Genomic DNA, 576,716 nt, shown 5'->3' with positions numbered 1-576,716 from the left:
TAACATAAATCTCTCCAACATTACAACAAATAAAAACTTAGAAAAAAAATTTAAATGGACTCTGGTTTGAAAAAAAATTACTTGGAATCTTGATACATAAAACAAGATAAAATATAACTTGAGAAAGGAGCTCAGAGCCCTACCAACTAAGCCTCCCTCAAAAATCCCCCACCTCCAGTGGCCCTAGATTCCTTAGGGTTCCAGTGACTGTCATTTGATCATCATTTGAAAACTACTGCTCTACAGTATTTTTAAAAATTATTTTAGCTACCTTGTTTTGTGCATTTTTATTATAAACCACAAGAAAATGTCTTAGCATTAGGCACATAAAAACTGTGTGCATTTCCATATATGCTTACATATGAGAAGATCAAAACATTAGATATTAACAATAGATAGCAAGGAGGTGGAGCCAAGATTATAACCCCAAACTGACTTTAGACTCAAGCAGTACTTAGGCTGGAATCTCAGCTTCTCACTGTTTAAGGTTGAAAATGTTACTTAACCTCTCTCAGCTACAATTTACACACCTGTTAAAGCAGTTACAATATCTACCTTACAACACCGCTTTGAGGATTAAATGAAGTGTATAAATAACACTATACAGTATTTGACTCATAATACTTTTTATTACCTTCATTACTTTTTGACTCCTGCCACTCTAGTCTGATCAATATGTAATGTCAATAGGAAATTTAAATTTAAAAAAAAAAAGGAGACACTAAGTCTGGAACCAGGAAACCACAGGGACAACTGACAGCACTGAAAAGCAAGTGCAGGATGAGACTGGCCAAGAGAAAGAGTTGGCCCAGTAGTCATCAGTGCTGTTGAGAGAAATGTGTAATTGTCAAACTTTGCTAACAAAAGAAACTAGGTCATCATAAAAGGCCAGAAATGAGTCAAAGACTGAAATTAAAAAAAATAATAATTAAAGATTCTGTCACTAAACCAACCATCAAATCCAATAGGTAAGGAGGGCTTCCCTGGTGGCGCAGTGGTTGAGAGTCTGCCTGCCGATGCAGGGGACACGGGTTCGTGCCCCAGTCCGGGAAGATCCCACATGCCGCGGAGCGGCTGGGCCCATGAGCCATGGCTGCTGAGCCTGTGCGTCCCCGTGCTCCGCAACGGGAGAGGCCACAACAGTGAGAGGCCCGCGTACAGCAAAAAAAAAAAACAAACGAAAAAAAAAAACAATAGGTAAGGGAAAGTTTTGGCTTTCTTGAGCCATGTCCCAGCCATGTTACTTTCAAGGAAACGCATTAAATTGCCTGTATATGAAGAATTACAACTTCAGCAGAGCCATCAGGAAAAGCACTGAAGAGCATTTATTGGCCTAGCCCAGCAAGACTGTCCTACAGCTCCTCTGTCAGACCCCTCCAACAGGAAATCTTTTAAAGCAATGCTTTAGCTCTACCACTGACATCTCCCTATAAACTAATGTGATGTTTGGCATGGAAGGTTGTTTATTTAGGTGTGTGAAGGTTCTGGCTGTTAACTTGGTTCTGGCTGTTAACTTGGTGAGAAAAGTTATTTCTCTACCTCCCTACAGAGACCATTCTAGTACTTCTTAGAGTGAACACCCATTACACACAAAAGAGGAGCTGGACAAGGCTTCTGCAAAACTGAGTAGGTGAACTTGTGTCTGACACTTCCTTCCCACCTCTTCTGGCTGTGAGCCCTATTCCCTACTCCAAGCTGTCCTACTGCTAAACCCAGGTATCTACCCTGGGCTCTTGTTGCCAGGATTTTGTTATCATTTAATTATCAACTGACACTCTTTCTCTCTTTGTCCTATCCTTTCAAGCAGGTTACAGTTGATAAGTGTTCCCAGGAACACTTAAATTTTAATTGTTACTTAGGAATGTTAAAAAGTCTTTAGAATTTAAAGGAATAAAACCGAACTGACAGAATTTGAGGTTCCATAATGGGTCTGAGGGTGATGTTTACAGGCTCACACAAGTTAATCAATCACCCCATTAAAGTGACCATCTACAATGCCTACACTCAAGGCTGACCTGGGAAGAGACAGTCATTTCCCTAGAAACACCTAAGAGAAGAAGATTATAATACAAATATAAATAGACATAAAACCTATCTATACTATATGTATATTATCTATCTATACCATATACATATATATAGGAAATACTATATGCATATATAGAGGAAATACTATATGCATATATATAGGAAATACTATATATATGTAAATATATGGTATACTTAGTACAGTATATAGTATATTTACATATATAGTACATATACACATATATAGCATAGGTAACAAATATTGATATAACATGCACATAAAGCATATACACATATATAGTATATACTATACTATATGTATACTATATGCGTATATATGATAATGCGTGTGTGTGTGTGTGTGTGTGTGTGTGTGTGTGTGTGTGTGTGTATATATATATTTCATGCACACCTAAACCTTGTAAGTTTTTGAAATGTATTTAGGGAATTCATCCTGTAGGTCATACACATTTTGCAAATGTTACCATAATTAATCTTGGCTGGCTGCAGAGTCATTCTGCATCATTAATTAAGGATGTTTCTGCACTAACAGTTCATTTCCAAGAGTATTCCAGAATAGTGTAGCCAGGCAACAAGGTGACTGCCAGACAGCAGGCTCTCAAATTCCCATGAATATGGTTCATAAGGCTGAGCTGCGAGAAACAGCAAGTCACAAACTCCATGCCTCCCACCCTTTTCTTTATCCTGAAGAGTACAGGATACCCCACAAGGCACAGACACAGGCCAAATACCCAGGGATGATTTCAACACTGACAACAAGTTCAAATCATTTAAATCCAGCAAAGTAGATGCCTTGGTGTGCAGAGACATGGGATGATATGGAGAGTTGGGAGGAATGGAAGCAAAGGCAGAATATGAAGAGGAAGGTCTGTTAAGCACTGGGAAGACCGGAGGGGGGAGAAATGGAATTCAAATTCTTCATGTGTAATTATCACAAGAAGGTGACAGTGAGTATTTTTTAACAGACTTAAAGTGGAGACTCAGGCCAAAACACCTGCGGGATCGAAAGGGCATAAAAGGCTTTATGATTGCCAACATCTCCATTCTGTTCCCCTCCCTCCTCAGCACCAGCAATGAGCAATAGATTAAAAAGGTGTTTAGACTGTCAGAAAACGTGATCGATTTTTCTACCATGCTATAAGAGCTGCTACATGCTGGAACAAAAAGCAAATGCTTTCCGCACATCCAGCTCTGGGTGGAACTTTTATATTATTTTAACACCCATCAAGGGAGAGCCATGGAGACAGGAAAAGCAATCTATAGCTACAAAAAGGTTTTTGGCCTTTCATTGTTCCTCTTTCCCTCCAGAACCCACTGGAATCTTACTCAAGACTAGAAAACCCCACAATGGAAAATTAATACAAATGGTCTATCTATTTACAGGACCAAAATGGGATGAAGAAATACGAAAGCCTGGATTATCTGAGAACTGAGCCCTGCAGGATGGAAACAAAGCTGGGTGGAACTAACCATTTCAGAATAAATGAGGCTACACTTAATGTTTTGTTTTTCCATCCATCAAACTGACAGTCAAGTCACCAGAATAGAATTGATCACTGCTGAACTAGGAAAAGAAAGGCAGAGCTTGGAGCCACATGCCAGAATTAAGGATCAGGTGTCTTTTAAATTAGTGTGGACGGCAGATGGTAAAGTAATTACTATTAAGTAGTTATATAATTCCTTACTTAAGGTGAAAGGTCACACCTCAGTCTGTAACTTTGCCAGAAACAGACTGTCAGAAAATGTTAATCTTAGAAAAGACAAAAGGGCCAGATGTAATTATAAACAGTTGTATAATGTAAATTCTGAATTCAGATTTTATATTACGCAACTCTATATTATCCTTCAAATCCACTAAATAACTGATGTTTTTTGAAGGATATAAGTTTACCATAAAGGATCAATAATTAAATCTAAGCAACATCTCCCAAGGGCTTTTGCAAACATTAAAGTCATTATTTCCAGTTCATATGGTACAGTTTACAGTCCATTCAATGGTAATTTTTTTATTGTTTTTTCTGGGTCCCTGTAAGGTCAAGTTGCATGGGATAAAGAGTGAGGGGGGCAGCTGTATTGGTTTGCTGTAATTTGGTTTATTACTTTACTGTTAGAATGGAAATTGGATATAAGGAGGCTCTTACCTGGAGACTTTCCGGGGCAGGCAAAATTTATGGTAGTGGTACCTTTTCAGTGACTGTTCTGTGTTTTTAGAGACTGAGAAACATCTGGAAGAAATGTGAGTTATAGGGGAAAAAACCCTCAAGGGATATGTGCCCTATGATCTGAGTGATTATTAGCATTTAGGTTTATTTCCAAAATGTAATGGCTGGAATTTGTTCTATTAGAAGCTATTATTGCTCTTACATATTGCATATTGGATAGGTGACATTTGATCAGGACTCGTGCTACCTCAGTTTTTTTGTTTGTTTGTTCTGGAGGAAGAAAAAAGAAAATTATTAACCACCAGGTCTGGAGTAGTTTAACAACTGAAGAAAAAAAAAAGTGCCCAAAAGGTCAATAAAAGGTTTGTCTGCTCTATTTTCCAGTCAATAAGAAATAGGATTTTTTTTTGTTTTTTTTGTGGTATGCAGGCCTCTCACTGTTGTGGCCTTTCCCGTTGCAGAGCACAGGCTCCGGACACACAGGCTCAGTGGCCATGGCTCACGGGCCCAGCCGCTCCGCGGCATGTGGGATCTTCCCGGACCGGGGCATGAACCCATGTCCCCTGCATCGGCAGGTGGACTCCCAACCACCACGCCACCAGGGAAGCCCAGAAATAGGCTTTTTTAAATTATTATTATTACCTATGTGGGCAAAAGAGGGAGAAGCCAAGAGTATTACTGCTCATATTCTGGGAATAATTATCATTTTATTAATTCTAACTAGCCAACATAGTATTATATTCCCCATACTGAACTTACTAAGACAAGAAAACAAACTTTCTCCAACAAGCCTAGGCCAAGGTAACCTCTCTTTCTTCTTAACTTTTGTAATATCTACCATACTATAATAGTCATTTGGGACATATATAAGCCACCATCTCTATCCCACTCACCTGTCAAAGATAACGCAAGACACATCTGTGAGACTGCCACCTCCAAAGTTTCCAAAGAAGAAGGTAGAGCACAAGTTCCTCTATTCTTAGACACCTGAAAATCTCTAGGGGAATGTTACCTTGTCCTCTGCCCAGCCTCACCCGCACTGGGATGCTGAGAGCAGAATTCTACCAAGTAAATTAGCTGAGATTTGACTGTATTATATTTCCAAACTGAATCTCCATGTTCCATCTCTGTATGCAAAACAAAATAAAACCAAACAGGCATCCTAGGGACTAAAAAGAGAATTCTTTCCCTCTCTCAGTACTACTCAAGACAAACAGTCTCTTGATATCTTTAGTATATCAATTTCTGATGCTCTAACCTGTCCTTCCTAGTCCCGGAAGTCCTTAACAGAGACACTGAACCACATACATATTATTTGATCAGTTCTTCATATGGGCAGAAGAATATTCAACAGCCCCCAAAAGATACGAATCAGCTTGTCCTTCATAAATATAAAAATGATTAAAAGCAACGGTGCTTTTATCTATCCAAGGAAAATATCTATCAAAGAGTAATCTAATTCTACAGAACTTGGGTCAGCTTTCAAAGTCTAAATGCAGCTCATGAATATAAAAATTCCTTTCTGCATCCATAGTAGCTGACATTCATTACTGACCTAAGGTCAATAGATAAATGGATGAGAGAAACCAATGATTTCTTGCCAGCCACATGGTAGACACTCATAAATACATTTTTCTTAATGGACTGTTTTAAGTATTCCCTCATGGAGTGACATATGCCATAGAGGACAGAACTGTTTTCTTTTAAGTGAAGGAAGATCCATGAACCAGGAAATTTTGGTGCTCTATAATGAAATTTGCACAGAGAAAATTTTTTGAGAGTACAAACCCTTTGTTGTTTTTTATAAACGTTTTCAGATTTAATCATAGGCAGCATGGTCTGAGGCTCAGAACATTGTATGAAGCATTCAAATTTATTACGCTTTATCATCTTGGTGATAGCTATGTTCTAACAAGACACTTCTTGTGAGCTACAGACAAGGAGAGTGAAAAAAATGAAATGTGCACCAATCTTTGTCATTTTTTATCTTGAATTAGATCCAAAAATATGCATAATAAATGAAGGATTTTTATGGGTAAAACACCACCAGTACTCTCACTGAATGACTCATAATGATAAGTAGGACACATTTCATTTTCTAGACTGAAAAAATTTCTCTCACATATGTTTTGTTATTTTTCAAATGTATGAAGTAGCGATTTTCTTTAATAAAATACATGCTCACTAAAAAGCTTTACTACACTCATAATAGCTCATAGTCTATAACTCAGTATGGATTTTCTTAAGTAACAGATAAAAAGTAAAACTAGTATTATGTATGTGTGTAGGTATGTTTGCAGGGGGGGAGGGGGACGGCATAACATTCCGACATAGTCCTCATTCTGAAAAAGATTCCAAATCATTGCTATGTGATTTGCAGCATAACTTCTTCGGGCACAACCCACTGTCAGCTATCTGCATCATGATTAACAACTAGCACATGAATACGGTAGCCAACAGAACATGAACAGATTCAACCTGAGTAAATATCAAAATAAAATTTACATTTATAAGAATGCTACTTTCTTCTCCTTTTAAGTATTGTATGAATTGTAAGATGCTGCAACAGGCTGTTAAAGGAGACTCTGACGTAATCTCTTCCAGTGGAGATTTTAAGAGATTTAATAAGAGGACAAACGAGAGGCTAGCTTAGGTGGAGCATTGGGCAGTCATGCCTGGTGATTTCGAATGTGCTAAATGGTGTTTTAAGGTTACTTACAGCCAAAAGTTGATAAAAACACAAGTCAATCATTCCTTACTCTTAATGGACTGTTAGTTCTGTACTTAACTCGGAAAATTTATTAAACTGTATGTGAATTTCAAGTAAAGGTTTTAATGAGAAACTTTTGATTTCTGGGAAAAAATGAGTGTTGTATTCACTCAAGTAGTTCCAGAATGGAGAAAATATTGGCAACGAAATTGTAAGGGCTTCTTTCCACTGAATATTCAAAGCAAGGAAAGCCATCAGAGACCTTTTGAAGAGAAGGTTCAATTTTAATGGAGCAAAGTTTATTTCAGGGACACAAAAGCTTCCTGGGGAAGACTTTGTAGTAGTTAAAAAGCACTAACAAAATAAAATTAAAAATGCATTCTCCTTCTTCATACCTTGTGTACATATAAAGGTCTACAAATGTTGGGGTGTGGGGAAGGTATTAGAACCAAAAGAAAATGCCCCAGGCTTTCCTATTGGAATCCACGTATTTCACCCAATCAATCCTTTCTCATTTACAAAGGCCCCAACAAAGCCCATCACACAGCAAGCTCTAGAGTTAATGTTACCATCCAAACTCACTGTGTCTTACCCTCATTACGGTTAGATATAAGCCCAGCCCTCTTGATTAGAGACAGAAGCCACCATGTAAAAAAAGAGATTGGTGCCCACTGGTCAACTTTCTCTCCTATAATAAATGAAAACAATCTTTTGCTATAAACTGGGCTTAGTGGAAATAACACATTTCTATAATCAAAACACACAGGACACTTCAAAGACTTAAATGGATGTAAAAACTGAAACATGAGTCCTTTCTCTAGCAGTGTCTAGAGAAAACGCTATCCAAACCAGCCAACAGAATGTTTAGATCTACTGGTACAAAATCAAAGTAATAGCTGTTAATAATAGCTGCAATAATCTACTAACTTATTTTTTTCTGAGCAACAAGATGTTTGGAGAAGTTGGAAAAGTTAAATAAGAGAAACTAGCATGCTGTTCCCTTGCTAAGAGAGCCATAAGAGAACAAATACAGTTGGATAAAAATAGTTAATATTTATTAAGAGCTTACTATGTTCCAGGCACTATACTAAACTATCATGTATGATTTCATTTAATCTTCACACTAATACTATTATGTAGGTACTACTATTATCCAAGTTTTACAGAAAGAGAAATTGAGATTCATAGAAAGCTTGCTCAAGTTCCTATAGCAAAGAAATAGTGTAACTCTACTTCCAAATCCAGTGAATTTAAGCATTACTCAAAGCTGCTTCTGTAGGATAGGTGGTGTTACATGGACTTAAATAGAATTCTCAGGCCCAATTTAATACTGTGATCAGTTTTAAGGGCACAGAATATAAAATGCATCCTTAAATAGAATGTGTAAAATGAGACTGAGACAAAAATTAAGTATATAATCAACAATCTTTCCTAGGTATCTCTATCCCTACATGAAGGTCAAAAAACATGAGTTTTATATTTCTTTGTTATGTATCTTTTGTAGACAGACTCTTTCAGCTATAATTCTTGAAATCACTATTCTGACTTCATCACTTACAAGATTGTCTGGCATATTGAATGAACTGCTTAGACTAAATTCAAGCCCTGTACTACAGATACTTTGAGCTATCTGAATGATATCCACCATGTATTACCATATAGTCTTAGTGGAAATCCAGTCACCATCAAATCAGCTCTTGTATGATATTGCTTCTTTTCCAGATTTGTTGTAACATGATACGGTTTGCATCTTGAAACAGCAGGAATAATCTCTTTTTCAACTACCTAGTCTCCCTCTTAAGTAAAACTGAGGAAAAACAAAGTTTAGTTGCCTCTCTAATTTTTATTTTCACATTTCTCTGATATGAAGCTGAAATTGAATATTCTTAGCCACCTGGGAGGTGAACATCAAGTTTGCCATTGAACTAAAGACAGCTCCATGGTGTTATTATGCCTATGACAGGGCCCTGCTGCAGTTAAACTTCTGCTAATGCATATTAAGCAATAGTTTAACTTTCCTTGCATCCTAACCCAGGTTTATTATTATTAACTTTCCTTGCATCCTAACCCAGGTTTATTATTTTTGACCCTAGTTTAAAAGAAGGAAAAATAAACCTTAAAACACATAATCTGGAGGCCAGGATACAAGAGGGACTTGATTGTGAAAAATAAACAAATTTATCCACAGGTGAACACAAAAAACGGGCAAAGTGCATAATAACCACACATTAGTTATGAACTGACATGCCTGTGCATGTGACAGTGAGCAGGAGGGAGGGGGTGGTGGAAATATTAAAAGTACATATTTCTACTAAGGTAAACAGTATTTAAAACCCTATTCATAAGCCTTTAAAGTCAGTTGTTAGCACTGGGCACTGAATCAGGCTCTAGCCAGGGCCTGGCAATAGAATAACTCTAACAGTTAATATACACAGTGAGAAGAGGATATGAATTTATGCTTCCTGAGAATTACTGTATTCACAAATGACCACTTCAGCACAGCAGTTTTGGCCATCTCTCAGGAAAGAAAGCACCATGAGAGTAGTTTGAAACAGGAAGAATGTCACCTTCCAGGTAACCAACAGACGTGGTGTCCTTTCTTGGGAAGGCAGGAGGACCTTGAAAAAACAGATTTTCTAAGTGCCAGTAGGTGATGTAGAAACAGAAGGGGGGAAGAAATGGAGAGAAAAAGAACCCTTGTAGTTTTATGCTGTCACATAAAATACATAAACCAAACAGGCCCAAAAGAACAATATAGATGAGAAAATCTTATTCATAAATGAGAAAAATCATGAACTCTTTCCTGTCTTCTTTAGAGTCCCTGGAGGTGAAAGGGACGTCAAGCACCACAAGCTTTTACTTTTCCTCGCAGTGCATTTAATTGTGGACAGATCCTGTCAGGTATAATCCCTAAGAATGCATAAGATCCAGGGCTATTTACTAAAAATTTAAAAATAGCAAATGTTTCTGATACCAATTAGAGCTAAAAAATACAGAACTGCTACTACCTTATGTCTTGGAAAGTTAAAAGCAGATCACCTGACACTCATGGCCTAACCCCTGAAGGGGGCCATTGCTCAGTCAACGGATGAGCATGGACTGAATTCCACCTTTGGCTCAACATTGCGCTGGACGCCATGAGAACCAGAGAAGCAAGTTCATGAATTCTATGTGGTGTCTGTCCTCAAAGAGCTGGAAATACACTAATGCATGTAAGAGAATATGGCAGCAAAGCAAGATACTGAATAATTAAGTCCCAAAAGAAGTAGAGCAGAATAAAGAGTGTGAAATTTCAAGGCCTGGAACCAGGGACAGTCATATTGAAATAAAGAGAACAAAAATAGTAGCTAAAACTTATTAAGTACTTATTAGATGCCAAGCCCCATCCTGAGCACATTTGTATTAATGCACTTAATCCTCACATTTCTAGCACAGGATATGGTTATTCCTATTCTGCATATGAAGAAACTGAGATGCATAGGCATTAAGTACTGAATTGCATGCAGTTTTACTTTTCTCATAAGTAATTTAAGTGACTGTTTTGGAATCTCTTCTGTTCTATTCGTCTATTTGTCTATGCTTGTCCCAGTATCACATTGTTGTAATTATTATAACTTTGTTCAAATTTATATACCTAAAAATCATCAAAGCCAGGATTCAAAAAAAGATAGTTGAGCTCTAGAATCCCCTCTCTGAATCATTTTATTATTTGGAATTTGAGGAAAGGGAGAATTTGAGAAGAAAAAGGAACAGAGAGAAGCCCTTATGAGCAGAGCGTGTTTTTCTAGGATTAATCTGACCTGCCTCCTTTCACTCCTAGAGCCATCACTTGTAACTTTTGACCAGTTTTTTTCTACTCTGGCCATTGGAGGAATACAAAATTATCTGTCAGCCTTATCAATAATTTTGGTTTTCAGAATTTTTCTTAATTGCTAGTAAGCACAAAATCAGGTTTAAAAAACCCTTCCTGTTTTCTCTCTCCTTGCTTTATACTTAGATCCTGATGAGGAAGACCAAAACATTTTAAGATCCCTCTGAGTCCACAAAAGAAAAATTTATCCACTCACACAGAAAGGGTCCTTAAAGCTTTTCTCAGAGGACTGAACTTTTGGGATTGAGATGTAATTGGTAAACAGGCAGGAATGTGGCTTAGAGCATTGGGGCTAGAGACATACATTTTGAGTTTCTCATGTTACCCCTTATAGTCATGATCTCCGTTGCTTGCAGCTACGTTCTGAACTAGTACTGGCATCAGGAGAAGAGCAAAGATCTGAGGAGATGAAGGAAGATCCTAGGAAGAGGAACTGTCATGAGAAAGAAAAAGAGGGAAAAGAAGAAGAAAGTTCCATGCCTTTCCCTCTTGCAGTCATCAAACCCTGCCACTAGCAAACCTAACCTGGACAACATACTAGATGAAGGAGAAAGCTAACTAGCTACAAGTGGTGAGCTGGGGGTGGAGGCGGCTGTTTAGCAGAATGCAGGTTCACACTGTGGAGCCCCAGAAGGATCGGGAACTAGATGCATCATGGGTCTCTAAACATGGAAAATAATGGTAAAGGATTCATTAAAAAAAAAAAAAAAAGTTCGTCTCCTGCCACACAGAAGTCTGAATACTGATTTTTTTTTGGCTCCGTTGGGTCTTAGTTGCAGCATGTAGGATCTTCGTCGAGGCATGCAGGATCTTTCATTGCAGCACGTGGGCTTCTCTCTAGTTGTGGCGTGCGGGTTTTCCTCTAGTTGTGGTGCACAGGCTTCAGGGTGCATGGGCTCTGTAGTTGTGGTGTATGGGCTCCAGAGCGCATGGGCGCTGTAGTCTGCATCACGTGGGCTCTCTCGTTGAGGCACGTGAGCTCAGAGTGCATGGGCACTCGGGCTTAGTTGCCCCAGGGCATGTGGGATCTTAGTTCCCTGACCAGGGAACAAATCTGTGTCCCCTGCATTGGAAGGCGGATTCTCTACCACTGGACCACCAGGGAAGTCCCTGAATATTGATTCTTATAAACAGATTGAAACTGAAAGACTATAGACTCAGAGACATCAGGCACAGCTGAAGGCAGCAGTTCTATACTGTAAACAATAGGTTAAGTAAAAGTCTATTACTCCCAGGTTCTTGTTCATAATGCTAAAACCTAGGTTATATCTCTACGGCAAGACATGAGAGAATTCTTCTTTGGGGCAACAAACCACTCCAAAGGAAAGATCCAAGTGACGTCCTCTTAATACTACAAGTCAAAGAAAAAGTACTTGAAAAAATGGTCAGGCTCTCCCCTGATCATTCTACAATGACTCGTATTTTGACAAGCACATTCCACATCCACAGAACTTTTGAGAGTATTTCAGTAAAATATGAATGAACAGCCAAATATCACGCAATGTAGATAAAAGCATATAAGGAACACCAACAAAACAAACTTGAAAAAGAAGGGAATATGTGGGACACCAACAATGCAGCACAGAGATTTGAAGAAGGAAAAAGGTGAAAGTGAATAGATATAAAGGATAGAAGGAAAAACTCCAACATGCATCCAAAAGGAGTTCCAAAAATACTAAAAAATAGAGAATGAAGGAGAGGCAGCACATCGACAGCACCTAGAGAGTTTGTAACCACAAATTCCAGGCTCCATATCAGATCTACTGCATTAGAATCTCCACTGTTGGAACCAAAGCATCTACATGGTTCTACAGTTTTACAGGTGATTCTAATGAACAATAAGGATTAAAAATTACTGCTTAAAACTGTGTCAAGTAATCCACCTAACTAATTCCCCCCTGGACCTTCATATAATGAAAGAGCACTGAGCTAGGAGTTAAGAATCTCAGAATGAAATCACACTCTCAATCATACATTAGTCATATGACCTTAGAAGTCCCTGTTAATCCTCTGGGAGCTTTAGTTTCCTCACCTGTAAAGTTTAGGAAACAATACACCTCCTGTCTCACAGCTGAGGAGGGACAAATACTCACCCACTCACAACACCACGGGCACTGAGTTAAACGCTTAATGCACAATCTCCTTGGAACTTCACAACAGCTCTTTGAGATAGTGCCATTATCAGTGTTACTTTATAAATGAGGAAGTAGAAACCTAACACTTTAAATAACTTTCATTTGAAAGTTACTAATATTAAGTTACCTGAATTTCTCTCTCTAGCAATTCACTCTTGCATTTAAGAGTATCTATACAGAGTAAGAAATTCAAAGATCTTAATATTTTCCCCCATTCTAAAAATTAGAGTAATCCAGTTATAAAAATCAGCACAGTAACCTCGAGTTTTCTAAGAAACACTAAGATTAGCCTAAAGAAATCCATCTGCAAAAATTGTAAATCCCTCCCCAAAAAACTGAAAACGTGCCCCCACCATCACTTTAACACCAGTTAGTCAAGGGAGTGCTGATGACTGTGTGAGTGAGTGGGAATGCCAAGTGTAAAAGGCCCTTTGAGGACTGTTCTGGAGGAAGAAAACCCTGAACATTTATGGAAATGTTTGCTCAACTTAGTAATAAATGTCTGTAGCACTGGAGTGTCTGCCAGCATCTGTCTCCTCAAACAATGGCTGCGTAAGCAGTTTTTTAACTGACTTACAATCAAACTGGCACTAAGGAAGAGCAATAACCATAAACTGAATTCTCAATAATATGTTTTCAGGCAAAGGCTACATGACTATTTCCAGATTTGATTGCTATGATTCATAAATTCCGAAGGCCTCATGCTTCTCCGTATCACAATGTTACTTGGGTTTCACTAGTCCCTGTGGAGAAGTAGAGAATTAATTGCTTACAAACCTCAGGAATAAAGCCATCAGTTGGACCCCATGAGAAATAGAGACAAGCTGGCACGTAAACAGAACAGGTAAGAAAGCTGGATGCAAGCCTGCTACCTATGTATAGAAATATGCCTTTAAAAATTGGTTTTTGCAGCAAAACACTGCAAAATAGAACATGCACACAATATGATTAGTCACATTTTAACCTAATGCAGGACTTTTAAGGCGAATTGCTTCCAAAAGACTCGTGGGTGTAACAACTCTTTTGGTCAATGCCAGGGGTAAAATGAGCCATAAAAAGCACAAATTTCAATGCTGGCAAATGTCATTGTTTCGAAAGATTGTTTTCCCCAAAAAGGGGTTTTAGATGAGATTTCTTTGAGTTTTCTGTGGCCTAATGGAAAGGCCAAGTTAATAGGATTATCTGAGCCTCACTCTAGATAATGGTCAAAGAAAAACTAAAAAGCTTTCCAATGTGAGGGCAAGCTTACAAAGGGGCATATTACACATGAGTAGGCCTAGGGCTCCCAAATCCGAAGTGAGTCTGGAGCAAGAGGAGCAGTTGTTCAAAGACCGCTCGGCCATTTGGACGCTGCAGTACAATGGGTTTCACTATGCAGACAGCCAGCAAGGACAGCTACAGAAGTCCTCAGAAAGCCTGACTCTAGAATACCTGAGTGTGAGGAGAGTGAATGAATGGAGGAATATTAAAGTCATTAGTATTTTTTACTTGACCCTGAAACCTTTAGTAACTCAAGAGAAACAGTGAAAAGAAGCTGTGACTAAGAATCTAAAAGCCTTTACTAAGTACCACATCAGCCTTGGTCAAACAAAAGCCAAAGTAAGGATTAATAACAGCAATAGCCTCCTATACTCCGTGCCAAGCTCTTTATGTGCATTAGCTCATTTAATTTAACCTTCTAGCAACATTACTAATCCCATTTTACAGAGACACATAGTTAGGCCAGGAGACATTAAGTAACTAAATTGCCAAGGTCACAAAGCTTGTAAGGGAGGAGGCTAGGATATGGATACAGGTCAGTCTGACTCTAACATATGTCATTTAATGATCCCTGAAAGAGATTTTCAAAAATTCATTTTATTTATCAAAAACATTTTTTAAAGACCAACTATCAGTCTAAAAAATTCCAAATAAGGGCTTCCCTGGTGGCGCAGTGGTCGAGAGTCCACCTGCCGATGCAGGGGACACGGGTTCGTGCCCCGGTCCGGGAAGATCCCACATGCCGCGGAGTGGCTAGGCCCGTGAGCCATGGCCGCTGAGCCTGCACGTCCGGAGTCTGTGCTCCACAATGGGGAGGCCACAACAGTGAGAGGCCTGCGTACCGCAAAAAAAAAAAAAAATTCCAAATAAGATTCAAATAGCCTCCTAACTGTATGAAACAGAAACTCAGTCAACCATACAGGAATAAAATTCAATCAGAGACAACATGGGGTTATCTCCGATAACAAATCATGTTCAATTAGAACCTCTCACAGGGCTAGGGACTGCACCCTACAGTCTGTGCTACTGTTGGAGAGTTCTAATTACTATTAAGTTCTCAATACTGAGTTAAGGGACTTCCCTGGTGGCACAGTGGTTAAGACTCCACGTTCCCAATGCAGGGGGCCCAGGTTCGATCCCTGGTCAGGGAACTAGATCTCACATGCATGACGCAACTAAGAGTTCGCAAGCCACAACTAAGGAGCTGGCGAGTCGCAATGAAGAAGCCAGCGAGCTGCAACTAAGGAAGCCACGAGCCACAACTAAGGAGCATGTCTGGTGCAACTAAGACCCAGAGCAACCAAACAAATAAATAAAAATAAATATTAAAAAAAAATACTGAGTTGAAATCCTCCTCCATTTAACTTCCATTCATAAGTCCCTTTCTACTCTCTCTTATACATAGAAGTAGGCTGAATCCCTTCTCTACATTCTTAGAGGCAGCTTGGATGTCACCTCTCTGTCTTCTCTTACCTAGGTATCAATAAAATAACATCAGTTTCTTCAACCATACCTATTACAGTTTTTGTCAACCTTGACCCTCCTGTTTTTATCTAGACTCATTTCTCTTTACGAATATCTCTCTCCAAGTATGATACCAAATCTGACTAGATACTTCTGGAATGGTCTAACCACTAGGGGTATAGTAGAACTACTATGGACCAATTCTGCTATAGATGTTATTACTTGAACCCGAAAATCATCTTAGCTTTTTTGGCTGTCATGTAACACTCCTGGCTCATTCATATTGAGTCCTCAATCATTTCTGCACACACCCTCATTCTAGGCAAGTGGATTTGCGGTCCTAAATATAAGATTCTGTATTTATCTCAATAGAGTTTTTTTCTTATGAAACTTGATTAAACCCTAAACTCTCAAGATTGGTTTGTGTTACTTTCAAGCCAAAGACTAATGCAGATGCTAGATCCTACAGAGTTGACTTTTTCTCCTTTGGCCACTTGGACCAGCAATGTTCCAAATGGTGCCTGCTCTGTCAACTCCCAGAGTGAGGACAATCATGGTGCATTACAAAGCCCTCTGTTGACCCATGGTAGACATGTAGTGGGAACAATAAATACTCCTTTGTGGTTTTAAGCCATTTGGGCTTTGGCATAGCTTGTTTCTACAATCTGGTCTGCCCTGGTGAATAAAAGACATCAAGTGTTGTAACATAGCAGCTGACTCTGTAGGTACCAGATGCTAGTTCCTGCAGTTCATCTCTCTTACATAATTTAAAAAGCTGAAATACAGAGACTTCATCCTTCACTCAATGTTATTAGGACAGAGCTCCTCGGAACTGCTGTCCTATCTGTAAAATGTGCCCCTACCACTTCTGTATGTACACACCCCTCCTTCTCAGGCGCTTTCTTCCCTTCAAAAACAGAATCCTGCCAAGAGGACTGGTTTTAAAGTCCAAAGATCGCTTCACCTTGGACTGGTATAGTGACTCCCAAGGTGGATGCATGCAATTCTTGTCCAAAGGACCACAATTACAGCATCATGCAGACATCCAAATATTCAGCTTAATTGTATACGTCATGTTCTTTTGTTCTCAAAATGCCATCACCACACAAAAGAATCCTATGTTGTTTTCTCTGGTGGGTGGTTAGGGTGGGATTACATTATTGAGAAAGGCAGGAAAATGTTCAAATAAAAATTATAGATGGAATTTCTAATATGTGACAGGAGGAATTTGACCTTTAACCAAATAGCTAGTCTGGGAAGATACTGGAATAATAATTTAATAACTCTATCAGGCACCAAAAGATAGACTACTTCAGCTCATATTAATAGATTCTATACCTAAGTAGTGACTGTATGACACAGTATGTCATTTAATCACTAGTCACTGTTTTCTCATAAATTCATGTGTAGTCTTCTTTTTTCCTAATTAGATTGTAAATGACTAAAGAGCAAAAATATCTTACATTTTATTTAAACCAACTACATCTGCTAGTCACACTGAGTCTATATAGGGAGTCCTCAATCAATATCTTTTTAGCACATTTTAATGATAATTTTGATACTAATAATGAATTTATAACATAATTAACTAAAAATATAATCAAACCTCAAAGAACCAGAAAGTTCACATTTAGATAGCAAAACAAATTTTAACAAGAAATCCCTAAAGATGGTTTTATAGCTACTTTTTCAAAGTTCCTATAAATGCTCCTTGTATATTTTCCTGTTAGCTATTATTTAGTTCAGAATCCCTTCATAAAGTGATCTGTAACTGTCATATACTTAATTACATACTTAGCTTTCCATTATTAGGAAAAAGCAACAGCATAACATGGTTATGTTATAAACTGTGTGCTTAGAAATTTTTAAATAGTAAAAGAAGTAAATAAGTAATATACCTGAGCTTGCAGAATCCATAGAAAAATGTTCAAAGAGAAACAACATAGGGGGTCCCAATAAATTATACTAATGAAACTGGGGAAAAAATAGTAGAGTAAGAATTCTAGAAATTCACCATGAATGCTGGTGCATTTAGAATCACCTGGTAAGCTTTTAAAAATACTGGTTCCTGGGCTTCCCTGGTGGTGCAGTGGTTGAGAGTCCGCCTGCCAACGCAGGGGACACAGGTTCGTGCCCCGGTCCGGGAAGATCCCACATGCCGTGCAGCGGCTGGGCCCATGAGCCATGGCCGCTGAGCCTGCGCGTCCGGAGCCTGTGCTCCGCAACAGGAGAGGCCACAACAGTGAGAGGCCCGCGTACCGCAAAAAAAAAAAAAAAATACTGGTTCCTGGATCCCACCCCAGAGTAAATCAGAACCTGAGGGCTGGGGACAGCATCCATCATCAGTAGTTTAAAAAGCTCCCCGGTGATTCCAATGTGCAGCCACAGTTGAGAACCACTGCTAGGGGAAACTGAAGTGGAATTTCTAGGTATTTTCAAGGGCTTCAGCAAGTGAGGTTACCAATTCTTTAAATTTTTTCTAGTTTTACTGTTAAATAACTTGCTTTCAGGTTTTTCTTCTTTGGACCAAGCTATTATTGCATATCACCTCTTACTCAAAATTCAGGTCATTTGGGGGCTTATAAATGGACTGAACACTCTCTGTCCTTTCAATCTAAATACAACATAAATTCTACAACTGACAAAGCTAAATGTCCTTCTTAATCAGCCTTTCTCTTAACTTAGTTCTGCAGGTTCCTGTCTCTCTAAGGGTTTCTGTCTCTGACTCTTTCCATGTTTCTTTCTCCACTGCCTTCATGTTCTCCCCTCCTTCCAACCCCAGGAGAGGCAAGATGTTCTCTTCATCCCCCTGCACCGTGTTGTCCAGGCTCACGGGGAAGGCAAAGTCCATGCAGTTGGGAGTAGCCAATGAACAGGCTAAAGACAAAGACTGAGACCCAGAGAGCAGGACAAAATCATCAACCAGAATCAGAGAGAACAGAGCGGGGGTCTCCAAATATAAAGGGAGTTTGCCTGCTGAGAAAAACACTTAATTTTAGGTGTTTAAAAGTAGGAACTGTCTTCCTATAATAATATCAGTTAGTCCCAACTTAGATTTTAGGACTAAACTCCTTAAGCCATCTATAGTATTTTTAAAGACCAAATGGAAATATGCTCTAAGATAAAAACGCACAAATTAACTAAAAGAGTAAATTTCTTTGCTTGCAGCTGGACTGATGTCAATTCAGAATGTTAATTCTAGTTATATTAACCAGACCTTGTGACTGACAGTTACATATGTTTTATTTATTATGTAGGGAAATGACTTCTTTATAATAAATGCACTCTGGTTTTTCTGTTTAGGTTTTGAGTTTTTAGAAAACTTATTTAAGAAGCAAGGGAAGAGGAACTCTACTCAATTAAAAGAAACTTAAGAGACACAGGAACCAAATGCAATGTTTAGGCTTTGTTTGAATCTTGATTCAACTATTGATTCAACTGTTTAAAAAAAAAGTATTTTTGAGGTAATCAGAGAAATGTGAATATTGACTGGGTGTTAAATGATAAAAGAAATATTAATTTTGTCAGATTGATGGCATTGTAATTATAAGGAAAAAATCCTCATCAATTGAATATACATAACAAACTATTTACCTATAACTTATATGATGTCTGGGGATTTGCTTTATAATATTATGGCCAAAATAAAGGGAGAGCAGGAGAGATGGGTAAAACAAAGTTAACAAAATACTGATAATTGTTGAGTTGAGTAATGGGTACATGGAACTCATTATACTATTTTCACTACTTTTATGTTTTAAATGTTTAAAATTTCCCTAGTAAGAAAATTATCTTTAAAATATGCTTTCAATCATAACATTCATGGAAAAATAATTTTAAAGAGAGACTCTTTATGTGAAAAATGTTAGAAATTGCTCTCTAGATCATTTGTCCAGAGAATGTGTAAATCAGGAAATTAAAGGAGTGGTGTGGAATGGTGAAAAATTTTATCAAGGAAGTAAAACTGGAACCAGAACTTAAGAAATCATAAGTTAAAACAATTAAAAGGGGGGTGGTGGTGGTGGTGGTATGATGAATCGGGAGATTGGGATTGACATATATACACTAATATGTATAGAATAGATAACTAATAAGAACCTGCTGTATAAAAAAAAATTTTTTTATATATATATAATAATAAAAATATAAAGTAGTGGTAGAGGGATATTTATTAAAAGAAAATATGTTTGTTGTATAAGAATAAATGATCCAAAGAACATTAAAAAGAAGGAAAGAAAATCAACTATACTTCAATAAAAAATAAACTGATAAAAGAAAAAAAAACAATTAAAAATAAGTAGGGTTTTGATTGAGAGAGATTTTCTTTTCTTTCTTTTTTTTTAAACTTAGAAGGGTTTATACTCTATTTCTATTACAGCAAAAAAGAAGTCTCTTTACATAAATCCAAATTGTTGATTGAAAGATATTTTCTTTAATGAAGATAGGAATAACACCAACCCACAGATCATGGTGTAGGAGACCCAAAATAGTTCACTTTTATGGAAGATTAATAATAAAGGTATCAATAATAATAACAATAATAAAGCAGCTAGCAGCAATTGAGTGCTTACCACTTGCCAGGTACTATTCAAAGTACTTTATATACATTTCTTATTTAAGCCTCACAGCAATCCTATGAAGTGTGAGCTATTATTAGCACCCAACCCCTATCCCTTTCATATATGAAGAACTTGAGTTCAAAAAGGTAAAAATAACTGCCCAAAGTCACTTGCTAGTAAAAGTCAGAGCTGTAACTTTAATCCAGGTCTGTTTAAACCTAAACCCCAGGTCCTTAAACATCTTGTTATTCTATTCCCTCATGATATGGTAAATTTCTCTACATATAAGGGAAGTATAACGGATATTTGGGGCTGTGATTTCTGGTATTAGTGATTCTCTATTGTTGCCTAGAGTATTTGAAGGATGATCTAAAAAAGATCTAAAGAGAATCCCACAGGGAAAGGGTTATAAACAAGGCAAGTACACAGTATAAGAACAGAAGTAGTGTACCTCAGCCAAGTGCCCACCTAAGAAGGAGGAAAAAGAAAAGGGAATCGTATATCTCTCACACATCCAGAGGTGATGAAATACCAAAAACACCAGCTAAAGAAAAAGTGAGAAGGATATGTGCCAGGGCAAATCCTGCCATTAGAATCCATTTCTACCCAAAAAGCAACCCATCTATCCTAATTGTAGGTTCCCAGATTGTTCTATGCTCTCCTCCATGAAACATTCTTCTCAGGAAACAAACTCCTATCTAGATTTACCTAATAGGATGGAATAGAATAGCTGTCTACCATCCCCCAGGTATTTTTGCTTTAAGCCTTAACACACCTTCCCACCACTCCCAGCAACAATCAAAACAATCTCCAGCCCTCCTTAAGCAAGCAGGGAAGGCATGTGAACTAAAGAGCCAAGGAACTCTTTCCTGGCCCCTGAAATGTGCAGAGTTGAATGACAGTGTTAGGGATTTGGTATACTTGAATATAAAGCACCATCTGGGAGCTGGAAGACCTGAGCTTCAATGTCCCATTTCTACTACTAACCCGCTACATTATCTTTGGCAAGTCACTTCACCTCTCTGGGCTCCAGAATCCTTATTTGTAATGAGCTGGGGCTATAATAAAGAATTTTATAACTCATTTCTATCTGCAGAATCCTTTCATCAAATGATATCTTTCAGGGAAACTAACAATGTGTAACAGACAAAGAGTAAAACTACTCTTAAAAAAAAAAAAAACTACTCGGAGAGAGTGTCAAGGGGACCACTTCCCATGCCCCATTATACTAGAGCATGTTAAGGTGCTTCTCAGCTTCAGCATTCCATGATTATAAGTAAAATCCCTGCAGCCTGAGAAGGAGGCAGGGTCCTAGAGGGCAGCTGCACAAGAGGATCCCCTGGCCCCCATATGGCTGTGCTCCTTTATCAGTGAGCCTCTTCCTAAAGCAAATAAGCAAAGAATGAAATCCCACAGAAACAGAGTCCCACGTGAGGACTCAGGGAGCCAACAGAATGAAAACTCAGCTCCATCCAGGCAAACTAAAACACACTCCAAGGAAGAGATAAGGTTTATGAAAAGGAAACTAACACAATCACTTAAAAGAATTTCAACATTAAACCACTCAGGACAGGCTGCCAGGCCACTGGAAGGCTGCAAAACATCCAAGGTCAGCCCTGAAACACTTCTCAGAGACCCAAGCCTTGATTTTCCTCCTTTGTTTCTCACTGCCCTGGGGTCACGCTCCTTCGGGTCCAGATGTATGGGACGTGGCAATGCACTATACACAGCACACGTTTCTCCTGACACTGAGTCCTACAGGACTTCAGCACTTTAGAAAAAGGAGTTATAGGGGGAGTGACTACAATTTAATAAATCTGGAATTTTACATATATTAGAACAAAGTAGCCAACTCAGAGGGTCATCACATGAAAAACATGACACCATTTACTTCTGAATTTTAGATAAACAACAAATACTTTTTTCACCTGAAATTCAAATTTAACTGAGGATTCCCCTTTTTCTTTTTTCAGAAATCTGGCAACCCTATCCCTCAAGGTGAAAGCACATTCTAGCCATATTTCCAATACCCAAATCATTTTTTAAAAATTCCTCCTTGGGAATGGCCCTTACAGAATAAGAAACATCCCTTCCAATAGTCTCTATAAAGTTAAAACTTCAGCCTCGAAGCTGGATTAAATTTCTTAAAATTGCCAAATGTTATTCATAAATGAATGAGAATGATCAAGCAAGGTGACTCCATTTGGAGCCAAAACAGGAGGTATGATTCTACGTTAATGAAACTAGTTGTCTGTGACAGTCATTATTCTTACTAAATCCCTACTGTATACACACACACACACACACACACACACACACACACACACACACACACACACACACACACACACACACCCTTCTGATTTACCCAACTCCTATTCTATGTAGGCATTCTCTAACTCCAAAATGGGTCTTCCCAGATTTCAGGACCCACCAAAGAAGATGGAATTCCAAAAAGCTATTTTACCAAGGTACACAAGAAGGAAGCACCTTTTCAAAAATGTATTTGGCAACAAGAATGTATACTTTCTCCAAGGTGATTTGGGAATCATTATTTCAGAGAGTTCCTGACAAAGAAATTAAGCTAACTTATTATTTAGCATTGGTAAGGTCTACTGAAAATTGGATTCCAAGACAGGTTGTAAAAGAAAGCCAAAATGAGGACTAGAATCATAATCAAGAACTGACCATATTTTTTAAAATAAAATTCAAACCAAACATTTGAAGAATACTTAAAGTGCTTCTATGGATGGAGTCCCATGGAACACAGTTTGAAAATACTTGACTGGATATTATATAGGTCTTTCCTAGTACTGTATTTCTGTAATTCTAGTTACTCATTAATACAGTGTTTTCATAATGAATCCAGACTGCGAAGAAGAAAGATCTGTTTTTTTGGCTACCTATTCAATCTCAGAAATCACAGGCCAATGAGCCTCAGTCAGGTTGGAGCCAGTTCTGACCTTGAAGAGTTCTTCCCTGCAATGCAAACAGCCCCATGTGGTTGTTTTCCCTTCCTAAACCAAAAAAAGTATACAGACATATCTTCAAGTGTCAATTTCCTCATTGAGACCGTGCCCCTGTTATAATGTAAGTGTTTTGCTGAGAGCTATTCATAGTAGTGTCCTTCCTGATATACTCTCTATTTCTGGTAAAAAACAAGGAAATCTACCAGCCTCTTCCTGGCAACACTTTGCTACTCACAAAAGAAAGTGACCTACAGAAACAGGATGGTCATGTACAAGGTAAGAGTGTAGGTGAAGGACCCACCAGAGAAATGGGAAGAAGCTGGGGTGATTTTACTTTATTCTCCTACAACCCCACCACCCATTTTTGTGTATGAGAAACAAAGTAGAAAGGTTCCCCTATGGAATACTACTCAGCCATTAAAAGAATGAAATCTTGCCATTTGCAACAAAGTGGATGGATCCAGAGGGTATTATGCTAGATGAAATAAGTCAAACAGTGAATGACAAAATACCCTATGATCTCACATGTGGAATCTGAAAAACAAAACAAACATACAAACAAAACAAAATGAAAACAGACTCAGAGACACAGAGTAGATGCTAGAGAGAAGGGGGTTGGGGGAGGCAAAGAGGTGATAGGAATTAAAAGGAACAAGCCTCCAGTTATAAAATAAATAAGCCACAGGCATATAACATACAACATAAAGAGTATGGTCAATAATATTGTAATAATTTTGTAGGGGGAACAGATGATGACTAGACTTATCATGGTGACAATTTCATAATGAATGCAAAGGTCAAACTAACATAATATTGTACATCAAGTATATTTCACTTTAAAAAGGTTCTGTAAAATGATAATAACAAGAAATGAATAAATAAATAATAGGGCACGTTCAAAGATATACAGCAAAGCTAAAGTTAGAAGCAGGCCTTTTAATTCCTGGCCCAATGTGACTTTGATTTCAAAAATGAACTGTAAAAAAAAAAAAAAAAAAAAAAAAGAGTGAACTGTGACAACACAAGGCATTAATGTAAGAGGGAAAGAGAGGAGGGAATAGAAGAATTGCTTGTCTTGTTTGGAGAAAATACGGAGAAGACACAGATCGACACATGACAGATGCATCAGGGAAGGCTATGTGTGTGAAGGAAGATTCATTTGATTCTGTTGCTAATGCTCTGACTCATCTACACTGGTGGCGTCTGTTCCTCTTTGTCAGTGTGTCCCAGGCAATTTGAGAGCAAGAATCATACTGCATGCAGTGGACTCCAGGCATAAATACTGTCACCCCCAGCTTGTCCTCCAGGCCCTCTAATTCTGCTTTTTCATCCCTCCTCTTAACTCCTTTCCAATCCCCTAGAAACAAATTCTGAGTCAAGTGTCTTTACTTTTCCTAATGGCAGAAGCTTTGTGACCAAGAGTAGTAGAACAGAGCCCCGGGCATTCTATGAGATAAGGTGAGAGTTTAGTGGTTAAAGTAAAAGTCCATTGTGCCTTATTCTTCCTTCTAGATCTTATCAACTTGGAAAATAATGCCCTTCACACAATGGCAAAGAAAAGTACAATGTGGTCTTTAATCTGTCCTTCAGTGTTTATATGTCAGCCATTTGGCACCAAGTAAGCAAACAGGGGTTTTGTTAAGTGGGGAAAAAGTTGTCACTTTCACACAATGCATCTGAGCTGGGTGATGTGATGTCACTACTGTCTTAAGGTAGAACTACCCACTAAGGAGTTCTAAACTTCTCTTGCTTTTATTGGCTTCAGTAGCCCGTGGTTGAACTGCACGTAGCTGAGTGACTCAGTAGTTCCCTGATGTATACAATCCTCATGACCTACAATGCATTAGCTTTTAGGACTGGAAGTTTCCTCAAAGATCTAGAGGTGTGGGTGGGAGGTGGAGTGGGGAAGGGGCAAGCGTGAGGAGTGGTCCATTTACACAGCAGATCTGCTAGATCTTGTGACCTGAATCTTTCTTGAGAATCTTAATATGCAATTGATATTTGATTATTCTCTGGCCTACTTAGTCTCTAATTGTTCCTTCCCTGGTGGCTTTGCTTGCCTAACAACAACAAAAGCTCCCAAGCAGAGACTTTATCGTAGTGCTAGGCCCTAGCAGATAATAACTACACACCTTTATCACAGTAGTTACCATTTTATGAGCACCTAACATGTTCCAGACCTTGGATTCTTACAATAATCCTATGAGATGGGCATTATAATCCTCACTATATAAACGAGAAAACCAAGGCTACCAAAGTAGGTAGTGGCAGAGGTGGTTTGATCTCAAGTCTAACTAAAAATCCTCTTCATTAATCTACACTTTTCATGGCATTTCCAATAAGAAAACTTTTGTAGTTTTGATTACCTACATAAGTCTCAAACTTTCGTGATTTCTTTCTGTCTATTGAATTAAAACGTTTCAAATTACCTTTAGCATTATTTGTCTTAGTAATTCTTTTAGAAAAGCAAGAGACAGAATTGTCCCCATGACCAACGACTATTTTTTATTTGTCCCGCCAGATCCATTTCCTCCATTTTCTACTCAGCATTGTGCCCTGGAAAGCAGCCTTTACAGACTACATCCTCTGGCTTTCTGTTGGGTAAACCCAACTGGGTAAACGGCATGGGAGGCACTGGATAGAGGTCAAAGGAGGGAAAAGAGTATGAGTGATAATGGTGGTTTTTTGTTCTTATAATTCTGGCATCACTGGACAATGAAGAGGCCCTTCAGGTTAGCTGGGTTTGTCTACAACAGCCACAGCACCTATCCCCTGACTCTCTTCTAGAGCTACAACTATTCTCTTAAGGGCAAAACTGCTCCCTTCCCTGCCCAGTCAGTTTTAGGTGTACCAACTTCTCCCCACTGTTGCTAGCCCCAGGATGCTTCACTATTCCTTGTTACTTTCCCTTAAACTTATTAACACTTGTGTAAATCGTTCCTAAATTAAACTTTCCTCAATTGCTCCATCTGAGATCCGAGTGTATTTCCTACAGGGATTTGGACTGATACAACCTGAGCTCTAAACTCTCCTTGATGCTTTGGATCACTGAAAAAATAAAAGATGCCTTTTCATGCATACACATACATTCATTCCACAAATATTTATTGAGCTCCAATAGCGTGCCAGGCAGTGGGTTTACAATGGTAACTGATGTGGCCACTGCTCTCCTATAGCATAAAATACAGTATGGTAAATGACTTAAACAGATAATCACACTAACTAGTAGAAAACTACAATTGTGCCATGTGCTTTGAAGGGAGGTACATGGCCTGATGAGGACAAACAATAGGGGTCAATCCAGTCAGGGAGATCAGAAAAGGATTGCATGAAAAAGGAAAACTTGAATAGATATCCACAAGACAAATAGGTGTTTATTGGGCATAAAAAGAAAGATCATTTCAGGCACAAGCTGATGGCCAATCAAGGCCAGTGTGGCTGGAACAGAGAAAGCAGGAGGGTGCCTGAGGAAATATGAAGCTGAACAGTCTTTACAGACCATATTGAAAATTTGTTTTTATCCTCCAGTTACAGTGTAGAGAGTGGATTAGAAGGCCACAGTGAACCGAACAAAGACCAGGTGGGAGTCTGTTACTGCAGCAGACAAAGTGAGAAGTGATCTAAATGGTGGTGGGAAAAATGGAGAGAAATTGATAGATCTGCCCCTTCCTGGGAGATTTCAGTGCTTGGTTCCTTATATATATTAATACAACCATCTAAGGGTAATGACTTCTCAATAAATGGAAAAATGCTACCTTCTCATTGTGGGATGGGGGTCAAGAAACATTGTTCTAGGTCTAAGCAAAAGGATGAAACTCAGCAATGCAGCCTATATACAGGCTCAGGATATAAAAACTGTCCTCACGTTGACTTCCTGCCTTTCCCTCTAACAACTCTCACTGCTTAGAAAGTCCATGAGAGAGAGAAACCAGAGACCTGAGAGACCTAGAGAGACCTAGGTTCCCATCATGGCTCTTCCACTAACTGCGGACTATGAAATTAATTAATTTCTCTGATCTTTACATTCGTCTTCTGCAAAATGAGAACAATAAGTACTTCATAGGGTTGTTATAAGGATTAAATTGAGTAACGTATCCAGATTTCAAGGTTGATTGACTCAGCAGCTTAATTAATTTCTTTCTGACTTTCTCTTCTGTCCCCTTTGATGTGTTAACTCTGTCTTGAGCTGGCTCCCCTCATGATCATAAATTAGAAGTATCACATTTAAAGAAAGAAACACTTAGAGGTAGAAAGGAATATCTTTTCCACTATTGCCTACTTAAATGTGAGAAACCTTTACCAAACAACCACAAACTTATATCTCATTAACTAAAACTAGAATAAAGATATGTGAAGGCAGGAATTTTTGTCTGTTTTGCTTACTGATGTATCCCCAACATTCAAAACAGTGGTTAGGACTTAATAACTATTTGTTGTCTGAATGGACCACATGCCTAACTTTAATCCAATCACTAGTAAGGAAAGTGGTATTGGCACTTTTCTGTAAAAGACAAAATAATGTCAATTTTAGGCTTTGTGGGCCACACACAATCTCTGTAGCATATTCTTCTTCTTTCAACCCTATAAAAATGTAAAAAATATTCTTAGCTCATGGTCCTCCAAAAACAGGCCAGGGACTAGATGGCTTGCAGGCTGTGGTTTGCTGACCCCTAGCTTAGACTAATCATGTGGGGTAAAATGGAGTCAAGCACCATGATCAGTAGAATATGTAAAGCACTCAGCAGGGTCCTCAACATGTAAAAAGCACTCAGTAAATATGTCCTGCCATTGTTTTTGATGATGCTATCATTTTCCTTATTCTTGTTATTCTAGGATAGCTGGACTCTAGAGACCTCTGCTCTGTGATAAACCTGCCATGGGGAGTTGAGTGCCTTTAATCCTGGACTAAAGCAGCATCTAGGGTAGGGACCATGTGAGCCACTGCACAGAAAGACATACTATATAAGAATAGGTAAAGATATAGAAAACAGTAAGTTAAGGGTCAAAAACCAAGATCCACAAAATCAGCAGAGAATGTGATAGGTGTTTTATGGTTGAGAAATGAGTTCTATTCCCAAACATTAGAAAATTCAAAGTTAAAGATGTAAAATAAGTTCCTTTACCATATGAGAGTCTTAAATAGACTAATAGGCAACAATCTCACCAAGGTAAAATCCTATGCATTATTTTCTGTATAACAGAACTTTTTTCCCCAGAGGTCATTGCTATGACATTTTTAAACATTGCTTTTAAGGTTTATAGCTGATCTGTCATCTCCATTGTTTTATATTATCTCATCTTCAACAGCAGCCCACTGAAGTGGGGAAGAATGTTATCATTATTATTGCTAATCATTCTTGATATTAAAAATATTTAACAACCAATATGGTTTGGGACCAACCATACCTCCCTGAAATGGAGTGGATCCTTAATGCCCCCCCGCTGGGTCCCACATTAACTCTTTTGTTGCTCAATCATGGGAATATGGGGGCGATCTGAAAGGAGGGGGACAAATGGAATGGCTAGTCATCAAATAATACAGAAGGATTTCAATATTTTAATAAGCAGTATGGCTGTACCACTGTTTCTGAGGTGACTATCAGCCCTGCCTATTTTTGCCAAACAGGAAAAAAATGGCTTTTCTAGGACTCTAAATCAGTAAATGGCAGAGCTTGGATTCAAAGTTAATCCTCAAAGATTTAAATCCTCTGCTGTTTTCTTTCTGCCATCCACTGTCTTTATTTTTGTGTTCTTTTTCACATCCTATGGATTACCTAGTCACTAATTCAGACCAGGGAAAAGAATACCAAATTTGGAGACAGTAGGTTTATGTCCAAGTCCTACTTCTGCTATTTATTAATTGTGAGACCTTGGGCAATTCACCTGATCCTACAAGACTATTTATTCACTGGGAAAATTATGGTAATCATGTCTGCATAGCAAGGCAGCTGAAGAAAAGCTTCGTACAATATTAAATGCTATTCAGATGTTAGCCACTCACACTATGTGCAGATTGGCAGTTTTCATCTTAAAAATCAGAATGTTGAACTGGAATTCTTCTTCCAGATGAGGAAACTCAGACTTCTGAGAGATTAAATTACTTGCCCAAGGTCACACAGCTAGTGATGATAGAGCCAGGGCTAATTTCAAAGATCTTGAATTCCAATTCAGGGCTTTCATCTGGGCAGTCTCCAAACTCACATCACAGGCTGCCTACAAAGATGGAAATGTGAATGATATTAACTTACAGTCTCAGCACTGTTGGCAGGCCTTTGTCATCAGCTTCTTCCAGGTCTGCTTCTGGCCCAATATACAACTTCTTTAGTTCAGGGGACACCTTGCCAACTGCTAAGTCACTCTAGCAGCTCTGGGACTGCAAGTCATTTCAGCAGCTCTGGGCCTGGAAGAGTAGAAACTGGTGTTAATGACACTACTTCTGCTATAGATACAGCAAGCAGAAGACAGCATGGATAGGGACAGTACCTATCCTACTAGGGTCTGACGTTCAAGCCTCAACTACCATAGGCCAAAGGGGTCATGTTTGCTGGTGTAACAACTGAGAAGGAAGAGTTATTCTCAGCCTAGGAAGATTCAGCATGGGTTACCTCAAAAAGACAACCCTCGATGAAACGCGAATGGATATTCCCCATTCCCAAAACTCTAGGTAAGTTGAGTAAAGCAATGCAGTTTTGTGATATAAACCTGATTTTGAAGTAGGTAATTTTTGAATTCATAAACCAAGTTGTCCACTTACTAGCTCTGGTAGTTATTTGCATCACCCTCAAAATGTCTCACTCTGTCTTCCAGCACATGATAGGGCTCCATTTTCCTAGTATGCCTATATTTGTGTGGAGTCATGTGACTAATCCTGACCAATGCATTTTGAGAAAAAGGGCTGTATGTCACTCACAGGCCAACTTTTATTGCTGGTGTGACACTCTCTAGAGATATCTTTTCCTCTGGCACAGCAATATTTGTGATGGTTGCTGTTCTGTGGCCTGGATCCCTAAGGACGACAAGTGGGGCCCTCCAGCTGACTCAATATGAACACATGAGACAAGCAAAAAATAAACCTTTGTGTTTTAAGTCACTGAGATATAAAGATTGTTTATTATCACAGCATAATCTAGCTTACCCAAGTTGATATGCTAGCTATATGATTTTTAGTAAGTTATTTAGCATTTCTGAGCATGAATTTCTGGTGTTTAAAATAAGGATACACACCTTTTCAGGGCTGGGAGGATGACCAAAGGTTCATGTAAAGTACCTCACAGCTCCCAGCACATATCTGGTACTCAAGCAATGTTAGCTATTTCTATTATCAAAATAGTCAGGGAGAAAAGCCAGGTGGAATCAAGATATCCTAAAGCAAACACACAGTTCACAGACTCTACTCAGCCAGTCACCTAGACACAGAGCTTTGGCAGCCAGGTCAGGCAGCTAGAGGGAGGCCCTTGAATGCCTCCAGTCATTCATTCATTCTTTCATTTTATAAATATACAGTAAGTACCTGCAACGTGATAATCACTGTTCTGTAAATATAACAGAAAAAAAAAAAAGCCCCAGCTCTCATCTTTGCCTATACCACCTAATGCATTTGAATGGCTTGCTATCAATCAGGTTACCTAACTGTATCCTCAGAAAGAATAAGAAACCTGGAATTTGACCCTTTGCATTTTAGGGATTTTTTAACTACTTGGAAATATTTTCACATATATTAACAGATTTAATCCTCACTGCACTCTTACAAACAGGAGAAGAAATTATTACTATATATATATATTCGTAAGTAGGGAAACTAAGGCTGGAAAAAGTTGTTATTTTGTTTTTATTAGCATCCAGCTACTCAGTGGCACTGCCAGATCTAGAGTCTGCACTCTCAGATTCCTCATTCAGGGTCATTTTTTTTTTTTTTTAATCCCAGATTGACAATAAAAACCTGAATCACTGCTTTGTCCGAGGATACCCCTGGATAACACCTATATTAAAGTGCTGTAGGTGAAATATAAGATTGTTGTTCTATGACTATAATAATAATAGTACTAAACCACAAATAGTATACTAGTCCAATACCAAATTCTGCCTACTAATAGATCAAATTTCAGGAAGTTCCTACTTCACAACTCCATGTGTGGACAGAGACCTAAGCACACATCTAATGTAGGCATTATTGCCACATTGGTGCAGTATGTAATAAGGAAAAACCAATGCAAATAGTATTTGGCTTCCCACATTTTTCATTTGAGTAAATGTCCTAGAAATCTAGGCCACACCTAGTCCCTCACCAACAGCTCAGTATTTCACTCTAAACCCATGCCTTGAAAATCCAATATATCAAGGATCAGTTCAAATGTCACCTCATTTATGAAATCTTCCTTGAGTGCCCTATCAAAAATTACCTCCTATTAGCTTTGTTTGTATCTTAACCTGGTACCTACTGTATCCTGAAGTCATATTCAGGATGGCAGTGAAACAGCCAGATTAAGCTGCTATTCCACATAGGGAAAAGATGGAAAATAAAATAAGAAATATAGATGGAGCGAATTAGGGAAGCCACCACATGCTAGACTAAAAAGCTAGATTTTCCTCTATAGGCAAGAATAGCTGCTGGGAAACATACAGTATTTACAAAATAGAAATAAAATCATATTATCACTTGTGCTACTAAAGGAAAGGGAGAAAATGCATTAGAAATCAGGGTTTGGATAATGTGAAATGATAATCTGAAGAGTTATTTTTGTCTTGGAGATGTTCTTAGATTTACATTTGACTAGTTAGATTTGGTTCAAATACGATAAACAAGTTTCAACTGAACACCTGAATCCTCACACTTGAGAAACTGTCTCTGCAGGGCCATAATCTGTGAAATCTTGCAGGGATTCTCCTAGATCACTACTTTCATGGAAAATAGCCTCCACCTTCTCAGCAGATCAGAGAACTCTGGCTTTGGAAAGTGAATCCGTATTTACACAAGAAACCATTATAATCGCCAAGAGACCCTGGTTTTTCTTCAGTTGGTAAACACATCGTTCATGGCAACTAACTAACACTTTGTACCTTTTCCTAATTGGTGTGTGAAACTCTGAGGTGCTTTTACTTGTGTGTGTTTAAGACACACACACTGCTCTACATGAGTTGAGCGATGAGTGGTCAGGAACAGCCTTTCAGCATCTCCTAAGTAAAATCATCAGGACTCCTCTCCACCAGCACTGACTCCAACTCACCAACTGGACTTGGATGGAACCGGTTCAAGTCCCATCTCACAGGAAGCCTGTCCTGACAGTAGTTGTTGTCCCAAACCAACTCGATGCCACTAATCTGGCCAAATCTTTGCGGACCTGAACCCTTTTTTTTTTTTTTTTTGCGGTATGCAGGCCTCTCACTGTTGTGGCCTCTCCCGTTGTGGAGCACAGGCTCCGGACGCGCAGGCCCAGTGGCCATGGCTCACGGGCCCAGCCGCTCCGCGGCATGTGGGATCTTCCCGGACCCGGGCACGAACCCGTGTCCCATGCATAGGCAGGCGGACCCTCAACCACTGCGCCACCAGGGAAGCCCCGACCTGAACCCTCTTGACGACGGTCTCCATTTTGTTTTTTCTGCGCTTGTTCCCAGAATCACTTCCCGCTGAGCCCGGCAAAGGTCTCTCTAGCTCTCAGTCTTCCAGCACCTCTCTATGGTACATCCACGATTCTATACACATGTATAATGAGCGCTACTAATTATCCCTTCTTCACTGCTCTTGATTCTTCCCAACTACTCTTAGTTATTAAGACCTAAGTGTAAGAACTATTAAGAACTTAGTTAGTAGGAAAACACCAGCCTTAGCTAAACTGCATTTTGCACGTTCCCTGTACAGTGCTCTTCAAACTTTTTGGATTACTTACTCCCCAAAAGATTGAAAGCTATCTACCCATTCACACATTTTTAAGTTGTCCTCTAAAATTTTTCACCAAAAATTTAAATAATTGCAAAGGGTGATATTTCCAGTGTATTGTAAATAATAACATTTAAAAACAAAACTATTGCATCCTTTTATAAATTTGTCCAATGAATTCTAAATACTACAGTGATTTGATACCGATCCATTTGAAAATAGGTAAATGAACACTTCTTTAACATACGTTTACATTGTTGTTTTTCTTTTGTTATCAGAGAATGGCCCCGTAGAATTTATCTAAATGAACTATATCATTATGCTTTGTTGATCACCCTATCATAGTTCTCTCTAACAAAAAGATGTATGTTATCTGCAATATGTATTTATGTTTTTAATTCCTTATACCCATAATCCTCTTATGTTTATAATTTCTTCTAGATTGAGTTAGGCATTAAAATTATTAGTAGTACACATCTGTTCCAAATACATAAATATATTACAAAGTTTGATAATAATTATTCAACATAAAAAGTAAAATTTTACTAGACACATATCTTTTAATAATATATAAACATAATATATTACATATAATATATTATACAGATATAATATATATTACATATTTTACAAAATACCTCATAGGAAATGTAGGGCTAAAGTTGCAATAGGAAGACCATTAGAACTATGACAGTCTTTTACAAGATGAAGACAGGACCAACCTCCTTGCTTTCTATAAAAGCTCTCCAGCCAGGCATCTGAAAACCTCTCACATTGGGCCTAAGCTTTCCTTTCTAGATTTTTCTTTCACAATTTCCTTTACAAAATGCTCCCCTCGGCCAACACATATTTTTCTAATTTCTGCTTTCTGTTTTACATGAGGTACCCTCTCCCCAGGCAACACAGTATAGTAAGATTTGGAAATGGTGAGAGGTATGCCTTTCTCTTGTCAAGCAGTAGAAAGATGATTTTAAAAGGAAAGTTTGAGAAAGGGAACTAGAATGACATCCACCCCAGGCTGATCAATTTTAGAAAAAAGTAAATATGGAGTTTTAGGATCTAGAGACAAATTCCCTAAATCTCTCTAAGCCCAGTCAACCCCTTAAAGAGTTTCTGGTTTCTGTGTACACTAGGAGTACAAGAAATCCAGTTTGCTGATAGCTGGTCTAAAGACTAGATATTTGGATTTCAAATGGCTCAACTGATGGGCATTTTCTGGATACAAAGTACAAATAAACAGGTAGAAAAGACAAATAGCATTTATTGAGTCTAGACTATGTGTCAGCCACTGGGCTAGGTGATTTCAGGTACACTAACTGATTTCTTTTTTAAAAAATATTTATGTATTTATTTGGTTGCGTGGGGTCTTAGTTGCCACAGGCAGGCTCCTTAGTTGAGGCACGCGGGCTCCCTAGTTGTGTCATGCAAACTGTTAGTTGTGGCATGCATGTGGTATCTGGTTCCCTGACCTGGGATTGAATCTGGGCCCCCTGCATTGGGAGTGCAGAGTTTATCCACTGTGCCACCAGGGAAGTCCCTACACTAACTGATTTCAGTTCTTACATTAACTCTGATAGAAAGAGTGTGTATGAGCTTCCTCCACAACCTGGCATGCAAATATTATCACACTCTTTTATTTATTTAAAATCAAATTCGGTTCAGCCCCACCTGAGATGGCTAAAAATCATCCACCATTTGATTCCCTCTTGACTCTCCGCAGCAATCCCCCACTTCCAAACAAAGCTCTGGGTTGTGGTGGCCTTGGGGGAGAGGGATGCCTAATCTAAAAAGAAACTTAATTCCCTTAGGCACCAGGGAGCACAGAACACAAAGACCTGGATATAGAGAGTGAGGAGCATGGCAGGGAGAAGGAAAATTACCTTTCAAATTTCCCAACTTTCTATAACATTGAAACAAGGCAAGATAACAGGTACACCTCAGTAAAAATTTCCAGTGGCATAGTTACTCTTATCTATATTTTAGAAGTGAGAAAACTGAAATTCAAGGAGTGTAAACAAGTTGCCTAAGGCAAAGAGACAGCGAGGAATGGTTTTTCAGTGGATATTTGTGGCTAGACCTATAAGTGGAACACTGAAGCCTTGGTGGGATTTGTTGCTCAAAGACAGGCTATAAATGAGATTCTTGTGTGTCAGGTGCTATCCACTTTTCTTGCTTCCTCCATTGACATCTGTGCTTTTGATTGGCAGCAAAGTCCCTTGATCCCACTGAGGTAATTCCAGTGGAAAACTTAACAGCTAAGTGGCATATTTACTGGGCATCTTTCATGGCAGTCCCTTTTGCCAGCCTACTGAGGGATTCCTGGGAGATTCTGGTCTGCCGTGCTTCCACCAAACAGAGGATATGGAAAAGAGACAGTCCAAAATTTGACATACAGATGATGGAGCCAATAATTAATTGAGATATCCGTTTCTTTAAACCCCAAATCCAGACATTTCCTTTGTGATTCTATCAGTGTTCACACAGTACAAACAACATGAAATGAAAGATCATTTCGTGAAAGATCATTTACCTTTTTACCCTCTCCCTGAACTTAGGGTGCACCCCTCAGAGAATAGTCCAGGTTCAATGTTGAGTCAACACTTGGCTTGACTGTCTTCTACTCAGCCCCTCACCATAACCAGAGGGAAATATTCTAATGCTGCAGAAGTCAGTCTTTCTAAGATTTAAGACCTTCAGTACATAGTTCTTGAGAGAAAAATCTCATCAGTGACTTCCTTTCTATTATTTCAATTCAAAATGTATTTTTAAACCATTTCTATCTGCTTGATGCCATAAGATATATAAAAATAAAATACTTGCAATAGAGTTAGGGGTCTAAAATGTGTAAGAGGAACAACTGAGTTTCTCAGCAGCAGAGACAGAGTTTTCACTCTGTAATCCTGGAGCCTGGCCTGATGAGTGGTACTCTGAAAGTGCCTAATGAGTGTGAAATGAATTGAATCAGAGTAAATCTAAATAAGTCAAATATAAGGAGATGAGTGGAACCAAGAAATAAAAGATAGTCTGACGACCAAGTTAGAGAAGGCCTTAGGGATGGGGCAAGCCTGGTCTTGAGGGACAGGTAGGTGCTCAGTACAGAGAGGGTATTTTATATCAAGCAAAAAGCAGAAATTAGAAAAATGTGTGTTTTCAGAAGAGGAGAGAACTTTGTAAAGGAAATTGTGAAAGAAAAATCTAGAAAGAGAAGTTTAGGAAGTTTGGGGAAGTTTTCAAATCCCTGGCTAAAGAGTCAGGCCTTTCTTCTATATGCTGAAGAGTCTTTCTAGAAAGCAGAGGTGTTGCTACTACCTCTGCACCTCGTAAAAGACTGTCATACCTCTGACAGCCTTTCCATTGTAACTTCAGCCCTACATTTACTACAAGGTATTCTGTAAAATATGTAATAAAAAACTTTGTCACTAAGGTTAGGAAGCAGATAGGCAGGTGTTTGTGTGTGTGTGTTTACTTAGGAGGGAAGTTTCAGAGTTATTGCAAAGAATCAGAGAATCCACATTTACAAACTGTACTATCTGTAAATACACAAATAACACCTCACAGATACGAGTATCACTATTTTCAAAATATATATATATATATATAGTTGGTATTAAAAAATATAAATTAGTCTAAACATGTGACAATTTAGAATAACTCTTCAGTTAGTTCCTCAGTTTGATACAGCTAATATCATGTAAGGCTCTGTGAGTACTTTGTGATTAGAGAGAAGTGTTCAACCTCAGGAATCTTGAGAACCACTGTACTGAGGAAAATTCTTCAACGTGCGATCTCATGGGTCATCATAATCCCAGTATATGAATACACACGTTGTAAAGAAGCAAACTCCCCTTCTCTGAAATTGTCAATGCAGGGATTATCTTTGCAAGAAGAGGTAGCCAGACCTGTCAGCCCCAAATCTTCTAGTTCAGGATCCATCTTCTACTCAAGGAAAGCAGGTAAAGAATAATTGGGTAATTACTGGATAATTGTCGCACAAGTTAATAGGAGACAGAAAAGTGAGAGGGGACATGAGCTCCACCACTATGACAGGTTGACTGCACTGATGGCCCTGATTTTTCACCTGTCCAGGCCCTAGAACTCTGGTCATGTGATTTGCGTTGCCAAATAGGATATTAGTAGATATGACATATGTAGAGATTTCAAGATCACTTATATGCTTCTGCTTGTTGCTCTTGCCCTCTGCCATGCCATGAGACGGGCATGCCTAGGCTAGCATGCTGTAGGATGAGCAAAAAGTGAAACCAAAAAAAATTCCCAGTCATTCCAGCAGAGGTCATCCTCTATCAGCCAATAACCAGCCAAACTCCAGACATGTGAGCAAGCCTAACCAAGACGACAGAGCCACATAGCCATCCCAGAGCTGGCCACAAGGGTGAGACCAGCTAAAATAAGCCAAGTCCAGATGACATTAGCTTTACCCCACAGACCCATGTGCAAAAACAAATGTTTACTATTGTATGTCAATGAGGTTTTGTGGTTGTTTATTATGCAGTATTAGTGTGGCAACAGATTACTGAAACTACCACTTACCAGTTCTGTAACCATCAGCTATAAAGTGGAGGTGTAAAGGCACTGACTTTCAAGGACTGGCACGAGCATTAATTGAGACAATATGCATGAAGTTCTTAACACTGTGTTTGGCACCTAGCCTGTACCCCACAAGTGTTTAACAGTGTATGGAGAGCAAGAAAGTAAGAGTGGAATGAGAGAGAGAGACAGAGAAAGGGAGGCAGGGAGAGAGAGTGAATTACTGCTACCCCCATCACTCTGACCTCAAGGGGCATTCCTGTTTTTTGACTCAAATGGCATAGCAGAGCCAAGATCAAGTTTAAGCATTTAAATAAAACTTTTGCTGCAGGTTCTCTGATCACCAAAGGAAAACAGAGTAATATGACCCAAGATAATCTATCTTCCAGAATATCTCCAGCTGTGTCTTCCAAAATATCTTCTGCGGGAGTGTCTCTTGGTGTGCCCCCTCTGACTCCAGATAAAAGTAAAAATCTTTCCTCAGTACTCGGTAAGGCCCTCAAGCCCATCTCAAAGTCCAGGCTCGCAAAGAAGCAGACTTAAAAGAAGCAGGTGTTGTCTCCCTGTCTAAGAGCTGCCTCCAGAAAATTAGGAGAATCAATGTCCTGTCAGAAGAGTGATCCCTTCCACAGATGTTGTACTCAAAGACCCATCCCCCTTTAGAGGGGGACCCCATTACCTAGTCACGGTAGAGTAGCCTTAACAAAACAACCACGTCAGAACACAGTACAATAGTTCATACACCTGTACAAGATGTACAAGCAGGCAGGGGGCATTGGGGAGATGAGTCCACAGATAAAAGAGAAAACAATGCTCATGGAGCCTTTGTTCATTACATCTTCTACCTGCAATGCCAGGTCCCTTCTCTCCCTCCCATTTCCACTGTTCAAATTCCAGCTGGTACTTCAAGGCCATCTCATATGGTCTTGTCTCTGAAGTTTTCTCTGACTGTCATCCCAGTTCAAACTTCTGTAGGCATTTGTCCATAGAATAATCACATAGAAGAGGGGGAAAATATAATTTTGACAGTCAGAATCCCAGCTATGCCACTCATTCTCAGTAGAACCTTAGGCAAGTTGCTTACTCCATCTGAGTCTCCGTTTCCTCTTCTAAAAATTGAGATGGGGGCTCCCCTGGTAGCACAGTGGCTAAGAATCCACCTGACAATGCAGGGGACACAGGTTAGAGCCCTGGTCCAGGAAGCTCCCACATGTGTGGAGCAACTAAGCCCATGCGCCACAACTACTGAGCCTGCGCTCTAGAGCCTGTGCTCCACACCAAAGAGAAGCCACCACGATGAGAAGCCCACGCACCGCAACTAAGAGTAGCCCCCGCTCACCGCAACTAGAGAAAGCCCGTGCGCAGCAATGAAGACCCAACACAGCCAAAAGTAATAAATAAATAAATAAATTTATTTTTAAAAAAAATTGAGATGGTAATAGCACCTACCTTGAACAATGAGGAAGTTTTCTATTAAAGTACTTGGTACAGTCTGGCATATAGTAGATATTATTATTATCATTGAAATAATTATCTTGTAGTATGTGGAGTACTAGCATAATATCTGGCACACAGTAGTGAAATATTATTTTTTTTATTACTGAAGCATTTCATAGCCTATATTTTCTACTTTTCCTCTAAGGATTCTTAATTCACACTAAGGACCTCTTTTGTAGTTAGTCACTTACCCATTTTATGAGTCTAAACTCTTGAAGGCACGTTATTCCAAAACACCTTATCTGTGGAGGGCAGAGAAATTTGAGGTATTCATTGTTTAGTGTTATTTGCTCTCTGGTCAGCAATTGCTAACCTCCCTCCTAATGAAAAAAATACCACCCTTAAATGCAAGTCCAGCTGTGCTGCTCTGCAGGGGTAACTGAACTCTTGGAGGGACACGTGGTCTCTTTTTCCCTTAGCAACCAGGAAGAATCTAAATTAATGTATCAAATCTCCAGCATTCCCTAGGCAGCCAGACACACAGACAGCCTGGAGAGAGGGACTGTCATTAAATGAGTTGTGACTAAGAAAACAAGAACTTCTTCCCACATTAATAAATATGGCAAATCCCAGCCTGGGTGCCTAGGTTCTGAGCAGAAATTGCTTTAGAATTTTTTTTCCAGTGAGTCATAATCGTCATGGTCCTAACACCTGTCACTAGAAAAAGAAAAAAATCAGTGTAATCACCAGAGCAGTTGCCTCAGGAATACATTCTTTTAGTAATTTGGTTGGAGGAAGTTCAAGAATGCAAGTGATGGGTTAGTTTCAAATGTAGAGTGACCGGAGTTGCCCTAAGTGCTGAGCTCTCTGAATTTAAGGGCAAGTGGGGGAGGAAAGAGAAGTTATAGTATTATTAACAGCACAAAATCAAGTTATTGAAGATTCATTCAGTAATGAGTAAAATCAGCGCTGATACCAATCCTTCTAGTCCACATGAAAATATGAAAAAAAAAATTATTAGATTCCCCAACCAAGCAATTAGTAATGGGGTTGGCCTGATAAAAAGATAAGAATTAATGGCCTAAAGAACGATGGTCTGGGATTACACCCACCTTTTAAAATAAAGCCAGATGAAAAGATGACTAAGCAGGGGAAGGGTGTTTAGGTGGTAGGGTAGAGCTTACAGTTGATAGCACACTGCTGGCAATATTATTTTCTTGTTGTCCATGTTATTAAATTCCTTAAAGGTCCCGTAGGCCATCTAGATGAAACTAAAACCACAAACCAGTGTAGTCATCTTGTTCCTAGACCACCAACAATGAAATTCCTGTTGCTAATGGTCAATTTCCTTGAAATCATTTTAGCAAATCGAATTCTAATAAAGAGCCTCCAGTTTTGATGTTGGCCAGCTTTCAAGCCCTACCCCTCCTACTGCCTCTTTTTGTCCCACACCAGAGCAAGCCATAACAGGGTACACACACTCTCTCCCCTGGCACCAACAGACTATTCAAACCACACAAATGTTGGCCAGAGATAACACTTATCCTGGCCCTATCCCCTAACCCTAATAAAAACCAAAGTTACTCGTTTCTCCTTTCACTCAAACCATTCCACACACTCCTGAGTACCAGGCCTATCCTTTCCCAGGAAGAAAAGACATAAAAACATACAGATTTGAAAGGAAACATAGAACTGTCTTTATTTGAAGATGGCATGATTATATAAAATCCTAAGGAATCTACATGAAAGGAACAGGAAGTAATATGTGAGTTTAGCAAACTGGCAGCATACAAGATCAGTATAAAAATCAATTGTATTTCTATCAACTAGCAGCAATTGTAAATGGAAATTATTTTTTAATTATCATTTACAGTAATATCAGAACCATAAAATTCTTAGGTATAAACATAACAAAATATATGTCATGACCTGCACATAGAAAACTATAAAGCATTGCTGAGAAAATTTAAAAGACATAAAGAAATTGAGAGATATACCATGCTCATGGATCTGAATATTCAATAACTCAATATTAAGATGTCAATTGTTTCTAAATTAATTTATAGATTCAATGAAATCCCAATTAAAAATCCCAGTTGACAAGCTGATCCTCAAATGTATATAGACATACAAAGGAACTAAACTAGCCAAAATCCTTTTGAAAAAAGAACAAAGTTAATTTCATAACTTACTATAATGCTACAGTAAAAAAGAAAGAATGATACTGGCATACAGTTAAATATATAGATCAAAGGAACAGAATTTTAAATCTATAACAGATAAATTTATTCTATAAATATAAAGTATATATATACATCCAATTTATTTTCAATCAGTTGGATTGAAACAATGTTCCAAGGCAATTCAGTGAGGAAATCTTTCCAACAAATCATGCTGAAATAACTGATTATCAAAAAAGAAAAGAGAAACCTCTCAACTCTTACATTCTCCACTATGTAAAAATTAACTTGAAATGGATCACAGAACCAAATATAGTTTTAGTAAGAGCTAAAACTATAAAATTTCCAGAAGAAATCATAAAAGAAAAATCTTAGTGACTTTGGTTAGGCAAAGTTTTCTTAAATTGGATACAAAAAGCACAAAATATTTAAAAATTGAATCCCATCAAAATTTAAAACTTTTGCTCTTCCAAAGACACTGTTAAGAAAATGAAAAGGCAATCCATAGGCTATTATATGAAAATATTTATAAAACATATATCCATTGAAGGACTTTTTATATTTTTTAAATCCCTTAAAATTCATTAAGAAGGAAACAACAACAACAAAAAGAGCAAATGTTTTGAACAGACACTTCACCAAAGGAGATATATGGATGGCAAAAGAGTCTCAACATCATTAGTCATCAGGGAAATGTAAATTAAAACCATAATCGAATACTACCAGTCATACTCTAGAACTCTAGAATTTCTAAAATCAAAAAGACTGACAATGCCAAAGGGTTGGCAAGAATGTGGGGCAACTGAAATGCTCATAAATTTAGATTTCTTAAAGAGTTAAGCATAAATCCACTTCAGTTTTAGTCAGAAACTGGCGGAGGTAGAATCCAGGGCCTAAGCATTTTAAAGCCTAGTTAGTCAGAAGAGGGGGGCTTCTGGGAAGACGGCGGAAGAGTAAGACGCGGAGATCACCTTCCTCCCCACAGATACACCAGAAATACATCTACACGTGGAACAACTCCTACAGAACACCTACTGAAGGCTGGCAGAAGACCTCAGACCTCCCAAAAGGCAAGAAACCCCCCACGTACCTGGGTAGGGCAAAAGAAAACAGAAAAAACGGATACCAAAGAATAGGGACGGGACCTGCACCACTGGGAGGGAGCTGTGAAGGAGGAAATGTTTCCACACACTAGGAAGCCCCTTCGCGGGCGGAGACTGCGGGTGGCGGAGGGGAAGCTTCGGAGCCGCGGAAGAGAGCGCAGCCACAGGGGTGCAGAGGGAAAAGCGGAGAGATTCCCGCACAGAGGATCAGTGCCGGCCGGCACTCACCAGGCCGAGAGGCTTGTCTGCTCACCCGCCGGGGCGGGCGGGGCTGGGAGCTGAGGCTCGGGCTTCGGTGAGAGCGCAGTGAGAGGACTGGGGTTGGCGGCGTGAACACAGCCTGCAGGGGGTTAGTGCACCACGGCTAGCCGGGAGGGAGTCCGAGGAAAAGTCTGCACCTGCCGAAGAGGCAAGAGACTTTTTCTTACCTTTGTTTTCTGGTGCACGACGAGAGGGGATTAAGAGCGCTGCTTAAAGGAGCTCCAGAGACGGGCGCGAGCCGCGGCTAAAAGCACGGACCCCAGAGACGGGCATGAGACGCTAAGGCTGCTGCTGCTGCCACCAAGAAGCCTGTGTTTGAGCACAGGTTACTCTCCACACCCCCCTTCCGGGGAGTCTGTGCAGCCCGCCACTCCCACGGTCCCGGGATCTAGGGACAACTCCTCCGGGAGAACGCACGGCACGCCTCAGGCTGGTGCAACGTCATGCCGGCCTCTGCCGCCGCAGGCTCGCCCCGCACTGCGTGCCCCGCCCTCCCCCCCGGCCTGAGTGAGCCAGAGCCCCCGAATCAGCGGCTCCTTTAACCCCGTCCTGTGTGAGCGAAGAGCAGACGCCTTCCGGCGACCTACACGCAGAGGCGGGGCCAAATCCAAAGCTGAGCCCCTGGGAGCTGTGAGAACAAAGAAGAGAAAGGGAAATCTCTCCCAGCAGCCTCAGAAGCAGCGGACTAAAGCTCCACAATCAACTTGATGTACCCTGCATCTGTGGAATACCTGAATAGACAACGAACCATCCCAAATAGAGGAGGCGGACTTTGGGAGCATCGATATATATTTTTTTTCCCCTTCTCCTCTTTTTGTGTGTATGTGTATGCTTCTGTGTGACATTATGTCTGTATAGCTTTGCTTCCACCATTTGTCCTAGGGTTCTATCCGTCCATTTTTTTTTTGTTTCTTTTTGTTTTTTAATAATTATTTTTTATTTTAATAACTTTATTATATTTTATCTTACTTTATTTTATTTTACTTTATCTTCTTTCTTTCTTTCTTTCCTTCCTTCCCTCCTTCCTTCCTTCCTCCCTCCCTCCCTCCCTCCTTTCATTCTTTCTTTCTTTCTTTCTTTCTTTCTTTCTTTCTTTCTTCTTCTAATTCTTTCTTTCTATTTTTCCTCCCTTTTATTCTGAGCCGAGTGGATGAAAGGCTCTTGGTGCTGCAGTCAGGAGTCACTGCTGTGCCTCTGAGGTGGGAGAGCCAACTTCAGGACACTGGTCCACAAGAGACTTCCCAGCTCCACATAATATCAAATCGTGAAAATCTCCCAGAGATCTCCATCTCAAGACCTGCACACAGCTTCACTCAACCACCAGCAAGCCTCAGTGCTGGACATCCTATGCCAAACAACTAGCAAGACAAGAACACAACCCCACCCATTAGCAGAGAGGCTGCCTAAAATCATAATAAGTCCACAGACACCCCAAAACACACCACCAGACGTGGACCTGCCCACCAGAAAGACAAGATCCAGCCTCATCCACCAGAACACAGGCACTAGTTCCCTCCACCAGGAAGCCTACACAACCCACTGAACCAACCTTACCCACTGGGGACAGACACCAAAAACAACGGGAACTACGAACCTGCAGCCTGCAAAACGAAGACCCCAAACACAGTAAGATAAGCAAAATGAGAAGACAGAAAAACACACAGCAGATGAAGGAGCAAGATAAAAACCCACCAGACCTAAGAAATGAAGAGGAAATAGGCAGTCTACCTGAAAAAAAATTCAGAATAACGATAGTAAAGATGATCCAAAATCTTGGAAATAGAATAGAGAAAATGCAAGAAACATTTAAGAAGAAACTAGAGGAACTAAATATGAAACAAACAACGATGAGCAACACAATAAATGAAATTAAAAATACTCTAGATGGGATCAATAGCAGAATAACTGAGGCAGAAGAATGGATAAGTGACCTGGAAGATTAAATAGTGGAAAAAATTACTGCAAAGCAGAATAAAGAAAAAAGAATGAAAAGAACTGAGGACAGTCTCAGAGACCTCTGGGATGACATTAAACGCACCAACATTCGAATTATAGGGGTTCCAGAAGAAGAAGAGAAAAAGAAAGGGACTGAGAAAATATTTGAAGAGATTATAGTTGAAAACTTCCCTAATATGGGAAAGGAAATAGGTAATCAAGTCCAGGAAGCACAGAGAGTCCCATACAGGATAAATCCAAGGAGAAATACGCCAAGACACATATTAATCAAACTGTCAAAAATTAAATACAAAGAAAACATATTAAAGCAGCAAGGGAAAAAAAACAAATAACACATAAAGGACTCCCCATAAGGTTAACAGCTGATATTTCAGCAGAAACTCCGCAAGCCAGAAGGGACTGGCAGGACATATTTAAAGTGATGAAGGAGAAAAACCTGCAACCAAGATTACTCTACCCAGCAAGGATCTCATTCAGATTTGATGGAAAAATTAAAACCTTTACAGACAAGCAAAAGCTGAGAGAGTTCAGCACCACCAAACCAGCTTTACAACAACTGCTAAAGAAACTTCTCTAGGCAAGAAACACAAGAGAAGGAAAAGACCTACAATAACGAACCCAAAACAGTTTAGAAAATGGGAATAGGAACATACATATCGATAATTACCTTAAATGTAAATGGACTAAATGCTCCCACCAAAAGACACAGATTGCCTGAATGGATACAAAAACAAGACCCACATATATGCTGTCTACAAGAGACCCACTTCAGACCTAGAGACACATACAGACTGAAAGTAAGGGGATGGAAAAAGATATTTCAGGCAAATGGAAACCAAAAGACAGCTGGAGTAGCAATTTTCATATCAGACAAAATAGACTTTAAAATAAAGACTATTAGAAGAGGCAAAGAAGGACACTACATAATGATCAAGGGATCGATCCAAGAAGAAGATATAACAATTGTAAATATTTATGCACCCAACAGAGGAGCACCTCAATACATAAGGCAAATACTAACAGCCGTAAAAGGGGAAATCAACAGTAACACATTCATAGTAGGGGACTTTAACACCCCACTTTCACCAATGGAGAGATCATCCAAAATGAAAATAAATAAGGAAACAAATGCTTTAAATGATACACTAAACAAGATGGACTTAACTGATATTTATAGGACATTCCATCCAAAAACAACAGAATACACATTTTTCTCAAGTGCTCATGGAACATTCTCCAGGATAGATCATATCTTGGGTCACAAGTCAAGCCATGGTAAATTTAAGAAAATTGAAATTGTTTCAAGTATCTTTTTCGACAACAACTCTATGAGACTAGATATCAATTACAGGAAAAGATCTGTAAAAAATACAAACATATGGAGGCTAAACAATACACTACTTAATAACAAAGTGATCACTGAAGAAATCAAAGAGGAAATAAAAAAATACCTAGAAACAAATGACAATGGAGACATGACGACCTAAAATCTATGGGATGCAGCAAAAACTGTTCTAAGAGGGAAGTTCATAGCAATACAATCCTACCTTAAAAAACAGGAAGCATCTCGAATAAAGAACCTAACCTTGCACCTAAAGCAATTAGAGAAAGAAGAACCAAAAAACCCCAAAGTTAGCAGAAGGAAAGAAATCATAAAAATCAGAGCAGAAATAAATGAAAAAGAAATGAAGGAAATGATAGAAAATCTCAATAAAACTAAAAGCTGGTTCTTTGAGAAGATAAACTAAATTGATAAACCATTAGCCAGACTCATCAACAAAAATAAGGGAGAAGACTCAAATCAGTAGAATTAGAAATGAAAAAGGAGAAGTAACAACTGACACTGCAGAAATACAAAAGATCATGAGAGATTACTACAAGCAACTCTATGCCAATAAAATGGACAACCTGGAAGAAATGGACAAATTCTTAGAAATGCACAACCTGCCAAGACTGAATCAGGAAGAAATAGAAAATATGAACAGACCAATCACAAGCAATGAAATTGAAACTGTGATTAAAAATCTTCCAACAAACAAAAGCCGAGGACAAGGTGGCTTCACAGGCGAATTCTATCAAACATTTAGAGAAGGGCTAACACCTATCCTTCTCAAACTCTTCCAAAATATAGCAGAGGGAGGAACACTCCCAAACTCATTCTACGAGGCCACCATCACCCTGATACCAAAACCAGACAAGGATATCACAAAGAAAGAAAACTACAGGCCAATATCACTGATGAACGTAGATGCAAAAATCCTCAACAAAATACTAGCAAACAGAATCCACAGCACATTAAAAGGATCATACACCATGATCAAGTGGGCTTTATTCCAGGAATGCAAGGATTCTTCAATATACGCAAATCAATCAATGTGATACACCATGTTAACAAATTGAAGGAGAAAAACCATATGGTCATCTCAATAGATGCAGAGAAAGCTTTCGACAAAATTCAACACCCATTTATGATCAAAACCCTCCAGAAAGTAGGCATAGAGGGAACTTTCCTCAACATAACAAAGGCCATATATGACAAACCATTCCTAAACATAATAAAGGACATATATGACAAACCCACAGCCAATATCGTCCTCAATGGTTAAAAACTGAAAGCATTTCTACTAAGATGAGGAACAAGACAAGGTTGCCCACTCTCACCACTCTTATTCAACATAGTTTTGGAAGTTTTTGCCACAGCAATCAGAGAAGAAAAGGAAATACAAGGAATCCAAACTGGAAAAGAAGAAGTAAAGCTGTCAGTGTTTGCAGATGACATGATACTATACATAGAGAATCCTAAAGATGCTACCAGAAAACTACTAGAGCTAATCAATGAATTTGGTAAAGTAGCAGGATACAAAATTAATGCACAGAAATCTCTGGCATTCCTATACACTAATGATGAAAAATCTGAAAGTGAAATCAAGAAAACTCTCCCATTTACCATTGCAACAAAAAGAATAAAATATCTAGGAATAAACCTACCTAAGGAGACAAAAGACCTATATGCAGAAAATTATAAGACACTGATGAAAGAAATTAAAGATGATACAAATAGATGGAGAGATATACCATGTTCTTGGATTGTAAGAATCAACATTGTGAAAATGACTCTACTACCCAAAGCAATCTACAGATTCAATGCAATCCGTATCAAACTACCACTGGCATTTTTCACAGAACTAGAACAAAAAATTTCACAATTTGTATGGAAACACCAAAGACCCCGAATAGCTAAAGCAATCTTGAGAACGAAGAATGGAGGTGGAAGAATCAGGCTCCCTGACTCAGACTATACTACAAAGCTACAATAATCCAGACAGTATGGTAATGGCACAAAAACAGAAATATAGATCAATGGAAAAGGATAGAAAGCCCAGAGATAAAGCCACGCACATATGGTCACCTTATCTTTGATAAAGGAGGCAGGAATGTACAGTGGAGAAAGGACAGCCTCTTCAATAAGTGGTGCTGGGAAAACTGGACAGGTACATGTAAAAGTATGAGATTAGATCACTCCCTAACACCATACACAAAAATAAGCTCAAAATGGATTAAAGACGTAAATGTAAGGCCAGAAACTATCAAACTCTTAGAGGAAAACATAGGCAGAACACTCTATGACATAAATCACAGCAAGATCCTTTCTGACCCACCTCCTAGAGAAATGGAAATAAAAACAAAAATAAACAAATGAGACCTAATGAAACTTCAAAGCTTTTGCACAGCAAAGGAAACCATAAACAAGACCAAAAGACAGCCCTCAGAATGGGAGAAAATATTTGCAAATACAGCAACTGACAAAGGATTAATCTCCAAAATTTGTAAGCAGCTCATGCAGCTCAATAACAAAAATACAAACAACCCAATCCAAAAATGGGCAGAAGACCTAAATGGACATTTCTTCAAAGAAGATATACAGCTTGCCAATAAACACATGAATGAATGCTCAACTTCATTAATCATTAGAGAAATGCAAATCAAAACTACAATGAGATATCATCTCACACCAGTCAGAATGGCCATCATCAAAAAATCTAGAAACAATAAATGCTGGAGAAGGTGTGGAGAAAAGGGAACCCTCTTGCACTGTTGGTGGGAATGTAAATTGATACAGCCACTGTAGAGAACAGTATGGAGGTTCCTTAAAAAACTAAAAATAGAACTACCATATGACCCAGCAATCCCACTACTGGGCATATACCCTGAGAAAACCATAATTCAAAAAGAGTCATGTACCAAAATGTTCATTGCAGCTCTATTTACAATAGTCCAGAGATGGACACAACCTAAGTGTCCATCATCGGATAAATGGATAAAGAAGATGTGGCACATACATACAATGGAATACTACTCAGCCATAAAAAGAAACGAAATTGAGCTATTTGTAATGAGGTGGATAGACCTAGAGTCTGTCAAACAGAGTGAAGTGAGTCAGAAAGAGAAAGACAAATACCGTATGCTAACACATATATATGGAATTTAAGAAAAAAAAATGTCATGAAGAACCTAGGGGTAAGACAGGAATAAAGACACAGACCTACTAGAGAATGGACTTGAGGATATGGGGAGGGGCAAGGGTAAGCTGTGACAAAGCGAGAGAGAGACATGGACATATATACAGTACCAAACGTAAGGTAGCTAGCTAGTGGGAAGCAGCCGCATAGCACAGGGAGATCAGCTCAGTGCTTTGTGTCCGCCTGGAGGGGTGGGATAGGGAGGGTGGGAGGGAGGTGGACGTAAGAGGGAAGAGATATGGGAACATATGTATATGTATAACTGATTCACTTTGTTATAAAGCAGAAACTAACACCCCATTGTAAAGCAATTATACTCCAATAAAGATGTAAAAAATAAATAAATAAATAAATTTTAAAAAAAGAGTTAAGCATACATTTACCATATGACCCAGAAATTAAAATTCTAAATGTTTACTTAAGAAAAATGAAAATGCATGCTTACACAAAGACTTGTGCTCCTGTGTTCATAAAAGCTTTCCTTGGGCTTCCCTGGTGGCGCAGTGGTTGAGAGTCCGCCTGCTGATGCAGGGGACGTGGGTTCGTGCCCCGGTCTGGGAGGATCCCATGTGCCGTGGAGCGGCTGGGCCCGTGAGCCGTGGCCGCTGAACCTGCCCGTCTGGAGCCTGTGCTCCGCAACGGGAGAGGCCCGCATAGCACACAAAACAAAACAAAAGCTTTCCTCATAATAGCCAAAAACTGGGAGAAAAAACAAATAATCATCAGATGGGAAATGAAATAAACATATTGTGATATACTCATGCAATAGAATACTACTCTGTAATAAAAAGAAACAGACTATGATAAACCCACAATATGGATGTGAATCTCAAAAGCGTCATAAGTAACAGAAGTCAGACCAAAAAACAAACTACATACTGTATGACTTCATTTATGTGAAATTCTAGAAAAGGCAGAACTACAGTGAAAGAAAGCAAGTCAGTGGTTAACAGGAGCCAAGAAACAGGGAGAGGGGTTGGGCTGCAAATGGACACAAGGGAACTTTTTGAGATGACAGAAATGTTCTATGTCATTCTTACAATGATTGTTACACAGCTGTGCATATTTGTAGGATTTCACCAAGTTGTGCCTTTTGTCCTATGAATTCTATTCTAAAGATCTGTTCTAAGGAGAAACCTTTGATATGTGGAAAGAGTTTGCCACAGTGGTATTTATTGCATTAAAAAAAAATAATAGCAGGGCTTCCCTGGTGGTGCAGTGGTTGAGAGTCCGCCTGCCGGTGCAGGGGACACGAGTTCGTGCCCCGGTCCGGGAAGATCCCACATGCCGTAGAGCGGCTGGGCCCGTGAGCCATGGCCGCTAAGCCTGCGTGTCTGGAGCCTGTGCTCCGCAACGGGAGAGGCCACAACAGTGAGAGGCCCGCGTACGGCAAAAAAATTAAAAAATAAATAATAATAATAATAGCAAAAACTTGGGAATAATGTCCAACTGTAAGGAGTTTAATTAAATAAATCATGGTATATGTACAAGATGGATTGCTTTGAAGCTATTAAAAAATGATGGTGTTGTTGAATATTTAATAACACAAAGATATATGGTTACTTTAAGGTAGATAACAAAGCAGTATATCCATAGTCCATTTTATTATCCATTTATGTGATTTGTACATGGGCATGTGAATATATATGAGCCTATAGAGATATTTAGATCTCTATATATTATTAGAAAGTTATGCAACATTATATTAACTGTTTGTTTTTTCATTTTGTTTGTTTTTTAAGTGTCTGATAATGAACATATATTTCCTTTGAGGGAAGAGAAAAAACAAAAGTCACTATTTTAAAAAAAATACATGTCCTTAAGCCTATAATTTACTCAAGACTTCCTTTTTAGCTCAATAAAGTCTTGCATTTTCATCATAAAAAAAAATACATGTCTTGCCTTTAAAAGATTTGCAGTCTAGATAGAGAAAGAGACATGTAAATAGTGTAATACATGGTAGAATGAAATGAGTACCCATGGAAATAAGGGACAATTGGTTGGGTCAAGTATACTTCCTAACCAAAGCTGGAACCATTGTTCTCTTCAACATCCAGACAATGACCATGAGGTTCTATCTGAAGCACTGAGCCCACTTTCTTCACTCATGATGATTTTCTCTCAGGGGATCCATGATTCCTGACTGCCACCCTATCCCCTAGCCCAGTGCATCAGACAAGAGTGTCAGTATTTGAACTTCAGTTGTAGACTGAGTGAAAGTTCCCTCCCACAACAAGCCAAGGATATACTTGGACGCTTGCTGCAGTGTCCTTGAACTGCAGGTCAAGGACAGATTCTAGAGGTCCTCTGGAAATTCCGTGATAAAAGATGACCTGCTTGGGGAAATAAGCACTCCTGAAAGGCATCATATGCCCCAATGCCTGGCACATAGTAGGTACTTAGTAATATTTGCTAATTGTTTAGTGGATATATTGAGAATAAAAGCATGGGCTCAAGATTTTATCTTGAGGCTGGTTTTTGCCCTGGCTCAATCAGGGAGGGCTTCCTGAAAGAGCTGTAATTATTTGGTTTGAAGCAATGTCTGCACACTGCCTCCACCCTTGTTGTGCTCTTACATTTGGGGTAATTCCAAGACAGAAATGTTTCCTGCTGGCCACTAGGATGCTTTCCATCTCACCAGTTGGGATATTTGTAGACTAAACCTATTTCCAGTGTTTTCTACCAAACTTTCCTGTAGTGCTGAGCAGGGCTGATCAAGTCAAGCAATGAACAGTTTGGTCCAAATTCTTCAACTCTTTCTCAATATTCTTGATTCACTAAAACCCAAAACAATCCTACCTGGCAGTTTTGTCTTTCATTTTTAAACCTCAGTGGGTTTTCAACAAAACTGAATCCCTGTTGCAGATTGATTTATGCTCTAGTCCATGCACACTCGACTTCGCCAGGATTAGACTTTGCCTTCTAATTAGAATTAGCGACTCCTCGTGCTGAGGAAAGGATGGCAAGGCATCCCAATTTACATTCAGACAAACTAAAAGTGGAAAAATCAGGTGCGGATAGAGACTGTGTAGTATAATAAAATCCAGATCATGAATCTTAATTTGTGGTGTAGGAAAATGAATGCTGGGTTAGGAGTGACAGGCTGAGTCCAAAATCTGCTTTTAGGGCCTGATTGATTAAGGCAGGTCACTTAAACTTTCTGGGCTCAGTTTCCCTCTTTCTTGTCTAGGGGAGATGGTTTCTTTTATTTGGGCCACTAAGTTCCCTTTAACTCTAGTATTCTGTGATTTTGTAATGTTCCCTAACAGATGCTTGGGGGAGACAGTCTTTGGCAAGATGCTTTTGCCATCCCTGCCTTGTCTCATTACTTGTCAGTGTGTGCCACAACAATAAATAACCCATTGGTTGCAAGAAAAGCATGTATTGGATCAAGCTGATGTGTCAGCTCTCTGCCTTCTGGGGAGGAAAGAGGAGGCTTTGATGTTGTCAGAATGGGTTCCACATTTTGACCTAGGGACCCCTCAGTTCCAAGTGGGCCCCGTTGCCAAGCAGTATTATGCAAAAATTATTTACAGTGAAAGAAGCATTTCGTACATCAAAACTGCCAGAGGTATTTTATTTTATTTTAAAAAGAGACAAAAGTATAATCCCAAAGATTAAATCCCTGATCTGGAAATGGAAAAAGCAAAAACAAAAGAGCCAGAAACCTGCTCTTCGTATACTGTTCCTGTTTAATAGCAGGCAAAGAACAGGCTCAGTGATGCAGCCAGTCTGTCTGTTAATATGGAGCTAAACAAGATTCTTGGTTTATAATGGAGAAAACAGACATGAAACACTGTGTAATCCTACATGGCTCCCAAAGGATTGAGGCCTTTCTCTGCTCAACCCTGGTCTCCAGATCAACCCTTTCTTTGGGCCGGGGCTTTGTGATGGCCTGTGAGATTGGTTCCATACAAGATGCAGCACAATTCCTGTCACATGAGAACTGATACTTCTCTTCTCCTTCCCCAAGTGTGCTGTTAAAGATATCCAAAGGCCTACCTTCCTCCACATTCACTCAGCTCCATTAAAGCAGAATAGCATTTTCTGGAATGTGTTCTATGGAACTCTAATCCTGACAAGTAAATAAAGGGATACATGTAAATACTAATAAATTTGAGACGTGCTGCATAATCTCTCCTTCTCTTGAGGTTCACTTATAATACCAAAGGCTCTAAGATGTTCCACACACAGTAAATGGTAGTTTGTTACTGGCCAAGGAGAACAAAGACTATCGCACCAAAGGAGTCCTTCACTTCTCCGTAAAGATTGTCCGTATTTCCTGATCCCAAACTTCCTTCCTGACTTATCTCTCCTAACTGTTCCCTCCATTGGAAATAATCTCTCCTCCTCTGAACTGGATCTTTATTTGCATTTGTCTCATAAACTTTTTTTTTTTTTTTTTTTTTTTGCGGTACGCGGGCCTCTCACTGTTGCGGCCTCTCCCGTTGCGGAGCACAGGCTCCAGACGCGCAGGCTCAGCGGCCATGGCTCACGAGCCCAGCCACTCCAGGGCATGAGGGATCCTCCCGGACCGGGGCACGAACCCATGTACCCTGCATCGGCAGGCAGACTCTCATCCACTGCGCCACCAGGGAAGCCCTCTCATAAACTTTTTAAATTACTTTTTATATTATGGATATATACAGATAGGTCTTAGCTGTTCTAATTGCCTGTACAATACAAAAGAGCAGATTCCTTGTTCTTCGGTGTTTACCATAGAAGACCTTGTACATGAGAGGAATCTATACATGCTTGATTAAATGGATCCATCAGTCTAGGAGTTAGCATCTTCTAAATATCCACACCGTCATTGGCAAATAACAATGGAATGTATGTAAATTCTTAAATCATTAAAAAAAACAGTACTATACTCAAAGCTAAAGTTGGGAAAATGAAAATATTAACACTAAAGGCAGAAGTGCGAAATGTCTCTCCTCTCTTCACTCACTAATTCAATTACAAAAAAAACTGGATCTCATCACTCTTTCATCTTTAGGTCTGGAAATATGCTTCATATGCATGAAATTTATTTACCATAATTGAACATGACATCAGGCGGAAATATAAATTTCAGGAAATTCCCTATAAAGGGATTATATTATTCTTTGTGAACAGTATTATGTAGGCTCAATATACACAGAACTGTGGTATTAAAGGCTCTGATGCCAAACTTTGTTAGAATGGTGTTTGTTTTAATTTTATATTCTTGTTATTTAAAAAATACCAAATAAAAGATCCACATAGATGATCAATTTTGAAACAATTTTAGTTCCATAAAATATGCCTAGGGCTTCCCTGGTGGCGCAGTGGTTGAGAGTCCGCCTGCCGATGCAGGGGACACGGGTTCGTGCCCCGGTCTGGGAAGATCCCACATGCCGCGGAGCTGCTGGGCCCGTGAGCCATGGCCGCTGAGCCTGCGCGTCCAGAGCCTGTGCTTCGCAATGGGAGAGGCCACAACAGTGAGAGGCCCGCGTAATGCAAAAAAAAAAAAAAAAAAATATGCCTAATATTAAAACCAGATCGACAGAATTAGGTCAGTTTTTCAAGGATGGGAGAAATAAGTATTGAGCACTATGGAACAAATATGAATAAGATAAGATCTTTACCCTCGTTAGGCCTACCATACAGTAGGGTTTCTCAACCTCAGCACTATTTATATTTTGGACCAAAAAATTCTTTGTTGTAAGAAGCTGTTTTGTGCATTGTGGAATCTTTAATGGTAACCCTTAACCACATCCACTAATGCCAGCAGCACTTCCCTAATTTTGACAATCAAAAACGTCTATTCATTGTTACATATATCTCATAGGGGATAAAATTGCCCCAGTGGAGAAGTATTGCCATGCAGGAAGAGATCCTTAAAATTGTACAGAGTTTCAGAGTTACCTTTTAACCAATTCCCATTTAACAATCCTATTGGATGTAGGAAATGTAGAAAACCTTGGGCTAATTGTAGACTGAGTCCAAAACACAACAGTAAGTGTTTGATATTAATTCCCCTATTCAAAGATGAATAGAATAAAAAGTAAAATATTTGTTCTTTCTGAGGGTTTGAATCAGCCATTAACTATTCATTTAATGAGTTCTTCTTTGCATACAGCACTTAGCTAGGCATGAGGAAGATAGAAGGGTCTGATATGGTTCTGCATGCAATTAAAATCTCCTTGAGCTGCAGCAGTAATAGAATTAAATTAAAAGCCATCTTAGAGACGATCTACCTACTCCCCTGTTTTTTATATGAGAAAAATAAGACCCAGAAAAGTCAGTATGACCTAAGGACATCTACCCAGTAAATGAACTTGGGCTAAAACATTAAGTGTCTTGACTTCCTGGCTTCAGGGAAGGGCCAATCGTATCTTTTCCACGGACTTGGTGTCAAGCTGGGAATGACATGAGAGGAGACAGACAGGCAAGACAGCATCTGATATGAGCCAGGAACTGAGTTCACACAGGGAAAAATAAGATTTGGGATCATTTTCAAAATCATTCTGAGGAATCCCAGACTACCTTCTTTTCTGGGGATCATCCCCACATTTGTTCTTCAGTCTTCAACTGTGAATACCCTACTGGCCCAGAGAGGGCCTTTGGGAGCAGCTTTACTAGAGGTGGGAGGCATCCCCAAGTTTTAAGCACCCTTGGAGCTGCCCAGCCCCAAAAGGCATCATCTTTATGATTCAAATTATGAACTCAAAAAATTCTCACACACCAAAGCACTAGCAACAGAAACAATCATTGTGCTTCTAAAACCGCAATTTTCATCACCTCCTTCCCTTTAGTATTTGACCTTGAACACTGAAATGAACTTGATTCCTTTTGCCTTACACAAGCTAAATTTTCCCTTTGTATCAAGGGATGAGTCTGGCATCAGTGAATGGATTATGTAAATCATAAGAAAAGTGAATCTGACTGTATGGTTTTATAAAGTTGAATTAATCCAATAACATAAATAAATAAATAAACAAACATAAAGCATGATGATTTCATCAAAACATGAAAAAGATCCATTGACAAGACTTCTTCAGGAAAGAGCTGACGGAAGTCAGCTCACTAATATTGTCAGCTTCTCAGGAAGATTCCTGGGAGAAAAGGAAAAGAGAAAGAGAGAAGCCACACCTCACTCTTTTAGTCCATTAAGCATAGAGGTGATCCTTCTAATGTGTGTGTGCACACATACATGTGGAAAGTGAGAGAGACAGAGAGAGAGGGATTCTGGGATAAAGGAGCGGCATGGATTTCAGAAGGAAAAAATGAAGAAGGTAGCTGGTCTAGCTCAGGTTAAAAAACAAAAATGCAGAGAGGCAAGTACAGCTCCAAATAACCAAGGTAAATAAGGTAGTATCGTCTTTCTCCCACTTTCTCAGGCAAAACAGGCCACTAAGGCATTGAGGTGATCTTGCCCACTCTTCAAGCCTTCTATACATATTGGCTGAGTACCAACTGTGTAATTCCTTTTCTCTCTTATGACCAAATTTCACTTGTGTGAAAAATTTTGGAGAGGAGAAATCAGGACACACAAATCCAGAGAAGATGTCATCATGCCAGTTTCAGATATTATTCCCAACCCTATGACTGAGTCCAGTGAAGGGGGGACTACAGGCAAAAGCTGTAGGAAATGTTTGTAAAGGGACTCCATGAGGTGTGGAGACCTGCTCAGTAAGGCATTGATGTTCTGGGTGACAAAGTGTGGCACAGAGCTAGGAAGCGGGGCTTTCTCTACACCTTTGTGTGAAGCATTCCTCCAGTACTGTGAGAACTTTGGAAGCGTAAGGAGACTGCACTCTTTATGGGTCAACAGCTTCCTCAGAAAGAGTACCAACAGTTGGGACACTGTTGGGGCATGTCTCTCAAGGAGACTTTGTATTTCTTCAACACCTCAATAAATGCTTATGAGCAGCCTCTGTGCCAATCATTCTTCTACATTCTGAGGATACTGCAAGAAGCAAGGGCAGAAGAAAGCAATCAGAGAAATAGAACAGCCCATGAGAAATTATTGGAGCTCTTTTGGAATATCCCAGAGGCTCCCAGAGTTGACTAGGGTGAAGTGGAGCCGGAGGGCTACAGCTGAAGGCTGAACTATGCAGATGGGGACACAATCCAGTTACATTTTGGTTCATATTCTTACTGTGACCCCACTGGTATGTGCACACTAGTGTGTATGCACTGCGTATCCATGCATGGATAAGGGCTGGAAGGAAATATACCAAAATGGTAACAGTTGCTATTTATGGGCAGTAGGATTATGAATATTTTTATATAACTTCATATAATATTATCTTTTCCAAATGTTCTATGGTGGATATATATATATATTATTATTATTATTATAAGCAGAAAAAGAATTTTTTCTTTTGTAAAGGAGGAGGTGGTACTACCCTGTCATTAATTTAATTTGCTTTGGATAGCATGATTCTCTAAATTCTGACCATGCTATAAATTTAAAAGAGGTGTCTTTCATGATAAACTTACGAAAACAAGAATTGACAAATTTCTCTGCTGCTTTGTAATTTTTTTTTTCATATAAACCCTGGTTTCATCTGTGTCAGACGTTCCCTGGGATGGTGCTAGCTAATGAGACCTGCCATGCCCCCATACAGGGGCCTTACAGGGGCCATCCCCTGGGGTTGTCCCCTTGGAGTCTTTCCTCCTGTGAACTCCTTCAGCCAGTGATAATAGTAATAACAGTAACAGTGATGGTTACTGAGCATTTCTGGGGTTGGGGCCTGTACCTACATCCATGAAAACCCTATGACAGTGGGGTCAGGGGGGACCATGCACTGCAGGGAAGCCGCTTTTAAATTCTCTGATGATGTTCTCAGGCGGATGGGTGTAGGGATGCTGGTTTTGGTTTTTGATTGTCCTTTCTTTATTTAAAAATTTTTATTAGAGTTGATTTACAACGCTGTGTTCGTTTCAGGTGTACAGCAAAGTGAATCAGACATACATATACCTGTATCCACTCTTTTTTTTTTTCCCCCATATACGCCATTACAGAGTATTGAGTAGAGTTCCCTGTACTATACAGCAGGTTCTTATTATCTATTTTATATAGAGTAGTGTGTCTATGTCAATCCCAATCTCCCCATTTATCCCTTCCCCTCATATCCCCTGGTAACGATACGTTTGTTTTCTACACCCATGGCTCTACTTCTGTTTTGTAAATATGTTCATTTGTACCCCTTTTTTTAGATTCCACATATAAGTGATATCATATGATATTTGTCTTTCTGTGTCTGACTTACTTCACTCAATATGACAATCTCTACGTCCATCCATGTTGCTGCAAATGGCATTATTTTGTTCTTTTTTATGGCTGAGTAATATTGCATTGTATATATGTACCACATCTTCTTTATCCATTCGTCTGTTGATGGACATTTAGGTTGCTTCCACGTCCTGGATATTGTAAATAGTGCTGCAATGAACACTGGGGTACGTGTTCTTTTCGAATTATGGTTTTCTCGGGGTATATGCCCAGGAGTGGGATTTGTAACTAAATGTTTAATCTTATTTCATCTTTTACTCCTTCCAGAAAAGTAAATTTTACCGGAAATGAAAAAGAAGAGGGTAATTACCTTTCTCTAGGAACAATCATAAAAATAAGCTCTGTAGGGCTTCCTGGTGGTGCAGTGGTTGAGAGTCTGCCTGCCGATGCAGGGCACGCAGGTTCGTGCCCCGGTCTGGGAAGATCCCACATGCCACGGAGCGGCTGGGCCCATGAGCCATGGCCGCTGAGCCTGCGCATCTGGAGCCTGTGCTCCGCAACGGGAGAGGCCACAACAGTGAGAGGCCCACATACCGCAAAAAAAAAAAAAAAAAAAAAAAAAAAGCTCTGTAATTCCTTGGAAGATATATTCTACATGAATAAGAAGATAATTAATTGAACTCTTCAGATAATTCAAGAATTTAAATACCACATCTTTGCCCTGGTGTCTCTATAAAAAGATGAAACGGTTTACATGTGTGCCTTGTTTTATATTCTATTACCATAAACGTGGCAGTTCTAATTCATTTGTAAGTAGTTCCCCTTGAAACATCTGGTCTTCAAAAGTTTAATGCTACCTCTAATGTAACCATGTACCTTAATGTTTTATATACATAAATGTTTTATTCTCCTGAAGAACTTTAATTCAATCTAATACCTGATACAATTGATATTCCTTTGTTAGAAAAAAAAAAGCAATGAGAAATTTTATCTAGTTTTCCCCCCTTCAGATCTAATTGCAATTTTTAAAAAAGTGGCACATTAATTTTCTTAAAAACAATGCAATGAGACTTTATGCCAACACAAGAAACATGTCTGTGCCAGGATTAGAGAAATGAATATGACATAGAGATACACAGCAAGCCTGGAAAGGCCAGGCTTGAGTGGGGCACAGAAATGAGGGTTCAGAATGGGGACCCCAAAATGTGGAGATTCCTGGAAGTGAGAGACTCTGCAAAGAGAGGTGATGGTGCTGATGTACACTGTTGTCCAAACGAATCACTAATTACTGCTTGATGATGGTTTTAGTGGCAGCTATGCACCTGAATCACTACTCCCAGAAAATAAACTATAAACACTGATTTGGTCAAACCCAACCTTCAACAGAGTTCATCCAAGACCTTCAGAGAATTGCCAAGGACGTTTACTGTCCACAAAACATGCATGACTCCAATACACACTCCAGGGCAAACTCACCAAGCTTCAGAAGCCAGAATGTCTCCATCATAAAGAAAGGATGCTCCAGGTGACCTAGCCATGGAAACATACATACATGGATATGTACGTATACTTTGTTCTGGAAGCCCAGATCTTGGGGTCTGTTTGTGCCTTCCAGACCTAATTGGTTAAGAGTAATCTTTGAAGTGAGGAAGTTCACCTTCCTAGGTCAGGTTCATTGGGAACCTTTGATGTACTACAGACCTTCCTTTGAGCCCATGTTTCCTTTCAGAGGCCCTCTGATAAGATCTCCTGGGAAATCTAAAAGAAGAGTTGTGAAGGGCATCACAGATCACAGCCAATGTACAGAAAGTCTTGACAGTTGGTTCTTTCTACTACATTGAAAATATGGGAACTCTCCAGTCAATACTCTGCTGTTTTCTTATTCAGTCCCAGCTGCCCTGAGAGCCAGGCAGAGCCAGTTGGAAGACGTGAGGTATTGGGGAGCTCTCCTCTCCCTGATGGAGATAAACCAACTTGGATTCTCTGTATACTTCTAAGTCTTGACAGATGAGCTGTTCTGCCTGAGAAACAGTCCAACAACCTTACTGTAAAAATGCATACACTTTCCACATTACAAATGCCAGACAGCTAAAAACACAAGCCCTTCAATGACTGTCAAATCGCACAAGAGGATGCAGATGGCATTCATGTTGAATTACAATACAATTCACCATCTTTTTTTTTTTTTTTTTTTTTGCGGTACGCGGGCCTCTCACTGTTGTGGCCTCTCCCGTTGCGGAGCACAGGCTCCGGACGCGCAGGCTCAGCGGCCATGGCTCACGGGCCCAGCCGCTCCGCGGCATGTGGGATCTTCCCGGACCGGGGCACGAACCGTGTCCACTGCATCGGCAGGCGGACTCTCAACCACTACGTCACCAGGGAAGCCCCAATTCACCATCTTTATGGTATTTGCCAAAGCTTTCTCATTGTTTCCATTTCTTTTTTTTTTTCTCTTAGGGGAAAAACAGAAATAATATGCTTTGGGGTTTTTTCACTTAAAATGAGGAACTCAGATCTAAGTAAACAGTACATCTTAACACTTCTCTTGCTTTCAGGGGAGAAAAAAAAGTGGAAAAATTATTAAATACATTTGGAGAGAAGAAGAATCCCTCCCTTGTAAGCTAAAATATGAATGAAACAAGTAGAGTCGTATATCTGAAAAAAAATTATTTTGACCCCTATTACCAAAGCTAAATTACAAGAATCATCTGGAAAATATGTTTGGTGGCAAAATATACTACGGCACTCACCAGTTGGAGTTATTAAGATTTGGGTCACATTTCCCAGTCTACAGTGATGTAGCCTAGCAGTTCTCTTACGGAAGCTCTCTTAGGTAGGTAAGTCTGTCTTGAGGCTGAGGCAGGTAGATGTGATGCCAGCACTCAGCTCTGCCATTTACCAGCTACATGTGTTCTTGTGCAAGTGGATTAACCTCTCTGAGCTTTGGTTTCCTCATTCATAGGCTGATGACAATAACAGTACCTTCCTCGGACTTCCCTGGTGGCGCAGTGGTTAAGAATCCCCCTGCCAATGCAAAGGACATGGGTTCAAGCCCTGGTCCAGGAAGACTCCACATGCCGTGGAGCAACTAAGCCTGTGTGCCACAACTACTGAGCCCATGCTCTAGAGCCCGCGAGCCACAACTACTGAAGCCCACGCGCCTAGAGAGCGTGCTCCACAACAAGAGAAGCCACTGCAATCAGAAGCCCACGCACTGCAGCTAAGAGTAACCCCAGCTCGCGGCAACTAGAGGAAGCCTGCTCGCAGCAACGAAGACCCTACGCAGCCATAAATAAATAAATAAATTACAAAAAATAGTATCTTCCTCATCAGATGTACTAATGTACGTAAAGCAGTCAACGCGGTGCCTGGCACATAATAAGTATGCAAGCATGCATTAAACCCAGAGTCAGAGAATTATGGCCTGCAGACCACCAGTTTTTGTAAAGTTTTACTGGAACACATTCACACTCATCATTTACATATTGTCTATGACTGCTTTCTGTTCACAACAGCACTGAGTAGCTGCAACAGAGACCATGTGGTCTGTAAAGCTGAAAATGTTTGCTACTTGGCCCTTTCCAGAGTTTCCAATTCCTGGATGAACAATAAAAAACAACTATTATGATAGTGATAGCTCAATTTTCTTTTCTTTTCTTTCTCTCTCTCTCTCTGTGTATGTGTATAGAAAGGAACTGACTTTCAAAGAAGTATAGCAACTTACTGAAAACCACCCAGCAAGGTGGTGACGGGGATTCTCTTATCCCCATTGCCACCCCATATTCCTTCCTGCACTTACAGAACCTTAAAGGAGGTCATTTCTTTCAGGAAGTATGTTTAGCTTGCGGTCCCATAACACATTTGCTATTTTTTTCAACTGATTGGCTTTCAATTCAAATTGAACTTACTAAAACCAAACATTATCATTTAGGGCTTTGAAGTTGATTAAATGTTGTACATAGGTTTGTTCATCCCAAGAACCCTACCCCAAAATATTCTTGATAAAACTTTGGCTCAGACATCCCCCCACTGTGCTTATCTCCCTCTGGGCTCAGTTTGCTTTGAAGTCAGTGGATGCAGAAAACGTCCCCAGGGGGAGTGTCCCCAACTGGAGGCTTGATCTCTGAAAATAAGTTCAACAAAAGCCTCAGGGTCACTCCAATGATCATTGAGCCCGTAGGTTAAAAGCTGAGGAGTGCAGACAAATTGGCAGTTACAAATTAGGTGTCCAGAAAGACAGTTCAACTGAAAAAAGTATTTTACTTCTACAACACCCGGGCTCACTTACTGATAAGCTCTAAAGAGACACTTTTACAAAGTGAATTTGATGTGTAGCTTTGTTCTCTTCACTTCTATCCCCAGAACACCCTTGCTATTAAAATAAAAAGTAGAATTTGAACTAAATCCTTAAAAAGGGAAAACATATGCAAGTAACTCAAGAGAGAAAAGGTTAATAAACAGGTTTAATAATCCTGCTTATTAAACCCCCTCCATGGGTTTATCACTGAGGTTGAAAAAAGACAGCATCAGAACACACATAAATGGTTTCTCCTGGCCCATTGTGTCGTCTGCCCTTCTACTATGTAACCCTTACAAAGCTACTTTGTTAAAAACAAGAAACTTTTACAAATAGAATTATTTTCTCACCCAGATGTTATGTCGGTTTATTTGCTGAGATACAACGTCTTTCTCTGATCCAAAGATGAACTTCCAAACTATACTAAAAGTCATATAGAATGAAAGAACTTAGTGAATTCAAAAATTATGCTTTAGGGTTTGGAGTTGATAAAAAAAAAAAAAGAAATAGCAACTAGATTTGAACCATTGGAGGTTTTGATGTTAATTTTTTTTTAATTTTTATTGGAGTATAGTCGATTTACAATGTTGTATTAGTTTCAGGTATACAGCAAGGTGAACCAGTTATACATATACATATATCCACTCTTTTTAGATTCTTTTTCCATATAGGCCATTGCAGAGTATTGAGTAGCTGTTAATTATTTTGACTCTTTAACATTTTATTCAACTTAAGGTAAATTTATTTTCTTCTTTCCTAAATGGCTCTGGGATTAAGAGCAAGTCTCAGACTTGAGGCAGAATTTTACAGCCAAGTTACAAAAGCCTGACAAACAAAGTTTATAATGGGAACACACAACAACATGACCAGCACTACTACGATGGAATCAAAATATGTGGGAAATAAATTTTTTTCCAGTAATATACAGGAGAATATGAAATTCCCACATTGAAATAAAGCATATTTGCTGGTTATTTACTAGGAATAACCAGTATTTCTATGTTGAGGGAATACAGTAATTCAATCCGCACATGCCTGAAAAATGCGAACACAGGTAATGGCCAACTTGTCTTGCTTCCTCATTGAAACCAAATGGAATTTGCCTACAACAAGCAACTCTTATTTTGTGAGTATAAATTCAACAAGAGATTTAAAAAGAGGGAGAAAAAGACTGAAGCCAGACTACATAAAATAGGAAAAACAGCAGAATACCCCAGTTGTCCAACCCAGGGCAGATATAAAATAAAACTGAAAATAGCTTAAGGAAGATGCTATACAGGTCCTGGTGTTCCTTCATGTTGCATTTGAGCAGGAAAAAAAAAAAATGGGGAGAATACAAGATCTGGTCCCTTAGCTTCACAAAGTTCCATCCCAGCTGGAGAGCCATAGTGTTACATGCATTCATGAGCACAGATGGGTCACACCTCAGTACTGGTTCAGAGTGTCCCCATTTTCCAATCCCTGGCAGAATCTCTCTGATCATTTCTTATCTTTCAGAAAGTAGATCAGTCCTGTTATTTACCACCACAGAGAAGTTAACCCATGGCCCACCCTCCTTTCTGTTATTCTGTCTTTTTAAATTCTGGGTTCTCCTGTTTTCTCAGCTCATCTCCCCACAGAGAGCTTTTCTTGGGAGGGCATGTGCGTTCACTTTTCCTTACTGTCATCATCTTAATAGCTTACAGTTATGTAGCACTTCCCACTTTCCACACTCTTTCAAACATCCCAGGGGGCTTCCCTGGTGGCGCAGTGGTTGGGAGTCCGCCTGCCAATGCAGGGGACACGGGTTCGTGCCCCTGTCTGGGAAGATCCCACATGCTACGGAGCGGCTGGGCCCGCGAGCCATGGCCACTGAGCCTGCGCGTCCGGAGCCTGTGCTCCGCAACGGGAGAGGCCACAACAGTGAGAGGCCCGCGTACGGCAAAAAAAAAAAAAAAAAAAAAAAAAAAAAAATCCCATAGTGCCCCTATGCAGTAGTAGTATTATTCTCAATTTACTCAGGAAATGAAACCAGTATTAACAGACTCATTGTTTATATACAGGATCCATTCCCAGCCCCATCCCGAAAAAAGGATTTATTATAACTTCTCATTTATAAGCATTACATAAATGACTTTCTCATATAAACAAAACATTCCTTTTGGACACCAAAGCTGCATTTTAATCATTTTGTAAGAAATCCTTCTCAAAAAACTTATATGTCATAAAGGATAGTCAAGGCAATTTAACCTTTTCTTGAAGAGCCGAATATAAATGTAAATATCATTATCTTATAATTATGTAATATAGTTTTGTTCCTTTGAGTTTAGCAATTTTCCCCCTTATTCCTTTCAGGCTATCTGTTGTAACTTCCCATTTTAGTGGGCCTGCCTCTTACAGTCCCATTTCTGTTTCAAACACCCTGAAGTCATCTAAACCAAGAATTAGACAACCATGTTTATTAAAAACGGCATGTCAGATAAGGTTCAAGGAATGACATAGAAATTATTGTTAATAAGTTTGGTGCAGAGATCTTAAGAATGCTGTTTCACTTTTCAAAGAAAGCCCTTTTCAACTTTTCCACTCAGGACCATGTTAAGAAAGGAAAACCTGAGGTTGCCAAAGTCTAACCTTCAGATAAGCTAGGTGGTTGTGAACTTTGATTTCCATTTTCATTCACATCTACCCAGTTTCTTATATCCTCCTGTGAGTTATCTGCCAACAGGTCTCAAAGCAGAGTAGGAATCTATGAACAATATTACTTTTTTGCCCAGTGTTACTGGTACTAAATTAAGTCACAACAATTTGAACAATCTACTCCAGACCCCCAAAATTACTCTGAATAATTTCAAGAAGAGAAAAAAAATAATCAGTTGATAACTGATGCAAAAACATCTTTTCCAAGATTTACTTACTTTAATGAGAGGAAAGTCCACTGGAATAGAAGTCAAGAAATCTAGTTTTAATGCTAACTAGCTATGTGATCTTAGCTAAATCACTTGATTTATATAGTTCAAATAGTCTATTTTTGTTTTTAATTAACTGACATGATTGAACAACATGAATTTTAAGGTCCCATTCAGCTTCCCGTATAACCTGGCATTTAAAATAGGGTTTGATAAGCAAAATCTATGAAGTGTATGACATCTAGTGGCTTCTCAGTTCATGTACATCCTGACTATTCAACAATTCCCATGAAGTCACCGTGGATTAGTACAATCTCATACATGCAAATATTTAGAATTTTAAAAGAGTGATCTAGAGGATAATCTAGTTCAACCTCCTCATTTTACACTCATGACAACAGAACAAATAGCGGTCATATCCTTGCTTAATTAAGGACCCAGAGCTAGAGGTTACCCACAGTCTGCTGACTCTAAATCCAGTGTGTTTGTCTTCTTTATTTTTATGTTCCCCACAAACGCCAAAAAAGGCAAGAAATAGTACCATAAAAGACCAAGAAGGATTTTATTCTTTTATGCAAGATCATGTCAATGAAAAATTAATCAGTTGATCTAAGAAAGAAATGCAAAATTTTATTCAAGCCAAATTGAGGATTTTAACCTGGAACAGCCTCTCAGAAAGCTCCCAAAACTATTTCGGGTGTTAGAGGTCAAAGCACAGTTATAGGGCTTCCCTGGTGGTGCAGTGGTTAAGAATCTGCCTGCCAATGCAGGGGACACAGGTTCAAGCCCTGGTCTGGGAAGATCCCACATGCCGTGCAGCAACGAAGCCCATGTGCCACAACTACTGAGCCTGAGCTCTAGAGCCCGTGAGCCACAACTACTGAGCCCACGTGCCACAACTACTGAGCCTGTGTGCTACAACTACTGAAGCCCGTGCGCCTATAGCCCGTTCCCCGCAACAAGAGAAGCCACCGCAATGAGAAGCCCACCGCAACAAAGAGTAGCTCCCGCTCACCGCAACTAGAGAAAGTCTGCATGCAGCAACGAAGACCCAATGCAGCCAAAAATAAATAAATAAAATTTTAAAATTAAAAAAAAAAAGAATTACCAAAAAAAACCCCACAGTTATATACATTTTTGAGATGGGGCTATACATTAAATGATGTAGATAGTTTGCACAATCCAAATCTGAAAATACAAAATGGTGGATCATTGTGACCCTTTACAAGATTGTAAGGAGACAGGTTAGGGGGTCCCCTGAGAAAGAGAACCAGAAATGGCTTTCTTGACATAAGAGAATCCATTTTGGCCTAAGCCATTTTGTGACCTAAGCCTGGCCACAATGCTTGCCCTTAAACAGGTCAAAGTAATTAATGATTTTAAGGGAGGGAATGCAGAAACTAGGGAGGAGCAGTCAAGAAACAATAGTGCAGTCTTGGGGCAGGGTCCTGGCTCCTCAAGGTATATACACAACATATCTTTGAGTTCTGCAGGAACTAAGGCCCCCCCCACCCAGGTGGAGGATAGAATGATGACTTCAATCAACCTGTGCCCCAATTCTAGGCTGAATTCTCCTCTGCTCAAGCCCCTTCACGAATATACATGTACCCTTAGCTTAAAGCTTCCCCAATTTTGCTGTTTGGGAGACACTGCTTTGGGAGTGATCCCCAGTGTTCTCCTTACTTCCCGCAAGTAATAAATCCTTCCTTCTCGTGATCTTTAGCTCTGTTGTGTCTACTGGCTCAACACCCACCAAGAGGAGAACCCAGTTTTCAGGTAACAAGATCAAAAAGGAACATAATCTTTTAGGAGTTGTTGGTGCTAGGAGATAGTTGCTCTTTATGGTTGAGCCAGTATTTCTGCCAAAAGGGGGGTGTGGTTGATGCATAATGCAGCTACACAATGCACAGTAGAGGCGAAAGAGGAGGCCAAAGGGCAGAGAAAAAATTTTATGTTTAAATGTTCCTTAACTTGCCTTAGAATATGAGTTTTTATTTCACCAATCATTATCTGTCATCATACCTGTTAGTGATTATCACACTGTTTTATAATGGTTGTTTACTTGTTTAAATTTCCTCATTAGTCATGAGTTTCATGAGACTAAGAACCCCAGGTCTCACTCATTTTTGTGGCCCCGGTACCTACAGTTATATTGAGCCTATCACTGATGCTAAAATCTAGATATTTACTATCTATCTATCATCTATTTATCTACCTACTTATCAATCAAGGATTGGTAACATATTGTCAATATATCCTTTTTAAATGTAGTGAAGAGTGTGCAATTTTATAAAATAAAAATGTAATTGTGTATTACTTGTGTGGCCAAAAAGAAGATAAGTTTATTGGACTGTTTTCCCCACCTTCCATTGGAAAACCACTTATCTTCATTCTGCATCACTTGGGTGGGTCTCCCTTGGCCCCAGAGGAGATTCAGCCCCAGAAGTTCATGACCCAGGCTTGGCCAGTTTGTCTTCCCCATTTTTCTGGGCGTGTCTGTGAGGGTATTTCTGGATAAGAGTAACATCTGAATGAGTAGACTAAAGCAGACTGTGCCTTCCTAATGATCCACTGAAAATCTGAATAGAATAAAAAAGCTAAGTGAGAGGAAACTCCTCCTGCCTGATTATTTGAGGTGGGACATTGTCTAGTGGAAACTCAATTTCCCACTGATTAACAGGATTACGCATCCTGGCTAGGACAGTAATGTGGGAAGTTGGGTGGGGCTGGGGAAGTAAAGCTAGATCCCAAATAAGGGCGACCAGATCACTCTGCTTCCAGCTTCACTCCACTCTCTCTGGTACAGCCAGCGTAACATTCCTAAGACAAATATGATAGACCTAATCCTTCTTACGTCTCTTCATTGGTCCTGAAAAAAAGTGTAAACTCTCTATACATTGGCCATCATCTCTACATTCTGCTTCTCTGTCCAGGACCTTTTTTTTTTAAACCACTACCCCATTTCTACGTGGCCCGTTATAGACACACAATTTTAAACATGTTTTGGTTTTGTTTTGTCGTTTGTCATGTGCTGAGATCACTCTTCACTTGCAAGACTGTCACTCAGTGAAGAAAAATTAGAATTATGATCCTAGTTACACTATACATAAAAAAGAAAACAGGTAAAAGAAGCTATTTATTCCTGAAACCTTTCTGGAACAACTAACCAATAAATATACGGTAAACACATGCTATGCAGTAAACCCTTAGTAAAGGTGCATTGGCTAATACAGTGACACATAAAACAGTGTTTCTGTCTTCAGTTAGCTGTATGAAGAATATGGAGACAATATTCCTAAATATTAAAATAAAAGTTAAAAATGATAAAAGATACAAACACTAAGATCAACATAACAACAGGAATGCCTTCATATGCTTTCATGTGATAGTCCATGATTGCCAGGAAATCACCCAGTGTTGAGGTGACGCAGTTTGGAAGAGTGGAAGAAACATACATTTTGGAGACAAATAGACCTGTGGTCCCCTCCTAGCCCTGATTTTACTAACTCTATAACTGTGACCAAACCACTTAACCTCCCTAAATCTGTTTCCAAAATGATGAGGTACCATGCAGAATAATTATGGGGATTAAATAAGTTGCTCAAAAGCAGTAGAGATTTCCACCTGGAACACAGATGTTTGAATGTGAAGCACCTAGGCTGGAGCCCCTGGGATGTAAATGACCATCCTACAGCCAGAGGGCCCCTGAATGGTGAGGAACTGGAGAAGTGGTGCTCCTTGAGCTCTGTGCTGAGATAAAAGAAGCAGATCACAGAGAGGAAAGGACCCAGAAAACACAGGTGAAGGAAGGAGAATATTAGAACACTGTAAAATTGATCACGTGTCTCCCTATTTGCTACCTCTGTCCTCTGTCATTCCCCCATCTACTCTCTACAAAGGCAAATGCAAATGCTTAAAATAAGAAACACTATGGACTTCATTTCAGCGACATACACGAGAGAGGAGGTGAGAAGAATCCCATCTCACAATCTGTCTTGGAGGAAGAAAAGTCTCTGGAAAGAAAGTAGCTTCTGGCATCTTCAGAGAAAAGGGAAGTAAGCTGAGTCCTATGAGCCTACACAGAAAAAGGGAGAGGTGAGAAACGCTGAAAACGTGACCCTTAATTGCCATGAGGCACATTCAGGTTCCCAACATCTGATTAACTTCCAAAAGAAATATATACCCAACATATGCTCTAGATACAAATGGTAACTATGAGGTTTGCTAAGGCCTTATGCTGGCCATAGACAAATGGCAAGATTTAGATGGATCTGAAGGGCTAAGATCATGAGCAAGTGAGCAAAGGCCAGGATACAGAAAAACACTGTCACCTCTCCTGGGGTACATCTATTTCACTGGAATTTATGAGGGCAGAGAAGAAACATAAACTGGAAAGTTACGAGGGCCTAAGTCGTGAAAGCTCTTTATTGCTAGGATAAGGACAACCTTTGCTCTAGGCAATGAAAAATCATTGTAAGGGTCTCAGCAAAGAAGAGGTATGACAAAACTGAAGATTAATTCAGGGGGATTTTTTAGGATAGTTCCTAATGAACCTAGAGTAAACCTGAGAGGGTCATTAGCCAGAACATTCATTTCCCCAAACATAATTAACTTTTATAGCCCTTTAGAGTTTGCAAAGGACTTTTCATACACCTAGTTTCATTTTATTCTCCCAACAAGTTCCAGAATCACGTGTTATTCTTATCTACATTTTATAGCTGAAGAACATGAAGATATCAGACAGGGTCTGCAGGATCTGCCTGAGAGAGTGGCTGCTTCAGTATTTCCCTGCACTACACATTAGGCTGGGGCATTCTGTCAAGTACTGTCAAAAGGAATAATATTTGCTTTTTATAGTCTTTTTCTGCCCATGTGCAGGATATTAAAGCACAAAGGCAGCTAAGATACACAAGGACTATAGAGCTCTGCTCTGTGGTAGTACTAGGACTAGCTGTCGTTTTAGAACGAGGTCTAGGTATGCAGAGCTAGATCAGCTGTCCCAAATTCTGCTCCTCTTTGCATGACTTTTGAACTCTATTTAAGGATAAAAGCCTGGAGGGAGTGACTTTTTGGACTTTTGTGGTTTATCCAGCGATTTCACCAGCTATGTGATCTTAAGTAGACTCTTGAGAATTAAAAAAAACATTTTTTAATTAGTTTGTGTTATTGACAAAAAGTCAAGGATATAGGCCTTTATTAAAGACAATATGTTCTTTTGGGGGATTGCAGTAGAGAAACAATTCAATTAAATTATTGCAAGCCCAAAGGTGAAGAAGGTAATTAAAATATTAAAAAGACCTGTGTCTGAAGTCTCTGTCTCAGGGAAGCAGGTGTTCTTAGGAGACCAAGAGGAAGGAGAGGTGCATGGAAAATACACTTCAGTTTTAGTGTTAAAAATCAGCAGTGTTACACCGAAAGTAAAACAAAAGAAGACAAGCTGATTAAGCTGCAGAGAGAAATTCCCTTAAGAAAAAAATTACTATGGTAGAGGCAAGAAGGGAAAAAGCGTATCTTTAACGAAAGGATAGATAGGAAACGGAGGTAGAAAGGTAGAAGGTAGAAGAGAACTAAGGTATTCTTCAAAAAAGCAGTAGAAAATGGGGAATGTGTTAGATGTTATTAGGTCAAAACAATGAGATCCACTGAAATAAAATCTAACAGGATGGGAAGCAAAGCCACTAAACAAACTGGAAAACTCAGAAGAAACCAGGGTTCAAACACCACAGAGTGCCCTCTTCAAGGTGTAGATAGGTTTTCTATTTTGGAAGCACCTACTAAAGGTTGACACTGTCATTCAAAATGCCCACAGAACATCTGGACAGTTTTGAAAAGTAAACCAGAAACATTGGTGTAAAATACCCAAAGAGTTAGACAGTGAGTTTCAATTTGACCAAGTAATTATGCTTGTGCCCTGAGTAAACATATGGTTTTATATATATATATATATATATATATATATATATATATATAATAAATCTGCATCAGCATCATCTTCTGTGCTGTGGTCTATAGTGACGCTATATGCTATGAATCTGCATGATGATGATTGGTATCATCTTCAACAGCATTCACAATTTTAACCATATTTTTCAGATACAAAATGATTTGCAGGATTAACTGCAAAGAAATCAGAAGGGAAAAAATTCATATCAGTAAGGACCATATGTCTGATAGCTCTAATGATTTCAGACTAAAACATAAGCCAAGATTTATTTGGAAAGCATTGTGTCACTCCAAATGTGACTGGTAAGTAATTTTATCATAATAATGAACACCTTATAAGTGGTGTCACATTTTCCAAAGTGCACTGCATGGAACAACTAGTTTTGTCAGATGTTGTTAGAAGTTAAGCACCCTTGCATCCCCTCCCCAACAAAAACCTCCACAAAAACACCCTCTTAGTTCTTTTTAAGTGAAATAGCACCCAAATTCCTTTATAGTAACTGTAAATACTGCTCAATGAATCACAAACACGTTTTGCCTTAGAGATAACACTCGCAGCACCTGTCATGCTCAGCGTCTCCTTCTAAAGGTGCCCCCAGTCCATGAGGAAAACAGCTGATCCCTGCAGCACAATGGCTAAACCACATGACCAGCCCCTCAGCCATTACAGATAAGACCAGGGGAGGCACCCGACCTAAGGAACAACCAATCCATCCATAAGTTGGCCTGTGACTTATGATGATGTGGCTTGGCAATTAGACAACTACTCTGATTCTCCCTGGTAACTTGAACCAGGACATGTGGAATAAATTGGCCAGTTGGTAATAGGAGGAGAAGCAAAAGACAAGACTGACTGAATCTTGTTACTAGCAGAGTACTAGAGTTCAAAGGCACAACTTCCTTATACTACAGAGCACCTCGGATTCTGATCAACCATCAAGCTGCAGTCTTTGCAGCCTCGCATGAGGCCCAGTTGTCAATTTTCCTGCAATCCACCTGGCCTGGCTACACAGATGAGATTCTCCTTTCCCTTTCTACTTCATGTTATTTAAGAATAAATTTCCTATTTGTCAAAATCACCAAATGAGTTTCCTTCTTGCAACCAAAAGACCATGCCTCCCCATTCTCACTGTAATCAGATTCATTCTTACCTGGTTATGTTCCAGCTGAATGTTTTCCTAAGATGTACTAACAGCAAAGGAGAACTTTCCATGCAATCTTCCATTGTTACACACCCTCTGTACTTCCTTTCTTTTTTAATGTTCTTACCTGAGTGAATAAGAGATTATAGATCATCTTGAATCTTCTCTAATTCATATTTCTAAAAAGTTGATTATGTGCAATCTTCTATTATTTTTAACATTTTTTGTAGCGTAGCTCTTAAATAATTTTGTTCCACTTCTCAAAGCAGAGATGTTGAGAATCACTGTCCTAGAAAGTATGTAGAGTAGTAGGCATAAATTATAACACTGGATGTCAGTCAATATTTTTTTTGTTGGTAAATACAAATAAAGTTGCATAAGAGCATGTTGTGCTCTGGATCTGCAGGAAGCTCCCATCATCTTTGCTTAGCCCTTAATGTGCATGATGAAAGTACCCCTTCCTAACACCAGAGGACACTGTGCCATCAGGATACTGCCAGCAACTGATTTTTTTTTTTTTTTTTTTTTTTTGCAGCTGCTTCTATCAATACATTCCTGCACCACATTCAACCTCTCAGAAAAGCCTTCTGCTTTTTCTTTTTGCCATTCTTAGGCCAGGACTGGTTCTGAGGTTACATGAGAACAAGGGATTAAGAGAGGCTGCTAAAAACCAAGTTTCACAGGGATAAGAACAATCTGTAATTTTTTAGCCATTATTATTCTGCCTCTAGCAAATTCAGTATCTTGATCTTTCTGGCCCTCATTATTCTCATTTAAAATTAAGATACAATTCCGGCTTCCCTGGTGGCGTAGTGGTTAAGAATCCGCCTGCAAATGCAGGGGATACGGGTTCAAGCACTGGTCCCGGAACATCCCACATGCCGCGGAGCAACTAAGCCTGTGCGCCACAACTACTCAGCCTACGCTCTAGAGCCCGCGAGCCACAACTGCTGAAGCCCACGTGCCACAACTACTGAAGCCCGCGCGCCTAGAGCCAGTGCTCCACAACAAGAGAAGCCACCGCAATGAGAAGCCAGCGCACCGCAACAAAGAGTAGCCCCCGCTCACCATAAATAGAGAAAGCCCGTGCGCAGCAGCAAAGATCCAACGCAGCCAAAAATAAATAAATGTTTTAAAAATTTTCTTAAATAATTAAGATACAATTCTCGGGAAAACATGTCTAATGAGCATAACTAAACAGTTTTGCATTAGAAGGTAAGACTAGATCCTGTTGATTCTCATTGCAATTTAAATAAGGGAAGTCAGATTGGTTTACTTAAGCCTATGAAATTGCGTCTAACTACTGGAACTTCTTAAAGAGAATATCCACCAAGTACTATCAATAATCTACTCTTATTATAAAGCTTCTTCTAAATCTCATTAGTACAGGGGTTTGGGCTTCTTTCTTTCACAATCCAGATTAAGAGGAAGTTTTTCAAGCAACGATTGTCTCAACACTCATTAATTCCCTCAACATGTACTGAACATTAACTGTGTGCCAGGCTTATATCTGCTAGATGCTGGAAAAAATACACAAGTTGTGCTTTCGTGAAGTTTTCAATCTGAGGCAATAAAATATTTTTTAATTGTAAAACTGAACTGATAGGTGCTATAAAGAGAGCTCCAGGAAGCTATCAGAATATATAACAGGGAGACTTGCCCCATCTGGTAAGGGTGGTCAAGAATGGTTCCCCTAAGGAAACGATTCTTGAGATCTAACAACTAAGTATGTGCTAAATATGCAAAAAAGGACCTGGGGCAGGCAGAGATGAGGATGGGGAGAATAATCTCAGCAGGTACAAAAAAATCTGTGGGAGAAGACCTGAGAAATAAGGTCACTAAGGTTCAGTTCAGTGTATGGTGGGAAAGTGGGAAAGCAGGGCAGAGGCCCTCAAAGCCATGACTATCTTTATACTGAAAAACACTTAAAGAATTTTAAGTTGGAGGTTGCCATGATCCTATTTGTATTTAAAAATACTATTCTGGCGCCATGTGAAAAATGAACACAAAGTCAGGTTAGGAGGCTACTGATTATTGAGCTTCATGGAAGGATGACCCTGAAGGTGGCAAGTTGAGAGCTGATGTTGAGAAAGTAAAATCCACAAAACTTGGTGATGGAGTATATAAATTATAAACGAGCTCATTGTGCTTCTGATTTCAAATCACCAACTGTTTTAAATTGGCTGGTAAATGAAAATAGAGCCATTGGATTACAAACACTGAGACCCCTGCCTGAGAGAATCCCTGGGGTCGGCGTGGTTATTTTCTTAAGCAAAAGTTTCGCTGCATTCTCATGGGCTCTGTGGGAATGCTCCCCGATAGATGGGCGGTGGCGTGTACAAAGCAATGTCCGAGGAAGGGCGCTCGCCCCTGGATCACCAAGGCTTGGGTCTTGGGAACCCTGGAGTGCAATAAGGAGGGCTCGGTCGATTCACCGCCACAGACTTCGGGGCCCTGAGTAGTCCCCAGAACTCAGCAGTCACTCCAGGTCAGGTGGCGCCGAGGCAGCAGCGAACTTCGGCCTCTATTCCGGTGTTCATCCCACTGCCAGGGATGGTATTCAGCTTGCCGGAGATTTGCCGGAAGCTCAAGACAGCCCCTCTTCTTCGCTACGGTGGCCGAAAAGGCCCTGGAATAATAAGCCAAGTCAGACTGAAGAAGGCGCACGCGCATTGCGGACTTCTGGGCTCTGGGAAAGGCTCAATACCTGACGGGCAGAGAGTGCAGGTTTAGCGTCTGTAGTTTCTTCTCCCGCCCCGCCGCACCCTGATTTTCTAGAAGGGTTGTCGCCCTACAAGCTTGGTTTAGAGAAAGGAGGACCCGCCATTCCCCGTTGTCAATTAGCTGCCCGTCATCCATCAGGTTAGGAGGCGGAGTTTGGGCGCTTTCCTGTTGCATCAGCAGGTCCCTCCCGGGCCACGTGGCGCAAGCGCAGTGTTCCTGGGCGTTCCAATCCACCTCTGCCTGGCGACCACTGTCCTTTCCTCCTGACCGAAATTTTGGGGTTTAGTTTTCTCTTAGTGGTTTTCCAGTGTCCGAGGAGAAGGCGAGTAGCCCTTCAGGGAAAATGGGAGACGAGAAGTCGGTGAGTGGGTTGAGTGGATCCTGGAGGCCGGGCTGGGGCTCTCCTGGTACCCGTGTTGCCCAGCCGGGGGAGGGAGGGGGTGGAGGAACCCGAGGGGGGCGATGGAAATCCCGGACAAGTCAGGGCCCCCTTTGGAGAGGAATCTCAAATGGATAAAGCCGGACGGGGCTTAAGATCGTCTCTGGGACCATCCTCTTTTTGTAGATGAGGACACTGAGACCTTGAGTGTCTTGCTCAGAGCCACACAACTAATTAGAAGCCGAGACAATTAGAATCTAGGGCTTCGGACTCCTAGACTAGGGTATGTGGCTCTCTTTCGTCGGGAAGAATGTTGCAGAGCCTCATTTACTTTTAAAACCACCTACGGGTAAAAAGCCCCAGTTTAAGGAAGGGAAAACCAAGTCATCGAGATCTGCCCAAGTTTTGGGTGGTTTATAATAAATGGTGGAGACTGGATGACCCCAGCTGACAAACTCTAGAAAAGTTACACACTTCCCTGCGTGGTGGTGGAGGCATGCCTTATACCATTCATAAATGCTCATTTCACCTCTGGACTTTCCCTTTAGTGTCATAATTTGCTTAGGAACATCTTCCCAGTCCTCTTCTGTGTACCAACTTTTGGGTTGAAATTTTAGATTGCTTTTACGTTGACATATAATATGTAAACTCGCCTATTTTTGTTTTGTTTTCATTGGAAGTAAAGAACAGTTGCCCATCACGATGTCACTTGTTATAGGAAAGGTGAAATGGGCCTCAGGGTTCCAGAGAGATCCATTTTAACGCCCTGGCTCTACTGTTTACTAGCGATGTACAAATGGGAAATTACTTACTTTCTTTGAGCCATTGTTCTCATTTGTAAAATGGAGAGGTATTTAGAAGACAAAAAAAAGTGATGTTAATTTTCTTCATCTTTACCATTATTCCTGTTCATTTAGCAAATATCCATATGACCAAAACCAAAAACATTTAACCAGAGAAATAGAATTATTTCCCTCTCTTTCTGTTTTAAAGCTATACAGGCAGACTTGCAATTAATTTTTACCCTTTTTTTTAAATAAATTTATTTATTTTATTTATTTATTTTTGGCTGCACTGGGTCTTCGTTGCTGTGCGCAGGCTTTCTCTAGTTGTGGCGAGCAGGGGCTCCTCTTTGTTGTGCGCGGGCTTCTCGTTGCGGTGGCTTCTCTTGTTGTGGAGCACTGGCTGTAGGTGCGCAGGCTTCAGTAGTTGTGGCACGTGGGCTCAGTAGTTGTGGCGCATGGGCTTAGCTGCTCCGCAACATGTGGGATCTTCCCCGACCAGGGCTCAAACCTGTGTCCCCTGTATTGGCAGGTGGCTTCTTAACCACCACGCCACCAGGGAAGTCCCTTTTTACCCTTCTTTTCACCTGATATATTTGACTAATTACATTAATCATACAGTATGGTGAAGGCATACAGGTAATCTTATAATCATGTTGGTTAGTACTTGATTAGAATGGACTTAAGGTGTGTTCATTGTTCATCTATTGACTATAAATGAACCTTCAGAGTTCATTAAATCGTGAATACCTGAGTGGGGCAAGTGTTAGCTCAACATGAAATTCGGAGTCATATTTTAAAATTTTTTTATTGTTTTTTAAATTATACAAGTCATAAGTTTTATGAAATTGAAAAGAACAATCAGAATGTCCACAAGGGATAAATGGATAAATAATGGAATGTTATGTGGCAGTAAAAAGCAGTGAAATACTGATACGTGTAACATGGATGATCTTGAAATCATTATACTAACTGAAAGAAGCCAGTCACAAAAAACCAATATTGAATGATTCCACTTATATGAAATGCCCAGAGTAGGCAAAACTGTAGAGACAGAAAGATTAGTGGTTGCCAAGTGCTGGGGAGAGGGGAGAACAGGGAGTGACTGTTCATGGATACATGGTTTCCTTTTGGGGTGATGAAATTGATCCTGGTGATAGTTGGGCAACTGTCTATGCACTAAAAACCATTGAATTATATGCTTTATGTGGGTGAATTTTACGGTACAGAAATATATCTTAATAAAACTTTAAAAAAAAATTCAAAGATCAAAAAAATATATGAAACAAAAGTCCTCCCGTCACATCCCCAGTTCTACCCTCAAAACTCCTTCACTGCTGATGATAACATCCCCACTTAGAGCTGACCACTGTCAACATCTGGGTGGGTATCTTTTTTCCTGCCACTTGTAGGTTTTCTGAACCTAGAAAAATCATCTAACTTTTTAAAATTTAATCTTACCTATAAAATGGGAATAATAATGATAGTCATCTCACAGTGTTTCTGTGAGAATCAGATGTGATTGTGGAGGAACTTTGTAAACTGTAAAACTTTATGTAGTGAAATTTGCATTAGGATGTTTCTATCTGAGCAGTTACAAAGAAGTAAGTCATTTATTTCTGAGAAGATACTCTTTGGAGTATCCCATAATGTGGCTCCGTGTTTCTCGACCTCAACGCTCTTGACATCACAGACTGGATAATTCTTTGTTGTGGGAATCTGTCCTGTGCGTTGTTGGATGGTTAGCAACCTCCCTGGCCCCTACCCACTCTCTTTCTGTTGTACGCACCACACCACACCGCCCTCCCACCTTCCCCCAACTCCCCACCCCCGGTTGTGACAACTGAAAAGGTTTCCAGACATTGCCAGGTGTCTGTTGGGGGCAAAATTGCTTCTGGTTGAGAACCACGGGTAAGACCAGTTCTTGCCATTGGTTGCCTTTTTGCACAGGACTTACTGTAAAACTTTCTATGACTTCCTGGAATTGAATTGAATTGAATTCTAATTGAAGTACACATCTTTATGGTAACTTTTAGTGCTTGCTTCTGTCTAAGCCCTCATCTGTCTTAACTGACAGTGTTTCCTAAAAGGTTTAGTAATTTTCTCTCTCTCTCTCTCTCTCTCTCTCTGACATTTCCAACAATAAGTTTCTGTGTACACCTAGAACAAAATTTCCTCCATTCTCAAAATCCAGCCTGTTGAAATCTTCTCCATCCTTTAAAGTCCTTTAAAGCCCTAACAGTTACTAGTGTCTTACCTTATCTGACATCTGATCAGAGTACTACAGCTGTGTTCTTTTCTCCTTCAGGAGTTTCTCACATATGTATGCCTTAGTTTCCCCAAAGAGATTAAGTTTGCACATGGTAGGGATTGGGTCTTATGTTTGCTTCTTCTACAGGGTTTAAAAAAAAATACTGTGAGCACAGAGGCTCTGGGTAGTACTTGTGGGATGGATGGATATATATTGCATTAGATTTTTTTTTCTGAAAATACTACTGAATAAATTGCATGCTTCTTGTAGCTATATATTTAGTATATGTCCATTTAAACCTGAAGCGAGAGTCATGTGAACAGGTAAAATGACTGAAATTTGAGGACTTGAATATTATCAAGTAACTCTTCTACTTTTTTAGGGCTTGTCTTTATTGTAAGTTGTTAACTTGTCTTTGACAGTGGTGAAATTTTCTAGTCTTTCAAAATCAGATTTCCACTTAAAAAAAAATAGATGCTAAAATAACATCCTCAAAACTTTTCTGGAGGCAGCATGGATGGGTGTCAAATGAGATTAAAATGTAAAACCTTCATGCCTTTTTTGCTTATTTAGGTAGGTTCCAGTGAAGAGAAACGAAAGGAAGGAGGCAAGAAGAAGAACAAAGAAGGCTCTGGGGATGGAGGTCGAGCAGAGGTAAATGTTTTCAGGGCTCTGTCATCAAAGATTGACAGAGGCAGGGAGCTGTCTCAGACTCATCCTATGCGAGATTCTAATTGTTTTCGTGGGGTTTATAAGATGGCACTAGATGGAAAAATCAGGGAGAAGAATTAGGAAATTCTGAGAGGGGGAGGAAGACTTGCAGTTACTTGTTATTGAAAAAGGAAAACAACTGAAGTATGATTGTAAAATAATCTGTGGGATTAGATATTAGAACAAAAGTTGGTGAAAAGAGGACTGTGGTAATTAGTTGCCAGGTCGAATGCTAGCTGTCTGACCATTTCATTCAATGAGACGTTAAGAGACTTGGTGTTTGGGCTTTTACTGACTACAACAGAAACCAAAGAAAGCCTTGTTCCTTCACCCCATTAGCACTGTTTCCAACTGGACCTGCCACTGGAGTTTGGTTTTAAGCCAGGACAAATCTCCTTGCTGCCTCTCAAGTGTAGAGAAAAGGCTTTCAGTTCACCAGGCTCACACTAAAAGGAACTGGCATTTCAAGAGTCATCCCAGAATTGACCTGGCTCCTGGGTCTTGCTTTAGGAGGCAGTTAAGCTTGTCTTCCTACTTAGATTTTGAAGTTGAACTGCTGTGAACCGTGCTTGACTTTTTGCTTTTGTCATTGCAACCGTTTTGTTAGAGACTCTTTAGAAAACGACCAGAATGCAAGACAAAGGAATAGGTTTTTAAGAAGTATGCTATAGCACAGTAAACTGACTTTAAAGAGCTGTTTTTATAAATGTTGCATTGCTAAATTTATAGTGCTTCCACTTAATTTAGGGTAAGTTTGTAGGTGATCAGGAATCACTGAGTGTTGCCGAGAGCCCTGCATAACCGCTTCTGTTGTGTTTTGTCCATTATATCCCACTGTAATTGTGGGGAATTGTTGATTGTGAATTTCAGAATTTGTAAGTAAATAAGAAAATGGCGTATGTTCCCTAATTTCGTTTTTGTACTTTCAATACAAGTAGTACATGCTGTTCTGTTACAGCTTGAGATTTAGCCTGGAAATAGGAAACAAAGGGTATAATTAGAGGACTGTTTTGAATAGAGAATTGTGCATGTGACATGTGGTTGATTATATGTGTTTTAAATGATCTGTCTGGAAAAAAAGTGTACAGTGAGATGTCGAAGACCTTTCTTCCTCCTCCATGCTCCCATCATCTGTGTACTTGTCTTATTCCCCTTCTAAGGGCAGTGGGCAGGTCTTACTCTTCTCTTGCATCCGCAGAGCCAGGCACAGAGAGTATCTGCTCCATGAACGTTGAATAAATTAAGTTTGACACTAAGTTCTGATCAGGAAGTGCCAAATGGACGTGGAGATAAACAGCAGTAAGATACAGAGGGTCATGTGGGTGGGTAGGACTGTAGTGATGTCAGAGTATGTGGGACCAGATAATGTGCTTTGGCCTGAGGGATTCAGAGCAGGGTTGTAGAATGCTAGGCTTTGAGCTTTTAGTTAATTTATTGATGCTTCTTCATTGAGGATTATGGACCCCTGTGACAATTTAATGAAAAGCCCCCAAAGAGCACCCAAATGACTAAAGAAAGGGAAGGACTGTGGTCGGAGGGAATTATAAAGATATTAAGACTTTTCCGTTTAAAAAACTGAAGGCCAAGAAAAAATATGATTGAAATGAGAAGGAAATTTTGTATAAGGGAAAAACAATAAAAGCACTACTTCATACAAGGTAACCTTTGTTTTTATTATTTCTTCCACTTTTCTAAAAAGGAAAGCAAGTGTGTACTGATTATTTCTTCATTTGTTGTCTTGCAGTTGAATCCTTGGCCTGAATATATTAACATACGTCTTGAGATGTATAATAAACTAAAAGCAGAACACGATTCCATTCTGGCAGAAAAAGCAGAAAAAGACAGCAAGCCAATTAAAGTCACCCTGCCTGACGGTAAACAGTTGGATGCAGAATCCTGGAAAACTACACCGTATCAAATTGCTTGTGGAATTAGGTATAAGCTATACCTGTCTGGACCTTCTGTTGTTTGTAGCTGAACTTTTTTTTTTTTAGCTTTCCAAGTTTTATCCTCATAATATTTTTATGTTCCTGTTCAATGTTTTTATTGTTTAATTTACCTTATTTGGGATTTTTAAAAAACCAAAATAATGTAGAGCTTTATAGTCAAGATTCAAAGTTAATATCTGAAAGAGTCAACTTCGGTCTTATTTTACAAAAGATTTTATATAATTAGTTCTCCTACTTTGATCATAAAATGTCACATAACCAAGTAGAGAGTACTTCACCTATTTTGACTAAAAAGTCTTAGTTTTAAAGTTAAAAATGAAGGTAGCTCATCTCAAAATGGGAAAATTAAGAAACTAATATATGAAATATATTATTAAACTATATATGAAATATATGAAACTAACACGTGAAAAAATGTACTATTTTTTATAAAAGCTAATGTTAAAACTTTTGTCGGGCTGGGGAGAAGTTATTTCAGGTAACTGAGAATTAGATGCATACTTTGTAATAGAGTAAATGCTTTCCTAATCTAATATGATTGGGATGAATAGTTGGTAAGTTTATCAAAAAAATGATAAAGTTGGGAAGGCATAAAATGATACATGTATCTTCTACCAAGTGTTGGCAAACTGGTCTTAGCCTGTTTTTGTACAGCTCAAGAGCTAAGAATCGTTCTTATGTTTTTAAATGGTTTGAAAAAAATAAGACAACTAAGAATATGCAACAGAAACCATGTATGGCCTTCAGTCTAAAATATTTATATGGCTCTTTACAGAAAAAGTTTGCCAACCGCCATTTAAACATTTTAACTTAAAACTTGTATATATTCATTTATTCACTAATATGTATATAAGGCCAAAGTTTGGGGGGTGGAGTGCTAATTAAACTTTTACATTATCTTAGCACACTTGAGAAGCCATCTGAGTGCAGAAGCCTTCCAGATTTTTATGTAGTTGTTTCATCCACACCTGACTTGACAGTATCTTTTTAGTGACTTCCCTTTATCAAGCCTTCCCAAACATTCAACTTGGTTTGAATGTAATTCAAACCAAGAAACTGTAATTCCCTCGTTGTATTACTTATATATTTCTATTTATTTATAATAATTACATATTGAGCTGAAACAAATGAAATCATATATGAATTGTCAGAAATGGTTGATTATCATCAATTTCATATTGTTGAACCTAAGACATAAAATAACAAGTGCATAAACAAATTTGGGAACCATCACAGCTGATTCTTGGTAAGCCTACTATGCAACTGGTGGGAGTTAGGCCCACAAGCTATGTATTCGTATATGCCGTGGCCTTCTTACAGAAGGAATGGAATGTTGCTGTTAATCTGACAAGTACTTCTACCTAACATACTTCTGCCTTACTCGTAAGAAAGTTGTAATGTTAAGCAAGTTTCCATGTGAGATCATAAGTGACTAGATAGACCTTTAAATATCAGTTCAGCCTTTCACTTGAGATGTAATTTCGCAGATGAGGTTAAAAGATTCCTCCATTGTTGCACAATGAGACTGTAGCTGTGTCAGTACTAAAATCCAGGCTCCTGTTAGTGCAAGAACTTTTTCTCTACATGCTACCGTATTGTTCTTCAGATTATGTTGTAATTTATCAAGTGGCCCATTGGAAAACTAATTTTCTCTTTTTTTGAATTAAAACTTTTATTGCGGTGTAAGTGTCATAACATATTAGTTTGAAAATATTTGAGGCAGGGAAACTGCTAGACTATTATAGACGGTCATTTCTCTAGCTGCACATTCACACCTATAAGCTGACTAACCTTACTCAATTCTGCTTGAGCCCCGCAGCTTCCTGAACGTCTCCTAACTTATATCTCTGCTTGCATCCATGCCCATTCTCAGCATTTGAAGTGCCATCTCCTCTCCTTTTCTTCCTGTCCAAATCTTTTGATGCTTCGTCCCCTCATTACTTTATGTTTCAAAGCCTGTCCAGACTTCTCTGAACTGCTGCTTTCCCCTCCTCAGAACTCCTGCGACTTCTCCACTTGGTGGGTCTAACATCTCATCACTTGAGGAGACAGTTGTCTTTTGTACTGTGTACTGTACATTTAGATGACATTTTTATCCTTATTATAAAATGTTTCATTAAATAGTATTTCACTTCACCTGTATATTTGTTATAACTAATATCATCTTAGGCATTTGCAGAATTATGAGATTAGCATTGCTTCTCAGAGGAAAGATCTGTTATAGATTTCAAGCAGGATAAAAGCAGAGAGGTTATTTAGAACCATCTCCACCCCCCTTTTTTTCCTTTGGGATCTAAATAGCTTGGCTTTATGGGAAACTAATTTTGGAGAAATTTAAAGATAAACTACTGGAAATTGTTATTGTTTATAACAGTTGCCATGTCTGCTTAAACAAGAAGCATTAAATGAGGTCAAATAATAGTGTTCAGAATTTTCAGCATCTTCTAGTTATATTCTTAGGGACTTTTTTGAATTTTGTCACTTTTTCATTTTATTTCAGAAAGGTAAATGTACATCTATATATAATATACAGGCGTACCTCAGAGATATTGCGGGCTCAGTTCCAGACCACACAATAAAGCGAGTATCACAGTAAAGCATGACACACGAATTTTTTGGTTTCACAGTGTATAAAAGTTGTTTACACTGTATTGCAGTCTATTAAGTGTGCAGTTGTTTGTCTAAACAAAAGTACATGTTGTAGTTTAAAAATACTTTATTACTAAAAAATGCTAACTATCATCTGAGCCTTTGGTGAGTCATAGTACTAACATCAAAGATCACTGATCGCCATAACAAATACATATAATAATAATGAAAAAGTTGGAAATACTGTGAGAATTAACAAAATGTGACACAGAGACACAAAGTGAGCAAATGTTGTTGGAAAAATGATGCCAATAGGCTTGCTTGATGCAGGGTTGCCACAAAAAAAAAACAAAAAAAAAACTGCAGTATCTTCACAGTGCAATAAAAGGAGAGATATGCCTGTATATAATGTTTATTTTCCTGTTCTTGTTCTCAAATTAACTGTTGTGCTGCAGAAAATTCTTTTTTAGAGTCTTGTGTTTTTATACATGTGTGTATGGTTTTTTTTAAAGTCAAGGCCTGGCTGACAACACTGTTATTGCTAAAGTGAATAAAGTCGTCTGGGACCTAGACCGTCCTCTGGAGGAAGATTGTACCTTGGAGCTTCTCAAGTTTGAGGACGAGGAAGCTCAAGCAGTAAGTTTTTATTCAGATTCACATTTGCAGACTTCTCCAGCTTATTACTAAAGCCAACGGGTGGCTAAAGTTGATTGATGTCTCATTGTCATATTTGAAATCTTCGTTTTGTCTTTCATGTAGGAAACATAGTAAAAGTGCTTGTCTTATAAAATTAATAAGTGCACTTATTCAAGTTTATTTTTACTCTGGATACTTCAGTGGGGAAAAAGTGCTGGGAATTTTATTAAAAATTGATTAAGCAAGTAAAAATTGTTTTCTGCATTATTAGTCAACACTTAATCAAGATGCATATATTTAACAAACTCGAGCATGATTTAAAGTTCTCTTCCTACTGGGCAATTGATTTCTGTATTTTTCTTACCTTAAAATGCAGATCTGAAAGCACTGTAAAAGTCAATCTGCATTTGATGGCAAAGTTTTCTCCTTATTTCCCCATGATGGAATACCATATAAGAAGAAGTAAAATACGTTGTTTTAGTGACAGTGGTTTACTTATGTATGTGAATCAGTGGCTTTCAAATGTATTCTGGAGTCCTTAAGTTTTTTATGAGAATTTAATTTTACTTATTATTTATTTATTTATTGATTGATTGAAGTATAGTTAACTCACATTATTAGTTTCAGGTGTACAGTTTTTATGAGAATTTTAAAAATCTTTATTTTGGTACCTTATTAATTAATCTTAAAAACATTGCTTTGGGTATATTCTGTCTCATCTGAATTACCACCTTAAAACCAAGTACTACCTTTTGATTTCAAGGCCCGTATGTGGTCCTTGGTTTTATAATTGTACTGTAAGGTCAAGTTGTACCATCTTAGTTTTGTTTGGGGCCAATAAGAGAAAAGCAGATATAATTCTTAAGTGATGTTCCACAGCCAAGTGGAAGGCCAGAGCCAAGTTCCAAGCCAACTCAGGTATTTTGAGTCAGTTCCAGGGACTGACTCAAAAGATCCCGGGGCCATGGCAGTTAATAAGACAGTCACATTGTGAGTGCCTGTTGTTTTCAGGAAACAAAATCCATCCCGTTCAATTAATGATGCTAAATTTGTATTTTAATTAGTTTGAAAACAACTAAACCAGATAATTTCTAAGGTACAAATACAATTTAGTAATTAGAATCATTTTAAATTATGTTGGCTCTGAATGGAATCACATTGCAATCTATAGATTTGTAAATTTAGGTTTTCACGTCTTGGGTTTATTTATAATAAACTTTATATATCTTTCAAAACAAACAAATTAATTTACAGCTTGTATGCCCAGACTCAAACCATCCCATTTTTCTTTGATTTTCAGGTATATTGGCACTCGACTGCTCACATAATGGGTGAAGCCATGGAAAGAGTCTATGGTGGGTGTCTGTGTTACGGTCCACCAATAGAAAATGGATTCTATTATGACATGTACCTTGAAGAAGGGTAAGTTATGTAACTGGATAAAGAAAAATAAAATCTGAATTACTGTGGGTCCATACATTATTTTTAAAGAGTTCTCAATTAAGGAGGAATGATATAAAACTTACTGCTTCATAGTCACCAAGTACTCCCACTAACAAAACTTAAAGTGTTGTAGTGACTCACGATGTAGTAGAGAGCTCTCTTCTAGATCAGTGGAGGTGGAACCCTAAGCTATGTCGGGAAATAAAATGAAGCTTGGACCTCTCCTGTTCTTTAAACCCGGTTCTAAAGTTAGAGGAATGTTCACTAGTTGGAATGGTCTTCATGATGACCAAGGTCAAAGCCACTGAAAATATGAAAATAGTTTATAAAAACTGTCTAGTTTAAAATTCTTAATAAATAATGCAGGGGTCTAATTTTTTATATTGAAACCCTTGAAGTATTGTAAAGAAAGGTTCCCCCAAGCTGCGGTGTGAGTGGAATGGAATGGAAAGAGATTAATTATATTTTCTTCTTCAGGGGTGTGTCCAGCAACGATTTCTCTTCTTTGGAGGCTTTATGTAAGAAAATCATTAAAGAAAAACAAGCTTTTGAAAGATTAGAAGTTAAGAAGGAAACTTTACTGGAAATGTTTAAGGTAAATTGAACTGTAACATGGCTTCCACTTTTATTTCACTCATTAATGTTACTTATGTAAAGTACATTGGGCTCTATGCAGTGCTCTGTGGTGACCTAAATGGGAAGGAAATCCAAAAAAGAGAGGATATACGTATATGTATAGCTGATTCACTTTGCTGTATAGCAGAAACTAACACAACATTGTAAAGCAACTACTCCCATAAAAATTAATTAAAAAAAATAAAGTAGGGCTTCCCTGGTGGCGCAGTGGTTGGGAGTCCGCCTGCCGATGCAGGGGATACGGGTTCGTGCCCCGGTCCGGGAGGATCCTGCGTGCCGCGGAGCGGCTGGGCCCATGAGCCAGGGCCATTGAGCCTGCGCGTCCGGAGCCTGTGCTCCGAAGCGGGAGAGGCCACAGCAGTGAGAGGCCTGCGTACCGCAAAAAAAAAAAAAAAAATGTACATTGGGGCTTAGTGTACTAAGTTCTTTAGAAAAATTTAACAGTGTTTTTAAAACATGAAATACGTATTTATATTCATACGGTGATTAGATGTACTTTGAATTGTATTTTAGCTATAGTATTTAGAAGTAAAAATTAAAGGATGGTTATTTAAAAAATAATTTTTCCTATTTTCAGTACAACAAGTTCAAATGCAGGATATTGAATGAAAAAGTGAATACTCCAACTACCACAGTCTATAGGTGAGAACATCAAGTGTCATTAAATACCATCGGTGTATATGTCATTTTAAGTCTATGTTAAAATTCCTTTTAATTTATCTCTAGGTGTGGCCCCTTGATAGATCTCTGCCGGGGTCCTCATGTCAGACACACTGGCAAAATCAAGACTTTGAAAATACACAAAGTAAGCAATGTAACTTTGAAGGTGCTATATAAACGTATTTGTATACTAAAGATGTATGTTTAAACTTGCATTCGTTTCTCTTTTCAGCCATTTTTCTCTCGCATATTTAAGGGTGGATTTTTTTTCGTGCTGTCTACTGACTGTGGGCACTACGTGCCACTAGGCTTTTCTTTAACTGAAATTCTCTCAAGCACTGACTGAGTGACTCACCACCAGAGCACACGGGGATGGAGATTTGGAGGATTTACAAAATCACAGTCATGGGCCATCGTGGCTCTAAAAGCTTTGAGACTCACTGTAGGAGTGTGTGCTCTTGCCTTTTGTATGTCTAAGGTAGTAATTACCCAAGTTGTTCTTTTTTAACCAAACTAATCCTGCCAGTCAGATTTTTTTTTTTTTTGGCTGGTTGGTTGGTTTTCCATTTTTGCTAAATCATCTTGTGGGAGATGCCCCTGTAGTCAGTCGTGTTCGTGGAGTTGTGGTGTGAGTGGGTCTTGAGGGCAGGGCAATTTCAAGGGCATTAAGCAGCCAGCTTTGTGCTGTGGAATGAGTACAGCCACCCTAGCAAGCCCTCAGCAACTGAGATGCTTACTACATGTGCACTTTTTGTGCCATTTTTCTTGTCATAAGGACTAAATATGAATTTGACTCATGATGTGACTAAGAGAGAAAACGTCTAACTCTTAAAATAAATGAGATATTTAAAAATTTGGGGACTTCCCTGGTGGCGCAGTGGTTAAGAATCTGCCTACCAATGCAGGGGACAGGGGTTTGAACCCTGGTCCCAGAAGATCCCACATGCGGTGGAGCAACTAAGCCTGTGCGCCACAACTACTGATCCTGTACTCTACAGCCCCCATGCTCCGCAACAAGAGAAGCCACTGCAATGAGAAGCCCGTGCACTGCAAGGAAGAGTAGCCCCCGCTCGCCACAACTAGAGAAAACCTGCGTGCAGCAACAAAGACCCAGCACAGCCAAAATAAATAAATTTATTTTTCAAAAAAATTTGAATATTATCTCATGATTATTCCTTCTTTTCAGAATTCCTCCACCTACTGGGAAGGCAAGGCAGATATGGAGACTCTGCAGAGAATTTATGGCATTTCATTCCCAGATCCTAAAATGTTGAAAGAATGGGAGAAGTTCCAAGAGGAGGCTAAAAACCGAGATCATAGGAAAATTGGAAGGGTATGTTTAAAAGAATAATGATGTGTGTAGACTGAGTTTTCTTTATTTTCATTTGAATTGAAATTGTATTACGTACCAGGAATTTACTTCTGCAGAGATGCTGTAGCTTTCAGTAATTATTGTGCTGTCCTGTGAAAGCTGTAAATTACTTATTCAGTGTCCACATTATCTTTCTAGAGTGTGTTCAGTACCGCACAGAAGTTCATTTTGACTACTCCTTTTATTGAGAACAAATGCTGATGACCTACATTTTTCTTTAAAAAAAGTATAGCAGCATAGCAGCATTTCATAGAGCTGGGAGATGCTTTAGAAATCCCCTGGTCTCACTGACTTATTTTAAAGATGTGGAGGGCTTCCCTGGTGGCGCAGTGGTTGAGATTCCACCTGCCGATGCAGGGGACACGGGTTCGTGCCCCGGTCAGGGAAGATCCCACATGCCGCGGAGCGGCTGGGCCCGTGAGCCATGGCCGCTGAGCCTGCGCGTCCGGAGCTTGTGCTCCGCAGCGGGAGAGGCCACAGCAGTGAGAGGCCCGCGTACCGCAGAAAAAAAAAAAAAAAAAAAAATGTGGAAACTTAAGTCCCAGGAAGATTCATCTGCTTGTTGCCCAAGATGACATAGCAAGTCATTGATGGATTCTGTAGTGTCCTTTTCTTTATTCTTCTACCCCTGACTGTTTTCTAAGCTGTCAGTTGGGTTTGGTAAAAATACTCCCTTCTAGAAGAGTGTTTACTCTGTGCTGGGCGTCAGGTCACGGCTGTTAGGTTGTGAAGTTTGAGCACAGGCAGCATCCACTGTCCTGTGCTGCTGACTGCCTGAAATAAGATCCAGCAGGAAGGAGGCCAGCAACAGTTGGTGGGGTCCCTCCCTGAGGAGTTGGGCATTTGGTGGGCAAGAAGGTAGGAGGGTGTGCCTCTTTCACCATGACCCAAAGTTAGCCAACTTCTTCTCCATCTTCTCTTTCATTATCAGTGTCTTTTTCTCAGTCTCCTTCCTGCTGTTCTTACTTTAAAAAAAAAAAAGAAAGAAAGAAAGGAAAAAAGGGAGGGAGGGAGGGAGGATCGTTGAGCTTTGAGGAATTAAGACTCTGAGAGCCCCTGCTGTGCACAGTAGAAGAGAACTAAGACCCTTGCTCCGTGTGACTCTTGGGTAAACTTGACTGGATTCGGGAATGTAACAGTCAGAGAATATACTTGTGCTAAGTGGCAAAGCACCTGCAACACCAGAAATGTCAACATGTTTTCCTTGATTTGGGAATGGCACCAATTAAAATATGAAGCATCATGACCATACTCTGAACTCAAGAACCCTGAAATTTGTGTTGATATTATATACATATATAAACTTTCTTTTGCTTTTGTTTTACCCAGGACCAAGAACTATATTTCTTCCATGAACTCAGCCCTGGAAGTTGCTTTTTCCTGCCGAAGGGAGCGTACATTTATAATACACTTATTGAATTCATCAGGGTAAACCATATTCATTACTTTCTTCTGTAGATTTAAGGCATAAGTTGATTTTATTAAATAAGATCTGCCAAAGGGAAAGATAATCTTTTGTTTGAGAAGAAACATTTCAAATAATAAATGAAAATGGACGTATGAGGTCTCATAAAATGTTTAAAAAATTCTTTCCTTCTAATACATGATCTTGTCCACATACGTGGGTGTGCACGCATGAGACAAGCTGGTGAGCCTGCAGTGGGGCCTGTAACCCTTTACACAGGAGCTCTGTGGCTTTCTGACCGTTCATTTGTATTTTCCTAGAAAAAGCAAGTTAATCTTTGCATTGCTTTTTTTCTTTGTAAACTATGAAGTGTTTCAAGCATACATTTGTAGAGAATAATACTGCCAAATTCTCTGTACTCCCACCTAATTTAACACATAACTACATTGGACTATATTTGCTTCAGATTTTTTAATTGAGGTAAAGTAATACATATATAGTAAGGGGAAAAAAAACTCCCCTTTGAGAGCCCTTTCTGATCCATTTCCCTCCTTTCCTAGAAGAAACTACTGTTTAGAAGTTAGCATGGTTGGATTCTTTTTGTCCATGTTATTTTTACATCTACCCCATAAATATGTACCCTAAATTATAGTGTTTGTTTGTGTGCTTCAAACTTACGTACGTGAAGTCTCATTGTATATCAGTCTGCACTGTGATTTTCATTTTAGATAGGTACAGATCCAGTTTGTTTCCAGTTGTTACGTATTAGTCTGTCATATAACTACCACAGTGTTCATTTCTTTACTGGGGGACACTGATGTAATTTCCCATTCTCCCATATTACCAGCTGTGCTGCAGTAGCCTCCTTATGCGCATGTGCAGGCGCTTCCTCTTTGGTGTACACCTCCAGGGGGAGCTTCTAGATTATAAGGTGTACATCTTGAACTTTACTAGATAGTATAAAATTGCTCTTGAAATTTTTACTTCCACCAGCAGTATAAGCATCTATTCCTTACACAGGCATTGTATGTGTTTTCTAACAGAGTGAATATAGGAAACGAGGATTCCAGGAGGTGATCACCCCAAACATCTACAACAGCCGACTCTGGATGACCTCGGGCCACTGGCAGCACTACAGCGAGAACATGTTCTCCTTTGAGGTGGAGAAGGAGCTGTTTGCTCTGAAACCCATGAACTGCCCGGGACACTGGTATTCTGCAATTTTGAGTTTCTAGCAAAGATTTTCTTGCAATCAGTCCCAGATTGTTTTCCCTCCTTTGAAAGTATTTTGTGAAAAACAAATTATGTAATCAGAAGAGTATTTAAATGCATCATCATTGTGGTGTTGTAACATCTTCTGTGCCCAGCTAGATCCTCAGATCTATAGATAGTCAAGAATGGAACTGGGGTAGCAGCAGTGAACAGGCAGAATACAGAACAGGGGCGACTGAATATGGGGCACAGCAGTTTTTTGTTTTTTTTTTTTTAAAGAAACATGTATCAAAATCTACTGCTGATGAATTGACCTCCTTAGAAAATCTTCCTTGCCTTGAGGCCGCTCACTTTCTATCCTTGAAAGTTGGGTGAAGAGCAGCGTGGCGGCAGACTAGGGAGAGCTGTGGCTGTAGGTGGCTGAGTTATCGCTCCTAGCACTGCTCCCAGTAGCAAGACCTCAGGGGCAGAGGGCTGAGACAGAGGAGTCTCCACGAGGGGACTAGCTTGTAGGTCAGGGAACCAAGGTCAAGTTCATTCTTAGTTTTCCCAGATTCTTCAAAGTTTCTGAAGCACTTTCAGACTAAGAGGGAACTGAAGCACTTTTGAGAGCAACAAGAAAGTACAGACTTTAGTTTCTGCTGATATAAATGATTTGTATATAGCTAAGATTTTCTTTAAAATATGAGCCTTAAAGGCAGTCCTCAAATTAATAGAGATTGAGCACAAGGCTATGACTCCAGACTTATGGGAATACATTTTTTATTTTCTCTTAGTTATAGATGGTTGTATTATAATTTATTTGCTACTTTATTCATGCAAGTGCTTACACTGTTGTATGAAGCCCAGACTTTGAAAAGTGTTGTTTGTGTGAACAACTAGAACCAGTAGCTTTTTGACAGCCTTCCTTATAGTATTAGAGAAGCAGTTTTATTCTTGTGAAATTAAATATCAGTGGATTTTACTTTTCTGTTTTCTTTAGCCTTATGTTTGATCATCGGCCAAGATCCTGGCGAGAGTTGCCTCTGCGAGTAGCTGATTTTGGGGTGCTTCATAGGAATGAGCTGTCGGGAGCGCTCACAGGACTCACTCGGGTACGAAGGTTCCAGCAGGATGACGCTCACATATTCTGTGCCATAGAGCAGGTATGAGACACTGGGGTGAAACACTTGGAAAAGAAGTGTCACAAAACTTGAGGAAAATTAATGACCACTGTGTCCCTGTTTGTTTTTTTTTTTTAATTTAAAGATTGAGGATGAAATAAAAGGTTGTTTGGATTTTCTGCGTACAGTATATAGCATATTTGGGTTTTCTTTTAAACTGAACCTGTCTACTCGCCCGGAAAAATTCCTTGGAGATATTGAAGTATGGAATCAAGCTGAGAAAGTAAGTGGTGATTTTCAGCGTGCTTCAGTATTATTTGACTGAAATTGGCTTGCGCCATAATGTGAGAAAGCAAAGCCTCTTTAAATGGATAAAAGCAAAAGAAAATTGGAAATGGTTTCTAGGCTTGTATAAGCTAGTTTTATTTCTCTATGATTTTGTATTTTAGAAATGGTTGACTGTTCTTTTAGTCATCAAGCTGTAACCTTTAAAGGGGTTTGTGTATGAGTATGTCTAGGTGGACAAAATGGTAAAACAAAGAATAGTGACACATGAAAGTCGTTGTAGTATTTTTAGTCTCAGATTAGGCTGGAAGAAGTTGCATTTGACCAGAAGTTAAAATCATTTTGCTTTCTCCTTAGCAACTTGAAAACAGTCTGAATGAGTTTGGCGAAAAGTGGGAATTAAATCCTGGAGATGGAGCTTTCTATGGTCCAAAGGTCAGTACCAAAGTCTATTTGCGAGTAATATGTCTTTCATTTTTGCGTGAAGAAGAGATTACTTTAAAATAAGTTTTAAAACATTCAACCCTAATACAACGCAATCTTTGCTTCTTAGATTGACATACAGATGCAAGATGCCATTGGCCGGTACCACCAGTGTGCAACAATCCAGTTGGATTTTCAGTTGCCCATTAGATTTAGTCTCACTTTTGTAAGGTGAGTTTCTAGTGCCTGCTCTGAATATTCTTCTTCAAGGACATATAAAGGAAGATATATATGTATATAAAATAAAGCAAAACGAATCTTTTCTTTCTAGCCATGATGGTGATGATAAGAAAAGGCCGGTGATTATCCATAGAGCCATCTTGGGGTCAGTGGAAAGAATGATTGCTATCCTCACTGAAAACTATGGAGGCAAATGGTAATTTTTGTCACTGTTTCCTTCTGTTTTTGTCTGGACCGTGTAAATTGACTGTCAGAAGTGTCTGCTGTCCAATTTAGTTATATGATGGAAAGGAGGAATGATTCTAGTTGGTCACTTCTAATTAAGGATAAGTGTTCACTAAAAAGTAAGGAATCACAATCGAAACCCAAACTTTTTAGCTCTATGAATGTTTGTTGTGAGTAATTATTTTTATTTTAGCACTTGATTTGTTTGAATATTATATAAATGCTTTCTAACTAGGAATTATTATTCAGTAAGAAGCTTATTGTTTTGATTGCTTTTCAAGTAACTTTGGGAATTTATAAAAGTTTGATGTTTTTGTCTGAGTAAACAAGAGTAGGCTTTTAGCAATACTTTGTTCAGTGTTGCTGATCATAATAAACAAGTATTTTAGACTCTGTAGAAGCCAAGATTTTTTTTCTTTTGATTGAAAGTACAGACTCCAAACTGATCATCATTTTTGTGTCCTATTTCTAGAAGCTTATGTTTCTACTGGCAAGATATAAGCACATGACTTACATTTTATTTTCTAAACAGCTTTATCTGGGCCCACATTTTGTAAAGGCAGTTGAAAACAGCACATGGTTATAAAACACCCATTTTGTAGAGCCTGACAGACTACACTGTAGTCATCTCAGTTTCATGTTTAATTTGGTTGCTTCAGACATAGGGTGGGGTGGCAGTGTCATACTTGTAAATGAAATAAGCTAATCTTTTAGTTATATTTCATGAAATCAGATCAAATGTGGGCAGTATTCTCTATGCACAGTCTAGAGAATAGGGGGATCTTCAGATAACTGCTCTACGAAACCTGTAGTAGGTGGGGGAAAAAGCCCACAGTTTGGGTAGAATTTAGTGCCTACTCCAGCCTTTTCCCTAATGTAACAAAACAACTTGAACATAGAGGAGTGACCAAGAGAAACACTGGCCTGATGTGCAGCATGGGGAGGGGTTAGACACCTGAAATACCTGAAAGGCAGAATTGAGGATGGGGTCACCTTTTAATAAGTAGTGAAAACACACTCATTTTTGCCAAGTACCATCACCAGTTATTATCGGTTCCAATTTGTTGAATCCTGCAAAGTGAATCTTGAATAAACTGAAGGTACAGTCTTTGTCCCCCAGTGAAGAAAAAGTAATAAAATAACACCTGGACAAAATAACTTTTTGAGTAAAATAACTTGAATCACTAAGTGTTTCTTAAACTACGTTAAGCCCTCTGGCAGCAGGCATATGGTGTTCTGTTACCTGATGCGTTGAGTTGTGGGCTGTAGTCCCTGCCCTCTGTTTGCTTTGCTATATCTGCTTAGCAAGACAAATCTTAGTTACAGGTTTTCCTGATTTAGGGTTCGTTTTCTCCTCCTGAATCTCCCTTTAGTCCTTTTTGGATATTGAAAAAAAGCCAAGTTTTTTAAAGTGGCCCTTGCGTGTTTCAGGAAATGGTACTGAAGAGTAATCTAAGAATTGTGCCATTCTTGTTAAGGAAAGTGCCCAAATCCACATTAAATGTTTTTAATTTCTTCTAAAGGCCCTTCTGGCTGTCTCCTCGCCAGGTAATGGTAGTTCCAGTGGGACCAACATGTGATGAATATGCCCAAAAGGTAATCCTTAAGTATGACTTACTTTAAATTTAAGAGCTGTAGCTCAGCTTTTCAATCTCATAAACTACGTGTATTCTTGGTAAATCAAGCTGCTTGCGATATAGAGAAATGTTTCTATTTTCAGTCTTTGGTAAGCCTCAGTAGATCATATTACCTCTTTAATGCTTTTTTATGTGGTTCCATGGTTAGTAGACTTAATTTAGAGAGTGCATACTTGTAGTTTTTAGTTTTTAGCATTAGTAAATAGCAAATGCTTCAGTATGACATGTAAATTCAAATGCATAGTGCAGTTTAAACTGCTCTTTGACTTCAGTAATTTTGCTTTGTTTCTAATGCACATTTCTTTAATTTGAAACTTTTTTTCAGGTTAATGGCATGACAGAGCAATGTTTGCCTTACCTACCAAAAAGCTACCTTACTAACAGATGTACACGTATCCATTCATACTTCATACCTTAAAGACTGGAACACTCTGTTCTGTTATAGCAACAATTTCATACTAAGGAATTTCAAATTATCAAAAGCTGATATTAAAAAAAGCATTGTTTCATAACTGGCAAAGTAATAAATTGGCTAGTTAAAACACAAAAATCTAAATATCAATGAATAACATTGTAACATCAAAACCACCATGTTTTCAGGTCATCAGAATAAATTGCACTCGGGTCTCAACTGTCTTTAAGAAATAAATGATCATTAAAACAGCTGATAGGCAAACCATTCAAGATATACTGTGTTCCTATTACTGCACATAGTAGTTTTAGTTAGAAATGATCAGAATCAGCTATGCTCCATGTTTAATGAATTTTACTTTATTGTATTTGCATTAAGAAAGCTCACACAGTAGGAAGAAAGTCTGTATTAGTTAACTCACTTTTCAACTGGAGATAGTACTGACTTTCTCCTTTCCATCTGGGGGTGGAGTAGCGTTTAGAATTACGTGGGGTGGATTTTGGTTATATTGAGTGGACGGGAGGGTGAGCACTGCTATTGCTACTTAATGACTAGAGACCACAGTTGTTAAACAGCCTAAAATTACCAGGCTTCCTCCCCAATTACAGAATAGCTCAACTCACATGTGCAGAGGACTCGTGTTAAAAAAAAAAAAAAAGACACTGGTGCTTTATTCTTTAAAATAGGTTACAGTTGAGAGTGAAGTCTTATCCTGGCACTCTAATAAACTAAGTCAGAACCCTTCTGAAATTTGCATACTTATAAAATCCAAGGAGGTTCATTGGTTAATGATCACTAAGGCACAACAACCTATTAGTGAAATAAAAATGGTTCATTCAGATCTTTTTGTCATATTAGTGGTAATTGGTTGTCAGATGGATGGAAAATGTAAGCTAGTTTATTTAATTTAATTCACAATTTATCTCTCGAGCAGAGTATATAGTTTTGTAGTTCTAAGTCACAATAATATATGCTTCAGTATATCTGTTAACATTCCTTTTTAATGCTGGCATGATTGTCCAAATTGTTTGTTAAATAAAAATATTTAAGATCAAAATATAATTCTGATTTTAGATCTGAAGAACCCTCTATCTCTATTTAAATAGGTACGGCAACAATTCCACGATGCTAAATTCATGGTGGACATTGATCTGGATCCGGGCTGTACGTTAAACAAGAAGATCAGAAATGCACAGTTAGCGCAGTACAACTTCATCCTAGGTAAGAAAGGAGACTCAGCAAAGAAAACCTGCCAACCTTTAGGAAAACTTGAAATGCTGAGACTTAGGCTGAAGAGAACTGCGGCCATCAGTAGTTCTTTCCAGTCCTGATCTCAGACTGTATGTTTGTTCCATTGATGTAACAAAGAAACACTTTGGTTTGAAAAAGAGTACTTGAAAGGTTTGTCTAAAAATCTCCCCTTCACCTCCTATTTTTTCATATGGTGAATTTTTATTAAGTTGGCTGGATTAAGTGACTTGGTAAACACAGCAGTTCTAGTCATTGCAAAATGGTGAGTTGGGGTTTTTTGTTTTGTTTTTTAATGACTAGATTTGGTCACCTGTACATTTTAATGAATCAGAAGCTACAGGGTGGATTTCTGTTCCAATATTCAATAGGAGTCCTTTCACCTAACAAAGCTTTGTGGGTTTTGGTTTAGTTGTTGGTGAGAAAGAGAAAACCAGCAGCACCGTCAATATCCGTACCAGAGATAACAAGGTGCACGGAGAACGTACTATTTCTGAAACCATCGAGTGGCTCCAGCAGCTCAAGCAGTCCCGCAGCAAACAGGCAGAAGAAGAATTTTAAGGAAGAACTTTGCCCAGATTGGCTCAATGGAAAAGGATGAGCATGTTTCCATAACAGTAACTTTGTACAATTGAAAACATCAGCTTCTACTGACCTTGGAATCGTTTGGCAGAGTCCGCAGACATGAATGCAGGATCAACCATGTTTGACCTAGACAGATTTTAGAAAATATGTATTTGAAGGAGTTAATTAAAAGTGACACAGTAAAGTGATTTTATTCATTAAATTTCTGAGCACTGGAATAAAAACATGAGGAATGCTCTGATGTAATGTGGAAGAATGTTTTTGTAAATTTAATACAGCTAAAATAAATTTTTTTTCAAATTTGATTAATGGAAAAGAAAGATTAGAATTGGATTATGATCTAGAAATAAAAACTTTTATTCACATAAGTTTCAACTGCTCTGTCCCTCGTGTCCGTACAAACCTACCTGGAACAAATGGCGTGATTCAATACTTATCTTTTATAATACAAATGATGTAAGTTGGGTGGAGGGGTAAGATCTGTAGTGTACTGCTGTTCTCAAACTGGGGTATGAACCAGGTGCCTGCTTCTTAGTCACAGGGTGACATCGTGTAGGAATGTCACTTAACTGTTTTGCGATGCAAACCTTTTAAAACAAATTAAAACCAACCATGAAGCTAATTTAGAGTAGATTTGCACAAATTTTTAAGAAGAAGGATGAGTCTTCAAAGAAATGCATGTTCATAGATGTAGAGAACAAACTAGTGGTTACCAGTGGGGAGAAGGAACAGGGGAGGGGCAATCATAGGGGTAGGAGATTAAGAGGTACAAACTATTAGGTATAAAATTGGCTACAAGGATATATTGTGCAACACAGGGAATATAGCCAACATTCCATAATGAATATAAATGGATTATAACCTTAAAAATTGGGAATCACTATATTGTACACCTGTAACTTATATAATATTGTACATCAGCTACACTTCAATTAAAAAAAAAGAAATGTGTGTTTATGGCAGACTGTTCTGGGCCATAGAATCCTTTATACAAATTCCCTGTTGTCTCATAAAGGATAATTGATGATTTTTTTTTTTAAACCATTGAATGGTGTTTGGGAGAACACCACAAAATAAGGAATTTCTTATGTGGATACATATCAATTCCTCTTTAGTTTTTTTTTTTTTGGTGGTACGCGGGCCTCTCACTGTTGTGGCCTCTCCCGTTGTAGAGCATGGGCTCCGGACACGCAGGCTCAGCAGCCATGGCTCACGGGCCTAGCCGCTCCACGGCATGTGGGATCTTCCCGGACCGGGACATGAACCCGTGTCCCCTGTGTCCCCTGCATCGGCAGGCGGACTCTGAACCACTGCGCCACCAGGGAAGCCCTATTTTAAAAAGACAACATCTTGTCAGTTCGCCAGTTAACTCCAGTAGTTTGTTTGCTAGGATCACTTCCAAGCAGAGCCCATTTGCATAAATGAATCCTCACTTTAATAAAGGAGATAAGATCTTTAATCATAGGGATTTTTTTTTCCTGAAACTTCATAATTAAGCCTTGCTTATGACTGTCTTATAACTTAGCCTTGGATAGGTTTGTAATTAACTTCTATGCTTATCCTTAGGAAACTAATTTTGTATTTGAACCAGAACTTTGCATTCTCAAGTCATGACACCAAAATTTCTGATTCATTTTAAAACTATTTGACTTTTATTTTTTTTAAATTCACAGTATCTTAGTTTGGATTTTTCCTCAGTTTTAAAAAACTCATATTACAGCATTATTTTAAATGGCTTCTGTAATAACGTAGTCCAAAGACCAACTACGGTTTACCTAGATTTCTTTAGTACCTGTTTTACACTTAAAGCAACAAATGGCTTGTATATTAATAATTTTCTTGAAATATTTGGAGAAGCTTCATAAATCTTACAAAACTTAAGATATAAAAGTATAATAAAGACATAGGTAGGCAAGACTGGGAATCAAAGACTCCTCTTTGTAACTGACACCTTCTTAGCTTAGTCCCCACTTCCAGTGGAAGCATAGGGGACCACTCTCTTATCCCATCAAAGCTCTTAAGTCTGTAGTTTGCTTTGTTTTCTTTTCCTTCTCTTTTCTGGAGAGCAGAGACTTCTATCGTTGTACCCTTCTGATCGCTTCTGGCATATAATGAAGAATTGACTGAACCCAATTGCTGGGAATTCCCTGGCGGTCCAGTGGTTAAGATTCCATGCTTCCACTGCAGGGGGCACCAGTTTGATCCCTGGTCGGGGAACTAAGATTACCACATGCCCTGCGGTTCGGCCAAAAAGAAAAAGAAGTGACAGAACCCAATTGCTACGACTATCGAGAGTTATATGATCTGGTAATGAAATATACAGACAGGAACTATGTGAGAACAATGACATCTGCGAAGACAGATTTTGTCAAGTAAAACAGGTATGAAAAATAAAGTAGGTACCAAGATGTGTAAAACAGGCACCAAAACCACAATCAGGCTAAACCAGAATCTGTAGAGACATAAAGTCAGGAGTACTGAACAGGCAGGTAAAGATGGTTTAGGCAAGTGAAAGGGCAAAGGACCTGGGACGGTGAGCTGAGGTCACACCTGAGCCCCTGGTGACCTCGTGTGCCCAGTGCATCCACTTGCTTCACTTCACCTTTATACATCCCCAGACATCTGCGCTGTGACTGCTAGACTGTGCTGCTCAAATTGTACTGGACGTGGGAATCAGCAGGAGATAGCGTGAAAATGTGCATTCACTCTGTAGGTCTGGGTCCTGGGATCCTGCATCTAACGAGCTCCAAGTTGATGCTGACAAGCACGGTTTGAGGAGAAGGTAAATCAAATTGTAGTAAAAGGCCTATAAGGAAACCAGCCTATTGTACTTTGGACCCTCATCTGATTCCCATGCTCCCAGGCAACCCCTTTAGCCATGCTGGTGTAGGCTTCTGTTCCTGTTTCTAAATACATTACTCTCCGATTCATCACTTTTAAAACCCTTCTTCCGACTTACTGTTTTAGAAGATGTGGATTTTGATTTACACCTGTTTATTTCCTCTCTCCATCCTAATATATCTCAACTTTTTGTTAAACCCGTAGTAGGTGTTATTGTTACTATGTCCACAAATATTATGGTCTAATAAATTATATTCTGTGATTATATTTTCCTAGTACAACTTTTTTTTTTGGACCTTTAATTTTTTCTTTCTTTTAAAATGTCTTCCTTGAGTATTTGACTTAAACAGCTCTTTGTTATACCTTTCATTACAGTTTTCCCAAGTCAGTTTTCTCCCCAGCTTTATTGAGGTATTGACACATATGTAATAAGTTTAAGATGTACAATGTGATCATTTGATACACATAAATATTGCAAAATGATTTACTGCAGTAAAGTTAGTTAACATCTCCATCCCCTCTAATTACCATCCAAAAGTCAAATCTGACAGACAATTCACTAGTTCCATTTATCTTCCAAGGCAAGTCTCTTCTAGAATCTTCCAGTGTCCTGCTCATGGCAGCCCTCACCTGGGTCAGCTCCCACCTTCCCTCCATGTTTGATCCTCTTCCCTGGATTCCATGTCTTCCTTTCTCTTCATTTACTACTTCATGTTGGTGGACAGGATTTTCCAGCTGCTTTTCAAAGAAGGATGCATGAGGTTAGGTATAGAATCCTTGGTTGAAAATATTTTTTTTTCTCAGACTTTGGAAGACATTGCTGTCACTTCCTTCTGCCTTCTAGTGTTTCTCTGAGGAATCTGTTCCAATTCCCAGGTCCTTTGTGTGTTACCTGTCACTTTTTTCTATGAAAAGTTTAGATCTCTTTTCTTTAGGCTTATTGTTCTGAAATTTCATGGTGATGGTGTAGGTCTTCTGCCTTCCATCCTGGCGAGCAGACTTTTCATTCTGGAGATGGTGCCCTGCAGTTCTGAGAAATGCTTTTTGTGTTGTCTTTGATGGTTTCCTCCCTTGCCTCTGTTCCTAATGGGCCTTCTATTATTTAGGTGTTCTACTTCAGGAGAGATTTCCTTAACTTTCTCTTTCCATTATTTCGTGTGTGTGTGTGTGTGTGTGTGTGTGTGTGTGTGTGTGTGTGTGTGTGTGTGTGTGTGTGTGTATACATGCGCAGACTGGAGAACTGTACTGAACTGTGATCTGGTGGGCAGTTTATTTTTCCTTTTGTTCTTAGTGGAATTTCTATCATTTAGGTGATTTACTTTCTTTTTTTTTTTTGCAGGTGATTTACTTTCAAGAGTTCTCCTTAACTTTGTCTTCCCATTTATTCTATTGATTTTTAAAAAAAGGTTTCAACTGTCACTTTTTTAGGTTTCCAGCATTCTTCTTTGTTCTCAGCCTATTCCTTATATAATAACATACTGTAGGGGTTATAAGTGTCTTTAGAAAAGTTTCTTCCAATCTCCCTGCAAGATAAGCCTATGGCTTTTTGGTGTTGCATGCAGGAAGGGTTTGGGAGGGGAAGTCTTATCATTCAGTATGCAGACTGTAACTTAACTCTCCCAATGTCCAGGCAGAGCCTCATCCTTGTTCTCCTCGGACCCTGGTGTCCCAGAAGGCTACAATCTCTCTGATTCTCCAGAGAATAAACCAAACAGTCTTCTGGGAGGTGCAGCATGGAACAATCACCTGACTGCACAGGTAGGGTTGCAGACAGAGGTCTAACTACTCTTTATGCAGACTTTGAAATAATACCCTTATATTTAGTCCCCTTTCTTCCATTGTACCCAGTGCCTCTAATTCCTGAGACTTCCTGGGTTCCTCAGGGCAAATGATCTTGCTCTTCCTACCCTTTACAGGCATTTAAATTTGACCTTCCTTTTCTCTGCTGCATCATATACCAATGCCCCATTTACCTTCTGTTACCACAAAACTGGGTTCGCCTCTTGGTGGGTGTTGAGCCAAAAGACACAACCAAGCCAAAGATCTGGAGAAGGAAGGATTAATTACTTGCAGGAAGTAAGGAGAACACTGGGGATCTCTCCCAAAGCAGTATCTCCCCAACAGCAAAATTGGGGAAGTTTTAAGCTAAGGGTACATGCATATTCATGAAGTGGTTTCAGCAGAGGAGAATTCAGCATAGAATTGGGGCAAAGGTTGACAGATTCCAAGCTTTAGTTGAATGAAGTCACGAGGGTCAGAAAATGTCAGCATCATCCCTTAGGCTCCAGGTGATCAGGTGGTTGAGTGCTCAAGGCGGGTTTTAATTCTGCAAAAATGTGCTTCAGGCTAATCCTTACCATTGAAGCAGAACTGGGAGTCTTTACAACTGATTCATTAATCTGTAGATACTATCCTTAAAGCAGACATTCCCCAAATCAGTTATTCCTAAAAAGTTTACTTAAAAGCTCTTATCTCAGTTACCTCTATTTTATTTACTTAAAAGTTTTTGACAGCCAAAAAAAAGGAATTCCCTAATTCCCTGGCTGTCCAGGGGTTAGGATTCCATGATTTCACTGCCGAGGGTGCAGGTTCAATCCCTGTTCGGGGAACTAACATCCCACAAACTGCGCACTGTGGTTAAAAAAAAAAAAAAAAGTTTTTGTCATATTATTATTTTTCTTGCTGACAAACAAGAAAAATGCATAATGCAGACACACATGCACAGGTGGGGGAGAGGGGAGACCAAAGGGCAGAGAAGAATTTCTACATTTAAATTTTTGCGTCTCACCATAAAATATGAATTTTATTTCACACAAGAAAGAAGTGACTGGACATGGGAGGGAGATGGCATGGGGGGAGTTTTGGGGAATAAGAGGCAGGGTTACTGTGGAACTGAGGATGGAATGACAGGGATGGTGCTATGCTAGGAGGGACAGCACAGATAATTGTATTTAGGTTCACAGAGGCCTGTGTGAAGTGACATTTATATGTTGACCTTGAAAATATGAAGTCACGTGCTTTCTAGAGGGTCTTCAAGATAATCAATCTGGGAGAGATTTAGGTAAAACAGTTTCTTCGAGGTATGACTTCTTGGAGTTTTCAGTATCTCAAAGTTCATTATGAGTCTCCAATGATGCCAGAACTTCATTTACGCAGGGAAAGCCTCATCTATGAAGATGCACATCTATTTTACCTCTAAGCAGCAGAGGGCGATCTTGCCCTCCTCATGCAGATTGACATACATTTGACAAGGTTGAGATAAATCAGCTAAAATAACCTTAGCTAGTTGCCACTTCTCTACAAAGACAGAATTACATTCTTTCATAGAGTCCAGGCAGGGCTTCGAAACCCTCTCCTGATAAAATGTGAGGCCGAGAATACCTGCTTCCTGGACTAGTTGGTTCACAAGAGGAAGGGGATAGGGCTGAGTGGACACAACTGGCTCTTTCTCCTCTATCAAATAACTGTCCCCTTAGTTGGGGAGTGGGGAGTGAAGTGAGCTGAAGAGAGGGACCAGGAGACTGAGTCCAAATAGGAGTAGAGAATAAACATCCCCTCTTAGAAATTATCTAGAATTTTATTCCTATTCAAAGTTACTCCAGCCCGTGAGAATGCCCAGGAAGATCAGAGAGAATTCACACACGCATATTTTGGCTCCAAAGGTCAAAACGTCAGCCCAGGCCTTTTCTCTGAAATATAAGTGAGACTCTGAAGTTTTTTTCTGTAGCCACTATTTTCAAAAAGCGTCTACCACCTGGAACCTCCATTATCCTCAATTGACTGCCTACACAGAGGCCCAAGGTCTTGGTTTATGTGATCTGGAATGAATAAGTTCAGTACACCGACAAGTGTCAGCCCCAGCTCATGCTCTAAGAGAAGAAGCAGCACTTATGTGATAAAGCCTGTGGCTGATCCTGGGCAATGTGCAAGCTGGACATGGGCGGGGCAGTGGGGGGTGGGCGGAACTGAAGGGGAAGGCCGGGGACCTGGGCTCCAAAGTCCAACTAGAAGTGGTTGAATCCCTTCTCCTCTGTGGGCTTCAGTTTCATTTCCTGCATAAAATGAGAGGTTCAAATATGGTGGCATCCTTCCACCTTAACACGAGTTTTATTTTAAATGTACAAAAGGAAGAGTTTTTTACTAACGATATGCCTATGTTAAAAAAAAATCAGCAAAGTGGATGTGATGACATTTCAGATAAAGAATAAAGGTTTGTAGATGGCAGAACGGACAATTACTGCTCTCTATCAAGATTCTTAGCAGAGGGACTTCCCTGGTGGTGCAGTGGTTAAGAATCTGCCTGCCAATGCAGGGGACACAGTTTCGAGCCCTGGTCCAGGAAGATCCCACATGCCGCAGAGCAACTAAGCCCGTGCACCACAATTACTGAGCCTGTGCTCTAGAGCCCGTGAGCCACAACTACTGGAGCCCATGTGCCACAACTACTGAAACCCGTGCACCTAGAACCCGTGCTCCGTAGCAAAAGAAGCCACCTCAATGAGAAGCCCACGCGCTGCAAGACACAAGTAGAGAAAGCCCAGGCACAGCAAGGACGACCCAATGCAGCCACAAAAAAACAATAAATAAATAAATTTAAAAACCAAAAAAGTTTCTTAGCACAAAACAGAACTGGCTCTAGGTCCGGTGGAGAAGAGCTCGTTAAAAGATACTAAATATTTACTTCACAGAACCTGCAGGTCAGGATTGGGGTTGGACGTGGAAGCTGTGCAGGAAGGAACAGCCCAGAGGGCAGTGCTGGATTCCTGGTGGAGCCCTTGCTGCAGCCTCCAGAGGACTCCAGCTCACCGCACCTGCTCTGGGGTGGGGCTCCACCTCGCATCTCCACCAGGGCTGCCTAGTGAAGCTGGGCATCTCTCTGCCATCATCGTTCATTCCCCTCTCTCGGCCAGCTGGATTCTCAGGGTGCCTGCCTCCTCCTTCCCAGTGAAAATCTTGCTCCTTGTGCCCTAGTTTCAAGAGAGGTTTGTAGATGGCTTTGCCTCAGGGAGGCAACGTGCATAAGGGAGTAATTGCACAGATGTAGGAACAGAACTCAAAAATATTGCGTTACCAAAGAGTACAGCAAATGTCCCTGCCCGCTGTTATTATATCATCCTATAGGCAGAAATCCAGGAAACTGAGATTTAATGCATCACTTAATGCATTTGATGTGCTTGTGAATGCTCCTACATCGTGGGACCAGAGAAGCACCCTATGTTAGTTTGCCTTCACATGATAGTTATTTAAAAAATCAATTCTGGGAAGTGAAAGTTGTTACTGTGCTCATGGCTCTGGAAAAGGGCGTGTTTTGTTAAATGACTCATTGAATATTAGTTCAATGTGCAGCTAAATGGAGAGGTTGGTTGAATAAGCTGTCTTCAAGAGGATTTTTGAGGGGAGGAAGAGCAGTTGGGCAGAGGGGTCAGTCAGCTCTTCAGTGTTGGTTTTGCAGTGGTTAGCTCTTTTAACACATTTCAAAATCACCTAGGGTCCTTGTTAAGATCTTAGGCTGATTCCTGACTTAATGAATCGATATCTGGGGAATATCATCGGGCATATACGATGGTTATAATGGTGTGAAAGCAATACACATTCAGTAGAAACAGTACTTTGAATTTGGATCTTTTCCTGGGCCAGCAATATTTCGAACGACCCTCTCTTGTGATGGGGGCAGCGACAGCCAGAACTCCCAGTCAGCCATGTGATCATGAGGACAAGCACCTGATGCAGCCATTCTGTTTTTCACTTTCAGTACAGTATTCAATAAGTTACATGAGATTTTCAACACTGTAATATAAAATAGGCTTTGCGTTCGATGGTTCTGCCCAACTGTAGGCTACAGTAAATTTTCTGAGCACCTTTCAGGTAGCCTAGGCTAAGTTATAGTTTTTGGTGGGTTAGATGTATTCAAAGAATTTTCAACTTACGATATTTTCAAATTGCAATGGGTGTATGGGGATGTAACCCCATCGTGAGTTGAGGAAGACCTGTATAGTTTAACAAGCTCCTTAAGTGATTTCTTCCATGTACCAAACCTTGAGAACTACTACGTTATATGGGAAATATAGGTACCTTGAGGAAACAAAGCTTAAAAATTAAAAACTTATTAATTAATTAATATAGCAGTGTACCATTTACACTGTATTATTTATTCTAGTCTCTGTTGATTTGGTGTAACATCTGCTATTTACGTTGTAGTCTACAAAATCCGAAGTGACAGTGCTTTACTTTTATCAGTACATTTGAATTTCAATTGTCTAAACGTTTCCTAGGAGTCCTTAGTCTGCATTTTTCTAAGCCAATCATCACAGTCACGGTACAGCCTCTTACCTAAGCTTCTCAATCATGGTCTTTGATAGCAGAACTGGAAATAGGCCTTGTTTCCCCTCCTACTGGGCTTTTAGCCTTGAATTGGCATTTATTTTTTGAAATGTAAAAGTCATCCTCCTTCAAGGAAAAATATTCCGTCAAATTTTCCCATTAGCTAAGTTTTTGAAGCCAGTACTTCCCAAACTTAATGTGCATCAGAAAAATCTAGAGGGCTGTGGAGTCTGCAAGGCCTCTGACTCAGTGGGCCTGGGATGTGGGTGGGGTCTGCACACTGGGCACTCAGCCCAGTGGATGCTGGTGCACGAACCACCCTTCAAACTGCTTGGACTGCCCCAGATCCCCTTGTGATTATCGTTCGTCATAATCACAGGAGGATAGCTGAATTATGTAAGACAGTTTCTAATGAGTGAAGTCTCAGGCTCAGGAAGAATGCAGACAAATTGGGGTGATCAAAGTGTTGCATCATGTGTACAGAAATTCCAGCGCTGTGCCCCTGTGTTGGCTGTACCAGGAGAGACGCTGCAGTGACCTGCGGGGGAGACATGGAGCCCAATTGTTCATCATCATTTCTCACCTGTGGGCTGTGCTTCCTGAGGGCAGTGATATGTAACCACCCCTTACACAGGGCTCTAGGAATTTAATACTTTTGCTTATTCCTTTCAACAACCCTGTGAGGAAGGCATTATTATTATCAGCCTCATTTAAGAAAACTGAAAGTCAAAGAAGTTGTCTTGCCCGAGATCATGGCCTGAAAACCATCACCAGCTACCAGTGAGGATGGATGAACTCCTTAGGGAGCCTTGGCACATGGCTCTGGGGTCAGGTCACTGGCAGCAAAGCTCAGGTGAGAGCAATTGAGCTGCCCTGAGCAAGCCAGCAGAACGTCCCCTTACCTGGGAGGGAGATGCGGCCTTGGGTTGACACCTGACCCCTTCTAACAAGGCACTTGCAGGTGTGGGATCTTGGGAATAACCCTCCTCTCCTCCTTTCCCCGAAGGCATGTCATAGGGTCTGAAATCTCTCCAAGGAGTATTTTGTCCCTTTGGATTTCAATAGAGCCCATTTGGTCTTAGTGTTATCTGTAAGGGATACCATTTCAAGACCCTGAAAGTACCATTTCCTCTGCAGAAATGGGGATGCAGGATGGCAACCGGCCCATAAGAGGTAGGTACACACTGATACTCCCCAGCCTTGAGCTTGTCTGTGGTGGGCTTCACTGTGTGGTGGCTAGTTAAGGTTAGAGGCGCAGGCGGTGGCTATGAAACAGAGGGGTGTTGATGAGTAAGGATAAGGAAAGACAGCACCCTCCTAGTGACCAGCCTCAAGACAGGGCAGAACTCGTTCTAGGTATGCTCTGGGCTGAATTAGAAAGACTACAGAAACTCATGCACCGGCATTTGGGTAAGGCTTCTCTCTCTCCCTCCCTTCCTTCCTTGTTTCCTGAATAATTGAGTCCAAATATCACTAGGTAGGACTGAGAAATATTGGGACCACCTATTGTAAGGGGAGGGACAGGACCAGAGCAGGGTGTCAGAGCCTACACGGGGTGAGGGAGGCACTTGTGTGGGTGAAGGAATGGTCAGAGCAGAGGCCCTGCACCCCTGGTAGTCTTGGCAGGGTGAAGAGGGCGTCCGTGTTGGGTAGTGGTGGTGGTCCAGAACCGGAAGTCAGAGCACAGGGGAGGGAGGGGTCAGTGGGAGGTGGCGGGAGGTGACGGTAGGAGATGGGGGAGGAGCCCACAAGTACATTTATGGAGCAGAGTGGGAGTCAGGGAGTTACAAATATGCAGGGAAACTCAAATCAATCTGCCGTACTGCTTTGGAACTGAAGGTATCATTGTGGACCCATGATTTTCAGTATATATAGATAGGTATGAAAATAAATATAGCTATGACTGTTCATGTGTACATACCCACACTTACACAGACACCACCTCAAACGAGTGATCCAAAAAAAATTTTGTTTTGGTTGCGTCTCACGTCTTGCGGGGTCTTGGTTCCGCGACCAGTGAAAACGTGGTGTCCTAACCCCTGGACCGCCAGGGAATTCCCAAGTCATCAAAATTAACATTACTAGCAATGGGGCAATTTCAAATGATGTGCCCCCGATAGGATTCAATGAGAAGATTATATCACTTCTGTGATATTCCTGCCCCAAATCATAACCTGAATCTAATTATGAAAAAGTATCAGGCAAATCCAGATTCAGAACATTCTACAAAACCACTGGCCTGAAACCTTTGGACGTGTCAAGGCCAAAAAAGTCACGGAAAGACTGATGAATTATTCCAGACAGAAGGAGAATATGATAAGTAGATGCAATGTGCAATTCTAGATTTGATCCTTTTCTATAAAGGACATTACTGGAACAATTGGTGAAACCTGAATGGTGTCTGGGGATTGGATGCTGGATGGGTATGAATCTTGAGTTCCTGACTTTGATGGTTGTTTTGCAGTTATATAGGAGGAGGTCCTTGTTTATGGGAAATATACTGAAGTATTCAGGAGTGATGGGGCAGAAGGTCAGCAACTTATACTCAAATGGGTTCAGGAAGAAAAGTTCTTTGCGCTATTATTGGAACTTTTCTGTAAGTTTGAAGTTATTTCCAAAAAAAAGATTAAAAGATGTATGTATTTCTTTAAAATTGCTTTTGGGATTAAAGAAGTTCCTCTTAACTTTCTTTTCTCATTGAGGTATAATTTACATGCTAAAAATTCAGCCCTTTGGGTTGTATAATTCAATGAGTTTTTGACAAATATGTATAGTCATGTAACCACTACGAACATATAGAAACCTTAACTGTGTATGTCTCTGACTTTTAAAACTGTTAAGGAATTAGTTGGGCTTTTAGAAACACTCTAATTTATTTTACAGGTATAAATATTAAACATTTGATTATAATGCCCTTTCAAATATTCAGATATGGAACATGTAATACTAAAATATGTTTGACTCCCTTAAACAGGTTAGAAATCGTATGATAAAACAAGCAAAGGGGCATGGCATGAAATCTGTCTTTCACTGCAGAGAATGTTTGCCTCTCCTGTCCTTTCCCCGTTAACGGGGAATTAGTGCAGCACAGGGAGAGGGATGTAGCTCTGCCAGGAAAAGCCTCATTGGCAGCAGGGAGAAGCCCTACCCACCTCCCCTCGGCTCCCCAGGCACCTTCCTCAAGATGCCACTCTCCCTACGGCTAAAAAACACACCTACACGCTCCACTGTGGTCTGCAGGAACTTAACTTCCTTGGGCTGTGAGGTACGGGCTGACACTTGCTCAGACACAGCAGAGACCAGCGCTGTGAGCTGGTGCTCAGCTCCCACGGTGGCTTGGAGGGAAGGAGTCAGAAATGGATCATGTTCACTGCAGCTCTATTTACAATAGGCAGGACACAGACGCAACCTAAGCGCCCATCGACAGATGAATGGGTAATGAAGAGGTGGCACATATATACAATGGAATATTACTCAGCCATAAAAAGAAACGAAATTGAGTCATTTGTAGTGAGGTGGATGGAACTAGAGTCTGTCATACAGAGTGAAGTAAGTCAGAAAGAGAAAAGCAAATACCGTATGCTAACATATATATGGAATCTAAAAAATAAAGAATGGTTCTGAAGAATCTAGGGGCAGGACAGGAATAAAGACACAGATATAGAGAATGGACTTGAGGACACAGGGAGGGGGCAGGGTAAGCTGGGACGAAGTGAGAGAGTGGCATGGATATATATACACTACCAAATGTAAAATAGATAGCTAGTGGGAAGCAGTCCCATAGAACATGGAGATCAGCTCGGTGCTCTGTGACCACCTAGAGGGGTGGGATAGGGAGGGTGGGAAGGAGACACAAGAGGGAGGAGATATGGGATATATGTATATGTATAGCTGATTCACTTTGTTATAAAGCAGAAACTAACACACCATTGTAAAGCAATTATACTCCAATAAAGATGTTATAAAAAAAAAAGAAAGAAAGAAATGGGTCGCTGAGTATGAGATTCATAGGTTCTTTCCTTAATTCGTTCTCTAGCTTCCCTGCAGACATTCTTGCAGCCAGACAGAAAAATTCAACTCTTAACAGCTGAGGTTCAGGGAAAGGGAGATTGTTTTCTCTGTAATTGGAACTTTCTCCTGAGCCCTGTCCTGTGGGATACTAGGCAAAAATTAATTACATCTCCAATCCTGTCTAAAGCGTATTCCCTTTAAGTGGGGTTCAGTTTCCATTAGTTAAAAATGCTCAATTCCCTCATATAACTTCTCTTCCTGTCTTTATTATTAAGATTGTGTCTGATTTTGAAGAATATAGCTTACTTGACCTTGTGGCTCTGCAGGGAAGTTGGGGTCCCCAGGACGCCCTAGAGACCTGTGCTGCCCAATACATCTCCTGGTTTCTGGATGATTTGTCTTTCCTGCTGGGTAACATCTGGGTGGGTATGACTCAGGGTTGTTATTGTTCCATAGGCAGTGCACTCAGAGGTGCTTTCTGGGTGGTCCTATATCATGTCAGCTCCTGCTGGCACCATGAACAACTAGAGAGCAGGCTAAGGCACTCATTTTTCTCCAGCTTCTGCTTTTTGTCCTGCAGGATTTTCTGCAGGACCCCTTTGTCCCAATTAAGACAACTCCTTCTGGCAAGTTCCTCAAGACAGACAGGCAGGTATGTCTAGGTCCTGTGCAGCTCCAGTGGACAGGGCCATGGACCTGGGATGCTAGGGAAGTGGCTGAACCTCTCTCTCCCTAAGATTCTTCATCCATAACATGAAAATAACCGTAGCTAATGTTAATTGAGCACTTACTATATTTGGCACTCTTCTGTGTTCTTTATAATATACCAGGTAGTTCCTAAGGCAGTGCCTCTCAAGTTCTCTGAGAATGACTAGTTTCAGAGAAACAAAGAAACAAATGACTAGTTTCTTCTTTAATTTCCAATTTGACGCAGAGCAATGTTTTTGCAAAATACAATAAAAATGAATTAATAAAAAGTTACGTAGAAAAAAACTATAAAACTTGTACATATTGTCCATTGAAAGTTTAAGTGACTAATACAATCACTATTCTATTATTAATACCTTGTTACTTCACAAGCATAACTTCACAGAAAGTTATGAGTAGAATAGTGACTCCCCATATTAAGGGCCTTTATACACACTTTGAATAAATGCTGTGTGTGTCAATATTTAGAGTTTGTAATGTGACAAATGAGCTTTCTTCTTGTTTATAAACTCATCGATATAAGTTTCTCTACTTAACTATACTTTCATATTGATCTAGTTGCAGACTGGTAGCAAGCAATTTGTGGATGGCATTCGTCCATAAAATACTTTGTTTTTTAAGATTATTATTTTTTTTATTGAAGTATAGTTGATTTACAATATTGTATTAGTTTCAGGTGTACAGCACAGTGATTCAGTTATACATATACACATTCAGTTATACATATTCAGTTATACATAGTGGTTCAGTTATATCGTATTCAGTTATACATATATTCTTTTACAGATTCTTTTCTCTTATAGGTTATAACAAAATATTGAATATAGTTGCCTGTGATATACAGTAGGTCCCTGTTGGTTATCTATTTTATCATAATAGTGTGGATATGCTAATCCCAAACTCCTAATTTATTCCTCCCCCCTTTCGCCTTTGGTAACTATCATTTTGTTTTCTATATCTGTGGGTCTATTTCTGTTTTGTAAATAAGTTCATTTGTATCTTTTTTTTTTTTTTAGATTGCACATATAAGCCATATCATATGATATTTGTCTTTCTCTGTCTGGCTTACTTCCCTTAGTATGATAATCTCTAGGTCCACCCATGGTGCTGTAAGTGGCATTATTTCATTCTTTTTTGTGGCCGAGTAATATTCCATGGTACATATACACTACGTCTTCTTTATCCATTCATCTGTTGATGGACTTTTAGGTTGCTTCCATGTCTTGGCTGTTGTAAATAGTGCTGCAGTGAACATTGGGGTGCATGTAACTTTTCGAATTATAGTTTTGTCTGAGTATCTGCCCAGGAGTGGGATTGTAGGATCATATAGTAACTCTATTTTTAGTTTTTTAAAGTACCTCCATACTGTTCTCCATAGTGGCTGTAGCGGTTTACATTCCCACCAACAGTGTAGGAGGGTTCCCATAAAATACACTTTGAAAAGCACTCTTTCATATGTTTTTACATGCATTAACTTATTTAATCATCACAATAAGACTATGAGGACAATATTATTATTATACAGCTAGTGAATTCATTTAATAAGTGTCAGAGTTTGGGGACCCAGGTTTTGAGACTCCAAGGCCCCTGTTCATACTGTGTTGTGAAGGCATGAAGGGACGTGCCAGGTAGATTTTTCTTTCCTGGGTCTTGGAGACCCCTGGTGGAGTGAACTAATGATCAGTAGTCTGTGGAAACCAGCAAATGAGATGAGGTAGTTAAGGGCATGCGATGGAAATAGAGTGGGCTGGAGCAGTCTCCGCCCTCCAGGACCAATGAAAGTAATGGGCAAAATCAAAGAACCTGTGGTGGGGTCCCGGCTCCTGGTGCTGGGGCTGTGGGGAGGCCCAAGACTAAAGAGGCCCCTGTTGTTCAGTGTTGATCATATCATTCAACCAGAAGATAAGGAGTAAAGCACGCAAAGGATCGCCATTTGTTCTGCAAACCAAATGGCCGATATGGACTGTTGATTGTAGATGGCAGAACAATCGGACTAATTAACCAAATGCAGCTGAAAGAGGTGCTTGACCCAGCTCTCCATCCTGCTGCATTCCTCATTTAGAAGGGAGGCTTGGCTCCCAATAAGTCTTTATTTCTGGAAAGTTGTAGAAACTTCCCTTTTTAAGGTAAAGTGTTTTAATGGAAAGAGAATAGAATGTTTCCAATACTTTACCTTACTCTTGCAATTTAAAGAACATCTTAAGGATTTGGGAAACATCTTCTCCATGATAACGCAGATAAAGAGGTAGAGGGTATATTTCCTGACTTGTCTTATCAAAAGGAGTCTGGGTTAGAAACAGGTGATGCTATTCAAGCTGTCCTTGCCAAATGCAGGGAGGTGGAAAGAAACCAAGAGAGGGTAAGGTGTGTGTGTGTATGTTTCTCCACTCTGGGTGGAAGCTCTCTGACTTCCTCACCAATAATCTCTGATCCAGCCTGACTCCATAGAAGTAGAGGTGACTGTGGGTCAGCAGTAAGTAATGGGACTATCTCGTTTACAGAAGACTCTCAACTTACTAGGGGTAGACATGAGTGAGGCCGACGTTTGAGAATTGGGGTACAGGTTTCCATCTGAAGTACCACAACTACAATTTCTCTCCTCCGTTCCTTGCACAGGCCTTTCTCCAAGACCTAGTATAAGGCCCAGGTCTGGAGTTCCATTTGACAGCACCCCATCCCCCTGCCAAGCTACAGAGGAAAAGAACACACCAGTTTAGCCTAAAACACAGTATGAGCACTTGCTTAAAACCCTTTAATGACCCTATCCTTAGGCTAGAGTAAAAATTTCTTAAAAGAAGGTGACAAGGCCCACTGTAATCTTAACCTTTATGGTAGGCAGAATAATGGCCTCCCAAAGCTGTCCATGTCCTATGCCGAGAGCAACCCGTAAATATGTTGGGATATTAAGGATACTAAGGGGATATAAATGATATTAGACTGCAGAGCAAATTAAGGTTGCTCATCAGCTGACACTAACCTAGAGGAGCATCCTGGGTTATCCAGTGGGTCCAGTGTAATCACAGGGTCATTACAAGTTGAAGAAGGAAGCAAAAGAAGAGAGTCAGAGGAATGTGATGTGAGAAGAACTTGGCCAGCTGGTGCTGACTTTGGAGATGGGAAAGGGAACAATGAGCCAACCACGCAGGCAGCCTCTAGATGCTGGAGAAGCAAGGAAATCAGTTCTCTGCTAGAGCCTCCAGGAGAGACAGCTCTGCCAACACTTTGATTTTTTTTTTTTTTTGCGGTAAGAGGGCCTCTCACTGTTGTGGCCTCTCCCGTTGCGGAGCACAGGCTCCGGACGCGCAGGCTCAGCGACCATGGCTCACGGGCCCAGCCGCTGCGCGACATGTGGGATCTTCCCGGACCGGGGCACAAACCCGTGTCCCCTGCATCGGCAGGCGGACTCTCAACCACTGCGCCACCAGGGAAGCCGCAACAGTTTGATTTGAACCCAGTGAGACCTCAGTTGGACCTCTAACCTACAGAACCGTAAGATAATATGTTTCTCTTGTTTTAAGCCACCGAGTTTGTGGTAGTTTGTTGGAGGATTTAAGCTCAGCTTCCAAAGAGGAAAGCCAGCAGTATCTTTCTCTTTTTTTTCTCTTCTGTTGTAGTTGTATCATCAGTTTCGCCTCTCAATGCACGGTTAAATGAGAGAAACATCCTAGAGCAGGTTAGCAGGTTCTTTCTAGTACTCGGTGGGAGAGTTATTATGACAATTATTCAAGATTATGAATGTAAAAGGATTCATTCCAGAATGCCTGTGATACCCAGCAGATCCTATAGGCAAAGCGTAGTTCTCTTCATTTAAATGTATTTGCTCTATTGCTCTCTGGAATTATAAGCCCTGGATGTGGGTCCTGGTTTGAAATGCCTCATATAGACTGAGCTTGGTCAGCAGTGTGGCAGGGAGCAGCCCAGCTGAAAATGATGAAGCTGAAAGGAACGAGGATATGTCCTTATAACAGGCTTAGTAACAGCCCTTTGCTGACAGTTGCAGAAAGGTTTTCACTATGGAGGTAGGACCAGGGAGTATCAGTGGCAGTGCTTTCTCTTCTGATTCCCCAGCAGGGATTGCCTTTCCCAAGACCATGGAGTTCTGAGCTGGGCAGTGAGCTGAGCTTTCTTCCCTGCCCCACTGCCCCCAGCTGGCCCCTCAGGGCTTTGTTCCCTTAAAGGGCTGTGTGACCTCAACCTTTCTGTGGCTGAGTCTCCTCTTTTCTGAAAAAGAAGCTAGAAGGGGTAATGAACATGCTCTCTCCTGTCCTTATCCCGCGCTCCCTCCTTGGCATCACACTTCTGGTGACACCCAGAAGGACACGGCAGACAGGATACTCCCAAATGGTTCTGCTCTTATTTTAATCCCCGAATCCATATACTATGCTTGACGGTGACTTGATAAGGACTTACTGATAGTTTAGCTTCCTAGAGTGAAATGTGGGAGCTATTTGTGAAATCCCAGCAATTTATTAATAATTCAGGGTGACCTCTAATCAGGATGAAAATTGGCTTCTTTGTCACATGCAGAGGAAGGATAATTGGTGTATTTGAAATAGGCCTTGTCCACATAGCCCCTCTGCCCACTTCTTTTGCTTCCGGGCCTTCTGTGAGTCACGTTCTTGACAGTGGGCAGATCCAGTAGGCAGGACAGAAGGGGAACACACAACAGACTGTGAACTCAAGATACCCTGGGTCTAGCCTACTGATCCCAGCCTGGCCAGTCACAGCCATAGCTTAGCCTGTCTTCCTAGGTGGCTTTCAGAAACCCAGGCTTCCGGGCTGGAGTGACCCAGCCGCCCGCCGGCCTTGTTGAGGCAATGGTCCCCACTCACTCAGCTATCCCATTGTCCAAGAGAAGCCTGGATCTTACCGTTCCCTTTCCTCAAGAGTCTCTGCTCCCAGCTGTGAAATGCCCATGACCTGCAGTGCTGTGGGCAGCTCTGTCCTCAGGCCTGGGCAGCAGGGGCCCCTGGCCTAAGCCTTGGATTCAGATGCACATGTCACAGACACTGAATCACAAACACTTCTGCCTTTGTGGTCTAGTAAGAACATTTTTAAAAAGTTTTGGAACTAATTAAGTAAGTAACAGTTATCAGAAAGGAATCCTGAGTTTTTTCTGATACCAAATATGTCATTCCAAGAGCAGCTGGCTGACCTACAGTATAATTCAATTTTGACTTGGAATTAGCACAGACTGCACAGGTTAAGGGCTCAATCCCACCAGACTGTGCCCACTTCATATGCCAGTCACAAATGGGGTGTGCAGGGACCTGCAATTCTGCCCAGCTGACTACAAATTCAGGGCTTCCCATAACCCCCTCTTCAGGTTCCATAATTCACCAGAATGACTCACAACGCTCAGGAAAGCACTTTACTTACAATTACAGGTTTATTAAAAAGGAGACAAGTCAGGAACAGCCCAATGGAAGAGATGTATAGAGCAAGGTATGGGAGCTGGCACAGAACTTCCCTCCCAGTACATTTCCTTTTTTTTTCTTAATAAATTTATTTATTTTGTTTATTTATTTTTGGCTACACTGGGTCTTCGTTGCTGCGTGCAGGCTTTCTCCAGTTACGGTGAGCAGGGGCAACTCTTCGCTGCAATGCGCAGGCTTCTCATTGCGGTAGCTTCTCTTTTTGTGGAGCACAGGCTCTAGGTGCGTGGGCTCAGTAGTCGTGGCTCACGGGCTCTAGAGGGCAGGCTCAGTAGTTGTCGCACACGGACTTATTTGCTCTGCGGCATGTGAAATCTTCCCAGCCCAGGGCTTGAACCTGTGTCCCCTGTATTGGCAGGCAGATTCTTAACCACTGCGCCAGCAGGGAAGTCCCCTCCCAGCACCTCTCTGTATTCACCAACCCAGAAGCTCCCTGAATCTCGTTGTTCAAGAGTTTTTATAGAAGCGTCTTTATGGAGGTGTGATTGATTAAGTCACTGGCCATTGGTGATTGAACTCGATCTGCAGCCCTTCTCTCCTTCCATGAGGCCAGGGGGATGGGGTTGACAGTTCCTATAATTTTGGACTAGCACCCTGCCTCACCCCTGAAGCTATCTGGGGGCCTTAGCATGAGTCATCTCATTAGCATAAACTCAAGTAGGGTTGAAAGGGGCTCTGTGAATAACAAAAGACATCCTATCGCTCAGGAAATTCCACATTTAGGAGCTCTGTGCTAGGAATGAGGGTTAAAGACCATATATTCATTAAAAAAAATTATTATACTACAGATATACACACGTGCGTCCCCAGGCCAGAGAAGAATGCAGGTCTGAGAACCTATGAATTCAGGCTAGGGAGGTAAAAATCATAGCCTGGACCCAAGGAAACCAGAGAGAGAGAGTAGCTGCTCTGGCTTAAAGGTGGACACCCCAAGGCACGTAGGGAACATCTAGGGGCCCTGGGCACACCTGGTTTCCCATTAAACTGTGTTCCCTCTCTTCTCTCTGCCCTAATGATGTGGTTTGGGAAGGTGTTTCGAACTGGCTGCAGATTATGAATTGGAAAAGTAAGACACAGGGGATGGGAACCCACCTGTCCTGACCTTCTGGGGAGCTTGGTCAGGTCAATCTCCATAATGAATTTGGGTTCAGTCTTGGGTCTGGGCCATCGGCGTCTCTGTGGGCAGTGCTGGCCCAGAGATGGCTCATTTAGCCTCTCAGTCATGAGAGTGATCCTGGGGGAGTGGGCAGGGCCCAGGGCGTAGCTCATTTGATAACTTTTAAGCATTTAGACTTTTGGTATGTGGCCCTTCAATCGTTCTCTTTCTCCAGGCCCCACAAATGCTAGGAGGGAGCCTAAAGAAAGCATCTCTCAGGGCCTAGAATGGGCAGGGAGGACGCCAACCTCTTGCCTGATGGAATAACCTTTGGCAGTTTTAGAGAAACTTGCCATATGCCTCCCTCTCCTGCCTGGGTTGCAGAAGGCAGGGTTTAGCACAGACAGGAGGAAGGTGCAGACTAATGCAAAGACCAGGAGGAAGTACCCATCCAGTCCACCCTGAGATGGCCCCGGCTGTGTCCTTGCTCTCCTACCATGATCAGTGGGTAGGGCGGGACACTGTGTCTGCATTTCAGCCTCTTTGGCATTCCACTCCTGAATTCTGCTCCTCGACCCAGTACACACACCCATCCACCCACTATGTTCTCCATTCCAGATGGGCTGCTTTCATGTTCATAAGCAGAACCTGGGCATTCTCGCCTCTGCCTCCTCCCCGTCCTCTCTCAAATTCCAACTTCTTGACCACACATCTCTCCTATGAATTCATGAACAGAAGAAAAGATGTTCTTAAAAGATGCTCTTAAAATATGTTTAATGACAGAAGTTATGAAATTCTTACTATGTTCCAGGCACTATGTTAAACACTGAAATTCTCAGGACATATTATCCCTACCAGTCACTTGCCAAGTGAAATCAGGAAGAGCAGAGGTTTTGATGTCATAGTGGGTGGTCACACTGGGCCTCAAGAGGTGGCATTTTGGGGAGGAGGGATCAGTAATAGTCCAAGGTCTGACCTTCAGTTTAGAAACAGAATTTTATGTGATTTAGAGCTATTGACTTACACTAACCAAACTCACAGCAAATTGATGTATAAACCAAAACGTCAATTTACTATATTTCCAGGAGTACTTTATCAGATGATGGTGATAGTTGTACAGGGCAATGAATGGTATTTTTCTTTTGGAAAGTGGTAGAAAACGACATGTGTAGTTTGTTTGCCTGCCTCCTCTAGGCACTATGAAGAACAACCACTGCTTTTTCCATGTTTCTCCCTCAAGAGATCGATTTATCAATTGGGCCTCAGCTGGCTTTCACAGGTTGGCATAGCTAGGCTGGATTTCCATCTCCAACTCTTCAATGCTTCGGCTAGGAAAATGAACACAGATTTTGTCAGGGGTCCATGAAGTCAAACCTAAAGCTAGATACTAGTGAGCCTTTTGCTAGTTAGAAGTGAATAAGCTAAAATAGGAAAAAATTATCATTTTCTTCCAAACATTTGTTTCCCTGAGACTTAGGTGACTGCTATTTCTTCTTTGCAAGGAAAAGATAGCAGAAGCCAAAACAAATGAACATGGAGCAAACACATATTCACAGATGATCCTTCTGCTTCACTCAGACATGTGTACGTATTATGTTTATAGCATGTGTTAGAGAGTATGTATTGAACTGATTAACATTCTTAAGACTATTAAGTAAAAGTAATAGATTTAGAGTTATTTGGCTAAATCACATTTCAAATGTTGGAATTAAATATGAATCTTAAATGCTATTCTTCTGACAGACCATGACTGCCAGTGTCTTATCTCCCTGACCACTTCTGACAGTGTATAGCCCAAGACAGCTTCTACAGGAGGCCAATCCCATCTACCTTGTGATCTTACTAGTGAAGGGAAGAAGGTTGATCAATACTGCCATGTTCTCTTTCTCTACTACACCCTAAAGACATAGGCTTCTGCAGAGCACTTATGTTTTGTTCTTGTCTCCTGTCCTCACCCTCCAAGGGGAGTCCTGGCATTGACGAGCCCTTGCCTGGGTGTTAATGCTGTCAAGTGAGGGGAGTGGTTAGGTAGACTGAGGCCTGGAGAAGTTGGATGAATAGGGAAGGGCTGGGCCTTCCTGACACTTCCTCCTGTGGGAAGAATTAGTTTGAAAAGGCCTCTCTGAATGTGAAACAGCTGGAAAGGAGATGAAAGTGCTGTGTTAAACATAGCTGTAGGTTTTAAGTTGCACTCCTTCAAGCTCTTTGGGAGAGGCTAGCAGAGTTTGAAATTACTTTCCACTTGCTTTTGGTGGTGGGACTCTATTCCTTTGAATGAGACACTGAGCAGAGATTGGGTTTCTCAGGTGATTTTTCTCCCTGTGGGTGATCTTTCCAAACTGTGATGGCTTGTTATTCTGATTCTCTACGTACTAACTATTCTGCTTAGTGGTGTATTTTGAACTATTCCCTTTTACAGTGTTTTACTTTTGAATATTTCTTCTTAGAAGTTTGGGTTAGCTCTCTGCTGGATGGCAAACTCCTTGAGGGTGGAGACTTATCTTAATACTTCTTTGAATCAATGAGAGCTTAAAGTACAATGCTGGTTGCATAATGGGAAGTCAATAAAATCTTTAATGAACAAGTCAATGAATGCAGGAATCAGGGAATTATGCCAAGGCTAGGTTTCCAGTGTCTCACTTACAGTCCTACATGACAGGAGGGTAGCTCTTATTCACTGAAGACCCTGGACAATGCTATGCCAAGCTAGACATGGCCCAGAGGGTCGTCTGCCATATAACCTGATAGGAGCCCCAGAACACCTTTCTTTGCTTACTTGGCCAGAATGGATATTTTCTCCTCCTACTTGGGACCTCAGAGGTCATGAGCAATAGACCAGTAAATGCATCTTGAGGGAAGCTGGCCTTTGGAATTGGCTTATAAAAAAGTATAAATATGAGCCTGGGGATACTGTGGCACAAATAAATAATCAGCAAGATTGCAATTTGGTGATTATCTTGAAAAAAAAAAAATCCCAACAATGGAGGCCCATAGCTGTACCACCTTCAATTCTGATCTCCCTGCTCCAAATAATCTGACAATTTAGTTTAACTTGTTCCCAGCATTGTAGCTCCCTAAGTAAGAAGGAAGGAAGAAATGTGTGTCCATTTGTATCTTCCTTCCTCAGCTTCTGAGGTTCAGATGCATCAGGTGCCCATGTCCCAACCACCAGACAAGTGAGGAAGAGTTTTCTTAATGCTCTGGTCTTTAGTGGATCACAAGGGCAATAAAGGAATGTTGGCTCCCCAACAATACATAACTAATCCATTTCTCAATCCACAAGGGCCAAGGAGAGCTAATTTAACCTCATGCTTCATCAGCTCATCCCTTGTCTGAAATCAAAACCAAATGCGAGCCAATCAGCCGAAAACACATTGCCATTTTGTACAGCCGCAGGTTTAAGCTGGTGTCCTGTGGCTCCGCCCATCGGACTCTGTTTGCAATTATTTCCACGGAGTTGGAGGAAGGTGTTCCTGCTTATCCGATGAGCACCGTCATCATCTCCCACTCTAATTTGTCCTCACAAGGGGCTTGCTTCCTATTGAGACTCCTTTTCCTTTTAAATGAGAAGTACCAGCTCTGTCAGTTGCCAGAGGGGCACAACTTTTTCTCTTCCTGAAGACAAACCACCAGGGGCAGCCACGCATGACCAGGTCCAGGTTTGTGACCAAGGTGGTAAGGATGACCTGGGGCCACGTGGAGCCGAGTAATTTGGCCATGGATGTCTGAGATGAGGCAAAACCAGGAGAGGTTTGGAGAAGGAAGGCAGTTAGGAGGCCAGGAGAACGACCCTTGTCCGGGAAGGTGCCTAAAATCAGTCTCCAGAGCTGCTTCGTGAAGAGGCTGGGAGGGGAGTGGACATGTGAGTTTGTGAGCCTGGCCGCCTGGGTGTGAGAGCAGAGGGCACCCAGGGCTGGGCTTGCTGTCCCCAGATACCTCGTCACTGTGGGTTGATAATACTGCATTCTCTGGATTCCAGAGAGTTGTTGTTATTGTTCCTGTAAGTATTGATAGTTTCTGCAATTAATATTTTGGGATTGGGGTGAGCCTGAGATGCGGAACCCCCCGAGGTCCCAGAGCGGGCAGGCCTGGCCATAGCTGGCTGCTAGTGGCCTCATCAGTTTACTGCAGTGGGCTGTGCATGTATGATAATCTTTCTATGTTCCGTATCTGAAGAGGTTGGGAAATGCTGTTCTAACCAATCCTTTCCCTTGACAGACAAGGGTCAGGCAAAGTGACTTAATCTCAAGGAAACAGGATCTGCTTCTGAAATTTCAGGCATTAAATTTGTGATCAGGAGACTTTCAAAGGGGCTCAGAGATCAGGCAGAGCATCTGGAAAACTAAAGGTCAGAATCCAGGGAGTGTCCAGAGAAATAGGCATGACTGACAAGCAGGAAGATCCGAGCTTGATACCCAGCCATTCATACGCATCCCTGCAACCCTGGAACTCTGACCCAACCAAGACCAGACTATGAGAGCAGGTACAATAGATCCAGGTCTGCAGAAGAACCGAGTAGGCACCCTAGGTTCAAACAGAAAACACCAGAAGAACTGAGTAGGCACCCTAGGTTCAAACAGAAAACTCTAATAAGGAGGTCGCACATTCAAAGCCATTGTCCACCATCTTTCTTTCCTATACAACGTCAGATGCTGCCCTTGTGATCATATTCAACATCCTTTCATCTCCCAGCATACACACAGTTATCTTAGTTTGGGTTCCCCTACAAGCAGAGCCTGAGACAAGGACTAGGACGAGAGCTGTTTACCCATGAGGTGATCTCAGGAAACAGGTGAGGGAGCAGCAAGAGTGAAACAGGGACAGAGGAAAAGCCAGCCTCAGGGTGTGTTACAGAGGTTGCGCTGTGGGCAGCTGGGGCTCAACATTGCCAGGAACTCTGCGAAGTCTGCAGCGTCCTCTAGATTTGTGTACCTGGCAGATGGGGGCCAGAACATTTATTCACTACTTTATTCTCCAATTGTTGAGAGTTGCCACCAGCAGTCTTAACTCCCCTGTACCTCAGAGCTGCACGTACATGAGGGTGCTCTGGAGCAGAAAGCAGACCCATGCATGGCACGGGCTTGAAGCAAGATGACCCTGGCTCATATGGAACTGAAGTGGGGCCTTGGGAATGTGATGAGGGCACCAGAGCTGTCTGCTATATCAGTCAAGCAAGGCTAGGTTACAGCAGCTGTTCTTAAAGTGTGATTCCCAAAACTAGCTGCATCAGCATCACTTAGAAACTTATTATTTATATTATTTTTATTTTTTTACATTTATTTTTGACTGTGTTGGGTCTTTGTTGCTGCACGCGGGCTTTCTCTAGTTGCGGTGAGCAGGGGCTACTCTTCGTTGCAGTGCACACGCTTCTCACTGTAGTGGCTTCTCTTGTTGTGGAGCACAGGCTCTAGGTACGAGGGCTCTAGGCTCGCGGGCTTCAGTAGTTGTGGCACATGGGCTCAATAGTTCTGGCTCTTCAGCTCTAGAAAGCATGCTCAGTAGTTGTGGCGCATGGGCTTAGTTGCTCTGCGGCATGTGGGATCTTCCCGGACTAGGGCTCCAACCCGTGTCCCCCGCATTGGCAGGCAGATTCTTAACAACTGCCCCACGAGGGAAGCCCTATATTATTATTTTTAAAAGAAATTTTTATTTTATATTGAAGTGTAGTTGATTTACAAAGTTGTGTTAGTTTCAGGTATACAGCAAAGTGATTCAGTTATACATACATCTATTCTTTTTCAGAATCTTTTCCCATATAGGTTATCACAGATTATTGAATAGAGTTCCCTGTGCTATACAGTAGGTCCTTGGATTATCTAGTTTATATATAGTAGTGTGTATATGTTAGTCCCAAACTCGTAATTAATCCCTCTGCCCCACCTTTCCTTTGGTAACCATAATTTTGTTTTTGAAGTCTGTGACTCTGTTTCTGTTTTGTAAATAAGTTCATTTGTATCATTTTTTTAGATTCCACATATAAGTGGTATCATATGGTATTTGTCTTTATGACTTACATCACTTAGAATGACAATCTCTAGGTCCATCTATGTTGATGCAAATGGCATTATTTCATTCCTTTCATGGCTGAGTAATATTCCATTGTACATGTGTACACATGTGTACACCTTGTACACATCTCCTTGATCCATTCATTTGATGGACATTTAGGTCACTTCCATGTCTTGGCTATTGTAAATAGTGCTGCAGTGAACATTGGGGTGCATGTATCTTTTCAAATTATAGTTCTCTCAGGGTATATGCCCAGTAGTGGGGTTGCTGGGTCATATGGTAGCTTTATTTTTATTTTTTTAAGGACCCTCCATAGTGGCTGTATCAAGTTACATTCCCACCAACAGTGCAAGAGGGTTCCCTTTTTCCACACCCTCTCCAACATTTATTGTTTGTAGATTTTTTGATGATGGCCATTCTGACTGGTGTGAGGTAATATCTCATTGTAGTTTTGATTTGCATTTCTCTAACTCTTAGCCATGTTGAATATCCTTTCATGTGCCTCTTGGCCATCTGTAGGTCTTCTTTAGAGAAATGTCTCTTTAGATCTTCTGCCCATTTTTAAATTGGGTTTGTTGTTTTGATATTGAGCTGCATGAGCTGTTTGTATATTTTGGAGATTAATCCCTTGTCAGTTGCTCGTTTGAAAATTATTTTCTCCCATTCTGTGGGTTGTCTCTTGTTTTGTTTATGGTTTCCTTTGCTGTGCAGAAGCTTTTAAGTTTAATTGGGTCCCATTTGTTTGTTTTTGTTTTTATTTTCATTACTCTAGGAGGTGGATCCAAAGAGATATTGTTGCAATTTATGTCAAAGAGTGTTTTGCCTATGTTTTCCTCTGAGAGTTTTATAGTATCCGGTCTTACATTTAGGTCTTTAATCCATTTTGAGTTTATTGTTTTATATGGTGTTAAAGAATGTTCTAACTTCATTCTTTTACATGTAGCTGTCCAGTTTTCCCAGCACCACTTATTGAAGAGACAGTCTTTTCTACATTGTATATTCTGGTCTCCTTTGTCATAGATTAATTGACCATAGGTGTGTGGGTTTGTTTCTGAGCTTTCTAGCCTTCTATCTGCTTCCATTGATCTGTAAGTCTGTCTTTGTGCCAGTACCATACTGTTTTTTTTTTTTTTGGCTGTGCCACGCAGTTTGTGGAATCTTAATTCCCCAACCAGGGGGATTGAACCCAGGCCCTTGGCAGTGAGAGTGTGGGGTCCTAACCACTGGACTGCCAGGGAATTCCCAGTACTGTACTGTTTTGATTACTGTAGTTTTAGAGTATAGTCTGAAGTCAGGGAGCCTGATTCTTCCAGCTCATAGAATGAGTTTGGGAGTGTTCCTTCCTCTGCAATCTTTGGAATAGTTTCAGAAGAATAGGTGTTCACTCTTCTCTAAATGTTTGATAGAATTCGTCTGTAAAGCCATCTGGCCTTGAACTTTTGTTTGTTGGGAGTTTTTAAATCACAGATTCAATTTCAGTACTTGTGATTGGTCTGTTCATATTTTCTATTTCTTCCTGGTTCAGTCTTGGGAGATTGTACCTTTCTAAAAATTTGCCCATTTCTTCAAGGTTGTCCATTTTATTGACATATAGTTGCTTGTAGTAGTCTCTTATGATCCTTTGTATTTCTGTGGTATCTGTTGTAACTTCTCCTTTTTCATTTCTAATTTTATTGATTTGAACGCTTTCCCTTTTTTTTTATAAGTCTGGCTAAAGATTTATGAATTCTGTTTATCTTTTCAAAGAACCAGCTTTTAGTTTCATTGATATTTTCTATTGTTTTCTTTATCTCTATTTTATTTATTTCTGCTCTGATCTTTACAGTTTCTTTCCCTCTACTAACTTTGCAATTTGTTTGTTGTTTCTCTAGTTGCTTTAGGTGTAAGGTTAGTTTATTTGAGATTTCTCTTGTTTCCTGAGGTAAGATTGTATTGCTATAAACTTCCATCTTAGAACTGCTTTTGCTGTATCCCATAGGTTTTGGATTGTTGTGTTTTTGTCTTCATTTGTCTCTAGGTATTCTTTGATTTCCTATTTGATTTCTTCAGTGATCCATTTGTTGTTTAGTAGCATATTGTTTGGCCTCCACGTGTTTGTGTTTTTTTTTTACAGTGTTTTTCTTGTAGTTGATTTTTAATATCATAGTGTTGTGGTCAGAAAAGATGCTTGATATGATTTCAGTTTTTGTAAATTTACCAGGGCTTGCTTTATGGCCCAGCATGTGATCTATCCTGGAGAATGTTCCATGTTCCCTTGAGAAGAATGTGTATTCTACTGCTATTGGATGGAATGCTCTATAAATATCAGTTAAGTTCACCTGGTTTAATGTATCATTTAAGGCCTGTGTTTCCTTATTGATTTTCTGTCTGGATGATCTGTCCATTGATGAAAGTGGGGTGTTAGTTTACCCCAGTATTATTGTGTTACTGTTGATTTCTCCTTTTATGGCATTTCGTATTTGCCTTATATACTGAGGTGCTCCTATGTTGGGTGTATATGTATTTACAAGTGTTATAGCTTCTTCTTGGATTGATCCCTAGATCATTATTCAGTGTCCTCCTTTATCTCTTGTAACAGTCTTTATTTTAAAGTCTACTTTGTCTCATAGGGGTGTTGATACTACCACTTTCTTTTGATTTCCATTTGTATGGAATAGCTTCTTCCATCCCCTCACTTTCAGTCTGTACGTGTCCCTAGATCTGTACGTGGATCTCTTGTAGACAGCATATATATGGGTCTTGTTTTTGTATCCATTCAGCCAGTCTATGTCTTTTGGTTGGAGTATTTAATCCATTTACTTTTAAGGTAATTACCAATATGTATGTTCTTATTGCCATTTTGTTAATTGTTTGGATTTGTTTTAGTAGGTCATTTTTCTTCCCTTCCTCTTTTGTTCTCTTCTCTTGTGATTAGATGACTGACTTTAGTGTTGTGTTTGGATTCCTTTTCCTTTTTTGTGTATCTATAGTAGATTCTTAGTTGGCAGTTACCATGGGGTTTGATATAGCAGTCTATATATATATACAAGATTGTTTTAAGTTGCTGGCCTCTTAATTTGAAATGCATTTCCAATATCCTGCATTTCTACTCTCCTCTCCTCATGATTGCTGGGTTTGATATCATATTTGTGTGTGACTGATTTTCTACCCTTACTGTATGTTTGCCTTTACCAGTGAGCTTTCCCATTCATAATTTTCTTGTTTCTAGTTGTGGCCTTTTGTTTTCCTCCTAGAGAAGTTCCTTTAGCATTTGTTGCAAAGCTGGTCTAGTGGTGCTGAATTCTCTTAGCTTTTGCTTGTCTGTAAATCTTTTGATTTCTCCATCAAATCTAAATGAGATCCTTGCTGGGTAGAGTATTCCTGGTTATAGGTTTTTTTCCTTTCATCACTTTAAATATATGGTGACACTCCCTTCTGGTCTACAGAGTTTCTGCTGAAAAATCAGCAGATAACCTTATGGGAATTCCCTTGAATGCTATTTGTTGCTTTTCCCTTGTTGCTTTTAATCATTTATCTTTAATTTTTGTCAATTTGATTAATATCTGTCTTGGCATGTTCCTCCTTGGGTTTATCTTGTATGGGACTCTTTGTGCTTCCTGGACTTGGGTAACTGCTTCCTTTCCCATGTTAGGGAAGTTTTCAGCTAATATCTCTTCAAATATCTCAGGCCCTTTCTCTCTCTCTTCTCTGTATGGGACCCGTATAATGCAAATGTTGGTGTGTTTAATATTGTGCCAGAGGTCTCTTTAACTGTGCTCATTTCTTTTCATTCTTTTTTCTTTGTTGTGGACCATGGCAGTGATTTCCACCATTCTGTCTTCCAGCTCACTTATCCATTCTTCTGCCTCATTTATTCTGCTATTGATTCATTCTAGTGTATTTTCATTTCAATTATTGTATTGTTCAACTCTGTTCTTTATATCTTCTAGCTCTTTTTTTTTTTTTTTTGCGGTACGTGGGCCTCTCGCTGTTGTGGCCTCTCCTGTTGTGGAGCACAGGCTCTGGACGTGCAGACTCAGCGGCCATGGCTCACGGGCCCAGCCGCTCCGTGGCATGTGGGATCTTCCCAGACCTGGGCATGAACCTGTGTCCCCTGCATCAGCAGGCGGACTCTCAACCACTGCACCACCAGGGAAGCCCCTCTTCTAGCTCTTTGTTAAACATTTCTTATATCATGTTGGTCTGTGCCTCCATTCTTTTTTCTCTCCATTCTATTTTTGAGATCTTTGATCATCTTTACTATCATTACTCTGAATTCTTTTTTTGGGTAGATTGCCTATCTCTACCTCACTTAGTTGTTCTTCTGGGGTTTTATCTTGTTCCTTTGTCTCGAGCATATTTTGTCTCACTTTCTGTGTTTATGATCCTCGTTCTGCAGGCTGCAGGATTGTAGTTCTTTCTTATGGTGTCTTCTCCTTGGTGGCTGAGGCTGGTCAAAGAGGCTTGTGCAGACTTCCTGGTGGGAGGGACTGGTGCCTGCCCACTTGTGGGTGGAGCTGGGTCTAGTCCCTCTCGTGGGCATGGACATGTCAACTGGTGTATTTAGAGGCAGCTGTGGGCTCAGGCAGACTTTAGGCAGCCTGTCTGCTGATGGGTGGGGCTGTCTTCTGCCTTGTTGGTTGTTTGGCCTGAGGTGTCTGAGCACTGGAGCCTACAGGCTTGGCTTGGGCCAGGTTTTGTTTTCAAACTGGGGGCTCCAGGAGAGCTCACGCCAATGAGTACTCCCCAGTACCTCCACCACTAGTGTCTTTGTTCCCACAGTGAGCCAACACCTGCCGCCTGGCTCTCTAGGAGACCCTCCAAGACCAGCAGGTATTTCTGGCCCAGGCTTCATTGCTCTTTACCCAGGGTCCCAGTGTACATGAGACCTTGTGTGCACCCACCACGAGTGGAGTTTCTGTTTTCCCCAGTCCTGTGGAGTTCCTGCAATCAAGCCCCTCTGGCCTTCAAAACCAAATGCTCTGGGGGCTCCTCTTCCTGATGCCAGACACCCAGACTGGGGAGCCTGACATGGGGCTCAGAACTCTCACTCCTGTGAGACCCTCTGTGATATTAACTTCCAGTTTGTGGTCACCCACCCGGTGGGTATAGGATTCGATTGTATCACAGATGTGCCCCTTCTACTTTCTCTTTGTGGCTTCTTCTTTGTCTTTGGATGTAAAATTTTTTTGGTAATTTCCTGTCTTGTTTTTTGATGGTTGTTCAGCAGTTAGTTGTGATTTTGGTGTTTTCATGAGAGGAGGTGGGCTCAAGTCCTTCTAGTCTACCATCTTGTCTCCAACCTGTGGAAACTTATTAGAAATGCAAATTTTTCATTCTGAATCAGAAATTCTGGGGGTGGAGCCCAACAGTGCTCCATATGTCTCTTTCTAGTCAATCTCCACTCCCACCCAACCCCTATTCTGAATTTTTCCACTATAAGTTGGTTTTGTCTGTTTTCAAATTTTATTAAAAAATTTTATAGTATATATTCTTTTGGATAAATCTTCTTGTCTTCAGCATAACCTCCTGAGATTCTTACATATCATTACTTGTATCCACAGTTCATTCCTTTTTATTGCTGAGTGGTATTTCATTTTATAAATATATCACAGTTCATTTGTCCATTCTGCTGTTGATGGACACCAGATTGTTTCCAGTGTTTTGAATATTTTGAATAAAGCTGTGTGAGCATTCTTATGCAAGCTTTTTTCACTGGTAATGTACTCTTGAAGGTTAATGATAATAGAATACAACATGAATGCTGTACTCCAACCCGCGTGGTTGTAAAATGCATGTTCTGTGGTAATTACTCTAACCCAGTGTTTTCTCAGACTTGAGCACATAACAGCCACCTTGTTCTTAGGAACTCCAGACAGCACTGCACTTGGAGGCTATTCTAAGGAGTGAAATCACCAATAAAAAGCACTAAAATGTGAAAAACATGGCACTAAATAGACCATGAAACTTGTGTGCTTGACTCACATTTTTTGCAGCTTTGTACTTATCCTAGAGCATGGCTAGTATGGGATTCTGGAGTTAAAAATACATTTTAACAAATAGGCAAATTTGCAAATGTGGAATCTGCAAATAATGAAGTTCTATTGTCTATAAAGCTTGGAACTTGGTGCATGTGGTAGTTTTAAATCAATTATGTGGCACTTTTTTCTTTGAGAGGTTGGTTGATGTCCTCTCCCCTTGAATATGGGAAGGGACCCCTGTGTTGTGAGCTCAATTCCAATTTGTGTAGAGGTGACTCTTGGAGAGTGGGGGGGGAGGCAATGAGTGGGGGCTCAAGCAGAGAAGGAAGTGAAAAATTGCTAAAATCAGGTAAAAGTGTTGGTCAGTGTCAATGTGATTAGGTCATCTATGTCTGCTAACTGGCATTTTTCTTTTTTATTATTATTTTTTTTTCCTATTTTATTTTATTTTTTTTTAACATCTTTATTGGGGTATAGTTGCTTTACAGTGGTGTGTTAGTTTCTGCTTTATAACAAAGTGAATCAGTTATACATATGTTCCCATATCTCTTCCCTCTTTCATCCCCCTCCCTCCCACCCTCCCTATCCCACCACTCCAGGCGGTCACAAAGCATCGAGCTGATCTCCCTGTGCTATGTGTCTGCTTCCCACTAGCTATCTACCTTATGTTTGGTAGTGTATATATGTCCATGTCTCTCTCTTGCTTTGTCACAGCTCACCCTTCCCCCTCCCCATATCCTCAAGTCCCTTCTCTAGTAGGTCTGTGTCTTTATTCCTGTCTTATGTTCTTCATGACATTTTTTTTCTTAAATTCCATATGTGTGTGTTAGCATATGGTATTTGTCTTTCTTTTTCTGGCTTACTTCACTCTGTATGACAGACTCTAGGGCTATCCACCACATTACAAATAGCTCAATTTTGTTTCTTTTTATGGCTGAGTAATATTCCATTGTATATATGTGCCACATCTTCTTTATCCATTCAACTGTCGATGGACACTTAGGTTGTTTCCATCTCCTGGCTATTGTAAATAGAGCTCCAATGAACATTTTGGTACATGACTCTTTTTGAATTATGGTTTTCTCAGGGTATATGCCCAGTAGTGGGATAGCTGGGTCATATGGTAGTTCTATTTGTAGTTTTCTAAGGAACCTCCATACTGTTCTCCATAGTGGCTGAACCAATTCACATTCCCACCAGCAGTGCAGGAGTGCTCCCTTTTCTCCACACCCTCTCTAGCACTTATTCTTTCTAGATTTTTTGATGATGGCAATTCTGACTGGTGTGAGATGATATCTCATTGTAGTTTTGATTTGCATTTCTCTAATGATTAATGATGTTGAGCATTCTTTCATGTGTTTGTTGGCAATCTGTATATCTTCTTTGGAGAAATGTCTATTTAGGTCTTCTGCCCATTTTTGGATTGGTTTGTTTGTTTTTTTGTTATTCAGCTGCATGAGCTGCTTGTAAATTTTGGAAATTAATCCTTTGTCAGTTGCTTCATTTGCAAATATTTTCTGCCATTCTGAGGGTTGTCTTTTGGTCTTGTTTATGGTTTCCTTTGCTGTGCAAAAGCTTTGAAGTTTCATTAGGTCTCATTTGTTTATTTTTGTTTTTATTTCCATTTCTCTAGGAGGTGGGTCAAAAAGGATCTTGCTGTGATTGATGTCATAGAGTGTTCTGCCTATGTTTTCCTCTAAGAGTTTGACAGTTTCTGGCCTTACATTTAGGTCCTTAATCCATTTTGAGCTTATTTTTGTGTACGGTGTTAGGGAGTGATATAAGCTCATACTTTTACATGTACCTGTCCAATTTTCCCAGCACCACTTATTGAAGAGGCTGTCCTTTCTCCACTGTACATCCCTGCCTCCTTTATCAAAGAAAGGTGACCATATGTGTGTGGGTTTATCTCTGGGCTTTCTATCCTGTTCCATTGATCTATATTTCTGTTTTTGTGCCAGTACCATACTGTCTTGATTACTGTAGCTTTGTAGTATAGTCTGAAGTCAGGGAGCCTGATTCCTCCAGCTCCATTTTTCGTTCTCAAGATTGCTTTTGCTATTCGGGTTCCTTTGTGTTTCCATACAAATTGTGAAATTTTTTGTTCTAGTTCTGTGAAAAATGCCAGTGGTAGTTTGATAGGGATTGCATTGAATCTGTAGATTGCTTTGGGTAGTAGAGTCATTATCACAATGTTGATTCTTCCAATCCAAGAACATGGTATATCTCTCCATCTATTTGTATCATCTTTCCTTTCTTTCATCAGTGTCTTATAATTTTCTGCATACAGGTCTTTTGTCTCCTTAGTAGGTTTATTCCTAGATATTTTATTCTTTGTGTTGCAGTGGTAAATGGGAGTTTTCTTCTTGATTTCACTTTCAGATTTTTCATCATTAGTGTATAGGAATGCCAGAGTTTTCTGTGCATTAATTTTGTATCCTGCTACTTTACCAAATTCATTGATTAGCTCTATTAGTTTTCTGGTAGCATCTTTAGGATTCTCTATGTATAGTATCATGCCATCTGCAAACAGTGACAGATTTATTCTTCTTTTCCGATTTGGATTCCTTGTATTTCCTTTTCTTCTCTGATTGCTGTGGCTAAAACATCCAAAACTATGTTGAATAAGAGTGGTGAGAGTGGGCAACCTTGTCTTGTTCCTGATCTTAGTGGAAATGTTTTCAGTTATTCACCATTGAGGACGATGCTGGCTGTGGGTTAGTCATATATGGGCTTTATTATGTTGAGGAAAGTTCCCTCTATGCCTACTTTCTGCAGGGTTTTTATCATAAATGGCTGTCGAATTTTGTCAAAAGCTTTGTCTGCATCTATTGAGATGACCATGTGGTTTTTCTCCCTCAATTTGTTAATATGGTTTATCACATTGATTGATTTGCGTATATTGAAGAATCCTTGCATTCCTGGAATAAACCCCACTCGATCATGGTGTATGATCCTTTTAATGTGCTGGTGGATTCTCTTTGCTAGTATTCTGTTGAGGATTTTTGCGTCTATGCTCATCAGTGATACTGGCCTGTAGTTTTCTTTCTTTGTGACGTCCTTGTCTGGTTTTGGTATCAAGGTGATGGTGGCCTCGTAGAAGGAATTTGGGAGTGTTCCTCCCTCTGCTATATTTTGGAAGAGTTTGAGAAGGATAGGTGTTAGCTCTTCTCTAAATATTTGATAGAATTCACCTTTGAAGCCATCTGGTCCTGGGCTTTTGTTTGTTGGAATATTTTTAATCACAGTTTCAATTTCAGTGCTTGTGATTGGTCTGTTCATATTTTCTATTTCCTCCTGATTTAGTCTTGGCAGGTTGTGCATTTCTAAGCATTTGTCCATTTCTTCCAGGATGTCCATTTTATTGGCATAGAGTTGCTTGTAGTAATCTCTCATGATCTTTTGTATTTCTGCAGTGTCAGTTGCTACTTCTCCTTTTTCATTTCTAATTCTATTGATTTGAGTCTTCTCCTTTGTTTTCTTGATAAGTCTGGCTAATGGTTTATCAAATTTGTTTATCTTCTCAAAGAACCACCTTTTAGTTTTATTGATCTTTACTATCATTTCCTTCATTTCTTTTTCATTTATTTCTGATCTGATTTTTATGATATCTTTCCTTCTGCTAACTTTGGGTTATTTTTGTTCTTCTTTCTCTAATTGCTTTAGGTGCAAGGTTACGTTGTTTATTCGAGATGTTTCCTGTTTCTTAAGGTGGGCTTGTATTGCTATAAACTTCCCTCTTAGAACTGCTTTTGCTGCATCCCATAGGTTTTGCGTCATCGTGTCTCCATTGTCATTTGATTCTAGGTACTTTTTGATTTCCTCTTTGATTTCTTCAGCGATCACTTCGTTATTAAGTATTGTATTGTTTAGCCTTCATGTGTTTCTGTTTTTTACAGATCTTTCCCTGTAATTGATATCTAGTCTCATAGCATTGTGGTTGGAAAAGATACTTGATACAATTTCAATTTTCTTAAATTACCAAGGCTTGATTTGTGACCCAAGGTATGATCTGTCCTGGAGAATGTTCCACGAGCACTTGAGAAAAATGTGTGTTCTGTTGTTTTTGGATGGAGTGTCCTATAAATATCAATTAAGTCCATCTTGTTTAATGTATGACTTAAAGCTTGTGTTTCCTTATTTATTTTCATTTTGGATGATCTGTCCATTGGTGAAAGTGGGGTGTTAAAGACCCCTACTATGAATGTGTTACTGTCAATTTCCCCTTTTATGGCTCTTAGTATTTACCTTATGTATTGAGGTGCTCCTATGTTGGGTGCATAAATATTTACAATTGTTATATCTTCTTCTTGGATCGATCCCTTGATCATTATGTAGTGTCCTTCTTTGCCTATTGTAATAGTCTTTATTTTAAAGTCATTTTGTCTGATATGAGAATTACTATTCCACCTTTCTTTTGATTTCCATTTGCATGGAATATCTTTTTCCATCCCCTTACTTTCAGTCTGTATGTGTCTCTAGGTCTGAAGTGGGTCTCTTGTAGACAGCATATATATGGGTCTTGTTTTTGTATCCATTCAGCCAATCTGTGACTTTTGGTGGGAGCATTTAGTCCATTTACATTTAAGGTAATTATCGATATGTATGTTCCTATTCCCATTTTCTAAATTGTTTTGGGTTTATTATTGTAGGTCTTTTCCTTCTCTTGTGTTTCTTGCCTAGAGAAGTTCCTTTAGCATTTGTTGTAAAGCTGGTTTGGTGGTGCTGAACTCTCTCAGCTTTTGTTTGTCTGTAAAGGTTTTAATTTCTCCATCAAATCTGAATGAGATCCTTGCTGGGTAGAGTCATCTTGGTTGCAGGTTTTTCTCCTTCATCACTTTAAATATGTCCTGCCAGTCCCTTCTGGCTTGCAGAGTTTCTGCTGAAATATCAGCTGTTAACCTTATGGGGATTCCCTTGCATGTTATTTGTTGTTTCTCCCTTGCTGCTTTTACTATGCTTTCTTTGTATTTAATTTTTGACAGTTTGATTAATATGTGTCTTGGTGTATTACTCCTTGGATTTATCCTGTATGGGACTCTCTGTGCTTCCTGGACTCGACTAACTATTTCTTTTTCCATATTAGGGAAGTTTTCAACTATAATCTCTTCAAATATTTTCTCAGTCCCTTTCTTTTTCTCTTCTTCTTCTGGAACCCCTATAATTCGAATGTTTGTGTGTTTAATGTTGTCCCAGAGGTCTCTGAGACTGTCCTCAGTTCTTTTCATTCTTTTTTCTTTATTCTGCTCTGCAGTAGTTATTTCCACTATTCTATCTTCCAGGTCACTTATCTGTTCTTCTGCCTCAGTTATTCTGCTATTGATCCCATCTAGAGTATTTTTCATTTCATTTATTGTGTTGTTCATCGTTGTTTGTTTCATCTTTAGTTCTTCTAGGTCCTTGTTAAATGTTTCTTGCATTTTGTCTATTCTATTTCCAAGATGTTGGATCATCTTTACTATCATTATTCTGAATTCTTTTTCAGGCAGACTGCCTATTTCCTCTTCATTTGTTAGGTCTGGTGGTTTTTTATCTTGCTCCTTCATCTGCTGTGTGTTTTTCTGTCTTCTCATTTTGCTTATCTTACTGTGTTTGGGGTCTCCATTTTGCAGCCTGCAGGTTCGTAGTTCCCGTTGTTTTTGGTGTCTGTCCCCAGTGGCTAAAGTTGGTTCAGTGTGTTGTGTAGGCTTCCTGGTGGAGGGGACTAGTGCCTGTGTTGTGGTGGATGAGGCTGGATCTTGTCTCTCTGGTGGGCAGGTCCATGTTTGGTGGTGTGTTTTGGGGTATCTGTGGACTTATTATGATTTTAGGCAGCCTCTCTGCTAATGGGTGGGGTTATGTTCCTGTTTTGCTAGTTGTTTGGCATAAGGTGTCCAGCACTGTAGCTTGCTGGTCGTTGAGTGCAGCTGGGTGCTGGCGTTGAGATGGAGATCTCTGGGAGATATTTGCCATTTCATATTATGTGGAGCTGGGAGGTTTCTTGTTGACCAGTGTTCTGAAATTGCCTCTCCCACCTCAGAGGCACAGCACTGACTCCTGGCTGCAGCAGCAAGAGTCTTTCATCCACACGGCTCAGAATAAAAGGGAGGAAAAGTAGAGAGAAAGAATTAGCAGATGTAGGAAGAAAGAAAGGAAGGAAGGAAGGAAAAGGAACGAAGAAGAAAAGAAGGATAGAAGGAAAGAAGGAAATGAAGAAAGAAAGGATGGAGGGAGGGAGGCACGGTGGGAGGAAGGAAGGAAGAAAGGAAGGAGGGAAGGAAGGAAAAAAGAAAGAAGGAAGATAAAGTAAAATAAAATAAAATATAATAAAGTTATTAAATAAAAAATAATTATTAAGAAAAAAAATTTTTTAAAAAACCGGATGGATAGAACCTTTGGACAAATGGTGGAAGCAAAACTATACAGACAAAATCTCATACAGAAGCATACACCTACACACTCACAAAAGGAGGAAAAGGGGAAAAACTCCTAAATCTTGCTCTCAAAGTCCACCTCCTAAATTTGGGATGTTTCGTTGTCTATTCATGTATTCCACAGATGCAGGTACATCAAGTTGATTGTGGAGCTTTAATCCGCTGCTTCTGAGGCTGCTGGGAGAGATTTCCCTTTCTCTTCTTTGTTCTCACCGCTCCCGGGGTTCAGCTTTGGATTTGGCCCCGCCTCTGCGTGTAGGTCGCCGGAGCGTGTCTGTTCTTCGCTCAGACAGGACGGGGTTAAATGAGCCGCTGATTCGGGGGCTCTGGCTCACTCAGGCCGCGGCGAGGGAGGGGCACGGAGTGCGGGGTGAGCCTGCAGCGGCAGAGGCCAGTGTGACGTTGCACCAGCCTGAGGTGCGCTGTGCGTTCTCCCGGGGAAGTTGTCCCTGGATCCCGGGAACCTGGCAGTGGCGGGCTGCACAGGCTCCCGGGAGGGGAGGTGTGGATAGTGACCTGTGCTCGCACACAGGCTTCTTGGTGGCGGCGGCAGCAGCAGCCTTAGCGTCTCATGCCTGTCTCTGGGGTCCGCGCTTTTAGTCGCGGCTCGTGCCCGTCTCTGGAGCTCCTTTAAGCAGTGCTCTTAATCCCCTCTCCTCGTGCACCAGGAAACAAAGAGGGAAGAAAAGTTTCTTGCCGCTTCGGCAGCTCCATACTTTTCCCCGGACTCCCTCCTGGCTAGCCGTGGTGCACTACCCCCCCGCATGCTGTATTCACGCCGCCAACCCCAGTCCTCTCCCTGCCCTCTGACCGAAGTCTGAGCCTCAGCTCGCAGACCCGCCCACCCCGGCGGGTGAGCAGACAAGCCTCTCGAGCTGGTGAGTGCCGGCCGGCACCGATCCTCTGTGCGGGAATCTCTCCGCTTTGCCCCCCGCACCCCTGTGGCTGCGCTCTCCTCCGTGGCTCCGAAGCTCCCGCCCTCCGCCACCCGCAGTCTCCACCCGCGAAGGGGCTCCTAGTGTGTGGAAACATTTCCTCCTTCACAGCTCCCTCCCACTGGTGCAGGTCCCGTCCCTATTCCTTTGTCTCTGTTTTTTCTTTTTTTCTTTTGCCCTACCCAGGTACATGGGGAGTTTCTTGCCTTTTGGGAGGTCTGAGGTCTTCTGCCAGCGTTCAGTAGGTGTTCTGTAGGAGTTGTTCCACGTGTGGCATTTTTCAAAGTCAGGCTTCTACCCTCCCACAGAGACTGGGAGGTAACTGCTTTATCCTTCCCAATGATTACTTTTCAAAGGAATGGCTTTCAGGTCCTTGACAAAGACACTTCTGGATTATAGGTGGCGCATATACATCTCAAAGAGACAGAGGAAGGATTTACATTAGTAAGTTTTTAATAAATGTTCTGAGAAAAGGGAGGTCAGGGGCCTACCTCTCCAAGTGTTGGCTGGAACAAATGCTTCATTCTTTTGGCATGCTTGAGCTTTTCCAGACAGGAACTCAGCAGGGGCTGGGTCATCCCAGGGACACGGCCTTAAGCTGCTGGAATCCATGCTAGTGTTTTGTCAAGTCTCTTGCTGCAAGGGTTTGGACAGAGTCATTCCTGCCAAGTTTTTGCAGTTCTCAACACCATGGAGCAGAGACAAGTTATCCCTCTGTGTGCTCTCTGAATCCCTGACCCACAGAATCTGTGAGCACAGTAAAGTAGTGGTTTTTCTTACACCACTAAGTTTGGGGGTAGTTTGGGAAGCAGCTATAGTACCTGGGACATTTCAGTTTATCTCATCTGGTAGCAGTGACCCCACAGCCTTCTGCCTCTCATCAGTGTAAACAAACCAGCCCAACTGGTTAAAGGGCCTTGGATGGGTTGCTCATTCCATCCTCAGTCATGGTATAAAGAACACTCAGCAGCTGGATGCCATGGGTTGAAACAGGAAGAGTACCACTGTTTTGATGGGCATCCTGCCCATGATTAGCTCCAGGGTAGTGTAGGGTAGTGGAGATGAGGCGGGGAGAGAAAAAAGCAAGTCAGCAGCCAGCAAAGCATTAATGATTGTGCCAGAAAAATTTGGATTAGCAAGTAAAGAGCCCTTGGTGGAGAGATTGCAGTGAGGAACTATGTGGCAGGGGAGGGACAGAAGGTGATGTCCAGTGGCATTTTCACAGTGGCCAGATTGTGAGAAGTCATCATATTACAGAATAGCAGAGCAGATCTGACTTCAGAGGGCACTGAATCCAGCCTTAAACATTTCCACCAAAGAATCCCTAAGGCATGAGAGAGGCCCAGAGGCTTGACTGAAGTGGCCTCCATGATTGAGGAAATGTCCTTGAAGTTTCCTATTTTATGTTAAAAATTTTACTACACACTCCACATTTAAAAAATTCTTCCCTTCTCCAAACTTTGTGCCAAAGTGATGATTTGGAAGCTGCATCATTTTTTTCTGTGCTTTTAACATCCCTTGGACACTTGGACTTAGTTCAACACCCTTGTTTCATTAGTAGAGTCATCCACACATCCATTGGTTCAACTTTTCCAGGCGTCCTTCCTGTGTCAGGCATGGCATTAAGAACTGGATGGATGATGATGAATCAGAAATGACTCTTGGGGACTTCCCTGGTCGTCCAGTGGGTACTCTGAGCTCCCAATGCAGGGGGCCCGTGTGCAATCCCTGGTTGGGGAACTAGGTCCTGCATGCATGCCGCAAATAAGAGTCCACATGCTGCAACTGAGTCCGCATGCCACAACATAGATCCCATGTGCCACAACTAAGACCCAGCACAGCCTAAATACATAAATAAACAAATATTTAAGACAAGAGAAATAACTCTCCATTAGGGAGCTGATCATACACTGGGAGAGACAGAAATGGGAGTGAATTATTGCCTGAGACATGACCAATGTCCACAACTTGGTGGTGGCAGAACTGAAAACTAGCAACCAGTTCTTCTGCCCCCAGTTTAGTCAGCTTGCTTCTCACCGTGCTGCCTCTCCTTCAAACACTGGGAAGACCTCAGAAAGAGGATTAGCATCAGACATTAGTAAAGTAGAAACACTAGGCTCATAGTTTCAGCCCCTGGATCCTGCACAAGAAAATATTTTGCAAGGCACATCATGTTTCCCAGTACTGTGGAGTTACAAAGAATTGCTTGAATGCTTCAGGTGTCTATAATTAATTGATTACTAGCTATGAAGATTAGCTTAGCTCTGTGTGTTGGTTCTGAAAGGATTACCAAGTTCAGCTTCCAGAATAATCTTCCATTTCTCAGTTGCTAAAAGCCCTTCATGTGTTCCACCAACTTAATTACCTTGGCATCAACACATTTTTATTGAGTACTTACTATTCACTAGGCTGTGGGCTATGGGTCCAGGAACAGAAATACCAGACAATAGTGTCCCTCCTCAAAGGGCTGAGTCTAGAGGAGCAGCATGTAGGCAATAATATTGTTAGAAGGGTCCTTGCCAGCCTGGGTTTAAGAACACAGTGTTATTGATGGTTAAGTTAGTTTTTCCCTGGTTCTGTTTCTACCTGCTCTGAGGGAATTCCAATCTCTGTAAATTCATCCCCAGTAGTTCTGGGAGCAACAAGAGAATGTCTCCTGTAGACTAGTTCTCTCTCTCTCTCTCTTTTTTTTTTTTTTTTCCGCGGTACGCGGGCCTCTCACTGTTGCTGCCTCGCCCGTTGCGGAGCACAGGCTGTAAGCCCAGCCGCTCCGCGGCATGTGGGATCTTCCCGGACCATGGCACGAACCCGTGTCCCGTGCATCGGCAGGCGGACTCTCAACCACTGCGCCACCAGGGAAGCGCCCTCTCTCTCTTTTTTTAAAGAAATGTTATTGAAGTATAGTTGATTTACAATGTTGTATTAATTTTTTCTGTACAGCAAAGTGACTCAGTTATATATCTATATATATCTATATCAGTATATCTGTATCTGTTCTTTTTCATATTCTTTTCCATTATGGTTTGTCACAGGATATTGAATATAGTTCCCTGTGTTATATAATAGGACCTTGCTGTTTATTCACCCTATATATAATAGTTTGCCTCTGTTAATCCCAAACTCCCAATCTTTCCCTTCCCTACCCACCTTCCCCCTTGGCAACCACAAGTCTGTTCTTTATATCTGTGAGTCTGTTTCTGTTTTGTAGATAGGTTGATTTGTGTCGTATTTTGGATTTAACATATAAGTGATATTATATGGTATTTGTCTTTCTCTTTCTGACTAACTTCACTTGGTATGATAATCTCTATGTCCATCCATGTTGTTGCAAATGACATTATTTCATTCTCTTTGATGGCCAAGTAATATTCCATTGTAGATATATACCACATCTTCTTTATCCATTCATCTGTCAGTGGACACTTAGGTTGCTTCCATGGCTTGGCTATTGTAAATAGTGCTGCTATGAACATGGGGGTGCATGTATTTTTTCGAATTACAGTTTTGTCTGGGAATATGTCCAGGAGTGGGATTGCTGGATCATATGGCAACTCTATTTTTAGTTTTTTGAGGAACCTCCATACTGTTCTCCATAGTGGCTGCACCAAGTTACATTCCCACCAACAGTGTAAGAGGGTTCCCTTTTCTCCACATCCTCTCCAGCATTTGTAGACTTTTTAATGATGACTATTCTGATTGGTGTGAGATGGTACATCAATTGTAGTTTTGATTTGCATTTGTCTAATAATTAGTGATATTGAGCATCTTTTCATGTGCCTATTAGCCATCTGTATGTCTTCTTTGGAGAAATGTCTATTTAGGTCTTCTGCCCATTTTTGGATTGGGTTGTTTGTTTTCTTTAATTGTTGAGTTATGTGAGCTGTTTGTATATTTTAAAAATTAAGCCTTTATCAGTTGCATCATTTGCAAATATTTTCTCCCTGTCTGTAGGTGGCTTTTTGTTTTGTTCATGGTTTCCTTTGCTATGCAAAAGCTTATATGTTTGATTAGGTCCCATTTGTTTGTTTTTGCTTTTATTTCTATTGCCTTAGGAGAAAGACCTAAGAAAACATTTGTACAATTTATATCAGAGAATGTTTTGCCTATGTTCTCTTCTAAGAGTTTTATGGTGTCTTGCCTTATAGTTAAATCTTTAACCCATTTTGAGTTTATTTATTTATTTATTTTTTTGTGGTGTGCGGGCCTCTCACAGCTGTGGCCTCTCGCACTGTGGAGCACAGGCTCCGGACGTGCAGGCTCAGTGGCCATGGCTCACAGGCCCAACCACTCCACGGCATGTGGGATCTTCCCAGACCGGGGCACGAACCTGCGTCCCCTGCATCGGCAGGCGGACTCTCAACCACTGTGTCACCAGGGAAGCCCCTGAGTTTACTTTTGTCTATGGTGTAAGGGTGTGTTCTAACTTCATTGATTTACATGAGACTGTCCAACTTTCCTAATACCACTTGCCGAAGAGACTGTCTTTTCCTCATTGTATATTCTTGCCTCCTTTCTTGAAGATTAACTGTCCATAGGTATGTGGGTTTATTTCTGGGTTCTCTACTCTGCTCCATTTATCCATATGTCTCTTTTTGTGCTAATACCATGCTGTTTTGATTACTGTAGTATTGTTTGAAGTCTGGTAGGGTCATCCTCCTGCTTTGTTCTTTTTCCTCAGGATTACTTTGGCAATTCTGGGTCTTTTATAGTTCCATACAAATTTTAGTATTATTTTTCTATTTCTGTGAAAAATTCATGGGTAATTTAATAGGGATTGCATTAAATCTGTAGATTGCTTTGGGTAGTATGGCCATTTTAACAATATTAATTCGTCCAATCCAAGAGCATGGAATATCTTTCCATTTCTTTGAATCATATTTAATTTCCTTTATTAATGTTATGTAGTTCTTGGCATATGTCTTTCCCCTCCTTGGTGAGGTTTATTCCTAAGTATTTTATTTTTTTGATGCAATTTAAAAAGGGATTGTTTGTTTACATTCCCTTTCGGATATTTCATTGTTAGTATAAAAAATGCAACTGATTTCTGTATGTTAATCTACTATCCAGCTACCTTGCTCAATTCGTTTATCAGTTCTAGTAGTTTTTGTGTGGAGTCTTTATGGTTTTCTATATATATTGTTATGTCATCTGCATATAATGACAATTTTACCTCTTCCCTACCAATTTGAATACACTTATTTTTCTTTTTTGTCTGATTGCTGTGGCTAGGACTTCAAATACTATGTTGGAGAGAAGTGGTGAGAGTGGGCATCTTTGTCTTGTTCTAGATTTTAGCAGGAAGGCTTTCAGCTTTTTACCATTGAGTATTATATTGGCTGTGGGTTTGTCATAAATAGCTTTTATTATGTTGAGATATGTTCCCTTTATACCCACTTTCATAAGGGTTTTTATTATGAATGGATGTTGAATTTTGTCAAATGCTTTTTCTGCATCTATTGAGATGATCATGTAGTCTTTGTCCTTTCTTTTGTTAATGTGGTGTATCACATTGATTTGCATATGTTGAACCATCCTTGTGACTCTGGGATGAATACAGCTTTGTTGTGGTGTATGATCTTTTTTATGTGTGGTTGGACTCAATTTGCTAATATTTTGTTTAGAATTTTTGTGTCTATATTCATCAAAGATATTGGTCTGTAATTTTCTTTTTTGGTAGTGTCTTTGGTTTTGGTATCACAGTGATGGTGGTTTCATAGAATGTCTTTGGGAGTGTTCCTTCCTCTTTAATCTTTTGGAAGAGTTTGAGAAGGATCAGAATAAGTTCTTCTTTGTATGTTGGTAATTCCCCAGTGAAGCCATATGATCCTGGACTTTTGTTTGTAGGGAGTTTTGTTTTGTTTTTTTATTACAGATTCTATTCCATTTCTAGTGATTTGTCTGTTCAGGTTACCTATTCTTTTTTTTCAGTTTTGGTGGGCTGTATGTTTCTAGAAAGTTGTCCATTTCTTCGAGGTTGTCAAATTTGTTGGCATATAATTGTTCATTGTATTCTATTATGGGTTTTTGTATTTCTGCAATGTATGTTGTGATTTCTCCCCTTTGAGTTCTTGTTTTGTTTACTTGGGTCTTCTCTCTTTTTTTCGTGGTGAGCCTGGCCAGAGCTTTGTCAATTTTACCCTTTCAAAGAACAAGCTCTTGATTTTATTGACTTTTTTCTATTGTTTTTTAACCTCTATTTTATTTATTTCCTCTCTGATCTTTATTATCTCTTTCTTTCTGTTGACTTTAGGTTTTGTTTGTTCTTCTTTTTCTAATTCTTTTAGGTGGTAGGTCAAGTTGTCTATTTGAGGTTTTTCTTGTTTCTTAAAGAAGTCCTCTATCACTATGAACTTCCCTCTAAGGACTGCTTTTGCTGCATCCCATAGCTTTTGTATGGTTGTGCTTTCATTGTCATTTGCTTCAAGGTATTTTAAAATTTCTTCTTTGATTTCATTGTTGACCCATTGGTTTTTTAGTAGCATGTTTTTTTTCAGTCTCCATGTAATTGTTTTCTTCTCATTTATTTTTCTGTGTTTTTTTTCTATTTTCATGCCATTGTGGTCAGAAAAGATGCTTGAAATAATTTCTATACTCTTAAATTTGTTGAGGCTTCTTTTATGCCCTAGTATGTGGTCAATTCTAGAGAATGTTCCACGTGCACTTGAAAAGAATGTGTATTCTGCTTTTTTGGATGTAATGTCCTGAAGATGTCAATTAAATCTAACTGTTCTGTGGCATCATTTAGGATCTCTGTTGTGTTATTGCTTTTCTGTCTCAAAGCTCTATCCATTGATGTGAGTGGGGTGTTAAAGTCTCCTACTATGATTGTATTCTTGTCAATTTCTCCCTTTATGTCTGTTGGTATTTGTTTTATGTATTTGGGTGCTCCTATGTTGGGTGCATATTTGTTGATGAGTGTAATATCCTCTCCTTGTACTGATCCTTTTATCATTATATAGTGTCCTTCTTTATCTTTCTTTATAACCTTTGTTTTAAAGTCTATTTTGTCTGATATGAGTATTGTGGCCTTTGCTTTCTTGTCATTTTCATTTGCATGAAATATCTTTTTCCATCCCCTCATTTTTAATCTATGTGTGTCCTTTGCCCTAAAGTGGGTCTCTTGTAGGCAGCATATTGTAGGCTCTTGTTTTTATCCAATCTTGCACCCTGTGTCTTTTGATAGAAGCATTTAGTCCATTGAAATTTAAGGTAATTATAGATAGATGTGTATTTATTGCCATTTTAATCCTTGTTTTCCTGTTGATTTTATATTTCTTCTTTGTCCCTTTCTTTTTCTTTTTGTTTTTCCTTTTGTGGTTTGATAAGGTTTTTTTGTATTATGCTTATGTTCTTTTTGGTTTTTGTGAATCTGTTTTATGTTTTTGATTTGTGGTTGCCTTGTTTTGCAAATATGTTAACCCCTTCCTATGTCTACTTGCTTTAGACTGGTAGCCATATAGGCTCAAACACATTCTAGAAAAAATCCTACATTTTCTTACCCTCCTACTCCACATTTTATGATTTTGATGTCCTCTTTTGCATCTTCATCATCATCTTGCATCAGCATCTTGCATCATCTTCATCTTCATCATGATGTCCTCTTTTGCATCATCATTTTGCATCATTCATCAAAATGTTCATCATTTTGCTGTTCATTGTGGTTATTGTCACTTTCACAGAAGTTTTTTGATTTTTTTTTTTTAAATCTGTGTACTGGCTTATTTAAGTGATTTACTTTCCATTTATGATGTTCTCTTTCCTATTGATTCTTTTCTTTTTTTTTTTTGGAATTTACAAAGGGGCAGGTTTACATAGAAACAATGTTAAAAGTATTTACCAAAATTGAAAAAAAGGTATACATCACCAGATAGAAAATAACAAAGTGTCAAGAAAGATAGTTACAAGTAATTTCAAAGACTTCCAGTAAAGTGTGAAATTACTAATATCCCCAGTATCCATTCTTCACTTTGTTCTTTTGGTTATAGGACACTCTGAGTTTTATCTGGGTTCATTTTCTTAAGTTAATTAAACTAACATGCGTGACAAAAATCAATTTCTATTCTCCGTGGGCTTTTTTCTCACTGTTTCCTGATTTTTCTTCTTGTTGGAAGGAATCTTTCAATTGTTCTTTTAGTGAGAATCTGTGTGTACTAAATTCTTTTAACATTTAAATATAAGGAAGTGTTTATTTTCCCCTACTAATAAGTGACAGTTTATCTGGATATAATATTCTAGAATTACAGTAATTTTCCTTCAGCACACTGAAGATTTTATTCCCTTGTAGTTAATATGGGACTCCATTGTCCTAATTTGTGGCCAGGACCCAATGTCTTCAGGGTAATGGGAACCAGCACCTCTTGCAGTTGATGAAGTCTTTTGCCAGTCCAACCATTGTTCTTTCTTTTTTTTTTCTTTTTACAAGAGATAAATAAACTGACACCAAGCATTGTAAATGGATGACCACAACAAAAGCAACAATGATTGCAATTATCAAACATGAAACACATGCATACTATGTCATAATATTGACATTTAGTCCAGTAATCCTCCACTGTAACAGCTCCTTTACTTTGCAGTGAAAATTGATTTGTATATTTTTTGCCTCTGAGTCCTTGTGGGATGTTTTTTATTCAAACAGAAAGTCACAAAAATTATAATCATCCTCATCAGTTCACTCAGTCCCATGTAATTAATTTTTTTCATCTTGATCTTTTGTTAACACTTTTATGAATTCATCAGTTTTCCACTAGAGTTCTGAAAACGTTTATTCATTCAGTTCAGCCATATAGTCAGTTACCAGAAACCTGTACTTGTCAGTCTTTTCCATGAATTCCTTGAAGATGAAACCCTTCTATAGGAACACTTTTGCAAAAGCATCAGAGTACACCCAGAACTCTCTGTAAATGACAAAATAATTAAAAACGACCATGATTAAAGATTTGATGAAACTTCATAATAATGCAATTGACAAGGAAATTTATTTATTTCTGAGGTATACATTTTACATTTTAAAGTAATAACTAGAATTATAACATTATACCGGAACATATAACATTTTTAGAAATTTCATGTAATATCTGAAACATTTATATTAACATATTTCCATACAAATAACCCAAAGAAAGTTTAGTATTAGTTTTTTTGTGTTTGTTTGGTTTTTTATACTGCAGGTTCTTATTAGTCATCAATTTTATACACATCAGTGTTACATGTCAATCTCAATCGCCCAATTCAGCACACCACCATACCCACCCCACCACAGTTTTCCCCCCTTGGGGTCCATACGTTTGTTCTCTATATCTGTGTCTCAACTTCTGCCCTCCAAACCGGTTCATCTGTACCATTCTTCTAGGTTCCACATACATGCGTTAATATATGATATTTGTTTTTCTCTTTCTGACTTACTTAACTCTGTATGACAGTCTCTAGATCCATCCATGTCTCAAAAAATGACTCAATTTCATTCCTTTTTATGGCTGAGTAATATTCCATTGTATATATGTACCACATCTTCTTTCTCCATTCATCTGTCGATGGGCATTTAGGTTGCTTCCATGACCTGGCTATTGTAAATACTGCTGCAGTGAACATTGGGATGCATGTGTCTTTTTGAATTATGGTTTTCTCTGGGTATATGCCCAGTAGTGGGATTGCTGGATCACATGGTAATTCTATTTTTAATTTTTTAAGGAACCTCCATACTGTTCTCCATAGTGGCTGTATCAATTTACATTCCCACCAATAGTGCAAGAGGGTTCCCTTTTCTCCACATCCTCTCCAGCATTTGTTGTTTGTAGATGTTCTGATGATGCCCATTCTAACTGGTGTGAGGTGATACCTCATGTAGTTCTGATTTGCATTTCTCTAATAATTAGTGATGTTGAGCAGCTTTTCATGTGCTTCTTGGCCATCTGTGTGTCTTATTTGGAGAAATGTCTATTTAGGTCTTTTTCTCATTTTTGGATTGGGTTGTTTGTTTCTTTAACATTGAGGTGCATGAGCTGTTTATATATTTTGGAGATTAATCCTTTGTCCATTGATTCATCTGCAAATATTTTCTCCCGTTCTGAGGGTTGTCTTTTCGTCTTGTGTATGGTTTCTTTTGCTGTGCAAAACCTTTGAAGTTTCATTAGGATCTATTTGTTTATTTTTGTTTTTATTTCCATTACTCTAGGAGGTGGATCAAAAAAGATCTTGCTGTGATTTATGTCAGAGTGTTCTTCCTATATTATCCTCTAAGTGTTTTATAGTGTCCAATCTTACATTTAGGTCTGAAATCCATTTTGAGTTTATTTTTGTGTATGGTGTTAAGGAGTGTTCTAATTTCATTCTTTTACATGTAGCTGTCGAGTTTTCCCAGCTCCACTTATTGAAGAGACTGTCTTTTCTCCATTGTATATCTTTGCCTCCTTTGTCATAGATTAGTTGACCATAGGTGAGTGGGTTTATCTCTGGTCTTTCTCTCTTGTTCCATTGATCTATGTTTCTGTTTTTGTGCCAGTACCGTATTGTCTTGATTACTGTAGCTTTGTAATATAGTCTGAAGTCAGGGAGTCTGATTCCTCCAGCTCCCTTTTTTTCCCTCAAGACTGCTTTGGCTATTTGGGGTCTTTTGTGTCTCCATACAAATTTGAGATGATTCGTTCTAGTTCCATAAAAAATGCCATTGGTAATTTGATAGGGATTGCTTTGAATCTGTAGATTACTTTGGATAGTATAGTCATTTTCACAATACTGATTCTACCATTCCAAGAACATGGTATATCTCTCCATCTGTTGGTATCATCTTTAATTTCTTCCTTCAGTGTCTTACAGTTTTCTGCATACAGGTCTTTTGTTTCCCTAGATAGGTTTATTCCTAGGTATTTTATTCTTTTTGTTGCAATGGTAAATATGAGTGTTTCCTTAATTTCTCTTTCAGATTTTTCATCATTAGTGTATAGGAATACAAGAGATTTCTGTGCATTAATTTTGTATCCTGCAACTTTACCAAATTCATTGATTAGCTCTAGTAGTTTTCTGGTGGCATTTTTAGGATTCTCTGTGTATAGTATCATGGCATCTGCAAAGAGTAACAGTTTTACTTCTTCTTTTCCAATTTGTATTCCTTTTATTTCTTTTTCTTCTCTGATTACTGTGGCTAGGACTTCCAAAATTATGTTGAATACTAGTGGTGAGAGTGGACATCCTTGTCTCATTCCTGATCATAGAGGAAATGCTTTCAGCTATTCACCATTGAGAATGATGTTGGCTGTGGGTTTGTCATATATGGCCTTTATTATGGTGAGGTAGATTCCCTCTATGCCCACTTTCTGGAGAGTTTTTATGATAAGTGGTGTTGAATTTTGTCAAAAGTTTTTTCTGCATCTATTGAGATGATCATATGGTTTTTATTCTTCAACTTGTTAATATGGTGTGTCACATTGATTGATTTGCATATATTGAAGAATCCTTGCATCCCTGGGATAAATCTCACTTGATCATGGTGTATGATCCTTTTAATGTGTTGTTGAATTCTGTTTGCTAGTATTTTGTTGAGGATTTTTACATCTATATTCATCAGTGATATTGGTCTGTAATTTTCTTTTTTTGTAATATCTTTGTCTGATTTTGGTATCAGGGTGATAGTGGCCTCATAGAATGAGTTTGGGAGTGTTCCTTCCTCTACAGTTTTTCAGAAGACTTTGAGAAGGATAGGTGTTAGCTCTTCTCTAAATGTTTGATAGAGTTCACCTTTGAAGCCATCTGGTCCTGGACTTTTGTTTCTTGGAAGGGTTTTAATCACAGTTTCAATTTCATTACCTGTGATTGGTCTGTTTATATTTTGTATTTCTTCCTGGTTCAGTCTTGGAAAGTTATACCTTTCTAAGAATTTGTCCATTTCTTCCAGGTTGTCCATTTTATTGTCATAGAGTTGCTTGTAGTAGTCTCTTAGGATGCTTTGTATTTCTGTGGTGTCTGTTGTAACTTCTCCTTTTTCGTTTCTAATTTTATTGATTTGGGTCCTCTCCCTCTTTTTCTTGATGAGTCTGGCTAATGGTTTATCAATTTTGTTTATCTTCTCAAAGAAGCAGCTTTTAGTTTTATTGATCTTTGCTTTTTTTTTTCTTTGTTTCTGTTTCATTTATTTCTGCTCTGATCTTTATGATTTCTTTCCTTCTGCTAACTTTGGGTTTTGTTTGTTCTTCTTTCTCTAGTTCCTTTAGGTGTAAGGTTAGATTGTTTATTTGAGATGTTTCTTGTTTCTTGAGGTAGGCTTGTATAGCTATAGTCTTCCCTCTTAGAACTGCTTTTGCTGCAACCCACAGGTTTTGTATCATCCTGTTTTCATTGTCATTTGTCTCTAGGTATTTTTTGATTTCCTCTTTGATTTCTTCCGTGATCTCTTGGTTATTTAGTAACGTATTGTTTAGCCTCCATGTGTTTGTGTTTTTTACGTTTTTTTCCCTGTAATTCATTTCTAATCTCATAGTGTTGTGGTCAGAAAAGATGCTTGATATGATTTCAATTTTCTTAAATTTACTGAGGCTTGATTTTTGACCCAAGATGTGATCTATCCTGGAGAATGTTCCATGTGCACTTGAGAAGAATGTGTAATCTGCTGTTTTTGGGTGGAATGTCCTATAAATATTAATTAAATCTATCTGGACTATTGTGTCATTTAAAGCTTCTCTTTCCTTATTTATTTTCATTTTGTCTGTCCATTGGTGTAAGTGAGGTGTTAGAGTTCCCCACTATTATTGTGTTACTGTCGATTTCCTCCTTTATAGCTGTTAGCAGTTGCCTTATGTATTGAGGTGCTCCTATGTTGGGTGCGTATATATTTATGATTGTTATATCTTCTTGGATTGATCCCTTTATCATTATGTAGTGTCCTTCCTTTTCTCTTGTAATATTCTTTATTTTAATGTCTATTTTATCTGATATGAGTATAGCTACTCCAGCTTTCTTTTGGTTTCCATTTGCATGGAATATATTTTTCCATCCCCTCACTTTCAGTCTGTATGTGTCCCTAGCTCTGAAGTGGGTCTCTTGTACACAGCATATATATGGGTCTTGTTTTTTTTTTTTTGTTTGTTTTTTTGCGATAGACAGGCCTCTCACTGCTGTGGCCTCTCCCGTTGTGGAGCACAGGCTCTGGACGCGCAGGGTCATCGGCCATGGCTCACGGGCCTAGCCGCTTCACAGCATGTGGGATCTTCCCGGACCAGGGCACGAACCCGTGTCCCCTGCATCGGCAGGTGGACTGTCAACCACTGCGCTACCAGGGAAGCCCTGGAGTCTTGTTTTTGTATCAATTCAGCAAGCCTGTTTTTGTATCCATTCAGCAAGCCTGTGTCTTTTTGTTGGAGCATTTAATCCATTCCCATTTAAGGTAATTATCAATATGTATGTTTTTATGACCATTTTCTTAATTGTTTTGGGTTTGTTTTTGTAGATCCTTTTCTTCTCTTATGTTTCCAACTTAGAGAAGTTCCTATAGCATTTGTTGTACAGCTGGTTTGGTGGTGCTGAATTCTCTTAGCCTTTGCTTGTCTGTAAAGCTTTTGATTCCTCCATTGAATCTGAATGAGATCCTTGCTGGGTAGAGTAATCTTGGTTGTAGGTTTTTCTCTTTCATCACTTTAAGTATATCATGCCACTCCCTTCTGGCTTGTAGAGTTTCTTCTGAGAAATCAGCTGTTAACCTTATGGGAGTTCCCTTGTATGTTATTTTTCGTTTTTCCCTTGTTGCTTTCAATAATTTTTCTTTGTCTTTAAATTTTGTCAGTTTGATTACTATGTGTCCCAGCATGTTTCTCCTTGGGTTTATCTTGTATGGGACTTGCGGCACTTCCTGGACTTGGGTGGCTATTTCCTTTCCCATGTCAGGGAATTTTTCGACTATAATCTCTTCAAATATTTTCTCTGGTCCTTTCTCTCTCTCTGGGATCCCTAAAATGCGAATGTTTTTGCATTTAATGATGTCCCAGAGGTCTCTTAGGCCGTCTTCTTTCCTTTTCATACTTTTTTTTTTTTAGTTTCCCTGTAATAATATGTATTTCATATTATGCATTTAAAAATATTATCAGATAAGGGGTCTATAAGTTTCACCAGACTGTCCAAAGTGTCCATGACAGAAATAGGTTATAATGTCCAGAATCTCTTAGTCACAGTCTCTGATGAGTGAGTTTCTGAGGTCTGTGCATGTCTCTGTCAAAGAACTTTTCCAGTTTGTGTGATATTCCATTAAAATGACTTTCTCACCAACTAGACTGTGAACCTTCCAGGGAAGAGGCTGGGTCCTAATTGTTCGAATGTTTCCAGCTCCTAGAACTGTGCTCAAAGCTTGGTAGCTGTTGATACTGCTTGCTGAACATGCTGCTAAATTAGTGAATGGATGAACGAGAGAGCTTTTCAACAAGCATGCCTGGGCTCATAAACAGATTTTTTTTCTTCTTCCAAAGTAATTCTCCTGGACAGACCACACATTGTTGCCATTCACTCACTCAGGCTATTTCTGCCATGCCCCTTTAGCAGGTACATTCTTGGCCAGGTTCTAAGTAATTCAGTCCATAAAACTGAAATCAAATTGGAGTTGTAACCCACCGTGGTCACCCAGCTTTTTTTTTTTTTTTATATCTTTATTGGAGTATAATTGCTTTACAATGGCGTATTAGTTTCTGATTTATAACAAAGTGAATCAGTTATACATATACATATGTTCCCATATCTCTTTCCTCTTGTGTCTCCCTCCCTCCCATCCTCCCTATCCCACCCCTCCAGGCGGTCACAAAGCACCGAGCTGATCTCCCTGTGCTATGCGGCTGCTTCCCACTAGCTATCTACCTTACATTGGGTAATGTATATATGTCCATGCCTCTCTCTCACTTTGTCACAGCTTACCCTTCTGGCTCCCCATATCCTCAAGTCCATTCTCTAGTAGGTCTGTATCTTTATTCCTGTCTTACTCCTAGGTTCTTCATGACATTTTTTTTTCTTAAATTCCATATATATGTGTTAGCATACGGTATTTTTCTTTCTCTTTTTGACTTACTTCACTCTGTATGACAGACTCTAGGTCTATCCACCTCATTACTAATAGCTCAATTTTGTTTCTTTTTATGGCTGAGTAATATTCCACTGTATATATGCACCACATCTTCTTTATCCATTCATCTGGTGATGGACATTTAGGTTGTTTCCATCTCCGGGCTATTGTAAATAGAGCTGCAATGAACATTTTGGTACATGACTCTTTTTGAATTATGGTTTTCTCAGGGTATATGCCCAGTAGTAGGATTGCTGGGTCATATGGTAGTTCTATTTGTAGTTTTTTAAGGAACCTCCATACTGTTCTCCATAGTGGCTGTACCAATTCACATTCCCACCAGCAGTGCAAGAGTGTTCTCTTTTCTGCACACCCTTTCCAGGATTTATTGTTTCTAGATTTTTTGATGATGGCCATTCTGACCAGTCTGAGATGATATCTCATTGTAGTTTTGATTTGCATTTCTCTAATGATTAATGATGTTGAGCATTCTTTCATATGTTTGTTGGCAGTCTGTATATCTTCTTTGGAGAAATGTCTGTTTAGGTCTTCTGCCCATTTTTGGATTGGGTTGTTTGTTTTTTTGTTATTCAGCTGCATGAGCTGCTTGTAAATTTTGGAGATTAATCCTTTGTCAGTTGCTTCATTTGCAAATATTTTCTGCCATTCTGAGGTTTCTCTTTTGGTCTTGCTTATGGTTTCCATTGCTGTGCAAAAGCTTTTAAGTTTCATTAGGTCCCATTTGTTTATTTTTGTTTTTATTTCCATTTCTTTAGGAGGTGGGTCAAAAAGGATCTTGCTGTGACTTATGTCATAGAGTGTTCTGCCTATGTTTTCCTCTAAGAGTTTGATAGTTTCTGGCCTTACATTTAGGTCTTTAATCCATTTTGAGCTTATTTTTGTGTATGGTGTTAGGGAGTGATCTAATCTCATACTTTTACATGTACCTGTCCAGTTTTCCCAGCACCACTTATTGAAGAGGCTGTCCTTTCTCCACTGTACACTCCTGCCTCCTTTATCAAAGATAAGGTGACCATATGTGTGTGGGTTTATCTCTGGGTTTTCTATCGTGTTCCATTGATCTATGTTTCTGTTTTTGTGCCAGTACCATACTGTCTTGATTACTGTAGCTTTGTAGTATAGTCTGAAGTCAGGGAGCCTGATTCCTCCAGCTCCGTTTTTCATTCTCAAGATTGCTTTGGCTATTTGGGGTTCTTTGTGTTTCCATACAAATTGTGAAATTTCTTGTTCTAGTTCTGTGAAAAATGCCAGTGGTAGTTTGATAGGGATTGCGTTGAATCTGTAGATTGCTTTGGGTAGTAGAGTCATTTTCACAATGTTGATTCTTCCAATCCATGAACATGGTATGTCTCTCCATCTATCTGTATCACCTTTAATTTCTTTCATCAGTGTCTTATAACTTGCTGCATACAGGTCTTTTGTCTCCTTAGGTAGGTTTATTCCTAGATATTTTATGCTTTTTGTTGCAGTGGTAAGTGGGAGTGTTTTCTTGATTTCACTTTCAGATTTTTCATCATTAATGTATAGGAATGCCAGAGGTTTCTGTGCATTAATTTTGTATCCTGCTACTTTACCAAATTCGTTGATTAGCTCTAGTAGTTTTCTGGTAGCATCTTTAGGATATTCTATGTATAGTATCATGTCATCTGCAAACAGTGACAGCTTTACTTCTTTTCCGATTTGGAATCCTTTTATTTCATTTTCTTCTCTGATTGCTGTGGCTAAACTTCCAAATCTATGTTAAATAAGAGTGGTGAGAGTGGGCAACTTTGTCTTCTTCCTGATCTTAGTGGAAATGCTCACCATTGAGGACGATGTTGGCTGTGGCTTTGTCATATATGGCCTTTATTATGTTGAGGAAAGTTCCCTCTGTGCCTACGTTCTGCAGGGTTTTTATCATAAACGGGTGTTGAATTTTGTCAAAAGCTTTCTCTGCATCTATTGAGATGATCATATGGTTTTTTCGCCTTCAACTTGTTAATGTGGTGTATCATGTTGATTGATTTGCGTATATTGAAGAATCCTTGCATTTCTGGAATAAACCCCACTGGACCATGGTGTATGATCCGTTTAATGTGCTGTTGGATTCTGTTTGCTAGTATTTTGTTGAGGATTTTTGCATCTATGTTCATCAGTGATAGTGGCCTGTAGTTTTCTTTCTTTGTGACATTCTTGTCTGGTTTTGGTATCAGGGTGACGGTGGCCTCATAGAATGAGTTTAGGAGTGTTCTTCCCTCTGCTATATTTTGGAAGAGTTTGAGAAGGATAGGTGTTAGCTCTTCTCTGAATGTTTGATAGAATTCACCTGTGAAGCCATCTGGTCCTGGGCTTTTGTTTGTTGGAAGATTTTAAATCACAGTTTCAATTTCAGTGCTTGTGATTGGTCTGTTCATATTTTCTATTTCTTCCTGATTCAGTCTTGGAAGGTTGTGCATTTCTAAGAATTTGTCCATTTCTTCCAGGTTGTCCGTTTTATTGGCATAGAGTTGCTTGTAGTAATCTCTCATGATCTTTTGTATTTCTGCAGTGTCAGTTGTTACTTCTCCTTTTTCATTTCTAATTGTATTGATTTGAGTCTTCTCCCTTTTTTTCTTGATGAGTCTGGCTAATGGTTTATCAAATTTGTTTATCTTCTCAAAGAACCAGCTTTTAGTTTTATTGATTGTTACTATCATTTCCTTCATTTCTTTTTCATTTATTTCTGATCTGATTTTTATGATTTCTTTCCTTCTGCTAACTTTGGGGTTTTTTTGTTCTTCTTTCTCTAATTGCTTGAGGTGCAAGGTTGGGTTGTTTATTCGAGATGTTTCCTGTTTCTTAAGGTAGGCTTGTATTGCTATAAACTTCCCTCTTAGAACTGCTTTTGCTGCATCCCATAGGTTTTGGGTCGTCTTGTCTACATTGTCATTTGTTTCTAGGTATTTTTTTATTTCCTCTTTGATTTCTTCAGTGATCACTTCGTTATTAAGTAGTGTATTGTTTAGCCTCCATGTGTTTCTATTTTTTTTTCAATTTTTAAAAATTTATCAAGGTGTGATTTGTGACCCAAGATATGATCTATCCTGGAGAATATTCCATGAGCACTTGAGAAAAATGTGTATTCTGTTGTTTTTGGATGGAGTGTCCTATAAGTATCAATTAAGTCCATCTTGTTTAATGTATCATTTAAAGCTTGTGTTTCCTTATTTATTTTCATTTTGGATGATCTCTCCATTGGTGAAAGTGGGGTGTTAAAGTCCCCTACTATGAATGTGTTACTGTCGATTTCCCCTTTTATGGTTGTTAGTATTTGCCTTATGTATTGAGGTGCTCCTATGTTGGGTGCATAAATATTTACAATTGTTATATATTCTTCTTGGATCGATCCCTTGATCATTATGTAGTGTCCTTCTGTGTCTCTTCTAATAGTCTTTATTTTAAAGTCTATTTTGTCTGATATGACAATTGCTACTCCACCTTTCTTTTGATTTCCATTTGCATGGAATATATTTTTCCGTCCCCTCACTTTCAGTCTGTATGTGTCCCTAGGTCTGAAGTGGGTCTCTTGTAGACAGCATATATACTGGTCTTGTTTTTGTATCCATTCAGCCAATCTGTGTCTTTTGGTGGGAGCATTTAGTCCATTTACTTTTAAGGTAATTATCAATATGTATGTTCCTATTCCCATTTTCTTAATTGTTTTGTGTTTGTATTGTCGGTGTTTTCCTTCTCTTGTGTTTCTTGCCTAGAGAAGTTCCTTTAGCATTTGTTGTAATGCTGGTTTGGTGGTGCTGTTGTCTCTCAGCTTTTGCTTGTCTGTGAAGGTTTTAATTTCTCCATCAAATCTGAATGAGATCCTTGCTGGGTAGAGTCATCTTGGTTGCAGGTTTTTCTCCTTCATCACTTTATATATGTCCTGCCAGTCCCTTCTGGCTTGCGGAGTTTCTGCTCAAAATTCAGCTGTTAACCTTATGGGGATTCCCTTGTGTGTTATTTGTTGTTTTTCTCTTGCTGCTTTTAATATGTTTTCTTTGTATTTAATTTTTGACAGTTTGATTAATATGTGTCTTGGTGTATTTCTCCTTGTATTTATTCTGTATGGGTCTCTCTGTGCTTCCTGGACTTGATTAACTATTTCCTTTCCTATATTAGGGAAATTTTCAACTATAATCTCTTCAAATATTTTCTCAGTCCCTTTCTTTTTCTCTTCTTCTTCTGGAACCCCTATAATTCGAATGTTGGTGTGTTTAATGTTGTTCCAGAGGTCTCTGAGACTGTCCTCAGTTCTTTTCATTCTTTTTTCTTTATTCTGCTCTGCAGTTGTTATTTTCACTATTTTATCTTCCAGGTCACTTATCCGTTCTTCTGCCTCATTTATTCTGCTATTGATCCCATCTAGAGTATTTTTAATTTCATTTATTGTGTTATTCATCGTTGTTTGTTTCATCTTTAGTTCTTCTAGGTCCTTGTTAAATGTTTCTTGCATTTTGTCTATTCTATTTCCACGACTTTGGATCATCTTTACTATCATTATTAAGAATTCTTTTAAAGGTAGACTGCCTATTTCCTCTTCATTTGTTAGGTCTGGTGGGTTTTTATCTTGCTCCTTCATCTGCTGTGTGTTTTTCTGTCTTCTCATTTTGCTTATCTTACTGTGTTTCAGGTCTGCTTTTTGCAGACTGCAGCTTCGTAGTTCCCATTGTTTTTGGTGTCTGTCCCCAGTGGCTAAGGTTGGTTCAGTGTGTTGTGTAGGCTTCCTGGTGGAGGGGACTAGTGTGTGTGTTCTGGTGGATGAGGCTGGATCTTGTCTTTCTGGTGGGCAGGTCCACATCTGGTGGTGTGTTTTGTGGTGTCTGTGGACTTATTATGATTTTAGGCAGCCTCTCTGCTAATGGGTGGGGTTGTGTTTCTGTCTTGATAGTTGTTTGGCATAGGGTGTCCAGCACTGTAGCTTGCTGGTCATTGAGTGAAGCTGCATGCTGGTGTTGAGATGGAGATCTCTGGGAGATTTTCGCCATTTGATATTATGTGGAGCTGGGAGGTCTCTTGTGGACCAGTGTCCTGAAGTTGGCTCTCCCACCTCAGAGGCACAGCACTGACTCCTGGCTGCAGCACCAAGAGCCTTTCATCCACACCACTGCTAGTGTTCGAGGGTCTCCTGCAGAGGCGGGGGTGGCTGTGGCTCACCGTGGGGACAAGGACACTGGCAGCAGAAGTTCTGGGAAGTCTCTTTTTTCTTTATTCTGTTCCACAGCAGTGAATTCCCCCATTCTGTCTTCCAGATCACTTATCCATTCTTCTGCCTCAGTTATTCTGCTATTGATTCCTTCTAGTGTAGTTTTCATTTCAGTTATTGTATTGTTCATCTCTGTTTGTTTGTTCTTTAATTCTTCTAGGTCTTTGTTCAACATTTCTTGCATCTTCTCGATCTTTGCGTCCATTGTTTTTCCGAGGTCCTGGATCATCTTCACTATCATCATTCTGAATTCTTTTCCTGGAAGGTTACCTATCTCCACTTCATTTGGTTGTTTTTCTAGGGTTTTATCTTGTTCCTTCATCTGGTACATAGCGCTCTGCCTTTTCATGTTGTGTATCTTTCTGTGAATGTGGTTTTTGTTCCACAGGCTGCAGGATTATAGTTCTTCGTGCTCCTGCTCTATGCCTTCTGGTGGATGAGGCTATCTAAGAGGCTTGTTGGGAAGGGACTGATGGTGGGTAGAGCTGACTGTTGCTCTGGTGGGAAGAGCTCAGTAAAACTTTAATCCACTTGACTGTTGATGGGTGGGGTTGTGTTCCCTCCTTGTTGGTTGTTTGGCCTGAGGCAACCCAACACTGGAGCCTACCTGGGCTCTTTGGTGGGGCTAATGACAGACTCTGGGATGGCTCACGCCAAGGAGTATTTCCCAGAACTTCTGCCAGTGTCCTTGTCCCCACGGTGAGCCACAGCCACCCCCGCCTCTGCAGGAGACCCTCCAAAACTAGCAGGTAGGTCTGGTTCAGTCTCCCCTAGGGTCACTGCGCCTTCTCCTGGGTCCCGATGCATACACTACTTTGTGTGTGCTCTTCAAGAGTGGAGTCTCTGTTTCCCCCATTCCTGTTGAAGTCCTGCAATCAATTCCCACTAGGCTTCAAAGTCTGATTCTCTAGGAATTCCTCCTCCCGTTGCCAGACCCCCAGGTTGGGAAGCCTGACGTGGGGCTCAGAACCTTCATTCCAGTGGGTGGACTTCTGTGGTATAAGTGTTCTCCAGTCTGTGAGTCACCCACCCAGCAGTTATGGGATTTGATTTTACTGTGATTGCGCCCCTCCTACCATCTCATTGTGGCTTCTACTTTGTCTTTGGATGTGGGGTATCTTTTTTGGTGAGTTCCAGTGTCTTCCTGTTGATGATTGTCCAGCATCTAGTTGATTCTGGTATTCTTGCAAGAGGGAGTGAGAGCACGTCCTCCTACTCCACCATCTTGTTTCCTCTACCCTACTTCTTTTCTATTTAGAGAATAACTTTCAATATTTCTTTTAGGATAGGTTTAGTATTGCTGTGTTCTTTTAGTTTTTGTCTAAGAAATTCTTTATCTTTCTATTCTAAATGATAATTTTGCTGGGTAGAGTATCCTAGGTTGCAGATTTTTCCCTTTGAGGACTTGGAATATGTCTTGCCGTTCCCTTCTGGCCTGCAACATTTCTGTAGAGAAATCAGCTGATAGCCTTATGGGGGATAGCCTTGTAATTAATTCTTTGTTTTTATCTTGCTGCCTTTAGAATTCTTTCTTTATCTTTAACTTTTGCCATTTTTATCATAATATGTCTTGGTGTAGATCTGTTTGGATTTATCTTGTTTGGGACCCTCTGTGCTTCCTGTATCTGGATATCTGTTTCCTTCTTTAGGTTTGGGAAGTTTTCAGCCATAATTTCTTCAAATACATTTTCAATATCCTTTCTCTTTCTTCTCCTTCTGGGATTCCTATTATGTGTAGATTGGCATGCTTTACATTATACCACAGGTCTCTTATACTGCTTTCATTATTTAAATTTGGGTTTCTGTCTGCTGTTCTAATTGGGTGATTTCCATTATTCTATCTTCTAGATCACTTATTTGTTCTTCTGCATTATTCATTCTGATATTCATACCCTTTGGTTCAACTTTTATCTCTTCAAATGAATTCTCTAATTTTTCTTGGCTCCTCCTTATACTTTCTATTTCATTTTTACAGTCATCTACATTTCTGTTGATAGCCTTTCTTAATTCCTTCAGTATTTTCAGTGTCTCCTTTTTGAACTTGGTGTCTGTTAGACTGAAGAGGTGTGTTTCATTGTTCTTTCAGGGGAATTCTCTCCATCTTTTAATTGGGAGTGGTTCTTCTGCTTCTTCATTTTACTTATATTTGTCTTGCTCTATAAGTTTAGGGGAAACAATTATCTACTGTGGTCTTGCAGGGCTATTTTTATGTGGGAATATTCCTCTGTAACCTGTGTGGGCTTAATATTTTTTCAGTGTGAGGGCTGTTTTTAGTATGGATTCCTGCCACCTCTTTCCTCAGTGTATGCTGGCCATTATCCCCTTGATAGGAGGTGTCACTGGCATTGTGGTGACCAGAGCCTGCACTGGATATTGAGCAGGGCCTTCTCTTTGCTCTGTGGTTGTCAGTGCCCTGTCAGGGACAGGGTCTGCTCCCTAGTTGTTAGAGTAGATGTCCCCAGATCCATCTTAGCTGCATTTCTTATCTTTGGTGCAAGGTAGGCAGGATTGGAGCATTCTCGCTGGGTGAGGAGCCACTGAGTATTTCTCCGCTGGAGCTGTTTGCCTGTTAGTGTGCTCTGTTGTGTCACCTTGCACCCATTGTGCGGATTCACAAAGTACACTGCTGTTGGCATTGCCCTCAGCCCCACCTCAACCATGGGTATGCCGGCAGCTGGCCCTCATGTCTCTCAGGCTTTGTTTTCACAAGGCTACCAGCACAGAACCACTGAAGTCAGGTCACAGAACTGCATAGCTGGACCCACTGTGGGAGCTGTGGGGGCAGCTCAGACTCTGTCCTGGCCCAGTCCCCACATGTACGCATCCACAAAGCCCACAGCTGCTAAGGCCAGACCCGTCCCAGCCATGGGAGCATCCGTTGTCTGTTCTGCAGGCACTGAATTTACAAAGCCGGAGGTGGAGGTGTAAATCCGTGCTTTGCACAGCCATGGAGAGAGATTTCAGCTCTGCTTCCTAAGTCACACAGCCCCTGGGGCTCAGCTGTGATTTCAACCCCGCATCTGCATGTGGGCGACCCACTGGTGTCTGGTCTTGGGCTGCCAAGGTGGTAGCCGGAGCATGCAAGCCTGCTTGGGCCGGAGCTTCTCCTGGAGCCTGCGGAGGCAGGAGCCAGCGGGTGGGGTAAGCGGCTGCAATGGCAGCCCCATCCCTCCCTTTGCATGCCACTCAACATTGGCACTTTGCTTCTGTGGTGGCCCGGGCTTCTCCTGCGAACACTCCCGCTTGTGGCGCTCCACATTCTAGCTCCTTCAGGCTGTCTCTGTGCAGCCAACACCATGGACTAGTTCTCTTTATGTCTTTCCTGCCTCACTGTCTTCCTGTCCTGACACAGCTGTCTCTGGAGATGTTTTCCAGTTGTTGTGGTACCAAAGAGGAAGCTGTGCAGTGATGGTGCCAGAGGCACAGACATAGCTGGTGTTTGGGCAGAAGAACCCCCAGTCGGTGGCTGCCTGATGTCAAGTGCCAGCTGGGTTGTGCTGCCTGTTCAGGAATCTCTTGGTATTACCTTGGCCCCAGGTACCATATCCCATCACTGCAGAGTCTGCAGGAACCATCAGTGAGGACCCCTGGTCCTGGCCACATCCCACAAAATGAGTTGGGGGTGAGTCAGGCTGTACCACCAAAATGAAGGAGCCGGGGTGCTGTCCAGTGAGGGAGTGGGCAGTGCTTGGTAGGGGAGTGAGCACAGAAGATAGGGCCATTCTCTCATTAAATTCTGTGTCTTGCTGTTACACTACTTATTCCAAGTCTTTTCATTATGATCTTAAAATCACATCATCATTTAGAATTTATGGGAAAGGAGCCATTTTTAGATAATGCTCCCCCTCCCATATCTTCCATTCATGCTAACCTTACCTTTCTTACATAGAAACAAAAAGACTCCACTTCCATGGTGGAAGAGTGTTGGGATATCCCTTTGAGATCTTTGATAACCCTGTCAGGCTCCTCCCAGTGCAGGAGGGTGGGCTACTATTAGTGATCATTTAATGGCCATGGATACTTCTATTAACAGAGTTTAATGGGTTAAGTGGTCCATTTCTATCTCCTCTCTCTTCTTTCCCTCTCCCACCCCGTCCCCTCCCCCACATCCCTCTTGAGCCTGAAACCTGTAGGTGTAGAGAAGGCTAGGAAAGCCCTTTTCCATTTGCCTCCAAAATATGCTCCCCAAGCCAGCTTCACCATTAGTAAAGCTGTTGTTTCGATCTGGCTGATTATGTCTATTCTGTTTGGTTAGAAACCTCGATTGGAGGAGGATGATTATTCCAAACCCCGAATAGGTCACTTTTCCATTTTCCCCACTTTTGGTTTATTCCCTCTGACTCTAGGATTGAACACCTGAGCCCCCAGCAGCTGATTCAAGACTCTTTTGGAGCTATGCTCACTATCCTCTCTCTCTTCTCTGTCATTGTGATTTTATCAAATTAGTGAGCTTTGAACCCTGATATATATATTTTCTTCTTTGGAAGTTTTCTGACCCACCTCCTCAGTTCTTTGTGAGGTCTGAGTGTTAGCGTAAGCTCAGTTTTACTCAACCCAGCAATCCTGATACTCACTGTAGGGTAATAATTGTTCTAGTGCAGAGCTTTTCACTTCAGAACTATTGACGCTTTGAGCCACATAATTCTTTGTTGTGGGGAGGAGTGGTCCTGTAGGAAGTTTACCAGCATCCCTTGGCCTCTACTCATTAGATGCCAGGAGTGCCCTCTAACCCAAAGTTGTGAAAACCAAAAATGTCTCAGACATTGTCAAATGTCTCCTGGGGACAAAACTGTCCCCAGTTAGGGACCACTCTTCTAGACAAAAATGGACACAGTGAAGAAAGAGCAGAGAGATGCCTCGGTCTTTCTGGCAGGGTTAGTATAGGCTTCTCAGGGAACAGCATTTGAGCTAAGCCTTGCAGGATAAGGGTTACCTTATAGAGGTCATAGAAGAGTTTCCAAGGTACAAACAGGGAGGTGTGCATGGCCCTTTGTGATTTCTTGACCCAAACCAGATTCCTACCACCCCTGTACATGCCTGCAAACATTCTAGGATCACCTGTGGATGCCTCGCTCTTCCCATCTCAATGCTTTTACTCATTCCATGTGAGTGGATTCCATGTCCATATGTCCAAATTCTACAATTGCTGGTTACACTCACCATGCTGTGAACCACTTTTGAAAAAGGATTGGATTTCCAAAGCAAATTCCTCTTCATCATTGTTATTACTTTCTCTTAAGCATTATGTCTACACTTTGGATAGATTGAGGGACCAGATTATGCTGTGAGCTGCACTTGTGAATACACTGGATCTGGGATTGTGGAGGATTTCAGGCATCACTTCAGATTCTCATACGGTGGATTGTGTCAGTTGTTGCACAATCATTCATGAGAAGAGACCTCAGTTCTACCTCGCCTGGGATATGACTCATCTCGTGACATACTGATTTAGGGGTGGAGTAGGAGGGAATCTGCAGGGAGTGGGGGAGGAAGGATTGACAGCATCCTTCCCCAGGTTGCTGAATTCCAGGGTTTCTCTGGTGGGTGGTGGCAGTCTCGCAGTAGGGGTAAATGAATCACATGGAAACACCAGTGAGTTTGGCCATTTATTGATGCCACACAATGGCAGGCTATGGTTACAGTCTGGTTTTAAATACGGAGGTACCCACCAAGGTACCCCTTAAGGAGGCTGGGCCTGGCAAAGCAGCAGAGATGCAGAGAGGACAATGGATGAGGCCGTGTACCACATACAACCACTTTGGAGGACAGTGATAGGTAGAATTGTGCTTCCCCCAACCATGTTTGTTTTAATGACATAACTTAAAAATAATACTACTAATAATATTTGAACTAGCACTACAACAGAAAAAGAGTAGCATCAAATACGTTGGCTAAGTTTTAGCACCAGACAGTTCATTGTCATGTGGTCTCTCTCTTGAAAGTGAATCGCTATGCATAGATTCATTGTCCCAGGGCTTGATCCTAAAGTCAGAAGGGAGAAGAGCTAAGACCTGTAATCTCGGGGGTAGCAATGTGTAGCTTTCAGAGTTTGGAGGATTTTAGCCAACTCATTGGGAAATTATGATCTGAAACAATATAAATCCCTCAACTTGTGTTCCAGAAATGTGATAAAGGTTATCAAAAACATTCACTAAATATCTGAAAGCGTCACACTGGGATGACCCCACCAAGTAGAGACGGGTCAGGAGATTGGATGGAGGTGCATTCTTGATTAAGAAAACCAAATATTAAAACAAGTCATTCCTACAAGGGGGCCATTGCTTGTACCACAAAATGATTTCCTGTTTTACAAAAATATTCACTATTTAGTCTCTTCAAATATTGTTTTCTTGTGGTGTGTTGAATTATGTTTTGATGTTTAAGAATTAAATTAACCCACACCTTTTCAGAGAAGAGCTAACTCTACCACTGGGAGAGGCAACGTAAACCAAATTGGGTTTGAGAACCTTCATGTATTTAAGCACCAGGCCCTGTGGCGGCCTCTCTGATTCATGGTAGATGTGTATCCAGTGTCTCTTGCTGTACATCTCAGTTGCTTGTTCAAGGTGGGAAGAAAGGAGGCCATGGAAGAAATAAACCAACAACGCTACTTCATGTTGGCCCCCATGAGCACCAAAAGGATGGTCAGACACCATTCAGGTTCTTGTCTTCAGAGTCTCCCTGTTAATCTGAGGTCCCTCTCTTATTGCAAACACGGGGACCTGTCAAAACCCTGATGACCCAAAGCTGAGTGACTGTCAAGGCAACAACCATGTCAAATGACTCTAGTAGCAAGTGCTGTCTTGATTCTGGGGTCCAGGACAGCTGCTACCCAACTGTCTTACAACACAGCCCCACATAGGAAGTGAATGTCCATGATGCAGGGTTAGGGGCCAATATTCTGCCTTTGAGAAACTAGAGAAAGGCCTAGAATGGAGCACCCGGACAGACCCTTCCTACATTTCTACCATCTTTGCCACATGGGTCATAAATAACATTTTGCATATTGGGAAATCTGGCCTAGTTTAGTTTGCTGAGGTCAGTAGGAATCGGAGTTTGTTCCTGAGTTTTGTAAGACTGGTCATATCCAGGTCTCTGATGACATGCATGATCCTAGGGTAGCAGAGTACCAGGTTAAGTTAAATCCATCCAATTTACTAAATTAATCTCCCTGAAAGCCTACACTATACTTCAGGGACAGTTTTTGAGAACTGCCTCAGGTTCTTTTCTACTCACATCACTGACAATGTAAGCATCTTCTTGCTAAAACTTATTTCACCAGAGACTGTCACTGGCCAGCAATGTTTAGATTTAAAGACAGAATACAAGAACATAATTATATAGAAATAAATTCTCTGGTTTTGGTAAACATTTCTACTCACCTCCTGTTTCTGCTCTATCTCAAATTTCATCCCAACCCCAGTGTTTTATTTCCCACAGGCATTTATCATAATAATACACAGTAATGGCTTGAAAAAAAAAGCGCATAATATAAAAAATTTAAGCTTCTGGTATCCAAGCAATAGAACTGGCATTGGCCAGCAACACCATTACAGATTTAACAGAAGATGCATGTGGACTTGCCCACTTGTACATCTATCTATATGTTTATATTTGTTCTGCCACCAACTAGATATTAGCACCATTTTTCAATAGCACCATTCTGCTGAACGGATAGATAATTCAAGGGAGAGATGGGATACTGTGCTCCATGGTGAATGTTAACGGGACCTGTGCGTGAGGCTGAAGACACGCTGCCCATTACGTGAAGCCCACTCTCCTGCCTTCCCCTCTGTCAAGAGCTGATTCTGAGGGCTTCTTCCCCTGGGGGGCTCCACAACCCTCATTTTCCACGTTCAGTTCATATAAATACCTCCCCTTACAAACCAGGAAATTCACCTTGAATCTGAGACCACAGCTTACTTTGACTCCTGACGGGTGATGGAAACATCCAGAATAAGCATTCTAACTTTCATTTCACTTTTTTGGACTACCTGACTCACCTGTCCTCCACCCCCACCCCAGAAAACAGATCCTCAAAAATAACTATTGGGTGTGCTAGAGACTAGATCGGATTTACCTCACTTTTGAAAATTTTTTTTTTCTCGAGACTAGAAGTTTATACTAAGTTTTTCTATACTTAATACAATTTACCTGGTTCTCGGAAATATTTTAATCTAGAGCTCCATTTTCCAACCTGAGGGTGGGTGGGGGCAGGTTGCAGCTGTGGACCTGGCCGTAGCAGTTGCGGTGTGTAAACCCCTAGTGGTGAAAAGACGTTCACCCTGAACTGAAGGCTCAGGCAGGGAATCTGCTAGAGAAGGGAAGACTCATTTGCTCTTCTGCAAAGGAATGGGTATTTGCCAGGGAAGTGGGAAGAACAAAAAGCCCATGTTCTTCTCTTCCTTATACTAGCAAGAAATTGATTTCTGTTAATTTGCTTTTTAAGAGTTTTCATAGAAATTATCCTTAAGTCAGAAATGTCTTCTGTATAACTAACCTAAATCCCTTAGGTTCACTAAAGCCTACAGTTCCTGCCCATGTCCTCTTCTTCTAGTGTCTCCAGGAAGGAATGGGAGTCCAAACAGCCCAGATGAAGAGTCCATAGGGATTAGGGACAGGCTGAGGATGAAGCCAGCACTTTCTCTTCCTGCCCCAGTTGAACACGGGGTGAAGAAAGCGGTCCCCTGCCTGGATGAATTACAAGAATGTTCCTGAAAGCTCTCCCATGACATTTTAAGCAGCAGCTGCCCCAAGTAGGGAGACAAAAAAGGATGATTTCACCAAGGTAAATTAACAAGGTTATTTGTTCCCTGGATAAGCGTGGCTCTGTTTCCTGATACTCTTGAGGTAGTCTGGGAAAAAATCTGGTCTCTCTGTTTTTATCTTTAAGGGAGGAACAAAAGACATCATTTCACAGACTTGCCCACCTTGGCGCCTTTCCCACGAGCTGATCTCACGAAAGGACCGATTCTCCTGGATACCTCACCTGCCTATCAGGGAGCGGTGAGTATTACAGTCCCATGTCTCCTATGAGGGGCGTTTTGTGGCTAAAAACAGTGGGCTTTGTTTAGTTATGAGCCAAAGTTGAACCTGAAATACACAGTAAAACCGCAGTGAAGTGGTCCCTGGGCCTAGAACACGTCACGGTCAGCAGGCTGCTGCAGTCTGTGGTGGAGGGTGGCTTTCTTCTGGACTTAGGGTGCTCTGGGGTTTTTGAGTGGCTGTCGCTTTCTTGGCCTTTGGGTGTGGGCGATGTGGGTCTTGGAACACGAGAGGCAGCACTGAGCCCTCACGGTGGGCACAGAACATTTCTTCATGGCTTTTAGTGTCTCGCAGAAACTGGCTGATAACTTGTCTTTGGTGCAAAGTAAATCTGTGGGAGGAGAAAAAAAATAGGAAAAAAACCGAAGATTATCCTTTTGTAAGTGAATAAGTGTGACTTCTATTAATGGAAGACTTTGTGTCTACTGAGAAAGGCTCCATAACAATTCATAATGGTTGACATCCACTGACATTCACTCCTGTGTAGCAATGTTATACATTCCCACCCTTGCCATGGCCACCCGGTGGTGAATACTTCCCCACTCCTGGACTTTGGGTTCAGCCCTCTGACTTGCTTTGGACAATGGGATGTTAGTGGACATGATCCCTGCAGGGCCTTGGAATGTGAGGGAGGATGAAGCTGCCCCGATGAGCTTCTGCCATCACCGTTAGAAGACTCTGGCTCATGCAGCCACTGGACCAAGGAGGATGAGACACATGGAGCAGACCTAGACCCAACCTACAGCTTGCAGCCGAGGCCAACCACGGCCAAGCTAGATCAGCTGAAAATTCACCCTTGTAGTTTTAAAGCACTGAGTTTCGAGGTGCCTTGTTATGCAGGATTGTTATGCAATAGTTGAATGCAATATTTTACTTGCATCGCTTCATTGAGTCTTCACAGCGGTAACGAATCAGGTAAATACAACTGTTCTTTCCGTTTTACAAAAGGAGACGTAAAGCCTACAGAAGTTAAGCACTTGCACAATGTTATCCAGCTGATGAGGGGCACAGTCAGATCTGAACATGGGCAGTTTTGACTCTAGCTCATGCTTTTATCAGTCATATCATCCGGAGCACCAAGCAGTCACCCCGCCAGCCAACCAGCCAATGCTTCCTGAGCAAAGGATATAGATATATAAAATGTGGTCACTGCCCTCCAGAAAGGTACCGTGTAGACGAAGGCATAAGACATGCACAAATAATTCCCAGGGTAAGGATACAATTAGTTACTTGGGTGCTAATCCTTGTTCTACCCTAACTCTGGGCAAGTAAGTTCCTGAATTATTTTGGCCCTCCTTTCCTCATATATGAAACAGGGAATTGGACTAGATTTCTCAGGGACCACCCTTGCATATTCTATGGGTGGTACTCAGACTGCACTGGCCCACGTACTCCTGGTCTGGAAGGAATTCACTAAGGCCCCAATAACACATTTTTCTTTTATAAAGTGAAATTGTTTCAAACTTTGCTTCAGTGCCTCTCAGAGCTCTGGTTGATCTTCTTTCTCCATTACAGAAAAGATTTGCTTTCTCCATTACAGAAAAGATTTGAACAGTCCTAAAGAAAAGCTTTTCCCCAAACAGGCTGCTGTCCTTTGTAAATAGAACTGTCAGTAAAAGTAGAAATTGAGGTAGTATTCTCTTTACCCAAATCTGTGACAGTATTTTTGCCTCTCTATGCATTTTTCACCTTCAGGTCATGAAGGCAAAAAAATGCTTTTTATCTTCTCAGAACTCATTTCATTGACTGTGCCTGGTTTTTTCATGAAGAAATGTCTTCTGTTAGCTGTCAGAATTCCATTTGGTTTGCAAGTGTTAAGTGCACTTGGGAGTAGGTAACATATAATGCTCCTAGAACCCCAAACCTCTTCATTACTGATTATTTTCTTCTTCAGGCCTCTTCCTAAACATTTCATAAAAATCAGTGCCCTCTAATCCCCCAGGAAACTTCTATACACGATCTGACATTTCAGAAGGAGTTCATATTTCTGCCAAGTGTTCCTACTGTGGAATAGAAATCTGAGCTCTTCATCTCCCACGTGCCCACCAGAGCAGGTGTTCTCCATGGGGCTTGGGCTGTGCATCGTGTAGGCTGCTGTTCAGAACAAGGCAGGGCTTCCTCCCTAGGCTTCTGGCATTGAGGCAGGGCCCAGCATGGAAGCCTAGGCATCATAGGGCTGCTCTGATTTCTTAGCCAGCCTCTCCTAAATTCCTTATGGATGGTAGACGGAGAAGGTGCATCTGGGGTAGCTCTTTGCCCCACATTCTCCCTGCCATGAGTATGTGAGTGCTCTGGGGCTACTACAAGAAAAGAAGACAGAGGAAGTATGAAAGCTTAGCTTCCATTCCTTCTCTCCACAAAGCTTCTTTTGGCCACATTGGACCACATGGATCCCTTCTGTCCCAATCTCCAAACTTGTATTATTATTGTTAACGTTTGCTCAAACATGGCACTATGTTCTATCATGAACAGTTCTGTAAATGGCGTTGAGCCTTTTCTGCTAAAGGCTGAAGTGTGACCTCTCTCTAGGGTGTCTACCATTCTAAAAAGGCCTCTTAGAGGACCCCAAAGTCTTTAACTTTGTTCTGGGTTGAATTGGATCCTCCAAAGTTGAAGTGTTCCCCCAAAGTTGAAGTCATAACCATTGGTACCTGTGAATGTGATGTTATTTGGAAATATTTCCCTGCAGATGTAATTATGATGTAAATTAAGATGACTTAATCAACATGACAGTGTCCTTATAGAGAGAGAAGAGATAGACATGCAGTAAAGAGAAAGCCATGTGACGACACAGACACACAGAGGAAGGTGGCCATGTCATGATGAGGGCAGAGATTGGAGTTATGCAGCTACAAGCCAAGGAAAGCCGGTGACTACCAGAAGCTAAGAGACAGAGAGCATGGCCCTACCAAGAACCATGGTTTTTGAACTTCTTGCCTCCAGAACGGTGAGACTAAATTTCTGTTGTTTTAACAACACAGATAGCAATTTCTTAAGCACTTACCACACACTAGGCAATGTGCCTGGCTTATACTATCTCTTTTGATCTTCATATAAATTTACTTATACCTATTGTTCTCCCTTTAATACTGAAGTTCCACAGAGGCTTAATAACTGGCCCAGTGTCTCATAGCTGGAACACAGATGGTGGTGCTGGAATCTGAATGCTGCCTCGGTGCCTCTAAAGCACTGGCACCAAGAAAATGAATCTCTTGTGCTGCTTATGGGGAAGGAGGGGCCCACATGGACAGGTCTTCCCTGACCAGAGCAGCTTCATTTGTTCAACCAAGGGCCCCCACTTGTCAGGTCAACGTCTACCTGACTGAAAGAGGCTCAACCAAGCCTGGTGTCCTTGCCTGATCTTGGCAACCACTGGATCATGAGCCCAGCTTTTCAACGGTCCTCAGAGCCCTGGGCACATGTGAGTCCTGGAATCCTCCTGTTTAAAAGTGGGAAACTGGAAGGAAGAGTGGAGGATACCAGTGACCTATATTGGGAGCCTCTGTTCCAGCTCTGTTTAGCAGCTCATTTAGACAATGGCTGGGAGCCCAACATCACGGCAGGCAGGGCTTAATTGCACCAGTTCTCGTTATTATTGTGAAACAATGAAGGCTGCTGTGTTCATCAGCCAACGGGATCCCAGCTGAAGCACACAATGCTTATAATTGGGGGCAACTTAGAGAGGACATCCCAATTTGCCTATGCCTGTTTAATAGAAATCATACTTGGAAATGTAAAGGGACAGTCATAAGCTTGTTCCCCTGCTGTCTTGAAGGGATGATATTTTGCTCACAAAAGTTGGAAAATAATTTCAATGTTGTTGGCAAATACAGTGTCTGTAAGACTTTGGGTTTTGTGAGGCCAGGGAATGTGTCAGACTCATTTCTGTGTCCTCAGTTTTTAGTACTTGCCTGAGACATATCTTGTGATCAGTAATATTTGCTGAATAAATGAAAGTTCTGTTCATCTGGAAGAATATCTTTCAGTAGGAAGATGCTAAGCTCACCTCCGCCCACAGGCACACCAAAATTACAACTATTTACAGAGCAACTATTGATGAGAAAGATTGGAAGACTGGCAGAAAAGCTCTTCTACGACTAAAAATATAAAGAAGGAACCACAACAAGACAGGTAGGAGGGATGGAGATGTGGTATAGTCAGGACCCATACCCCTGGGTGGGTGAACCACAAATGGGAGAATAATTACAGAGGTTCTCCATGAGCGAGGGGCTTGAGCTCCACATCAGGCTCCCAAGCCCAGTGGTCCTGCACTGAGAAGATAAGCCCCCAGAACATTTAGCGTAAAGGTCAGTAGGGCTTAATCAGGAGAGCCAGGGGCTATGGGGAATAGAGACTCCACTCCTAAAGGGCACACACAAAATCTCACAGGACCCAGTGCAGAAGCAGTAATTTGAAAGGAGCCTGGGTCAGACCCACCTGCTGATCTTGGAGAGCCTCCTGCAGAGACAAGAGGCAACTAGAGCTCACCCTCGGGACACAGACACTGGTGACAGCTGTTTTGGGAAGCTCGTTCTACCACGAGGACACTGGTGCTGGCAAGCACCATTTTGGAATCCTCCCTCCAACACTAGGACCAGGCTCCACCCACCAGTCTGTCAGCACCAGTACTGCGATGCCTCAGGCTGAGCAACTAGCTAGGTGGAGACACAGCCCCACTCACCAGCAGCCCTGCTGCCTTAAAACCCCCTGAGCTGCTTTGGGACCTGGCCCTGTCCACCAGAGGGCCCAGCCCTGCGTGTGCTGAGACTAGCCGACTAGCCTCAGGACTCCCGGGCCCTGGAGCCAGAGACCCTGGCTCCACCCACCAGTGGGCAGACACCAGCTCCAGGACCCTCAGGGCCCTGCAGCCAGAAGTCTGAAGACCAAGTTTTACCCACCAGTGGGTAGACACAAGCCCCAGGACTACTGCAGCTTGCCATGTCAGTACCCCCTGGGCCTGACCATCAGCAGGCTAACATCTGCTCTGAGACACCTTGAGTCCCTCAGCTAGCAGTCCCAGGATCTGGCCCCACCTACCAGTGGGGTGACACCAGCTCCGAGACACCTTGTATCTCTCACCAGCAGGCCAGCACCAGCTTTGGGACACCCTGGAACTCACAGCCAGCCATGTCAGGAACCGGCTCTGCAGTCACCCACTCCAGAACCCAGCTCTGCCTACAAGCCAGCCAGGACTACCCAGGGGAATCCCGGGACTCTGCAGCCAGCTATCTCATGCCCTGCCCCACCAGCTAGCAGTCTCCACACAAGGCAGAGCCTCACACCAACCTAATAGGAAGCCAGCCACACCTACCAGACTACCCACAGTAGTCAGCTCATCACAAAAAGAAGGACCCATGCAGCCCATGTAGGGGGCACCCCTATAGCATATAGCTCTGGTGATCAGAGGGGAGTATGCTGCTGGGACACACAGGATGTCTCCTACAAAAGGCCACTTCTCCAGGGTGAGAAAACATAATCAACCTACCAAATACATCGAAATAAAAACAGCAAATTAGGGAAAATGAGGCAACAGAGGAATATATCTCAAATGAAAGAATAAGATAAAACCCCAGAAGAATTAACTGAACTGAAGATAGATAGACAACCTATCCAATAAAGAGTTCAAGGTAATGATTGTAAAGATACTCAAAGAACTTGGGAGAAAAATGGGTGAATACAGTAAGAAGATTAACAAAGAGAAAGAAACAGAGCTAAAGAATAGAAAAACTGAAATAAAAAATACACTAAAAGGATTAAATAGTAGATTAGATGATACAGAGGAATGGATCAGTGAACTGGAAAGCAGAGTAGTGGAAACAATTGAAGTTGAACAGAAAAAAAGAATTTAAAAAATGAGGACAATTCAGAAACCTCTGTGATATAACATCAAATGTACTAACATTCACATTATACAGCTCCCAGATGGAGAACAGAGAGAGAAATGGGAAGAGGACCTATTTGATGATATAATAGCTAAAAACTGCCCTAACCTGGGATAGGAAATAGACAACCAGGACCAGGAAGCACAGAACCCAAAACAGGAACCCGAAGATGATCATACCAAGACACAATGTAATTAAAATGGCAAAAATTAAAGATAAAGGGAGAAAATTAAAATCAGCAAGGGATGCTGGAGAGGGTGTGGTGAAAAAAGGGAACCCTTCTTTTTTTTTTTTTTTTTTTTTAAATATAAAAGGTTTTAATTCTTTATATTATTAAATTTTTATTACATACATAGTTTTAGGGTGTATAGATATTCCTGGTTTAAGAAACATTATCATGGTGAAATAAATCATGTGCAATATATGTTACAATAATTTGTTAATAAGTAAACCTAATATAACTAGTAATTACTTGTCTAGAGACTAGCTGTGATGGGAAATATGTGTTCAAAATTGCATAGATTAAAACAGTAATTTATTTAGACTCTTCCTAATAATTTATATTCTCTCATGCTGCTTCCAAACATGCATGTTTGGGGTTTTTTATATATTGCTTGCCACTACTTTTCCTCTTGCCTATAGCTGAAGAAACTGACCATTCTAAGCTCTGAAACAACCACACTAGGAAAACATTATTAATTCTTGCATACCATCAAATGACATCTAAATCATGTCATAACTCTTTTATATTTCAAGCTCTTGATCAGATCTTATGCCTGTATCCTCTGACCTGCAACACTTGGTGAAAATGAGTCCAGTTTTTAAGTCTTCTTTACTACACTTCTGCTTCAATGAATGATTAACCTTCTACTTTTCTTGCTAAGACCAGAGCTCAGTTTCAGATCCCAGTTTACTCATCTGGGGTCTTCTTCCCTGGGAGGTGCCTACTAACCAACATACTTCTTACAGCTTCTTGGTTGTCTGCTCTATAAAAGATGGTCTTGGAACCAAATATGACCAACACTTTTCATGCCCTGAGTATAACTTGTTGCAGAAGAATTTGTTTCATTACAGAGACCACCTCTGAAATCCACTGGGATAATATTGCTGGGTTGTATTATACACAAGTGTGTCTTGCAGTTTCCACAATTTCCAATCAACTCATTCCTGTTTTTCCCCCTTTTCTTATTTATTTATTTAAAACAGAGGATTGAACAAGCCCAATAGAGCTTTAGCACAGACATTGATGAAATACCTCATCTCTTTTTCCTTCTTACCTTTTCCTACTCTTCTCTATAAAAATTCATATTCATTTATCAATCATACTTATAGTAGAGGCTTCCTGTTCTTTGTCCATACTAAAGGTATTGGAAAAAAATTTTTGTCAAATTATTTAATGTGTCCATGAATAATGGCTAGAGACAGGTAGCATCTGTTGTTGATCAAAAGCAGATTATTAGTTAATTTTAATGGTAATTTATATTAATTTACTTTACATTAATTTACATTATTTTAAAAGCTGTCTCTTTAAGCTGAATAAGAGGCATCAGGATAGACTTTTAAAAATGACTTCTTGTGTCCTGTAGAATTTTTTTAATATATATCATAATTTGTGTCTTGTCTTTCAGGACACAAATTGAGCAAATCAAATCAACGTAATAATCACCTAATCACATGCTTAATTCAACTAGAAGCATATGCACACTTCTGTAACTGTCATTTTTTTTTTTTATGAAAGAAAAAGAATATTCATTTATTTTTAATGACTTATTAGAACAAATACCTATAGATATCATTATATATATGATATATAAATTAGTTATACAATATATCATGTATTAATTATTAAAACATACTCTGGTAAATATTATATATTCAATATGAAACAGGAGGAAAGGGGGCAGGGCACAACCTTTAAAAGAATTACATAGCCCGAGGACACAACATAAACTGATTAGAACAAAATAGGTCCAAGATGGCGGACGAGTCTACTTCCACTAGACCTTGAGCCTCAGTATACACTCATTGTAACACATCAGCAAGCTAAGCGACACACCCACAGGTGCCACGACAGTTCCAAGGATGACCATAAAGGTCAAAAAGTGGGCGGTGGCTCAATTCCTAGAAATCCCCACCCCTTCCCCAAAATAGCTGGAATACTCCTCCCACTCATCAGCATATGAAATTACTCACCCCTATAAAACTAACAACCCCATACCCTGGTGCTGCCCTCGCCTTCTTTTTTTTTTTTTTTTTTATTTTTTTTTATAGGTATACCTGGATTTAATTCTCACTTCTACCGCTTGGTAGCTGGATAGCCTTAGGCAAGTTTCATACCTCCCTGAAATTCACTTAATTCAGTCTGTAAAATGGCATAATAACTTATTATAGCATCCTTTTAGGAATTTTAAATCAGTTCTTGAAATAAAAGTACACAATATATAGACAAGTATGGATTCCTCAATAGATGTTTGACCTTTCATTTCTCCAGTATCCCACCCGCATCAAAAAAAGAAAAATACTTTTTAAAATTTACGAATATTTCATTGTTGTAAAGTTAAAGCCATAAAAATAATCAAATGGCCTACTATCATACCGTTAGAAGAAAAAAAAAAAGGTGTTCATGAGAGTTCCATATTAGAATACAAGTTTTCCTTAGGCACCTGTTTATGTATGCTATTCTGCTCTTTACAATAAATAATTAAATTTAAAAGACTTAATTCCTCACTTTTAAGACCTTATTAGTTTACAAATTACATATTGACCTATGCTAAATTTTATACCGACCCATGCTAATGAATTCAGTACAGAAAACAAAAACACTGCACTCAAGCAAACTACATATATATATATATATATATATATAAAACTTATATGAGAATTGCTACTCCAGCTTTCTTTTGGTTTCCATTTGCATGAAATACCTTTTTCCATCCCCTTACTTTCAGTCTGTATGTGTCTCTAGGTCTGAAGTGGGTCTCTTGTAGACAGCAAATATATGGGTCTTGTTTTTGTATCCATTCAGCCAATCTGTGTCTTTTGGTGGGAGCATTTAGTCCATTTACATTTAAGGTAATTATCGATATGTGTGTTCCCATTCCCATTTTCTTAATTGTTTGGGGTTTGTTATTGTAGGTCTTTTCCTTCTTTTGTGTTTCTTGCCTAGAGAAGTTCCTTTAGCAGTTGTTGTAGAGCTGGTTTGGTGGTGCTGAACTCTCTCAGCTTTTGCTTGTCTGTAAAGGTTTTAATTTCTCCATCAAATCTGAATGAGATCCTTGCTGGGTAGAGTAATCTTGGTTGCAGGTTTTTCTCCTTCAACACTTTCAATATGTCCTGCCACTCCCTTCTGGCTTGCAGAGTTTCTGCTGAAAGATCAGCTGTTCACCTTATGGGGATTCCCTTGTGTGTTATTTGTTGTTTTTCCCTTGCTGCTTTTAATATGTTTTCTTTGTATTTAACTTTTGACAGTTTGATTAATATGTGTCTTGGCGTATTTCTCCTTGGATTTATCCTGTATGGGACTCTCTGTGCTTCCTGGACTTGATTAACTATTTCCTTTCCCATATTAGGGAAGTTTTCAACTATAATCTCTTCAAATATTTTCTCAGTCCGTTTCTTTTTCTCTTCTTCTTCTGGAACCCCTATAATTCGTATGTTGGTGCGTTTAATGTTGTCCCAGAGGTCTCTGAGACTGTCCTCAGTTCTTTTCATTCTTTTTTCTTTATTCTGCTCTGCAGTAGTTATTTCCACTATTTTATCTTCCAGGTCACTTATCCGTTCTTCTGCCTCAGTTATTCTGCTATTGATCCCATCTAGAGTACTTTTAATTTCATTTATTGTGTTGTTCATCGTTGCCTGTTTCATCTTTAGTTCTTCTAGGTCCTTGTTAACTGATTCTTGCATTTTGTCCATTCTATTGTCCATTCTATCTCCAAGATTTCGGATCAACCTTACTATCATTATTCTGAATTCTTTTTCCGGTAGACTGCCTATTTCCTCTTCATTTGTTAGGTCTGGTGGGTTTTTATCTTGCTCCTTCATCTGCTGTGTGTTTTTCTGTCTTTTCATTTTGCTTATCTTACTGTGTTTGTGGTCTCCTTTTTTGCAGGCTGAAGGTTCGTAGTTCCTGTTGTTTTTTGTGTCTGTCCCCAGTGGCTAAGGTTGGTTCAGTGGGTTGTGTCGGCTTCCTGGTGGAGGGTACTAGTGCCTGTGTTCTGGTGGATGAGGCTGGATCTTGTCTTTCTGGTGGGCAGGTCCACGTCTGGTGGTGTGTTTTGGGGTGTCTGTAGACTTATTATGATTTGGGGCAGCCTCTCTGCTAATGGGTGGGGTTGTGTTCCTGTCTTGCTAGTTGTTTGGCATAGGATGTCCAGCACTGTAGCTTGCTGGTCGTTGAGTGAAGCTGGGTGCTGGCGTTGAGATGGAGATCTCTCGGAGATTTTTGCTGTTTGATATTATGTGCAGCTGGGAGGCCTCTTGTGGACCAGTGTCCTGAAGTTGGCTCTCCCACCTCAGAGGCACAGCACTGACTCCTGGCTGCAGCACCAAGAGCCTTTCATCCACAGGGCTCCTTAATTTGGGATGATTCGTTGACTATTCAGGTATTCCACAGATGCAGGGTATATCAAGTTGATTGTGGAGCTTTAATCCGCTGCTTCTGAGGCTGCTGGGAGAGATTTCCCTTTCTCTTCTTTGTTCTCACAGCTCCCAGGGGCTCAGCTTTGGATTTGGCCCCGCCTGTGCGTGTAGGTCGCCGGAGGGCGTCTCAGGGAACCCTTCTATATTGTTGGTGGGAATGTAAACTGGTACAGCCACTATGGAGAACAGTATGGAGGTTCCTTAAAAAACTAAATATAGAACTACCATACGACCCAGCAATCCCACTACTGGGCATCTATCTGGAGAAAAGATAGATGCACCACAATGTTCACTGCAGCACTATTTACAATAGCCAGGACATGGAAGCAACCTAAATGTCCATCAACAGACGAATGGATAAAGAAGATGTGGTACATATATACAGAGGAATATTACCCAGCCATAAAAAAGAAAAAAATAATGCCATTTGCAGCAACATGAATGGACCCAGAGATTGTCATACTGAGTGAACAAAGATCACATGATATCACTCATATGTGGAATCTAAAAAGGCTACAAATGAACTTATCTACAAAACAGTAATAGAGTTTGGGACTTCCCTGGTGGTCCAGTGGTAAAGAATACACCTTACAATGCACGGGACACGGGTTTGATCCCTGGTCAGGGAACTAAGATCCCACATGCCATGGGGCAAATAAGCCCATGCGCCACAACTACTCAGCTTGCGTGCCTCAACTAGAGAGCCTGTGTGCCACAAACTATAGAGCCCACACGCCCTGGAGCCTGCGTGCCACAACTAGAGAGAGAAAACCTGCACGCCGCAACTAGATAGAAGCCTGTACACCACAACAAAAATCCCGCATGCCTCAATGAAGATCCCGTGGGCTGCAACTAAGATCTGATGCAGCCAAAAATAAAATAAAGAATAAAGAAATCTTAAAAAAAAAAAACCAGAAATAGAGTTACAGATGTAGAAAATAAACTTATGGTTACTGGGGGTATGTCAGGGGGAGGGATAAATACTGGGGGGTATGTCCGGGGGAGGGATAAATAGGAAGATTGGGATTGACACATACACACTACTACATGTGAAATAGATAACTAATAAGGACCTACTGTATAGCACAGGGAACTCTACTCAATACTCTGTAATGGCCTATATGGGAAAAGAATCTAAGAAAGAACGGATATATGTATATGTATAACAGATTCAGTTTGCTGTACACCTGAAACTAATACAATATACCCCAATAAAAATAAAAATAAAAACATCAGCAAGGGAAAAGCAACGAGTAGAAAAAAACTCCCATATGATCAGTTGACTCTTCAGCAGAAACTCTGCAGGCCAGAAGGGCACGATATATTTCAAGTGATGAAAGGGGAAAGAATACTCTACCTGGCAAAGCTTTCATTTAGATTTGATAGAGAGATCAAAAGCTTTACAGACAAGCAAAAGCTAAAAAATTCAGCACCACCAAACCAGCTTTACAAGAAATACTAAAAGGAACTTCTCTAAGTGAAAAAGAAAATGGCACAGTTAGAAACATGAAAATTATAAAAGGAAAATTTAAGTGGTAAAGACAAATATGCAATAAAGGTAATAAATCAACCGTGTATAAAGCTAGTAGAAAGATTAAAAGGCAAAAGTAGTAAAATCATCTATATCCACATAAGTAGTTAAGGGATATACAAAACAAAAACATATAAACTATGTCAAAAACAGTAAACATGGGAGAGGGGAGTAAAAATGCAGGGTTGTTAAAATGCATTTGAACTTAGAGATCAGCAACTTAAAATAATTATATATATATGGCTATATATAAACCTCATGGTAACCACAAACCAAAAATCTATCATAGATACACAAAAAAGAGAAAGAAATCCAAATATAACACTAAAGATAGTCAACAAATCAAAAGAAGTGAAGAAAAGAAATGAACAAAAAAGAACTACAAAAACAATTAAAAATGGCAATAAGTACATATGTATCAATAATTACTTTAAATATAAATGAACTAAATGCTCCAATTGAAAGACATAGAGTGGCTGAAGGGATACAAATACAAAACCTGTATGCCTATAAGAGACTCACTTCAGATCTAAAAACACAGACTGAAAGTGAGGGGATGGAAAGAGGTATTCCATGAAAATAGAAGTGAAAAGAAAGCCATGGTAGCAATACAGGTATCAGACAAAATAGACCTTAAAACAAAGATTGTAACAAGAGACAAAGAACATTATACAATGATCAAGAAATCAAGAAGACGATATAACAAAAGTAAATATATATTCACCCAACATAGGGAGCACCTAAATACATAAAGCAAGTATTAACAGACATTAAAGGGAGAAATTGACAGTAACTCAGTAATAGTAGGGGAATTTCACACCATGCATACACCAGCGGGCAGATCATCCAGAAAGAAAATCAATAAGGAAACACTGGCCTTAAATGGTACATTAAACAAGCTCCCAGAGGAAGCTGATGCTACTGGTTCACGGACCACATTAACACAGATTGGAACAGGGTCCAAGGACGAGATGGTGGAGTAGAAGAACCTGAGCTCACCTCCTCTTAAGAAAACACCAAAATCACAACTAACTGTGAACCATCAACAAAAAAGACTGAAACCTACCAAAAAAGATATTCTACTTCCAAAACAAAGAAGAAGCCACCCACAATGAGTTGGTAGAAGGGGTGCATCTGTGATACAATCAAATCTCAAACCTGCTGGGTGGGTGACCCACAAACTGGAAAATAATTATATCACAGAGGTTCTCCCATAGGAGTGAGGGTTCTGAGCCCCATGTCAGGCTTCCCAGTTTAGGGGTTTGGAATTGGGAGGAGGAGCCCCCAGGGCATTTGGCTTTGAAGCCCAGCGGGGCTTGATCGCAGGAACTTCACAGGAATGGGGGAAACAAACTCCACTCTTGGATGGTGCGCAGAAAGCCTCGTGTGCACCAGGACCGAGGGGAAAAAGCAGTGACTTCATAGGCACCTGGGCCAGACCTACCTGTTGGGCTTGGAGGGTCTCCTGGTGAGGTGGGGGGGTGGCTGTGGCTCACTGTGGGGACAAGGACACTGGTGGCAAAGGTACTGGGGAGTACTCCTTGGTGTGAGTTGTCCTGTAGGCCCCCATTTTGATGCCAAGACCTGGCCCTACCCATTTAGAGAAGAGTTGACACCTATTCTTCTAAAATTATTTTTAAAAATTTTAGAGGGGCTTCCCTGGTGGCGCAGTGGTTGAGAGTCCACCTGCTGATGCAGGGGACACGGGTTCGTGCCCCGGTCTGGGAGGATCCCACATGCCGTGAGGCGGCTGGGCCCGTGAGCCATGGCCACTGAGCCTGTGTGTCCGGAGCCTGTGCTCCACAATGGGAGAGGCCACAGCAGTGAGAGGCCCACATACAGAAAAAAAAAAAAAAATTTTAGAGGAAGGAACACTCCCAAACTCATTCTATGAGGTCACCATCACCCTGATACCAAAACCAGACAGATAGCCACCCCCCCACACAAAAAAATAAAGAAAATTACAGGCCAATACCACCAATAAACAAAGATGCAAAAATCATCAATAAAATACTAGCAAACTGAATCCAACAATATATTAAAAGGATCATACACCATGATCAAGTGGGATTTATCCCAGGGATGCAAGGATTTTTCAATATCCAAAAATCAATCAGTGTGATACACCACATTAACAAAGTGAAAAATAAAAACCATGATTATCGCAATAGATGCAGGAAAAGCTTTTGACAAAATTCAAAACCAATTTATGATTAAAAAAACTCTCTGGAAAGTGGGCATAGAGGGAACATATCTCAACATAATAAAGGCCATATATGACAAACCCACAGCTAACAACATATTCAATGGTGAAAAACTTAAGGCATTTCCTCTAAGATCAGGAATGAGACAAGGATGTCCACTCTCACCACTTTTATTCAACATGGTTTTGGAAGTCCTAGCCACGGCAATCAGAGAAGAAAAATAAATAAAAGGAATTCAAATTGGCAAAGCAGTAAAACTGTCACTGCCTGCAGATGACATAATACTATACATAGAAAATCCTCAAGATGTTACCAGAACATTACTAGAGCTCATCAATGAATTCAGTAAAGTTGCAGGATACAATATTAACCCTCAGAATGGGAGAAAATATTTGCAAATGAAGCAACTGACAAAGGATTAATCTCCAAAATTTACAAACAGCTCATGCAGCTCAATAACAAAAAAACAAACAACCCAATCCAAAAATGGGCAGAAGACCTAGACATTTCTTCAAAGAAGATATACAGACTGCCAACAAACACATGAAAGAATGCTCAACATCATTAATCATTAGAGAAATGCAAATCAAAACTACAATGAGATATCATCTCAAACCAGTCAGAATGGCCATCATCAAAAAATCTAGAAACAATAAATGTTGGAGGGTGTGGAGAAAAGGGAACACTCTTGCACTGCTGGTGGGAATGTGAATTGATACAGCCACTATGGAGAATGGTATAGTGGTTCCTTAAAAAACTACAAATAGAACGACCATATAACCCAGCAATCCCACTACTGGGCATATACCCTGAGAAAACCATAATTCAAAAAGAGTCATGTACCAAAATGTTCATTGCAGCTCTATTTACAATAGCAAGGAGATGGAAACAACCTAAGTGTCCATCATCAGATGAATGGATAAAGAAGATGTGGCACATATATACAATGGAATATTACTCAGCCATAAAAAGAATCGAAATTGAGCTATTTGTAATGAGGTGGATAGACCTAGAGTCTGTCATCCAGAGTGAAGTAAGTCAGAAAGAGAAAGACAAATACTATACGCTAACACATATATATGGAATTTAAGGAAAAAAATGTCATGAAGAACTTAGGGGTAAGACAGGAATAAAGACACAGACCTACTAGAGAATGGACTTGAGGATATGGGGAGGGGGAAGGGTAAGCTGTGACAAAGCGAGAGAGAGGCATGGACATATATACACTACCAAACGTAAGGTAGATAGCTAGGGGGAAGCAGCCACATAGCACAGGGAGATCAGCTCGGTGCTTTGTGACCCCCTGGATGGGTGGGATAGGGAGGGTGGGAGGGAGGGAGACACAAGAGGGAAGAGATATGTGAACATATGTATATGTATAACTGATTCACTTTGTTATAAAGCAGAAACTAACACACCATTGTGAAGCAATTATACTCCAATAAAGATGTCAAGAAACAAAACAAAACAAAATTAATACACAGAAATCTGTTGCATTTATATACACAAAGAAAGAAAGATCAGAAAGAGAAATTAAGGAAACAGTCCCATTTACTATTGCATAAAAAAGAATAAAATACCTAGGAATAAACCTACCTAAGGATGCAAAAGACTTGTACTCTGAAAACTGTAAGATACTTAAGAAAAAAAAAAGACGACATAAACAGATGGAAAGATACCATGTTCTTGGATTGAAGAATCAATATTGTCAAAGTGACTATACCACCCAAGGTAATCTACAGATTTATGCAATCCCTATCAAATGACCAACGGCAGTTTTTGCAGATCTAGAACAAAAAACTTAAAATTTGTATGGAAACATAAAAGACCCCAAATAGGCAAAGCAATCTTGAGAAAGAAAAACAGAGCAGGAGGAATCAGGCCCCCTGACTTCAGGCTATACTATAAAGCTACAGTAATCAAAACAGTAGGGTACTGGCAAAAAGACAGAAATATAGATCAATGTAACAGGATATACAGCCCAGAAATAAACTCACACACCTACAGTCAATTAATCTATAACAAAGGAGGCAAGAATATACAGTGGAGACAAGACTGTATCTTCAGTACGTGGTGCTGGGAAAACTGGACAGCTACATGTAAAAGAATGAAGTTAGAGAATGTACTAAAACCATGCACAAAAATATACACAAAATGGATTTAAGACCAGATACTATAAAACTCTTAGAGGAAAACACAGGCAGAACATTCTTTGACATAAATTGCAGCAATATCCTTTTGGATTCACCCCTTAGAGTAAGAAAAATAAAAACAAAAATAAACAAATGGGACTTAATTAAACTTAAAAGCTTTTGCACCACCAAGAAAACTATAAACAAAAAGACAACTCACAGAATGGGAAAAAATACTTGCAAATGAAGCAATTGACAAAGGATTAATCTCCAAAATATACAAACAGCTCATGCAGCTCAATATCAAAAAAACAAAAAACCCAATCAAAAAATGGGCAGATCTAAATAGACATTTCTTCAAAGAAGACATGCAGATGGCAAAAAAACACATGAAAATATGTTCAACTTCTCTAATTATTAGAGAAATGCAAATCAAAACTATAATGAGGTATCACCTCACACCAGTCAGAATGGCCATTGTCAGAAGGTCTACAAACAGTAAATGCTGGAGAGGGTGTGGAAAAAAGGGAACCCCCTTACACTGTTGGTGGGAATGTAAATTGGTGCAGCCACTATGGAGAACAGTAGGAATGTTCCTTAAAAACTAAAGATAGAGCTACCATATTATCCTGTAATCCCACTCCTGGGCATATATCTGGAGAAAACCATACTCCAAAAAGATACAGCCACCCCAATATTCATTGCAGTACTATTTACCATAGCCAAGACATGGAAGCAAACTAAATGTCCATCAGCAGATGAATGGATAAAGAAGATGTGGTATATATGTATAATGGAATATTACTCAGCCATAAAAAGAATGAAATAATGCCACTTGCAGCAAAATGGATGGACATAGAGATTATCATACTAAGTATAGTAAGTCAGACAAAGACAAATATCATATGACATCACTTATATGTGGAATATAAAAAACATACAAATGAACTTATTTACAAAACAGAAACAGACTCACAGGGTTAGAAAACAAACTTATGGTTACCAAAGGCAAAAGGTGGGGGGAAGGGATAAATTAGGAAGTTGGGATTAACATATAGACACTACTATAAATAAAATAATCAACAAGGACCTACTGTATAGCACAGGGAACTCTCCTCAATATTCTGTAATAACCTATATGGGAACAGAATCTGAAAAAGAATGGATATATGTATATGTATAACTAAATCACCCTGCTGTACACCTGAAACAACGTTGTAAATCAACTATACTCCAATATAAAATGAAAATTAAAAAAAATAAGTATAAGAGCTCTAAAAAAAGATCACTGATCACGGATCACCATAATTTAGTAGTAATGAAAAAGCTTATAATATTGTGAGAAGTACCAAAATGTGACTCTGAGACACTAAGTGAGGAAATGCTGTTGGGAAAATGGTGGCAATAGTCTTACTCAACTCAGAGTTGCCACAAACCTTCAATTTATAAAAATGTAATATCAGAGAAGCATAATAAAGTGGCAAACAATAAAAAAAAAAAAAAGAACACAGCATGGATCCGCTTGACTAGAGAATATGTACTTCACATATGCTCTTTGACTTTGGCAATGGTATCTTGTGATTTAAGGGTTTTCCTTTTGGTTGGCTGGTTTTTCTTCAGATGAACCTATTCTTGATGAAAGTGAGATCTTAATGAAACCTTAATTCAGACACTGCAAATCACAAACACACTCTATGTATGAAAGAAACAGATAAATATCCCCACATTTCTTTCCCAGTTCCAATTACCCATTTCAATAAAAAAATTTTTCCTTAAAAAAATGATACATTAAACCAAATGGAGACACACACACACACACACACACACATATATATATATACCTTCCATCCAAAAGCAGCAAATAAACATTCTTTAAGATGTACATGGAACATTCTACAGGATAGATCACATTATGCCACAAAACAAGTCTCAGTAAATTTAAGATAACTGAAATCATATCAAGCATCTTTTCCAAATACAATATATAAGACTAGAAATCAGCTACAAGAAAAAACTTGAAAAAAACACAAACATGTGGAGACTAAATAACATTCTACTAAGCAACCAACGGATCACTGAGGAAATAAAAGAAGAAATCAAAAAATACCTATAGACAGATGAAAACAAAACACAAAGATCCAAAGTCTGTGGGATGCAACACAAGCAGTTCTAAGAAGGAAATTTTAGTCATACAAGCCTACCTCAGGAAACAAGAAACATCTCAAGAAAACCCCCAACATTACACCTAAAGGAATTAGAAAAAGAAGGACAAACAAAACCCAAAGTTAGAAGGAAAAAGATCATATATATCAGAGCATAAATAAATGGAGACTAATAAAACAATAATAAAGATCAATGAAACTGAGAGCTGGTTCTTTGAAAAGATAAAAAGAGGGCCCAAATCAATAAAATCGGAAGTGAAAAAGAAGTAACAACTGATACCACAGAAATACGAAGGATCATAAGAAATTATATGAACAATTATACACCAATGAAACGGATGACCTAGGAGAAATGTACAAATTTCTAGAAATGTACAATCTCACAAGACTGAATCAGGAAGAAAGAGCAAATGTGAACAGACTGATTACCAGTAATGAAAAATGAATCAATAATAATAAAAAAACCTCCCAACAAACAAAAGCCTGGAGCCAGATGACTTCATAGGTGAATTCTACCAAACATTTAGAGAAGAGTAACATGTATCCCCTTCAAACTATTCCAAAAAATTGAGAAGGAAGAAACACTTACAGACTTATTCCACAAGGCCAGCATTGCCCCGATATCCAAACCAGATAAAGAGATCACAAAAAAGAAAATTACAGGCCAGTATCATTGATGGACAAATGCAAAACTCCTCAACAAGATATTAGCAAACCAAATTCAACAATACATTCAAAGGATCATACACCATGATCAAGTGGGATTTATCCCAGGGATACAAGGATGGTTCAGTATTTGCAAATCAATCAATATGATCCACCACATTAACAAATTGAAGAATGAAATAATATGATCATCTCAACAGCTGCCAAAAAGCTTTTGATAAAATTCAACATCCATTTATGATAAAAAAAAACTCTCCAGAAAGTGAGTTTAGAGGGAACATACTTCAACACAATAAAGCCCATATGATAAGCCCACAGCTAACATCATAGTCAATGATGAAAAGCTTAGTGCATTTCTTCTAAGATCAGGAAGAACACAAGGATGTCCACTCTCGCCACTTTTATTCAACGTAGTATTGGAAGTCCTAGCCACAGCAATCAGAAAAATAAAATAAATCCAAACTGGAAAGGAAGAAGTAAAATTGTCACTGTTTGAAGATGACATGACACTAAACATAGAAAATCCTAAAGATGCTACCAGAAAACTAGTAGAGCTCATCAATGAATTCAGTAAAGTAGCAGGTTACAAAATTAATATAGAGAAATCTGTTGCATTTCTAAAACTAACAATGAACTATTAGAGAAATTAAGGAAACAATCCCATTTACAACCACATCAAAAGGAATAAAATACCAAGGAATAAATCTAAGGAGGTAAAAGACCTGTACTTGTAAAACTATAAAACAATGATAAAAGAAATTGAAGATGACACAAACAAATGGAAAGATATCCTGTGTTCATGAATTGGAAGAATCAGTATTGTTTAAATGACTATACTACCTAAGGAAATCTACAGATTCAGTGCAATCCCTATCAAAATACCAATGACATTTTTCACAGAACTAGAACAAATAATTCTTAAATTTGTATGGAAACACAAAAGACCTCAAATAGGCAAAACAATCTTGAGAAAGAACAAAGGTGGAGGTATCACATGACCTGATTTCCAACTATACTACAAAGCTGTGGTAATCAAAACAGTATAGTACTGGCACAAAAACAGATGCACAGTTCAATGGGATAGAACAGAGAGCCCAGAAATGAACCCACTCTTATATGGGCAAATAATCTATGACAAAGCAGTGAAGAATATACAATGGAGAAAAGACAGCTTCTTCAAAAACAGTGGTAGGAAAACTGGACAGCTACATGGGAAAGAATCAAACTGGGCTATTCTCTCACACCATGCACAAAAATAAATTCAAAATGGATTAAAGACTTAAACCTAAGACTGGAAACCATAAAGCCTCTCAAAGAAAACATAGGTAGTATGCTCTTTGATGTCGGTCTTAGTAATTTTTTTTTGGATCTGTCTGCTTAGGCAAGGGAAACAAAAGCAAAGATAAACAAATGGGAATACATCAAACTAAGAAGCTTTTGCACAGTGAAGGAAAATATCAACAAAATGTAAAGGCTGCCTACTGAATGGGAGAAGAAATTGATATTTGCAAACAGTGTATTTGATAAGGGGCTACTATCCAAAACATACAAAGAACGCATACAACTCAACATCAAAAAACATAAAACCTGATTAAAAAATGGGCAGAGGATCTGAATAGAAATTTTCCAAAGAGACATACAGATGGCCAACAGGTACATGAAAAGATGCTCAACATCACTTATGAAAAGGGAAATGCAAATCAAAACCACAATAAGATATCACCTCACACCTTTCAGAATGGCTTGCATCAAGAAGACAACAAATAATAAACATTGGCCAGGATGTGGAAAAAAGGGAACCCTTGTGCCCTGTTGGTGGGAATGTACATTGGTGCAGCTACTATGGAAAACAGTATGGAGGTTCCTCAAAAAATTAAAAATATAACTACCATATGATACAACAATTCCACTCCAGTGTATTATCCAAAGAAAACAAAAACACTAATTAGAAAAGATACATGCACCTCTATGTTCATTGCTGCACTATTTACACTAGCCAACATATGGAGGCAACCTAAATGCCCATCAATAGATGAATGGATAAAGAAGATGTGGTATATATATACACAATGGAATATTACTCAGCCATGAAAACGAATGACATCTTGCCATTTACGACAATATGGATGGACCTAGAGGTTATTATGTTAAGTGAAATAACTCAGAGAAAGACAAGTACTGCACGGTATTACTTATTTGTGGAATCTAAAAAACAAAACCAAACAGAAACAGACTAATAGATACAGAGAACAAACAGGTGGTTGCCAGAGGGGTGTGGGGTAGGGGGAGGAAAGATGTAGGTGAGGGAGGTTAAGAGGTACAAACTTCAGTTATAAAATTAATGTCATGGGTATGAAATGTACAGTGTAGGGAATATAGTCAATAACTATGTAATATCTTTGAATGGCGACAGATGGTAACTTGACTTATCATTGTGATCAGTTTGAAATGTATAGAAATATCAAATTCCTATCTTGTGTGCCAAGAACTAACACAGTGTTGTTATACTTCAAAAACAAACTCAGAAAAATAGATAAAATTTGTGGTTACCAGAGGTGGGTGTAGGGGAGGGGGAAGTGGAGGAAGGCAGTCAAAATATACAAATTTCCAGTTACAATACTAAGGATGTAATATACAACATGATAAATATAATAAGCACTGCTGTACAATATATATGGAAGTTTTTAAGGGTAAATTTTAAGAGTTCTCATCACAAGAAAACAAACTTCTATTTCTTTAATTTAGTATCTATGAGATGATGCATGTCCAGTAGACTTATTGTGATAGTCCTTAATGTATGTAAATCAAATAATTATGCTGTACACCTTAAATTTATACAGTGCTATGTGTCAGTTATATCTCAATAAAACTGGAAGAAAAAATTTTAAGTCTGCTGACTCAAATGTTTATTTGTATCAACTTTAAGTACTATCCTTATTACTTTCTGTATTTTTCTATTGCATTCTGTACCCCTCATTCCCCAAATTAAACAACAACAACAACCCAAGAATGGTGTGCATTAGGGTTTTGCTTTTGTTTTTTAATCATGAATATAATGCCTAGAAGATAGCTGATATTCAGTAAATATTTCTGGATGAATTTGACTTTTTAAAAAATTGGGGTATAGTTGATTTACAATGTTGTGTCAGTTTCTGTTGTATGATGAAGTGAATCAGCTACATGTATACATATATCCCCTCCCTCTTGGACCTCCTTCCCACTCCTCCCCCATCCCATCCATCTAGGTCACTGCAGAGCACTGAGCTGAGCTCCCTAAGCTATACAGAAGGTTCCCACTAGCTATCTTTTACACATGGCAGTGCACATCTGTCAGTCCCAATCTCCTAATTCATCCCACCCCCACTTTCCGTCCTTGGTGTCCATACATTTGCTCTCTACACCTGTGTCTCTATTTCTGCCTTGCAAATAGGTTCATCTGTACCATTTTTCTAGATTCCACATATATGTGTTAATAGACGATATTTGTTTTTCTCTTTCTGACTTCACTCTGTATGACAGTCTCTAGGTCCAACTGTGTCTCTACAAATGACCCAATTTTGTTCTTTTCTATGGCTGAGTAATAGTCCACTGTGTACATATATACCACTTCTTCTTTATCCATTCATCTGTTGATGGACATTTATGTTGCTTCCATGTCCTGGCTATTGTAAATAGTGCTTCAGTGAACATTGGGGTGCATGTTGCCCTTTTGTTTTTCTTTGTTTTTTAATATCTTTATTGGAGTATAATTGCTTTACAATGTTGTGTTAGTTTCTGCTGTACCACAAAGTGAATCAGCTATATGTATACATATATCCCCATATCCCCTCCCTCTTGCATCTCCCTCCCACCCTCCCTATCCCACCCCTCTAGGTCATCACAAAGCACTGAGCTGATCTCCCTGTGCTATGCAGCAGGTTCTCACTAGTTATCTATTTTACATTTGGTAGTGTATATATGTCAGGCTACTCTCTCACTTCGTCCCAGCTTCCCCTACCCTGCTGTGTCCTCAAGTCTGTTCTCTACGTCTCTGTCTTTATTCCTGACTTGTCACTAGGTTCATCAGTACTGCTTTTTTAGATTCCATATATGTGTGTTAGCATACAGTATTTGTTTTCCTCTTTCTGACTTGCTTCACTCTGTATGACAGACTCTAAGTCCATCCATCTCATTACAAATAACTCAGTTTCATTCCTTTTTATGGCTGAGTAATATTCCATTGTATATATGTGCCACATCTTCTCTATCCATTCATCTGTCGATGGACACTTAGGTTGCTTCCATGTCCTAGCTATTGTAAACAGTACTGCAATGAACATTGTGGTACATGACTCTTTTTGAATTATGGTTTTCTCAGGGTATATGCCCAGTAGTGGGATTGCTGGGTTGTATGGTAGTTCTATTTTTAGTTTTTTAAGGAACCTCCATGCTGTTCTCCATAGTGGCTGTATCAATTTACATTGATACAAACCCAACAGGGCAGGAGGGCTCCCTTTTTCCACACCCTCTCCAGCATTTATTGTTTGTAGATTTTTTTGATGATGGCCATTCTGACTGGTAATACCTCAATGTAGTTTTGATTTGCATTTCTCTAATAATTAGTGATGTTGAGCATCTTTTCATGTGTTTGTTGGTCATCTGTACGTCTTCTTTGGAGAAATGTCTATTTAGATCTTCCACCCATTTTTTGATTGGGTTGTTTGTTTTATTGATATTGAGCTTCATAAGCTGTTTGCATATTTTGATGTTTTTTTAACCCATATGCTTGGAAAGAGTTCTATAGCTCCCACTATGGAAATAGTAGTTCTGATTTAGATTTTAAGTCATTAACAATTTAGACGGCACCTAAAGAAAGTAAAATGGCCTGGAGGAAAACAAACCTTACACGAATTCACACCTGATTTTACAAGTTGGGCATGGGGGCATGTTTGCTGTGATGGCTGGCTGGCTGAGAAGAATCTGGGCATTGAATGGCTTATTTTCAAAGCATTTTAGAGGGTACAGGGGTTAGGGTGGGTGGTCGGCTTTTTTTAAATCAAAGAATATCTTGCAGCTGCTCTTTCCTATTGTTTCTATATGAGTAAGCATGACTCTGCCTTCGAGAGAAACTTGTAATTACCTTTTGTTGCCCTGATAATTTTTGGTGAGTGGAATTCATTTTTATTTACATCCATTGTCAGCTAACCATTAGTCATCATCTCTTCAGTGTGAGATTTCAATGTAAAAAATACCAGATATGCATTTAGCCCAATTTTGATGATTGAAAATTGTCTTCAACTGTCTTATTGCTGGGCAGTGCAATGTATATATAATTTAAAAATAACCAATAGAGACTTCCCTGGTGGTCCAGTTGTTAAGACTCTGCAATTCCACTGCCGGGGGGCATGGGTTCAATCCCTGGTTAGGGAACTAAGATCCCACATGCCGTGTGGTACGGCCAAAGACAAAAAACAGTAACACTAGGCATGATCAACCAAGACTGTGCTGCTGCCTCAATTATATAAAAACCATCACAGCTTAGAAGGATTCTATACTCTCAGCATTTTAAAAACATGGTACCAAAGAATGTGATGAGATGACATGAAAGGAAGTGTCCCAAATTGACCCCTTGGTCTAGAACAGGGTGCTTCTCATGAAAAGATGCTCATCACTGCTAATTATTAGAGAAATACAAATCAAAACTACAATGAGGTACCTATAGATTATCATACTAAGTGAAGTAATTCAGAAAGAGAAAGACAAATAGCGTATATCACTTATATGTGGATTCTAAAATATGACACCAATGAACCTATCTATGAAACAGAAACAGATTCAAAGACACAGAGAACAGACTTGTGGTTGCCATGGGGGAGGGGGGAGGGAAGGATTGGGAGTTTGGGATTAGCAGACACAAACTAGTATATATAGAATGGATAAACAACAAGGTCCTTCCTACTGCACAGCACAGGGAACTATATTCAATAACCTGTGATAAACCATGATGGTAAAGACTATGAAAAAGAATATGTAAATGTATAACTGAATCACTGCTGTACAGCAGAAATTAATGCAGCATTGTAAATCAACTATACTTCAATAAAATTTAAAAAAATAGAACAGGGTGCTTCTCAAACTTTAACGTGCATCCAAATCACCTGGGAATCTTGTTTAAATGCAGATTCTGATTCAGTAGGGCTGGGGTGAGGCCTGAGATCCTGCATTTCTAACAAGCTCCCAGGTGATGCCAGTGCAGCTAGTCCAGGGACCACACTGAGTGGCAAGAGTCTGGAAGGCTAAAACTTAATAATACCTCTGAAAATGAGCCCTAGGTAGCTCTGTTTGGAGGTTCAAGTAAGGTCAATGACAGCCAGCCTCAAATGCGAGTTGGTCAGAAAGAAGTTGCATGTGATCATTAGACCTGAAGCATTTTCCCCTCAGTGCACTGTGTTCAGGATTTCCAGCCCACACCTCTCTCCTGACCTCTGCACCTGTGTAAAAACCAACCACAGACCACTCCTACCTAAATGATTTATCTGCTCCTCAACAAACATGTCCCAAACAGAATGCATTACCTTTCCCCATTCCCAAACCCACCCCTGGGCTTCATCTCTCACAGAATGGTAGCCTCATCTACTCAGCTGCCCAAGTCGGAAATCTGGGCTTTGTTCTCCCTCCTCTTTCCCCGGCACAAAGTCCTGTCAGGTGTCTCTTTTAAGTAGCTCTTGAATCCACTCACTTCTCTCTATCTGCACTTCTACTGCCTTAGTTCATGCCACGTACAACTGCTTGGGGTGCAGCTGTAGTCTCTGAACTGGTTCCTTTCTCTATCTTCCACAGTGCAGCCTGCATGACTTTCTTATCATCACTCCCCTGTTTGGAATACTTGAATGGCTCCCTTCTGCCCTAGGGATAAAGTCCAAACTCATCAGCGTTGCTTCATGAGGCTCTTTATCCTCTAGTTGCAGCTTACCCCTCTAGCCCTACTGTTTCCTAACTCCCCTGGAACTGTGTACTGCATTTAGACTCATATGCCATGACATCATCTTCTTCCTGCTTAGTACAGACACTGAAAGCTGCTCCTGGAACCTCTCCCCCGACCTCTCTACTCATCCTTCACTTCCTCTGGAGGCCTTCCCTCCTCTCCCCAGTTTCCATATGATACCCTTCCCAAGTGCTGTCATAACACCCTTACTGCCCTGATCAGTATCTCACTGGTTGGTGATTTTGTTCCTTGTTTGACATTATGTTTAACACAAAGTAAGTGCCCAGAAAATATCTGTTAAATAAATACATGATTTGTAAATAAACAATCCTTAGGGAAACTCTTCTCAGGATATTAACTCTGACAGCAGTCTCTGTTGAATGCCAGCCCTCAGTGCTTGGAAGGAAGCAGGAGCAGATTAATAAACAGCAGGTTTCACTACCTCTCATCCTTAAGAATCTTTGGAAAAAGACCACCACTGGTAGAGAGCCTTAAATACCTGCAAATCCACTTTCCCTGGGTAGCTGTTGGCCAATGGCTGAAAGGTGTGTGTATGTGAACTCTCAGCTCGTTGGCCTCAAGAGCAGACAACTCTGATATAACTTTCACCCTGGAGCTTCCCTGTGGGAGCAGGCTGAAGCTAGGAATGTGCCTGAGATGGCAGCCCAGCTGTGCTTCCTCCCTTTTCTGTCTTGTTTCCCTCTGCCTTAGCTATCTTCCCTGGGAGCACTTCCTGAATGAATCCCTTGCACACAAGTTTGCACCTCAGGGTCTATTTCTATGGAACCTGACCTCAGACAACAGTGCAAGATTGATAGGTCCATTCAGTACTTGACTGGGTTCCTGAGAAAGGTTAGAGCATTTCTCAGAAATCTTTGAAAAAATGGAAGTGATTCTCATTTGTGTGGGATGAAGTCAGTGTAAACGTGCTTTGAGTTAGGAAAATGGATGAGATAATCCCTCAAGGAATTAATGTCGAAATTCACGGAATCAGACAGATGGCTCCCAGGGGAGCTGGCTGGCCTCTTCAGCATTAACATTCTTAGCTCTGTAAAAGGGGACTAAAACTACCCACAAATCAAGTCATGCAGGACAACTTGTTTATGAAAAGCTCTGTGCCCCCGAGCAAAGCCATTCACCTACCAGCATTCTTCCTGCAGGCCTGCTGGTTGCATTTTTGGAATTCTAGGGGTCTGGGTTCGTGATCACACAGGCATCGGTCCTGGTCTTCAGTTTTATTGTTCTCTGAGGCAACACAATGGACAGTCCTCTTCTGAAAGCCACCTCCACAGGATGCAGTGCACTGGAAGAGAGGGGCACAGGGAGAGAGTCAGAATTCTCCCCCAGGATCACCAGGGGAACTCCAGCATAACTGCTTTAACCCCACGGTTGTCAAATAGGGTCAAGCCTCAATTACCACAAGGCTTTTTGAAGGAGTCATAGAACAAAGGCACTAATAATTTGGAGATGTGAATTTAGGAAGAGTTTATATTATAGATTGTGTGAACTGAATTCAGCTTAATTTACAATTGGGTTCTCTGAAGAATGTGGACAGAGGTTGAACTGCAAGCAAAATAGAAAAAAATTTCATATCTGGACTCTGGTGCCTCAGCAATCCAGTTTCTCTGAACTGGTTTTGATTTGGGGCTGGGAGTCAGATGTGAGGAGAGGGGACAGAGCTACGAGGAAAGCTGAGGGAGGATCAAAAGGGAAGAGGGAGAGGAAAAAGCAAGGTGGAATGGAGAGGGAATTTGGAATGGACCTAGCTGTACCATGTGCGGCCTCAAGCCACCTAACAGACAAGATTCATGTAATGTCATGATGTGGCTGCCTGGAAGCAGAAGGGAGATTCTCTGGCCTGGGAAACCATCCTGGGGATGTAAGAAAATGTGTCTGAATTTATTATATATACATACGCTCTTTAAAAAATTTTTTTATTGTGGTAAAATATATAAAACATAAAATTTACTATTTTAACCATTTTTGTACAGTTCAGCGCCTTAAATACATTCACATTGTTCTGTAATCATTACCACCATCCATCTCTAGGAGTTTTTCATCTCTCCAAACTGAAACTCTGTACCCCCAACCTACCCTGCCCCAGTCCCTGGCAACCACCATTCTATTTTTTGTCTACTTGACCATTTGAGGTACCTCATAAAAGTAGAATCATACAATATTTGTCCTTTTGTGACTTGCTTCTTTCAATTAGCATAATGTCTCCAGGTTTCCTCCATGTTATAGCATGTGTCAGAATTTCCTCTTTAAGGTGGGATAATATTCCATTGTATGTAGGTACCACATTTTCTTTATCCTTTCATCTGTTGATGGACATTGGGTTGCTTCCACCTTTTGGCTATAGTGACCCACATATACTCTTATGGTTTACAGTCTATTTCATGTTTTACTATTTTCCCCTCATCTGTCTTATGTAATCAAAATCTCCCAGAGGGCAGAAACCAGTTCCTCTTTCTTTGTTCTGCACGGTAAGTGGGTGAGTGCTAAACACAGCCTGACCATTCAGTAAATACCCATTGATTGGCTGAAAAAGACAGCTGCATGGTAAATTCTGGAAAAATCTCCAGGCCCTAAATATCCCATTTGCCATTTGAAATATTATTGGTCAACAAGATTACTAGGCTTAAAAAAATACCCACACTGGATACCATTGAAACTCAGAATACTGTTACCAAACCCTGTTTCCCATAAAACTCCAATGTGGGATAAAAGGAGAAACATCAAATTCTTCTTAACATCCACTACTTTATTTTACTCTACTCTTCATAAAGCCTAGAGCAAGGTGATCAGCATGGAACTTTATGTCTGTTTTGTAACGTCAGAGATTACTCTCATTAAACCTAAAGGTAATTTTATTCAGTGAATTCACATCAAATTTTCCATGGATATGGACAAGAGAAAAGTAAGAAAATAGCTACTCAACTGATCCTGAGTAAATAAAAGTGTGCAACAGAGGACAGAGGGAAGAACAAGTGAAGTTAATCAAGCCAGAATATGATAAAGGGTACTGGAGGTACTGGACCAGAATTCAGGAGACTTGGGCTTTTTCACTCACTACACATTGTCCTGGATCTCATTCAACCTCTCGTTTTCTTCCTCTGTTAAACGAGGTTGTTACAGGCAAGAATATACAATGGAGAAAAGACAGCCTCTTCAATAAGTGGTGCTGGGAAAACTGGACAGTTACATATAAAAGAATGAAATTAGAATACTCCATAACACCTTGCACAAAAACTCGAAATAGATTGAAGACTTAGATGTAAGACTGGAAACTATAAAACTCTTAGAGGAAAACATGGGCAGAACACACTTTGACATAAATCCCTGCAATATCTTTGTGTATCTACCTCCTAGAGTAATGAAGATAAAGACAAAAATAAACAAATGGTACCTAATCAAACTTAAAAGCTTTTGCACAGCAAAGGAAACCATACACAAAAGACAACACACAGAATGGGAAAAAATAATTTGCAAACAATGCAACTGACAAGGGATTAATCTCCAAAATATACAAACAGCTCATGCAGCTCAATATCAAAACAACAAACAACCCCAAGCAAAAAATGGGCAGAAGATCTAAATAGACATTTCTTCAACAAAGACATACAGATGGCCCCCAAAACGCATGAAAAGATGCTCAACATCACTAATTATTAGAGAAATGCAAATCAAAACTACAGTGAGGTATCACCTCATACCAGTCAGAATGACCATGATCAAAAAATCTATAAACAATAAATGCTGGAGAGGGTGTGGAGAAAAGGGAACTCTCTTGCACTATTGGTGGGAATGTAAATTGATACAGCCACTATGGAGAACAGTATGGAGGTTCCTTAAAAAACTACACATAGAACTACCATATGACCCAGCAATCCCACTACTGGGCATATACCCTGAGAAAACCATAATTCAAACAGACACATGAACCCCAGTGTTCACTGCAGCACTATTTACAATAGCCAGGTCATGGAAGCAACCTAAATGTCCATCAACAGACAAATGGATAAAGAAGATGTGGTACATATATATGATGGAATATTAGTCATAAAAAGGAACGAAATTGGATCATTTTTAGAGACATGGTTGGACCTAGAGACTGTCATACACAGTGAATTAAGTCAGAAAGAGAAAAACAAATATTAATGCATATATGTGGAATCTAGAAAAATGGTACAAACTGGTTTGCAAGGCAGAAATAGAGACACAGATGTAGAGAACAAACATACGGACACCAAGGGGGGAAAGGGCAGGTGGGGACAACTGGGAGATTGGGATTGACATATACACACTAATATGTATAAAATAGATAACTAATGAGAACCTGCTGTATAGCACAGGGAACTCCACTTGCTGTACAGTAGAAACTAACACAACACTGTAAAACAGCTATGCCCCCAATTAAAAAAAAAGATAAAAAAAGATTAAAAAAAAGATATGGTACATATATACAATGGAATATTACTAAGCCATAAAAATAATGAAATAATGCCACATGGATGGACCTAGAGATTATCCTACTAAGTGAAGTAAGTCAGAAACAGAAAGACAAATATCATGATATCACGTGTGGAATCTAAAAAAGTGATACAAATGAACTTATTTACAAAACAGAAACAGACCCACAGACTTTGAAAACAAAATTATGGTTACCAAAGGGGAAAGGTTGGGGGGAGGGATAAATTAGGAGCTTGGGAGTAACATATACACGCTACTATATATAAAATAGATAGTCAACAAGGACCCACAGGGAACTGTGCCCAATATTCTGTAATAACCTATATGGGAAAATAATCTGAAAAAGAATGGATATATGTGTATGTATAAATGAATCACTTTGCTGGACACTGGAAACACAACATTGTAAATCAATTATACTCCAATATAAAATAAAAATTAAATTAAATATACAAAACAAACAAACAAACAAAGATGGAAGAGCTAATTCCAAGCCAAGCACAAAAATAAGCAGAGAGGTCACTGCCTGTGCATTTATTAGCTAATTTAAATAACTTGTGATGGAGAAGATGCATGAATTTGTGTTGTATTAAATTAGAGGATTAAGCAGGAAGCATGGTTACTGATTTGGGTTTTGTTAATTGTGGTAATGCTGTGAGTTTGGGGTTTTAGAGACAAGGTAACTCTCTTAATGCTCAGTTCCACTTCTTTGTGTCCAATAAAAATAAGGGATCTTTGTGCAGAACTGAGCACCCAAAGTAGGGATGGGGCTTAGTTGGGGCTTAGCTCTAAGCTAAGATTGTTGAGCAACTGAATTGTTTGCACCCTACATTGAACTCTGTACTATGCTCTTTCAGTCCTGGATGCTTCTCTTCAGCTTAAACTGGCCTGTTTGGGAAGGTTGATTCCCAGGGCTCAGCAGATGATCAGCAAAGATTCTCTGTGAGAAGCTATAAAATAGAAACATGAAGACTGGACACTGTTAGTGCTATCACTCAACCAACATAGATCAAATGAAGAAACCATTTGATGATTTAAAACTGGTACAAACTAATGCAAGCATCTCAATTGAATAATTTTCTTTTTTAAAAAAAATAAATAAATTTATTTATTTATTTAGTTTTGGCTGCATTGGGTCTTTGCTGCACGCAGGCTTTCTCTAGTTGCGGTGAGCAGGGGCTACTCTTTGCTGCGGTGTGCGTGCTTCTCATTGCAGTGGCTTCTCTTGATGTGGAGCATGGGCTCTAGGCATGCAGGCTTCAGTAGTTGTGGTGCATGGGCTCAGTAGTTGTGACTCGTGGGCTGTAGAGTGCAGGCTCAGTAGTTGTGGTGCACAGGCTTAGTGGTTCTGTGGCATGTGGGCTCTTCCTGGACCAGGGCTCGAACCCGTGTCCCTGCATTGGCAGGCAGATTCTTAACCACTGTGCCACCAGGGAAGTCCTTTAATAATTTTCTTGCACTTACAATTAATATATGTCAGGCACTGTAAGTACATAGGCAATATCCTTGAGTTCAATTCTTGGAACAACCATGTAAAATAAAATTTGTTTTTGGGTGTTGTAGAATCAGATATTCCTCTCCTCTGATGTTTTTCCTTTTTTCATAGCATTTAATGAAGGACATGGGGACACATGTCCTTCAGTTTTGGAAAATTTTTCTTGTATTAATTCTTTGATAATTTCCTCACTTCCATTCCCTCTCCATCCTCCCTTTTTTTTAATTAGTTTTTTTTTAATTTTTGAATTTTAGTTTATTTTTTATACAGCAGGTTCTTATTAATCATCAACTTTATATACATCCGTGTGTACATGTCAATCCCATCCATCCTCCCTTTCTGAAATCTTATTATTTTGATGTTGTGCCTGCTGGCCTGATCCTCTAATTTCCTTATCTTTTATCTCATTTTGTCTTTGTCCTCATTTTCTTGAGAGATTTCTTCACATTATTTTCACAGTCTCATGTTTGAATTTTCACCTTTGCTATTCTAAAAATTTCTAAATTCTCCTTATATGCTTTTTATATACCTTTGATAAGAAGCTAGCTCATGGATATAGTCTCTTATTTCCCTAAAGAGACTAATTATATATTTTTTATGAGGAGTTCTTTCATGGTCTCTATTCCTTGGCGTTCCTTTTGTTCTGTTCATCCTGTTATTTTGTTCTTGGTGTGATAGGTTTTCTCAAATGTCCAGAAATCCTACGCTATCTATGTATATTTAAGATGAGGCACCAATGAGCTGACTGGATGTTCCATGGGTGGCAGTTGTTGAGACATGGCTTTATATAAGGTGAGCAGGAAGAGGTCTCTTATGTAGTTTTTTTCCTCTTGAGGCTAAGCTGGTCCCCTGCCATTGTGGAGCTCAGTAGGGGAGGGGGATATCACACTATTTACTGTATTTTCATCACTGAATCGCTGGTGAGACAATTAATCCTTTTGCCCTGATCAACTATGCCTGATTCCAAGGTATCGGAGAGAAGACCTCCAGGCTATGGTTGGGATGTAGGAAAATTTCTAAAGATCCAACTGCTTCTCTTACAAACTTTCAACCAACTCCCATTTTCCTTTACCCTCACCTCTGCCTTCAGATGTACCTGGAAATCTCTGCTATAGACAGTTTTTAGCTTTCTCTGACATGCTACTAAGTCAATTGTAAGTTTGGGTATCTACTTTTTTTTTTAGAAAATAAAAACTTTATTTTTTCAGGCTTATAAGATAGTTTCCATTACATATGACATTATGGTCAAGGACTCTACGGCCACAAATGCCCGCAGTCACATAAATATATCCAATCAATGCCTTTTCCTGCTAAATGAGGCATCTGATGTCCAGAGGGTCATGTTTCGAGTAGAGGTTGTCCTTAATGGGATGGCTCCCATCAGTGCATTAGGAACTAGCCAAGTAACCTTGCTTGCTAGAGCTGTCTGACTCAGAGGAGAGGAAGGGACAGAGGGCCTGCTGATCAGAGATGGGACAGAACTAGACCTTCTCTTGTGGTTTAAGATATTTCAAAATCTCAGAATTCAGATTTGGCTTCTACAGCATGTTTAGGGGAGTTCCAACTTTTGGATGAAAAAGGAAACCAATTTAGTGGTAAGAAATAGAAGACTGCTTAAGAGGGGTCCTAACTGCCCCCTTCCTGCAGCAGTGAGGAGAGGAAGGCCTCAAACTCACCGGCCCTTGGCTTAGACCATCACTCTCCCAGGAAGAGGGAGAGAGTGGCTCCGCCCCTCGACTCCTCTCCCCCATGGTTCAGTGGCACTGACACCCATTCAAGGTAGTGAACATCTAGAAGTTCCATATGCTGCAGCTGGAGTTTGCCAATCAGATTCTACTTGGAGCTTTAATGTGAACAAGTTTGTGTAAACTGCAAACAAGCCGTGGCACAAGTCTCCTGGGACACTAGCTTTGCTCTCCCAACTTGCAGAGCAGAAGACAGGAATACCCCAAACCAAATAAAAGCCCAAGTAGGCATCTAAATCTGGAGCAGACATTCATTCTCCTGGACACCACCAGCTGCCCCAGGGTGATGCTAAGGCACAGTCAGTTTTACATTAGAAAGTAAAGCCACCTCTTAAACCCAGGACACAGCTGGCTACTTACTTCTATTTTCCAAAAGTGTACTGACCCCATCACTTTGCTGTTGTCTCCTGTCCTCTTCTCTTTCTTTGTGGGTTTGTGCCACTTTTAGCAGTTTTTTTTTTTTTTTTTTCTTTTTCTGGCTGTTTAATGGAGTTTGGGGAACAGAGGCAAATGTATATATTTGACCCATCCATATGTCTTACTTGAACTCTGGTAACTTCTCCTTTTCTCTTAATAATAGGTAAAGAGGTCAAGGACGATCCTAAAGGCTGGCTTGGTAGGTGGAGCCACCCCCATTGCCCCCTATTCTTTGACATGCACAACTGATGAATTAGTAGTACATGGCTCTTCCAAGGAAACTTTAACTCATCTCCACCTCCAAGAGACTGCTACTTCTACCTTCCCCTAAGGAAATTCTGTACTTCTGCTGTTGGAAATTTTTACATCTCAGAAATACAGGTCTACCTCATTCTTAAAAGGGCAGTACTATAAGAAATTAATAAATTAACCAGTTCCTCCATCAATGGACATTTAGATTATTTTCAGGAATTGCTATTATAACAAGGTGGTAATGAACATTCTTTATAGTCATCTAGGATTACATCTGGTGGTATATCTGTGGGTTAAATTATTAAAGATAGAATTACTGGGTCAGATACTTTATGGATTTTAAGTTTCTCACTGATTTTAATACTTTCTATTCTAACTTCATACAGATGATTATAACCAAAGAAATGCACTGGAATCTGGCTAAAGAACAACCACACAAAACTTCACAATTTACAACCTCAGTGTTACCTAACACTGACATTACCTAAATGTCAAAATGAGGAGCAGCCTGCATTCTTACAGGAAAATGGGAATGTTTTTGACAATTTCCTCTTCTCAGTGTGTACCCTGAGAGCTTATGTTTCACACATCATTACTACTGTCATATTTACTGGGGTATCATCATCATTCTTGCCAGAAAGAAAACTGCATTATCCAAATTTCCTTTACAATGAATGATAAGGTACTAGAGCCTTGGGAAGTTGACAGTGACACTTAAAAATGTTTATCTGTAGTTTCTAATCTATAGGATTTTGTTCCCCTGGATGGGCCCAAATTTATAGCATTCTCATGACAGTTCATAGTGTATCAAATTTTCTTTTCTGATGGTCACATTTGATTTGATTAGTGATGCTTATAATTGTTACACAGGGCTCCAGGGTATTTATGAAAAGCCTAATCCTGAAACACATCTTTATCTGTTGAGGACAATTTTTCAGGTTGTGAAATCAAAGATGGATGAGGAAAATTGGTATTAGAAATAACTGAACCTCCAAAAAATAGGAAATAATGTATATTTCCAAGGGAGATATTGTAAGATGCCTAAATATAAATTAAATTTTCTTCATATGAAAAATAATACAACTGTATGACATTGTTTTCTGTTGTTCACATGACCCATGGGGGTAGGGTGAAAACTGGTCCTGGACCTGGCAGACAGCTTAGTAGAATGCATAGCCAGAAGCTTGCCCAGACACCAGAATCTCCTTTGCCAATTCATCGTGAATCAGCATTAGATGCCAATTAATATAGGGCATTCATAGAAAATACTATGGGTTCTGTCTAAGGGAATGGTTGATGTCATTCTTCATTGTCTACTAGGCATTTTTTAAGCTATAAAAATAGTAAAATATGTATTTTTATTTGTTGCAGGCTAACTGATTAATGTACAATGGTCCTTTAGCAATAACAAGTCATCTTGTTCTTCCTGGATTTGAGTGGGAAGAGACCAATACAACCTTGAGTTGGATGCACCAGCAGGAGCCTTTTCTAAGAGTACATGCCACAGGACTTTCCCTGGTGGTGCAGTGGTTAAGAATCCGTCTGCTAATACAGGGGACAGGGGTTCGAGCCCTGGTCCGGGAAGATCTCACATGCCGCAGAGCAACTAAGCCCGTGCGCCACAACTATTGAGTCTGCGCTCTAGAGCACGTGAGCCACAACTACTGAGCCCGCGTGCCACAGCTACTGAAGCCTGCGCACCTAGAGCCTGTGCTCCACAAGAGAAGCCACCACAATGAGAAGCCCACGCACCACAATGAAGAGTAGCCCCCTCCAGCCGCAACTAGAGAAAGCCCGCACACAGCAACAAAGACCCAAGGCAGCCAAAAATCAATCAAAAAAAAAAAAAAAAGTACCTGCTAGCATTCAAATTGATCATGGCTCTGCAGGTATAACTACACAACTATAACAACGACAACTGCTAAGAACATAGCAACCTAAAAATATCTTGGGATTATGTTTGGTAAAATACTGCATTAGCCTCTGTTATAATTATAACCATCAAAATATACTTACACAAGAACAAGTTACTTAAAAAAATATTAATAGTTGCGGGGTTAGTATATCAGATCCTCTTGGCTCACCTGTCTCCCAGATGTTGGCCTTTGATGGGCCCCAGCTGAGGTGGGAACCAGCTTCATGGAAGCACAACTCATTGGCCTGCACTTCATGCATGCCCTTGCTGTGTGCCTCTTACCCTGACAATGGATTTTCTTGTTGTCAATGAGATGTGAGACACAGTGGGACCTGCCCACACATAAATAACCCAAGACAATGGGGGGTGCTACCCATCTAAGGGGAGACTTTTTACACAATCCTGGGAGATAGGAGCCGGTAGATAATCTCCTCTCTTCCTGCCTCTGGACAAACTGCTCCAAGAGACAGTAGTTCAAACAGCTTTTAAAAGACCTTCTTTCGAGAGCAGGCAATCAGTTGCTCTTGACACCAAGCAGTGGTCAGTTAGGAAAAATGGTCAGCCTGGTAATGCCCCACCTCATACTTGATTCTCCTCCTTCCCTGCCTCCTTCCTCTTTTCTGTCACTCCTGATTCCCTGACATTGTATTTCCTTATAAAGTATTAGATTTTGCCTCAGCTTTATTTTCTAGAGAACCTAGGATACAATAAGTCAGAGTGATGGAAGAATCTGTCTGTGGAAGAATTTTTTTATTTTCAGTGTCACTGATAGTCTTATTTCTACAATAAACTTTGTAAGAATCATAAATCTTTCTCTCATTTACAATTTAACTATTTCATTTGTCCTTCCATCAAACATGCTGGCCATCTAGCAAACTGATAATCTGCAGGTTGACAAGAGACCTGAAATTCACTAAATCATGCTAAGCCTCAAGCTTCAGGGCACATGCAACTCCTATTTGCTCTGCAAAAAGCCAGAGGATCCAAGATGTTAGGACCCCAAATCACTTTTCCATAGGCTTTGTGCCTTTGGGCTAGTTTTTGGTATTTGATCTTTTCTCTTTTGAAAGTATTTGATCTTTTTCTCTTCTGAACTCAGGATAGTTAACACTGACCACCATGTCAGCCATGGGTCAAGTTTTAGCAGACTTAGACGTATTAGAGAGCAGAAAAGTAAAATACAGAACTGAAATATATAGAAACACACTTTAAATCAATGTATACATTGAACATTTACAGGGATTATATATGACTTTTAAAATCAAAAGGAAACAAATGCTATTTTAAAAAAATAAATGAAAGAGATTATAACTGACTCTTACCAGGTCCCAGTTCCCAGTGGCCCAGTGACAGCAAGGGTGCCCATTGCAGGGTGCAATGGATGTGGGCCTTTTCGTCCAGTCACACAGCCCTCCTGGACAAGTCACTCCTCTCTTCTGAATTCCGCCTCCACATGACCTGGAACACTGGTCCACAACAGGGACAAAGTCAGGTAAAAATCACATGGTGTCATTTTCAGAGATAAAGGGTAGGGACGTGCCTTTTTTCACTGTATCTTCAGTGCCTGACACTGCACCTGGCAGATGTGAATATTCAGTAGATGCTGAATAAATGTTTACTTTATTTAGAAAAAATACTTGACAGTTCATCTCTAGTTCCACACCTTGTATGTCAACCCATTCCCCACTAATTATTTAGTAAGAGGGTTCATTTTTCCTTTTTCAGTTTGGAAATTAAAAAATGAATGTTTCCAGGTAAGTCTGGAACAAGCATTTTTTTTCTATGACATATTATTAAGTTACAAAGATATACATGTATATAGTATAAAATATAACCTATCTTTAGAGCAGAAATTCCCATGATTACTGAACAAATATTCATGATTACTGAATATTTCAAGTGGGGATTAAAAACTCAGTTTGGTAATCACTGGTTCAGCATTACTTGAGATAAGGCCTAGCTTATTGCAGTACATCACAAAGTTGGTAGCAACAGTTAGGCCCAGCTATATTAACTCCAAATCTAGGTAGCTTCGTCTAATCACCAAAACATGTTCCTAGTGTCTGTCTGAATTCACAATCATGTGTATTTAGATGTTTTTCATCAAAGTATGCTAGAATAAAGAATTTACATTTCCAAAACAGCTATTATTAATTTTTAAATAAAGAACTCAAGAAAAGACAGAAAAACTCAATAGAATTATATTTTCTTTAAATGCTTTTACTATTATTTTTGCTGTGTACAATGTTATTAAGAATATGAGTATCTCTATTGGAATCTGGAACATTTGTGCCAGGTTCCTTACAATGACCACTCTGTCATTTCAAATGACAAAGGTGAAACAAGCCCCAGGACTCAGCCCTTCCACCAGCAGGTAAGCTCCAGACACGGACCCCACAGGGCCCACTGCCACCTGCACTGGAACCTTGCCCCACCCACCAGTGGGCCAACAGTAGCTCCAAGATCACCAGGCCATGCAGCTAGCCATGTTATGAGCTGGCCCTTCCCATCAGCATGCCAGCAGCCACCAGATGAGGCAGGGCCTAGGAATCAACCAGATCAGGAAAAAGCCCACCTACCAGAGCTCCTACAGTAGTTGGTCCCACCACAATAGAAGGGCCCATGCAGCCCACATAGGGGGCACCCCTAGAGCACACAGCTCTAGTGACCAGAGGTGAGTGTGCTGTTGCCCCACTGGACATATCGTACATAAGGCCACTTCTGTAAGATTGGGAAATGTAACCAACCTACCTAATACATAGAAATAAACACAGAGAATTAGGCAAAATGAGGAGTCAGAGGAATATGTTCCAAATTAAGGAACAAAACAAAATCTCAGAAAAAGAACTAAATGAAGTGGAGGTAAGCAAATCTACCTCATAAAGAGTTCAAGGGTAAAGATCATAAAAATGCTCAACAAACTCAGAAGAAGAATTAATGAATAAGGTGAGAATTTCAACAAAGAGTTAGAAAATATAAAGAAGGACAAGACAGAGGTAAAGAATACAATAACTGAGATATGAAGTACATTAGAAAGAATCAACAGTAGATTAGATGATACAGAGGAACATAGCAGCAAACTGGAAGAGGAGTGGAAATCACCCAAGCTGAACAGAAAAAGGAAAGAATTTTTAAATATGAGGATAGTTTAAGAGACCTCTGAGAAATGCAAATCAAAACTACAATGAGGTATCACCTCACACTAGTCAGAATGGCCATCATCAAAAAATCTACAAACAGTAAATGCTTGAGAGGATGTGGAGAAAAGGGAACCCTCTTGCACTGTTGGTGGGAATGTAAATTGATACAGCACTATGGAGAACAGTATGGAGGTTCTTTAAAAAACTAAAAATCGAACTATCATACGACCCAGCAATCCCACTACTGGGTATATACCCTGAGAAAACCATAATTCAAAAAGAGTCATGTACCACAATGTTCCTTGCAGCTCTCTTTACAATAGCCAAGATATGGAAGCAACCTAAGTGTCCATCGACAGATGAATGGATAAAGAAGATGTGGCACATATACACAATGGAATATTACTCAGCCATAAAAAGAAACGAAATTGAGTTATTTGTAGTGAGGTGGATGGACCTAGAGTCTGTCATACAGAGTGAAGTAAGTCAGAAAGAGAAAAACAAATACCATATGCTAACATATATATATGGAATCTAAATTTAAAAAAAAGGTTCTAAAGAACCTAGGGTCAAGACAGGAATAAAGATGCAGACATAGAGAATGGACTTGAGGACACGTGGAGGAAGAAGGGTAAGCTGGGATGATGTGAGAGAGTGGCATGGACTTATAAATACTACCAAATGTAAAATAGATAGCTAATAGGAAGCAGCTGCATAGCACAGGGAGATCAGCTCGGTGCTTTGTGACCACCAAGGTGGGTGGGATAGGAAGGGTGGGAGGGAGACGCAAGAGGGAGGAGATATGGGGATATATGTATATGTATAGTTGATTCACTTTGTTATACAGCAGAAACTAACACACCATTGTAAAGCAATTATACTCCAATAAAGAAGTTAAATAAAAAAAGAAAATTACAAACCAATATCACTGATCAACATAGATGCAAAAATTCCCCCCAAAATATTAGAAAAAATATCTAATGATACATTAAAAGGATCATACACCATGATCAAGTGGGATTTATCCCAGGGATAAAAGGATTGTTTTTGATTCAAAATCAATGTGATACACCACATTAACAAACTGAATAAAAATAATCATGATCACATCAATAGATGCAGAAAAGGCTTTTCACAAAATTCAACATCCATTTATAATAAAAACTGTCAACAAAGTGGGTACAGGGAACATACCTCAACATAATAAAGGCTGTACATGACAAACCTATAGCGAACATCATACTCAACAGTAAAAAGCTGTAACCATTTCCCCTAAGATCAGGTATAAGACAAGGATGCCCACTCTTGTCACTTTTATTCAACATAGTATTGGAAGTCCTAGCCACAACAATCAGACAAGAAAATAAGAGGAATCCATATTGGAAAGGAAGAAGTAAAACTGTCACTGTTTGCAGATGACATGATACTATACATAGAAAATCCTAAAGATGCCACCAAAAAACTACTAAAGCTCATCAATGAATTTGATAAAGTTGCAGGATATAAAATAAATACACAGAAATCTGTTGCATTTCTGTAACTAAAAATGAACTAGCAGGAAAAGAAATTAAGGAACAATCCAATTTACAACTATATCAAAAAGAATAAAATACCAAGGAATAAATCTAACCAAGGAAGTAAAAGACTTGTACTTGGAAAACTATAAGACACTGATGAAAGCAACTGAAGATGACACAAACAACTGGAAAGATACACCGTGCTCATGGGTTGGAAGAATTAATATAGTTAAAATGACTATACTATCCAAGGAAATCTACAGATTCAGTGCAATCCCTATCAAAATACCAATGACGTTTTTCACAGAACTAGAACAAATAATTCTTAAATTTGTATGGAAACACAAAAGACCTCGAATAGGCAAAACAATCCTGAGAAAGAAGAAAGGTGGAGGTGTCACATGCCCTGATTTCCAACTATACTACAAGGCTATGGTAATCAAAACAGTATGGTACTGGCACAAAAACAGACACATAGTTCTATGTAACAGGATAGAGAGTCCAGAAATAAACCCATACTTATATGGTCAACTAATCTATAACAAAGGTGGCAAGAATATACAATGGGGACTAGACAGCCTCTTCAATAAAAGGTGTTGGAAAAACTGGACTACTTTTTCACACCATATACAAAAATAAACTCAAAATGGATTTAAAATTTAAATGTAAGACCTGAAACTATAAAACTTCTTGAAGAAAACATAGGCTGTAGATACATTCTTTGACATTGGTTTTAGTTATATATATATATATATATATATATATATATATATATATATATATTTATCTGTCTCTTCAGGCAACAGTAAGAAAAGCAAAAATAAACAAATGAGACTACATCAAACTAAAAAGCTTTTGCACAGTGAAGTAAAATATCAACAAAATGAAAAGGCTGCCTACTGAATGGGAGAAGCTATTTGCAAACAATATATTTGATAAGGGGCTAATATAAAAAATATACAAAGAACTCATACAAGTCAACATCAAAAAACATACAGCCTGATTAAAAAATGGGCAGAGGACCCAAATAGAAATTTTTCCAAAGAAGACAGACAGATGGCAAACAGCAATGTGAAAAGATGCTCAGCATCAATAATCATCAGGGAAATACAAATCAAAACCACAATGAGTTATCACCTCACAGCTGGCAGAATGGCTAGCATCAAAAAAAACAACAAATAATAAATCTTGGCCAGGATGTGGAGAAAAGGGAACCCCTGTGCCTTGTTGGTGGGAATTTAAATTGGGGTAGTCATTATGGAAAACTGTATGGAGGTTCCTCCAAGAATTAAAAATAGAACTGCCATATGATCCAGCAATTTCACGCTTGGGTATTTCCTGAAGAAAACAAACACCAATTCAAAGAGATATATGCACCTCAATGTTCACTGCAACATTATTTATAACAGAAGGTATGGAAGCAATGTAAGTGTTCATTGATGAATGGATAAAGAAGACGTGGTGTGTACGTGTACACACACACACAAAATGGAATACTACTCAGCCATAAAAAATAAAATCTTGCCACCTAGGACAACAATGGATGGATCTAGAAGTGAAATAAGTCAGACAAAGAAAGACAAATACCGCATGATCTCACTTACATGTGGAATGTAAAAACAAAACAAACAGACAAAACAAAATGAAAAGAGACACATAGATACAGAGAACAAATTCTGGTGTTTGACAGAAGGTAGAGGTGTGGGGTAGGGGGGAAATAGGTGAAGGGGATTAAGAGGTACAAACCTCCTGATGTATAATAAATACGTTATAGGGATGTAATATACAACATAAGGAATATAATCAATAATATTGAAATAACTTATTATGGGGACAGATGGTTACTAGAGTGTGATGATCATTTCATAATGTATGCAAATGTCAAAGCATCATATAGTACACTTGAAATTTACGTATTATTGTATGTCAACTAAATTTAAGTTAAAAAAAGAGTCATCAAGACCTGAATTTAGGGTGGATTATTAAGAACACATTAAATAAACAACCGCCACTACAACAACAACAAAATTCAACCTTTCACACTGCCAAGATACATACCCTGCTAGTATCTTTGCTATGCTTGTTATGGGCTAAATTGTGTTCCCCCAAAATTTGTATTTTGAAGTCCTAACCCCCCAGTACCTCAAAATGTGATGTATTTGGAGGAAGAGTCTTTAAACAGGTAATGAAAGTAAAATGATGTCATTTTACTTGCATACTTTTCATAATGGCCCTAACCCATTATGACTGGTGTACTTATAGGAAGAGGAGATTAGGACACAGACACACATGGAGGGAAAACGACAGAAGACAAAGGAGAAGACAGCCATCTACAAACCAAGGAGTCAGGCCTCTGAAGAAACCAATCCTGCCAACACCTTGATCTCAGACTTTTAGCCTCTAGAACTGTGAGAAAGAAATATTTTTGTTGTTGAAGCCAAAAAGCAATAACAGAAACAAAAACAGCGGTGAAACAAGACTTAAAGAAAGGAGACTGATAAAGGAAATTCTGGGGATAAGAGGAGGGGAAAAAAATCAGAAGATGCTAAATAGTTCAGTATGTCAAATGGAAGGAATTCTGGTCTAGAAACCAAAATGTAAAATGTAGATGTGTTTATTCTGATTAGTTCTGACAGCCCTAATGGAGCGCATACTTCTACAACGCAATTTTGTTCATCTATTAAAACAGGATTCAGCCTTCTTTCCCCACTATATAAAGCTTTAGAATTAAATTTGTCCATCTTTGGAATAGTGATGTTATAGGTTTTCTAAGGGTCTGATGAACTGGCTGTAATGCTTACAAAATAAGTTCGAGATGACAAGTTGGATTCCTGAAGGGATATAATTCTAAAACATGTCAAGTTTTTGCTCACCAGAATAATTTTCTAAGTTGTATTGTCTCATTTTCCTGAGGTTTCTAAGAGGAAGGTAAATAATTCACCAAGAATCTTTGAAGAATGCTTTTGAGTACTTGAAAAGTACTTTGAAAGATCTTAGTACTTTGAAAAATCTTAATTATGACATGGTAACAACAACAAAACAATTATGATTGCCAATATCATGCCTATCACTACAGGCACTGTATGTGTGATGGTAACCATAGAAAAGAGGGAAATTATATACAATTAACATTTTCTGCTCAATAAAAGAACTAATCTATTGCTTTCACAGTATTCCAACATGGATCTTTTCCCACTTATTCACTGTTTTTAACCCTATATGAGGAGGGAAGGAGAGAAATTCCACACTTGGGATCCTGTTGCATACCTACATTTGTGCATATAGATCCAGGGCCACCTGGCCAAGTAACCTCCAGGAAAGGGTGGATAAAGAAGGTATAAACTAGTGGTTCTTAAAGTGTGGTCCCCAAAGCAGCAACTTCAGCATCTCTGGGTACTTGTTAGAAATGCAAAACTTCAGGCCCTACCCCAGACCTCTGAACTGGACACTGTGGGCGTGAGGTCCAGACATCTGTGTGCTGACAAACCCTCCAGGTGATGCTGAAACATGCTAAAGTTTTCTAAAGTTTGAGAACCAGTGGAGACATCTCTACAGTTGAAATGCATCTTCCATTGCAAGTAGTCTGGGCTGGCTGACATTCACCGCAAGGCCCCAGAACATTCCCACGAAGCCATCTGTTAGATAGTATGTACAGACAGAGCATCATCATGATGGCTCAGGGAAAGCACCGAAAGGTGCCCAGTCCCTAATAGTCCCTCAACATTCCCAGGGAAATGTTCAACCAACTTCAGCATTTTCTGTCTTTACTGCTCCTTCAGAGGGAAGTCTTCCAACTTTGTGGTTTGCTCAGAACAGAGCAATTTAGAAAGGAGGACGTTGGGAGGCCTTCAGGAAACAGGCTCATGATTGGGCTCCCAGAAGCTACTGAGGAAGCATATAGAATACATCTTTTTCACAACCAGAGAGCATATATGATTGCTCATCTTGGATAACTTGCAAATGCAATTTCTCTGATAAGGCAATCTAAGCGTCTCTGCAAATGCCAGGATTCTGGAAGCTGTCACCAGGCCCAGCAGACATGGAGGCCTAAGTTCAAAGCATGGGAGTAGCAGGTACTTTATGTCCTCCAGAGCTGGACAGGGAAGGAAGCAGAAGAGGGGACAGTGGTGGTTTTTGCCCCAGAAAACACCAGGTATTGAACCAGGGCCTCAGGAATCAACATGGCTGCTTGACCCAGCAGACAGTAAGAAGCTTGAGGGGGCTCAGTCTTCCAGGGTTGAACACTAATTCTGTATCCTACACTTGTGGTTCTTTATCTTCCCTTCCTTGGCATGTGGTAAGTTTCCCCCCAAATACTTATCGACTCACTCTTTCTCCTCAGTTCGCTCTTTGCTCCATGTCCACTGGACTAAATTCTACAGTAGAAAGAGTACAGGCATCAGAGTCAGCCTTAAGCTTGAATTTAATACTCCATCATTTATTTTCTAGTTGTATGACCTCATGTACGCTTCTTAACCTCTGAGTCTCAATTTCTTCACCTATAAAGTGGAATTAATAAGGCCTAACATCCAGGTTGTTGTGATAATTAAAACAAGTATTGTAGGTAAAGTGTCCAGTGTATGGACACACTCAAAACGTGCTGCATTCTTTCTTTCCCTCTTCTTTCCACCATACATGGGTACAGCTGGGAGTATTCTTTTTTTTTTTAAGCTACTGAGGCCAATGGGCAAATGAAATCATTATATCTCACCAAGGAAGAGTAATTTGTTTCCATGTACTGAAGTAGGACAAAGACGCAGCAGAGCCTCAGCCCTCACAAAACAGGATGGACACACACACACACACACACACACACACACACCTCTTTTTATTTGTGTAAATGAGGATCTGGGCATTTAACTGAGAGGTGGAACTCTGAAATTAAATACTATGTGTGGAAAGGATCTGACCATTGCCCCCAGCCCCACTGCAGAAGCCTAAGAGGGGCATGTGGTGATGCTCTGTCCTAAATGCCTCTGACCACAGTGGTACATGTACATCTCCCCAGAGGGACCCCGATTCCCCAGTATATCCATTGAGACTAGGTTGTAATAAACCATTGAGCAGTCACAGTTTAAAGCACACAACATAGCCTTCAAGTTGCTGGACCTGCCCAGCCTTCCCACCTGTCACCGAGCAGGACCCTATGGGGCTTTCCCAGAACAGCCTCGCCCTCTCACCCCATCATGTTCTCCACCTGCCTCTTGTCTATAGAAACACTTTAGCCTCCTAGGCCTTCCTCGATCTCCAAAGAGTAAATTTAATCAGCGAGGTGAGAAAACTCAGAAAGGAAAACAAAATAATAATAGTTTAGCTATTAAACAAAGCCAAGGACCTTTAGTTCCTCCTCAAGGACTATAGATAATATTCTGAGCCACATCTTTTGAGCTGTTTTGCAGAGACTGAAACACCCACCAGGTGGAAGAAGTTAACTGTATGGTGCCCACAAGCATGTAGACCTCAGACGGGTTGGAACCAGAAGGTTTGTGATGCTGATGTTGTTGACTCCCCATTACCGCACCACCAACCAATCATAAGAATGCCCACAAGCTGATCACAACCCCCCTCCCTCACCCTGTCTTTAAAAACGTTTCCCTGAAAGCCTTCGAGGAGTTCAGGCCTTTTGAGCACTAGCTACCTGGACTCCTTGCTTGGCGCCTGCAATAAACGCTGCACTTTCCTTCACCACCACCTGGTGTCAGTAGATCGGCTTTACTGTGTATGGACAAGTGACCCAAGTTTGGTTCAGTAACACACCCAGTGGAAGGTGGCTGAGTGGAGGCCTGGCGCTGGATTGATACACGTGTGGTCTTCCCCGACATCTAGACTCACAAAGTAACACAGAGATTCATGGTTGCCAGGTTGTCCGGATAGTGTACTAGGCACCGTACCTGGCTCCAAGGCTCCACCTGCCACTCCTCGCAGGGCTCCAGGTTACAGCTCATGCTCAGTGGAGGAGGAGGGCCAGCCAGGAACTGGCAGTGAAATGGTCTCAGGCTGCGGTGGTCCCGGTCCACACACTGAATCTCCCGGATCTGGAAGCCCCCGCTGCAGTTTCTGGAGCACTGTATGGAGAGCGAGAGAAAAGGGGACACCTGAGTCCTTGGCATCAGACCATCCACGCCCGGATTCCCAGGGGTTTCACAAAGCATCACGAAGTTCCAGGCTTCCAGTCACGAAGAGGGGTTAGTAAACTGTCTTCCCTCAGAAAGGGAGTCACTTGAGCAGCTCCCCAAGAGGGGCCTCCCAATGTCAGAAAATGCAGGTGTGGAAGGGTGAAAACCGGGTGAAAAGTCCAGTTCTGTCACTCACTCATAGTGAGCCCTTGGGCGAGCTGCAGAAACATTCTGAGCCTCAGCTGTCATATCTGTAAACTGGGATAGTAACCGTTACCTATGGGGCTGTTGTGAAGATTACAGCCGCAGGGGTGGGCTTGGGGTGAGGCTGGCGCAGCATCCACTCAGTGGGTGGATGTTCCCTAAGATGCCTGTGTTCATTTGAGGCAAATGGAACCGCTGTTGGGGGAGCCCTCTGCAAAGCCACAGCCAACTGTCCCTCAAAATCCTACCGAAAACCCATTTTCTCCCTGAGTGTGAATGCAGGTTGGGTTACCTTGTTTCAAGGGAAGGGCCTCTATAAGGAAAATAAACTGAACAACTGCTCAGTGGTTTGATTCAGGGAGTGGGCCAACCCTGTCCTTGCCCCTACTGCCAGGTTTCCCCCTACAGCACCATCGCCCACCATCCTTCCTTCTATAGCCTCCATCACCGAGGGTTTTCTCAGTGCGTGCCTGCAGCAAGCCCTTACAGAGGCCGCCCTCACGCCCCCTGCCCTGTGCCCGTACCTTGCGCAGCGGCCCCTGCACCCTGCTCTCAGTAAAGGGCACTGTTCACTCGCAGGCTGCTGATTTCCTTAAGATCATGATAAACACGGCTGAGCCTGGGTCACCTAAAACCAGAGTTTACGTGGCCTATTCTGGAGGACTTCTTTGGTTCACTCTCTGACCTCTTGGATTCTGGAAGCTTCTCCATCCCCCACCTAGTTAGATTTTACTTAATCGTAACTTGAGCTTCCAAGACTTGGTCTGTCTACAGTCTGTGTAGAATGCTAGTGCCATCAGTTTCCCTTCAGCTCGTCTTGCCTGTGCATCCTAGTCTCTCAAGGACAGTCCTGGCCTGTCTTGTCACTGCCCACACTCAGGTGGGGACCCGAAGTAGGTGGCATGGAGCCTGATCTCTGTGCTCCTCAGCCCCTCTCCCCCAGATTCTCAGATTGTGATTAACAATATGTTAATTCTCCCCCAGATTGTGGATTAACAATATGTCCTGTGGTCCTTGTGTCCCAAATATTCCTTCCTCCACCCTTCGCATTACTTGCTACTGCCCCTCCTTTAACTTAGCATAAATGTCACATTCTCTGCAAGGCCTTCCTTGAATACCTTCTCCAAAGGATACCTATCCCTCTTGTTATTTATCTCAGATCCTTCCTTGTTTCTATCAAAAGAACTTGAAATGTGAAACAACTTTTATTTATTCTGTCCATCCTTTCTATTAAACTATCACTGCCCTGAAGTTGGAGGCCTGTCTGCCCTGGTCACCATTGTGACCTTGAGCATCTAGCATGGGGCCAGGTGCAGCATAGATGTTCCCCACAGCTTGCTGAATGAATATATGAATTCTGAGAAAAGAGCAACTGGGGGCTCCCAGTGAACTAAAGAGATCTGTGGTCGCTATAAAAAGCATCCTTCTTCAGCCTCTCAATCCTTCCATTGATGATCTCATTACAGTCTTGGCTGAGAAAATGCACCACCACCAAGGTGTGCGCATTGCTGTAAGGTATATTTTCATCTGGCCCTCTCTCTACATGGTAAAGTATCATGCTTTCTGGTTATGGTGGCATAATCATAATTGTAGGGTTGTGGATGGTGAAAGAAAATTCCTCAAAACCTTTCAGTAGAGGTATATCCCAAAATACTGATCCCCATCCTTCTGCCACCAGGCAGATTGCACAAGTCACCTGACATCAGACCTTGGGCTGTAACATAGAAGATGTGGGCCCATATGACAAGGGGGCAGATTGATGCTCTAATGCTACCATAAATCAAATGTGTTTAGCTTCTCAGAAATAAGCAACACTTGCCAGACAGCCCCCGCAAAAGCAAATTCAAAATTTCATTTGCCTGCCATGCTGTAAGTACACAGAGAAAAAAGTAACTGCCAATTTAAAATCAGTCACAGAACAGGAGCTTCTGGGTTGGTGAACACATGGAGGTGCTGGGAGAGTGGTGTGCCTGAAGAAGGCATGGGAACTCTGCTCCCATTCCCCGTGCCTTGCCCTATGCATCCCTTTCATCTGGCTGTTCCTGAGTTATATCATTTTATGATCAGCTGCGGATCTACCGTGTGGATGACAGGGTCTTGGTGCTCTGACAGGGGGTCAGGCCTGTGCCTCTGAAGTGGGAGAGCCGAGTTCAGGACATTGGTCCACCAGAGCTCCCGACTCCACGTAATATCAAACAGCAAAAGCTCTCCCAGAGATCTCCACCTCAACACTAAGACCCAGCTCTACTCAACAACAAGCAAACTACAGTGCTGGACACCCTATGCCAAACAACCAGCAAGAAAGGAACACAACCCCACCCATTAGCAGAGAGGCTGCCTAAAATCATACTCAGTTCACAGACACCCCAAAACACACCACAAGATGCGGTGCTGCCCAACAGAAAGACAAGATCCAGACTCATCCACCAGAACACAGGCACTAGTCCCCTCTACCAGGAAGCCTACACAACCCACTGAACCAACCTTAACCACTGGGGTAAGACACCAAAAACAATGGGAAGTATGAACCTGCAGAATGTGAAAAGGAGACCCCAAACACAGTAAGTTAAGCAAAATGAAAAAACAGAGAAACACACAGCAGATAAAGGAGCAACGTAAAAACTCACCAGACCAAACAAATGAAGAGGAAAGAGGCAGTATACCTGAAAAAGAATTCAGAATAGGGAGAGTAAAGATGATCGTAAAATTGGAAATAGAATGGAGAAAATACAAGAAACATTTAACAAGGACCTAGAAGAACTAAAGAGCAAACAAACAATGATGAACAACACAATAAATGAAATTAAAAATTCTCTAGAAGGGATCAATAACAGAATAACTGAGGCAGAAGAACAGATAAGTGACTTAGAAGATAAAATAGTGGAAATAACTACTGCAGAGCAGAATAAAGAAAAAAAGAATGAAAAGAATCGAGGACAATCTCAGAGACATCTGAGACAGCATTAAATGCACCAACATTCGAATTATAGGGGTCCCAGAAGACGAAGAGAAAAAGAAAGGGACTGAGAAAATATCTGAAGCGATTATGGTTGAAAACTTCCCTAATATGGAAAAGGAAATAGTCAATCAAGCACAGAGAGTCCCATACAGGATAAATCCAAGGAGAAACACGCCAATTCACATATTAATCAAACTATCAAAAATTAAATACAAAGAAAAAATATTTAAAGCAGCAAGGGAAAAACAACAAACAACATACAAGGGAATTCCTATAAGCTAACAACTGATCTTTCAGCAGAAACTCTGCAAGCAAGAAGAGAGTGGCAGGACATACTGAAAGTGATGGAAGGGAAAAACCTACAACCAAGATTACTCTACCCAGCAAGGATCTCATTCAGATTCGATGGAGAAATTAAAACCTTTATAGACAAGCAAAAGTTAAGAGAATTCAGCACCACCAAACGAGCTTTACAACAAATGCTAAAAGAACTTCTCTAGGCAGGAAACACAAGAGAAGGAACAGAACTACAATAACAAACCCAAAACAATTAAGAAAACGGTAATAGGAACATACATATCGAAAATTACCTTAAATGTAAATGGATTAAATGCTCCAACCAAAAGACATGGATTGGCTGAATGGATACAAAAACAAGACCCATACATATGCTGTCTACAAGAGACCCACTTCAGACCTAGGGACACATACAGACTGAAAGTGAGGGGATGGAAAAAGATATTCCATGCAAATGGAAATCAAAAGAAAGGTGGAGTAGCAATTGTCATATCAGACAAAATAGACTTTAAAATAAAGACTATTACAAGAGACAAAGAAGGACACTACATAATGATCAAGGGATCGATCCAAGAAGAAGATATAATAATTGTAAATGTTTATGCACCCAACATAGGAGCACCTCAATACATAACGCAAATGCTAAAAGCCATAAAAGAGGAAATCGACAGTAAAACAATCATACTGGGGACTTTAACACCCCACTTTCACCAATGGACAGATCATCCAAAATGAAAATAAATAAGGAAACACAAGCTTTAAATGATACATTAAACAAGATGGACTTAATTGATATTTATAGGACATTCCATCCAAAAACTACAGAATACACCTTCTTCTCAAGTGCTCATGGAACATTCTCCAGTATAGATCATACCTTGGGTAACAAATAAAGCCTTGGTAAATTTAAGAAAATTGAAATCATATCAAGTATCTTTTCCGACCACAACGCTATGAGACTAGACATCAATTACAGGAAACAACCTGTAAAAAATACAAACACATGGAGGCTAAACAATATACAACTTAATAACCAAGAGATCACTGAAGAAACCAAAGAGAAAATCAAAAAATACCTAGAAACAAATGACAATGAAAACACGATGACCCAAAACATATGGGATGCAGCAAAAGCAGTTCTAAGAGGGAAGTTTATAGCAATACAATTCTACCTCAAGGTACAAGAAACATCTCAAATGAACACCCTAATCTTACACCTAGAGCAATTAGAGAAAGAACAAAAAAACCCCCAAAGTTCGCAAAAGGAAAGAAATCATAAAGATCAGATCAGAAATAAATGAAGGAAACAATAGCAAAGATCAACAAAACTAAAAGCTGGTTCTTTGAGAAGATAAACAAAATTGATAAACCATTACCCAGACTCATCAAGAAAAAGAGGGAGAAGACTCAAATCAATAGAATTAGAAATGAAAAAGGAGAAGTAACAACTGACACTGCAGAAATACAAAGGATCATGAGAGATTACTACAAGCAACTCTATGCCAATAAAATGGACAACCTGGAAGAAATGGACAAATTCTTAGAAAAGCACAACCTTCCAAGACTGAGCCAGGAAGAAAGAGAAAATATAAACAGACCAATCACAAGCACTGAAATTGAAAATGTGAATAAAAATCTTCCAACAAACAAAAGCCCAGGACCAGATGGCTTGCCAGGTGAATTCTATCAAACATTTAGAGAAGAGCTAACACCTATCCTTCTCAAACTCTTCCAAAATATGGCAGAGGGAGGAACACTCCCAAACGCAATCTACGAGGCCACCATCACCCTGATACCAAAACCAGACAAAGATGTCACAAAGAAAGAAAACTACAGGCCAATATCACTGATGAACATAGATGCAAAAATCCTCAACAAAATAGTAGCAAACAGAATCCAACAGCACATTAAAAGGATCATACACCATGATCAACTAGGGTTTATTCCAGGAATGCAAGGATTCTTCAATATACGCAAATCAATCAATGTGATAAACCATATTAACAAATTGGAGAAAAACCATATGATCACCTCATAGATGCAGAAAAAGCTTTTGACAAAATTCAACACCCATTTATGATTAAAAAAAAACCCTCCTGAAAGTAGGCATAGAGGGAACTTACCTCAACGTAATAAAGGCCATATATGACAAAACCACAGCCAACATCACTCTCAATGATGAAAAATGGAAACCATTTCCACTAAGATCAGGAACAAGACAAGGTTGTCCACTCTCACCATTATTATTCAACATAGTTTTGGAAGTTTTAGCCACAGCAATCAGAGAAGAAAAAGAAATAAATGGAATCCAAATCAGAAAAGAAGTAAAGCTGTCACTGTTTGCAGATGACATGATATTATACATAGGGAATCCTCCTCAAAATGCTATCAGAAAACTGCTAGGGTTAATCATTGAATTTGGTAAAGTTGCAGGATACAAAATTAATGCACAGAAACCTCTTGCATTCCTATACACTAATGATGAAAAATCTGAAAGAGAAATTAAGGAAACACTCTCATTTACCATTGCAACAAAAAGAATAAAATACCTAGGAGAAAACCTACCTAAGGAGACAAAAGACCTGTATGCAGAAAACTATAAGACACTCATGAAAGAAATTAAAGATGATACAAATAGATGGAGAGATATACCATGTTCTTGGATTGGAAGAATCAACATTGTGAAATGTCTATACTACCCAAAGCAATCTACAGAGTCAATGCAATCCCTATCATATGACCAATGGCATTTTTCACAGAACTAGAACAAAAAATTTCACAACTTTTGTGGAAACACAGAGACCCCGAATAGCCAAAGCAATCTTGAGAAAGAAAAACGTAGCTGGAGGAATCAGGCTCCCAGACTTCATACTATACTACAGAGCTACAGTAATAAAGACAGTATGGTACTGGCACAAAAACAGAAATATAGATCAATGGAACAGGATAGAAAGCCCAGAGATAACCCCACACACATATGTTTACCTTATTTTTGATAAAGGAGGCAAGAATATACAATGGAGAAAAGACAGCCTCTTCAGTAAGTGGTGCTGGGAAAACGGGACAGCTACATGTAAAAGAATGAAATTAGAACACTCCCTAACACCATACACAAAAATAAACTCCAAATGGATTAAAGACTTAAATGTAAGGCCAGACACTATAAAACTCTTAGAGGAAAACATAGGCAGAATGCTCTATGACATAAATCACAGCAAAATCCTTTTCGAACCACCTCCTAAAGAAATGGATATAGGGCTTCCCTGGTGGCGCAGTGGTTGAGAGTCTGCCTGCCGATGCAGGGGACACGGGTTTGTGCCCCGGTCCGGGAAGATTCCACATGCCACGGAGCGGCTGGGCCCATGAGCCATAGCTGCTGAACCTGCGCATCCGGAGCCTGTGCTCCTCAACGGGAGAGGCCACAACAGTGGGAGGCCCGGGTACAGCAAAGAAAAAAAAAAGAAAAAAAGAAATGGATATAAAAACAAAAATAAACAAATGGGATCTAATGAAACTTAAAAGCTTTTGCACAGCAAAGGAAACCATAAACAAGACCAAAAGACAACCCTCAGAATGGGAGAAAATATTTGCAAGTGAAGCAACTGACAAAGGATTAACCTCCAAAACTTACAAGCAGCTCATGCAACCCAATATCAAAAAAACAAACAACCCAATCCAAAAATGGGCAGAAGACCAAAATAGACATTTCTCCAAAGAAGATATACAGATTGCCAACAAACACATGAAAGAATGCTCAACATCACTAATCATTAGAAAAATTCAAATCAAAATTACAATGAGGTATCACCTCACACCAGTCAGAATGGCCATCATCAAAAAAGCTACAAACAATAAATGCTGGAGAGGGTGTGGAGAAAAGGGAACCCTCTTGCACTGCTGGTGGGAATGTAAATTGATACAGCCACCATGGAGAACAGTATGGAGATTCCTTAAAAAACTAAAAATAGAACTACCATGCAACCCAGCATTCCCACTACTGGGCATATACCCTGAGGAAACCATAATTCAAAAAGTGTCATGTACCACAATGTTCACTGCAGCCCTATTTACAATAGCCAGCATATGGAAGCAACCTAAGTGTCCATCGGCAGATGAATGGATAAAGAAGATGTGGCACATATATACAATGGAATATTACTCAGCCATAAAAAGAAACGAAATTGAGTTATTTGTAGTGAGGTGTATGGACCTAGAGTCTGTCATACAGAGTGAAGTTAAGTCAGAAAGAGAAAAACAAATACCGTATGCTCATGCATATATATGGTATCTAGGGAAAAAAAAAGCGTTCTGAAGAACCTAGGGGCAGGACAGGAATAAAGATGCAGACATAGAGAATGGACTTGAGGACATGGGGAGGGGGAAGGGTAAGCTGTTACAAAGTGAGAGAGTGGCATGGAGTTATATACACTACCAAATGTAAAATAGCTAGTGGGAAGCAGCCGCACTGCACAGGGAGATCATCTTGGTGCTTTGTGACCACCTAGAGGGGTGGGATAGGGAGGGTGGGAGGGAGATGCAAGAGGGAGGAAATATGGGGATATATGTATATGTATAGTTGATTCATTTTGTTATAAGGCAGAAACTAACACACCATTGTAAAGCAATTATACTCCAATAAAGATGTTAAAAAATAAAATAAAATAAAATCAGCCACAGAACAAATGCAGAAGCATGCTAATAATTTCCACACAAAGCAGCCATTTGTCTGACAAACAGATTTCCAGGAAATAATCCATGGTTAAAACAAGAGGGCTCTTTATTAGGAAGAGGAATTTTCTAAGACGTAAATGTACAATGGGGTTTTGTTTTCTTATTTTTCATTGGTTGCTACTATCTGTTATTCCTAGATTTTTGAAATTTGCATTACCTTTTTGTCAAAGAGTACATTCACATTCAGTGGGAAATGAAGTTTATTAATATGGTGAAGTAAATAATAAGGGAAGATACTAAATCTGTGACTCTTCTGTTTCATTTTCAGAAGGGCCTCTGATTCAGTTAGCAGGAGTGAAGTGGCAGGATATAACTGTTTTGCCTTTGTTTGCTGAATGCCAATTATCATATTCATTTTCTTATTGTCCTAAAGGAGGGTTATTTGTATTCAAGTTTTCCTAACCTGGAGTCTGTGGACCAGACTGAGGACAGGAGCCAGACTGAGGAGAATGGAATGACTGGCTAATGCCCAGTTGTGTCCAAACAGGCCTAACCATTTTCTGCTTCTCACACCAGTTTGTTTAACTGATGTGATCAGCAAACCAGACTGAGTTAGAAAGAAAATTCCTCTTAGCTTACAGGAGCCCCTGGCAGAGAGAAAATGAAATCACAACCATTTCTTCCTTGTGTTGATTCTGATTTATGGAGTCATCCTGACACACTTTCCACGTTAGACTGCTTCCAAGTGTTCAGATGAGTATAATAAAGTTAGCCAACGTGGGATTGGGAGGTCAGCAGATTGCATTCAAGTACGACCCTGACACCAAGTGGCTATGTGACTTTACCTGTCTAAGCCTCTGTTTCTCCATCGGTATTAAAAGGAGGATAAGCTGGCTGGTTAAATTCTCCCAGCATTCTAGAGTGATATGTGTCTGGGATCACTGGACTTGCATTCTGCTTTGATTTCAGAATACTTTCTTGCTCTCCAAGTACTAAACCAGGATATGGAAATAATTCTTTTCTGTTCCTTTCCTTATGTTAAACAGATTCATAAGACCCTTAAGATCAAATAATTCATTCCAAAAATTCTGTGTTGAACAGCACCCAAATTCATCTGTCCGTCTTCCCCCCACCCTATTCCCACTTCACTTCCTCCCTGTTATTGGGCACTTAACTATATTCCAGCTCCTGTATCCCAATCTAGCAGAAGGAAGAAGTCATGTAATGAGTAGAAGTCGTAAAGATTATATGTCAAAAGTCGTTCATGATCTAGTGAGGGAACAAAGGAGGAGGCGGTCAACTTCACCTGAAGAAGCCAGGCAGGGCTTGAATAGAGGAGCCAAAGCTTGAGCTGAATCATGTAAGATGAGTAGATGCTCACTCAGCAGGCAAAATAGCGCGGGGGACATTCAAAGTGGGGGTAATGGCATATACGGGCGCAGTGCCATGAAGCAATAAGGCTTGTTCAGGAACATGTCCATCAGAATGCTAGAGCAGCGGGAAGGGGTGGACAAAGAGAGATGGGCAGGGGCCATGATAGGGCCTCACGGTCTGGACATCAGTCCTCAGCTAGAGTCGTCTTGACTTCATGCTTTCTGTGGTCCTAAAGGTTTCCATTTGATTGCTGTTCTTTTCTCTACTTGTGGATTCCTTCATCTAAAACACTTGGGGCTTCCAAGAGTGGGTAACAGTTTAGATGTACAACAAAGTATATCAAGAGAAAATAAATGCAGTGATTTTGAATGTATTATTCACCTTCCAGCTGGTCAGTTTTTGCTTTCTGGGCACAAACGCTCCCCTATAACGTGCAGTTCTGTTTTAACTTTTGCACATCGGGCTTTGATGTATGTTTCTGGGAACACGTTATGTATGAGAGTCAGGGACTGTATTTAGCAAGACGGGGCTCTTTCTCTATTTTATTCATTTGTAAAAGTTCAGATCTAAAAAAAAGGTAGCGCTGAATATTATGAAACTCAAGGCCATAAGAAATGGCTGCCACTTGTATTTTCCAAAATAAAGCTACAGGTAATAAGGTCAGCTACTGCTAAAATAAAATTGCAACACTACCTAGGTGGGAAGACAGGGCATTCCAAGGAAACGTAAAAATCTTTGATTCATTTCAGAAATAATCAAGATCTGTCAGACTTAACTACAAAAGTTATTATCATTCTAAGAAAGATAATAAAGTTTACAAAACTGTAGGAGGTACAGGCAAAACGTTCAATCAGGAAGTGTGTGGGGCTGTGAGGATGCATAGCTTTGGTGTCAAACCCAGGTGAAGGTTTTTCAAGTTCATCTTTGTCACTTACAGCATTTCTTCCAGAACAAGAATCACTTCTTTTCTTATGCAAATTTTATGTTATGTAATTGGCATGTGTCTTACAACTGATGTACATATTTACTGTGTAGTGTTTCCTTTCTTTCTGAAAGGCTGTCATTAAATTGATGACCCATCCCCCCAGCTGACGGTTTCTCAGAACTGAGAGTATTAGTACTAGCTGATCATGTGTTAGTGACTTAAACTCTCCAAGCCTTCATTTCCTCAGTGGGAATTATAAAGAAGGTCGTTTATTGGATAAAAATAAAACTGTTTACCTAGAATTCTTGTGCGGTGTCGGGTGGTGATATTTGGCGAGTGCCAGGATGCAAGGTAGGTCAAGTCCTCCAAAGCTCATGGTTCACCTTGTCTGCTTAGTCCTGGGGAGTGGAGACCTGATGGACGGACAGGACTTACTCCACTGCCACCTTTCCACAACACCCCTGCCCCAAGTCCAGGAAGCCAGAAGTTAGCAAACGCCTGAGAACTACTCCTAACCTTTACCCAGAGCTCAAAGTTTGCCCAAGGCTTCATCTGAACAGTCTTTTACCATTTACAAAGTTGTTGCACACACACTCTTTTGATCTGTACAACTTTATGAGATTAGTAGACGCCGTAGGATCCCCTTCATTTCTTTAGAATACTAAAGCTCCTAAGAGGTTGGAAGGAAGGACCAGCGTTCTATGCCGGTGACAAAGTGGAGCTGCCAACCCAGACGTGTCTGATCCCGGGCCCAGTGCTGCTTCCAGGATTCAATTCTGCAGAACTGCGTTTTCTCAGGTACACCTCTGGGACAAACGTGAGGACTATGCCCTGGAATTTGTTTCAGACAGATCAATGCATGAAGAAGAAGCCATTCCAAAAAAGAAAAAACAACTTCTAGACTTTTTAAAGGTAAAGATCTGAATGTACAGGCTCATTGTACTGCCACATGTATGAGAAAATGTCCACAGCAGTTGCACCAGGGCTCCATCATGGAGATGAGTGGTGCTCGGAACAGAAGCCCGTTAAACAGCTACAATTCAGACAGCACACACAGCAGTGGGATGAGTAACCCGGGGCCTCTGGTGTGATCCCTGCGGGTTCAAGGGAGGCTGCAGAAGACCCTTAGTCCTACAAGACTGAAGTGCCTCCGGATCTGGGGTAGGGGTCAGTGGGATAATGCAGAAAGATTCACGATCAAATTGGAATTCTTCCCTCGGAGAAAGTATTTGTGAAAAGGTAAACCATCAAGTTGGCAGAATCTAAACCCTCTGGATAGTTAAAGGCAAAACCACGGGGTCTATTTTCCTACTCTAGGGTTTGGAGGTTGGCCACTGAGTAAGTTTAAGAGTCCCGGTAGAATAGTGAAACTAAGGAGGCCTTCAAATATTTCCTAGTATATGATTTGGACTTTAGACATGCATATGAACTGGTTAATAACGTGGTAGTCCAAAAGCTGTATCATTCAGTCACCAAAAATTTGAGATAAAATTTAAATCAACATTCCTAGGAAAAATGGAAGTCATGTATTCAATGTCCCCAATGATAGAAAAAACAGAAGTCAGGGCAATTGACTATCAGTAGTTAAATAGTGTCTCTGACATAAGGTTTATCTATTATCCTGAGAGAGGAGATATTTTCCTTACTGATAGGAATGGAGTAACTTTGAGGGTCTGAGTTTAGATGAGTGGTTACCACATTCTGGAAGAACTTGGTGATATGTCAGAGACAGCTTCTACAAAACACCAGGAGTCTACAGGGGTTAATAAATACATCTACAAGCCTCCCAGCCACGAGAGAGAAGAGACCCAGAGACAGACACGGAAGGGATGAGCTGGCAGAGCAGGGCTTTCTTTAGGGGGTCTGACCCCAGAGAAGAGCTACCGGATCTCCCATTCAGGCTTTTATATCAGCTAGAATTCCTAGAATTTTACAGTGGAGGGAACTTTTTAAAAGTGTGAGCTATTTCACACATCTCTCCTTTCTATGAGCCATGTAATTTCCAAGGAGAGGATTAGTCCCAGTGATGGGAAAGTGGACTTGGTCAACATTTGGCACGGTCAGGGATAGAAATGTTGCTTGAGATTCTTCTGGATATGGAAGAGAACTTGTAGCCAGACATTTAGTCCTTTTTTGATCTTGAGTTTGTTATGAGTTGGAAGAGAAAGAAAAAAGAACCAGCATTTGTTCCTGAGAGAAAAACGGTATGAAAACAGAAAAAGGGAGGTTGGCAGGCATCAAAGAAATGCGTGGTGATTTTCTCAGGGAGTCGCACTACTTTCTCTCTCTTGCCAAAGATCAGAGCCTTTCTTTGGGAAAAGGGGCCTAATGCAGATAAATGACATTCCACACTCCTGTCTGTCAGATAAGTCTGCCAGGAGAACCAGAGACATCCAGTGGGACACCTCATGGCCCTGCTTGTCTGGGGACGTGAGTTTTCTACAAGATGAGGGCGCTAACCATCTAGAGGGGATGCCAGCCTCTCCAAATTTCTGGGTAGCTCTTTTCCCTTCTGTGTCAAGGCCATCAAGGGAAACTGGCTCCCCAGAGAGAAGACAGGAGCCTGCAGGGTGTCTTACAGGTGGGTGCGCTTCACAAACAGAAGGTGTATGCACAGCTCATACCTCGCACCCCTTCTGCCAAGCAGCTCTTAACCCCACCTCTGACCAATGTCTCTATGACCTGGCTGCATCTGTATCCCCCAGGGGCTGGCTCAGCCCCTTCAGGGTGACAGGCAGGTCGGGCCTGATTGGTGCCCAGAAGAACCAAGCCTGACTAATCCTAAAACCTGATAAAGCCTTTCACGAGGGACTATGCAGGCAGCACAGAAAAATGAGTAACCACAGCTAGATTAGCAAGGACAGGAAAATTGCACTTCTGAAAGATCAATATAGGGCATACACTTTTGTTTTGTTTTGTTTTGTTTTTTGCGGTACGCGGGCCTCTCACTGTTGTGGCCTCTCCCGTTGTGGAGCACAGGCTCTGGACGCGCAGGCTCAGCGGCCATGGCTCACGGGCCCAACCGCTCCGTGGCATGGGGGATCTTCCCGGACCGGGGCACGAACCCGTGTCCCCTGCATCGGCAGGCGGACTCTCAACCACTGCGCCACCAGGGAAGCCCAGGACATATACTTTTAAAGACCAAATGTATCTTTATGTTTCCGTTTTCTTTTCATTTTGAGTCTGACAGATTCAATGTTATACTTGCCTTGTGAGCAGCTGCTGAACGATGATTTAATTACACTTGTGCTAATGTATCATTATTAATCATAATGCTAAACTTAAGCAATTTAGAAATAGTGTTGCATGCTGGACAAGCAATTCATTACACAAATTAATTTTTTTTTTTCTCAGTTTATCTGGTAAGGGAAGACAGGCAGATACAAACTTGTGGGCTACTGAAAACTGTTTGTTCTCAGGCTATTGTGTAACTTGAAGCAGGCCTATGGTAACACCTGATTTACGCATTCACCAGTTTATCAAAGCAAAGGGCAGAAAGGAGGCAGGAAGGGAGGAAGGAAACCTGCTTTAGCAAATGACCTCGTATAAGTCCCTCCCCGCCCCCCGACACCCCCAACACTGCTGAGCCTGATCGGTTACCTTGCTCCAGTTTCCCACTTTCCAGCCAGCGCAGGGACGGAGGTGGTACCTCTTAGCAGGGTCAGGCCTCTGCAGGGCAGCGCAGTCGGAATCCACTTGGGTGCTGCACTGCGCGCTCCGCCAGTAGGCCCCCAGGCCACACGTGGTGGAACACTGCCGGGGGTGCGGGGTGGAGGGGAGGAGAGAGAAGAGGCTCAGGGCCGCTTTCTCAGACACACCCCACCCCACCCTGGAGTCGGGGGGTGGGGTCCTCAATCTCGGCTACTCACTAAAATGGCCTGCAGAGCTTTTGAACAAACCAGCGCTGAGGCTCCAACCCCAAATAATCTGAACGCCTGTGGGTAGGGCTCAGGCAGGAGTATTTAAGAAACAAATCCCAGGTGATTCTAATAAGCAGCCAGGCTTGCAAATCCCTGATTTGTCTGTGGGAGGAAAACCCAGTGCAAATAGAGATGTGCTTCCCTTTAAAAAGTATCCTGGTGGATAGACCTAGAGGCTGTCATACAGAGTGAAGTAAGTCAGAAAGAGAAAAACAAATACTGTATGCTACCCCATACATATGGAACATATAAAAAAAAATGGTCATGAAGAACCTAGGGGCAAGCCGGGAATAAAGACACAGACCTACTAGAGAATGGACTTGAGGATATGGGGAGGGGGAAGGGTAAGCTGGGACAAAGTGAGAGAGTGGCATGGACATATATACACTACCAAACATAAAATAGATAGCTAGTGGGAAGCAGCCGCATAGCACAGGGAGATCAGCTCGGTGCTTTGTGACCGCCTGGAGGGCTGGGATAGGGAGGGTGGGAGGGAGGGAGACGCAAGAGGGAAGAGATATGGGAACATATGTATATGCATAACTGATTCACTTTGTTATAAAGCAGAAACTAACACACCCTTGTAAAGCAATTATACTCCAATAAAGATGTTAAAAAAAAACAAGTATCCTGGCGTGAAGGCCTGGGGAAGGGGGTGAGCTGCAGGCACACTGCCGCATTTCACCAATGCTGCTCATAGAAAGGGAAGAGCAGAAAATAGCCTCGGTCAACATTTTTTCACCTGGCTCATGTATGGAGGTCAATTCTTCTCCTTAAAATTCTTTAGGATTGGATGTGAATCTCTCATAAGTTCCTAGCTTTTTTTCCTCTGTACTATATTATGTGTGTATATATATGATATACATATATAGACACATTAGAGATAATAACAGCTGAAGTGAATAGATTGATTGCACTAGTGGCCCAATTGTTCACGCCCATGCTCTTTTCAATGGACTTCACAGCTCCTCTCATCACATGGTGGAATGTATTTCCCCAGCTGCTGAATCAGGACTGTTCTTGCAACTTTCTTTTGCCAAGAAATTGCAGTGGGTGCCGTTGTGTCAGTTCTCAAGAGGCTTTGCTTGTTCTGGTTCTCTCTTGGACCCTCGTCTCTGCCATGAGAATAAAACGGGGCTAGCCTGCTGGAGGATGAGAGATCATGTGAAACCCAGCTGGGTGACCCAGCCGAGCCCATCTCAGACCAGCCAGCCTTCAGCTGACCCTTCAGCAAATGCATGACAAGCCAAGCTGCGGTCAGCTGAGCTCAGCCCGGGTCAGCAGATACTCCCAGCTGACCCAGAAACTCATGGACAAAAATTAATGTTTACTGAGATTTTGTGGTTGGTTGTTATATAGCGTTATTGTGGCAATGGACAACTGATACAACTACACAACAGGTACCTTTCCTATATTTTCTCTAACCTCTGAGACTCAGGATACAATTATAATTCTGCAGTTGACTAATTGTGCAATCTTTCACAGTTTCCTAACTTCCCTAACATGTGAAACTGGTGATAACATTAAGACCTCATTTATTAAGTTGCTGTGAGAACAACAGAGGTAATTCACACACAAAGTGAGTGCTCTACAAATGTTACCATTAAACATAGCATACCAGAGAAGAGAAGAGAGGAGGACCCTAAGGAGGCAGAAGGGACAACCTGCTTGTTCTGGGAACTTTCTCCCTCGTTACAGCTAGTGACCCTGTGACAACCGATTTACCAGGTCAAGGAGCAGGTTTGGGGGTGGTCAGAACTGGAAATGATGTGCAGCGCTACATCAGAATCCTGCGAAAACTGCTGTGAAAGGCTGCGGACAATTTTACTGTCACTTCCATTTACAGGACTGCACAGCATACATTTCACTGACTGGCCCAAGGGATCCGACTGAATGATGAGGCAATTTGACAAGAGGTGACCTTCTGTCAAAATGAGATCCACACCCATGCATACTGTGAAGCACCTACATTTTCTGTCTTATAAACAGATATCAAAGCCAATGCTTACTGAGTACTTCCTATGTGCCTGACACTCTCCTACATATAGTTATTCCTTTTATCTCATAACAATCTTATGAATCAGGCATCGTCATCATCCTCATTTTAAAGATGAGGAAATGGGTGCAGTGAGAACATACAGTTAGTAAATGATGGAGCCAATACTCAAACCCAGAACATCTGCTTTCTAGATTTATGTCTATTTACAGTGTTAACTCGGTTTTTATATCAATTCTTTAGTAATTTTCAAAATCACAGGTAGTTAGAGGAACATGCTGTGTATGCTGGGGGACATGAACACCCCTTCAACACAGGACAGAAAGGGAGGACACACAGAGAGAAATTTCAGATCCAATGCTAAGGAACTTTACAAATGACAATACTTCCAATCTTAAAGAGCAGGAAAGGCTTTATGGAAGAAGAAGCTCAAAGCTTGATACTGAAGCACAGGTAGAACATAAAAGGACAAAGGACAAAGAGAAGGAAGTTCCAGGCAGAGGAAACAGCGTAAACAAAGGCATTGAACTGAGACGAGCAGATGGTTTAGTGGAAACTGAGCAGTTTCGATTTGGTGAAGCTTACGATGGATGACGTCATAGGAGGCAGTATGTTGAAAGCGGAATTATTCGAGGACCTGAAGGCTGTTGGATATTAGAGTGGATTTTATCTGGTACGTAATGGAGAGACATTAATGATTTGTGATCAGGAGTTTGGAATGATTAGAAAATTCCGCTCAGAAGAGTAATATGGCAGTCTTACATCTCTCGTGACCATGTATGGAAAGCATTGGGGAGGGGAGAGATTGGAAGTGCCCAGACCAGTAAAGGTAAAGGGAAGAGTCCTAGGGTTCTCCATTCTTAACTATTGGGGCACTATTGGTATTTTGGACTTCCCTCAATGTCACAGGACCCTCATTGTCTTTGGCTCTCAGACACTGAATGCTGGTAGCAGCCCCCATCCCCCATCATTGTAACAAACGAAACCATCCCTACTCTTTTCCAGATGCCTCCCACTGTTAGACTGGAAACTCCTGAGCCTAAACTGACAGGAAATGAAGAGATGACAGAAATGATGAGATGACACAGACGTGAAAAACTGTCAGGGTTTTTCTAGTAGGACAAGGGAAGACTGATACCAGTGGTGATCCTGGTGTTCCTAAGGGGTGGTGACTGAGGGGCCAGCGATGCCATTATAGGGAGGGACAATCCTAAAGAAGCAACTTCAGATACGGGTAGAATAAAAAATCATGGCAGAGTGGGAAACTCAAAACCCAAAGTTTTCATTCTGAATCCTGATCCTCTCAGACAGTTCTGTGTATTAAACATTTTGTCTCAAAAGATGCAGAAAGGGAGCAGGCCCCAAGCCCTGTCATGAAGGGGACTCCTGCCAAACGTGGAGCTCTGTTCTTGTAATATCCTTGTAGCTTTACAAACCTCTGCAATCTGGGCCAATTCCCCCTTTCCAGCCAAACTGCCTAGAATTAATAGCTCTCAATGGCTCCACCACGGTTGCCAAATTTTTGGTGAGCTATGATGTATTCAATGAGAGACTTTATTTCTGTCAAAATCAAAGATATGACATGAGATAGAATTAATTTTTGTATCTTGATCAAAATCAAAATGCATCCGTTAACCTCTGGGCTCAAACAGTCATCAGGGTTGATAGGTACGTTTATTTAGGTTTAGTTTATTTGGATATAGTAACTTCTCGTTAGATCAATTAACATTTATCAATTAATTCACATGTATTAAATATCCTCAGGACAAATGCATTAAAACACATTTACATAAGAGTATGGGAAAGGAAACTAATTTCTGAGTCATCCTAAAGCCACTTTTTTTTTTTCTTTTTTTTTTGGCGGTACTCGGGCCTCTTACTGCTGTGGCCTCTCCCGTTGCAGAGCACAGGCTCTGGACGCGCAGGCTCAGCGGCCATGGCTCACGGGCCCAGCCGCTCCGCGGCATGTGGGATCTTCCCGGACCGGGGCACGAACCCGTGTCCCCTGCATAGGCAGGCGGACTTTCAACCACTGCGCCACCAGGGAAGCCCCTAAAGCTACTTTTTAATGAAACTTTTGTATGAATTTGTGGACTGAGAAGAGCTGTCCATCTTTATTAACAGTCCTAATGTGGGGACTGTCCCATCTGAGAACTGTGATAGCCTCCAAAAGGGTCTCTCCTTTGGGCTGCACTTTGGTGTCTCCTTCCATCTCAATACTATAAATGTTCTCCCCAAAGTCACCAGTGACCTTCTAATTGTAAGATCCATTAGGCCCACTGTCAGTCTTCATGTCCCTAGACGTCTGTGGCACCATATTTCTTGATTTAAGCCTTAAATAGTAGACTGTTCCTTACCAGTCTTTCACATGGAATCTCATTGTCAGCCAGCTCCTTAAAATGTTGGTGTTTTCCAGTGTCCCAACCCTGGACCACTCTTTGCGGCCTACAGGCTGTGCTTGGGTGACCTCATTCACTTCCAAGGTTCTAACTTCTACCTATCGATCATGGCTACCAAATTTTATCTCCAGTTTTCACCTCTCTCAAGAACCTCAGACCCATACACACAAACATCTGCTGGTTATCCTTTGGATATCCCACAGGTCTTATCAACTAAACTTGATCTGAAACTAAACTCATCATCCTTCCTTTCTCTGTCTCTTTTGAAACTTACTCTTTCCATACATTGTACTATATCTCAGTTTATAGGAGCATCACCTAACAGACACCCAAGATTCCAACAGAAGAGACATGACAGACTCCTCCTCTCCTCTCTCCTCTTCATACCCCACATTCAATTCCCCACAAAATCCTGCTGATTTTAAGTTCTCAGTGACTCGTGAATTTATCTTCCCTTCTTCATCCCAAGCATTCTTTTTTTAAAGCTTGTCATTTTATTTATTTATTTTTTTACATCTCTATTGGAGTATAATTGTTTTACAATGGTGTGTTAGTTTCTGCTTTATAACAAAGTGAATCAGTTATACATATACATATGTTCCCATATCTCTTCCCTCTTGCATCCCCCTCCCTCCCACCTTCCCTATCCCACCCGTCCAGGCGGTCACAAAGCACAGAGCTGATCTCCCTGTTCTATGCGGCTGCTTCCCACTAGCTAGCTACCTCACGTTTGGTAGTGTATATATGTCCATGCCTCTCTCTCGCTTTGTCACACCTTACCCTTCCCCCTCCCCATATCCTCAAGTCCATTCTCTAGTAGGTCTGTGTCTTTATTCCTGTCTTACCACTAGGTTCTTCATGACATTTTTTTCCCTCAAATTCCATATATATGTGTTAGCATACGGTATATGTCTTTCTCTTTCTGACTTACTTCACTCTGTATGACAGATTCTAGGTCTATCCACCTCATTACAAATAGCTCAATTTCGTTTCTTTCTATGGCTGAGTAATATTCCATTGTATATATGTGCCACATCTTCTTTATCCATTCATCTGATGATGGACACTTAGGTTGTTTCCATCTCCTGGCTATTGTAAATAGAGCTGCAATGAACATTTTGGTACATGACTCTTTTTGAATTATGGTTTTCTCAGGGTATATGCCCAGTAGTGGGATTGCTGGGTCATATGGTAGTTCTATTTGTAGTTTTTAAGGAACCTCCATACTGTCTCTCACCACTCTTATTCAACATAGTTTTGGAAGTTTTAGCCACAGCAATCAGAGAAGAAGAGGAAATAAAATGAATCCAAATCGGAAAAGAAGAAGTAAAGCTGTCACTGTTTGCAGATGACATGATACTATACATAGAGAATCCTAAAGATGCTACCAGAAAACTACTAGAGCTAATCAATGAATTTGGTAAAGTAGCAGGATACAAAATTAGTGCACAGAAATCTCTGGCATTCCTATACACTAATGATGAAAAATCTGAAAGTGAAATCAAGAAAACACTCCCATTTACCATTGCAACAAAAAGAATAAAATATCTAGGAATAAACCTACCTAAGGAGACAAAAGACCTGTATGCAGAAAATTATAAGACACTGATGAAAGAAATTAAAGATGATACAAATAGATGGAGAGATATACCATGTTCTTGGATTGGAAGAATCAACATTGTGAAAATGACTCTACTACCCAAAGCAATCTACAGATTCAATGCAATCCCTATGAAACTACCACTGGCATTTTTCACAGAACTAGAACAAAAAATTTCACAATTTGTATGGAAACACAAAAGACCCCGAATAGCCAAAGCAACCTTGAGAACGAAAACAGAGAGGAATCAGGCTCCCTGACTTCAGACTATACTACAAAGCTACAGTAATCCAGACAGTATGGTACTGGCACAAAAACATCCCAAGCATTCTTGTCCTAGCTCTCATTCCTCATCTGGACTACTGCAGTATCCTCCCAACAGGTCAAATCCCTCATCCTCACTGCTTCCAGAATGAGCTACCTAAAATACACAGTGGGCCATGTCATTCAGTGTTAGAGACTGCTAGATACTCACTACAATCCTTTTTCCTCTTCTTCCTGGGTATACAATTAGATTACATTTTCCATCCACCTTGCTATTTGGTTTGGTCATATGACTGAGTTCTAGACAATGGAATGTGAGCAGAATTGATAAGTGCCCCTTCTAGGCTTGGCCCATAAAACCTCCCATGGGAGTGCCTCTGTGCTCTTTTCCCTTTCTGACTGTGACTAGGATCGTGACCCCAGGGCAAATTTGAAGACAGGAGGATGGCAGAGCCATTTTCAGACTGGATTCCCAGCATCATTTTCTACTACCACCACTGCAGACATGGAATCACCTTGTATTATTATGCTGAGTGAGAAATCAATTTCTGGCGAACCATAACTTGTTTGGCTCTATTTGTTAACAACAGCCTAGCCTCTGTGTGTGTGTGTGATTTCTAATTACATACACATACTGTGCACATGTCATTCATACTTTATTCTGATACTGATCCCATATATATGCCTTTTATCATCTACACTTTCACACTCTGTTTGACCTAGCTTGTATTCTTCTCAAGGCCCACAGGGTCTTTAATGGTAGGTACTTTCAGACTTCATCTCCATTGGCTAATTAACAAAATCCTACAAATTAACTAAGTAGCCTCAGTTTCCATAACTTGTTCTCTTTGTCTTTGAGTATGCACACACTGTCCAGACTGCTTTCTTGGATGCAGAACAATAAGCCTATTTATCTGTCCTTAAGGGATGCCCCAAGCTCTTGGAAAGAAAGATACCTTTGGGTGGTACTACTTAAAAGGATATCATTCATAAAACCTAAACAGAACATTTGTATTTCAAAATATCTAGGCTGAACCCACTGCAGTGACATTATAGGCACCATTTGCCCCTGTGAACTCAAAAGTAACCATGGAGCCCTCAATGTTATTTTAAGTACCTTCTTGTGAACTATGTGATTTTTCTCATCTGTCTACCCAGGGTCACTACATAAATGGCATTGTTTTTATGTCATATGACCAAAGAAGAAACAAAAATAGCAGAAGGTAGAGAGAGTGGTGATGTTTTCTGATTTGCAAAGCAATGGATCATAGGCTCTGAAGTCTGTCTGCTTGGGTTCAAATCCCTGCTGTGTCACTCATGAGTGTGTGTGATTCTGGCTAGCTACTTCACCATTCAGTTCCAGTTTCCTTATCTCTACAATGGGGGGCAATATTATCAATCTCCTTGGGCTGTGGTGAGGATTCACGCATTCATATAAATGCATGTGAATTAGCATAAAATCATGCTATAAAGCATGGCACACACTTGATAGATGTTCATTGTCAATATCCTCCTCATCATTAAGAGCCCATTAGGACTTTCCTAATGGAAAGAAACCTGACTAAAATGTCAGGGATCATGAGACCAACTCCTCTCCTTTTTTTCAACAAATTGGATTACTCTTAAGCATGAAAATCTTTTCTCCTCCTGAACCTGGATTCTTTACTTCCAAATGGGGATAATAAGATGCCCCTCCATTGACAGAAAATGAAATGAATGTGATTTCACTTTAGAACTTAAAGTAAATCAATGTGAAACATAGTTCAAATGCAAACAAAAAATTTTGGAAGATTGAATATACCATTTTTTGTGTGTTTTTTTGCCACTATAGTCAATTTCAGGACCAATGATGCTGATTAATTCATACAAAAGAATCTTATATAGCTAACTTGTCGACTGGTACTGAAATCCACTAGAGAGACAGCAGATAAAAGCAGAAAGATTTAGAAGATTCATCATCCAACGGACATATCCATAGACAAGTTACTTAACTGTTAAAAATCTTAGTTTTTCTCTACATAAATTGGTATAAACAAGACCCTACCTACTCCCCAGGACTGTCAAAAAGAGAAAATAGTAGACTACATATGGAAGTGGTTTGGAAATTAACATGCTTCATAAATGAAATATATTGTTATTTTATATTAGCTGTTAACACTTCTTTTTAGCTAGAGAGATGAGTCATGCATTGTCATCAAAAATGCTGAATGACATCAACATGTGATCATTTTGCCACAAAGTCCTCTTTTGCATTGTCAAGTTATTTTTAACAAGTTCAAATACTGTGCATTTGAAATTCAAGTGGGTGAGAAATGATTTTGATGCTTCGGAGGATGTAATTAGTTCTAGAAATGAACAAACAAATATCTAGCCAAATTCCTCAAACCTGAAAACAGGGACCAACACTTTGTCATCATGTCTATTTTCTTCTTCCTCTGTCTTCTAATCCTTTTAATAAGCCAAAAAGATTTTTTTTTTAATGCAGGCAAACACTGAGTCCAAAAAGAAAAGAAATGCTTGATACAGTGAGCTATAGAATTCTTTTAAAGAAATTTGTCTTAAATTTCCATTCCAATTGTGATTGCTTGACAGGTTTAAACCAGAGTCTCAACACTGGCTTTCTGAATGAAATATGAACCCATGTCCTTCCAGTGGTCCCTCTTCACAACATCATTACAGTTTGTAGCTGGAAGGGACACTGGAGAGGAGCGGTGATCTACACTAGTTCCACTGTTCTGTAGATCAAAAGCAGGCTCAGAGAGACAGACTGAATTCTCCACTGTCACACAGCTGGCTGACTCAGGTCTCCTGATTTAGTTCTAGGTTCTTTTCACTCTATCTCACTACATTTTTTCTCCTTCCCTGGACTTTTTTTTTCTTTCATTTTTGGAACTAAGGAGGTGAAGAGGGAGGTGAGGGCATGGACCTGATTGCTTCACTTTTTTGTACATTAGACTATGTTTTACACAAGTCCATTTTGAAATCTGCACAGGAATGCAACACCCCTAGCTAATTTCCATATAGAATCACGCCTGGGTAAGAAATAGAACTCTTACCTCGCTCCAGTTTCCAACAGTCCAGTACACAGGGCTGCGGCCCGTGGAGAGCTGCTTGTAATCCGAGGCATTCAGCAAAAACCCTTCAGCAATCAGACTGGTTGCGTCTTCCTCGGTCAGGACTGGTCCGGAACTCTGTGTTAGATTCATGTTGCTTGGAAGTTCTTGGGGGTGATGGTTTACTGGCTTTTCTGAGTATGCTGGCTGGTGGTCTCCTCCCGGAGGGAGTGGAGTGTTAGCTGTCTTTTCAGTGACCATCCCCTCAGCTCTGGGTGCACCATTTTTGAGAGTGGTGGGCCTTTGGCTGGGCACCAGTCCTTCCGACACTGTGCTGAAGGGTGGCCACAGGGATGCCCCTCTAAGATAAGGTGTTGGTGGAGGTCCAAGTGGCATTTCTGTACTTCTTTCCACTGGAGCATCACTTCCAGGTACTCTGATCTGGGTCCATGTCACAGAGCTGTTCTCATCTTTGTTCTCAGGTTGTTCACGGTCTTCCCCTGAGCCACTATGAATCTCCATTTCTGGCTCTTTGGTCAAGGGATTATAAAATGGAGTCACCTGCCATGTCACAGGATTGCTGGAGGTTGACAAATCAGAACCACTCATTGTTGTGACTACAAGGTCTCCCTCTGAGATAGGACCAGTGTCTGGACTGGAAACATGCTCTTCATTCGGCTGGGTACTCAAAGACCAGGAATTGAGGATGGGTTGGGAAGTACTTCCAGTGGAAATGACATAATGGGAGTCCAGTTCAGTTTGGGTTGAACTATTCTGCCACTGTTTCCCATCCAGGTCTCCTTCTTTGGAGGCTGTGGTAGGACCAGGGCTGTGAATCGTCAGAGCACTTGTGCTCATAGGCTCGGGCACTGTGGGCGTAGTCAGCGTCCTAGGACTGGGTGTAGTTGGAGGCATGGGCTTGAAGGGGTCAGTTGTTGGTAGCTTTTTCCCATTGGAAATTGTGCCTTTGTTGGGTTTCAGAATTCTCCGGCTAGATGGGCACTGCTGGAGACCACATAGAGCTCGGCTATTGGGTTTCCTTGTCACGTCGCAGGGCTCATTGTGGTTCTTGGCACACGTGACACTGCGAATCCGCACTCCGCCACCACAGGAAACAGAACACTGGGAAAGAGAGACAGCTGTTAGTCTAGTTTGGTGGAAAGATGTGTTGGTTCTCATGCTAAGGTTTATGGCAAATCAGGACAGGCCCAGTAGAAACTGAACTGTGCAGCTAAAATCGTTCTCTATCTTTGTATAAGGTTTCTGTGCAATTTTAGTTTCCCATGGAAATATGTATCTCCGGGAGACCACCTAAGGCTCAGGACTAACCATTTACCCTTCACAAACTGAAAATGCAAACCACGAAATAGTAAAACTGAAGTCTCCCTGGGCTATGACTGTTGGATAGTAGATCCACAAAGAGTGCAATGATTTAAACGGATCACCTGATTTTTTTAAAAAAGATAGTAATATTATCTTCCCTAGGGTTTGATGCTATTAAATTAATGTAAACTGTTTACGTTTTTTGGGGAATCTATTAATTTAATGATATGAGCCTTTCCCTTTATATCCATATAGCCACATAGCTTCACTCGGGCATCCTAAGCTCCATTTTCTTGCCTGTGTCAGATGGACTCAGATTAAAAACTAGACAATAACATACGCACACATGTATACAGATCCAGGACCTTTTATGAAATTTAAAGATGGGTAGTTAACCAAAGGTGGGGAGATACCATTTCCAAAGAGTTAGGGGGGTCCTGTAGCATGGCGCTGATACACACATGGACGCCGTGGCAGGTCCCCCTCCCTAGTGGTCCCTCCAGGCTCTGTAGGGCACAGGCAGCTAGATTGCCTTCCGGGGAAACCTAACAAGACAGTTATTTCTCAGGATTCATGGTAAAGACTATGTCATCAGTCTTAGCAGCTGCAAACCACACATAGTTGCTACATAACACTAAATTTCTTGATATTTTGAAAAAAATCTGTAGTTTTACCAAACTGCTCCATTTTTAGCCTTCCTTTCCAATGACATTTTAAGTTAACCACCAAATATTGGTTCTTGAACATGGACTGTCCAGAGTCTGTGCTGATTGTTTTGCATTCGTCTGTCTTACAATCTCTGACCCTAAAGTAGGTTTCTTGAAGATGGGGACTACATAATGTTTCCTGGATTTCAAAGGGCTTCACAGCCATTATTCTGTGTGATACCCTGTGAATATGAGCCTTGCGAGATATATAGGGCTGTGAGATTTACAAGGCTGTAATTATTATTCCATCTCTTACAAGAGAGGAAGCTGACACCCAGGAACCTGCCTGAAAGGCTGTAAGTCAGTGGCAGAGTAAGAATTAGATTAATTCCATTCCCCTCCCCACCGACCAAAAAAAAACCTAGCACAGCACAGCGGAAAGCAGTCTGTCTACTGAATTTACTTATTGACTTAACCAAACTTTTGATTTCTGAAAACGTACCCAAAGGCAGAAACTGTTTCTTATCCATAACTGAATTCCAGGATAGTTCTTGGGATACAATGATCACTTACTACATATTTATTACATGACTGTTCTACTTGGAAAATAATCAGGAATGGGAAAATTCTTCTCCCTGTGAACTTAGGCATTTTTCAGCTTGAATTTCTTGCCTTCTCAAGTCCTGTTTTCAACTTCCTTTCTATTGGAAAATAACTTCACCCTTTATTTTGCTCCAATCCAGCATAATCACTCACTGATGTATGATAGCTCTGTTGAAATCAGCATCTTTGAAAAGCAGGAGAGACACGTGGGCACAGAAGACTGTGCAGCTCAGGGAATGTTCAACTGCAGGTTTGGGGTCAACCAATAAATCTGTGAGTTTAGGATGTCAACAAACACTCAAATGCCCAGCTCTAAGACTGAACTTCCAAGTTCTGATATAATAATATTAATCTTTGGTGGGAACAGTGCTTCATGGACCAAGAAATGCACACTTATTTCCAACCAAGTGGAGACTACCAGCTAAAGCTCTCAGAGCCCAGCAATGAGGAAATGGTTTCTTCCAGCACCTTCCATGACTCACTTCATTTTGGAGCCTGGGACAGGCAGGCTGGGGGTATTTATTTTCCTGGTTTACTACAATATTTCTGCTCTTCTTGTGCATGGAGACACTTTATACTCCATCCATTTTAGTCATCCTGAGTCACTTCTCCACTTGTTACATTCTGATCCCATCTCCTAGGGTTTTCAAATCTCCACTTTGTCAAAATGTATCAGTCTAACCAAATAATCCTCCATGTATGTCTGAACATATTTCCACGATGGCAACCTCAGGTAGGCTCTGATCCAGAGGTGATTCATAAATGAGGACCCTGCTAGCACTAACAGCAGTTATTCTCAAGCTGCAGGTGTATTCTGCTTTGGGTTTTCTTTCCAAGAAATGTCAGAGTAGACAAAGCTCATAGTAGGAAACTCTTTGATTTTTCTTTTCTTTCTTTGCATTCCCTTTTTTTTGTTTATTTTGATTTGCAATGCCCCTAATACCCACAGACTTTCCTGTACAACTTTACAAGCATTTCTAAAAATCCAAAAATATATGGGTGTGTGCTCTCCCCCCCACATTGAACTATGAAGTAAAAGAGCTATAAAACCTGTAAGAAATAGCTTAAAGCCCTCAAGCCCATGATGAACTCCATGCATGATGCAGGGACTAAGCCTCAGAGCTTCCTCATCTAGAAACTGAATACTCATCTTTCAAGGCTGCTGTGAATATTATATAAGAAAACAACCTTAACATAGTACATAATATATAGAAGAAATTGGGAATTGGAAGCTATTATTATCACTGTTATAATATTGGTGCTGATAATAACAATAGTAATAATAATAACAAAGGGCATGGGGGTCCCCAATTTCTACTATCCTTGTGAGGCACAGAGTGACGCATGGACCTGTCCTAGGGCATGCTGTGAAGTGAGCAGGTGTCTGAGTAAAGCAGTTGTTGGCACCAGTCTAGAAGACACCTGTAAAGGCCCATATATCCCATGGGTTTATTGCTGGATTTTCTTTTAGATTCAGGTTTCCCAGGACTAATAGACGGATACGTTTTTTATTTTTAATTTACAAATTACAAGTATTCAATAATCTTATTCGCTGTGAACTTGTTCAGCCTAAAAGAATAAAGCAGGAGTAAATAATCACTATCTAGGTGGTTGCTTAATTAAAATACATTAGCTTTTGATCTTTCAAAACAGAAGATTATTCTAGAACAGAAACGCCAAAGTGGCAGCCTAAGGGCTACATGTGGCCCATTGGCGTGTATTCTTTGGTCTGCTCAACCTCAAAACAAACAAGCAAACAAACAAAATACAAACACCAAATTAGTGGCCAACATTTAAAAATGAGCAAATATCATTTTAAAACTCTTGAAAAAGCAGATGATCTGTAACTATCGCCCCATTCCCAAATGGCAATTCAAAACTTCATGAATGGATACCTGGGTCTGGGAGAGTTTATATGTTTTCCACCTACCATTCATCCCCATCTGCTTTCCTTACTCAGGAGACAAAGAATCTTTCAAATAATCGGTGGATGCCATTCCTTCACATTGGGGCATATTGTGCCCAGTGAGAGAGTCAGTGTTAACTATCTACCAAGTATATTGGGCCTAAAAACTCTGTTGCCTTTTCTCATAGTCACAGCAGAACAAGCAGTGTTGTGCCTTCAGCGATGCTTCTTCCAGTACATCTTCCAACTGTGTTTATCTCCTTAGAAGCTGTCAAACCCTTCAGATGAGATAAATGCAGGACACAAAGCCACACTTAGAACTCATCTCAACGGGTAGTTTCAGGATTCTCAAAACCAGTATCTGCTATGATTACCTTACCCCCTTACCTTATAATTTTGACCCTGGTACCAGGCAAATAGCTTGTCAATCTGTTAATGTCCTCCCTGGGAGTTATCTTTCCCTCATTTGCCATCAATCTTAGATTAAGGTCTCTGGGGGGAGCCCGCTGAGCAAGAGGTCTGCTGCTAAATTAGTCAACTCCACCCATCCGAGGTGCACTGTGCAGTGCAGGGGGACCCCCAGTTGGCTCAGAGCTGTAGTGCTAAGAGAAAGTTTATTCAAAACCACAGTTGAGGGTTTCTCAGAGAGCTTGGGCTAAAGGGATGAGCAGGGAAACAGCTAATGCTTTAGGCATAAAAACATTTAATGCATAGTCTCAGGAATTTATAAATGAATGATTGGACCTCATACTAAAACCATTTTGAAAGTAAGCTAAAACCCTTAGGTACCTGTTATTGGCTGAATTGTGTCCCCTCCAAACAAGATATACTAGATTTCTAACTCCTGCTCACCCTCTTCACTCGTACGTCAGAATGTGGTCTTATTTGGAGATGGGGTCTTTACAGAGGTAATCAAGTTAAAATGAGGTCACTAGGTTGGGCCCTAATCCAAACTGACCATTGTCCTCATGGAAAGGGTAAATTTGGATACAGGGACACACATATAAAGACAATGCCACGTGAAGATGAAAGCAGAGATGAAGGTGATGCCTCTACAAGTCAAGAAACACCAAAGATTCTGAGCAAAGCCCTGGGGGTTAGGAGAAAAGCATGGAAAAGATTCTCCCTCACAGCCCTCAGAAGGAGCAAACTCTGCCCACACCTTGATCTTGGACTGCTGGTTGCTGTGAATGAAAAATGTTGCCTGCCGTATCCGTAAACGAAGGATGTTGCAGCCGTCAAGCCACTACAGCCACCGATGGTGAGCCCTGAGGGGACTCAGGATGGGGAAGAATAGGATCCTGACCTGATAGCTAAGGTGCACATCAAAGGCATGATTTCAGTGAGCCTAGACTCTTGCATCTTCCCATACATAGAAAAGTGCTAAATTCCTTAACTTTAGATATCTGGTTTTCTTTAATTAACGGTAATCTTTAGATGTTCCAACAACCTGGTCTTTGTCACAAAAACCCCTATATATGTCAATCCCAGTCTCCCAATTTATCCCTCCCCCTTTCCCCCTTGGTAACCATAAGTTTGTTTTCTACATCTGTGACTCTATTTCTGTTTTGTACAACATCGTAAATCAACTATACTCCAATAAAAATTAAAAGAAACAAACAAACCCTATATATCCTGGCTCGTCCCTTACCTCTTTGGAGCAGTCCCTCAGAGCTATCTGAGAGGCCGTGTCCCAGGCTTAATGCCTCAGTTTTGTCCACCAAATAAAACATAACTCTCGACTTTTAGGTTGTACATTATTTTTAGTCAACATTACAAAAATGGTGAGACAATACATTTCTACTGCTTAAGATACCCAGTTTGTAGTACTTTGTTATGGCAGCCCTAGCAAACGAATACAGTACTCTAGATAATTAAAAACAAATCAGACATGATGTAGAGAAGCAGCATGGCTCCAGATTGGTTTTCTGTGAGTAGCTGTTTCAGACAAGGGTGCTCACATGTGTTTTCCAGGAAACCTGGCAAAGCATGGGCTGCTGACACCTGGCAAGGACTGACATATTGGCTCTTGCAGAGGTCCCATGCTAAAAGAGCAGGCGGTGGAGGCTAAAGCGTCAGGTGTCCAGCCTCACAAGAGTGTCCTGGACCTTGAATGAAACTAGGAAATACTGAGGGTAAGCGACTCAGCGATGTCTCCTCACCTTCCATGCTCTGTCTCCCTTCAGTTTGCAGGAACTCCTATGGCCTTCACATGAATTTTGTTCGCCTGTTTGTTTTGCTTTTCATTTAGCGATAGATAAGCCATTGGCACTTGCTGCAATGCCTTCTGTTTGAAGAGCCAGGAGAGCTTGTTTGTGAAACATTTAATCTATCTGGTCACTTGTGCAAGCCCACACCCGAGTGAACAGCTTTGCACTTAATACATTCTTAGTAGCTGGGCAAATTAATTGCTTTGTTCATTTGTTTGATTGTGTGCTTTGGTCAGGCACAAAAAGGGTGGATTAAAGATCTTTGCAGACCCTGGGCAGGTCTGCTTTTGGGGGTTCCACCCTACAGCCCATCAAATATATTAAAAACATCTCTAGTTTCAAGTGAAATATAATCTTCTTCTGTAAAAACAATTTGAAAGGCTTCTTATTCTTTTGCTTTTGAAACTAAATATTTGGTGAGGCCAACTCATTTAATTTATGAATGGCTCTCATTTCTCAGCAATCATTAACGCCTAGTCTGAAATTCCAGCAAAGTGAGAAAAGCTGATCTACAAATTGTTTCCAAACATAATACATTTTTTATGAACTGAGAGCTGTCAAATTGTTACATTTTGCAGACTTCTGAGATGCTTTATGCCATAGTGTTCAGAGTAAAAGCTCTGCTGCCTGCCTTCAAACCCTAGCTTCAACACTTGGAGGCTGTGCGACCTTGGACAAATTTCTAAATATCTCTAATGCCTCAGTTCCTTCACCAGTAAAATGGGGCTAATCAGGCCATTGTGAGATATTGTGCTAATACCCATAAAGGTGCTTAATATACATACTAAATGTTTGATAATTCTTTGCTTTTAATATGTAATTTAATATTGATTTCTGATTTTGCAGTGTCCTTTGCTTTACTGGAACAATATATTAGTTTTGTTTTTTTTTCCCCCCTCAGGTCTCAAACATTTTTGTAGGCCCATGAAAAACTTGCAGGCTCTAAGCCCTGTGCTTACAATGCTCCCCACCTAAAATGGCCCTGAGCTCAGGGAGGGAGTTAGATGAAAATGCAGGGGCCACAAATCAATTCTGTCAGGGGACTTGGGTGCCACTGACTGGACAAGACTTGCAAAATTAGAGTAGCGTGGAAAACAGACCCTTGTCTTCTCGCCTAATAATAAAGTTTCTATTTAGTGAACGCTTACTATTTGCTAGGCACTATGTGAAGGGCTCACGTGGAGTATCATCAAACCTTACAATAACTCTGTCTTTCTAAATGAGTAAAGGCTGGGAGAGGTTTAACACTAGCTCAGTTAGGGCTCGCCAGAGCTGGAAAACCTTGACAGGGAAGGGCAGCTCATGGATTCCCCTCTTCTGCTTTCCACCTTGGTCAGCCCAGGGAGGACAATTCTACAGGATTCTAGGAGCCTCACAGTTCTTGAGTCTTTTGGCCCAGTTACGTGATAGCTTTAGACTCATCCAGAGTGACCCAAATAGCCCAGTACAGACCAAGTGATCAGGTATTGCTGGAACACTACTTTTCATCAATTAATGTTGATCTCAAGACAAAATCCAGACCATAAATACTATGTGTAGCAAGAATCACTATATCATCTCTTAAAAAGGTATCCCAGCATAGAATGTCAAAGACATTCAGCATATTTCAGCAAAGCTCATTAGAGGGCTAATGTGTACAGACATTAGCAAGACAGCAAAGGCAAGAAAGAAGACCCATTCAATGAATATTTTGATGCTGATTTAACTAAAAGCACCTCTCTTGACAACATCTCTTGAATGAAAGCAGCGGTTCAGCCTCTCTGTGGCCGCTGGAAACTGTATTCCATGTCTGCTGCCACTATACTATGCAGTGGCCTCTATTTGGAATAACAGACTTGAGTACTTGTCACATCGTGCCAACTTTTCAGGCCCTTGTTCTCCAGTTAGGCACATCATTTTGCTCCCCAGAAACACAAACACAAGGAAGAGAATCCCTCAGCCAAATGTGAATTGCAGTCCTTTGAAAATACATGAAGATTCTGGGAATCAGTAAAGTCTACATGACAAAAATTATTAACTGCTTTGGATACAGCTAACGCACTTTGGGTAAACAGATTTGATGGACCAGTCACAATACCCCATTCAGCCTTATTTTGACAACACTGTAATTTACGGCAATCGAGGTTGGCAGTGGACTAATAGGTCAGGCCAGCCACAGGCTGTGACTGTACCTTCCAGGAACAGCAGGGGGGTATATTCTGGCCTATTACTGATGTGTGCATATGCATCAGTAACACGCCTGTATTAGGTTGTAGGTATGTTTTCTTTACATGTATACCTTTGTCTTTTCTTTCTTGGGGTCTTAGCTCTCCCATTTGATAAGTTCTTACAATAAAGGGACCATATCTTTTTTATTTTCACCCAGGTGCTCCAGAGAATATTCTGTACAGAATTAGAAACTAAATAAACCTAAACTGTGACTCTGAGCTAATGAAAGAGTTTCGGAAATAAGGTTATCAAAATGGCTGTATTCAAATGAGTGTTTTCCGCTTTCAAATAGTTATCTTCAGAAATGGAACCTTTGCTTATACAAAATTTTGAATTCTTCTTTAGATAATACTTTATAAACTATGAAAAGCAATTGCATTTATTTATAATCAAGTATCACTTTAAACACAAAGGTTTTATCCAAATGGATCAGATTACTCCTTTGTCCATCAGACTTAATTCTAATCAACTTTTTGTGGCATTCTCCTGAATCAAATATTCTCCATTTCTCTGAAGGTGAGTCTAAGAGGAATTCCTAAGACTCTGGTCAATGGTAGCTTTATTGTGGAGACCATGTGGCTTCCCAAGGAAGCTCATAAGAAGTCAGCATCCATGGATAAATTCTGGCCTGTTGGTTTTACAAAATCATTTATTTTCTAGTCATTCCTTAGGTAACTGACTGAAATATGCATAGGGAAGCAGAGCAAGGCCCCTGGAGACTCCAGCACCCTTGGAGAAAGCAGAGGTCTACTTCTACTACAGACTCTGGGAGCACAAGGCCTGATAGTTCCGGGTCCCATGGTGACCCAAAGAAAATTAAAGCCTGGGAGTCTTTCGTGACCTCCTAGCCCATGAATTTCTAATTATATGCAGAGAATTAGATCAGATTAATCTTGGGGAAATGCAACACTATTTGAATTTATGTGGCTAATACTATTACATGTCCTAAACCTTGATCAGGATTGAATAGATGGATGATGTGAGGGGCTTCTCCAAGTGACAAGTAAACTTACTGTCTATCATGCCAAGTAGAGTGACCCACCTTTGGTTTTTTTAGTATGAAGCATAACTACCAGTAAATGTTTGACAAACCAACTCTTGGGGTAGGTGGGGGAGCCCTGATTTGCTACCAATGGTTTAATAATGGGCCAGCAAAAATCCTGAGGGTTTTTCAATTATCTGTCGTGAGTCTGAGCGAGCAAGATCCAGCTCATGCCTGGCGGGTATGTGACCACTGGGCAGGTGAGAGGAAGATCCCGTGAGAACGGAAAACAAGCACGATAGGATACTGGGAGGTGGGAAATGCAGGAAGTAGGCCAGAGGTTATAAACGCTGGCCATCGTGCACTTTTACCCCCGGGTCACTCTGGATTAGTTAATAAAGAGGACTGGGTTGGGGGAGCTGACGAAGCAGCCTTCCTTTTGACCCCTGAGCTCACCTGACTCCAGTTGCCCACTGTCCAGTCTGACGGACACAAGATGTCTCTGTTGCAGGAGGTGAGGGTCTTGGGCTTCAGCAGGTGCTGGCAGTCTTGAGCCGGGAGAGCCTGCTGCTCATCAGAGCCCATGGTCTGGATGCACAGCACTGTTCGCTTCTTCTCTCCGTGGGGCCCACATGTCGCCGAACATGCTTCCCACTCCCCTGCCCACCACCTGCAGACACACATGGACATGTCAGAGAAGGTCACTCAGAGGAGACACACATTCAGTTCAGCCACTGGCAAGAAACTGGGAGCAGACGCTCTGATTACAGAACTGGGAGGTCCCTGAAGATGCTCCAGCCCAGCAGAGGGAGCTCTGCGGACAGGGCCACGGCTAGCTTGTTCAATCACAGTTCCGGAAGCCAGCAGACTACTTGGCATAAGTAGATGCTAAGTAATAATGTCTGTAAATGGAAGAAAGAAAAAAAAAAAAATCCCTCTCTTTTCAGTCAAGAAAACTGAGGTCCAGTTTTCTGTTGTGCAACCTCAGGAAAGTTTAGGCCTTACTCTCCACATCTGTTAAATGGATGTAACGACACTGACTTTAGATGAGTGATGTGGATGCAACGAAACAGCAGTTTATGTACAGTGCATAGTACAGAGTCTGACATAATACAAACTCAGTCATTTGTAATTATTGTTATTTGGACTTCTGCTTTTGACTAAAAGAATCCAATCAGAATCTAAGTCTCCTGGCTCCTAATTGAATGTTTTTCTATTTCAGTGTGAAGCAGGTACTTAAACACTTACTAATTTTCCATTATTTAGGAGATGATCAATCAGGGGCATGGCCTTCATTGACACCCCTCCCCCATCTCCTTCAGTCTACCTGTTAACATTCTCACTGATCCCTGTAATAAGAAAGGAGTAGCAAAACAAGAAACTTATGAAATAATTTCGTTTTTTGTCAGCTGTTCTTGATGAGTTGAATAGTTGAAACTGTTGGCTAAATTAATATTCTGGATTCTCCATGGAAAAATGAAGATGTGTGCTCTTCCTCTACCTGTTATCATGGAAGATTGGCTCAAGATTCTGGGATGTGGGCCCAGTGGTTTCACAGAAGTTGCTTTTGAAAGTGGCGAGGAGCCCTTTTTGGAGTCCCCTCTTTTCTTCCTTCCCCATCATTGTGCAAATCTTCCTTAACACAAAATACACAACAGGTGTCTTGACCCAGTGTGGTTTGGGTCCACCGTTGCTATAGACATATGGTCTGCTTATTCATCCCTCTATGCAGGAATAAAATGGAATATTTGTTTTTCATGGGAAAACAGTACAGCATGTGAATTCCTTCATTCCTGATTTTAAGGAAACCTCCTGACCTTGAGAGAGTATTGAATTTTGAAGAAGATTAAACTTTGTGCTATTACTTATGTTTACAAAATATTGGATTTTAGGTAGAACTTCTTTGATTCTTATACTTTTTTTTTTTTTTTTTTGTGGTACGCAGGCCTCTCACTGTTGTGGGCTCTCCCGTTGCAGAGCACAGGCTCCGGACGCGCAGGCTCAGTGGCCATGGCTCACCGGCCCAGCCGCTCCGCGGCATGTGGGATCTTCCCGGACCGGGGCACGAACCCGCGTCCCCTGCATCGGCAGGCGGACTCCCAACCACTGCGCCACCAGGGAAGCCCTGATTCTTATACTTTTAATCTCTGGTTAAAAATATTAGAAGAAACTCTTCCTCAAGTCTGTTATACTCTTCAGTTAATAAGTAAGATTACTTATTTATTCTTTGGTGTTTAACATCTGGACATCTGGTGTGGATAAAGAGCTAATATTGGAACCATATGATATGACACCAAATAAATGCCCACTCTATTATTCTAATTACTCTGTCCTACCTCTGACACTTCTAAGGGAGGCCAGACACACTATCGAATAGATCAAATGTCATTCTGGAAGGGCCTTAATGTGAGCTGACTGAAAGTCTAACTTATCTAGTTACTTGCTACAAGGCTTTCTGCTATGTCACCTCAAGGTGATAACAGACTTCCTTGTTTCTCTTTCTGAAATTTCCTCCACAGTCTCCTGGGGACATCTTGCATATGTTTGTCCCTAGTTTAAAGTGAAACCCATCCTCTTTATTTTCCAGGCCCAGGACTCAGGAGTTATTGCCAAATTGTTCTCTGTTGTCCATCTCATTGTTTTCAGTGTCTGCCATAACCACACCTCTTCTAGGAGATTTATAACAGAAGACTGTTTACATGCTCTGAGTGATTGATGAGAAGGACAATATAACACACAAAGAACTCAGCAGGACAAAAGGCCAAGCGCACCCATTTATTCACCCCCAATAAGACAACCTTTCTGGTTTCATCAGCATAGAATCAAGAACAACTTAATATGACGTCTTCCATTTTTGCCATTGATTTTTCTCTTGCCCAAAATTCCATGACACCTGTCAAACCTAACGTACAATTGGATAATTGATCATGCATTGTTTTGGATTGTTCGTTAGTCCCTATAATTAGTCAATCTTATCATTCCAGTTACTTTGTAAATGTCCTAAGGACTGGGGCTCTATCAGTGATTCTCACTGTAACGTCACCTGGAGAGCTTTAAAAAAGTTATCAGTGTTCAGGCCCCATTGCTATATTGGATGACCAGAATCTCTTGGGCATAGGGCCAAGGTATCAGTGTTTTTTAAGAGTTCTTCGATGACTTTCATATGAAGTCAGGATTAGAAACCACTGGTGTTATGATACCAAATAAATGGATTTGATTGTTTATCTTTAAATTTTCCTACCCAAAAAATGGACACTGTGGTTTTAGTATGAATTATGTGTAACACAGAAGTGTGTGTGTGTGTGTGTGTGTGTGTGTGTGTGTGTGTGTGTGTGTGTCGAGACCCCCAAAGAACCTGTAGTTGCCCTGGAAAAGTTTACTATAGTTTGGAAATCAAGTACAAAGGTCTGTATCTTCTACCCACACCCATGCCAGTGCTTGCTCAGGAAGCTCTGACTACCAATAAACCAATAAGTTACAAAAATTAACTCTTCCTAACACTCACTACTCAGAAAACTGAAAGTCCTAATCTGAATTTGTTAAACTCTTGCTCAGAATAGTAATTTGCTTAAAAAATATCAATTTTTATAATTACTATCTTTGTACTAATCTTTTCCCTAATAGCATTTACGTACATCCCAAAATCCAATTCAGTTGGCATTCCACATTCCAACATAACAATCGTTATTACAATATAGGCACTATTGCTTCCTTGATCTTTAAACACAGTGTATCCACATTCTCACCGTATCCTGTTCATTCCACCTCATTTTCTCTAGCTTTCTTGTTGTCTCCCATGCACACCATGCTCATTCCTCTCCCACCTCTCATAGACTTTTCCCAGTCTCAGTGACCCCTTTCCTTTCATTTAGGTGGGTGGTTCTCAACCAATGGAGATTCCCACAGCCACCTCCCCAGGGGACATTTGGGAATGTCTGAAGACATTTTTGGTTGTCACAAATGAGGGTGGAGATGTGCTCTTGGTATCTAGTGGGCAGAGAACAGGGATGCTGCAAAATATCCTACAATGCACAGGACACCCCCCACGGCAAAGAATTATCCAGCCCAGAGTGGCTCTAGTGCTGAGGCTGAGAAACCTGGATTTAAATCATGAGCCATTCTTTTGGCATTGAAACCTACATGAAGCTGTCAGGGTGGAAAGAGTTTATGGAGTTGGAGTTTATGGAGCATTTGGATATGCTGGGCATCATCACAGCTGTAGGCTAGCAGAGCCTTACTTTGTTGTAAACCAAAGTTCAGAGAGAGGTCCATATAAAGAAGAGACTCAAATGACCTCTTTCTGGAGTCAGATACACTTTCAATTCCAAAGAATTTCTTTCTTGACAGGCTATCCCATCCTGGAGTGTGCTGCACAAGACTTTCATTCTGAAAGCCATTGACCATATAACACATATTTCTTTATATATATATATATATATATATATATATATATATCTTAATTTTTTAATTTTAATTTTTTGGCTATGTCGGGTCTTTGCTGCTGTGCGTGGGCTTTCTCTAGTTGCAGTGAGCAGGGGCTACTCTTCGCTGCAGTGCGTGGGCTTCTCATTGCCGTGGCTTCTCTTATTGCAGAGCCTGGGCTCTAGGCACGCAGGTTTCAGTAGTTGCAGCACGTGGGCTTGGTAGTTGCGGCACGCGGACCCCACTAGTTGCAGTGCGCGGGCTCTAGGGTGTGCAGGCTTCAGTAGTTGTGGCGCATGGGCTCAGTAGTTGTGGCTCACGGGCTTAGTTGCTCCGCGGCATGTGGGATCTTCCTGGACCAGGGATCGAACCCGTGTCCCCTGCATTAGCAGGTGGATTCTTAACCACTGCACCACCAGGGAAGTTCCCAACACATATTTCTTATGTATAGATTACCAGAAGCTTTTATTAAATCTTTAAAATCTGTCTTAAGTACCCATTTGGGAAAGAACACAGAATGTCCAAATTGGATGTAGAGACAAATTATTACTGAAGGATAATAAACCAGAAATAAAAGATTAAATCTTGCATAAAATCATTTTAGGAGGGGGAAATGACAGCTCTGAATGATGGGTATGAACTTTTCAGATAGCATGAAAATTAGGTGATAGAGGAATATATTGCAACTTGAAATTCATATCCAAGGAAACTACTGGACTAAGCTTTCAAAGACAAATAATATTAACACAGCCATCGACATTTATTATTTATTCTTTAAAAAAGCAAATCAACTTAATTTCCTTTCTTTAATCCCCTTGTGAGTTTGCAGGCATGATTTAGCTTTGAAGTTAGAACTTTCTCCTTCTTTATAACATTTTCATTGTGTTTTAATGTGTGAGAAATATTGTAAATTTTGGGAATCTGATTTTACCAAAAGCTGTTCATCCGGAGATCCTGGGCAGCAACATGGTATACTAGCACCAGCATAGAATTCTCAGTAGACCAATCTAGGTTCAAATCTAGACTCTACCACTTATTGTTAAGTGACTTGGGAAAATTTTTGTGAAGACTTTAGTGTCCTCATCTGTACAATGACATAAAAGTATCTACCAATCAAGACTGCTAACGTGAATAAATTTTTTGGTAATATGGAAAGAGCTTGAAACAGAATGGGTTCTCAATCCAGAAATCACGCTCCATGGTATTTACCCAAAGGAGCTGAAAACTTTTTGTTCACACAAAAACCTGCATATGGATATTTCCAGTAGCTTTACTCATAATTGCCAAAGCTTGGAAGCAACCAAGATGTCCTTCAGAAAGTGAATGGATATTCCATCCAGACAATGGAATACTATTCACACTAAAAAGCAATGAGCTATCAAGCCATCAAAAGACACAGCGAGGGCTTCCCTGGTGGCGCGGTAGTTGAGAGTCCGCCTGCCGATGTGGGGGATGCGGGTTCGTGCCCCGGTCCGGGAAGATCCCACATGCCGTGGAGCGGCTGGGCCCGTGAGCTATGGCCGCTGAGCCTGCGCGTCCGGGGCCTGTTCTCCACAACGGGAGAGGCCACAGGGGTGAGAGGCCCGCGTACCACAAAAAAAAAAAAAAAAAAAAAAAGACACGGCGAAACCTTAAATGCATATTACTCAGTGAAAGAAGACAATTTGAAAGGTTATATACTGTATGATTCCCACTATATGGCATTCTGGTAAAGGCAAAACTATGGAGACAGTAAAAAGATCAGTGGTTGCCAAAGGAGGGAAGTGGAGATGAATAGGCAAAGCACAGAGGATTTTTAGGTAGTGAAAATACTCTGTATGATAAAATAATGATGGGTACATGTCATTATATATTTGTCAAAACCCATAGAATGTACACCACCAAGAGTGAGAACCCTACGGTAAACTATAGACTTTGGGTAATTATGATATGTCAATGTAGGTTCATCAATAAAAAAGTAAATAAATAAAGCAAAAGAAAAAAGTAAAAATAGTGGGTTCTTAAAAATTGTTAGTTACCTCTGTACCACCTGGGAATACTAACCACCCTCTATCCCCTGACTTTATCATGAATCTTTTGGGAAGCTGAAATGCAATCATAAATAAGAAGGACTTCTGTAAATTAACCATTATGTTGGAATATTTCATGGCATTCTATTTAGCTTATCATATGCTACTTCAGAATGCATTTTCAGAAACTGTACCTGTTATGTGCTATATTTACTTAATATTTTCAGGAGTCAAATATCTCTAACCAAGTTACAGAGCCTTATCTATTTCAACAGAAATGAACTACCTAAGAGAAGCACCATAGGTGAATTTACCAGTTGTTATTTTGATAAAGATTTAGTCCAGATGCGTTAAATAAACAAATACAGATTCAGAGAAAAGAACACATATACAACACTAGGACAAATAAATATTAAAAATGAAATTTCAATAAAATTAGCTAGCTGGGGTCAAATACAGGTACCATAAATTTTAAACATAAATGTATGTATGTATGCATGTAATTTTGTGTGTGTGTGGTGTGTGTATCACCTTCAGTATAAAAACAAACAAACAAGGACATACATTTTACTTTCCAGTTTAAAAAATCCACTACTGGGGGACTTCCCTGGTGGTCCAGTGGTTGAGAATCCACCTGCCAATGCAGGGGACACGGGTTCAATCCCTGGTCCAGGAAGATCCCACATGCTGCGGAGCAACTAAGCCCGTGTGCCACAACTACTAAGCCTGTGCTCTGAAGCCCGCGAGCCACAACTACTGAGCCCACGTGCCACGACTACTGAAGACCGCGTGCCTAGAGCCCGTGCTCCGCAACAAGGGAAGCCACTGCAATGAGAAGCCCGCACACCGCAACGAAAAGTAGCCCACGCACAGCAATGAAGACCCAACGCAGCCAAAAATAAAATAATAATAATAAAAATAAATTAATTATAAAATTAAAAAAAAACACCACCACTATTGGGATGATTAATATCCCTCTCTGAAGGCTGTGCCTTTAGCCTGAGGTCTGAACTGGGTAAATTCAGGCTTGATCTGCTAATTTGTTGATCTTGAAGTATCACAAGCTGGAGCCCACGCATTAATCATGTACAGAAACTCAAGAAACTCGGAACTTGGGAAATAGATACCAGACAGAGAGAAATCAAAACAAAAAATGCTACCAAATAATAAGGATTTAAAAAGACTTGTCAAATTGCATGTGCTTTGCTCTTCTTCCGTAAGTATAATCTTCAAATTGTTTAGAGGGAATCGGAGGAAATTATGTTTCCAACACGACAGCAGAAACTGGAAATAGGACGGATTGTTTTCCTCCCTTGACGTACAGTGGTGTAGAACGGCAGAAGCAGCAGCTGCAAAAATGATCACCAGCTCACCAAGAAAACCTGGTCACCGGATGTCACATTTGTGCTGATTGGGACAGCACAGTGACTGCCTGGTAACCTGGTTCCAGGTATTTGCAGCCATCAGCACTTGAATTCTAACTGCCGGGGCTTCATTACTGATTTTGTGGGAAGGGGTTGTGTAATTGGTCCATTCCAAAATTTTGCTCTGAATCAACACACTGCATCCATGCACTCAGCTTAGGAAGCCTTCCAGGAAAACAAAAACCCAAAGTATCGTTTACCTTGTTCTAACAATGCCGCTCTTAGAACTGAGAGATAGAGAGATGTGAGGTAACCACAAAGCCCCAGGGAGGACAGGGACCATAGCCAGCGAGGAGGGAAGTCGTTAGGAAGGCATCCAGGTGCCTGCCTGCTGAGCCCAGACAGGAACAGCTCCGTTTTGCTGGTGTGCGTGTATCTCACGTAGCCCTCCTGGCTGTTAGCTTCCTTAGGAAGTGACATATTTGTGTTACTTCAGAAAATCCTTTGCCACATGCTCTGAGGAAACCCTAATCACATGGTTTTCCAAGTTTTGGTGCTTCTATGACTTGGTGGAAGGATTGCCTCTGCTCTCCCCCTGCTTTTACATTATGCTTACATTAATTAGTATGCTGCCTGTGCTAGTTTCCTAGGGCTGCTGTAACAGATCACCACCAACCTGGGGGCTGAAAACAACAGAAATCTAGTTTCTTATAGTTCTGGAGGCCAGACATCCAAGTCAGTATTACGGGGATGAACTCAAGGTTTTGGCAGGGCTGTACTCCCTTCGAAGGCTCTAGGGAAGATCCATTCCTTGTCTCTTTTCAATCTCTGTTGGCCGCCAGCACTCCCTGGCTTGTGGCCCATCACTCCAATCTTTAGGCCAGTGTCTTCAAAACTTTCTGCTCCAACTTCATATTGTTTCTCATCTGTGTGTGTGTGTGTGTGTGAGTGTGTGTGTGTGTGTGTGTGTGTGTGTGAGAGAGAGAGAGAGAGAGAGAGAGAGAGAGAGAGAGAGAGAGAGAGAGAGAGAGAGAGAGAGAAGTTCCCTCTGACTCTCCTATAAGGACACTGTGATGGAATTTAGGGCCCAAGTGGGTAATCCAGCATAATCTCATTTCAAGACACTTTAACTTAATCACACATGCAAAGACCCTTTTTCTAAATAAGGTAACACTTGCAGGTTCTAGGGACCAGGATGTGGATATCTTGGGGGTTAGATTTTAGCCACCATATGACTACACTCAGGGCCAACTTCAAGTCTCCAGAGTTCAGCCTGTATCACTTAAGAATTCCTCTATCAAGGCTCCTCCTCTGTGTCTATCAGGCTTCAGTCTCAGCTCATCTCCTGTCTGCCAGCCTCTGGACTCTTGCCCCAGTATCTGTCTCCTTCTAGCACTGGTTGTATCTTTTTTTTTTTTTTTTAATAAATTTATTTATTTATTTATTTTTGGCTGCATTGGGTCTTCACTGTTGTGCGTGGGCTTTCTCCAGTTGCAACGAACGGGGGCTACTCTTCGTTGCAGTGCATGGGCTTCTCATTGTGGTGGATTCTCTTGCTGCGGAGCATGGGCTCTAGGCACATGGGCTTCAGTAGTTGTGGCGCAAGGGCTTAGCTGCTCCGCAGCATGGAGAATCTTCCCGGACCAGGGCTCAAACCTGTGTACCCTGCATTGGCAGGTGGCTTCTTAACCACTGCGCCACCAGGGAAGTCCCTAGCACTGGTTGTATCTTATTATAGAGTCACCTTCAACTAGAAAGTTCTGTAATTAGAGTGCAGAGGTACGTAAAGATAACCACCCTATGGCAACTGAATTCTGAAAATAGTGAAGCCAAGATTTTAGCTACAGGTGAATAAGAAAATGTCAGATACCGATTGATGTCTCTTCTAAAATAGAGAGCTGCTACAATCTTCAATCCAGTCTTCTTTGACCATGTTGCTTTTATGGACACGGCTAATATCCCCAGCTCTACCTTGGTCCCAGCTGGTTAGTGCCCACATCAAAACCTTCTGGTGCCCACCAGGCCTAGCAGAGTGCTTGCTTCTCCTCAGACACAGACTAAGGGGTGAGATGCATGCCTCTTTGAGGAGTCTGCTGTACGTCGACCTGCTGCAGGCTTTGAGCTAGTTAGCCTTGAGTATTAGGAGGTCTGCCTGGAACCAGGTATCCAGACATATCTCTTATTTTTTTTTTTTTTTTTTGCTGTACGCGGGCCTCTCACCGTTGTGGCCTCTCCCGTTGTGGAGCACAGGCTCCGGATGCACAGGCTCAGCGGCCATGGCTCACGGGCCCAGCCGCTCCGCGGCATGTGGGATCTTCCCGGACCGGGGCACGAGCCCGTGTCCCCTGCATCGGCAGGCGGACTCTCAACCACTGCGCCACCAGGGAAGCCCCATATCTCTTATTATATCACAATATCACAGTGCTCAGTAAATGGTAACTGTTACATGGTTATTATCACTGTCGTATCTCTCATGGAAAATAATGAATGCTGAACAAATATTTGCTGGTAATATTAAGGCCCAGGCAGACTAAGTAAAATAATAAAAATGAGAACCTGAACCCCAGGGATAGCTTCAAGAAATAAACAGCTGTGGTTTTAAAAAGGTAGCCACTCACCAGGGAGGGTGGCTTTGAAAAGTGAGGTGAGAATCCCAGGTGTGTATGTACTGGTAGTCAGCTAGTGAGAGCAAAAGGAAGTGACATGACAGTCGTTAACTCTGAGGGAGAATAAGTATGCTGGAAGCCCATAAGCTCTGCGGCGTGATAGGCTATTGATTAGATAAGGCTAGCGACAGGAAACATTCCTCTTTCCTGGCTCGTTCTTCCCTAAGAAGGATTTATAGAAACTGCAATTACATACAAAACCTAGAGGGGCCAAATCCTGTGCTCAAGTCCCTAGTTCTTCCCAGCAAGAGAGTTACAGGGAAGAGCAGCAGCTCTGTCCTGCCTCAGTGGAGGTGGGGTCCAGCTCTGGACCTCACAGCCCACTTTGTACCTGGAAGAAACCACAGAACTGGATAGAGAATCAACCTGACTCTGAGATGAGAACTGCCTGGCCTCTGGGACCTCGCTGTTCGGGCCTATAAGAGGCTGACACTGTTTGACTTAACTGACTTGTCTAGACACTTCTTTTTGACCTAGTTCTCTGGCATTTATCCCATTCTTCCAGCTCTTCTTTAGAATTCAGCCTGTCACTTGGTAGATTGATTATGCCAACTGGCTCCCTCCTGTTAAACTAAACTCTTCTTAATATGTCTTCTTGGGACTGGAATGAATGCCTGATGGAATCTGCAACCGAACTACATCCTGTTTAAGGACAAGAGAGAATGAAGACACTCCCCAGAATTAATTCTTTCTTTCTTTTCCTCTCTCTTTCCTTTCTCTCTCTCTCTCTCTCTCTTTCTTCCTCTTCCCCAGATAACATCCCAGCTACCTTCTAGAATCTTGAACCAATACGATTAGGAGCAAGTGAATACCTGTATAACAGTGGTTCTCAACCAAGGGTGATTGTGCCCCCAGGAGACATTTAGCAAAAAACGTTTGGAGACATTTATGGTTGTCACAACCTGGGTGGGGAAGATGGAGTGCTACAAACATCTAAATAGACACAGGCCAGGGATGTTGCTAAACATTCTGCAATGCACAGGACAGCCCCCTACAACAAAGAATTATCCAGCCCCAAATGCAGCAGTGCTGAGGTGGAGAAAGCCTGGTCTGTAAGTCCACTCTTCCAGGCAGCGACCTGAATGTGTCAGCATGTTATCTAGAAGCTTCTGTTGCACTGGTTGGTAAGTGCTCTTGGAAGAGCCAAGCCCAATTAGCTAAAGAATTTTTGGATGATTTACATACCATTCTCTTCAACAGCGCTTTGGGACTTAAGTCTTACCAAATAATTAAACACAGATCACACAAGCTTTGTAAGAAGTACTGCTCTCTGGGGAGAAAATGTCCCCTTCACAGCTTGTCACAGGTTCCAACAGCATAGCCACAGGAACCTGTGACAGCTTTCCCGTAATTATTCTAATAACAAAGCCACACAGCCCCCTTGCAGCACGGAGCCCTGGATTACTGTTAAACCAGCCACCACTGCAGGTAGACACACAGCTCTCCAGCTGTTACCGACGCTTACCTGGGTGGACAATCCTTTTCACGACACTTCTTCTGTCTCCCATTGGGTTGTGTTTCTGGGTCACAGAACGTAGCTTTCACCATCCCGCGACCCTTCTTCACGCAATGGGCAGTCTGGCGGCGTATACCTGGGGGTCGGGCAGAACGGTTCACACATATTAAATCCCGAGCCTACATTCTCAGTGTCAGGTGAGGCCCCTGGTCATGCCTACAGCTGATGGGAAGGTTGTCCATAAAGTATTTGGTTTTAACATAGGGGTGAGGAATGGGGACCTCTTATTCTCTCTACTCATGCTGCAGGAGGCAATGGGTGGAAAAGATCTTGCTTAGGAAGGACCACGGATAATATAGGCAGATTAATATATAGTCTAATATAAAGATTACAATCTAGCTGTGGAGACAAGACTAACACACATATGCCAAAAAAAAAAAAAAAACAGAAAAAAAACAAGGTGAGATTTATATAGTGAAAGCAGATACCATCACCAGTTGTTATAACACAATCATAGATTACTATTTTAATGAAGGAATGGAGGAGTTGGGAGCTTTATATTAGTTGTTTATAAACTCTGAAAGACAGGAATCAAATTCAAAATAATGTTGTGAAGTTTGAGAGGTGATGTTTTTTAAAGTAGAGGGTTTTGATAGCAGGGATTGATAATACTGCTGCTTTCTGAAATCGGGTTGGTAAGTAAGTAAGTAAGAGAAGCACATGGGAATGACCAGGTCCACAGGAAAGAAAAGCACATGTGTGGGCTGGATGTGACTTTGGATATATAACAATAGTTAACACATGTGGTGCTTGCCTTGCCCAGGGCACTATTCAAAATTGTGTATGTGTGTGTGTGACTACCTATATATGTCCCAGACAAATATATATACATATGTAAGTGTGTGTGTGTGTGTGTGTGTGTGTGTGTGTGTGTGTAATGTAGTACCTATTATCCACCATGATATATAATGACTGAAACCTCACAACGACTCAATGAAGTCAACACTGTCATTACTGCTATTAGATGAGGAAACGGAGGCACAATGAAGTCACATAGGTTGAGAAGGGAAAACAAAGGACCAGTGGCTTTGCTAGCAGCTAGGATATCATTAGCAAGAGAACGCAGAGGAGTGGCCAGAACCCCACGGACTAGGAGGTAAAGGACAGTGGGAAAGAGAGTCATCAGCTCTCTGGAGAGGGCTAATGCTTCTTTCCATGAGAAATGTGCAAGTCTGGGTGAGAAGACTGAGGACGGAGGCCCTGGGGATGGAGCCATCAGTCTGCACGGAGGGGAGCGCCCTGAGCTCTCAGGGCATCCAGGCCTCGAGTAGGCTCACTGGTGAAGCCCAGAATTGGAAAGGTCACAAGTGCACCAATAAGCTAGTCACCTCCTCACCTTAGCGCCCATGACCTGGAGGGGCTTCCCCACAACCACAAGGCTGGCGGGACCCGAACTGGGGCGGCTCCCCTACCACCTACTGCCTCACACTCCCTCACGCGGACTCCTCCAGTCTCCCGGGCTGCCTGCATACTCAGGTGCCAGACACTGCATCTCGCCATTTAAAAATGTCAGAGGGAGTTGCAGAACAGTAAGTGAAGCCTTTAAAATAAATCAACAATATTTTACTGTTAAATTAATGTTATTTTATTCTTGTGAAGAGATAGGTAACCTTTCCACCACTCAGGCTTTCTCAACTGATAGACTACGTGTTCTTTTTCTTTGGTCATATAAATAAAGCACTACGAACAGTTGGAAGCAACATTATGAAAGAAACTTTCATGGCACAATGAGTGAGTCATTGTCTGGAAAGACATGAACACCTACAGAGAAGTCTTAGACAATATGAGTGGAGTGGAGACCAAAATGGTTGAAGCCAGAAAAGCTGACGTGTATGTGCCATCATAGAAGAGAAAAAAGAAAAAGCTCAGCTCTTAGACGTTTCATTAGAACTTTGGGTAGTTTGGCAAATGCTTGATGTCAAAAATAAAAGGCAACTGTCAGGTGACTCTCAGAGATTGGAAACATGCCCCAAAAGCCTTGTTTTTGCGCATGGATAGCAAAGATAAGCATACTCAGGGCTTGACTCCAGAAGTAGTAGGAGGGCACAGAACATTATAAAAAGTCTCCGCCAGGAAGTTAATAACATTTCATGGGTCGATCTGCTGGACCAGCAGCCAGATGAACGGATGGACGGGCCAGGCAGATGCTGCCAAGTGCACGGAGGAAAATTAATAGCAACGTGTCAGGGTTTTTCTGTTGGGACTAACGGTCGTGGTGACCACTAATCTTCTATTCTTCTAGCTTTTGAGTTCTCACTTGACACATACGAAGCTAAGCCCAAACCCTCCATTGAGGGGCTCCAGCTCAGAAGATTGATTTCTCCCATGTTATAGGAACACAATACCTGGCCAGGTGCTTCTGCCTCTACTTTGATGCTTGTGGGTTCATTTGGTAAAATTTAATCTATAATTTCATGCCTTATCAAATTCTGGTTAAATAAATAAAATCCAAGGGTCCTGGGTTCTAGTGTCTACTTTTCCTTCTACCCAGTCACTTGGCTAAATGCAGGAAAATGAGAATAATGACATTCAGACTGGTTAAGGGCAGGATGCTGAGCTAGTTGATTTCTGGGAGTGTTTTCCACATTTAAAAATCTATAATCCATGAAGGGAAGATAAAGTTTAATCATTGAAAACACTGGCTAATAAGAGGATTCTGGTTAATGTAACTTTACCATTAACTTGGAATAGTTTGTTGCAACTATTGTCAGAAAGTTTCAAAATTATTAGTTCATATTGCCTTAGTAAATGTGAATATGACAAGTTGTATTTTCCAAAGATGGCTGCAACAATAATCTCTCATCTGGCATGCTCTTCTACAACGTGACCATGATATCACTCCATCATGACACGGAGTCTAGTTACCCTGGCCTGGGACTGAATGCAGAAATGAAGTTGTGTGAATTCAGAGGCTAGGTCATAAAAGACCATGCAGCTTCTATCTGATTCTTTTGGATCTGTCACTCTCAGGAGCCTCTGCTGCCATGGGGTAAGAAGCCTACACCCTTGGAGAGGCCAGGTGTAGGTGCTCCAGTTGACAGTCCCCAGTGAGCCATCCAGCCCAGGTGCCAGTCATCTGAGCACAGAAGCCTACAGATGACTCCAGCTCCCAGGCATCTGAGTCATTCTTAGCCATCTAGGTCTTCCTAGGTGAGATGCCAAACATTGTGAAGCTAAGACACACCATCCCCATTGCATCCTGTCTAAATTTCTGACCAGGAGCATAGTAAAATGATGGCTGTTTTACTGTACTAAATTTAGGTTGATATGTTATATAGCAGTAGTAAGTGGAACAGTACTCAATAAATGCTAGCTTTCTTCCTTTCTCAAGACAAGACCCAGAGCTACCATCCAGCTTGGCTTGCTAGGATACTAACCACTACTGATTTTATTGACTTTTCATTTCATCTTCTCCTGTGTTACACTTTTTCTGTTTCCATTCCAGATCCCTTCTGCAGCTGCTCGGAACCCTGGGAAGCTGATGCTATAGATTGCTGTGGCTTCCAGTTGGATTTGGCGAATGGAGGTGCTGTCTCTTAGGATAACTGCTCCTTCTTTTACTTCTTCAGGCCTAGGATGGTAGCCTTGTTCCCCCAATCCTCTACTATTAATGGACAGAGGTAATGAATCATCTTTCTTGGTTTCCCTAAGTCCAACCCACACCTTTGAAAGTAGTCAAGGTATTCTGTTTGGGTGTGCAGGGCACCCTGACTGATGATGTCTCCTTTGTAGTAAAAAAAAAAATCAAACCATCAGTCTTGAGTGACATAGTCATTAATTAACTCTGTAAACCAACTGCTGGAATAACAGAATCTTTCTTTGATATAGCATATTGTAATACCTCTTGTGGAGGGGGTTAGAATGAGGTCATCCTATTAAGAGCAGTGATCATGATGTAACACTGCAAATGCAGAAAGTAGAAGAGCTTAAGGCTGAATCTGTATGACCTTGAAGTTTCCCTGGTATTCAAAAAAGACAAATGATATTGGTTTTTAATCTGGCTTTGCCTTTGGCCCCTTTCTCTTACACATTGAACACAGCCCCCAAAGAAATTCTAGTTAATTAAGGATGCCAATCAATATATTGGCCCAGAACTAAGTTAGCTGCTTATCTAGAAGTATTTACTTGAAAAGGGCATTAAGTGGAAATCAATCACATTCTAAAATATATGACAATCAAATTCAAAATGTTATTTATAGAGGATTCTGAGTTGTTTTCTCCACATAGCAATGAGAGTGTCACCATGCACCTGTAAATATTTGGTAAATCTTATTAGATACTAGCAGTGAGAGATCAGTTAAGACCTTCTACTTTTTAAGAATTATCTTCAGGAATTAATCACCAATGCCTAAGAATTTAATCAACCATGGCTGTGTAGTGAAGCCACCATTAAAATACAAAAGGAGGGGTTTCAGAGAGCTTCCAAGTTGGTGAAGCAAAATGCCTCCACGTGCCACCGTGCTGGGCTCCAAACTCCAAGAGGATTGAAGTTTCTTTGTTCTCAACCTAATGCTATGAATCTCTTCATCCGGCTATTGGTACCTGTGCTTTAAAATCCTCGGTAATAAACCACTCATCTGCCGTGTGGCTAACAGGGTCTTGGCACTCTGGCCGGGTGTCAGGCCTGTGCCTCTGAAGTGGGAGAGCCAAGTTCAGGACACTGGTCCACCAGAGACCTCCCAGCTCCACATAGTATCAAACGGCAGAAGCTCTCCCAGAGATCTCCATCTCAGTGCTAAGACCTAGCTCCACTCAACAACAAGCAAGCTACAGTGCTAGACACCCTATGCCAAACAACTAGCGAGATAGGAACACAACCCTACCAATTAGCAGAGAGGCTGCCTAAAATCACAATATGGTCACAGACACCCTAAAACACACCACAAGATGCGGTCCTGCCCACAAGAAAGACAAGATCCAGCCTCACCCACCAGAACACAGGCACTAGTCCCCTCCACCGGGAAGCCTACACAACCCACTGAATCAACCTTTGCCACTGGGGGCAGACACCAAAAACAATGGGAAGTATGAACATGCAGAATGCGAAAAGGAGACCCCAAACACAGTAAGTTAGGCAAAATGAGAAGACAGAGAAACACACAGCAGATGAAGGAGCATGGTAAAAACCCACCAGACCAAACAAATGAAGAAGAAATAGGCAGACTACCTGAAAAAGAATTCAGAATAATGATAGTATAGATGATCCAAAATCTTGGAAACAGAATGGAGAAAGTACAAGAAATGTTTAACAAGGACCCAGAAAAACTAAAGAGCAAACAAACAATGATGAACAACACAATAAATGAAATTAAAAATTCTCTAGAAGGAATCAAGAGCAGAATAACTGAGGCAGAAGAACGGATAAATGACCTGGAAGATAAAAGAGTGGAAATAACTATTACAGAGCAGAATAAAGAAAAAAGAGTGAAAAGAATTGAGGACAGTCTTTGAGACCTCTGGGACAACATTAAATGGAAAAACATTTGAATTACAGGGGTCCCAGAAGAAGAAGAGAAAAAGAAAGGGACTGAGAAAATATTTGAAGAGATCATAGTTGAAAACTTCCCTAATACGGGAAAGAAAATAGTCAATCAAGTCCAGGAAGTGCAGAGAGTCCATACAGGATAAATCCAAGGAGAAACATGCTGAGACACATATTAATCAAACTATCAAAAATTAAATACAAAGAAAAAATATTAAAATTAACAAGGGAAAAACAACAAATAACATAAAAAGGAATCCCCATAAGGTTAACAGCTTATCATTTAGCAGAAACTCTGCAAGCCAGAAGGGAGTGGCAAGACATATTTAAAGTGATGAAACGGAAAAACGTACAACCAAGATTACTCTACCCAGCAAGGATCTCATTCAGATTTGACAGAGAAATTGAAACCTTTACAGACAAGCAAAAGCTGAGAGAATTCAACAAACCAGCTTTACAACAAATGCTAAAGGAACTTCTCTAGGCAGGAAACACAACGAAGGAAAAGACCTACAATAACAAACACAAAACAATTAAGAAAATGGTAATAGGAACATACATATCGATAATTACCTAAATGTAAATGGACTAAATGCTCCCACCAAAAGACATAGGCTGGCTGAATGGATACAAAAACATGACCCATATATATACTATCTACAAGAGACCCACTTCAGACCTAGGGACACATACAGACTGAAAGCGAGGGGATGTAAAAAGATATTCCATGCAAATGGAAATCAAAAGAAAGCTGGAGTAGCAATTCTCATATCAGACACAATAGACTTTAAAATAAAGACTATTACAAGAGACAAAGAAGGACACTACATAATGATCACGGGATCAATTCAAGAAGAAAATATAACAACTGTAAATATTTATGTACCCAACACAGGAGCACCTGAATACATAAGGTAAACACTAACAGCTATAAAAGGGGATATCAACAGTAACACATGCATGGTAGGGGAATTTAACACCCCACTTTCGCCAATGGAGAGATCATCCAAAATGAAAATAAATAAGGAAACACAAGCTTTAAATGATACATTAAATAAGATGGACTTAATTGATATTTATAGGACATTCCACCCAAAAACAACAGAATACACAATTTCTCAAGTGCTCATGGAACATTCTCCAGGATAGATCATATCTTGGGTCACAAATCAAGCTTTGGTAAATTTAAGAAAACTGAAATTGTATCAGGTATCTTTTCCGACCAAATGCTATGAGACTAGGTATCAATTACAGGAAAAAATCTGTAAAAAATACAAACACATGGAGGCTAAACAACACATTACTTAATAACCAAGAGATAACTGAAGAAATCACAGAGGAAAACAAAAAATACCTAGAAACAAATGACAATGAAAACATGATGACCCAAAACCTATGGGATGCAGCAAAAGCAGTTCTAAGAGGGAAGTTTATAGCAATACAATCCTACCTCAAGAAACAAGAAACATCTCAAATAAACAACCTAACCTTACACCTAGAGCAATTAGAGAAAGAAGAATAAAAAAACCCCAAAGTTACCAGAAGGAAAGAAATCATAAAGATCAGATCAGAAATAAATGAAAAAGAAATGAAGGAAACAATAGCAAAGACCAATAAAACTAAAAGCTGGTTCTTTGAGAAGATAAACAAAATTGATAAACCATTAGCCAGACTCATCAAGAAAAAAAGGGAGAAGACTCAAATCAACAGAATTACAAATGAAAAAGGAGAAGTAACAACTGACACTGCAGAAATAGAAAGGATCATGAGAGATTACTACAAACAACTATATGCCAATAAAATGGACAACCTGGAAGAAATGGACAAATACTTAGAAAAGCACAACCTTCCAAGACTGAACCAGGAAGAAACAGAAAATATAAACAGACCAATCACAAGCACTGTAATTGAAACTGTGATTAAAAATCTTCCAACAAACAAAAGCCCAGGACCAGATGGCTTCACAGGCGAATTCTATCAAACATTTAGAGAAGAGCTAACACCTATCCTTTTCAAACTCTTCTAAAATATAGCAGAGGGAGGAACACTCCCAAATTCCTTCTACGAGGCCACCGTCACCATGATACCAAAACCAAACAAAGATATCACAAGAAAGAAAACTACAGGCCAATATCTCTGATGAACATAAATGCAAAAATCCTCAATAAAATACCAGCAAACAGAATCCAACAGCACATTAAAAGGATCATACACCATGATCAAGTGGGGTTTATCCCAGGAATGCAAGGATTCTTCAATATACGAAAATCAATCAATATGAAAAACTATATTAACAAATTGAAGGAGAAAAACCATATGATCGTCTCAATAGATGCAGAAAAAGCTTTCGACAAAATTCAACACCCATTTATGTTAAATACCCTCCAGAAAGTAGGCATAGAGGGAACTTACCTCAACACAATAAAGGCCATATACGACAAACCCATAGCCAACATCATTCTCAATGGTGAAAAAATGAACCTATTTCCTCTAAGATCAGGAACAAGAAAAGGTTGTCCACTCTCACCACTATTATTCAACATAGCTTTGGAAGTTTTAGCCACAGCAGTCAGAAAAGAAAAAGAAATAAAAGGAATCCAAATTGGAAAAGAAGAAATAAAGCTGTCACTGTTTGCAGATGACATAATACTATACATAAAGAATCCTGGGCTTCCCTGGTGGCACTGTAGTTGAGAGTCTGCCTGCTGATGCAGGGGACGCGGGTTCGTGCCCCGGTCCAGGAAGATCCCACATGCCGTGAATCGGCTGGGCCCATGAGCCATGGCCACTGAGCCTGCGCGTCCGGAGCCTGTGCTCTGCAACGGGAGAGGCCACAGCAGTGAGAGGCCCGCGTACCACAAAAAAAAAAAAAAAAGAATCGTAAAGATGCTACCAGAAAACTACTAGAGCTAATCAATGAATTTGGTAAAGTAGCAGGAGACAAAAATTAATTCACAGAAATCTCTTGCATCCCTATACACTACTGATGAAAAATCTGAAAGAGAAATTAAGGAAACACTCCCATTTATCACTGCAACAAAAAGAATAAAATACTTAGGAATAAACCTACCTAAGGAGACAAAAGACCTGTATGCAGAAAACTATTAGACACTGATGAAAGAAATTAAAGATGATACAAACAGATGGAGAGATATACCATGTTCTTGGATTGGAAGAATCAATATTGTGAAAATGACTATACTACCCAAAGCAATCTATGGATTCAATGTAATCCCTATCAAATGACCAATGACATTTTTCAGAGAACTAGAACAAAAAATTTCACAATTTATATGGAGACACAAAAGACCCCGAATAGCAAAGCAATCTTGAGAAAGAAAAACTAAGCTGCAGAAATCAGGCTCCCGAACTTCAGACTATACTACAAAGCTACAGTAGTGAAGACAGTAGGGTACTGGCCCCAAAACAGAAATATAGATCAATGGAACAGGATAGAAAGCCCAGAGATAAACGCACGCTATATGGTCACCTTATTTTTTATAAAGGAGGCAAGAATATACAATGGAGAAAAGACAGCCTCTTCAATAAGTGGTGCTGCAAAAACTGGACAGCTACATATAAAAGAATGAAATTAGAACACTCCCTAACACCATACACAAAAATAAACTCTAAATGGATTAAAGACCTAAATGAAGGCCAGACCCTATAAAACTCTTAGAGGAAAACATAGGCAGAACACTCTATGACATAAATCACAGAAAGTTCCTTTTTGACTCACCTCCTAGAGAAATGGAAATAAAAACAAAAACAAACAAATGGGACCTAATGAAACTCCAAAGCTTTTGCACAGCAAAGGAAACCATAAACAAGACGAAAAGACAGCCCTCAGAATGGGAGAAAATATTTGCAAATGTAGCAACTGACAAAGGATTAATTTCCAAAATTTACAAGCAGTTCATGCAGCTCAATATCAAGAAAACAAACAACCCAATCCAAAAATGGGCAGAAGACCAAAATAGGCATTTCTCCAAAGAAGATATACAGATTGCCAACAAACATATTAAAGGATGCTCAACATCACTAATTGTTAGAGAAATGGAAGTCAAAACTACAATGAGGTACCACCTCATACCAGTCAGAATGGCCATCACTGGAAAATCTACAAACAATAAATGCTGGAGAGGGTGTGGAGAAAAGGGAATCCTCTTGCACTGCTGGTGGGAATGTAAATTGATACAGCCACTATAGAGAACACTATGGCGGTTCCTTAAAAAACTAAAAATAGAACTAGCATATGACCCAGCAATCCCACTACTGGGCATATACCCTGAGAAAACCATAATTCAAAAAGAGTCATGTACCACAATGTTCACTGCTGCTCTATTTACAATAGCCAGGACATGGAAGCAACCTAAGTGTCCATCGACAGATGAATGGATAAAGAAGATGTGGCACATATATATAATGGAATATTACTCAGCCATAAAAAGAAATGAAATTGAGTTATTTGTAGTGAGGTGGATGGACCTAGAGACTGTCATACAGAGTGAAGTAAGTCAGAAAGAGAAAAATAAATATTGTATGCTAACACATATATATGGAATCTTAAAAAAAAATGGTTCTAGAGCCATGACAGGAATAAAGACGCAGACGTAGAGAATGGACTTGAGGAGACAGGGAGGGGGAAGGGTAAGTTGGGATGAAGTGAGAGAGTGGCATGAATTTATATATACTACCAAATGTAAAATAGATAGCTAGTGGGAAGCAGCCGCATAGCACAGGGAGATCAGCTCGGTGCTTTGTGACCCCCTAGAGCGGTGGGATAGGGAGGGAAGGAGGGAGACGCAAGAAGGAGGAGATATGGGGATATATGTATATGTATACCTGATTCAATTTGTTATAAAGCAGAGACTAACACACCATTGTAAAGCAATTATACTCCAATAAAGATGTTAAAAAAATAATTATCTTCATATACCCCTGAACCTGATCATCTCAAGTGGAAATTATACCTTGATATAAGAGCAATAAAGTTTCTTATGTCCAAAACCAAAACGAAATAAAACAGTTACATAGCTCATCATATTCTCAATTCAATACTGAGATTGTAAAATAAAGGGAGCCTGTTATATGGTTAATTTAGTTCATATAAGATTTTCCTCGCTCAAAAATTCAAGTTAGGAAGGGTATAGAGAAAGCAAGTAAAGACAACTTATTGTAACCACCTACGGCAGAAAATGCAATATTTCCTACTATATCAAAACTTAAGATCAAAGGTAGTCAAGCACTGAATATTTAATCACATCACCTGAAAGAGATTCAAAGTACTGTATACATGGTTTTTAAAATACTGACAAATACCAAGATCTCTTTTTATAACCACTTGAGTACAAGTTAAGCAGTATAAGTTAAATTTTACACTAGGACATAATCTATAATTCTCCTAAAATTGGATATAACATTGATTTTAATAACGTGAGATGATAAAAATTCTATGACTCAACAGAGGGCACTGCCACAATTCCCTTACAATATACAGAAATAACATGTAACTTCATAGAAGATGGCAAGGGTAGGAACTGTATAACCATATATCTTGTTGACAAGTCCATCCTAAATCTACCAACTTTCAATTTCAGTTCCCACTAAATATTTACTTTGTATTTTCTGGCTGTTTGACCCCCTTCATCTCTGATTTCCTTGATCAATGAGTTCAGATCTATCCTTCATAATGAAGGCTCAGTCAAGAAGAACTTGAGTCCCATCACTGCAAGAGCTCAAACACATTGATTCTCTTATCAATTGCTGAAACCCATACTTCTCACAACATTGGTAAGACTGAAAGCCGATAGTTTTTTTCCTCCCTGAAATCCCAATGAGCTGATTACATACATTGACTGTCATGGTCAGAAAGAAATTATATAAGAAATACGTAAGAAATGCTCAAACAGGAGCATCGCTGGTGCTTGAAGAATGCTTAATGGAACCAGGTAGGAACCATTTTCAAAATTTACCACGATCAAGAAGTATTCTTTCCTGCTTATAACTCCTCTTCTGCAGCCACTGTGTACAAATCAGGCAAAGCACACACTTAAAGAAAGTTAGAGGCCTGCAACATCTCACAAAACTCACAGGGTTAACAAGAAAAGCAAACATTCAGCATTTTGCAGGGTACGTTGAGCAAAGCAAGCCTTCAGAGAAACCAACTGAGAAATCCCCAGCAAGTGCACTATTAGGGAACAAAACTAAGGCCCTGGAAACAGGGGAGGGACTACTCTGCTGGCTGCATGTGATAAAAATGGGATGGGATGGGACTAAGACGACCAGTAGAATAAGAGAATATTAGATTAGCCACCTTGGAAAGAATTCCGGTTAAAGGTTCCACATGTAAGGAACTTGGAAGTTGCCACTCTGTTGTAATGACAAGTAAATAGATGAACAGACTGAAAAATCAACACTGCTTCTTGGATATGAGAGAGGAAAGGGCACAGGGCAAACTGCTGCTCCCAAGACTGGAGAGACAGACGAGTGAATAGAGGCAGTCAGAACTTCCTAACTTTCCAGAGTATAGACTCATAAGCTGACTACCACAGGAACCTGAATTTTGGCAACTTAATATCAGATACCAAACCGTGGATCCAGGATACCCCAAAACAGCAAGCATAATAAATGCCCCCCAAAAACCCCAAAAAAGTACACCTAGGCATATCACTTTCAAATCACAGAAAATCAAAGACAAAGAAAAAGTCCTGAAAGAAGCCAGAGGGAAAAACACCTTACCTACAGAGGCACAAAGAAAGAACTGCATGCGACTTCTCAGAACTCACGCAAGCAAGAAGAGAGCAGAGCGAAATATTTAAAGTGTTGAGAGGAAAAACCCCACCAACTTAGAATTCCACACCCTGTGAAATTACCATTCAAAAGTGAAGGAGAAATAATTTCTCAGACAAACAAAAACTGAAGGAATTCGTTGCCAATAGACCTGCAGGAAAGAAATGTTAAAAGAAATTCTTTAGAAAAAAGGAAAATATTAAAAATCAGAAACTTGGATCTATATAAAGAAAGGAAAAACACTAAAGAAGCAATAAATGAAGGTTAAATAAAAACTTTCCTTTTTCCTATTCTGAGTTGATCTAACAGAAAACAGTTTGTTCAAAATAATAATACCAATAATGTATTCAATTATTTTGATTATGATGCTTATGTATATATGATATATATGTATATATGCTTAGGTACACATATAGAAATGAAATGAATCACAGAAATGATACAAGGGACGAGAGGCAGGAACCAGGATTATTTTGTTATTATAAGGTACTCATACTGCCTATAATTTTGTTATTATAAAGTACTCATAACACTGAAGTGGTACAGTGTTATCTGAAAGTGGATTGGATTAGCTGTAAACATATATTGCAAACTCTAGGGCAATCACTAAAAAAAGCAGATTAACTACTCTGGGCTAAGAGTTTCCATTAGTTCATCAGTGAAGTACAACCGGAAGGTTTTCAGGTCTCCACTGTGTATCACTCGTAGTTTATTTTATATATTTATGCATGTGGTAAACTATATAATCCTCATTCCATAGCATATGTTTAAATGCATCTCAATAAATCCTACTATTTTTATGAAGTCCTACATATTAAAAAAATCCTCCAGGGCTTCCCTGGTGGCACAGTGGTTGAGAGTCCGCCTGCCGATGCAGGGGACGCAGGTTCGTGCCCCGGTCCGGGAAGATCCCGCATGCTGCAGAGTGGCTGGGCCCGTGAGCTATGGCTGCTGAGCCTGCGCGTCCGGAGCCTGTGCTCTGCAACGGGAGAGGCCACAACAGTGAGAGGCCCGCATTCTGCACAAAAAAAAAAAAAAAAAATGCCTCCAGATATTTTTAGAGATCAATATCTGGACTTGGTTGATCCTACCTGACAGTTACAGAGGACAAAGTCAGACGGATTAGCGCCGAGCGCAATTTTAAAAAGTCAAGGAAGTATCTGACTCTGATTTTCTGTCCTCTAAACATCACTATATGGTCACCCATCAGGATCAGAGTGAAATATGTGCCCTTATTTATTATTTTCACGCTTTAGCAAGGATATGTGGACATATCTCAAATGCACGTGATTATTTTGAGCCTTACTAGGAATACTGTCAGACTCTGTAAGAACTAGTTTCAGTGATGTAAGTATCTGTTCTACATGTATTTATTTCTAATGAACATGATCTAGTTTCTAGGGCAGCTTAGAACAGTTCAAGCAATCTCCAGGAGCTTCGCATGGTCTTTGGAGTTTTCTTTTTTCATTTAATTGGGGTATAGTTGTTTTATGATGTTGTGTTAGTTTCTACTGTACAGCGAAGCGGAGTTCCCTGTGCTATACAGCAGGTTCTCATTAGTTATCTATTTTATACATGTTAGTGTATATATGTCAGTGGAGTTTTCAGTATTTGCCTTTTCCTATGAGAATGTGACGTTCCTTAAACAAAGGAACAATGACTACGCTCCAAAGAGAATTCAGCCAAGCAGGGTGACGTCCAGGGTGGGGCAGGAGAAAATGTTCTCCCTTTTGTGCAAGCCATTGTTGTGTTTCTAGACCAAAAACACAGCACAGAGGAGACAACAGAGCACACAACTGGCAAAGGTCACATTCAGAAGTGATGACAGTCTGACAGTAGTGCCATTGCTGTAAGTTTTATAAGACACATGGGAATTCTGGTTAGAATATATTACAACTGACAGATTCCTGCAGTACTAGGGTTGCCATGGGGCAAAACTATGGCTTTTACATTTTTAGGAAAGTGATCTTGAGGTTTTGCCAAAATATTTTTTTTGTTTAATAAGGAGTCCTGAAGCTTCCTATTGAGACCAGCATCTGTGTCAAGCCATTTCTGCAGCTGTTCCTCCACAGATAATCCATTGGTTGCACTTTCATGGTTGATCTTTCGATGGGTGACCAGGGTAAATTTTCTTCAACAAGCCTCTTGTAATGAATGGTAGCACTTGCTATTCCATTCCCTTCCAACCTTTCCCAAGGGACAGCTAGTCCTAAATTCTCCCAGAGTCACCCCAAAGTCATGCCCCACAGATAAGGCAGGAGTGAAAGCAAATATGGTGGAGAGGACAGAAGAACGAACACTAGTGGAGAGAGAGGCCTGTTGCTGGTATACTCTGGGTCCTCTTTACCTTGGAAAAGTGGGCTGTGGAAAATAAGTGGGCTGGCTTTGATGACAGTTAGCTAAATTTATAAAATACTCCTGCCAATTTTTCATATGGATTTCTGCTCTTGAACAAAGATGATAAAAATGTTTAAATAGTCAAACTAAGGAAATAACATCTTGGTGAATTTTTTTTGAATCACAAATTTTATTTTATTTTAAATAACTTTAACTACCTCAGCTGTTAATAAAATAAAAGCAGAAAGAACAGGCTGCCTTTTTTCCAGATTTAATCACAAAATTTTGTCTACAATAATCGACATAACTCGCTTCTTGTCCTTCACCCATCTCATCAAAAATTATTGCATTTTCCCTCAAATTGTATTTTTTGGATTCTTCTGTAAATATACTCATTTTGTCCTCGTTCCTGGAGGCATCTTCATTTAAATCCATGTTTTAAAAAAGGAGAAGGGGTGCATATGTGGAGGCAAAATATTCTCTTGAAGCAAACAGATACAGAGTTGCTAGAAGAAGCTGATTGTAAACACAAGCTGCCTGGTTGGGAAGGGGAGGGCTGTTGACTTAGAGACGTGTGACAGCCTTGGGTGGACGGGTACAGGCAAAGCCCCACCGGGCCCTTCTTCCTTGGCAGGGTCAGGACTGAGCCAGCGGAGGCAGAGCTTCATCTTCCCCTTGGAACTCGTTGTTTTGGTTCTCCTCCAAAAGCCTTCCTCCAGATAAGAAGCCAATGACTGATTACATCTTTTTTTTTTGCCATACGCGGGTCTTTCACTGTTGTGGCCTCTCCCATTGCAGAGTGCAGGCTCAGCGGCCATGGCTCACAGGCCCAGCTGCTCCGCGGCATGTGGGATCTTCCCGGACCGGGGCACAAACCCGTGTCCCCTGCATTGGCAGGCAGACTCTCAACCACTGCGCCACCAAGGAAGCCCCATCTTCTTGAATTTATACTTAAGCAGCTCTTTGCTCCAAATGCACAATGTAAATTATATGTAAAATATAAATTATAAAAGATATTAAATTATAACTATATAAAAAGGGAAGACCAAAATGTCACAATGCTTAAATGTAGGTAAACATCCCGGCAAAAGGGTGAGCAGGACTTAGGTGAAGGGTTTGCCGGGCTCTCAGCCAGAAGCTGTTGGTGGGTGGTGGCCATGTGCACAGCCCCCATGAAATACGAGGGCTTTAACTGCTCCGCCTGAGATGGGAAGGAGACCACCATCACCACAAACTTCTTAGAGCCTTAACTCTTGATGACTTTCAGGCCAGGAAGTTTGCAAAGTAAGGACTCAGCTTCTCATGCGAGCACTCAGCCCATCTGCCAGACTGGCTCTGTGATAATTCCTAACGTATTTTCAATGTCACTAGGAGAGGCAATTTTGAACCACCTTAGCAAGTCCTGTCCTGAAATGAGGTCCCACAGTGCAGTCAGGAAAAAACTGCAAAAACTAGAAAGGGTGGGTGCACACAGAGAGAAAAAGGGAGGAAAGGGACAGGAAAGAGAAAAATAAAAGAAACTAAAAGGAAATCACACTCAAATCAGGCCTGTAAATTACTATTCCAAAATCCATAAAGAAATATAATACCAAGAAAGACAACGAAATAATTACAACAGGAGTTCACTCTGGATAAAATAAATTTGTTAGGACAGTGCTATGGAATGAATGTGTCCCCTTAAAATTCATATGTTGAAGCCCTAACCCCCCAGTGTCATGGTATTTGGAGGCGACACATTTGGGAGGTAATTATGTCATGAAGGTAAGGTCCTCATGACGGAACTGATGTCTTTATAAAAAGAAAAAGACACATGAGATGTGAGGATACAGAGAGAGGGTAGCCATCTACAAGCCAGGAAGAAGATTCTCACTAAGAACCGAATCTGCCAGCACCTTGATCTTGGACTTCCCAGCCTCCGGAACTGTGAGAAATACATGTTTGTTGTTGAAGCTACCCAGCCTATGGTATTTTGTGATAGCAGCCAAGCTGACAAAGGTAGGCAGTCTGACCTACATTTTAAAATAAGCATGTTACTTACTGCCTTTGGGCATTTTCACCTGGAAATCTCATAGGCGCTTTAATTGAACTCATATAATCATAAACTCCTCTTGGGATCTGTTTCTTGTCACATGTTCCCTGTTTCAGTGAGTGACACTACCATTTAGCCAGTCATGCGAAGGAGAACACTGGGGGTCACCCTTCAACACTTCCTCATGCACAAACCACTCTCTATCAAAAGATAAATGGAATCAACCATTAAGTTCAGTCTAGTACAGCTCCTAAATATGTCCACATTTTCATGGTTTTTCCATCTGTACCACCTTAGCTTTAGTTCAAGCCACTATTATTACTTCCCTAGACCACTGCCAAGATCTTCTACCTCTTTTCCTTCCCTTCTAGTGTTTCTCCCACATGGAAATAAAACATTGACCCTAGTTAACTCCGGGGGAAAAGGAAAGGGAGTGGAGTTAGGCAGTGCTCTTCAAGTGTATTTGTGCAACTTCTTACTCTTTAAAAATGAAGATTGAAACAAACATGACATAATAAGATCTGATAAAGTTGAGTGGTTGATTTACAGGAATTTGGTATTGCATTCTCCTTTTTGCTGGGGCCTTTGCAATATTTTCCCGTGAAAAAGTGTAAAACTAGAATAACACGATAACAAAATAAAATAAAGCAAAATAAAATAAAATGATTGCTACTACCTGTTTGTAACCTTGGGAATCAATGGGAATCAATTGATGGGAATCAATGTGGTAATAAGTTTCTTAACATTTGGTATAAGTATGTTACTTTTTGAACCTAGAAATTCCATCTACAAATTAAAATTTAATGAGATCATTCTTTACATGGGCCCAAAGATGCTCATCAGACGATGATGATCAATAAGGAACCGGCTAAGGGAATTTTGTTTTGTCTTGCCAGTGAAATATAATGTATCCACAAAAATGATAGCTATGGAGACTGAATAACACATGGAATGGTACCCACGTTATGACGTTAAGTGAAAACATGTGTATATGTACATAAATACATCCATATGCACACAACTATATACATCTATGATGAGAGAAAATAATATTGAAAGGCAATAAAGCAAAGTACCGAAGTGCATGTATGTTAGGGTGGTGACTTTAATTTTTCAGTAACATATTTCACTTAGTTTTATAATATAGAAAGTTTTAACTTAAAGGAAATAAAAATACATCATTGAATGATTCAGTGTTTCGGGCAGTCTTCCATCTTTATATTTAGCCGTGAGTGTCTCATGTGAATGTTAGCATTTCATTCTCTATGTCTGAGAGCGTGAAGGTAGATATGCTGCCATCCTTCTCTGCCAGAATTAAAGAGCTCACTGCCACTCAAATAGATAGCATGGCTGAAATTCAGGTAAGCACATGGGCACTATGATAGCATCTGTTAAGGTTTAATAACCAGAGTGACATTTGCCCAAGTCAGGCAGAGATGCTCCTGAAGGATCAGGCTGTATCAAAGCCAAACGCCTGCTGTTTGGTAGGGCTGTTTCATCTCCTTGCTAAATACGAATATATCTTTATGACCACTGCACAAATCAGCCATTTATATTGTATTTCCCACGCTCTGAAATACTACACAAGCAATGCAAAGGGTCCGGCCCATGCTGAAATAGAAGGGGGTGTGGGGTGGATAATCTCGTGTTTCTCTGAGAAGGCCCTGCTCAGGCAGGACTGGCTGAGTTTCTCTCCGTGGTGTCCTGGAATAAATGATTTAAACTTAAAGCTTAAAGCTGTACGTCACTGCAAAAAAGAGAACAAAAGGGATGCAAAATCGTAAAAGTATTTGTGAACTACAGTCCCGATGACCTCATTTTCCTCCCAACTTCTCCTCAGGGAAATATTTTTCACCTACTTATTTTCTGCTTAAATTGCTTTTGCTTCTCAGCAAAAAATCCCAGCCCTCCTGGGCAGCAGTGGGAAGAGCAGGGCTGACTCTTACTGATGCCCTTTACGGCTGCCGCCAGATTTGACCTAGACAGATTTCCAGAGGTTCAGGATTTTCAAGATGTCACACATTTTGAAATGAACATAGGATTCCTGTGATTTCTAAAAGGGAGCTGTTGGTTTTCTATACTGAAGGAGGGAAAGAAAGAAATCAGTAATACGAAAATTGTTCACAAGGCTGATGGGCCACGACTCAATGTCTGTCCCTGGATCTCTTTCCACGACTACTTCCTGGGGGGTGGGGGTGGGCGGGTGGAAGGAGCAAGTGAACAAATGGAGCAAAGTACACGAGAGGGAAGCCAGGGAGGTGGAGGCTGTGCTCTCCTGACCCCTTCTCTCCATCACTTTGATTCCCTTTGCTACATTGCTGATTCTGGTACTTCAGCCAATAGCTGTCCTAGTTTTATGAGCAGCAGTAACAATAGAGGCAGAAAGTTCCCGAACAGACTTGGACAGGATCCAAAAGAAGAAAGAGAGGCCGAGTCTACTATTAAAGCCCCCAAATGAGTGAAGAGCCCCAAGTACCAGAACAGCCCCGACCCCTGCCCCCAGAGGCCCCAGAGATGTTCATCTAGCACTGCGGCCACAAGAGTCCGCACTCTACAAACACATACCCCTTTACAGTTCCCAGCCTCTCTCTGCAGTTGGATTGTGCCCACAGGGCTGAGGACAACCAATGAAACGTGAGCAGAAGCGGTTTGCGTCACTCCAGGCCCAGGCCGTTATTAAGGGCCAGTCTGCCTCTTCAATTTCTCCCTTCCCCTGTGGGGCAACTTCAGATGTCTCAGCTACAAGAGGAAGCAAGGCCATCTAATCTGTGCCAGATTTAGACTGGGTTAAAAATAAACCTTCATTGTGTTCTTAAGATTTTGTTTTCTTTGTTACCATAGCAGAACTTGTCCCATCCTGACACACTTGACAGCAAAGGAAGCTCTCCAATGCTTGATTGGTGAGAGAAAACTGTTTTTCTTGTAGCTACGAAAAACTGGTAAATTGGAGACAGAAGAACACTGGGCTAGGAATTAAGAGAGACAGTTATGGACTGGATTTGGCCATGATTTAAAGGATACCTATGGTGGGTGGTTTGACTTTTGTGGTCCTCAGGTCCTCAACCAGAGAAGTTATAAACCTTTCTGGTCTGCTTTTTTAAAAAAGACATGTAACCCTTTCTGCAAACAAAACCTTTCATGAAGGACAGTATGTAAACCTGATAAAAGAAAAAGTGCCTCTTTCTTTAGACCATGACCAACACATTTACTCCCTATTGAGGCCCCTGGGCCATCTTTGTGGAACCCTGCAGACCTAGGGGCGAGAGTGCAAACTGCTGGCTTAAACTTCCTCCATGGCCTATTCTGAAACTGACGTGGATTCAAAGAGAGAGGAGCTGTTCTCACCCGTCCCACACGTTACACTGCACTCTGTCCAGCGGCCATACTGCCAGAAATACACCAGCTTTTCCACGTCATTGTCAAGGCCATCTTTCCGGATTGTGTACTCATACTTGATGCCTGGGTTAGTCACCTGGAATAAAAGCTAAAGGACAAGAGCGGGGTCATGTCAAACTCTGTTGTGACTTTATACCGCAAACCACAGTCATATAAAAATGCTGTACAATGTCCATCATCTTAAAGTAGTCATGGAGGTGTGCACTGGAATACATACCATTACATAAATACCTCTACTTCCACCTGCATGTCTACATATGTCTATAGTTAATCTGCTCCTATTCTATTATTTCTTGACTGAATTCTCATGGGTATTCATGGGAGGCCTAATCATATGGGAATTACTCTGAGGGAATGACCAGAGTGCCCTTTCCAACAATAGGGTGGTATGGTAGGTCACCTTGTGCCCTTGCGTATGTGCTAACTTTGTGGTTATGGGTAAGTTACTTAATCTCTTTGTGCCTTACTTTCCCCATCTACAAAGTGAGGATAATCACAGCATGATTAATAGGGTGCTTTTAAGGGTTAAACAAACGAAAGTAATGTGACTAGATATGATTAGATCGGTGTTGGCATATAGCTAGCACTCAGTAAACAGTAACTTTTGTTGCCGTTGTTGTTGCTTTATGGTGCCCTTCTCTAGCTCTCAGGCTGATTAGTTTTCTTGAAAGCATATAGTTCTGGGATTAAAATGGTCATGGGTTTTAGCCAAGGCATAAAATTGGAGACAGAATTTGGGACCCTCCCCTCACTTCCCTCTCATGCAGGCAATCTACTTACCACATGTTTGACATGGATTAATCTCACACTTAGAGGTGGTAGACTGGTTGCTCCATGGGGAGGGCCTATAAGATGTAAGGTCTCCTGACATTTACGGATCATAGCTGTCAAGCATTGACCTCCAGCTTCTGTGAATGCTCTGATCTCTGGCTCTGAAATGACTTCCTTCTAACTTCTGAATTATAGTTAGATGTGACTGTCTTGGGCCATCCATCAGCCCCAACCTGCCTTGCTCTGCTGCTATAATTACCCCACTCCTTTTCTACAGTTCTTTGCTAGTATGAAAGACAAATCACTTGTGCCTTTGAAGAGCACATGCTACGTCTTTACCCTTCTCTTCTCCAGGAGTTTCACGAAGTCAAATCTTTTGCCTGAGGACAACCGCATGATAACATGTGAAAGAACCATGTCAGTTCATCACCACTGCTGGAAAGCTGTTTGGAAACTCATGCCAGGCTGACATAGACTGGTAGCATCCCTTTTATACCTGAGGAACACACACTCTGAAATAAATAGCCTGTCAACTATACTGGAAACTAAATTCAACAGATGATTTTAGGGCCCGTGGCATTTCATCACAAGGGTTTTGCCAATTTTAGGCAATAAAGGATTAGCAGCATAAACTAATATCTCACTTCCCTCCCTGTTCCTTGCTAAGAGAAGGTTTAAGGATGCTTTTTTTGTGTGTGGTACACGGGCCTCTCAGTGTTGTGGCCTCTCCCGTTGCGGAGCACAGGCTCCGGACGCGCAGGCTCAGCGGCCATGGCTCACGGGCCCAGCTGTTCCGCTGCATGTGGGATCTTCCCGGACCGGGGCACGAACCCGTGTCCCCTGCATCGGCAGGCAGACTCTCAACCACTGCGCCACCAGGGGAAGCCCCTAAGGATTCTTAATGAATATCCCCTAGCAAACACCTTGGTAAAGAAAATTAGAAAGATCCTAACTAGTGCACACGTCAGCAGTTTCCTTTGCTTCTGCGTTACCTGGATCCACACTGACTCATTGGTGGGACCTGTGGCCATCAGTTTCTCCAGGTCTCCTTTCCTGTCATATTGAAAGACGGTCCCTGCCAGCTTGTAGTTCCCATTCCACTGGATAATAAATCCTCCATTGAGGTAATATTTTTCAGGGTCTTCACTCCTGATGGCCAGAAAGTTTCCAGCTCCCTCAACCTCCATTACCCGTATGTCCCTGGCTCCTTTTGGAATCAGTCCGATGTCAACATAACCTAAGGAGAGAAGAGAGGCATGCAAGCTTAGCTGAACAAACACAGTCTGTTTCTGACTCATCATGCATCCCCTTCCCAGCATCTCCATCAGTTTAGTGCCCTTGTCTTCGTGCTGGGTGGTTACTGGGACTGGTAGATGCACTAATTACGGGGAACTTTAAAAGCATGGCCATGAGTAGAATTCTCAGGAGCCTTGTGACTCATTATGTAATCCGTTTTATGAGAGGAGAGGTGAAATAAATGCAGATTGAACTCTGAACCTTTTGTGGTTGACCCAGCATTTATTTTTCTGTGATTTTCTGTTGACAGTTCAAACCGTTACAGCCCCTAGCCAGCTTCCCATTAGCATTTCTGCTTCTGCATTTGTTGCTATCAGATTAATCTCCCTAAACATTGCAGTGGCTACATCCTTTCGCTCACCCTCATTGCCTGAAAATTAAAGACTCTCAGAAGTAATTTAATCATCGCTTAAATTCATTAGAGAATTCTGGAGGGAATCATGGATTGATTGCCACCTGGCGCTCTTGAATACAGCTTGTGATGAGAAGCTCAGCTCTGAGCACAGCTTTTTATATTGCTGGACAATTATATTCATCAGAAAGGGGTTTTTTTCACATTTTTTCTTACGTTTTGATGAAACATAAACTTATGTTGTTCTCATGTGTTCTAATCCAACATTCTGAAAAAGCACAGAGGACATCTACTTAAAGACCATGATCAATTCTAGCTACAGTCTTATCCTTGCTTATTGGTTGTTACGGTAGGAGACCTACTGGGGAGAAATGGAGTGAACACATAATGGCTTCCTCTCTTTGCCAGGCTCTAGACTAAGCCCTTTATGCATTCATCCTATTTATGCTTCAAAAGAACCGTCATCTCATAGCTGTGATAGAATGGAAAGACGCTGGGCCTGGCATTGGGTAAGGAGTACTGGGGCATGGGAGTCAGACATCCGATTCTAGTTTCTACACTGCCACGAACGAGCTCCATGATGTCCATTGACTTATCTAACTTCTTTGAATGTCATCTGCACAATGAAGGACGTTGAATGAGATGAGAGCTTGAATGAGATGATGTCTGACGTCCCTCCCAGCTAAATTTTCTCTGTTCCTTTACCTCTTCCATACAAAACTTGATTTTAAGACCTTGATCATTTTCCACTGGATATACACTAAGGTTTTTTTTGACTAACAAACACACCCTCATCTCTGTCACCTAAAAGTGCCCTGACTGCTCTCTTTCCCTCAGACATTAACACAGCATGGGATCCTAGGAGTTAAAACCCACGTCTGGCCAGCAGGAACGATTTACTCAGAAGCTGGGTACAGGCCACAACCTCAGCTCTATTTTTTCGAACCGGCAGCTCCCATCTAAAGGAGTGATGTATGGGGCCTGAAGTACTTGATTAAATTCCGCTGGGCCCTCACACGCTTGCCTGAGACAGCTCATTGAAACTTAAGTTACAACTAGCTCAGGGAAAATATTTAATCACATGTAATTGAGGGTGAGGCAATTGTTTAAAATGCCTTTGGAGCACTGCTCCCCGCAGCATAGCAGAGCTTCTCATAGCAGAGCTCATGCATAAAGTCAACTAGCATTAAAGAATATGGCAACCACCATATGCCTTGTTTAAAAACAAACAAAAAACCAAGCCAAAACAAAAAACAGTGAGAACTAGATGAGGAAAAAACCCCAAAGAGTTTGCCTTTGATCTTCCACTTAAGAAAATCTAAAATTAGAAATATTTTGTATAGATTCTGTCTTATCAAAAGGCGAAGTACATCAAATTGAAAATAAAAGCTTTCATTGAATATAACTGCTGCTTCCGAACAGTTTGTAGAAAGAAGATGTAAACAGACGCAGATTTAGCCATGAGCAAAAGCAATACATATTTGTAATATATTTTTGCAAAAGAATACCTAAGAGGAACCCAAAAGATAAAACTGTGGTGTTTGGAGTTGAAAAGAACCATAACATAGCCACCAGACTCCTTTACACATGACAAAATAACCCACAATAGAGAGGAGTATAAAGTGAAAAGTAAAAGTTTCCATTTCCCTCCACCCAGAGTCCTATGTCCCAAAGATAATTACAGTTAATAGTTTCTTGGATTCTCTTCCAAAACCTTTCTTTGCATGTATAAACACACATACACATACTTTTTTAAACAAGTGAGATCATACTATGTGAACTATTTTAACTATTGCCTTTTAAATTTAATATACCTTCCATATCTTTCCACATTTTTTTAGCATTTCAACAACTGCCAAAATGACATAGACCCATTTATTTAATAAGCCAACTGTTAATGGACGTTTAGGTGCAAGGGAATGACCATCAATCTCTTTATCTATAAGATGAGGAAACTGAGTTCCCAAGAGAGGAAGAAATCTATGTCACATCACACGGCCACACACACACACGCACAACACACACACGCACACACACACGCACACACACGCACACGCACACACACACACCCCTCTATAACCAGGCTTTGCTAACCAACTCCTAATACAGCATTTTTAATGAAAAAATGTGATTGGTAGAACAGAGATGAAAAAAAATCCCCTTGAATGTCTCATCCTCATGGGTCTTAACAGAAATGAGAATCATATTAAAAAGTTGTAGGGGGTGAAGGGTTATTGAGATATTCATTCTATGTCAAGGTCAGAGTTTCAGGGTTGGTAAGAATATCTCCAAAGTATTAAGAACGATGAATATATTCATTCAGTAAATCAGTTTTCTTCCGTTTTCCTCAGTAAACACGATTCTTTTGCACCAGTGTTGGGGGAAGTGGGAAACATAACCTTGACCTCAAAGAAGGAGCCTCTAGGCCCATGGAGACCACCTGAAGAAACTATCCCACTACTGAGTCTTGAACACCTTGAGCTAAAAGAATATTCAGGGCCTTTGAGGATGGAGCAGAAGACTGGTCTCACTTCTGAAGACATATCGTAAGAGTGACAATGGATTATTGGTGCTAATGTGCATCTTATTCAACTCTTCTAAAAAAAGGATTTACCCACTGGCATATTTGGTTTCTAGTCTGTCACTTCAAATAAAAATGTGTTTATAAAGAGGTCATACTATTAACCCAGGCAATTTAACTACAACTACCAGCTTGTCTTTTTTTTTTTTTACGATTTGTGCTGTCAGTGTGTGGCAAGCAAGACCATTCTCACTGCAGGCCAAGATGCCATGGTTTCTGTGAGGGGGCTCCTGGGAAAGACAGGTCCATCTTCTGAAGCCTGGCTTGACAGCAGTGACACATTGCTGTCTGGTTCAGATCCAAAACTGCATTTGACCTGCTCACAAATCACAGTGAGGAAGAGCTACGTACAGATACATTTGCCAGGCAGATGTACTGAGAATTAAACTGCCCTGGATTTGGAGTTTTAGCCTCAATTATTTCAAAAGAGGGTTGTAAGGGGTCTGGAGTCTTGGAACACATTGCGAGCAACCATAATCCTCTTGCTGGAAACCAGTGGAAACATAGCAGAGGGAATAGACACCGACAGGGGCTTCCTGACCCTAAATGCTTCCTCACAGCCCTGAGCCCTGGAGGTCTTTCAGCTCTTTTGATGGGAAAACTCCCGTGTAAAGTGTCCAGTCACTTTCCCTACCCCTTCCAACTCAAGGTTTCCTGGAAAGCATGACATACGACAGTCTCCAAGTAAGGTGGTATTTTGGTAAACATGGTTTCAAGAAGGCCATGTCCTCTCTTATCATTGTGTCCTACCTTCTGCCTCTGATTCTGTCTCTGGAATGTTTTCTTATATGATTCTCATCCCCTTTACATGAACTTCTTTAGTCCAGGCCCTTATCTCCTGAACCTGGGTTAATGTTTGGGTTCCCAGCACTGGGCTCTCCTATTCTGGGCAACTTTGTATGTTGCTGGCAAACTAGTCTTTCTATAACACTGACCTCCTCAGGTCATTCACCCTCCCTAAAATCTTAGAAAGGTCCCTATTTTCTCTTGAATCTACAGCAAAGAAATTGAACCTTACGGAACAGCCTAGGAGCAACTCTGAGTCATGAAGTCGTATCATTGCTTCCTAAAAGGGTCTCATGTCCCACCGCCCAGACTTGTATAGACCCTACACCCACACTGCGGCCACAGCCCTCCAGCCTGTGCTGTGAGTGTTCTTAATGGGTTCCATTCGTTCATGATCATTTTCATTTTGTCACAGAGCCCAGGGAGCCGCAAGCAAAAGTCCAGAACATGCCTCATTATGGGATTAAGATGGTAATTTTAGCATAATTTGTAATTGTTGTCAATTCCTAACTCTATATGAATTTAATCTTTTGACCATAAAGATCAGTGGCAGAGTCTAGGGAGCTATAGCCGGAAGAACTAAGCACATAAACACACAGAATCAATAAGTAGATGGGATCCAGGTGGTCAGGTACACACATAATTCCAGGCAGCTGCTGCTTTTACTCTATTTCAGGGATCTCCTATTCTAAAGATATGGATACTGGCAGCAAGAGTTGAAAAACAGGGACATTGTGTCTTTCCTCTGCTTTTTAGATTATAGACTTTTTTTTTCAACATGCTGAATTGTAAAAGTGAAAAATTGTACGTGAGATATATCAGACAGTGGAAATTGAATTAACTTCTTGTGCCAAAAGATGTAAAATTACTATGTGCATCAAATCTACTCAATAGATATACAAACGTATCATTTAAAATATAAAATTAAAGGTGAATTTTATACGGTAACTGTTCTAGTTCCATAAAAAGATTTCAAACAAAAGTCGCACACATTCTGGTTATGATTGAATAAAAGAGATAGGAATCAAGGCTGGTGGTTTGGGCACTGAGTTAAGTGACACAATTAGTCGTAGGAGAGTTCCAGAATGCTCAGAGAATGTGGTCCCTTGTTCCCAGCATCAAAACAAAGCAGGCCAGTGTGAATAAGACCAGGACTTGATTCAGTGGTCAGAGGGTCTGGCATTGGTGAGGTCTAGAGAAGCCAATTAAGGCCAGAGGAGTCTAGAGTGGTAGTTTTAGGAAGTCAATGGATTAAGTCCAAATTTTGGTGATGTGTGCTAGGAAAAAATAGGTCATTTAATGACCACACCCGATACTCAGGGGCATACTCAGTAACTTCATCCCGGGTGTTAAGCAAGTCTAGAAGGGAGGTGCCCCACTATATCTGACTTCCACCCTAGGCATCACCCCAGCCCCAGTGTGGGATACTGCCCCATCCCCTCTGGCTCTACCTGGGTGGTGCCCCCTGGCCACCCTATTTCCAGTACCTCCATTCCTTGGAATTTAGAGAATTAACAACCAGATCCCCCCACCTCCCCAAAGCAGCGTGAAGCAAAGGCTAGTGGGAGCTGGTGTGTACTCTCAACGCCTTCCCTCCTGGGCGGGGAAACTTTGGAAGTACAACTTCTACACTGGCTCCTATATAATAACTGGCTTAATGACACTCCCTTTCTGGCTGCCTCCCTTTCTCTGTTTCACTGCCTCCAATGCCCTACTGGTGTTTCCCAGGATTCTCCGACCTCCATACAAACTAATGGTACCTGAATTCCTGTCTCAGGATACCTCTTGGGGAGGAGGGGACGAGGGGGACTAAACTAAGATGCTCTCAGCTGTCTTCATCATCTCCAGGCCTAACTTAGCCTCCTCCCAAGACGCCTTCAGCAACTGCTGGTGTCAAGGGATCATGGGAACTGTCTTTACTGAAGACAGTCTGCGGGGTCACAGCTGATTTGGGATGAGGATGGGCTCTCCATGCCCCGAGGATTGTCAACAGCCCAAAGATGCGCAAGGAAGAAACCTTGAAAAAGGTAATCATGGGAAAGGAATAGTGCGATGTGAGTAAGGAGGGCATGTTAGGTGGGAGAAGCCACCTGGAGAGCCTTAAGGCATCACTGGCTGGGACTCCCTTACAGGGAGGAACTGGGAATAAGAGCATATTGAAGCAACCCTGCCTCGCCTCTCCTCTGGTCCTGAAGTTACACCCCAACTCTTCTGTCTTTAAACCCACTGTTGGCTTCTCTGCCCTCAGTTACAGAACCTGCTCCTAGGTCTGCACCCTCCTCAGCCAGCTCTTCATCCCTTCTCTCCCCCAGGTCTCGGTCCATTGGCCTTCTGCCCTAGATCCTCTCCAGGGATCACACTCTTTTTTTTTTTTTTTTTGCGGTACGCAGGTCTCTCACTGTTGTGGCCTCTCCCATTGCAGAGCACAGGCTCCGGACGTGCCGGCTCAGCAGCCATGGCTCATGGGCCCAGCCCCTCCACGGAATGTGGGATCTTCCCGGACCGGGGCACAAACCTGTGTCCCCTGCATCGGCAGGCTGACTCTCAACCACTGCGCCACCAGGGAAGCCCGGACCACACTCTTAAACCTGGTCCTGTGCACAGCCACTAAGCCATCTTAGATCCCTAGTGCAACGTGATGTTTCCTGTAATTGCTTAGCATTCAACCCCTTTCCTAAAACTGCCAAGGAACTTTATCCCTTTGTAGTGAAGGCTATACCCATTTTGAATTCTGTGAAAGTCACAATCTGCTTAAAAAGAGTAACACTCCATCTTGACCTTCATTCTCAGTCCCCTGCCACCTTAATTATTTGTGTGTTTATTACCAGATCCTTCTTTCTGTTGAAACACCTTCTTCACGGTCTGACAGGCTGAACCATCCCCAAGGCACACACCACAGCGATCCTCCGTGGCATTGGAATCGATCTCATAGTCACAGCCGACCATCTGTGGGGAAGAGAGGTTGAGGGCGAATGACTCAGGTGGGAGAGGCCACACCTACCCTGGACTTTTGACTCCTCCTTCCCCCCATTTTGCTCTGGATGAGATTGTGGCGGGGGCAGATACAAGATAAATGTTTCCTCTTCCTGGTGGTGGCCAGAATACCCAAAGCACCCACTGATGCTAAATGAAATACTTGCTTTGAGGGGAAAGAGGTACACACTGAATGCATCTGCAATTTCCCCTGAGTGAGAAGCAGAATTGAACACACTTCCAAAAGTGGAACCATGAAAATGTCTTGGAATCATTGTCGGTGGAGCAGCAAATCCCTTTCAGATGTGCAAACCTCATGCCCCCTCCTCTCTAATGAGATTCCCAGGGATGACGGAATGACTCCACCTATACTTAGTCGTTCATTCCCTTTACATTCCTTACCGGGGATATTCTCTCTGGTTCCTGTCTGAACTGGCAGCCCTGGGGGAAAACCTGGCTTCATGCTGAGACCATTCCAGTCCCGTGAGGGATGAGATCTCGGACCTGCAGACCCATCAGCAGATCCTTTGGAGCCTCCTATGACCCCAGCCCCACCACCTGTCACATGTAGCCATATCCCAGCCATCCTGACCTCCTTCCCTCCAGCTGCAGAGGAGGAACTGGTCATTTCTTCCCTGATCCAGGCCTAATCTTGTTCCTGTGCTCTGGACCTGACCACTTCTCAGTGTTCTGTCCATTGGTCCTCCCAAGTCATCATCCTTCCCTCTCCACTGGTTCCTTCTCCTCCACCCCCCAATACAGCCAAGGCTTTTCCATCCAATTCCCATTCTGGAAAAGGAGAGTAATTAAACTTGGGGTGTTTGGTAGCATCAAATACCAGAGAACCGTTAACACTCAGATGGAAAGTCATGGAAACCACGTGAACATCCACTGAAGTCTTTTGTTCCTTGCTCTCTTCTACGGCCTATATTCCTTAACCACATTTCAGTGGTAGAATAAAGAGGAAAAACTACACCATATTATATATTTTTTTAAATTTCTATTTATTTATTTATGTATTTATTTATTTGTGGCTGCACTGGGTCTTCGTTGCTGCGTGGAGGCTTTCTCTAGTTGCGGCGAGCAGGGGCTACTCTCCTTTGCAGCGTGCGGGCTTTTCACTGCGGTGGCTTCTCTTGTTGCGAAGCACAGGCTCTAGGCGTGTGGGCTTCAGTAGTTGTGGCGTGCGGGCTCAGCAGTTGTGGCTCACGGGCTCTAGAGTTCAGGCTCAGTAGTTGTGGCACACGGGCTTAGTTGCTCTGCGGCATGTGGGATCTTTCCAGACCAGGGCTCGAACTCGTGTCCCCTGCATTGGCAGGTGGATCCTTAACCACTGTACTACCAGCAAAGTCCCTACACCATATTATATTAATTGGATTTTTCTTTTCTGTTTGGGAAGAAGAATTGTGCCCAGGTAGTTTTTTCTCTCTCAAAGATAATTTCCTTTCTTATTTTAAAGCCACCTCAGATCGACTGAAAGGAAGAACCATTTAGGTTTTTAAATACACCCTCCCTCCACCTTAATTCTAAACAGAGAATTAAGGCCCACAGACAAAAATAGCGCCATTACTCAGGTTAACCATGTCTAACTTCCTTTAGATCCAAAGACGGTGCTACTTGACCCAGTTGGGAAAAATAATCTGCTAAGAGATTAAAAAAACTTAACAACACTAATCACAATGGAAAAGAAAGAAATTGTCTGGATGTGTGCCTTCACTGGTTATAAGCAAAATGTCAACCCGTCACAAGTGATATGTTTACGTCAAGCTTGAGCATCCTCTAATAAGCTGACCTTTACAAATCCCATTCTCAGTGACCATCATTCCTTCACTGATTTGGAACCAGCCAGGGAAACATACTTTGCAACATACTGAAGTGTTTAAAAACAATCTCTACCAGGAGGGGATGGATAAAACATGTGAAGGAAAAAGGAAAGAAAGCCAGAAAAACAAATACCTTGAGCCCATCTTTCTCCTCCAGCAATATTTGCCTGCATCCCTGGGGGGCAGGGGCGGGGAAGGAAACACACACACCCCAGTAGGCTGGCCCACGGCATAGTGTGTGGTTCTTGTGGAGACTTCACCCTTCTGTTCCTCCATCAGCTGCGCACAGCACACTCAACACCGAACTGAGTACATAACCGAAGGAGGCTGAAGCCCGTCCTCCTTGCTATACATAAAATGTAAGACTCTCAGGGGAAAATGAACAGACATTCCTCTCTTCCACGTCCTGTACTCTGGCAACAGGGCCACAGCAATACTGTCTTTCTGCCTTCAGCCGGATCAGAGGGGCTCTGATCCAGTATGGCTCTCCTCCGATGTGCCTCTAAGGCGGCCAGATAGCCTCCCAACAGGCTGTATTTCTTTTCAAAAAAAGAAAATCCCTTTAATTTCCTATCATTATTTCTTTCTTTAAAAAACAGCTTTCTTGGGGGTGTAGCTGATATATAAAATACTACACATATTTAATTTTATAATTTGATGAGTTTGGACTCATACAGACACCTGTGAAGCCATTGCCACAATCAAGACAATAGACATATCTATCAGCTCCAGAAGTTTCCTTGTGTCCCTTTTGTGTATGTGTGTGGTAAGAGCACTTACCATGAGACCTACCCCCGTCACAAAATTTTAAGGGCACAATATAGTGTTGTTAACCACAGGCAATACGTTGTACAGCAGAGCTCTAGGACTCATTCGTCTTGCGTAAATGAAACTTTATACCCGTTGAACAGCAACTCTCCACTGTTCCCTTGACAACTACCATCCTCTTCTCTGCCTCGATGAGTTAGACTATTCTAGGCTCTCATATAAGTGGAATCCCGTAGCATTTATCCTTCTGCGACTGACTTATTTCACTTAGCATAACGTTCTCCAGGCTCACCCACGTTGTCAAGAGGTCAAGATTTCCTTCTTTTTTAAAGTTGAGTAATATTCCATGGTATGTATATACCACATTTTCTTTATCCATTTGTTGATGAACATCTGGGTTGTTTCCATCCGTATCTTGGCTAGTGAATAATGTTGTTATGAACACGGGCGTACAGATGTCACTTCAAGATCCTGATTTCATTCTCTTGGGTACATACCCCAGAACTGACATTGCTGGGTCATAGGGTAAAAATTAAATATTTTAAATTTAATTAAAAAATAAATATTTTAATTTAATTAAAATAAATATTTTTAAGTTTTTGAGGAATCTCCATACTATTTTCCATAGTGGCTGCACCATTGTACATTCCCGCCAACAGTGCACAGGTTTTAAATTTCTCCACATCCACACCAATACTTGTTATCTTTTGTGTTTTGGTGATAGCCATCCTAACAGGTATGAGGTGATATCTCATGAGTTTCACTTTTATTTCTCTATGTTTAATGATGTTGAGCACCTTTTCATATACCTGTTGGTGATCTGTATATCTTCTCTGGAGAAACGTCTATTCAAGTACTGGGCTCATTTTTTAAATCAGGTTATTTGTATTTCTGCTGTTGAGCTGTAGGAGTTTCTCATACATTTTAGATATTAACCCCTTATTGTATATATGGTCTGCAAATATTGTCCCCCATTCTGTAGGTTGCCTCTTTATTCCGATGACTGTTTCCTTTCCCATGCAGAAGTGTATCATCAATTCTTGACCCTGTCATTTGAACTGAAGAGCATCCTATCTTGAGTATTACTTAGAGAAGTCAGGTCCCAGTCTTTCACTAGGCTTTCAGCCCTACGTGAGTGAATAAGTAATACGTATTCTTACCAGTTCTCATTTCTTCCTTATGAGTTTTACTGTTTTACTTAGTAAATTCTCAAGTAACTGAGGACTGAAATACCAACTGGCACCTTGACCTAAGCCACTTAGAATGTTATCATTTCTTTCTACAGTCCCTTGGCAAAGGTAGAGACTGGAAAGATGCCTGATTCCAAGAGGAGATTCATTCCCAGCTAATGAAACTTTAGTGTGAAGATAATGCCAGTTATGCTTAACTGAGAACAGGTAAATGATAATGTCCTGTAATAAATGGGACAGCAGAAATAATGCTTTCCTCACCATAATTTAAGGGCCAAGAGATAGGATGTGGCCTTCTAGAAAGACATCTGGCCCAGAGAAATTGATTTCGGGGTGTTCAGTCAATCACTGAGATGGCCAAAATGGCCTTGAGAGAGAACAAAGAAGGTTCAGGAGAGTTTCTGAGAGCAACGAGAAGGGGAGCTAACTTAGGGCAGGTAGGAAGATTGTCGAGTAAGGCTAAGGACTCGGCTGGGGTTGAAGACACTGACTTCTAAGGGCATAAATTCACAAAGTTGAATTATTATTTTAAGAAGTGTATAGTAGACTGCTTGTCAGAACAAAAAATCAATGTGGTTGGGTTGGTCAGAATCAGGGTCCTGGGGAAAGAGGTTGATGGAAGGCTGAGAGGAGAAATCTAGGGGATGGCTGATGTGCAAGTTCAGGGCATCCAGGCTGTTTGGGGAAGAAATGAAGCCAAAGCTTTGCTGACTGGGAGAAAAGGGACGAGTGAAGGAACTGAAAGCCAAAGAACTGGTTACCAAGAGAAAGGGGTGAGCAAGTTGGATGGTTAGCAGCCTGTCATAAGACAGCAGGTAAGACTGCAGAGCTGGGACAGGTGGAAGAGGGGTGGGAATATCTGCTCATATATTTAAAAGCTTACCGCATGTTGTACTTGTGATTAAAAAAGGAAAGGAGAAAATAATTTAACTGTAAATACCACTTTACTTAAAAATCTTGGTCTTGTGTAGATACAGTTAAGTAAACGAAATAGTAGAAAAAAATTCAATAAATAGAAAAAAAGCAGCTTAGGAGTTCAGTACCAGTTAAAAAATTGGGGGAGGGGCACAGACAGATACTTCCTAAAACAAATTCAGTTCTGATCAACGTTCGATAATTTCCTCGACAACAAAATCTGCAAATCTAAGATGCCAAAATGTTGGCAAGTGTCATAATTTCCAAATAGACAGCTAAGTATATAAGTATAAGCAAATACAAGTATTTATATGAATATAAGCAAATATTTTCGTACACACAAAGAAGATGAATTAGGCACATATATATTTTTTTCTGATGGTGTAACTTTTTATATCAATACACGTTCAATTCCCTTTGAAAAAACTGTGGTAAATGAATAAGAAGACTAACAAAAGCTGAAAATAACTACAATCCGGATCTTTAAAAGATAAACTGTATTTAGGCTATTAAGGTAAACTTGATTTGACATATTTTTTTCTGCTTAAAAACTTAACTCAGTGTGGTGTAGACAGAAAGTAATTAAACTTTCTAAAAGCCTTAACTGGTTTCCAAAAAGAAAAAGGAAAGCTGAGAGAATTGGGCTTATTCTATTAAGCTGATTTAACTGGTTTCAAGAGAGATACCCAAGACCCCTCATGTTTTGTTCAAAATATCTTTCTTTTTCCATCACAAGCTAAAGATACTGTCTCTATGCATGCAAAGGTATTTAGGTATAAAAGATAATTTTAGCATCACATTGATTTTTTGATGACTAAAGTTCTCAGCCCTAGCAGCATATGGCGATCACCTGAGGAGTTTTAAAAATACCAACGCTCAGGACCAAATCACATCTATTCTGAATTAATAGGGTGGATAGAGAGCCAGGCATCAGTAGGTTTTAAAAGCTTTCCAGCTGATTCTAATAGGCAGCCAGGCCTGAGAACCACTGTATTAAATGGCAATGGGGCTGTTCGGGCCTAAATTAGCTAAATAAACTTTTTCCTGCTCTAGGGAACAGGTCTAACCTAAAATATATTAATTATTTTTGGCTCTTTGTAGCTACAGTGGTAATTAGCGTGTCAGGAAGAGAATTCTGCCTGAGCCCTTTCCAATTTAGAAAGGATGGCTTGTTAGCTCACTCAGTCCTGGGAATCATCATGTTGCCTCCTGTGCCTTGGTCGCTACTGGAATAAGTCCATCAGTAACTGCAAGGTGATAAATTCACCTTCCCAGGGTGCTAACAATTTATGGGCAGGAGCTTTTCATGGCAACAATTCGGTCCAGTGGAAAAAATTGTGATAATTATTTGCAAAAACAAATAAAATATATTAAGAGTTTATTGTGTGCCAGGGGCTCTGTTAAGGGCTTAACCTATATGACCTTATTTAATCTAAAATATGTTAATATCCCAATTTTATGAAAGATAACTGAGTCTTAGAAAGATGTATAGAGTTATACAGGTAGGAAATAGTGGTATTGGGTTCACATTCTAGAGCCTGAGCACTAAGCCATTATGCTTTACTAATAGTTAATTGAGTATTTTTATGTAGTTTCTTTTTTCACTGATTAAAAACACCTTCTCTTTAAACTGAGATTTATGCCTGAGTGTTGGATCACAAAACTTGTTCATCAGTTCCTTGCAAAACAGACTGTGAGCAATGGGGATAAATTCTTCAATGTTTGTACACATAAAAGCATTAAAAAATCAGATCTAAGTACTTTATATAAAGGCAGAATTTTTTTTTTTTTTTTTTTTTTTTTTTGCGGTACGCGGTCCTCTCACTGCTGTGGCCTCTCCCGTTGCAGAGCACAGGCTCCAGACGCGCAGGCTCAGCGGCTATGGCTCACGGGCCCAGCCGCTCCGCGACATGTGGGATCTTCCCGGACTGGGGCACGAACCCGTGTCCCCTGCATCGGCAGGCGGACTCTCAACCACTGCGCCACCAGGGAAGCCCTGGGCAGAATTTTTTAATTGGAGTCAATTTTTTAATGGCGTCAATGTGAAAAAGTTAAATCGAAATCAGAAGACCTCATGTTGGTGATCAATTGAGAATGAAATGTCAAAATGCTCTGTGAAAAACACTATACAATTATTAATTTCAGTTTTTCCTCAAATTTAACTGACTGTTGGCAAGTAACCAACAAACAATTCAATACCACTGAAATAATCCGAGTTGCCTTTTCCTAGTAATTCCTCCTTTAATTTGGTTCTTCTTCAACTTGACCCAGCTTCATGCCTAAAATAATATCACAGAGCACATCAACAGATCAAGAAATGAAGATGACAGCAGGAGGACATTCAGTTCCTAACTGTGATTTTGATGAACACTGAAGAGTCTTGTCTCACAGACCATATAAAAATACCAGACCACATGCAAATACCGCGAAAGCAAAAGATTAGCACATCTGACTTCCCGAATTAATAAAAATCATGGTTTTATAAAGCTGTAGATTAAGGAAACATACCCAATACCTTACATATGCCATTAATACAGACATTTCTGCTGTTGCCGCCTTCAAAGCAAGGGGTACCATCAGTGACAGCATCCAGCATTTTCTCGGAAAACTGGCCATCTATGGGTCGGCAGTAGAGCTCACAAGGACGTGCTGAAGTGAAAAAGAGACAAATCCTTGCAAGTTAGCTTTCTTGCTCAGCACCCTTCCCCCAGGATTTTGTATGTATGAATCCCCAAGTGTCATTTATCTGGAGATTCCCATCTTTTCCCTTCCTGTGACACATGCTGTAATGCAGGCTTCTTTCTTTTAAAGCGTTTTACAACAAATTAAACTGGGAAGATTGCTTTAAAATGCTATGCCTTTTGTTACAAATGATGAGACCTTTCAATCCCATGTTGAACTGTGCTTATAAAAATAAGGCAGTTAGCATCTGGGGTTAACCTAGAAAATAAGTCATAGCAACCGGTGATGCAGGACTCCAGACAAGCATCATGTTTGCCTGGTATTTTGCAGCAAAGTAAGCAGACCACCAGGGGACACGCTCCCATGGGGCCAGCTCATTACTAACACCACTGCCACTATCATAAACCACCCCCAACAAATATTCTCCCTTGTTCTCAAGTCCAAGAAGTCCTTGGACATAGGTTTACAACCACAGAGAAACAAAAGATCTGCTGTTTTGCTAAAGCAGAAGCCACCTTGCTTATCATAGTGGTCCATCCCATCATGCTGGGTCCTGCACTGAATCCATTCTAAGGTTCAATTTTCTGTTCCCTGGTGAGTGATCTCCTGCACAGAATCGTTCTAAAGATTTACTTAATAAAATGTGTATCTATACGTAGGTACTTCGAATAACCAGAAAAAGAGGTAACTTTTAGAACATAAATTGTCCTAAAAATTTTAAGAGGTAATATCTTTATATGATAAGAATTCAAATAGTTAATTTTCCTTGAATGTTACGTCTTCTCTTTAAGTGAAAAATTTGAGAATATCCTCTTCAGAAAGATCCTTTTGGGATCTCTTCTGGGTCTGTTTACTGGGGGAAGGGCTGTTAAGTTTCTTGGTGGTGTGACCAGCTGAGGGCTCAATGAGGCCACCCGTAAGGCCGTTTGCCTCGGACCCACCTCAGGGTGGATGGGCCCCAAATGCAAGGCCAACGTGCACAGCTCTAGGTAGGGCTGCTCAAGGATGCAATGGTCCATGTGGTAAAGAAACAAAAGTGTACAGCTTACACAAATATAACAGAGTAAAACTCAAACACTGAAACTCTGGAGGAACTTGAGACAATTTCTAAAGCATCTGTTTAAAACTTAAAGGAGAAAGGTAAAAGCAAATAAAGAATACCAACTGATTTTATATAAACTGCAGTGGAGAAGTTGTCTGAGAAAATGAATAAAGTTAAAATGAGCTGGAGAGATCACAAAGTGCCGTCGGAAAAGGGCCAGCAGACCCCGGAGACAAGGCATAATTCAGTACTACTGTAAATCTTCATTCCCGGCAGCATGATTAGCTCTGTGACTGCCTGAACTTGAATAGAAGTGCTTAGAGGGAGCCACCTGGGAGCAATTCTGCTCTCTGAGAGATGCGAGCATCCATCCAGGTGTGCTGAGTCCAGGGAATCATTTCAGGAAACAACAAGTAGAAGGATGGAGGCAGGGGAAACACTTTTTCAAAAGCTTTGATTTGAGCTTTAGAATTTAGATCTGAGATTTTCTATTTGGACACATGAAGCACAAAGACGAAGCAGCCCTGAATTATTCTGGAGCTTTTCTAAAGGAATTACCTGTTCCAGCCTGCTGGGGAGGGCTGGGACTAGAGGTGCCTGAGGGTGTGAATTCTAAGAAGGCATTCACTCTCAGGGTTGTAAAAACGGGTCCTCACAGCAAGTAAACCCCCATCCAAAGGCAAGCATTGCACTGAATTCCAGAATGGTCAAGTTCCAATGTCTGCCTTAGTTTTACTCCCTCTGGGCTTGTGCTGTTTGACTCCCTCCCTGAAGGATGAAACTACCCAGAGGCTTTTGCTAGTCTTGTTTATTTAGTGAGCTAAGGGAAAGTTGCTTTGTTCAAATAACAGCCAATGTATTACTTGAACGTTATTTTCCAGATCTTCTTGTGCTTTGCAGTGGTTATCTGATTTCATTTTAACCATCACAACTACCCTATGATGTTAGTTCTTTTATTATCCCCATTTAGAAGAGAAAATTTAGGCGCAGAGAGATTAAGTTTTCCAAGATCTCACAGTATGAGTGGTACAGTAGAAAGCTGATGGTTTAGCTTAGAGCTCACGCTATTAACTCCTAACCTACAGGCACAGAATTATTTTTAACAAAAAACAAATGCTTTGATGAGATATTTAAAGTAACCACTCTTCGTGTTATTAGGCAATGCATTTATTCATGGATCATATCTGAGAAGCAAACTTGGTAGAATACCCACTGGACTCCATTTTAATAATCTTTCATGGGTCCTAAATATGTTGAGAATCTTTAGCCTCTGGAGCCATTACTTCTACAGAGAGCAGATGTAAAAGCCATTACTTCTATAGAGAGCAGATGTAGCAGATTCTAGCTCATGAACGTCTAATATTACCTTGAGAAAGTTACTTAACCTTTCTGTGACTCAGTTTCCTCGTCTGAAAAATGGGGATAATAATACCTACCTTGCAGGGTAATTAATAGTGAGGTTTAAGACGGAGACTGTATGTCAAGCACTCAGCGTGGTACCTGGTATACAGTAAGTGCTTGACAAATGACAGTGGTTATGGTTGCTGATTTCACCTCCTTATCATGACCTGGTGAATTCTAAAGGTCCTTGCAGTTACCCCATAAGCTGTGCTTCTATCATTCCAATCTTCTTTCAGAGCAGTCAAAAGCTGGCTCAATTCTCTTTCCCACACATATACCGATCTTTCCTGAAATAGCCTCTTCTCCTTCAGATTATTCCATTGTGCCATTTCTAATCAATTCTGCACTGATTTCATGCTTTGTTTTACCATTTTCTAAATAATCGCTGTCTTGTCAGTTTAGCATAAAGAATTCTATATCCTGCTAGGTCAGTAGGTGGTTCTATGACTTTCCTTTTCTGTGACTATGAACCTGGTTCAAAGCTGGTACAATGCCTACTGAGGTCCTCCCGGCTCTATGCTTCCAAGACTATGGATTTTACAAGCTCCTCAACCAAACTGTGATGTCCTCAAGGGCACCCCAGTCATCTGCACATTGATCAGCTGCTACTGGCGCCCACAGTGTGAGAAGGAGGAAACAGACACACACTGGTGAGGACTGAAAAGCACAGGAGGAGGCTCTCCTTCACATGAGCGTTGGAGTTAGATGCATAGGGGTTCAGATCCCAGCCCTGACTCTTACATCTTGCCCAAGGCCTTTTTGGTCTCTACACAGAGGGGACTATCAGAGGATAGCACACTGAAACCTCTAATAAGGTATCTGGTTGTTTTAATGTGGTAGTTATTACCATTAACCTTTCCTAATGAATACCAGCAGATCATTACACTCAGCAAAGGCTCTTAACCCATGTTTACTAATTAACTGACATGGCAGTGATCGATACTGTTAGGGAGAAACCTTTGGACCAAATGGCAAAGAGATCAACTCAATCCTAAGAGATTATCAACTCATTCATAAAAATGAACCTTGACCTCAGTGACAGAGGTCAAGGATGTTCATTGCAGCAATTAACTTTTTATCCAGGAAGAAACGGACAAATGACTTAAATTGCATTTACATAATGGAAGGCTATGCAGTCACTAAGAGGAATGAGGTGAGCTGTAATGCCATGGTGTTCTGCTCCATGAGTCAAAAAGTTGCAGAACTGGCAAAGTATGAGTTCACTTGTGCGCAAATGGAAACCTGCAGTTAACAACACTCGCCTCTGAGGGATAAGTGTGGGTGGGCTAAGAAGAATCTATTTTTATTTTACTCTATTGTATACACTTGCATTTTTATAAGCAGCATATATTCATTTTATAAATAATGTCTTGGCCCTCAAACAAGAAAACGGGAAAGGTCTCCTTTCCCCTGTGATAATCATGACACATCTCTATGAGGAGAGGCCCTCATTTTGAGACTTCCCTTTATCTTGCTTCTGTGATACTGGATTTGTACATCTTTCAAGATTAGACAGGCTAACTGAAGTAAGGAAGAAACAGATTTCTAAGGAATGTAAGTACAGTGGTCTATGGAGTCTTAGGGACACCTAGTAAATAATCTGTGCTGAAAACAACAGCAGCACACACACCTGCTGCTGTGACCCCCAGCGCCTGCACACCTACGACCCACAGGCGTGCCCAAGGCCAGAAGGAACGCTGTGCTTGAAAGCGACCATTGTGAATTGAAGGTTCAGGGCTACTGAAGCAGTTTACAAGGTGGATTCTGAAGTCCTGCTTCCCTGCCCTTTCGTCTGGCCTCTCTGTCTTTCCTGGCATTCTGGGTATGTCATTAGGTGGGCCTGTGACACAGGGCGCTGCCCCAAGAGGCAGGAGGAGCAACAGATGGTCTTAGTTCTCAGAGGTCAACCCGACTATCAGAGAGTCTCTCTCCCAGATACCAACCTCATCGGTTCCATAACAACCACAGAGTTGAGTGTTTCACCGTCTCAGGTACACTCATCTGCCTAGACACATCCTTTCGTCGGGCTCGTGGGACTTTTTTCTTCTAGCTTTTCAATCCATTTTTTCAGCTGAGTGAAAATTCTAAAACTAATGGACTGGTGAACTTTCCCCTCGCACTGTCTGATTAATCCTCTCAAAGGAAGCTTAGGGAACTGAATGAACTCACTGAATCGAAGGCTGAATTTTCAATTCTACTAAAATAGGGCGGCCCAACGTTTTTGGATAATGATCTTACGAAGTGATCGTTAGAAGTGAAAGCTAAAACTTGCTAAGAAGGACAAAAATTATTTCTTAGGTCAAGGAAAAATTTGAGTGTGTTTCATGTTCTGTGAGTAGATTGCAATTTGAGTTTCACCATTTAAAAATATCTAGTTTCTAAAATCCATTTACATGCAGGACTCCTTGGGTGTGAGTCCTGTGCAGTCACACTTGGTTGAATGCTCTGTTGTCACTGTCTTAAAACTCTTAATAATTTTACGTCTGAACTTGTGCCTTGTAAGTGAAGTCTGATTGGACAATGGAACACGTGCATGAGCAGAAGAGATTTGTGATGTGCATGTGTGCAGTTCCTTGCCAGATTTTAAGAAATACTAAACCTTAAGCAAAAGGCATAACTTAAAAATGTTTTATTGCTTTAATAAGTAACATTTAACTTAAAAAAGAAGCCCAGTTTAATGACCAGGCTCAGATCAGCTTGAGGGAAAACAAACAAACAAAACCAAAACCAAACAAGAAGTCCTGACCAAAAACCCAACCAAAAATCAGTCAAATAATTACCAAAACTCTGTAACTTCGGCTGGTCTAAAATAGTATGTTTTTTACTTTCTGATAAGGTAATATTGCAATCTCCAAATATATCAAAATATACATCAAACATAAGAAGGCATTAAAATTAATATATTCTACCATAACTATAGAAAGGTATGAAAACAGGAATAGAATTGTTAAAAATGAATTAAACCCACTTCATTGATGTTTTAGACTACGCTAAATGTAGCAATGTTGGTTATTTACTGTACATTTATGTTCTGTCTTTTAGTTAAAATGGTTAGGAACTGTGACACTAAATTTGGAATTGCAACTTATTATAAATTGTTTACTAAACGTAATAATTTAATCAGAATGCTTAAATGTTTAAAAAATTGATTTCCAAAGGCAAGATACATAAGTTTAATAAACCTAGCATTTGTCATAATACAAACAGTTTTGGGGGCTCTTCTCCTCCTACCAGAGCTCCTTGGCCATAAAATCATCTATTTTTTAAAAAAAACATGAACATCATCTTAGGTAAAATTCAAAATTCAATGCATTTGTTCTTAAGGTAATGGGTCTATCCCAGTCTCTGTTTCTATGGTCAATATTTAGTCTGCAGAGTCAGGCCAGGGCTAACTCTTGGCTTTATTGTACAGTCTGAGTTTAAGAAGTTACTCATTCTCTAAATCTATTAGCATACCCATAAGAATTAGATCAAAACCTTAAATTTCCATGTAGGATTTTCTTGTGGAGATAAAATTAGGGAAATGCATACAAAGTGTTGAGTGTAAGTACCTACACAGAACAGATACTGATATAAGTTTAATATAACCTGTTCTCGTTATCAGTTAGAAGTGAGTTTCGTTGCAAGTAGCAAAAAAAAAAAAAAAGAAAAAAAACAGAAAAAAAATGTCGCTTCCCTGTTTTAAATGGACAGGAATTTATTTTTGCCACATAACAAGAAATCCAGGGGCTATACTCCTTCTGTCTTCCTCTCAGCCGTCTCAGCATGGTTGCGATAGGACTGGTGTACCCCAGGCAGCGTGAGGGCAGAGTGAAAGGCAGAAAGGCAGGGGGCTGAGGGCAGCTTGGTTAGTACCAACTAAAATCCTTCCCAGAAGCCTGACCCAGTGAAGCTGCCATCTTTATCTCTTTGGTTGGAACTGGGGCTCCCTGGAATACAGTTTAGCAAGTCTTCTAGCTTTCCCTCTTCTCTTGTAGAGGATAGTGAAGGGGTTGTGAATGGCTTTGGGGTGTCTGCAAACATCATCCTTATTATTCCATCATTTTCCCTCCTGAAGCCACAGATTCCTAGTCTGTGAAATGAGAGGCTTCTGGCTAGAAGATCTCCCAGTTTGCTCCCCGCAATGACACTCTCTTTAAAGGCTGTTTCCTTCTAAACACCAAGTACTCTTGTAATAAACTCTATGCACGGCGCCCAGGTCTTCCCAGGTGTCCAGCTCCTGGGAGTGCTGCCAGCACTGGCCCTCAGTTGTCACCTTGGCCTAAGAGAGCTTCCTTGCCCAAGGACACTCACTCCTTCCTGAGGCAGACCACACCCAACGTCTGGGCCATGTGGGGCTTCAAGGACTGGCTGCCCCACCTCAACTGCAGCAACTCTGAAGGTCCTTTGAGCTGTAGAGCTTCCCGAGGGGTGGAGAAGCCCTCTGCTGAGACTGTGCTCTGCACCCCAGCTTCTCCCCCCGCCCAACCCCTCTTCCTTCCCTCTCCTTCCGCACCTGTTGAACTTCCCACACGCTAGTATCTGTCTTAGAGTCTCTTTCCTAGGGAGTGCAATTGCAACAATTCCTTACAGATGTCCCTGAAGGATCCTAGCCCAGGAGGAGCAGACTGTTGTCTGACCTCAGGTCAGACCTTTCACATATGCTGGAAACCTCACTGGCAGCAAGCATTGATAGGGCTGAAATATTCAGAAGCAACAACTAAAAAATTAGTCTTAATGAGGAGTTATTTGGGGCTTCTGAGAAAAACATCCAAAAAGGAAGAGATTCCAAGAAAGTGATGGCACCAAGATCAGGTTCTGGCCATTTCCTAATAGACGATGCAGGATGTAAACATATTTCTATTCACATAGGCTAATCAAGTCCCTAGGAATATAAGTTAGTATAAGTATCTCAGCTTCCTAATCAAACAGACGGTATTCTTCAATTCCAGCTCCATTATATAAGACACTATAACCCTGAATAAGTTACTGTCCTCTCTGAGACTACTTTTCTTCATCTCTGAAGGATGGGGATGGGGGTAAGTGAGAAAATGTATAGACTCAGCTCTTCACACTGGTGCTTCCATGAATATGATCAAGTGGAGTTTGGATGCCTTTTTTTTTTTTTTGCCAGGAGTGTTGGAAAAGGAAATGCCTATATTGGAAAGTAAGTTGATTTAAATTAGTAGTTTTCAAACACTTTAGGCAGAAGAATTATTTTTCTTTCATCAAGATCTTGCAAATAAAGCAGATAAAATTCAGGATTTTATTAAGCAGAAATTTTATAAGTTCAAGTACATAATGCTTAAAAATAGTTCAGTGGGATCAAAAGAGACTATTAAGATGAACAGAAAATTTTGAAATCAAGTTTACAGATGGCAGTTACAGACATATGGCTGCAGCACCTAATTTTTTTCTGTGGGTTTTTTCATTTGTACAGCATTGAAAAATCTTGACTCACACAAACAGCTGTAAATGATAACAGTTTAGAACAACTTGACCTGTAATCTCAGGATATTTCTCAGTTAAATTGGGTTGATGGGAGACTTTTATTCTAAGGTCTGTAGAAAACCAATTAATTTGTGTAAGTTAATGTACTGGTGTTTTTTGATATGTTAAAACTCAACATATACTGTTTTTGAGTGTAAGCATTGTTCTTTATTGCACTTTTAAAAATAGTTTAAATTATTTCTTTTGGAAAATGAAATTATAATAGAATCAAACATTTTTGGAAGCCCTGGAACAGAGTGTGAAAACTACAAGGTTTGATGGAGATTCTATGCTTATTCCAAATGTTTGAATCTATGATTCTTCTTCTATCATTGGCTACTTAGCAAATCTGCCAAAGGTCACTTACTAAGACACTTAACACTGTCTACTGAGTTGGTAGAAAACTCTGCTGTAAGTTAGTTTATCCTCTGGTGGCTTCTAAGGAAAGGCTGGGAGGGTGTAAAGTGCTCAATGCCTGGCACAGATTAAGTGTTCTGCACAGAGTTGTTGCCATGAATGCCACACTGCTGTCACCCGGCATGCCCAGAACTAAGAAAATAGCAGCTCTGTAGGATAGAGGTTGATGGGGGAAAGAAATCAGTGTATTGGTCAAGGTGGTAGTTACTTGGGTTAGCAGGTAAGTCATTATGCTCAAATAATAGCACAGGAGCCTGTAAGAAAACCCCTGAGATGGAGAATGGAGGCTTACAGCCCAGGTAGATGGTGAGTTAAGCAGATGGCACTCAGCTAAATTCCCTCACATGGTTTATACAGCCTCAATACAGATGCAAACTGATCACTCCAAAGTGAGTGAAATCTGTGTCTCCTTTTATAGCTCTCATTTCTTTAATACCTATTGCTAGGCTATGCAAAAAGTGGGCACACGATAAATGCTTGTAAATCAATGAAAAGTCAAGCTGAACCAAATCTTTAATTATAAGTATAGCTACTTGAGCCATCAGAGTGCAGCAGACACAAATTCAACCCTGACTGGCAGGTGTGGGTATCCCAAACTAAGCACCTGTCACAACACTGAGGCAGCTATGCCATTTTAGTCCTGGAAGAGTGCTCATTCAGAGTCTATAGTACTACTGACTCAACTAGTTCCAACAAAACAGAATGTGCAAAATACAGGTATAGGTAGTACCAACTGGGCTACACCTTTCATAACTATCTTTTTTTTTTTTTTGCACCCATATGAGTATATACACGAGATTTCCTGTATTCGAGTACTTGGATCATAAAGTAAAATTGCACCAAAAACCAAATGACTCACTCCCCTAGAGCATGAATGATGCTAAACAACGGGCGACAAGGAGCAGACATTGCCCATGACAAACAGCCATCGGGGTATTTTGGAGACACAAAGAAGGAAAAGCACTATTTTTTCCAAAAGCAATTGACTATATCATTTTTCTAACTGTCCAAATATGTACTTTTCATTCATTGGCTGACATCTACAAGTCCTCTTCTGTTCTATCATGCTGCATTTCAGAAACTGAATAATCAAAAAAAACCTGGTTACTTTTCACTACCTTGTCTCAAATCTCCTTAACTCAGGAAAATCTTTCTTTCATTCTCTATTTGAATAACAAATAGCACAAATACTCTTTGAGGCTAATCTATAGCTAACAGTCAATGATTCTTCCTCATTTTCAGTAGAGAATGTGTCACTGGTGCTGATTCAAGGGAAGCACTGCCAAAGCTGCTGCTCCATTCTCCAACTCTGTTTGGAGAGGCCCCATCCTCTGATATGCATCCTTTAGATGCCTGATTTTACTTTTTACCCTTCTTATACTGTCCTATACATTACAAAATGTTGATTTCTGGCCCAGAGCTGGCTTTTACTCATTTCTGATCAAGTTTCTCATTCATTTTCTACCATCTTGTCTTTCCTTGTGCTTTTCTCCTCTCACTTGGAATTGATGACTCTATTTTGAATGCCTTCCCCCTCCCTTATGCCAAGAGAAAGACTACTCATGCTTAAGAATCATCAACTACTTCCTTGGAAGACTTCTTTGAAATTACTCCAAAACCATAATGATCTTCTTTTCTGAATTTCTGCCAAAATTACATTCAGTTCCACATGCTCATCAACCAGCACTTTCATCAGTGATTAGTTTCTGAATCCCTCCCTACAAGCTCCACTTATTGCTTAGTTGCACCTCAGCTGTTTTGAAGTGAGCCATCATGTTTGATAAACTTCTCTTTTATCTCCAATATAGCTCAGCAGGGAGTTGGAATATTCACCTTCAACATTTACTGATCCACTTAACCAGGTCAGTGTCTCCACCTCCTAAAATATAAAACTCTTGATGACACTATTCTCTTCTTGTTGAACTTTGCAAGGCATCACAGGTACCCTGACAGATAAATGCTTTCTGATAATGGCTGTAGTCTTAGATCTGGAATATACTCTTATAGCTCCTTACCTGGATTAAAAACTGGAAACCAGTGGTAGAATTCATTCTTGTAGGGAACAGTGTCAAACTCACTGCACTGCATCTGTCGAAATGTTGGTGTATCCGGGCGACAGGGGTGAATGTTGCACAAGCGATAGCGTTTTCTTTCTCCAGTGCAGTACTTCCCTCCAAACTTTGGTCTACACATGAAACACACAAACTCTTCTTTAATTTCCTTAAAGGCCAGCATTTTCTTTTAAAAATCTTCTGGCATCCGGCCATGCCCCTTCCTTGCCAAACCTTGTCCCTCTCTAGCCTCAAAACTCACCGTTTGAATAAATTCTTCAAATTTCCCACATTTTTTGCTGTTGCCCATGAACATTCAGTCCCAAGTATATAGTTGCCTGTTTTGAAATAGTTTGACTCCATGGTCAATTAGTTGCCTGGTCATCAGTTGTGACTTTCATTTTATTTCCTCCTTTTCATTCCCACAATCACCAAACTAGTTCACCCCTTATCTCCATTCCTGTCTGCCCTCTTCTTCCTCATTTAACCTACTGTACACACTCTTCTCTGGCTAATTTTTATGATTGCTTTAATTATTTTAGTTTCCTGTTTAAAAATCTTTAACGGCACCCCATGGCCACAGAATCCAGTCTAGCCTCTTGAGCTTGGCATCCAAGGCCCTCATGATACTGACTTACCTCACCTGAACAACTTTTCTTCCCACACTCCTCCTCATTTGCACACTGCTCCCATGATACAGGCTGACTTATTTGCTTTTATTTTTTCTGTGCTTCTAGATAGATTTCTGCTCTCTTAAGTCTCTAAACATCTACATACTGCCTGTGCTTTAAGGACCAATAAATGCTATCTCCATCTCCATCATGAATTCTTCCTGAATTCCTGCCTTAAGTAATCTCCTTCTCCTCTTAAATGACACTTTATTATCCTACTGTAGGCACTTCCTGCATTTATCACACCCAAAGATAATTCTTTGACCAAGGCAGTTCACATTCATTAACTCCCTGTAGGCGGGACTAAGAATTGTCCTTGAGAGTTGAGGGTAGGCTGGCTTCCTATCTGTGACGATGGAGTGACACTCTATGACTTGGCACCTCTCCAAGTCATTTCCATCCAAGAGCCTTTTGTGAGCCAAGCCCTGCTGGGTTCTCACTAGACAGCTGACTGATAACACATCAAGGATGCACTGACCTGAGTCTGTGACCTGAATCACAGAACTGAATCTGTTACTGTGTTTCCATTGCTATGGTTCTCAATGAACTTAAGCAAACCAGCTACTGAGATCAGACATGGTCACTCATCCAAGGAGACTCTAAGACAAACTGTAGCCTCTGAGATGGGAGTTGGGACTATTTTTTCCCCCTGAAGCCAAGTTAGAGGATCATCTTTCATTTCCTCAACAAGGATGTCCCTTTTCTGACAACCATGGATCACTGACCATCCTCCCAGGAAGGCTACGGACTGGGTAGTGGCTGATACAGAACACTGACAATGGGTCCTAGAACAAATCACCTGTATTTCCTGATCTCTGAAATGGAAATCACTTTTCTGATCACATTGAAACAAACTATAAAGATATTCTGTAAAAATACTTTTTAAGGGATTTCTGGTTTTGAATTTTTGAAGTCACAGGAACTTTGTATTTAAACAAAAAGGTAAGATTTTAAAACAATTTTGCCCAAATTCCTCAAATGTACACTTACTTATATGCATGGGAGATGGTAAAGATAACATAATAACTACCATTTACTGACAATTTTATGTAGTAGATATTATGTTAAACTCTTCATAGATGTTAATTTATTAACCCCTAGGATACATTATATATATATCTATATATAGTTTATATGTATATATATATACATGCAGATATATACATATAGAAATATATTTATTATAAAAAGGAGAAGTAAGATTTAGAACTGAAACACTGAGAGAATTATAACCATATTTATCACTTTTAAAAAATGTGACTCTTACTCTTTAATGCAGACTCATGTAAATCTAGGTAAAAGAAGTTTAATACATTTTCTACTTACCGGAGGCATTATATGTACACTTTTTAAAAATTATACTTGGGAACTAGTATACTGAGAAATAATGAAATTAAGAATGTAATATATATTTGGACATCAAGGAAATATATAATATCATTATACAAACTTAAAATATGAAAAAAGTAAGCAATTTGATTAAAAAATTGAAAGCCACTTGTGAAATAACGTCTATGGAATCCTTGACAGGCTAATAGGGAACTCTGAGGTTTACAAAATCCTAATCTAAAACATTAAAAATAATTATCCTCAAAAAATGTGCCTAGCTATTTAATTAGTCACCTAAGGGAAGAAGAATATTTTTATAAAATTGTACATTCATTATGATGGAAAGAAAGCTGCCATCTTATCAGCAAAATTGGGTCTAACTAATCCCCACTGATAGAATGCGGTTATTTAGAAGGATTTAATTGTGTAATCTCCTAAAGTCTTTCACATAGATTTTACTTTAAAAAAAATTTGCTTATTTCTCCAAATGATGGAATCAGCTTACTTACCCAAGTTCTAGTAAAATCCAGTGCCAAGCCAAAATGAAACAAAGCAAAAAAGAACCACCTTTTTTTTCACACTCTACGAATCTTCCTCCTGGCTCCCTTTCATCTTTGGGAACATATCTGGTTTCCCTTAGAAGGTCTGGGGTCACTGAAGTCATGCTGTCCACGACTAGTCTCCCGGTGCTCATGGAAGGAAGGGAAATATCTTTGGCTGGACTTACTCAGGGTTGTTGCAGAGCCTCTCTGCACTCTGGGCTCCAGCTCCACAGGTCCTGGAACAGTGGGACCAGGGTGACCAGCGGCCCCAGCCTCCGGGAATACTCTCTGGTTTCTTGCCCACTGTGATACACTTGCCAGCCATACACCACTGGAAAGGGAAAAAGCAGGAGATGCATAAGTCAGGAAGGTTCCCATAGTAAGCTGAGTCAGGAAACCTAGCAGTCTAAACCCAGTTCTCCCAGAGCAAGCAGACTTCCTACAAGTCACACATCAGATGTAGCACAAAGAGAGCCTCATAAAAGAATTTCCCCCAAGAGTCTTGGGTTTTAGAATCAGAGTCTTTCAGGAATTAAAGGGAACTTTACAGTGCCTAGTTGCAGTGAATGCAGGAGTGTTACTCAAAGTGTGACTGACAGATTGCACCCCAGAAGTAAATCAACACACCGCTTCCTTCACTGAGGAAGTCTCGCCATGAAAAGCATGTCAGCTGAATATGCTTAGTAATATAGTTGTTCAGTAACGTAATTGATTTCCTTTCTGGTGCAAGCTTCTTATCTTGTTGAAGACCATAACAAACATTTTGCAGACTGGCACTGTGATAACACTTCTCTATAGCCTCTATGGGTATTTAATGTTTGCAGCAGATAACATCCTCCTGCAAAATGTCCACTCATTGCCGGAAAACACAAGTTGTTAAGAAGCTGAAGTTAGGCATCAAGAAAAATTTCTGCTTTCCTATAACTCTACCCATTCTTTCCAGTTCTGGTGTTTCAAGTGGCTCAGGAAAAAGTCCACTCTCTCCCTCTTCAAGGGAATCCTTCAACAACTAACAGTTTAGGAGGGTGAACACAGGAAAAGGGAAACAAGAAATGCAAGTTGGTTGTTAGAAATGGCCACATTTTCCTGGAGGATCTGGGCATGTTTCAGCTGCTGGCCTCCTCTTTCTCATTATTTCTGGTCACTGTGTATTCTGATCAGGTTCTGTAATCTCAGTGATGGGTCGTGCCACACTCAAGCTGTGTAAAGACACCCACTAAACACATAAATCCTAGGCCCACAACGAACCCAAATGGTGTTGTTGAGCAGCATGTATTAACCTGTTCTTAGGTAGTCTGGAGGATATCTAACATCTCTGAGTTCTTGGGTATATGGCTTTCCTGCTTAGTAAGGTGCATAGGACTTCAAGAAATGCAGGTCAGATGATGAGAAAGAAGATAACAAGTGGTCTAAATACAGCATCTTTGGAAAGAAGAAGCCACTGGCTTGTCCTTCCCAATGTTCAATATGGAGGGGGGAAAAATGTCAAAATGAAGGTTGATGATAAGCCCAGCAGATGTTACTGACCACAAACTCCATGGAAAGTCATCGGGAAAAGATGGGCCAGATGTTTTATAATTGGAGCGTGGCCCTCTCTCCCTGACTACTTGTTTCCAGTGAAGGCTCAAAAGGAGTTGCGGAAGTGGAATCCTTTCCTTTGGCAAATCTGACTGCGTGATGATCTGCCTTCACCCAGAGGCAGCTGCTCTCCAGGGTCTTCTCCTCTGCTCTCTCCAAGAATGCTAAGCCCTTCACCCACCACCTTCCTTCCTCACATCACTGACACGTCACGGACATGTCACCTTCTTCTCACCACATCGCGTCCCGTCTGCAGCAGCGTCCAGCTTGGAGCGACAAAAGCCTTTCACAGAGCACCACAGTGTCTGGCAAACATTCTGGAAAACAAACATGAGATCGTACTTTTTTTACGTTCAAAACTTGCACAAATACCGCAAAAAACAAACAAACAAAAGAAACAAAAAAAATCCTTGCACAAAAGCATGTGTACAGTGATGGTAAAATCTACACACACTCACCCACATACCCACAATAAATGCTGCGGTTGTTAGTGAGTAACGTGATGCAAAGTAATCACACAAGAACCCTCAGTTTAAACTTAACTTGGACTTTGTCATCATTCGTAAACAGTGGTCTGTAGGCCATTCTAGGCAATATGTAAATGGGAGGTAAAACACATTTCCCAAGAGTTGAATTTCTATACCTGTGGCACAATATCCAGTACTCACTGCCCTTAGGCAGGGCAACTGGTGACAGTAGTCATCAAAGAGCACTCCGGACTGTGATGGAAGGTGATCTGATTACCAACAGCTGGGCGGTTATAACTTGAACCTGCTCATTGAAGGAAATTGAAACTATTCCATCCAGAAAACCTCAGCTTATTTACTTATTACCCAAAATAGCCAGCTTGTTTTAGCTGCCAGGGAGTGAACTGAATCTTCCCTCACATTCCTCCTCCTACAGTAGGAACAAGGGAAGGTTGACAAGATTCTTACATAGCATCTGAAATGGCTCAGCTGCTTCCATCCACCTTTTAGTCTTTCTTCTATCCACCCATCTGCCATCATTCCATCTACTTACTGTACTCTATATTCAATATGCTCCTTCATCATAAGATCTTGTATTTTTAACTATTTTAGAAAATTCTTAATTTTTATCTTTCTAACTCTTGCCTCTCCATGTTTACAACTTTTGCAACTATTCTCTCCCTTTGCAACTCACAATGATTGTTGATGGATCTTCCTATTCCACCCTTCATGTTTCAACTTTACTTTTGTATTTTTTAGCTCTCAATTTTCTTATACGTAAAAGTTGAAAAAGTCTGGATTTCTATCAGGAAAAGGCCAGCCTCTCCTCCATCACACAATTCTGAGAAACACTCAAGTGGGATGGGAAGTAATTTTCTCAACTCTAAACTTCAACTGACTGATTTTCTCTTCAGCTCTGTCAAGTCTGCTGTGTAACTCGTCCACTAAATTTATAGTCAATCGTGATATTTTTCATTTCTAGAGGTTGTAATTGTTCTTTACATCTACTTTAATATATCATATAGTGCTTTTTCTTCCCTTTTCTTATATAAAACTCCTCTTCTATGCATCTATTTTATTATCCCTACCTAAAAAATTCAATTATCCAAAGCTCTTGAAGGTTTATTGTCTTTCCTTATTTAGTTGAAGATAGACCGTCTTACATTTTTAAATAGGTGCTGAATTGTGAACTCAACTGAACAAAGCTTTATCTATTGGAGTTTTGTGCATCCTTAGCTGAGTGTTGGCTCCTCCAGGGCAGTTTTTCAACCTTTGTTTCTACCAGGAAGCCCATGGTATTATCAGGTCAGAAATATTTTCATGTTAATTTTTTTGAGGGCTTCTCAAACCATGTAAGAGTATAAATATGAACTCTAAATTGGCATGAGGCTAGCCCATGGTAGGAAGTTTCTAGTGAGGAAGTTATCCACCAGCACCCTTCTCCCTCAAAACTCAGGCTGAGATAAAAGGTGTTTCTCTGTCATCTCCCTTTGTTGGTGGTGGATTTCTTCTAATCTACTCTGTCATGGAGGTGTAGCTCTTAAAGGCTCCCAGCTTCAGACAGGGGTCTCAATCCTAACTCACTGTGCTGCTCAAGGTGAACATCTCATTGTCTGTTGCCATTCAGATGTTAAAATCAAAGCCCTTTAGTTATTTGATGCTTATCACTCCTTTTTTGTCCCCCCCAGGATATTTTTAAAGTTTCTTATAAATTCGTAATGCATTTATAAAGAATGATATTCTGGGTGAGGATACACAAGAACTCTCTGCACTATTATTGCAGCTTCTTTTGAGATGTAAACTATTTCAAGATAAACAAAAGTTATAATAAAGAAGGATGATGCTACATTCTCTAGTATTTTAGTTTTTTTTTTTTTTAAATATTGAAAATGATTAGGTTATCTTGGCTGCAATATGCAGGGATTTGAAGACTTTATTCACTTATTGATTGAGTGCCTACTATGTGCTAGGTACTGCTGAATGTCAGGAATAAAAATTCCCTCAGAAAGCTGACAATATAGTAGGGGAGGGTATAAAAAAGTAAGAAGCAACTATAACATAGTCTAGTAAAAGCTTTGTCAAAAAAATACATAGATGTGAACAATAGGATGTGAAGTGATATTTAAGCTCAGACTCAAATGATGAGTAGGAGAGATGGTCCAAAGGAACCAGAGCATGTAAAGTTCTGGAGGTAGTGGAGAACCCAGCATGTACAGGGAATGAGGCTGTTCAGTATGGATAAACAGAATATAAAAGAAGATTTGACCAGAGATAACCAGAAAAATCCTTACCTCTATAAAACATCTACAATCCTGGATAAAATATTCTAAATGTTTTAAACACATTCCTGAATTGGTAAGGAAGTAAGGGAAATCCTCAGAGGCTAAAAATGTAGGAGAAATTGTTAATCTGAAGATACAAACCTAGTAACTTAGATTTTAGTTTTGATGGTCACTTGGGCACTGGAGAAAATGCCTCACATCTATGTAGGGTGGGAAGTTAGATTTAATACCTCATATAAGGCCATAACCCCAAAGGACTACCCCCTGACTGAAAGAAACCTCGGAACACAGCTGGGAAACTTGTCTGTTTTGACTTTAACTCTAGAAGGAGTGGTAAAATGTTACCCCTGAGAGTTTGCATCCATACTGGCCCTGATCTCACTCACGTAGGTAGTCAAACAACATCCAACCAATAATTTATTTTAAATGGACCCAGGGATGGCAGTGAAATTTCTCTCTGAAAGAATGTGCCTTCCATCTAAACCCTAAAGTATAGCCTGACATGAAGTTTCACAACCGAGAGTTCGCAATAAAAGCAGAAATTGACAAAAGGAAATAATACATAATAAGTGAGACCCAGAAGAAACCCCAAATAGGAGAAGCAGACCCACACAGACTCTGGACATCAGAATTGTCCATTATAATTTGCAATTATAAATTGCAAAATAAATGTGTCTTATATGATTAAAGAAGGAGAAGATCATATTGAAAGTCTGAATTAGAAATAAGATCATAAAAAAAAGCAGAGAAAATCTAGAAAAATAACAAAAGAAACTGTTCTAAGTTTAAAAAAAGTACCATAAATGAGATTAAAAAGTCAATAGACAGGTTAAACAAAGGACTGGACATATCTGAAAAGAGAACTAGTGAGTTGGAAGGGAAAGAGGAAGAAATTACACAAAATGCAGAGATGTGAAGAGATGAAAAATATGAAGGATATGAAGTGATAAAATCCAACATACATACACTTAGAATTCCAGGTTAGAGAGTAGAGGGTTAAAATAATATTTTAAGAGATAAGGCCAAAGAGTGAGAGAGAGGATGAATCCTGAAGCCCCTTTTAAACCATTTTAGAGAATTTGAATTTTATTGTAGGGCCATAGGGAGGCTGTGAAATATTTTAATAAGAGAGGAACACAATCAGATTTCCTTCATAAAGGTCGATTTGGCTGTGTTTTGGAGAGTGGAGCAGAGTTGAGGGGAGGTGGTCAGAGTCTTAGAAAGGAGACCAATCAGGGGACTACTGAAATCATAGGAACAGGTGGTCTTTAGACATATTTTGGGGGCAGAATTAGCATAACTTGGCAACCAGTTCGAAGTAAGGTGAGGGATTTTTGCAACAACCTTACTTTCTCCGTTGTCTTGCTTGTGCTGTCTGAGCAGTTACTTCTTCTTCAGCGTTCTCTCTCTATGTCTCTTTTTGTATTTATCTGACTGTATTAAAATTTCTCTGTCTGCCTCCCCAACCAGAGAATGAGCTCCTCAAGGTCAGAGAATTTACTTTATTCGTTCTTGAGGTCTCATCTTTTTCACCCTATTCAGTACACAGCACAGAATCTGGCAGGGGTCAACGAGACCTGCCTTGTTCATGTCTGTGTATTAACACTGACACTTGCGCACTAAAAGGGATGAGTTCAGAGAATAGGCAAGACCCAGATCACAAAGGGATGCCATACAAAGGAGTTGGGACTTTATCCTGTGGTCAGTGAAGACCCTAAGAGCAGAGAAGGGCCACAGTTAGATTTGTGTCTTTTTGAAATAACTTAAGCAAGAGTGTGAAAGAGGGAGAGGTTGGGTAGGAGGTAATTACAATAGAAGGAGAGGTGATGAGAAAGTGAATCAGGAGAAGGGTAGTGAGAATGAAGATGACATGTCAGAGCCACAAATGCCATCAGAGGCTAAATGTCAGGGCTTGACTTATCACTTGGATGTTGAAGAAAATAAAGGAGAAGAATGAATTAGGGATAAATCTTATTCCTACCTTGGCATCTGGAGGTGCTCTTCAATCAGAGAGGAAATTCAGGAAAGGGAGCAACTTTAGGGATTAAGTTGGTTGCTATGGAGTCTGCAGGTGTGAATAACTGTGATTCTTGAAAATCACTGTAGAATTTTCTTTACCACCACCCAGTTGCAAAGGATACCAAGGAGGTGGGTCAAGGAATATAAATGACCTCAACTTCAGTCCTTCTGCCTTACAGATATCTTGCCATGAATAGAAAGTTTCCATTTCTGGATCTTCAGATTTCCAAATATTTCCCTGGCCCTTCCTTTACCATGCTGGATCTCAAGCCCTGCCCATACCCACCAGAGGCACCAATATACCCAACACTTACTTCTACTTCCTGGCAGAAGGTAGCATTGGGGCCATACTGCAGCTGGCATTGGTGGTGAACATCATAGATCACTCCAGGGGCAATGACGTTGGACTTCAAGCCTTTCTTTTTGGGGTTGTCATCAAGACAGAACCCCCAGCCTCGGCTGAAAATGAGTTAATAGAAATGAGAGCAGTTGCTTATGATCTCCTCCTAAATGAAAGATTTAGTCTTTCATTCAAGAGAAACTTCCATTCCTCTAGTGTACTCTGTCCTTCAAGACAACTTTATTTCTATCAGGCCCAAGGTGAGAGTTGTCTAAAAGGAAATGCAAATCGCATCTCACACCATTTGTTCAGATATGATCTAAGAAATACAAGCAGTGGTAAAGTGAGAAAATCACCATCTTACCCCAAATGGGGTACAATGACCACTGACTTGCCTGGGTTGCTTCTGCCAGTCCCCAGGGACTTAACTCACGATCAGGTCATAAAGAGCCACCTTCAGACAGAAGCAAGCTGAAGGGGGAGTTGGGGGGAGACGGAGTATTCACCCGGCTGAGGCTGGAGGCAAAACCCACCTAGATCTCAGGGTCAGAAAGCAGCAGTGAGGTCCACCCCTTCTGTTGCCACCCTCATACTGTGACCTGTGAGAGGAACTGAGACTTTTCCGGGCCTTGGGTAGAACTCAAAGTGACTTCCGGTTTACAGAGAGCCAAGTGAGGCTGTCCTGAGATGTGCAGTCACTTACTCCAGGAAGCGGGTGATGTACTCCTTGCTGCACTTGGACCACGTCAGTGGGGTGGGATTGTACTGGAGCTGGCGGGACATGATGGACGGGTGCCTGCCCACAGGCTCACAGTCATTTTCCTTCCCGTCATGCTGGATGCCGAAGCTGCAGGGGGAAGAGACACAAGGATATCAAGGAGGCAGGCGTGAAACAAGGAGGAAACCACAGTTTCTCCAAGGTGAAAATAACCCACCGAGATCCACCTCTGTACAGAAGGTATCTGATTACAAAGTGGGCCTTTGAAGTTGGAGGGGTCTAGCTAATTTTCAACTCAAAAGCACAGGAAACATTTCAGGCATGGCTTTGTTTCAAGTATGCAATCCCTGGGAGCCATGTGGCTAATTCAAAAACTTCTGTTTGGCAGAAAGCTAAAAGCTTCCAGTTTGGCTTTGGCTTCTGTGAGACTAGAGTCAGGGGCAAATCTTGCATCCAGCTGTCCTCTTTCTCCTGCTGTAGCAACCGTAGCACAAAAGAGCAAAACCTTCCTCTTCCCTTTTCATCATAATTTAAGGGAGAACATGAGAGGGGAAGCCTATGGAAGACTTTGTCAAAGGCCACCAGCTTGGAGGGGATGGATTTCTTTCTAGTATTGTTATGAGTCCTCCAACATCAGATATTAGGGAGACCTTACAGTACAAGGGTTAAGAGCGGGGTATCTGAAGACAGATGATTTGGATTTGAATTCCAGCTCTGCTACTTAAGGATCTGTGAGTTACTGAAACTTGCTGAGTTTCACTGAGCAGAAAATGGAGTCATCATCATAGTCCTGGGCTGAGATTTGAGTGGAAGAAAGTTTGAAAATCACTGAGCAAGGTGCCTGGCATATATATATATGTTGTGTAAATGACAGACATTTTTTATTGCTGTTTTTATCATTGTCTAGCTAGCTTATTTCCCTTTTCTAGATAAGTAAGTTGAGAGTCTGAGATCTGTCAAAAGTCATGAGCTAGTTTGTGGCAAAACTAGGTCTTCTGCAGATCTTTGTGCTCCTAAATCAGTGCTCTTGTCTGTGTCTTGCTGGGTTGGCTCCCTGACCTCCCACTGCCAGGGATGACCAGGTGAAGCAACCTTGAAAGGCCCTAAAGTGCTTAACTGACTCCCATGGCAAGGAGGTGCCTGGGAAGCAGGCAGACTGAGAAGTGTCAGTTTATAAGCCAAATCCTCAGGATCACCATCAAGATGACTTCTGAGTCCCCACAAGACCCCTCTCCGCTGGAATCTGCTTATTGGACACTTACAGCCTAGAGATGTTGGCTCAACTTTCCAAATCTGACCAGAGGAAAGTATGACCTCTTACACTGCTAGTGAAATTCAATCCCTCTGACAGGGAAGCTCATATCTAACTTTAATAAAATCTCCTGATCAACATTAGCAACTCTTGCAGAAAATAGTCTTTGGGGGATTTAGGGATTTTCTTGTATTATTTTTAATGCATTAAGATGTTATCAACTTACTTACAGACTCTGATCACATTCCACATGAATACAAAACTCACAAAGGAGTCAGGGAATTAATCTACAGAGCTCTTACCACCCAACCACAAAGAATTTAATTCAATGAAAGTTGTTTCCCCCCACCCCCCAAGCAAGCCTTCCCCAGCCTGTTGCAAATCCAGTCCTACCCAGTTCATAAGGTATTCCACAAGTTCACCTGTTCAATAATTAGGAAAAATCCTAAACAAGCATGGTTCTAAAAATCTCCATGAATAATTGTTTTTCTAGCATTGGCTATTCCAATAAGACAAGCGGGACTTCCCTGGGGGTCCAGCGGTTAAGACTTCACCTTCTAGTGCAGGGGGTGCAGGTTCGATCCCTGGTCAGGGAACTAAGATCCCACATGCCTCATGGCCAAAAAACCAATAAGACAAGCCATATGGTTGGATCCTGTATACTGGGTGGCTTCAAACCTATACTCTAAATATATTAGTTCCCCAAAAGGAACTGATTTTGTTCCCTCTGAAGTTTTTAATTCACTAAAGCATTCCCCCTACAGTTTTATCACTCCTCTGTGCTCCCATCCAACAAAAGAAAAGCAGTGCTGCTAAACAAAGGTCCCTCTGGACATGTCTACTTTCTCTAAATGGGGGCAGCACTCCTGTCACATGGGATCAGTGGGTCAATGAATAATGAGAGACAAGGAAAGCACATGGGGTCAAAGGGATGGAAGGTGTTTCCAGGAAGCTACTTTCCAGCAGACGGGATGAACCTCAAGAGCAGCTTGGAGTAAGGAGCCTACTACAGTCTGAAACAACTAACTGGGCTGTTGGATTAGCCTGCTTTACTACATCTTTGTTTTGTAATTCCTGTTAGATGGGTTTATGAAATTATAGACATGAAACAGTAAGCTAAGTCACTGCCTGGGTTTCAGGGTATCACTTGGTGAGACACTCCCTGCCTTTTACTGTTTATTTTATGATGGAGCAGAACCAGCAGAGAACAAGAATCATCAAAGTATGAATGTGAGCTTTTCTAACGCATTCAGAAAATATCAATTTGGTATATGCAACAAGCAAAGCTCTATAAAAGAAATAAATGGAATATCACAATCCAGAAGAGTGGGATATATTGGGTGGATATTGCATTTTAAGTGTTCATCTCTATCGTGATATTTTCATTACTTGAAGGAAAAGGATGCTACGTCTCAGAGAGACATTTTAAATTTCCTGCTGGAATTCCATCTTCATTTTTGGTAACTCACCCAATAAGGGATGAGAGCTTAGGTATGGATGATGGACGTAATCCAGGCTTCTCATAAACGGAATTTTAAATTTTCTCAGAATAAAAATCAAACTATTTATTTAGCACAAGTTAGTTAACTTCACTTTCTCTTTTGCATCCTACGCAATCAGTGATGAAACAACTACGTTTTCAAGAACAATGGGGCATCTTTGTCACTGAACTATAATGAGTATCTTCTTAGGATAGTAGCTTATTGTGTTTTTCTTTTTCCGGGCAGCTTCAGGCCATTTCATTGATCTGCCCAGGGTTTCTCAGTTTGGTCCACAGCTAGTTAGAACTTTACACCTAAAGAAAGAACTAAATACCTCAGAAGCATCTTTAGCTATGAACAAGCCTCTCAGGACACTCCTAATGTCTTCTCTTCTTCCGTTTTGTGTCTTACCAAAGCATTTTTTTCTATCACTCAAACTCAAGGTTATATGTCTTCCTTCAACTTTGTCTTTCTTATCAGTGACCCAAAACTTTTTTTTTTGCCATTTAGAAGACAGTGTTCTATTTAGGTCATCTGTACATGGCCCAAGGTCCTCTTTCAAAAATTACACTTTTAATTTATTATATTTATATATTAATTTTATAATATTATATCATTATAGATTCAGATGCAAGTTGTAAGAAATAATACAAAGAGGTCCCATGTACCCTTTACCCACTTTCCCCTCATGGTAACATCTTGCAAAACTGTAATACAATATCACAACTAGGATACTGATGTTGATACAGTCAAGATAGAACATTTTCACCATCACAAGGATTCCTCACATTGCACTTTATAGCCACACTCACTTCTTTCCCTCCCCCATTCCCTCCTCAAACCCTGGTAGCCATTAATATGTTCTCTATTTAGATAATTTTGTTATTTCAATAATGCTGCGTAAGTGGAATCTTACAGTATGTAACCTTTTGGGATTGGCTTTTTTCACTGAGCGTAATTGTTCAAAGATTCATCCAGGTCATTGCATGTATCAATAGTTGGTTCCTTTTCCTTGCTGAGTAGTATTCCATGGTATGGATCCAGCACATTTTATTTAACCATTTACCATATTGAGTTGAAACAACCCCTGCGTTTCTTCCAGTTTTTGGCTATTAAGACTAAGCCTCTATAAACATTCATGCAGAAACTAACACAACATTGTAAAGCAATTATACTGCAATAAAGATGTGCAAAAAAAAAATTCATGTATAGGCTTTTTGGTATGAACATAAATCTTCATTTCTCCAGGATAAATGCCCAGGAGTACATTGCTGGATCACATGGCAGTATTACCACTAGTTTACTTTTTAAAAACTGCCAAATTGAATTGAGTATATAAAGGATCCATTCTTGACACAAGTGGTGAGCATTTGAGAATGTCTTCTCCACTTTTCTTTAGCTTGGGCATACCATTGCTGGGAATGTCTTGAGCAATCATTTCTCAGTTTGACCTAGTTATATTCACTTGACATTGCTTGGTCAGCAGATGCTGCTGATACCAATGACTTTATTGGAAGTTACAAGGGACAGTCCTTCCACATATCAGGATTGAGGATGCCTATACATTTGCACATACTAATAGTTTTCATTTTGCCAACTTATTATCAACATGCCAACAACTATGGCCTGGTCTTTTCAAGACCTAGCATTCTATCCTCAATCATTATTTAATCATAAGCAAGTCCCTTAACCTCTTTGTATTTTTGATAATTAAGGATACTAGAATATATCACATTTATCTCCCAGGGCTTTTTGGTAAGGATCAAAGAAATCACAGTACCTAATTCAACCTACTCATTTCAGAGATAAGGAAATAAGCACAAAGAGGTGAAGGGAATTCTCTAAGGTCATAATACTGGTTGATGGAAAATCCAGAATAAGCACTAAGCCGATACTCTGGTTTTGTACTTCAGGTAAAAGTATTTTGAAAAGTTCCAATATTATATGAGAAAAATGGTGCGGAAGCTCAGGCCAGAGAGGCTGGGCCTTGAATAATCCAGTGAACAGGGCTATTCCTAAACAGGCAGGGGTATGATTGAGCCATTTATAATGACTCCTCACTCTGAGCTTCCAATCAGTGTGCTGTTCTCTTATTTGTGGTTAATACATACACCAATAAATTATGAATAAGATAAGATCTTTCCTCCATGGGAACTTCTGATACCTAGAGAATACAGAATCCTCATTATTCCTTTATTCAACCTTTCTGAAACCTGCCTTCAGTCAATTCACCTAATCAAATTCACACATTTGTGTGACAACTTGGACCTTCTGTTAACTGGTGTTGGTCTGCTGGGCTTTCCAAGTTTATAGCAGTTTTCCAGTTTTTCTTTATTCAGTGTTCTCCTTTAATACATATAAGTAAAATGGGACTAACAATAGTATCTACTTCATAATGTTGTTGAGAGGATTCAGTGACACAATGCAAAGCGTCTGGCATAAAATGTTAAGGTTTATGACTTTTTAGTGATATTAACAATATTACAGTTTCATAAGAACTAAATAGGGATTGTTATTCCTGAATTAATCAATTAAGTTAAAGCTTGTCTCCTTGTTTCTGCTTGCTTCATTCTAACTCAGAGAATTGCAGTGGCCTCTTTAATTCTGTGATGTCGATGGTACAAGGGGTCAGAGCAGAGAAGACAGTGGAATCTTTGTCATGTGTGATTCCCCATTCCCCCCTTTACAGATGAGGAAGCAGAGAGTTAAGAGGGTGATTCTCAAGCCACAATGCAATCAGATTCTCCTGACACCCTGTTTAAGTTTCCCTCCATTCCCTCTACTGATACTGATGCATGAACATGAGGAAGAGATCTCAGTTTCTTTGGCCCTTTACCTGTGTCCAAGCTCATGGGCAATTGTGAAAGCCAAGGGGAGTCCAGAATCTTCATTGATGTTACAACTCCGGTGAGGCTGGCACATTCCCGACAGGTGGGACAGACCCAGAGTCTCACAGGGGCGATTGACACCAGCACAGATGTCTTTTCTGAAAGTAAAGAACAGAGATGAGGAGGTACGCAAAGAAACATCTAGAGAAAAAAAAAACCCTCCTGGAAAAAATCTGGGTATTAATTCACATTCAATATGGTCTGTAAAGCATGATTAAAATTGTTTTAATAGTCCATACGAATGAGGGAGCAATTTTGAATTCACTAGAATTATTCTGATTTCACCACTTGATGACTGAATCTCACTAACACCTGAAAGAGGTAGGAAAATATGGCAAATGTTTTACTTTGAGTTGTTTTTGCTCTTAATCTCAGGAGGCCAAAGTATATTATTTGACCCATAAGGGAAGGATTTGATTGAAAACTGGAATTAATTTGAACTTTTAAATAGGGAAGGGAGAACCATCAGTGGCTGAGGTTTTTTCAGACATGAAACACCTTTTTGGTTGTTCTGAGGTCTGTCATCAAAACTCATCTGAGAATTTTTAGTCATTCATGAAAAAGGGAATTGGTGCAATCAACCCATCCAGAGATCAAATTAATGGTCTCTCCAGTTCCACCACCCTAACAATACTGCATATGGGAGGGGATGGACACACAAACACTCCTAGGATCTTACAAAATACTAGTTACAGTTTTTAAATATAAAAATGTGCTCCCATATCCTAGAAGGGCTCATTTCAATCAGTGACAAGAGTTTTGAAGAGTCGTTAATTAGTCATATGGTTTTCTTTAGTTCAAGAAGTCTTCGCCAAGAAAGACTAGCACAAACGCCAACAGGGTTCTGAGCTTTAGCTGGTTGCAGACCTTCATTCAGATCATGGGGTTTGTGTGGGTGTGATTTCTGGCAATAAATTGTCTGCTTTTTGTGTCCATTGGGCCACAGAAAAGGTTCAGGCTCTGAGAACCCCCATAAGTTCTCAGTTCTCCAAGAGGCAATGGCTGGGACAATGGAACAGGAGAAAGCAACTGTCATCTCCCAGCATGCGCAGCAGACGTGAATCCGCACCCCTACTAGCAGTGGTAGTTCCGTGTTGGAGAGCTAGATTGGATCATATAGCCCAAGCATTTCAAATAATTTCTGAGTCTGTGGGAGGACCGACCAAACGCTTTTCCACCCCTACTGCTAGATTTACTTTTTATTATTTCATTAAAAAAAAAAAAGTCTAGGTCTGCATGGAGCTGCTGGGAAAAGATGAATGATGCTTTTTGGTAATCTACCAACTTTCTGAAAGTGCAGGAAGTTGGGTCCCTTAAATAACTGTTCATTGAGTGCCTATTAAGTATCCAGCACTAAAGAAGATAAAAGCAGGTAACAAAAGGATTGTAAGATAGGGGTGGTCTTGCAGGCAAAGAGCTCCAGGAGGAGATCAGCTCCACCTCCACCACGCACTGAGGATAGTAAAAGAGAAAACATGCCTTGGCATGCAGCCACCAGCCCCATTTCACAAGGCGTATTCACACCAAAACCACCTTCTACTGAATGCACCTCTATAGTGAGCTCTGTTGAAGTGGATCTCAGCGTAGTCCTCCAGAAGCAAGTTCAGCCTTATACTTCCCTCCCTTCCTGAGCCTACCTATTTCTTCAGAGCAGAGGTTCTCAACAGGGGTTGATTTTTGTTCCCCGCACCCTCCTAGGGAACATCTGGCAACGTCTGGAGACAATTTTAGCTGTCACAACTTCGAGGAGGGTGCTACTGCCATCTCATGGATAGAGGCCAGGGATACTGTGTTTTGTTTTGTTTTTTTCTGATATTTATTTATTTTTGGCTATGTTGGGTCTTAGCTGTGGCATGCAGGATCTTTTCTTGTGGCCCATGGGGTTCTCTCTAGTTGTGGTGCATGGGCTCCAGAGTGCGTGGGGTCTGTAGCTGTGGCACACAGGCTTAGTGGCCCCGTGGCGTGTGGGATCTTAGTTCCCAGACCAGGGATCGAACCCACGTCCCCTGCATTGGAAGGTGGATTCTTAACCACTGGACCACCAGGGAAGCCCCCAGGGATACTGTTAAATACACTTCAATGCACAGCCCCTCACAGCAAAGAATTAGCCAACCCAAAATGTCAATGGTGTTGATATTGAGAAATCCTGCTTCAGAACTTGAAATTCTCTCTACTGTCTAGGAGTTGGTGAGGTTCATCAAAGCTTGAAACCTGACCCCTGTTCTAAGGAAGAAAAATTATCACAGTAAGAAAAAAAGGAGAACAGATCCTTTGTATTCTTACTGATTAATAGTACGGCTATTGGGGTCAAGCTACCTGGATTTAAGTCTCTACTCTACCTGTTAAAAGCAGTGAGATTTTGGGCAAGTGACATAATTAAGCCTCAGTTTCCCCATCTGTACAATAGGAATGATTGACAGTAATGAACTACCAGGGTTGTTGTGGGGATTAAATGGAATGATGATTGTTCCAACAGATGTAGCATAGGGCCTGGCCCGTGTCAAATACTCCCTAAAGGCCAACTATCATTAACTCACTGATTTATGCATGTGGGAATGAGAGGAGAAACTATTCCTGCTTTCAGGGAAAGAAAGGAGACGGTGCTGAGACACAGCTGCCAGGTGGCCGATGCTGGTCCCATGATCCAGGGTTCTTCCCTACAGCCAGGTCCTGCCTAGACCGAAGTCTTCCCCTGGCCACTTGCCTGGGTCCTCATGTTCCCTGGCTGCCTGTTGGCTCCCCAAAGCCTCTGTGCTTACATTCTACACCCACACCAACCTATTTCCCAGGGGAGCTATGATCAACCCAGGTGTCATAAGACCTAATGAACCTAACGTAATAGGTTTACACCACGGACTTATTTTGGAACGTATTTGCATTCAACCGAAGTTTTGATACTATCACTCAAAAGAGTGATTCTAATGATTGGAATTTTGGGTCAGGGTAAGACAGAAATTTGGATAGGGTGGGGGCTGATTATTGTCCCTTGTACATAACCTATGCACTGGGATAACCCTGTCAAAGGGACAGATGACAAGCCAAGGTGTTCAGGGGCAGCCTGTCCTCCCCAGGGACAACAAACAGACACCCAGGGCCTTTCCGCTCATGAGGGTCTCTTCAGCTGGAGGGCCAGGCTGAAAGGCCTCTTCCACTACACATCTCTGGATTTCAGGATGTCTCTGAATGTGCATAGGAGTGCCCAGTGAAAACTTACTTTCCCCCCATTAAGAGCTTCATTTGTCTAGATTAAAATAGTGTCTGTTACATAGTAGGCACTCAAAAAATATTTAATGAATCAATGAGCAAACATAGCATTCCAAGAGCCTAGGTTGATCAGGTAAATTCACTAGCTTTTCACAGCTATGAGTCCTAGAAGGTCTGACGGTTCTTCTTTAGCACCATAGGGTCACTCTGTAGTCAGAACAAATAGTATCTTCATGAGGGTAAAAGGGAGAAAGGTGCAAGCAAACCACTCTTCCTATTCAGGGGAGGACCTTCTCCCCATATTCTGTCTTCAACATCAGTCAGAGATGGGTTACAAGGAGGACTGATTTCTGTAGAGATAGTTGCAGCTTTTTAAATTGGAGGAAATTTTTAAAAAGAAAATTAAAGGATGAGAAATTCCATGGTTAAGAGTTAAAGGAGCCTTTAATGAGGATCTGCTAACAAGCTTCCTGATTGTTTATAGAGCTACACCAAAAAGCCAGTTTTAAAGATGAAATCATCACTGGGATAGGAAAGAGCAGATGCAGTTTATTAACAGAGAGCTGTGCACATTTAGCAAGTTTGCTGACTGCTCCCTTACTGGTATGGGAGTCAGGAAGTGTCTAGTTGATAGACATTGCCTTTTAAATGACAAGAGCAGCAAAGAGCAGAAGAATCTCATGAGGTTGAATACCTGGCAACCCTTTCACCTGCCAGCCCTCCCTGCCTTGCAGCCCCTGGCTCTGGGGTACCTGGTGAGAAGGACGGCCACATCATGATGGGCAGGGTTGAGGTCACTCTTGGGATTGATGCTCTTCTGCCACTTACAGAAGCTGGACAGTGTCTTCTCTGCATGGTGAACTATTTTCAATCCTTGCTGGAGAAAGAAGAGGAAGAGATTGGCATGGGTGATTTTTCTGGTCAGAGCCCATCACTTTAGTCTTCAGAAGCAGCTAGGTGAGATGAGCTCTGGGTGGGTATCCCAGACATCTGGCAAGAATTCAGGGAGGCCAATGTACTCCTCTGGGCCAACCCCCTTCTCTAAACACTATCATTCCCATGACTTCCACTAAAAGAACACAAAGGGGAGCACTGCAGGATAGAAATTATTACTGGGACAAGTAGCCCTTGAAGAAAAACTAAAAATATATTAGCAAAGACCAAGATCTGTTTGAAGTTCTATTTCTACTGGTTCTCTTCTTCCTAAGCCAACACAATTCCAAAGAGACATTTTTATTTCTAATGCAAAATAAATAGACTTTCAACAAAAAGCATCTTCCTTTCATGAGGTGTCCTGCAAGGATGTACTGGATGTCTCCTTGCCCATGGTTTCCATCTTGGTTTGACATCTGTGGGTAAAGGGCAGAGGGTGACATAATCTCTCCAGGCTTTTAACCAGTTAGGATCATTGATTGTCTGACAACAATTAGGACGCTGGGGTAGATGCCCCAGCCTGCAACTTCAAGGGCTCCCGAGTCATATCTAGCTGGCCCCCAGTTACTATTGGAGATGGAAGGAGAGGGCTTGTTCCAAATTAACTGGATGAACACTTGTCAAATGGGAGAGAAGAAAAAAGGGATAATCAGCCCTAGAAGGGCTCCAGTTTAATTCGAATTTCTAAAGGAGAAATTCCTTTCCCTTGCCTCATTTCTTCGGGATCTCTGTATAGTGCCATCTCTTAAACAGGGTGGATTCTACGTGGAGAATGACTACCTCCCTTGGCTCACTCCAATCCAAGTCTATTACTCTGGGCTCGGCTCAAGATCTTCAGGGCTGTCTCTACATCAAACTATGAGCTTGCTTCTCTATATTCTGTATTTTGCTAAGGCCCACACCCAAATCCAACAGAGGTACTTGCTTGTCAGAGGTACTCCCAGGTCCCCCCACCCATGCTAATTGACTACCATAGATCACCTTCCCTTCGTGAAAACACAGACAGGTGGCTCATCGCTCATAGAAACTCACTGAACTCCCTAGTGTAAAGAATTTAAATAAAAGCAACAGACTTCATTATTTAACAATTCTCATCATTATAGCATCCATTATAGGGTATACGGTGGTGGAGGGAGAGAGGTTCTGGGGACTAGCTGGGCACAGGTAAGTCAGTCTCCTATTCAACTAGTCAAACTGTAGTTAGAACAGGAACCCTACTGGAACAAACATCCCACACCCACCATAAGGAACTGGCTAGGTGGCATGAATTACGAATGGAGGAAAGAAAAGGAATGAGGGTGGAGGGTAGAAGGATGGGAAAGGAGAAAAGGAAGGAAAGAAACATTTCTTGATCATTTATTTACTTATGTGCCAGATATTTTCACATAAATTCTCTAATTTAGTTTCATCTTCTCAGCGTTACTTGTAAAGAAAGCATTGTTATTTTCATTTTATAATAAGAGGAAGTTAAACCTCAGAGAAGTGAAGAACTAGCTGAAGGTCACTCAGGTCAGTTACTGAATCAAAGACTATGAGAACAGGGGCTCCTTGATGAAGCTGTACTTCTAATCGGTGACCAGCCTCATTAGAAAGGTGCCTTACTTCCCCTTCAGACAAGAAGGCAAGTTATCAGACAAAACATTAGCTATGATTAGATTGCTTTGAGGTTTGTTTTAAACCCTACATTTGTTTGTTTGTTTATTTTGGGGGGAGGAAGTCTCTGAAAGAATACTCATTAATTTAAAAATCATGCCATTTTGCATTGTTCCAAAGAAAATGAAAGTGGTATAAATCTAACAAAACATGTACGGGATCTGTATCTGGAAAATTACAAAATTCTGAGGAATGACATGAGTCTTGATCTAAACTTCACACCTTATACAAAAATTATCTCAAGATGTATCACAGACTGAAATGTAAAATATAAAACTTTCGAAAAAAATCATAGGGGAAAGTCTTGGGTCCCTAGGGAAAGAGTTCAGCGACTGGATACTAATCAGATGATCCAGAAAAGGAAAAACTGAAAAATAGGACCTCATCAAAATGAAAAACTTGTGCTCTGAGAGAAACTTGTGAAGAGAATGAAAAGATGAGCTACAGAGTGGGAGAAAGTATTTGTAAGCCATATAGCTGTCAAAGGACTTGCCTCTAGAAAATCTAAAGATCTCTCAAAACTCAACAGTAAAAGAACAATGAGAAAACAGGCAAAAGACATGAAGAGACATTTCACTGAAGGGGATATACAGACGGCGAATAAGCACAACAAAAAGATGTTGAACCTCATTAGCCGTCAGAGAACTGCAAATTAAAACCACAATGAGATATCACTACCTGCCTATCAGAATGACTAAAATTTTAAAAAGTGACAGCATCCAAACAATGGTTAAGGATGTGGTAAAATTGGGTCACTCGTACACTGCTGGTGAGAACGTAAAATGGTATAGCCGCTATGGAAAACAGTCTGAAGTTTCTTAAAAAACTAAACATGCAACTATCATATGACCCAGCAAGTACATTCCTGGACATTTGTCCCAGAGAAATGAAGACTTATGCTCACACAAAAGCCTGTAGTGGAATGTTTATAGCAGCTTCATGCATGATAGCAGAAAACTGGAAACAACCCAAATGTCCCTCAATGAGTGAATGGCTAAATAAACTGTTATATACCATGGAATGCTACTTAGGACCAAAAAGGAACAAACTCTCCATATACACAACTTGAACGGATCTCAAGGGAATTACACTGAATGAAAACAATCCAATCTCAAGAGGTTATATACTATATGATTCCATTTATATAACATTCTTGAAATGACAAAATTATAGAGACGTAGAACAGATTAGTGCTTTCCAGGAGTTAGGTCGGTAGACAGAAGGGAGGTACAAAAGGGTAGCATGAGGGATCTTTGTAATGGAACTGTTCTGTGCCGTGGCAAATGTTCCAGAAATCTATACATGTTAAAATTGCATAGAACTAACTGTGAATACACACACACACACACATACACACACACACACACACATCAATTAGTGCTTGTAAAACTGGTGAAATCTGAATAAGGTAGGTGGTTTGTATGAATATCAATTTATTGGTTCTAATGTTGTACCAAAGTTATATGAGATGTTACCACTGGGGGAAACTGGGCGAAGGGTATATGGGATTTCTCTGTACTACTTCTTGCAACTGCATGTGAATCTACAATTACCTCAAAAAAAAATTTAATACCTTAAAAGTGATAACTGATCTGAATCAAGGCTAGAGGTATGCAATAGAAGGTCTTATAAAGCAGGGCTCCCCAACCCCCGGGCCGTGGGCCGGTACCAGTCCGTGGCCTGTTAGGAGTTGGGCCACACAGCAGGAGGTGTGCAGCGGGCAAGGGAGCGAGCGAAGCTTCACCTGCCGCTCCCCATCGCTCCCCATCGCTCACTTCACTGCCTGAAACCCCTGCGCCCTGATCGCTGGCATTACCATCTGAACCATCCCCCCTGCCGCCGTCAGTGGAAAAATTGACTTCCACGAAACAGGTCCCTGGTGCCAAAAAGGTTGGGGACCGCTGTTATAAAGCACTTTTCAGTATGAGTCTATGTGGGTTACTAATTAAATACGTGTGAGTTCCCAGAGTTTTGAATCAAAGGGAACCTATAATCTTTCAGATGGGTTACAGTGGGGAGGAAGAGCCCACACATCACAGACCCACATACCCACACACCCTCTCTGAGGTTCAGTTAAGTTCCCTATTTAAATAGCCATGAATGTAAAAGCTTGTTAGAGCCAAGGTGGCCACACAGGCAGAAGCAGATGGAGCCCCTCTCGAAATGTCCTCCTGTGGCTCACAGTCCCTGGAGGGGGCACACAGCTCAAGGTGGGATATTGCCAGACTGGAAAAAACCAATTTTTTCCTTCAATATTGTCCTTTTTTTTTTAACATCTTCATTGGAGTATAACTGCTTTACAACGGTGTGTTAGTTTCTGCTTTATAACAAAGTGAATCAGCTATACATATACATATATCCCCATATCCCCTCCCTCTTGCATCTCCCTCCCTCCCACCCTCCCTATCCCACCCCTCTAGCTGGTCACAAACCACAGAGCTGATCTCCCTGTGCTATACTGTCCTTTTATACACTGGCTGAACTCACGATTTTGGAAGAACTTACATACCAATCCACATGTGTCTGTTTGAGGAAAAGTGAATGTTTACAAACATCCACTGTCCCTGGATTCTGAGCCAAATTCAGTGTCAGCAAGGACATATCTTAACCGTCATGGGGAAAGCAGTCATCTTCCAGATGCCACAGCATAAATTCTGCCTCCAATTTTACCATCGTTACTACGAGCCCATTTCCCTGAAGGATCTTGGGAACTATAAACCCAATCGTCTCATTTAAACAATGAGGAAATCCAGGCCAGAGAGGGGAGTAATTCAGCAGGTTTTGGCAGAGCAAGATTGTGATGCAAGGTATGCAGCTACTAATCCAGGAATGGTGGTTTCCAAACTATTGAAGACTTCTCTAAACCTTCTGTTTGAATAACTGCAAAGAATTAGCAATTCAGCTATCAATGGTTATCGCTTATTTATCTCCCCCACCTCACACTCCCACCACCAGGAAGGAGACAAACACAGGCAGAGACCCTCTCCTTCCAAGATCCCCAGCTCTCCTTCCTCGTTTTACTCTCCGGCCACTTCTTGGGCTCCTTTATGGGCTCTTCTGCCCTGCTTTTGGTTCATTGCTAGTTCACTCTCAATCACAGTTGTATTTTGGGAAATCACCTATACACTATTAACTCTCAAATCTCAATCTCATTACAAACCTCTCCTGGAGTTCAAACTCACGTACCCAAACCTCTTGATGGACACCCCCTTCTAGATGGCACCAGAGGTACCCACAGCTCAGCAACCCTGAAATCCTTTCTCTCCACGTTAACCTGCTATTCTTCCTGCATCCTCTTAGTTACAGGAACCACCATCAGTGTCCTCCTGCTGGTCTCTCCTCTCTCCTTATTCGGCATCTCAATCTGTCATGATGTGCTGCTAACTTTACCTCCTCTCCATCTTTACTCCCAACTGCCCTAGCTCAAACCCTCATCATTTTATGCCTGGATTAATTCTTACAGCATCTCTTAACTGTTTTCCTTCTTTCTTCTCTTTAAATCTATCCTCCCAGGACTTCCCTGGTGGTCCAGTGGTAAAGAATCCGCCTTCCAATGCAGGGGATGTGTGTTCGATCCCTGGTCAGGGAACTAAGATCTCACATGTCGCGGGGCAACTAAGCCCACGCACCACAACTACTGAGCTCGCGTGCCTCAACGAGAGAGCCCGCGTGCCACAAACTACAGAGCCCACGCGCCCTGGAGCCTGCGTGCCACAACTAGAGAGAGAGAACCCACATGCCACAACTAGGGAGAAGCCCACACACCACGACGAAGAGCCCCCACCACAATGAAAAAACCTGTAGGCCTCAACGGAGACCCTGTGTGCTGCAACTAAGACCCGACGCAGCCAAAAACATAAATAAATAAAATAAAAAATTAGATAAATCTATCCTCCTTGCCATTGCCAACTTAATCTAGCCAAAATCAAAGTCTGCTCATATCACCATGTAAGACTCAAGACCCTTTAAAGTCTAACCTCCAGGAAGCCCTCCCTTCATTTTCAACCTCATAGTTTATGTTCCAGAAACATTCAAACTGCCTGTATCACCATTTCCCCCAGGCCCACGCACACGTTATTTTTCTCCTTGCTTTCTTCTGGCTGCTTGCTCTGCTTAGAACACCTCCTTTCTCTCATCATTTACTCCCTTTAACTTACTCAGCATCCATTAATGCTTTAAGATTCAATTGGGGCATTTCCAAGGAGCATTCCCTGCCCCCAATCTGGAGTCGTTTCCTACAAATACATCTTGCGCATCTTGGTTCACAGCACTTGCTGCACTAGGTTAAAATGTTAAAACTGTGTGATGTTATTCTCAGAGCTTTCTGAGAATCTGTTCCCGGTTTATAACCCTCAGTTTAGCTCAAATAAAATTCCCTTTTTTTAATCTTCTTAACTTGATAGTTAATTGAATTTTCATTGACATGAGAAAAAAAAATATTGGCCCAAAGTCTACCCCCAAATCTTGCTTGCTTTCTCCCTGTTGCCTCTGTCAGTTCCTCTTACAGACAAAGCAAGTGTAATTAACTGAGTTGCTGGTCATTTGTAGCTGGGTGCCTTGCCCTTGTGCAGAACTTTCATCTACAGTATGTGGCATTTAACACAAGTTCAGTGCTTACTGCTTGTCTGCTAGATGTCGTGACTCTTCCAGGAAGTTTGAATTAAGCACCACTTTTTTCAGCCTCCTCAGCCTTTTTATCTCCAAGTCTCATAAGAGGTTAAGTCCAACACTTTCTCAGTTTCTTGAATGTACTTGATCCCAGGAGCCTTGGTTAGTGTTATTAGCTACACCTCAACACCATGCAGCCCTCAGCACACACAAGATACAGAGGAGCTTTGGAGAGATCACACTGGCACACAATGATAAGGGGAGACTTGTACAGTACCAAACATTTCCTATAAAGCATCCTCGTCATTATTCGAGCTTGTCAAAACAAACCCCCATCCAGACAAATTTTTTTCATATTTCCTTTGAAAACAAAAATAGGTTTCCCTTTTTGTTCTTTCATCATTTTTTTCTCACTCATTTTCTAAAACAAGTCCAATTCACTTCCCACTTCCCCTTTCCTATTTATTTGAGTATGTGACCTGATTGGACAGGGAGGTGACCTAGAGGAAATCAGTGGTGGCTCGCAGAAAGAGTCCCAAATGGGAGAGAGAAGATGATCTTGCAAGAACATGGCTTTTATTATAAATTGTTCTCTTTGTAAGCTCTCTCTTTACAATGAAAAAAAAAATCATTTATTGATTGCCTTGAGAATTTGCGATTCAACGCACAATCTGATCATGCTCTGCTAGCCAGGCTTAGGTTCCTGGAAGAAAGAGAACAGGCAGAGAAGGGAAAAGCAGTAAAGTGGAATAACTCATCTGATGATCAAAGGAAGAGAAACTTGATTTTTAAAAAAATTAATTTATTTATTTTTGGCTGCACTGTGTCTTCGTGTCTGAGCGTGGGCTTTCTCTAGTTGCAGCGAGCGGGGGCTACTCTTTGTCGTGGTGCGCGGGCTTCCCATTGCAATGGCTTCTCTTGTTGCGGAGCACGGGCTCTAGGCGTGCAGGCTCAGTAGTTGTGGCGCAAGAGCTTAGTTGCTCCGCGGCACGTGGGATCTTCCCAGACCAGGGCTCGAACCCGTGTCCCCTGCATTGGCAGGAGGATTCTTAACCACTGCGCCACCAGGGAAGCCCGAGATACTTGATTTTTTAAAAAAGTGATGAATGTACGAATTCATTTACCTTATTTTTGACATTTATCTTGAAAAAGCAGCAGTTCTATAGGTTATAACAGACCCACCAATCACCCTGGGGGCAGGGAAGTCACCAGTCTGAACTGCCGGAGTTAACAGGCTTTTAACCCCAGAGGCTCACAGAAGTGAACCCAACACTAAATCACTCTGAGACCAAGAGCGAAATCCTCTGTGAAAAGTCATCTCCCTCCCGTCTGTCAGCTCTACTGCAGCTCCTTCAAGCCAGCCTGACACCCGCAGGCTCTACCCCTCAATGGCACAGCGACCTGGGGCCCATCTGGCTGGCGTCATCCCAACTCGCTCCCATCCCAGTTTTGTCTCCATCCTGTTCTTAAAAGAAGTCTCCAACTTCTTATGATTCTAATCTTCTCCTTTAGGTTTTTTGTTTTCTGTCAAGGACTTTGGTACAGTTTCCTCATCTGTGAAATGAGTATTATAGTAACAAGTTTCCAGGGTTGTTGTGGGACCTGATGATGATGACAATGATAAGAATAAGAATGATACTGACAAGTAACACTGATGGAGTGGTTTCTACAAGCCAGATACGAGGCTGACTATTACATGAATTAACACGTTTGATTCTCATAGCAACCCTAGGAAGTAAATATTTACCAAATGAAGAAATGGAGACACAGATAAGTAACCTACCAAAGGTTACATGACTAGAAAGAGGGGGGACTGACTATAGACCTGTGCTCACTACAATGTTAACTGCTCACGAGAGTAGGAGGGAAGGGAGCAATCCTATCCGTAACCCCAGCCCAAAAGTAGAGCAGGGAGGCCATTGAATGAGTTGGTCTAAAGTGGAGAGGGCTAAAGGTTAAGTTTGTGTGCGAGTCCTTGAGGGAGAATGGAAGTTCAAAGGATAGGACTAGGGTCCTAAAGTGGAAATGAGAATTTGATTTAGGGCTGGATGGAGGCAGGATAGGACAGAGAGCAAGCTGGCTCATCTCTGAAGCCACTCTGATTGCTTGGCCCCTGATGTCTTTTTTTTTTTTTTTAATTTTTAAAAACTTTTTTATTATGGAAAATTTCAAACATATACAAAAGTGGAAGGAGTAGTGTAATAAATCCCCATGAATCCATCAGTTAGCTTCAAAAATGATCAACACATGGCCAATCTCATCTCACCATGATGTCTTAATATGCTAGACAAATCTTTCCAGCTCATGGTTTTGTGTACCTGAGTTTCCACTGGTCCAAAATGTGACCCTCTATTCTTTGAGACGTCTCCAGGATGCTCCCAAATTAGTATTGCATCCGACTAATTTATTCTCAAAATGTGATGAAATTCCCCAGTGGTTTTTTACATGGCAGTAACTGACATAGAGAAACTATATTTTATGTATGTAGGTTAATCACCAAGTCTCTGGAACCCACCACAGAAAATGAAGTCCAAAATGCTGTTAGCTGTCAGGTATGACTTTGAATAAGAAAGATGAGAACCATAGAAAGTCACTGATGGAAGAGACCTACCTCAGTGTTCCCCACCTCATGTCACTTCCCACAGAGCCTCAGAGCCATCTCTCTAATGCCTTTCTCTCCATTTCATCTCTCAATTTGGAATCAACCAGAGACTCCCACAGGATTAGATCCAAACCCCTTTATGGGGCCACAGGCTTGTCATGACTTGGCCACTTATCTTCACCCACGGACTGCTGGCCTCACTCATTCACTCTTTCTCTTATCTGTTATATACCAGTAGGGCTAAGTGGCAAGCAACACCAGACCCAACCTTTGCCAGACCCAGTCTTACACACTAACGGAGGAAAGTGTGTCAGGCAAATAGATGTAAAGTTACAATTCGGATATGTGCCATGAAGGAGAAATGCAGTATTGTGGGAGTATATAATAAAATATTACTGGGTATGGACATCAGGGAAGGCTTCCCCAGCCAGGAGACACTTGAGCTGAGATCTGAAGGATGAAGGTGTTAACTAAGTGAAGTCAAAAAGGAAGACAGTCCAGGCAACAACAAGACCAGCAGCAGGAGAAAGCATGATAAGTAGAAGACTATCACTCTATCTCAAGAGCAAGGAGGGCATAGTAAGTGATTAGAGAGGGAATCAGAGAAACACTGGATTACTTTAAACCAGGGATGGGCTTTGGAAAGGGGTGTCAGGAGGGTAGAGATAATCACATTACCATTTAGAGATCATCCTGGCTGCAATGAGAAAACAAGATCAAAAGGAATCCAAGCAGACCAGAAAGTACATACAACTATAGCCCAGGAAAGAGATAACTGTATCTTGAATTAAAGTGATGTAAATGAGACGGTCAGAGAAAACTGTCAGTACATGATGATGGGCTGGATACGGGGTGGAGGGGAGACAAGGAGGTGTCATGGATGCCTTCTGGGTCTTTGGCTCCTACAGCAGGAAGGATGATGATGTCACACACAGAGACAGGTAACACTGGAACAAGACCAGGTGTGAAAGGAGGTGGGCAGGTTTCTATCGGCTGTTTTCTCTCCTGCCTCCGACAAAATCTCATTGTTTCCTTTTTTCACAGCAAGGTTTCTGAGCCTCCCATTTTGTGGTTCACAAATCAGTGGTGTGTTCACAGCTTCTCACAGATAAATGGTCTAGCATATATGCATGCTTAGTGCTTAGTTTAAGCCCTAAGGCTATTGTCTCTACTTCTAGGTTCCCCTTCCTGGGATGTCCTTCCTCACTGGTTAATTTCTTCTCGTCCTCTAAAACCCAGCATAGACATCCAAGTATCCTTCCTTATCCCAGGTACTCTTTTTCTTTTCTTTGTATTAATGACAAGCTCAATTTGAAATTTTCTATTCTGTGCCTTTGTGCAGGAGATGCTAAGCTCCTCACAATCAGAAATACGACATTGATTCATATTTGTACCCTCACCAGCTAGCACAGCATGAGACATAGAGTTGACGTACCACAACGTGCTTCTCATTTACAGATGAAGAAAACAGGAGGGATGCAGCAATGATGGGACTTTCTCAGAGTTACCTACGGGATGATGACAGAGTCAGGACTCGAACTCAGGTCTCCTTGCTCAAGAGCAGTCACCTCCCAGTACCTCACACTGTACTTCCTGCCTGTGGCTGCTACCCTGATGTAAGTTAAGGGCTGGAATCATTGCTGTTTGCTGTTGATGGGGCTGCTCATTAGTCCAAGATGTGAAGAATAGTTAGAGCCATGATCTGGGAATCAAGAAAATGAGAATTGTGAATTGCAACTCTCCAATGAGCTGGCCGTTCTGTTGTCAAATTATGAACCTTGTACCCCTTGGAGATTCTATAAAAGCTTGAATGAAGAAGATATTTGGCAAGTGGGAGAAAGGAAGCCGTGGATTTTTGCAGCAAATCATTTGTGTCTCATTGCACTTGCGAAATGAGGAAGGGAAGAAGAAAAACAATGTAACTGTGGTGGGGTCAGAGAGGTAATGGCCAATCCAGTTCTTTCAAAGGATTCCACTGGAAGCAAGACTTTGGCGGCATTGTTTCCTGGAATGAAGAGCTACAGAGTTAAAAGGGGCCCAAAATCCACAGAAGCCACATGTTGAGCTCCCACTAGTGCTGCTGTTGAAACTGCAGAGGGTAAAGGTTTTTCCTTCCCACACCCAGAAGAACCTTCCTTTTTTCCCCCTGTAGCTAAGCATGCATATATGCTAGGCCATTATACAGTAGTGAAAATTTGTCTTCCAAGGTATCCAGGTATAATTTTCAAAAACTTAAAAACATAATTCTCAGACAGATATATAGTGAGCACATGTTCAAGATATATTTAACTCACTAATAAGGAGACAGGCAAGATGGCAAAGCTGGTTCGAAGGCAGATACATGAAACTGATGCAACTATAGTCAGTTTAAAAAAAAAAAAAAAAGAATGCTGGCCTAAGACTGCTACATTAGATACAAAATTACATAATGTTCCACAGACCAATAAAACCATAGTCTTTGGAGTTATCTTCTTGCTGGACACAAATCATTTCCATCTCTACTGTCCAAAATCCATTTGTACTCTATCAGTTTCCTGCATGTTAACACCTAACTTTACCATGTCTAGACCCTAATCAATCATGAATAATAATCAAACAAAGTTACATTCCCATAGAGTGAGATAGGTCATGTTAGACACTGAAAGGACACATAGTTTTTGTTTTGCCTGGTTTCTAAGTTTTGGGTAAATTTTCTTAACAAAAGGTTTACAGGAAGGGAAATAATATATCCATCGGTATTCCAAGATACCCAAAGTATATCTTGAGTGACTAAGGGAAATTGCGATGGTAGAGGGGAGAAGAAGGAAAAAGGATCAGGCTCCAGAGATCGTTGTTTTAAAATCTTCTGCCTGGAGGCTTCTCCTCCGAAAGCAATCAACCCTGCCCTGAGCATTTTGACCTCAGATCTCTTGCTGATGAAGATTTGAATGATGCCCTTCTTCACATATCTCAGCTGCTGGCTAAGTGCTATAGATTGCAAAGTCATTTCATCAGGTTGGCTGGTTCAGTCATTCACTAAATTTTACTTCATTCATTTATTTATTCATTCATTCATGGCCAGGCACTGTGTTCAGTGCTGGAGACAAAGCCAAGGATAAAGGGACATAGTTACCGCTCTCATGGAATTCACATTCTGATGGTGGCTGAGATAAATAAGAAAAGAGAAAACAAATACACAAACTGTTAATGAATTGCAAGAGTGGTATCAATAAAGGAAGTAAATCACTTTCTGTGATGGAGAACAGTTAAGTGGGACCAGCTTTGGGTAGGCTGGTCATTGAGACCTCTCTGAAGAGGCAGCATTTCAACAGAGGCCTGAGAGGTGAGAAGGTGTCAGCCACTGAGCAGAGCCAGGGCAGGGGTGCTTCAGGCACTGGGAACCTCAAGTGCATAGGCCATGAGGCTGACGGGGGCCTTGCGTGTTCTGGAACCTGTCTGAAGTCCAGTGCGGGGGTGGGCAAAGTGGGGGGATGTGGGGTAAGTGAGGCAGAGAGTGACACAAGGAAAAAATGGAAAGGTGGACGGAGGCTGGACCATGAATGTCTCTGCAGGACGCAGTAAGAAATGCTGAATTTGTTCTAAAAACAACATAAATCCATTAAGTAGTTTTGCTCAGTGGAGCAACTCAATTTGTATCTAAAATTGCCATTCTAACTGCTACGCAGAGATTGGATTAGGGTGCTGGGGGTGTCAGGGAAGGCTTAAAATAGGAAGAGCATTTGGGATCTCACTGTGGTAGTCTAGGCAGGATATGATAAAAGCCATAAACCAACACAATGACTGTGGACATGATGAACAGTGGGTGATTTTGAGATGCACTTTGAAGGTAGGAGCACGGTGGGCCTTGCTGTGGAACATGGAAGATAAGAAAGCAGGGAAGCAAGAGTGACTCCCAGGCTTATGTAACAGTGCACAATAGCACCGTTTACTGAGATGGGTAAGATGGAGGGTAGGGGAAGGGTGGAAGGCAGGGCTGAGATGATTCGGGCAGGGAGTAATCAAGAATTCCACTTTGGACTAAGTTTCCAAGTTCAAGTGGAGTAGAACACATCCAGGTTGAGATGTCAAATAAGCAACTGGATGTAAGTCTGGAGCTCAAGTAGGAGGTCTGGGCTTGAGGTATCAGTTGAATCTCAGCATACACATGCTCTCTAAGTCTCTGAGAAGAGAGAGAATCCCCAAGTAAAATTGCGGAGAAACAAGCGGGCCCAGATCCGAGAGACATGTATTAATATGCAAGAGGTAAATAAACGGTGTAAAAGGTTCAGTATTTCCACGTCTCTCCTAACTTTTATTTGAATCACCCAGCCATAACATGATTTAGTCTGTTTCCACTGTGGAACATTCTTAGTCACTGCTGTCAATCTGATTTGTGAGTCACTAGATACAAAGACCGTCAGGTGATTTCAAGTCTGTATATCTTGGAAACGTTCTCTATCTCCCACTTGACATCCCTGAATTCCCAAGAAAATAACACGGATGGGCTTCCAAACATCTTTCTGGTACCCTCTTTCTTGTCCATCCACAGCTCTTCTGAAGGAAGCAGGTAGGGAGTGTGAAGAGCCAGGTCACAAGACCGGTGGGGAAACTATTCCTTACCTCTTCTTCTTCAAGTAGAATGAGCCGAACCACAACGATGTGAATTGCATTGCCAATGCTTGGGTTATGGAACAACCCGGTGACCTAGAGTCAGAAACGGAAAACCGTTAGGCTCACATGAACAGAGAACAGATAAATGCTGGAGGAGGGGAAGAAACAGAACTGTAATGTACTTGAAATAATTCCTTATCTTATAGATCAGGAATTTTTGGTGGAGTGCAAAGATGAGTGAGATACGGCCACGTGGGAAAGCAGGAAGCATTACAAGGCAAAACGGAAGCTTCAAATTAGGGGTCCTTAACTTTATTCCAATTCTAGCTCCAACTACCTTGAAGAAATCATGTTCTAGTTCTTTGTCTCAGTTTCCTCATTTGTGAACTTATATAAATCAGTGAGGAAAAAATCATACTAAAATGGTTGAGTCACTTGATAAGTAACTAGTAGAAAATGTACATGACACATTATAAGTTTTCCTAGGAGACATGTTTTTAAGAGAAAGAATAATTTGTCCTTAATTATCTAGGCATGGAATATATTTATAAATATAAATACAAATATATACATATATATATATATTAAAAGGACCAGGGAATTCCCTGGCAGTCCAGTGGTTAGGACTCTGCGCTTTCAGGGCCAAAGGCCCGGTTCAATCCCTGGTCGGGGCACTAAGATCCTGCAAGCTGTGCAGCCAAAAAAAAAAATTAAAAAAAAATTAAAAAATAAAGGGGGCTTCCCTGGTGGCGCAGTGGTTGAGAGTCTGCCTGCCGCTGCAGGTGACACGGGTTCGTGCCCCGGTCCGGGAAGATCCCACATGCCGCGGAGCGGCTGGGCCCGTGAGCCATGGCCGCTGAGCCTGCGCGTCCGGAGCCTGTGCTCCGCAACGGGAGAGGCCACAACAGTGAGAGGCCCGCGTACCGCTAAAAAAAAAAGAAAAAAAAAAAAGGGATCCAAAGAAGGTCTCTTATTTGGGGGATGGAGCACCTCTATTCACCAGCTGCCCTTGTCCCCACGTGGTCTGACGTACCATGTTCATGATGGTGAGGATATAGGACTCCACATTCTCGCTCCCATGGTACTCAATCATCTTCGTGTCGGCCACCACCAGGGTCTCCACCCACCTCTCCTTGCTGATGGAACGCCGAGAGAGGCTTCTGCCTGGCAGCTTGCTCCTCTCCCACTTCTCTCGCTGTAGCTCTTGCTTCTGGGAGGTGCCAAGACTGTCTAAACATTAACCAGAAGATAGGGGGTTCATTCTCTATCTCTCTCACATATTACTCACTTATGTTTATAAAGATGCAAGGCTGTAAGTTTAAGTTATATTTAATAATGCATGAATACAACGTTCTTATCTATTTGACTGGAATGGAAGAAGAGATCAGTTTAAATGAATATGACCCAGATAAGTGAAATTGGAATAGGACAGGGAGGTTCAAATATACTGCTCTGAAATAATTATTACCTGTTTCATTAAATAGGTCCCTCATTAAAAAGATATTATAATCAAGAATGGGAACTTTCTTCTCCTTCTCCAGCTCCTTCTCCTCTAAATTATTCAGGGCTTACTGAACGCAAGGCAGGGTACTTGACTTTAAAATGCTAAGTTGCAGGACTTCCCTGGTGGTCCAGTGGTTAGGACTCCACACTCTCAGTGCAGGGGGCCTGGGTTCCATCCCTGGTCAGGGAACTAGATCCCACATGCTGCAACTAAAGATCCTGCATGCGGCAAAGAAGATCCCACGTGCCTCAACTAAGACCCAGTGCAGCCAAATAAATAATTTTTTTTAAAAAAAAAAGCCAAGTTGTTTATCCTCATGAACATCTGAGGGGCCTACTGCTATCTCCGTCTTGCAAATGCAGAAACTGATGCTCAAAGTGGCTGGTTAAATAACTCCCCAAAGTCACACAGCCCATAACATCCATGGAAGATCCAGGATTTTCTATGCCCTAAAATCACGCATTTTCATATACACCACACTGCCTCCCACAGAGTAAATATGCATAAAACTGCAGAAATGTAAGCTGGAAAAGCTGCATGTGGTTCAGGATATCCTACTTCACGAAGGTATTTTTAAAAAGCTGGAAAAGATCTAGCAAAGCACAGTGAAACTCTCACGGTGACTCATAGGTTTAAGTATGGAAAAGACAATATATGAGGATCATAGTCTGGAAGGCAAAACCCAGAAGAGGCTATAGAATCATGAAGAGAATTAGAATCATTCTCAAACTCCCAGAAGTTTGAGAAGCACCTCCTTGAAACCTGAAAGAGGTCTATTTAAAACCAAAATAAGAATAAAGTGCTACTTCACACATTGGGAAGTTTAACCCAAGTGGTGGTCAAGTCTAAAAGGTTTCAGTGGGCTCAGAATGGTTTAGAGAGTTGACAAAAGATCAATTTACCAAAAGAGTAAATAAGGAAAGGAGCCTGGGCTGATGGAGAAGCAGTCTCAGTCTTTGAAGATTTCTATCAGGAAGACAGCCACACACCTGCTACCTACTCTCATCGGCACCCTGGACCGCTGGCCGGGGCAGAACAGGAGAGCAGAACAGCAAAGCTCACACCCCCTTCCTCCTCTCTGGTGATGGCCACCCAGCCTCAGCTTGAATACTTCCGGTGCTGGGGGCACGCACCAACTCACAGTTCCCTCCTGTAGTGAGCTGGAACCTCCTCCCTGGCATTTCCACTTATTAGTCTGGTCCTGTTCTTCCGAGCCATCTAGAACCACACCTCCTCCTGAGGCCCTGCCTCAGACACGGAATAGGGACAACTAAAACCATATCCTCTCCTCTCCCCACAGTGCTCTCTGGATTGTAGAGCTGATTACACTGGTTTGCTATGTAACCCATCCTGGTTCCTCAGTTTTGCTTTATATGTGAAGTTAGAACACACTACACTGAGTAATATTTACAAAAGAAATGACACATGACCATAGGGCTAAATAAATTCAAATTCTATTATTGTGAGTTTTCCTTGAAAATAATAAAGCTGTACTTTGATATGAGACTTTTGAAAAATAATTCAGGATTGCAGAAACCTTAGGGGGAAGTGCTGTGAAGACTTACAAACGGGGAGACGGTTAACCCCTCATCTGCGGTAGAACAACTTTCTATCTTCCTTCTCCCCTTACTTTGCATGGATAAGTATGACTTCCCTAAGGACTCTCCAGAGAGTTGACTGATGGTTTCTAACTCTGAACCCCTACTGACCTCCTGTCTCTCACCCTTTCATCTCTTTTTGAAGCTCATGGGAACATTTTCAAACTACAACCTGTTTCTAAATCTTTCTGCACAAGCCAGGGAACAAGCCACCCTGAGCTCAGGTGGGGTCTGTGCTTCTGGGAGGGGTGTCAGAAGACTGGGCCAAGTAGAGGAACCTTACCAACATGGGTGAGGTGCAATCTCCTTCTCTCGGTCTCCTGTCTTTGCCGTGTGGGGATGGGTCTCCTCCAAGGTGCAAGGATGCTCAGTGCTCTCCACAAGCTCACCTACCCGGGCAACCCAGTGCCCTCACAAAGCCCTTGGTCACACGGTCCCCTCCTCTCCCTTGGCTCCACAGCCTCTGCATCCCTTCCCTGGGCGCTGGCCCCCTCGTATAGCCCTCAGCTCACTGCAGTTGGCAGACACCGTGCAGTATGCAGCCCTTTCATTAAAGAGGACCCTGTGCTCCCAGGCTGCAGCCTTGGATCCCTGGCTGGCTGTGGTTCCCCCCTCCCACCTCCTCAGGCCCAAATGTGTCTAAGGTCTGGCAGGAGGCCGGCACAGGCAAGACACTGGTAGAATAAAGGCGATTTCTCTGCTTCTCCCAGTCCTTTCTTTCTTTTCTCACTTCTCCTTCTCTACTCTCCCTCCTCAACCTTTTATCTCCTCGATATTAAGAAACAGAGTTTAAAGCCCATCAGGTTATCTTCATTTTTCCAGCAAATAGGTGAGTCACTCAGTAAATGGTCTTGCAGGAGGAAACATGGAAGTGAGAGACACGGTCTGGTAAAGACACATATCAAAAGGTTTTCAACAAGCCTACACCAAGCACGTGCTAAAGGCCAGATCCTGTGCTAAGCCCTCCATACACAATGCTTCATTCACTGTGCCAGCAAGTCCATCTGATAAGCCCTAATGTTATCACCGTAGTACAGACGAGGAAACCAAAGCTCAAAGAGGTTAAATAATTTCCCCAGAGTCACATAGTAAACAACAGAGCCTAGATCCAGCCAAGTCTGTCTGGTGACAGCAACAATATGGACCAGGCTCTATGGGCAAGCCCTACTCTACCTTCCTAGGAATAGAGGCAAAGAAATAAGTGACACGATCTTCGCACTGATGTGACAGTCAATCTAATTGTGCATAAGATAACAAGAACATATGAAAATGTCATGATCAGGTTTCAAATAATTCCCAAGGAGAGAGATATCAGTTCTATTACAGATAGTGCCAGAAGTGGTGGGATTTGAATTGGGCCCTGTTGGGACTGAGTTGGGACTGTACATATCTAGGCTGACTTTGCTGAGTCCTGAGGAAGTCATCCCAGACTTGGCTAAGAAATGTTATGAACTACAAGAAGTCAGCCCTACACATTTATCTTCAAGGCCTGATGACAAAGCCGGACAGTCCTTTGGGGGCAGGTGAGGTGCCAACAATTCTGGGAAGCTCCTATCTCCCCAACCCCCCCGCCCCACTGCCCCTCAAACACACACACACATTATCTTAGCTCAGACTGCCACAACGAAATACCATCAACAGAAATTTACTTTCTCACGGTCCTGGAAGCTGGAAGATCAGGATGCCAGCATGGTCAGGCTCTGGTGAGACCTCTTTTCCCACTGTGTGCATGTGGAGAGAGAGAGGGATCTCTTTTTCATCCTCTTCTCATATGGCCACCAATCCAATTGGATTAGGACCACACCCTTATGATTTCATTTAACCTTAGTTTCCTCCTAAAAGCCCTATGTCCAAATACAGTCACACTGGGGGTTAGAGTTTCAACATGGGAAATTCAGGAGGACACAGTCCATTCCATATCACACACACTCTGTTTAGAGATCCCTCTTCTGGGCTGGGATAGCTTCTGAGCACTTTCTACCCTGCTGTGATATCCTGCTGCTTGGGGAATGTCCAGTGAGCTTTAAGTACCTACAGGGCCAGAGCTCCACTAGCTTTGTATCCAGTGCCTAATACTGTGCTTGGCAAACAGTGACACCCAGTAAATGCTTGATGCATGGGTGAAGGAAAAACTAAAGATGAATTGGAACAGATTTATGAATCACAAATAAAGAAGAACTGCAAGAGTTGTTTACTTTTCTCCCTGAGAGGACTGTTTCAGTTAGAGGATTCTCCACACTGAGACTGGGAAGTGTTTGTTTTAGGGGAAGAAATCTAGCCAAGTGGGCAGTGTAAGTACAGATGATTTCCTGTCCTGACACAGGACTGACTTTCCTAAACCGGAAGCTAAGGAAGAGCAGGGATGTGTCCAGGGTCCACTGAGATGTCCAGGACACCCTGAACACTAGCACAGCAGAGGCCCTGAAGATCCCTGGGAAATACAAATAATTCAGCTTTTTTTTTTTTTTCTCCTTTCCCAAATGCTTTAGGCAGCTCTTCACAAAGCTCACTCTCATTTAGAGCTTTCTCAGGTAGTGGAGACTTTAACTGCCGCCTCTCTCTTAGACTCAGGGTCACCTTCAGACAGGAACAGACCAAGCCTTGAGGAAGTTGCCTGGAGGCAGCTCGAGTATTATCAGGTAGCAGGGAAAGTGAACACAGAGCAGAAGACTCTGGAAATTATAGTTTCCTGTACTTTCAAGGGTGCCTTTTTAGCATGCTGGTAGCTTCTAGAAGCTACCTCTTCTGCTTAGGGAATTGCTCCAGGCTCTGTCTCCTACCCCAACTCAACTCTTCCCTCATCTGGATTCTCTTCTGCTGCCTCATACGCAGAGCTCCCATGCAGAAGGAAGATTTCTGACTAGCTTAGAACTGTTTACCATTAATTGGAAATTGGCCATGAATTGTACCGACTGCCAGGTTTGAGATCTAGTTTCCCCCAAGAAAATCCTCTCAAGTTAATCTTTGCCAGGCCACACTCTATAGCTTCCAGATAAGTGAGACCTAGTACCCTTGTTCCCACCTTCCTGCCACCAGCATGAGTGAGTTTCCTGAAACACAACTCAGGAAGAACACAAACACTAATGCCCACCTCTGATGGAGCGCCTATCAAGAGCCAGGCCTGTGATGAACATTTTTTCAGATCTGACATTTATTACAGTCACCCTTCTGTATCCACAGGGAATTGGTTCCAGGAGTCCCTGCAGATGCCAATATCCATGAATATTCAAGTCATTTATATACAATGACATCATATTTGCATATAACCTACGCACATCCTCCTGTATACTTTAAATCATCTTCTAGATTACTTGTAATACCTAATATAATGTAAGTGCTATGTAAATAGTTATAACTACAATAACATGCTATGCAAATAGTTGCCAGTGAGCAACAAATCCAAATTTTGCTTTCTGGAATTTTCTGGAGTTTATCTTTTTTTTTCTGGAGTATTTTCCATCCAAGGTTGGCTGAATCTGTGGTTGGCTGAACCTTCAGATAGGGAGGGCCAACAGTATTTAATTCTCAACAAGTTTTGAGGTAAGTCTTATTATTGCCATTTTTAAGTGAGAAAAATGAGATTCGAAGAGGTTATATTTATTCAAATTTGTTCAAAGTCTCATAGCCACTAAGCAGCAGGTGAGCATTTTAGGTGAGTCAGTCTGAATCTTATTTAGATGGGTGGCATAGAGATGGGGGTGGAATTCCCAGGCGCCACTTGCCTGGAAAAGGGAAGAAGAATGTCTTAAGTCTGAGAGGGCCTAGACACCTTGTCCAGGCCCACTGCTGACTCACTCCCTATGGGCCTGGCCTGAACCACTTCTGCACTGAGCCACCTGCAAGTCCCGTGACCATGGACAAATGTTCTCATCACCAGTCCCCACAACTCCTCCCCAATGTAATGAGGAAAATGAACTGAACTCCTACTTTAAAATTTTATTTCACTTATGGAACCCTTTCTTCAAGCAAAGATTATGCAAAAAGCAAAGAAAAGAAAGTGGCTCTGATCACTGGGTTGTGGCAGATGACCCTGAGGGGGATTCCACACAACACAACTTTAAGCCAATAGATTCCACCAACTCTCAGGGACCTGTCAGCTCTGGTGTTGTCAGAGTTGAGCCAACACATCTTTCCATTGCCCATGCACCACTGTCAGCAGCTGGCTGCCATCACATACTTGCAACCAGATCCCCTTCTTGGCAGAACACTGTGGCCTTTCCCAACAGAGTTGAAGGTCAATGCTGGAGCCATGTCCTTTAGCAATGATGGCTGAGCTGCCAGACCTGTTCATCTCTTCAGGCTGGCTTTGGATAGATTTAAAATGCCTCAGATTTTGCACAGCAAAGGAAACCATAAACAAGCCCAAAAGACAACCCTCAGAGTGGGAGAAAATATTTGCAAATGAAGCAACTGACAATGGATTAATCTCCAAAATTTACAAGCAGCTTATGCAGTTCAATAAGAAAAAAACAAACAACCCAACCCAAAAATGGGCAGAAGACATAGACATTTCTCCAAAGAAGATATACAGATTGCCAACAAACACATGAAAGAATGCTCAACATCATTAATCATTAGAGAAATGCAAATCAAAATTACAATGAGATATCATCTCACACCAATCAGAATGGCCATCATCAAAAAATACACAAACAATAAATGCTGGACAGGGTGTGGAGAAAAGGGAACCCTCTTGCACTGTTGGTAGAAATGTACCATACAGCCACTATGGAGAACAGTATGGAGGTTCCTTAAAAAACTAAAAATAGAATTACCATACAACCCAGCAATCCCACTACTGGGCATATACCCTGCGAAAACCATAATTCAAAAAAAGTCATGTACCAAAATGTTCATTGCAGCTCTATTTACAATAGCCAGGACACGGAAGCAACCTAAGTGTCCATCGACAGATGAATGGATAAAGAAGATGTGGCACATATATACAATGGAATATTACTCAGCCATAAAAAGAAACGAAATTGAGTTATTTGTAGCAAGGTGGATGGACATAGAGTCTGTCATACAGAGTGAAGTAAGTCAGAAAGAGAAAAACAAATACCATATTCTAACACATATATATGGAATCTAAGAAAGAAAAAAAATATTTCATGAAGAACCTAGGGGTAAGACGGGAATAAAGACACAGACCTACTAGAGAATGGACTTGAGGATATGGGGAGGGGGAAGGGTAAGCTGTGACAAAGTGAGAGAGTGGCATGGACATATATACACTACCAAACATAAAATAGATAGCTAGTCGAAAGAAGCTGCATAGCACAGGGAGATCAGCTCCGTGGTTTGTGACCACCTAGAGGGGTGGGATAGGGAGGGTGGGAGGGAGGGAGATGCAAAAGGGAAGAGATACGGGAACATATATATATGTATAACTGATTCACTTTGTTATAAAGTAGAAACTAACACACCATTGTAAAGCAATTATACTCCAATAAAGATGTTAAAAAAAAAATGTCTCAGCCAGGGAGCTTATTTTCACTAAAAAAAAATAAATAAATAATTTACCTCATTCACTGGGGACTAAAAATATTTTTACACTTCGGTAATAGACTATCCATTTCTCAAAACTGGTCACTATTAAAGTAAAAACAGCTGTCTTTAAAGACAAACAAGTGCAGTTACATAAACTAAGTATTAGTAACTAGTATACGTCAAAAGCAAGAACCCCCCAGGTTTAGGACTGTGGACATAAATAAGAGAACCTGAAAAAATAAAATGAAATATACTCTCCAAAGGCTGACTGGTCTTGCCTTACAAAGCCCTAAGTTTATTCAGAACATGCCAAAAAAAAAAAAAAAGAGGAAATGATGGACCATTTTGGAAATGTGAAACTTCCCCAAATAACAACATAATCAAATCAAGTATAAGTGAAAGGGAGGGTTTAAGATCTCTCTGGAGAGTCAATCAGAAAGAGAATTTATAAAACAATTTAATTCATTAGTATATTATTTAATTAAATAATTTAATTTTTAACATCTTTATCGGAGTATAATTGCTTTACAATGGTGTGTTAGTTTCTGCTTTATAGCAAAGTGAATCAGCTATACATAAACATATAACCCCATATCTCCTCCCTCCTGAAAATTCCTCCCACTCTCCCTATCTCACCTCTTTAGGTGGTCACAGAGCACCGAGCTGCTCTCCCTGTGCTATGCGGCTGCTTCCCTCCAGCTATCCATTTTACATTTGGTAGTATATATAAGTCCACGCCACTCACTCACTTCATCCCAGCTTACACTTCCCCCTCTCTGTGTCCTCAAGTACACTCCCTAAGACTGCGTCTTTATTCCTGTCCTGCACCTAGGTTCTTCAGAACCATTTTTGCTTTCTTGTTTTTAGATTCCATATATATGTGTTAGCATACAGTATTTGTTTATCTCATTCTGATTTACTTCACTCTGTATGACAGTCTCTAGGTCCATCCACCTCACTACAAATAACTCAATTTCATTTCTTTTTATGGCTGAGTAATATTCCATTATATATATGTGCCACATCTTCTTTATCCATTCATCTGTCAATGGACACTTAGGTTGCTTCCATGTCCTGGCTATTGTAAATAGAGCTACAATGAACATTGTGGTACATGTCTCTTTTTGAATTATGCTTTTCTCAGGGTTTATGCCCAGTAGTGGGATTGCTGGGTTATATGGCAGTTCTATTTTTAGATTTATAAGGAACCTCCATGCTGTTCTCCAAAGTGGCTGTATCGATTTACATTCCCACCAACAGTGCAAGAGGGTTCCCTTTTCTCCACACCCTGTCCAGCATTTATTGTTTGTGTATTTTTTGATGATGGCCATTCTGACTGGTGTGAGGTGATACCTCATTGTAGTTTTGATTTGCATTTGTCTAATGCTTAGTGATGTTAAGCATTCTTTTATGTGTTTGTTGGCAATCTGTATATCTTCTTTGGAGAAATGTCTATTTAGGTCTTCTGTCCATTTTTGGATTGGGTTGTTTCTTTTTCTGATATTGAGCTGGATGAGATGCCTGTAAATTTTGGAGATTAATCCTTTGTCAGCTGCTTCATTTGCAAATATATTCTCCCATTCTGAGGGTTGTCTTTTGGGCTTGTTTATGGTTTCCTTTGCTGTGCAAAAACTTTTAAGTTTCATTAGGTCCCATTTGTTTCTTTTTGTTTTTATTTCCATTTCTCTAGGAGGTGAGTCAAAAAGGATCTTGCTGTGATTTATGTCAGAGAGTGTTCTGCCTAAGTTTTCCTCTAAGAGTTTTATAGTATCTGGACTTACATTGAGGTCTTTAATACATTTTGAGTTTATTTTTGTGTATGGTGTTAGGGAGTGTTCTAATTTCATTCTTTTACATGTAGCTATCCAGTTTTCCCAGCACCACTTATTGAAGAGGCTGTCTTTTCTCCATTGTACATTCTTGCCTCCTTTATCAAACATAAGGTGACCATATGTGTGTGGGTTTATCTCTGGGCTTTCGGTCCTGTTCCATTTATCTATATTTCTGTTTTTGAGCCAGTACCATACTGTTTTTATTACTGTAGCTTTGTAGTATAGTTTGAAGTGAGGGAGTCTGATTCCTCCTGCTCCGTTTTTCTTTCTCAAGATTGCTTTAGCTTTTCAGGGTCTTTTGTGTCTCCATACAAATTGTGAAATTTTTGGTTCTAGTTCTGTGAAAAATGCCATTGGTAGTTTTATAGGGATTGCATTGACTCTGTAGATTGCTTTGGGTAGTACAGTCATTTTCACAATGTTCATTCTTCCAAATCCAAGAACATGGTATATCTCTCCATCTGTTTGTATCATCTTTAATTTCTTTCATCAGTGTCTTATAATTTTCTGCATATAGGCCTTTTGTTTTCTTCATATAGGTCCTTTGTCTCCTTAGGTGGGTTTATTCCAAGGTATTCTATTCTTTTTGTTGCAGTAAATGGGAGGGTTTCCTTAATTTCTCTTTCAGATTTTTCATCATTAGTGTATAGGAATGCAAGAGATTTCTGTGCATTAATTTTTTATCCCGCAACGTTACCAAATTCATTGATTAGCTCTAGTAGTTGCTGGTAGAGTCTTTAGCGTTCGCTATGTATAGTACCATGTCATTTGCAAACACTGACAGCTTTACTTCTTCTTTTCCGATTTGGATTCCTTTTATTTTTTATTCTTCACTGATTGCCATGGTTAAACTTCCAAAACTATGTTGAATAACAGTGGTGAGACTGGGCAACCTTGTCTTTTTCCTGATCTAAGAGGAAATGGTTTCATTTTTTCCCCATTGAGAACGATGTTGGCTGTGGGTTTGTCATATATGGCCTTTATTATGTTGAGGTAAGTTCCCTCTATGCTTACTTTCTGGAGGGTTTTTAGCATAAATCGGTGTTGCATTTGGTCAAAAGCTTCTTCTGCATCTCTTGAGAAGATCATAGGTTTTTTAATCCTTCAGTTTGTTAGTAGAGTGTATCACATTGTTTTGCGTATATTGAAGAATCCTTGGATTCCTGGGATAAAACCCACTTGATTCTCATGTATGATCCTTTAATGTGCTGTTGGATTCTGTCTGCTAGTAGTTTTTTTGTTTTTTTTGTTTTTTTTTTTTTTTTGCAGTACATGGGCCTCCCACTGCTGTGGCCTCTCCTGTCGTGGAGCACATGCTCCGGACATGCAGGCCCAGCGGCCACGGCCCACGGGCCCAGCGGCTTCGCCGCATGTGGGACCCTCCCAGACCGGGGCATGAACCCGTGTACCCTGCATTGGCAGGTGGACCCTCAACCACTGAGCCACCAGAGAAGCCCTGTCTGCTAGTATTTTGTTGAGGATTTTTGCATGTACGTTCATCAGTGATATTAACCTGTAGTTTTCTTTCTTTCTGACATCTGTGTCTGGTTTTGGTATCAGGGTGATGGTGGTCTTGTAGAGTGAGATTCAGAGTGTTCCTCCCTCTGCTGTATTTTGGAAGAGTTTGAGAAGGATGGGTGTTAGCTGTTCTCTAAATGTTTGATAGAATTCGCCTGTGAAGCCATCTGGTCCTGGGCTTTTGCTTGTTGGAAGATTTTTAATCACAGTCTCAATTTCAGTCCTTGTGATTGGTCTGTGTATATTTTCTATTTCTTCCTGGTTCAGGCTCGCAATGTTGTGTTTTTCTAAGAATTTGTCCATTTCTTCCAGGTTGTCCATTTTATTGGTATAGAGTTGTTTGTAGTAATCTCTCATGATCCTTTGTATTTCTGCAGTGTCAGTTGTTACTTCTCCTTTTCCATTTCTAATTCTATAGATTTGAGTCTTCTCCCTTTTTTTCTTGATGAGTCTGGCTAATGTTTATCCATTTTGTTTATCTTCTCAAAGGACCAGCTTTTAGTTTTATTGATCTTTGCTACTGTTTCCTTCATTTTTTTTCATTTATTTCTGATCTGATCTTTATGATTTCTTTCCTTCTGCTAACTTAGGGGTTTTTTGTTCTTATCTGTCTAACTGCTTTAGGTGTAAGATTAGATTGTTTATTTGAGATGTTTCTTGAGGTAGGATTGTATTGTTATAAACTTCTCTCTTAAACTGCTTTTGCTGCATCCCATAGGTTTTGGGTCATTTTTTTTGCACTGTCATTTGTTTCTAGGTATTTTTTTATTTCCTCTTTGATTTCTGCAGTGATATCTTGGTTATTAAGTAGTGTATTATTTAGCCTCCATGTGTTTTTTTTTTTTTTTTCCTGTGGTACGCGGGCCTCTCACTGTTGTGGCCTTTCCCGTTGTGGAGCACAGGCTCTGGACACGCAGGCTCATCTGCCATGGCTCACGGGCCCAGCCGCTCCGCGGCATGTGGGATCTTCCCGGACTGGGGCACGAACCCGTGTCCCCTGCATCGGCAGGTGGACTCTCAACCACTGCGCCACCAGGGAAGCCCTGTCCTCAATTCTTTTTTCTTTATTCTGCTCTGCAATAGTTATTTCCACTATTTTTTCTTCCTTGTCACTTATCCATTCTTCTGCCTCAGTTATTCTGCTCTTGATTCCTTCTAGAGAATTTTTAATTTCATTTATTGTGTTGTTCATCATTGTTTGCTCTTTAGTTTTTCTAGGTCCTTGTTAAAAGTTTCTTGTATTTTCTCCATTCTATTTCCACGATTTTGGATCATCTTTACTATCATTACTCTGAATTCCTTTTCAGGTAGACTGCCTGTTGCCTCTTCATTTGTTTGGTCTGGTGGGTTTTTACCTTGCTCCTTCATCTGCTGTGTGTTGTTCTGTCTTCTCATTTTGCTTAACTTACTGTGTTTGGGGTCTCCTTTTCACAGGCTGCAGGATCGTAGTTCCTGTTGTTTTTGGTGTCTGCCCCCAGTGGGTGAGGTTGGTTCAGTGGGTTGTGTAGGCTTCCTGGTGGGGGGGACTGCTGCCTGTGTTCCAGTGGATGAGCCTGGATCTTGTGTTTCTGGTGGTCAGTGGCTGCATCCGGTAGTGTGTTTTGGGGTGTCTGTGACCTTATTATGATTTTAGGCAGCCTCTCTGCTAATGGGTGTGGTTGTGTTCCTGCCTTGCTTGTTGTTTGGCATTGGGTGTTCAGCACTGTAGCTTGCTGTTCATTGAGTGGTGCTGAGTCTTAGTGTTGAGATGGAGATCTCTCGGCGAGCTTTCACTGTTTGATACTATGTGGAGCTGGGAAGTCTCTAGTGGACCAATGTCCTGAACTCGGCTCTCCCACCTCAGAGTCACAGGCCTGACACCCACTCGGTGTACCAAGACTGTGTCAGCCACACGGCTCAGAAGTAAAGCGAGAAAAAAAGAAAGAAGGAAACAAAATAAAATAAAGTTATTAAAAGAGAAAATAAAAATTATTAAAATTTTTTTAAAAATTAAAAACTAATTTAAAAAAAAGAAAGAAGGAAAGAAGAGAGCAACCAAACCAGAAAACAAATCCAACAATGATAACAAGTGCTAAAAATTGTACTAAAAACACGGACAGACAGAACCCTAAGACGAATGGTAAAGGCGAAGCTACACAGACAAAATCACACAAAGAAGCATACACATACGCACTCACAAATAGAGAAAAAGGAAAAAAAATATATGTATCGCTGCTCCTAAAGTCCACCTCCTCAATTTGGGATGACTCATTGTCTATTCAGGTATTCCACAGATGCAGGGTACATCAAGCTGATTGTGGAGATTTAATCCTCTGTTCCTGAGGCTGCTGGGAGAGATTTCCCTTTCTCTTCTTAGTTCGCACAACTCCTGGGGCTCAGCTTTGGATTTTGTCCTGCCTCTGCGTGTAGCTCTTCTGAGGGTGTCTTTTCTTGGCTCAGACAGGACGGAGTTAAAGGAGCAGCTGATTAGGGGGCTCTAGCTCACTCAGGCTGGCGGGGAGGGAGGGGTATGGAATGCGGGGCGAGCCTGCGGCGGCAGAGGCCGGCGTGACGTTGTACCAGCCTGAGGCATGCCGTGCGTTCTCCCGGGGGAGTTGTCCCTGGATCACGGGACCCTGTCAGTGGCGGGCTGCACAGTCTCCCGGGAGGGGAGGTATGGATAGTGACCTGGGCTTGCACACAGGCTTTTTGGTGGCTGCAGCAGCAGCCTTAGTGTCTCATGCCCATCTCTGGTGTCCATGCTGATAGCCACGGCTTGCACCCATCTCTGGAGCTCGTTTAGGCAGTGCTCTGAATCCCCTCTCCTCACGCACCCCGATACAATGGTCTATTGCCTCTTTGGCAGTTCTAGACCTTTTTCTGGATTCTTTCCCAGCTAGCTGTGGTGCACTAGCCCCCTTCAGGCTGTGTTCACGCAGCCAACCCCAGTCCTTTCCCTGGGGTCTGACCTCCGAAGCCGCAGCCTCAGCTCCCAGCCACCACACCCCCTGGTGGGTGAGCAGACAATCCTCTCGGGCTGGTGAGTGCTGGTCGGCATGGATCCTCTGTGCGGGAATCTCTCTGCTTTGTCCTCTGCAGCCCTGTTGCTGCACTCTCCTACGTGGCTCCAAAGCTTCCCCCCCACCCACTCCCCCATCTCCACCAGTGAATGGGCCTCCTAGCATGTGGAAACCTTTTCTCCTTCACAGCTCCCTCCAAGAGTTGCAGGTCCTCTCCCTATTCTTTTGTCTCTGTTTTTTCTTTTTTCTTTTGCCCTACCCAGGTACGTGGGGAGTTTCTTGCCTTTTGGGAAGTCTGAGGTCTTCTGCCAGCGTTCAGTAGGTGTTCTGTAGGAGTTGTTCCACATGTAGATGTATTTCTGCTGTATTTGTGGGGAGGAAGGTGATCTCCACATCTCACTCCTCCACCATCTTGAAGGTCTCTCTAGTATTTTATTTTAAATTATCAATTTCATTCATTGGTAATATTTGGAATGACAAGGAATTCCCCTGATTTGAGATCTAATCCCACACACTTCCTTTCCATTCCTCATCTTCTGATAGAAATGTACTGATGCATTTCTCACAATTAAGACCAGATGTGGAGGAGGCAGCTGGGGACAGAATGAAGACCAAGAAAAACTGAATAATCAACCAAGTGGATAATGAGTCCCAGCATGCTTAAACATTGACAGAAGTCTGGCAACACATTTTCCTCAGCTTCGTGACCGAAGGATTGGTGAATAACTCAGGGACCTTCACACTTCACCCAAGCCACCATGAAAGGCTTCTGAGAGGCTCTAAGTCCTCAGTGGTGAGCTCTCGTTTTCTGCAGGCATCAGTAGTTTACTCCTGCACAATTACATTTTCATGTAAGGTATGGAATTTTGCCAGCCTATAAAAACTAATTATATTGCGAATCTCCAACTGGGGAATTTGGTACTCTTGTTTCCCAAGCTTTCTTGACCTTGGGACTCGTTTTCAGAGCTCCTGTTAATACCTAGACTTCCATGGCACATTACTTGTGGAACACAGCTTTAAGGAAGAGAAGCTCAGGAAGGAATTAGACTAAATGACTGCCAAAGCCTCTTTAGATTATAAGAATCTCTCATTCTAAAATTACCTGCATGAAAATAAAGAAAAAAATGTCTTGTACAGGAGCTACAGAGTGAGAAAAGAAACTCAGGTTGCTTTAAGTAGCTTATGCTTTCTTTCTATGTCTTAATGAAGGTTTACATATTGATGGACCAGAAAGACCTATTACATAAGTAGAGCCACTGAGGCAGTGGGAGAGACCAGAGAGTGGTCACTTGGAGAATGGAGCTCTCTTCCATCTGTGGGGATATGGGTGATGGACCAGCATGGGGCCATCTTACAATTTACCTAGGGCTGGTCCTGAGCCTCAGCAGGACCTTCCAAGGAAGAGGCCACTCTGAAACTCCGTATCTACCTCCCTACACTTTCTGGCAGTACTTTTTAAAGATTACTGAGCTCTCCAAACATAGTATGTGCTCAATAAATATGGTGCAAACTACTTAACAGGCTTTTCTTAATGGTAAGATGGACCTACAGGCAAGCATTGACACAGAAGGAAAAATGAATCAGTGCTCTCCAACAGATCTAGGCCACTCTAAGGTGGTGGGCAACCTAAGGTGGGTACCCTCACAATGCCCTTTCTCCATCTGTCCCTTCTCTGTTGTTTGTGTCAGGTCCTTAAAACTATCATATCAAGCCTAAGGCAACTTGTGCCTGACTTTATGATGACTGTGTCAGACTACCAGTTACCGCAATATTTTTTCCTCCTCGTTGACATTTTGCTGAGCACACAGCCTCCTAGCATAAAGACTAAATGTCCCAGCCTCCCTTGTGGCTAAATTCTGACCAATGAGACACAAGGGGAAGTGTTACATGTAACTTACAGAACTTAAAGGGAAGGCATGGATACCTCTTTTATTCTTCCTCCTTCCTGGTCTGAATCTGGATGGTCTGGACAAGGAAGTAGAAGCCAGGTGTCAAAGAAGATAGAAAAACAAGATAGAAGACAGACAATACGAGTCTGAGTTCCTGAAGACTGTGGAGCACTACACCAGCCTTGGACATTTTATCTCCAAATTTCATTGATGTGAGTGATAAAAGTCCGTTTTTCAACTAGAATAAAAGAGGGCTATTTTGTCTGTTTTATTCACTCCTTTATCCCCAGCACCTAGAATAGTTCTTTGCAGTCAGTAACAACAATAGTTTAAATAAGAAAATCTTATATGGGGTTTTCTGCTACACATAAACATATCCTGAATGATATGATGACTTAACCACCCCCTCCATGTTTGTAAGCACTATCTCTTCTCACCCATGACCCTCAGAAGGTGGGCTGCTTTCATCACAAAGTGGTAGCATTTGATCCAATCCCTCAGCTCAGCAAGTTGATTAAACGTAAATAAACAGTGGGCTCTGTTTTAGTACCTCCACTCTGTCACTAGCAGGAATAAGACTGAACTGCCCAACAGCTTCCAGAAACAGTATGTTCATAAATATTACATGCCTACTCTCATTCTGGAGAAAACAATCCCTTGAGTCCTATGTATGGTCATCTTAAGAGATCTGAAGGTACCAAGGTTTTGTGGACAGGGGAAGAAAACACTATGCATGGTTGGGAACCTCGATTCACATGCACTTTAAAATGCAGCAAGAAAATTATGGGTGATGCCTACTGGATTGTTCATTTATTAACACTCTATCCAGCGGCATCAAAGGCTCAGCGCATCTGTTACTAAGAAACCTAATAGTCAGCTATTTTTGCTGCTGCTGCCTCCCAGATCACACATGACTGCTTGATATTTCACCCACTTGATGCCAGGGCTTAAATAGGTCTAAGCTCTTCCTGCACCCCCAGAGTCCCTGAGTAAAAAAAAATCGTTAACTTGGTGAGACAGCAAGAGTCAAGCTGCAAGTCATGAGGAGAGAAATCTCTGAGCCCTCTAATTAGAGAAATAGATCACAGAAACCTTGAGAAACCATCTGCCTCATTTCTGAGCAGACAGCAACAGAACAATTCCAGCCTGATGAGATAATTATTATATTTATATCTGGTCATATTTACATAAGTATGGGTGTATAACATATGTACATATGGACATATTTGCAGTTCTTTCCCTCTACTTAACAACAAACGTGCACACATATCAAAACTGGGCAAGTTTTGTTTCCTAAAGGAAACACTGTTCCGGAGTCAGGTGCCCTCCTCACTCTAAGGGACAAGGGAACTCACAAAATAACAAGGTGCTCCCCCCTTCCATTTTGAAATTTCTCAGAAGTTCATTAGAGCAAGTGAGACTGTGGGTAATTTTTCTTTTATACACTCTACTGTATTTTCTATATTACTTTTTAAGTTAGAAAAATGAACTTTAAAAATAAGGTGAAGGGTGCACATTCAAGACAGTGGAGGAATAAGATGCGGAAATCACCTTCCTTCCGACAAATACATCAAAAATACATCTACATGTGGAAAAACTCCTACAGAACACCTACTGAACACTGGCAGAAGACAGACTTCCCAAAAGGCAAGAATATCCCCACATACCTGGAATCGTGAGGGAAACCTACACGCAGAGGTGGGGGCCAAAACTAAAGCTGAACCACAGGAGCTGTGCAAACAAAGAGGAGAAAGGGAAATTTCTCTGGGCAGTCTCAGAATCAGTGGATTAAATCCCCACAATCAACTTGAGCTGTGTGGCTGTCAGGGTCTTGGTGCTCTGGCCTGGTGTCAGGCCTCTGCCTCTGAGGTAGAGGGCCAAGTTCAGGACACTGGACCACCAGACACTTCCCGGCCTCAAGTAATATCAATCGGCAAGAGCTCTGCCAGAGATCTCCATCTGAATGCTAAGACCCAGTTCCAGCCAACGGCCAGCAAGCTTCAGTGCTGGACACCCAATGCTAAACAACTAGCAAGACAGGAACACAACCCCACCCATTAGCAGAGAGGCTGCCTAAAACCATACTAAGGTCACAGACAGCCCAAAACACACCACCAGATGCAGCCCTGCCCACCAAAAAGACAAAGTCTAGCCCCACCCACCAGAAAACAGGCATCAGTCCCCTCTACCAGGAAGCCTACACAAGCCACTGAAGCAACGCTACCCACTGGGGGCAGACACCAAAAACAACGGGAACTATGAATGTGCAGTCTATGAAAAGGAGACCCAAACACAGTAAGTTAAACAAAATGGGAAGACAGAGAAATATGCAGCAGAAGAAGGAGCAACATAAAAAACCCACCAAGCCAAACAAATGAAGAGGAAATAGTCCACCTGAAAAATAATTGAGAGTAATGATAGTAAAGATGATCCAAAATCTTGGAAAAAGAATGGAGAAAATACAAGAAACATTTAACAAAGACCTAGAAGAAGTAAAGAGCAAACAAACACTGATGAACAACACAATAAATGAAATTAAAAATTCTGTAGAAGGAATCAAGAGCACAATAACTGAGGCAGAAGAATGGATAAGTGACCTGGAAGATAAAATAGTGGAAATAACTGCTGCAGAGCAGAATACAGAAAAAAGAACGAAAAGAATTGAGGACAGTCTCAGAAACCTCTGTGACAACATTAAATGTACCAACATTTGAATCATAGGGGTCCCAGAAGAAGAAGAGAAAAAGAAAGGGTCTGACAAAATATTTGAAGAGATTATAGTTGAAAAATTCCCTACGATGGGAAAGGAAATAGTCAATCAAGTCCAGAGACACAGAGCGTCCCATTAAGGATAAAACCAAGGAGAAACACACTAATACACATATTAATCAAACTATCAAAAATTAAACAGAAAGAAAAAAGATTAAAAGCAGCAAGGGAAAAGCAACAAATAACATACAAGGGAATCCCCACAAGGTTAAGAGCTGATCATTCAGCAGAAAATCTGCAAGCCAGAAGGGAGTGGCAGGACATATTTAAAGTGATGAAAGGGAAAAACCTACAACCAAGATTACTCTACACAGCAAGGATCTCATTCAGATTCGAGGGAGAAATCAAAACCCTTCCAAACAAGCAAAAGTTAAGAGAATTCAGCACCACCAAACCAGCTTTACAACAAATGCTAAAGGAACTTCTCTAGGCAGGACACGAGAGAAGGAAAAGACCTACAATAACAAACACAAAACAATTAAGAAAATGATAATAGGAACATACATATAGATAACTACCTTAAGTGTAAATGGATTAAATGCTCCAACCAAATGACACAAACTGGCTAAATGGATACAAAAACAAGACCTGTATATATGCTGTCTACCAAAGACTCACTTCAGACCTAGGGACACGTACAGACTGAAAGTGAGGGCATGGAAAAAGATATTCCATGCAAGTGGAAATCAAAAGAAAGCTGGAGTAGCAATTCCCATGTCAGACAAAACAGAGTTTAAAATAAAGACTATTACAAGAGACAAAGAAGGACACTACATAATGATCAAGCGATCAATCCAAGAAGAAGATATAAAAATTATAAATATTTACGTAGCCAACATAGGAGCACCTCAATACATAAGGCAAATGCTAACAGCCATAAAGGGGAAATCAACAGTAACACAATCATAGTAGGAATTTAACACCGCACTTTCACAAATGGACAGATCATACAACATGAAAATAAATAAGGAAACACAAGCTTTAAATGACACATTAAACAAGATGGACTTAATTGATATTTAGAGGACATCTGATCCAAAAACAACAGAATACACTTTCTTCTCTAGTGCTCATGCAATATTCTCCAGGATAGAACATATCTTGGGTCACAAACCAAGCCTTGGTAAATTTAAGAAAACTGAAATCATATCAAGTATCTTTTCTGACCACAACACTATGAGAGTAGATATCAATTACAGGAAAAATATCTGTGAAAAATACAAAAACATGGAGGCCAAACAATACACTACTAAATAACCAAGAGATCACTGAAGAAATCAAAGAGGAAATCAAAAAATACCTAGAACAAATGACAATGAAAACACGATGACTAAAACCTACTGGATGCAGCTAAAGGAGTTCTAACAGAGAAGTTTAGAGCAATACAATCCTACCCAAGAAACAAGAAAAATGTCAAATAAACAACCTAACCTTACACCTAAAGCAACCAGAGAAGGAAAACAAAAAAACGCCAAAGTTAGCAGAAGTAAGAAATCATAAAGATCAGATCAAAAATAAATGAAAAAGAAATGAAGGAAACAACAGCAAAGATTAATAAAACTAAAAGCTGTTTCTTTGAGAAGATAAACAAAAATGAAAAAAACACTAGCCAGACTCATCAAGAAAAAGAGGGAGAAGACTCAGATGAACAGAATTCGAAATGCAAAAGGAGAAGTAACAACTGACATGGCAGAAATACAAAGAATCATAAGGGATTACTACAAGAAACTATATGCCAATAAAATGGAACCTGGAAGAAATGGACAAGTTCTTAGAAATACACAAGCTTCCAAGACTGAACCAGGAAGAAATATAAAAATAAACAAACCAATCACAAGCACTGAAATTGAATCTGTGACTAGAAATCTTCCAACAAACAAAAGGCCAGGACCAGATGGATTCACAGGCGAATTCTATCAAACATTTAGAGAAGAGCTAACACCTATCCTTATCAAACTCTTCCAAAATATAGCAGAGGGAGGAAGACTCCCATACTCATTCTACGAGGCCACCATCAACCTGATACCAAAACCAGAAAAAGATATCACAAAAAAAGAAAACTACAGGCCAATATCTCTGATGAACATAGATGCAAAAATCCTCAACAAAATCCTAACAAAGAGAATCCAACAGCATATTAAAAGATCATACACCATGATCAAGTGGGGTTTATCCCGGAATGCAAGGATTCTTCAATATACGCAAATCAATCAATGTGATACACCATATTAATAAACTGAAAGATAAAAACCATATGATCATCTCAATAGATGCAGAAAAAAAACTTTTGACAAAATTCAACACCCGTTTATGATAAAAACTCTCCAGAAAGTAGGCATAGAGGGAACTTACCTCAACAGAATAAAGACCATATGTGACAAACCCATAGCCAACATCATTCTCAATAGTGAAAACCTAAAAACAATTCCTCTAAAATCAGGAACAAGACCAGGATTGCCATTCCTACCACTATTATTCAACAGTTTTGGAATTTTTAGCAATATCAATCAGAGAAGAAAAAGAAATAAAAGGAATCCAAACTGGAAAAGAAAAAGTAAAGCTGTCACTGTTTGTAGATGACATGATACTATACATAGAGAATCCTAAAGATGCTACCAGAAAACTACTAGAGCTAATCAATAAATTTGGTAAAGTTGCAGGATACTAAATTAATGCACAGAAATCTCTTGCATTCCTATACACTAATGATGAAAAATCTGAAAGAGAAATTAAGGAAACACTCCCATTTAGTATTGCAACAAAAAGAATAAAATTCCTAGGAATAAACACACCTAAGGAGACAACAGACCTGTATGCAAAAAACTGTAAGACACTGATGAAAGAAATTAAAGATGATACAAATAGATGGAGAGATATACCATGTCCTTGGATTGGAAGAATCAACACTGTGAAAATGACTACATTACCCAAAGCAATCTAAAGATTCAATGCAATCCCTGTCAAACTACCAATGACATTTTTCACAGAATTAGAGCAAAAATTTTCACAATTTGTGTGGAAACAAAAAGACCCCGAATAGCCAAAGCAATCTTGAGAAAGAAAAACGGAGCTGGAGGAATCAGGCTCCTGGATTTCAGACTATACTACAAAGCTACAATAATCAAGACAGTATGGTACTGGCACAAAAACAGAAATATACATCAATGGAACAGGGTAGAAAGCCCAGTGATAAACTCACGCACATAAGGTCAGCTTATGTTTGATAAAGGAGGCAAGAATATACAATGGAGAAAAGACAGCCACTTCAATAAGCGGTTCTGGGAAAAACTGGACAGTTACATGTAAAAGAATGAAATTAGAACACTCCCTAACACCATACACACAAAAATACTCAAAATGGATTAAAGATCTAAATGTAAGGCTAGACACTATCAAACTCTTAGATGAAAACATAGGAAGAACACTCTTTGACATAAATCACAGCAGGATCCTTTTTGACCCACCTCCTAGAGAAATGGAAATAAAAACAAAAATAAACATATTGGACCTTATGAAGCTTAAAAGCTTTTGCACAGCAAAGGAAATCATAAACAAGATAAAAGACAACCCTCAGAATAGTAGAAAATATTTGCAAACAAAGCAACTGACAAAGGATTAATCTCCAAAATATACAAGCAGCTCATGCAGCTCAATATCAAAAAACCAAAGAGTCCAATCCAAAAATGGGCAGAAGACCTAAACATACATTTCTCAAAAGAAGATAAAGATTGCCAACAAACATATGAAAGGATGCTCAACATCACTAATCAGTAGAGAAATGCAAATCAAAACTACAATGAGGGGCACAAGCCTCTTAGATAGCCACATCCACCAGTTGGCAGAGAGCAAAAGGAAGAAGAACTACAATCCTGCAGTGTGTGGAACAAAAACCACATTCACAGAAAGATAGACAAGATGAAACGTCAGAGGGCTATGTACAAGATTAAGGAACAAGATAAAACCCCAGAAAAACAACTAAATGAGGGGAGATAGGAAACCTTCCAGAAAAAGAATTCAGAATAATGATAGCAAAGATGATCCAGGACCTCAGAAAAAGAATGGATGCAAAGATCGGGAAGGTGCAAGAAATGTTTAACAAAGACTTAGAAGAATTAAAGAACAAACAAACAGAGATGAACAATGCAATAACTGAAATGAGAAATACGCTAGAAGTCATCAATAGCAGAATAACTGAGGCAGAAGAATGGATAACTGACCTGGAAGACAGAATGGTGGAATTCACTGCCATGGAACAGAATAAAGAAAAAAGAATGAAAAGAAATGAAGACAGCCTAAGAGAGCTATGGGACAACATTAAATGCAACAAAATTCATATTACAGGGGTCCCAGAAGGAGAAGAGACAGAAAAAGGACCCGAGAAAACATTTGATGAGATTACAGTCAAAAACTTCCCTACCATGGGAAGAAAATTGCCACCCAAGTCCAGGCAGCACACAGAGTCCCAGGCTGGATAAACCCAAGGAGAAATTAGGCTGAGGCACATCGTAATCAAACTGATAAAAATTAAAGACAAAGAAAAATTATTGAAAGAAACAAGGGAAAAGCGACAAATAACTTAGAAGGAACTCCCATAAGGTTAACAGCTGATTTCTCAGCAGATACTCTACAAGCCAGAAGGGAGTGGCATGATACATATAAAGTGATGAAAGGGAATAACCTACAACAAAGATTACTCTACCCAGTAAGAATCTCATTCAGATTCGACGGAGAAATAAAAAGCTTAACAGACAAGCAAAAGCTAAGAGAATTCAGCACCACCAAACCAGCTCTACAACAAATGCTAAAGGAACTTCTCTAAGTGGGAAACACAAGAGAAGAAAAGGACCTACAAAAACAAATGCATAACAATTAAGAAAATGGGAATAGGAACATATGTATCGATAATTACCTTAAACGTGAATGGATTAAATGATCCAGGCAAAAGACACAGGCTTGCTGAATTGATACAAAACAAAGACCCATGTATGTGCTATGTACAAGAGACCCACTTCAGACCCATGGACACATACAGACAGAAAGTGAGGGGATGGAAAAAGATATTCCATGCAAATGGAAATCAAAAAAAGCTGGAGCAGCAACACTCATATCAGATAAAACAGACTTTAAAATAAAGAATGTTACAAGACATGAGGAAGGACACTGCATAATGATCAAGGGATCAATCCAAGAAGAAGATATAACGATTATAAACATATATAACCCAACATAGGAGCACCTCAATACATAAGGCAACTGCTAACAGCTATAAAACAGGAAATCAACAGTAACACAATAACAGTGGGGGATTTTAACACCTCAATTATACCAATGGACACATCATCCAAACAGAAAATTAATAAGGAAACACAAGCTTTAAATGACACAATAGACCAGATAGATTTAACTGATATTTATAGGACATTCCATCCCAAAACAGCAGATTACACTTTCTTCTCAAATGCACATGGAACATTCTCCAGGAGAGATCACATCTTGCATCACAAATCAATCCTCAGTAAATTTAAGAAAACTGAAATCATATCAAGCATCTTTTCTGACCACAACGCTATGAGATTAGACATCAATTACAGAGGAAAAAACGTAAAAAACACAAACACATGGAGGTTAAACAATACGTTACTAAATAACCAAGAGGTCACTGAAGAAATCAAAGAGGAAATAAAAAATACCTAGAGACAAATTACAACAAAAACATGATGATCCAAAACCTATGGGATGCAGCAAAAGCAGTTCTAAGAGGGAAGTTTATAGCAATACAAGCCTACCTCAAGAAACAAGAAAAATATCAAATAAACAATCTAACCTTACACCTAAAGGAACTAGGGAAAGAAGAACAAACAAAACCCAAAGTTAGTAGAAGGAAAGAAATCATGAAGATCAGAGCAGAAATAAATGAAATAGAAACAAAGAAAACAATAGCAAAGATCAATAAAACTAAAAGCTGGTTCTGTGAGAAGATAAACAAAATTGATAAACCATTAGCTAGACTCATCAGGAAAAAGAGGGAGAGGACTCAAATCAATAAAATTAGAAATGAAAAAGGAGAAGTTACAACAGACACCACAGAAATACAAAGCATCCTAAGAGACAACTACAAGCAACTCTATGCAAATAAAATGGACAACCTGAAAGAAATGGAGAAATTCTTAAAAAGGTATACCCTTCCAAGACTGAAAAAGGAAGAAACAGAAAATATGAACAGAGTGATCACAAGTAATGAAATTGAAACTGTGATTAAAAATCTTCCAACAAACCAAAGTCCAGGACCAGATGGCTTCACAGGTGAATTCTATCAAATATTTAGAGAAGAGCTAAACACCCATCCTTCTCAAGCTCTTCTAAAAGTTGCAGAGGAAGGAGCACTCCCAAACTCATTCTATGAGGCCACCATCACCTTGATACCAAAACCAGACAAAGATACTACAAAAATAGAAAATTACCACCCAATATCCCTGATGAATATAGATGCAAAAATCCTCAGCAAAGTACTAGCAAACAGAATCTAACAACACATTAAAAGGATCATACACCATGATCAAGTGGGATTTATACCAGGAATGCAAGGATTCTTCAATATATGCAAATCAATCAATGTGATATGCCATATTAACAAACTGAAAAATAAAAACCATATGATCATCTCAATAGATGCAGAAAAAGGTTTCAACAAAATTCAACACCCATTTATGATAAAAACTCTCCAGAAAGTGGGCATAGAGGGAACCTACCTCAACATAATAAAGGCCAATTACGATAAACTCACAGCCAACATCATTCTCAATGGTGAAAAGCTGAAACCATTTTCTCTAAGATCAGGAACAAGGTAAGTATGTCCACTCTCGCCACTATTATTTAACAGAGTTTTGGAAGTCCTAGCCTTGGAAATCAAAGAAGAAAAATAAATAAAAGGAATTCAAACTGGAAAAGAAAAAGTAAAGTTGTCACTGTTTGCAGATGACATGATACTATACATAGAGAATCCTAAAGATGCTACCAGAAAACTACTAGAGCTAATCAATGAATTTGGTAAAGTTGCAGGATACTAAATTAATGCACAGAAATCTCTTGCATTCCTATACACTAATGATGAAAAATCTGAAAGAGAAATTAAGGAAACACTGCCATTTAGTATTGCAACAAAAAGAATAAAATACCTAGGAATAAACCTACCTAGGGAGACAAAAGACTTGTATGCAGAAAACTATAAGACACTGATGTAAGAAATTAAAGATGATACAAACAGATGGAAAGATATACCATGTTCTTGAATTGGAAGAACAAATATTGTGAAAATGGCTACATTACCCAAAGCAATCTAGAGATTCAATGCAATCCCTATCAAATTATCAATGGCATTTTTTACAGAACTAGAACAAAAAATCTTAAAATTCGTATGGAAACACAAAAGACCCCGAATAGTCAAGGCAGTCTTGAGGGAATAAAACGGAGCTGGAGGAATCAGACTTCCTGGCTTCAGACTATACTACAAAGCTATAGTAATCAAGACAATATGGTACTGGCACAAAAACAGAAATATAGATCAATGGAACAGGATAGAAAGCCCAGAGATAAACCCACGCACCTATGGTCAACTAATCTATGACAAAGGAGGCAAAGATATACAGTGCAGAAAAGACAGTCTCTTCAATAAGTGGTGCTGGGAAAACCGAACAGATACATGTAAAAGAATGAAATTAGAACACTCCCTAACATCATACACAAAAATAAACTCAAAATGGATTAGAGACCTAAATGTAAGACCGGACACTATAAAACTCTTCGAAGAAAACATAGGAAGAACACTCTTTGACATAAATCACAGCAAGATCTTTTTTGATCCACATCCTAGAGTAATGGAAAATAAAAACAAAAATAAACAAATGGGACCTTATGAAACTTAAAAGCTTTTGCAGCAAAGGGAAACATAAACAAGATGAACGACAACCCTCAGAATGGGAGATAATATTTGCAAACAAATCAACTGACAAAGGATTAATCTTCAAAATACATAAACAGCTTATGCAGCTCAATATTAAAAAAACAAACAACCCAATCCAAAAATACAGAAGACCTAAACAGACATTTCTTCAAAGAAGACATACAGATGGCCAAGAAGCACATGAAAAGCTGCTTAACGTCACTAATTAATAGAGAAATGCAAATCAAAACTACAGTGAGGTATCACCTCACACCAGTTAGAATGGGCATCATCAGAAAATCTATAATGAAATGCTGGGGGGTGTGGAGAAAAGGGTACCCTCTTGCACTGTTGGTGGGAATATAAATTGATACAGCCACTGTGGAGAACAGTATGGAGGTTCCTTAAAAAAATAAAAATAGAACTACCATATGACCTAGCAATATCACTACTGGGCATATACCCTGAGAAACCACAATTCAAAAAGAGTCATGTACCACAATGTTCATTGCAGCACTATTTACAATAGCTAGGACATGGAAGCAACCTAAATGTCCACTGACAGATGAATGGATAAAGAAGATGTGGCACATATCTACAATGGAATATTACTCAGCCATAAAAAAGAAATGAAATTGAGTTATTTGTAGTGAGGTGGATGGACCTAGAGTCTGTCATACAGAGTGAAGTAAGTCAGAAAGAGAAAAACAAATACCGTATGCTAACACATGTATATGGAATCTAAAAAAAAAAAAAAATGGTCATGAAGAACCTAGGGGCAGGACGGGAATAATGACACAGACCTACCAGAGAATGGACTTGAGGACATGGGGAGGGGGAAGGGTAAGCTGGGACAAAGTGAGAGAGTGGCATGGACATATATACACTGCCAAATGTAAAACCGATAGCTAGTGGGAAGGAGCCTCACAGCACAGAGAGATCAGCTCAGTGCTTTGTGACCACCAAGAGGGGTGGGATAGGGAGGGTGGGAGGGAGGGAGACATAAGAGGGAAGAGATATGGGGATATTTGTATATGTATGGCTGATTCACTTTGTTATAAAGCAGAAACTAACACACCATTGTAAAGCAATTGTACTCCAATAAAGATGTTAAAAAAAAAAAAAAAGGAAGGAAGGAATAAATTAGAATGTGGGATGAGCGTCAAGCATAATACCTGCGATGTCCCCAAGTCACAATAAGTGTTATTTTGTTTTCTTCAATCTTCTTTACAATGAAAGATATGATGTTCATAATAGGTCTAAACTCTAGTTCCTCCCATTTTCAGTTATGGCTTATTTAATTCCATTGGCTGGGGAAAGCCATGACTCTAACCTCATCCCTTCCCTCACCTTGTAAAATATCTTAATTACTCACCCACTAGAGCAAAGTGACAAGGAAGCAGCCCTCAGAAGCAAATAACTTTTACCTATTGTTTTTCCACACTCTTTTTTTTCGGGGGGGGGGGCAGTAAATTCTAACACTGAGATTTATTTTAAAAACTAACTTCCTGTCCATTGACAGATGAATAGATAAAGAAAATCAGTATATACATACGATGGAATACTATTCAGCCTTAAAAAGGCAGGATATTCTGACATACGCTACAACAGGAATGAAACTTGAGAACGTTATGCTAACTGAAATAGCCGGTCAACAAGGGGACAAATACCGTAAGATTGCTCTAACATGAGGCGCCTAGAGTAGTCCGATTCATAGAGACAGATAATAGAATGGTGGTTGCCAAGGGCTGGCAGGGGAGGGAAATTATGGGGAGTTATTGCTTAATTAGTACAGAGTTTCAGTTTGAGAAGATGAAAAAATTTCGGGAGATCCATAGATAGTAGTGATGGCTGTACAACAATGTCTAAATGTATTCAAGGCCACTGACGTGTACACTTAAAGTAGTTAAAATGGTACATTTTCAGTTATCTATGTTTTACTACAGTGTAAAAAATAAACTAAAAGAAAAAGTAACTTCCATGGTAGATGGTGAGTGTTGACATGAACTCAGATCCACCCAATCTCCTGCTTTTTCTATTGTGACATCAGTTAAGTCCCTCAGTGACCTTTGAGGTCCTAAGAAACTCAGTCACTCATCACTGTTTCACAATCACTAAAGTGTGCTTAATAAGGCGTTAACATTTCAACCTGTGGGGTTATCCAAGTAAATCTTTTCTAAATAAGCTTTAATTAACATTTTAACTAGCCAGAAATGCCACTTTCCAAAACATTCCAGTGAAATGAGGTTTGACAATAACATAAATTATGAGTTCTTTCCTGGACCTTTGACTGCAGCCTGGCAAGTTCTGCCCTCTGTGACTTTCTCCCCTGTCCTGGGACTATAATCATCCATCAATGCTGACAAGCCAGTGTTGGCTTAACTTTCGCATCTGCCCACTTCTGCTCCCTTGAGGCATTAGAATTTCCTAGGCAGCTCTTTCTGGTTTAATATTGTCAACCTGAGATACTGTCCTCTGTAGGTCCACCTGCCTTTTTTGGACTATACATTTCAAGCATCTAAATTTCGCTCTCTAATCCTCCACCTAAATCTTTGCCCCCAAAAGAGAACTCTCTCATCACACATCTATCCCATATAATTCCTCCCTGAGATGCCACTTTGGGCCTCTCGGCTTTTGAGCTAAAGCTCTGGAACTTTTGCTTCTCAAAAATGTGACAGTAAATTCAACCGTGATATTTCATTAGGCATAAGGTATTGTGTATGTATTCAGAGCCTGCCCAGCCGGCACTAGCCTCTCTGGGGAAAGAGAACGTAAAAACGACATAGTTCTGAACTTCAAGAGATTCTCTCATTTATTGTTGAAGAAAAAACCATCAGCAAGAAACATAATCATACACACAACACATGATTAAATGTCAGAAAGAATGATGATAGGAGTTTAGAGGGAAAAGGGATCAAAGAAAGCTGGATTCAATGAGCACCTGCTATTCTCCAGTCACCACGCCAGACTGAAATTACAGAGATGAATACAATCACCTTCACTTCCACTGAGGCACCCTTTGTCTAGTTAGCAGATGGAACAGACTTACCTCTCAAGGTGATAAGCAGGTCTTTCAGGGTAGGTAGCATGTAAGCAGACAGAGGAGATAGGAGAGCAGAATGGGTAAGCAGGATGAACAAAGGTACAGAGGGAAGGATTGGTCTTGTAGCCTTTCAAGAATTCAGAATGGCCTGGATATTTCCAAACTGCCTAATCCTCAACTGTTTTCATTTGTCAAGTGATTAGGGGACATCAGCTCTCGTTTATGTTATACTTTGCTTATTAAATTGAGCTTGCATTTCCAAACCTACCCAAACAGGGATGGTGGGAGGAATCCAGAGATCCTGCAAAAGGGCTGCAGATGGAAGCTGGGCAAGTGTTCTAATTTTGCTGCAAAGACTCCACAAAGTGGACATTTCCCACATCCATAACTCAGTGGTAACTCGTCATGGTTCCCAGAATATGAATATGAAAACTGAACAATGCCAACCAGATAAGCTGAAATAATTTAAAGGGAATGAGTGAAATGTGTTCTTCCCAATAACAGCATGTACCTTCACACGATCATAGTTGCTTTACTTAAAAACCTGGGAGTAGGAGAGGAGGTATTCCTAACCCCGTTTTCCAGATAGGCCAATTGCATTTTAAAAAGCTTAAATTAAAATCACAGACACAAAGATCAATGGAACAGATTAGAGAACCCAGAAACAGACACACATGAAGAAGCCTAACTGATTTTTGACAAAGGTGCAAAGCAATTCAATGGAGGAGATGTTGGAGCAATTGGACATCCATAGGCAAAACAAACAAACAAACAATCGTAACCTAAGCCTTACTTCTTATATAAAAATTACTTCAAAATGTATGAATGTGTGGACTTAATCATAAAATGTAAAACTACAACATTATTAGAAAAATAGGAGAAAATCTTTGGGATCCAGGACTAGACAGAGAGTTCTTAGATCATCCTTAAAAGGAAAAATTAATAAATTGGACTCCAATAAAATGTAAAGCTTTTGCTCTGCAAAAGCCAATGTGAAGTACAGAGCTTCACTTTGGGGTGATGAAAATGTTCTAAAGTTGACTGTGATGATGGTTGAATCCCTCTGTGCATATAATAAAAACCACTGAATTGTACACTTTAAACAGATAAATTATATTTATGTGGATTATGTCTCAATGAAGTTGTTATTTTTTTAAAAAAACCTATGTGAAGAGGAGAAAAGACAAGCTACAGACTGGAAGAAAATATCTGCAAACCACATATCTAACAAAAAACTAGTATCAAGAATATATAGAGAATTTTCAAAACTCAATGGTAACCAAAAAAGACAACCAACCAAAAATCAAATTAAACATGAACAAAAGTCAGGAACAAACACTTCACTGAATAAAATATACAAATGTCCAAAAAGCACATGAAAAGATGTTCAACATCATTATCTATCAGAAGATGCAACTTGAAACCACAATAACACTACATATCTATCAGAATGGCTAAAGTTAAAAATAGGGACAATGTCACTATTGTGGTATTGGATATGGAGCAACTGGGTCACGCATCAACTGCTGGTGGGAATGTAAATTGATACAGCCTCTCTGGAAAATGGTTTGACATTTTCTTATAAAATTATGCATGCATTTAACACATGAGCTATCAATCGTATTCTTGGGCATTTATCCTAGAGAAATGATGACTTATGTTCACCCAAAACCCAATAAATAGATACAGGCCAACTGTCCCTCAAAAGGTGAATGGTTAAACAAATTATGGTGCATACACACCATGGAATACTACTCAGCAATTCAAAGGAACAAACTATTGATACACACAACTACTTGGATGAATGTCTAGGGAATTATACTGAGTGAAAAAAGCCAACCCCAAAAGGTTACATACTGTACGATTCCATTTATATAACATTTTGAAATGAAAATATTTTAGAAAAAAAATTTTAGAACAGATTAGTGGTTGCCAAAGTTTATGAATGAGGGACGGTGAGCATGGGAGGGAGGCGGTTGTAGTTATAAAAGCACAACATGCGGGATCCTACTGGGGACGGAACTATTCAGTATCCTGACTGTGCCAGTGGATTATCACAGTGCCACATGTGATAAAATTGTGTATAACTAATTACACATGCACATAAACGTACACATGGGCACAAGTAGAAGTGGGGGCATCTGAATAAGATCAGGGGATTATGTCCATGTCATTATGTTGACTGTGATATTATGCTATCATTTTGCAAGATGTTACCGTTGGGGGAAACTGCATGAAGGATACAAAGGATCTCTTTCTGTTATATTTTACAACTATATGTGAAACTACAATTATCTCAGTAAAATTTTGTTAAAATAAATTATTTGCCCAAGCTCACACAGAGTAGTAGAAAAGCAAAAACTAAACCTAAATCTCCCAATTCCTAGTCCGGAGCCAGTGGCTCACCACTACTCCTCTGGCTCAAACAGCCCTTCTGAGCTCCTGATCTGTGCTTCCTGCTCGAGTGAACTCAGCACCAAGCAGAGGAACTGCTGAGAAACGGGAGTGGGGGAGAGACAGGGAAAGTGCCCATAATAACAAGAGTTTGCATGATACAATCCCAGGTGTGGGGAGTTAGAGGTGTGCGCATAAAGAAATAAAAACAAACAAGATGAAGGTAACTCAAATACAATCGGCCTAAAAGAGGCCTAGCTGGGCTGTCACCTGCTAGCAGAATTCTTCCAGGTTCTGCTTCCCAGCATCTGAGCACCCTTAGAAGCTTCAACCTCTTCTGGTTTCCCTGGTGAGGCAAGGCTACTGCTCTCTTCTAAAATCTTTCTTCATACCTTCCTCCCTTCCTCCCTCCCTCTCTTCCTCCCTTCCTTCCTGGGCCTGTAGCTGCCTAGCTACTCCTTTTCTTAAGATGACCCAATGAGCTCCATGTGTACCCATTATGGGCCATACAGCAGTGTTCACTTCTTTCTCTTGAACTTCCCCTGAAGTGGCATTGACAACCCACCCATCCATCCCCACCCTGTCCCAGTGTAGCCCCCGGGAGCAGGTCTGGATCCATAAGAAGTTATCCTAAGCTGGATCCTAGAATTACTGAGAAGCTCTCCTCAGATTTTATGTGTTCAAAATATAGACGAAAATTATACAAAATTAAAAAGCTCTGAGGTTCTCAGATTGTCATACAAAGCGGTAGATAACCCATGGCCTTGACCTTCCAAAAAACCACATTCAGAACTGACAATCAGGACAGAGACTCTAGTCGCTGGTTCCATTGCCAGCTGGAGACCTACCTTGTGGGGATAAAATTGAAGAACCACACAACCATCAGCACAACACCTTGCCCATAGTCTCACATGGCCTTAAGCTGTTGCAGATGAAGATGGAAAATCCCCCAGAGCCACAAAACCCAGAACATCCCCGTCATTTTCCTCTTTCAGGTTTCCTATTAATGTCAACCTAAAGGACAGTGACAACCAGCAACAGCAACCTTTAAAGGATTTTGCAGTGCATGCACTAGACTAAATAGATTTTCTGGGTGTTCACAGATGGCTAAAAACAGACAGATTAAAGTCTCCCATAACGAATCCCATAGAAGTGTTATTAACATGACACTTAATGACTGTGTTCACGGAACCCTAACAAGCACAAAGTTCAATCTGATTCATAACCAGGGCATCATTCTCCCCTTAGACCCCCCTTTTTTTAACAGGAGAAAGAGAATTGGCCAAATGATAAAGGCATTGATATCAATAATTTATATAAAGCAACTTCCAGCATTTGTTCTAGAATCAGCCCAGCTTCCCTACAGGATATTCTTTCTTCTGCTACAGTGTTACATGGCACCAATGGTGATCGTGAGCCTGTGAGGCTCTACACACGCCTTCTCAATCATCAGAGAAATCCTTATGCCCATCTTTCTCCTGTTGAATACTTTCTATCACCTTCTGTGTTTTTAAACATTGAGGAGTGTGGTGACACAGAGTGTAAGTCAAACAGCAGGTGCAATTTCCCTGAACTCTGCATCAGCGAATAGTTCTGGATAAAGAAGAGTCTACTGTACCATGGGCTTCAAGTGAGCCAACTTACCGAAGACAAAAGCAGTGATCAAAGTGCAGGTGAGTGGCGACTAGCACTGATTCTATTTTTTTACCTCAGTCGCCACCAACTCTCCTAGGTGAGAGCTGTTTTCTTTATGAACTAACTATGCATTTCTTTTGAAATCGCAGTTTCCCTAGGACCTTCTCATAGTACTCTTGAGATCTGGAGAACTTGGTGGTATTGGTTCAGTAGAACCAGTGAGCTGAAATCCGCAGTTTCTCAATGATGTTGGCAAGTGACGTAAGTTTGCCGTCTGCAAAAGAAGGCTAAAAAGAGCATCCACGTCAGGGCTGGGTCTAGCACAGAACCTGGCATATAATAAATGTCAAATAAATGGTAACCTCTCCTTCCCTGAATCCCATATCCGCCTGTTGAAGCCAGCCCGGTCTGTCTTTTCTCCTGCCTACCTAATTCTCCAGTCTATTTCCTCTTCTGCTCCTTACTCTGAACTCCATCCTCACTAGCCTTATCTCGATTTCTTGAATGTGTCCTGCTCTTTCCCACCATAGGGCCTTTCTATAGGGTGTTTGTTCTGCCAGGATTGCTCTTTCCTTCCTCCTTCACCTCAGTGACTCCCAGTTTTCCTTCAGATCTCAACTCAAATGTCTCTTCCTCCCTAACTAGAATAAATTCCCTATAAATGTGCTCTCCTCCCACTATCCTACCTTTTGGAGCACTTATCACACTTGTAATTTTACACTTATTTAAGTGTTTTTACTTTAGCATCAATCTTCACCCCTAGACTGTAAGTGTTTTGAAGGCAGGGACCACATTTGGGGGCCACAACTACACCTACTTTTTGTTTTTTAAACTTTTCACTTAGAAATAACTTCAGATTTATAAATCATCTGCAAAAATAGTTCAAAGAGTTACCATATACCCTTCACCCAGTGTCCCCGATATGTTAGCATCTTACCTGACCACAATACAATGGTCAAAGCCGGGAAATTAACATTGACATACAATGCTGTTACTCTACAGACCTCATCAAATTTTGCCAAGGTCCAATTAACGTTCTGTGTCTATTGTAGGCTCCGATACAGAATCCCACATTGCATTTAGTTGTCACGCTTCCTTAGTGTCCTTAAATCTGGCTCAGTTCTTCAGGTTTTGTCTTTTATGACCATGACACTTTAGAACAGACCTGGCCAGTTATTTTGTATAACAATAACCCTCAATTTGGGTGTGTCTGGTTTCTTCAGGTTTAAATTAGATCATGCATTTGGGGCAAAAATACCACAGATGTGATGCTATGCCCTTTTCAGTACATGATATCAAGAGTTAGATGACTCAGTATATCTCATTATTGATGATGCTAACTTTCATCACTTGACTGTGGTGGTATCTGCCAGATTTCTCTACTGTAAAGTCACCGTTTGTCCCTTAGTAATCAGTATTTCATAGGGAGCTACTTTGAAATTATACAAATATCTTGTTTCTCATCAGACTTTCACCCACTAATACTAGCAAACACTGGTGATTCCTGCCTGAAACAATTATTGCTCTGCAAATGGTGATTTTCTATTTCTATCATTCCAGCTACATGTATTAATTGGAATTTTACTGTAAGGAAAACCTTGCCCCTTCACCACCATTTTTTTTCAATTATTTATTTACAACAGTTTGGACTTATATTTATTCTGTGGGTCATAATCCAATACTATCATCATTTATTTTATTGCTTAAATTGTCCCAGCTTTGGCCATTGGGAATTTTTTCAAGTTGGCTCTATGTACTTTCAATATGTCCAACATTTTCAAGTACTTCCTTATTTTTTGGTACCATAAGAGGGTCCAGGTTCATCTTGTATTTTCCCTGCCCTAGACATGGAATCAACCACTTTACCAACAAACCCAGGTTCTTTTATTGGAGAATGGTATTAGAAATCAAGATCTGGGTGCTAGATGTGCTTGTTGCTACTGGGGTGTCCCTGCTTCTAGGCCTTCTCATCACAGAGAGCTGGGAAATATATGTATGCACACATCTATATCAATGTCTATATCTATTTGTCTGCCTATCTATCATTCCATCCATCCATCCACCTCTTAAAAACGATGAGTTCTTACTGATACCTCTGGGTAGCCAACATCATAGGGTTTATTTTAGCTTTCCTCTTTTTTTTTGTTTATAACTTCTTTCTCCACCACTGAGAAACCTAATTCTTATTATCCACAATGTATTTACTTATCTGCTCAGTTCTCTAGTACATGTAGCATAGTTTCAGATTTGCTAACCCATACCCTGTGAAACGTGAAAAACAAATCTACTAACTAAAGTACTGTATTTGTGTGTTTTGTTGTGGTCTTTAGCCTTACAATGCAGTCAAAACACTGTTTTTCTGTGTTATGTTAGTTCTTTTCTTCCCCACCCATTCTACTGTGGTTATATCATGCATTTATAATATAGTTAGGTTTATTTGCTACTGCTTGCATTCCATATTGATTCCTCCCACATCCCAGTTGATTTTAGTTCTTTCTTTCTTTCTCTTTTTTTTTGAAAATGTGAAACGTCTCTATAGTTGTAAAAGTCGGAACTATACACAAAGGCATACTCAGAGGAGAAAGTGAGAGGGACTTCAGGGACACAGCCAAAGTTATGGATACAGAAAAAGATCAAAATTGCATAAGTGCCATCTACCGTGAAAATAACATATACACATAAACAAAACACATATTGTCTGAAAAAATGTAATAAAAAGAGCAATCCATACACACCAACGGTCTTGTATTCTGATCCCATCTGACAATGGGATAGTCTCTTAAACTCTCCAAGGTTAGTTCCTCAGCTCTGAAATGGGATTAAAATTCCCAGGGTTATTATGGTAATCCAAGGATATTCTAGGTATGACCATTCTATGACAACTTCTATATACATATTAGGAATTAGTAACTGATATTACTTCAGACTTATTCTTAAAGATTTACATTAAAAAAAAAAACAACTCTGGAAGTCTCACACAGCCTGTCAAATCACCGATCAGATCAATTTTCTGCTTCTTCACTCAAGTCTACATGCCAACCATCATCATAAAGAGAGCCAGAGAATCTGCATGTAGAAATGATTCTGAATCCAGGTACTGCCACTGGAGTATGGAATCAAGAAGACGGAGCTATAGGTCGGATCCCATCACAAACCATTCCCAAGGCTCACCATGCCTCTTTTTTCTTCCTCCCCCTGCCTGCCTTTGAAACAAACATTCATTAAGCACCTATTCTGAGCTCATCACTGTACTAGAAGCTGAGGAGACAGCAGTGAGCAATATTGACATGGTCTCTGGCCTCATGGAGTTTAGAGTCTGATGGTGAAGAGTCACTATAAATAAGTGAGACAATCAAACCGATTAGAGGTTGTAATATGCACCAGGAAAGACATGACAAGCAGGCTGATGGGAAAAACAGCAGCATAGGTGAGGAACGTTTTTTAGACCGGATGATCAGGAAAAAATACTTCGAGGAAGTGACATTTAATCTGAGACTTAGATGATGAGAAGCCCATGTGTAGACATAGAGGGAGAAAATTCCAGGCACAGGAAGGATCAAGTGTGAACTCCTATGACAAACTAGAAACTATCAGAAAGGATGAGCTGGGACATAGTGAATGTGGGGCAAGTGGCATAAGAGATTACCCTGAACAGAGGGCAGGGCCAGATGATACATGGCCTTGAGCGATGGCAACCAAGGAAGCACCTTTAGAGATGATGTGATCATTTCTGCCTCTTCTCCAATAAAAACTTTCACCCCCATCATTTTCAAATGCCATGTTCTGCCCCCTAAGCCAGCTTTCTCCTCCGCTTAGGACCCAGCCGGACAATGTCCTTCACACCCAAATCAGAGCCCGGTGAGTAACTGACTCACCCTACTCAAATTATTACCAGCACCCTGAAACTTCTTTGCCCTTCCAGACCCACCGCGGCCTCTCCACCCAAGTTAACATGGAACTTTCCAAGGCACTTTGCTATGGATTCCTCACAGGGGTGACAACCATTGGTAACCTGGCCCCGTTGTTAGATATCATACAATTTTTACAGCTGACTTACTGTCTGTGCTTCCTTTTCAATGATTATTTTGAAACACATATGACATACTTTGGATGCAAGTGGTTGAGGAAATTCTAAAGTCAGGTCCTTACTGAGCTTAGCTGGCACAGACTTGGGGTCTGTGCTACACAAACAGACTTTGGTGCCCTTCCAACTATACTACACGCTCCAAGCACCACTCCCTAACATCAGTCTCTGAAAGAATGAAATTATGTCAACAGATACACAAGCAACACCCTCCCATAGAAGCGACATGTAAAATTAATGCCAGTAAGTAAACATCATCATTTGCCTTCCTCACTGCCCTTCTAGTTTCCTCTTTGAAAATGTCTGCAAAGTTAGAATTGCAGTATGTATTATCTTCTCAAACTCAGAGGTACAATTACTACTTAAACACTGAGAACACAATAGACCCTGGAGAGATGGAGTGACCTTGAGGTCATGTGCAGAACACAGAACAGTATCTTAATCTTAGTTCTGACCATAGAATGGTCTTTACATGCAGAGCTTCAAAGCCAAATCAGCACTGCTTCTTAGTAACTCCTGCGTGACTCTGGATGATTTATTTGAATTCTCTCTGCCTCAGTTTCCTCATCTGTAAATTGGGAAGACACTGGAATTTAACTTACAGAATTATTACAAGCATTAATAAGTTGATGCATAAAATACCTATAATAGTATCTGGCACACTAAAAATTTAATAAATGTTATCTATTACTATTAATAATTGATCCAATAAATAAAAACTGGCTGGGAAACTAAAAAGACTCAATTAATAGCAAATTGGGCTTTGGACGATGAGAGCAATTTTTAACATATCCCCCAAATGCACACACTGCCCCAGAGAGCTAAAAAGTTTTCAAATGCTCTTCAGAGGTGTCCTCAAATATAGATGAGGATAAAAGTTTGGGGATGGAAAAGAACAACATAGAGGAGAGAAAGCAGGTTGTGAAAAGCAAGTCACAAAACCCTCAGCTTTGCTGTAGAATTGCCTCTTGCAGGCATGGGATGAGTTTACAGCACTAAGCTGCATGGATTCAGGCAAGTATGAGTGAAGAGGATACCATAGGTTTTAGGGGTTTCAGAGGCAGGGAAAAGAATCGATGAGGCTTGACATGGTTAAAGAGACAAAGCCAAGGCCAATACCACTGAAATTAGGTGAGAAGCTATGATGATTTATATAATAAACTAGCAAAGATGAACTAGCTTGGCCTCTCAACTCAAACCCCACTCCTCTTGAGCCTACTGAGTCCCTCTTGGACTAAGAGATGAATCCAGACGAGATAAGCTAATATAGTGTCTGCCCGCTGGACCCTAGGACTTTGGTGCATTCAACACAACATCTGGCCCTTAAGATCACGAAGGTGCCTGTGGACCACTGGCTGGATCATGGCCTGGACCCAAGAGCAATTCAGGTCATCACAGAACATGGGGATCTAGCTACATTCGTGTAGTTTGGCCTCATTTTAAAATAAATTTGGGACTTGGTAGGGATTCACATCTTGATTTTAAACAAATACTAGTCAAATACCCCAAATTCCACACGAGATATGTAATTGTGGAAGGCCCATAATCTGGGGCCTTAGGACTCTGAATTGATGTTTCTGAAACTAAGGAGATGCTTTCCACCCAGTTCTTAGAGTTTGATTCATAGTGTGAAATGCAATAAAGGTAACAGTCAGTATTATCAAAAGGGCCAATCAGGGAGCTATACATACGACTCCTCAGTGCATACTGTTTTATCAAGATTTATTGTATATAGATGTGTCCAGTCAACAGCAGCAGTGAGTCCTATTAACTCATTGCTGAGGAAGTCAAGTTCTAGGGAAGCAAAAACAGAACACAAAAAACAAAAACCCCCAACATACAAAATAATGTCATTACCTGTTCTCACAAGAGCTTTTGGAAAACACAGATTTAAAGCTACAACAACTTTTTCTTGTTCATTCTAAAGCATTTTCAATCCTCAAAACTACAGGGGCATCACAAACAGAAATTTGGAAATGAATCCAGTATGGGAATTTGATTGATATATACATACCCTGTTTATTTCACAATGGAGTTATTCATGTGCTTCCCAAATATAGACACTATGACCAGATAACTTAAATTAGAAGACAGCAAGAAAGAAAAAAAAATAAGAGGAAGAAGATAAAATGAGTGAAAAACGATGAGACTAATTTAAGAAACAATTCTTATCTTCTGTCTTTCCTTGCTTTGTTTAGTCCACAAACTTGGCTTCAGTTCTAGTCATTACTGAGAAAAGGGAAATGTGATTAGTTATTTGACTTTCACTGTTCCTTTGACAAAAACCCACTGGTTAATAGAAGCAAAACTATTTCTGAGATCTGAAAAAAATGTTAAGGTCTAGTGATTCTGCTTATTATCATTCAGAGTGAGAGTCTCAAAGATCTAGTTTGACAACGATCACCTTTCCAAGGTGAGATCATAGGCAACTTTGGACACCTGTCTGCCAGGTAGAGACTAGAAGCCTGGGTGTGGACTTTGGTTCTGCTATCACTTGTTTGTATCTGAATGTCTGATTAAATAACGGCCCACAGCTATGTATATGCTATGGGGAAAGCCTCTCTTAAAAAATGTAGAGTAATTATCCATTCTCAGGGTCTGCTGATCTTGCATGCAGGGTTTCTTTTTTTTTTTAAAACTCCAGACAGGAGTTTGTTGGTTGGTTGGTTGGTTGGTTTGATTATGTATCTGTGTCTGTATCTGCATTTCACTGATACAGAACTGAAGCTGTAAGCTCCTAGCTCGTGTATGTGTTAAACAGATGTGTATGGCTGTACTACGTTGTGTTGCTTGTGTTCATCGACTTTGCTAGTCTGTTAGGATGCTTCTGTATAACAGATGGTTGGTTCTTAAATATTACCTCCCAGTTTTCAGTATGAAAAAAAATGAGTTACTTTAGTTAAAAGCTGTAAATAAGATGAGCGGTTGAGACTACACCGAGAACAACAGTGCCTAATAAATAGGTATGTATGTATGTAAGATAGCAGGCTGTGTTTTGGTTTACTAATGAAAAAGGAAAGCAATTCTATCTTATAGTAAAATATCTGGTTGTGCTAGAATGTGAAAAAAGATGGCGAAAGCCAAAACCTGCATGGGAGCAAGATGCAGAGGGTTCGAAGAAAAGGAAATTTTGCCTTAGTTATAAAACCTGCAAATTTAAGACTGAAAAAAAGAAATTTGTTTAAAATGTTGACAAAGCCTGGTTCGATTTTCATTTTAAAAACTCTCATAAATTCTTTACTGTTAGATACTATATTAATGCAAAATAGAATGTGGTATTCTTTCCACTAGAATGATAACTTACTCTTGAGTTCCCTGGTGGTCCAGTGGTTAGGACTCGGCACTTTCACTGCCATGGCCCAAGTTCAATCCCTGGTGGGGGAACTAAGATCCTACAAGCTGTGCCATGTGGCCAAAAATTAAAATAATAATAAAAATAAAATTAAATAAAATGATAAATTACTCTTGGAATAGTCTGTGTGTTCTTAACAAGAGGTAATTAAATTTATTCTTTATCTTTTGGGTAATTTGTTCAGATAATAGAGATTTTGCTTCTCCCCAGAATATTTTTGTGCTTTGTGCTGATTTTGTATGGCCTTGATTTTGAAAAAACAAAGAAAAGGGCGCTGAAACAACTGAAGTTCCTTACAATTATGTTATTTTTGACATATTTATCATTAAATATTGGATTATCGTTCTGGTAAGTAGGTAGCAAAGCAAAGCCATTCACTGTTTTTTGGTACCTAGGCTTCTGTTTGAATAAAGTATCTGTTCTCCTTTGATAGTTCTTTTTGATGTTACCTTTTTCAAGTTAAGACCCTAAATTCAAAAAAAATATTATTGCCAAAGTATTTTTAAGAGCCAAATCATTTTGGCACTTACTACATGGCGAAAATGCCAACAACCCACTTCTTAATCTTGGCACCAATGCTATATTACCCTCTCACGGCAAGATATGTTATTTACACAGATTATTAAAAATCTGTCCTTTTTTTTTTTTTTTTTTTTTTTTTTGCAGTATGTGGGCCTTTCACTGTTGTGGCCTCTCCCATTGCAGAGCACAGGCTCCGGACACGCAGGCTCAGCGGCCATGGCTCACGGGCCCAGCCGCTCTGCGGCATGTGGGATCTTCCCCTGCATCGGCAGGCGGACTCTCAACCACTGCACCACCAGGGAAGCCCTGTGCTTTTTTTTAAAACAGAGATATAATTGAACAAATTGATTAGTAAACTTTGGCCATACTTAGAGTGTCATACCTGTGTTAAATCTCATGTCACCTGGTATGACAAGCAACAAAAGTTGAGTGTCGTATGTGGCCCTAATGTCAATAAAGCCATGCTGGGAAATTGGTATGTGCTTACAGGGGTCTAGCCTTACAGGCAGTAAGGAGGATCACTTCCTGGTAGCCAAGGAACTTTAGCAATATGGGGTACCTCGGGAAAAGAAGAATTCACATGCAGTTGTAGGCACTGTGGGTGAAATCCAGATGGAAATGAACTTCTCAATTTTGTTTCTCTACCTTCAGAATAAATAAGCATATAAGAATGATTAAAACAGACAGACATTTGGGGAGATAATCTTTGTAATAATAGAGGTTACGGAGATGCAATCCTAGATTCTTTACAAAGTTTCCAGGACAAAGCTAATTCTCTGGCTTCTGTATCACTTGGCTTCTCATGGTTATAGATTTGCTGGCTGCACAGCAAGAATGGTGGTATGTGTTATACATGCTGCTCCTCTGAAAAGGAAGCAGGCAAAGAACACAAAACACAGTGAGACCAGCCTTTCTGGCAATAAAATGAATCTTAGAAGACTGTTTATGACCACACAAAGGACTATTAGGAAAAATTCCCCAAAACTTGGAAGAAAAGCAAAAAGATAAGTGAGGGAGTTGTCTAACAAGCCCACCCAAGTTTCATCGGACTCCAGGCTTGGGGGTAGCTTTGCTTGACTTACTATTTACCATTGATAAGAGGCCAGGCATTTTACAACTAGGTAAAAACAGATGTTAATTTGTAGAAAACTTATAAACTACAAATGCTTTTTGTCCAATAGACAAGATAACCACAAAGGTTATGGTTTTATTGCCCTGTAGGAAATGAACCAGTTGTGCATCAAACTTAGCAGTCTTATTGCAGTTTCTTTACTGCATGTTCTTTTTCGTTCTTCCTTCACTGGCTATATACATGTTAGTTTCTCATGTCCTCCTGTGAATCAGCTTCGTCATCCTGCTGGTTCCCTCATGACTGCAGTAGTTAAAACCTTGCACATGGTCACCATAACTTTTATCAGAATGTGCTTTTTTATTCATTGAAAATTATATTTTGATAAGAACAGAGGATCACAGTTCAGCCACTAACAAAATAAATTTATAATAATTCAAGCAATTTACTTGCAATGATGAATCATCATGACAAGGATCAATGTCTCAGCTCATAGCATCCCTCCAAAATTGCCCTGGAAATCTCCTCCCCTAGCCTAAGCCCAAGCCCAAGGGTTTCAGATTTTTCTCCATTTTCACTTTCCTCCTGATTCCACATTACAAAATCCCCCAAAGAACTGGTCTAGTAGGACTAAACCCTACTCGAAAGATAAGGGGAGAGTCAGTGAGCTTGCCAAAACAGAATCCTTAATTTATTGGTTTGGGGAGGGAAAAATCTAAGAACATGCATACAATTTTGGTCCCACCACAGAGATAAAGAAACTCTATGGATTTAGAGGCTGGCAAGTCAGGTGTACGTAGAGATTGATTAGGAAAGAATTCTATATTTTTTGGCTTTTTTTGTGCACACCACACAAGAGAGGTGCTGTGGGCCAGGAAAGGCTGCAAAGGAAGGTTGTCCTATGTCCTGGCATCATGGGGATTAGCATGGCTTATGTTTCCTTGCTGAAGCCTTGCCAGATGAGCCATGAGGAGGAAGAAAGAGGTACCCATTTTATGGTAGCCACTATGTCCATCAAATAGTTAAAAAACTGAGGCTCGGGCTTCCCTGGTGGCGCAGTGGTTGAGAATCTGCCTGCCAATGCAGGGGACACGGGTTCGGGTCCTGGTCTGGGAGGATCCCATATGCCACAGAGTAACTAGGCCCGTTGAGCCACAACTACTGAGCCTGCGCGTCTGGAGCCTGTGCTCTGCAACCAGAGAGGCCACGACAGTGAGAGGCCCGTGCACCGCGATGAAGAGTGGCCCCCGCTTGCCATAACTAGAGAAAGCCCTCGCACAGAAACGAAGACCCAACACAGCAAAAATAAATAAATAAGTAAATATTAAAAAACAAACAAACAAAACTGAGGCTCGTGCAGGCAATATTTTTAAATAGATAAGACAAAATTTGTATCTCTTCTTTTTTTGTTTTTTTTTGGTTTGTTTATTTTTTGCAGTACGCAGGCCTCTCATCGCTACGGCTTCTCCCGCTATGGAGCACAGGTTCCGGATGCGCAGGCTCAGCGGCCACTCCATGGCATGTGGGATCTTCCCGGACCAGGGCACGAACCCGCGTCCCCTGCATCGGCAGGCGGACTCTCAACCACTGCGCCACCAGGGAAGCCATGTATCTCTTCTTTGACACTTTCTTTTAGCACCATCCTGCCTATTGTTTCAGGCAGAAAAGCTCTGTTATTTCAGGTAAACTGCCTTTCTATGCATCCTAATTTCAGCTAGTCTTATGAAGGGAACTCAGAGCAGAATTTTCATCTTCTTGTCAATGGAATAGTTAAGTGCACTGAAGAAAAGGAAGCAATGAACTAATAATAATAGCCCTAAACTAATACTAATGGCCCTGTGCCAGATCCTTTTAGAAGTGCTTTGCATATATTAAGTCATTTAATCTACACAATAAATCTGTGAGGCAAGTACAACTATTATCCCCATTTTACAGAAGACATAGGTTCCTGACTAGATGTCACACAGATAGTAAGTGGCAGAGTAAGGATTTAAACACTGGCAATTTAGCTCTTAACCACTGCACTGTCTCTCATAAATATTCTCCCCCCCCCCCCACCAACCATCCTGTGCCAAATAAAAGACCTTGATCACTGTAAATAATTTAACAGTCCTAATCTTGATATCTTTATCATTATACAGGTGTTCCTTAACTTGCCCAATTTGTCTATTTCATAAGTTATTGTGAAATTAAAATTGTACATAAGCCAACTCCACTAATGAGAACTTAACAGTTCTTCCCATCCACTTGGGTTTTAATTTAACTCTTAGGTAGGAAGGGGTGGATGGATAAAGTAGATAAATAAGTAAGCTGTAAAAATGTGCAAAGTATGAGCCATAGAGAAGAAAAAGGTAGATGCCAAGGAAAAGCAAAGTGGAGCTGTGAAAGGAGGGCTTCTAAAAAGAAGCCAAGAGCAATTTATTTTTATGACAGGTTTTAAAAGAGGTGATGAGAGAAAGAGATACTCTGGTAGACTGTGGATTGAGTGAAAGGTGACGCAACCTTTCTGGACCACAATCTGGCAATATTTCTAAAATTTCTAAGTGTACTTGCTCTTTGACCTAGCAATTTCATTTCTAGAAATTTAGCTACAAAATAGTGGCATACATGATTAACTTGCTCTTTTGACCAGGGAGTCATAAGATGGTCAGATGGCTAGGTTGTCCAATGAGTATCTATTAAGTCCAGTGGTTTCACAGCACTGTCAATTTCTAAGAATCTTAATCATGCAAAGTGGCATTTGAAATCCCTTCAGGCTGAATATCTTACCTGCAGGACAACTCCTAGCCACTGGCTTTTGTCATCTTTTCTTGCTGGAACTTAAGTTAATTTATGAGTAAAAGGCAGCATGGAAAACAGAAATTGTACTAGTTTCCTTAAAAGAGAGAAGTTACTATGATAGATGAATGCTATATTTAAAAAAAAAAGTCTTTTGCCCCAAATCCAATAAAGACATTGTTAATTATTGAAAGATACAATTTAAATACTCAGAGAGAGTGGGAAGAAGAAGGGGGTAGTCAAAACACTTATATCCAGTTTAAATATTACTTGCTGGTTGACTTACCCATCTACAACTTCAAATCCAAACTATTGCAGATGTTTGGATCTACAACTTCAAATCCAAACTATTGCAAATGTTTGCCAAACATTCCACAAGAAAATATGCTGCCTGTAAAAACATACAAACAAACACCCACAGTGGAACCTAACCAGAGACTTCTAAAATTGTGAACAACTCATCCAATTGGACAGTGGGATTAAAATGAATTCCTTGGTGAGAATGAAAGAGATTTTTGGCATCAACATATCGTTTCTTAAATAGGCTCTTAATAGCTTTCCTTCCCCTCAAAAAAGAGCAATTGTCAATTCCAAAAAGTGGCTTCATTTCCCAACTCCAGTATGTGTTTTTTCCAGACTCAGGAATAGGTTTTCCAAGTCCTTCCACCCTTCTTGTTATAAACAGGTTATGAAGACTGTCCTTTGATGGCAACCATCAAGAACAGATGCTCAATGGTCAAGAAAAAACCAAAACTGAAGATCTGATCAGTGTTTATATCGCTAGGGACTTGACGGCTCCACGGATAAATCTCATCAGTCATACAGAGAGCAGCTGAGGTGAGCGGCCACGATATTAGCTTCCACTTTAAAAAGAATGTGAAGTTGCCTATTGGAAGTAGGATTGTATGTTGCATGTTATATGTGCTTATTCCATGTGCAGCCTTTCATCCTGGCCCTAGGATCTAGGGAGACAAAAGTGGAATGGAAAGCAAATGGAACCCCCATACTCTAAACTGACACAACCATTTTATAAAACTGCCAGTATCAACTGAAGCTGAACATATGCGTATTGTACGATCCAGCAATTCCACTCCTAGGTGTGAAGGAAGTGTGTGTATATGTGTGTGTGTCCCCAATGCACACACATATAGCCCCCCAAAATGTGCATGTGCATTCACCAAAAGACATGTACCAAAACATTTATAGCAACACTAGTCAAAAAGCCCAAATGGAAACTGCGAAATGCCCATCAATAGTATTCACATGACGGAATTCTCTACAGTGAAGAATGATCTCCAGCCACACACAACGTTATGGATGAATCTCAGCAATGCAATGTCCAGGGGAAAAGCCAGGTACAAAGAATATTTATTGAATTATTCCATTTATATGAAGTACCAAAAAGGCAAAAGCAATCTATTCTGTTAGGTTTTTTTTTTAAGTTGAATGAATAAAAAAAGCTTAAAAATTCCATGTCCAGTCAATCCATTGGAATAGGGCAATCAGATCAGGACGCAGGATAAATCAGGCGAGGGATCCTTGCTTTTTTGCTTCTCTATAGCTCCAAGGTGGCTGGAGCAAAGGGCTCCATGGTCTCCCAATATGGAAGGGTTCCTTTTCCCTAAATCTGGATTTCTACCCAGAAGATGCTAAGCATTGGTATTTTAAAGGCTTCAAGATTGGTAGTGACAGAGAAGTGGTAAGATAGATGATATTGCTGAGCGAGCAGAGAGAACGTTCAATGCAGGCATTTCTGTCAATACCAGAGTAAATATTTTAATTCTGCATCCTGCGTTGGATTGATCTCAGCTTTCCTGGGTCTATTCCACAGCTTCCCCCGCTTCACCACCTGCATCTTCCCTTGTTTGTTTTCAAGCAGAAGCCTGTGCTGAGAGCGAAAACCAGCAGATCGGCCTCCCATCTTACTAAATGAGACTGCCCTTCTCTCAATGGTCCTCTGAGCCTCCAAAGAGCTCATCCCAGATGCTATGGTCTCTGCTCACAGGGATCTGACGCTGAGATTTCTTTATAGAGTGTGTGAAGACTTTTCCTTTCATTCTGATGGCAATAAGATTTCCCCCTTATCCTGGCTTCAGTAAAACTTTCCCTTGTGACTTGAGATAAAAGCAATTCTTTAGTCACAATACTTCCCATGGCAAGAATATAAAACTGCAGTACGACTGACACAGCAACCACACTCCCATCAAACTCAGAAGACACCTTTTTATATTTGAACCTAATGAAATGCCATTATAACCAAAATGGCAATATGGTCCACCAGTAATTATCTGCTATGAGAATAAAGCAAAGCAGTGACACAGATTTTTACAATGTGCAAATAATAGAACCGTTATCACTACTGACCCCGTGTTTAGGAACACTTGTGTGTTTAGGAGCAATAATGATGATGGTAAACAGTTATATTATTCTTACCACTGTTCTAAGTTTTAGATATGTTTTTCCTAATGTTTTAGAGATATTAACAAGTTTTAAGGTTTAGAAACACACTATGATGTAGAAACTACTACTATCTCCACCTTCCAGATGAAGAATGAGTGAGGCCCAGAGAGAGTAAGCAATCAGCATAAAGTCTCAGAGTTCACTGGGGTAGAGCTGGGATGTGAACCCAAGCAGCCTCACTGCCTCTCCTAAGAAGGCTGGATCTTCCTAATTTTTTCTTAGACCAAATATCAAAATAAGCTTGACTCTTTTCAGTGGATTTTAGCTATGCAGAGTTGAGGACTGCCGTTAGCAGGAAGGATGAAAAGAGTATAGAGGGGACAGCTACTCTATTAACAAGAATTCATCAGGAATAATTCTGGAAGCAGGTGAGTCAAGGCAGGCAACCGAGGGATCACCAAGTCAGGACAATGGTCCCAGCAGTGACCACCAAAGTCTGATGACACTGGAGCAGCAAACTGGCCTCCCCGAGGCAGGGCAGGTTGTGTACAAGGGGGAAGTGCCCAGCATGCAGCCTCAGTAGCCACAGAGAAGCCAGGGACAGTGGTAACAAGGAGGGGCAAGGTGACGGGGGAGCACAGGTCACAGGATCCAAGGCAAACCTGGGGCATCTAATTACTCTGCTCCTTTCCTATCCTCTCAGTGTGGGCAGATGCTTCTCCTCCCCTTTGTACTGTCATTTGTCACTGTAATCACAGGTTTTGTGTATAGACTCCATTGATCCCCGTATTCACAGGATCTATAAACTACTCTCTTATTCTTCCTTTTGTGTAAGAGGAAGAGAAATAATCCCATCACTTTCTGCTTGCTAATATTTTATCTGTGTTTTTAATCCTATTTTTCTAAGATCTTATCCATTTTCCTTCAACCTCCTGTCTACCTGGTCCTGCCTCTCTGCCTCCAAAGTGGGGATCTCTTCTCCCTCACAGCAGTCCGGCTTTGGGCACCTCATCTCCCACGTCTCTTTCCCTAACAGGATGGGAGAGAGACAAGAGCCCTAATCTTCAGTCAGATCTGGACTCACATGCTGGCCACATCAGTTCCAGCCTGTGTGGCATTGGTCAAGTGGCTCATCCTCGCTGATCAAGTTTCTCCTCTAGAAATTAGGGGATAAAAACAGCAGAAGGTGAAGCATGTGTACACCCCCAAATCCTGGGCAAGGCAGAGGTAGTCAGTGTTCACCGAGCGTTTCCTGGGCTCCCAGCCTCCCTTGCGGTCAGGTTGGGGCCAATGGCCTGCACACAGATGCGACCTGTGTTTTCAACTGCTCTGGAGTTCAGGGCCAGTGAACCAACTCCCTTTGCTTCTACCTCCACAGCACTTCGGAGACCACATGTTCCTGGCGGGAAAGATAGAAGACTCGAGAAAGCTGCCTGACCCCTTCAGATGTGACATGAGGGGGAGACACCTTTAGTGGGTGCTGCTGAGATCTGGGGAGTGACTTGTGGCTGAGCCCAGCATCACTGTCCTGACTGCCCCAGGGCCGTGGTACAAGGTGAGGCTGGTCTTCTTCTGTGCCATGAACCAACGGTGTGACTGCGGGCAAGCTGCATCACCCCTCTGGACTTCTGTGTTCTCTTTTCTAAATGGAGATTTTTAGGTAGATCTGGTTTCTGAACCCCTTTCAAAACATAAAGCCCTTTCTTTCACTGAAATCTGATGTAGGGAACCAAAGTAGAAAACGGACAGCTGTGCAGGTGGTCCAGTTGACTGAGAAGGCAGGGGAGGGGCAGGGACTCATACAGCAACCACTCCCCTGGGTCCTAAGATCTGAAGCCCACATAATCCCCTTTATTTCTTTATGCTAAACAACACTGGAAACAGACACACTTTCCTGTTCCTATCTTAAACAATTCTGAGACCCAGGGGGGAATACGCTAGCTGTGTGTTCTGGACGTTTCTTTTCCTGGAGGATAAGGCTATGAATCATGACTAACAGCTTGTTTATCAAAATCCATTTTAAGACACTCGCCTTGCTGAGCCCACCAATACCAAGCTATTAGGTCATAAACTCTTCTGAATCCCAACCACTTCCTCCCTTACAAGACCTGCCTTGAAATCACCCACCTCAGGCCCCCAGATCCCATCAATGCCCTGCCCCTTATGCGATACCGCTGAGCTCTCCTTTACCCCAGCATGTCTAATCGACCTAGCTGTGCTTACTCAGCAAGCTGGTGGTCTTTGAAAAGTGGACAATCCAACAACGCTGAAACAGCCCCTCATGTGGTTCTGCAGAAACACTAGCTTTTAAAAACCTCTGAGTTGGATGATCTTTACGCCCCACTAGCTTTAACATTCTGCTTTAAATTCCAATCCTGATTTCCTCGCACTGAATCCTCCCAGGTTGCCTGGCTCTCTAGACATAGTTTCTCTTTATCTGATAATATAAGGCCGAACATGAAAGGATGGTATTTAGCACAAGAGCCAGCCCTTCCTTCCTTGCCTCATCATCTCATCCAGACCTAGAGAGTGAGATTTTTCATTACTCAGAACTCTCTCCCTTTAAAATATCCAACTGTTGCTATCTGAGAGCTCAGAACTCTCTGAAATATTTAAAGCTCTGTATGTCTAAACTTGACAAATCAGAGGAGGGAGGAAAAGAGGGCTGAGATGAAGCATCTGAAAGTAGATTGCATCCATCAAAAGACAGAATCAGGAGCTGGGCCCCATGTAGAGACCCCCAAGGAAATAGGCACAGGACCTGTAGCTGTGAAAGGCCTTGCCAGATGGGTCAGCGAGAAAATCCTCACTTTGTGGAGTTTACAATCACAGCTGTAACTCAGCTTGAAGATACCTCAGGAACATTTCATCTCCAAGTAGACTCCCAAGACCAGCAGCATCAGCATCCCCTAGGAACTTGTTAGATATTCACATTCCTGGGCTCCACTCAAGACCTACTAAACCAGAAACTCAAGGAGGACACCCAGAGATCTGTGTTTTGACAAGCCCTCCAGGGGATTCTGATGCACGTTCAAGTTCAACAACCACTGCTATCTTAGAAAATATATCCCTAGCTCTTTAATTTATAGCTGAAGAAAAAAAATGGAGGCCCAGAGAGGCTGAGTCCCTTGCCCCAGACCACACAGCTTATTAGCGCCAGGTTCAGGCCAAGAACCCAGGTCTTCTGTGTCCTGTTCTAGGTCACCTTCCACTACATGGCCTAAGCAATAACCATCAAACAGACTCAGTGTACAGTGGTCACTAGAAAGTCTATAAACAAGGGGCTTGAGGCAGCAATCTGGTCGAAAGGGGCAGGTCCAGAGGGCTGTCTTGGAGCCCCCTCTACTTGGTGAGTACACTGATTTCTCTCACATTGGAGGCTTATTTGAGGAGACCTGGGTGAAGGGCTGCAGCCATGGGCTCCTAAAGAAATGCAGTGGCTGAGCTCCAAGTCTCTGGTCAGGTGACCACCTAGAAATCATCAATCTGTCTTTAGTACCTTCCTAAAAATTTTCCCTTCCAATTCTTTGGTGTTCTGCACTTTACGGAGTGCCTTCACTCTCTGAAGCCACATGAATCCACCCTTTTGGAAGGCCAGGTCCAGAAATCTGCCTGTCGAGACAGCACCTCCTTGACTTGGCTCTCTGACAGCTGCTGTCTTCTCCCTGCGGCTGCAGAGGAAGCTCCAGCTCTAATCGAGGCAGCTCATCACCCCATGGACAGAGGCTCCCACAGAGTCCTCTTTCCTCTCCCTCCCTTCAAGGGGTGTTTCCACCTCACCCGCTGGGGCACCAGGAATCCGGGCTGCCCTGGTCTTGGAAGTCTGGGTCAAGGTCAGGTCCAGCCTGGAGGTCTGGCCTGGGATGATACATCCATGTATGTGTCCCTGCATTTCCGAATAAACTCTCAGTGATCCAAGAGCAGGTCATTCAGGTTTGTGCCTCTTTTCTTTCTCTTTAGAGGCATCTCACAGCTCTGCAGCTGCCTCTCTAGAGAACGCAGTTTTCTGACTGTGAGCTTCTACTTTGAAGAGAGAATTATTCAAACGTTAGCTTTACGGATTCTGTTCTGAGGTCTCAGTTTCTTGGGCATTTCCATTTTCCAAACTTTCCAAGGCCTTCGATTATTATAGATACAGGAGTGATAGCTCAGGGCTTATTCAAGGGGGGCTCCTGGCTCTCTCTCCAAGCTCATTCCCTTTATCATCTCTCTGGTCACACAAGCCTTCTTTCAATCCCTAAAATAAGCTAAGCTGTCTGTGCTCAAGGCCTTTGCGCATCTTAGCATCCCCTTTGTCCTCTACTGCTCTACGTTGCTAATTCCATTTCTGGTTTTTATTGGTTTGCATTTGTTTTTTGTTTATTTGTATTAGTTATCTCTTTCTTTATCAGTCTTCCTATGAGACCGTGGGCTCCTTGAGGACACACTGCCTGTTCACAATCCACCCCCAGCATCTAGAATGCAGGCACTCAATACACATGTGCAGATTGATCAAAAACACAGAGACTGAAATTCCTCATATTTTCTAAAGAAAAAAATGAATTTAACAAAACTTGACTCAGAGACCTGGCATGTCCATGAAATGCTCAGGTGGCAGTTCAATGAGTCTTGGACATCCTGTCTCCCCCCCCACCCCACCCCCGACCCCGGGCAGCCTGAGACCACCCTCCTCTCCCAGAAGGAGGCCCCATTCTTTGTCTGCTGCCCAGATTCCCTAAGGCTGGAGGAAGTTATTCTACTTGCGATGTTTACTGAAATAATACATTTCAGCTGAAAACTCCACAGGCTAAAGGAGAAGAAAGGGAGAGGGGAGGAGCAGAGCCAAAGCACCGCCTAAGAAAGGACCCTATGAGGGAGGCCTGGGAGGGAGCCAGGCTCCTGCGCGCTGGGCGCCGTCTGTGGTGGGTGGGACGCTCCCTCCAGGTTCCTGGTTGGAGGTGGATCTGCCACAGACTGTGAGGCAGACAGAATGAGTTTTCAGTGCCCCCTGACTCCCAACGGTGCCCCTTTCCCTCCACAGAGCTGTGATCCCCTAGACTCATAAGCCCTCTGGCTGGTGGCCCCCACATCCTCTCAGTGTGTGGTCTGTGCAATCAGCCCATCCCTGGACCCTCTCTGCTGGGACCATTTGCTCTTGAAGCCTCACTTCTCCATAATGAGGGAAGGACAGTGTCCCTGCCAGCAGGGATTCAGGCCACGGGCTAGCACAGGCTCTTCCACAAAACCTGTTTTCACCCCAGGTTGGGAAAGGCCACCCAGCCTTGTGGACAGCTTATGTGTAACAGAGGGTGGGCCAATGGGAGAGAAAGAATTTCTAGAATCAGATGACTAACCAGGAACATCAGGTATGGCTAGACAGGTCGTTTAACTTCTCAATTTATAAAGTATCTCATTACAAAATAACATGCATCACGTATATATATATCTGTGTGTGTGTGTATACATATACACATGGACGTACATATGTGTATCCATACATGTATATATGTATGTATGCATAGGAAAACTGATGCACATGAAATATGAAATGTTAATATTAGCTCCATGCGATACAAATACACCAATATTTTATATTCTTTATACTTGCATGAAGTTTCCAAACATTATATTATGCAGACACAACTTATACAATCAGCAAAAGAGCTTAACGGGATAATAATTTCCAGCTCATGAAGTGTATAGGTAGATATGTCATCCAGTGGGATCATGCTCTAAAGTATTCTGAAGAATCAGAAGCATCGCCCAAATGAACATTTGGGATTTTGGCAACTGGCAGGTCAGGCAGACCCTGCCCACTAGCACGTGGCGGATTCTCCCAAAGTTTCCTTCCAAATGAAAGGAAGAGATACTAGCAGTGGTGAGACCCAGAACAGCCAGTTTCAGGCGGTAGAGCAAGAGGGCTGGAAACTGTGTGTGTGTGTATCAGGAACCACTGGTACAGAGTATATGTAGCTTTTCAACAAGTACTTATTACATACCCAACTTTTCTAAATACATAATAGTTAAGGGTGTGTCTATGGGCAAAAGTTCAATTCTGGAACTACAAGCAAGGTCACAGAATAGAAGCCTCCTTCCTCCCACCCTGATGCTCTTAACAATGTCCTTCACCACCCACCCAGGGTTAGAAGTGAGACCCTTCTAGCATAGGATCAATGTAAATCTTTCTGTGTGAAATGGGATTATACACAGTTTATGCCAATAGTTGCAAAAACAGCATATCTGTGACATTCTTTAAGTATCAAAATTGCACAAGGCCACAAGATGGCATCATTATACTATCAAAGTCCGACAGTGTGTGTGTGTGTGTGTGTGTGTGTGTGTGTGTGTGTGTGTGTGTGTGTGTGTGAAGAGTTAATCCTCTTTGGAAGGGTAGATGGACAGAAAAGTGAGAGGTGGGAAGGATCACAGAATCCTTCCTACCCTATGTCTCCTCCTGTTCTTGTACTTATTCCTATATATGGTTAAAATATAGTCTAAACACCTATTTTTATTTTTTCACATAGAATTTTAATTTTTTTTTTTTTTTTTTTGTGGGATGCGGGCCTCTCACTGTTGTGGCCTCTCCCGTTGCGGAGCACAGGCTCCGGACGTGCAGGCTCAGCGGCCGTGGCTCACGGGCCCAGCCACTCCAGGGCATGTGGGATCTTCCCGGACCAGGGCACGAACCCGTGTCCCCTGCATTGGTAGGCGGACCCTCAACCACTGCGCCACCAGGGAAGCCCCCACATAGAATTTTCATTTATTATCTTAATCTCTAAGGGAATGGATAAAAATCTATAATTTTGTTATTTTTTAATAAGAGGAAAATATACTAAAATCAATCAGCAGTCTTCCAAAGACTGGTTCCCACCACTGATCTACAGGAAGCAAGTGTCAAAAACAGAATGGTCCCTCTTCCACCTAATTACACAGCAGAGATTGTTTCATTGGGAGCCCCTACTTCATATAGCGTTTTCCACACTGGTATGATATCATTAACCTCACTGATATATTTTAACACATTCCTAACTGTGGCCATGAAAGGCAACTCTACATAATCCCCTAACTTTGCTCATTTAGGATAATCTAATTATTTTCCTGACGCCCTTCAGCAATGGTTAATAGCTTAGGAGTCAGACTGACCTGGATACAGATCCCATCTTCACACTTACTAATTGGAAGATCTCTGACCTGCCTTGGTTTTCTCATCTATAAATAGGGATATTTAAAATGGCCTCAGAATGTTATTGTGATAATTAAATATATGATATTTGTACAGTATTTAACTCAATGTCATGCATACAATAAATGGCAATTTAGTTTTAATCATTGTTATTATGAATTAACAAACACCAGTTTCCCCTCTGCTGGTTTTCTGTTTTTTCCTCTACAGTACAGCAAGTATTGAAGACAACAGGCATACATACAGAAGCTCCTGCTGCCTTTTCATCCAATCCCAAGCTTCATTCAGATGTACTCAGATATGGCCCTTATCTAATGCCTTGAAAAGGTATGAGTGATAATGAGGCAAGACAGCCAGAAGAGGGCAGGTCATGGTATCCAGCTCCAAAAGAGGGGCCAGCGGTGTCCACTAAGATGAGAGATCAAGTCCTCAGACATCAGAGAAAGCAGAAAAGAGCAAACACCCTCTTGAGGACCACACTGACAGATCCAGAATTGAGGCCAGTTGGAAAGGCAGCACGAGTGATAGGAATAAGATGCTCTGTCCTAGCAGAGGCTGTCCAGCAGAAAGATGCCAGAAATCTGCAGATGGCTTGTGACCCTGACCAAGAAATGTTAAGATTGCACATTATTAGACTGTGTGTTATTATGAACAAGACTATACATTATTCCACAAATATATAAGATTTATAGGATACTTAGGATTTTAAAACTATTCAACCATTGTCAACATCAGAAAATTTGTTCTTCAGTAGAGATGGCGAAAAGGTATATAATCTCATGGTCCAACTCTGACTGGCTGCTTATGGCTAGAGGTGCAGCGGCACTGAGCAATATTCTAGGGCTGCATCCAGGCTGAGCAGGATAGGATGCTGTGATAGATTAGTAATGTCTGGTCAGACACCAGGAGCCAGAAGCAGCAATGAATGTGCCATATACCCATCATCTCTCTTCTCATTCAAAATCCAATTGTAAGCCATGAAGAAGGTACCAGAAAAAAAATAGGTGAATACATATCTGATACTAAGATGGGAAAGAATTTTGTAAGCATAAAAGGAATGGAAGAAATTACAAAGAAAAATATCTAAGCAAAATTCTAAAATATCTAGGTATCAAAAAATATTACAAATTGGGCTTCCCTGGTGGCGCAGTGGTTGAGAGTCCGCCTGCCGATGCAGGGGACACGGGTTCGTGCACCGGTCCGGGAAGATCCCACGTGCCGCAGAGCTGCTGGGCCCGTGAGCCCTGGCCGCTGAGCCTGCGCGTCCGGAGCCTGTGCTCCGCAACAGGAGAAGCCACAGCAGTGAGAGGCCCGCGTACTGCAAAAAAAAATAAATAAATAAAAAATAAAAGTTTAAAAAGCAGAAAAAGTATTTTTCACAAATGACAAAGGTATTGTATATTTATATAGGAAGCTCTCTTATGAATTATTAAGAAAAATGCTAATGATCCAATGGAAAAATGACAAATGAATATGGAGAGATGATTCTTAAGGAAGAATTTTAAATGACTCAAAAGCTTAGATTACAAATGTGCATACTTATATTCAAAGAAACAATAACTAGAGCACTCATAAGATAACATATTTTGCACATAAAATTAGAGAAGATTAAAGATACATTACTCAATGCAGGTAAGAATATAAGTAGATACTTATATGTTGCTTTAGGAATATACATTGCCTTTCTGAGAATACTTGAAAATACTTCCAGTAATTCATCTATAGGAATCTTATCTAAGGAGTATTTTTAAATGGTGGCAAAATTTACAACACAAGAATAATGATAAAGAATTTTACTATGACAACATTTGGAAAAAAATCTAAATGTCCAAATTAGAAAATGTTAAATAAAATTTGATTTATCCAACAGAGGAGTTTTAATCAATCCTTAAAATTGCTTTGGAATAATTTTCCTGTATAACCTACATGAAAAGATTTTGCACATCCCAATTGTGTGTTTCATTATCTATTATAGCATATTATATTTTTATCCAATATTAAATTAAATTATATTGTCATGTCATATATGTCATGCAATATCAAAAATAAGTAAAATATCCACAAATACTGGTTATTTTGGGTTGTGTGATTAGGAGTAGTTTTTATTTTCCTCATTTTATTATTCTATGTTTTCCTAGTGGAAAATAATTTATTATTTCTTTTTTTAATGTATTTATTTATTTTTTTGGCTGCATTGGGTCTTCGTTGCTGCGCACGGGCTTTCTCTAGTTGTGGTGAGCGGGGGCTACTCTTCGTTGCGGTGCGTGGGCTTCTCGTTGTGGTGGCTTCCGTTGTTGGGGAACACAGGCTCTAGGTGCGCGGGCTTCAGTAGTTGTGGCACACGGGCTCAGTAGTTGTGGCTCGCGGGCCCTAGAGTGCAGGCTCAGTAGTTGTGGCACACGGGCTTAGTTGCTCCATGGCATGTGGGATCTTCCTGGACCAGGGCTCGAACCTGTGTCCCCTGCATTGGCAGGTAGATTCTTAAGCATTGCACCACTAGGGAAGTCCCTATTATTTCTTTTAACTGGGAAATTTTAAATTCTATTTGATTGAAACTGTCACATGAAATTTTTTTCGAGCAACCTAATCATAGAAAAGAATCCTGGAGCATAGTGGGCCAGAACAAGTACTTTAGTCACACAGACCCTTGACACCTTTAACAACGTGAACTTGGGTAAGTCACTTAACCTCTCCAAGCCTCAGTTTTCTTGTGTGTGAAATGGGGATGATAAGAGTGCCTACTCATAAGACAGCTATGAGTCTTAAGTAAGAGATACCCTCAAGTGGTTAGTATGGCTCCTGGCCCCTAGGAGGTACTTAAAACACTGATCACTACCTACTCTGAGGGGAACTGACCACCGGCTTTGGGTGAATTACACTCAGCCAGTGAAAGTGGCTATGGCATCCTGAGTCCTTACATTCCAAATGCATGCCTACGGGGCCATGCTTTGTGCAAGTCTAGCTGGCTTTGTGGTTGGCCAAAAGAACCTGTGTTAGCTGGAGTTTCCTGAGAATCATCGTCAATGCCATTTCATAAACCATCTTTCCACACGTCGTCAAGGAGATGCGTCAGTGAGACACAGCTGCTACCCGCTCCCGTAACAGAGGCCAGCACTTACTGAGCCCTTCATCCTCTCCAACTCATGCAGACACTGAGCCAAGCGAGGACCATGTGCATTTTACAGATAAAAACAATGAGGCTCAGAGAGCTTCAGAAATTTGCCCAAGATGACAGAGAGGCTCAGAGCCAAGGTTTCACACCCACATCATGTGATGTCAAAATCCAGACTCTCCCACCACCATCAACACACACACACACACACACACACACACACACACAAACACACTCAGCTCTTAGCGTCAAGTTTCCTCTGAAGATGGCCTGAGCAGTCAGGGAGGGACGCAGCCCCCGAGCAGGGGTCAAGTCGTCAGAGATGGCAGAGAGGCCCCAGTTTCCTCCTTTCTCTCCTCCACTCTATAACCAAGGGATGTGTTCCCTGCCTCTCCTCCTGGTAACCGGAGATCAACACCCCTGTCTCTCAAGTGAAGTCATCACTCTGCCACCCTGGAGGAAAGCTGCCTCCACAGGCAAAGGGGGACATGCCCTCAGGTGCTGCCTGACATGGTCCAAGTGCTCCTGGGTCAGAGTGGGGGACACAGCCTTGCAAAGCCGCCCTTAGGAAACACAGCCAAGGACGGAGGCCCAGATCCCCTGAGTGAGAAGCAGCAGCATCGAGAAACCTCAGCTGACCAAGAGAACTTTCCGCTTCTCTTGACTTTAACCAGCTTGAGACTTAGTCACCATGTTTTTGAATAACAATTACAAACTTTAAAAATTATAACGACAGCAGCTAACATGTAGCACATATTCAATTCACCACGCTAAAACATATACAGCTTTTAAAATTCCCTACAACCACCCTATCCCTAGGGTGATTTATATGAGCCCAGTTTCCTGATAGTGATTCATGACGACAAAGTATGCGTGCTTACGTCCAAGGTCGGTGAGGAAGTGGGACCCTGCTCCAAAGAATGAAACCTCCCAGAGGCCTGACAGGAAGGGTGCTGGTGCCAAAGCGGGGGAAGAGGGCTGGAAGGGCACTTCCTTGGAAGAAAGAGCGGCCGGGCTGTCCGGTCAGGGCTGCAGACACATCCTAGAGCCTGGCTGGAGGAGGACCCGTGGGTCACCCTGATGGGATCTGCGGCCCTCAGCACCCAATTTCTAGACCGGTATCTGAATTCCTCCAGGGCATACCTTGCTGTAAGGTACCTTGATGAGTTCTAATAAAATTTCAGGGCTCTAGTAAGTTCTCTTGATTTTCAGCTGACCTCAGATCTAATAAAAAGTTTTTAGTAACCATAAGTGTGAAAGAACCACTAATATGCATTGAGCATTTACTTTAATATGCTGAACATGCTTAGCTCTTTTAATCCTTACAAAAACACTTCCTGATAAAGAAAGCCAGGCCCACCGCGGTTAAATAATTTGCCCCAGGTCCTCTTTTTTTAAGGAGTAAATCGGTGAACTCATGAAGGACAGCACTTACAGTCTCCATCAGTGGTTCTTAAAACTTAAGCCTGCATCAGAATCGTCCAGAGGACCAGTTAGAACACAGATGCTGGGCCCGATCCTCAGAGTTTCTGATTCAGTAAATCTGGGGTGAGGCCTGAGGATGTGAATTTCCAACAAGCTCCAGGGTGATGTTGATGCTGCTGGATCCAGGAACCACTCTGCGAACTAATGGCCTTGATGAGGAGTCAGCAAATTTGTTTTTGAAAGAGCCAGTAAATAAATGCTTTAGGCTTTGACGATCAAGGGGCAAAATCAAGGATATGATATGAGAACTCATGCAACCATTTTAAATGTAACCATCTAAAAATGTAAAATCTATTCTTAGCTTTCAGGCCATATTTGACCTGTGGTCTAGACTCTAAACTAATTCCTGGTCTTGGTCCCTCCGTGCCCCACCCTACACCTGTCTTCTTCTTCTTAAGGTCCCCGCAGATTAATGTCCTCGTCAGGAAAGTGAACCTTAGCTTCCAGTGACTGAGAGGCCAGCTGGTATCCAGCGCAGGCCACACGGTGGCAGTGATGGGGTAGCAATGCCACTGAGGACAGGAAACCTGTTCTGGAGCTGACCCCAAGCCTCTGGCACTCAGGGGCACCTTGGTCACTGTGGACTGGGAACGTTCCATGTTGATGTTCGGAATCTGATCACTTGTTTGATTTTCTGGGGCTAGTTCTAGTTCACGAAAAGTACTGTATTTAGTGTTGTTTTTTGGGGAATAGAGGATTTCTTACAGCTTTTTAAAAACCGTAATGAGGATAATAAAGACACCACAATTAATGTAATCTGCTTTGAAAGCATACCACTCTTTGCATATTTTAGATAACCCCAAAGCAGAAGATCTGGTACTAAGGTTTTTCCATATTTGTCAGGAGTTATCCATGTTCTGAATTTTTGTGTCCATGAGCTTCCAATTTTTCAAGCACCCACTTTTGTCTCTGGAGATTACAAACAGGGAAAGAAAGCATAAGGCCCCTGCAGAGAAGCACTTCTCCATTACCCACCCACCCCCAGAAGTTCACAAAATGGGTGGTGCAGAGAAGACATTCCAATAAGAATGCTCAGCTACTGATGGGTTTTCCAATGAAAACCTTGAGGAGCCCTTCACCCCCACATGATCAGAGACGTGTGAACAACCTCTGAACTCATTCCAGTTAGAGAGAACATGACTCAGAACAGGTCCCTCTGCTGAGCTCTGCTGGGGAATAGCAAAGTAAGTGGTACCACTTTTCCTGACATGCCTGGAGAGTTCTGCAAAATGGAGAAATCCAGCTTTAAAGTCCTCCAGCAAGGTCTCAGTGGGCGGTCAGCATCTTCCCCACAAGTTCAGTCTCCGTGCAGGTTTGAATGCTTTCTCACTGTGAAAGTATACTGTATCCTGTTCCATGGCATGAGGCTAAAATGCTGATGCCACCACCAACTGCCAACGCATGCCCCTCGACTTCCCCAGAAAGAGTCAGATTAAGGGAATGACAAGGGGGAGAAAAGGGAGAGTGCATTAAGTACTGCATTCCAGTCCCCACACTCTCTTGGCTACTAGTCACAATCCCGTGGCACTTGTTCTCCGTGTTTTGCAGTCTTTTACAAATGGGTGCCCAACGTGGGAAGCAGAGTGATGTAATAAGAAGACCCCTGTAAGATCAGAGGAACTGCGTTCTCCAGGATGACTGTCTCACAGGTGGTGACATTCCCCATCCTTAATTAAGGTCCATAATCCCTTATCCAAAACTTTCGGGGCCAGATGTGTGTTGGAACTCAGGATTTTTGCAATTATAAAAGTAATCTGGAAAGTAGAAGGGTGGTTGCCAGGGGCTGCGGGTAGAGGAAATAGGGAGCCGTTGTTTAATGGGGATAGAGTTTCAGTTTTGCAAGATGAAAAGAGTTCTAGAAATTGGTCGCACAATCATATGATGTACATAACATTACTGAACCGCATGCTTAAAAATCGTTAAGATGTTAGATTTAATGTTTTGTGTATTTTGCCACAATTTTATTAAAAAACAATTAGGATCATATTCTCTATATTACTGAACATCCCTAGCAAGGTCTAGGGTGGTACCCCGAAATCAAACACATTGATACGTCTGCAACAAAATGCACAACTAGTCTCACTAACTAGGATAAATGAAAATCATACAGCCTCATATCAATTCAGGTAACATTTTGCCACAAAGTAAGTTTACTGAATATTCACTGAGAAACCTTTGGTTTTCAGCAGTCTCTGGAATTTGGAATTGCAGCTCAGGAACTGCGAGCCTGTAGCTCCCACTAACCCCACCCTACGCCACCTCAGTATGAAATGTTCATTATCCACAGTTTACAGATGAGAAAATAGAAACAGGATGCAACAGGAGTAGGAAAATAGCCACTGGGCAAAGGTCGGTCAGCTTGTGGAAACGCAAACTTGCCTAGTTCAACTGCTGAGGCTTCACCCTGAGCCCAGGCTAACGTGGACACAGATATGGTCAACGAAACACGGAATCCTAAAGAAGTCCCTTGAAACTCGAAGAAGATCCCAGAGAATCCATCCCAATATGGTGCTAGTGGAAGGTGTGTGAGACGGAGCCGTTGCGTTCTGACACTGACCTCTCCCCTTGGAAGGCCACGACCCGCACTCTTACCGAACTCATGTCACTCCTGGAGCCAGAAACATGAGCAGGACAAACCACTACTCAGTCCCTGGGGACTGTCCTTTGATCTTTTGTTTCTCAGGCCTGAAGCTCTGATCAGTGAGCTTTTGCTTCCCTTCTCCCCAACACTAATCGCCCACTTTTGATTGAAGCTGCTCCCCAGAAGTAGAAGGTGTGCACATTGAAAGTGTCTTTGATTCTCTCAATCTGGCACATCTCCTGCGTATTCCTAGGAGAAATGAGGCCAAGAGAGATCTGAAGCCTGATAGAGCTTACGAGAAGAAAGCTTCTGGCTCTCGTTGCTCACATGCGAGGTCAGCCCTGTCCCTTGGTTAGGGATGCGTCATAACCGCAGATATTGTATCGACCGATCTTCGTAGCAGATCTGCACTGACATCTGTCTGTCTTCTGCACATCAACAGTGGGCACCATGGGAGTCACTGCGGGGCAGGCTTCGCATCAGGGCGCTGAACTGGCTGAGGAAGGACAGTCCTCAATGTCTCAGTGCACGCTGGCCCCATTGGGAGAAAGCACCAAAGGGCTAGGGTTTGGGGTTCCAGAGCAGCTGATGAGAGGGGCTGACTCGTGACTAAATGTTTCCTGAGGGTGGAGTGGGGAGGAACTGGCCTCACGGACCATGATCCTTTTGCCCCTTTCTGCGCGCTTCAGCAGCTGCAATCCCCTGGGAGATGCAGCCGCCGTGCGGGGTGCTGCTGGCAGAGTTGACACTGGCACTATTCCTCGCATGGTTTCTCAGCAAGGGAAGCCTTTTTTTCTGAGGAGTTTGAACACTCCCTCCTCAGTTAAATTAAACAAAGAACTCCTCTGTTGACGAGAGAATACGTTGGGCTTTTCAGGGTGGAATATTTAACGATAATGGAAAGAACGTCCATAAAACCCTGAGTCATCACAGCTGAGCAAGCTGTCTTTGCCTCCTGGGGCCAAAATGTGTGATGGATGTGTTTAAACACATCTACACACAACACACACACACACACACACACACACACACACACACACACACCCACTCAGGCTGAATGTAGCTAAAACATGAGGTTCTGAACTTAGAATAACAGGCCCACTGTACTTGACATCACTTAAATATATATGGTACTCTCTAACTAAGCACCACATTTCAAGAGAAATGTGTGTGTGCGCGCGTGTGTATGTGTGTGTGCATGCGCAAACGCACCCTAGAGCCATGCCTGGGTAAGTAGACCCTCTAATCTTGCTAACATTCATGCCCTCACCTCTCTCCTCTCCCAGGTATTAGATCTTGGGTCCAGAGTCGGTTCTGGACTGCCCCTCCTTCCCTTTGATACACTGACTCATGAGGATGGACCAGAAACATCCACTAACTCAGGACCCTGGAGTTCTGTGGCCCCAGCTTAAGGCCTCCAAAATGCTGGTCCTGGCTGGCTTTCCTGGGTCAGGGGAAGGGTGAAGGGAGGGAAGGGTGAAACCTGTGCTTCTGTTCCAGGTGTGGCGGTTTGGGATGGGGCAAGGGTGTAAAGGGGTAGCAAGCTCTCAAGGAGAGAGCACTTGGGAACCAGGCCCTAGGGATACCTAAGAGATGGGTCAAGATCTTCAACATTTGAAGATGCTCAACATCGCTACTTATTAGAGAAATGCAAATCAAAACTACAACGAGGTGCCACCTCACACTGGTCAGAATGGCCATCGTTAAAAAGTCTACAAATAACAAATGCTGGAGAGGGTGTGGAGAAAAGGGGACCCTCCTACACTGTTGGTGGGAATGTAAGTTGGTGCAGCCACAGTGGAAAACAATATGGAGGTTCCTCAAAAAACTAAAAACAGAACTACCATATAATCCAGCAATCCCACTCCCGGGCATATAACTGAGCAAAACTGTAATTCAAAAAGATGCATTCACCCCTATGTTCATAGAAGCATGGTTTACAGTAGCCAAGACATGGAAACAAGCTAAATGTCCATCGACAGTGAATCGACAGTGAATAAAGAAGATGTGGTACATATATACAATGGAATATTACTCAGCCACAAAAAAAGAATGAAATAATGCCATTTGCAGCAACATGGATGAACCTAGAGATTATCATACTAAGTGAAGTAAGTCAGAAAGACAAAGAAAAATACCAATGATATCACTTATATGTGAAATCTAAAATATGACACGAATGAACCTATCTATGAAACAGACTCACAGACATAAAGAACAAACTTGTGGTTGACAAGGGGGGTGGGGGGAGGGAGGTATTGGGAGTTTGGTGTTAGAAGATGCAAACTATTATATACAGAATGGATAAACAAGGTCCTACTGTAGAGCACAGGGAACTATATTAAATATCCTGTGATAAACCATAATGGAATAGAATATAAAAAAGGATGTATGTATGTATAACTGAATCATTTTGCTGTACAGCAGAAATAAATACAACATTGTAAATCAACTATACTTCAATAAAATATATAAATATATATATGAGAAGAAAGATCTTTGCTGTTTAAGTGGGAGACGCCAGTGTGTACAAACCCTCATGTCATGTTAAACCACACTGGTATGAATGAAGAATGTCAACAATGCTTTGTTTCTAGATACTGCAGGATAGAAACAGCAACATACTCATAACATATGAGAGTTAAAAGAATCTGCTAAGATCTTCCACAACCCCTTCATCTTACTGATAAGCAAACGGAAGCTGGGGTTCCTGTAACTTATCTAAGTTACAGGACGACAGAGGTGGCATAGAACATGGTTCTCCCAATTTCCAGTCCATTTCTCTCTAAATTCTACTGTGAAAAGAGAAAAATGTAAAACTCGTTTGCCTGTATATGAGCAAAACTAAAAATAATGATGCGCAATGATTGCTTTCTACCTCTGGCTAATTATAAGTAATCTCCACTAATATGTGTCAGATTCACTTTATTTCTGCTTTGCAAATAGGTTCATCTGTACCATTTTTCTAGTGGCGATCATTTTGCAATATATACAAACGTCAGATCATTATGTTGTACACCGGAAACTAAATGTTATATGTCAGTTATATCTCAATAAAAAAATAAAGTGGGGGGAAAATATGCATCAGATTCACTTTAATCTTTTGCAAGCAAAGCAATTTTCAACCCAGGGCCAGCCACATGATTTGCAGAGTGCATCGCAAAATGAAAACACAGGGCCCTGGCCAGGGGCAGGGACCTCAATCTTTCCTTCCCACAGCCCACCACCCGAACCCACAGCAGATGGGCGACCACCGAGGAACTGCCAACACCACCCCGGGATATGTTCAGTACCTGAACGGTACGGGGATGAGCAGTCCCCTTCCTGGCCACCTGCCGCATGCCATCTTGGGGTGGGGAGGACTGCTGTTGCCTCACCTCAAGACACTGTGGGATGCACACTCCAACTTGAACCTCCGAGTGTGTGCCCAGGCTCCCACTGGGGGGCAGAGGGCAGCTATGGAACACAGGCCTCTGCCCTCACCCAGGTGCAACCTAATCACTGCCCTGGCAGGGTCACAGTGAAAGTGGTGTCTGGGTGCAAAGCAGGAGGCCAGAAGGGACTGGGCACAAAGGGGCAAGAAAGTGGCCGAGAACCCATCCTAGGAAGGCAGGGAGGTGGCAAGAGTCACCTGTAAGAGCAGAGGCTCCAGGCCCACAGCACTGGCTCCATCATCCTATCAGACTTCACTTACGAGGCACAAATTCGAAGAGAAAACCATTAAGAATTTCAAGATGGCAGACTTCTTCTGAGTATGGCCCTGTGAGACTACTCTAGTCACCATGAAGCTAGCCCTGACTGAACTTTACTGTTGTGTGTACAATCCTCTGTTGCTCAGACAGCTAACTAACTGCTGAAAGCAGCCTGAAAGAACTAGAGGATCACTGTGCAGGTAGCCTAACAAATAGACACTGTATTAACCTGCTAGGGCCACCACAGCAAAAAAGTACCACAGGTTGAGTAGCTATAACAACAGAAAGTTATTTCTTCACAATTCTGGAGGCTTGAAATCCAAGATCAAGGTATTATCAGGGTGGGTTTCTCCTAAGGCCTCTCTCTTTGGCTTGTAGCTGGCTGTCTTCTCCCTGTGTCTTCACATGGTCTTCCCTCTGTGTCTGTCTATGTCCAAATTTCCTCTTGTTTTTCCTCATACTGGATTAGGGCCCACCTTAATGGCCTTATTTGAATTTAATTTCCTCTTTAAAGGTCCTATCTCCAAATACAGTCACTTTCTGAGGTATCAAGAGTTAAAACTTCAACATATGAGTTTGGGGGGGACACAATCAATCGATAACAGACACCATTCCTCAAATGCTGGATACTCTATAGAGGTGATCTCAGGGAAAACAGCTCCCTAAGAATCTATATGCAGTCTATGCCTTCTCTCAGGGAGGCCTTCTCTAAGCCTCCTGATCAATCAAGTTCCTCTTGTAGACACTCTTATAGCCACAATGCTCGTGCACACTAATTTTAGAATTTTTAAATTCTCCTCCCACTAGATTATAAATTCGTGAGGGCAGGACCCAACTTGGAATGTTCAGAGCTTTGTCCCTTAGTATTTGGTCCCTAGGAAGCACCAAATTAAAATTTTCTGAAGGAAGGAAGGCCAACCAATGACACACAAACCAATGGAATTAAACTGGAACCTTCTAATCTTTGGCTTCTTGGCCCAGGAAACAGCCTGGGGATCCACTTCTTGGGCCTTTGGAGGAGAGGATTTAGAACATAAAGTGTATTGATAATTTCCTCAAGTATTTAATTTCAAATCTAACAAGTAAACGTCCTTCCCCATAAAGAAACAAGTTTGTGGTTATTTAATGAGACTTCCAGCTGCTGCACAGAAATGGGACTGTGCGGGGGGGTAGGAATGTTTGTTTTCCCAAACATTGGCATTAATCAAGCTGTGGGAAGAACATACAGTTAACATTAATTGCTTCCAAAAGAACACATTTGCCTTGCCTCAGTGACTCAGAGCACTCCTGGAACGCTGAGACACACTAGCCGAGGTAAGATGGGTGTCCTGCTCACCCCTACAGGACCCCACTGCAAATACACATCATGCACTAATTCAATGGACAAACATTTATCAAACAAACGAATATTATGCATCAGACCCTGGCCTTAGGATTCAAGTGTCCCTGACACTTGGGCTGCAAAGATGAGTCTCGTGGTGAAAATAGAATACAAGTTTAACAGAATAATCATGAATGAAGCTATAATTCATTTGTTTATTTACTCATTCATTCAACATTTACCAGGTGCTTACTATAAAAGGCTCTGTCCAAGACAGCGGGGATACAGTAGAGTTCAACAGTGAGGAAGGGTTTGTGCTGGTGGAGCTTACATTCTTATTGGGGAGAGATGGATAATAAACCAATAAATGAATAAAGAGATAAAATAACATCAGAGGATGACAAGTGCTATGAAAATAACTAAAGCAGGAGAAATGGTTTACAAAGTGACAGAGAGAAAGCTATACAACTTAGCAGTCAAGGAAGGCTTCTTTGATTGGGTGATTTTGAGCAGAGACCTGAAGAGCATGAGAGAATGAGCCATGAAAAAATCTTGGGGAGGTGTATTCCAGGCTGAGGGAACAATAAGTGCAAAGGCCCTGGGATGAGCCCACATCCAGTAATGCCTAGGAGGCAGAGAAGGAGGGGGACAGCGGCAGGAAGGAAGGTAGAAGGCAACCAGGGGCCACATCAAGATGCAGAGTGAGCTCAGGAAAGGGGCACATCAGTCCTACATGGGGGTGGGGGGGGAACCTCACAAGGAGGTAGCATTTGAAATGAGACTGAAAGGATGCCAGCAATTTGCCTAGTGGACCAGCTGAGAACTTGTCTTCCCACTCTCCACAGGAAGCTGAAAACCACGTGTGCTCTAGGTTCAGAGACCAGCAGTCGGAGTGCTAACGTGGCTGCAGATGACTGACCTGGTTCTCTCTGACGCACTCATCTTCCAAGGCATCTGCTCTTCTTTACTCTACTAAGAGAACACACCTGTTCCTCCCTAGCTGATGGGTCTCTCAGGCCCCCATCTCTACATTCCTGCCTGGACCAATATTATGTTCACCATTGCATCCCCAGTTCTCGAATAGTGTTTGGCACAAGGTAGGAGCTTGTTGAGTAGATAAATGTCACTTGTTTTTTCTTATTTATCCATCCATCCATCCACCCATTCTTCTTCTTTTTTCCAAAACGAGAATTCAAAGTAGCTGTCTTCAGCTACATCCTCAGGCCACATCTTTGTTTTACATATTCCTGTTCAACTGTGAGGTATCAGAGTATCCACTAAATTCCTTCAGGAAGGCATGGATATTCTCAGGGCTTAAACTGGCTCCACTGAGGTAAAATGTAATTTCCAATAAGCTGCCAAATGCAGCACAGATGGTCAATAAGTTCTGTCTACAAGAGACCCACTTCAGACCTAGGGACACATACAGACTGAAAGTGAGGGGATGGAAAAAGATACTCCATGCAAGTGGAAATCAAAAGAAAGCTGGAGTAGCAATCCTCATATCAGACAAAATAGACTTTAAAATAAAGACTATTACAAGAGACAAAGAAGGACACTACATAATGATCAAGGGATCGATCCAAGAAGAAGACATAACAATTGTAAATATTTATGCACCCAACATAGGAACACCTCAATACATAAGGCAAATACTAACAGCCATAAAAGGGGAAATTGACAGTAACACAATCATAGTAGGGGACTTTAACACCCCACTTTCACCAATGGACAGGTCATCCAAAATGAAAATAAATAAGGAAACACAAGCTTTAAGTGATACATTAAACAAGATGGAGTTAATTGATATTTATAGGACATTCCATCCAAAAACAACAGAATACACATTTTTCTCAAGGGCTCATGGAACATTCTCCAGGATAGATCATATCTTGGGTCACAAATCAAGCCTAAATTTAAGAAAATTGAAATCATATCAAGTATCTTTTCCAACCACAATGCCATGAGACTAGATATCAATTACAGGAAAAGATCTGTAAAAAATACAAACACATGGAGGCTAAACAATACACTGCTTAATAACCAAGTGATCGCTGAAGAAATCAAAGAGGAAATCAAAAAATACCTAGAAACAAATGACAATGGAGACACGACGACCCAAAACCTATGGGATGCAGCAAAAGCAGTTCTAAGAGGGAATTTTATAGCAATACAATCCTACCTTAAGAAACAGGAAACATCTCAAATAAACAACCTAACCTTGCACCTAAAGCAATTAGAGAAAGAAGAACAAAAAAACCCCAAAGTTAGCAGAAGGAAGGAAATCATAAAGATCAGATCAGAAATAAATGAAAAAGAAATAAAGGAAACAATAGCAAAGATCAATAAAACTAAAAGCTGGTTCTTTGAGAAGATAAACAAAATCAATACTTAGAAGTTCAACATTTTTAAGTTCCTACCCTGGCCAGAAACTCTGCCAGATCTTGGGGACAAACCTGTGAATGAGCAGATGTGATTCTTATCCTTGTTGATCTTATTGCCTAGCAAACGACACTGACAGATGTTCATTATATGATAAAGCCTGTGGCAGGGGAAGCAACTGGTGATAATAGTCACAGGAGAGGCACCTAATGCAGATGGAGGGGCAGTCTAGAAGGTTTTCTAAAGGAAGTCATGTGTGAGTCCTAGAGAAAAACAGAAGTGAGTCAGTAAAGCATTGGGGAGAAAATGTTTCAGAAGAAGGAACATAAGGGCAAGGGCTGGAGGCAGCTTCTTTGAGGAATAAACACTAGTTCAGGATGGCAAGGCTATATTTGGAGTGATAAGAGATGAAACTGGAGAAAAAGGCAAAAGTCACACAGAGAAGGAGATCCTAAAACTTACTAAACAGTTGGGTCTTTATTCTGAGGGTACACTGGAAAGCTTTCAGCATGGGAGAAAGATGAGCTGATTTATGTATTAGAAATGTTTCTCTGATTTATAATGGATGAGATCAAGGGCAGGGAGACTTTGCAGTAATTCAAGTGAGAGGTTATGACGTTGAAGGGAGACATATTTAGAAAACTATTTAGGTGGTAGAAACGACAAGACTTGGTAATGTGGGTTGATTGAAGACACGAATAAAAGAAGAAAACCCAGGAGTTTGTTTGCCACACAGAGCTTTGAAGCTAGAGACTGAGTCATCCATTTTTTAGGGACAGTATCACTGTCCAGTAAGGGCCACTGATGGCTCCAGTGGTGAGAAGACCAGAGTGGGATGGAGCGATGAGACCACTGCCTCAGTCTCTGCAGGCAGCAGGAGGAAGCCAGAGGTTGGTCAGAACAGGATAAACCTCCTCTCGTCCCCACCCAAGGCACCCGGAAGCACAAGGATGACCAAGGGCAAAGCCAGGAGCCACTACTCATCAAGATACCTCACGTGTTTCCCTACAGAGTTGTAGGAAGTGAAGTAGAGTTTAATAGCTAACAACTCACATAACATTTCTTCAAACTTAAAACTTTCTGCCCTATAAGGGAATCCTCTTTTAGTTGAAACTGATCCTTTGCTCACACTGATCTAAATCCCCTTCCCAGCCTAGCATGCACTCCCCAGTGTTCTCTGCCTTTCCAGATTCTACCCAAACTTTGGTGCAGTCCCAGCCACTCTGACGGCACATGCTCAGCACAGAGCACTGTAGGAGGTAAAATGAGCAGATGTCATGTTTCCTAGGGAAGCTGTTTCCTGTTTGGGGAGCGGGAATGTATGTACCTGAAATGAGTCAAAAATTGTCAAGTGCTGGGAAAATGCAAAGAAAGGAATTACCGTGGTGAGGTCTGGCTAATGGATAAAGGCTTTTGACTGGATAAATGAGTATCTCATTGCCACAAAGCAACTGTGCTGAGATGTCAGTGCTCTGAGTTCCTGTAGTCTTGGTCTTGGATTTTACTAAGCAAACAAAACTCACTGGGTTACCCTTTTATCTTCCCATACATTCACACATGAAGTATTTCCCCAAATTCTCTCCAAAAGTTTTCTCATTCCTCTCACTAGTAAAAGCTTGAAGCACTTTGCCAATCCTCCTACCAGTCCTGAAAGCAGGTAATTAAAAATAACATGACCCTTCACTAAAAGAAAAAATTAAAAGTACAGAACAACAATTAAAATATTAACTACCTCATAGCAAGGAATAGCATGGATCACTGTAGAGTAGCTATAATCATGAGGAAATCAGGTAATCAAGAAATTCAAGATAAGTCTCAGGCAGGTTGTACCAAGAAAGTTTGCTCTTAGCCAAGGAAAACTAACAGTGCATTTTAGACTCAACATGGAGTATGGTGCTTGCTTAGATCTTCAACTCACTCAATTTCCATTAAATCAGAACAAAACTATACACAATACCTTCCCAACACGATGTCAGATTAGTGATCTGATATGCTAATTCTAATGAGCGATTGTTAATGTTATTATAATACTTAATATTTGTGCAGGCCACTTAAAAAGCAACTCAAAGATTTCCAAATGACTTAGGTAAGAAATCCACCCAGGACTTCAATAGGGTAGACAAGATATTCTGAAAAACTCTCCCAGTATTAAGCCCCTAACAAATCTTACAGCATTAAGAAAGGGGGTAAGTCCTTAGAGGTCAAAAATCAAAAAAAGAAAAATACAAAGAAATCAGAGAAACTCAGAGAGAAAAGTAAAAGATGCAGTGTGATGATCTTTTTTATGTGTCAAGTCGGCTAGGCTACAGTCCCAGTTATTCAACCAAACATTAACCTGGGTGCAGCTGTGAAGCCATTTTGTAGCTGTAATGGAAGTCCATAATTGGTTGACTTTAAGATTATTCTTGATAATCTAGTAGTCCTGGTTTAATCAGTTAAAAGACCTTAAAAGCAAAGCTGAGACTTCCTAGATGAAGAAATTCTGCCCATGGACCCTGCTTCAGCCTGTGCCTGAAAGCTGCAGCCTGCCCTTCCTGACAGCCTGCCCACTGAGTTTGGATTTGCCTAGCCAGCCTCCACTATCATGTAAACCAGTTTCTTGCAATAATCCTCTTAATATCTACTTCCTACTGGTTCTGCTTCTCTGGCTAACCCCGATTGATGCATGAGGCTCACTGCTGATCTGGGGCAACTGCTGCTCCCTACTTCTGCTCTGGAGAAAAGAGGCAAGTTTAGGACTCACATAGGTGAAAAGTCAGATTAGGATCCACTAGGTGAAAATGTGAACCAGAAAACAAAGAACCAAGTAAGCAAACCTAAACTTGGCTCTCGGGGCTTCAACTCTGGGTACAGGGTAGAAAACTGTTCATGGAGAATCTATAGCCACAAGCCATAGATTTGGGACCCAACTCCACCATGGAATATGTGTAACTTCAACACTGAGCATAAAGAGATATCACTTCATATTCACCAGACTGGCAAAATTTATAATGAGAATATCAAGTATTAGACAGAATATGGAACAATAGGAACTATTAGATTCACTGCTCTTGAACAACTTTGGAAAGCAATTTTGCATCATCTGGTAAGGTCATAGATGTATATATCCTATGAGATAATGATTTCATTCCACTACTAGGTATACGCCCTAGAAAACCCTGTGAATCTGTGTTCTAAAAAACATGTACAAGATGGTCTGTGCAGCATAATGTATAATAGCCCCAAACTGGAAGCAGTTCAGATCCACTCACAGGAGACTAGTCCAAGTGGAAGAGTCACATAATGGACTATCTACAACGGAGAAAATGAATGAATTACAGCTACATGTCCTGGCACAAACACAATGTGGTGTAACAAAAAGCCCAATACATATATTAAAATTTCATTTCTTTTCATGGTCTTATCACATATTTTAAAGATAAAACCTGGACCAGGGCTTCCCTCGTGGCACAGTGGTTGAGAGTCCGCCTGCCTATGCAGGGGACACGGGTTCGTGCCCCGGTCCGGGAAGATCCCACATGCCGCGGAGCGGCTAGGCCCGTGAGCCATGGCCGCTGAGCCTGTGCGTCCGGAGCCTGTGCTCCGCAACGGGTGAGGCCACAACAGTGAGAGGCCCGCGTACAAAAAAAAAAAAAAAAACCTGGACCAGATCCCTACTTACCCACATCCTATATCCAGGCTGTCAACTCTTCAGACCAAGATTTATATCCTATTCACAACTGTACCCACAGAACTTAGGAGAGCACAAGACGTAAAGAAGATACCCAACAGATGCTTGTTGAATGAATGAATAAATTTTGAACACAGAAACGCATGCCAAACCTAGGGGCAGGACAGGAATAAAGACGCAGACGTAGAGAATGGACTTGAGGACACGGGGAAGGGGAAGCGGAAGCTGGGACGAAGTGAGAGAGTGGCACGGACATATATACACTACCAAATGTAAAACAGATAGCTAGTGGGAAGCAGCCGCATAGCACAGGGAGATCAACTCGGTGCTTTGTGACCACCTAGAGGGGTGGGATAGGGAGGGTGGGAGGGAGATGCAAGAGGGAGGAGATATGGGGATACATGTGTATGTATAGCTGATTCACTTTGTTATAAAGCAGAAACTAACACACCATTATAAAGCAATTATACCCCAATAAAGATGTTAAAAAAAAAAAAAGAAAGGAAAAAACGCATGCCAGGAAACAGACCCTGTGTTTCTAGCCTAGTGTCCTGATGCACGAAATCCCAAACCCTGATTTTACCTACCTGGACCCCTTTCTGCCATAGATGACCCTGCAACTGTTGTCATCTGACCTATCTGACTCCCCTTCCCCAGGTTCCAAAAACCATACTTCCCCCGGATACTTCCATCTAAGAGCCACTCAAGTCCCAGGTTTTTGCCACCAAAAACCCTAAGAGAAGGGAGCTTGTCAATGTCAATAAAATGAGGTTTTGAAATGTGCTCTAGATTTAATTCCGGCAAGTTGTATTTTCCCATGATTTAACATGGATTCCAGAAAGTTGGAGTAAACAAGAACTTTGACAGGGCTCGGCAAATACAAGGTTCAGAACAGCAAACAAAACTGGTTAAGAAATTCTAGTTCAAATTGATCAAATCGATAACAAAATAGTATCACATTAAAGTCCTGGGGGAAAAAAAGGAGTTAATTACATTGGGCCATATTGAAAAGGGACTTATTATGAAATTCCTGAGTACCTTTCTATTTGGGAAATAAACATAAGTGAAGGGACACATTTTAGGGGAAAGTAATTGATATACTTTCTCTCCTGAAGTACTAGAGTACTTTTAAAGTACATCTTTTTTTCAATACCAAGGGTGTTCCTGTTTTGAACATTATGAAGAAGGAATGTTTTATACAAGGAAAGGTGGTCTTTCTCGATACAATCACAGTAATTCAATCTGGTAGCACTGACTTCCCTAAGCACGAGGTGTACCTTAACGTGGGCTAATGACATGCCTAGTGTTGGTGAATTTCATCCCCTCTGCAGGGTAACATGGTACAAGAACAGTGCAATTACCTGTTTCGGGGAGACCAAGCACATTTCAGTATACCAAGGTTTTTAAATTCCAAATGTCAAGTGTACTTTAAGAATAATCACAAGCACATTAGCTTATTCTGCAATCTCTAGCTGTCATTTTAGTATTGAGTCACAATTATTGTCTTAGGGAGGGAGATCGTCACAAAGAACTGACACTTCCTTAACATCTAGAAATCACACATTTCTTTTTTCTGTTATGTTATGTGGACTGGATGCCAGCGCACTCTAGATTCATCTATGTGGCTACAAGTCAGTCTTCATTTCATTTCAATGATTTACTGATTTTCCACTTTGCACCTAACACTATGTTACATACTGTTTGGGAAGGGAGTTCCTACTCTAATGGGGCTTTCCAGATAGTTGATAAAACAAGATTTATATTCAAGGAAGACTTAAAGAATAAACATGACAGAGTATAAAGCCCGAGGTGTAATAGAACCTTGACTTAGGAGCTCGGTTATATTCTGAACACCAACTGCCTCGATGCTTTTGAAAATTCACTCCCTCCTCTGAGCCACAGTTGCTTCTTTGGCGAGAGAAAGAGGCTACATTAGGCACTCTCAAAGGTCCTTCTGACAAAGCTGTTCACTTCTGACATTCTGGGTTTTAAAGAAGTATAAGAGAGTATCTTTTAGAAGATGTGTGTGGAGAAACTCACAATGCAAAGATTGTTCCAAGGTGGGATTAATCAGAGAAGGTTTCGGAGTAGTGGTGGGTCTTAAGGTTGGCCTAGAAGCACAATGATGAAATGGTACTGCAAGCACTATAACTGTGGTATTGTGTGTGACCTATTGGGGGCATCACATTTGTAAACCTCATTCTTTTCCTATTCATCTCTTCTGCCTTTATGACTAAACGCATGCCATTCTCAACACATTATTACTCAACTCTACCTCAACAGGGGAGTTATAAAGGAGAGAATGGGTTCAAGTGGGTGGATGAGGAACAGCCTAACTCATTTCACAGAGCAGCCATGCCTACAGGAGCAATTACCCAGCCAAATTCACTCACGGTCCTAGTAACTCCCTCCGCCATATTCATTACCTAGTGATCTAAAAACTATCAAATCACACATACAAAGTGTCATCCATCACCCAAGATTAATAAGAATTGGGCAATTATTAATAGGAATTGGGCAATTAATAGGAGTTGGGCAATTATTCCAACTATTCCAATCCTTCCAGATGATCGGATTGGTGACAGAGTCCTAAAAATTCACACTGAAACTAAATTATCTGGAATGGTACATCAATCAATCGGACCGACCAGATGATGTGTCTCTTCTCTTGGTGCTTTCTGGAAGGAGATTTAGATAGTAAGTTATCTAATTTAGGCCAGAGTTCCAATAGCTTATTAAAGTTAAGGAATTTAAGCAGCTGTCCATTTTTGTATACAGAAAATAGAGACTCAAAAATTTCTTATTGCTTGCATATACTCTGCTAAGATTACAGAAGAAACTCCCAGGAAAGTTACCATCTATCTTAGGGTCTGGATGATGTCTGCAGAGAAATTACTCCTCCCCTTGTCCTTTCTTTCTCCTACTTGGCAAAGCTCAAGTTCTGAGTCCTCTGAAACCCTTATCAGAATCTACTATCCCTAATTCCTTCCTCATCTATTTTCCCTTTGAGGTCCACGGTTTCTAAATCCTTGAGACACATAAATAATATTATGGATTCCTTTTGGTAACCGTCTCCCTAGTCCACTATTTTTTTTTCCTCTGAAGAAAGGAGAAACTAAATAATATTTTTTAAAAGTCCCAATTTCCAGTGGCCCTTTATGCATAACTATTATCTCCTACATATTAAAGAGAATATGGGTGTCGCAAGGAAATAACTTGGGTCAGTTTAGCTCTGAAAGCTACCTGAAACTCTTTAGTACAAGGCAGAGAGGAGCAGTTCAGATCATCCCCAAGACACGGGGGCAGATAACATACTTTGTAGTGGACTACAGACAAAACGCAGCCAAAAGAACCTTAGCTGAATTCATCATTTGATAACGTGTTGGTATTTTCTCAGTTTCTCTTCACACATCATTATCAGCATCATCAAATATTTAAATCTGCTTTCCATATGCAGATATGAAAAGCTGTCTAGTAATATTCCATGCTAATGTATTATAACATTGCTGATACTGCAAAGCATCGTTTGTAATTTAAACTATTCTCCTCCAAGGGATTCAGAAGAAGCTTAAAAAAAATTTACCATTATGAATACTATATAAATATCATCAACTAATGTGGCAAGGATGTAAGAGATACCTTTTTCCTTTCCCATCAAGAATACAGAGACTTGAGTACAGAGAAGTGAAGGGTACAAGGGTACATATTTTCTGGCCACAGAATGGGGAAGAGATAACAGATTTGAAGAAGAGCAGGTCTTGTTGTAAAAAAAAAACAATAATAGAACAGAACAAATTCCTCCATCCAGTGAGGAGATTAAGTCACAGTACCCTTTAATCCGCAGGTTGGCTCCTTCATCTCTGGGACGCCCGGCCTCTGCCTCCTGTACATGACATGTGGGTGGTATACTCCCTCAGCCAGCAGATGATTTTTGACAGGCTCAATGAAAAAGTCTCCATGTGGCAGATGGAAAAATCCAGTCTGTAAATACATGCAGTACAAAGGTTTTATTTGAATCAATTCTTTACCGAGGCAAAGAAAATTAGTAAAGTGAAAATTATATAGATTATGATGAGCCCTGAAACTCGTAAGACTGGTGCTTTCATCGTCTGCCATGTGATCTCGCAGAAGAGCTACACGTAAATAATTTAGTGAAATGTCTTCATAGTCATAGTTATTAAATGTTTTGGGGTCATGATCCCTTTGAGACGCTAATGAAAAAAGTGTATATATACACACATATCCAAAGGTAGCATACAATTTTTCAGGTTCGTGGATTCCCTCCACCCCTATAACTCATTGCTGGATATCCATGAATCTTAAATTACTGCTTCCCGGTTGCCCTGTTATGGAACTGGTATTTATAATCCATATTTCACTGACAACTTTTGGGAACGTTTACCTGTAAGTGAGCAGCGGTTTGACTTGAAGTGTGTAATGCCATTCTGCTCTCAAGGAAACAAAGAAATATAATACTAATTTCCTGATCTGAGCCTGAGTTTCCAAGAGTCTAAAGAGGGCACTCTCATTTCACAGATACGGGAATCAGCCATAAGTTGGAGAATGCTGGGCAATGAGTAACTCTTTTTGGAGGTCAGGTCTAGAAGCGGTATAGCCGACAACTCTGTTTCCTCTTTGGGAAAATTTCCTAGTGCCCATTTAAGATGTTTAGAAATTGCTTTGCCAATGATCTCCTAGGATGGACTTAGCTTTCAGGATGTGAATTCTATATTGATGAAAAAGAGGGCTTGCCCTCGACGCCCCCCTTGCAGCTTCATCTTGAGGTGACCAAGAGCTCAGACTCTGGAATTAACCCGGGTTCACATCCCAGCTCCTCCACTTTTTAGCTCTGTGATTTGGGACAAATGACTTGCTCAGGTTAAGCCTTCTCAACTGCAAAATGGGGATAACCAAGGGATGCTGTGAAGATTAAATGAGTTAATACACGTGAAGCTCCTAGAAAAGGGCGTGGCCCACAGTCTTATCTGTTATTAGACTCTTGCCAGATCTCAGATTTTACATCTTTTCATTGTCTTAGGGTCTCCGGAGTCAATATAGCAGTTCAATGAATATTAAGTTTACAAAAATAAACCTGGAAAGTTTGAGGTTAGGAAAAATATGAACGGGTCCCAAAGTTCAAGGTCCCTCACCACATGTCAGCAAGCTGGGGATGCTCTGCTACACAGACGAGTCTGAAGATGGGGTGAGCGGGGTCAGGAGGCAACAGGGGCTCTGTGAAGGGAGATGCTCTCTGTTGAACAGGCTTTGACTTGGGGGTCTTTCCAAAACGTTTGCTGCACTGTACCAGTAATACAACCAGATCTAAACAGAAACCTCACAATTGGCTTCCTACTTTGATTACTGACCTTAAAGTATCTTTGATAACAGGGAGAACAGAAAAAAAGGAACACTTTACTGAAAGTCATACGAAGAGCTGTGTGACCTTGAATGGGTCACCCAACCTGTAAAATGTGGATGATGCCTACCACCTCATAGGGCTGTTAGGAGAAGCAAATGAGCTGAAGCTTAGCCGACTGCCATGCGAACTCTTTACAAATGCAGGGTGGTATTATTTTAACTACCAACCCCAGAAGCGGTTATATCTGACTTCAAATTTGCTGGCATTTCTTAGGAGACATGACATTGGTTTTCCTCAGCCTCTTTCTTTGAGGAAAAGCCTCTGGGACAGGAAGCACTGACAAGGTCCAGACTACAATAAACTAGCTGGAAACAGACTTATGCAGGACTGAGACTGGGTTCTATTTCTACTCTGAGACAAAGACCAGGGACACAAAGAGATGGTGCGCCTATTGCTAATGAAGCTCATTTGTTCCATGGAAACGCAATAGAAGGCAAGGACTCCTCGGGGACGGCTGGTGTGGGGTCCCTTTGTGCAACTGTCATCAAACTAATACTAAAGTCCTTGAAGAAAAAAATAACATCAACAAGAAGGATATATTGGTTTTTCTCCAGCCTCAAATTCTGGCCCCAGGTGGTGCAGAAGAAACAGATGGGGCACCAGTTGAGAACATAATAACTGTTTTATGGGCAATATGAATGAGGGTGTCTGAAAGCCAAACAAGCATTTTCTTAAAGGCTTCCTTCCATTTCCGTTCCTGCACAAGGCCAGCTTTGCCAGTGTGTACCTGGAAATCACCTGTACAGCCTAAATATTCCTCAGAAGCTGGATGGAGACTTAGGAGAACTGGGTGACCAGCTGGAGGGGAAACAGAACATCTGCTCATATGCAAGCAGGGCTGTTGGCCCCAGCACCCCGTGTGTGTCACGGAGAAGGGAAGGGACAGGATGGGGGATGAAGGGACATCGCTGGTTCAGGGAGAGTGAGGCGGGAAGATTTCCCAGCTGAGCGGCGCACCTCCCCTCTTCTCCAACATATAAACACAGAGCTTTGTACACCTGGTACCCAAATGGCCATGGGTCACTGGTCTCTTCTCACCTAACAGAGCCAGGTCATGCTCTGGTTAGAGCATATACCGGTTTTCTTTCCACTGGAAGGAAGGACTGGCTCCACTCTCTCCCTGAAGCTAACTGCCCAAGAGAGCCACCTTCTTTCACTGCCAGCTCTGCATCTGGACCAAAGAAGCCACTCTTCATTCCAGTCTTCTCGACAAACAGCTCACCTCTTATATCTCTGAAGGAGAATGAGAATGGACTTGAGGGCAAGGTATCCAATTCACTGGGGGCTTGAACAGGTTCCTGGAAGAACCAGAGCGGGATGAGCCGCAGGCAGAAGCTCAAAGCAGACAAGTTTGCCCTTTTACCTCCGTCATCTCCTCTTCCTCCTGTCAGTATCCAGTATCCCAGCACACTGCTAACTGTCCTTTGGAAATAAACTCACCTCCTTGTTTTAACTAAGTTATAAATATCTGTGAATGCTTCCTGAGGCTCTCTTCTAAGAATTGTTTTAAATAAGCTGTATTGTGAAGCATTATAAACATACAGAAAGATATGCAAGTTATAATTGTAAAGTCCCATAAATCTTTCATAGAGGGCACACCTAAACGCAGAAACAGAACATTCCCAGCAGCCAAGAAACTTCCTGTTTCTCTTCCAAGTCAATATCATCCCCAAGGGTAACCTTACTCTGATTTCTAACACTAATACATTTGTTTTAAACCTATCCTTAATTCTTTACAGGAAGCATTACTTGATATAAAAAAAAAATAATGTCTTCTAGTTCGTTTCGAGTGTTAGGGACTGGCCAATGGGAGAAATTTAAGGCAGGGGGATTTCTCAAGGTCCATTAAGCCGGACTCTTCATACTGCTTCCTACCAGTCCTAACCAGTGGGGATGAGACAAAGGACTGAGCTACCTTAGCATGAGTCATTTGGCATTGAACCTCTACTGCTGTCTGCTAAGGAAGGAGGGGGAAGAAGCTTAAGAATCTTTAGTACCAATTTATTTTTCCTAGTGGGAAACCGGTAGTGTCTTACAAGCAATTTGTGAATAGAATGTTCTAGAATTGCAAAGCCCAGAGACCTTGAAGAGTCACCTAACCTATGCTGTCATGCCTTCAGGTTTTACCACAGGTGAAAACGGCAGACCAAAGAATAAAAACAATGGTATTGTAAAAGACATAGGGGGATTTTATCAAAGCCAGCACTCAGGGCCCTGTGTTGCACAACTCAAGGGGGTGCTCTTCACATAGAAAAAAACTGTGAGTGGCGCCCCCTGGAGGTGTGCAGTGGAACACTGTCACTAAAACTCATCAACCGGTCCTGGAAAGAAATTCCTTTTTCACTTGAAAATTCCAAAAGTTAACAAATCAATTTGTTTCTTCCCACGGTGATGAAGACATATGATGTGGAGCCTGTGCTCCACAACCGGAGAGGCCACAACAGTGAGAGGCCCGCGTACCGCAAAAAAAAAAAGAAAATGGGGATTTTTGCTTGGAGCATCATAGGAAATGTACAAGGTAAACTCCTTTATCTTTTTTACCTATGAAACCTTCAGTAAAACAAACACTGTTCTCTAATACTTTTTTGGTGTGTGTGACTAGAAATGCTGTATCCTCCCTCAAAGGTGGCACAGGGAGAGAATCACTGAAGCAATACATATGAGGAATCTCTTTAAGTAGAGGGTAAAATCGTCTACTTGAGGCAAGTAGGAAAGGCATCTGGGAAACTGCTCTGAAGAATGGGAGAAGGCACCAACCTTTGACAGAGCCCAGTTGAAGCCTCAGCTGAGATCGTGAGCCACTGAAAAGCAAGTCAAAGGAGATGACAGACGAGGCAAATGCAGAAGAGGTTGTGGTCAGAAAGGGGAATATTAAAGTTTAAGCATTCAGAGTTTGTAAGGCAAGCCTGGTGTGGTAGCATGAATATGGTCCCCAAAGATGTCCAATCCTAATCCCTGGAACCTGTGCATAGGTTGCTTTACACGGTAAAGGGGACTTTGCAGATGTAATTAAGTTAAGGATTTTGAGATGAGGAGATTGTTGACTCAGTGTAATCAGCAGAGTCCTCTAAGAGGGAGGCAAGAGGATCAGAATGAGTAGTAGAAGAGGTAATGACAGAAACAAGAGGCTGTAATGAGACAAGGAAGAGGCCACAAGCCAAGGAAAACAGGCAGCCTCTCAAAACTGAAAAAGGTGAGAAAACAGATTGTCCTGAAGCCTCCAGAAGAAATGTGACCCTAATGACACTCATGACACTCTGAATGACCTTCAGAACTGTAAGAGGATAAATCTGTGTTGTTTTAAGCCACTGCATTTGTAGTAATTTGTTACAGCAGCCTTAGGAAAGTCATACACCTGGTGAGTGGCCATAGGAATAGGTCACCAAAGGGAACTCAATCAAAGAATTCTAGGGAAGGGAAGTCAAGAAGGTGAAGGGTCCATGAGGTTAAGGTGTTCACCTTGACCCGCAGTTAAAAATACATTTCACATTGTGACCAGTATATAGCCAAAACCTTTCAGGAGGGAATGCTTCCCTCTTCTGCTATGTAGAAGGCATTCTGATATATTCCATTCTGTGTTATTCAATTTAAATTATGGTTCTAACACACTAAGTTGATTTCACATCCATGTAATGGATTACAATCTGCAGATTCAAAAACACCAATATGGTGGGGAGAGCTTGGACTTTATTGCTAAATCTGGATCTGAGTTCTTATCCTGGTTCTATACTTTCTTCCTGTGTGACCTTGGTCAAGTAGTTGATTGATGAGTCTCCGGCTGTTCATATGAGAAATGGGGATTGCCTACTTGCTAAAGCTGTTAAGAAGAATAAATGAACTGTTGTGAGGAAGCACCTATTACAATGGCTGGCGTGTAGCATTCATTCAAAAATAGTGGCTTCTTATAAAATTAGAGAATCTTATCCTAAGACCCTTTGAGGGTCAATTTTTCAGCAGATACTGGAATTGTTTCCTCACCTCCACTCATCCACATCATAAACACTCTTCTAACGAGGAGAGAGACTTCTCAAGGCATCTGCTATTGCTAAAATAATTATTAGAACTCTCTTCCCTTTATGGTGTTAAAAGTCTGTGTGCCTATAACTCCCACTCATCGTCTTAGCTCTGCCTTGTGGAGCTATACCAGATATGTCTAATATCTTTTATACATAATATCTACTTAAGTATATTGGATAACATTTATCATGTGCCACTAAGACTTCTCTTTTCAGCCTAAATATTTTCATTTCCTTCAATCATTTTTCGTTTCTTATTGTGCTAATCCTTTAGCAGTCTGGTTAATCTTCCTGACTACAGCTTGTCAATATTTCTCTAAAAATGACACCAGAATTGGGTATTGAGAGCCTAGCACTCCAATGCCATCAACTTTGGAGAAAAGAAATAGTGGGAAAAGTATTTTTTTTTCCCTTCACAATAATCAAATTCTTCAGGGAAGAAATTGGTAAGGAAAAAATTTGGTCTAATAAGGACTTACTTCTTTTACTAGGGCTTAACGAAATGATCTGTTTTCTCCATGTTGTTACATGGAGTCCAGGAAATGGGCTTCAGAATTGGGGAAAATACATAGTGACAACACTGAAGACAGAATGTCTCAGTACTCCCTGAAGTTTAATGATTTTTTTCTTAAACAACACCCTGAATTGACCAGACATCTTTTTCATTAGAGTTCGATTTCCCTGCCATTCTGACCATTCTTTCAGCATCCAAGTGGAGATGGTCGGTAAACAGTTCATGGCAGTGCTGCTTGGGATATGAACAGACCACACCAAAACTAGCCCTCTGCAAACAGTTCCAATCTCTCTGCAAAATGGGCTGGCAGTGTCTGGATGTTATTGCAGGGAGAAAGTTGGACTAAGAGTACATGTGATTTTTTTTTCTTTTCCCAACTTTTTATTTAGAAAAATTTCAGAAGTACAAAACCCCTCAAAGAACGGTATAATCAACATCCATATGTCCCCACTTGGATTAAAAAATATTAATATCCTGCCACTTCTGAAATATATATGCTGCACTATTTGAAGGTAACTTGCAGACACTGTGGCAATTCAGCCTTAAGTACTTTATCAAGCCTGTCCTAAGATGCGGGCACTCTCCTATATAACCACAGTTCCATTACCTCACCTAAGAATTAGTAATCATTCCACAACATAATCCTAATTTCATTCCATGTTCCAATTTCCCATATTGTCTAGAGCTATTCATTGTTTCTTTCTTTCTTTGTTAGTAATCTAGAACTAATCAAGTTAATACAATGCAGTTTGGTTGTTTTATAATAAATTATTATTTTTTTTAAACCTCTGGAACGTATAATTTTATTGGTATATGTTAGACACACTCTTGGATCAAGAGTTTTAGGTTGGACTTTTAAATTAAAATCCACTGAAACATAATTTTGCCAAAGTTTCTTAAATTCAGAACTTACAATATATTGATAGTCTCCTACCCCACTAGGTAGCTGATGTTTCATAAAATCCCCTCCTCTGAGTTAGATTCATGCCTTCAACTTGTTTATATTATTATGCTCTTGGGCTCTTCAGTAACCAGACATGTGTTCAGAAATCCCTCTAGAAAGTTTCCTACATTATTTATGTCACTGCTAAAGCTATTTCCCCTCCCTTAAAAAACAGCTGCTTTACATACAAAAGAAAAATCATTATTTAGCCAGAATGTTGATAAATGATTCTAGTTTCTTTTCTCTGACCCATCATTGCCTTTTATACACTGATTGGCTTCCTAAGCCTCTTCTGCTCATATGTACCTCAAGCACATAGCTTAAAAAGTGGACTATTTCTTAAAAGCCTGTTATGAAAAACAATAATATTTTGTTCTACCTCTCCCAATCCCCAGAGGTAATGACTCTTGACTTTTCTACCTTATTCTTCTGCAAGTTATCTCTATATTTTCTCAATAACATGCTGTTCTTTTAAAAAAAAAAAATCAGTTTTAGACATTATCTGAAATACTGTCCCTGCTATAATAGATGAGGATTGGCATCCTTACACAATGACTCTGCCATTTTCCCAGAATCATTACTTTCGTCAAACCAATATAGGTGACTGAATTTACATTTCTGAAACAATGCAAAGGCAAACCTGAAACTCAGCCAGTAGATACTGACACAACTTACTGGCCAGTATCTACTCTAATAGATTGGTCTCTAAGCCATACAGGGTACTAGTATTTCCTTTCTTGTATAGCATTTTGTTTTTCTTGGAATTTCTGCTTATCTTTCTTTTCTTATTGCGTTGTCTTCCCTGTTGTTACAATCCATTCTTTTTACATCCTCAACATACCAGCACTGTTCTATGGAGTCCCTCTTTTTCTTGGAGACATCCCTGGAGCTCGCGGTCTCCCTGCTCCTGCCTAGCGGCTCACATGCCAGCCCTGGGCTATCCTATCCAGGGACTTCCCTCCATGCCACCTCCAGGTTAGAGCTACTGATTTATGGCTCTCACATCTATATGTCTGTTTGTTCCAGCACCCATTTTCAAAACTGAGAAGTTTTTCTGAATATCAGTCCTTTCTGGGTGGCCACTCCCTCTCTCCCCAAAAGGTTTAGGGTCATCTCTTTACCCATGCTCTTTGCCAAATTTCAAAATTATGTGCCTTTGAGTGAGTCTTCTTTCATCCATTGTTTTGGACACTCAATAGACCATCTCACTCTGGATACTGCGTTTTTCAGCCCTTCAGTGATGAAAAAGTACTCTTGGATGTTGCATCTTCTGGACTGCTCCTCCATTTTCCTTAACTTTTTCTCTCATCTTTTCCAAATCTTAGTCTTCTTTATCTACTTTTTGGAGATTCTCTTGGCTTTATCTTCCAACATTTCTGTTGATTTCCTATAAATTTCATAAATCGTTTTTTTCAGAGATATCATTCTTGGCCTCTAGCTGTTCCTTTTTCACAGTATCCTCTTCTTGTTTTATGGACAAAATCTACTCTAGAATACTCCCAAGGACACTGTTTACAGGTTTTTGAGGTTTGCCTATTTGTCTGATGCATTCCTTTCTGTTTCCTGCATTATCTTCAAAGTTAATTTTTCCTGTTTATTTACCTTGCTCTACTTCTTTCTTATTGAAGTTTTCCTAAAATGTCTTGACATCCATCCATATATATGAGGGAGTGCTGAAAAGCTGGTGAAGTGCTCTGTGTACATATGAAGGACTTTTGACTGTTCAAGTGGGAATCTGGTAGGTACCTAATATTTATGGCTGGAGGATTTCCTAAATGCCAGAATGTAACAGTCTTTTTTTGTGGACCATTTAATTCCTGCAGAGAAGAAAACTCTAGTCTATAGTTTAAGGGATAGACACCTGCCTGTAGTAATTCTGCCTGAAGTACTAGAAGCAGACAACCATTTTGTTTTCAGCCCCATGCCTTCATTCTCCCTGCCTTCCCTCCATCATATCCAGCACTTCTAAGTCCCAAAATGCTCTGTGGTTCCTGGGTCAAATCAACTTCCTTCTTGTCTACATCCCACCAGTATGCACACTCTGGGGTCGGGCTCACTTGGCCATGAAACATTGGTTATTACTTGTCCCACTTTCCATCCTCTAGAATTCTGTCTAAATCTCAGGTCCTAAGAAAGCTCCTCTCTTATTCTCTGTTATTATTAGGAAGGAGAGGAAACCTACTGTGCCATCTGTCATCTTTGACAACTTTTTGATGGTTCCAGGAACATTAAAAATAATTAGATTAATAAGATATACTTTTTAAAAATTTATTTATCTTATTTATTTTTGGCTGCACTGGGTCTTTGTTGCTATGCGTGGCCTTTCTTTAGTTGCAGCAAGCAGGGGGCTACTCTTCATTGCAGTGTGCAGCCTTCTCATTGCAGTGGCTTCTCTTGTTGTGGAGCCCAGTCTCTAGACACGTGGGCTTCAGTAGTTGTGGCACACAGGCTCAGTAGTTGAGGCTCATGGGCTCCAGAGCACAGGGTTAGTAGTTGTGGTGCATGGGTTTAGTTGCTCCATGGCATGAGGGATCTTCCCGGACCAGGGCTCAAACCTGTGTCCCCTGCATTGGCAGACAGATTCTTAACCACTGCGCCACCAGGGAAGTCCCCGATAAGACATAATTTTAACAGATTTAAATAAACAATGAGTTAAACCTTCACACCAACATCAAAGAGATTAAAACATGAAATTCATCCTTTTTTTAAACTCAGAAAAATAAGTCTACTTTTGTTTTAATTCACCATTTAAATTTGTTTATACCCAAAATAATGCATAACATAGAAATGATAACTGGCATAAAATATTAAAAAATCCCTACCAATAATTATACACTAAAATAACATAGAATTCTTGTCAAAATCTATACAGCACAATTTATGCAATTCTGGAAAGCATGTGGTGAGTTCTACAGAACTCTCTGAGGTACCTGAATGACAGCTGAAGTTTATCCACCACTTGTGACCTTTGCAGTGACCTTAACCTTGATGAGAGTGATGTTCTTGGAGATGAACTGGCCTTATGGAAATGTCAACCTGTCTGACACTTAATTCATGACCTCCCAAATTACTAATGAACAGTAATTATTAAGCAAAGCACAACAGTATAATCAAGAATTTCTGATCACAGCATTGACACCAAGAAAAGGGTTATTCTCTCTTTTATACTTTTTCTATAATTCTTAAATTTGCTACATTTGATATATATAATATATATGTATGTGTTGTATGTATGTATATGTTTATATATAAAACACACATATACATATATACATTTGATATATATTTCTCTTATACACAAAACAATTATTCTGAAAAATTTACCAGTGGCTATCTCTATGTGACATGCTTATTTTATAAAATTAAAAATACAAACTTCTTCCCCTGTAAAGAAGAATTATAGGAAGTGTGGGTGAATATTCTTCATTCCAGGAAGTGGCACTTAACTCCCCCTACCCTAACCCTGCCTTTAGTGTAGCTTGTGTTTGGTGACTTGGTTTCATATAGTGGCATACTGAAAGGGAAGAAAAAAAAGTAACTTTCCAATGGAGAATCACAGCCAATGCTACTCCAGCCAGGCAATCAGGGATAGCATCATCAGTGATAAGTTACACTGACAGCATACGCCCTTGATATGAGGTCACGAGAAGGGCACTTTCTCTCTGTTGTGGTCTTCCCCCAAATCCGTAACTCCAGTCTAACCATGAGAAAAACATTAGACAAACCCAACTTTAGGGATATTCTACAGAATACCCCTCAAATCGTCAAGGTCATCAAAACCAGGTTAAGCCTAGGAAACTGTCAGAGCCCAGAGGAGGCTAAGGAGATATGATGACTAAAATGTCGTGTGGGGTCCCGAATGGGATCTTGGAACAGAAGACTGATGTTAGGAAAAACTAGCGAGCCCTACATAAAGTGTGTAGTTTAGTTAACAGTAATGTACCAATGCTGGTTCCTTAATTATGACAAATGCACCATAATATGGTCGGATGTTAACAATATGGGAAACTGGGGGCCAGGTATACAAGAACTACAGGTACTATCTTGGCAACTTATCTATAAATCTAAAACTGCTCTAAAATAAAAAGTATCCTTTTAAAAATTACAAACAGGGCTTCCCTGGTGGCGCAGTGGTTGAGAGTCCGCCTGCTGATGCAGGGGACAGAGGTTCGTGCCCCGGTCCAGGAAGATCCCACATGCCACGGAGCGGCTGGGCCCGGGAGCCATGGCCGCTGAGCCTGTGCGTCCGGAGCCTGTGCTCCGCAGCGGGAGAGGCCACAACAGTGAGAGGCCCGTGTACCACTAAATAAATAAATAGATAGATAGATAGATAGATAGATAAAACAACTGTGTTAAAATTGATGGAAGGTGAATCCTAATAGAAATCTGGGAAGAGAAATTAGAATTTTTTTCCATCATAAAATTGTGCAATTCTTCTGTCAATATGACCCCTCCTATCACAGTCAGACAGACACTCTCACACTTCAGAGGAAGAGAGGGAGGACAACCTCTGACATTTGGGACAATATGGATTGAGAGCCTTGGAAATGCACATTTTTGACCCCAAACTCCACTTGTAAAATTATTTCCTAAATAACTGGTTCAAATAAGGAAAACAGTTGTGCACAAAGATATCCATCACTGCTTTATTTATAATGATGAATAACAGGACACAACCTAAATGACCAGCAACAGAGAGCTGGGAAATAAATTATATAGCATCTATATAAGGGGACATTATGTAGCAAGTAAAAAATGTGTTAGGTTTTTAATGATATCGAAAAATGTTCATTATATGACATTAAATGAAAGAATACAAAATTGTACATTAAGCATGCTTTCAACTGTGTAGAAATATAGAGAAAATATAGGAAAGAAATATATCTTTTAACGTCAATCATAGTCATTCCTGACTGGTTAGATAATGGTTATTTTCTCTTTCATATTTTTGCTGAAAACGCTGAATTTGCCACATTGGATATATATTTCTTTTATGGTAAAATAAAGTGATCTTCAAAACATTTGCTAGTGCTTTTCTTTGTGCGATTTGATTACACATAATTTTTGTTTTCCTCTTTGTGCCTTTCTGAATTTTTCTAATCTCCATATTGGCACATGATATTTTAAAAACCAAAGAGTATGTATAAAATGTTTTATTATACTCTGTAAATGCAATGGTTTGAATGGTAACACACATTTTAGCTAGGGAAAGACTTTTAAGGATACTGAGTGCTATACACAGAGTATGATGTTAGGGGATATTTAATTAGGAAGCATGATTTTAAAGTGCTTTTAAAATACATTCTGTTCCTGATATCAGTCACCAGTTTGTCCAATTACATTGTTAATTACAGGTCCACAGGTGAAGCAGCTGAGAACAGGGAAGAGGGAGTGGGCTTGGAGAATGTACAGGGGGAGGAAGACAGAGAGAAGAGGGAAAAGACAAATACAACAGAAAAGAAAAAAGGAATTACAGAAAAAGAGGTAAAGGGAAGAGTGGGAAGGATGGAAAGAAGGCAAGAAAGAAAGAGCAAAACATGCACTGCTCTCAAATCTAGGAAATAGGAAGTTGGAAATTACATGAAATAAACTCACTAAAAGGCAATAATAATACAGGGTTAGAGATGTTCTTAATCAGTCGATAAACCAACAGGGTTATATCAGGAAGGAATTTTGTTTAAAAATGTTTCATAGCTGTGAGAAAATGTCCTGGGGAAGAGACCATTCACACCTGCGCTAGTCAATATACAAGAGCTCTGTGTGTAAGGAGACATACAGGTGGTCCCCATGTTGTCCTCGGAGTGGGTTGTCCTGCCCATCAATGGTGGTCCAGGACTCTCCCACTTCCTTTCTCAGTTTCACTTGTTTACTGCACAGCGCACGAGGGAGAAGTGTGGATAATTTCTGAAAAGCATATCTCTAAAGTCGGAGGGGTGATTTTGAAGACAACTGCTAACCCCAGGGAAATAATAATACCACTAAGCTTTTGGAGGCTTTGGGTGATCTAAATCACTATTTCAAAAGTCCTTCTAAATCATAAGAAAGGGAAATTCTTATTACCTAAGTATTTTCTGAGTGTCTGACTTGCCAAGATATTAGCTTTCTATCCTTTGTAAATGATGCAGGAGAATTGTACTTTGCCTGCTTTATAATTTTCGGTACAATTGAAAATGCAAGATGCAGTTATTGGACAGAATACATTCACATTTGTTTTATAGGGTTTATGGTTTAATATTATTATTCCAACTAATTTAAAAGGGTTTTAATGTTTGTGCTTTTCCCTTTATAGCATATTGTGGGTTTTAGCTATAATTTATTTGGTTTAAATATTCCTCATGGGAAAATAGAATCCCACATATTACCATGTTCAGGAACATTTAGTGGCGCGATAAGAAACTACCCAAGTTGTTATACAATAAAATGCACATTGTTAAAAGGAGACAACTAGAAAACAAAACAATATATGTGTGGTAGGCAAAATAATGCCCCCTACTGAAGACGACCACGTCCTAATTCCCAGAAACTGTGAATATGTTGATTACATAGAAAAGGGGAATTAAAATTGCAGTTGGAATTAAGGTTGCCAATCAACTGACCTTGAGTGTGGAAAATTAGCCTGGATTATCCAGGTGGACCTCATGTAATCCAAAGGATTATTTTTAAGTGGAAGAGGGAGGTAGAACTAGAGAGATGGCAGTGTGAAAAAGACTCGGCCCAGTATTGCTGGCTTTGATGATAGAGAAATGGAACCATAAACCACGAATGCAAGTGACTTGTAGAAGCTGGAAAAAGCAAGCGACTAGTTTACCCTCAAGTCTCCAGAAGGAATGCAGCCCTGGTGAAGCCTTGCTTTTGGCTCACCGAGACACATTTCAAACTACTGACCTCCAGAACTGTAAGGTAAGGAATCTCTGTTGCTTTAGACCACACAGCCTGTGATAATTTGCTAAAGCAGCAAACAGGAAACAAATACAACATCTGTTTGTATTACGTACATCAAGTGCAAAAGGACAGGCTGCCAGCTGGAATTGGCTTGCCGGTTCCAAATAAAGGAAGATTACCTAAACTTCGATGGAAAATAGTACCTAACCCTGGGATTGATGGAAAGGGCTAACTTTGCTCCCTGGAAATTTTAGTTACTTGGTCCAGACTAAAGTGTTTGAAAGAACTTAAAATGAGGTCATTGTATTCACCTTAAATCAATTACAGTGATGTGAGTTCATCTCAGCCCTCCAAGTTTTTGCCAAACCAGCACAATGAAAATGCCAAGGTTGTTAAGGTTGAAAACACAATTTCTACTAGGAAGAAAAATTAGAAAACAGCATTGAGATATTTAGTTGTCTTTCTAGAAATCTTAACATGATTTGGGACTCTGAGGTGGAATGCAAGGGGTGAAAAGAAAGGACTTAAAGGATGCTGGTCTAGCAATTAGGAGATGCAGTCGTACCCCTGGTATGTGACCTTATGCAGTCATGGAATCTCTCGGATCTCAAGTTTTGCAAATGAAAAATGAAAATTATAATACCTGCCCTGCCTTCTTCCCATGGGTATAGTGAAAAGCAAACAAAACTATATATGAAGCTGCAAGTAATACATATATATAACCGTCTATTAGTCTCAGTTTAATAATCACAATCATTTATTTTGTGCACGATAAATTATGATTTTCTGCAAGTCACAATTATGCTTTAGTAATAGTTTTCTTTCAAATAAACCCATGCCTGGAGATGGTGGGTGGTTGCTCTTTTTATAATGTGACAGTCCATCTGACAAAGTCTCATCTATGGAAAGCATGAGCTCATGGTTTTAAACATGTCTTCATTCCAAAGGCTCCAAAAAGATCTTCCCAGAACAATCTGTTAAACCTCAAGGGCCTTAAGGAGGAAATGGCCCTTATGCGCTGGGTCCTGGTTGTTTCCAATTATGAACTGAGTATAGGAAAATGTGAAATCTGTGGGGAGCAAGAGAGCCCATTCAGATCAAGTTTTAACCTTCCTGCAGCCCACTGGGAAATTGTGGGCACATCGCTGGATCCCTTCTCACTGTTTTGTTTTAATTTGTAACTTGTACATTGTTTGGGAGAAGGAGAAGTTTTCAACTGCCTGTGACAGTTCAACAGCTTCTCCCAGGACATATTAGGAACTCTGAATAAGTCCAGCTTTCATTGACATACGTCCACAGCTTTTCTGGGGTTGTGCAGCAATGTAAAGTGTTTCTCAAACCTGTCTGAAATATACATTCAAAACAATTCAGGGGTCTAAGCAGTCAGCTGTGAATCAGACCCAGGCAGGATGACTGAGATAATGTTATTTCATGGTCCTTGCTGTGCCTTCATCTCCCTCCCCCAGACATATGTGTGCTTATGACATCATCTTCTAGAAAGTCCTTCCCTGACCATGCAAACAAAAACGTAGACAGCCCCCACCCTAGCACTCCCTACCTGCCCCACCTCCTTTATTTTTCTTCAAAGCACTTATTACATACTATACATAGGCATGTATATTTACCACTTTAATCTTGTCTCATGTCACTCTCCATGCTAGACTTCAGTCCCATGATGGAAGGAGTTTTTAGCTATTTTGTTCAACCCTATATCTCCGTTGCTTGGAATACAACCCAACACATGGTAGGTGTTCAACATATAACTGTTCAGGGATGAATGTTGACTAATTGATGCCTAAAATCCATAATTAGATCTTTATTCCTTTGGCTTAAGGTAAATAAGGAATCTGTTTCCTGAAAAATAATTAAAATAACTTTGGAAGTTAGTAAGTTTTTTGGAAGTTAGTAAGTTTTTTGGAAGTTAGTAAGTTTTTTAATCTGTATGAAGGAGTGGGTCTCAGTCCTTTTCTTGGAACAGATGATGACAAATCAGAGACAAACTAAGTCAGAGCCTCAGTGAACAGAGACGCATTCACCAAGACATTAATCGTACCATTCTAATGATATTCTTCCTCTTTCTTATTTTCTTGTATATTCTAAACCTCCTAAAGTGATTCGTTTTTATTATTAAAATTTTTAACTAAAAAAGAAATATCCAAAATAGTTACAAAAGAGGCTTCTAGTTTCTGGTTCTGCATGTAAGGAGCTTGAAAGCCACTCCAACCTAACAACACTTAAAAAGCTGAACAGACTGAAAAATCAACAACTCTTCTTGGATCCGTAAGAGAAGGGAGGACACAGAGCAAATCACTGCCCCCAAGACTGAAGGGACAGATGGCAAGTACAGGAAGTAGTGGCTTACCAGAGCAGAGGCTCACAAGTGGAAAACACCATGGGAACCAGTGCCGAGATAGAAAAACCTGAACTGTAATTGATGAATTGCTGGAAGCTTAGTGTGGACAACTCTGAGAGTTAACTCCAGGGGGACCCAATTACAAAGGGTCTCTACAATACTGTGAGACTTACATCCAGGAGCTCAACCAAATTTCCACAGTAAATACCAGAGAAAAATCCTATCGTGCTTCCATCAGGAGGAGGGCAAAAGGAATCATTTTAAAATGTGCCACTCTGTTCTTAACAAGACCTGCCCTCAGGGGAACAGTAGACCAGTGCCTAACCTGCCAGGTATAATCAGAGCCTAACTGACCTTGGGGAAGGGAAATACCCAACTCTAAACAGCTCTAGCCGTCTACATAGCAGAAAGGAAATATTCAACTCCAGCCCACTCTAGTTATTCTGTCCCACCTAAGGGGGGAGAAAAAAACTGAAAAACACTTGTTAAGCTTACAATCCAGAAGCACAGGCTCACTTAAACACTGAGACACCTAAGTATTAGACTGCAAAACACTTCCCCTTCTCCTACACCTCACCACCATATTACTAGAGGCCTATTTCCTGCAGTTCGTTTTACCCCATACATAATGTTCACCTATCAAGAGAAAATTACCCCCCCAAACATAACTACACGAGGAGATAGATATGTTAATTAATTTGACTATAGTAATCATTTCACTATGTATATGGAAACATCATGTTATACACCTTAAACATATACAATTTTTTTTAATTACAAGGCATACCAAAAGGCAAAAAACACCATTTAAAGAGACAAAGCAAGCATCAGAACCAGACATGGCAGAGATGTTGGAATTATCAGACCAGGAATTTTAAACAGCCATAATTAATATGCTAAGTGCTCTAATAGGTCATGAAGACAGCATACAAGAACAGATGGGCAATGTAAGCAGAGAGATGGAAATTTGAAGAAAGAACAAAAAATTGCTAAAGATAAAAAACACTAACAAAAATGGAAAATGACTTTGATGGGCTTATTAGTAGATTGGACACATGGCTGAGGAAAGAATCTTGAGCTTGAGGATATATCAATAGAAACCTCTAAAACTGAAAATCAAAGAGAACAAAGACTGAAAAAAAAAAACAAACCCCAGAATATCCAAGGACTGTTGGGACAAATACAAAAGGTGTAACATCCACATAATGGGAATGCCAGGAGAAAAAAAAAGAAAGAGACAGAAAAAATGTTTGAAGAAATAATGACAGATAATTTCCCCTAAGTAATATCAGACACCAAACCACAGATCCAGGAAGCTCAGAGAACAGCATGCAGGATAAATGCAAAAAAACAAACTACACCTTGGCATATCAAAAAACACTTGATAAAGACTATCTACAAAAAACCTACAGCTAACATCATACTTACTGGTGAGAAATTTAAAGTTTTCCCACTGAGATTAGGTATAAGGCAAGTATGTCCTCTCTCACCACCCCTTTTTGACATTCTACTGGAAGGTCTAGCTAATGCAAAAAGACCCTCCCAAAAAAGGAAGTTAAAAGTACACAGATTAAGAAGGAGGAAATAAAACTGTCTTTATTTGCAAATGAAATAATCATCTATGTAAAGAATCAAAAAACAAAATCCTGGAACTAATAAGTGATCATAGCAATGCTGTGGGAAACACTTTACAAAAGTCAATAATTTTCTCATATACTAGCAATGAACAACTGGAATTTGAAATTAAAACACAGTACCATTTACATTAGCACCCCCAAAATGAAATACTTAGGTATAAATCTAATAAAATATACACAATACCTATATGAAGAAAACTACAAAACCTTGATGAAAAAAATCCAGGAAGAAATAAATGGAAAGATATTCCATGTTCATGGATAGGAAGACTCAACATTGTCAAGATACCTGTTCTTCCCACCTTGACCTATAGATTCAATGCAATCCCAGTCAAGCTTCCAGCAAGTCATATTTGTGTATATCAACAAACTGATTCTAAAGTTTATACAGAGAGGCAAAAGGCCCAGAATAGCCAGCACAATATTGAAGGAGAAGATAAAAGTTAGAGGACTGACACTACCCAACTGCAGTAATCAAGATAGTGTAGTACTGCAAAAGAACAGACAAATAGATTAATGGAACAGAACAGAGAACCCAGAAAAAGACCCACATAAATATAGTCAACCAATATTTAACAAAGAAGCAAAGGTAATCTTTTCAATAAATGGTGTGCTGGACACAGACCTCACACCCTTCACAAATACTGACTCAAAATAGATCATGGACATAAATGTAAAATGCATAACTATAAAACTCTTAGAAAATAACAACGTAGAAAACTTAGACTGCCTTGGGTATGATGACTTTTTAGATACAGTACAAAGGCATGATCCAAGAAATAATTGATAAGCTGGTCTTCTTGGAAAACTTCTGCTTTCCAAAAAAAAGTCAAGAAAATGAGAAAACAAACTATGGACTAGCAGAAAATATTGCAAAAGACACGTCTGATAAAGGACTGTCATCAAAAAATATACAAAGAACTCTTAAAACTCAACAATAAAAAAAAAAATCTGATTAGAAAATGGGCCAAAGACCTTAACAGACACATCACCAAAGAAGATATACAGATGTCAAATAAGCATATGAAAAGCTGTTTCCCATCATACATCATTACAGAAATGCAAATTAAAACAACGATATACCACTACACACCTATTAGAATGGCCAAAATCTGGAACACTGACATCAAATGCTGATGAGGACGTGGAGCAACAGAAACTCTTTCATTCACAGCTGGTGGGAATGCAAAATGGTACAGTCACTTTGGAAGACAGTTTGATGGTATCTTATAATGCTTAGACGTACTTTTACCGTACGATCCAGCAACCACACTCCTTGTTTTTTACCCAAAGGAGTTGTAATCTTATGTCCACACAGAAACCTGCAACTGGATATTTATAGCAGCTCTATTCATAATAGCCAAAACTTGGAAGCAGCCAAGATGTACTTCAGTAGGTGAATGGATAAACAAACTGTGGTCCATCCAGACAATGGAATATTATTTGGCATGGAAAAGAAATGAGCTATCAAGCCATGAAAAGACATGGAGTAAACTTAAATGCATATTCCTAAGTGACAAAAACAATCAGAAAAGGCTACATACTGTACGATTCCAACTATACGACATTCTGAAAAAGGCAAAACTATGGAGACAGTAATAAACTTAGTGGTTTCCAGAGACTGGGGGGCGGGGGGGAGGTGTTGAATAAGTGAAACACAGAAGATTTTTAGGGCAGTGAAAATACTCTGTATGATAACATAATAATGGATACATGTACATGTCATTATACATCTGTCCAAATCCATGGAGTGTACAAAACCAATAATGAACCCTAAAGTAAAACTATGGTCATTATGATGTGTCCATATAGGTTCTTCAGTTGTAACAAGTATATCACTCTGGTGGGGGAGGCCATGCTTGTGGTGGCGGGCACGCGGGTATAAAGGAAATCTCTGGGCCTTTCTCTTAATTCTGTTGTGAGCCTAGTGCTGCTCTTTAAAAAAATGAAAGTGCATTAAAAAAGTACAGAGTTTAATAGGTATAAAGTTTCAGTTTTGCAAGATGAAAAGCGTTCTGTGGACGGACACATTCTATTCACAATATGAATGTACTTAATGCCACAAAACTGCACATGTAAAAATGGTTAAGACAGCAAATTTTATATTATGTGTATTTTACCACAATATAAAAAAACTGCAGAAAAAGAGAAAAGAAATATCCATTGTCCTTAAAATAACACTGTCAAATAAAATTGTGTTGCAGAATAGATAGGCTGTGCTGTCCCTTTCAATAAGTAAATTCTGTCTGGTTTTAATTTTAGACTCTCAGCAGCCAGTTCCTTGCACAAGAGCTACCATAATCCATCTAGACCAGAGATGGCAAAAGCCTGGTCCACACACTGCCTCCTGCCTCACCTACATGGCCTTGTACTGTGTTCACAGCAGTCACTGCTGTTCATTCGTGGCACACTGTCCACACCTTCTACTCACCTTATAGGCCCTCTCAACAGCGGTTCAGGCATCCTCTATCAATTAATCAAATTTGACAATGTGAGATGAAACTTACTTACCATTGTGATCTAGACATAACTCCTCCTAAGGTGTCCTATTACTCATTTGGAAAACATATGGGAGGTCAGGAGATTGAGCAAAAATAATGGCAGAATTTAAAAAAAATACTCTAGGAAAAGAGATGGAGAGAGTTCCCATATGTGCCTACATGCATACGTAATAAAGTGTATGCATGTGAATGAAAAATGAGATCCTCTCTCTCCAGGGTTCTTGAAAAGGAGCCACTAGGCTGTGTTTCAGCCTTTTGCATAATGAGAGTTCTGTCTTAAAGGCAGGTCTGCACGACTCTTAAGAAAATGAGTTAGCACTGGATATGATTCCACTGGATTTGATTTATTTTGAGCAGACTCTTTGAAGGGCATTAAGGTAAGCCCCACCACATGTGATGTATATATGAATAAGGCTTGTATTTTGCCTTCTAGGTACAGACATGAATAACTAATTCAAAGTGGATAGTGAGAAGGAACAGATCCCACGCTGTGGAGGTTCTAATGAGAAAGCAATTGATTCCATCTGGCAAGGTTTCATAAGGGAGGTATCTGCAATCTGGGCCTTGGAGAATGAGTAGTACTTTAGAATAGAATCTTTTAGGCAGCTGAAAAGACTCTGCACAAAGCTCAGATATGGAAGGTAGAAGGCATAGCCGAGATTCCAGAACATAGAAGCTGCTCTTGATTGAATCTCCTGCTCCAATTCGTCTTTGTCTTGAGAACAGCTTTTGCTACTTATCTTTTTGTTCAATGACATTTCAGGCTCTAAAGCTTGTCCCTTTTCGAATTTAGGCTCAACACAGTAAGTCTTTGGCCAACTTTCCAATAATCAGTCTACTCAACGCTAAGAAAGGTCACGATCTCGACATTTGGGTGGAAGCCTGGTAGAGAGCAGGCAGAGAAGTTTTCACAGCTTTAAGAACCATGCTCCCTAGAGTTTTCATTCTTCTCACTTAGGAGTTTAAAGTGAGAACTGGCTGCTGATGAGTGAACTATGGCCTCCTGCTGCCAAACAGTTTATGGCCTGGCGTGTGCTCTAGATGTACATGTGTGTCATCTACCAAGCCTCCTTCATGGCTTGTCAGAGCTCCACCACTGTGGCCATCAGGATGATGAACTAGGGTCTATTTTTCTATGTGAATTAGTCATTAGACTCAGAATTACCTGCCTCCTAGTAGTAGAATGGACCTAAGTATATGCATAAAACTGGTAAGAAAAGAGACCAAAAATGCCAGTTTTCTTTATCTACCTTACACCTTGTATCCTGGTTAACCCCAAGTAGGTGTTGATGATGGTGAGTGCTTTCTTTCCAGAAGCTAACACAGCACCATACACACTGAGCTACTGAAGAAAATAGCTTTTTTTTTTAGGATGCTGGTGATGATTTTTTTGCAGTTGCACAGATAACCTTCAATCCTTTCTGTTGATAGGGAAAAATAGGGTTGAGTTGGCCCTTAACATTGTTAAGAAGTGGTTGACCATCAAGTATTGCCTTAGGAAAGCAGCTGGTTGGGCTTCCTCTGAATCCACTGTATTGGACTTTTGTTTAACTTCACACTAACCTGCTCTGAGATCATCACTTTCATCTACCCAATCTAGAAGCATTTATCAGGTGTTTCCTGTGCACCAGCTTCTCCTTCAGAGCCCTGAGAATATAACACTGAACAAACTAGACATTCCTGGCCTTGTGAAGTTCAAGTCTACTGAAGAACACTAGAATTAAATAAGTAATTTTAATATATATATTGTAATAAAAGGACCGATAAGGAACACGTGGGATTCTGTAAGAGCACATGAGGGCTTCCAGGAAACTGACACTTACGCTTAATTTGGCGCCAACTAGCATGTTTTGCTTGTATGTGGGTGAACTGTGCTGTTTTTTTCTAAGCGTGGCTGTACTTAATGGTATAAAAAATTACCCCAAACTTGGAAAGAATGCAAAAGGAAGAAGCATGTCCTTGTGATTTCACACTGGCACATTGTCAAACAGGCCCACTAAAAGGTTGTCTAATTCTCTAGAGGAATGTACTCTTACTTGAGTTACTTTTTACCTTTGATAAGAGTCCAGACTCTGTGAAGTTAGAATTGTAGAAGACTGAAAAGTTGAAATGACTTTTGTCCAATGGAAATGGAAATGGTTACCTGTCCAGTAGAGAAGAGAACCCTGAAGATTAATTTGTATTGCCTTATATAATATTTGACCATTTTGTATCTGGCTTGACATTCTTATCCCAGCATTCTCTTTCATCATTAACTCTTACTATGTTCTTCTTTTACCAGCTTTATTATGCTGCTGGTTCCCTCTTTAATGAATTAATTAAATTTTTAATTAAATTAAATTCATTAAAGATATAAATAAATATATATGAAAATCATGTTTTCAACTTTTTGAAAATGACCCTATGACAGTGAAAATCACCTAGGGGAGGGAAGGCAAAATTATAGGACACAAGATCAATATAGAAAAATTAATTGTATTGCTACCATTTTTAAAAAGTATTTCTATACTAGAAACAATCCAAAAATGAAACTAACAATTCTATTCACAGTATCAAAAATAATTGAAAAATTACACATCAATTTTTAAACAGATGTGCAAGAATTATACCCTGAAACCGATAAAACAGCACTACATCACTGAGATGAATTAAAAATTTCTAAATAGTTGGAACATGTATAATGTTTAAGGATTGAAGACACAATTTTGGGAAATTCTCCCCAAACTAATCTATAGATTCAACACAATCCCTATCAGAATTTCAAGTGGCATTTTTTGGGGGGAGGGGAGAGTTTATTGAGATTATCCTAAAATTTACACTGAAATGAAAAATACCTAGAACAGCCAAAATAACTTTTATGAAAAAGAACAAAGTTGGAAATTCACTACCTAATTTCAAAATTTACTATAAAGCAACAGTAACCAAGACAGTGTGTGGTGTAAGGAAAAATACCCACATCAATGGAAGAGAACAGAGAGCTAAGAAATCAACCCTCACTCTTAGGTCAATTAATTTTTAATGAAATTGCCAAGGCAATTTAATGGGGACAGGATAGGAAAAATGGGAAAGGAAATGGGGCTGAGACAATTGGATATCCACATGGAAAAGAATGACAGTGGACATCTACCTCATACCGTATATCAAACTAAATTCACAATAGGGCTTCCCTGATGGCGCAGCGGTTAAGAATCCGCCTGCCAATGCAGGGGACACGGGTTCAAGCCCTGGTCCAGGAAGATCCCACATGCCACAGAGCAACTGAGCCTGTGCTCTAGAGCCCACAAGCCACCACTACTGAGCCCACGAGCCACAACTACTGAAGCCCATGAACCTAGAGCCCATGCTGCACAACAAGAGAAGACACCGCAACGAGAAGCCCGCGCACCGCAACGAAGAGTAGCCCCCGCTCGCCCCAACTAGAGAAAGCCCGCGCACAGCAATGAAGACCCAACACAGTCAAAAATAAAAATAAATAAATAAATTTTTAAAAAAATTCACAATATACCATAGACCTAAATGTAAGAATGAAAACTGTGAAAACTATGAGGAGAAAATCATTGTGACCTTGGATAAGGCAAAAACTTTTCTTATATATAATATTAAAAGCACAACCCATGAGAGAAAAAATTGATAAATTGAGCTTCACCAAAATTAAAATTTTTATCTTCAAAAGATATCTTTTAGAAAATGAAAAAGCATGACACACCCAGGGAGAAAATATGTGCAAAACGTATATTTGATAAAAGACTAATACCTAGTGTGTGTATGTGTATATACACATACATACATACTTCACATAAGACTATATATATATATACACACACACACATATATATACATATATACTTAAAACTCAATAAGATGACAAACCAATTATAAAATTAGCAGAAGATCTGAACAGACACTTCAATAACAATATGAATTCCTACTAGGCTCATGAAAAGATGTTCAGTAACATTAATTATTAGGGAAATGCAAATTAAAACCATAATTATATACCACTACATACCCATTTGAATGATTATAATCTAAAGGACTAGGAATGCCAAGTGTTGGCTAGGATCTGGAGAAACCAAAACCCTCATATATTGCTGGTGAAAACGTAAAATGGTACAATTATCTTGGAAAACAGCTTGGCAGTTCCTCAAAAGACTAAACATATACTTTTCATATAACTAAGCAACTCCACTCTTAGGTATCTACTAAAGAGAAATGAAAGGATATATTCACACAACGCTGTGTATACAAATATTTGCAGCAGCGCTATTCACAACAGCGCAAAACTGGAAACAATCCAAACATCCAGCTGGTGAACGTATAAACAAGTTATGATATATCAGTACAATGAAATATTGTTCATCAATAAAAAGAACGAACTACTTATAAATGCAACATCATGGATGAACCTCAACAATATTATGCTAAGTGAAAAAAGCCAGACACAGAAGACTACATCTTATATGATTCTACTATATAAAACTTCTTTAAAATGCACATCTCTTAGAGGAGAGAACAGTATTTGCCTGGGGCTGGGATGGGAACTGACATGCAAATAGGCATGAGTGAACTTCTGGGGGTGATAGAAATACTCCAAAAACGTATTGTGGTGATGATTCCACAACTGCATAAATTTACTAAAAATCTTTGAACTGTAAATTTATAGTGGGTGAATTTTATGGTATGTACATGATATGTCAATAAAGCTACTGAAGAACATTTCCCCAAAAAATCATTTCCTTTTTTGGGCTAGTGGTTCTCCAGTGAGGGTGCGTGGGGATGGGGGGTGGAGGCAGGGAGGAAGACAGGAGGTAGCATATTAGAATTATCTAAGAAGCTTTTTTTTTTTTTAACACACATATATATATTTGCTCCTCCCTACAGTATAATACTAGAAATCAAAGAATATCATCATCTATTATGGGAAGGCTATAGGTAGTTTGCAAATACTCCCCCAGATGATTCTGATATACATTACCCACACATGTACCCCTGAGAATCTCTTCTTGACCACATTGGGTCCCAGAAGTCTATGTTTTCAATAAGCAAAACAGGTGATTTTTGTGATCAGATAAGTTTAAGAAACTCTGCCCATGTTCTACAATGCTAGGAACCTTCAGCATCATGGCAGGGCACAGTGAAATAAATGTTACTCTGGGAAGACCTATTTTCTGACCCTTTTTTAATCACATCTACCCAGTCCACCTCCAGTGCCAGACACTGGGGACAGCCAATACCTAATGATTTTAGTGAATTAAACCAATAATTAAGACTCCCAATTCCTCCACCTTTGGTGGGGATTCTGGTCCATTGAAATGAATCCCTCTGAGCTCAATACCAAAAAGGCCAACCATTTTGTTATGATTATGACCTACTCATACTCATAACACATATTAGCTATGAGATAATCTGCTATATATGTGCCTAGTTGTGGTCCTCTAGGGTGAAAAGTGCTTTGGGTCTTGCCAATTCAGTGATTATGAGACCATGAGAATATACTTCCCCTTTTAAAAAGTTTTGTCTTTTCTTTTGAAGCATCTTCTCATTCCTTAGTCAATAGAAGTTTCCCATTCTTGGAAGAATGTAGGAAACAAAAAATATACAGCATTTGCAGTCATCTCCTATTGCTTTATTTTCCTGATTTTAAGTTTGCCAGAAAAATCAGATTGCTAGAGATGAAGGCTAAATGTTCCTATTATTTTTAGAAAAAGGACAGGTTTGTAGCAGAGAGAACATGGGGACTTCAACAAAATTAAAGTGCTACTGCTATCCATCGAAGGGTCACTGCCAGCTCTATGCAGGTCAACAAGGTTCCAGTCTAGCAAACTGCCTGAAATCCCTACCATTGTTTAGCGTGTGGACAAAACCTTAAGCATTCCCATGAAGGCTGGTTCATGATGAACGTGTTTCTTGAGAGAAGAAAGCAACTATGGGCACTTTAATTACCACATATATAAGGGTGCTTTGGTAACATTAGTCATGGGAACCATGAATTGAACAGCATCAAGTCAACAGGACTCCCTGTGTTGTGGTCCATCCTTAGGAAGGCCTATTTCCTGGCTTCCACACCAGCTATCCACACCTAACTGTCGCATGTTACTACATCCCTGTGTGGGGATACAGAAGAATCTCCCATATAGAAATGGGAGTGATAATTTTTTTCAACATGTTACAGAGGCCTGGGAAGCAGGGTAGAAAACAGATGTTTTCTTCTGACTCTTCCACACGCATTAAACAGACACTTACTGATGCCTACCACATGTGAGGGAGCGCTCCAGCGTGAGACAAGTGAGATAAACATAACACGGTCTCTGCCACCAAGGAGCTCCTATCCTCACTCCACGGGAGAGAACAGGCAACTCTTAGTCACCTTCAGTCAAGATGATCTCATAAGGACGTCAATTAATTCCAGAGCAGATGGGCACCCCGTCCTTGCCTTGATCACCCGCTAATGGCTGTGGAACGTGTCCAGGTCCTTGCGTTGTACTCTGTTCTGGGACATGAACACCTGCCCACGGATGGCTCCTTCTAAACAGTCTGAAGTGGTTCCCATCACTTAACAGACCTCGGACTAACGCACCTCCTCTCACTGAAACAAACAAGCAACTTTGGGAGAGACCTGGATCTCTCTCTTTCTCTGCCTATCCAATAAATGAGTACATATCCAAGATGATACATGTAATTACATTTGATAACAACCCACTGGAACGGTATAAAAATGTACCAAGAAGTGAGGCAGGCTAGGACCCTTTACTGCAGTGCTTGCACCTAGACAAATGTCTCCTCCAGCAATAGAATACAAAGAAACTATAAAGGACTAAAAATAACTGCATGCATGCTAAGTTGGGGCAAATTATGAACAGCAAGATGCAAAAAGACCAAAATCCCAACTGCCACTTCTGAGATATCCCGAGCAAAAGCAGGGACTGCACATGATCCCTCACATAGCACCACCAAGGGGGTGGGCGGACCATCTAAGCCACTCTTCCAGCCGGACCCCTGAACCTGCCCCTACCCTCACCCTATAAGGGACCAGCCCACCCCGCCTCAAGGAGTAAGCAAGGGAACCTATTTTTCACTCCCTCGTGCTGCAGCACATAAAGGCTTGCCTGGACTCTCATCAATTTCTATTGATTAAACAGTCCAGAAACCCTGGTCAGTCTCACAAGGAAGGAAGAAGGTGAGAAAGAGAGAGAGGAAAAGGAGGGAGGGAGGGAGGGAAGGGAGGGGAGGAAGGAAAAGCGGTGACTACTAAAATATACCAGGTGGAGGTGCAAGAAAAAACAAATGTTGTCTTTCCCTGGATAGTTCCATGGGATTTCATTTTCCAGGGACTCCAGCTGAGTTGGTGGGGAAAGGAATGGGGCATGATTAGAACACACGGAAGTAGGTGCACCAGGCAGTGATCTGGAATTTCTTCAGTTGAGAGCGGATCCTTGGATCACAGCCTTAGAGAAAGAGAGGGGCTACTTAAGAGGAGGAAGTGACTCTCGCCATATGCAAGCCTAGTCCACGGAAACCCCGTGTCACGTGTGCAGAACACTTGAGCTTCGAAAGCACCTCTACGCACATTCTCCTTCGTTCCCCCAATAACCCTGTTAGAGAGGCAGGGCAGGCATCACCACCCTCTCTGTACAGACGCAGCAACTGAATTTCCTCCAGGCCCTCTGACGGTCCCCACAATGCTCTGCAGGGGGTTCTCCACTCATTCCAGGAACCTGGAAACTCCAGTCTCTCAGAGTGAAGTCCCAGCTCGCCGAAAATGTGATTCAGGGCACGGAAGGTTGACTCATGCAGACACACACACTCAGGATGCACGGATCCTGTAAACCAAGGGTGGTTTTGCGCTGAGTAATGCTGAAGATCTGTGGGAACATGGGAACTCTAGTAGGTTGTGGACACTGTGTGAGTTCCGTACTGGACAGATGGCCACACACACTCAACCAGGGGACAGCCTGACAGCTGCCAGGTCTCAGGCCCAGGGCCTCAGATCCCCAGAGGACCAGCTGCTGCCCCACGTGGGTGTCGTGAAATGTGGATAAGGACACATCTGTCATTCAAACGCCAGCCGGTGCTGCCCACACATTCCGTCCCCGGCCTGCGGTGGGCCACCCCCGAGGGGACTGAGCAGTGGAGAAATTCATGGGAGCCTTCTGTGGTCCCCCATGGGGCCCTCAGGCAGGAAAGCAGAAAGTAATACGCGGTCCACAGAGGAGCGATGCTGCTGGCAGCCACATTCCCAGCAGGTTTGAAAAGAAATAATGAACATGTTTGCAGCAGTGACGTTTTGAAAGTAAAACAGAAACAAGGCTCCTGACACCCTGTCACTGGCATTTCAGCGCAATGGTTTGCTTTCCTCTATTTTGAAATTACTTTGATGCTCCTGACAAATTGACCAACTCAGGGGAAAGGACACTTCCCGCGAGTGTTCTCAAGTCCACTCTGGGAGGGGAAGTGTGCTGGGCTCTGCGGCCCCTCCCTCTAACTGGACACCTCAGTCCCGCCCCTCGCAACCCCTCTTGGACTGAGAATAGGTCCACACTGGTTGCTGAAGTATTTTTAAGCAAATCCCAGACATCATGTCATTTCATCCCAATGCTATACTTAAATTTATGGATATTTTCAAACATAACCACTGTGCTTTTATAACACCTAACAAAGTGAAGAATTAATTTTTGAGTGTTATAAATAATCCAATTTTGCAATTTTCTCAAAAAAAATCTCTTTACAGTTCATCTGTTCACATAAGGAGCAGACAAGGTCCACACTTGGCATTTGGTTGATTTATCTTTTACATCTGTTTCATTCTAGAGCAGGTCAACCTGTCTTTCCTTCCTGCAGAACCAGGTCAATTGTCCTTTAGAACATCTCATATTCTGGATTTTTCTGTTTGCTTCTTTGTGGTTTTCTTTAATCCTGTTCTGTAAACCGGTAAATTGAGTTAGAAGCTTGATTAAATTCAGGTACATGGTACATGTATGTGTGTGCGTATACATACGTGTGTGTATATATTTACACACACACATATATATATATGAATCAAATCAAGCTTCTAGCTCGACACATACATATATATGCATATATATATACACACACACATATGGCTAAATAATGGATACCAGCTACTCTTACATATATATAGGCAAGAGTCATATATACAAATACACGACCAAGAACACTTGATAGGTGGTGCTATGTTCTTCCTGCTGCATCCCACATGAGGTATCCCTAACATCTAGCTAGGTCGCCCATGTTTAGTGATGCAAACATTGATCAGAGGGTTACCAGGTGATTCCCCCCACTGTAAAGTGTGAGAGCAGGCTCTAATGACAAAGGCAAACCAAGCCCGGATCTAAAAGCCTTCCAGGAGATGGAGGGCAACACCTCTGGCCTGAGCTCTGCCCCTGATTCCTCACCCCACCTGGTCACAACTTCTCACGTGCAGGGCAACATAACCAACCCCTAACCCCTGGCTCTCAGCAAGAATTAGCTATCTGGTAGCTACTGGCTTGAAAGAGCCCATAGGAGTGATCAGGAGTTTTAAAATCTTAAACTACCCAAAGGAGAGGGACTGAGCAGCACGGAGTATAGGAAAGTTTGAGATCCTAAACCTAACCCTGACATCCACATGCTCTGTAACTCCAGACCAGTCACTTAACCTTCTCTGAAACTCCAACTGTAAAATGAAAAAGTTGATCTCAGTCTCTTCCAGCTCTAAAGCTAAAAATTCCTAAAAATAAAATTCCTAAAAAATGAAAAATTTTATTAATCTTTACATACACATCCTTGCTGTGTCCAGACCCCTTAAAAACAAAAACAAAACAGGGAGGACTCAATGAGAAAAAAACCCGGAGGAGTGTTCGAGCCAATCAGATTTTTATCTTCTGAGAATTAGAACTTGGCACGTCTGTGCAGTGACTGTACAGTGGCAGCTGAGCCACGTTAACAGAAATCCTCTGGAGAAGATGCCCACAAACACTTGTTGCTTTGGTTCCTGAAATGTCTCACTCTTAGTTGTTCTATCCATCTGTGCTTCTCTGAGATACTCCAGATATCCTTCCAAACCTTCCAATAAATTCCTTTTTTTTTTTTTTTTTGGCTTAGGATAACCACGTTGGTTTCTGTTGTTTGCTACAAAAAGAACCTTTACCGATACACTGCCCACCTTCCAAGGCGCCACTCAGATTCTGATGCTTCTTGAAGACACTTAGGCTACCTCAGCCATGGTGACAGCTCTCTGTCCATATATTATGGGGCTAATTACCTGTGCAACTCACCTACAACATCTGAGGTATTCATACCCAAACTTAATTCCCACGTGCTTCCACACCTTATTAGTCCACTAGATGGGGAACAAAGTGACCCTATACCACAGAGGAAATCCCCCTGATGCCCGGAACGTGCATTTCATGTAGGTAGCTCCCGTCTTCCGCCCACTCCCCATTCTCATAAGAGACAGGATGAAAATTGTTATCATCTGTAAGCACTCTTTTTCACTGACCTTGTAACAACACAACTCCATATTTTACATGATAGAAGATGCACTCCAATGACTGCATCGGTGCAGTTTCCTATACTTCTCTTTATCCCCCACAGAACCTTGTGCAGTGGTGGGCCCACAGGAGATGCCTGGCAGATACAGACTCAGCTGTCCTGCCACCGCTGCTGTCCCTGATCCTGTGTGGAGTCATCGGTGACGGGTCTGGGAGGAAAAGTGACAAATCTATAGAACGTCTGAGGAATCCGAGTACTTTTGACCTGTCCTGGGTCTGCTGCAAAACCGTAAGAAGGATCAGAGGCTCGCCCCTGGGCTCACTGTCCTAGGTTACCAGGCTGCCTCCACAGGGATAGAGCAAAGTCAAGAAGAACAGTGCCCTTGAAAAGCTAGCCACAGCCTCAGGGCCACGCTTATGTAAAATTTAAAACATGCCCCTTCCTTTCTATACCTGCAGTCCAACCAGTGGAGAGCAACATGGTAAGCAGAGTAGGAGCTGGATTCCAACCTCCACTCGTCCTTTGGCTGGTGTCTTTGGGCAGAGCACCGTCTACAGAACCAAATACAGTCCAGTCCTGGTACCCTTGAACTGACCCCAAAGTCAGCCTCTCCAGGCAGCCTTCCAGGATTGAGCCCGTGCCTCTCTTCCCTCTTCCCAGGGCACTCCCTAAACGCCAGGCTCAACTGCGGACTCTGGGCCAATCCACCCTCCCTCGGGCTGTGCCCTGGGGGCATCAGACACCTCTCCTCTGCCACTTCAGATGATCTGGGCTTCACCTGTCTCAGGCCTTGGGACACTTGTTCCAGCCCCTGCCACCACTCTAATGACCAGCTGCCCGGACCGTGATCAAGTCCACGCGGCACAGCCAGACGGCGCCCGATAACTGCTTTGCCTACGTCTCACCTCCTCTTCTGAGACCTCTCTGTTGACTCTGAGGTGAGAGATGCCACGGCACGCACCCTTGACACCCAGCCATGCACACTCTGGAAGGGCAGGGTAATAGGATCTCACGGGAAGATCTCTGAGCAAAGGGAGACAGAGCCAGCAAATACATCTGTTTCCCCTCTGTCCCTAAGCAGCCTGCCCTGAGGAACAGGCCTCTGTGTTGTTTCTCAGAAGCAGCTACTAGACACACGTGATGCCAAGGGCTTCCCAGGTTGGCGGTGCACCCCCCTTCCTCCCCTGCCTCACTCTGTTCCCCTACTCCTGCCCCCAGAGACTGCGGTCCTCAACAAGGGAGTGGCACGGAAGCCTTGGCCCCAGGCTGTCCTTTCTGAAGGCCCCAGGAGAACGCCAGCTTCCTATTTCTCTGCTGGGTTATCTTTGGTGTTCCATCTTCCCCCCTCCCCCAAACTAAAAAGTTCTTGAGGGCAGAGGCCAAGTGTTCAGATTCCTTTATAACTCCCCAAAATACGTGCCTGGGTCCTTGTGCTCCCTGACTTCACAGGCAGGCAGCAAACGGCGAACAGAAGCTGCAGTAGGTGTGAAGGGCTTTCCTCTCCCAGGCTCTGCCGCGGAATCACCCCTGCAAGGACAAGGCAGGGGGGCTCTGGAGACTGGCTGCCCCCAGACCTCATCCTAGGGCAGGGTAGCAGAGGAGAATTGAAGGAACGCAATCCCACAGGGGATATACCTGAGCTCTGCTTCCTGGAGAGGAAGGAATTCAGACGTCACTCTGCATGCGTGCAACCCTTCAAAGCAAGGCACACTGCGCCCTCAGGTGCCCCGGGCCTCACCTCCGCAGTCCCTCTCTCCTGGGCCTCAACCCCACTCAACACTGCAGTCACCGTGTGAACTCGGGCAATCCCTTCATCTCTCAGAACCTAGCTGTCAAACGGGGGACATCGCTCTCCCTCTCGTTCTCTCCCTCTCCCTCACCCCCAGCTCCCTCCCTCTCTCATCCCCTACATCTATCCCTCACTCTCTTTCTCTGGACTTTTGCAAGATTTAAGTGATATAACTATGAAGGGGCCCTTCCTTGATATCTGGTGTGTGCTCAATCCTTCTGCTCCATTCACTTGCATCTTATCCACTCCCTGGCCTCAGAACTCAGACACTAAGACCCTCCAGTTCAGAGGGTCCACTAACTCCATCCCGTGGTCTCTTGATTGGATTCCCCAGCCCTCTGCCTTGCCCCACTTCAGTCTGTTCTCATCACGGTAGGTGAAATAAGTTATATCATGTCACTGCACTCCTCAATCAGCCTGCCATGGCTCCCTAGCTCCCTCAGAGTAAAGGCAATGTCCTGACAATGGCTATGAGGGCCTAGGAATCTCTACCACCACCCCCTGCTACCCAATACCCCACTCATTCAACTCCAACTACACTGGTCTCTTGGCTGTGCCTTCAACACCAGTCACTCTTCTGCCTCAGCAAATACTGTTCCTTCAGTCAACGGAACCCTTTCCCCAGATACTTTCATGGCTGTCTCCCTTATCTCCATGGGTCTGGACTCAAAGTCATCTTCTCACTGAGCCCTCTCTGGCCACCCTATCCACTTCATCGTCCCCATTCTCCTCGGTACTGATCACCATCAAACAAAGTAGGTATTTATCATGCTTATTTCCTGGCTATCTTCTTCAATATGGAAGATCTAGGAGGGTATGAATTCTTACCTTGGTTCTCTAGAACACTGCCTGTCACTTAGCAGGTGCTCAGTAAATCTCTGTTGAATGAATACATCTCTCTTTTCCTCCATTATGGCTACACATATATCTCCACTGTGTCTAAAATGAAGAAGAATCTTATTTCTATGTCCATTCCCACAAAATGAGAACCTTTTCAAATTTTTAAAGGAAAATGTCAAATGTTCTTATTTGTTTCAATTAGGAATTAAAGTTGTATACAATAAACTTCGGCTTTTTTTTCATTTCTTAAGAATAATCTTCTGAATAGTTTAAAATCCTGGGAAATCTAACGAACATTCAGCAGTAGAAGTTTTAGGCAGGCAGGTTTCTTAACATCTGGAAGGACTATGCATTGATATAAGTGGAAGGTTATCTAATCATTTTTTAAAATTGAATTTGAGGTTTTTCAAATGAGACTAGATTGAGCTATTTTACCCAATTTTACCCAAATTTCTTCTTATTTGTTTAATACATTTCCACATGGAGCTCCATGTTATCCTCATATTCAATTTGATATCCATAACTCAGTTTATTATTGTATTTTCACTATAAGACTTCTAAAGAATATTCTATTTGTCAAATGGGGCCCTTTTCTAAATGAATCTCAAAGTCTGGTACTATTAGGAAGATGGTACCAGCAATAATTAGTTACTGCGTGACCCTGGGCTCTAAAATAATATAGAAGTAGTAAATACAGTCTTGACCTCTTAGACCAGGAGAGAAAAGATGCGTGTAAAACCTGGCAAAGACCAATCATCATGGAGCACTAATTATCATCAGTGTTAATAATCAGGGACAAAATCAGCAATGCAGGCCTCTTATGGGGAGTGGAACCGAGAAGGAAGGATACAATTTTAAAAAGATACTGGGGAAGGGGAATAGGAAACTAGAGGAACAACTGGATTTAAGACCCAAAGAAAGAAATGGCAGAGAAGAATAAATATCTGGCCTTGATTGGTGTTGAAGGGGCTGTCAGAAGGAGTGAAAGATTAGTGTGGAAGAAAAGGTGGAGATTAACTTCTAATTAGCCTTGGCCATCTCAGATAAACTCAATACTCATAATTGGGGGAAAGGTTGACCAGACGACCCTTCAGCGAGGCCCAGCAATTCTCTAGTACAATGTGTAATGCATTTTCTCTCCCTCTGAGCATACCTGTCTTTGAGGAGTCATGGCTGATGCGCGGAACACGAGGGGAACAATAAAATACAGCATGTAAATAAGTGTCAGAGTGTGGCACAGACTTGGAAAGTTTCAAGAGAGGACAGATATGTGTTTTTAGGAGAGTCAAGGAAGAATTCCTGGGGGGAAAGAGACTCAGCTGTCTCTTCAAGCATCCTTATGATTTAAGAAGAGTGCAGTTGAGGGCACTCACCTGGTTAGGGGGGAAAGCTGGAAAGAACCTTGTTTCTTTGGATCCAGCCTGGTGCATGAGCTGACTCTCATCGTGCTGTACTTTGTTCTCAATTTACAGCACAGCCACTCAATCAAGTAAACCAAGTATGTGATGTCCACTGGATTGGAGACCACGGTGCAGGTAGGGAGTGGTGTGCCTACTGCTAGTTGATGCCCTTCTCACACTGCTGCCTTTCGCACCTGCTGCTGTGGGTGGCACGTTAGTAGCAGAACAGGCAGCAGCTGCCCGTACAGATGTTGTGGAGGTTCTCTCAACAGCCTCTGGTTTGGCAGGCATGTGAGGCACCCACCTGAATATTTTCCTCAGTCTGCAATGGGCCAGCTCCCCAGAAGTTGAGGGAAAAGCAAGAAGGCAGTGCACTTTCCAATTCTATGAATCACGTCTCAGGCTGTCACCTGTCAGAAATTCAGCTCCAGAAATAACTTCATTGGCAGCTTGAAATATTCTTCAAGGGACAGCTCTCCAAGGATGTCCTTTTCCTCCCAGAGATACTGATATTTACATCTTGCTTTTAGTAACTACAAAGTTCTAAATGTTTTAAAAAGACACTTGAAAAGTTTGTTACTTTCGGGCAGCCTGTCCTAAGAACAGACTTTCATGTACAGCAAAGTCTGGGTTTTATTTGGAAACTCTAAAGGCATAGCAGAGGAAAGCTGGGAAGAGCTTTCTCTATATTTCCAGCCCTAAAGCAAACATGATAGTACCCATGGTCTGAAAGATTCAAGTAAATCCTTTCTGTAAGCATCTGCCCTGGCTCTCGGTGTGCTTACAGCGGCACCGCGCTAGCAGTAAAGACGAGAGAATCATTAGGCTGGCAAGCTTAGCGATTTGAAATGTCTCAATATGTTATAATACACCAACCCTAATATAACATTCTGTGGGAACAAAATAAAAAGAAGTGTCACCCGCACCTAATGCCCTACAATGGAGTACACTAAATACATGAGAGGAATCCGGCAAAGACAGTGCAGAAACGAAAAAAAATTACAGACCCCCTAAATCATATGAAATGGATAATTTAATATGGGGGAAAAATCTACTCACAGGACTAAAATGAGGAAACAGTCTGTCTTAAATCAAAAATTTGGATAAGTGTCTACCACGGGTAAAACAGATGGCTAGTGGGAACCTGCTGTATAGCACAGGGAGCTCAGCTCGGTGCTCTGTGATGACCTAGATGGTGGGGAGGGAGGTCCAAGAGGGAGGGGATATATGTATACATATAGCTGATTCACTTCACTGTACAGCAGCAACTAACACAACACTGTAATGCAATTATACTCCAATAAAGATGCTAAAATATTTGGGTAAGTGTCATCTCTAGGAAGGAAGCTACGCAGAGGAGCAGCAGTGGGCAAACAAACTCCTAGAGCTCTGTGCAGGGGAGCAGGGATGCAGCGGTCCAGCAGGGGTGCATAACGCTCCTCTCAGAGCCCGTCCCTCACACAGTCAGTAAGAGCCACTGCAGCCCAAACACGGAGGGCTCTGAAAATCTGCCATGTTTCCCCCACCATCTGAAGTAAAGGCTGAAGAGAATGAAGGGGCCAAGTACCTTAGGCGAACGGCTTCGGTAGCAATTAAATGCTGAAGTAAACTGAGGAACAGCCCAGCAACAAGTGCCTGGAAATTCCACTTGGAAAGCCCAACTGTACAGAGTCCCACTGGCACCTCCATTACAATAAACAGAATCTTTCTGAGCATGTAGAGAACCACTAGGATTCACAATCTATTCCCCACTGTTGGCGAGAGAGAAAGACTTGCACAAGTGCCCAAAGATATATGCACAGTGGTTTTGCCTACAGCATTATTTGTATTGTCTAAATGTCCGAACAATAAGGATATCAATAGGACAACAGATTGCGGTACATACCCACAGCAGATACACTACATAGAGGCTGCACAGAGTGCACCATGAGGGCAAGGGCTGCCATGTCCATGGTATTCACTCCAGGACCCAGCAGAAGGCCTGGTGTATAGTAACACTGGAGAGATGAATCAACGAATACAATAAACACACTACTGCGCAAACTTTAGAATAAGCAAGAGTTTCATAGACCGACATCGAAAGATGTCAAGGTATACTGCTACATGAAAAGCACCAAGTTATAGAACAGTATGACTCCATTTTTACTGTTAGTGATATATACACATTTATTTCTTTAGATCTTTTTCATTCTAAAATTATGTATGTTTCACATAGATATGGAGTATTTATACACACCCGTAGTCACTGTGTTGTTCACTGATGCCCACACTCCTCTCCTTCCAGGCACATGGAAAGCTGAATTTCCTGGCCCCCTTAAGTTGGGTGGGGTCACATGTCTAGTTATGACCAAGGAGTTGTGAGCATAAGTGACATGCGTCACTTCCAGAACAGAGCATTTACATACCAGCATGTGCCTCAGAGTTCTCTTCCCCCTCCCAAGTTTATCTTGAAAGTAAGTGTTGAGATCAAACCTCCAGCAACTGGGATCTTGACGTGACTATAATGAGCAGATCCCCTCAATATGCACAAAATACAGGAGTGAGAAGTAAACTTTTGTCGTGTTCAGCTGGGTTTGGGGTTGTCTGTTACCCCAGCACAATCTAACCTAATTCTAAAAACTACAAAACACACAGACACACACACACACACACACACACATATATATATACACACACACATGTCTATACATGTATGCATATATGTGTATATTTACAAATACATACATGCAAATATCAAAAAAATCTGGAAGAATAAACAACAATCAGATAAGAGTTTTATCTCTGAAGGCAGGATTAGGGAGAGGGGCTTTAGATATTTCATGTAACTCTCTATTTTAAAAATTAAGTTTTAACTCTATGACATAAATCACAGCAAGATCCTTTTGTGACCCACCTCCTAGAGAAATGGAAATAAAAACAAAAATAAACAAATGGGATCTAATGAAACTTAAAAGCTTTTGCACAGCAAAGGAAACCATAAACAAAATGAAAAGACAACCCTCAGAATGGGAGAAAATATTTGCAAACGAAGCAACTGACAAAGGATTAATCTCCAAAATTTACAAGCAGCTCATGCAGCTCAATATCAAAAAACAAACAACCCAATCCAAAAATGGGCAGAAGACCTAAACAGACATTTCTCCAAAGAAGATATACAGATTGCAAACAAACACATGAAAGGATGCTCAACATCACTAATCATTAGAGAAATGCAAATCAAAACTAAAACACCAGTCAGAATGGCCATCATCAAAAAATCTACAAACAATAAATGCTGGAGAGGGTGTGGAGAAAAGGGAACCCTCTTGCACTGTTGCTAGGAATGTAAATTGATACAGCCACTATGGAAAACAGTATGAAGGTTCCTTAAAAAACTAAAAATAGAATTACCATATGACCCAGCAATCCCACTACTGGGCATATACCCTGAGAAAACCATAATTCAAAAAGAGTCACGTATCACAATGTTCATTGCAGCTCTATTTACAATAGCCAGGACATGGAAGCAACCTAAGTGTCCATCGACAGATGAATGGATAAAGAAGATGTGGCACATATGTACAATGGAATATTATTCAGCCATAAAAAGAAATGAAATTGAGTTATTTATAGTGAGGTGGATGGACCTAGAGTCTGTCATACAGAGTGAAGTAAGTCAGAAAAAGAAAAACAAATACCATATGCTAACACATATATATGGAATCTAAAAAAAAAACAAAAAAAAATTGGTTCTGAAGAACCTAGGGGCGGGACGGGAATAAAGACGCAGATGTAGTAGAGAATGGACTTGAGGACACGGGGAGGGGGAAGGGTAAGCTGGGACGAAGTGAGAGAGTGGCATGGACATATATACACTACCAGATGTAAAATAGATAGCTAGTGGGAAGCAGCTGCATAGCACAAGGAGATCAGCTCGGTGCTTTGTGACCACATAGAGGGGTGGGATAGGGAGGGTGGGAGGGAGACGCAAGAGGGAGGAGATATGGGGATATATGTATATGTACAGATGATTCACTTTGTTATAAAGCAGAAACTAACACACCATTGTAAAGCAATTATACTCCAATAAAGATGTTAAAAAATATATATATGAATGCATTGAGTTATATGAAGGGTAATAATTTAGTTTTTGTGATTATTGCATTAAATAATTCATACACAATAAATTAGATGTTGATTATGATCCAAAAAAATAATAATAAAAACATTAAAATTCAGTTTTACACTAAACACAATCACATCTGTAATTAGTAATTTTGATTGCTCCTAGCTCTTGACTTACTTGTCCATGTGTAAGGGCAAATCAGCCAACGTGCAATCTTAACCTGTAGCTCTCTCTCAGTTTCTGATGCCTTCATCTCCTGGCATCAGGCAGCTTTAGAATAGCTGGAAATCATTTAACTGAGCAGGTTAGCATGGGGTGGGGGGAGCTTTCCAGCTGGGCCAATCTAGCAAAAGTGAGATCTGAGAAGCCTGTCTTTCCTTCTTTCAGCTTTCTTGTCTGTGCCTTTCTCTTCTCTGCTCTTTCCTTGCTTTTCTTCCCTACCTATCGTCTCTACTTCCCAGCTCCCCAAGCACCCTATGCTTCTCCTCCAGCCCCATCTAAACTTTCACTGGCTCCTTCCTCTAAGCCACTGATTCTAAGCTCGGCTGTACATCAGGGTCACCTGGTGAGCCTTTAAACATCCCAGTGTCAGCTGCATCCCAACCAACTGAATCTGAATTCCTGGTGGTGGGACGGAGGTGCCAGAAGTTTCCAAAGCTCCCCAGGTGATTCTAACATGCAACCAAGGTTGAGAACTGCCTTGGAGAAAGGAGCTGATGGAGAACCACTGCTCTAAACTGAAAACAGCTTGGACAGTTTTGTGACTGCCTCCAAGCAGGAAGCATATTTTAACAAGGAGCAAAATCTGAAGTTAAAAGACTGAAGCTCAAAGGGAAGACACAAAATGGAACCTGCCTCAAATCTCCAGAAACCAAAGCCTGTCTCTCCCATCTCTCCTTGAAGAATAGAGAAAGGGAAAGATGGGAAGAACTATTTGTCTGACAAGGAAGAGGCATCGTGATAAGCCGAACTTTGCCTGCTACAAACTGGAATCCTTTTTATTGTACATCAAGCTATGTCAATTCCAACTTTGTAATGGTTAGTATCAAGAGTGCTACTTGCCATTCCAATTCCATGACAAAGCTGTGGTGCCCAGGGCAGTTTCAAAACCCCATCCCAAGCCCAAATCTCTGCCACATCTTCATTTTATTTAAAAGGTTAAACCTGGGGCGTGAGTGAAATCGTTGAAGGAGGTCAAAAGGTATAAACTTCTAGTTACAAAATAAATAAGTCATAGGGATGTAATGAACAGCATGCTGACTATAATTAATAAGACCGTACTGCATATTTGATGGTTGCTAAGAGAGTAGATCTTAAAAGTCCTCATCACAAGAAAAAACATTCTTTGTAACTATGTGTGATGACCGATATCAACTAGCCTTCTTGTGGTGATCATTTTGAAATATATACAAGTAATGAATCATTACATTGTACACCTGAAACTAATATAATGTTATATGCAAACTATACCTCAAAAAAATAAGTAAAAGATCAAAAGTATGTGATTTCAAACAAGCGCTGTGTAGATTTAACTGCCTTTGGGAACGGAAGACTGGATGATGGGTAAAACTTTGCGACTACTGATGGCCAGAGTCCTTCAAAGCAGCCTGACCTCTTTCCAGCTATTACAGGATCAAATCACGTCCGAAATAAAAAGCAAAGAATTCACAGGGCTTCCCTGATGGCGCAGTGGTTGAGAGTCCGCCTGCCGATGCAGGGGACACGGGTTCGTGCCCCGGTCCGGGAAGATCCCACATGCCGCGGAGCGGCTGGGCCCGTGAGCCATGGCCGCTGAGCCTGCGCGTCCGGAGCCTTCTGCTCGGCAACGGGAGAGGCCACAACAATGAGAGGCCCGCGTACCGCAAAAAAAAAAAAAAAAAAAAAAAAAAGAATTCACAGAAGGCAGGATTGAAAAGAATCTGAGAAACCTTCTTTTATAAAAGAGTCCCTAAATTCAGGCATGAGAAGGCAATATTTTTAGCAAGCAATCCTTGAGCTTATGTCATATCAACAAATTTAGATGCCTAGCCTCCCACAGTCCCAGCACCAGTTGCTAGACAAAAAGAACTTACCCTTTGCTTTAGTACTCTTAAAAGTGGTCAAGGATCTGTAGTCTTCCTGGCCAAGCGCGTTGAGGAGGGCTCCTGCCCTGTAAAACTCAAGGAAACGCCATTCGTGTTGTAGTCTATTTAAATGCTATTGCCTGAAACTCACACACCTGCTAGGCGTATCCTCCTAACACCTAACACCTGTTAGGTTAGCTATCCCCTCATACCTGTTAGGATAGCTATTATCAAAAAGAGAAGTTGATGGGAGTGTAAATTGCTACAACCACCATGGAAAACAGTATGGAGGTTCCTCAAAAAATTAAAAATATGGTCCAGCAATCCCACTTCTGGGTATACATCCAAAGGAAACAAAGTCATGATCTCAAAGACGTATTTGTAATCCCATGTTGACTGCAGCATTATTCACAATAACGAAGGTATGAGAATGACCTAAGTGTCCATCAATGGATGTATATAAAAGAAAAAGTGGTATGTATAATACACACAAACAATGGAATATTATTCAGCCTTTTAAAAGAGGGAAATCCTGACACCTGCAACAACATGGATAAACCTGGAAGGCATTATGCTATGTAAATCAGCCAGACCAAAAAAGATAAATACTAAATGGTATGTATCACTTATATGTGGAATCTAAAAAAATAAAACGTCGGGGCTTCCCTGGTGGCACAGTGGTTGAGAGTCCGCCTGCCAGTGCAGGGGACACGGGTTCATGCCCCGGTCCGGGAAGATCCCATATGTCGCTGAGCCTGAGCGTCCGGGGCCTGTGCTCCGCAACGGGAGAGGCCACAACAGCGAGAGGCCAGCGTACCGCAAAAAAATTAAAAAAAAAAAAAAAAAGTCAAACTCATAGAAATAGAGAATAGAGAAGTGGTTGCCAGGAACTGGGGGGTGGGAGAAATAGGAAGAGGTTGGTAAAAGAGTACAACTTTCTGTTATGACACGAATCAAGTCTGAGAGTCTAATATATGACATGATGACTCCAGTTGATAACACTGTACTGTATAATTGAAATTAGCTGAGCGAGTAGAACTTAAGTGTTCTCACTAAAAAAAAACAAATGGTAAGTATGTACGGTTAACAGATGCGTTAATTACCTCAGTGGGGGAACCCTTTCACAACGTATACATGTCAAATCATGATATTATACTTTAAACATCTTACAGGTTTGTCAATTTTATGTCAATAACACTGAAAAAAATCCCCATTATCTCCTGGAGTTACAAGAAATAAAGGTTAGTAAACCCTGGGATTAAAAGAGTTATGAACAGCATATGTAACTGCTCACAGTTTGATAAGCCTTCACTCTAAAATACGACCCCCTTCCAACCAGTGTGAAATAGGGTCTCCCGGGAGAAAGATTCTGGGACCCAGAGGAAAACAGCAACATTGACCCCTAGGTGACCACGGCTGAGCACAGAAGCCAAAGTGAGCTGGCTTATAATGCCAGAAATTATAGATGATGGTAGGGATAGGGTTCCCCACAAGAGAAATTCGGCACATTCTGGACTACTTTGGACTATGGATGCATTCTCTGTAAATGGGAATTACAATACCTGGTTTACTGATTGACCATCCATATTCATTAGGCACCTTCATTCCCCAACTATTTTATGTACATGCTGACTCACTTCTTTGGCCATTCATAATCTCATCATCCATAAAATGGGGATAAGGCCCCATTGGCTAGGTTGTCAAGGGGAGTAAATAGAAAACTATGTTATAAACCACGTAGTCCAATGCCAACATAAAGTGTATGTTTAATGGGTTTCCTCTCTCTTTCTTTCTTGGATGATCAGAAGTGTTGAGTGGCCATCTGAAAGCAAGATTGTGAAGGCCGGTAAAAGGGGCTGTGTCTGGTCAATGCCCTGGATCCAACAAAAGACCAGGAGGGCATCTCAAAGTGCACCCCTTTTACATGCTGCATGCACCATCTCCCCCCTCAACCCAGGTAGAGGGGAACTGGGGCGAGGTCAGTAGATAAAGGAGCAGCAGAGAGCAGAAGGCCATAGAATGTTCCGGGACTAGAGGGATACGGGACCAACATTCTTGAAACTCCTCTTGGCCCCAGAACTGTGGCCTCCTATGAGGGCCCAGGCAACACAACCTGTGCCAACCAGGCACTGGAACCAAAGAAGATACCAATATGATACAGGACTTGATAACTTTAGAAAAAGACAAGGCCTGTTCAAGTTTTCACTCATTCAGCAGTCTCATACTGAGACTGCTGAAACACATACACACAGACACACAGACACACACTTCACTTTGGTGAGTGGCTCAGTTACTTGGTACAGAACAAAAGAATCATGGAGGCGTCAAGTTCAAGGTACTGTTCTAGCCTTGCAGAATTGGGTGCAGGGAGAAGGTCAGGGGTAATGAGGAATCCTAACACACAATCCTTGCCCAACGAGCTTAGTCTCATGACGAGGGTGAGACAAAGGACATGAGGAAAAACAAAAACAAACAAAAAAACTCCGGACTGGAAAATCTGAACTGAGGGGAACATTCAGAAACTGAATCACTGCAGATATGTGGGTTTTCCAAAGTGCTCAATACTGTGTAAATTTTGGTCATGAACCATTAAACCCTCTCACCAAGCTACAAGTTTTGACCATGTTCCTGAGCCTTCAATTATTCGTCTCTACAGCTGGAGGTTTTTCCTAGAAATAAACAACCAATGTGGTTTTACAGTAACTAGCTTTTGGGTTGTAACTAAGGTCTCTTCTAGACAATTCAGGAGTACTTTTTAAGTACTAGCTCATACTGGCTTGTACCAGTCCGAGGCTTGTAGAAGACACAAATTAAGGAGCAGCCCCAATCTTTTCCTGCAAGAAGCTTACATTCAGTGGTGTCCTGAGTCCCCTTTTACCTGCTGTGAGAACTATTTGCTAAATTATTAGACACTTTGTGAGCTGGTTGTTAAATAGAGGTATAGTTGCTTGAATGATGGCCCTCCAAAAGATATCATGTCCTAATTCCTGGAGTCTGTGGATGTTAATTTATATGATAAAAAATAAAACAACTTTGCAGATGTGTTAAGGATCTTGAGATGGGAGGATATCCAGGTGGGCTCTACATGCAATCATATATAAATGCTTATGAGGAGTGCAGAAGGAGATTTGATACACACAGACGGGGAGAAGGCAATGTGACCACCATGGCAGAAGAGGAGTGCAGAAGGAGATTTGATACACACAGAAGGGGAGAAGGCAACGTGACCACCATGGCAGAAACTGGAGTGATGTGGCCACAAGCCAAGCAATGCCAGCAGCCACCAGAAGCTGGAAGAGGCAAGGATTAGATGACCCCTTAGAGCCCCCAGAGGGAGCATGGTCCTGCTGACACCTTGACTTCAGCCCAATGAAACTGATTCTGGACTGCTGGCCTCCAAAACTGAGAGAGAATAAATTGTTGATTTAAGCTCCTAAATTTGTGGTAATTTGTTTCAGCAGCCACAGGAAGCTAATACGGGGGGTGGCTTGAAATCAGCCATGATGGAGTATTTATACCACAGAAATTGGCAATGCTACAAATCAGGGCTTTTGGTTTCACAGAGCTGGTGTGCACTCACTTTATAACTGGGTGGTTTGGCCTGAGATAAGCAACTAAAGAACATGCTTCATGGCATGACATGGCATGATGTACTATGATGTGATGTCATGTGACGTCATACACCAGAAAACGCACTTAACTTGTGAACAGGATCTTCATTCTGATTCTTCCCCAAACAGATTCCATCTGTCCTCACATAGATCTCTTTACTTTTGTTTGTGGTTTCCTTCCTGAAAAATAAGAGCCTCAAAACAAACACATTCACTCTAGAAACATTTACTAAGCACGTACTGTGTACCAGAAGCAGCACTGGAGGTACAAAGATGAGCAAGACACGATGCCTGTCATTGAGGAGGGGCCGCTATTTGTGACATTAGATAGCTAAGTGACCAAAAAAATGCCTGTGTGAGGTAAAGGTCAAAGGTGCCTGCTAAGGTATCCCATCTCCGTGGTGTTCACTCTTTCCGATCCCAGTGCCAAGTCACTGAGATATTTTGTCACTGGGGAGTGGACCTCTCAGTGAGAGATGCTTTCCCAGACTAATCAAAGAGCCTTCTGAAAGGGGATACATTGGAAAGTTTGTTTCTCTGTTGAACACATACCCAAGCTACTATCTCTGAGAAAAACTAAACTGGGTCAGGTACAAAATTGTATCCTAAGTACTGGCAGGTCTCATTTGTCAAACAAGAGGACGCCACCCACGGTGTCGCTTATCACCAGAGACGCCTCTGCTCCATTGATACCATGGTAAGAGCAATGTGCAAACCACGGCTCGGATGGCCACCTGGGTCCCTATTCTCTGCATCTTCCCCCATTACTCCTCATAAATGTCCTTACCCACTCCTCTGCTTAAAGTTTTATGAAGACTTCAGGCAATTTCCTCTGGTGGCATCTGAAGTTAACACCCAGGGGTAGCTAATAGAAAACAATCTAACTTTCTCTAAGACAACACATCTCTGAATCCTTACCCTCCCCTCATCACCCCACCCCAATAAACCCCTTGGACATTCTTTCAAGCTATAGTTTTTAGCAACAGCCAAGCAGAGTGGATATCCCATGACTTGTTTTTTATGGGAGAGGTACTGTAATTGCTATTACTGGGTGGTTTGCACAAGGTAACAAGTTTACTCCTCCAGGTATGGGACCTATTTGCAGCAAAATCTTATCTATTCATTCATTTAAGAAATGCTTATTGAGGAATTCTATATGCCAAGGATTGAACTACGTACTGGAGGTTTAAGACAGGTAAAAAGCAACCCCTGCCTTCAGAAGGAGACTTACACAGAATCAGCAAGGGTCACTGGTATTATGAGATAAAGATATCTGGTATCGTGGGGTCCAAAGGAGGTGGGAGTGAAGTACTCTGGAACAGGGATCCCCAACCACTGGGCCGCGGACCGGTACTGGTCCATGGCCTGTCAGGAACCGGGCCGCACAGCAGGAGGTGAGCAGGGGTCCAGCGAGCGAAGCTTCGTCTGCCGCTCCCCGTGGCTCACCATCACTTCCCATCGCTCGCGTTAACGCCTGACCATCCCCCCCGCTTCCCCCCACCCCCGTCCATGGAAAAAGTATCTTCTACGAAACCAGTCCCTGGTGCCAAAAAGGTTGGGGACCACTGCTCTGGAGGACCAGGAACGGCTCCATAAATGATCAGGTGTATAGATTCTGGGAAGATGGAAACACTGATGGTATTGCTTTTGAATCTCCCCAAATTCCCCATAAAAGGAGACAGACTAGAATAAACAAACCCAAAACCCACAGACAAAATTACAACAAAACCCAAAAGAAGATGATGGGGACAAACAACTGGCAGCATCAGAAACATTACTGGGAACAGGACGTAAACCCCGTCAATGAGCAGCTTACACTTAGAGAGACAGACAACTGAGGACAGGTTCCCTGCAACCTAAAGCGTTAGTGCTATCGCCAGGGAAGAGGCCAAAGATGATCACACAAGTTCACTCTTAACTGCATGGAAGTTTGTGATGTACCGGCCTGAGCCATTCTGGCTTCCAATGTTCCTTAGGATGCCATCAACAAATGACACTGAGAAACACGCACAGTCACGTTCATGCTCTCCAGTGGCAGCCCAGAGGGCAAAGGTCTCTGTGATTCATGGGAGATCAGGTGGGGAATGAGACAATGCAGGGGAAGAAGAAAGCAGCCCGACTGTCACCTACGGACTGGACATCCTTTATCAAATGTTTTTAACCTCTTTAAGCCTTAACTGCTCATTAAAAATGGAGGCAGATATAATAGGTACCTCACAGGGCTATTGTAAGGATTGAATGACAGTTCATTTAAATACTGATGTATCTTCATAAAAGCAACAGAAGTCACTGAATATTAGTTGACAAGGTTAAAATAAAGACATCTTCACAGATATTGAAGAAAAGTATAGGTAACTCTTCCCTAAAAGGTTAGAAAATTAATGTACACCCATGATTAGTAAATAATTAGCCTCTGTTTTTAAACCATGTAAATCACAATTTTCAAATCATTCCATTAGGATAACAGGAATGCTTCTGAACTCTATTAACCTGTATTTTTTTCCAGTAATGTAGAATTATTTTTATTCAGAAATACTTTCATATTCACTAGCTGTTAATTAAAAGTTTAAAAATTCAAAAGGGTTACAACAAATTACGTGTCTTAGAAGCTATGTCAAACATGCGAGTTTTAAGAGTGACATTCGTACAGTGTAATTTAGCCCCCATAAGTAAGTTTCTTATAATCAAATTACTACAATAGGAACACAAACATACCATATATTACTCTTTATATTTTTGTTTTACAGTATGTTCTTGTCAATGGGACACTTCAAAATGTTTAAACCTGACAGAAAAGCATTTTTTAAAAAAAACATACCATGGAAGAAAAAAAAGCATGAGCAACACTCCTGTCCTCTACATGGTGTGGAGATGGGAAATACTACAATAAAAAACTCTTATTCCATTCTCCTGGGGAGCTCTTCCTGAATATTTGCACTTGGGTCTATTGTTCTTTAAACAATTTTAGATTCAAAATCAATTCTTTGTTCCCAAGTGAGAAACATGCTCATTTTCAATATTCATTTTCATTAATATTGTCTGAATTTTCCTCTTAAGTGGTTGGTTTCTGGGTCAGAGTTCGGCAGATACACACACTGTATAAAGGAAATCCTGCCTTACAGCTAACGACACACAGTTATCGGTGACAATGATGAGTTAAACTGCTTTAGGAGTTAACATGGGAATCAGAACTATCCCTAGGATATTGTAATTTGGGGAAATAATCCTTGATTTGACATTTCGGAAGCTCTACGTTTTGGAGAAGCAGCCTCAAGAAGGAAGAAAGAGATGGCTGCTCAGCTAAATGGACCAGTTCATCCTTCCTTACCTCTTCAGCTCCCACTGTGACAGGCGATGCCAGCCTGGCCTGGTCCTGCCCACTGGGATGGGCCTGAATGTGATTAATCTGTATTTTGATCTAGGATCATACAGTGGATTACAAAAGAATTTATTTAGGCTATTTGTGAGTTTAATAGATTTTAATTAATAAAACTGAATGGTTTTTAGCATGTTAAAAAAAAAAAGTGGTCGGGCTTCGGTCGGAGCGGAGCGCAGGGAGAGGACTGGCGGTGTGAACACAGCCTGAAGGGGTTAGTGCACCACGGCTAGCCGGGAGGGAGTCCGGGAAAAAGTCTGAATCTGCCGAACAGGCAAGAGACTTTTTCTTCCCTCTTTGTTTCCTGGTGCGCGAGGAGAGGGGATTAAGAGCACCGCTTAAAGGAGCTCCAGAGACGGGCGCGAGCCGTGGCTAAAAGCGCGGACCCCAGGGACGGGCATGAGACGCTAAGGCTGCTGCTGCCGCCACCAAGAAGCCTGTGTGCGAGCACAGGTCACTGTCCACACCTCCCTTCCGGGGAGCCTGTGCAGCCCGCCACTGCCAGGGTCCCGGGATCCAGGGACAACTTCCCCGGGAGAACGCACGGCGCACCTCAGGCTGGTGCAATGTCACGCTGGCATCTGCCGCTGCAGGCTCACTGCGTGTTCCGTACCCCTCCCTCCCCACGGCGGGAGTGAGCCAGAGCCCCCGAATCAGCTGTTCCTTTAACCCCGTAGAGGCGGGGCCAAATCCAAAGCTGAACCCCGGGAGCTGTGAGAACAAAGAAGAGAAAGGGAAATCTCTCCCATCAGCCTCAGGAGCAGTGGATTAAATCTCCACAATCAATTTGATGTACCCTGCATCTGTGGAATACCTGAATAGACAACGAATCATCCCAAATTGAGGAGGTGGACTTTGACAGCAAGATTTATTATTTTTTCCCCTTTTCCTCTTTTTGTGAGCGTGTATGTGTATGCTTCTGTGTGAGATTTTGTCTGTATAGCTTTGCTTTCACTATTTGTCCTAGGGTTCTTCCATCCGTTTTGTTGTTTTAACTTTAAAAAAATTTTTTCTTAATAATTATTGTTTTTATTATAATAACTTTATTTTATTTTACCTTACTTTATTTTATTTTATTTTATCCTCTTTCTTTCTTTCTTTCTTTCTTTCTTTCGTTCGTTCTACTTTTTCTCCCTTTTATTCTGAGCCATGTGGATAAAAGCCTCTTGGTGCTGCAGCCAGGAGTCAGTGCTGTGCCTCTGAGGTGGGAGAGCCAACTACAGGACACTGGTCCAAAAGAGACCTCCCAGCTCCACGTAATATCAAACGGCAAAAATCTCCCAGAGATCTCCATCTCAACTCCAGCACCCAGCTTCACTCAATGACCAGCAAGCTACAGTGCTGGACACCATATGCCAAACAACTAGCAAGACAGGAACACAACCCCACCCATTAGCAGAGAGGCTGCCTAAAATCATAATAAGTCCACAGACGCCCCAAAACACACCACCAGACGTGGATCTGCCTACCAGAAAGACAAGATCCAGCCTCATTCACCAGAACACAGGCACTAGTCCCCTCCACCAGGAAGCCCACACAACCCACTGAACCAACTTTAGCCACTAGGGACAGACACCAAAAACAACAGGAACTACAAACCTGCAGCCTGCAAAACGGAGACACCAAACACAGTAAGATAAGCAAAATGAGAAGACAGAACAACACACAGCAGATGAAGGAGCAAGATAAAAACCCACCAGAACTAACAAATGAAGAGGAAATAGGCAGTCTACCTGAAAAAGAATTCAGAATAATGATAGTAAAGATGATCCAAAATCTTGGAAATAGAATACACAAAAGGCAAGAAACATTTAACAAGGACCTAGAAGAACTAAAGATGAAACGAGCAATGATGAACAACACAATAAATGAAATTAAAAATACTCTAGAAGGGATCAATAGCAGAATAACTGAGGCAGAAGAACGGATAAGTGACCTGGAAGATAGAATAGTGGAAATAACTACTGCAGAGCAGAATAAAGAAAAAAGAATGAAAAGAACTGACGACAGTCTCAGAGACCCCTGAAACAACATTAAACACACCAACATTTGAATAATAGGGGTTCCAGAAGAAGAAGAGTAAAAGAAAGGGACTGAGAAAATATTTGAAGAGATTATAGTTGAAAACTTCCCTAATATGGGAAAGGAAATAGTTAATCAAGTCCAGGAAGCACAGAGAGTCCCATACAGGATAATTCCAAGGAGAAACATGCCAAGACACATATTAATCAAACTGTCAAAAATTAAATACAAAGAAAACATATTAAAAGCAGCAAGGGAAAAACAACAAATAACACAAAAGGGAATCCCCATAAGGTTAACAGCTGATCCTTCAGCAGAAACTCTGCAAGCCAGAAGGGACTGGCAGGACATATTTAAAGTGATGAAGGAGAAAAACATGCAACCAAGATTACTCTACCCAGCAAGGATCTCATTCAGATTTGGTGGAGAAATTAAAACCTTTACAGACAAGCAAAAGCTGAGAGAGTTCAGCATCACCAAATCAGCTTTACAACAACTGCTAAAAGAACTTCTCTAGGCAAGAAACACAAGAGAAGGAAAAGACCTACAATAACGAACCCAAAACAATTAAGAAAATGGGAATAGGAACATACATATCGATAACTACCTTAAATGTAAATGGATTAAATGCTCCCACCAACAGGCACAGACTGGCTGAATGGATACAAAAACAAGACCCATATATATGCTGTCTACAAGAGACCCACTTCAGACCTAGAGACACATACAGACTGAAAGTGAGGGGATGGAAAAAGATATTCCATGCAAATGGAAACCAAAAGAAAGCTGGAGTAGCAATTCTCATATCAGACAAAATAGACTTTAAAATAAAGACTATAAGAAGAGAAAAGAAGGACACTACATAACGATCAAGGGATCGAACCAAGAAGAAGATATAACAATTGTAAATATTTATTTACCTAACATAGGAGCACCTCAATACATAAGGCAAATACTAACAGCCATAAAAGGGGAAATCGACAGTAACACATTCATAGTAGGGGACTTTAACGCCCCACTTTCACCCATGGACAGATCATCCAAAATGAAAATAAATAAGGAAACACAACCTTTTAATTATACATTAAACAAGATGGACTTAATCGATATTTATAGGACATTCCTTCCTAAAACAAGAGAATACACATTTTTCTCAAGTGCTCATGGAACATTCTCCAGGATAGATCATATCTTGGGTCACAAATCAAGCCTTGGTAAATTTAAGAAAATTGAAATTGTATCAAGTATCTTTTCTGACCACAACGCTATGAGACTAGATATCAATTACAGGAAAAGATCTGTAAAAAACACAAACACATGGAGGCTAAACAATACACTACTTAATAACGAAGTGATCACTAAAGAAATCAAAGAGGAAATCAGAAATACCTAGAAACAAATGACAATGGAGACACGACCACCCAAAACCTATGGGATGCAGCAAAAGCAGTTCTAAGAGGGAAGTTTATACCAATACAATCCTACCTTAAGAAACAGGAAACATCTCGAATAAACAACCTAACCTTGCACCTAAAGCAATTAGAGAAAGAAGAACAAAGAAACCCCTAAGTTAGCAGAAGGAAAGAAATCATAAAGATCAAACCAGAAATAAATGAAAAAGAACTGAAGGAAACGATAGCAAAGCTCAACAAAACTAAAAGCTGGTTCTTTGAGAAGATAAACAAAATTGATAAACCATTAGCCAGACTCATCAAGAAAAAAAAGGGAGAAGACTCAAATCAATAGAAGTAGAAATGAAAAAGGAGAAGTAATAACTGACACTGCAGAAATATAAAAGATCATGAGAGATTACTACAAGCAACTCTATGCCAATAAAATGGACAACCTGGAAGAAATGGACAAATTCTTAGAAAGGCACAACCTGCCAAGACTGAATCAGGAAGAAATAGAAAATATGAACAGACCAATCACAAGCACTGAAATTGAAACTGTGATTTAAAATCTTCCAACAAACAAAAGCCCAGGACCAGATGGCTTCACAGGCAAATTCTATCAAATATTTAGAGAAGGGCTAACACCTATCCTTCTCAAACTCTTCCAAAATATAGCAGAGGGAGGAACACTCCCAAACTCATTCTACGAGGCCACCATCACCTTGATACCAAAACCAGACAAGGATGTCACAAAGAAAGAAAACTACAGGCCAATATCACTGATCAACATAGATGCAAAAAACCTCAACAAAATACTAGCAAACAGAATCCAATAGCACATTAAAAGGATCATACACCATGATCAAGTGGGATTTATTCCAGGAATGCAAGGATTCTTCAATATATGCAAATCAATCAATGTGATACACCATATTAACAAATTGAAGAAGAAAAACCATATGGTCATCTCAATAGATGCAGAGCAAGCTTTCGACAAAATTCAACACCAATTTATGATAAAAACCCTCCAGAAAGTAGGCATAGAGGGAACTTTCCTCAACATAATGAAGGACATATATGACAAACCCACAGGCAACATCGTCCTCAGTGGTGAAAAACTGAAAGCATTTCCACTAAGATCAGGAGGAAGACAAGGTTGCCCACTCTCACCACTCTTATTCAACAGTTTTGGAAGTTTTAGCCACAGCAATCAGAGAAGAAACGGAAATAAAAGGAATTCAAATCAGAAAAGAAGAAGTAAAGCTGTCACTGTTTGCAGAAGACATGATACTATACATAGAGAATCCTAAAGATGCTACCAGAAAACTACTAGAGCTAATCAATGAATTTGGTAAAGTAGCAGGATACAAAATTAATGCACAGAAATCTCTCACATTCCTATACACTAATGATGAAAAATCTGGAAGTGAAATCAAGAAAACACTCCCGTTTACCAGTGCAACAAAAAGAATAAAATATCTAGGAACAAACCTACCTAAGGAGACAAAAGACCTGTATGCAGAAAATTATAAGATACTGATGAAAGAAATTAAAGATGATAGAAATAGATGGAGACATATACCATGTTCTTGGATTGGAAGAATAAACATTGTGAAAATAACTCTACTACCCAAAGCAATCTAAAGATTCAATGCAATCCCTATCAAACTACCACTGGCATTTTTCACAGAACTAGAACAAAAAATTTCACAATTTGTATAGAAACACCAAAGACCCCGAATAGCCAAAGCAATCTTGAGAACGAAAAACGGAGCAGGAGGAATCAGGCTCCCTGACTTCAGACTATACTACAAAGCTACAGTAATCAAGACAGTATGGTACTGGCACAAAAACAGAAACATAGATCAATGGAACAGGATAGAAAGCCCAGAGATAAACCCATGCACATATGGCCACCTTATCTTTGATAAAGGAGGCAGGAATGTACAGTGGAGAAAGGACAGCCTCTTCAATAAGTGGTGCTGGGAAAACTGGACAGGTACATGTAAAAGTATGAGATTAGCTCACTCCCTAACACCATACACAAAAATAAGCTCAAAATGGATTAGAGACCTAAATGTAAGGCCAGAAACTATCAAACTCTTAGAGGAAAACATAGGCAGAACACTCTATGACATCAATCACAGCAAGATCCTTTTTGACCCACCTCCTAGAGAAATGGAAATAAAAACAAAAATAAACAAATGGGACCTAATGAAATTTGAAAGCTTTTGCAAAGGAAACCATAAACAAGACCAAAAGACAACCCTCAGAATGGGAGAAAATATTTGCAAATGAAGCCACTGACAAAGAATTAATCTCCAAAATTTACAAGCAGCTCATGCAGCTCAATTAGAAAAAAACAAACAACCCAATCCAAAAAATGGGCAGAAGACCTAAATAGACATTTCTCCAAAGAAGATATACAGACTGCCAACAAACACATGAAAGAATGCTCAACATCACTAATCATTAGAGAAATGCAAATCAAAACTACAATGAGATATCATCTCACACCAGTCAGAATGGCCATCATCAAAAAATCTAGAAACAATAAATGCTGGAGAAGGTGTGGAGAAAAGGGAACCCTCTTGCACTGGTGGTGGGAATGTGAATTGGTACAGCCACTATGGAGAACAGTATGGAGGTTCCTTAAAGAACTACAAATAGAATTACTATATGATCCAGCAATCCCACTACTGGGCATATACCCTGAGAAAACCATAATTCAAAAAGAGTCATGTACCAAAATGTTTATTGCAGCTCTATTTACAATAGCCCGGAGATGGAAACAACCTAAGTGTCCATCGTCGGATGAATGGTTAAAGAAGATGTGGCACATATATACAATGGAATATTACTCAACCATAAAAAGAAATGAAATTGAGCTATTTGTAATGAGGTGGATCACCCAGAGTCTGTCATACAGAGTGAAGTAAGTCAGAAAGAGAAAGACAAATACCGTATGCTAACACATATATATGGAATTTAAGGGGAAAAAAATGTCATGCAGAACCTACGGGTAAGACAGGAATAAAGACACAGACCTACTAGAGAATGGACTTGAGGATATGGGGAGGGGGAAGGGTAAGCTGTGACAAAGTGAGAGAGTGGCATGGACATATATACACTACCAAACGTAAAATAGATAGCTAGTGGGAAGCAGCCGCATAGCACAGGGAGATCAGCTCGGTGCTTTGTGACCACCTAGAGGGGTGGGATATGTAGGCTGGGAGGGAGGGAGAACCATGAAGGAAGAGATATGGGAACATATGTATATGTATAACTGATTCACTTTGTTATAAAGCAGAAACTAACACACCATTGTAAAGCAATTATACTCCAATAAAGATGTTAAAAAAAAAAAAAGTGGGTGGAAGTCTTTGCACAGTAAAAACTGCTCCAAAATGCCCTTTCACTCATAGCCCGCAGCAGATTAGGTTATTGAACATATCCTCTCCCTCTTCCTCCATCTCCAAGCAAGGAGACACCTCTCTGCTCTTTGACTTTGGGCTTGTCCACATGACTTATTTTGGTAAAAGTGTTGTAACCAGACGTAGTGCAACCAAATTCGTGAACTAAGCTTGCACAGTGGCGCTCATGCCACTTCTTCACCTCTGCCACTGCCCTGGAAAGAGCTTCTCCCAACAGCTGCTGCCCCCCAGCCTGGCCCCAGAAGCCTCATACATGGAGCAGACCTGAGCTCACCCTGTATGGGAGCCATGCCCAGCACACTCTCAGCCGACCTGCAGATGTATAGGCAACAATAAAGGATTGCTGTCTTACAACAATCAAGTTTTCACCTTCCTGCTCAGACTGACAGGTCCTAGGAAATTGACAGCACTCTAGAAACCATCTTGAGAAAATGTTTGCAATGCAATTCATAAGTGAAAAGAATGTTTTGACCAAAAGGAGGAACTGATCTAAGGCAGCGGGTGGGGAGGGAGTGGTATCAGAATCACTTGGAAATTTCACATTACACATACCTGACCTGCTCAACATCCCCATTCCCGGAACCCTGTGAGCCTGACCTCACTCCTGTGAATAAGGAGGGAAGTGGACAGAACACCGCATTCTGATAAGTCCTATTAAGAACACACAATAGAGAAATATTCGTAAGTCAATGGGAATCAGCACAGCGAAGATGAAGCTCCTATTCTTCACAGGGTACTTTGTCCCCTCAACCACACAAACAAAACTAGGACCAGTGTATTCACAAGAGCAAGTGTTATAAAGTATGTAACTTCTGTAAGATATCTCGGTCTAGTCAGTATAATATTTTGTACGCACCAATTCGTTTCGTTTAGATTCCAAGACTGGCCAAGCTGACGATATGCTTAATGTGCAGCCCAGGGATGGTTAGCTGGCATTAAAATAAAGAGCCACACTCCCTGAGTGGCTCCCACGAATCCTACTCTTTGGGTCAACATCAACAGTCTATATCTTGCTAATTAGCACAGTATACATAAGAAAAAAAAAACACTTGTGAGATTAGGGTCTTGTTAATTAGCATAATGACTATTAGAAATGCAATCTCCCTGAAGAAATGAAAGAGGCTGAAAATGTATAAACTGCTAAGATAGTTGAGCAATGCTCTCTGTTCTTACATGAACAAAGTATAAGAATCCAGCACAACCAGAAACATGGACAGGGCACGTAGGGCTTAATCTTCAATCAGACTCACAACCACTGATGGGATTAGGAGGATGACTGACTGCACAACATCCTGCCTTGTAATGTGGCCACATCTGCCTGGAATGAGTGGTTTCATATAGAGAGGGGGCAGAGCACCTAAGAGGAGACAGAGCTTACAGAACAGATCTGTGCACTGTTTTGTGCCTGCCTTGTTAATTAATGTTTGTCTAATAAATGTCTGCATGTGTGACAGAAAAAAGAAGTTATGATGTCTATGCTATACAAGAAAAAAAAGCCTTTTCTAATTTGGAAAAACATGGCTTTGTAAAGAATGTAAATTATAGAACACTTAAAAATAAACTAAATATAATTATGTTTAATTAGAGTCTACTGCAGTCTAAGGAGTAAATAAGTACAAATGTCTAAAATTAGATGTGTTTCTTTTATAATTCTAAATAAGATGATGAAATATTAAAAGAATTTGTGCTTTAAAGTCATACAAATCCTGGTTCTTCCATCGACGAGCTACAGATCTGCTGTGAACTTCAGCTTTCTCATTTGTAATACTCCTATATCTTAAAGGAGTGCTGTATTAAATGGGATACTGCATTATAATAATTACAGAGTACCAACTAAGAGTGCTTAGAGTAGAAGGTCTCGAGCATAGGAAGAAGCACTATGCATTTTCAAAAGGTATTAGTTCCCTCTCTCCCCTCGCCCCCAATATATAGAAGTCACTAAAGAATCTAGAAATGTACAGTGGACACTACATATCTGCGGTTTCCACGTCATCCGCTGATTCAATCAACCACAGATAGAAATTCTCTGAATTCTCAGATGCGGAACATGTGGCTACCAAGGGCCTACCGTACCAAGCCATTTTATATAAGGAACTTAGGCATCCAAGATTTTGGAATCCCCCATGGATACCGAGGGACGACTGTATTCAGTATATACACAAAGATATAGTTAATGGAAGCACCATCTCTTAAGGATGTAAAGACCACTTATGATGGCAGCCTAGCTAAGTCCTTTCTCAGTACTGGTCTATGGAATGAAATGATGCTGGTCAGTTACAGCTGCAGGTGGTTGTAACCTTTTAATATCCTTACATGGAAAAGTAAAAACATCAACAATCTCATGCCGACCTTTTACTTTTTAAAAACTATTCACTGAAATCCGAGTCGAGGAATCCCAGGTCTAGTCAAGTGATAGAGTTGGTGATAAAACTCCCAGTCTCCATGCTTCCTGCCAAGAGTACATTTCAGGCTCTGTCTGAGCTTTTTTGATGGGAAAAAACACATTACTGAGGCAAAAACCCAGAGGAACTTTTCACCTTGTGACCATTTTTAAAGAAACAATGGTTTTCGTGTAGAATCTAGGTTCTAAATCCTCTAAATGTGCTAGTTACTATAGAACTTAGGGAAGAAATTTTACACTTTTAAAAAAATGAATATTCTCATGTTATAGATTTCCAATGTATCCTATTTATTTGGATCATACTCCTAGTACCACCTGGGTGACCCTGAGCAAGTTAAATCTCTATGTGACTCAGTGCTTCCCTTCCTGCCGTGGGAGCTGACAGGCTTTGTGACTGGGCCATACTGTGGAAAGAATGCTGCCTGCAGTCTGGTAACCTGGGCTCAGGTCCCAGCCCCACCCCTGAACTTTAGCTATGTCACTCAAAATGATGTGACTTTGGTGACTGCTCAATTCCTCTGAGCCTCAAGTCTCAGTGAAAGAAGAAGCTGATGGAGAGGGTGCCTAATATGTTTTCCTCCACAAATATTGCATAAGAATAAATTGGTTAAAAATAGCTACGTGCTAATTCTGGTCTATTCAATCTGGATAAACATTGCTTATGATGGCTCTCTTTGAATTCCATACAATTTTCTATGTGCCGATGCCCTGTTATGTATTTATTGATCTTTCACTGGATATAAGTAATTCACTGCCCATTTTTGAAGTGGTTCCATATTCCACTTGAATGAATTACTTATGGCATCATTTTTATGACTGCATTAGATTTAAATTCAAAGAACCAAGAAACAAGCCAATTGATGATGATAATTAAATCAACAACACAATACCAGATTTTCATTTAATGTTTACTATGTGCCAGGCTTTGTAATAAGAATTTTACACCTACCATCTCATTTCATCCTCACAGGTACCCAACGATAAAGGTTCTACCATCATCCCCATTTTATAGATAAGGAAAGCAAGGATTACAGAAGAGTTAAGTCATTTGACGAGGGTCACACAGCTAGTAAGTGATGCAGCTAAAACCTGAAGCGAAGTGTGTCTGATCCTAGAGCCACACTATTGTCTTTCTTTGTTTTACTTTGGGATTTTAGTTGTTTTCTAACGAAGAAACAGATGAAATTTCCACCGGTAAGTCGCTTCCTTCTTCTGAACTTTAGTTTTCTTACCTGTAAAATGACTATTTCAGGCAGAGGGAGATAAAAAGCAGCAAGGACAAAGACCCAAAAGGCAGAAGGGAATGTGGAACTCTGGAGGAGATAAAAGTCCAGCATTGTTGAAACAGAAAGAGAAAAGAGAAAAATGATTGGAGACACAAAGGAGCCAGAGGGAAAAGAGCTGTATAAGCTGTGGGAAAGGGTTCAGACCATATTATGAGGTCATGGAAAGACATTAATGGGTTTTAAACAGGGAACGACACGAGCAGATATACATTCTCAAAATACACAGAGGCAGTAAGTGGAAAATGAATTCCAGGGGTTAGAGAGCAGACAGGAAGCAATCTGAAATCTGCAGTCATGGTGTGGTGGATAGCACTGAGAAGATGGTAACAGGATGGATGACCGTGATAGTGAAGAGAAATGTAAAAGGTAGAATCAACAGGATGTAATGAGGCATCAGCTGTGGGAGATAACAAAGAGGAGGATGTGCAGGATTCTGGCTTGTGCCACTGGGTGATATTGGTGTCATTTACTGAAACAGCAACACTGACAGAGAAAGGGTTGGAAAGGACAATGAATTCAGCCTTGGACAAATAGCGTTTGTAGGACGTCTATGGAGATTATCAGTAAGCAAGCACTTGGAGCTCCAAACAAAGATCTGGGGCAAAAAAACAGAAATTTACAAGTTATTTCATATAGGTAGAAATGGGGGAAGATGAGATAGAGAGCATGGCATAAAAAAATGAAATGAAAGATATGGAACTAAGCTCTGAGGAAGATGAAAGCCAGTGGGGGGGGGTGGTGGGTAATGTGCGGGGTCGGGGAGGTGTATGAAGTGAACTGACTACTAAGAAGCAATTTAAGAAAGCGTGAAATTCTTAGAAAACCAAGGGAGAGCCTTGAGGGGAGAGGCACAGCTGACAGCATCAAATGCTATTGAGAGTTCAAGCAAGTTAAGCCCTGAAGTGTATCCATTGAACCCAACAGTCTGGGAGGCACTGGTGACCTTGACAAAAGCAGTTTTGATAAAAGGGGCAGATGTGGAAGGCAGAGGGCATTTGGTTGATGAAGGGTTGGAGTGGGAAGGGGGTAGCAGACATCTCTGTTTACATGGGAAGTTTTACTACAAAAGAGAGAAAAGAGGTGAGGTGGGAAAAATCTTTTTCCTCTGGTGATTAGGGCATGCTGAAATGTCCAGGGACAATGGGATGGGGATGGAGCTAGTAGTAGAGACAGCAACATGGAGTGCAGGATGGAGAGGTGATAACTGATTCTGCAAAGTACCCAAGGGAGTGAGGATGATAGGATCCAGAGCTTAGGAAGAGGGCAAGCATGAACTTTAGATAGGAGGAAGGACTCCTCTTCTGATGTAACTGGAGGAATTAGACAAACGTACATCTTTACATACACTAGTTAGACTTTCTGCAATGGCTGTGGGGAGCCACCAAAAAGCAGAGCCTGGGAGAAGCTATTTCCATTTGCAAAGATGCTTCAAACACAGGGGACTCTCTGTCAACAGTGGTTCTCAAAGTTGGCTTAGCTGTGGACCACCTGGGAAGATTTTAAAACGCCTGACCTCAGGTTACATGCCATACCAAAACTAAATCAGTATCTCTGAAGTGGGACACAAGCATCAGTAATTAGGAAACAACAACCACCCAAGAGATTCTAATATGGAGTCGAGTTTGAGAACCAGTCACCTAGAGATAGTATGTGATTTAACATTTACCATTAAGAATGAATTATATATGTTTAGAACCAAAAAGAGCTTTAGAGAGCCTTCAGTTTTATCTTCTTCAAATCAAAGCACAGCAGCCAACTTATAAAGGAAACAGAATAGAAAACGTCTAAGCGCTCTGCCCATAGAAAGGAAAAGCACAATTCTGATTAACATTTTGTTTAATTGCATAGGTTCGTATTTCTTATTGCGGGTCAGGGTCAAACAAGTTTGAAAAACAGTGACTTAAACTCCTTTCACAGATGAGAAAATATTGAGGTTCAGATAGATTAAAAGGTTCCTTTAAAGTCAAACACATACATGCACACACAAAGCACAGCCACGAATGATGGCCAATTTCAGACTAGAATCTAGTTTTCCTGACAACTACCTCAAGGGCACCTTTGATCCTCTGTTTCCTGTGTGTGTTGGTTTCCCTTCTCAGCAATATGGTAAACTCCCTGAGAGTAAGAATTATGTCTTCAATTCTTTAGGTTTACCCATATAGGCCAATTTCTTTGTTTCCCACATCCTTTTTCTTTCCTGTGGGTTCAATTTCCTTATTGAAGTAATTTTTTTAGCAAGGTTCTCTTATTCTTGATTTGAAAATCTGTTTGTTTTGGTCTCATTTTGAATAATTTAGTTTAAGGAGTCACAAACTGTAACGAGCATATAAAACACCTGGGGATCTTATGAAACTACTGACTATGATTCAGTCAGTCTGGGGTGGATCCTGCATTTCTCACTTGCTCCCAGGTGATTCCAGTACTGTTGGTCCTTGGATCACACGTTGGGTAGCAAGGGTTTAGCAGATTCAGAATTCAATGTTAACAGTTATTTCCCCCCAGGGGCTCTGAAGATATTGTACTGTGGTCTGACCTCTACTGTTGCTAATGCAAAATTCTATACCAGTCTAGTATTTGTTTTTAAGAATTGCCTGCTTAAAGGGAAGAACCTCATTCCCTTTGGTGACTTTAAATTTTTTTCTCGTTGTCTTTGGTGAAATGCACTAGATTTATGTTTATTTGTCCTACTTGAGACTTGGGATGCTTCTTCGATCTGAGCATTGAGTCTCTTGTCAGTTCTGGAAAATTATCAATTGCTTCTTCCCATATGGACTTATGGATCTTACACTACATTCCAGCAGAAGAAGACACACAATAAGCACCAAACATAAATAAGTAAGATGGTAACTTAAGAGTTGAAAGGTGCTATGGGAAAAAGAAAAAGTTGCTATTTGGGTGTGGACGAGTGCAATATTATATTTGATGGTCAGGGAACATGACATTTTAATGAAGATATGGAGGATGTCAAGGGGGAGAGTGTTCCAGACAGAGGGAAAAGCCAATACAAATCCTCTAGTGGAGGTGGTCTGGGGGTGGGGACCATGTAGGTACTAGCTTGTAGACCACGGTAGGAGGATTTTGGCTTCTACCTAGGATGGGATGAGGAGATATTGCAGGATTTTAAGGAGGAAGTGACATAAGCTGACCTATTTTCAAAGGATCACTATGACTGCCATGACGGGGAGCTTCTTTTAGAAGCAAGGAGACAAGTTGAAAGTTTTCTTTCAATAATCTTTGTAAGAGATTACATAGGGATGTTAGCATGGGGTGTAACCATGATATTGGCATTGGAATTGGTGAGAAAAAAAATTGAGGTCAGGATGTTCCAACTATCAGCAGTCTTCTTGAAAGGTAGAGTCAACAAATTCCTAATGGCTTGCACGGGGAGAGAGAGAAAGATAAGAGAGGAATGACTCCAAGGTCTTTGGCTTAAGCAACCAAAAGGATGTAGTCATCAACTGAGATGGGGAAAGCTGTGGGTAGAGCAAGTTTAGGGAGTGAGGAGTGGCGAAGTCCAGAGTTCAGTCTTGGATGGGGTAAGTTTGAGATTTCTAGTAGACATCCAGGTGGAGATGTTGAATAATCAATTTGATGAACATGAGTCTGAAGTCTGAGGGAGAGGAATACGGACTGCCGACATTAATTTGGGAGTCCTTGGCATATATCAGCCTATGTTTGTGATTGGTGACATCACCAATGAATAGAGACAGAGAGGAATAAAAGTTGGCTAAGGGTTAGTTTTAGAGCACACTTACTTTAAGAAGTCAAGAGGGACCAGCAAATAAAACCAGGAAGGAGTGACCAACCATATGGAAAGAATTTGGTGTCCTGGAAACTATGTGAATACAGTGTGTCAGAAAGGAGAAAGAAATCATTTGTGTCAAATGCTGCTGATTGGTTCACTAAGACTAAAACTGACACCTGACTACTAAATTTATCACAGCGAAGGTCATATGAGAAATGGGTCATTAACTGTCCCATCTACAAAAGGGGAAACTGAAGTTCATGATTTGTAAGCGTTGGAGCCAGTACACAAACCAAAGCTTCTCGGCTCTAAATCTCTCACCCAGTATAATCCTAGATGAGAATTCAAGGTCAAATTTTGTCTTTGATCTGACTTTACAGTCAAACTCCGTTGACAGATGGCTGAAGACTTTGTAGTTTTTAAAATATTGGGGGCCTGTAATTGAGGGAGTACAGAAGAAGTGGAAGACATTTCAATCCTCAAGAAGTTTAAATTTAACTTGCAAACTCAAGTTAAAAGCACTGCAGACAGTGATGCACAGAAAAATGCTAAGTCATGCAAAGGATTAATCTCCAAAATTTATAAGCAGCTCATGCAGCTCAATAACAAAAAAACAAACAATCCAATCTAAAAATGGGCAGAAGACCTAAATAGACATTTCTCCAAAGAAGATATACAGATGGCCAACAAACACATAAGAGTGCATAGAGCAGCAGCAAGAAAAAAAATGCTTTAAAATAGGTCTGTAAAAATAAAAATCCACTAATGAAGTCAACATCCCTTAAATAAGATTTGCGTGACGGGTTCCTTTTAGATACCCCTAAAATTTCCACGTCCCTGTAACCAAATATTGAGCATGTTTTAGTCAGGCAATAACTGCTACTTTTCATTTTCTTTCCAGCTTTCAGAATGATGAAAATCAAATGTTCCATTTACAGTAAATTCACTATAGCAAAAAATTTTTTTGGCTTTTTACATACCCCCCCACACACACATACACTATTTATCTTTTAGGTTTATGCTACTGGTCCTCTTAAATCATAAGCTATCTCAAATCTACTTATAAGGAAAGTTGGAGGGAAAGAGTATAAAAATGTAAGTAAAAGAATCTAGAAATTTGGACCTGATTCTTATGTAAATACTACGGAATATTTGAGACCACTAAGAGGTCTGTGGGCACCAGCAAAACAAGGAATAAAGCTGGGAGGCAACCTAGATGTCCATAGACAGAGGAATGGATGAAGAAGATATGATGCATATGTTCGGTGGAGTATCACTCAGCCATAGAAAGGAAAGAAACTGTGTCATCTGTGGAGATGTGGATGGACCTACAGACTGTCATACAGAGTGAGGTGAGTCAGAAAGAGAAAAGCAAATATTGTACATTAATGCATATATGAGGAGTCTAGAAAATGGTATAGATGATCTTGTTTGCAAAGCAGAGATAGAAACACAGACGAGGAGAATGGACGTATGGATACTGGGGGTGGGGGGCGATGGATTGGAGGATTGGGACTGACATATACACAGCTGTGTATAAAATAGATAAGTAATGAGGGCCTGCTGTGTAGGGCAGGGAGCTCTACTCGGTGCTCTGTGGTGACCTAAATGGGAAGGAAATCTGAAAAAGAGGGGATATATATACATGTACGTATGTCTGGTTCACTTTGCTGTACAGCAGAAGCTGACACAGCAGTATGAAGCAACTGTATTCCAATTAAAAAAAAAAGTAACATGACAGATGTTGCTTCACGGGGAGCTTCCCCACATAAAAGATATTTAACAGAGGGAGTAGGTGATGTGTGAGATTTTCACACTGAGAAGTTTACCAATATTTAAAATATTAATCTAATTGCCAGTTTCCATCTAATGGAGAAAATGTTTCAATATAACTGCTCGATTGCCATGCAGATTACTGAAATAACTAACCTATAGAAAGCCACAGCTTTTAGCTTCATTTTCATCCACAACACCCTATTTTCTCCTCCTTATAGTAAACAACACAACACAATAGTTTTAACAAGTAACACAATAAAAATACACATTCCAAGTTTTTTTAGCTGTGGACACAAATAAATAATCGTACAAGTTTAGAAGTTAAAATTTATGATAAATGCTTAGCAGTTTAAGAGTTAGGAGACTGGAATTAGGAATATAAAATTACCTTGGTTTTAATAAACCCTCATATTTACTTCAATAGTCTTTATTTCAAAAGTGCAAACATAAAATGTAGCTTTCTGACACAAATGCATCCTAGCACCTATACCCAGAAAGGTCATTTAAAAAAACAATTTTTTTAACAGCTTTATTGAGGTATGACTTACATACCATAAAATTCCCCAATTGTAAGTGTACACTTTAGTAATTTTTATTAAATTATGGAGTTATGCAACTATCTCATAAGCCAGTTCTAAAACAATGGAATATCTCTCCATTTATTGAGATTTTCTCTAATTTCTCTTAGCTGTGCTCTATAGCTTTTAGTGTTCAGATATATTGCACTGCTTTTGTTAAATGTATTGCTAAGTATCTTATTGTGAATGAAATTGATTTCTTAATCTCATTTTTGGGTTGTTTATTGCTTGTACACAGAAATGTAACTAATAATTGCATAATAAGCTGTATCTTGCAATGTCGTAAAATTCTTTAATCCATAATTAAAGAAAGTTTACTTACAAAAAAAAACAAGGAATATAATATCACAGTCCAGGAACTCTGCTCTGAAATTGAGGGATTTGGTCACTAAAGGATCTGCCCTTCTCTTGCTGCACTTCCAGCCTCTGGACATGGAATCAAGCCAGAACTGTCCTTACTTGACTCCACAGCAGTCTCTGGGGACAACAGGTTAGCTATCTCTTAGCCAGGGTCCGTCATTTTTACGTCCACATACTCACCACCCCCATCCTGCTTCGTAACTAAATTAAGTCCTGGTCACTCCCTCTGCTCCTTGGCCCACTTCTTTGCTGGGCTCTCTCCAATATCTCACCCGCCCTTTAGTTACAGCTGTTTGCCATAGGGGATGATATGGAAACAACATCGGCCTTGGAGTCAACTCCTTGAATACCAGTCTTGGCCCTGCCACTTTCTAGCACCATGACCTGTCCTCTAAGCCTCAGTTTCCTCATCTCAACAAACAACAAATTTGGAGCTAATGGCATATGTTCTGCCAACTCGCAGGGTATGCAAAAGCACAGGATGCAAAAGCACTTTAAAAGCAGAATGGTCAGAACTAGAGCTTCCCAAACTTTAAGTTGCTTCAAAATCCCCCAGGGAATTTGTATAAAGGGGAAAGACAAATAATATGCAGAACAAATAAGGAAAATATATAGTTTGTTAGAAGATAAGAAGGACAAAGGTGAAATTCAAAACACGGCAGGGGACCACAAGGGAAGGGTATTTTAACTAGGGTGGTCAGAGTAAGATTCATGAGAAGATGAGGTCTGAAAAAAGACTTAAAGAGGTGAAAGCCACGCAGCTTTCTGTGGGGGGAAATGTGATCAGGGAGAAGAAATGGGAAGGGCAAAGGCCCTATGGGGAGGGTGCACAGGCTGTGTTCAAGGAACAGCAAGAAGACCAGAGTGAAACGTAAAAGGATGTAAGAAAAACAGCAAGGAAATGGGGCCACACCCTCCAGACCCCATAAACCATGTTAAGGACTTGGGCTTTTACTCTGAGTGAGATGGGGGCCACTGGAGGAGAGCCGAGAAGTGACTTGGGTTTTGAGTGGATCATCTGGCTGCAGTTCTGAGAACCAGCATGTAGCAAGGGTCAGAGTGGAAGCTGAGAGACCAGTTAGGAGGCTATAATGGACCAAGGTGTCCTGGACCAAAATGGTTCCATTGGAGGAACAGAAAGTGGCTGGAAGCTAGACCTATGCTGAATAGCCAGTAAGATTTACAGATGAATTTCGGGTGTGAGAGGAAGAGAGATGGAAGTCAGAGATGACTCAAAGAATAGGGGAGCCATTAGCTCAGATGGGAAGATTTGAGTAGTGCAGGTTTTGGTAGGAGGATGAGAAGTTCAGTTTTAGACAAGTTACTATCTTTATCTCAAGCAAGCATAGAGAAAAATGCACATATCTTAAATGGACAGCCCAAAGAATTTGTACACAAAGAACATACCAGGGTAGTCACCACCAAGATCAAAAAACAGAATATTTTTGCTAACACAGAAGTTTTCATCATATCCCCCCTCGTCACCACTCACCCCAAAGGTAACTGTTATTCTGACATCCATCACCAAAGATTAGTTTTGCCTGGTTTTGAACTCCATATAAATGAAATCAAAGAATAAGAACTCTTGTGCCTGGCTTTTTTCATTTGATATTAAATTTGTCAGAAGCATCCACATTGTTAAGTATAACAGTGGTTTGTCTTTTTTATTCTTGTATATTATTCCATTGCTTGAAAACACAACAACGTATATATCCACTCATTGTTGATGTATATGAGGTTCGTCTCTAGATTGAGACTATTACTGATACAACTGTTGGGAACATTCTTGTACTATGTACCTTTTGTTGCACATATATATGCATTTCTTTGGGTCCATATCTGTATGTACATATATGCTGCTTCCTCTCACTTGGAACCCAGACACCATGCTATGAGGAAGCCCAGGAAGCTGCATAAAAAGACTCATGTGAAGAAGAATTAAGTTCCCTAGACAACAACCCCAGCTGAACTCTCAAGGGACAGCCAGCACCAACCTGCAGGTCATGTGAGTCATCTACAGATCATGCCAAACAAATTCCTAATGTTGTGTATTAATTTAAGTTCCCAGCAGCAGTATTTAAGAGTTTGTATCGTTCTACTTGCTCACCAATGGCTATAAAGTGTGTTTGTTTGTTTGTTCATTTTATCCAACTGATTGATGTGTAGTGGTATCCTGCAATTTTAACTTGTATTTCTCTGATAACAAACGTTATTGAGCACACTTTCATGCCATTGGTAATGCTAATATCCCTTATTCACAAAGTACTTGTTCAAGTCTTTTGCCAATCTTTTAATTAGATTTTTTTCAGTGGATTAAAGATGACAAAATTTGTTGTAGCCATCCCACACACAGTGAGAGATGGAATATACTTCTCTATCCCCCTGAATCTGCACAGGGCCATTCAATATTTTGCTCAATAGGATATAGTGAAAGTGATGCAGTGCCAGTTCTGGGCCTACCCTTGGAAAGGGCTGATGGCTACTATGTCCTCTCTCTTGGAACCTAGCCGCCATGCTGTGAGGAAGCTCAAGAAGCCATGCAGAAAGACCCATATGGAGGAGAATTAAAGTCTCTGGCAAACAGCCCCCTCTGAATTCCCACGCGACAGCCAGCACCACTTTGCAAGCCTAGGAGTGATCTATTTTGCAGATGGATCTCCCAGCCCCAATCACTTGATGCCACATGGAGCAGAGACGTGTCTCCACTGAATCCTGCCTGAATTGCAAAATTGTGAGTAAATTAAACATTCCTTTTTAAGCCACTAATATTTTTAGGTCATTTGTTATGCAGCAGATAATAAGTAAAATGACTTTCTGTCTTTTCCTATTAATTTTTAGGAAATTGTTAATATGCTGTATATAAATCTTATGTTGTATGTATGTTCTGCAAATATCTTCTTCCAGTCTGTGGCTTGCTCTTTCCTTCTCTTAATGATGTCTTTTGATGAACAGAAGTTCGTAATTATAATGAAGTTCAATTTATCAACCTCTTCCTTTATCTCAGTGCTTCCAGTGTTCTATTAAAGGAATCATTCCTTCCCCCAACATTCTGAATATATTCTTTTATGTTATCATCAAGAAGTTTTATGGTTTTCCCTTTCATCTTAAAACCTAAACTTCATCTGGAACTGACATTTCTTATGGTGTGAGACATGGGTTGAGATTCACTTTTTTTCCACATGGATATCAACTTCACCAGCACCAATTATCAAAAGGGCCATTGTTTTCCTGCACTTCAGTATCACCTGTGTCCTAAACCAAGTAATTGCATATGTGATACTCTACTTCTGAGCTTTCTCTTCTGTTCCATATGGACAAGTTAAATTTAAGTTTTCTATTAAATCATCAAGTAGAGAGGTCAATTAAGCAGTTAGATATATGACTCTGAATTTCAAGGAAGAGGTACACAATTAAGATATAAATTTGGGGATCACACATGCATAGGTTTCTTTAAAGCCATGAAACTGGATAAAATCACCAAGAAGATATAAGAGGGGAGAGGTGAGGTCCAAGGACTGAGCCCTAGGACTCTCCAACATTAAAAGGCTGGGAAAAAGATAAATAACCAGCAGAATGGAGAAGGAAGTATACAAAAAACAAAGTGAAGAAAGTTCTTCCAGGAGGACAAAATAATCAACTGTGTCAATGATGCTGGTAAGTCAAGAAAATCAGGACTGAGATTTACCATCAGCTTTATCAATGTGGAGACCATTGGGACAGACCAGAGAAACTGATAAGACACTCCTTGAAAGGAGGAGTGATAGAGGCAAATGCCTTGGAAGAGTTCAGGAAAGAATGGGAAATGGGAGACACAGGTGACTTCAGGTTCCTGGAAAATAACTCAGGCAAGCATCATATTGTTTAAGCTATCTGCCTATTGGAGGACGTGCATGTCTCAAAATGACCTTGATTAGTGAAGGCAGGTGAAATGGCAGGGGGATTAATGCCCTTATTAGAAAAAGAGGAGAAAGGGGAGTTATATCTGTGTGTGCACCAAAGAAAGCATGGTGAGGATGTAACCAGGAGGAGGCCCCTCACTGGGAACCTGACTGCACTGGCACAATCAGCTTAGATTTGTAGCCTCTAGAACTGGGAGAAATAAATGTTTGTTGTTTAAGCTGCCCAGTGTAAGATATGCTGTTGTAGCAGCCTGACTGCCTGAGATAGCACCTTTATCATTAACTTGGGCACACGGGTCCAAGAGGCCTGTGACCCTGAAATTCACTCCAGTGGCTATCATTCAGGCCCCAGAGAAATGCTTCTCCAGCCTCCTTTCCTTGAAACTAAAGACTACCCGTGACCAAACGTGAAGGCCTGAGGTCTGCTGCTGTCAGTGTCAGAAAAACACACTGCCTTACAGTGCAAGGAGGATTCGCAGAGCAGGAATGCCAGGAGACAACCTAGGTTAAATCCAACTTGCCAGGCTTCCCTGGTGGCGCAGTGCTTAAGAATCCACCTGCCAATGCAGGGGACATGGGTTCGAGCCCTGGTCCGGGAAGATTCCACATGCTGGGAAGCAACTAAGCCCATGAGCCACAACTACTGAGCCTGCACTCTAGAGCCTGCGAGCCACAACAACTGAACCCACATGTCACAATTACTAAGCCCATATGCCACAAGTACTGAAGCCCGCGCACCTAGAGGCCATGCTCCGCAACAAGAGAAGCCACCACAGTGAGAAATACATGCACCACAACAAAGTGTAGGCCCTGCTCACCACAACTAGAGAAAGCCCACACACAGCAATGAAGACCCAAAACAGCCAAAAATAAATAAATAAAATTATTAAAAAAAAAAACCTCCAACGTGCCACATACTTGGTGTCTACTATTGTGCAGTTGAACATCACTGGAAAAACATACACAGCAATGTGGCTGACGGGGTCTTGGTGCTCCAGCTGAGTGTCAGGCCTGAGCCTCTGAGGTGGGAGAGCCAAGTTCAGGACATTGGACCACCAGAGACCTCCTGGCCCCAAATAATATCAATTGGCAAGAGCTCTCCCAGAGATCTCCATCTCAACGCTAAGACCCAGCTCCACTCAATAACCAGCGAGCTCCAGTGCTGGACAGTCCATGCCAAACAACTTGCAAGTAAGGAACACAACACCACCCATTAGCAGAGAGGCTGCCTAAAATCATATTAAGGTCACAGACATCCCAAAACACACCACTGGACACAGTCCTGCCCACCAGAAAGACAAGATCCAGCCTCATCCACCAGGACACAGGCACCAGTCTCCTCGACCAGGAAGCCTACACAACCCACTGAACCAACCTTACCCACTGGGGCCAGACATGAAAAACAACAGGAACTATGAACCTGCAACCTGCAAAAAGGAGACCCCAAACACAGTAAGTTAAGAAAAATGAGAAGACAGAGAAATATGCAGTAGATAAAGGAGCAAGGTAAAAACCCACCAGATCAAACAAATGAGAGGAAATACGCAGTCTACCTGAAAAAGAATTCAGAGTAATGATAGTAAAGATGATCCAAAATCTTGGAAATAGAATGGAGACAATACAAAAAACGTTTAACAAGGACCTAGAAGAACTAAAGAGAAAACAAACAAGGATGAACAACACAATAAATAAAATTAAAAATTCTCTAGAATGAATCAATAGCAGAATAACTGAGGCAAAAGAAGGGATAAGTGACCTGGAAGACAAAATAGTGGAAATAACTACCACAGAGCAGAATAAAGAAAAAAGAATGAAAAGAATTGAGGACAGTCTCTGAGACCTCTGGGACAACATTAAATGCACCAACAGTCAAATTATAGGGGTCCCAGAAGAAGAAGAGAAAAAGAAAGGGACTGAGAAACTATTTGAAGAGATTATAGTTGAAAACTTCCCTAATATGGGAAAGGAAATAGTCAATCAAGTCCAGGAAGCAAAGAGAGTCTCATACAGGATAAATCCAAGGAGAAGCATGCCAAGGTACATATTAATCAAACTATCAAAAAATAAACACAAAGAAAAAATATTAAAAGCAGCAAGGGAAAGCAACAAATAACATAAAAGGGAATCCCCATAAGGTTAACAGCTGATCTTTCAGCAGAAACTCTGCAAGCCAGAAGGGAGTGGCACGACATATTTAAAGTGATGAAAGGGAAAAACCTACAACCAAGATTACTCTACCCAGCAAGGATCTCATTCAGGTTTGATGGAGAAATTAAAACCTTTACAGACAAGCAAAAGCTAAGAGAATTCAGCACCACCAAACGAGCTTTACAACAAATGCTAAAGGAACTTCTCTAGGCAGGAAACACAAGAGAAGGAAAAGACCTACAAAAACAACCCAAAACAATTAAGAAAATGGTAATGGGAACATATATATTGATAATTACCTTAAATGTAAATGGATTAAATGCTCCAAACAAAAGACAGAGACCAGCTGAATGGATATAAAAACCATATGATAACCTCAATAGATGCAGAAAAAGCTTTCGACAAAATTCAACACCCATTTATGATAAAAACCCTCCAGAAAGTAGGCATAGAGGGAACTTACCTCAACATAATAAAGGCCATATATGAGAAACCCACAGCCAACATTGTCCTCAATGGTGAAGAACTGAAAGCATTTCTACTAAGATCAGGAACAAGACAAGGTTGCCCACTCTCACCACTATTATTCAACATTGTTTTGGAAGTTTTAGCCACAGCAATCAGAGAAGAAAAAGAAATAAAAGGAATCCAAATCGGAAAAGAAGTAAAGCTGTCACTGTTTGCAGATGACATGATACTATACATCGAGAATCCTAAAGATGCTACCAGAAAACTACTAGAGCTAATCAATGAAATTGGTAAAGTAGCAGGATACAAAATTGATGCACAGAAATCTCTTGCACTCCTATACACTAATGATGAAAAATATGAAAGAGAAATTAAGGAAACACTCCCACTTACCATTGCAACAAAAAGAATAAAATACCCAGGAATAAACTTACTTAAGGAGATAAAAGACCTATATGCAGAAAACTATAAGACACTGAAGGAAGAAATTAAAGATGATACAAACAGATGGAGAGACATACCATGTTCTTGGATTGGAAAAATCAACATTGTGAAAATGATTATACTACCCAAAGCAATCTATGCATTCAATGCAATCCCTATCAAACTACCAATGGCATTTTTCACAGAACTAGAGCAAAAAATTGCACAATCTGTATGGAAACACAAAAGACCCCAAATAGCCAAAGCAATCTTGAGAAAGAAAAACATAGCTGGAGGAATCAGGCTCCCTGACTTCAGACTGTACTACAAAGCTAGAGTAATCAAGACAGTATGGTACTGGCACAAAAACAGAAACATAGATCAATGGAACAGGATAGGAAGCCCAGAGATAAACCCAAGCACGTATGGTCACATTATCTTTGATAAAGGAGGCAAGAATATACAATGGAGAAAAGACAGCCTCTTCAATAAGTGGTGCTGGGAAAACTGGACAGCTGTATGTAAAAGAATGAAATTAGAACACTCCTTAATACCATACACAAAAATAAACTCATAATGGATTAAAGACCTAAATGTAAGGCCAGAAACTATAAAACTTTTAGAGAAAAACATAGGAAGAACACTCTTTGACATAAATCACAGCAAGATCCTTTTTGACCCACCTCCTAGAGAAATGGAAATAAAAACAAAAATAAACAAATGTGACCTAATGAAACTTAAAAGTTTTTGCACAGCAAGGAAAACCATAAGCAAGACGAAAAGACAGCCCTCAGAATGGGAAAATATTTGCAAACGAAGCAACTGACAAAGGATTAACCTCCAAAATATACAAGCAGTACATGCAACTCAATATCAAAAAAATAAACAACCCAATCCAAAAATGGGCAGAAGACCTAAACAGACATTTCTCCAAAGAAGATATACAGATTGCCAACAAACACATGAAAGGATGCTCAACATCACTAATCATTAGAGAAATGCAAATCAAAACTACAATGAGGTATCACCTCACACCAGTCAGAATGGCCATCATCAAAAAATACACAAACAGTAAATGCTGGAGAGGGTGTGGAGAAAAGGGAACCCTCTTGCACTGTTGGTGGGAATGCAAATTGATACAGCCACTATGGAAAACAGTATGGAGGTTCCTTAAAAAACTAAAAATAGAACTACCATATGACCCAGCAATCCCACTACTGGGCATATACCCTGAAAAAACCGTAATTCAAAAAGAGTCATGTACCACAAATTGAATTATTAAAACATATTGGTCAGACTTCTCCCGAAAACAGCTGCTTAGAGGACAAAAGGAAGGATCCCATTCTGCCCTTTCGGAAAGGCAATGGGAGTGTAAATTTGTGCAGCCACCATGGAAAACACTATGGTGGTTCCTCAAAAAATTAAACACAGAACTACCATATGATCCAGTAATTCTCTTCTAGGTGCTTATCTGATGGAAATGAAATCACTAAGGTATAAAGGTATCTGGAGAGTTCCCAAGATGGCGGACTCGGAAGACCCTGAGCTCACCTCCTGTTGTGGGCACACCAAAATCACAACTATGTACAGAACACCTATTTATGAAAAAGACTGGAACCTACCAGAAAAGATCTTCTACAACTAAAGATACAAAGAAGGAACCACATGAGATGGGTAGGAGGGGCAGAGTCATGGTAGAGCCAAGACCCATACTCCTAGTCAGCAACCCACAAAGGAGAATAATTACAATTGCAGAGGTCCTCCCCAAGGAGCAAGGGGTCTGAGCACCACATTGGACTCCCTAGCCCGGGAATCCTGTGCCAGGAAGATGAGCCCCCAGAACATTTGGCTTTGAAGGTCAGCAAGTCTTACTTTCAGGAGTCCCAAGGTTGTGAGAAATAGAGACTCTACTCTTAAGAGGCTCACACAACATCTCACATGCTCTGGGACCCAGGGCAGAAGCAGTAATTTGAAAGGAGCCTGGGTCAAATCTACCTGATGATCTTGGAGAGTCTCCCAGGGAAATAGGAGGCAACTGGAGCTCACACTAGGGACAAAAACACTGGCAGCAGCCAAGTCTGGGAGCTCATTCTACCATGTGGACACTGGTGCTGGCAAGGGCCATTTTGAAATCCTCCCTCTCACTTATTAGCCTCAAGACACAACTCCCCACGCACCCACCAGCCTGAAGGCACCAGTACTGGGATGCCTCAGGCCAAGCAACTTAACTGGGCAGCCCCACCCGCCATCCCAACAGGCTGCCTTAAGACTCCCTGAGTTCACAGCCACCCCTGGTGTGCCTCACACACAAGTGTGTAGGCACTAGACAGGTACCCCCAGGGCCCTGCAGCCAGAGAACGTGGTAACCAGCTCCACCCACTAGTGGGCAGGCACTGACCCTAGAATTCCCTGGGCCCCATCCCTGCATACCAGTGAGCCAGCTCTAGCCTTGGAAACAGCCTCACCCACAAGTGGGCAGGAACCAGCCCCAGGAAAAGTGCAGCCCCACAGTCTGCATTGACAGGACCCAGCCCACACACCAGTGGGCCAGAACCAGCCATGAAACAGACCGGGCCCTGGCTTGGCACACCAGCAGACCAACATTAGCTCTGAGACACCCTGGGACCCTCAGCCAGCCACCCTGGGATCCGGTCCACCCACCAGGGGTCTAACACCAGCTCTGGGAACCCTGGGCCCTGAAGCCAGACCCACCAATGGGCCAGCAGTAGCTCCAGGATCTGGCTTCACCCACTGGTAGGTGGGTACCAGCTCCAGGATCTCCTGGACCCCAACCAGCCAGCACTAGACCCAGGGACCCCCAGGATTCCATAGCCAGGCACCTTGTAACCCAGGCCCACCAACCAGCAGCCAGCAGCCTCTGCACAAGGCAAGGCCAGGCAACCAACCAGATCTGGGGCCAGCCACACCTACCAGACTGCCCACATAGTCAGCCTGCCACAACAGAAGGACCCACACAGACCACTTAGGTGGCACCCCTAGAGCACATAGCTCTGGAAACCAGAGGGGAGTGTGTTGTTAGGATACATAGGACATATCCTACAAAAGGTCACTTCTCCAAGGTTGGGAAATGAAACTAACCTACCAGATACACAAAAATAAAAACAGCAAATTAGGCAAAATGAGGAGACAGAGGAACATGTTCTAAAAGAAGGAACAAGATAAAACCTCAGAAGAAGAACTAAGTGAAGTAGAGATAGGCAACCTACCCAAGAAAGAGTTCAAGGTAATGATTTTAAAGATGACCAAAGAACTCAGGAGAAAGAACAGTGAGCAGAATGAGAAGTGAGACGTTTTTAACAAAGGGTTAGAAAATATAAAGAACAACCAAACAGAGATGAAGAACACAATAACTGAAATGAAAAATACACTAGAAAGAATCAACAGTAAACTAAATGATACAGAGGAACAGATCAGTAAGATGGAAGATAGAATAGTGGAAATCATTGAAGCTGAACAGAAAAAAGAAAAAAAAAAAGAAATGAGGACAGTTTAAGAGATCTCTGTGATAACAACAGCTAAACTAACATTTGCCTTATAGTGGTCCCAAAAGGAGAAAAGAGAAAGGGGCAGAGAATATAGAAGACAAAATAGCTAAAAATCCCCTAATCTGAGAAAGGAAATAGACTTCCAAGTACATTTAGCACAGAGAGCCCCAAACAGGATTAACCCAAAGAGGAATACACAAAGACACATTGTAATTAAAATGGATAAAAGTAAAGATAAAGACAGAATATTAAAAGAAGCAAGGGAAAAACAACAAGTTACACAAAGAGAGCTCCCATACAGCTATGATCTGATTTTTTCAGCAGAAACTCTTCAGGCCAGAAGGGAGTGATACAATATATTTAAAGTGATGAAAGGGAAAAAACTACAACCAACAATGTTCTACCTGGCAAGCCTCTCATTCAGATTTGATGGGAAGACCAAAAGCTTTACAGAAAAGCAAAAGCTAAAAGAGTTTAGCACCATCAAACCAGCTTTATAAGGAATATTAAAGGGATTTCTCTAAGTGAAAAAAAAAAGGCTATAACTGGAAACATGAAAATTAAAAAAGGAAAAAGCTGATCTGTAATGGCAAATATACAGTAAAGGTACAAAATCAACCATGTGCAAAGCCAGTAGGAAGGTTAAAAGAGAAAAGTAGTAAAATTATCTATGTCCACAATGAGCAGTTAAAGGATACACAAACAAAAAGATGTTAAAAATATGCTGTCAAAAACAGAAATTGTGGCAGGAGGGGAGTAAAAATGCAGGGTTGTTAAAATATGTTTGAAATTAAGAAATCAGCAACTTAAAATAATCATACATATATCTATATCTATATAGATAGATAGATAGAATGCTATATACAAACTTCATGGCAACCACAAACCAAAAACCAAAAACCTATAGTAGATACACACACAGAAAAGAGAAAGGAATCCAAACATAACACTAAAGATAGTCATTGAATCACAAGGGACGAGAACAAAAGAAGAAAGGAACAAAAAGAACTACAAAAACAACACCAAAACAATTAACAAAGCGGCAATAAGTACATACCTATCAATAATTACTTTAAATGTAAAGGGATTAAATGTTCCAGTCAAAAGACATAGGGTAGCTGAATGGATACAAAAACAAGAGCCATATATACGCTGCCTACAAGAGACTCACTTCAGATCTAAATACACATACAAACTGAAAGTGAGGGAATGGAAAAAGGTATTCCATGCAAATGGAAATCAAAAGAAAGCCAGGGTATCAATCAGACAAAATCGACTTTAAAACACACTGTTATGAGAGACAAAGGACATTACATAATGATCAAGGGATAAAACCAAGAAGAAGATATAGCCACTGTAAATACATATGACCCAACATAGGAGCAACTAAATACATAAAGCAAATATTAACAGACATAAAAGGAGGAATTGACAGTAACACAATAATAGTCAGGAACTTTAACATCCCACTTACATCAATGGATCGATCATTCAGACAGCAAATCAATAAGGAAACACTGGCCTTAAAAGACACATTAGAACAGAAGGACTTAATTACATATAAAGAACATTCTATCCCAAAGCAGCAGAATACACATTCTTTTCAAGTGCACATGGAACATTCTCCAGGGTCGATCACGTGCTGGGCCACAAAAAAAAGCCTCAGTAAATTTAAGAAAATTCAAATCATATCAAGCATATTTTCCAACAACAATGCTATGAGACTAGAAATCAACAAGAAAAAAACTGCAAAAAGATATATATCACATCAAGACTAAACAATCTGTTACTAAACAACCGAATGGATCACTGAAGAAATCAAAGAAATAAAAAAATACCTGGAGATAAATGAAAAAACAATTCAAAATTTAAGGGACACAGCAAAAGTAGTTCTAAGAGAGAAAATAGTGGCACAAGCTTACCTCAGGAAACAAGAAAAATCTCAAATAAACGACTTAACCCTATACCTAAAAGAACCAGGGGAAAAAAGAACAAACAAAACTCAAGATTAGTAGATGGAAAGAAATATGAAAGATCAGAGCTGACATAAATGAAATAGAGACTAAGAAGCAATAGAAAGATCAATGAAACAAAGAGCTGGTTGTTTGAAAAGACAGACAAAATTGATAAACCTATAGCCAGACTCATCAAGAAAAAAAGAGGGCCCAAATCAATAAAACCAGAAATGAAAAAGAAGTTACAAACAATATCACAAAATACAAACGATCTTAAAACATTACTATAAACAACAATATGCCAATAAAATGGACAACCTAGAAGAAGTGGACAAATTCTTAGAAATGTGTACTCTCCAAAGACTTAACCAGAGAGAATTAGAAAATATGAACAGACCAATTACCAGTAATAAAATTGAATCAGCAATTAAAAAAAAAAGAACAACCTCCAAGCAAACAAAAATCCAAAACCAGATAACTTCACAGGTGAATTCTACCAAACATTTAGAGAATAGTTAACACCTATCCTTCTCAAAAAATTCCAAAAAACTTGCAGAGGAGGGAGTGCTTCCCAACTCATTCTGTGAGGCTGGCATCACCCTGATACCAAAACCAGACAAAGATATCACAAAAAAAGAAAATTACAGTCCAATATCACTGGTGAACAGAGATGCAAAAACACTCAACAACAACAACAAAAAATACTGAACAAAATATTAGCAAATCTTATCCAACAATATATTAAAAGGATCATACACCATGATCAAGTGGGATTTAACCCAGGGATGCAAGGATGGTTCAATATCCATAAATTAATCAATATGATACATCATATAAACAAACTGAATAAAAACCATATGATTATCTCAATAGATGCAGAAAAGCTTTTAATAAAATTCAACATCCACTTATGATAAAAACTCTCCACAAAGTGAATGTAGAGGGAACATACCTCAACATAATAAAGGCCATTTATGATAAGCCCACAGCTAACCTCATGCTCAATGGTGAAAAGCTGAAAGCATTTCCCCTAAGACCAGGAACAAGACAAGGATGCTCAGTTTCTCCACTTTTATTCAATGTAGTGCTGAAGTCCTAGCTACAGCAATCAGACAAGAAAAAGAAATAAAAGGAATCCAAATTGGAAAAGAAGAAGTAAAACTGTCACTGAAGATGACATGATACTATACATAGAAAATCCTAAAGATGTTACCAGAAAACTACTAAAGCTTATCAGTAAATTTGGTAAAGCTGCAGGACACAAAATTAATATACAGAAATCTGTTGCATTTCTATACACTAATAATGAACTATCAGAAAGAGAAATTAAGGGAATAGTCCCTTTTACAATCACATTAAAAAGAATAAAATACCAAAGAACAAACCTAAGGAGGTAAAAGACCTATTACTCAGAAAACTGTAAGATACTGATGAAAGAAACTGAAGACAACACAAACAGGTGGAAAGCTTACCATGTTCATGAATTGGAATAATTAATACTGATAAAATAACTATACTACCCAAGGTGATCTACAGATTCAATGCAATCCCTGTCAAAATGACAATGGCATTTTTCACAGAACTAGAACAAATAATTTTAAAATTCGTATGGAAACACAAAAGACCCCAAATAGACAAAAGAGTCTTGAGAAAGAAGAACAGAGCTGGAGGTATAATGCTCCCTGACTTCAGACTACACTACAAAGCTATGGTAATCAAAACAGCATGGTACTAGCACAAAAACAGACACATAGATCAACAGAATAGAATAGAGAAACCAGAAATAAATCCACACACTTATGGTCAATTAATCTATGACAAAGGAGGCAAGAATATGCAATGGAGCAAAGACAGTCTCTTTAATAAGTGGTGCTGGGAAAACTGGACAGCTACATCTAAAACAATGAAATTAGAATATTTCCTCACACCGTATATAAAAATACACTCAAAATGGATTAAAGACCAGAAACCATAAAACTCCTAGAAGAAAACATAGGCAGAACAGTCTGTGACATAAATCATAGCAATATTTTAGGGGGAATCTGTCTCCTAAGGTAAAGGAAACAAAAGCAAACATAAGTAAATGGGACCGAATTAAACATAAAAATTTTTGCACAGCAAAGGAAAACATCAACCTATCAAAACGATAAGACAACCTACTGAATTAGAGAAAACATTTGCAAATTATAAGATTGATATAGGTTAATATCTAAAGTATACAAACAGCTCATACAACTCAATATCAAAAAATAAATAACTTGATTTAAAAAATGGGTAAAAGACCTGAATAGACATTTTCTCAAAGAAAACATACGGATATCCAATAGGCACATGAAAAAGTGCTCAAATTGCTAATCATCAGAAAAATGAAAATCAAAACCACAATGAAATATCACCTCACACCTGTCAGAATGGCTGTCATCAAAAAGACCACAAATAACAAATGTTGGTGAGGATGTGGAGAAAAGGGAACCCTTGTACACTGTTGGTGGCAATGTATGTTGGTGCAGCCACTGTGGAAAACAGTATGAAAGTTCCTCAAAAAACTAAAAATAGAACTACCATATGAACCAAGAATTCCACTCCTGGGTATATCTCCAAAGAAAAGGAAATCACTAATTCAAAAAGATACGTGCACTCCTATGTTCACAGCAGCATTATTTACAATTGCCAAGACATGGAAGCAACCTAAGTGTCCATAATGAATGGATACACACACACACACACACACACACACACACACACACACAATGGAACACTACTCAGCCATAAAAAGGAATGAAATTTTGCCATTTGCAACAGCATGGATGGACCTGAAGGGTATTACGCTTAGTGAAATAAGTCAGAGAAAGACAAATACTCTATGTTATCACTTCTACATGGAACCTAAAGAATAAAACAAATGGATGAATATAGCAAAAAAGAAGCAGACTCACAGGTATAAAGAATGAACTAGTGGTTACTAGTGAGGAAAGTGAAGTGGGTAGGGGCAATTTAGGAGTAGGGGATTAAGAGGTACAAACTACTATGTGTAAAATAAGTGAGCTACAAGGATATATTGTACAACACAGGGACCATAGCCAATATTTTATAACTATAAGTGGAGTACAATCTATAAATGTTTTGAATCACTATGTATACCTGAGACTAATATTGTAAATAACTATACCTCAATTTTAAAAACCCTTAAAAATAATAAATAAATAAATAAAATGGGGGGGAAGATATCTGCACCTCCATGTTCACTGCTGCATTATTTACAACAGCCAAGATTAGCTGGAAACAGCTAAGTGTCCATCAATGGATGAATGGATAAAGAAGTTGTGGTATATAGATACAACTGAATATTATTCAGCCATAAAAAAGGAATTCCTGCCATTTGTGACAACATGGATGAACCTCGAGGCATTACACTCAATGAAATATGTCAACAGAAAAAAAGACAAATACTATACGATCTCTCTCATACTTGGAATATTAAAACAAAACAACAACAAAATAACCTAACTCATAGATATAGAGAACAGATTGGTGGTTGCCAGAGGAGAGGGGTGAGGAATGGACAAAACGGGTGAAGGTGGTCAAAAGATACAAACTTAAACAAACAAAAAAAAAAGTGAGTCAAAATGCAAGTTCAAAGCATGTGAAACTCAGAAGGGAACCTGGACTACAAAGTATGATGTTGAATTAAAAAAAAAAAAAAAAAAAAAAGAAACCCTGATCTGGAAACCTACAGGTGGTAATTAGTCTTTGTTTTACAGGAGGGGCTAACTTGAACTTCACTGGAAACTGCCCTGCACTAGAATCAGAAGAACCACATTTGGTTACTAATTCATTCATACCTTCAATTTATCATTTTTTCAGTCAAGAAATATTTATGATACTGCAGAATGGAATTTCCTCCACCCTCCTCGGTCCTCCCTCTCTAAGCCCTGAGTATTCAAGGAGCTCGAGCTCCTGCATTTTCCATTAAACATCCTAATAGGAGTTCTTTACCTTTTTTATACAGAAAATAGCAAACATTACAAAAATAGAATCATATAATAAACCTCCATATACTCATCACCTACTTTCAACAATTATCAATTCGTGGACAATGTCTTTTAATCTATACTTCACCCATTCCCCCACCCCATGCCCTGGATTATTTTGTGGCAAATCTCTGACATCAGATAATTAAATCAGAAAATACTTTAGTATGCGCCTCCAAAAATATAGATTTTTAAAAAATATATATATATAAAAAACTACGCTACTATCGTGCCTAAAGAAATGAACCATAATTCTTTTAATTGTATCAGATATTCAGTCAGTTATTTAGATATTCCTGATTGACTCACTAATTTTTTTAAATGTGTAACTTTTTCTCCCCCTACTTTTTTTTCATTTACTGCTACATCATGCAAATCATCCCATAGTACAATACAGAGATATTTAAGCAAGGCTTTTCTTTTTTATTAATTAATTAATTTATTTATTTATTTATTTTTGGCTGAGTTGGGTCTTCCTTGCTACACGCGGGCTTTCTCCTAGTTGCGGTGAGTAGGGTCTACTCTTCGTTGCAGTGCGCGGGCTTCTCACTGAGGTGGCTTCTCTTGTTGCGAAGCATGGGCTCTAGGTGTGCAGGCTTCAGTAGTTGTGGCATACGGGCTCAGCAGTTGTGGCTTGTAGGCTCTAGAGCACAGGCTCAGTAGTTGTGGCACACGGGCTTGGCTGCTCCGTGGCACATGGCATCTTCCTGGACAAGGGCTTGAACCCGTGTCCCCTGCACTGGCAGGCAGATTCTTAACCACTGAGCCACAGAGGCTTTTCCTTGTGAAAAGAAAACTGTATCAGCAAGATAGGGATTTACTTGTCCTGTAGATGCTCCACTCAAAAGAACCTGAGGGGCCCAAACACTTCCCACACGAAGCACTGAGGAGCCATCCCAGAATGGTGTCATCAGTGATGTACATACTTCCTATTCTTGACCTGGATGGGCAGGGCAGAGGGGCAGAAAAGAGAAGAGGAGGGAGCACAGAGAGAAAGAAGTACTCACATAGAGCTAAAAGTTGACCAGCTGGGCAGGGAAAAGGAAGAGTCACCATTCTCTGGCCACCATTTTGTATTTGTGATTATCTAGTAGTAATTTCACTTCCTTTCTGTTAATGGATTACACATTCAGGCCCCTTAAGATGTTGTTGGCCATAGTGGGCTGATATTTACTTAGGCATCTCTGCCATTGGCTAACTGTGACCTTGGGAAAATACTTTTATTTCTCTGGGTCTCAACTGTATCATCTATACATTCTGAGACTTTTCAAATGCTAACATTCTATGCTTTCTTTCAAAACATTTGAAACAAAATAATTGAAATTGCCATAATTGTTGGTGATATTTATAAAATAAAAAAATCAGGGCTTCACTCCGCAGGGGGAACTTCACTCTTTGAAACCAACAGCAGTGGATTTAAGTTAAATACAGAGCAGACTGTTAACAATCTAGGTATTATCACGTTGGAATAGATTGAAAGAGTCACATGGATTGTTTGCTTCTAAGAATGCTTAATGTGTGGCCCGTCTGGAAACTCTTAGAGAACAGCTTTATACATACAAGCTTTAAAAATGTATTCAGTAGATCATGTTCGGCATTTGCACAAGATCTTAAGACAACTGCAAAATACTTAATGGGTAGAGGAGATAATAAACTGCTCTGTAGTCAACAGAACTAGAGCCAGTGTCAGCTGAGAGAGGAAATTTCAGTTTGATTGTGGGGTTGCGTTTTTTTATTACTGAACTATAAATTTTTATTGCTAAATTATAAAGAAAACTTGGGAAATATAGCTTAGAAAAATAATATCAGGTATTATAATACCAGTAATGACCACTGATGACACTCCTGTAGCTTTAGTAATATGTATGGTCTTTATAATTTTAAATTTTGACTCATATCATGTTATTTCTCACATTTAACAATATTATGAATTCTTTTCTTCATCATCAAATAATCACCCAAGATACTGAGAATGGCTACATAATTTTCTATTGTATGAAGATACTCTGATTGTTTGAGCATTTCCCTATCGTTGGGCATTTGGTATGTTTTCGATTTATGTTTTTTGTTATTATGACCAATGCTTTTGCAAATATTCTGGCAGCTGAATTTTAGAGGATACTCTGGAAATAAAATCCTAGAAATGGAATCGTTAGGTCATACTTCATACAAAATTTTATTTTGATCTATGTTTACACACTGCCCTCTGAACACTGGTACCATAATCCATTCCAAGCAGCCGTACATGGGTGTGCCCTCTCCCCTACCACTGTCAATACTCATTAACTTTAAAGTAATTGAAATCTGATGGGCAGCAAATACATTTTACTTTAAATTTTAAATAAAAAAAGAGTCATTCCCGTGGCTTAGCTACTCCAAGCCATATTTTACTCAAATCCATCAAAGTGCTTCCTTCCTTTCTCTAGCTTTGAACTTCCTCTGCAGATCCTAATTACCCACCTACACTCCTTCAAAAGCTTTACCGAAGAGTTTTCAATACAGTAATGGATCTCTGCCAACCAAGTCATTGATCGCTAAACTTCATCTCTTTCTTTAAAATTGCTGGATTTGTGATTTGCCGAAACTGTCTACTCTCTGTTTAGACTAAGATAGTAACACATATTTTGATTAAGATTTGGGGGTCCTCAAGTCATGTTCCATTTCGTTTTTACAAATGTTTCTTTATGATATTACTTCTAAATAACTATTATATTTTTCCTTCATCCCTAGTTCCCTCTCTATTCTTAGAATCTACACTTACCATCATGGAATAGTCCATCTTCCACAGTTACAGACCTCCTACAAGTCTTTTTCATGGCAGTCTGGGGAAATGCCTTAAACCCTGATCACTTTCATTTTAATGCCTGGAAAATAAAAAGCCACAGGATCCTCCATGTGGTCTCTAACCCTTCTCTCTCAGTGGCAAACCTCATCCTGGGGACATACAACTGCCTACCTGAACACCCAGAACTCAGAAGCACTGCTCTGGGAGGTAGATGCGAGTCCTAGCTTTGATTGTGTGATGTTACTCACTATTCCTCTGGGCCTCAGTTTTTCTCACTGGAAAATGAGGGGATTGGGTTATATGCCCTATAAGACCCCTTTCATCTCTATGGTCTTCTCCAAAAGTCCCTAAGTTCCCAATGAAAAGGGAATTTCTAGACATCAGTAATTAAGAAATGTCACTGCACGGCAGTTCAACTCAATCAAGAAAAACACAAAGCCCTCCTCCAGACTGCCCATAATATTTACCACCCTATATATTGTGGTACTTAATGATATTTGATTAACATCTTCTTCTCCCCAGGTAGCCAGCTCAATTACCTTCAGGGGCCAAACTGCTAATATAAATGAGTGAAGCATGCTGGCTTTTATTCTTTCAAAATTGACACATGCTTTATACTTAGATACTTACACCTTCACAAAGAATCATGCTTTCTCCCATTTTCCTGATACATTTAACACAATTGGTCTATCTTTTGTTTCTCTCTGTTTTATACAGTTATGCGCGAGAAAAACAGTATCACTCAACAATTAGAAAAAAAAGTACAAAAACAATGATAAATGGTGACTGCCCCACCTCAGCCCTGGTGTCAGGTGAAATACAGGAAGTGGTGGGGCGTGCAGTGAATTTGACAGGAGTCACCTAACCACTAGGGGAGAGAAGAACAGTCAGCCCTCATTGACTCTGGCCTCGCTGGCATGCGGGCCTATTCTTATAAGATCTTCTGGTCTTTTGAGTAACAGGAACTTTGCATTTTCAGATAGAAACTCCTGACATTTTACCTGCTAGCTCTGGTTGATTACAGTACTATGCAAGCCAGATAAAATATGTCATATGTCTTTGTACAGTCAGTTTAGACTTACCCTGTTGAAAAAAAAAAAATTAGAGAGAACCATCTGATGAGACAAAGGTGTCATTTTAGGATCAAAAAGTGAGAGTGAATTGGGGCAGAAAGGGAGAAGCATGAAGAAAACCAACCTCTAAAGTTTGAAATTAAAGATCCCAAAGCATAAGTGGGTCATGAGGCAACTCACCCACCGAAGAGAACCTCTTCCTTCTAAATAACAATAGACAACAATGACAAGAACTAAGATATACCAAGAACTATATTCCAGATACTGTGCTAAGTCTTTACATGGTTAATTTCACCTGAACCTCAGATTCAAACAGTTTCAAGTGCATGACCCAGGACTCAAACCCAAGACCATGCTCTTAACTTCTATGCTCTACCCCATGAAGCCCCCGGCCAGAGGAAGGGAGCAATGTGGGATAACTTGTGGGTTTGTAGGAGCCCCACTGAAGAGCTACGGATCTCAAACAGCCCTTGAAGGTAGCCTCCTTTCTCCAGTAAAGTTCATTTTAGCAGAGAAAATGGCCCCTAAGTTTACAGTTTTGCAAGCTTCAATGAGGCAATTCAGTCCACATAAAAATAAAAAACAAATGAACAATAAGAATGTAAACCTGTCTGAAAAAATAGGTTCCCCCATTCTAAATCAGTCTTCATCCAGAGCAGAGGGGAAGCAGAAGAGCTCCCTGCTTGTTGCCAAAGGAGAGGAGCCAGTCAGCTGGCTGTTGTTAAAGTAATTAAACAAGGAGGCCATTAGACTGAAGGGGCTCCAGTGCCGTGGCGGTCCATATAAGCAAACCAAAACCTAATCCTGTAAATGCCTCAAGGTTATGACATTGAAACTTAAGGATAACCAATCCCAATCAGTCAACTAGGCTTTAAGCTACAGCCAATCAAATAATTTCCTTTCTTTGCTTCCACACCTTCTCTGTATAAGTCTTTCCCCTGGTTCCTGTCAGCAGAGAACTCCTATCCACTTCCGGTTTGGCGCTACTTGCTTCCACCGATTTTTGCTCAAATAGACTGTTCCAAATTGTTTTTCTGCATAACTGAGGGTTTTATTTTACCTCAGCTTTCCTTTGTCTCTATAATACTTTTGATTCATATCCTTTTTTATTTCTTTTTTAATTGAAATATAGTTGATGTACAATATTATGTTAGTTTCAGGTGTACTACATAATGATTTGACCTGTGCATACATTATGAAACGATCACCATGATAAGTCTTGTAACCATCGGTCCCCATACAAAGTTATTACAATATTATTGGCCATATTCCTTATGTTGTATATTACATCTTTGTGACTTATTTGCTGTATAACTGGAGGTCTGTAACGCTTAATCCCCTCACCTATTTCCGTCAGCCCCCCGAGGAGCTCCTCTCTTCTGGCAATCACCCATTTGTTCTCTGCTTCTATGAGTCTGTTTTTATTTTGTTTTAAACGCTTCCAAATTTTAATATGCCTCAGTGTATCCTTCAGCACTCTGAAGAACGGCTGTCTAGGGACAGGCCATCAGTTCAGGAGTACAAATGTGAAAGAAAGGTCCTGCTATGGTATTTGTGGCTAAGCCTGCCTGTCTGTTCGCCAATCCCATTTCCTCTTTCTGGCCACACAAGACAGCCTCACTTCCCAGTGCCCCTTTCTCTGTAAAGTTATACAGTCATGGCTAGGATGACACTTCCTGATCTGGCCCCTAAAATCTCCTAGGAGATCCTCAGCTCACAGACCTTGATAGCTTTTCAGCAGGTGGGAAGTAAAGGACTCCAACATGGCAAAGCCACAAGATGAAGGAAGCTAGGTTCCCTGAGTCATCACTGGAAGGGGAGCCATGTTTTGGAGGACAGCCATACAGAAGAGATGTTGACCCAGACTGGGCAATGATGTGAATAAGAAACAAAACTTACTGTGATTAGCCACAAAGATTTGGGAGCTATGTGTTAAAGTAGCTGGCAAGCGTATCCTAATAGAGTTCCCAAGAAAACTAGAGTGATTTCATCTAAGCCTAACCAAGGATCCACTGTGCACAAGCTTTTCTGCCCTTCAAATGATCAAAGTTCTTACTCTTGATGAGGTCCCCAGAAATGACCCCACAAAACCTGCTGAAAATACCCTTACCTGTGTAAAGAGTCAAGTCACCTACTGAAATTCCAGACAAGCCCTCCTTGGGATACCTACAGATGCACTGTGGACCCAAATTGTTCAGGGAGGGAAACTGGGCTGGCTGGTATGCCATTTCACTGGACAGGAGTTTTAGTCAGTGGCCAAACTTTGATGACCTTCAACTGATAAAGCAATGAATGTGGCAGAAGCTTTTGCCAAGAGGGAAGTTTATACATCCAGGATTTGTATTTCAGATGCCACACAAAACCAAAAGCGTTGTTTTTAAAAAAGCATACAAGGCTCTTAACTAGTTGCATACAACTAGTTAATCAAGATGCAGTACTTTTTTAAAAAAATCAGATGATTTCCAATGGGTAATTCTAAATGTAGGGGGTTTGCTCAGCAAATTATGATTGAGAAAGAAGTAATAATTGATTACATGAAAACTGTTTGGAAGTGAGAGAGAAAGCTGGACCAAACTACAAGCAATTCTTCCCCATACGAGTCCTTGCTCAACCCTTCTATAGAGAAATCGCTGGAAGCACTTCTGTCACGCGGGTCCTCAATTATGTAAGCTGAAGAGTATGCTCCAAACTAGAACCAGGCTTGGTCTAGAGAATGAGGCTGAACCAGGTCACATCTGCAAATTGGATTTAGAAAACGTCACACTGGAACAGAACCCTCCCTGGCCACAGCTGAATAGGCTGGATGTATCATTTGACGCAGTTGTCTGATTGCAGTTGGGTGAAGGGGAAGTATTAAAAAATAAAAACCTCCCTCCAAAAGAAAAAGGAGATGAAAACATATGATAGTTTCACCTGTGTATTCCTAGATATCTGTTGGTGATAAGAGGGACAGTTCCAAGTGAAGTCAAGAAATAGATTGGTTTTTCCACTTTTTTTCTAAAAGTTTTTACTCAATTTGTGCCTATTGATAAGGTCTACAATAGTGTGCTCAGAAAAGAAGAGCTCTCCTTCCTGAGCCATGGAACTGAAACTTTTTTTGTAATGGCAGTCTACCTGGAAGGGGCAAAAGATTCACTGCTCACCTAACTCACCAATTTTGTTTTAATTGTTAATGGAAAAAAATGTGATAACAGTACTAGCAGATTTGGGGGAGATTATACACATCGGTTTGAACAACAGGGTATGGGTGGTTCCATTTGCACCTCAGTATATACGTGCATATATATTTACGTACATATATACGCCTTATAGTCTAATTGTTTGAAAACATATGTCAAAAATATTCTTGATAAAATGTGTACCACTACACATTATTTGATTAACTATATAGCAAATAACTAAATTAATAAGTGCAATTTGTAACTAAAAAATCAAGAATAATAGCAAATACAAAAAGCTAAGTACCACCCTGGTTAGAAGCTTCTGTCCCAAAACTGCAGAACTGCAGCCACCTACGTGTTTGGAGGGCAGTGGGCCCTCTGCTGCATTGCCAAGCATTACAGGGCCACCGGGTTTCTTAGTAAAATACTGAATTAGAGTCCATTATAAGCTCCAGTAATGCACTAATTTGAGTATGAATACTAAAACTTAACAACCCTTCATAACACACGATTGGTTGCTATTAAATAGCTCTCAGTCATCCACAAAAATTAAAGTCGATGGAACTGTATGCCTCACTCCCCTCATAAAGACCTGGCCCTTTCTCAGCTCATTAGGAGGCTGTTCAAGGCTGGCAAGTGGTCCTGGGGCAGCACTTTCAGGATCAACCCTGATGAAACCCCCCCAATCCTGACCACCATCGACCAAGATCAGGTCTCATAGGGAGGTAGGAGCAGGGGAAGGTCAGTCTTATTTACATCGAAGAAATGGATGAAAAGATACAGCTAGAACCTTGTACTTGTAGCTCAGGAAGATTCTATTTGTTAGTCAATCCACAATAATAAAACATAAGACCCAAATGTTTTTCTACTTAATTATTTCTTTAGCGGTAGTCAGGAGAAGTTATAGCTTAAGGAAAAGAGCTGAGTTCTGAAGTCACAATGGAAAAGAAAACTTAGCTTTTCTACTTCTTAGCTGTGTGAAATTAGGCAAATAAGTTAATTTTTCTAGGCTTTAGTTTCCTCATCCATAAAGTGGAAATAATAATAATAGTCTCTACATCTAGGGTTCTTATAAGGATTAAATGATATAAATTCAAGGGTTGGCAAACTCTGGTCCATGAGCCAAACGCAGCCCACCTGTTTTTGTAAATAAAGTTTTATTGGAGCACAGTCACGCCGGCTCATATATGTATTGCCTATGGCTGCTTTCACACTGCAACAGGAAAACTGAGGAACTGTGACAGAGACTGCATGGCACCCAAAGACTAAAAAATTTGCCATCTACCCTTCACCCCAAAAATGTGCTCTCCTCTAACAGAATCCATGTACATCATTTTGCACCACTCCTGGCAAATAAACATTTAGCTATTGTTTTATGTTTAGGTTTTTGCATTCTGTTACTTACAAAAATTAACTTGTGAATTGTAAGGAGCTATGAAGCAGAAGAGAACAGTCAGAAACAAAAACTAGATTCTTGCGTCAGGACCTCAGAACACTTGACTTCAAGGAAAGGTCACCCAGACATTTAAACATATAAAATGGTTAAAAACAGAGTTGCATCTGCTAACCCCAAACTCCCGATCTATCCCTCCCCCAACCCCCTTTCTTGGCAACCACAAGTCTGTTCTCTATGTCTGTGAGTCTATTTCTGTTTCGTAAGTAAGTTCATTTGTGTCACATGTTAGATTCCGCACATAAGTGATAGCATATGGTATTTGTCTTTCTCTTTCTGACTTACTTCACATAGGATGATAATCTCTAAGTCCATCCATGTTGCTGCAAATGACTTTATTTCATTCTTAATGGAAAAGAATATAAAAAAGAATGTGTGTGTGTATATATACATATAAAACTGAATCACTTAGCTGTATATCAGAAATTAATACAACATTCTAAGTCGACTATACTTCAATAAAAAATTAAAAGTTAAATAAAACAGAGCTGCTTTGATTGAAGCCATGGTGGGGGGCCTGGAAAAATATTATATCATACATACATAATTATGTAGGCACTCCTTTTGTAGGTTCTACTCCTGTAGAACCTACAAAAATTAATTGAAAATACAAAGTCCAAAGTCTAAACACCAGACGGCTTTTTCTTTGATTCTCATGTGCATTTTTATTCTCATCTATTACTCTAGAAAGGCACAAAAGCAATTAATAGCAATAGCATAAGGTAACTAAATCCCTGATATCCCTCCTAGAATACACGGAGATGAATCAATGGATTCTTAAGTCACTCTGGCTGCATAAAAGTCTTTTGCTTACCTCCTATTTTCTACTCTATGCATTTCCAATGGAACTACTTTGCAAGAAAAGACATGGGCAGATGTTAGACTTGCTTGACAACTCCTGAGCGTGGACTCGGGAGGAAATCTTGACATCTCAGGCAGGATCTTTATTCTGCACAGTCAGGAGGCTGCATTTCTGATACCAAGCAAGTAAGCACTAGAAGATGATGATGCAGAAGAAGGCTGGGTACCCAGAAGGCCAGGAAAACAGCCCCGGGCTAGGAGGACCTGGAAAATGTAACCAAAAAGCTATTCTTCAAAGCCAGTGGTGAACAACATTCAACCCCTTCTTGGGGGAATGCACCTGCTATACTTGGCAAGCTGTTGGGAACAGATGAGGCAGCCAGCCAAAGTCAAGTCACTCACAAGAACATGGTGTTTTTGTAATGTTTGGCACACAGACTTCAGCTTGATAAGCCTAAACTGGCTTTCTATATAGCAGGACTGCATGCAGCTCATTATATTCAAGGCAAGATCGAGTTCCTCATAGCACATTCTATATTTACTCCCAGACCAAGTCAAGATTTAAGATGAGGATGAAGTCTCTGCAGGCTAAGAATGTCAAGTGAGGGCTTCTCCAGTGGCACAGTGGTTAAGAATCTGCCTACCAATGCAGGGGACACGGGTTTGAGCCCTGGTCCGGGAAGATCCCACATTCTGCAGAGCAACTAAGCCCGTGTGCCACTACTGAGCCTGCTCTCTAGAGCCCGTGAGCCACAACTATTGAGCTTGTGCACCAAAACTACTGAAGCCCACATACCTAGAAACCGTGTTCCACAACAAGAGAAGCCACCGCAATGAGAAGCCCATGTGCCACCAACTAGAGAAAGCTCACGCGCAGCTACAAAAACCCAACCCAGACAAAAATAAATAAATAAAATAAATAAATGTTTAAAAAATAAATAAATAAAATTCTTAAAAAAAATGCCAAATGAACAAACTAATGAACAACAAATGTGAAACTCTTTCCAGGAGATCAAGGACTGTGAAAAGAAAAATATCTGATCCCAAGGTCAGTGTGGTAGGTAGACGTCAAAAATGGTCCCAGCCCACTTCAGAAGTTCACAGCTTCTCCCAGTTATTCAATGGAACACTAATCTAGTGGCTGCTGTAAAGGGATTTAGATGACATTATTAAGGTCCCAAATCAGTTGACCTTAAAATACGGAGATTATCAGAGTGGCCGTGATATAATCACATGAGCCCTTTGAAAGTTTGTTCTGGCTTGTCACAGGGGAAGAAATCAGAGATGGGAAGCATGAGAGAATTTGATGTGTCACTGCTACCTTGAAGACAAGAGGGGGGCCATGTGGCAAGGAATGCAGGTAGATTCTAGGAGCTGGTAGTGTCTCTGGCTTACAGCCAGCAAGTACCACAGTCCTACAACCACAAGGATCTGAGCTTAGAGACAGACTTTTCCCCAGAGCCTCTAGATGAAAACTCAGCCAACCAAACACTTTGATTTCAGACATGTATTACTCTCAGCAGAGAACCCAGCCAAGCTGTGCCAGGTTTCTCACCTACAGAACTCTGAGTTAATAAATAGGTGTTGTTCCAAAGCCACAAAGTTTGTGACAATTTGTTTTAGTAATAGAAAGCTAATGCCTCAGCAAATTTCCTTTGAGCCTCACTCCCCTTCACTCATAGGCAAACTGCTGTTTGTGATTGACATGTATACTTGAATTTGTATAGGTTCCTTAAAATATATATATATATATATATATATTCATTCTTGTTTTATATATGTAGCTTAATTTATATCAATAGTATTGTGCCCTGTATGCCATGCTATTAATTTTTTTACAAGACCTATCTTGTTAAGATCTATTCATGTTGCTGTGGGTATATCTAGTGAGTTCCTTCCAACTGCTGTGAAGTATGTATTCCATAGTATGTATCCACTACATTTTTATTAATGCATTCTTCTAAATTGACCTTCAATTCCCTGGTACCAAAACCAGCACTATGATAAGCATCCCTCATAGATGTTTCCTCATGACCTTGTCTAAGAATTCCTCCAGAGTACATACCAAGGAATAGGATAAATAGGTCATAGGATATATGATAGTTAATTTACCTGTGCATTATCAGATCACTCTCTCAAATGTTACACTAGGCTACTCCCCTGACAGTGCAAGGGTTCCTGTTTCCTATCTATCTCTTCCACGATTTGACATTACCAACTTCCTAATCTTTGTCAATCTCCAAGGAATAAAGTGTTACCTAGTTCATTTAATTTGCATCTCTCTGAATCAGTGATTTTGAGTGTTACTTCATATATGTATTAACAATTTGGATTTCCCCTCTTGTGAATTTCCTGCTCATATTCTTTGCGAACTTTTTATTATGTTTCCCATCTTTTTCTAGATTTGATTTGCTATTGATTCTAGAAATTGATTTCTAGAAAGTTCTTGTATCTTTTGGAGACCAGATTCTTCTGGTATCTCCCAATGTAATACTTTCCTGTTAACTCAGAAGTTCTCCATTTTATATAAGCACATTCATCAATGTTTTGCTTTATAGGAATCCTTATTAAGAAATATTTCCCATCATTAAGACACTAAAATAGTATCCAGTATTTTCTTCTCTTGACTTCATATTTTTACCTTTCACATTTCAGTCCTTAATCTACCTAGAGTCCATATCTGTGAGACTCTAGTTTTACTCTTCTCCATATTGTAAGCCAGTTTTCTTAGCACCATCTGCTCCACAATACCCTGGGTAAAAGTAAGATGAGAAATGCAGATGTCGGTGGGGGTGGAAAGCCAAAGTCATCCCACCATCCTCTGGAAAAGGGCATGATACAGTGACTCAAGATGTTGGTCGTGGGAAGAGATAAAGGGAAGGGTCCATCCCAGGAGATACTCTCCTGAACATCCTATCTGGCCCATGTGTTATAATTACTAATCTCTGATTTATCTTCTTCTATTGAGAACTAGAGTTCCTTTCCACTTGGGGGGTGGTAGAGAAAAGGTCATGCTGACATATACCATGTAAGCCTTGATTACATCAGCAGCTGGCATTACCCATGCTGCACTGGATGTGCTCCATTCCATCTTCAAATCTTTTTCATCACAAAGTTGATGAAGTCCCAATAAGATAAACAAATGGTATAGTTCCTTAGGCCAGAGATGGGAGAAGAACCCATTAAAAGGACCACACTTGTGAGCTGCACCTCCCCAAGCTGGCCCTCCCTAAACATTACAAGACAGAAGACTCTCGGGCCAAGTAGAGGACTTGGTCTCAGAGATCAGGCGTCCTGACCTGCCTGGTTAAAAAGGCCTTCACAAGACACATCTTTCATGATATACTTTAAACTCACTGCTCTTTTTTAAAGCTTTGTGGGAAAGTTTTTCATTCCTCTTCTCTTCTCATTCAGCCAGGGTATTCCCTCCCCACCTTTCCAAAGAGCACACAACTGACTTTCTGCTTTATCTGTTTCCCTCAACTTCTAATTCTGCCTGGAAGTTCAGAAGTGATTTCCCAGGAACTACATGGAAAGAGGATCTGACCCCTGGCCTTTGAGCTGCCCCTGCCTTCTTTAACCCCCCTGGGCTTTAATAATTAGTTCCTCTCGAGGCCTCTCCAATTCCCTTGAACTCATTCCCTGGAAACAGTTCCCCTATACAGCTGTGAGCAGATTCCACTGAGTTAACCAACCACAGTCAGCAAGCACAAAGCCTTATGGAAGGGCCCTTTCCAGCCCCACTAATGTCAACCAGCTCTCTTTAATTTCATGGAATTCAGCCTTGCTTTACTGAGGAATCCATTTGGCACCATAGATGGAAAGTCCTGGCCCTTCCCAGGCCAACAGCTTCAAGGCTCCTCGGTGGCACTCAGAGAGCCCTCTCCACTACCTTCTTGGTCAGCCTCTACCTCTGACCCAATAAAATGTTAGCATCCTAAATCCTAACATTATGAAGGAAGGTGGGCAAGATATCCCAGACTAGAAAGAGGCCAAGGTCATTGGATACAAATCAAAATCAGGAAGAGGGTGCAGCAGCCATTTCTGGCTACACTATGGGAATGGGGATTTGATGGATTAAAGGAGAAGAAAGGATGGGACAACTGTGGGGCAAAAGGGAAGGATCTATGAGGAAGGCAGACCTGAGTGAAACTGCCCAACTAGAGGGGTAGAGGGGGGGAGTGATACGAAGAGACTAGTGGCAAAATGGGTTAGGACAACTGGAATGCAAATTTGATCTGCATCACAATTTGACATAAGGCCAGTCTAATTACATGATAATATTTATTTTCAAAAAAGAAGATAATCAGAAAATGGACACCCCACCAAGAAACTAGTTGATTGATACAGAACAAAGAAAGGTCTAGGGGCAGGGGGTCCTAACAACTTCAAAGCCACTTATTAAAGAATTCTGCCTTTTCATCAGTTTCTGTTAAAAAAAAGACCACACTGTAACTGTTGACAGTTGCTGACTTGATGCCTCTGGTTCCTGATTTAATTCCATTTTCAAAATGATTTCCATCATAATATGACAGACTCTTGCCTTATGAAGTACGCAAACATGCACACACACGTAACTCAGAGCACACCCAGAATCTGAATGGAAAAAGATAATAATTGCAATAATAATAAGAGAAAACAATAGCTAATATTTATGACATTCAAGACACTCTTTTAAGCACATGTCATGTGTTAACTCATTGAATCCACACCCTATAAAATAGTTACTATTTACATTCCCATATATCAAGGCAGATGGAGATTGAATATCTCGTCTAAGATCATACAGTGAGAAGGGGACAGAACTGGGATTCCAATCCATGCACTCTGGCTCCACAATCTATCACTAAAACCACTCTTTTACACAGCCTCTTCAATAATGGTGATTTATCTGCCCGGCAGAAATAAACAGTGACCTTAAGTCAAGCTTCGTTGTGAAAGATTCCTCACTAATAGCTGCTAAGGGCAAATATTTTGCTTGACTTATTGCATCCTTAGTAACCAACAGCAAGAGACACAACATGGGTTCCAATCGAAGGGCGCTCTTTCCATCTTCTGTCTTGGTGGTCCTCACCCTGGATGATTTCTCACCTCCTCAAACCACACGGGAGACAGCTCTTCCAAGCCAAGAGTTTGCCTCCATCTGCATCCCCTTGTACTGCTTAATTACTGACAGAATGCTAGGTACAAATTAACCTGGCTCCCTCGTTATCTTTTCATTTTGGCTACTCTCCCAAATACTAGCCCACCTACCTTCCCAGGAAACAAAATATATTGCCATGGCAAATGAATAGGTCCCCAAGATGAAGACTCCGGGTGGCAGAGACAGTCACGAAAGCCCTGCCCCAAAGCCAAGGCCACTGCGGGAGCTAGAAGCAGGCGGGTCCCCTCAAGTACCTCCTGACACCCAGGGAGAGTCCTGCCAGGAATGATAAGGTAAGAAGTGTTCCCTATCAGGAGACAGGGGGTTCCCAGGATTCCTGAAGGGGAGCTGGTACCAAGCATAGCTCCCCGCCTTTTGAAGAATGCAGCCATTTCCGCCGGTTTCAGGTGATCACCAAGACCACCATTCGTGACCTGTTGCTAAAATTATCTGGAAAATTTCGAATGGAAGAAGGGGAATGAGTATCTGCCATTTACTTTCTAAAGGAAAAATCTGGAAGTCTGTGCGAGGGTGTGTAGATTGATGTTTAGGTAATTAAAGAGGAAATGAGATCTTTTATTCATTTCTAAGTCGTACCACTGACTCGTGTGAGCTTCATCAAAATCTGAAAGCTCTCCATGCCTCAGTTTCCTCATTTGCACTATACGAGGTTCCCACTTGACGGTGTGTTTTGCAAAGAGAGTGACCTAATAAATAAATGAACATTTTGTGAGAAAAAAAAAAAAAAAACCTATGGACGTGGGCACCGTACACCCATTTAAAGTTACAGCCTGAAAACTGAAAATAATCAATGTAGTTGGAATTTTCACAAACGCAAAACGGAATTTCCTTTTCTTGTTTCAATTGAGTTCCATTCAACTGACATGCAGGCAAAGGCATTATGCATTTAAAAACTTTACAACGTGTAATGTGGACAGTTTCTCCCACTTGGTACGGCCCATGCTCAGAGAGAGAATTTCCACTCAGCGTTGGATGGGTGGTGGTGTCTTCCCTTGGTACATTTTGATTTGGGAACAATGATTCAATGTCTGCTTATTTGGAATGACTGTTTATAAAAGAGCTGGATTTCCCCTTCTTTAAATATAACCCATATGAGTTTTCCCATATAAACCCATATTTTGCGTCCACTTAAATCAGTCTAAATATAAGGCTCACTCTGTCTGACTCTCGCTTGTGTATCAGAGACAAACATGGGAGTCAGGGGCCAGACTAAAAGGGTGGGCTGCATGCACAAAGGCCCCTCACTTATTGCTCCATCCTTTGGAGAAACTTTTCTTCTTCCTTTTTTTTTTAGCTTCAAGTCAATACAGTCCTCTTATTAGCAGAGGCTCCAGGAACATACTTGTTTCTCTCTAATAAGAGATCTTCCAGGAGTACAATGGCTACGAATAAGTCACCATGAATAAAAGTACGAGATGTGAGCCACTGTCCCCATCGTTTTATAAAGGCACAGGAATTAGTGTGGAATGATAAGGATGAATAACGAAGGTGGGGCTGTGATGGCGGAGGAGAGGAAATAAAATTTCTGTTTGAAAAAAACTTTGTTTTGAAAAGTTCCAAGTGTGCCTCAGGCCATAGAGCGGTACTTGCTTTTTTAGTTCTGAAGTCGTTATACAAATTGGCTTCATCGGACTTAAGGTCATAAAGACGTAGACATAGAGAATGGACTTGAGGACACGGTGGGTGGGAGGAGGAAGCTGGGGCGAAGTGAGAGTAGTGGGGACATGTATACGCTACCGAATGTAATATAGCTAGTGGGAAGCAGCCGCCTATCACAGGGAGGTCAGCTCAGTGCTTTGTGACCATCTAGAGGGGTGGGATAGGGAGGGTGGGACGCAGATGCAAGAGGGAGGGGATATGGGGACATATGTATACATATGGCTGATTCACTTTGTTGTACAACAGAAACTAACACAGTATTGTGAAGCACTTATACTCCAATAAAGATGTTAAAAAAAAAAAAAGAAGAAAGTGGCGGGATGAGGGGCGAATTTCATTTTTCTCTTTAGTATTTTTATAAATGCTTCAAATATTCTACAATAAGATGTGTTACTTTTATATTTAGAAAAAACAATGAAGGTTATTTTTAAAACAAGTTCTTCGCATTCTTGAGAAACGGAAAGGCTTTCCTGCAAAGCTGCCTCCTTAATACTGAGCTGACTGCCAGGTATGTGTCAGGGAATGACTTACCCCTCACGTGGGAACCCATGACCGGCTACGAACCCTTGGCTTGCGTTCCAGAGGGTCCGGGCCTGCCCTTCTCCACAAAACTCCACTGCAGGAGTCAGAAGGGCAAAGCCCATCCACCACAGTCAGGTCCACCGCTCTTAACCTCCCTGACCTCACACACGCACATTTCACCCAAGTTCCCTGGGCAGATAGGAATTTAGGACAGATGTCCCCAGTTCCTTGGAGGGTTAGGACACTGTGTTCCAACTGTGAGACACACATGCTGCTGTTGGCCAAGAATGCAACTTTCAAATGTCTGCTTAAAAATACATATTTAGGTTACAAGTAAAAGGATCAGAGCCCAAGCCTATCTCCAGAGCCCCATTCATAGCCATCCACTCAGGAACATAAGCTCCACAAAGGCAGGTCCCCAGTGGGGTTCATAAAGAGTATCTGTTGAATAATGAAAGAAGACCAAATAGCTTGCCCCCCGCCACGCACAAATTTGTATCATTTACTGAGAACCGACAGTGCCCGGTAAGAATCTGTCAAGTATTATCTCTAGTCTTTACACTAATTTTGCAAAATCAGTATTATTATCCCCATTTTAGAACTGATATAACTGAGGCTTGGGGAAATTAAGTCTGTGCAACATTCTCAGGATTGAAAAATACAGCAGTATAGGATTTTCCCACACCTGTAGAGAATTTATGACCAAATTGAGGAAAACATCCATCCATTTATCTATCTACCTACCCATCACCTATCACCTATCTCTCTTATCATCTAGCTAGGCAGTTTATGCTGAGACCCAAATGCAAGACATGTGCTGCAGAACCTAAGTACAGACATAAATATTGTTGGTTTTGTTTGTGTTTTCTTGAAATCTACACCCCCTGTACATTAAGTTATCACAAAGCATTCCTCCAACTGAGAAGGCTGAGCGAACGTGAGTGCCGAATCTGGAAACCACTTGGCCACACCTGCTGTGGTCCGGTTGGGTGGAGGGAGAAGGCTGTTCACCAGCCACAAGACCCCCTCAGCCTGAGGAGCAGGTGGTGCCAATTTGAAATGCCTTGAAAGCAGTCAGGCAGCCGCTCCACCCCTAGAAAATGTCCCTCCCTTCAACCCTCACTTTCTCCAATGGGTGATTCACTCCCTGCGTTGGCGCCAGCCTTCTCCAAATATCCTCTTTGAAAATGCAAATCCCCAAGTGGAGTAGCACATTAAAATTCTGGGAGGGGAAGATAAAAGTCAGGACAACCAGGGAGGCTGGAAACAAATTCATTCATTCAACAAATCTTTAATATTCACTAGATATTAAGGATATAACAGAGAGCATATGTGAACAAGACAAGGATTCCTCCCCTGGTCTTGGGGGAACTTCCATTCTAGTTGGGGCGAGGGGGAGACAGACAATAGGTTTCAGGCAATGAAGAAGCAAAAATTACATTCCCTGCTGGGAAAGAGAGCAATGAGGAAATGGAGCAGCGAATAATAAGGTGGGGCAGTGCTCAGCTGACTCTCAAAGGAGGTGATACGCGAGCAAGTGAAGAACTGAAGGGCCAGAAGGAACCAGATGCAGGTAAAGGATGTTCTGGCCAAAGACAGCAACACGTGCACAGGGCTGGGGGTTGGGGGGAAGAGCTGGAGGCATCCCCAAAACATCAAAGGCGGGCAGGGTGGCTGCAGCCCTGAGAAGCAGTGTGCAGAACGGGCAGAACAGAGCCTGCAGAGAGAGGTCATGCTCGGCCTCTGCAGCAGTGGGGATTTTAGGCCAAGAACAGTGGGGAACCACAAGTCCAGTTTATGTCTTTAAAAGGTCTCTCTAGCTGTTCTATGTAGAATGACTCATACAGAGGTAATGAGACCAGGTGGGGTCGGGGAGGGGGTGGATAGAGCGAGAGTGGACATGGGGAAAAGGGAAGGACTTGAACTATACTTTGGAGCCAGAATCAACGGGGCTAAGGATGGCCCCAGCTGTGGTGATGGACAGGGGAGGGGAGATCCCAGTCCCCTTGCATCAGGCCAAAAATGAATGATAAGAAAGTCATATAAGAGCTCTGCTCACCACACTCACACAAATAAACAAATTCTTTTGACGACTGACCACCTGGGTCCACCAAGAAGTTCTTGAAAAGCATCCACTTCTTGTAGGAATCTGACCCCGTAGGGCATGTCTTTGTTTCCAGATGAATGGGATTCCTGGGTTGAGGTACAAGTATTTCCCACTACCTTCCCAGAATCTGCAGATGCTCTCCTGCTTGGCGCTCCTTGGAGGGTATTATTATTTTGTGAAAGAAAGTTTTAAAGAATGCGTGGAGTATGATAATAACACAGCTAAGGAGACAGATCCAGGACTGTGGCTCTCCGGACTCAATCACTGCATTGTCAGCACACACTTCCTACACCCAGAACACTGCTGAGAGGGAATTATTGAAAGAAACCTCACTTAAAACTTTTTACCAGAGAAACAGATTTCCTACTGAGCAAGACCTGCCTTTCAGAAAACTTATTAAGAAGTTTAAAAGCTGTAGACAATAGAGAGTATGATATAAAAACTATTACTTACTAAGAACACTGAAATGCCGCAATTCAATTAGATCCGTACTTGTGGTTCAGCTTAACATCTCTCATTTTTTTAAAGAATTGTCATGAAAAATCACATTGCATTTTAATTACTCTCCACAACATCGCCACAGAAATGCTCACATAGAAATTCCCCTGATGCCTCATGTGGACTCACACGGGTGTCTAGACTTCCATGATGAGCAAAGACTACACAAATTTAGAAAATATGAAGCAATGGAGTCATCTTTTGAGAGTCTCAAGGATTAAAGATGTTCAATCACAGGAACTGTGTCAACTGTATTGTTTCTTAGACCCCATCCGCCAGACTCAATGGAGTCAAAGGATAAAAAAGAAAAATTTGGGGGGCTTCCCTGGTGGCGCAGTGGTTGAGAGTCCGCCTGCTGATGCAGGGGTCACGGGTTCGTGCCCCGGTCCGGGAGGATCCCACATGCCGCGGAGCGGCTGGGCCCGTGAGCCATGGCCACTGAGCCTGCGCGTCCGGAGCCTGTGCTCCGCAACGGGAGAGGTCACAACAGTGAGAGGCCCGCGTACCGCAAAAAAAAAAAAAGAAAAATTTTTAACTAGAAAATGACAGCATCAGAGGAGAAGGCAAGAAAAGAAAAGGGAGGCAGGATGCAAACAAAGAGAATTGTGGAGAACAAAGGTATTAGAGGAGGAGAAGAAATTGTGGGGAGGAGGGAGGGAGAAAGGAAGAAGCAGAAGCGGGGGAAAGATGGAGAGGGGATGAGGGCACAGAAATGTGTAGGAGGAAAAAGGAGAGAAGAAGAGCTTACCACAGAACACGGAAGGTCATTTCCTAAGAGAAGATGTGTCCCTAAACCAGACGATTGACTGACACACTTGGAAAGATAGCAGTGGTTATGGTAACTTCCTCTTCTTCTGACTGAAAAACAACTGGACTCAGAATGTGCCAATGCTGACGTTAACCTGAAGAGCTACCCCAACTCTGAGTCCAACCTCCCTCAACTGCAGTTCCCTCATCTATAAGATGAAGCTCCTAAAACAGGTCTTTTCAAACCTGACTCTTCTGTGATTTAAAAAAAGGCAGAACGGTGCCGAGACTAAGACCACAGGAACAGGAAGTCAGCTGCTTCAATCTCCTCTTGATGTGTGCCCTTTAGAAAGCCACTCAACCTACTTGTGCCTCAGTTTCCTTGCCTAGAAATGGAAGGTGATGGTAATATTTATCTGTAGGGTTCTAGCGAAGATTGAGTCAGAATGGAGCCTGGTCAGAAGACTGAGCTGTCTATTGGCAGAGATCTTTTATCCCAGATTTCAAGTATCCACTAATCCATATGGGGGGGCGTGGGCTAACCATGTTTTAGATCAGAAGTTTGCTGCCTGCTCTTGTTAGACGTTTTACAGTCACAATAATCGGCATGTGCTCTTCCCAAGTCTACACATTATTGAGTCACACTGAGGCAAGGTGCTTCCCTTTCTTTAGAGGATCCCAAGCCAGTCTCCCTGATGTGTGGTTGGTCCCCTGGCTCCAACCTTGGGAGGGAACAAGAGAATGGATGTCTGCACTCCATGCTGAGGGAAGCAGACTGGACAGGGGGTTCCTTGCTTGGTTCCTACTGAGGTCAAGCTTCTCACCTACTAGGTTTGACTATCGGGCTACTTCAAACCCCCTTCTGCAAATACTGTGCTCTCCCGCCCCTATCTCCACCGTCTTGCTCATTCAGAAAGGTTGTATAAAGCTCTTTACTGAAACACAAGCAGTAAAAACATAATTTAGCCCTGCTCCCCTGCTTTTGTCCACCCTTTTATGTTCACTATAAATAAACCACAGTATTTTGCTTGGTACTTTCATGAAATGGGAAGAAGAAAACTCTCCTGCATTTCTTTTTCTTTTTCTTTTTTTTTTTTTTTTGCATTACGCAGGCCTCTTACTGTGTGGCCTCTCCCGTTGCGGAGCACAGGCTCCAGACGCGCAGGCTCAGCGGCCATGGCTCACGGGCCCAGGCACTCCGCGGTACGTGGGATCTTCCCGGACCGAGGCACGAGCCCGTGTCGCCTGCATCGGCAGGCGGACTCTCAACCACTGCGCCACCAGGGAAGCCCCTCTCCTGCATTTCAATAGGGTCGAATAAAGTGACTAGCTGTGAGGGAGAGAGATAATACAAAACAAAAATGGCTTTGGCATTAAAGAATTCAAAGCTATTTTCCTAAATGTATTTTGATGAAAAGATGATTTTTTTCTAAGCAAACCCCTAATTCCCCATTCACTGACATTCCTGTACGGATCCTAAGTGGGTGGCATCTGCAGAAAGATGCCAAACTTTGATGAAGGAGTAAGTGCCCTGGAAAGGTGTTACTTAACGTATTTTCTCTAAAGCTTTGCAAAAGCAGTGAGATCCAGGTCCGGGCCTATTTTATTCCTTTCCTTTCTTCACCTCTGTCTTTATAAGAGCTTAATTTAAGACATAACAATGCTCATACCCTAGGGTCCCACTGCAGTGTTCAAATTCCTCTCCCCTCACTAGCTGTGAACTGGCAGGTTTCCTACCCTCTCCCTTGCCTCAGTTTCTTCACCCCATCTTTGAACTGATCACGGTTCAGTGTGGCATTTTCAGAGCTCAGGACCAGGGACCCAACAGCCTGGGTTTAATCACCGCTCAGCTGCTTACTAAATGCAGAAACTCAAGCAACTGACTTAACTTCTCTGTGCCTCGGTTTTTTCTTCTCAAGAGCGGAGATTATCATAGTACCACCTCGTAGATTTGTGGTTAAGGTTAAATGAAATAAAGAGGTAGAATAGTGCCTGACACACACAGTCAAGTGTTCAAGCTAGTAATAGTCCTAGTAGTAGCGATCACAGTATCAGCTCTCTGCCCAAGACCCCAGGAATGCAGTGGCCTTCCTGCAGCCCTGGTCCTGTGCACACTGAGTCTCTGGACCCCCAAGGCCAACCAGCAGGGGTAGGAACGATCTTCAGCCCGCAGACACAGCCTCTGTACAGTTTCTGATCCAGCCAGTGGGGCCTCAAGCCCCCAGCTACCAAGGCCTGTGGTTTAATGCAGAGGTTCATGAGGCTAGAAACTTCCATGTCTGCTAATCTGAGCTGCCTCCACGCCCAGTCCTGGCATGCTCGCCCAGTCTTTGCAGCTGGCCTTCAGCACAGTCTCTTGGTTCATAGGCCAGCACTGGATTTTCACGGGGAACTCCAGACTACTCAGCCAGGCCCTGATACCCACAGCCCTTATCAGTTCTGACCAGGGTTCAGAGGCTCCGGGCACTGCTGGAGCTCCTTCACTTCCGGTCCTCCAACCTCACACTCTCTGCGTCTTCTCCCACCTTCACTTCCACCCTCCCTGTGTTAGCAGAAGGGATCAGACGCTGGTGTCTGGCATCTCCGTGGCCACTGGCAGGCTGGCTGCACCCCAAGCCCTTGTCCTGAACATGCTGTGCCTGCCCTTGTACATCCTTGCACCTTAGCTGCGCCCTGTGAGCAGGGAGCCGCACATCACCTGCAAGAAGGAGTAGCTGGCCAGCCTCGTGGGCGCCACACTGGCCTCCAGCCTAACCTGCCGCTGCACGCCCAAGGGCGCGCGGAGGAGGGAGGTCTGGAGCCTTCTTGAGCCCCGCCCCTACCAGGCTAAGCAGCTCTTTGTCCTCGAAATCTAAGCAAGGATGAGGCAGGGGGAGACCTTGGTCCAGGCTGGGGACAGCCCCCAAGTGGCCGCATGTCCCTCAGGGGCCAAGTTTCCACGGGAGCTGGAGCTGCGGAGAGAGGGGCTTAGCCACGAGCAGCGGCTGGAGCGCATCCTCCAGAGGCGGGCCCTGGAGGAGTTACCTGAGACGGACTTCTGCCGTTGTGCTGACATCAGGAAAGCTGCAGCCCCCAGGGCAGGGCACGCGGCCCCGGAAACCTACACCGGCCGGTCTGCATAGGGGCTCTGCGCACGCGCTCTGCGCATGGGCCCTGCGGAGCGTAGGAGGAACGTCGGGTTCACTTTCAGGCGGGCATCTCCAAAGCAGTGCGGTGCGACCTGCACATTAGCGACCTGCTGCAGCCCCGGCCCAGGCCAGACGCCCCCGAGCTCCACACCAGACACTCCCATCCACGCCTGACACCCCTGATCCATGCCCAATGCCCCGTGTCCACGCCCAATACCCCGGCATTGCTTTTTCTCGGCTAGAAAATGTACAAAAGCACAGACACCCTCAAAAAGTCATTATAAAAATCACACCTTTAAAAAATAAAAAAAAAAAAATTAAAAATTCCTAACTAAGGCAAAGTCGTTTTCTCACTGTGCTCTGAGTCTTGGACCCCGTTATTTCCTCAGGGTCCATGTTTCATCAGCTGTCCTCTCTCTGTATGGTCAACCTCTGGCTCCTGGTGCCTTCTCTCAAGTCTCTCCCAACTTCCAAAAAGAAAAGTCAGTTCACACATAACCCTTTCTTTCTCTCTATCCATTGACGTGTATTTTTCTTTCCTTCAGGAAGAGTTGCCTACAGTTGGAGATTCATTTCCTCCTATTCACTGTTCTGGGTAATACATTGTGGTTTCTGCCCTCCCCACATCACTGTTCATGCTCACCAGGACATTCCAGACCCTGACGCCTCTTCATTTTCCTCTTACCCCACCCCATTCCTGACTCCTTAATCTTCTTACACACCTGGATACCCAGGTGAAGAGAATTAACAACATGCGTGCATCAGATAATCCTGTCATGCCCCTTCAACCACCTCTCAGCAATGCTTCTCAGTTGCCAGAACAAAAGAAGCATGATTTTATTTTGTTAGGACATCTAGGGATATAGGCCCAATAGCTAATTGGTTAGGTTCATGTGTAAGTCACAACAGAGAGAAAATATTGGACAGTCCTAAGCACAGAAGTGTAACGTGTTCTCCTCGTGCCCTTTCAATCTCCATCTCCCTTTACTGATTGCCATTCTTCCTTTTTAATGCTTACATAAATTTAAGGGTGCTTTACTTAAGGATATATTTCAAGTTATACAGCTGAATCGATGGTCAAATAGAATTCACTTTGGGGATGGCTCCTGTGTAAGTAAACTTACAGGGTTGCACCTACCCACAAAGGGAGGGTTAACAAAAGTATGTCTTCATCTCATAAAAGCTTTTTAGAGCAAAAGGAATTTAAAACAGGAGTTGTCCACACTGCGATTTTTAAACAGACCTTTCACACTGAAACTAGCATAAAACGTACTTCATATCCACAGTGCTTCATAAAGAACTATTGAGAAAACTCCAGGGGCAGCTGGAAAAACACAGGGAAATAGAAAGCAGGCATGGTGCCAGGACCTGGGGCAGCTAAGCCCTGTAACATTGGGTGGAGAGGCCCTGCAGATGACACATATAAGGATAGAAGACCCCAAGATACCAAGACAGTGGGCCTAACACCAAGAGCCAGGGTAACAGTGAGGTGTGAACGCTAAGGACGGAAACAAAGGCCAGGACAGCTACCAAAGGCACAGCCACACTTGGTGGGCACACAAGAAATACCAAGGAAGAACTGGGAATCTGTGAGCAACCCAGCATGGGGTCACAGAATATCTGAATTGGAAAGGTATTTGGTGATCACCGAGGCAAACATGGTCAAATTACGGACAAGGTGCCCTTCTCTCCTTACTCTCTCTCTACTCTTCTCTTCCTGAACAATTCAGTTCTAAAGCCCTTAAGTAGGGCAGAGTAAAGTAGGCACCTGCAGGGCTGGGGTAAGGAGGTTGGAGGTGCAGGGAGAGCTGCGGTGGAGCAGAGCAGAATGTCATTGCCTGAGCAGAGTGAAAAGGATACCTGCACAGGAGGAATGCATAATGCATCCCTGTTGATGGAGAAGTGGTACAGTGCTGAGTTTCAGAGCCTAAACAAAATGAGGTGACAACCCCACAGGGAGGCAGCCTAGCTAGGAAAGCGAAGTCCAGTGGGTTGGCATGAGGGTCAGAGCCCAAGCAGGGTGAGGAGGGCACTCACATGAGGCATCTGGGGGTAGCCAGCATAGAATGGAGGAGGCCAGTTCAGGTAACAAGGGCATTTACAGAAGAAAGGAGGTGGCCATAGCAATGAGAGCAATGGGATGTTGGTTATAAAGAGGGGGACTGATCAAATGAGAAAACATGCAAAGAATAATGGGAACCAGTTTTGTCATTGTCAGAGAAGATAGTTTTACAAATTTGGAAAGAGAGAAAACTAGAAGAAATCCTATTGTTGGACTAGAATTGAATGTATTGATGTAAATTCATAATTTTCTATATGTATAGATAGATAGATTAATAACTATAGATGTGACTGTGTGTTTTGATTTACATACATGTATGTGTGTGGCCATATATATTCCATTGAGTGGGCCTGGAACAGCAACGCCCAATAGCAGTGAGCACATCTAGTGCCCAGATCTTTGCTGCTACATACCGCTCTTCAGGAGAGGGAGAAAAAGTTCCCTGACGAAATGACTGATTTTAGGGCTGGGAAAGTACAAGGTGAGCCTGGAACATCTTACTGTACCCAAAAACAGCAGAGTGCTCAAATAGTGATGGGTCAAGTCAAAAGGACACAGAAGCCAGATTGAAGGACTTCCACTGACCAAACTGAGACAATTGAGCATCACAGTAAATAATGATTTATTAGTATGGACACAAGTTCATACTAATATAAATAAATGAATGGATAAATTGAAAGTCTATGAGAAAGAGAATGTTTGCATAGTTTCAAAATTTTCTTTTCCCCCTAAATATTTATTAATTAGAGAGAGTAAAAAGACCTTCTCTCTGCTTTCCAGCCACACCCCTTTCTCGCAGTTCCTCCAAGGGGCTTCCTTTGCTCCTTCCTGCCCCATGGCCGGTACACATGTTCCAGAAATGCTGTCTTCCACCTTTTTCTCCTATTTGTCCTTCAAACTCAGATTAAAAATTATCTTCTCATGGAAGCCTTCTCCAAAATCCCAGACCTCACTGCGTCCCTCTTTTATATGCTCCTATAGCATTCATAGCACTTATGAACATCCGAATTATATGTTTACAATTAGTTATCTAATATCTAACACCAACAGCTAAGCACAATGACATCATTCTGATACTGTGGACATTTATTAATGGTAGCAGTGATATTTGCACTTCTCCATGTAAGCATTCGCTGTGGAATGTTCCCAAGGTGGACATTGACAAAATGCACAGAGGACCTATAGAGAATAGTCAAGGGGTCCCTTACTGCACCTAGCTGTCAGACCCAACTCCTTGAAGCAAGCTACAATCACAGGCTTAAAATGTAGATCTTCTGGCTCCAAGTTCAGAGCTTGGCCCTACTATGCCACAAGGCTCCAGCTCTGGTCTGGAAATTCCACGGTGCCTAACTTACACACAACTTCTGCTCTCCACAGAGACATTGAGATTTTAAAAGTCTACAGTAAGAATTGTCTTCCTTTTTAAGCAATTGATAGCTTATACTATTCAACCTTTAAAGGAAGTATACAAACGGCCAACAGGTATATGAAAAGATGCTCAACATCACTAATCATCAGGGAAATGCAAATCAAAACCACCATGAGATACCACCTCATGCCTGTCAGAATGGCTATTATCAAAAAAAAAAAAAAAACAAGCTAACAAGGTTGGGGAGAATGTGGAGAAACTGGAACACTTATACGCTGTTGGTGGGAATGGGAAACGGTGCCACTGCTCTGGAAAATAGTATGGCTATTCCTCAAAAAACTTAAAAATAGAACTACCATATGACCCAGCAATCAGACTTCTGGGTAGGTATCCAAAAGGAATGAAATCAGGATCTCAAAGAGATATCTTCACTCCCACATGCACTGCAGCATTATTCACAAAAGCAAAAACATGGAAATAACCCAAATGTTCATCAATAGATAATAGACAAAGAAAATGTGATATATATGTATATATATATATATAGAGAGAGAGAGAGAGAGAGACAGAGAGAGAGAGACACACACACACATACATGCACACTCACACGCACATGCACACACACACACACCACCACCATGGAATAATATTCAGCCTTTAAAAAGAAGGAAATCCTACCATTTGGGACAACATGGATGGACCCTGCATGGTAAACGATAGTATGTTAGTGATCGTAAGTACCTTGGCCACAGACTGGTCACAGTTTCAGTGGTCCTGAGTTCTATGAGATCATGGAAATTGTTCAGCCTTCATTTCACAGACAAGGAAGCTGGAAGCTTGAGGAATTAAGGGACTTGCCTCAGAGCTCCTGAGAGCCAGGAGCAGTCAGACATAAAGTACAGGTTTTTCAACTCCAAGTCCCATGTTTTTGATTAATAAAATACTCTTCTTAAACCTACATCACAGTGGACTGGACTAGAGATTGAATTAAAAGGGAAGAAAAGCCCACTTGTCAAACTTGCATCTCTTTATTAAAACAGTTGAATGGAAACAGAATTAACTAGTAAAAGACTGAATCATTTCCAGAGGAAGGATGTAAAGCATTTATCAGTAGATCTCAAATCCTTTCCTGTTCATTTGGCAAGGCAAATGCCATCACAACCTTCCAGAGAGAAAAGAATACCCAGTCAGAAGAGAAACTAGATGAGTGCCTTCTATCCATCCTCCAAGATCAGACGTGCCCTTCGCTCCAGTGCAATTTCAAACAAATGATGGTCAAGGATGTTTTACGACTTCAGCTGTAACAGTCGCTGTGATTTCATCCATCCTCTGAACCACAGCTTCAGATAAAAGTTGCTTTCTGTAGACATTCTCTATTAGCTATCTCCCTCCCTCCCCTCCCCCCCCCACACACAGTCTGTTCCTCTACCTGCAATAAACACCAATTTGTCTGGAAACTCTGCTATAAGCAGCTCATTTCCAATGTTCTTTCTCTATCAAGTTATGTAGAGGTTGGAAAAGAGGTAAGAAATTTATATAAATTATATAAGTTAAATAACTTATGTTGTATGTTATATGAGTTAAATGTATATATTTAAAATTATATGTAATGTAAACATATAAAATACATAAATTATTTTCAAAGCTAAATATATACATAAGTTTTAGAAGTTAAATAAGCTTCATTCAATGAACAGCTCAACCTCATGTGTTCCTTCTGCAGATGTGCTTTTAAAAATTGTAAAAATAACTAAAATACAGCAAAAGCAAGAGAAAGGAAAGCCAAAGAGAAAGCCCAGAAAACTCACAACCGGGGAGGGTCGGGAGATTGGTCATTAAGAGACAAGCCGAGAATGTTGGAGGATCGGAAAGAGAGAAGTTCAGTGGTAAACTTAAAAAAAAAATTTTTTTTTTTAATTTGCTAGAAGAAAGGAAGCCTGCTTGGAAGGAAAGTAGTGCTATCTGATGACCCAGTCAGATACTGGAAGCTGTGCATTTTTTAATTGTGTGACTCATTCTTTGGGGCCAAAGCAGAAATCAAGTGAGGAAAAAATTTCCAGAGAAAAATCTGTCTGTAAACAGGGTGGCGGGTGGTCAGGGGAGGGTGGATTGGTGAAGGGGAGAGTCAATGACATGAAATGGGACCGTTTAGTATGAACTTTTGTAACTGATAAATCTGTTTCTCAGAATAGCTTACTGTCATCCCAGCCAACTTCACTGCAGAACCATGAAGGAATTGCAGTGAGAATGTGTGGTCTGGAAGTCAAAGAAGCTGGGTCTGGAAGGAAGCACCTTTTTAAGTGAACTCCTGGATTATCTCAAGCAGGGAAATCAACAAATCCAGCAACATACACCATTGGGGAATCTCAGAAGTTCATTTTCTAATGGGTTTGCTTAGAGGAAGATTTTCAGTTTTTGACTATTTTTAAAGGCTTAAAAGCAAATAACCAGGTATAATCTATGAAGAATGCAAACAGGACAACTGTGGTGTTAACAAATGGTTACAGACAAGTGGAAAGAGAAACACATGCACACTTTCTCTAAGGCCCCAATGTATTTAGTCAAGGATATAGAACTTAATGGAAGTAAGGTGGCCAGGCCCAGGAGCAGAGGCCGTGTTTCCTGTCCCTGTGGTCTAGGGGGTGCACTGCTGTAAGTGGCCCTCTCTGCATGGATAGTGTCCTCCCAGAGCTGAGAAGGGAGCCCCATTCTTGCTTTGCCTTTTATACCTAGACTTGCACAAACATTCTGGAAAATGCCACACTTATAATCTCTTAAGGGAATATTTATAAACATCAAGGTCTCTTCATTCTTAACCCAAACTTACCATCAACAAGGCTCCATCCCTTCGGAAAGGGGACGAAAGTCTAAACAGTATCAGTTGTTATTGTCTCTCCCAGCCTTCCAGGGCCCAGAAAGCTTGTCTCTTCTCAACAGTTTAGTTGAAGACACAGAAACAAGAGATTGCTACTTAGCACAGGCACCAGAGAGATGAGAATGCAAGAGCCTGAGAACCACCAGAAGTTGTCCTGGTAAAAGCTGCCACGCCAAAGACACGGGCTCTAATATAACAAAAACGGCAGAGGACAGAAGAGCAGCAAAGGATGACAATGGGTACACCTGACCACTATAACCCGTCTTATTTGGCTCCCAAGGTCACATGTACCTTCTCAGTCTTTTTCTGGGTCACATTATCTAAGATTCCTCTTCCATCCTTTCACTCATCGACACCGATTAGAATAAGCAGCATCTCCCGCCCACTGCTTCTAGGCATCATTGGGCATTTGGGCAAACAATTTGCCAAAAGGATGCAATAGGTAAAAGACTGAACTCAAATAGAATTAGGGAAGCTGGGTTTGATGGGCCAGCGCCTGTCAAATTTTAATGCACATACAAATCCCATGGGGATCTTGTTAACATTTAGGCTCTGATTCAGCAGATGAGAGGGGTGGGATCTGAGAACCTGCATTTCTAACAGGCTCCCAGGTGGTGCTCATTCTGCTGGTCCATGGGCCACACATTTAGCTGCAAGGACCCAGTCCACTGAAATAAGAGACCCAAAGGGGCAAAGGATCCCATCTAAGGTTACATCGTTAGTAAGTATCGAGCTTGGACTTGAACTCAGTTCCTGTGACTCCCAAATCCGGTGGGACTGCTCCATGTGAAAAGTATGCCATCTCCCCCGACTTGGCTGTGTCTCTCCGACATGGGTTATATGGTGGTTAAAATTAAATCAGTCCTATCACCCTGAAAGATCATCTCCAAAAGTCAAGTTAAAACGTTATTTTCAATTACAAAACCTAAAACCCAGGCCTCCTGTTTTCTCACTTTTCAACGTTCTTATTAACATCTGTCAGTTAATGGAGACATTTTTGAAAAGAACCAGATCTTTCTGAAAGCTAATATTTAAGCTCCCTTGACCTATGATTCATGCTGGATCAAAAAAGAAGAGAAATATTAATATATGAACATCTAGTGAGAAACTCTGGACACCTAATCTTCAGTCTCTGTAATGAAAACAGAAATGAGATTCAAAGCGGAGTCTCCAGAGAAGAGAAGAGTAACGTGTCTATGCTGCACTTGTGTGGACCCGGAAGCCAAGTAATTAGCCTGGTAATAAACAGAACATCCAGCCGCTCATCTCCCATCACAGCTGAGGGTCATTCCTCTCCTGGACCATAGGTAGGATCCCTGATTCACAATCAGTGCTTCTTGAACTACCGATTCTTCAGGTCTCTCTCTCTCGCTTTCAATCTGTCAAGCTGGGAACTCACAAAATGAACCTGATGAATTGAAAAATAAGCAGAAAGACAAAAAGGGAGAGAAGCGGGGGGTGGGGGGGGTGGGGGGGTGGAAATGCTCATATTTATGAACCTGTAACACAAAGCATTAATGGTGAGGGGAGGAATCTCCCGCCTGCTAGAGGCCCCGTTCCAAAGTCTAATGTCTGAGTAAGCATGGGTCTTACCAGGCAACCCCCAAAGGTCAGGGGTCACGGAGAATTCCTCGGCCTGGGAGCAGAGTTAGGAGATACACAGAGCATTTCTTTCCCTCCCCCTGGCGAGGAACAACAAACTCTGACACACAGGCACCTCGCAACTCAAATGAGCGCTTTCTGCAAATAAGCCACCAAGTTCCACATCGGGAAGCAAGGCGAGAAGCCGCGCTGAGAAAGTTTTCCCACACAGCTCTGCCAGCGGGTTTCATTCCTCAGCTACATCGCCCCAAGCTTCAGCTGAGTTCAAGAACAAGAGGGCAGAAACGGCTGCATTTTTGGATTGTATGTTAGGAACCAGCAGGGCTTTCCAGCTGGGCCAAGAACTCAACAGCACTCGAGGGAGTGACATGGTATAAAGTATATCCCTCTCATTAGAGGCACCACCATAAAGCAGAGACTTTTAAATGTCACTAATCTCATTTGTAGCATCCACATAGCAAAACGCAGAGAACACTTAATGTTTGCATTTTTGGACATCGGAACCTAACAAAATTTAAACTGTGAAAATTATTGTAACAGCCCATCCTAGCAAAAACTGATACCTTGCTGGTTAGAAGCTGGAAAACGATTCCAGAGTTCCATACTGTCCTGCATCCGAAGATTGAATTTCTTTTCAGAGTATCCCTTCCATTTGTTCTGGTGACAAAGATTAAAATTCTATTCCCTTCCGGGTGAAGATGGCTAAGCAAAGAAAGAAAAGGATGCCTTCAAACATGACTCTTGGGTATATATTTCAGCAGAAATGTTTCACTGCAGTTTCGGGCATCTGTATGGGAGCAGTGTTTTTTCTCTACACATATTTATAGAAACTGAGCCTTTATGTATCAATAATTGTTTCTTCTTGAGAAGACCCCCTCCCTTGTGTTCCAGCTCAAGCAGTTGTTCACTAGAGATCAGTAGCAAAGACCCCCGAGTTTCAGGAAATAGAACAGACTTGTTCTTCACCTTGAAGCAAAAGGGAGATTGGGAAAGGCACTCGGTCAGGACTTGCTGCAGCTCAGTGGAAAAGGATCTGTTACTAATGCACACACACCCCATCTCTCCACACTGTTATTTGAAACTGAATACCTCAGGCTTTGGGGAACACACTGGCCGTGGATTGCTGTGTTCCCCTGTGATTGTCACTTGGGGGCCACAGAGCCAAGTCCTATGGGAAGGGGGCTCCAGGGCTACTGCAGTAGCACACATTTGTGCAAATTGCAAGAGGGGGCAATTGCAGGGGAGGCAGATGAAATTTTAACAGATGCCCCCTCCAGACAGATGAATTTTAAAAGGCACCGCATCTAAGTAGACAAATTACAAAAAGATGCTCCTCTTTGAGCACAAGGATTATAAAAATACCCCTTTTCCTCCTGGAGCCAGGACATGGTTCGGCTGGCAGAGCCTGAGATGGATTTCAGCCCCAACTGGTCCCCTGGATGGGGTACCTTTGTAGGGTTTGTAACGCAAAAACTGCCCGGTGGGACCCAGCACCTTTAGGTTGGGCATCCCTCTGAAGAAAGTAGATATTCCTTGAAAGGAACTCCTGGAAAGGAGAACTAGAAACAAAGATGGGCCTCAGGCTAGGGAAATTTCCTCCTTTCCCAGCAGCCTCATGATTGGACCCAGGCCTCCGGAGAGAACTACGTTTAGGGGCATCCCTTACACTGGAGATTGCTGTAGGGTGATTCATGCTACATGATGAAAGCCCAAGTGCTTGGTTAGAGATGCTCTTGAAGTTCAGCCTAGGCTCTAAGCACAGCCAAGGTGACTGGCAGTTTTAGGTTATTATTTGTGTTGTACTTCTCTTCCTTTTACATGCAAACCTTCAAAGAAATCTTGCTGAAAATTATAGTTTGGACTCTGATGTGTTTTACAGAACAAAGAAAAGGCCTGAATGAGATGCAGAAGAGAATAGCAAAGTTGATTGCGGTGTCCCCTTGCCAAAGTCAACATGATGGTGGCAGTCACCATGCTTGTAGAGTGATAGACCCAGGAGGATCTTGGAGTAGAGGTAACATCACCCAGCCATGATGGGGAGCCAGCACCCTGGGAACCCATCAGAAGTGGCTCAGGGAACATTTAAGCAGACTGCATTCTGGAGTTCAATAGATGGCATTCAAGCCATTGCTTGGGTAGCTGAGGAATTATAATCTCATTGTGAAGCCACAGACTGGGAGGGTCTACAGAAACTTGGAGCAGTATAAAGGCTAAATACTGAAATAAGCACATCCATTCAACCACTATTTACTGAGTGTTTATTATGAAACATAGCTTAACATGTGCAAACAAGACAGGGTGAGAGGAAGAAAAGTTAAGCAAAAAAGAGAAGAAAATATCAGGTATTGTAGGTTTTTTAAAAAATAAAATAGGCAATGCGATAGAATACCGGAGGAGTGTAGACTTTGTGTAGTCAGGGAATACCACAAGCTGGGATCTGAAAGACAGAAGAAGAAGAAGGAGCAGCTGTGTAGAAATCCGAGGGAAGAGTGTTGTAGGCAGAAGAAACCGTCCATGCAAAGACAATGAAGCCAGAGTGTGCCTGATACTTTGAAAAACAGAGAGAAGGTCAGTGTGGCTAGAGGACTCTGCAGGAGGGCAACATGGTGGGAGAGGGGTGCAGGGAGGTGGGCCCCCCAGATCAGAGGGAGCTTTGGAAGCCAGGGCAAGTTATTTGGATTTTCTTGAGGGAGGGAGGACCAAGCATCGTGGACTTAAAACCAGTAGAAGATTTTAAGCAGAAGAATGCACTGCTCTATAAATGTGTTTAGAAGTCCAGTCTTGTCACTCTGCGAGTAATAGCTTGTAGGGAGTTAAGGGAAGAAGCAGAGGAGCCACTTGGGAGGTCGATGCAATGGTCCAGAGGAGAGAGAATGGTGACTAGGACTAGGGCACAGTTTCTCAGCCTCGGAACAATTGACATTTTGGACCATATAATCCTTTGTTGTGGGGCTGTTCTGTGCATTATAGGAAGTTTAGTAGCATCCTTGGCCTCACTAGATGCCAGATGCAATCCTCCCCTCCCCCAGTGGTGACAACCCAAAATGTCTCCAGACATTGCCAAATGTCACTTGGCGGGCACAACCAGCCCTGCTGAGAATTTCTGGACTAGGGGGTTAGCTGTGGAAGTGACAAGAGTGGTAAATTCTGAATATATTGATATTTTGAAGGAAGAGCTGATAGGACTTGCTGATAAGAATAGATAGAGAGTGTGAGAAAAAGAGATGAGTCAATGATAGAATAATTCCATGGGTTTTTGACCTGGGCAACAGGGAAAATGGAGTTACCACGTACAGCAATGGGGAAGAGTGTGGGAGCAGGGAATTGAGGGTGTTGCTTTGAACATCTTAAATTTGAGATTCCTGTTAGGCATGTGGAAATGGCAGATAGAGAGTTGAAGTTCCAAGAAATGTTAGAGTTAGATATACAAATGTAGTAGTTAGTCACATACATATACAGAGATAGAGATAGAGGATATAGATGATAGATAGACAGACAAATAATTAGATGATTAGATTGATAGATATAATGATGATAGATAGATGGATAGATAGACGGATAGATTGCAAAGGGCATGTTGGAATGAAAACAGTCACTAAAAAGCAGGTTCTTGCCACAACTTTCCAGATAGGTTGCACATTTAAAAGCTTGTAAAAAGGCAGTCAAATTAAAAGGGCACTGAAGTCCTTCAGACTGAAAAGAAATCATAGATCATACTACTGGGGCATAGAAACTTATGTTACACCAGGACACTCTTCTCCAAGCATGCCCTAAATCGATGAGCCAAATCTCACCTATGAATAAAATGTGGTCATCCCACCAGCCCCCGTCTTTCCATGATGGGGAGACAGTGAGGCTCAGCACAGAAGAAATTGCTATCATTCTACCAGACTAATTTAGAATCAGGAAACTTTCCAAAACAGAATATTGCAAGAATTAATATGACCAAACAAACCAGGGGAACAAATTTGCAAAAATGGTTCACTATTTTTTTTCCCCAAATAAATTATCTGACCCAGAGGGGAAAAAAAGGCAACTGTTGGAGTCTATTTAAGGGACTCATTCTCTACCCACACTAACTACCCTATGGGTGGGGTAGGTCTGATGCCCCACAAGGACAGCCCACCCAGTGGGTGATATTATAAGGGTGATGGGCTGGAAGATTTCCTGTGAGAAATGCCATCAGAGTGGAATTTAGAATTCCTTCCCAGAAGGCTGTATAACTCTCACCTTGGGAAAGAGGGAGGACCAAGCATCGTGGACCTTTCAGTTCCACCAGTCAACCTAGATAGGTCTCATGGGCAGAATTGGAAGAGACCTACCATGTTCATGGATTAGAAGACTAATGTAGTAAATGTCAATTTCCCCAAATTAATATATAGGTTTAATATAATTCCTGTCAAAAAAATCTCAGCAATTTTTTATTGTCAGATTATTCTAAAATTTATATGGAAAGGAAAAGAAGTTAGAATTACTAAAACAATTCTGAAAAAGAAGAATAAAATGGGAGCAATCAGTCTACTTGATTTCAATACTGATTTTAAAGCAATAGTAATGAAGACATAGGAATGAAAATTCTATTGGTAGACTAGAACATAAAACTCAGAAATAGACTCGCAGAAATATGTCCAACTGATTTTTGACAAGTGCAGAAGCAATTCAATAGAGGGAAGGTAGCCTTTTAAAATATGGTGCTAGAGCAATCAGACATCCATAGGCAAAAAAAAGAGAAGAAAAAGGAGGAAGGATGGAAGGGAGGGAGGGAGGGAGGGAGGGAGGAAGAAAAGGAATGAGCCTTTACCTAAGTCTCACACTTTAAACAAAAATTAACTCAAAAGAGAATGGAGGCAGGAAGGAAATGAGTGTGCCTAAAAGGACGACATGAGTGATTGTTTTGATGGTAATGTTGGGCATCTTGGTATCCATGTCAGATCCTGTCTATGATATTATATAGTAATTTTGCAAGATGTTACCACTGGGGGGGTAGGGGACCTCTCTGTATAGGTTCTTACAACGGCATATGAAACTACAACTATCTCAAGATAAAAAGTTTAACTCTAAAAAAACTAAAAATAACACCTTTTCAGAATTTTAATCCATAGTTGAGCTTGAAACAAGACAGGAAATCTCAATAGGCCCAAAGGGAAAGCGAAAGAGAGTTGAGTAGGAGTTGAAGTTGAATAACCCTGCTATTCAGATTAGGGGTCAGCCTTCAACTCCTCAGCAGGGCCTGGAATTGAGGCTAGGGTTTAGGATGGAGCCAAGAACTGTATTCACTTTAATAAAGACTGAGCTGAGAAATACTGTGCCTGACTGTGAGTAAAAATTAAAAATAATTTTTTACTGACTCAAGTATGCAGTCTAGATAGTGCATGCCTAGCCCAAGCCCCTTGGTGGAAGTGGGGTACTCCATGAAGAGGCAGAACCCCAATCCTGTATCACACATAAGTGTGGAGTCTAACACCTTGCACTATCCTCCCAGTCCAGAAATCTAAACTGAAATACGAATAGCAAACTAGCCTGCAACACATCCTGTAGGGCCCTTGATAACAGCAAATCCAGCACCACCCCAGGGTTCTCACAGGTAACAACTCCCACTGCGGATGAATTCCGAATCTAATTGATTAAAGAATACAGTTTCTCTATCAAAGAACATAGAATAAAACAAATCAACTAAACTGTTCAAAAGAAACAAATTCCATAACTTCAAAGTTTATACAAGTGTTGAGGGGAAAAGATGGTGAAAATGGTGAAGATGACAGAGAGAAAGTTGCTGAGCCAACTTTCAGACAGGGACTGACCCGGTCTGAAAGCAGCTTCCAAGAGGATGGGTACCAGAGCCGTGTGAGAGGATATTAACTGGAGGAAGGAGGTCATCCCACATCTTGTCATGGGTGACCTTTCTTGGGTCTTCAGTTTGTAACCATCTGAGTCTTCTCCAAGGGAGACTAGATGAACCTCAAATTATAGAAAACTCCAAGAGAACACAGCCTCCAACATTAGGATGAGCCCATCTGAAGCAAAGAATATGCCAGCCCTGAGCCATACGAACAAGAAGCAAATGTCCTGCTCCACACAAGAGGGTTTCCTGCCTCAGAAAGCCTTCCCCAATGCCACCTCTGTCCCTAGGAGTGCTGGGAGGCTTAGAGGCAGCATATCCTAAGCCTGCCATCCTGTGAATCTGAGTGTGGGGTCGTCCCTGGGTGAAAAGGAAAATAAATATCCTGGAGATCAGGCCCCAGACAACTGGCCAGGAGAAATCAGACGCAAGTCCAACCACTACCTTTTGACTAGAACCACTGTAGATGAGCACTGTGAAATGATGGCACGTGAGCAAATGAGCTTGAAGCCAGCCAACTTGTGTGCTCACAAAACGAACTCATTGGGCTTTTGGTGCCTTTTTTATAATCATCCATTAATTGTCCAATTATGTGTGAAAAGATTCAAAATAATCCCAGTGGACTGGTTCTCCTGGAAAAACATCATTCAGTGATTTAGATCTAAAACTTTCCATCATCTTGGCCACCACATAAGTCTATTAGTTCACATTCGTTTCTTTGTGCTCCTGTGCTTAGCATGAATCTGAAATCTGAATCTGAAAATGGCCACATGGTGGATCCTGCAGCTCTCTGGGGCCATTAGAAATTGCAAAGCTCCCAGTATTCTATTCCCAAGCCTGGAATAATGCTAAACTGTATGCAATTTCCCTTAGAGAAAACAAGATGGAAGTAGGGAGAAATTGAGGGCAATGGTCCTCAACCCTGGCTGCACGCTAGAATCACCTGGGGTGAGCGGCTACTTTAGAGCAATACTGGCTAACACTGCTAATTAATACCCACTCGCACTAATCCAGTGATTGGCAGCACCTAATGCACATCGGAATCTCCTAGAGAGCTTTTAAAAATACTGATGCCTGGGCTCCACCCCCACTGACCAGTCAAATCAGAGCATCTGGAAGATGGGGTTGTGGCATGGGTACTTTTTTAAAGCTCCTTAGGTACTACTATACAGCACAGGGAATAACTATTCAGTAACTTGTAATAACCTATAATGAAAAATAATCTGAAATATATATATATATATATACACATATATATATATAACTGAATCACTTTGCTGTATACCTGAAATTAACACAGTATTGTAAATCAACTATATTTCAATTAAAAAAAAAAAGCCTTAGTTGATCTAATGTTCAGCCTGGGTTAAGAATGACTGCCCTAGTCCAGGCCTTTAGGGAGCATCAGAATCTCCTGAAGAGGTCATTAAATCAAAGGTTTCAAAGAAAGCAGTTAACAGACACCAAAAGTAGATGTGAGGCTCCCACGGAGGAGGGGAGATGGGAGGATTGGAGAGTGACTGCTAAGGGGTTTCTTTGGGGGCTAATGAGAATGTTCTAAACTCTATTGTGGTGAGGGCTGCACAACCCTGTGAACATATTTAAAGCCATTGGATTGTATACTTTAGGTGGGTAAATTGTATGTATGTGAATTACATCTCAGTGAAGCTGTTAAAACACACTCACATAGGTTTCTGCCCACCCCCAGAGATTCTGATGCACCGGTTCTGAAGTGGAGCCCATGAATTTGCCTTTTTAATGAAATCCCAGGTGATGTTGATTCTGTGAAGTCACAGACCAAACTGCTCTAGGCCACAGAAAGGCAATGGCATTTAAACTTTCTGGGATTTTATGAGCACGATAATGGTTCATGAATGGTTAATGGTGGTGACTATATGTGGGTTCCCCCATCAGTGTTCTCTGGAGCAGTGTGGCTTTTGCATGTTGGTTTTGTGGATCACTTCACTCCTATGTGCCTGTCCTTCTAGAACAAGGGCTCTTTCTTCTGTTACCCTAGTCGTAGAGGATCAGGTGACACTGATGCTTCCAGGGTTGTCTCATAGAAATGAAAGCAGAAATTGCAAAGGGAAAATGTGATATGAACCCAGAGGAAACCCAGAGGATTAGGACCATGGAGCCAGGAGATATCCCCTGGTTCAACCAAGCACTGTATGAGACCCTGGGAGAAGAAGCAAAGAATAAGGCATCTTTTTTTATTTTGTGTCATTTATGAAATGATAAATAGCTACATATGAAAATCTAGATTTACCAAAAAATGGCAAAGCAAGACTTTCCGCTTATCGTACAAAACGATTCATCCCCAGAGGTCCTTCAGAACATTGAACTTTCTCGGTACCTATAAACTGATGTACAATGTTTTACATTAATTTTCCCACAGTTTTCAAGCAAAGCCAAACTAGACAGGTACAGGATAAACAGACTCTTAAATTATGAAGAGTAGGGTTCTTATCAAACTGGCAGTAAGGATGGGAGGATTTGAGATGAGCACTTCCTGTAGGAATGTGAACGCCACTAGCGGGTTTGCCCAGCAAAACAACCCCGGTCAGACTTCCCTGGTGGCACAGTGGTTAAGAATCCACCTGCCAACGCAGGGGACACGGGTTTGAACCCTGGTCCAGGAAGATCCCACATGCCGCAGAGCAACGAAGCCAATGCGCCACAACTACTGAGCCTGTGCTCTAGAGCCCACGAGGCACAACTACTGAGCCCACGTGCCACAACTACTGAAGCCCACATGCCTAGAACCTGTGCTCCACAACAAGAGAAGCCACCGCAATGAGAAGCCCACGCACCGCAACGAAGAGGAGCCCCTGCTCGTCACAACTAGAGAAAGCCCGTGTGCAGCAACAAAGACCCAACGCAGCCAGAAATAAACAAACAAACAAATAAATAAATAAATAAATTTATATTAAAAAAAAAAGCCCAGGTACAGGTGCCAAGGCCGATGCCCAAGTCTCTGCCACAACTGTCCCCAGGACTCCGGAGGCTTTCCGCCCGCAGTCAGTCCCTAAGTACCCCTGGTTAGTGCTGGTGCCTGCCCCCTACTCCAGCATGACGAAACCTCAACATAAGTCCTAGGCATTGTTCGCCAAGCAGCTGCCAGTGGGGCTGTCACTGTTGTCGCTGCTAGAAGTAAGGGGGAGCAAAGGGCCCACTTTTTTTTTTAAGGTTTAAATTTTGAAAAACAAGCTTGGTCACATTTTGAGAGGCAGCACAGAACAGTTGAAAGACTCGGGCTCAAATTAACAACAGCACAGTAAAGATATTCAACATCTCCAAACTGCATCATCTGTTAAAACATAGCTAAACTGGTGGCGGGGTGGGGGGACATTGTAGAGAGGACAATGTGCGTAAATCACATAATAAGCCACACGTTCCAGTGTCTGGCAGGTTAGAAATAGAAATAATAATAATAGCAGCCAATCTTCATTATTTACTAAATACTCTTCTAAGATTTATATATATATGAATTCATTTAATTCTCACAGTACTCTATTACAGGGGTCAGCAAACTTTTTCTGCAAAGACCAGATGGCAAATATCTGGGGCCTCGTGGCCCCATACGGTCTCTATCCTGACCACTCAGCTCTGCTGTTACAGCTCAAAAGCAGCCGTAGACAATATAAACACATGGGCATATCTGTGTTTCAATAAAGTTTTATTTATAGAAACAAGAGGTGGTCCAGATTTGGCCTGTGGGCTGTAGTTTGCCAACCCCTGCTCTGTGAGTTGGGTGCTATCATTATCTCCATTTTACAGAGGAGAAAACAGAGGCACAAAGGAATCAACTGACAGCCCAAGGGCCCACATGAAATCTGATTATAAACTACCCGCAGTCAACAATTAGATCATAGCAGCTGCTGCCATCACCATCCCATCTGTAAGCCTCGCACTCAGAAGGGGCTGGCCACCCAGTCAGTCACCAGCACGCTCAGAGCTGCCTCGGAGGTTGAAGACCCAACTCCGATCCCCTCCTCTCCTTGCCCTGATATTCCTGGTTGAAGTTCTTCCTGGACCCTCAATGTCCATATTCCCCGTACCACCCACACTGATTTTAATTTTATGCATTTTCTCCCCAGCCTGTCTGGAAGCCCGGACCATGCACACCACAAGTGCTCAATTCCTATGCGTTAAATGCATCTACAAACCCACTGGCAGTGGGTGTGCAGACCACGACAGTCAGGGACTGAGGGCAGAGAAGTAAGGGGACTCACCAGTCCATGGCAGGCACTGAGGGCTGCAGTCCCAACCCTGGTGCCTTGCTGCAGCACTGTGCCCCTGAGATGGCAGGGGGGACCCGAGGAAGCCTCCATCTTCACATGGGAGAGGTTCCCATATCTCCTCTCCACGATGTAGCTTTTGGAAAGTAATCCCTGATTGACTGTCAAGTTAAAAAACAGGTCCTTCTCCTCATGGGAAATTCTATAGTACACCCGGTCCTCTGGGCCATCCAAATCTCTCTTCTTCCTGCTGCTGGTGACAGGATGGTGCAAGCCATAAGATAGAAAATGTCCGCTCGCGTCGACTCGGACAGGAGCCACCACGTGGTATTCTGGCAGGGCCTTGACAAAATGCTCTGGAAAAAAAGGAGACGCAGAATAAGCCTAAGAGATCCCTGCTGAGTCTGTGGCAAGACAAATACACCTTGTTTGGAACTTAGATTTTACCCTGTTGATTGCAAAATCCCACTGTTGAAGTGTAGAGATCGTTTCCACCATACAAACACCATCAATATCAAATTCCCCGAACAACACAAATTTACCTGGGACTGTCTTATAGATGACAGGTGGCTCTCTGAGCTGACACCAAGACATAGCTCTGGATGTCAGATGTTTTACTGGAGACAAACTAAGACAAGAATTAACTCATGAGGAATATGGTTAGGAAAGGGGCAAGATCATTATGACAAACAGGAACATTTCAGTTCTAGAGTTCATTAATACAAATCACAGGGCTTCACATAAGGAGTGTAAATGCCTCTGGAATTTCCAGTTAAGTCATGTTGGAGGAAAACTGCAAAAGCGCAGTGAACCCATCATGTACACTCTGACAAACCTTGCACGGTTACAGCACAAGTGTTCTGTAATGTAGCAATGAGTACTTAAAAGAACTTGGGTGTTTCTTTTTTATTTTTATAAAATATACCACATAAAATGGTAAGGGAACATACTAGGATCAGAGGCATGGGGTCAAAATATGAAAATTGCCACTTTAGAAATGCAAGACACACACACTTCTTCCTTGCTTCCACACACGAGAACACAGACACCTTTTGACTTCCTCAAATTGAAATCTCCACCATTGCCTCTTCATTCTCCTGTTTGAGAATAACAAGGAATCTAACTAGTAAGGAGTAAGCATCAGGCTCTGGATTACAGACTACTTAAAGCAAACCACTTAAACGCAGATAAACGAATCTTTTGCTTCAGGCAAAAAAAAAGAGGGAGGGAAGGAAGGAAAGAAGAAAACAAAAGGGGAAGGAGAGGGAGAAGGAGAGAGAGAAAGAGGAAAAAAATTCTTCTTTTTTCTACTTTTCTATTTCCACCTCCCAGCTGTACCTCTTGCACTTTGTAACTTGCGTTACTTTGTTCAAGTTACCTCCCCAACTACAATGTCTTTCACACTCTCTATCAAAATCTTATGTTTAACATAATCTTTAACATAACATAATCTTATGCTTATTTTTTAAAGTCCCAACTCAAATTCTCCCTCTTCTTTCTCCTAATGTCCTTGCTTAAAGTTCTTTCTCCCTCCCCTGAACCCCCATGTCCTTACTTTCTGTAGCTCCCAGCCCAATTTTACAAAGCCTTTTGTTTATTATATTATTTATTCCCAAACCCTTTAGAGGCCAGAATCTTGCACATCATAGGTACCCAATTCATTTGTGTGGATGTAGCAGTGAACACATTTGTAGCTGGCTAAACAAAAGAACTGGACTTGGTAGGGTACAATTACAAAAGAGTTCTTTTCCAGACAACTGCCTGCAAACACACTTGTCGTTCATCTGTGCCTTGGATGAAATATAGGACAGACAACATCAAAAAACAACCCAGTTAAAAAAACGGGCAGAGGACCTGAACAGACATTTTTCCAAAGGAATCATACAGATGGCCAACAGGCACATTAAAAGATGCTCAACATCACTAATCATTGGGGAAATGCAAATCAAAACCACAATGAGATATCACCTCACACCTGTCAGAATGGCCATCATCAAAAAGACAACAAATAACAACTATTGGCGAGAATGTGGAGAAAAGGCAACCCTGGTACACTGTTGGGGGGAATGTAAGTTGCTGCAGACCCTATGGGAAACAGTATGGCAGTTCCTCAAAAAACTAAAAATAGAACTACCATATGATCCAGCAATTCCACTTCTCGGTATTTCTCCAAAGAAAACAAAAGCACTAATTTGAAAACATATATGCACCCCAATGTTCATAGCAGCATTATTTACAACAGCCAAGATATGGAAGCAACATAGGTGTCTATCAATAGATGAATGGATAAGGAAGATGTGACGTATATATACAATGGAATATTACTCAGCCATAAAATATTACTAGGCATAAAAAAGAATGAAATCTCACATTTGTGACAACATGGATGAACCTAGAAGGTATAATACTAAGTGAAATAAGAGAAAGATAAATACCCTATGATCTCACTTATATATGGTATCTAAAAACCAAAACAAATGAACAAACATAACAAAACAGAACAGACTCATAGATACAGAGAATAAACAGGTGGTTGCCAAAGGGGAAGGGGTAGGGGGATGAGTGAAATAGATGAGGGAGATTAAGAGGTACAAACTTCCAGTTACCAAATGAGTTATGGGGATGAAATATACAGTGTGGGGAATATAGTCAATAATACTGTCATGGGGAAACCTTCAAGATGACAGAGGAGTAAGACATGGAAATCACCTTCCTCCCCACAAATACATCAGAAATACATCTACATGTGGAACAACTCCTACAGAACACCTACTGAACGCTGGCAGAAGACCTCAGACTTCCCAAAAGGCAAGAAACTCCCCATGTACCTGGGTAGGGCAAAAGAAAAAACAGACAAAAGAATTGGGACGGGACCTGCACTTCTGGGAAGGAGCTGTGAAGGAGGAAAAGTTTCCAGACACTAGGAAGCCCCTTCGAGGGCGGAGACTGTGGGGGTGGCGGAGGGAGGAAGCTTCAGAGCCATGGAGGACAGCGCAACAATGGGGGTGCAGAGGGCAAAGTAGAGAGATTCCCGCACAGAGGATCGGTGCTGACCAGAAGTCACCAGCCTGAGAGGCTTGTCTGCTCACCCGCCGGCATGGGCGGGGGCTGGGAGCTGAGGCTTGGGCTTCGGAGGCCAGATCCCAGGGAGAGGACTGGGGTTGGCTGTGTGAACACAGCCTGAAGGGGCTAGTGCGCCACGGCTAGCTGGGAGGAAGTACGGGAAAAAGTCTGGAGCTGCCGAAGAGGCAACAGACCATTGTTTTAGGGTGCGCGAGGAGAGGGGATTCAGAGCACCACCTAAACAAGCTCCAGAGACTGGCGCGATCTGTGGCTATCAGCGCAGACCCCAGAGATGGGCATGAAACGCTAAGGCTGCTGCTGAAGCCACCAAGAAGCCTGTGTGCAAGCATAGGTCACTGTCCGCACCTCCCCTCCTGGGAGCCTGTGCAGCCCACCACTGCCAGGGTCCCATGATGCAGGGACAACCTCCCAGGGAGAACACATGGCACGCCTCAGGCTGTTGCAATGTCATGCTGGTCTCTGCTGCCACAGGCTCACCCCACATCCGTACCCCTCCCTCCCCCGGGCCTGAGTGAGCCAGAGCCCCCTAATCAGCTGTTTCGTTAACCCCATCCTGTCTGGTCGAAGAACAGACACCCTCAGGTAATCTCCACAGTCAACTTGATGCATGCGGCATCTGTGGAATACCTGAATAGACAATGAAACATCCCAAAATTGAGGAGGTGGACTTTGGGAGCAACTGCAGACTTGGCGTTTGCTTTCTGCATCAAATTTGTTTCTGGATTTATGTTTCACTTAGTTTAGTATTTAGAGCTTATTATCATAGGTAGGTTTGTTTATTGATTAGGTTGCTCTCTTCCTTTTTTCTTTTTTAGTATAGATACATAATTTTTCCCCTTTTTCTCTTTTTCTGACTGTGTAAGTTTCTTGGTGTGATTTTGTCTGTATAGCTTTGCTTTTACCATTTGTCCTAGGGTTCTGTCTGTCCTTTTTTTTTTTTTTTTTAAATATAGTTTCTATCGCTTATTATCTTTGGTGGATTTCTTTTTTGGTTTGGTTGTTCTGTTCGTTCTTTACTTTTTTTTGTTTATTACTTTAAAAATATTTTTTTTAATTTTTAATAATTTAAAAAAATTTTATTGTAATAACTTTATTTTATTTTTTTTTCTTTCTTTCTTTCTTTTCTTCTCCCTTTTTTTCTGAGCCGTGTGGCTGACAAAGTGTTGGTGTTCCAGCCGAGTGCCAAGCCTGTGCCTCTGATGTGGGAGAGCTGAGTTCCAGACATTGGTCAACCAGAGACCTCCCGGATCCATGTAACATCAAACAGAAAAAGCTCTCCCAGACACGTCTATCTCAATGCTAAGGCCCACCTCCACTCAACAACCAGCAAGCTACAGTGCTGGACACCCTAGCTAGACATGCCAAACAACTAGCAAGACAGGAACACAACACCACCCATTAGCAGAAAGGCTGCCTAAAATCATAATAAGGTCACAGACACCCCAAAACACCACCGAATGTGGTCCTGCAAGAAAGACAAGATCCAGCCTCATCCACCAGAGCACAGGCACCAGTCCCCTCCAACAGGAAGCCTACGCAACCCACTGAACCAACCTTACACCCTGTGGCAGACACCAAAAACAAAGGGAACTATGAACCTGCAGCCTGCGAAAAGGAGACCCCAAACACAGTAAGTTAAGCAAAATGAGAAAACAGAGAAACACACAGCAGATGAAGGAACAAGGTAAAAAGCCACCAGACCAAACAAATGAAGAGGAAATAGGTAGTCTACCTGAAAAGGAATTCAGAGTAATGGTAGTAAAGATGATCTAAAAATCTGGGAAACAGAATGGAGAAAACACAAGAAACATTTAACAAGGACCTAGAAAACTAAAGAGCAAATAAACAATGATGAACAACACAACAAATGAAATTAAAAATTCTCTAGAAGGCATCAATAGCAGAATAACTGAGGCAGAAGAATGGATAAGTGACCTGGAAGATAAAAGAGTGGAAATAACTACCACAGAGCAGATTAAAGAAAAAAGAATGAAAAGAATTGAGGACAGTCTCAGAGACCTCTGGGACAACATTAAACGCAACAATATTCGAATTATAGGGGTCCCAGAAGATGAAGAGAAAAAGATAGGGACTGAGAAAATATCTGAAGAGATTATAGTTGAAAACTTCCTTAATATGGAAAAGGAAATATGCAACCAAGTCCAGGAAGTGCAGAGAGTCCCATACAGGATAAATCCAAGGAGAAGCATGCCAGGACACATATTAATTAAACTATCAAAAATTAAATACAAAGAAAATATATTAAAAGCAGCAAGGGAAAAACAACAAATACCATACAACAGAATCCCCATAAGGTTAACAGCTTATCTTTCACCAGAAACTCTGCAAGCCAGAAGGGAGTGACAGGACGTATTTAAAGTGGTGAAAGGGAAAAACTACAACCAAGATTACTCTACCCAGCAAGGATCTCATTCAGATTTGACAGAGAAATTAAAACCTTTACAGACAAGCAAAAGTGAGAATTCAGAACCACCAAACCAGCTTAACAACAAAAGCTAAAGGAACCTCTCTAGCAGGAAACACAAGAGAAGGAAAAGACCTACAATAACGAACCCAAAACAATTAAGAAAATGGTAATAGGAACATACATATTGATAACTACCTTAAATGTAAATGGATTAAATGCTCCAACCAAAAGACATAGACTGGCTGAATGGATACAAAAACAAGACCCATATATATGCTGCCTGCAAGGGACCCACTTCAGACTTAGGGACACATACAGACTGAAAGTGAGGGGATGGAAAAAAGTTATGCCATGCAAATGCAAATCAAAAGAAAGCTGGACTAGCAAGCCTCCTATCAGACAAAATAGACTTTAAAAGAAAGACTATTGCAAGAGACAAAGAAGGACACTACATAATGATCACGGGATCAATCCAAGAAGAAGATATGACAATTGGAAATATTTATGCACCCACAAAAGGAGCACCTCAACACATAAGGCAAATGTTAAGAGCCATAAAAAGGGAAATAGACAGTAACACAAGAATAGTTGGGGACTCTAACACCCCACTTTCAGCAATGGACAGATCATCCAAAATGAAAATAAATAAGGAAACACAACCTTTAAATGATACATGAAACAAGATGGACTTAATTGATATGTATAGAACATTCCATCCAAAAACAATAGAACACACTTTCTTGTCAAGTGCTCATGCAGCATTTTCCAGGATAGATCATACCTTGGGTCACAAATCAAGCCTTGGTAAATTTTAAAAAATTGAAATCATCTCAAGTATCTTTTCCGACCACAACGCTATAAGACTAGATATCAATTACAGGAAAAAAATCTATAAAAAATACAAACACACGGAGGCTAAACAATATGCTACTTAATAACCAAGAAATCACTGAAGAAATCAAAGAGGAAATCAAAAAATACCTAGAAATGAATGACAATGAAAACACGACGACACAAAACCTATGCGATGCAGCAAAAGCAGTTCTAAGAGGGAAGTTGATAGCAATACAATCCTACCTCAAGAAACAAGAAACAGTTCAAATAAACAACTTAACCTTACACCTAAAGCAATTAGAGAAAAAAGAACAAAATCCCCCCAAAGTTAGCAGAAGGAAAGAAATCATAAAGATCAGATCAGAAATAAATGAAAAAGAAATGAAGGAAACAATAGCAAAGATCAATAAAACTAAAAGCTGGTTCTTTGAGAAGATAAAGAAAATTGATAAACGATTAGCCAGACTCATCAAGAAAAAAACAGAGAAGACTCAAATCAATAGAAGTAGAAATGAAAAAGGAGAAGTAACAATGGACACTGAAGAAATAAAAAGGATCATGAGAGATTACTACTAGCAACTATATGCCAATAAAATGGACAACCTGGAAGAAATGGACAAATTCTTAGAAAAGTACAACCTTCCAAGACTGAACAAGGAACAAATAGCAAATATAAACAGACCAACCACAAAAACACTGAAATTGAGACTGTGATTAAAATCTTCCAACAAACAAAAACCCAGGACAGATAGCTTCACAGGCAAATTCTATCAAACATTTAGAGAAGAGTTAACACCAATCCTTCTCAAACTCTTCCAAATTACAGCAGAGGGAGGAACACTCCCAATCTCATTCTATGAGACCACCATCACCCTGATACCCAAACCAGACAAAGATGTCACAAAAAAGAAAACTACAGGCCAATATCACTGATGAACATAGATGCAAAATCCTCAACAAAATACTAACAAACAGAATTCAACAGCACATTAAAAGGATCATACACCATGATCAAGTTGGATTTATCCCAGGAAGGCAAGGATGCTTCAGTATACAGAAATCAATCAACATGATACATCATATTAACAAATTGAAGGATAAAAACCATATGATCTTCTCAATAGATGCAGAAAAACCTTTTGATCAAATTCAACACCCATTTATGCTAAAAACCCTCTAGAAAGTAGGCATAGAGGGAACTTACCTCAACATAATAAAGGCCATATATGACAAACCCACGGCCAACATCATTCTCAATGGTGAAAAAATGAAACCATTTCCTCTAAGATCAGGAACAAGACAAGGTTGCCCACTCTCACCACTATTATTCAACATAGTTTTGGAGGTTTTAGCCATAGCAATCAGAGAAGAAAAAGAAAGGAAAGGAATCCAAATCAGAAAAGAAGAAGTAAAGCTGTCACTGTTTGCAGATGACATGATACTACACATAAAGAATCCTAAAGATGCTACCAGAAAACTACTAGATCTAATCAATGAATTTGGCAAAGTAGCAGGATACAAAACTAATGCACAGAAATCTCTTTCATTCGGATTTCAAAAATCCGAAACAAATATTAACAAGCTGAATTTAACAATACATTAAAAGGATCATACACCATGATCAAAGGGGATTTATTCCAGCAATGCAAGGATGGTCAACATCTTCAAATCCATCAACATGATACAGCACACTAACAAAATAAAAGACAAAAATCACATGCTTGTATTAATAGATGCAGAAAAAACATCTGACAAGATTCAACATCTGTTTATGATAAAAACTCTCAACAGAGTGGGTGTAGACTAAACATACCTCAGTATAACCTAGGCCATATATGACATACTCAACGGTAAAAAGCTGAAAGTTTTTCTTCTAAGATCAGGAACAAGAAAAGAATGCTCACTCATAGGACTTTCATTTGACATATTTTGGAGTTCCTAGCTAGAACAATTAGGCAGAAAAAATAAGTAAAATTTATCCAAATTTTTTTGGAAAACAAAAAATTAAAAATAGAAATACCAGATGATCCAGCATTTCTGGTTATTTATCTGAAAAAAACAAAAACTCTAATCAAAAAGATATACGCACCTTATGTTCATTGTGGCATTATTTACAATAGCCAAGATATGAAAAAAAAACAACTGTGTCAATCAGTAGATAAATGAATATGAAAGATATGGCATATATATATACACATACACACACACACACACACACACACACACACACACACACAGAAGAATACTACTCAGCATTAAAAAAGAATATAATCTTGCCATTTGAGACACTAATGGACCTTGAGGATATTATGCTCAGTGAAATAAGCCAGACAGGTAAAGGCAAATACTGTATGATTTCACTTATATGTGGAATCTAAAAGACACAACAACTGAAAAAATAGACATAAAACTGAATTCATAGATCCACCAAACAGATCAGTGGTTGCCAGATGGGAGGAGACTTGTGGGGTTGGGCAAAATGGGTGAAGGGGATCTAGAGCTATAAACTTCTCATTATAAAATAAGTATGTCATAGGGATGTAATGTACACTATGGTTACTATAGTCAATAATACTCTATTGCAAATTTAAATGTTGTTCTCATTATAAGAAAAACAATCTTTAACATTTTATGGTGACAAATGTTAACTAAACATTGTGGTGATAATTTTCACTGTATACAAATATATTTTTAATTTTTTTTTTTTTTTTTTTTTTTTTGCGGTACGCGGGCCTCTGACTGTTGTGGCCTCTCCCGTTGCGGAGCACAGGCTCCGGATGCACAGGCTCAGCGGCCATGGCTCACGGGCCCAGCTGCACCGTGGCATGTGTGATCTTCCCGGACCAGGGCACGAACCCGTGTCCCCTGCATCGGCAGGCGGACTCTCAACCACTGCGCCACCAGGGAAGCCCTGTATACAAATATTGAATCATTATGTTGTACATCTGAGTGGAATGTCATATATCAATTATACCTCAATTAAAAAATTTGCATAAAGTGGCACCATACTCTATCTAGTGTCTTGGTGAGGTGATAAAAGAGAAACAGACATGTGAAGTGTGTAATCACTAAGTTTAAAAGTCCTATCTTTTAAGGAAGCCTATTTGCTCTAAAATGCTGGGGGTGGGGCTTCCCTGGTGGCGCAGCGGTTAAGAATCCGTCTGCCAATGCAGGGGACGGGGTTCAAGCCCTGGTCCGGGAAGATCCCACATGCCACAGAGCAACTAAGCCCATGCACCACAACTACTGAGCCTGCGCTCTAGAGCCCACGAACCACAACTACTGAGCCCATGTGCCACAACTACTGAAGCCCATGTGCCTAGAGCCCGTGCTCCGCAACAAGAGAAGCCACCGCAATGAGAAGCCCGCGCACCGCAACAAAGAGCAGCCCCTCCTCGCCACAACTAGAGAAAGCCCACGCACAGCAACGAAGACCCAACATAGCCAAAAATAAATAAGTTTTAAAAAATAAATAAATAAAATAAAATACTGGGGGCGGAGGTGGGAGTGAGGGGGGATTATAGATGAAACAAAAGTAGCCATAATTTGTAGTTATTGAAGTGCTGGGTAATGGGAGTTTATTATATTATTTTCTTTAGTGTACATTTGAAAATTTCTGTGATGAAAAGTTAAAAATAAAGGCTTGTTTTGTTAACATAAAAAAAAATGTGGGGGAAAACCGCATGCCTAGGAATCAATGAAGCAAAATATTTGTGATCACGTCTTACTTCTGGTTGACGTTGGGCCTGGAATCAGAGGACAGGCCAAGTTCCCGCTCTGCCACTCACCAGCAGTGGGACCTTGGGTTCATCACCTAACTTCTTAGCTTCTTCAAGTATAAAATAGAGATAATATCAGTTCTGTCTACCTTACATGGCTGTTGGGAGGAGCTAATGAAACAATGACAATGAGAGGGCTTTGCAAACTATGGTGCCAAATAAATGTACACGTTGAAAGGAAGAGAATTCCAAGTCTATAAGGCCTCTGAAGGCAAGTTCTAGGTGTGATTCACCTCTGTATCCTCCACCAGGTCTAGCTGCATCATTCATACAGTAGATGTAAAGATGACCATTTGTTGTTCCTATGGCGGCCTTGCATCTGAACGTCTTTACCACATTTAGGGAGTTCCTCATCATGGGTCTTGGGAACAGAGCCCACCTCCCAGGAGAGAAGATGCAAGTGCAGGAAGCATGTCCCTCACCAGTCTAGCAGCTCTGGAGCAACCCGTACACTCACGCTTCATTCATCAGAGGCACTGCCTTGACTTTGAATCCAGAAGCAGTGATACTAAGAAGCAGGGATTATGGTAGCGGCCCCGAGATGAAGGAGGAGCTGGGGCTCGCAAGCAGCACCCAGCATCTAGCCCCAGTGGATGAGCATCACAAGCTGAAGTGTGTAGGACACGGCAGAGGCAGTGGCCGCAGAGGCAGCCATATTCTGACCTTTGTTCTTCCTGCAAAGCATCCACACTTGGCTCTCAGCTCTCCTGGCATTTCTTTGAGCAATCCAGGATCCCTTTAATAAATTCTTCTTCTGGGCTCCCCTGGTGGCACAGTGGTTAAGAATCCGCCTGCCAATGCAGGGGACACGGGTTCAAGCCCTGGTCTGGGAAGATCCCACATGCCGTGGAGCAACTAAGTCCATGCGCCACAACTACTGAGCCTGCGCTCTAGAGCCCGTGAGCCACAACTACTGAGCCTGCGAGCCACAACTACTGAGGCCTGCACGCCTAGAGCCTGTGCTCCGCAACAAGAGAAGCCACCGCAATGAGAAGCCCGCACACTGCAACAAAGAGTAGCCCCCGCTCGTCACAACTAGAGAAAGCTCATGTGCGGTAATGAAGACCCAACACAGCCAAAAATAAATTAATTAATTAATTAAATTTTTTAAAAAATAAATTCTTTTGCTAAAATCTAAAATAGTAATAATAATATTGTCATATCTTTGTATGGTGACAGGTGGTAACTAGACTTACCAGTGATCATTTTGAAATGTATAGAAATATTAAATCACTATGTTGTGTACCTGGAACTAACAGTATTGTAGGTCAATTATACTTCAATAAAAGAAAGAAAGAGGGAAATATGAGACAGAGCACAGTTTTCACTCTTAGGTACTAACCAATAGTCTCAATTTTTAAGAGACTATTAAAAGTCCAGACCCTTGTTTCTGACTGCAGCAACTAAGAGCAACAGAGCACAAAGCAACATGAACAAACCTTAAAAACAATGCTCAGTGAAAAATAAGAAACAAAACAAGTTACTACAGAGCCATTTACATTCATGGAAAATACACGCAAAAACAATAACACAGAGTTTGCCAGTACATACTCGAACAAAAAAATACATATGGAACCCATTAAAATGGTTTTCTATGCAGAGGAATGGGAGTGGAGAATGGGGACCAAAATGCGTAAATAAACAAAACAAGAAAGGTGTTTTACACAAATTAATAGTGCTAATGTACCACACACTAGGAGTCAAATTGACTCAGGCCTCTGTACTGCCAGCTCCCCAAGGAATATCTGGACCTCGTTAGTATCAGAGCTTCACTGCCCTTCAGAGTTCAGACCTCAGCGGGGAATGGGCAGGTTGGCTGAGGTTGGATGTAGTCAGCTTCTCTAGTATTTCCCTCATGTTTCTCTTTTCTTCTATGATTCACAGTGATGTCTCTGGCTCTTCCAGGGTTGGAGCAGTGGAGAGCAGTAAGGGACAGAAAAAGTCTTATTCAACTGAATATAGCCATTATCCTACAATGGTACCCCCTGTACGTGGTCCTGTCCTGATGCTAGCTCCTCTCAAGAGAAGCTCTTATGTCCCTTATAACAGGGGTCCCCAACCCCCGGGCCATGGACCTGTGCTGGTCCGCAGCCTGTTAGGATCCGGGCCGCACAGCAGGAGGTGAGCAGGGGGGCCAGCGAGCGAAGCTTCATTTGCCTCTCCCCATCATCCCCCATTGCTCGCATTACCTCCTGAACCATTCCCCCCATCACTCGCATTACAGCTTGAACAAACACCCCTCAACCCGTCCATGGAAAAACCGTCTTCCACGAAACCGGTCCCTGGTGCCAAAAAGGTTGGAGACCGCTGCCTTATAGGACCTGTCTCTGAAGATACATCTCAAAGAATTAAACATGATTTAAATATAAAATGAAAGACTAACTTGCCTAAACCCCAGCACCTATTGCCCAAAGAATAAAAGAGCAAATACATATACAGCTTTTGACCCAGTTGCTTTTGATCTAATGTGCTTTTAAGAGAGCCAGCATAAGCTGGTTGTATAATCATATAATAATTATAGTAACCATTTAATGAACACTTGCTACAATACTCCTCATTTAATACACACAACGACTCTGACACAGATTCAGTTACTATCCCCATTTCATAGAAAAAGAAACAGAATGTAAGAGAGGTCACAAAGCCAACATGCAATGTTACTTGGATTAAAATCTTGTGCTTTCTATTTCAAAATCATGTTCTTGGCCACTGCATTTTGTGTACATAAGCAGTTGTACTTGGCAGCGGGGATAGCAGAGGAGAGAGAATAGCACTGCCCCTGGGGATGATGATCTGACAGTAAGAGAACTGCATGACTTCTTTAAGAGGCCTCAAGTCACTCAGCAATAAATGGAGAAAATAACTGCCTCTTTATCAGGTGAAGTAATGGGAGGTAAGACCAGTTTCACCTCTTGATTTTACTGCAAAGGAAGCGGCTAAGCCACATCTGCCAATAGGTGTGGATGGAAACAGGAGGCCACTCACAGAGTGTAGCTTCCGTGGGTGGCCCAGCTGCACCTGCCTCATCTACACAATGGGCATAACAATAATAGTATTCCCTCCTAGGGTGGTTGTGAGAATTCAATGTAGTAATATATGTGATAGATTTGGAACAGTGCTTGACAGATAGCACTCACTAGCTAAACACTAGCTACTTACTCTTGGTATTAAAGATAGAAAATTGGGGGAGTTCCCTGGCGGTCCAGGGGTTAGGACTCTGCACTCTCACTGTCGAGGGTTCAGTCCCTGGTCGGGGAACTAAGATTCCTGCAAGCCGCGAGGTGCAGCCAAAAATACATATAAATAAAGATAGAAACTTGGCTACTAGGGATCTCTGTGGCCTTAAGTACATGTAAGCTCCAGGCGATGGGGAGAGGTTTGCACTCATCTTGGCTTTCTCTCAGTAGGTGTTTAGTTTGGAAGATGAGCTAGCCATCGTCCTGGCCAATAGAAAGCAGTGTTCAGAGGGGATATGACAGGGATGGAGAAATAAGATATCAGGAAATAATAATAACTCCTAATTTTTCCCATTTCTATGGTCAAAGATGGCGTTTAGAGTATACCAATTTGGTCTTGGTCATCCTCACAATTATCTGGAATATGATTAACAAGTGTCCCTTGTCTTAGCCTTCATCCCCACCTCTGTAAAAAGACAATAAAGAGGAGTGAGGATTCCTGCTGTGGCAATCTGACCCCAGAGCCCAACCTCCTAACCTTTGCTCTCACTACTTCTCAAGGGGCAACCACTGAGAGCCAGACATCAAGGTAGGGTGACAACAGGGCTGGGGCCATGTGGCTCACAGGCTCAGTAGCTGTGGCTCATGGGCTCAGTAGTTGTGGCTTGCGGGCTCTAGAGCACAGTCTCAGTAGTTGTGGTGCACAGTTGCTCCGCGGCATGTGGGATCTTCCCTGACCAGGGCTCGAACCCGTGTCCCCTGCATTGGCAGGCGTATTCTTAACTACTGCACACCAGGGAAGCCCTGTGAAGGCTCTTCTTACATTAAGATCTGAAATGATTTCCTCCTTGCAGAAGTTATTTTTTGCAAATGGCATAAATACATGATTATGACATTGGTCTTGAAACGCACTGCAGCGCTCCCTCGGTTCCGCCCAAGTCTGTGCAACCTGGAGCATGTCTCTAACATGGGATGAGGTGCCGGTCCTCTCAGCTTCATGGAGTTGTCAGCAGCAAAAGAGGTCATGGAAGTGACCGGTGACTTGTAAACAGTACAGGGCAAAACGAAGCTGAGGGGATATAGTCAGCTATAGAAGAGAGGCCACGTGTTGTGTGCAAGATTAATATTTCCTATTGTTCTGATACTTCATTGGGAGCCTTGTGGAGGTCATCACACAATTGTGTATGTCACCACTGAGCGATGTGGAAAGAATAGTGGGCAGAGATTGCCCAATCTACCTGTTTCTAGTCCCAGAAAGGATTGGATTTATTTCCATGGTCCTTCCTAGATCTAAAATCCAGACTCTGCCTGCCGCTTAGAACTAGAAGGAACCTTAATAGTCATGGAGGTTCTGAGTCGGCCTCCTACTGCAGGACCCTGTGTGACTCCCTTGATGCCGCTGCTGGAACGGCAGTGAGTAGGTGCTCAGTAAATGCATGTTGACTGACGGACCAGCTGGGCCTCTCATTCCTCATCTGCAAAAATAAGGAGGATGGCAGACATGACATCTGAAGTAATTTGAAAGTTTAAATGTTCAGAATTTGGGTGCAATTCAAAAATGTTGTCAGAGTGGAAATGGAAGTCTAGGGAGATTGCTTAATTACGAAGCAGCAAGCAGGTCATGTGGAGGCAAAGCTCTGGTCATCCTATTCCCTGGAAGCCTTAAGGATTTCCTTCTCAACGCAAATCAAAACTACAATGAGGTACAACCCCACGCTGGACAGAATGGCCATCATTAAAAAGTCTACAAATAACAAATCCTGGAGAGGGTGTGGAGAAAAAGGGAACCCTCCTACACTGTTGGTGGGAATGTAAATTGGTGCAGCCACTATGGAAAACAGTATGGAAGTTCCTCAAAAAGCTAAAAATAGAGTTGCCGTATGATCCAGCAATGCCACTCCTGGGCATATATCCAGATGAAACTCTAATTTGAAAAGATACATGCACCCCTATATTCATAGCAGCACTATTCACAATAGCCAAGACATGGAAACACCTAAATGTCCATCGACAGTTGAATGGATAAAGAAGATGTGTTACATATATACAATGGAATATTACTTAGCCATCAAAAAGAAAGGAATAGGGCTTCCCTGGTGGCGCAGTGGTTGGGAGTCCGCCTGCCGATGCAGGGGACAAGGGTTCGTGCCCCGGTCCAGGAGGATCCCGCGTGCCGCAGAGCGGCTGGGCCCATGAGCCATGGCCGCTGAGCCTGTGCGTCCGGAGCCTGTGCTCCGCAACGGGAGAGGCCACAACAGTGAGAGGCCCGCGTACCACAAAAAAAAAAAAAAAAAAAAAAAGAATGGAATAATGCCATTTGCAGCAATATGGATAGACCTAGAGATTATCACACTAAATGAAGTAAGTCAGAAAGACAAAGACAAGTACCATATGATATCACTTATATGTGGAATCTAAAATATGACACAAATGAACTTATCTACAAAACAGAAACAGACTCACAGCCATAGAGCATAGACTTGTTGTCAAAGGGTTGGGGGAGGGATGGATTGGGAGTTTGGGATTAGCAGATGCAAACTATTATATAGAGAATGGATAAACAACAAGGTCCTACTGTATAGCACAGGGAACTGTATTCAATATCCTGCCATAAACCATAATGGAAAAGAATATGAAAAAGAATGTATACATATGTATAACTGAATCAACTTGCTGTACAGCAGAAATTAACACAACATTGTAAATCAACTATACTTCAATAAAATTAAATTAAAAAAAGAATTTCCTTCTCTAACTAGCTTGCCCTCATTCTTATTCTCATTCTCTCACTTCTCTCCCTCTCTCTCTCTTAGTTCTACATGGAAATCTGCTCAGAAATTTCTCTTTTGAACCAAATGGGGATTACTTGTAAATCCACTGGTGAGTTGATTGAGAACAAATATTTTGATGAAAAGACTTTTAAAAATCTGAATTTTTTTCTAGTTTAATTTTATTTATTTAATTATTTGAAGTTATTACAAAATAATAGCTATATTTCCCTGTGCTGTACAATATACTCTTGTAGCTTATTTATTTTATACATAGTAATTTGTATCTCTTAACCCGCTACCTCTATCTTAAACCTACCCCTCTCTCCCCCACTGGTAACCGCTAGTCCATTCTCTATATTTGTGAGTCTATTTCTGTTTTGTTACATTCATTCGTTTTATTTTTTAGATCCCACATACAAGTGATATCATATAATATCTGTCTTTCTCTGACTTATTTCACTAAGCATAATACCCTCTAGGTCCATCCACATTGTTGCAAATGGCAGAATTTCATTCTTTTTTATGGCTGAGTAGTATTCCATTGTATAGATATACCACATCTTTATCCATTCACCTATTGATGGACACTTAGATTGCTTCCATACCTTGGCTGTTGTAAATAGTGCTGCTATGAACACTGGTGTGCATGTATCTTTTTGAATTAGTGTTTTCATTTTCTTCCAATATTTTCCCAGCAGTGGAATTCCTGGATCACATGGTAGTTCTATTTTCAGCTTTTTGAGGAAGCTCCATACTGTTTTCCATCGTAGCTGTACAAATTTACATTCCCACCAACAGTGCACAAAGGTTCCATTTTCTCCACATCCTCACCAACATTTATTACTTGTTGACTTTTTGATGATAGCCATTCTGAAACGTGTGAGGTGATATCTCATCGTGGTTTTGATTTGCATTTCTCTGATGATTATTGATGTTGAGCATCTTTTCATGTGCCTGTTGCCCATCTTTATACCTTCTTTGGAAAAATGTATATTCAGGTCTTCTGCCCATTTTTTGATTGGGTTGTTTGGTTTTTTTGATATTGAGTTTTATACATATATATATGTGTGTATATATATATATTTTTTATCTTAACCCCTTATTGGTTGTATCATTTGCAAATATTTTCTCCCATTCAATCGGTTGTCTTTTCATTTTGTTGATGGTTTCCTTTGCTGTGCAAAAGCTTTTAAGTTTAATCAGGTCCCATTTATTTACTTCTGCTTTTGTTTCTTTTGCCTTAGGAGACAGTTGCAAAAAAATATTTCTACGTCTTATGTCAAAGAGTGTTCTGCCTATGTTCTCTTCTAGGATTTCAATGGTTTCAGGTTTTACATTTTAGGTCTTTAATTAAAATCTGAACATTTTTTGGAAATTATTTTTTAAATCTATGTATATCTGTGCATCACTAATAAGCTCAGAGTACTGTACAGCTATTTTTCGGTATCAACTCCTCTCAGCCCATAACCCTAAAGGTGACCGGGAAAGACAACCATCTCTCACTTTTTAGAGAGGAGAAAGCAAGTCCCAGTGGAGTCTGTCCCACACTAAGCTGAATTTGCTTACAAAGATGTGGAACAAGCAGAGCTGAAAACCAACCCAGGAGAATGCGTGTCTTTGAACCAAATCATCTCCAAATGCCCTGGGAAGTGCTTGCAGGCTTTGTTTGTGCTGCCAGCAAAAGAGAGACTTTTCACAAAAGGGCTGTTTTTCAAAGAACAACAAACGCTATTTTAAACTTGGGGGTGGGAGATCGTATCTGGACCGTTTACACAAGCAAGTGCTGGCTGACTGACATCTCACCCCAGGGTTTGCTCGTTCTGGCTTCCCAGGAAAGCAAAGGGACCTGCTTCTGATGGCTCTGGAAGTGAGCAGCAAATGAGGTCTCCAGCAGTATTTGAACTTTGCAACGTAGGCAGAAACCCTCAACAAGGTCAGGCTGGTGATGTTTGCCACCCAAGTGGTCTTGGGCATTAAAGGGGGTCAGGAGGCTATGGAAGCTTCCCGAGACTTGAGCACTGTCAGCAGACGCAGGACTTAATGGATGCTAACCCCGTGCTGTGTGTGTGTGTGTGTGTGTGTGTGTGAGTGTGTTGTCCCTATTATTGTTCTAGGACAATGCTGCTTGACTGTAAGAAGCCAACCTCTGGAGTGTGGCTACCTGGGTTTAAAACCTCACTCCACCATAGCTAAGCCCGTAAAGTCCCCAAGCTTCAGCTTCTATGGGTGTAAAGCAGGGATGGTGACAGTGGTCCCTGCACCCCAGGCAGCTGTTGTCAGTGGTCAAGAGGCTGACACACCAGAGTGCCTTAGCAGTCCTGGCACATGGGACACACTCCAGCCACGCAGGTCATTGCTGCTGCCATGACTGTTTCCCCTCAGAAGTCCAACGAACTCCCCACCAAACAGGAAAGTGTGTCTGACCCTTGCAAGTCCAATAAAAAAAACAGAGGCAACAATACCATCCTGCTCAGGGTGTTAGGTTTTAAAAATATATAATAATAACAACAATAATAATAATAACACATTTTCCATCACAACTCCTCCAATGCTTTCTATAGCATTGTAGAGTTCCATGAAATTCTGAAAGAGAAGCAGCCAGCTGTGACCAGCAAGACAGGACAGGGAAAGGTGTGCCCCTATGGTAGGAAATTTTCTCTAAAAGGTCTGTTATTTTTACAACACAGCCCTAAATCTTTCCAGGAAAATACAGCCAAGCTCACTCAGCAGGGGGGGTTGGAACCACATTTCCCCTTACCTCACCAGAAGTTTCAAACTAACTAAAAACATGGCAATGACTGCCAGTGGACAGTTGGAACTTTTTTAAAAAAAATCATTTTCCGTTTTCAGCATCTGAAAAGTAGGGATTGAAACAGTGCAGCATTCAGAAGAGACAAAAGAGACAGTTGGGGGTGGTTCCGAGCTACCTCTAGAGTCTTCACTGCAGCATCCTCGGTGTAAAAGAGATGTGGATCCTCGCCTTTCGGTAAAAAGTAAGGAATCTACACCTTAAGCACTGAAATGCAAGATGCTCCCAGCCCAGATTTCCTCGCAACTCAGCCAAACGTCTTTGCGGAGCTCAGCCGAGTGGGGGAAGGGAAAAGAGAGCAACCAACTTTGCTCGAGTCTTACCCCTGCGGTTTTCAAAGGAAATAAAGAAAAGCCACTAACCTTGCCTCCTGTCCGGGAAGAGCACAGGGCCCGGCTGAGGTTGTCTCCCATAGCAAAGGGCCCCCAAGTTTAGGAGCTGAGCCACCACGGAGAGCTTTGCTAGCCAGCTCCTCTGTGCACATGGCATGGTTCAGTTGTTGCGGAGAGAAAAGTCAACAAGTTTTAGCTCAAGAAATCAAGTCCTCGCCTGTGGCCGAGCAAGAAGATGCAGGGGTGCATGGTCCAGGAGTGGGGAGGGGGAAGCTGCAAGGCTGCCCACGATCTCCCTTTGCTCTTTTAAGCAGAAAGGGGCTAGTTACCTTTCCGTCCCCTCCCTCCTCCCGAAAGTGGAGTGATTCAGCTGACAGCGTCTGCTTTCCGTGGGGTGCGGAATGGGTCAGAGCGGGAGGGCGCAGCCCACCCCCGATCCCCACCCCTCTGCCTTGGGCGCCAGGCCTCCTCGCAGACAGCTCCGCGCATCTTCCTCCGGGACTCCCACCCCCGCGCTCCGCCGGCCCCGCCCAGAGCCCGGCCAAGCCGGCCAAATAGGGGAGCCCCGGGGAGAGTCACCCTGGGCGGGACTCCGAGTGAGAGGCCCCCCCAGGCCAGCCCCTCATACAGGCGGAAAATGTTGAGCGCAGGGATGGGGCAGAGAGGACCCCACTCCCTGACCCTCCTCAGCTCAGTGCTGCCCCCTTTCCGGCCTTTCCCAGTTCCCGAACTTTTCCCACCATTGCTCTACCAAGGCTCCTCAGACGGTCTCTGCGATTCTCTTCCAGGCCCGGCTAGGGCTTTCATTTGAAAAAGTAACATGCAATTTTTCTCTTTGCCAAGTCACACAAAGGGAAATGGTCTGTTCAAATGCTAGTTCAACCCTGGACAAGTCCCTTCATCTGTACCATGAGGCTATGCATAGGACCACAGGACGATGAGCCACTCTGAGTCTGCAGGTCTCTCTAGTGCTTTTCTAATTTCCTAAGCCTACCTCCACTCACCCAAAAGGAAACCTGGAGAGCAGAGGAAGTAAGTCAGCCCAAGAAGGTGTCAAGGTATTTCTCCAGTTCACCTGCACAGGCTGACCTTGGAAGGGGAAACCATTCAGGGGCTCAAGCTTTACCTCAACGAGCTAATGCTGCAAACTAGGGTGCTTGTCAGGCATCCTGAGAACTTCCTGGGATAATCCAGCCAAGGTTTTCACCTCTGGGCTGAAACGGGCCTCCTTATTCCATTCAGGAGGAATTTGGCCCCATATTGGTTCTCCATGGCTTCCAGCCATCCATACGTGCTCAGTGAGAGGAGGGGGGCAGGGTACCAACTCATCCAACCTTGCCCACGGCCAGTGCGGCCAAGTCAAACAGTGATCCAAGTACAAGGTGGTCCTCACAAGCCTGGGGCAGGTAGTTTGAAGGACTTCAGACTGGATACATACACACCACGACATTTCAAGGGGTAGGTATAAGACTCCTGTTATTGCCATTACAAATTCCCAAAAGTTTGGTGACTCAAAACAGCACAGATTTAGTATCTTCCAGTGCTGGTGGTCAGAAGTCTGAGACGGTTCTCCCTAGGCTAAATCAAGGCATTAGCCCAGCTGCATTCCTTTCCCGAGGCCCTTTCCTTTCCTTCCGCCATTTTCAAAGCCAGTAAGGGCCAGTTGGGTCTCTTAGTCGCATCATCCTGACACTATCCCTTTTTCTTCCCTTTTCCATTTATAAGGACCCTTGTGATTATGTTAGATCCACCCAGATTATCCAGCTTAATCTTTTTATCTTATAGTCAGCTGATTAGCAATCTTAATTCCATCTGCAACCTTATCTTCTTTGCCATACATTACAGGTTATATTGTGCTGTCATAGGCCAGTCACAGAACTGCTCTGAGCCTCTTGTTCTGTTACATAAATATTAGGGAAGAAGAGCATAGCTTGAGTCCAAAGGGGATACAGAGAAGACAGGCATGTCTAGTGAAATGTCATGAAGACCCAACAGTAGGGCAGTTGCAAAGGTACTGAAGAACCACTTTGGGCTAGAACTCTTTGTTTCTTTCCCTCTTCTCCTCTTCCCCTCCCCCTTGCCCTTCTCCTCCTCCTCTTCTTCCTCCTTCTGTTTCTTCTTCTTTTTTCTTTTTTTTTTTTTCGCTGTACGCGGGCATCTCACTGTTGCGGCCTCTCCCTTTGCGGAGCACAGGCTCCGGACGCGCAGCCCCAGCGGCCATGGCTCACGGGCCCAGCCGCTCTGCGGCATGTGGGATCCTCCTGGACCGGGGCACGAACCCGTGTCCCCTGCATCGGCAGGTGGACTCTCAACCACTGTGCCACCAGGGAAGCCCCATTTTTTTTTTTTTTAAATTGAAGTCTAGTTGATTTACAATGTTGTGTTTGTTTCAAGTGTACAGCAGTGATTCAGTTATACATATATATATATTCTTTTTCAGGGTCTTTTCTCTGCTTTTTTTTTTTTTTCCAAGTACTGTGGAAGCGACTCACATAATTGCACCTACTGGTGCAACTACCAATTCACGTCTCCAATTTCAGCAAGTTTTCAACATGGCTCAGCACATATATGCATCCTGCTATTATTCCAAGACTGAGTTCCTCTTACTCTCTCCAGAATTTATAAAATTCCTCCAAAGCCTGGTGTTAACTCAGGGTAGAGGGAAGAATTAATCCTGCTCAACTTTTCCTCTGCGCAGTGGGAAAAGGAAACAAATCCTTTTGGTGACCAAGGTTGGTAGCAATAAAAAAGCCAACTGCCTTTCCTGATATGTCCTCTATAGAGAGCACAGCTGTGAAGCAGTGCATAGTCTCCAAAATATCCCAAGGCTGATGCAAATATGCTACCATTGAAGAAAAACTACAAACACATGTAAAATCCAACTGTTAAATAAGAGGTAGGAACAGCAAACATTTACTACATGTTGACTATTTACTGGGCATTGCCCTGTATCTGCATTACTTTATTTAATCTTCACAAAAACCTATTAATTAGGCAGGTAATATTATTATCTTTGGATTGCAGATGAGAAAATAGACACTGAAAGGTTAATAACTGCCTAAGATCACATCACCATGAAGCGGAAAGCTACGGTGAAGCAGTGAAGGTCAGAGAAATGAAAAGACTTAGCCAAGACACCAGGTAGAATCAAATATAGAACTGTCTCACTTCCTTGTAATGTCTTCATCCACAGAGAGTGAAGGAACTAAGAATACCAACATATAGACATTATCATAGTGTCTCAGGTAGTGGTTTAGTTCTTATGGTAAAGTGTTTCCCATGTAAAAAAACAAATTGAGACAAAACATCTAAAATGCTTCACAAAGAGTTTCCTCTGTTACATAAGCAAATAAGGCATAAAAAATTCATACTTTCCTTAAAAACCTGTAGAAGAACAAGGGATGGCTGAAATTCAAGGAAAATTAGCTCAAGGCATTTTTCAAAGCTGTCATTAATGCTGGAAAGACAAAAAACTGACATCAGCCAAGAAAACCAAGCCTGACTTGGCCCCAAGTATTACAAATGAATATGCCACAAAAAGAGAATTAACATCTGTTAATCCTACCCAAATACCACAACCACCACCTCATAACGGCAATCATAGTATCATACTCTCTAGTTTACAAAGTTCTTTTCGTAAGCCAAGTCAGAGGATGGAAGGGAGAAGAGTCTTCCTCTGAGGTTTTCGAGCGTAGTTAGACCTTAACTGTGCTTGGAAGTCAAAAAACATTACCTTCAAAAATCATACATTTTAATATTGTTGTCACAAGTACTATTTTCTTTTAAACCTCTCTGCAGTCCTTGAAAGAAGATGGGGATGGTATTTGTAACCCTCAGGACTGTCAGTTCACTTTTATTCTTCCACCCATTTGTATTCAACGTATAATTGGATCAATAATAAGCACTGCCCACTCTGTACATTCCCAACACCCAGGGAGTTTGTCTTCCTGGCTCAATTTGAAGACCCTAGAGTCTATTCATTGCAGATTTTGTAAAGCTACCTGGCTTTGTACTAAGTGAATGCCATTGGACCATTCCTCAGACATTGTAATTAATCCATTTGATTAAAGAAACAATGTCATGCCAATGCCCCTTTGAAAGCCATGGCTGAGAAAGCCATGGATCCCTGATTATAAAAACATACTATTGGCTGAAAGAAAACAGTGCATCTCAGAAAAAAAAAGGTGCAGCACTTGGATCAAAATGTTGCAGTAAATGGAAAGTAACATCAGTTTGGGATCAACTTAAGCCTAATCAAAATGAAATGTAACAAGGGTTTACTAGGGTTGATGGAAGGAGATCCACATGGGTGGTCTCCCAGAGGGAGCCCAGGTGGGGTAAGGGGGGGATAGGGCTTGTGGAAAGGGGTCAGAGCCTCAGCAATGTAAAAAGGACATCTGTATAGGATAGCTGCCCAATGAATTGTATCAGAGCCAGAGCAGAGTGAGAAGGGCACCCCCCTAAGAGGGGATGCCCAGCAGGGTGTTGAAATACTGGCAGGGTAAGGAGGCGTGGGGTGATGGTGGCAACTGAGGCAGTGACTGGAGGTTGGTTACATACAGGGGGATTGATTAAATAAGTTAACACAGCAAGGATAATGGGAGTCAAGTTTCTCACTGCCAGTGAAGGGAAGTACCAGTCAGAAAAGAGAAAAAAGTAGAATGAATTCTGTGATGTTGTATTGTAACTGAATCCATAGTTGGAACCCATAGCTGTTGACGTATGTATCGATGTATACAGAAATAAAGATATAAATGTGCATAAGTGTTACGTATATGTGTGTATGCATACATATATTCCCTAGGCCTGTCCGTTTGAGTATGTTGGAGCAACACCCCAAAAGCAATGAACACATCTGACACTCAGATCTTGGATTCTAAATACCACTCTCCACTAAAGGAACTAGGACTCCTTAAAGAAATGGCTTAGAGAAAACAGAAGATAAGCCTGAATCATTTTATTGCTCAAAAAACAAAAAGACAAACAAAAAAACAACAAAAAAAGCCAACAACAACAAAGAAAGACTCAAAGAAAGATGAGAGCACATCAAAAGGAGAGAGGAGCTAGCATGAAAGAGCACCCACTAGCCAAATCTAGGAAAGTTTAAGCAAAAATACACAATAGTAATATGTTATTAGACATAAAATAAGAACCATGAATCCATACTGATACAAATAGATAAATGAATAGAAAGGTCGATGATGGACAGAATCTTTATATAATTTTAAAGTACCTCCTCCTAAATATTTATTAATTATAAAGTACTCAAAAGAGTAGAGTGCAGAAGCCTAGCAGGTATCACCTTAATCGAGTTAACAAAGTAAACAGCATCAGTGAGGTGGAAAATCAAAACTGCACACTCCCTGATAGGCTTCAGTGAGAACAACATCATTTGTGTGAAACCTCTGCCAGAGATATATAGCCTGGATCTAACAATGCAGAAACATCAGACAAACCAAAATTGAGGGACATTCTACAAAATAGCTGGCTTTTTATCTTCAAAAGGCCATGAAAATCAAAAGAAAACTGAAAAACTCTTCTAGATTGAAGGAGACCAAAGAGATATGACAATTAAATGCAACACATGAGTCTGAATAGGATCCTTTTGTTACAAAAGACATTGTTGGATCAATTAGTGAAACTTGAAAGGGGACAGAGGATTGGATGGTAGTACTGTTTCACTTAATTTCCTGATTGTGATTGTTGTGGTTTTGTAGAAGAATGTCCTTGTTTGTTAGAGGTATATACCTTAAAGTATCAATATTTGAAGGTGATGAGACATCTAGTTGATAACTTAAATAATTTAGAACACAAAATGTTTTCTGCTTTTTTTTAACTTCTCTTCCAACTTTTCTGTAAGTTTGAGATTGCTTCTAAATAAAAAACATCAAATGTAACAATCTGTTCTCATTCTTTAAAATAATTTAACACTTGGTGGAGATGCTATAGAATTGGGAATTAGAGAAGCCTAATAATGAGAGGTTAGTAGTCAATTAAGTGCCCATGTATGGTAGTCTCTGAGCACCCATGCTGACAGCTGTGGATGTTACCATTGTCAGACTGGTCCTATGTTGGTCCTGAACCACATGGGCACCAGTCCTTTTCTAACACTCTGCCTTAAAGATTAAGCCTGAATTAAAGAATAGTGTGCTCATTGTTCCCAAAGAGAGGAAGAAATTAGGAATGGAATGTATCAGGGAACCTTTGAATACTACTACCTTAGCAAAAAGAGAATACCTCATTTATTCATTCAACAAATATTTATTGATTGCCTACTATGTCCAGGCATTGAGAGTATAGCAATGAAGGAAATAGAGACTCTTTCCTCATGCTTGAATATGTCCTAGTTTGAGGTTGTGGGAATCAAGGGTAAAGGAAATAAACAAACAAACAAATATGTACTATGTAAGATAGTGGTAAGAGCAGCAGAGAACAATAAGCAGGCTAAGGAGGACAGTGAGTGACTGAGAGGGGTGGGTTTCTATTTTATATAAGGGGGCCAAAAATGGCCTCCCTACTAAGATGATATTAACAGAAACCTGAAAAAAATAAGACTCTGAGGAAAATAGCTATCTGGTAGAAGAATATTCCAGGCCAGGGAAACAGTAATAGCAAAGATCCTCAATTGGGAAGAAATATGCTAGGAGGACATGGAAAATTGAGGAGTGTGGTGTGGCTGGAGCATGCGGGCAAGGGGAGAGTGGTGGGAGAGGGAGAGAGGGGAAAGCATGAAGATCCCTAGTGGGGACTTTAAATTTTACCCTGAGCAAATTAAGAAGCCACTGCTGGTTTTGAATAGAGAAGTGACTTAGGATTTACAAGGATCTCTTTGGTTGCTGGGTTGAGAATGGCTGTAGGGAGGGAAAGGCAGGAGCACAGAGAGCAGTTTGGAGGTTATTGAATTAACTCTGGTAAGAGATAATGGTGGGTTACATCAGGTGGTAGCAAAAGACATGGTGGGAATTACTCAGATTCTGGATTTATTTTGAAGGTAGAGCCAACAAGACTTTCTAATGAATTGGATATATGGTATAACAGAAAGAAAGAACTCAAGAATGATGACAAGGTTCAGAATTGCCGATAATTGAGATGAGGAAGATGGAAGGTAGACTAGGTTTGATAAGGGTGGGGAAATCAGAAGCTCAGTTGGAGACATGCTAAGATGTCTCTTAGACATTTGAAAGGAAATGTCAACAAGGCCATTGGATATACAAGTCTAGAGTTCAGAGAAGTTCAGATTGAAGGTGTACATATGGACATTATAGGTATATAGATGATATTGACAGCCATGAAATAGAATGTATGAATGTAGCAGAGAAGAAAAGAGGCATGAGGACTGTACTCTGGGTACTGTAGACTAAATATTTGTGTCTTCCCAAAATTCGTATGGTGAAATTCTAATCCCCAATGTGATGGCATTAGGAGGTGGAGTCTTTGGGAAGTGATTAGGTCATGAGAGCGGAGCCTTCTTGAATGGGATTAGCATCCTTATAAAAGAGAACCCAGAGAGGCCCCTCCCCCATCCACAATGTGAGGACACAGCAAGAGATGGCTCTCTCTGAACCAGGAAGCCTGTCTCACCAGACACTGAATGTTCCATTGCCTTGATCTTGGACTTCCCAAGCTCCAGAATTGTGAGAAATAAATATCTCTTATTTATAAGCTACCCAGTCTATGGTATGTTTGTTACAGCAGCCCTAATGGGTTAAAACATTGGTGGGGGGATGAAATAAAGAGGAATCAGCAAAGAAGACTGAGGGGTGGCCAACAAGGTAAGAAGAGAATCAGGAAAGCGTGGTACCTTCGAAATCAATATACCACAGTGATTCACTAGCTCTAACTGGAGGTAAGGACAGGAGAGGAGTCCTTGCTCTCTATACCCACCTGTGTGGAAGAAAAAATGGAAGAAAGAGACCAAAGACTGAGTTTGTTCAGTTAAGAAGCAATAACTCCACCCACTGATATTGGTTGGCCAAAAAGTCCGTAACGGACTTTTTGGAAAAAAGTCTTACGGAAAAACCTGAACGAACTTTTTGGCCAAGCCAATAACTGTAGCTCAGTCAAGGTCCTTGAAACCTGACCAAATTAGAAATTCTGTCATGGAGAGTGGTGTCAGGAAGGGATGGGAGTACCAAGGAATGTCCACAACCCTAGCTCACCTCATTCTTTATATTCTCTGAACATGCTGAGCTCAACAAGAGCCTACAAGTAGACTGGGCTGAGGTTCTCATCAGAGACCAGCTAAGTGTCAGTATTTATCACTGTTCTTTGATCTCCTCCTGGGATCATTGAGAGCAGAACATCAACTGTGCCCTTAAAAAACTTTGAAGTGAGTAAATGAGATTAGTTCAGGTAACAATAAGGATATATAATAATAGTACCCACTCTTTTTTTTTTTGCTTTATTGAGGTATAACTAACATAAAATAAACTGAACATGTTTAAAGTATACCATTTCATGTGTTTGTACATACACACTTGTGAAACCATCACCACAATAAAATTTGACACGTACATGTGTGTGCAAGTGTGTGTGTGTGTTTGTGTGTGTGTGTATGTGTCAGACCCGAAGTTTCCTCTTGCTCCTTTGTAATCCCTTCCTCCTGTCCCTACTTGCATCATCGCCAACCACAGGAAGCCACTGCCCTGCTTTCCTTCACTGGAGATTAGCATTTTCTAAAACTTTACATAATGGAGTCATATAGTATATACTCACTTTTATCCATCTTCATTCATTCAGCATAATTATTTGTATGTTTTGTGTGCCAATACTCTGCTCCTTTTTATTTCTGCATAGTATTCCATCATATGGATCTACCACAATTTGTCTATTCATTCACTTTGTTATTAATTTATCTGCTAACCACTGGAAAAAATGATGGAAATAAAGCTTAGTCATGGGCACCTCATCTAAAACCAGGCAGATGTGTGCATACCACTAGTTCATGTTAGAGATCTTTCCTCAACATTTATGAAGGTCCCTAATTGCTCAAAAAAACTTTATTTCCATGGACAGTATATATTTCTCCTCAGGATGAAGTGCTTTAAAAGATACACATCAAAATAATGAAAAATCATCTTTGAAGTTGACCCTGGATTAAGATAAAAGATCTCTTGATGGTGGCGTAAAGATAAACTCCCCTGCCAGACCCAAGGAGAGGTTATCTTCACAGCCATGGGATGGGTCTTTGTAGCACTTTGATTCTCCAGAGCAACGGATAGCCAGACTCAGTGCTCTCGCGAGGCCCAGGGGATGGCTGGCAGAGGGCAAGGTACTCTGCTAACACCTTTATCCACCCTGGCTGTTCTCTCCAAATGGTGCTGCCAGGGTTGCCTCCTTGGCAACGAGAAGGCCTCCTTTGTTGCTTCATAGCCCTCTGAGTGTTGCTGATAACACAGACTCACACTATTAGTTACTTGTTTTGCTGTCCTGCTAAATCTGTACCAAGTCTCCTGAGAGGTCCCCAAGAGCAAAGGGTGGTATTGATTCAGTCACTGCTTCCTGCAGTGGTCGTAATCAGATTAAGGTGCTGCGATTCATCTTTTGAAGGGGAGAGAGGTGATATGTGTATGGATAGACGGATGGAGCCTTTGAAACTCAGTGTGAGAAAATTCAGTACACAGGCTATGTTTATTGAACATATGGCTTAGTGTGTAAGACAGGCAGAAGTCTATGAAAGTCTTATAGAAAGAAGTGATGCTATCATGTGGTGAATTAAAAAGTGACAACTGGAGCTGCATTTCCTGCAGTGAGATTCAGGTTAATGAATCTTATGACTGGTTATGATTGATTTTCCACTTGATTATAAACTGAAGGTACAGACTATGTTTTATTTCTGCATTTCCCTCAAAGATAAAAATGGTAAATGAATATTTGATCGGAGGATGGGTGTGTGGGTGGGTGACTTACTGGAGAATATTCTGGGGAATAATCTGCCTTGATGCCCATGGAAACGCCCCTCTGTTAAGAGTTGGCTTCCTCTCCTCAATCCCACCTGACCTTGGGAAATTGACTCTGGTCTTAGTATTAGACTATCCTCTCCTCTCTTTGCCCTCAGGAATAAGTACTCTCCTGTGCGTATTTGTTAAAAGCAAACGTAACAACAGAAATCACCAGTCACTGCAGCAAGGAGGGGTTTGTTAGCACTGATACTTGTTACAACAGACAATATGTACCTCAGCAGAAGGTGGGGCATCGGCCACTGCTCAGGGGACTGTGGCAGTGCTCTGAGCACCCCCTCTCTGTCACTTTTGCACATGGTCCTGGCTCTAGCCTCTAATCTTGGCACATAGACAAGAAAGAAGAACCCCTGGCTGGCGCTCTGCTGGTGAGGATTTGGAAAGTGAAACCAACATCCCACGTCCACAGGCAAATTTTTACTGGGGAGAAGGGGATACAATATCTACAATTTACTTCAAAATATTTTTTTATCAATAATGTTGGTATGTATTACTTTTAATGTACACCCTAGAAAAACGATATGAACCTTGAGAAGGGTTAGGTAATATTTAATCAAGAGCTCATACTGGGACTTCCCTGGTAGCACAGTGGTTAAGAATCTGCCTGCCAATGCAGGGGACACGGGTTCGATCCCTGGTCCGGGAAGATCCCGCATGCCACAGAGCAACTAAGCCTGTGCACCACAACTACTGAGCCTACGCTCTAGAGCCCGTGAGCCACAACTACTGAGCCCACGTGCCACAACTACTGAAGCCTGCATGCCTATAGCCCATGCTCCGCAACAAGAGAAGCCACCGCAGTGAGAAGCCCGCGCACCGCAACGAAGAGTAGTCCCCACTTGCCACAACTAGAGAAAGCCTGCCCACAGCAGTAAAGACCCAATGCAACCAAGATAAATAAATAAATAAATAATTTTATTTTTAAAAAAAAGTTCACACTACAAGTCAGCAATTAAAAGTACTTCAACTATCTTTCTCTCTGATAAATGCCAGATGTTTTTAAACTAGAATCCTGAAGATATGTGGCTTGAGGAGGATATTGTAGAGACACTCCCAACCTTACACAAACAGGATGTAATATCTAGGAAAAGGGATTTCCAGTTTCAATCTTGATGGGGTAACAGAAATGCAATTTTCCCTTTTGGTATAAATGACTAAAAATATAATGGACAAAATATATGAAACCATGGTTTCAGACACTACAACAAGCAGCACAGGACTACAATCCCTGAAAGAAGGCAAACAAGTGATGCGAGCCTAGCAATTACCCAGATTACTGCCTAGAGAGAGTTTCCAGGCTGCAGTGCAGGGAGGGGGACCCCAAACAGCTCAATGGTCTCTCTGAATTGAGGATGCAGTTAGGAATTCGAGGAAGCCAAAGTAGCTAAGAGTTTGCCGGACAGATTATGGAAGAGGAGAGACATGCACAGAGAGGTCTGCTGCATGTAGAGAGAGTCTCAGAAATGTGTAGCAGATTCCCTGCAAGCCTTTAACTGAGTACTTCTCAGCCCATGCATGGGAATAAACTATCTGAAGCAGGAGGAATAATTTAAAAAAAGAAAACACTGGAAAGATTCAGGTGGAACAACTCCAGTGATTACACAGTGCTAGAAATAGTTTGCTTTCCCACCAGTCAAATTGGAAAATAGCCTTACAATACACAAGGCATCAGAAGGATGTTGCCTCAATAGTGGAACAAAATGATACCTGGAATAAATGTTGTCCTGGTCTCACTTAGCAAAACTTAAAAGCAAGCCTTCATGGGATTAACATATACACACTACTACATAAAAAATAGATAACCAACAAGGACCTGCTGTATAGCACAGGGAACTATACTCAATATTTTGTAATAGACTGTAAGGGAAAAGAATCTGAAAAGACAGAAATATATATATATATAATGATTTCAATAAGTGATGCTGAAAGAACTGTATAAATTAAGTGAATGAAAAAAAATTAACTTTGACCCTGAAATCACAACATATACAAAAATTAACTTCAAAGACATCATATTTCTCTTTCAAGTGAAATTTAAGAGCTAAATATATCGAATTTTAGAAGAAAACTTGGGAGAAATCCTTACTTAACTTGGGTTTGGCAAAGATCTCTTAAATAAAACCCCAAAGTACAAATGCTAAAAGAAAAGAAATCAATTAATTGGTCTTCATCAAAAAACACTGTGATGAAGATAAAAAGGTAAGTCATGGACAAGGAGAAAATATTTACAAAACATATATCTGAAAAATGGCGTGTCTCTTAAATATATAAAGATCTCTTACAACTCAGTAAGAAAAAGACAACCAACCAATAAAAATAGGTGAAATATTTAAATGAGAACTTCACAAAAGATAGCTAAAAAACCCATGAAAAGATTATTAACATCATTTTTCATTAGGGAAATGCAATTTGAAACTACAAGATATAATAAAAATGGGCAGAAGATGTAAATAGACATTTCTCCAAAGAAGACATACAGATGGCCAACAGATACATGAAAAGATGCTCAACATCACTAATTATTAGAGAAATGCAAATCAAAACTACAATGAGGAGACAACACCTTCAATTAGCTTGGCATCAACCGCAGACACCACTGCATCCCTGGGATATCCTACTCCACCTGCGCATGAGCGCCTCCTGTTTCCAGGTGTAAATAGAGACTGGGTGGAGGGAGATTGCAGACTGCAAGAGGAATGACCGTAAGGAGGAGGGAAATTTGGACACAGAGACCCAGGAGGAATGCCATGTGACTACTGAGGCAGAGATTGGAGTTATTCTGCCTCAAGCCAAGGAATGCCAAGGATTGCTGGCCAGTAGCAGAGGCCAGAAGAAACCCATGTGACTGACAGGGTCTTGGTGCTCTGGCCAGGTGTCAGGCCTGTGCCTCTGAGGTGGGAAAGCCGAGTTCAGGACATTGGTCCACCAGAGACCTCCTGGCTCCATGTAATGTCAAACGGCAAAAGGTCTCCCAGACATCTCCAGCTCAATGCTAAGAGCCAGCTCCACCCACTGACCAGTAAGCTACAGTGCTGGACACCCTATGCCAAACAACTAGCAAGACAGGGACACAACCCTATCCATTAGCAGAGAAACTGCCTAAAATCATAATAAGTTCACAGACACCCCAAAACCCACCACCAGACGTGGTTCTGCCCACCAGAAAGATCAGATCCAGCCTCATCCAGCAGAACACAGGCACCAGTCCCCTCCACCAGGAAACCTACACAACCCACTGAACCAATCGTAGCCACTGGGGGCAGACACCAAAAACAACGGGAACTACAAAACTGCAGCCTACGAAAAGGAGACCCCAAACACAGTAAGTTAAGCAAAATGAGAAGACAGAGAAACACACAGCAGATGAAAGAGCAAGGTAAAAACCCACCAGACCAAACATATAAAGAGGAAATAGGCAGTCTACCTGAAAAACATTTCAGAATAACAATAGTAAAGACGATCCAAAATCTTGGAAATAGAATGGAGAAAATAAAAGAAACGTTTAACAAGGACCTAGAAGAACTAAAGAGCAAATAAACAATGATGAACAACACAATAAATTAAATAAAAAATTCTCTAGAAGGAATCAATAGCAGATTAACTGAGGCAGAAAAACGGATAAGTGACCTGGAAGATAAAAGAGTGGAAATAACTACTGAGAGCAGAATAAAGAAAAAAGAATGAAAAGAATTCACGACAGTCTCTGAGACATCTGGGACAACATTAAATGCACAAACATTCAAATTATAGAGGTCCCAGAAGAAGAAGAGAAAAAGAAAGGGACTGAGAAACTATTTGAAGAGATTATAGTTGAAAACTGCCCTAATATGGAAAAGGAAATAATCAATCAAGTCCAGGAAGCGAAGAGAGTCTCATACAGAATAAATCCAAGGAGAAGCATGCCAAGATACATATTAATCAAACTATCAAAAAATAAACACAAAGAAAAAATATTAAAAGCAGCAAGGGAAAGGGAAAGCAACAAATAACATAAAAGGGAATCCCCATAAGGTTAACAGCTGATCTTTCATCAGAAACTCTGCAAGCCAGAAGGGAGTGGCAGGACATATTTAAAGAGATGAAAGGGAAAAATCTAGAGCCAAGATTACTCTATCCAGCAAGGACCTCATTCAGATTGAACAGAGAAATTAAAACCCTTACAGACAAGCAAAAGCTAAGAGAATTCAGCACCACCAAATCAGCTTAACAACAAATGCTAAAGGAACTTCTCTAGGCAGGAAACATGAGAGAAGGAAAAGACCTACAATAACAAACACAAAACAATTAAGAAAATGATAATAGGAACATACATATTGATAACTACCTTAAATGTAAATCGATTAAATGCTCGAAACAAAAGACATAGACTGGCCAAATGGATACAAAAACAAGACCTGTATATATGCTGTCTACAAGAGACCAACTTCAGACTTAGGGACACATACAGACTGAAAGTGAGAGGATGGAAAAAGTTATTCCATGCAGATGGAAATCAAAGAAAGCTGGAGTAGCAACTGTCATATCAGACAAAATACACTTTAAAATAAAGACTGTTACAAGAGACAAAGAAGGACACTACATAATGATCAAGGGATCAATCCAAGAAGAAGATATAATAATTGTAAATATTTATGCACCCAACATAGGAGCACCTAAATACATAAGGCAAATGCTAAGAGCCATAAAAGGGGAAATCGACAGCAACACAGTCATAATAGGGGATTTTAACACCCTACTTTCACCAATGGACAGATCATCCAAAATGAAAATAAATAAGGAAACACAACCTTTAAATGATACATTAAACAAGATAGACTTAATTGATATTTATAGGACATTCAAACCAAAAACAATAGAATACACTTTCTTCTCAAGTGCTCATGGAACATTCTCCAGGATAGATCATATCCTGGGTCACAAATCAAGCCTTGGTAAATTTAAGAAAATTGAAATCGTATCAAGTTTTCCAGCCACAGCACTATGAGACTAGATACCAATTACAGGAAACATTCTGTAAAAAATACAAACGCATGGAGGCTAAATAATACACTACTAAATAACCAAGAGACCACTGAAGAAATCAAAAAGTACCTAGAAACAAATGACAATGAAAACACTACAACCCAAAACCTATGGGATGCAGCAAAAGCAGTTCTAAGAGGGAAGTTTAGAGCAATACAATCCTACCTCAAGAAACAAGAAAGAGCTCAAATAAAGAACCTAAGCTTACACCTAAAGCAATTAGAGAAAGAAGAACAAAAAAACCCAAAGTTAGAAGAAGGAAAGAAATCATAAGGATCAGAGCAGAAATAATGAAAAAGAAATGAAGGAAACAATAGCAAAGATCAAAACAATAAAATCTGGTTCTGTGAGAAGATAAACATAATTGATAAACCATTAGCCAGACTCATCAAGAAAAAAAGGGAGAAGACTCAAATCAATAGAAGTAGAAATGAAAAAGGAGAAGTAATAACTGACACTGAAGAAATACAAAAGATCATGAAAGATTACTACAAGCAACTCTATGCCAATAAAATGGACAACCTGGAAGAAATGGACAAATTCTTATAAAACACAACCTTCCAAGACTGAACCACGAAGAAATAGAAAATATAAACAGACCAATCACAAGCACTGAAATTGAGACTATGATTAAAAATCTTCCAACAAACAAAAGCCCAGGACCAGATGGCTTCACAAGTGAATTCTATCAAATATTTAGAGAAGAGCTAACACCTATCCTTCTCAAACTCTTCTGAAATATAGCAGAGAGAGAAACACTCTCAAACTCATTCTACAAGACCACCATCACCCTGATACCAAAACTAGACAAAGATGTCACAAAGAAAGGAAACTCCAGGCCATATCACTGATGAACATAGATGCAAAAATCCTCAACAAAATATTAGCAAACAGAATCCAACAGCACATTAAAAGGGTTATACACCATGATCAAGTGGGGTTTATCCTGGAATGCAAGGATTCTTCAATATATGCAAATCAATCAATGTGATAAACCATATTAACACACTGAAGGACAAAACCATATGATCATCTCAATAGATGCAGAAAAAGTGTTCGACAAAATTCAACACCCAGTTATGATAAAAACCCTCCAGAAAGTAGGCATAGAGGGAATGTTCCTCAACATAATAAAGGCCATATATGACAAACCCACAGCCAATACTGTTCTCAATGTGAAAAACTGAAACTATTTCCTCTAAGATCAGGAATAAGACAAGGTTGTCCACTCTCACCATTATTATTCAAGAAAATTTTGGAAGTTTTAGCCTCAGCAATCAGAGAAGGAAAAGAAATAAAATGAATCCAAATCAGAAAAGAAGAAGTAAAGCTGTCACTGTTTGCAGAAGACATGATACTATACGTAGAGAATCCTAAAGATGCTACCAGAAAACTACTAGAGCTAATCAATGAATTTGGTAAAGTAGCAGGATACAAAATTAATGCACAGAAATCTCTTGCATTCCTACACAATAATGAAAAATCTGAAAGAGAAATTAAGGAAACACTCCCATTTACCATTGCAACAAAAAGAATAAAATACCTAGGAATAAACCTACCTTAGGAAACAAAAGACCTGTATGCAGAAAACTATAAGACACTGATGAAAGAAATAAAGATGATACAAACAGATGGAGAGATATACCATATTCTTGGATTGGAAGAATCAACATTGTGAAAATGACTTTACTATCCAAAGCAATCTACAGAGTCAATGCAATCCCTATCAAACTATGAATGGTATTTTTCACAGAGCTAGAACAAAAAATTTCACAATTTTAATGGAAACACAAAAGACCCCAAATAGCCAAAACAATCTTGAGAAAGAAAAATTGAGCTGCAAGAATCAGGCTCCTGGACTTCAGATTATACTACAAAGCTACAGTAATCAAGACAGTATGGTACTGGCACAAAAACAGAAAGATAGATCAATGGAACAGATAGAAAGCCCAGAGATAAACCCATGCACACATGGTCACCTTATCTTTGATAAAGGAGGCAAGAATATACAATGTAGAAAAGACAGCCTCTTCAATAAGTGGTGCTGGGAAAACTGGACAGGTACATGTAAAAGAATGAAATTAGAACACTCCTTAACACCATACACAAAAATAAATTCAAAATGGATTAAAGACCTAAGTGTAAGGCCAGACACAATGAAACTCTTAGAGGAAAACATAGGCAGAACACTCTATGACATAAATCACAGCAAGGTCCTTTTTGACCCACCTCCTAGAGTAGTGGAAATAAAAACAAAAATAAACAAATGTGACCTAGTGAAACTTAAAAGCTTTTGCACAGCAAAGGAAACCATAAACAAGACCAAAAGACAACCCTCAGAATGGGAGAAAATATTTGCAAATGAAGCAACCGACAAAGGATTAATCTCCAAAATTTACAAGCAGCTCATGCAGCTCAATAACAAGAAAACAAACAACCCAATCCAAAAATGGGCAGGAGACCTAAACAGACATTTCTCCAAAGAAGATATACAGACTGCCAACAAACACATGAAGGAATGCTCAACATCATTAATCATTAGAGAAATGCAAATCAAAACTACAATGAGATATCATCTCACACCAGTCAGAATGGCCATCATCAAAAAATCTAGAAACAATAAATGCTGGAGAGGGTGTGGAGAAAAGGGAACACTCTTGCACTGCTGGTGGGAATGTGAATTGGTTCAGCCACTATGGAGAACAGTATGGAGGTTCCTTAAAAAACTACAAATAGAACTACCATATGACCCAGCAATCCCACTACTGGGCATATACCCTGAGAAAACCGAAATTCAAAAAGAGTCATGTACCAAAATGTTCATTGCAGCTCTATTTACAATAGCCCGGAGATGGAAACAACCTAAGTGCCCATCATCGGATGAATGAATAAAGAAGA

At 40.9% G+C, this 576,716-nt stretch overlaps 2 protein-coding genes and 3 long non-coding RNA genes across 7 annotated transcripts; 3 read left to right on the top strand and 2 right to left on the bottom strand.

Annotated features, from left to right (window-relative positions):
* Positions 1 to 49,727: 49,727 nt before the first annotated feature.
* Positions 49,728 to 75,316, bottom strand: LOC117199992 (uncharacterized). 2 transcript variants are annotated; one of them, XR_007476459.1, is made up of 3 exons: positions 74,963 to 75,316; positions 72,537 to 72,654; positions 49,728 to 49,754 (listed from the first exon to the last, which is right to left on the bottom strand). It is a non-coding gene; the product is annotated as an uncharacterized LOC117199992 (long non-coding RNA). The 2 variants fall into 2 exon arrangements; XR_007476458.1 differs by lacking the exon at positions 49,728 to 49,754 and adding an exon at positions 60,433 to 69,517.
* An 87-nt stretch (positions 75,317 to 75,403) lies between these two features.
* TARS1 (threonyl-tRNA synthetase 1) lies at positions 75,404 to 97,802 on the top strand. The gene is made up of 19 exons (XM_012531646.3): positions 75,404 to 75,612; positions 79,237 to 79,317; positions 81,119 to 81,309; positions 84,425 to 84,548; positions 85,849 to 85,970; positions 86,469 to 86,586; positions 87,205 to 87,269; positions 87,354 to 87,432; positions 88,474 to 88,620; positions 89,989 to 90,087; positions 91,108 to 91,274; positions 92,259 to 92,421; positions 92,525 to 92,662; positions 93,022 to 93,099; positions 93,218 to 93,318; positions 93,419 to 93,523; positions 95,076 to 95,148; positions 96,708 to 96,822; positions 97,262 to 97,802. Exons 1-19 carry the CDS (start codon positions 75,595 to 75,597, stop codon positions 97,408 to 97,410), a joined length of 2,133 nt encoding a protein of 710 aa, XP_012387100.1. The 5' UTR covers positions 75,404 to 75,594; the 3' UTR covers positions 97,411 to 97,802.
* A 65,227-nt stretch (positions 97,803 to 163,029) lies between these two features.
* On the bottom strand, positions 163,030 to 559,297 carry ADAMTS12 (ADAM metallopeptidase with thrombospondin type 1 motif 12). 2 transcript variants are annotated; one of them, XM_049707993.1, is made up of 24 exons: positions 558,868 to 559,297; positions 539,619 to 539,980; positions 417,003 to 417,153; positions 339,986 to 340,182; positions 338,962 to 339,045; positions 325,319 to 325,443; positions 321,311 to 321,460; positions 315,727 to 315,870; positions 314,998 to 315,142; positions 310,140 to 310,232; positions 308,523 to 308,668; positions 305,760 to 305,929; positions 295,249 to 295,382; positions 287,890 to 288,010; positions 281,042 to 281,286; positions 279,228 to 279,366; positions 259,192 to 259,318; positions 247,722 to 247,935; positions 237,390 to 238,508; positions 227,755 to 227,907; positions 213,500 to 213,673; positions 204,274 to 204,417; positions 193,798 to 193,957; positions 163,030 to 166,806 (listed from the first exon to the last, which is right to left on the bottom strand). In XM_049707993.1, exons 1-24 carry the CDS (start codon positions 558,992 to 558,994, stop codon positions 166,628 to 166,630), a joined length of 4,803 nt encoding a protein of 1,600 aa, XP_049563950.1. In that variant the 5' UTR covers positions 558,995 to 559,297; the 3' UTR covers positions 163,030 to 166,627. The 2 variants fall into 2 exon arrangements, with proteins under 2 accessions (XP_049563950.1, XP_049563949.1); XM_049707992.1 differs by lacking the exon at positions 227,755 to 227,907 and having other exon boundaries at positions 558,868 to 559,296.
* LOC125964004 (uncharacterized) lies at positions 166,107 to 177,949 on the top strand. The gene is made up of 4 exons (XR_007476460.1): positions 166,107 to 166,218; positions 166,324 to 166,436; positions 169,220 to 172,619; positions 177,117 to 177,949. It is a non-coding gene; the product is annotated as an uncharacterized LOC125964004 (long non-coding RNA).
* Positions 221,254 to 456,057, top strand: LOC125964002 (uncharacterized). The gene is made up of 2 exons (XR_007476456.1): positions 221,254 to 221,384; positions 455,574 to 456,057. It is a non-coding gene; the product is annotated as an uncharacterized LOC125964002 (long non-coding RNA).
* Positions 559,298 to 576,716: the final 17,419 nt, after the last annotated feature.

The sequence above is a fragment of the Orcinus orca genome, chromosome 3 (assembly GCF_937001465.1).
Source record: "Orcinus orca chromosome 3, mOrcOrc1.1, whole genome shotgun sequence".
Taxonomy (NCBI): Eukaryota; Metazoa; Chordata; class Mammalia; order Artiodactyla; family Delphinidae; genus Orcinus; species Orcinus orca.
Note: the sequence above shows the minus strand (reverse complement) of the source record. Positions and strands in the feature narration are given on the sequence as shown.

What these genes read in the sequence shown, in the direction of transcription:
- TARS1 (XM_012531646.3), top strand. An exon ending in CACTTATTGAATTCATCAGG is followed by an intron (nt 90,088 to 91,107) that starts GTAAACCATATT and finishes GTTTTCTAACAG; the next exon opens with AGTGAATATAGGAAACGAGG. An exon ending in TATTCTGTGCCATAGAGCAG is followed by an intron (nt 92,422 to 92,524) that starts GTATGAGACACT and finishes TTTAATTTAAAG; the next exon opens with ATTGAGGATGAAATAAAAGG.
- ADAMTS12 (XM_049707993.1), bottom strand. Translation starts at nt 558,994, where the DNA reads ATGCCATGTGCACAGAGGAGCTGGCTAGCAAAGCTCTCCGTGGTGGCT. An exon ending in CGCGATGTGGTGAGAAGAAG is followed by an intron (nt 308,669 to 310,139) that starts GTGACATGTCCG and finishes TTCCCTTTCCAG; the next exon opens with TGGTGTATGGCTGGCAAGTG. An exon ending in TCAACAGAAAGAAGGATCTG is followed by an intron (nt 281,287 to 287,889) that starts GTAATAAACACA and finishes TTCTCTCCTTAG; the next exon opens with GTTATGTTGACATCGGACTG.